This window comes from Oryctolagus cuniculus, chromosome 2, assembly GCF_051225735.1.
Source record: "Oryctolagus cuniculus isolate XC-2025 breed Fujian yellow rabbit chromosome 2, ASM5122573v1, whole genome shotgun sequence".
Classification (NCBI taxonomy): domain Eukaryota; kingdom Metazoa; phylum Chordata; class Mammalia; order Lagomorpha; family Leporidae; genus Oryctolagus; species Oryctolagus cuniculus.
The window spans coordinates 98,612,041-99,188,756 of record NC_142868.1 but is presented as its reverse complement, the minus strand read 5'-3'; the positions used below and the strand labels follow the sequence as shown (position 1 = coordinate 99,188,756).

Here is a 576,716-nt window from a genome sequence, read left to right as displayed (position 1 = left end):
TGGGCCACAAAGTTAGCCACAAAGCTGATATTTTTTTAAGATATATTTATTTATTTGAAAGGAAGAGTTACAGAGAGGCAGAGGCAGAGAGCAAGAAAGAAAGAGATAGAGAGTTTTCCATCCACCAGTTCACTCCCCAAATAGCTGCAATGACCAGAGCTGGGCCAATCCAAAGCCAGGGGCCAGGAGCTTCTTCCAGGTCTCCCACATGGGAGCAGGGCCCTAAGGATTTGGGCCATCTTCTACTGCTATCCCAGGCCATAGCAGAAAGCTGGATTGGAAGAGGAGTGGCCGGGACTAAAACCAGCACCCATATGGGATGCTGGAGCTTCAGGCCAGGGCTTTAACCCGTTGAGCCACAGTGCTGGCCCTTTCCAGATTCTTTACTGAGTGAAACCACTCCAAAATATGAGGTTAATAAGGGCAAGCTTTATGGCACAGCAGATTAAGTGGCTGCCTGGGATGCTTTCACCAACCTGCCTGCTTCTGCCACTGCTACTGCTACTGATGCTCAGGGAAGCATGAGATGACGGTTCAAGTACTTGGTCCCCTGATCTCTGCAAGGGAGACCTAAATTGTATCCTGTGCTCCTGGCTTTGGCCTGGCCCTACCTCACTGCTATGTGCTTTTGAGTAGTGAATCAATTTATGGAAGATCTGTCTGTCTGCCTTCCAAATGAGTAAAAATACATAAAAATTAAAACATGATGTGAATAAAGAAAATTTCCAGACAAAAGTACTAACATAATTAGTCATCAGCAGACCTACACCATTGAATACTGTAGGAAGTCTACAAGCTGAAAAAAATGTTGGAAGATTCTTTATTGGATGTACAGCGACAAATCAGAATCACTAAAGATGACAAGCATGTGCAGTGGTGAATATAGATAATTAATTTCCTTAAAAGAGAGATCGTTATTTGAAGCAAAAGCTATCACACCACGCGTGGCACACATGTGTTAATTCAGTATGTACACATTGGTATAAAAATAGCACATTGTACAGGGATCTTAATGGAATTGTTGTTTGAAAAATACCCTATATTCATATGATGCAGTGCAGTGTTAATCATGTATATTGTGGTAAATTATTCATATTGTAATTCCTTAGAACAATTAATGCATATGGTTATGTGTCAATTGAAGAAAATTAATACAAGAAAGCATGGTAGGGGCCAGCACTGTGGCGTAGCAGGTAAAGCTGCTACCTGCAATGCCAGCATCCCATATGGGCACTGGTTTAAGTCCTGGCTGCTCCAGTTGTGATCCAGGAAAGCAGTGAGGATGGCCCAATTCCTAGGACCCCTGCACCCATGTGGTAGAGCCAGAGGAAGTTTTTGGCTCCTGGCTTTGAATCAGCATAGCTCTGGCCATTGAGGCCAATTGGGCGTTGAATCAGCAGATGGAAGACCTCCTCTCTCTCTGCCTCTCTTTTTCTCGCTGTAACTCTGACTTCCAAATAAATAAATAAATCTATAAAAAAGAAAGAAATAAAGCATTGTATGCCCTTACTAAGGTCGCCATAATTCAATACTATAGACTGAGTGGATTAAACAACAGAAATATATTTTTTCATAGTTCTGGAGAATGAAAATTCAAGAGTGAGCTTCTTCAGACTTGGTTTCTCCTAGGCCTTTTTCTTTGGTTGGAAGATGGCCAAATTCTATGTCCTCACTTGATCTTTCCTATGGCCCATCCTTGGTGTTTCTCTTCCAAAGACAGCAGTTGAATTGGATAAGGGCCCATCCAAAGGACCCTATTAATCTCAATTACTCATTTGAAGGTCCTATGAATGTCCACATACATCTTTTGGAAAAACATGTTTCATCTATAACATAGATATAAATATACAACAGGAATGCCATATGAAATATTTAAAACACTTTATTGGCAATGGCTTTTAGCCTAGTGCTTAGATGTCAGTTAAGATGCATGTGTGCCATATTTGAGTGCCTGGGCTCAGAATCATTGTGCTAGCTTCCTTCTTGGGAGGACCCCAGTAGGCAGTGGCAATGGCTCAAGGGACTGGTGTTCAGACATCTGTGTGAAGTGGGAGGAAGAGCTTCAGTGAGTTCCCAGGTTCTGGCTTCAGCCTGGCTCAGTTGCAGTCATTGCAGGCAGCTGGGGAAGTAAAACAGTGAATGGGAATTCTCTCCATGTGTGTACCAAATAAGCAATGTAAATAAAAAGGTTTTTAAAAATAATTTAAAATATTTGATGACCTCAAAAGAAGGTAGAAAAACAGAGAAACAAATCAAATGAGATAAACAGAAAATAAATAATAAAATAGCAGACATAATTTCAACCACATTTTAATTAAATGTAAATGGACTGATGATTAACACAGAACTCGTCAGGTTTGATTAAAAGAACAAGACATTTCATTATGCAAATCCATAAGTGATCCATTTTAATACAGGTACACAAACTAAAAGTAAAAGAAGATGCATCATACAGAGTGGGATGTACAGTGTAGTAAAGAAAACTGCATCCCATATTGGAGTATGTTGGTTTGATACACAGTTCTGGCTTCCAGCTCTACTTTCATGCTAATTCAGATTCTAGGGGGCTAGATGATGCAAGTAACTGAATTGCTGGCTGACGATTTCAACACAGCACAGTCCCAGTCATTGTAGGTATTTGGAAACTGAATCAAAGATGAGACCTCTCTCCATCTCTGCCATTTAAATAAAAATAAATATTTTACAGAGATATACTATATGAACACTAATCATAAAAAGCTCAAGTTGAGGGGGCTGGTGCTGTGTGGCAGTAAGTTAACCCTCTGCCTGTGATATCAGCATCCCATGTGGATGCTGGTTCTAGTCCCGGCCACTCCTCTTCTAATCCAGCTCTCTGCTGTGGCCTGGAAAGGCAGTAGAGGATGACCCAAGTGCTTGGTCCCCTGCACCCACATGGGAGACCAGGAAGAAGCACCTGGCTCCTGGCTTGGGATCGGTGCAGCTCCAGCCATTGCAGTCATTTGGAGAGTGAATCAACAGAAGAAAGAACTTTCTCTCTGTCTCTCCCTCTCACTATCTGTAACTCTACTTCTCAAATAAATAAAATCTTTTTAAAATAAAGCTCAAGTGTGTATCATATTTGGTACAAAATAACAATATTTATGTAAAATATGTTACCACAGATGTAGAGACTTTTCTTCACAATAAATAGCTCATGTGTCATTATGATATAATAATCATAAATGTCCATGTTCATAAAACAAATTTCAAAGGACATGAGGGGCAGCACTGTGGTGCAGCAGGTTAAAGCCCGGGCTTGCAGTGCCAGCATCCCATATGGGCATTCATTCGAGCCCTGGCTGTTTCGCATCCCATCCAGCTTCCTGCTAATTTGCCTGGAAAAGTAGTAGAAGACAACCCATGTTCTTGGGCCTCTGCACCTATGTGGGAGACCCTAAAGAAGCTCTTGGCTCTTAGTGTCAGATCAGCTCAGCTCTGGCCATCACAGCCATTTGGGAAGTGAACCAAAGGATGGAAGACCCTTCTCACTCTTTCTCTCTGGCTCTATTTCTCTCTGTAAGTCTTTCAAATAAATAAAAAATAAATCTAAAAGAACATGAGACAAAACCCACAGAACTAAATAAGAAACTGAAAAAAATCCACAAAGTTAGATAATTAATACTTTTCTTTTAGTAACTCATGGACCAAACAGATAAAAATCAGCCAGATATATATGAGTGCATTGATCAATGCATGTCAACCACTTTGTGGAACAGTCACCACAACAGAACATTACCTGCACAGTAACTGGCGGACCCCAACTGAGTCATCACAACTGCCTCCTGGGATCTTCATTAGCAAGAAGATGGAATCAGGAACCAGAGCTGGAAGTCAACCCCACGCACTCCAAAGTAGGACTTGAACATTTTCTTTGGTATCATAGCTACTAGGCTAAATGCTAACTCTCCCTTTACACATTTTTTTTTCCTCTGCTTTATTTGAATGTACGGTACATACTCTTCTGCAAATTCTGTTTCTACTAGGACCACACTGATGGCATCTTATCTTTTTCCCTGAACTTTTCTAGTTTCTTCCACTTAACATGACCCATCTAAGTATTCCTTCTGGTCTTCCATGCATTCTATTCTGCAGTTATCCCTTTTAAATTTGTCCATCTGTAGTCTGACACACTTTTTTTTTAACTTTTATTTAATGAATATAAATTTCCAAAGTACGGCTTATGGATTACAATGGCTTCCCCCCCATAACGTCCCTCCCACCCACTACCCTCCCCTTTCCCACTCCCTCTCCCCTTCCATTCACATCAAGATTCATTTTTGATTATCTTAATATACAGATATCAGCTTAGTATACATTAAGTAAGGATTTCAACAGTTTGCTCCCACACAAAAACATAAAGTGAAAAATAATAGATGATTTTTTAAATGATGATGAAATCAGATCAGACCTATTGTCATGTTTAATCCCAGTGAGAGTCAAGTTGGAAATTGCTAATTTCTTCTTTTTTTTCACAGAAGATCAGTTTAGTATACATTAAGTAAAGATTTCAACAGTTTGCACCCCCATAGAAACACAAAGTGAAATATACTGTTTGAGTACGCGTTATAGCATTAAGCCTCAATGTACAGCACATTAAGGACAGAGATCCTACATGAGGAGTAAGTGCACAGTGACTCCTGTTGTTGACTTTACAAATTGATACTCCTGTTTATGGCATCAGTAATCTCCCTATGCACCAGTCATGAGTTTCCAAGGCTATGGAAGCCCCTTGAGTTCTCCGACTCTTATCTTGTTTAGACAAGGTCATAGTCAAAGTGGAGGTTCTCTCCTCCCTTCAGAGAAAGGTACCTCCTTCTTTGAAGACCTGTTCTTTCCACTGGGATCTCACTCACAGAGATCTTTCATTTAGGTTTTGTTGTTGTTTTTTTTTTTTTTTTTTTTTTTTTTTTTTTTTTTTTTTTTTTTTTTTTTTGCCAGAGTGTCTTGGCTTTCCATGCCTGAAATACTCTCATGGGCTTTTCAGCCAGATCCGAATGCCTTTAGGGCTGATTCTGAGGCCAGAGTGCTGTTTAAGACATCTGCCATTCTATGAATCTGCTGAGTATCACGCTTCCCATGTTGGATCACTCTCCCTTTTATTTATTCTATTGGTTAGTATTAGCAGGTACTAGACTTGTTTATGTGCTCCCTTTGACTCTTAGTCCTTTCATTATGAACAATTGTGAACAGAAATTGATCACTTGGAATAGTGAGATGGCATTGGTACATGCCACCTTGATGGGATTAAATTGGAGTCCCCTGGTATGTTTCTAACTCTACCATTTGGGGCAAGTCAGCCTGAGCATGTCCCAAACTGTACATCTCTTCCCTCTCTTATTTGCACTCTTATGTTTAACAGGGATCACATTTCAGTTAAATTTCAACACTTAAGGATAACTGTGTATTAATTACAGAATTAAACCAGTCATATTAAGTAGAACAGACAAAGAAACTACTAAGAGGGATAATGTATTAAGTTGTTCATTAACAGTCAGGGCTATGCTGATCAAGTCACCGTTTCTCATAGTGTCCATTTCACTTCAACAGGTTTCCTTTTTGGTGTTCAGTCAGTTGTCACCGATCAGGGAGAACATATGGTATTTGTCCCTTTGGGACTGGCTTACTTCACTCAGCATGATGTGTTCCAGATTCCTCCATTTTGTTGCAAATGACTGGATTTCGTTGTTTCTTACTGTGGTATAGTATTCTAAAGAGTACATATCCCATAATTTCTTTATCCAGTCTACCATTGATGGGCATTTAGGTTGGTTCCAGGTCTTGGCTATTGTGAATTGTGCTGCAATAAACATTAGGGTGCAGACGGCTTTTTTGTTTGCCAATTTAAATTCCTTTGGGTAAATTCCAAGGAGTGGGATGGCTGGGTCGAATGGTAGGGTTATCTTCAGGTTTCTGAGGGATCTCCAGACTGACTTCCATAGTGGCTTGACCAGTTTGCATTCTCACCAACAGTGGGTTAGTGTCCTTTTTTCCCCACATCCTCCCCAGCATCTATTGTTGGTAGATTTCTGTATATGAGCCATTCTAACCGGGGTGATTTGCATTTCCCTGATTGCTAATGACCTTGAACATTTTTTCATGTGGCTGTTGGCCATTTGGATTTCCTCTTTTGAAAAATGTCTATTGAGGTCCTTGGCCCATCTCTTAAGTGGGTTGTTGGTTTTGTTTTTGTGGAGTTTCTTGATCTCTTTGTAGATTCTGGTTATTAACCCTTTATCTGTTGCATAGTTTGCAAATATTTTTTCCCATTCTGTCGGTTGCCTCTTCACTCTCCTGACTGTTTCTTTTGCAGTACAGAAACTTCTCAATTTGATGCAATCCCTATAGTTGATTTTGGCTTTGACTGCCTGTGCCTCCCGGGTCTTTTCCAGAAATTCTTTGCCTGTGCCAATATCTTGAAGGCTTTCTCCAATGTTCTCTAGTAACTTGATGGTGTCATGTCATAGATTTAGGTCTTTAATCCATGTTGAGTGGATTTTTGTGTAAGGTGTAAGGTAGGGGTCTTGCTTCATGATTCTGCATGTGGAAATCCAGTTTTCCCAGCACCATTTGTTGAATAGACTGTCCTTGCTCCAGGAATTGGTTTTAGATCCTTGATCAAATATAAGTTGGCTGTGGATGTTTGGGTTGATTTCTGGTGTTTCAATTCTGTTCCATTGGTCTATCCATCTGTTTCTGTACCAGTACCATGCTGTTTTGATTACAACTGCCCTGTAGTATGTCCTGAAATCTGGTATTGTGATGCCTCCGGCTTTGTTTTTGTTGTACAAGATTGCTTTAGCTATTCGAGGTCTCTTATGCCTCCATATAAATTTCAGCACCATTTTTTCCAGATCTGAGAAGAATGTCTTTGGTATCTTGATTGGTATTGCATTCAATGTATAAATTGCTTTTGGGAGAATGGACATTTTGATGATGTTGATTCTTCCAATCCATGAGCATGGAAGATTTTTCCATTTCTTGGTATCCTCTTCTATTTCTTTCTTCAAGGTTTTGTAATTCTCATCGTAGAGGTCTTTAACGTCCTTGGTTAAGTTTATTCCAAGGTATTTGATTGCTTTTGTAGCTATTGTGAATGGGATTGATCTTAGAAGTTCTTCCTCAGCCGTGGCATTGTCTGTGTATACAAAGGCTGTTGATTTTTGTGCATCGATTTTATACCCTGCTACTTTGCCAAAATCTTCTATGAGTTCCAATAGTCTCTTAGTAGAGTTCTTTGGGTCCCCTAAATAAAGAATCATATCATCTGCAAAGAGGGATAGTTTGAGTTCTTCCTTCCCAATTTGTATCCCTTTAATTTCTTTTTCTTGCCTAATAGCTCTGGCTAGAACTTCCAGAACTATATTGAATAGCAGTGGTGAGAGTGGACATCCCTGTCTGGTCCCAGATCTCAGTGGAAATGCTTCCAACTTTTCCCCATTCAATAGGATGTTGGCTGTGGGTTTTTCATAGATTGATTTTATTGAGGAATGTTCCTTCCAAACCCAGTTTGTTTAGAGTTTTCATCATGAACGGGTGTTGTATTTTATCAAATGCTTTCTCTGCATCTATTGAGATAATCATATGGTTTTTCTTCTGCAGTCTGTTAATGTGGTGTCACATTGATTGTTTTGTGCACATTAAACCATCCCTGCATACCAGGGATAAATCCCACGTGGTCTGGGTGGATGATCTTTCTGATGTGTTGTTGCATTCTATTGGCGAGAATTTTATTGAGGATTTTTGCATCTATGTTCATCAGGGATATTGGTCTGTAATTCTCTTTCAATGCTGCATCTTTTTCCGGCTTAGGAATTAAGGTGATGCTGGCTTCATAGAAAGAATTTGGGAGGACTCCCTCTTTTTTGATTGTTCTGAATAGTTTGAGAAGAATTGGAGTCAGTTCTTCTTTAAATGTCTGGTAGAATTCAGCAGTGAATCCATCTGGTCCTGGGCTTTTCTTTGTTGGGAGGGCCTTTATTACTGTTTCACTTTCTGTCTCAGTTATGGGTCTGTTTAGGTTTTCGATGTCTTCCTGGTTTAATTAAGTAGGTTGCATGTGTCCAGGAATCTATCCATGTCTGATAGATTTTCTTGTTTGCTGGCATACAAGTCCATGTAGTAATTTCTGATGATTCTTTTTATTTCTGTGGTGTCTGTTGTTACCTTTCCTTTTTCATCTCTGATTTTATTGATTTGGGTCTTTTCTCTTCTTTTTTTAGTTAGTTGGGCCAATGGGGTGTCAATTTTGTTTATTTTTTCAAAAAACCAGCTCCTCGTTTGGCTGATTTTTTGTAATTTTTTTTTATTCAATCCTGTTGATTTCTTCTCTGGTTTTAATTATTTCTCTTCTCCTACTAGATTTGGGTCTGGTTTGCTGTAGGTTTTCTAGATCCTTGAGGTGAATTGAAAGCTCATCTATTTGGTGCCTTTGCAATTTCTTGATGTAGGTACCTATTGATATAAACTTTCCTCTTAACACTGCTTTTGCTGCGTCCCATAAGTTTTGGTATGTTGTGCTGTTATCCTCATTTACTTCCAGAAAGTTTTTGATTTCTCTTTTGATTTCTTCTATGACCCATTGTTCATTCAGGAGCATGTTGTTCAATCTCCATGTGTTTGCGTATGCTCTAGGGATTCCTGAGTTGCTAATTTCCAACTTCATTCCTTTATGGTCTGAGAAGCTGCATGGTATGATTCTAATTCTTTCGAATTTGCTGAGACTTGCTTTATGGCCTAGTATGTGGTCAATGCTAGAGAAGGTTCCATGTACTGCTGAGAAGAATGTAAAATCTTTAGCTGTAGGATTGAAAGTTCTGTAGATATCTGTTAGATCCATTTGGGCTATAGTGTCATTTAAATCTACTGTATCCTTGTTGATCTTCTGTCCTGTTGATCTGTCTATTTCTGAGAGTGGAGTATTGAAGTCCCCCAGTATTATTCTATTGGGGTCTAAGTCTCCCTTTCAGTCCCTTAACAAATCTTTTAGATAAACCAGTGCCCTGTAGTTAGGTGCATATACATTGATAATTGTTATATCTTCCTGTTGAATTGATCCCTTAATCATGATGTAGTGTCCCTCTTTGTCTCTCTTAACAGTTTTTGTGGTAAAGTTTATGGTGTCTGATATTAAGATGGCTACGCCCGCTCTTTTTTCATTTCTGTTGGCATGGTATATCTTTTTCCAGCCTTTCACTTTCAGTCTGTATGGATCTTTGTTGGGAAGATGTGTTTCTTGTAAGCAGCAAATAGATGGGTTTTGTTCCTTAACCCAATCAGCCAATCGGTGTCTTTTAACTGTACAGTTCGGGCCATTAATGTTCAATGTGACTAATGATAAGTGGTAACTTTGCCCTGCCATTTGCCAAAGATAAGTTCTAATATATGCTTTGAATTCCCTGTGATCTTTTGCTGTGAGCTTTCCTTCCTTTACCTTCTTTCATATTGATGACCGTGTTTCTGTGTGTAACACATCTTTAAGCATCTTTTGCAGGGCTGGACGAGTGGCAACAAATTCTTTCAATTTCTGTTTGCTATGAAAAGTCTTTATTTCACCTTCATTCACAAATGATAGCTTTGCAGGATATAATATTCTGGGCTGGCAGTTTTTCTCTCTTAGTACCTGGGCTATATCTCGCCATTCCCTCCTAGCCTGTAGTGTTTCTGATGAGAAGTCTGTTGTGAGTCTGATTGGAGATCCTCTGAGAGTAATTTGACGTTTCTCTCTTGCACATTTTAGGATCTTTTCTTTATGTTTCACTGTGGAGAGTTTAATTACAATGTGTCGTGGTGAGGATCTCTTTTGGTCATGTTTATTAGGGGTTCTGTGAGCTTCCTGTACTAGGATTTCTCTGTCCTTCTCCAAACCTGGGAAATTTTCTGCTAATATCTCACTAAAAAGGCCTTCTAATCCTTTCTCCCACTCAATGCCTTCAGGAACTCCTAGAACCCGGATGTTGGGTATTTTAATTGTATTTTGAAGATTCCCGAAAATATGTTTTAGATTACTAATTTCCTCTTCTTTTCTTTGGTCTGACTGTATCCTTTACTGTTCTCTGTCTTCTAAGTCCAATATTCTCTCTTCTGCTTCGCCCATTCTGTTTGTAAGGCTCTCTATTGTGTTTTTCATTTGATGTATTGAATTCTTTACTTCATTATGATTTCTCGTCACTATCACAGTTTCCTGTTGTACTAGTTGTTTCGTTTCATTTAGATTCCTCCTTAATATTTCATTTTCACGAGAGAGATTTTCTATCTTGTCCATTAAGGATTTCTGTAGTTCAAGAATTTGTTTTTGAGAACTTCTTAATGTTCTTATCAATTTTTTGAGATCTGCTTCTTGCATTTCTTCTATCTCATCATCTTCATAATCTTGAATTGGGATGTCTTTTTCATTTGGGGGCGTCATAGTGACTTCCTTGTTTTTATTACCTCGGTTTTTGCATTTGTTATTTGGCATATTGGAGATATTTGGTTTCTTCACTGTGGTGCTTCTTCTTGTTATACTATGACTCTAGATTAAGTGGACTATCTGTTTTTGATGGAGCCTTAGGGCTTGAGATGGGTGTGGCCTGAGAGCTCTGTTTGGTGTGCCAAAGGTGACACTCCCAGGTTAGGCGTGGTAAACCTCTCTCTCTCTCTCTTTCTTTCTTTTTTTGATTCAAAAGGGAAGTAATTCCACACAGCTGAATGAAGTTGGAGGTAGTTAGCAGGCAAATGATATACCCATAGGAGCCAGAGATCAGAAGCTCTTTCCCAAGGACCACACAGGGAATCTGTTCTGCCCTCAGAGTGGGCTCAAATTCTCCTCCAGTCTCCCACTGGGTTGCCAAAGTTACGGAATTGTAGCGTCTCTGGAGAGTACTCACATGAATTCTGTGAGTTCTCTCCCCTACCGTCTCTTTTTTCACAGTCTCAGTTCAGTACCACCACAAATTTACTAGGTCCTAATCTCCTGTTAATTCGCCCCGCCCAGAGTCCAGTTTTTCTGCTAGGCTCAGGGCTGGTGCAGACCTGAGGTTGCTCTGCCTGTGACATATGTCCAAGATGGTGCCTGTTCTTTGTCTTGCTCACCCTTGAGAGGTGAGCGGAGAGAGAGAAACCCGTGTCTGTACCTGTCACCATTTTTTTCTCTCTCTCTCTCTCTTCCAGTTAGCCTGGTGAACTTTTCCCCCCCGGGGGTCGTTCCCTCTAGTCTCCTCTCTCCGCTTGCCTGCCGGTGTCTCGGGCTATTGAGGTTTGGCTCACCTCGCGTTCCAGCACTGGTGTATTGAGTCTGCCGCTGGTGTCCCGAACTGTGGGCTCCCACGCTCTCTACACAGGTCCACTGTGAATCACGTGTTCTGGAAGAGTTTCTTCTGCTGTTTCCTCTCCTACTCTTGCTTGAACCTGCAGTATCTCCACTTTTATTAAACTGTCTCTCCCCTGACTATCAGTGTGCTCCCTTCCTATTCTGCCATCTTGCCAGTCTGACACTCTTTTTTCCCTCTAGTTTGGGTCTATCCCACAGCCTTCAGACCAAAGCTTCTACTTCAGGTTGAATCCTCCTTTATAGCTGTCTAAATCACACCTCAAGCTCAAAAACATCTAACTTGAAAATCATATCATGGGGGCTGGCATTGTGGTATAGCGGATAATATTGGGGCCAGTGCTGTGGTGTAGCCAGCATCTCATATGGGCCCAGTTCAAGTCCTGACTGCTCCACTTCTGGTCCAGCTCTCTGTTATGGCCTGGGAAAGCAGTAGAAGATGGCCCAATTGCTTTGGCCCCTGCACCCTCATGGGAGACCTAGAAGAAACTCCTGGCTCCTGGCTTCAGATCAGCCCAGCTCTGGCCATTGCAGTCATTTGGGGAGTGAACTAGCAGATAAAAGATCTCTCTTTTCTCTATTTGGCGCTCTCTCTCTCTCTCTCTCTATAAATCTGCCTTTCAAATAAATAAATACAATCTTTTTAAAAAAGTATATATATTGCAACCTGAACTTTTTTACCCACTACTCCATAGGGAAAATAAATATAAATATGTATTTTAGTAAACCTTTTTGGTAATTGTTCCAAAAGACATGCCTCCCTATATCCAAGTCTTCAAATGGTCCTTCAACACAGTTACCTTTGACTGTGCCATTTTACTTGGATTAGCCCATGGACCATCAATATATATCAGACAAAGTTTGAAGAGCTTTGCCAGGGCCAGCCCTGTGGTGTAGTGGGTAAAGCCTCTGCCTGCAGTGCTGGCACTCCACATGGGGATTGGTTCAAGTATTCGCTGCTCTATATCTGATCCAGCTACCTGCTAATGTGCCTGGAAAAACATTGAAAGATGGCCCAAGTACTTGGGCCCCTGCACTACATGGAAGACCCAGAAGAAGCTTTTGGCTTCTGGCTTCAGTCAGACCCAGCCCTAACTATTGCGGTCATTTGGGGAGTGAACCAAATGAATGTTTCTGTCTCCCTCTACCTCTGCTTTTCAAATAAATAAATAAAAGCATCCATCTCAATCAAGATATCAGATGATTAAAGCCTACTTTATGATCCAAGGAAAGACATGTCTATGTAGTGTAGCTCACCTCCAAAAGATTGATTCAAAATTACAAATGAAAGGATTGTATTTTCAACTGCACATCTCTTGTAGGTTCTCTACACATCAAATGCTGATGTATATAAGGGAATAGAGAAGAAAGAACTGAAATTCACCAGCATTTTATAGTCTCACATAGAAGTCACCACAAGCATGATACACGCCAATCACACAGCCATTGTCTGGAGACTATAAGACTATGCTTACTGTTTTACATATGTGTGGGCATTCAATTATGCTATATTTGTATTTAGCAAACTACTTAGCAACAAACTATGCTTTTCCACTTTAAATAAATGAAAATAGACTAACTTTAAAATTCTTTTGTATTTAATGTTGCCTAGAATGGATAACACATTAAAGGGGGAAAAATATAGCAATTTTAACACAATCTTCAAAAGTGCAGTGTTACAAATTGATTCATTTCTGAAAAGTATCCCAAAACTAAATATAATTTTTTAACTTTTATTTAATAAATATAAATTTCCAAAGTACAACTTTTGGATTACAGTGGCTTTTTCCCACGCATAACTTCCCTCCCACCCACAACCCTCCCATCTCCCACTCCCTCTCCTATCCCATTCACATCAATTTAGCATATATTAAGTAAAGATTTCAACAGTTTACACTCACACAGAAACACAAAGTGTAAAGTACTGTTTGAGTACTAGTTACACCATTAATTCACATTGTGCAACACATTAAGGACAGAGATCCTACATGGGAAGTAAGTGCACAGTGACTCCTGTTGTTGATTTAACAATTGACACTCTTGTTTATGACATCAGTAATCACCCTAGGTGTGTGTCATGAGTTGCCAAGGCTATGGAAGCCTTTTGAGTTCACCAACTCTGATCTTATTTAGACAAGGTCATAGTCAAAGTGGAAGTTCTCTCCTCCCTTCAGAGAAAAGTACCTCCTTTGTTGATGGGCCGTTCTTTCCACTAGGATCTCATTCACAGAGATCTTTCATTTAGGTCTTTTTTTTTTTTGCCAGAGTGTCTTGGCTTTCCATGCCTGAAATACTCTCATGGGCTTTTTAGCCAAATCCAAATGCCTTAAGGGCTGACTAAATACAATTTTCACTATGACAAAATGTAGAACAATTATCAAAATTAAAGGTGGCTGACATCTACAATGATATGACTGTAATCAACTCACTTATCTCCTAAAAATTTGTTCCATCTTTCTTTTTTGTTCTTGCTGTTTTTAAATATTTATTTATTTATTTATTTTAAAGTAAGAATTACAGAGACAGAGAGGCAGTGGAAGAGAGAGACAGAGAAGTCTTCCATCTGCTGGTTCACTTTCCAAATGGTCACAATGGCTGGGGCCAGGCTAGACCGAAGCCAGTAGCCAGCAGCTTCCTCCAGGTCTTCTATGTGGGTGCAGGGCCCCAAGCACTAGGCCCTCTTTTACTGCTTTTCCTAGCAGTTAAAGCAGTTGTTAGCAGGGAGCTAGACTGAAAGTGGAGCCGCTGGGTCTCAAAAAAGCACCCATATGGGATGCCAGCATTTTACCTGCTACACCACAGCTCTGGACCGTTCCATCTTCCTTGTCAGGTAAAAAGATCGTGGCAATTTTCCTGTGATACCAGAGCTATCAGGATTTAGGAGGCATCAGCACATTTGCAGTCACCAACTGTGTTGACAGACTGGGTTTCAGAGAGCTCCAATTCAGGAAATAATGGAGGTAAAATGAAGTGGTAGAGAGCAACACAAATAGATTGTCAGAAAAGACAGATTATCCCTCCAGTGATGGCCATACCTTCAATAACTTTCTAAGTACTACTTCCTAGATCCTTGCCTGTCCTCAACCCACTCACATATCTCTTCTAAAAGCTTATACAAACTTTCCAACATCACACTATCTTTGATGGCTTATGGATTAGGTGAGGTATCATCACTTAAATCTTAAATCACTCTTGGCATTAGAGTGAATAATTAATTGCTTGGGCCATGCAAAGCTATGGCCTTCACCCTTCTAGGATTCCCTTGCTTCTGCTGTGAAGAACTATTGAGAACATTTGGGCCAGAGGGATGTTCCTGCAGGTGAAAACCCTATTCATGGAACCCACTGCTTCACACACCATTAGCTGCTTTGTTCTAAAATAAACAGGATCAGGGCCGGCACTGTGGTGTGGAGGGTTAACACCCTGGCCTGAAGTGCTGGTATCCCATATGCATGCTGGTCCTGATCCTGGCTGCTCCACTTCTGATCCAGTTCTCTGCTATGGCCTGGAAAAGCAGTAGAAGATGGTCCAAGTCCTTGGGCCCCTGCACCCACATGGGATACCCGGGGGAAGCTCCTGGCTCCTGGCTTCAGATTGGCGCAGTGCCAGCTGTTGCAGCCAATTGGGGAGTGAGCCATCAGATGGAAGACTCTCCTCTCTCTGTGTAACTCTGACTTTCAAATAAAATTAAATAAATCTTTTAAAAAATCTTTAAGTGTCTGAAAATACTAGCTTATAGAATAAAAAAGGGAGGGAATGATCCAACATGGGAAGTGAGATACACAGCAGACCCATAGAATGGCAGATGTCCTAAACAGCACTCTGGCCTCAGAATCAGCCCTTAAGGCATGCAGATCCAGCTGAAATGCCCATGAGAGTATTTCAGGCATGGAAAGCCAAGACACTCTGGGGAAAAAAAAAACCCTAAATGAAAGATCTCCACGAATGAGATCCCAGTGGAAAGAATGGGTCATCAAAGAAGGAGGTACTTTTCTCTGAAGGGAGGAGAGAACTTCCACTTTGACCATGGCCTTCTCTAAACATGATCAGAGTCAGTGAACTCAGGGAGCTTCCATAGCCTTGGCAGCTTATGACAAGAGCCTAGGGTGATTACTGAGGCCATAAACAAGAGTGTCAATTTGTTAAGTCAACAACAGGAGTCATTGTGCCCTTACTCCTCATGTAGGATCTTTGTCCTTAGTGTGCTGTACATTGAGATTTCATGCTATAACGAGTACTCAAACAGTATTTTTCACTTTATGTTTCTGTGTGGGAGCAAACTGTTGAAATCTTTACTTAATGTATGCTAAACTGATCTTCTGTATATAAAGAGAATCGAAAATGAATCTTGATCTGAATGGAAGGGGAGAAGGAGTGGGAAAGGGGAGGGTTTCAGGTGGGAGGGATGTTATGGGGGGGAAGCCATTGTAGTCCATAAGCTGTACTTTGGAAATTTATATTCATTAAATAAAATTTAAAAAAAAGAAAAAAATCTTTAAGAAAATAAACTAAACAGGATCGGCATTCAGTTTCCTAATTGTTCTCACAGAATCCACTGTGCTTGGAAAGTAGATTTTGTGTAAACAAGAGCATGGGCAGGATACACAGTGCAGGAATGGGCCAGAAACTTCATTATTTGAGAAGGCAGCACAAAACCTACTACTGTCTGATAGTAGGGCAGCCTGCGCCACTTCACAGTGAGTTCTCTGTGAATTTTGGGGTATTTCACTGGTATTGTTAATATCTTAATGCTACAATGGATAAAATAATGTCATCCAGGGCACTAAAAGGATTCCTCAGTGGCTGAGCTGGAAGTGGACTTATACCACAGGCCTCCCTGCTGCTCACACAATCTGTAGGCTCCCCTTTCTCCATTGTCATCTTGGATTGTCCATTCCATCTGTGGAGATTCTGGAACCACATCTGCACATGTGAAAGAACACACTGGCTTTCTGGAACAGCACCCACAACTGAGGAACATCTGTCTCACTTTCTAGGGCTCCCTGTGGGCCTGTGAGGCCTCTATTTACCTTATCCCCAACCTTCAGGGAAGCAGAATTCATTCACAGCTTGTGGAGTAGCATTGGGAGAGACACAGGGCTAGAAAATCTTGGAGGAACAGGGCAGGGCTGAGAAGGATGGCGCATGCTCAGAAGGAAATGGAAAGGCCTTCGATGGTTCTGCACTAATGGTGTCACAAGATGATGAGACTACTGTCGCTCCCCCTCTTCATGGAGGAACGACACAAGACCCTGCCTAGGCTTCATATCCGAGTCACGGCACCATTATGTCGCTCCCCCTCTTCATGGAGGAACGACACAGGACCCTGCGCTGTTCTTTTGTCTGCTCGGCCCTCCCCGGGTTTGCTGCTGGTTCTTCCCGGGTTGGCTACCGACCCTTCCACCTCCGTGGAAGGGCGGGTTCCCCCTGCCACATTCTCCACTTCCGCGGGGGAGCGGCACACCACCGGCCGGCTCTCTCGGGGGCTGCACAGGTCTTCCTCTTAGATGTTCCCCTTAGATGTTCCTGGTGCATGTTGTCTCTCTCCTCCTTTATAGTCCTCTTCCACCAATCCCAACTCTGCTACCCACACGCCGAGTACGCTGCTCTCCTCCAATCAGGAGCAGGTCCTACAGTTTATTGGTTGAACTGGAGGCAGCTGTGTAGAAGCTGTTTCCCTTCTCAGCGCCATATTGTGGGAGAGCAGATGCATAGAATAAGTCTTAATTCCAGTAACTTAGTCTAGTCCGAGTTGCTCCCCACAGACTACATTTCTCATAAGCCTCTGCATCCCTCCACTAATAAACAAGAAGAGTGGTATGTCTATTTGCTCACTATTCAGCCCTACTGCCTGGAGAATACATGTAATGCATTGAGATTGGCCTCTATCCAAGTGGAATTCTCATGATCAATTCTTAGCCTGACAAATTCACATTTGAAAGAAATGTGCTAGGAATGGAGAAATTTGAACATTGCTGTTTAATGCTATTTGTCACTACTTTATTTCTATTTTTCTGTTAACTGTTTTGTAGGTATAGAACACACATCTAGGGGCTGGCACTGTGGCATAGCAGGTAAAGTCACTGCCTACAATGTGGGTATCCCATTTGGGCACCAGTTCACATCCCAGCTGCTCCACTTCCAATCCAGCTTTCTCCTGTGGCCTGGGAAAGCAATGGAGGATGGCCTAGGTCCTTGGGCCCTTGCACCCATGTGGGAGACCCAGAATAAGCTCCTGGCTCCTTCCAGATCAGCGCAGCTCTAGCCATTGCAGCCAATTGGGAAGTGAACCAATGGATGGAAGACCTCTCTTTCTCTCTGCCTCTCTTGCTCTCTCTGTGTAGCTTTGACTTTTAAATAAATAAATAAGTCTTTTAAAAAAAGAATACGTATCTATTTATTACAGATACTTAAAGCATGAGGAAAGTCACAATGTTTAAGATACTTAAACAACAAACTAATATTCTGTGGCAACTCATATTTCACCCTTGAAAAAAGAGGCTTTCTCTAAAGTACTACAGTAATTCATTACCTATCAATGGATCATATTTCCCAGTTAAGAAAACTATCCTAGAGCATATACTGGAATGAAATAGTGGGCCTTAAGGTGGATACACCTCAAAATCACTGTACAATCACAGATCTGCCATTGCCTGGAACGAAGGAACTCATAAGGCCTCTCTGTCCAACCCATACACCATCTATCTGACTACCTAATAAATTTTCATTGTCTAACAGCTGAACCTGAACTTTTACCTCCATTTGTGATTTCTGCCACCAATTAGGCAGAGATTAGTGCAAGGGTTTCATGGTACCCCCACCCCTATTGCTGCTCTCCTTCCAATAGAGATAAGCCTGTATTCTATAGTCAGAGTTAGTGTGGGTTTGAACAGGGATGTGAAGGCATACTCACTCTTACCCAACAATTTACCCCTTGTTGTTTCTATGCATAAGATATGGTTTTCCCTGTTCTCTGATCCTGCCTTTGCCCTTCAGTGATTGTCTTCTGCAAATTAAGAAACCTGTCTCAAAATGTTAAGCCTAGATCTCTCCATTTCAGATCAGAGTGGCAATTGCACCTGAATATGTAGTTCTCAAAGTTGTATTCCTTGAAATAGAAAATGATTTGCAGGAATCAAAGAATTAGCTTGAGGGCCAGCATTTTTGTGCAGCAGGTTAAGCCACTCTGCAACAATGTCATAACATATGGTCACAAGTCTGAGTCCCAAATGCTCCACCTCCACTCCAACACCCTGCTAATGCACCTGAGAAAGCAGTGAAAGATAGCCCAAGTTCTTGGGCCTCTGCCATTCACATGGGAGACCTGGATGGAGTTCAAGACTCCTAGCTTTGGCCTATCTCAACAGATGGAAGATCTCTCTTTCCCCCACTCTTTCTCTGTAACTCTGCATTTCAAATTAACAAATAAATCTTTTAAAAATTTTTAAAATGAATTAGTTTGTTCCATGAGGTAGCTAGTTGATTAGTCCTTTTCTAGTAATTACTGCTCCAGAATGGTGGTAGTCACACACCTCTGCCAGCAGGAGTTGTTCATACTAGGATTGGAGATGTGGATTCCATGAGGAGTTCTAATAAGAGAAAAACCTGAAAGATCATATCCATTTATAAGTAGTTGACCTCAGGCACTCACTTCCTCTTTGTCTTACCTGTACTCTCATTTATTTATTTATTTTTATTTATTTATTTATTTATTTTGACAGGCAGAGTGGACAGTGAGAGAGAGACAGAGAGAAAGGTCTTCCTTTTGCCATTGGTTCACCCTCCAGTGGCCACTGTGGCCTGCGCGCTGCGGCCGGCGCACCATGCTGATCCAATGGCCGGAGCCAGGTGCTTCTCCTGGTCTCCCATGGGGTGCAGGGCCCAAGCACTTGGGCCATCCTCCACTGCACTCCCTGGCCACAGCAGAGAGCTGGCCTGGAAGAGGGGCAACCGGGACAGAATCCGGTGCCCCGACCGGGGCTAGAACCCGGTGTGCCAGCACCGCAAGGCAGAGGCTTAGCCTAGTGAGCCACAGCGCCAGCCACCTGTACTCTCTATGTAATGAGTAGAGCTCATGATTTTGAGCATTAACTAAGTGACAGGAGTTCTCTGATTTGTACCAAATGCAGAAGAATTAATAGTCCCTCATGTGATGATAAGGGAAATGATGACCCAACAATAGGATTGACTAATTGAGAATACCATAAGGAATAAAAGCTGAAATATGTCCTTTCTGATACATCACTAATAAAAATATTTAGGCATATACCTGTGGTGTCTGACCATGCTTGGTTATCCATTAATTTAATTCATGAATATATTTTCAAAGAAAGACATACGAGATAAGACTTATATCACCTTTCTCCACCATCCCCTGCCCCAAATCATTGTATTTCATCCAGTTCTATGCTGCCATCACTTTCTCTTGCATTTATATCTATATCTACACATAAATGTGCAGTACAGCTTACATAGGGGAAGTCACATTTTATGTGAATTTGAATTTGAAATGCATTAAAAATGTTACATAAAATTTTGATAATTCAATACACCTGGCTAAAACTTTGTCAATATTATATCACATTCTTTTTTTTTTTTTTGACAGACAGTGAGAGAGAGATACAGAGAGAAAGGTCTTCCTTCTGTTGGTTCACCCCCCAAATGGCCACTATGGCTGGAGCTGTGCTGATCCGAAGACAGAAGCCAGGTGCTTCCTCCTGATCTCCCATGTGGGTGCAGGGTCCACACTTGGGCCATCCTTCACTGCCTTCCCAGGCCACAGCAGAGAGCTGGACTGGAAGTGGAGCAACCGGGACAGAACCAGCACCCCAACTGGTACTAGAACCTGGAGTGCCGGTGCAGCAGGTGAAGGATTAGCCTAGTGAGCCATGGCATTGGCCAATATCATATTCTTAAGCAGCAGAACTGAGGTATGAATATATTTCACTTACCATGAAATTCATCCATTAAGGGTGTACATACAAGCCACCAGCTTCCAGTTATGTGTAACAATAACCACCATTACTTTTAGAATATTTTATCACCCCCAAAATACATAGGGATAGGCATTTGACCAAGTGGTTAAGATCTACCTGGTTACATCCACATTCTAGAGTGACTGGGTTTGAGTACCAGTTCCACACCTGATTTAATTCCAGCTTCCTACTAATGTGCGCCCTGTGAGTACATTGCCCAGTGAGCAATAACTTAAGTAGTTTTGACCCTTTGAGCCATGTTGGAGACCTGGATTGAGTTCTAAGCTCCTTACTCCTGATACGTTGTGTTTTTTTAAATATTTATTTATTTATTTGAAAGGCAGAATTACAGAAAGGCAGAGGCAGAGGCAGAGGGAAGTCTTCCATCCACTGGTTCACTTCCCAAATGGTTGCAATAGCTGGAACTGGGCCAATCCAAAGCCAGGAGGCAGGAACTTCTTCCAGGTCTCCCACATGGATGCAGGGACCCAAAGACTTGGGCCATCTGCTGCTGCTTTTTTCATGTCTAACATGACATGAAAAAAACAACAGTATGTGAATTTGAAAATATTTATCTTTTGTGTTTACTAACTTATTTAAACAATTGTAGATTTTTTTAAGAAACTAAGATATTAAAAAAAAAGCATGGTTATAATTTGAAATCATGTCTTGCCAAAGAACAATTCTAGAAACAAAGAGCCTGGTGCTGTGGCATAGAGGGTAAAGCCACCTCCTGCAGTGCCAGCACCCCCCATATGGGTGTTGGTTCGAATCCTAGCTGCTCCACTTCTGATCCATCTCCCTGCTAATGTGCCTGGGACAGCAGTGGAGAATGATCCAAGTGCTTTGGCCCCTGTGACCATGTGGAAGAACCAGAAGATCCTGTCTCCTGGCTTCAGAGAGGACCAGCTCTTGCCATTGCAGCCATTTGGGGAGTGAACCAGCAGATGGAAGATCCTCTCTCTCTCTGCCTCTTACTCTCTGTAACTCTACCTTTCAAGTAAATAAGTAAATCTTTAAAAACTAAAAGAAACTAAATTAAATTATACTTCTTACAAATGAAATAAGGAACCTTGCATCACACCTTTTATGCACTATTGTTCTTAGGTCAAAATTATACATTATTTTAAAGTATCTAAGAAAAACAAGTATACCTTTTGCAAGCAAAAAAAAATTAATGACTCTGAAAACATCTTTAGTTTGTTTTTACCAACAAATTTGAAACAATATAAGGTGTCACATGAGCCAAAATATATTTGGATTAATTTAATAGTTTCAATTTATGTGAGTCATCATTGATGTATGTCACATAAAATAGAGCTCTTAAGGAATTTTTACCATGTAGGTGCAACATAGAACATATGCACACACACATATGAAACACATATATCATAAGACAGAATAATAAAGCAGTTTCTGTTCGGCACCATGGCTCACTACGCTAATCCTCTGCCTGTGGTACCAGCACCCCGGGTTCTAGTCCTGGTCGGGGCTCAAGATTCTGTCCTGGTTGCTCCTCTTCCAGTCCAGCTCTCTGCTGTGGCCCAGGAAGGCAGTGGAGGATGGCCCAAGTGCTTGGGCCCTGCACCTGCATGGGAGACCAGGAGGAAGCACCTGACGCCTGACTTCAGATCTACACAGCACATCAGCTGTAGTGGCCATTTTGGGGGTGAACCAACAGAAGGAAGACATTTCTGTCTCTCTCTTTCTCTCTCACTGTCTAACTCTGCCCGTCAAAACAAAAATTTAAAAAAAGCAGTTTCTGTCAGGGCTGGTGCTGTTGCATGGTGGGCTAAGCCTCTGCCTGTGGCACCAACATCTCATATGGGAATCAGGTTTGAGTCCAGCTGTTCCACTTCTGATCCAACTCTCTGCACAAGGACTTGGATCATCTTCTGCTGCTTTTCCAGGTTGTATTATCAGGAAGCTGGATTGGGAGTGGAGCAGCTGGGACCCAAACTGGTGCTCCTATAGGATGCTGACATTACAGGAGGAAGCTTAACCTGCTACACCACAACACTGGTCCCTGGGGTCCAGTTCTTCCCACCACTTTTCTTTCTCCTTCCCTCTTCTGGGCAAAGGACTTGCCAGATATGAAACAGGTAAACTATCTGCCAAGGTTTTATTACTGAATGTTTTAGGTTGGTAGCCCAGATGGTACCAGGAGATTCCTCTGGGGAGCTTATCTTGGGAGAAGGCTAGGACCACCAGTAATGTTATCAGGGTAGGAGTAGTATTCTATGGTGGAAAATGCTAGGCAGCTTCCAATGTGTGCTTCTGAGGCTGCTAAGGGCTGCTGCATTGCTTTCCCTTCTGTGGTGCCTTGTGTTCCTTAGGTCCCTCTTACATGCATAGGCTAATTTTTAATTTCCTACCTAACACATTGGAGCTGAATTAAGTGTGTCATAGAGAAAAATAGTTGATAGTTTTGGAAGTATTAGAGGAGAAAGTTGTCAATTGGTAATGTGGAAAAAGATCTGGATATATAGGCATTTATTGCCAGACTTATTGCTATGGATTGATCATGTTTTGTCCACTCTGACAGTCATTGGGAGATTGAATCCCAATAATGAGTTATTAGGAAATAGAACTAGATGACATCTTATAATGTTATGGACTAGGTGTAGGGCCTAAATTAACTTTCCAGGTTCTTGCTTTTACTTAGAGAAGAATACTAAATACAGGCCCAAACACAGCATGCAATGTGATAAACTTTTTACAAAGTAAGAAACATACACACACCCAAAAGGGCTTAATTAGGAAGAATGGGGCCAAAGAAAGGGAATTATAGCCTGCTCTGCTCCTCCTGAGTCGAGGTGGATGACAGAGAGTTTCTGTTCTTCCTAGCTTTTTATACTCTTAGAAAAATGGAAGTGTTGGGTCCCATGCTGTGGTGTAGTGGGTAAAGCTGCTGCCTGCAGTTGAAATTGGAGAAGACCCCCTAAAATCTACACTAAAAATGTGGCTCTTAAAGTTCTGGGGTGTCACATGTGCTACCAGAATTTGGGGTGCCATACGATTTCACCATGGGCTTGTTACTAAATCCCCAATATTAATAAGCCCTAGAGGGTTCTTGCCTATTATTTAAAGAAGAATTCTAAATATCAGCACAGATAAATGAGGCAGCATGGTACATTTTAAGCTTTTATTTAGTGAGAAAAATGCATAGGAGAGTTGAGAGCTTTATTTAAGAGAGAGGTAAATAGGGGTTCATACTGAGCACCAGGAACCAGCCACATGGAAGAGCATCTAGGCCAGGAAGCCTTCGGGCCATGTGCCCTGGTGGTTCAGGGCTACAGCCAGCCCCCTCCTGGCAAAAGTCCAGGGAAGAAGAGAGGGCCAGGCCACACCATGTCCCATCTTTTAACCCACTTCCAAAGGTGAGTGGTTAATTAAGCTGATTGGCTGGTGGGCACCCAAGTGTGGCCAGGTAGGGGAATGAGGCCACACAGGGCCATGGTGAAGGCATCAGTTAGGGGCATGTGGTCATACAGGGGTGTGGTGAAGGTGTGGCCTTCCAGTTCACAAATCTAATCAATTTTAGCCTGTATGTCTGCCTACTTCACAGTGCCGGCATCCTATATGGGTGCCAGTTCATATCCCAGCTGCTCCACTTCTGATCCAGCTCTCTGCTATGGCCTGGGAAAGCAGTAGAAGATGGCCCAAGCCCTTGGATCCCTGCACCTGCATGGGAGACCTGGAAGAAGCTCTCAGCTCCTGGCTTCAGATTGGCACAGCTCCGGCCATTGCAGCCAACTGGGGCATGAACCATTGGATGGAAGACCTCTCTCTCTCTCTCTCTCTCTCTCTCTCTGCCTCTCCTTCTCTCTCTGTATAACTTTGGCTTTCAAATAAATAAATGAAACTTTTAAAAAAGAAAGAAAAATGGAAATGTTTACATGGTACAACCCCCATTTCCTGGGTAAGAAGACGTACTTCCTGGGGAGGGGATCCCTGATTGACAGGAAGATGAATATGAAAACATAAAGTGAACTAGGTGTGACTTCCAGCTCATTAACTTAAAATTACCTATATAATCTTCACCACATCAATAAGAAGTGATTAGGATAAGTCTTTTCATGTGATTAATGAGTTATTGCCAGAGGTCTGCTATAGAAATTACTTTGGGGGACTGGCTTTGTGGTATAATGGGTTAAATTGCAACCTGCAATGCCAGCAAGCCATATGGGTGCCAGTTCAAGTACTGACCACTCCAATTCTGATCTAGCTCCTTGCTATGTGAGAGTGGCAGGGATGTCCCAAGTGCTTGCCTCCCTGCACCCATGTGGAGATGGGGATGGCATTCCAGACTCAGCATTGGCCTCATCCAGATCTGGTCATTTTGACCACTTGGGGCATGAACCAGTGGATAGAGGATCAATCTTTGTGTCTCTCTGTGTGTGTATCTCTTAACTCTTCCTCTCAAGTAAATAAATATATCTTTATTTAAATATTTTATTTATTTATTTGAGAGGCAGAGTTACAGATAGAGAGAGGGAGAAACAGGGAGAAAGGTCTTCCACTCACTGGTTCACTCCCCATATGGCCACAATGACCAGAGCTGCAGCAATCCAATGCCAGGATCTTCTTCGAAGGTCTGCCATGTGGATGCAGGGGCCTAAGCACTTGGGCCATCTTCTATTGGTTTCCCAAGCTATAGCAGAGAGGTGGATAAGAAGAGGAGCAGCTGGGACATGAACCAGCATCCATATAAGATTCTAGTACCACAGGCGGAGGCTTTGCTCCTTACTCTTCAGCGCCAGCCCAGCAAATATATTTTTAAAAAGTCACTTTGGACTGGCCTCTCCTACATTCCTTTTTTGGGCCACATAGCCTCTGTACCACATCTAAGCCTCTGTCAAAAAGAACACTGCAACCATAGACTGCTCCCAACCTTGGATTTGAGCCAAATAAAGCTACTTTTTTATAACTTACACGATAACTCTATAGTATTGTGTTATTAGCAACAGAAAACAGCATCAGACACTGAGGAAGGTCTATGCTAAGAGTACTGGGTTGTGGGCTTGATGATCTGTTTCCCAACTAAGAGTAATCAGGTCACTCCTGGAGAGAAAGGAGGGAGAGAGGACCCTATATGTCACAGCTTCTCTTCCATACATGATGAAGTCTGTATTCTCCCTGAGAATTCGCTCATCCTCACAACACAATTTGGCAAGATTGGCTCTAGGACTGAGCCAAGGAAACTAAATGCAGGGATGAGAGAGCATGCTCATAATCCCAGCTGCCAGCCCAGCTCACATCCTGAAAGCTTGAGGGGGTTGTTTCCACACACTCTCCATTTTTCAGCTTCTGAGGTGTTTGGGCATCCTTCTGATGGCTCCTGTGGTGAGGAGAATTCACAGAGCAGCAAAGGCTGAGCCACCAAGGGCCTCTCTTGGGAACAGACTAGAGAAGCTGTGTTTGGCAACAACAAGATCAAAGATCCCATATGGTACTGCAGTGTTGTCTCAGCATACCTGATTGGACAGTTTGTTCAGCTGGTGATTATGCATGACATCAGAAAAGATTCAACCAATCAGAATTGCCCTAGCATAGGGGTAGTCCTTTGGGCAGTTTCTGTTTGGGGACATTCAGCTCAAGTCTAAAGCCACCTCATCCTCCTGGGGGCTGGCTCTCTTGACAGCAGCCTGTACTGTTATGTCCCTGATGATTCCACCTGAGATCTCTCAATCCCCACCATGTCTGTGATCCTGCTGGGATCTTGTGACCTAGAACTTAGCCTCACAGTCACAATTTACTAACATTTACTGAGTCTTGAGCCTTTCAGTTTCATCATATTCTTGGCATACTTCTCTTGTATGTCACTTCAGTATTTTTTATTGTTTTGAAGAATATTTAAAGATACTGAAAAGACTCATTTGCTTCTAGTCTGTATCTTTTTCCTTTAAAATAGATTTCTACTTATTTCTTAGTGATATATAGTAACCCCATTGATGGTATAAGTTAATCTTGTACCCAGGATTCTTGCTTAGTTCTCCTATCAGTTTGTTTTAGGATTATCTCTGTATAGATAGTTTTGTTACTTAAAAATTTATCTTTGGGGCCAGCCACTGTGGCGCAGGCATCCCATATGGGCACCGGTTCGACCCAGCTGCTCCAGTTCTAATCCAGCTCTCTGCTATGGCCTGGGAAAGCAGTAGAGGATGGCAAGTCCTTGGGCCTCTGCACCCACATGGGAGACCTGGGAGAAGCTCCTGGCTCCTGGCTTCGGATTGGCGCAGTGCTGGCCATTGCAGCCAATTGGGAAGTGAACCATCTGATGGAAGACCTCTCTCTCTCTCTCTCCTTCTCCTCTGTGTAATTCTGCCTTTCAAATAAAAATAAATAAATCTAAAAAATGTATCTTTATACTCAGTGTTTAAATTTCATTGTTTCATTTCCCTGATTATACTTTTAGTACAATATTGAAAAGAAAGACCCATCTCACATGGGTCTGCTGCCAGAGGAAAGAGCTTTATTTCTTTTTAAAAAAAAGATTTATTTATTTATTTGAAAGACAGAGTTACAGAGAGGCAGAGGCATAAGAGAGAAGTCTTCTACCTGCTGGTTCACTCTGTAAATGACCACAACAGCAAGAGCTGGGCCGATCTGAAGCCAGGAGCCAGGAGCTTCTTCTAGGTCTCCCACTCAGGTGCAGGGACCCAAGTGCTTGGGCCATCTTCTGCTTTCCCAGGCCATAGCAGACAGCTGGATCAGAAGTGGAGCAGCCAGGACTCAAACCTGGTGCCCATATGGGATGCTGGCACTGCAGGTGATGGCGTTACCTGCTATACCACAGTGCTGGCCCTTGAAAAAAGAGCTTTCAATGTTCCACGTTAATTTTCCTGTTTTTGTTCATTATAGACAATCTTAACTATAATAGGGACATTCCTATATTTTACTGCTCTGCTAACAGTTGCTTTTTTATGGTCAGATGCTCAACTTAATTAATGCCTTTAAGCATTTAGTTTAAATAATTGTGATTTTTCTTTTTGTATTTTACTGGTTTATTTATTTGAAAGAGTGACAGAGAGAGTGAAATGGAGAGGAGGGGAGAGAGAGAGAGAGAGAGAGAGAGAGAGAGAGAGAGAGAGAGAGAGAGTTATCAAGCTTCATCAACTAGTTCACTCCTCAAATGGCTATAGCAACCAGAGCTGGGCTGAGTTGAAACCAGGAGCCAGGAACTTCATCTGGATCTCCTGTATGAGTGGCAGAGATCCAAGTACTTGATTCATCTTCCACTGCTTCCCCAGGTGCATTAGCAGGGAGCTAGGTCAAGTATAGATCCAGGATTCAAATCAACACTCTGATTTGGCATCACAATTCATAGCTTAACCCACTGTGCCACAATGCCAGCCATTGGTTCTGGTCCTTTTTCCGTTTTAGGCAGTAGCCTGATTGACAAGATTTCTTTTCAAATAACTATAACACTTGATATCTTGGGAGTATTGCTGTCTTGCCAATGTGGGAAATCTAGTAATGTTTACAAATGAGTAAACTCACAGTGTCCCGGAGCTCAGGACACACCTGGCTGTCCAGCGCACGTGGCCGAGGGCTTCAGGCCATGGCCGGAAGGAGATGGGATAACTGCGGGGTGCCAAGGCAGGACTGGCCAGATTTAAGGCCACCCCTGCTGCAGCCCCAGTGGCACAGTGGCACGCCACGAAGGAGGCCGTCTCTGCTCAGCGAATGTGTTAACTCCATGAGGAGCCAGTGAGGGGCACAAGGCGGTTCCCAAGGGAGCGGCGGGAGACTTGACCGACACCCACTCACCTCACAAGATGTGCGGAGAAACGCTGGAATGAGAGTTCATTGCAGGTACAGGCAGAAAACAACTCCAGGGGAGCAGATGAACGTCTGTGGCCGCGGCAGCTGGGAGGCAGAGGCCTCTCCCCACACGCAGGTGCTGGGTGCCCACGCTCCTCACACTCGGTTCTCGGGACACACTAGGTGTCAGATGAGGGCACAGGCCCAGCAGGTGCTCTGTGGCGGCTCCCCCGGGTTCTGCCCAGGCTTGCAGCAAGATGCAGACCATGGCGTTGGGAGCGCCAGAGCTGGGGCCAGGTCGGGGAGGCCAGTACTGGAGACCAGGGTGCTTCCAGAGAACCCTGGCCGACCTGGTATGCTGGCGGTGTGACTCGGCACAGCCCGGACAAGTGGTTAAGCGGCCACAGGGAGAGATCTGTTCTAGAACGTTGATGACACAGAAGTTCATTTCCACCGCTGCCATGTGGCACAGGGTCGGGGAGGCCTCTGCTTCCTGCTCCTGGGCGCTGCCTTCAGCACAGGCCAAGGTGATCCTGTGCCACATCCAGGGACGAGACATCACCCGCCGGGTGTCAGGTGTGGGGCCACCGTTGGCATCCAGGCTTCTGGCTGTGTGGTTTGCTGTGTGCCTCCTTCCCGGTGAAGCCCCCAGCTGGAAGGGGGCCACCTTGGCCTGCCCGGGGCCTGGGAGGCACCTGTGGACACCAGGTGGGGGCTCACCTGTGCAGGCTATTCTCATGGCCCACTGGACATGTGCAAGCCATGATGGCCTGAGGCCTCTACTCAGTGTTGTCCCAGCCTCAGGCTGACTCGCACCAGTGGGGACTTCTCCTTCGAGTTCGCATGACAACCTGACAAACTGAACTTTTTGGTCAGTCTCCTGTTCCTGCCCAGCCCTGAATTCCTGTAATTTCAGAATGAGGTCAATGTCATCCACATTCAGAGGTCACTTCCTAGAAGTCTCAGGCCAGAGCTCCCAGGGATGGCTGGGAGAATCCCCTTAGGGTTAGGAGGGTGGCGGAAGTGAGGAACCTGAGACGGGGGGCCTCGGCCTTGGGGAGGCAGAGCTGGCCTCAGACCATGCTGTGTGCAGTAGGGGCAGCAGTGCTGTGTGCAGCTGATGGTGCTGTGTGCAGCAGGGGCAGTGGGTGGGGCCATGTGTAGCTGCCTCTGCCACCTTCTCAAGAGCTCTATCTCCCCAGCCCAAAGCTGTGTGCCCACCTGTCACTGACTCCTAGGCCCCACCCCAGGCAGCCCTGCTCTGCTTCCTGTCTCTCTGGGGTCCTCCTGTGAGTGAGGGCTACAGGCATCCTTTGGCATCCACTAATGTCACACAGCACCCAGGCCCGAGCACAGAACTCCTCTGCTCCTCTGTCCATCTGTCCATCCATTGGGGGACAGCTGCCTTGCTCTGCAGGGTGGGGGCTGGGTCTTGGGGAGACCTGGGTTTAGCTCTGGGGCAGGCACTCTGCTTGGCCCTCATTTACTGAGACGTGGCCCTCGCTGGTCCAGATCTGAGTGATGGTGATGTCTTGAGCAGAGTCCAGCTGCTCTCTGGGTTCCTGGCGAGAATCCCTGAGGTCAGAATGCACCAGCATTTCCTCACCGACCACAGGTTGCCACTGTCCCCTGGTGCTGCGTGGTTTTTTTACTTAACTAACTTACTTGAAAGACAGCTCTACCTGCTGGTTTACTCCCTGAATGCCAAGCCATGTGGGTGCCGGGGAGCCAGGTCCTTGAGCCATCTCCCCGGTGGCAGTCAGTAGGAGGCTGGAACTGGGAGTGGAGCTGGGACTCAAACCCAGGCCCTCTGGAGTGGGCTGTGGGCCCCACACCCCCAGGCCAAACAACCACCTTGGTGTTGTCTTTGGACTGAGAAAAATTCCCATCAATGTGATTCTCATGGAGCACACACAGGGCACAACCAGGAGACCTGACAGACACTGAAGGCCAAGTTTGGTAGTATACACACACACAAGCACACATACACGTGTGCACACATGCACGCACTGCACACACATGCACTCACATGCAAGCACACATACACACAAAACACAATACACACACTCCCACACATAAGCACACACACGTGCATACATGCACACATGTATATCGACATGCACACACATACATGTACACACAGCACATGCAAAATACATGCATGCACACACACGTGTGCACAGTTCTGTCAGGTCTGGGGCTGGACATACATGGACGACAGAGCTCCTGCATCTTGGCTAAGCTCACTGGGAGCCCCAGGGGGGCGGCTCCAGGGGCAGCAGCCAGTCTGTGATGGATCGGTCACTCAGCTGCAAAGTGGCCTGGTCCTGCCTGGCTCCACAGGTGCTGCCCGCACACGCTGGGGCTCCTGGGCAGTCGCGGGCTGGGAGGGCCACCAGGCTGGCACTGCACAGCCCCTACGTGGCCCCTCCAGAAGGGGACCTGCCCTGACTGGTGCTGCCTCCCCAGGGGCCTTCATGATCCCATTCCTCATCCTGCTGGTCCTCGAGGGCATCCCCCTGCTGTACCTGGAGTTTGCCATTGGGCAGAGGCTGCACAAGGGGCCTGTGGGCATGTGGAGCGCCATGCACCCAGCCCTCAAGGGTGTAGGTAGGCCCCTCCCTGGGCACCTGGGAAGTGTGGGCAGTATCGGCATAGAGTGGAGGGGCACAGCCTGCCTGCCCAGAGTAAGAGCCCATCAGGGGGCGCTGGCCACCTGCTCAGGCGACCTTCATCTACTCCCACACCCTGCCAGCCCCGGGGGTCACTCATTGACCAGCTCTGTGACCGGGGCACTGGCTCCCTCAGACCTCTGGCCAGGGCAGGGGGCAGGATCCACTGATGAGAGCTCCTGGGGCAGGAGGCCCTTGCCCTGAAGCCCAAGATCCAGGCCTCCCCTGGCTGCCTCTCCTGGTCCCTTCATGCTTGGTTCTGTTAGAGGCAAGCACCTACAGGAGCCCCTGCCCCACCACGTGCGGAATCTCCCCTGAAGCCCCCTCGCCCACGCAGGCATCACCGCCATGCTAGCGTCCTTCACGGTCGGGCTGTACAACACCATCATCGCCTGGATCTTCTGGTACTTCTTCAACTCCTTCCAGGACCGGCTGCCCTGGAGCCAGTGCCCGCTGGACCAGAACCTCACTGGTGAGCTGCACCTGGGGCCAAAGCCAGGGTCCTGGAGGGGCTGGGGGCAGGGAGCCCCGAGACTCCGCTCCACCCAGGGCAGCCAAGGAAGAGGGAGGCCGTCAGGAGCTAGGGAGCATGCAGCCCCGGGTGCGTGCACATGTGCTGCTCCCGCCGACACGCGTCACGGCCGCGCCCTGGCAGGCTACACGGATGAGTGTGCGCGCAGCTCCTCCGTGGACTAATTCTGGTACCGCCAGACGCTCAACATATCCACGTCTGTCGCTCCCCCTCTTCGTGGAGGAGCAACACTAAACCCTGCCTAGGCTTCATATCCGAGTCACGGCACCATTATGTCGCTCCCCTTCTTCATGGAGGAACGACACTAAGCCCTGCACTGTTCTTTCGTCTGCTCGGCCCTCCCCGGGTTTGCTGCTGGTTCTTCCCGGGTTGGCTACTATCCCTTCCACCTCCGTGGAAGGGCAGTTCCCCCTGGCCACATTCCCCACTTCCGCAGGGGAGCGGCACACCGCCGGCCGGCTCTCTCGGGGGCTGCACAGGTGTTCCTTCAGCTAGATGTTCCCCTTAGATGTTCCTGGTGCATGCCGTCTCTCTCCTCCTTTATAGTCCTCCTCCGCCAATCCTAACTCGGCTGCCCACACGCCGAGTACGCTGCTCTCCTCCAATCAGTAGCAAGTCCTACAGTTTATTGGTTGAACTGGAGGCAGCTGTGCGGAAGCTGTTTACTTCTCTCCCAGCGTCATATTGTGGGAGAGCAGATGCATAGAATAAGTCTTAATTCCAGTAACTCAGTCCAGTCCGGGCTGCTCCCCACAACGTCCATCAACGACACGGGCTCAGTGCAGTGGTGGATCCTGCTGTGCCTCACGTGTGCCTGGAGCGTGCTCTACGTGTGCACCATCCGCGGAATCGAGACAACCGGCAAGGTGGGGGCAGGCGCCGCGAGGCTGCGGGGCTGCTGGGCTATGGTGCAGGGCGCGCCCTCGCCGGCCGCCCTGAGCCCGCCTCCCTGCCCCGCTGCAGGCCGTGTACATGACTTCTACGCTACCCTACCTCGTGCTCACCATCTTCCTGATCCGCAGCCTGAGGCTGAAGGGCGCGGGCGCCAGCATCGCCTTCCTCTTCACGCCCAATGTGAGTGCCGCCCGCCGCTGCCCATTGCCCGCTGACGCCGCGCTCTCGCTCTGCGCAGGTCACTGAGCTGGCCAACCGGTCACCTGGCTGGATGCGGGTAGGCAGGTGTTCTACTCCTTCTCGCTGGCCCTCGGCGGCCTCCTCTCCTTCTCCAGCTACAACTTGATGCAGTGAGTAGGGGGTGCAGGGGTCCTGGGGCGCCAGGAGCAGACTACGCCTCAGTTTCTCCATCAGACCTGGAAACCCGGCCACCCTCGCGAGAGCGTGCATGGCAGCCCTTGGTGGGGGCGTGCTGGGGGAGGTATGAGGAGGGCGACCCTGCTGCCCTGTGGCACCTGGCTTCCCGGGTGCTGACCCTTACAGAGGCTCCATCTGGCTGGCAGGACAGGTGGCTCCCACGTCTCCACCACCTCTTTCCAGTTCCAGAACATTCTCCCTACCCCACCCACCCAAGTCCCACCCCGTGACCCACTCTCCCTGTCCTGCCAGCTCTACAGGGCTTTGCGGCTGCTCCGCAGGTGCCTGGGGCTCTGTGGCTCTTGGGAACGACCCCACCTCCAGGCGTGTGCCTGGGAGTGGAGCTGTGGGTCCAGCCGGGTCTCCATGGCCGACGGCATCATGTGTGTCGGCTGCACCAATGCCCGGCAGGTCCAGGGGCACCTGAGGCCCAGCTGGGACTTGAACCCAGGGCTCTCCTGCTCCAGAATCAGGGGGACAGCTGCTCCGGGGGCCCCAGAGCCAGTAGGCTGTGGTGGGGGAGGCGTGAAGGGCAAGGGCCAAGGGTCCCTGCTCTGGGCTCCCACGCTGGGCACAGCCCTCTGGCCCTCTGAGTCCTCAGCACCTGCACCTGCTTGGAGGGGCACAGGTGGACTCCTGCCCAGCCCATTTCCCAGCAGGCCTTGGGCCCTCAGTCCTGGGCCTGGCAGTGGTGCCTTTGCGGACCTCTGCCTGTGGGGTGCGAGATGGTGGTCATCTCCATCAATGGCTTCATGTCTGTGTAAGCAGCCACAGTGATCTACTCCATCATCGGCTTCTGCACCACCGAGCACTATGAGGACTGCTTCAGCACGTGAGTGGTCCCGCCCCTGCCACGCCCTGCGCCCAGTGTCATCCTGGCTCTGCTCCAAGGAACCTCCTGACCCTCATCAACGCCTTTGACCTGCCGGAGGGCAATGTGACCCAGGAGAACTTCGCGGAGATGCAGCTCTGGTGGAATGCCACAGACCCCGCAGCCTATGCCCAGCTCACGGTCCAGAGCTGCGGCATGAACTCCTTCCTCTCAGAGGCAGGTCCCGGGCACCCCGGCAAGTGGGAGGCAGAAACGCCCCCACTGGCCCCTCAGGTTGCTCCCTGGGGCTGCCATCCACTTCCCCTTGGTCGCCACAACGCTGGCCGTGGCACATCCTGCTGCCGCTCGGCTCCCCACACACTGCCTCCTCTCTGTTTGGGAGCCCCCAGGTTGTGGGGGTGTCACTACTTCCGGGCCGGCTCCCACAGCACCAAGCTTGGTGACGGGACGTGGCATCACCTGTTGTCAGCTGTGTGTCACCTCCTGGGCCCCAGGTGGCTGCTGGCATTCCCCATCCCAGCCCAGGAGCCCTCAGCTGCTCCTGGCTCTGCCAGGGCCGGGTGCACCTGGCGAAGGGGCCCGGGCCCCGTGCCCCCTCACCTCCTGGCCCGCAGCTCCACTTTACCTGTGTATCTGGAGCCAATAGGAGGCCTAGGATCAGCCTCATTCTTGCTTGGTATGGTTCAGTCAGTGGGCCGTGCGCTGACAGGGTGACCAGTGTGGCCGTCAGGGACCAACAGGCCCTGGGTGACTGGGTGCCATCATGCGGGGCATGGAGGGCGTGGGCCTGGCCTTCATTGTCTTCACAGAGGCCATCACCAAGATGCCGTGTTGCTGCTGTGGTCCGTGCTGTTCTTCCTCATGCTCTTCTGCCTGAGTCTGTCGTCCATGTTCGGGAACATGGAGGGCATGGCTGTGCCACTGCAGGACCTCAAGCTCATCCCCGCCAAGTGCCCTAAGGAGCTGCTCACAGGTGCGTGTGCCGTGGGGGGCCCGGCTGTGTCTCCTTCCCACTGGGCCACAGGTTGGGACCCGTTCGGCTCTGTTTCCCTGCAGGCCTCACCTGCCTGGGGACCTACCTCCTGGCCCTCATCTTCACACAGAACTCTGGCCAGTACTGGCTCTCCCTCCCAGACAGATATGCGGGCTCCATCCCCCTGCTCATCATTGCATTCTGCTAGGTGTTCGGGATCCTCTACATGTATGGCATTGATAGGTACGAGGGAGGAGGCAGCAGGGAGTTGGGCCGGGGCCAGCATCAGGGGGCACAGGGCAGACAGCAGAGCAGCAGCCCTGAGTCCCGGGAGGGGGCTCTGCAGGGCCCACCAGGGGCAGTCCATACCCCTCTGGCTTCCAGATTCTCCTACACCTAGCTGTGCAGAGTGAGCACCGACAGCAGCATTGGGAGACTGCCCAGAACTTGGGGTGTATGAGCATGGAGGCCACAGCAAGAGCAGGCCCTCTGCCACATGGCTGAGCAAGAGCCTTGGTCTGGGTCCCCCACAGCAGCCTGGGTGCAGGTGCAGCAGAGGAACTATGGGTGGGTGGGCAGTGGGGCTCGGTCCTCAGCCCGGGGTACCTATGTTGCAGTGGGGGGCTGTTCCTCCCTGGAGTCCAGGCCTTTCCAGAGTGGGGGCTTTCAACCCCCACTTGGCCAGATATCTGGGCACTCACCTTGCTGGGTGGGGTGGCCACCAGAGAGCAGCCTGAGAAGCTATCAAGGCGAGCTGCTTCTGAGACCAGGTGTGCAGGCACAGGTGTACAGGTACAGGTGTGCAGGCCAGATGTGTGAAGGCCAGGCATGTGCAGGCCAGGTGTGCAGGTACAGGCATGCAGAGGCACAGGTGTGCAGGCACAGGTGTGTGCAGGCCAGGTGTGTGCAGGCCAGGCATGCAGAGGCCAGGTGTACAGGTACAGGTGTGCAGAGGCACAAGTGTGTGCAGGCATAGGTGTGCAGAGGCCAGGTGTATAGGTAAAGGCATGCAGAGGTACAGGTGTGCAGGCACAGGTGTGTGGATGCCAGGTGTGCAGAGGCCAGGTGTGCAGGCACAGATGTGTACAGGCACAGGTGTGTGCAGGCCAGGTGTGAAGAGGCCAGTTGCACAGGTACAGGTGTGCAGGCACAGGTGTGCACAAGCCAAGTGTGCAGAGGCCTGGTATACAGGTACAGGTGTGCAGGTACAGGTATGTGGAGGCACAGGTGTGTGCAGGCCAGGTGTGTGTAGGCCAGGTGTACAGGTGCAGGTGTGCAGGCACAGGTGTTTGTAGGCCAGGAGTGTAGAGGCCAGTTGTACAGGCACAGGTGTGTGGAGGCCAGGTGTGCAGAGGTACAGGCATGCAGAGGTACAGGTGTACAGGCACAGGTGTGTGCAGGCCAGGTGTGTGTAGGCCAGGTGTACAGGTATAGGCATGCAGAGGCACAGGTGTGCAAGCACAGGTGTGTGCAGGCCAGGTGTGTGTAGGCCAGGTGTACAGGTACAGGTATGCAGGCACAGGTGTGTGCAGGCCAGGAGTGCAGAGGCCAGGTGTACAGGCACAGGCATGCAGAGGTACAGGTGTGCAGGCACAGGCATGCGGAGGTACAGGTGTGCAGGCACAGGTGTGCACAGGCACAGGTGTGCAGAAGCCAAGTGTGCAGAGGCCTGGTGTGCAGGTACAGATGTGCAGTTACAGGTGTGGAGGCACAGGTGTGCAGAGGCCAGGTGTGTGCAGATATAGGTATGCACAGGTATGTGCAGGCCAAGTGTACAGAGGCCGTGTGTGCAGGTACAGGTGTGCAGCTGAGGGGCAGGCCAAGGTACACAGGGTTGGCCATGCTCTGGTAACATCATGCAGTGTGGGTTTGGCCATGTGCCTGGCCCCACAGCTGTGCAGCTGTGCTTGGCACTGTACATGTCTACACGTCCATCTGTGAAAGGCCCGGAGTACAGGGTGAGGCAGCATCTCACCCAGGTCAGTCGACACCATCCCAGCCTCTGTCTCCAAGTTCAACAAGGACATTGAGTTCATGATTGGGCACAAACCCAACATCTTCTGGCAGCTCATGTGGTTGGTTGTCAGCCCCCAGATCATGCTGGTCATCTTCCTCTTCTACTTCACGGTCGAAGTCAGCAAGGAGCTGACCTACAGTGTCTGGGACCCCAGCTACGTGAGTGCCTGGGGCCGCCCATGCTGGGAGGGTCTCAGGTCGGGGTGGAGGCCCTGTGTGTGCTCAGGGGAGGGTCACAGGTCAGGGTGGAGGCCATGCATGTGCTCAGGGGAGGGTCGCAGGTCAGGGTGGAGGCCCTGTGTGTGCTCAGGGGAGGGTCACAGGTCAGGGTGGAGTCCCTGTGTGTGCTCAGGGGAGGGTCACAGGTCAGGGTGGAGGCCCTGGGTGTGCTCAGGGGAGGGTCACAGGTCAGGGCAGAGGCCCTGCATGTGTTCACCTCTCGCCTGGTTCTCCCCCAGGAGGAGTTCCTCAAATCCTGGCAGGTCAGGTACCTGCCCTGGGTGTACATGGTGGTGGTGGTCATGGCTGGCATGCCCAGCCTCATCATCCCCTGCTTCACCATCTGCAAGCTCATCAGGGGCCACTGCCGGCAGCCAGGGGACCAGCAGGGCCTGATCAGCACGCAGTCCACGGCTTCCGTGAATGGGGACCTCAAGTACTGAGGGGCCCAGCCCCAGGCTGCGTGTGTGTGTGAGTGCACGCATGCACACATTTATGTGTGTGTGTGTGAGCATTTTATACGTGTGTGCACTAGCTTGAATATGTAGACACGTATGTTGTACATGTGTATATTCATTCATGTGTATGTGATGTTTCTCCATATGCATGCATGTCTATGCACACGTGTGTATACATGTGAGTTATGTCAGCATTGTGTGCATGCCTGGATATGTATGTATTGTGTGCACGTATGCCTGTGTGCATACATGTGCATGTTTTATGGGTGTGTGCATATGCATGTGTATGTGTGTACGTGCATCTGTACATATGTAGCTATATATTTTGTGCACATGTAGACATGTGCATTGTGCTTACACGTATACGCACACTGCTTGTATGCACGTGCATGTGTGTGCATATCCAGGTGCACACGTGTTCACACACATGTGTGCATCTGTGTTTACATGTTCATGGCACACACGTGTACCATGTGGGCCCAGTCTCCTTGTCATGAACACAGTACAGCATGCCACACAGCCCTGAGTATGTCCCCCAAAGTCAAGAGCTGAGGGGTGGGGAGGCTGCACCTGCTGCACCCCAGGTTGCCATGGATGGCCGTGGAGCCTGGAGTGTGGGCTGCTGACTCGGCCCTGCAGCCATTCTCATTTCCCAGCCCTCACCCTGTGTCCTCCCCCTAGCTACAGACGCTTGACCTAGAGACCCCCGAGGTCAGGGTTTGGGCCCTTTTACCAGAATCCCATTGAGCCTGTGGTGACATGGCCACACACACCCCCATGCCCTGGCCCCACCACCCCTGGCTTAATGAATACTTACCATTTAATCATTTCTTCTGCCTGCCATGGACAGACACTCTGAGTGCAGCTCAATGCGGCCCAGCCAGAGGAAGACATCAGCTGTTTTCTTACGGGGACATTAACTGAATTGTTAGCCAGATGTTGGGAGAGAGGGTTACAGGGTAACTTGGCCCCGGCCCCTGCCACCAAGGATGCTGTATGCCTCCTGGCCCCCCTGGAGCCCAGGGCTGTGTCAGGGTGGATGGCCCTGGGACTTGGCACCAACCTCAGCCCACGCAAGCTGTGCCTGTGGCGTCTGCTTCCACAAACGGCCACCTCCACGTTCCGCAGAAAAGCCTGAGTGCTTCCCTTCAAGTGGACTTTCTAGAATTCTCACAAGTTGGGCTGGGATGCTGGGGGGTCCCCTTCCTCCCAGAGACCCCGGCCACAAACTCCAGTCCTGCAGTTCCAGCTACCCGGCACACTACAAACACGGAGCAGGGTGGAGCTTGGACATGTTCTGACCACTCAGCACTCACCCCTCCACTGCCCTGCAGTGCCCCTGGCACGGCCCGGCCAGGTGTGCCATCCAGGAGGCTGGTGGTTGTGTGACACCTCCAGAGCACAGTGCTGCTGCTTGGCATCCTTGTCAACGTGATAGACAGGCAGGTTCATGGACATCAAGTGTCCCCATCTAAATAAACCACTGCATCCACTGTTCTCGAGTGTGCATCCAGACGGGCGAGTGTGTCCCCAGGGACAGTGTGGCTGGCAGTCAGCTCCACTCCCCCATGGGCTGCAATCAGGATGCTGTCCACAAAGCCACATGCTGTGGCCGGGACAGGCTGGGCATTGGGCAGGACTGTCTGCCTCCCAAAGGCCCTGTCCCTGCTGTGCTCAGTGGGGGTCACCCCAGGGACTCCTGTAGCTCTGGGGAGGGTGTGGGCTCCATTCTGAAGCCCCCAGGCTGGGCTAGGGAGCAGGTGCAGCCCCTGGTGCAGGCCACATAGGACTGGCCAGGAAGCCATGGTCAGACTCCCAAGGTGTCAGGAGACAGGTGTGGCCTGAGGACTAAGCCCCTCCTATGCTGCCCCAGAAGCAGGGAAGCCACAGCCACCACAGCCACATGTGGCCAGGCAACAGTCTTTATCTGCTAACCCCATTGGGAACTGCATGGCATGGGGAGGTCAGGGGCTGCCAGGGTCCTGGATGGAGGGTGGGGGTCCCTGGTGATGGATGTTCTGGGTCTTGAGGTGTCTACATCCTCGACTCAGCTTCACAGGATGTGGCCACCTTGGCAAACTGAGGGTGGGGGAGGGGAGCAGGGACCTCTGACCCTGTCACCAATGAGCATGAGTCTGCATTACCTCAACATCAAAACACTTGTTACAGATAAATAACTAAAAGCCAACTCACCGTGCCCCTGAGCATCCCCAACAGGAGCACACAGCTGTCGCGGGGACAGCTCTCTCTGTGGTGGTAACAGCCTGCAGCTGACATTGGACACACTCATGGGAAAGGCTCCAGGGATGCAGGCATAGCCAGGCCCCAGGTTACCAATTAACAGGGCTCCACCGGCTTTCCTTTAAATAAACCAGAGGATGTGACGGAGGGGATGCTTGGGCTCTAAGCCAGCAGAGGGTGCAGGTGCGGTGTGGTCTAGATGCTCCCAGAGACACTGGACCACTATGGCCCAGGACCTTGGCCCAGATCCAGCCTTGGATGCATGGGAGGGCGAGAGGCCCCAGTGGGACAACAAGCTCCAGTACATGCTCAGCTGCGTGGGGTTTGCCGTGGGGCTGGGGAACATCTGGAGGTGCCAGACCCACAGTGGAGGTGAGCCTGCCAGCCACATCTGGGTACCCAAGGGACTGGCCTTCCCCACCCCTGACCTCTGGGCAGCACCACTGTCCCAAAAAGCCAGACATGTGGGGCCCTAGGAAGAGCCCAGCCTTGGCATCTGAGCCCTGGGGACTTCAGGGGCCTGCACATGGGGTCCCAGGCCAGCATGCAGCTCCATTCCCAGCGGCGCTGCCCCTCAGTGTGGAGCCAGTATCCAGGGGGCGATCACCCTGGTGTCCATGTTCATGGGGGCTGGTGTCTCCCAAGGCTCCTTGCAGGATGACAGGAGCCCCGGGCTCACCAGCAGTCACAGCACACGGATGCACCTGTGTGGCCCACACATGTGCACCAGCCAGGGGCTGCTGCCCTCAGAGCTGTCATTGCCCAAGTGCCCCCATGTGACGGGCAGGCCTGGGACACCCAACCCTCTCCAGTGAGGAACCTGGGGAGACTCCCCCAGGGGCCAGGGCCTTGGGGACGCAGAGGTCGGGGGATGGGGCTTCTCATCAGGGATGCAGGTGAGGGAGGAGTGGCCGCCCCAACGTGCTGCTATGGCACTTGTTTCCAGATGCGGCAAGCATGGCCAAACATGCCGGAACATTCTGTCTTCTTACTCCCCGTTCCTCCCCGGGCTGCGCTGATGGGTGGTCTCACCCCAGCCACTCAGTGCCCATCTCCTATCACTCAGAATTTTGTAAAGAGCGCCCCCACATCTTGCACAGCCGCACTCACCCTCCTCACTCCTGGGCAGTTCCAGGGTCTTCTGAGCTTGTGGCCCTTCCTCATCCTCACGCCAGCTCCTGTTCCAGGTGTCTGCTTGCCCGCTCCACCTGTCTACACTGGCTGTGCCCACTCTACCTCTCCACACTGGCTGCACACACTCCTCCTGTCCACACTGGCCACATACACACTGTCCACACTGGCTGTGCACACTCCACCTGTCCACATTGGCTGTGCCCACGCTGCCTATCCACACTGGCCATGCCCACACTGCCTGTCCACACTGTACACACTGTCAACACTGGCCGCACACACTCTGCCTGTCCACACTGGCCACTTACACACTTTCCACACTAGCTGGGCACACTCCTGTCTACACTAGCCACACACACTCCGCCTATCCACACTGGCCACACAGACAGCCTCTGAGTCTGCCCCACAGTGCTGCCCGGCTGGTTTATTCTCCCATGAGGCTGAGCATGCAGCCAGCAGCTACGCCAACCACACCCAGCCAGAACCCGGGCTGGCCGCTGGCAGCATGCCAGGTGCTCCAATGGGGAGCAGAGGGTGGCCACCCCTGACCCCTGTGTCCTGACAGGGGCCTTTTTCATCCCCTACTTCATCGCCCTGGTCTTTGAGGGGATCCCACTCTTCCACATTGAGCTCGCCATCGGCCAGCACCTGCACAAGGGCAGCATTGGGGTGTGGACAGCCATCTCCCCCTACCTGGGCAGCGTAGGCAGGCCACCCCCTTCTCGGCTCCCCAGGAGGACCTGCTCTGCATGTGGGTGGCACCGCTCCTCCCCTGCTGTGTGACACTTTGTCCTCGCTGTCTGCAGGGCTGGGCTGTCTCACGATGTCCTTCCTGGTCAGCCTGTACTACAACACCATCCTCACCTGGGTGCTGTTGTACTTCCTCAACTCCTTCCAGCACCCATTGCCCTGGAGCCACTGCCTGCTGGAAGGCAACAGGATGGGTGAGGGCATGGCCAGTGTGGACAGGTGACCTCTCCTGTTCACTGGTCCCCGCTGGACCCAGGGACCACCCAGATCCTCATCCGCTCACACACCAAGCCCTGGGCCTCCCTTCCCCATCTCAGCCTCAGAGGGAGGTGAGAGAGCATGGCTGGGCTGGAGGGTGGGGGCCGCTTCAGTGCAGGGTCAGCCATACTGGTGCCTGTGGCCCTGCTGGCTTTCGAGGCAGAGCGTGCACTGGGCCCGGGCTCTGTGGCTGGCCCGTGATGGGACTGCTGGCTGCAGGGTTCATGGCGGAGTGCCAGGGCAGCAGTTCCGTGAGCTACTTCTGGTACCGGCAGATGCTGGACATTACTGCTGACATCAGCGACAGTGGCACTGTCCAGTGGCGGCTGCTCATCTGCTTGGTCATCTGCTGGGCTGTGGTGTATCTGTGCATCATCAGAGGCATTGAGACCACTGGGAAGGTGAGAGCAGCTTCCTCTGGCTCCGAGGCCCCCCTCCCCATGCTGCCAGTGTTGGCTCGGCATGGGGGAGCAGGCACACTCGGGGCCCCATGGGCAGCTTCTCATCCTGGTGACAGTCTCTGCCCTGAACCGCACTCTGCCAAGGCAGCCATGCCGGCTCTCTTCTGGCGGCCACTGTGACTTCTCCCTGCCCCTCCATCTCAGTGGACAGTGCCTCTCATAGCCACTGCTCCACTGGGTCTGGCCTGAGGAGCCCCCACTCAGAGCCAGCACCTCCCTGGCGGCTCAGGTTTGCCTTTGCCTCCTGACCGTTCCCCGTCTGGTCCTCCTCCTCTGCTCTTTATGCCTCCACTCCGCCTCCTGTGTGGCGGAGGCACTGTCAGGCTTCTGACTCTCACTGGATCCCAGAGCAGCACCAGGGAGGAGGGCGCACGTAGCTCATGGTCTGGAGGTTCGGGCTCCAAGATGGGCAGCGCCTTCGGTTCAGGCAGCTGGGCGGCTGCAGGGTGGTGAGGGACCACCCAGGGAGAAGAGACACAGGGGGCTCACAGCTCTTAGAACCCATGCTCCCACTGGAACCACCCCTCGAGGCCCTGCCATGACCTCCCTGGACCCTGCCAAGCCACCAATGGGTGGGGTCTGCACCCAAATCCCCCGGCCAAGGTCATGCACCCACTGGCTGGTACCGGATCTCAGGGCCTGTCACGGGCCGTCTTCAGGTGACACGTGTGCCCCATGTGCAGTGGCCTGCATGCACTATCCTCCAGGAACACCCCCCTTTTCCCTTCCACTCCTCTCCAAGCCTTGGCCATGTTCTTACACTTACTTAAAACATGTGATAGAGAGCAGACACTGGTTTCTCTCACAGGCGACTGGCTTCTCAGGGCCTTCCCTTAGGGCTGCTGGGGCACACGGGTCGGGGGTGTTGAACACTCATTGCATGGTCAGGGCTCCTCACACCCCCTGCCCCAGGGCAGCCCACACAATCCAGCAGCCACCAGCCTGAGCCTTTTCCCACGAAGCTCTGAGGACAGAGCCAGTGACCAGACCCTGTGGCTCTTACAGATCATCCTGTTAGGAATGCGCTGGGGAGGCCCTGTGGCTTTGGTCTGTGTGGGGATGTGGGGCCAGCCCTGGCCCACCACTGACTGGGAGCCACCAGGACAGGGGAAAGAGGGGGCTGGGCTGAGAGCCTGAGGTGTGCACAGGAGGACCCAAGGCAGGACGAGGAGCAGCCTGGGGTGGGGGAGGGGGCCTGCCTGTCCCGAGTGCCGGTGCCCACCTTAGCAGACCCACGGGTCCTGTGTGACCATACACCTTCAGAGCTTGACCCAAAGCACCATGCCTGTGTGGTCACCTTGGGCCACATGAGTGGTCACAATGGGGCAAGGCCCCTCCCCCGCTCCTGCAGGGCCACTGTGCATCTGACCTGGCATCTCCTCCAGGCCATCTACTTCACAGCCCTATTCCCTTACTTGGTGCTGACCATCTTCCTCATCAGAGGCCTGATGCTGTCCGGTGTCATGCACAGGCTCCGCTACCTTTTCACCCCCAACATAAGTGGAGGGGGGCAGGGGGCACAGTGTGCAAGGGAGGCGGGCCTCCGGGTCTCGGCAGGGTTGGGGCAAGGACTTTGGTCTGGGGTGTGTGGACCGGTGCACCTGCAGGAAGTCCAGGTGCTGACAAGGTAGGAGTGTGGGGGAGGGGCCGGCAGGAATCAGCTGTCACCTGGGGCAGAAACGTCCAGCAGGTGTGGCACACAGGACCAAGGGGCTTCTACTCAGAGCCTGCAGCACTTCTAGACCATTCCATTGGGCCAGGATCCCAAGGGGGTTTCCAGGGCTGCTGACCACCACCAGGAGTCAGCTGCACACCTGGGCATGAGGCTGTCTCCCCAGACACCCAGCAGTGGGCAAATGGGGCAATGGGTGCAAATACCCCTGCCCAGGGGCCTCACACAGTTAAAGCCACTCATGGGAGAGGACAGGAAGCGTGCCCAGGTCGGAGTCAGCTCAGATCTGGTTCTAGGCCCCACCACCGAGTGCCAGCCACACTCTGCCATGGGCCTGACGAAGCCACAGCTTGGTGGCTGCATCGCAGAACAGGGGAGCCGTGTCAGCTACCATGCCAAGCAAGCTCCCTCCTGGCACAAAGTCCTGAACGGTTCTTGGAATCTGTACAGGTCACACCTGGTTATGGTGTGACCCAAAAGGGCCAGGGAATGTTCTAGAACAGCATCTTCTGTGTTCATGTTTCAGAGGCAGATTCTCCAGAACCTGTGGGTGTGGCTGGATGCAAGCCACCCAGATCTTCTCCCAGTCCCTGGCCTTCAGTGGACACATCGCCTTTGCCAGCTACAATCCATCCAGGTGGGTAGCTGCCCCAGCTTGCTTGGCACCCTGGCGATGCAGTGCCAGCCAGCCAGGGCTGAGCTGGGGATGGTGCTGTGGGACCTGCTGGCCTGGGGTAGGCTCCACCTGGTTTGTCCGTTCCAGGAGCTGCTGTGTGTGCCCAGCCTGACTGTGGCCTGGGGCAGCTCTGAGCCTTTCCACAAATGGTCAAGGAGTAGAGTGAGGCAGTGGGGAGGGGCCCAGTCTCAGTGGGTGGGGGCCCTCCAGAGGTCCTGAGTGCTCCCGTGTGCAGGAACAACTGTGAGAAGGACACCATGGTCATCTCCCTGGTGAATAGCATGACCTCCCTGTATGCCTCTGTTGCCATCTTCTCCATCATGGGCTTCCAGGCCACCACAGACCATGGACAGTGCCTGGGCAGGTGAGGCCGGGCCACGCCATGGGCAGGGGTGGGGCAGGCATGCCAGTGCTCCGAGGACTCTCACTGGAAAAAGGGTCTCAGCAGATGAAACTTGGGTGTGGATGGAGCTGAGGTTGCCCTGGGGAATGTGGGCCCCAAGTAGGGGACAGCCACAGGGGGCAGGAGGGGTGCCCTCTGGAGCCTCTGGGGGGCTGCCACCTGACCCCATGTGCCCGGGGCCTCTAGGATCACACACACTATGCATGCCTCCACTCTGAGATATGCACAGTGCACAGCCCTAAGGCAGCCCCAGGAAGCCGATGCTGCCTGAGCAACCCTGAGGCCCTCCACCCGACCATCCAGACACGTCTCATTCAGGGAGTTGGGTGGGCTGCAGCCTCTGGCACAGGGAGCTCTGCCCCTGCAGAGTACGCATCCCTGGAGGGGGCTTCAGGCACCCAGTGGGTGGGGCAGGAGTCCTGCGGAACCCGTCGGCACCCAGGATGGCCCCCACATGCAGAGTCAATGGGTGGCGCCTGTGCCAATCCCACACCATTCAGAGGGAGGAGGCAGAGGACAGGCCAGCCATGGCCAGTGCGGTAGGAGCCGGTGCCCCAGGAACACTGTGTGAGCGTGTGTGTGCTTCACATGTGTGTGTGTGTGCCTCATGTGCGCCTGTGTGCCTCACATGTGTGTGCACCTCACATGTGCTTCACTGTGTGCACCTCACCTCAGCACCACCCTCACCAGTGCAAGAGGGGCTTCTCCAGCTCCTTCACCTGGACCCCAAGGACAGGGTCCTGTCACGTCCTAGCTGGATTCCCGGAGTTTCATAAAGCATAGCAAGTGGTGGCCATGCTGCACCGTGCAAAGCTGCTTCTCTCTGTTCCAGGGCTCCCACTCCCAGGGTCTCTGCTGACTCTGGGTTAGAGGGTGCTGGGCTGGGGTTCCCACTCCCGGGGTCTCTGCCAACACTGGTGAGGGAGTGCTGGGCTGGGGCTCCCACTCTGGCGGCTGTGCCCACACTGGGGGGGCTGGGCTGGGCTGGGCGCCTGGGGCATCAGGATGAGGCTCACACTTCCTGCCCTGGCTGCACTTGGCCCTTCTCTGCATGGCTGTGTGAGACCCTGCATCATACAAGGCACCAACATGGAGGGGATCATCACGCTGCTCCTGGACATGGGGCCATCCCCACGGGGATCCCCAAGGAGGCCCTCACAGGTGAGTGCACAGCTCAGCCACAGGGTTGCCTACTGCCTCCCATACAGAGCTCAGGGACCCTGGGCTAGCCCACTCCCCGAGGACAGCCCAACAGCTCCGTGCAGGACATGGGTGGACCTACCCTGACCGTGGCCCACTGAGGCCAAGCTCTGACCCACCTCTGGCAGGCGGGGTGGGGTGGGGGAAAGGGGCAGGTGCAGGCCTCCCACCCAGACCCTGCACCTCAGGGCTGGCCTGCCTGGCCTGCCTGCTCTCAGCCACCTGCTCCATGCTGCAGTCCAGAAGTTACTGGCTGGAGATCTTCGACAGCTACGCGTCCTCCTTCAACCTCATAGTCTTCACCTTCTTCGAGGTGGTGGGGGTCATCTACGTCTACAGCCTGCGGCAGTGAGCTGAGGTCCACGGGGAACCCGGGGGGTGGGGAGGGCCCCGCAGCGCCAATGAGCCCAATGTTTGTGCAGGTTCTGTGATGACATTGTGTGGATGATGGGGCAGCAGCCAGGCCTCTACTGGCGGGCGGTGTGGCTCGTGGCCAGCCCCCTGCTCCTCCTGAGTGTCTTCCTGGCCTACCTCGTCCTGCTGGCCCAGAGGACACTGAGCTACCAGGCCTGGAACCCTCAGCACGTAGGTTCTCCCACGGGGATCAAGGGGCTGCAGTGACCTGCAGGACTGGAGCCTCTCAAGGGCCTCAGAGCAGTGTCCAGACCCTGGAGACATCGGTCCTTCCAGCCCGCACTTTCCACGTGGTGTGGGGACAGGCAGCCAGGGAAGCGACAATTCTAGTGTCTGGGAGAGGTCAGGAGGCAGATTGGCGAAGGGTCACTTCCTGCCTGGTCCACACAGGGGACCATGTAACACCTGGCCTGGGCCGCCCCTCCAAGTGAGCACCAGAACCCCTCAGGATCCGCCTGGGGGAAGTGAGAATTTTCTGCTTTATCCCCGGGGTCTCAGACCACACCTCACCTGTCCACAAGTGTTGGAGGCCAGTGGGTGGGGACCACATGCCCCTGCCTTCTCTGAGGGCTTCCACCCAGAGGGAGCCTCAAGCCCCAGCTCCCTCATCCCTGAGCACCCACCCAGGAAGCTGCCCTCCTGTAGTAACAGGGAGGACTGGGGCTGCCTCCGTGCACAGGTGGTCGGGTCAGCCTCGCTCTGCCCAAGGCCTGGGGTCTGGAGCCAGAGGTCTGACCCCTACAGGCTGAGCTTGCTCTCTCTCTTGCGCCCCCTGCAGGAGCAGTTCCCCTCCAGGCAGGAGAAACTCTACCCTGGCTGGGTGCAAGCCATCTGCATGCTCCTGTCCCTGCTGCCTGCTCTGTGGGTTCCGGGCATCGCACTGGCCCGGCTGGTGGCCAAGTGTAGGAGGCAGCAGCAGGATGAGTGGCTGGACAGGAGCCTGAGGCTGCAAGACAGCAGGGCCCACTGAGGGGCAGGGATGGCCGTGGGTGACTTCATCACACCCTGACACCGACTCTGCAGGACCCTTGGCTCCCCACGTCTTGGGCCTGCTCTATCCAGGGTCCACTCTGCCCTCAAATGGGAGGCAGAGTCCACCCAGGGGCACACCCAGGTCCTGGCTGCCATGGGAGGCCCTCTGCGACAGTGCTGCCCACACAGCCTTAAGTTGTGGTGATGGACAAAGGGCAGGCGTGCTGATGGCAGGCCAGGCCCTGCACAGCTTCCCTGCCAGGAATCCAGCCCCAGGCTGACCCCCAAGTCCAGCCCAGGATAGGGGGCAGGAGTCATCTGCACACATGTGAGGGGGACACATGGGTGCTGGGAGCCCAGCCAGGGAGGACTCTGGGAGACACTGCCAGTGTCAGCACCCATGCTCGAGGGCAGAGGCTGCTGAAATCAGATTTCCTACCATGGGGCCTCTCGGCCACTCCCTCCCGGTCCCCAGCCGCCCTCCACCCATCAAGCACCCAGGCAGTCAGCCCTCACCTGCCCACCCCACCCCCACTTCCTTCTGACCACTGACCTCAGCCTCACACTGCCAGACCAGTACCCACAGAGCCCCTAGCCTTTTCCCGGTGCCCTGCAGAAACACACAGCTGGCCACACCCCCTGTGGCACCTGGCAAGGCATGTGTGTGTTATCACCCAAGGAGCATCTGTGCTGGGAGCAGCTCTCGCCACCACGGGTGTGACCAAGGCCCGGCTGCAGAGGAGCTGAGAGCTAAACACCTGCTCAGCCCCAGCGCTCCATGCACGTCTGAGTCCACAGTGGGGGAAGCTGGCACTTAGCCCTCCATCATGACACCCCCTCCCCACGCCATGCTGAGACAGGTGGCAGTGAGCATGGGGTGTCACACAGGGGAGCCCATACCACAGGGGGCATCCCAGGGCTCAGCCCCGTCTTGCTAGCTTGGACATCACTGCTGACAGCAGCTCTGAGCAGACAGCCGAGGGGACAGGAGCTCGCGGGACCCACAGGCATCTGCCCACTCTCAGCTCTGCCCTGCGGTGTCCCTTTGGCCAGCCCCCCTCATATGCTGTAGAGACCTCGTGGTTCATGACCTGCCCTCTGCACAGTGGACAGTGCTGGCAGGGCCCCCACAGGGCTGGGAAATGAGGGCAACACTGTCCCGATACTGCCATTGTGGCCTGCAAACCCTACCACTGCCCTGAATGGCTCCTGGGCTGCCCTTCCTGACCACACCTTGCCTGGCCACCCTGTGCCCAGGAGCTTGGCCTGGAGGGGCCCTCAGGGGCGGGCAGTGGTGGTGTCAGAGCCCTGGTTCAGTGGCCAAGAGGGAAGGGGTGGGGCTTGGGGACAGAGACCCAGTGAACACCCAGCCTCCAGAAAACTCAGCCATGGATGTGTGGACAGATGGACACTCCTGTGAATGTGGACATGGCCCAGGGGCTGCAGAGGGCAATGGTCGACCAGCATGACACTGCCATGGGCATGAGCCCTCCATGTGATATCCCTGACTGGCAGGGGCTGGCTCAGGAGCAGATGCTGCCCTCATGTGGCCACAACAGAGGAGTCCACAGAGGGCCCCTCCCTCCTGGACATCGTGTTCATGGGCAACAGCCCCCAGGGGCAGACAGGGCCACCACCACCACAAGGTCACCCAATGGGGGACTACAGTTAGCACGACCAGGAGGGGGCACTGGGGAGCAGGGCATAGCCATCTTGTTTTTGGGGGGGCACTATCCCTCACAGTCACAGCAGCCCCCACAGGTGACTGTGAGCCCGCCCCCTGGGGGTTCCGCCCCTGTCTCCCTCTCCCTGCCCTGCCCCTGTCAGGAGCTGCTCACTGCGAAGGCCAGAGCTTGGGCAGCAAAGAGGCTGATGCCGTTTCACCTGTGGGGATCCCGTGTCCACAGAGTGGCCACTCAACACTGCATCCCCTGTAGGCACTGGCTGGAGTCCTGGCTGCCCTGCTCCCGCCCAGCTCCCTAATGGCCTTGGAAGGCAGCAGAGGATGCCCAAGCACCTGGGCCCCTGCTACCCATGTGGGAGACCCGGATGGAGCTCCTGGCTCAGTGTTGGCCATGGCAGCCACCAGGGGAGCAGGTGGATGGAAGCTCTCTCCCCCTCCCTGTCGCTCTCAAATGAACCAATAAATCTGTGAATTATGAAAGCTCAGCTTTTCCAAGGTTTGGCAAACTCAGTGAAGCCTGAGAACCTGAGTGACAGTACAGCAGGGCCTGGGATTCCCCATGGGCACGGCGGCTTAGTCACCAGGATGGTCTGGGGTCCCCTGGGCATGTTGGCTTAGTCAACTGAATGGTCTGGGGTCCCTGTGGGCACATCGGCTCAGTCACCAGGATGGTCTGGGGTCGCTGTGGGCATGTCGGCTTAGTCACCAGGGTGGTCTGGGGTCCCATGGGCACATCGGCTTAGTCACCTGGATGGCCTGGGGTGCCCTGGGCACGTCAGCTTAGTCACCAGGACGGTCTGGTGTCCTCGTGGGCACGTTGGCTCAGTCACCAGGATGGTCTGAGGTCTCCCTGGGCACATCAGCTTAGTCACCAGGATGGTCTGGGGTCCCCTGGGCACATTGGCTCAGTCACAGGATGGCCTGGGTTCCCCTGGGCACGTTGGCTTAGTCACCAGGAAGGTCTGGGGTCCCCGTGGGCACATCGGCTTAGTCACCTGGATGGTCTGGGGTGCCCTGGGCATGTCGGCTTAGTCACCAGGAAGGTCTGGGGTCCCTCTGAGCACATCGGCTTAGTCACCAGGATGGTCTGGGGTCCCCTGGGCGTGTCGGCTTAGTCACCAGGACATCTTTTGAATGCAGCAGCAAAGGGGCACATCCCATGCCATAAAACCCAGCACAAGATGCCAGGAGCCCTGTCCAAGGTCCATGTCCATGACCCCATCTGTGACATCCCGTTAGGTTCTGGAATTGCTCACAGCAGCTGAAATGTCACACAGGTACCTGCTCTGCCAGGCTTCAGGCTGCCCAAGCCACCCCTGTGACTGAGGCCACTCCTTCACCAAATCCCCCCCAGCACTGCCCTTCCTGCTCTCAGTAGGGTCCTCAGGTCACACCAGGCCCCCTGTACACTGGGGCCTGCCGGGGGAAGGGGGCTCCCTACTCATCCTCATCAGGCACTAGGCAGCGCCACGCTGCCTGACAGATACGTGGCTCCAGCACGTGAACAAGACTCCCCCACAGCGGCCACGTGTCCTCCTGCCCTGGTATCTGAGGACGGGAGGGGAGTCCACACACACTGCACCAGACACTGGCTCCAGAGGACCACTGCAGGGACGGAGGCAGGGACGGGGCAAGGGGAGGCCTTGGGGGGGGGGGGGCTGCACAGTGGACACCTTGGGTCAGGAATGCTCAGCCTGGACTTTGGATGAGGGGGTGGGTAGTTTGCTGCTCCCAGGTACATGTGGGTCAGCGCCCTGGGGCCTCCCCTCACTCAAGCTGGGCAGCTTAACCAAGCACACAGCACAGGGCTTCCCTTGGCAGCCCTGGATCACTCGGGGGTGATGAGCAGGCCCGGGGCAGGGCACATGCTCACAGGTCCATGGCCCATGGCCAGGTCTTCCATGAGCTGCCTCCTGGCTGTTCATGACGGGGTCTTGAGAGGACTCAGTGGTGGGCTCTGCTCCCCTGAGGACAGCAGGGAGGGGACTGACCTGTAGGAAGAAGGCCCCAAGGACAGGCCCTGCCCTGTGTCACAGATGACCCCTCCCCCGACAGCGATGTGCCCGGCTCCTCCAGCCTCAGTCCAGGATGGTCTTAAAGGCTGCGGTCAGGGCCGGGTCAGCTGCAGCCTCCAGGGCCTCCCGGTGGACGTCGCCCAGGCCCAGCACAGAGGCACCCAGCAGGCCGGGCCGCTGCGCCTGCTCGTAATTGAGCATGCTGAACAGTGTCCTGATGTGCGAGGTCCAGGACCAGGCCTGGGGCACACAGGATGCAGCCTCAGGGGGGCTGTAGAGGGCAGGCAGCCACAAGCCCACCCAGCTTCCCAGGGTCCTGGGAGAGCCCAATGCAGAGCCAGCCTTCAGCCCACTGGCCGGGCCCCTCAGGGTTCCTGTCACTGCACCTCAGGAACCCTCACCCAGCAACACATGTGACCCTCAGGGATGCTAGCCATCCATCCACCTCCAGCTGAGCAGCTGCCTGGGGCTGGGGTCCGCAGCACCCCCTGACAGAGGCCAGGTCCTTGGAGTGACTGCAGCAACGCTAACTAATGACAAAATCACCCCACCGTGGCAGAGGCACCAGCAGCCATGGGGGCAAAGCCACAGAAAGAGCCACAGGGGGCGGGGGAGCCACGGGACGAGTCCTGTGGTCCTCAGGGGGCAGCGACAGCTGTTCTTCCCTCCCCTCCATGCAGCGCCACAGCAGGATTCCGAGGGCCCTGGCCAGTGCCCCCTGTGGGCTCCCAGGCCCAGCTGGGCACCTCCCCCAGCTCCTCGTCCACTCACAGCAGGACCCATCTTTGAGCACACAGGCACAAGCCTGTGAGCTTTTGTGTGGGGCAAGACAGACGCCAGGTCACCTTCTCCCTGCAGAATGTTCTGGCTCCCACCACAGAGTCCAGGTTCACAATGGGCCGCAGCCCACTGGGCTTGGGGATGAAGCACAGTCTGGCCATGGGCAGGGCCAACCTGGCCTGCTGCTAGACCTCTGCATCCGACAGCTCCCGCAGCTGTACCTGCTCCAGGTGCTGCCTGCAACACACCTGGGGCTGGGGTCAGGACCGGGGTCAGAGGGGGTCAGGGCCATGGGCAGGGCCGACCTGGCTGCTGCTGGACCTCTGCATCTGACAGCTCCTGCAGCCGCACCGGCTCCAGGTGCTGCCTGCAACACGCCCCGGGGCTGGGGTCAGGGAACTTTGGTCCCTGTGGACACAGCACACTCTGTGGGGTGGGGCGAGGGCTACAGATGCCCTCACCCACCACAGACAGCTCCCAGGAACCCACACATGGGGGCCCGAGGCTCCCATCCCACACTTGGCATGACTCGGCGTAATCAGTCCTGATCCCTCGGTCTGACTCAGCAGAACCAGGAGCCAGCATCCCCACCACTCAGGCCCCATCCCCTGATGTCACCCCCACCAAGGTCATCCAGAGGGGACGCCCGTACCCCCAGGTGTCCCTGCAGGAGGGGTCTCTGCGACTCACGACCCAAGTCCCTCAGAAGCGCCCTGAGGGGACTGAGCCCAAGCATGAGCATACAGGGCGCGGGCCAGCACAGGGTCTCTGCAGGCCAGCACAGGGCTACCATGGGCCAGCACAGGGCCTCCCCTCCGTGGGCCAGCACAGGGCCTCGCAGCCTGTGGGGAGCCGGGACATGGATGCCACACGCGGTACCTGATGCCCAGGCTTTGCAGCCTGCTCCAGACGCTCCTGCGGTAGAAGAGGAGCTGGTTCTTCTGGAACGTGGTCTCCATGATGTAGAAGAAGGACCTGAGCAGCCCCACCACATAGATGTCCAGCAGGCAGAACAGGAACCTAGCCAGGATCCCCTCCCTCAGTCTGTGCTCCATGGCCGGGACGTGGCCATGCCCTGGAACGAGGCAGACCCGGAATGTGCACCCTCACGGGGCAGCCATGGTGGGAGTGCAGGGCATGAGGGGCCCTGCAGTCCTGAGCTGGCTGCCCTGGCTTTGGTGAACATGTCGCTGCACGTGTACTGGCCCCTGGCATCCCATCGCACACGTGGCTCACAGGCAACGCTCGGGTTGGCACGCAGAGCAGACAACATGGAAAGGGCTCCCAGGTGCGGCGTCAAACTCACAGCCTCTGGGCGGAAGACCAGGGGCTGGCGGGACACACAGCATGGTTACACGGCTGGACCCCTGGGGGCCCTGGCATCAGACCTCGCAGGCAACTCAGGGCCCACCAATAACTGGTTCAAGAGAAACTGGGGAGGGGCTGGGGCAGGGCAGACCCTGATCATAGGGACGGCGGCTGGGTGAGCAGGGACAGTGGCCAGAGTCCAGGTCCCTGCTCAGGAGAGCCAATGGCACTGGGCCGGGTTTAATGCCCTCAGCCACCCACAGGTGGCTTACAAGGACCCAAAGGCAGAAGACGGCAAAGCCCGAGGAACGGGGACACCAGGGAGGCAGCGGTGACGGCGCCGGGGACCTGGAGGCTACTCCTGGCTCCTGGCTTTGGGGACCGCTGCAGGCGTTTCAGTGGTGAGCCAGAGGATGGGCGCTGTCTCACCATCTCTCTCTGCCTCTCAAAGAAATGATGAGCAGCACACTCAGGCCAGCCTCTCCCTAAACGCCGTCCAGCGGGCTGGAAGTAATGGAAACCTCACCCGTGTGTGTGGCTGAGCTGCAGCTAAGCCAAGGAACCCAGCAGAGTAAAAACCCAGGAGCAAATGGCACCGCGGTTTCACACCCAGCCGAGGATGGCGCTGTGGAGCGGTCAGCTGAGCCAGGAGGTGGCAGGGTGCAGGAGATGGCCCCCCGGGGCCGAGGCTTTTGTAGCAGCCAAGGGTCCCACCACGCGCCTGCGCGGAGACTGAGAACTCGCCACCCCACGTCACCCCTGCAGTCGACCATGCTGAGCGGGCAGAGCTGACCCTCAGGAGCCCGGCGCAGGAGCCGTAGGATACCACCCAGACCTCATGGTTCAACCGTCCCCCTGTGCAGGCTCTGCCACCTCAGAAGTCACCACAGAGGGACCGGTGCTGTGGAGTTGCAGGTTAAGGACTGCGTGCAACGCCGGCATTCATGTGAGAGCCGAGCACCAGTCCTGGCTGCTCCACCTCCCTGCTAATGCTCCTAGGAAAGCAGTGGAAGATGGCCCCAGTGCTTGGGTCCCTGCACCCAGGTGGGAGGCCTGGAGGAAGCTCCTGGCTTCAGCCTGGCCCAGCCCGGGCAGTTGCAGCCATCTGGGGAGTGAACCAGCAAATGAAAGCTCTCTCTCTTTTCCTCTCTTTCAAAATAAATCAAATCTTTTAAAAAGTAACTGATATCAAAATAACTACATATTACTACATAAGGTGCAGCCAAATCAGTACTTAGAGGCTAATGCATAGCCACACATCCACCATCAGAAGTTTATAGAATGACAGGAAAGACTGAAAAAGGCATTAGGAAGAAGATAAACAGAAATCACTGAAATTCAAAACAAAGGCTCGAGAGAGGACCCCATGGGGACAACAGAACTCAGTCACTCTGAAGGTCAAAGGGCAATGGGGGAGGGGTGACAGGAGGCTGAGCCAGACAAAGAGCCACACACAAGAACACAGGGCCAGCCCTCAGGGAGGGGAGGAATCGGCAGGCAGCACACAGTGGCCTGGGTGAGGCCATTGGGCCGACGCCGCAGGCAGAGCAAGGGAGACAGGGTCCTCGCAGCTGCAGCAAGAGGGACCAGAAACAGCCCAGCACCAGCAGCACCACCTCTCCCATGCACAGCCCACACTGGGAAAGCCAGCCCATCCTGCCCCATGCAGCAGGAGGCCAGCTGGCCTGGCAGAAGGCAGATCCCCAACCCCAGCATCTCTGCTCCCTCTGCGAAGGCGGTAGAGTGGCCACTGCCTGAGCACACAATGTCTGGGTGGGTGCACAGAGCAGTGCTGGGGGTGCCCGGGGCTGATGTCACGCCTCCCGCTGTGGGGGCATTTCCACAACACAAGGACAGAGCGGTCACTGCATATCTCCATCACTGGCCCGGTTTCTTGGGGAGCCTGGCAGGGCATCCACCCCAATAAGCCCTCCCCATCGGGCCCTAGGGAGGCGGCCATCTGACTCAAGCCCCACCTCTCCAGGAGCAGTCCGGGAAGAGGGCCTGAGCTGGCAAGACACTGCCACAGTCCCCTGGAGCTCAAATGGGAAACATGATGGGGGCGCTGGCTCAGCCACCCAGGGAGCCAGGGCAGGAGCCCCATTCCCTCCTCCTGGGCAGCACTCACAGGAAGTCTAACCTTGTTCCTCTCCCCTGCCCAGCACATGACCGGACATCCCCCACCCCACCCCATCAGCAGGGGACCTTCCAGTCCAGGGGGCACGGGGCAGCCTTACCCACCACCCCCTCAGCTCCCAGCTTGGCGCTGGCCGACGCCCGCTCACCTGGGCTCTCGCACAGCCAGGTGCAGTCCTGCACCCTCACCTACCAGGTCAGCTCCCGCAGGGAGAGTTTGGAGTGCTTCCCCAGCGAGATGAACCTCTTTGTATTCCTCGGGAGGGAAGCTTGTTGTGCCTGGAGACAGGCCGGCAGGAACTCGTGCACCTGCCACGGGCTGCTGTGCTGCTGCAGGAGCCGCACCAGGCGCCAAGCGCCAGGAACCCGTGTCCTCCTGGGGGTCAGCGGCCGGCCTTGGGGACCGCACCTGTGTGGCCGGCCCCCGCAGCGGGCAGTGCGTCCGGAGGAGCGAGCCGTAGGGGCACCGCGTGTGGTTCGCAAGCAGCTTCCGGAACAGGGGCCGCGGCCTGCGGCTACCCCTGGGACTCGGCGTCCAGCCCAAGAAGATGGCCTCCAACAGCCTTCGGGCGCCCGCCAGGCTGGGCCGCAGGGAGCTCAGTGGGAAAGATGCGCGCAGCCGCTCGCCGTCGCCCAGGTAGTAGAGGAAGCGCTTGGTCTCCGCGAACACTTGAGCCTTCGGACGTGGTGACCACCGGGCGGCGGAGTGGCCGGGCTCCCGCTTAGTCCACTCCCGTGGAAGCCCTGGAACGCGTGGTCTCCGAACACTCCGCAGGCGTCACCGCGCAGGCCCGGGACACGCCCACGCCCCGAACTGCGGGCGGGCGAGCCCAGGGGAGCCCAGGCCTCGCCACCGCTGCTGTTCCGAACCCATCGCGTGGCCGCGGGGCCCGCCTGGGTCCCACAAGCGCATGGTGCAGGAGGGCCGGGCCTGGGCGACAGGCGCAGAGCTCCTACAGAGGCGGCCCACACACCTGGTAGGCGTAGCTCGGGGCCACCAGCACGTAGAGCACGCAGCGCACCAGCAGGTGCATGAGCATGTTGCCCACGCGGCGCAGCAGCAGCCCCCACGCGCCGCTGTCGCGCAGCGTCTCAGTCACCGTGTTGGGCAGGTAGCTGCTCACGCAGGTGGTGAAGGCCCAGGGCAGGCCTCCGCGGGCGCCGTCCAGCAGCACGAAGCTGAAGGCTAAGTCTCGGCCTGCAGCGCCAGTATCCCATATGGACATTAGTTCATGTACCAGCTGCTCCACCTCAGATCCAGCCCCCTGTTAATGGCCTGGGAAAACAGTGGAGGATGGCCAAATACTTGGGCCCTTGCACCTGCGTGGGAGACCTGGAAGAAGTTCCTGACTCCTGGTTTTGGACTGGCCCAGTTCTGGCCATTGTGGCCAACTGGAGAGTGAGCCAGCAAATGGAAGACCTAGTCTCAATAATTCTACCTCTCAAATAAATAAGTAAATCTTACAAAAAATTAAAAATGGAACAGAGATGGCCACAACAGAATGTTCTAGGCTAGGCCAAAGCCAGGCACTCCATCCAGGTCTCCCACATGTGTGGCATAGGTCCAACACTTTGGCCATTTTCCAAACTAGGACCAGAATTATAGAGGGGACATAAATCAGCACTCCAATAGGGGATGTCGGCACTGCAAGTAGTAGCTTAACCACTGTGCCTCAAAGCCAGCCCCAAAACGATTCCATTTGAAGTCAAATGTACAACATCATACAGATCTAGTTGAAATTTAGACAATTCTTGTACAAAATAACTACCCTGGACTTAACACAAATTTATCAGCCTGGAAGTAATGAGGAACAGTTGCCTCAGATTTTGCCCCCTCACCTTTCTGTTCATATATCTAGGCCATCCTGTAACAGCCCTCCTCCCAAAGATGTCCATATCTCCTGAACCTGTGAATGTGTTAGCTTACGTGGCAAAACAGACCGCAAGTGCGATTGTGTCTAAGTTCTTAGGGTAAGAAAATTAACCCAGATAAAGTAGGTGAGACCATTCTCAGTACACGAAGTCTTTACAAGTGAAGAAGCTTTGCTAGCTGTGGTCAGAGGAACAGTGGACTGCAGAAGGACAATGAGATGGTGGAGAAAGCCTCCAGTCAAGGAATGCAGGCATCTTCCAGCAACTCCCAAAAGCAAGCAGATTCTCCCATGGAATCTGTGAAGAACTATGGCCAGCAAAAGGAAACTCAGGCAGCGAGGATTGCCTTGAGCACTAATAATGAGCATTTGGTGCCAGGAGTGCTCCCCAGACACTACCATAACTGAAAAGGCCCTCCCAGACTTTCAATGTCCCTGAGGTAGTGCAACCCCGTCCTAGCTGAGAATCACTGCATTCATGAAGAGCGACTTGTCAGAAACATTGAGAATGAATAATCAGATTCTAAGACTGAAATTCAAATATTCTGATTGATGTTAATAATTACTTTTAATGTACTCATAGGCCTTATTTTCTATTACAAATAAAATATTCAAAATTAACACACATCATATTATTTATGTACTTCAATGAAATACATGTGGCAGGCAATTTTATTCCTAACTTTCTGATCAATTTCCTTACCAGGTCAGCCATTCATAACCCATCACTAGAATGGAATCTACACTTATCTTAGCCAAAAGCCTGAGAAGCAATTAGAATGGAATCTAATGGAAGCCAAAGGGAGATATATTTTTTGACTCTAAAAGAATATATGGTGGGAAATGTGGCACCGCAGATAAAGCTACCATTTGGGACACCTGGTCTGTCATATATATTCCTTCTATACCTAATGTGGGGAGGGTTTTTATAATTAAGAGGTTTTAAAATTTTTAAGGTTTATTTTTTATTTATTTGAAAGTCAGAGTTAGAGAGAGAGAGGGAGAGACAGAGAGACAGAGGGATCCTCCATCTGCTGGTTCACTCCCCAAATGGCTGCAACACCTGGCGCTAGGCCAGGCTAAAGCCAGGAGCCAGGAGTTTCATCCAGGTCTCCCAAGTCAGTGCAGAGGTCCGAGCAAAACTAGGCCATTTTGGAATGCTGGCTCAAAGTTTTAGCTGCTCTGCTTCTGATATAGGTTTGTGCTGATGCACCTTTAGAGGCAGCAGATGTTGCTTCAAATGTCTGTGACCTGACCCTGACACCCACTGCCAAAACCCAGGTGGAATTCCAGGCTTCTATCTCTGGCCTAGCCCAGCAGAAGCAGTTACAGTCATTCGTGGACTGAAGAAGAAGTTGGAAAATCTGTCATTCTGCCTTTCAATTATATTAAAATAAACATTTTTTTAAAAAGAAACACACTCATTTAAAACCATTTAAAAATAAATTCAGTATGATGAACTTCACTCTCAACAGTATGATTTTGGTATTGTGCTAAATTATAATTTTATATATGAAATACAAACTGGAAGATTTTACTGTAGGGGCTGGCACTGTAGTGTGGTGGGTTAAACTGCCACCTGAGAAACCAGCATCCTATATGGGCACCAGTTCAATTCCAGGCTGCTCTGTTTCTGATCCAGCTTCCTGCTAATCCACCTGGGAAGGATGAGGAAGATGAATTTGGTCTGGCCCAACTCCTGCTATTGCGGCCATCTGGGGAGTGAACCAGTTGATGGAAGATCTCTCTCTCTCTCCTTCTCCTTCTGTAATTCTGCCTTTCAAATAAAATAAATAAATCTTTCAAAAAATAGATTTTGTTGTAGTCACCTAAGGAGTTAAGAAGGAATAATACTTTGATATTTCAAAGATGAATAATTTTTTAAATAATAAGTGACATAATATATGTGAGGGCTTCAAAAATTTCTTCAAAAAATGCAAATTGAAAGGGAGGGTAGAGGAGGAAAGTGTCACTATGTCCTTAAATCTGTATATATGAAATATATGAAATTTGTATAACTTAAATAAAATTTTTTTAAAAAATGCATATTTTCCACAAATTTATTGATGGAAATTTAACTTCTGTTAATGTATTTGTATCATCCTTTTTTTTATGGTTTTGCAAATAATGAGACTTTAGGGAACTTTAAAGAGCTTAGAGGGAAAAGGAGAGTCGGTCAGTATCAGCACTTCAAAACTCTGCCAAAGAAGGATTCCATGAATAAACAATAATTTGGGGCTTGGTTGTCACTTTTGCTTGGTCATTCTGGTTATCTGAAGGCTTTATTTCATTATTTGCATTTGTGACTCTAATACTATACCAATGAAAGTACAGGAACGAAACTGCATGAGACAGGATCAGGGCATCAGGTTGAAGCAAGAGACAGCTGCAGCTTAATTAGGGAAGCAAAGAGAGAGAGGAAAATTGAGAGCTTCAAAAGGTAAAAACAACTTGTTTTTCTACTTGCTTCACATAGGATAAGTTACTCAAAGTTACCTATGTAGGGTTAATTTTGGGAAACATCTGTACAGTGACATTTCCCAAGGATCAACAGATGTCACAAAACTGCTAATTAAGTTAAATCCTGAGGAACATCTCTTCAGACAAAAAAGATTATACAAAGATCCATATGTTAAAAAAAAAAAAAAAAGGAAAGAGGCCGGCGCTGTGGCTCAATAGGCTAATCCTCCGCCTGCGGCACTGGTACACCGGGTTCTAGTCCCAGTTGCTCCTCTTCCAGGCCAGCTCTCTGCTGTGGCCCAGGAGTGCAGTGGAGGATGGCTCAAGTTCTTGGGCCCTGCACCCCATGGGAGACCAGGAGAAGCACCTGGCTCTTGGCTTCAGATCAGCGCAGTGCACCGGCTGCCACGTGCCAGCCGCAGCGGCCATTGGAGGGTGAACCAACAGCAAAGGAAGACCTTTCTCTCTGTCTCTCTCTCTCACTGTCCACTCTGCCTGTCAAAAAAAAAAAAAAAAAGATCCATATATATCACAAAGATCAAAACAGAAAAGCCCATCAACTGAAACAAACAAAAATAGATGACTGAGATCCACCTTGGTACTATAAAGAGAAAAAGCTATGGCCACAATCTTCCATAACTTCTAGAAAAGAGAAATCAGCTCCATGACAGCATCAGCCCACCTTCAAGATTCCTTACCTAACAATCAGCCTTTTAGAAACCTCTGCCCCAACACCCTCTAGGATCCTTAAATTCTTTCAAAATAAGTAAATCTAAAAAAAAAAAAAAAAGTTCTCCCTGGCTTACTCTTCTCCCAATCTACATAAATGGCAACGTATCAGTTAAATTTGCAGAAGTGGCTGCTTAAAGGCATGTCTTTAGCCAGTGCTACTTGTCCCTTTACCCTTATTCAAGAACCCGCAGTGCTTATTGCCAGGAACATTTTCCTCTTTATTTACCTGTTTATATAAAGGCCTCTCACAGGTTGGAGAGAGAATGTCAATCTCTGGTTCAGTTGGACAAGCCTCAAAAGATTCTGGCACAAGGAAAACACTAAAAAGATCCATAAAAATCAATAAATTAAAAAATAATTAACAAAGTAATATTGTAAGAGGCTCATCCAAAATACGAAAGGTGAAGCCAGCATTGTGGCATAGTGGGTAAAGCTGCCAACTGCAGCACTGGCATCCCATATGGGTGCCGGTTCAAATCCTGGCTGCTCTACATCTGATCAAGCTCCCTGCATAATGCCCCAAATACTTGGGCCCCTGCACCCACATGGGAAATGTGGAAGAAGCTCCTGGCTCCTGGCTTTGGACTGACCCAGCCCAACCACTGTGGCCATTTGGGAAGTGAGCCAGCCAAAGAAATATCTCTGTCTCCCACCCCACCAACTATACCCCATAACTTCACCTTTCAAATAAATAAAATCTTTAAAAGGAAAAAAAAAAAAATGGTTTCCTCGTAAGGGTTCCTACCCTTGCCCTGCCAGCAAAAAGAAACCAATTTCTTCAACTTTGTTATATATCACCAACCACATGCAAATTGTTTTTTGAGAGGACAATTGCTGCTTCTTTCTTTTTTTTTTAACTTTTATTTAATGAATATAAATTTCCAAAGTACAGCTTATGGATTACAATGGCTTCCCCCCCAATAACGTCCCTCCAACCTGCAACCCTCCCCTTTCCCACTCCCTCTCCCCTTCCATTCACATCAAGATTCATTTTTGATTCTCTTTATCTACAGAAGATCAGTTTAGCATACATTAAGTAAAGATTTCAACAGTTTGCTCCCACACAGAAACATAAAGTGAAAAATACTGTTTGAGTACTAGTTATAGTATTAAATCTCAATGTACAGCACACTAAGGACAAAGATCCTACATGAGGAATAAGTGCACAGTGACTCCTGTTATTGACTTAACAAATTGACACTCTTGTTTATGGCATCAGTAATCACCCTAGGCTCTTGTCATGAGCTGCCAAGGCTATGGAAGCCCCCTGAATTCACTGACTCTGATCATATTTAGACAAGGCCATGGTCAAAGTGGAAGTTCTCTCCTCCCTTCAGAGAAAGCTACCTCCTTCTTTGATGACCTGTTCTTTCCACTGGGATCTCACTTGCGGAGATCTTTCATTTAGGTTTATTTATTTATTTTTTTTTCCCCCCAGAGTGTCTTGGCTTTCCATGCCTGAAATACTCTCATGGGCATTTCAGCCGGATCCGCATGCCTTAAGGGCTGATTATGAGGCCAGAGTGCTGTTAGGAAATTTGCCATTCTATGGGTCTGCTGTGTATCTCACTTCCCATGTTGGATCATTCTCTCCCTTTTTTATTCTATCAGCTAGTATTTGCAGACACTATTCTTGTTTATGTGATCCCTTTGGTTCTTAGTCCTTTCATTACGATCAATTGTGAACAGAAATTGATCACTGGGACTAGTGAGATGGCATTGGTACATGCCACCTTGATGGGATTGAATTGGAATCCCCTGGTATGTTTCTAACTCTACCGTTTGAGGTAAGTCAGCTTGAGCATGTCCCAAATTGCACATCTCTTCCCTCTCTTATTCCCACTCTTATATTTAACAGCGATCACTTTTCAGTTAAGTTTCAGCACTTAAGAAGAATTGTGTATTGATTACAGTATTCAACCAAAAGTATTAAGTAGAACAAACAAAAAAATACTAAGAGGGATAACATATTAAGCTGCTCATCAACAGTCAGGGTGAGGGCTGATCAAGTCACCATTTCTCATAATGTTCATTTCACTTTCACAGGTTTCCTTTTTGGTGCTCAGTTAGTTGTCACCTATCAAGGAGAACAAGTGGTATTTGTCCCTTTGGGATTGGCTTATTACACTAAGCATAATGTTTTCCAGATTCCTAACAGGGATCACTTTTCAGTTAAAATTTAAACACCTAAGAATAATTGTGTGTTAATTACAGAGTTCAACCAATGGTACTAGAACAAAAAAAATACTAAAATGGATAAATTATTACATTGTACATCAACCATCAGGACAAGAGCTGATCAAGTCACTGTTTCTCATAGTGTCCATTTCACTTCAACAAGTTTCCCCTTTGGTGCTCAGTTAGTTGTCGCCAATCAGGGAGAACATAAGATATTTGTCCCTTTGGGACTGGCTTAATTCACTCAGCATGATGTTTTCCAAATTCCTCCATCTTGTTGCAAATGACTGAGTTTCATTGTTTTTGACTGCTGTATAGTATTCTATAGAGTACATGAAAAATATCTCCTAGGACAGATGTGTCCAAGTGTAACAATGCAAAGATATGCTATCACTGATCACAAGACCAGGTCACCTGAGAATCTTCCAGTGCACAGAAGAAACATACAAGGCCATTCCTGAAAGCCCAAGACTACTCCTGAATTTCCCCCAGCTGCTGTTCTGTGCCTATGGCAAAGCCCTCCCTGACCAACAAGGAAACAGGTGGTTTAGAGCAAGAGCCCTTACCTCCTATGCTGGCCACCCAAGTGAACTTCTCTTTGTAAAAACTGGTGTCTTGGCCTTGCCCTCTCATTTCAGTGGTAGAGTCTGAAGAAGACACACAGAAGTAACACCTCACAAAGAGAAGGATAAGAACAGGTCATTAGCCTGGATACCAGGTTTCTGAAAGAGAGAGTATCTTTGGTATCTGTCACTTCTTCACCTCCTTCAATGACACCTTTGTCCATGTCACTGTTTGTCAAGGAAACCATCTGCCCAGTGACAGGTGGGACAAAGGTGAAGGCTGCCCTAGACAAATCCTCACCATATACTGCCATGTTGGCTGGCCAGACGTGGCCCAGAGGTGCAACCAGCCAGGCAGCACTGCCCTACACATCAAACTCTGGGCTACAGAGGAACAGAACTAAGACCCCTGGACCTAGGGCCCAGTCAGCCCACTTGGGTATGATTGAGGACGTCACCCAGACGCTCACACAGCACCCACAGGAAAGGTGACAATTGTGGTTGCTGACTCACCAGATAGCTTTCTGTTAACAAACTGCCATGATGGAAGCTAAAAACAAACTGGTGTCGCCAACCATGCCTTATAAAGAGCAGCAGTGAGAGATGCCCTTCATTCAGTCCAACATGGACTCTGACATTGACAGCTTTAAGACCAGTGACTTTTTTTTTTTTTTGACAGGCAGAGTGGACAGTGAGAGAGAGAGACAGAGAGAAAGGTCTTCCTTTGCCATTGGTCCACCCTTTAATGGCCACCGCGGCCAGCACGCTGCGGCCGGCGCACCGTGCTGATCCGAAGGCAGGAGCCAGGTGCTTATCCTGGTCTCTCATGGGGTGCAGGGCCCAAGGACTTGGGTCATCCTCCACTGCACTCCTGGGCCATAGCAGAGAGCTGGCCTGGAAGAGGGACAACCGGGACAGAATCCGGCACCCTGACCGGGACTAGAACCCAGTGTGCCGACGCCACAAGGTGGAGGATTAGCCTATTGAGCCATGGCGCCAGCCAAGACCAGTGACTTTTAAAAATCATTTTCTCCTAAATAATGTAAGTTATGATTCAGTTTAAGAGTTTTAGACTTTTAGACTACCTAGCCAAGGAACATCTTTAGAAGAGTTTTCCTGATGCTAATTTCTAACTTATTGAGATATTATGTGAGGATATTTACAGGTAACCTCTATTGATCTGAATTGCTGATTTTCACTTTTCAGATCCTAGGCCTTCTAAGATTCTTTTTTCTCAAAATGCCTAAATTTGATCAACTTAACCAAAAAGTTTTATAAAAGAGAGAACTAATGCTGTAAAAAGATTATACCAAAAATGTTGCTTTTGCATCTGGAAATACGAATAAAATGTAATAAGACAGAATAATGACACTGGAAAAAAATCTGAAATTTATATCTAACTTTACTACCATCAATGTTCAGTAATTATATCAATCACACATTATTAAACATTATTCTTTCTAAATCCTTGAAGCCTTTTTAACATATCAAGAATTATAAACCACATACAAATATTTATGTAATAAGGACACAAATTTATTATACTACAACTTTGATTTAAAATAGTCCCTTTCCAAATGTTTTATTTTTAATATATAATCCATTTTGGTATACATTTATCTGTATATATAAATATATAAATGTATATATAAAATATATATGTGTATATACATATACACACACAAATGCCAGTGAACAGAACTTTTTTTTAAAGATTTATTTTACTTGAAAGTCAGAGTTACACAGAGAGAAGGAGAGGCAGAGAGAGAGAGAGAAAGGTCCTCCACCCACTGGTTTACTCCCCAATTGGCCACAACAGCTGGAGCTGAGCTGATCCGAAGCCAGGAGCCAGGAGTTTCCTCTGGGTCTCCCATGTGGGTGCAGGGGCCCAAGAATTTGGGCCATCTTCTACCACTTTCTCAGGCCATAGCTGGATCAGAAGTGGAATAGCCAGGTCTTGAACCAGTGCCCATATGAGATGCCGGCACCACAGGTGGTGGCCCCACCTGTTAGGCCACAGTGCCTATACTAATGTAGATCAACTATGAGTGACTCCTTTCAAGACTTTACTTTTGGGCTGGCACTGTGGTACAGCAGGTTATGTTAGAGTTGAAAAAGCATCCATCACCCCAAGAATGACTCCAAGAGGCTTTCTCTCATGAAATTAGCAAAGGGTAAGGTTTATTGATGATCCAACATGTTGGGGCCCCTGAGTGTAAGAGAACAGGTGGCCCCGAGAAGTAGAGAGTCGGGGTTTTTATACACGTTTAAACAAAGAAAATCAATCATTGCATAGATCAAACAGTCGGTACAGAGTAAACAATTGATACAAGTTAAGTGATTTTACGATCAGTTGATTTATGAATACAGGGAGTACAGGATATCGAGTAAGGGCTTGATTAGACATCAGAGAACCATATGGCCTATACAGGGAGGATCAAAAAGCCTCCTGTTACCAAAAGGGAGGGCCACACAACAAGGTTACAGGAACTGCCTCAATGATACCTAGGAATGCAGCCGAATGGCGATAAGGGACATATGGTGGGGTCAGGGTTCCAGGAGCGAATAGATTTCTTGTGAAGGTTTGTTAATTTCTAAACAGTGACTCCTTCTATCTTACTTAGGTGAAACTAAGGTTATGTCTACATTGGGGTAATTCACTCACTAACTAACTTTAAAGAGAATGGCTATACAGAGCAAGTCTAATGAGGTCGGGAAAGTTCACCAGAGGAGGGCAGGGGGAGCGGGAACAGCTTTTAACTTTTTAACCATTCAGTTACATATCTGGCTGCCAGTTTAAGTCCTGATTAGTTTTTTAATATTTATTTATTTACTTGAGAGGCAGAGACACAGGTAGAGGCAGAGAGAGAGAGGTCTTCCATCCACTGGTTCACTCCCCAAATGGCCGCAACGGCTGGAGCTGTGCTGATCTGAAGCCAGGAGCCAGGAGCCTCCTCCAGGTCTCCCACACAGGCACAGGGGCCCAAGGACTTGGGCCATCCTCTATTGCCTTCTTAGGCCATAGAAGAAAGCTGGATTAGAAGCAGCAGCTAGGATTTGAACCAGTTGCCATACAGGATGGCGGCACCACAATCAGCAGCTTCATCCACTATGCCACAGCACCATCCCTGCTTTGCTTCTGATCCAGCTTCCTGCTCACTCACCTGGGTGAGCATCAGTTGATGCCCCAGGTGTTTGGGACCTGCTACCCACATGGGAGATCCAGATGAACTTCTACTTTGTCCAGTCCTGGGTATTGCGGTCATTTGAGGAGTGAACAAGTGATGAAAGATCGCTCTGTTTCTGTCCCTCTGCCTCTCAAATAAAATACGCAATTCTAAGAAAAATTTCCCTTTTCTGTACCTTAGTTGGAAATGCTACTTTTAAGAGAAATGAAGTGAAGACTGGGATTCATTTGAAAAGAGGTGAATGGAAACCTAAGGAATAGTTTGGGAATACTTTTGCTTCACACTGAAAAAAAATCACTATGCTAAAAAGGTTTTGAATGATGTAAAACTACAGTGATAATACAGGGGAAATTTTAAGTATGATCATTTATATAAGTACAGTTATACATTTTTAAATCAATATGTAAGCATCTCTTCAGGAGAATTTCTATCAATCCAAGGACTGATTACACCATGAATTTCTACAGGCATGTTTGATAGGCAAAGGGATGGGGCTGGGGAAGAATGAAAGAAAAAGAAAGAGCTCGCATCTCTTCATTCACTTACTAAATGCTGGAACAGTCAGGGCTGTATTTGGCCAGAGCTCTGTGCTGGGAACTCAATCCAGATCTCGCACATGGACAGCAAGGTCCCAAATTCTTGAGCTGCCTTTCAAGGCCCATACTGGCTATAAACTGGAATCAGGAGTCAGAGTCTGAATCTGAACTCAGACCCTCCAATGTGGAAAGCAGATATCGTAACTGGCATCTTAACTGCTATTCCAAATGCCCGTCCTCTACATGCATTTTTAGGTTTACCCAGACTTTCATCTTCGCTGGATTCTTAATTTCATCATTGCATGTTAGGTTACTTTATTAATTCTTAGCACATGCCAAGTGTTTAAAATAGTACCCAATTCTTTATAACATGGTCTTTCAGTTGCACGTAATCCAAAGTTCTTAAAACCATTAAAATTTATTAATCTTGATAAACAATCCTTACTAGAAATAAATTATAGTAGGATTATCTTCTAAACATAATCTACCTGGAACATATGTGTAAGAGAATAAAGGGTGGGGCAGACAGGGAATAAAATGCCCAGAAGAATCTCCATCCAAAAGCAGTATCTTTGGGTCTGGTGTTGTGGGGTAGCAGATAGCACTGCTGCCTGCTATGCTGACATCACTTATGGGTGCCATTTTGTGTCCCAGCTGCTCCACTTCTGATCCAGCTCTCTACTAATGGCCTAGGAAAAGCAGCAGAAGATGCCCAGGTGCTTGAGGCCCTGCCACCCATGTGGAAGACCCAATAGAAGCTCCTTGCTCCTGACTTCAGCCTGACTCACCACTGGCCATTGCACCCATCTGGGGAGTCAACCAGCATATAGAAGATCTCTGTCTCTCCCTCTCTCTGTAACTGACATTCAAATAAATTTTCTTTTTTTTTTAAATCCAATAGACCTCAATATTTACATCGATCCCTAATTTGTAAATGAGCCTTTCTGACTGCCTGATAACAAGGTCCCCTGCCTTATACACCTCAGGTCTCTTTGTAAATGAGTAATACATAAGGCATCCATTGCCTTGTCATTTTTTAATTCAGAGAGGGAAGTATCAAAGAGAATGTCCCACAACAAAGCACTTTAGCAGGATCACTGAGCTGTTGGATAGTATGGGCAAGAGCAAACCTGACTAGAAGCTCCCATTGGGAGAAACTGACTTTGACTAAGAGGCCTCCAGAGTTACAGAGGGAGGAGTGATTTGGTTCTCTCTGGCACAGGATTTACAATATGACTCTGACATCTCTCTACAGAGATCATCCTTGTTATTTTTGGATTTTACAGTTCCCTGCATCCTGATTCTCTTCACTGTCATAAGAATATAAACCATAAATGATACTTCTGGCCTCCTGAGATTGTGGATCTAGTTTGAGCATTTGATCTAGTGATTGCTCTAGTGATTAAGATATAGGTTTAAGATGCCCTTGTCCCATATTAGGCTACCTAGGTTCAAATCCTGGCTTGGCTCCCACCTCCAGCTTCCTGCTACTGTGCATCCCAGGAGACACCAAGTTAGCACTCATTTAATTCTGTCTCTGCCACTTACATGGAAGAGAAGAACTGTGTTTCCTGTCCTTGGCCTGTGCACTGCAGAAATTTATATGTAAGTTGGGCTGGAAGGTGGGAGACTTCTCTGTTTCTGTTTCTCTTATCTCCCTGTCTCAAATTTTTAAAAAAGGTGTCAATTGTCCTTCCAGCTAAATTTTTTTTAAAGATTTATTTATTTGCAAGTCAGAGTTACACACAGAGAGAAGAGGCAGAGAGAAAGGCAGAGAGAGAGAGAGAGATCTTCCATCTGATGGTTCATTCCCCCAGTTAGCAACAATGGCCAGAGCTGTGCCAATCCCAAGCCAGGAGATAGGAGCTTCTTCCAGGTCTCCTACACAGGTGAAGGGGCCCAAAGACTTGGGCCATCTTCTACTGCTTTCCCAGGCCATAGCAGAAAGCTGGATTGGAAGTGGAACAGCCAGGTCTCGAACCAGCACCCATATGGGATGCTGGCACTTCAGGCCAGGGCATTAACCCACTGTGCCACAGCACAGACCCCTCCAGCTAAAAATTTTAACAAGAGTCAAGAGAAGCTGATGGTTTATTCAGCCTATCATCCTTTGCAGCTGCTGATCTTATATAGATCAATGTGCTTAGTCTTCTAATTTCCAGCTTTTCAACTACATCCACAGCTTTTTAAAATTAACACTTTGGGTGCTTTTAAGACTTACCTATGGTCCCCAAACAACTCAAGTTTAAAAATTAAACAGATGGCATTGTGGCATAGCAGGTTAAGCTGCCACCTGCCCCACTTCTGATCCAGCTCCCTGCTAACGTACCTCAGAGTGCAGTAGAGGGCAGCCCAAGCACCCACATGGGAAACTTGAAAGAAGCTCCTGGCTCCATGCTTTGGACTGGCCCAGCTCTAGCCATTGTGACTATGTGGTGAATGAACCAGTGGATAGAAGATCTCTGTGTCTCGCTCTCTCTGTGTAACTGACTTAAAAATAAATAAATACATATTTTTAGAAAGCTAAACAGACCTTAATTTTTGTATTTTTAAAATTATATTAATCTACTTGAGGGACAGAGAGCTTCAGATAGAGAGAGGGAGGGAGTCCCATTGGGTGGTTCACTCTTCAAATGACTATAATGGCCAGGGATGGACCAGGCTGTATCTCAGAGCCATGAACTCAATTCAAGTCTCCAAATGGGGCATTGAGAAATCAATGACAGCTGTGCATCAGCAGAAAGCTGGAATTTGGAGTGAAGTAAGATGCAAACTTAGACACTCTAGCATGGGATTTAGGTGTCCCAGGTACCATCTTAACCACCAGGCCAAACACCTGCCCCAGATCTTAGTTTAAATCATATTTTGGCTGCTTAGTAACAATGATCATTGATCATAATCTATACTCTCTTTATCTAGTTTTCACTATCTGAAATGAGATAATAGAGGCATAATTAAGCTCAAAATATGCACATGGAAGTCCAGTCAATAGGTAGTAGGAATGCAAAATCAAGGTTTTGGCTGAATGAGTTCCAGTTGACTACAGAGTATTTCCCTCTCAGCAGAGCTCACACATGAGTGGATCTAAAGTAGCAGACACTGACATGCATACAAGGAGCTCATCACAGGGTGCCTCCACATCTTTCTCATCATGTACTGCTCACAGGCTACATGTAGCTGCCTCACACTCCGAAATGATCACAGTGCTGTCTTGGTCGAGTCTCCAAATCCAGTATATCCTTTCAGTCATTAGGCTTATTCTTGATCAAACATAAAAGTACAGTAGAATGGGAAAATTAAAATTAATAGAAAATCATGGCTATGACATCAAAACAGCATCCAGTAAAAATGAGTTACATTTATTGACTGAGTCCATAATCAGATCATTTAACCGTAGTAGTCTTGAGTCGTGAGAAAAAGAGCTAAAGGAATGTTCTGAGTGTGTGTATGTGTACATATAAAACTACACAACTCATTCCCTATAAACACTCATAGAACTTTCTGCAGAATCGCTCCATAAATCACCATGAACATTAATAGGGTAAGACAAAACTTTGCAAGCAGTAAAGTCTTGATATTTACCTTCTTTCTAAAGGAAACACAATGAGTGTGTCCATGGCTAAAGTGAAGTGCTGGAGGCTAATTCAAAGCATATCCATTGAATTCTGTATGATATACTTTGACTTTTGAAACACAGGCCCATAGTAGACCTCCTCCAAGAAGTTAAGCACAAAATCTTTTTTTTTTTTTTTTTGGACAGGCAGAGTTAGTGAGAGAGAGAGAGAGAAAGGTCTTCCTTCCATTGGTTCACCCCCCAAATGGCCGCTATGGCTGGCGCACTGCACTGATCCAAAGCCAGGAGCCAGGTGCTTCCTCCTGGTCTCCCATGCAGGTGCAGGGCCCAAGCACTTGGGCCATCCTTCACTGCCTTCCTGGGCCACAGCAGAGAGCTGGACTGGAAGAGGAGCAACTGGGACAAAACCGCACACCAACCGGGACTAGAACCCAGAGTGCCGGCACCTCAGGCGGAGGACTGGCCTAGTGAGCCACAGTGCCGGCCTAGAATTTGAGTCTTATACTATACCTCCCAAGCTAAAGTCTTTGCCATACAGGAGCCCCTGAGAATTCTACATTACAAAGCTGCAGACTATAAGAGCCAGATTTTGTGGGTAACATTTCCATATGTTTAGTCCACATATACAAGTTTAGCCTGCCTTTGTTTTTATAACACATATTATAAAAAAGAATGTAGCATCTGTGAGCAATATATAAAAGGAATCTCTTACTGCACTAAAGTATGTAATTCTAATGAAATCTAATTGGAAAGGACACAGAACTGACTCACAATCTAATGTGTCAGCAGCTAAAGGCTCAAAATGGATAAAAACCCTCTTTGGTAGTAATGCTTGTCCAGAGCCCCCTTCTTCCTGAAATGTTTGTTAGAACACTACTAATACTAGTCTACTATTAGAATAACAGGATAATAATTCTAATATTTTTTATAGATGGAAACTTCTATTAACAAAGCACACTTCACAGTTCCTTGGTGCTTGCAGTTTCCCAGAATAACCAGCACATAATAGCGAAGAGCAGTGAATGTTGGGGCAGTGTATTCTGGTTTCCTACTGTCACTTTAGGGGTGCTGTGTCTCAAGCCCTAGCAACAACAGAAAACCTGAAGAATACATCTCTTGATTCTGAGACCTCAAAAGTATCTGGGAGATAAGTGGTAAGAGATAAGTGACGTCACCTCAAAAAGACCCACATAAGGGCAGGTAAAGCAGGACGGACCACTAAGTATGACTTCAAGTGACTTTAGATTGCTGTTTCCAGTGCTGTTACTTGATGTCTGAGGATGTCTACTCTTTGTCACATTCTAACAAGAACATGTGCATTCTCACCAATAAGGCTGTAATATGCCTACAGTGAGGACATTCTGGCCAGGGGCATTCCTGTGCTACAGACTGTGCTATAGACAAAGGGACATTTACTCTAACACATCATGCACCATAATGAAGTTGCCATAGGTTTTGAGGACAGATTAAGGAGGAACAGACATGTAAGGGAAAGAGATGACAAAGTGTATGCCTAGTACAAGGCCAGATGAGAAAGTACTCCTAGGAGTCTATGTCCCAAATGACTTCTCCATTGCACCTGAAAGTATAGGAGAAACTGAGCTAAATTGTTATGTGATACTTGTGTTCTCAGCCTTCTCAATAAACTCATTTCCCTTTCAAAATGAAAACAAAAGTTCAAGGTTCTGATGGAAATGTAAAAACACAAAATGGTGACAATGGTGTAAGGGCTGGGAACAGGGGATGCAAGCTGGAGGGTTCTGTTTAACACATACCAACACTGTCACAGCAGCCTTGGCATGTGGAGGGGAGCTCTATTCATTAAGAAAGGGGCAGGTGCCATCCACATGTCTACACAACTGACTTAGCCTTTGCACAATAACCATCTTAATTATAGTCATGGGAAGGACACAAGTGAAAGTCACTTTTCACCAAGAGGGGGGAGAATGAAAGGGGAATGCCAGGAGAAGAGGGGGACCTTGACACAAGGAAGACTGTGACAAAGACTCACTCTGGAGAGGAATGTGTAGATTTTGGAGAGAAGGCTGCTAAACAATGAGATTCTGCCCTCTAGGGGCATGACACTGGTATGCCAATCCCCATATTCAATGCCAGGGAGTGACTGGATAGCATGAATGCTAGAATACCAGGGTCACCAAGGATATCCTAGCTCTGTCGCATGCACTGTATCTGAGCTCTCCAAAGGGCAGTTACCATCCTTGGCCAGCAAGTATATTCGTATGGAACTTCCCCAAACTGCAGGTGTACTTTCAACACCTTTCTCAAACATTTCATCTACCCCTTTCCTATTGTGCTTCCTGCCTCCCCACCCTGCCCCAGACATGTCTCCTTAGGAAGAGACTGCCCTGAAGAAGGAGGGATCCCTCAGAAATTCAGGCCTCAATATCACCCCCACCTCCCTAACCCTTGGGATGAATCCAGCATGAAGAAACCAGTGCAGGGTACCTTACCTAGGAGAATTTCAGACAGGGAGTAACTTTCAGCATATGCAGTGGACAAGAGGCACAGCACCATCCCTGCCTGCTGCTGTGTGTGTCAGAGCAAGTCAGGGCCTGAGGCAGGAGCACAGGGCTGTGGCATGAGCGCAGGAGATGCAAGATTCCTGCTCTAAAACTTTTGAAGAAAGGAAATGGGTTCATTTTGGGTTAAGAGTAAAGAAAGAAGGGTGGAGGACAGAGGGTCAGGGAAGGAAATGCACATTTTTACATTTGAAAAATGGCTTGAAAAATTGGCTCTTCACTTAAAGACATAAACAGACTTTGGAGAGTAGTGTTGGAAAGACAACTCACTATGTACAATGGAACTGTAATAAGGCTGTCAATATATTTTTCAGCAGAAATTTTGCAGTCCAGAGGGAGTGGTATGGTTTATTCAAAGTCCTGAAAGAAGTAAACAAAAAAATGTGAATCAATGTATTATTTTCAGTGATCCTGTATTTCAAAAATGGAACATAAAGAAACTTTATTAAAAAAAAAAAAAAGGTAAAGGTGTTTATCACCATTCACTGGAAAAACTGCTAAAGGAAATTCTTCAAGGGGAAGGAAGAGGATACTAACTAGTATAAAGAAATCATGTGAGGGGCTGGCATTGTGGCTCACTTAGTTAATCCTCTGCCTGCAGTGCTGGCATCTCATATGGGTGTTGGGTTCTAGTCTTGGTTGCTCCTCTTCCAGTCCAGCTCTCTGCTGTGGCCCGGGAAGGCAGTGGAGGATGGCCCAAGTGCTTGGGCCCTGCATCCACATGAGACCAGGAGGAGGCACCTGGCTCCTGGCTTCAGGCCAGTGCAGTGCCAGCCATAGTGGCCATTTGGAGAGTGAACAACAGAAAGAAGACCTTTGTCTCTCTCTCTCACTGTCTATAACTCTACTTGTCAAAATAAAAATAAATAAAAAAAGAAATCATGTGAAAATACAAAGCTCATCAGCCAGTGTGCATACAGTATCAGATTCAAACCACTAATATTCTAATTATGGAGGACTGATAAATTATATCACTAGTAAAAGGTTAAAAGATACTCTATAGGGGCTGAAGTTATGGCATACTGGGCTAAGCCTCTACTTGTGGCACTGGCATCCCAGGTCAGCACCAGTTCTTGTCTCAGGATCATGTCTTGGCTAATCTGCTTCTGATTCAGCTCTCTGCTATGGCCTGGGAAGGCAGTAGAAAATGGCTGAGGTGCTTGGGCCCCTGCACCTGCATGAGATACCTGGACGAAGCTCCTGGCTCCTGGCTCCTGGCTTCAGATCACCCCAGCTCCAGCTGTTGTGGCTATTTGGGGAGAGAACCAGTGCACAGAAGACCTTTCTTTCTTTCTCTACCTCTGTCCATCTGTATCTCTACTTCTTAAATAAAATAAATAAATAAATGAAAAATAACTATAGCTGCAACATTTCCTAAATGATACAAAGTATAAGGTGAAAATGTGACATTCCAACATAAAATGTAGGAGGAGGGGGAGTAAAAGGATAGTCTGTGAATGATATCAGATTAAGGCTCTCAACCTAGAGTTTTTTATTTTTATTTTTTTAAATAGAAGAATTAGGAAAACCACTAGGCAAACAACTATATCATGAGGGATCTCTTAAAAGTTCAGGAAAATGTGTAATTTCAAAATATTTTTCACCAAAATAAACTTATATTTTAATTCTAATTTCATTAACTTTTTGAAATAAAGATAACAAAAAGATTTTTTAAAAGATTCAAAGTATGTCACTATAGAAAATCATCAAGTCACAAAGGATATTGGTTAGAGATGAAAAAAAGATGAATTTATAAAACAATAGTACTAATAAAATAGTAATAAATCCTCACCTCTTAATAATTATTTTGAATGTAAATGAATTCTCTAAATAACAGGCAAACAATGGATGGAGAATTAAAAAAAGATAACAATATGACTATATAGAGGCTATAAGAGGCTCATTTACTTTAAAGGGCATTTATAGATTGGAAGTGAAGGGATGGAAAGAGATAATCAATGTAAATGAAAAGCAACAATAATCAGAGGTAACTATAAGTCAGATCACCTAAATCAGACTTTAGGCCAAAGCTGTAACAAAGAGACAAAGGTCACTGCATAGTGATAAAAGTATCAGTTCATCAAGTGGATATAAAATTATACACACACCTAAACTCAGACTATCTCTCTGTCTCTAACACACAGGAATACATATAAGAAATTTAAAGGAAAACAGACTATTACACAATAAAGGCAGGGATTTCAAATCCCCATTTTCTACAATAGATCATCTAGATTGAAAATCAACAAGAAAACATTGGGACTGAATTATGCATTAGGAACAAATGGTCCTACCAGACATATACAAAACATTCTGGGGGCTGGTGCTATGGTGTGAGCTGAGACTCTGCCTATGGTGCAGGCATCCCATGTGGGTGCCAGTTCTAGTCCTGGCTGCTCCTCTTCTGATTCAACTCTCTGCTATGGCCTGGGAAAGCAGTGGAGGATGGCCCAAGTGCTTGGGCCCCTGAATCCGTGAGGGTGACCTGGTAGAAGCTCCTGGTTCTGGGCTGCAGATTGTCTCAGCTCCAGCCATTGCAGTCATTTGGGGAGTGGACCAGCAGATGGAAGACTTTTCTCTCTGTCTCTCCCTTTCTGTAGCTCTGCCTCCCAAATAAATAAATACAAAATAATTTTTTGAGATTTAAAAGCAAGATTTATTAGAGTCAAAGACCTCATGACAAAACTGGAAGCTCCCAAGGACAAGTACTTCTGACCTTGCTAAAGGTAACTTTTGGGATAAATAAAATCTAGAAAAAGAACAAACAAAAAAAAACATATTTTGTCCAAGAACAATACAATAAAATCAAAAGTCATCCAAAGTACACATAGAATATATGTGGTCATACATTAAGCCACAAAAATAATGTCAACAAATTTAAGATTAAAATCATATCAAGTATAATTTCACACCCTAGTGGTCTGAAAATAGAAATTAATAATAGGTGAATTAGAGAATATACAAATATGTAGGAACTAAGCCATATACAACCCTAAATAACTACAGGATCAAAGAAAAACTAAAGAGGGAAGCTAAAAATACCTTGAAGAAAATAAGGAAACAGCATACAAAGCTAATAGGATGTAGCAAAATGTAGCACAATACCACCAGAACAAAAAAGAAGATATCAAATAAACAATTTAATTATCTAATGTTATAGCTCAACAAATTAGGAAAAACACTAAATAAGAAAATCAGCAAGAAAAGGAAATGACAGAGATTAAAGAAGTAATTAATAATACATTGTGGGGGGCCACACTGTGGTATAGGGGGAAAGCTGCTGACTGCAGTGCCAGCATCCCACATGGGCAATAGTTCCAGTCCCGGATGCTCAACTTCCAATCCAGCTCTCTGCTATGGACTGGGAAAGCAGTAGAAGATGGCACAGGACCCTGGGTCCCTGCACCCACTTGAGATACCTAGAAGGAGCTCCTGGCTCCTGGCTTCAGATCAGCCCAGCTCTGGCCACCACAGCCATTTTGGGAGTGAACCAGTGGATGGAAGACTTCTCTCTCTCTGCCTCTGCCTCTCTGTAACTCTGCCTTTCAAATAAATAAATAAATAAAGTTAAAATAATGCCCTCATTTAAACATCATAAAATAAAACTACTTATGATTGAATTAACCAATAAGGAGAACGATCTGTATACTCAAAAGTGTGACATATGAATAAAGGAAATTGAAGACAGCAGAAACAATGGAAAGCTAGTCCATGTTCATAGATCAGAAAAATAATACTGTTAAAATGTCCTTCCTACCCACACAAAACAATGTAGATATTTAATGCAATCCCAATCAAAATTTTAATGTCATTCTTCACAGAAACAGAAAAAAATATTAAAATTTGTATAAACAGGAAAGATTAAGAATCACCAAAACAATCTTTAGCAAAAACACCAAAGCTAGATGTATTACAAAGCTACAGCATGGTACTGCCACAAAAACAGAAACATTGACTGATGGACTAGGACAGAAAGCCCAGACATAAACCTAAAAATTGACAATTAACTGATTTTCAAATAAGGTACATAAATGTAGTAAACATAAAATGTAGTAATAGTAGTCTCTTCAACAAATCCTGCTGAAAAAAAGTGCCATCCACATGCAAAATAAATTGGCTACATCTAAATATTTATATGCAATCACTAAAAAATAGATTTCATGCTCAAATATAAAATCTAAAACTAGAAAAGTACTAACAGAACAGGAAAAAGTCCCAAGACATCAGTCCAGAAAATGAATTATTGGATGTGATTCCAAAAGCCAGGCATTAAAAGAAACACAGATTACTGGGATTATAGGAAATTAAAAAATATTTATACTGCAAGATAAATGACAAAGTGAAGAGAAAAGCCACACATTAGAAAGTAAGAGGCTAACAACAAATATGTATAAGGGAATCTAAGTACTCAAAATAACTCAAATATCTTTATTAAAATAAGAAAAGAAACCAAATAGACATTTCTCAGTAGAAGATATATAAATGGTCAACATATGAAAACATCTTTGATATTATTAATGATGAGACACAAATAAAACAAAAATAATGTATCACTTTTCACCTGATGGAATAGCTACTATCAAAAAGATGCAAAATAGTAAGTGTTCATAAGTACAATAGTCTCTGGAAATGTAAATTAAATCAGACAGCTTAGAAAGTAGTATGAAGTTTCCTCTAAAAACATAACATAGAACTTGCATTGGATTTATTAATTCCAAAACTAAGTATATATTTGAACATGAAACCATTATATTTAAGATATAGCTGTACTCCCATGTAGAGTACATAAGACATAAAAACCATGAACATGTTCACCAACACATGAATGGACTTAAAATGTATTCTACTCAGATTGAAAAAGAAGAAAATTCTGTCACATGACAAGATACATGAATAGAGCATATTATATTATGTGACACAAGTCAGGCACAGAAAGGCAAATATATTATCTTGTTTATATCTGAACTCTGAAAAGCCAAAATGCATATAAGATTCACTAAGTCATAAAACAGACTAAATAAATGTTAAAAGGACTGAACTCACAGGAGGTATTTTCTGATTATGAAGGATCACAAGAGAAAATTAGGGGCGCACATTTGGCCTAGTGGTTAAAATGCCCCTTTAAATGTCCATGTCCTGGATTTGAGCCTTGGTTCTGCCCAATATTCCAGCTTCCTGAAAATGTGCACACAAGTGATGGATCACGTACCTGAGTCTCTTCCGTGCATGAGAGAGACAGGAATGGAGTTTCAGGATCTAGGCCTCACCCTGGTCTGGCTCTGGCTGTTGTGGGCATCTAGGGAGTAAACCAGTGAATGGGGGATATTTTAAAAACAATATCTGATATCAGTAAACTACCCTTCTACCTTAAGAAATTAGAAAAATTGGAAAAAGCTAAAGCCAAACCAAAGAGGAAAAAGATATATAGAAGGTAGAGTGGAAAAAGACAAAGAAATGACGGTGCAGCGGTGGCTACTTGCAGGTAGGGAACCAGGGGCTAGGGATGATGGCACATTGTGAGATCTTTCTGCCCAGCAAGATCCTGCTATCTTTGCACCCAGCCATACCGTACAGGATCTCTCCTTGACCCCAATTTGCTCTACTCATTCCTGTCTCACTTTTGCATTCTGCTGATTCCTCTGGGACAGGCCATGCAAGATTCACAACCCACTTGCTTCTGTCCACCCAACGCCTGGCAGGCTTGCTTAGCTTGCAGTGTCAAGAAATGTATAGTGTGTAAGCCAAGTTCACACGTAAGCAGCTTGAGCATGTTTGGATCTCCTGGACACTAACAGTATATCTGCAACCCTGGTAAAAGAGAGAACTATGCTACTCACTGATAAATACAGAATTTCTTCAACAGGAAAATGATCCCCATGTCTCATCTGGAGACCAGGGGATATGCAAGGATCTTGATGAACACTGTATGAGTGGTGGTCAAGAAAGGCAGAGAAATCAGAACCCTAGTCCAGTCACAGGAGCAGCTGCACACATCTCAGAAAGCAAAAGCAAATGAGGTCCTGCCCACTGCCATTGGTGGTTCCTGAACCAGGTGACCAGGTACTGAAACTGCTCCACCTCAGGAGACAGATCAGACGCACAGTGTGGACAGAATGTGTGCAGCCTCATCCATAATCCATGCTGCACTCACAGTGAGTCCCATCATTCCCAGTCACTCCTTCCCTCTACCCCTTGACCTCATTTTTGAGACACGCAGGCTCAGGAAGAAGGCCCTGAAGTCACTACCTTCCCAAGTAAGCCTGGCTTCAGCTCTGTCCAAATATATACCTCCCCCGTTCAACCCACTCCTGATCCCTCTCGGAGCCTGGGTCTCCTCCCAACTGCCTGAAAGATACTCTGGGGAGCAGAGATACTCTGCAAGACGCTTGTCTGATACAAAGCAGTTGCAGGACAGGACCAGTGCTTTGGGATCATATCTTCCCAGCTTGGTGAAAAATTAAAAAATGAGCATCAATATTTGGGGCATCCAGTTTGAATAACTAAAGCTTCCATGTTCAGGTCCTACTTTTGTTTTCTTCTTTTCTGTTTCTTACCCCTGTTTCCTTGCTGTACTCCATCTATAAACCCATGGAGAGAGGTGACTATGTCTCCTACTACGATCTGCCAGCTCCCTTACACTAGTTTTCACTTTATATATGTGAGTTGACAGAAATATACAAAAAAGTATAGCTTTTAAATACACTTAATTAAATCTCTTAAAACAACTGATTTTTCTCAGTCTCTAAAAAAATTATCTTTAAGTCAATTCTGAGGGAAGAATAGCTACCTCACCTTTGTTTAATTTTTTACAAAACACAAATAAGCATTTATTTCCCTTTAAATCTGTTTATTCTTGTATTGCAGGTATGTATCTCATGACTGCATTTGGGGGATCCTCAAAGGCCATGACTAGGGCTAACGTGCTTTTCCCAAAGGGCAGCAGTGGAGGTGGGAGGGTGATTTGCAGGACTGTCCTCAGCATGCACAACAAGAAAGGCGTGACTACAGCTAGAGCACCCATCAGCATGTAGCCTGGTCACCTGGGAAGACCTGGGTGAAGTGTCCGTCCTGACTGGGGATCTGCTGAGATCTAAGCTAAAAGCAAATCCAATCAGAAGTCAGAGAGGACCTTGTGGTTGGGAAACAGAATTTCACAGCAACTTTGAATGAAACTGAGGATCAACATGAAGGGGGATAATGACAATAAAACGACTAAAATCCAAGTAAAACTATTATAGCACCACACACGACTGTCTTTATGTACAAGGGTATCCAACAGGGTCAGAGAAGGAAATAGAGGTCAGACTCGGACCAGGATTCCAGGACTAACGGGAGTAACCCGTTTCAACAAAGTGCAGACAAAAAATAAAACACTGGCACAGTCAGTGACAACAGAACACAAGGAGGATGGATGCACACAGGAGAGCCTACCATGGAGACTGCAGATGCCTGAACCAACTCTCCTCAAGACCGGGAGCGCAGGAGGAACCGGGAGAAGCGCGCAGCACACCCGCTGACTCCTCCTAGTCCCAGCCTCCCACTCAGAAGGCGCTGACGGACCTGAGAGGCTCAGGCTGAGGGCTTCTTCCACCATCACAGCTTTATTCCTGGCTCCAACTTGGAGACCACCTCACGGCTGCTAACGCAGGAACCTGTTAGGAGGGAAAAGAATCCTTAACGCCAGGCTCCTGCGGCCACTGGACCGCCGCCGCGCGCTTTTCGCCAGTTCTGCTGCGCCTGCGCGGAGAGGCCGGCAAACCCGGCGCGCTTGCGTCACTTCTCTCTTCCAAGTTCCCAGGACGGTGCTGCTCGGCACCTGCGCGGGACAGCCGGCGGCTCAGGTTGCAGGCTCCTGGGCGATACCTGCTGTCAGTCAACGGGTCGTTTCTCCCGGCAGCCCTCCTCCTTCCAGTCCCTCAGGGAGGCGCGGTGGAGCCCGCCCCAAGGTCCCCCGGTGCAGGAGAAGTGGCTATGCGGCCACGGTTCCGGGGTTCCCGCCCGCGACCCGGATGGCCGATACAGGTCCGTCCCGTGGACATAGGCTCCGGCTGCACGACTCGTGTGCTCTCCAGGAGCCCCCCTCCCCCACCATCCCCGTCCCAACCCTTAGCCACCCCGGCATCTTTCCAGGGCTTCCCCCGCTGCTGAACCCCTTGCCTTCTGCCCCCTTTCTCTCTCCACTCGCTGCAGATTCTGGGAGCCAGTTCAGTCTCTACCCGGGATGCCCCGCCCCCTACACTTCCCTGCTACCCCTACTTTAATCTGGGGCTCAGGCCACTGTTTGAAGGTCACCCTCTGGGTCCCCTAAACTTACCCCGTAATCACTTGCAGACTCTGGTGGTCCCTCACCTCTTTCCAACTTAGCCCTTATGTACTTGTTCCTCCCCATCTTGCTAAGCCCCTTGGGTTTTTGACTTTGCAAATACTTTAACAACTTACCCCTCACCCCTCTTTCTCTTCCTAGCCTACCCCTGAATTGCGTCTCTTCCCTGGTTGGAATTCCAGCTCTCTACTCCACCTCATGCCTCCTAAGGGCTCTTTCAGTCCCACGCTGTATTCCTAGTCCCCTGTTTCCTGTGTAGCAGTCCAGAGCCAGGCAGTTCTGGTCTCTTTGAATATTACAATTTCTGCCGCACTGTGGGGAGTGCTGGGAGACAGACAAGTGCACCGAGGGAGGAGGGGAAACATTTATCCTCTTCAGAAACTCAACTGAAAAGAGGGTATTTATATATGTGGGCAAACACAAAAACACTCCCCGCCTACACTCAGTCTGGAGGTTTGGAAAAGCTGAGAGTATTTATATGGTCATTTGGGGGGTGGGAGTGCCCTGGAGATCTCACAAGAGAGGGACTGATTATAATTAGGAAAGGGTTGAGGAGAAACAACTGCAGCAGGCAGTTCTTCGAACACAATCTAGTCTCGTTGTACTTCATGCTGGCATTGTGGCCCAGCAGGTTAAATCTCTGTGTGCAGTGGGTCCTGGCTGCTCCACTTCCAATCCAGCTCTCTGCTAATGCACCTGGGAAAACAGAAGTTGGCTCCAATATTTGGGACCCTGCTACCCATGTCAGGGAGACCCAGATGGAGTCCCAGGTGCCTGGATTCAGTCTGGCCCACACCCAGCTGTTGTGGTCATTTGGAGAGTGAACCAGCAGATGGGAGAGCTCTCTAACTGTTCCTTTCAAGGAAAGCAAGAAAAGGGGGAGGGGTGAGAGAGAGAGGGGAAGAGGGGAAGGAAGGAAGAAGGAATTTGTCATCATTAAGTCAAGTTCTTTGAAAGACAATGGCTTGGGTTCAGGAGTTGTGCAACAGAAGGGCCAGTTTAAATCCTTTGCTGGAGAATGTGGATACTCACATCCTTCATGGACTCAAATCCTATACCTAAACAGAATTACCCCTTATAAGGTAGCTACTTGCTTATCAAATGAGATGAAATAGGTAGATTTGGGTGTGACTGGGGAGTGTCACTCACCCCAGCATGGCAGGCTGCTGTAGATCTCCAGCATCACATCCCTGTGCAGGGTCCTCTGAGCATTGTCCAGATGCTGTTACTCACATTGGGTGGACATAACAGTCTGGTCTTATGACACCAATATCTTTTACAGAGCATTTGTCTTCAGCATTTCAGCTCTGGGTCACAAAACAGGTAAATAGGGAATCCATTCTCTCAGTGTGTTTTACGTGTCTCTAATGTAAGATGAAGCCTATTTTGTGCTCTGTATGCTGACAGTAAGAAAAACACAATGGAAATATATTCCATCTGTGTTAATGTTGTAATTGCAAATATACTATAAAAGTTTTTCTTATATACCTAGAACTAACCTTCCCCACAAGAAAGGAACAATGGAATTCTGACTGTGTTAAGAGATCACAGTGACAGGCTAGTGGGGCCACCATGCGGCTGGCCAGGGGCACACTGGGAAGTGGTTGGAAGGCTAGCCTCAGTGCTGTGGGCATCTGTAGGTGCCTGCATGTGACAAAGTTGTGGCCCTTGGCAGTTGGGAGTGAAAGGGTGGGGCAGCCACCCAGTGTCTTCAACTAGGTGCTGCTGTAGTTCATGGTGTGCCTCCTGTCCAAGAAGCTGCTCAATTTGAGGCATCAACAAATGAATTGATTAATGAAGAGTTGGGAATAGCCTATCCCATCATTGATGGGATTCCTGATAGGATACCACAGGCACTAAGGATGATCTATCCAGATAAGAAGAAACAGAGTGGTACTAGATCATGATTTTTAAAAAACACAGCAACTAAATGTTGTTAATACCATATCCATTGCCGGCGCCGTGGCTCACTAGGCTAATCCTCCACCTTGTAGTGCCGGCACACCGGGTTCTAGTCCTGGTCGGGGCGCCAGATTCTGTCCCGGTTGCCCCTCTTCCAGGCCAGCTCTCTGCTGTGGCCAGGGAGTGCAGTGGAGGATGGCCCAAGTGCTTGGGCCCTGCACTCCATGGGAGACCAGGAAAAGCACCTGGCTCCTGCCTTCGGATCAGCATGGTGTGCTGGCCGCAGTGCGCCGGCCGCAGCGGCCATTGGAGGGTGAACCAATGGCAAAGGAAGACCTTTCTCTCTGTCTCTCTCACTGTCCACTCTGCCTGTAAAAAAAAAAAAAAAAAAAAAAAAAAAAAAAAAAAAAAAAAAAAAAGGATTGGCTCTTGGCTCTGCTCCTGGTAGGTTTTCTTCCAACATTTAGAGTGTGTCACCTGGAGGATGACTTAATTGACCTTCAGGTTTTTGGCCACATGGACGCTTTGCTTCTACAATGTAATTCTGGTGACAGGTTTTGGGCCATGTGGTATCAGTTCTATCTCTGGATGTGTTGGTGACTAACAAAAGCCATATGGGTGTACAAACATCTCTGTTATGAAACCTCAATATGGACTCTGAACATAGGCTCATATAAGATTGGTTGTCAATGTCCCATGGGTATTATCACCCACTGTTGTTGGGAGTAGCAGGCAATGACAATAAGGTTCCACAACTGGAAGCTCATCCCTTGGCTCATTGCAGTGGGTCCTTTTTTTGGTAATAAACAGAAATTGTAAGTATGAAGATTTCTGAGCAACAAAGCAACCTTGAAAAAGTTACAACAAATGAACTCAAAGGCCACACCAAAATAGAAAGTGAGCTAAATCTGGCACATAGGACTATTTCCCTATTTCTGCTTTGTAAAATCATCCCTAGGCAAGAAATATTTCACTTGCACAGTAAAAAATACACCTGAAGCAGTGACTCCTGGGACAGAAAAAATCAAACTATGAATAATGAAGAATATTAAATGTACAGGACATGCTTTTAAATATAAATAACTAGAGTATCATAGTGATAACAACATATTTAGCCAGATTAACCCTTAACAGAAAAAGAAACTGAAATTAGAAGAAATTTGTAGCACAACTACCTGGGGAAGAGAGGAGGAATCAAACTAAAAGGGAGGAACTGGACTGTGGGGACATATAAAGGGGAAACTCACACATTTGGGAGATATTACCAGAAGACACACTCCTGCACATGTACAGATCAAGGAAGTAAAAGTTGCCTTTTCATTGACTCAGGATGTAACAGGGAAAAATCCAGGGCTGAGAAGACAATAAAAAATACTGGGAACAGAAATTTAAGTACTGTAGAAGAGAAAGCTCCTAAAATTGCATGCAAAATGGACCAAAATTACTGACGCCTATGCTGCAATCATATGGGAAATTTCAGAGGAACCAATAAAAAGCATTGGACTATTGGAAGGTGAAAGAAATAGTTACTGGGGCCGGTGCCGTGGTGCAATAGGTTAATCTTCTGCCTGCATTTCATATGGGCACCGGTTCTAGTCCTGGTTGCTCCTCTTCCAGTCCAGCTCTTTGCTGTGGCCTGGGAAATCACTGGATGATAGCCCAAGTCCTTGGCCCCCTACACCCACATCGGAAACCAGGAAGAGGTGCCTGGCTCCTGGCTTCAGACTGGTGCATGTCCAGTTGTTGTGGCCATTTGGGGAGTGAACCAACGGGATGAAGACCTTTCCCTCTGTCACTCCGTCTCACTGTCTGTAACTACCTCTCAAATAAGGAAATTAAAAAAAAAAAGAAATAGTTACTAATCACTGTAAAAATTAAAAGTTTGGGATTTCAATTGAACCAAGTAACTGCCTTATGAGACAGAAATCATTCCCCTAAGAATTTAATAGTGTCCACAATTTCTACATTTCATTATTTATAATAGTCAGGATAAAATTCAGAATCAGTACATGTAACAAAGAAAAATTAACTCATACTCAAGGGGAAAAAAAATCCCTAGAAAGAAATGTATTGAGATGTTGTAAATAGCAGAAAAGACAGCTAAACTAAATACCTTTTAGTATTTAAATGATGAGATAAATATAAAGAACAATAAATAATGAAAGTTTAAAAAAAACCATAAATTTATTTCTATAGCTATAAAATAGAACAACTACAATAGAAATCTACATATGGGCTAAATAACAGATTGGAATAGAAAAAAAACCCACAATATTGGAAATTGAAAAAACCCACAGAATTTGAAATACAATCTGACCTTATTATGTCCTCCCAAAAGAATTTGTTGGAAACCTAATTCTCAAGGTTTCTGTCCTTAAGAGTAAGTTAACCCAAATTTTAAAAGAATTTCAGGCTATGAGTTCCATCGCTTGCTCTCTCACCATGTAATGACCTCTGCCATGATAGGATGCAGGCATATAGCCTCTTGACATTGGACTTCTCAGCCTCCAGACTGTAATTGAGTGATATTTTTATGAGACAAAATAAAATGAGAAAAAAATAGATTGATATTGCCTAATCTTTATGAAAGAGAGAAGGAAATTGGTTGGGAAACTATGGAATAATTTAAAGACAAATTTAACAAATGGAGGTGGCACTATTGCATAATAGGTTAAGCTTCTGCCAGCAGCAGGGGCAGCCCATGTGGGCACTGTTTCAAGTCCTGGCTGTTCCACTTCCAATCCAGCCTTCTGATAATGGCCTGAGAAAGCAGTGGAAGGTGGCCCAAGTACTTGGGTTCCTGCACCCACATAGCAGACCTAGAAGAAGCTCTTGGCTTCCAACTTTGGATCAGCCTAGCTCTGGCTTGTTGTGGCCATTTGGAGAGTGAAAAAGCAGATGGAAGACATCTCTATCGCTTCCTCTTTATGTCTGTAATTTTGCCTCTTGAATAAATAAATCTTAAAAAAATAACAAATAAGGTTACTTTAAAAACTTTTCAGAAAGTGAAATTAAAGAGAAGTTCACCTGACTAAAAACATTTTTGAATCCACATGGACCCAGGTCCAGCATTGTGGTAAGTGGGTTAAAGCCCTGGCCTGTGGCATTGACATCCCATATGGGTACCAGTTCAAGTCTTGGTTGCTCCACTTCTAATCCAGCTCCCTGTTAATGTGCCTGGGAGAGCCACAGAGGATAGTCCAAGTTCTTGGGCCCCTGCACCCACATGGAAGACTGGGAAGAAGCTCCTAGCTCCTGCCTTTGGTCTGGCCCAACCCCAGCTGTTGCAGCCATTTGGGGAATGAAACAGCAGATGGACTATTTCTCTCTCTGTTTCTCTATAATTCTGCCTTTCAGATAAGTAAAATAAATCTAAAAAAATCCATATGTGTGGTGGAATGAGAAGGCCATGCTAAGATGGCCACTGGCAAGTGAGCATCAGTTACTCAGGAATGGCTTTGAAACCCACCAGGCAACGGAGCCTGCCTGGCAACAGGCTGTGATTGGATGGCTTTGGAAACTGCCTGGCAACAGGCTGTGATTGGATGGATTTGAAACTGCCTGACAACAGGCTGTAATTGGATGGCTTTGGAAACTGCCTGGCAACAGGCCGTGATTGATTGGGGCATAGACCACCCCTTGACCAGAATGGCTGGTCTTGGCTATATAAGATGTTGTACCAACTGAAATAAATGAGTTTGCGGGCTGCTCGCCTCAAGCCTGCTTTCACCTGACTCCCGGGGTCTGTGTGGTGACTCCACGCCTCTTGCCCCCACCATGCTGCTCCTCTCAGAAATGAGTCCACTGCAACATTGTTGAGAAATCAATGGCAACACATATGGACACTTTTTAACTTTTAAAATTGTTTGTTTAGTTATTTGACAGGTAGACACTCAGCAAAAGATCTTTCATCTGCTGGTTCACATCTCAAATGTTTGCAAAGGCTGTTACTTTGTCCAGGCTGAACCAGGGAGCCAGGAACTTTACCTGGGTCCCTCACATGGGTGGCAAGGCCATCTGCTGTCTTCCAAGGTATACCACCAGAGAACTAGATCAGCAGCAGAGAAGCTGGTACCCAAATGACACTCTGACATGGAATGCCAGTGTCCCTAGCAGTGGCTTTACCTGCTTTGCCACAACATTGTCCTCATCAATGAACTTTTCAAAAACTCCTTGTATGTATGGATTTCAAAAATATTTCTTACAGCAAAACAACCTCATTTTTTATTTCAACTTTCCACAATCTTTTTTGAAATATTCTCATACATACCACTGGACTTTGGGAGGAAAATAGAATGAATGAATCACAAAATGTATTTTTAGACATGGATAAAACTTCCCAAGCGTTGTAAAAGACATCAATTTTTTAAAAACATTTTACTTATTTGAGAACTAGAGTTATAAACAGTGAGAGGGAGAGAAAGAGAGAAAAGTCTTCCATCCACTGGTTCATTCTCCAAATGGCCACAAAGGCTGAAGCTGAGCTGATTTGAAGCCAGGAGCCAGGAGCTTTTTCTGGGTCTCCCATGCAGATTCAGGGGCCCAGCTTGGGCCATCTTCTACTTTCCCAGGCCATAGAAGAGAACTGGATTGGAAGAGGAGCAGCCAGGACTAGAACCAGTGCCCATATGGGATACTGGCACTGCAGGTGGAGAATTAACCTTCTATGCTACAGCACCAGCCCCAAAAGACATCAATTTATCTCATCAAAATGTCCAACAACTCCTTATTCAGAAAAGATAGAAAATGATTCTAGGCAAACCACAAACTGAAGAAACCCAAATACAAAGAAAAGGTCTTGAAAGCAGTGAGAGAAATTTCAGCTTGTGACACACTAGGCACAACTAGACTTAAATGATAGCTGAGTTCTCTCCAAAAATGATAAGATGACACCTTCAAAGTATTCAAATAACATCTCCTCCCATCCCTGATTCAGTATTTCTAGATAGTGTTTTAAAATGTGAGGTGAACAGGAGTGGATATCATAGTGCAATGCACTAAGCTGTTGCTTGGGATGCCCACATGTTGTATTTGACTGCCTGTGTTCAATCCCTACCTCTGATTTTAATGAAGTTTCTGAGTAGTGTGCACCTAGGGAGGCAGCATGTGATATCCCAAATACTTGAGCCCCTGCCACACTCTTGGGAGACATGGATTGATTTCCAGCCTCCTAGCTTCAGCCTAGCTTTGCCCAGCTGGAATGTAGGCCACTGAGCCAGTGAATAAAAATCTGTCTCCCTGTGTGTGTGACTGTGATTTTTAAATAAACATTGAAATATGAGGTGAACAAGACACTTTCTAATGAAAAAACTCTAAATTGATTATCAGTAGAACTACACTATAGAATGCTAAAGGAAGTTTTCCAGGTTAAAAGAAATGACTGTACAGGAAAGTATCAGGATAAAAAAATGTAAACATGTATGTGTTTAAAGATAAGAGACTATATACCTTTTTAAACTCTTAATTTAAAGCATAGATGATTACTTGAAGCAATATGTATCACATTAAGGCACACATATATTGACTTAATATGTAAACATAGGTATGTTTATAATGAAATAGTACAATATGTAGATGTCGAAAGAACTATTCTATTAAATAATTACTATATTGTATGTGAAGTAGCACAGTATAACTCCAAGAATATTATGACAAATTATGCATATTTTAAATCAGTAGAGCAATTATCAACAAATTAATGAATAAAATTATCATGTCATTCAGAGAAAATTAATGCAACAAGCAGTGTGTTTTTTTTAAGTTTTATTTTATTTTATTTGCAAGGTAGAGAGAGGGAGAGGCAGAGAGAGTGAGATTTCTATCTGCTGATTCACTTCTCAAAAAGCTGAAGCCAGGAGCCAGAAACTTCATCCAGGTCTTCCACATGGGTGCAGGGGCTCATGCACTTGAGCCATCTTCTACTGCCCTCCCAGGCACATAAGCAAGGAACTGGATCAGAAATGGAGCAGCTGGAACTAAAAATGGTGCCTATATGGAATGCTGGTAGTGCAGGAACCTGCTATGCCACAATGCCCGGCCCAAAGCAGTGTATTTGCTAGAGCAGCCATAATACGGTACCATACATAGATTGGGTGCCTTGAGTAACAGAAATTAACTTTATCATAGTTTTGGAGAATTAAAATTCAAAATTAAGTGTCAAAGAGAAAGATGCCTGCCGGCTTGGTTTTTATTTAGGCCTTTCTATTTGGTATGAAGATAGCCAAATTCTCACCATGTAATCTCTTGGTCTTTTTTCTGCATCATCTCATTCCTGGTATATCTCTTATGAAGTCACCAGTTGAATTGCATTAGGACTCACACAAAGATCTACAGTTAGCCTTAATTGCCCATTTGGTGACCCTATCTCCAAATACAGTCATTTGGGGATTAGAGTTTCTACAAAGGGATTTTGGGGAGAAAATAATTCAGTCTATAAATAGTCAATATAAGTACCACAATAAAATATTTAAGATAGTTTATGGGCACAGCCATTCACCCTAATGGTTAAGGTGATAGTTAAGATGTCTGTGCACCACATTGGAGTACCTGGGTTTGACATCCAGCTATGCCTTCCAACTCCAGATTCCAGGAGGGGTGAGCCCTGGTAGGCACTGGTGACAGTAATTGAGTTCCAGATACCCAGGGGAAGGATCTGTATTGAATTCCCAGCACTTTTTTTTAAAGACTTATTTATTTATTTGAAAGGCAGAGTTACAGAGAGGCAGAGGCAGAGACAGAGAGAGAGGTCTTCCATCAACTGGTTCACTCTCCAGATGGCCATAATGGCTGGAGCTGTGCTGATCCAAAGCCAGGAGCCAGGAGCTTCTGCCGGGTCTCCCACATGGGTGCAGGGGCCCAAGGACTTGGGCCATCTTCTACTGCTTCCCCATGTCATAGCAGAGAGCTGGATGGGAAGTGGAGCAGCCAGGACTGGCACTGGGATGCCAGCACTACTGGCAGCAGCCCTATCCACTGTGCCACAAAGCCGGACCCCTCCAGCACTTGGTTTTAATTTGGCCAGCCACTGTAGATATTTGAGGAGTAAACAAGTGGATGGGAACCCTCTGAGTCTCTGTTTCTGAAGTAAACAAAATTTTTGAAACTCAAAATTTGATGAGCCCAACAGAAGGTAATTAAGGAAAAACAGGAAAATTCTGATGTGAACCACGGAAAATACATGGCCATACTATCATCTGTATGACCAATAAGTTTCTGTTTCAGACTTCATGTTCCACAAGAACCTAGAATATTCTCCTCTAAGCATCATCTTGAAGCATGTAACAATTATTTCTTTTTGATATGGCATCAGAAAGAACAGAGATGGTAACCATTTAGAGATGCACTTGAAATTTAGACAATTTGTTTTTTTTTTTAAAGATTTATTTATTTATTTGAAATTCAGAGGTACACAGAGAGAGGAGAGGCAGAGAGAGAGAGAGAGAGAGAGAGGTCTTCCATCCATTGGTTCATTCCCCAATTGGCCGCAATAGCCGGAGCTGCACCGATCTGAAGCCAGGAGCCAGGAGCCTCTTCTGGGTCTCCCACATGGGTGAAGGGGCCCAAGGATTTGGGCCATCTTCTACTGCTTTCCTAGGCCATAGCAGAGAGCTGGATCAGAAGTGGAACAGCTGGGTCTTGAACTGGCGCCCATATGGGATGCCAGCACTGCAGGCGGCAGTTTTACCCACTACACCACATTGCCGGCCCCTAGACAATTCTTTTTTTAAGAAAATCTTGGATTGAATACAAATACATTACACTGGAATTAGGTAATGAAGGACGACTGCCTCAGATTTAGCCCTCTTCCCTTTTCTGTCTTTATTTCTAGTCTGTCCTGTACATACATTTCAAGGACAGGTGGGAGGAATCCATGGAACATGACACCAAGTGGACATCAAGGATCACAGGCTGTGACAGTAGCAGAGTGTCATGATGATTCATCATTTAATGTCGCCACTTTAACCTCTTTCAGACACAAACTATAAAATAGTTGAAGATAGGAAGAAATATTGAGTGTTATAAAAGTCATTTGGAATGCAAATTTAATAACTCAATTTGGTTGCGAGACTCTGTATTCTGCCCTCCCATTGAATTGTTCCTCAGCAGTAAGGCCATTAAAAAAAGTGAAAGGAGCTGGAGCTGTGCTACAGCAGGTTAAGCCCCAGCCTGTGGCACTGGCATCCCATATGGGCACTGGTTCGAGTTCCTGCTACTCCACTTTTTTTTTTAAAGATTTATTTATTGGGGCTGGCACAGTGGCACAGCAGGTTAAAGGCTGGCCTGAAGTACTGACATCTCATATGGGCACTGGTTCAAGACCCAGCTACTCCTCTTCACATCCAGCTCTTTGCTATGGCCTGGGAAAGCAGTAGAAGACAGCTCAGGTCCTTGGGTCCCTGCACCCATGTGGGAGACCTGGAAGAAGCTCCTGGCTCCTGGCTTCAGATCGGCACATTTCTGGCCATTGTGGCCAACTGGGGAGTGAACCAGCAGATGGAAGACCTCTTTCTCTGCCTCTACCTTTCTCTGTAACTCTATCTTTCAAATAAATAAAACAAATCTTTAAAAAATATTTATTTACTTGAAAGTCAGTGTTACAAAAGAAAGAAAGAGGAGAGAGAGAGAGAGAGAGAGAGCTGGAGCCATGGCTGAAGGCTAATCCTCCACCTATGGTGCCTGCACACGGGGTTCTAGTCCCAGTTGGGGCGCTGGATTCTGTCCCGGTTCCCCCTCTTCCAGTCCAGCTCTCTGCTCTGGCCCAGGAATGCAGTGGAGGATGGCCCAAGTGCTTGGGCCCTGCACCTGCATGGGAGACCAGGAGAAGCACCTGGCTCCTGGCTTCAGATAAGCGTGGTGCGCCAGCCCACAGTGCGCCGGCCACAGCGGCCATTGGAGGGTGAACCAATGGTAAAGGAAGACCTTTCTCACTGTCTCTCTCTCACTGTCCACTCTGCCTGTCAAAAGAGAGAGAGAGAGAAAGAGAGATCTTCCATCCATTGGTTCACTTCCCAGATGGCCACAATGGCTGGAGCTGTGCTGATCCAAAGCCAGGAGCCAGGAGCTTCTTCCAGGTCTCCCATGCAGGTACAGGGGCCCAAGGGCTTGGGTCATATTCTACTGCTTTCCCAGGCTATAGCAGAGAGCTGGATTGGAGTTGGAACAGCCGGAACTCGAACCAGCACCTATATGGGATGCTAACACTGCAGGTGGCGGTTTTACCTGCTATGCCACAGCGCCCCCCCCACCTGCCCCAGCTACTCCACTTCTGATCCAGCTCTCTGCTATGGCCTGGGAAGGCAAAAGATAGATCAAGTCATTGGGCCCTAGCACCTGTGTCAGACACTTGGCGGAAGTTCCTGGCTTCAGATAAGCTCAGCTCTGGCCCTTGCAGTCATTTGGGGAGTGAACTAGCAAATGGAAGACCTCCCTCTCTCTCTGGCTGTACCTCTCTCTGTAACTGTCATTCAAATAATTAAAATAAATCTTTAAAAAAAGTGAGAGTTCTTTCTGGCATATTAACAGGCAGCCTTTCCCTTGAACATGTCTTAATCCTCTAAACCTGTGAACGTGTTACCCTATATGGCAAAATGGATTGCAAGTGTGATTGTGTCTATTTCCCTGAAAAGGGAAATTAACCTGGAGACTATAGGTGGGGCAATTTAAATTACAGAGGTCTGTAAAAGTAAAAAATCTTTCCCAATTGTGCTCAGAGTGTGACCTGACTACAGAAGGAAAATGAGATATATTTTTTTCAGGGCCAGCGTTGTGGTGTAGCAGGTTAACGCCCTGGCCTGAAGTGCCGACATCCCATATGGGCACCAATTCAAGACCCGGCTGCTCTACTTCCAATCCCGCTTCCTGCTATGACTTGGGAAAGCAGTAGAAGATGGCCCCTACACCCACGTGTGAGACCCAGAAGAAACTCCTGGCTCCTGGCTTCGGATCGGCACAGCTGTGGCCATTGTGGCAAAATGGGGAGTGAATCAGCAGATGGAAAACCTCTCACTCTCTCTCTCTGCCTCTCCTCTCTCTACATAACTCTGACTTTCAAATAAATAAATAAATCTTAAGAAAAATGAGAGAGAGAGAGAATATACCAGAGCCGCCACAGAGGAGAGTGTTTAGATTGGGTGAATGTTAAAAGGCAAGGGAAATGTGTGATTAGTTATACGTATACCAGTTCTCATTTAAATGTCATTGTAAAATGGTAATTAAACAAGATTTTAAAAGAGATATTTTTTCTGCCTTTAAAATGGTGGGAGAATCCTCTAGCCAAGGAAGGTGGGCATCTTCCAGAGCAGGATTGGGGAATGGGAAGCCCTCAGACCACATATAGCCCATCTAGTCATTTGGTGTGGCCCTGCCAAGGCAACCACAGGAGGGACTTGAAAGTCAATAAATCTACAGCAGATTAATTTTTACATTGCTAATTATTCATGGCTTATGAATTATACATATACAAATGGCCCATGGCAAAAAAAAAAAGTTTCCCCACTCCTGTGAGGCTGATAAAGGGAATAAATTCTGTAAAATCTCTGGGAGGAAATGCAGCCATACCCTTGCTTAGATACTAAACACATGAGGTCTTTATTGGACTCCTACCTAACCACAAGGAAATCAATGTATTTCTTCAAGGCATTCAGTTTGCAGTAACTGGTGACAGCAGCAGTAGAGAACTCATGAAGTGCAGGAGTGTCCTGGGCACTGATAATGACCATCTAGTGCCAGCAGTGCTCCCCAATCACTGCCATAAATGAAAAGGCCCTCCAAGATTTTTCCATATCACTGAGGTAGTGTGACACCAATCCCAGAGGAGGTTCATTGAATTCATGAACAGTGAGTTGTCAGAAAAACTAAGTATAGGGGCCGGCACTGTGGCATAGTGGGTAAAGCTGTCTCCAGTGGTGCCAGCATCCCATATAGGTGCTGGTTCGAGACCCAGATGCTCCTCTTCTGATCCGGCTCTCTGCTATGGCCTGGGAAAAGCAGTAGAAGATGGCCCAGGTCCTTGGGCCCCTGTACCCACATGGGAGACCTGGAAGAAGCTCCTGGCTCCTGGCTTTGGATCAGCACAGCTCTAGCTGTCGTGGCCAACTGGTGAGTGAACCATCAGACAGAAGACCACTCTCTCTCTCTCTGCCTCTCCTCTCTGTGTAACTCTGACTTTCAAATAAACAAATAAATCTTCAAGAAAAGAAAACTAAGTATAGGGGCCAATGCTGTGGTGCATAGTTAAAGCCTCAGGCTGCAGTACTGGCATCCCATATGGGCACCGGTTCGAGTCCCAGCTGTTCCATTTCTGATCCAACTCTCTGCTAATATACCTGGGAAAGCAACAGAGGATAACCCAAATCCTTGGGCCCCTGCACCCATGTGGGAGACCTGGAAGAAGCTCCTGGCTCCTGGCTTTGGATTGGATCAGGTCCTGCCATTGCAGCCATTTGGGGAGTGAACCAGCAGATGGAAGACCTCTCTGTGTCTCTACCTCTCTCTGTAATTCTGTCTTTCAAATAAAATAAAATAAATCTTTTTAAAAAAGAAAAATTAAGTATAAAATAATTGTTTCTAAGATAGAAATTAAAGATTTGGGGCTGGCACAGTTGTGACATAGTGGGTTAAGCTACCACTTATGATGTTCTCATTCCATATGGGCAACAGTTTGTATTCCAGCTGCTCCACTTCCAACCCACCTTTCTACTGATATGCTGTGGGAAGCAGAAAAAGATGGCTCACTCCACTGATATGGGAGACCTGGATGAAGTGCCTAGTTCCTGGCTTCATCCTGGCCCAGCCCTGGCCATTGTGGCCTTTTGGGAAGTAAACCAATAGATGGAAGACCTCTCTACCTGGGTCTCCTCTCTTTGAAATTCTTTATTTCCAATAAATAAATAAATAAATCCATCTTTGCAAAAGAAATTAAAGGTTTTTTGATTAACATGAAAATTTATGTCTGATACATATGTAGGTCTTATTTTTTATCATAAATAAACTTGCCAGTAGAAATCATTTCCACTGTTATTTATACTTTTCAGTAAAAACTGTGCATAAAGCAATTTTATCTCCAACTTTCTGATGAATCTTTTCAAATATCTCCCTGTGCAATTCTACTGTAAAATAAGATTCAAAAACCAGAGTTAACTGAAAGGTTGGGGGATTAATAAATCTCCAAGACATTCACAAGAAGCTGTAGTGCTTGTTGCCAGAAACCCATTTCCTCTTTATTTATCTACTTGTATAGAGGTCTCTTGCAGGTTGATAAAAGGCTTCTCTCTGATTCACCTCTACATGCCTCAAAAGGTCTGGCACAGGGAAAACACTAAGGAGAGATGTACTCAATGAATTAACAAATAAATAATACTTTTTTAAAAAGATTTCTTTTTAAAATTTTTTTTGACAGGCAGAGTTAGACAGTGAGAGAGAGAGACAGTGAGAAAGGTCTTCCCTCCATTGGTTCACCCCCCAAATGGACGCTACGGCTGGTGTGCTGCTCCAATCCAAAACCAGGAGCCAGGTACTTCCCACTAGTCTCCCATGCAGATGCAGGGCCCAAGCACCTGGGCCATCCTCCACTGCCCTCCCGGGCCACAGCAGAGAGCTGGACTGGAAGAGAAGCAACTGGGACAGAATCTGGTGCCCCAGCCGGGACTAGAACCCGGAGTGCTGGTGCCACAGGCAGAGGATTAGCCTAGTGAGCTGTGGGGCCGACCTAAAGATTTATTTTATTTATTTAAAAGACAAAGTTACAGAGGGAGGTAGAGACAGAGAGAGGTCTTCCATCTGCTGGTTCACTCCCCAGGTGGCCACAATAGCTGGAGCTGCACTGATCCAAAGCTAGGAGCCAGGAGCTTCTTCTGGATCTCCCATGTGGGTGCAGGTGCCCAAGCACTTGGACCATCTTCTACTGCTTTCCCAGGCCATACCAGAGAGCTGGATGGAAAGAGGAGCAGCCAGGACTAAAACTGGCACCCATATGGGATGCTGTCACTGCAGGTGGAGGATTAACCCACTGTGCTATAGCGCTGGCCCAATACTACTTCTTGAAGTAGTATTCTCACAGGGTCCTCCTAAACACAAGAGGTCTAGTTCCTCCCTTGAGTCCCCTTCTCTTGTCCTGCAAAAGGAAACCAGTTTCCTCAACACTGTTATAATCATTAAACACAGGCAAATTTCTTCCTTAGAGGAAAGTTACTGTCTCTTTCAAAAAGTAACTCCTCAGGATAGATGCTCCCAAGTCTCACAGTGGTAAGTTTTGTGATGTTGATGATCACAAGAGCAGACCCAATGGGAATCTGCAAATGCACAATGAGAGAAGCACCAAGACCACTCCCCAAAGCCCAAGTCCTCTCTTGAATGAATGTCCCCCAGCTTTTGTTTCTGTATCTATGGTAAGTCCTTCCCTGGGCTATTGGGAGAGATGTGGTTTGGAGCAGTAACCTTACCTCCTATGCTGGCTACACAAGTAAACTCTTCTTCAGCAAAACTTGGGCCTTGACTGGCGCCGTGGCTCACTAGGCTAATCCTCCACCTGTGGCGCCGGCACACCGGGTTCTAGTCCTGATTGGGGAGCCAGATTCTGTCCCGGTTGCTCCTCTTCCACTCCAGCTCTCTGCTGTCACCCAGGAGTGCAGTGCAGGATGGCCCAAGTGCTTGGACCCTGCACCCGCATGGGAGACCAGGAGAAGCACCTGGCTCCTGGCTTCAGATTGGCGCAGCCAGCCATAGCAGCCATGTGGGGACTGAACCAATGGAAAAGGAAGACCTTTCCCTCTGTCTCTCTCTCTCTCTGTGTCCACTCTGCCTGTCAAAAACAAACAAACAAAAACCAACTTGGGCCTTTATTCAGTCCATATGACTTAGACATTGAATGCTTTATTTGTAAGATAGGCAACTTGAAAAAGCATTTTCTACTAAGTAATGTATTTGTGTTATATTTTATTTTATTTTATTTTATTTTAGACTTATTTATTGAGGCTGGTGCTGTGGCATAGTGGTAAAGACATTGCCTGCAGTGCTGGCATCCCATATGGGCAGCAGTTTGAGTCCCAGCTGCTCTACTTACAATCCCTCTCCTTGCTAATCTGCTTTAGAAAGCAGAAGACAGTGCAAGTCCTTGGGCCCCTGCACCATTGTGGCCAATTGGAGAGTGAGCCAGTGGATGGAAAATCTCTCCCTCCATCTCTCCCTCTCTCTGTAACTGCCTTTCAAATAAATAAATCTTAAACAAAAGGCATATGCCACAATGCCAGCCTCTGCATTTTTTTTTTTACAGGCAGAGTGGACAGTGAGAGAGAGACAGAGAGAAAGGTCTTCCTTTGCCATTGGTTCACCCTCCAATGGCCACCACAGCTGGTGCGCTGCGGCCGGCGCACTGCGCTGATCTGAAGGCAGGAGCCAGGTGCTTCTCCTGGTCTCCCATGGGGTGCAGGGACTCAAGCACCTGGGCCATCCTCCACTGCACTCCCGGGCCATAGCAGAGAGCTGGACTGAAAGAGGAGCAACTGGGACAGAATCCAGTGCCCTGACCAGGACTAGAACCCGGTGTGCCGGTGCCGCTAGGTGGAGGATTAGCCTATTGAGCTGCAGTGCCGGCCCTCTGCATTTTATTTTAAAAGTTCTAAAATGAATTAGACTTCCTGCTAAAGGAACATTTTTACAAGTTTCCCTGGGGGATCAGCATCGTGACATAGCATACAAAGACACCTCATATGAGTGTCTTGGCTGCTCCACTTCTTTTTTTATTTTTTAATATTTATTTATTTATTTATGTGAAAGGCAGAGTTATAGAGAGGCAGAGAGAGAGAGAGAGAGAGAGAGGTATTCCATTTGCTGGTTCACTCCCCATATGGTGCAACGGCTAGAGGTGCACAGAATCTGAAGCCAGTAGCCAGGAGCTTCTTCCAGGTCTCCTACATGGGTGCAGGGGCCCAAGCACTTTGGTATCTTCCACTGCTTTCCCAGGCTATAGCAGAAGGCTGGATCAGAAGTGGGGCAGCCAGGACTCTAACCAGCACCCAAATGGGATGCCGGCACCACAGGCAGGGGCTTTGCCTGCTATGCCACAGTGCCAGCCCCAGCTGCTTCACTTCTAATCCAGATCCTTGCTAATGGCCTGGGAAAAGCAGCAGATGATGGCCCAAGTGCCATCTGCACTCATTGGGGCCATTTGGGGACTGAACCAGCAGGTGGAAAATCAATCTCTCCCTCTCTCCCTCTCTCTCCCTCTTTCTCTCTCTCATTCTGCTCTTCAAATCAATGAATGACTCTTCAATAAATAAACAAACAAATAAATAAATCTTTTAAAGAAAGAGTTTTCCTGAAGTCATTATTATATGAGAACATTCACAGTTCAGCTGTATTGATTTCAGTTGTTGATTTTTACTTATGGGTTCATAGACCTTCTTTTTTTTTTTTTTTTTTTGGAACGCTTCACGAATTTGCGTGTCATCCTTGCACAGGGGCCATGCTAATCTTCTCTGTATCGTTCCAATTTTAGTATATGTGCTGCCGAAGCGAGCACCATAGACCTTCTAATATTCCCAAATACTTGCATCTGATCCACTTATAATTAGACACTTTATGAAAGAGTGGACTAATGCTATTAAAAGATTATAACAATGTCATTTTTTCATCCTTTTGGAAATACAAATAAAATGCAAAGAGAAAAATAAAAAAACAAAAACAAATAATATATGTAATATATATGTATATTTAACTAGATTATCATGATTGTTCTATAATTATGTCAATAACAAGTTATTAAATTTCTAATGCTTCTTTCTAAACCTTTGAAGTTCTTCAAACACATCAGGAACATATATCATATACATTATAGAAAGCAACTTTGTAGTTCTTCCTACAGCACAGACAAAGCAATAAGATGAGGACAAATAAGCAATAAGGTGAAGAAAAATCTGTGCTCTATGCAAAGGGAACAGCAGGAAGAGATAAAGCTGCTCAGTTTTCTGCTGTAGAGTGCTGTGCCCTGCCTGCTTACCCACTGACCATCTGCTCCCAGAGGCTCAACCTGATCCTGAACTTGGACCAGGTACTAGTGCTACAAGCAGGAAGGGTGCAGTGCTGGACTCACTACTGCCCTGCACAACCATCCCCATTTGCTGTCCAAGCAGCAGATAAAGGGAAGCCAGCAGGGATCCCACCACTCTCCTTGAGGGCCCTGAGCCCCATCCCCCATGCTATGGGGTTCTCATCTCCATCTGTCCACAGCTGGGCCAGCACAGAGGTTCTGACTGCAGGTTTGCATTCTCCTCTGTGGCTCCAGCTCTCTTCATTTCCCCAGAGAGGAAAATGGCATCCTGGTTTCCTCTTGGGAAACCACTCCTCAGTGGGCAGAACCCAGAGGTTTCCCCAGAATCAGGCCTCTGCTCTGCCCTTTTTTGCAGCTGACACTCAAGGTGGGGTTTCTGAGACAGGAGCCCACCTGTTTATTTTATTTTTGATGAAATTCCCATCTTGCATTTTGTGTATTAAAAACAAAATACTTCTGACATGAGCTGAAGCCCCCTTAGTATGTGTGCCAGAGCTGGGGGCTGGTGAGAAGGGATCTCTCCAGCCTCAGGATGGAGGAGGTGAGGAAGGGCCTGTAAAGCTCCCCTCCATCACAGTGCTGTGGTCTTTCCAGGCTCAAGGGCAGGTCAGTTGGCAGGGAGAGCACTGCTGACAGCTGCCAACCTGACACTCCTAGGTCTAGCATACCAGGGCATAATGTAGGCCAGTATAGCCTCAGGGCCTGGGGCTAAGACACTATGATGATAGACCCTTAGGTTCAGCAACATAGTGGTTAGGACCAGGGCAGCAGTGAGAGCCCCAAACACCATCAAGGCAACCAGATTAGACCCCTAGCCCAGACCTTTGCCTAAACACCAACTCCTTCACTGAGATCCATGGAAGAGCAGTCCCCATAGTGTGGGGGAGCGGGGAGCTAATCCTGTGACAGGTGCTAAGGTGGTCCCTAGAGGGGTATCCACAGTGGTGAGGGGTTTGGGGCAAGTAAGACAGTCTCAGAAGTCTTGCCCCCATAGACATTGGGGCAGAGGGAGTGAAAGTCAAATGCTTGATCCCCACGCAGGCTCTTCTCTGTTGAGAAGGCAGAAGTGTCCAGAAAGGCCTTCAGGGCAGAGGCAGGGGAAGCAGTTTATGACATCAAGGCAGGTGGCACCGTTGACACATGGCCACATCAAATAGTTGCCTACATTTGTCATTTTCCACAAAGCCTTCTGGGCAGTGGCGGGTGCATGTGAGCGCAGACTCAGACATCTCAACACCTCCTGTGTGGGGAGCAACTTGGACTAGACTAAGTTACTGGAATTAACACTTATTCTATGCATCTGCTCTCCCACAATATGGTGCTGGGAGAGGAGTAAACAACTTTTACACAGCTGCCTCCAGTTCAACCAGTAACCTGCAAGAGCTGATCCTGCTCCTGATTGGAGAACAGCGTACTCGGCATGTGGGTAGCAGAGTTGGGATTGGTGGAAGAGGACTATAAAGGAGGAGAGAGACAACATGCACCAGAAACATCTAAGGGGAACAACCGGATAACGTCTGAGCAGCCCCCGAGAGAGCCGGCCTGCGGTGTGCCACTCCCCCACGGAAGTGGGGAAAGTGGCAGGGGGCACCGCCCTTCCACGGAGGTGGGAGGGACAGCAGCCAACCCGGGAAGGACCAGCAGCAAACCCGGGAAGGGCTGAGCAGACGAAAGAACAGTGCAGGGTCCTGTGTCGTTCCTCCGCGAAGAGGGGGAGCGACACTCCTGCCATTCTGTCATGGGGAGCTGAGGTTGGGGTAGAACAGGACATTGATGCCAAGTGGCCAACACTGGGCAGTGTCCTGACCACAGCATCCTGCTAGAATTTCTAGCTGCATCACATTAGGTCACTCTCTTTGAGCTTCAGATACCTTACTTAAAACAGTACCCAGCTTCCAAATCTTGGGAGTTAAATGAGATAATCCAACATCAAACAGCACAGGATCTGTTCCATAGCAAGGCTCAGTTTCAGTGTGCTGTTATTAGTCTCACAGGTGCCAGAGCTTGAGAAATAAATGAAAACAAGTCTAGCCTGAGGGGTGCCTCTTATTCAGACAAGGGGCATCAGGCTGCCATGTGGAATTCTCTAATGTCACTGGCTAGCTTTCTGGAAGGACAAAAGGAAACCTAGTCTCCTCAACATGTGTCTGCTCTATCTCCACATGTGTTTGTTGTATCTCCACATGTGTCTGTTCTATCTCTGGCTCCCACAGATTGTTCTTCGAGACATGGTTCAGAAGGTACCAAAGAAAACTTAGAAAGCATGAGCTGGGGACATTGGCATGCATTCTGGGATTTTATCTTAGGATACACCCAGCTGGGTCTCCCCTCATTCTCCACCCTCTCAACAGCCCTGCCTCTTCCCTCACTCCATCACCAGATTCTGGTCTAACTACTCCACATAGCCCATTGGCCCAGCACTCACTCTGCCTGCTCCCAGAGTCCAGCCTTGTACTCACAGTCACCATTATGTATACCTGGTGGGCACTAACAGTGGCCTTAACCACATTTGTCACACTTACACAGGCTTCCATTCTGGCAGGGGACTGAATAGTACAGATGTGCTCATCTGGGGAGGATGTGGGACATGGGTTATCATGGTAGAGGTCTTTTGTCTTTTAGTTAAAATGGTTTCTAACTAACATGATTAAGGTTGTGGTAGAGGCCTTCCCAAGTTCAGAAGAAGACAAAGGGAGGAACTTGTCCTGGGAATGAAATGTAATTGTTATCTTCTTGTCTGTGGATTTACTATCTGCTTGGGTTCCTGCTTATTAGCACTAAGGGATGGTGTTAACCCTTGCTAGACAGTGTAACACTCAGTATGTGTGTGGAAAAGAAAACATCATCAGTAACTATGTATGCATGCACAATATTGTATCATCTCCTGCAGCCACCATGAAGCATTGGAATACCCCCCAAAATGCATGCATGTATCCATAGAAGGGAGACAAAGAAGCTAAAACTGTGTATAAGAAAATACCCAGACCAGTGCTGTGGCATTGTGGGTGAAGCCACCTCCTGCAGTGCCAGCATCCCATAAGGGCACCAATTCGAATCCTGGCTGCTCTGCTTTTTTTTTTTTTTTTTTTTTTTTTTACCAAAGTTGTTTTATTTGCAATACAATACTTTGCATAACAATTTTTGGTGCAGTTCTTAGAACACATTGGAAATTGGGACCAAAATTTTGACTGGGTAATATTTGGTATTTGCATGCCTCCAGAATTCCTGATCTTCAAACTCTCCAGTTTCTCATGAACAGAGCAAAGGACAATGGCAGAGAGCCTAGACTATCTCGTTCATGCTACCAAGAGTGGGAGTTCAGGCCTCACTGAGGTAGCCTTGGTGCTGTTGCAACGGGTCCAGCATCCCTGCCCCTCAAAATATCCAGTGGCTACACTGAGAATTTTTGCTTTTAAGAAGTCTCAGCAGAGGCAAGTGCACTGACCACTGTTGTATGGCTATAAATCATTTTTGAGTGTGGTCTAGAAATATCCATGTAATGCTAGATTCTGGAATCTGAAGACCCTCACCTACAAGATAAAGCAGTGCCCTAGCATGAGGTTTGACTAGCCAATTTTTTAAAAAAGATTTATTTATTTATTTATTTATTTGAAAGTCAGAGTTACACAGAGAGAGAAGGAGAGGCAGAGAGAGAGAGAGAGAGGTCTTCCATTTGATGGTTCACTCTCTAATTGGCCATAACTGCCAGAGCTGTGCCAATCTGAAGCCAGGACCCAGGAGCCTCCTTGGGGTCTCTCACATGGGTGTGGGGGCCTAAGGACCTGAGCCATCCTCCACTGCTCTCCCAGGCCACAGCAGAGAACTGGATTAGAAGTGGAGCAGCCTGGTCTCGAACCAGAGCTCAAACGGGATGCCAGCGCCTCAGGCCAGGGCGTTAACCCACTGTGCCACACCACCAGCCTCTGATTAGCCAATCTGAGGTAGGCTACACAAGCGGGTTAGAATCCTCTTGGCAGATTTTGCCCATGACAATGCAGGGCTTGAATCCTTCCAAAGGCACTAGGATCCTTGTTAGTATCTGTGATTTGAGAAATTGTCAGAAATGCCTGGCTCTTTTTCCTTCTGCTTTTTTGTCTGATCAGGCTGGCCTCAAAGGGAAATTCTTTCCCCATGTTTCTTTCCCAGTACACCCTGGCTCAGAACCTTTGCTCTCCATCCTGATAAAAATCCACCTGGGCCTTTTGCTGGAATAAACAATAATAAATACTTCCTGTTAAAGGCTTTGGTGTCTCATCTCTGTACAAAAATCCCACTACAGGATGGCCCTTCACATCTTGTTCAAAGACCTGTATGGGCCCCATTTGCCAGGCCCTCTGGACCCAAGGCTCTGTGTGTGTGGCTCATACTAGAATCCTGCCCCAAGGTGATATGGCATTCTGGGGTGGTGTTCTGGGGTGGTGGAGGGGACTATAACCTTTCTGAGCCTCTGTTTTCTTACCTGCAAAATAGGAATACACTTCACAGGGTTGTGTTGAGGAATAAAAATGATGTCTGCCAATGCCTTCAGAACCATTTCTGGGATGTCTGAAACACTCACAAGCATTGAAAAAAGAGTGACCTTGAAAGGTCATCAGGACTACTTTCCCATCCCAGTTCTCGGAAAACATCTGACCTATTTCACTGAAGCCCTTCAAGTATGTATGCGGAGGTCTTCAAATAGTTCATGGAAAATGTGTATGATGAAAAATTTATGCTTGATTTTCAAAATCTTTTGTATGAAAGTAAATTTCTTTTTTAACTCCATTTTCCATGAACTTTTGAAGTACTTCTGATAGTCTCAAACACCCACAGCTGACTGAGCAAACTGCCTTGTCTGCTCCCTTCTCTACATGCAGAACTTCCCCCTGCTACAGAATCTGCCCAACCTGCCCCTCAGAGAGTCAGTTACTGAAAGGCTCTTCACAGAGCCTCTTTCAACACAAGCGTCTCCCAGCAGCACTCCCCACCCCAGCCTCCCTTGCCAGGCTAAACCATTCACTTTCTTTTACCTTCTGCTTTCCTCATGTCTCCCGATCTCCAGATTATTGTCAAGCTTCAGGTCTCCTGTCAAGCACCTTGAGGAACAACATGTCAGACTCCCTGAATCAGACTTGGAGGGGTAAAGTTGATGAAGCAAGAGGCAGCCAAAGGGCTGGCACTGTGGTGCAGTGGGTGAAGCCGCCGCCTGCAGTGCTGGCACCCCACATGGGTGCCGGTTTGAGTCCTGGCTGCTCCACTTCCGATCCAGGTCTCTGCTACCTCCTGAGAAAGTAGTGGAAGATGCCCCAAGTCCTCGGGCCCCTGCACCCATGTAGGAGACCCAGAAGAAGCTCCTGGCTCCTGACTTCAGATCAGCACAACTCGGACTGTTGCAGCCATTCAGAGAGTGAACCAGCAAGTGGAAGACCTTTCTCTTTCTCTCTCTGAAACCTGCTTTTTAAATAAATAAATAAATCTTAAAAAAAAAAAAAAAAACCAAAAAACAAGACAGGCAAAGTGGAATGCTGGGGCTGGGGTGGGGTTTGCCGATTTGTGGCATTGTCCTGTTGCTATTGGCGAAATAAAATGTGAACAGCGAGTCTCATTCCCTAAACATTTGTTCTGGGGCTTGACCTTATGGGTGCGTAGGGCTGAGGAATAGGGAGTCAATGGTTTGGGGGCAGGTACCTTTAAGAAGACGTGAAGCAGGCTGCATCGTGGCCCAGGTCACGGTGCAAGCTGCAGTCATCAACTACAACAGATAGATATGGGAGAGGAGAATCTGGGTCATAGTAAGGCTCCCTGAGATGTGGACTCTGGAGATGATTCCAGGTTCCTGGCAGTGAGTGGATCCGGTTCTGGGGCAGGGCCATAGAGATGCTTTTCACTCCAAAGCACGACCTGGGTCTCTCCAGCTCTGCCCATGACAGTGGCTACAGTGTTGTCTGTGGCCGGCAGACATCAACCTGCAAGCTGTGACCGCTGAAGAGAGCGAGGACAATGCCGACAGGTGCACTCACAGCCGCCGGCTGCCCTGGTGCGAGGGACAGGTGGACGTCTGTGTCAGACGCTGGTTAGAAGATGGCCAGACGCAGCGCGCCGGCCGCGGCGGCCATTGGAGGGTGAACCAACGGCAAAGGAAGACCTTTCTCTCTGTCTCTCTCTCTCACTGTCCACTCTGCCTGTCAAAAAAAAAAAAAAAAAAAAAAAAAAAAAAAAAAGAAGATGGCCAGAGGGGGAGATAGTGGAACAGATACGGGAACCAACAAGGGATCGGAGCTCTGTGATGGAAGAAGGGAGCGAGGGCGGTGGGGAGGCGGGGACGGGAGAGAGTTGAGTTTGCATGGGGACCGGAGACAGGAAACGGAAAGGGAGTCTGCGGGAAGGAGACAAAGGATGGGCTGAGCAGAGCATGGCCCAGCGCGAGAATGCCGGGGCTGGACTCAGGGTCGGGAAGGATGAGGTCCGCGGCGATGAGGATAACATCGAGAGGCGTCCTCGCACGTGAAAGGGAAGCGGGGAGGAGCTGGAGGAAGGGCAGACTCGGAATCCCAGCGGTGTCGCCTCCAACGGCCCCCTGCCCACTCAGGACTGGCTGCTGTGTCCCACTCATATCTCCGCAGCACCCAGCTTCCTGGGCGGCGCAGGGCCTGGGACACCCTGGCGACCCCGGCGACCCCAGCTCCGCGCGTCCCTGCCTAGGCGGTTTTCATTTCCGGCTGGCAGTGGGCGGGCTCGGGCCCCAGAGGGAGGCCAGAACCCTTGGGCTGCACTGCGGGTTGTCCCTAGTTGGCTTCAGGCCTTGTCACTGGAGGCGACTGCAGCGCCAGCCTGCTTGGGAGTCCGGGTCTCTGGGCTACCCCAGGCGGCAGCTCCCGTCCTCAACCTTGAAGTTTGCTACCCGCCCCCAGTCCGGCGCCCAACCCCCCGCGATACAGGACGCTCACTTCATCCTGCCCCTCTGGTCGCATGCCCGCGCACCCTAGACCCCTGCCCTCTGCCACCACCGAATCTGGTGTTCTTCAAGGAAAGAAGGAAATCGTGGGCACCGTAATGGGAGCAAAGGGTCAAGCGCCCGCCAGAGGTGCATGGACCCACCTTTCTCCATCCCCGCTTTTCTGACCTGGGCCCCGCTGCTGCCCATCACGCATCTCGTATGTATCCCAGTCACACGACGGGCGGCGCCCTTGCCGCCGGACCGGGACGCCCCATTCACTAGCCCACTAGGAAAGCCCTCAGCCTGCTCCTTTCTCATGGTGGTCGCTGTTTTGTTTCCTCCTTGCCATATACAATTTCCTAGCATCCACCTGTGTCTTTCTAAACATCCAACATCTGTTGGTTTCTGTGGTCAGCTCTGGGAAAGCTCCCTGGACAAGGAACCCCAGACTCCGTCAATGGGCCCTGAAATTCCCTCTTCAGCACCCTAGCACAGCCATCCTGGGCTTCAGCTGCACCCTCCAGTGCGTCAGCCCAGAGCTCAGAGTGTGAGACTTCCAAAGGGGAGGACACCTCTCTAGGTCTCTCCACAGCCCCCGTTCAGAGTGCAGTCACTTTTGTGCAGGATGGACTGCAGAGGTCAGGAATGCTGCAGCCTATCTGGCCCTTCGGATGGCGATTACATCATTTTAGTGGAAAACTCAGAGGTTTCACTTCGTTAAGCCCCTGCAGAACAGCTTCTCCAGAAGTCCTCACGGAGGCAGATTTCTGAAGTCTTCACTGGAGGTGGACCTAACCCCCCCACACCTCCACTCTCCAGCAGGCTTCCCCTCTTCAATAGCTTCTTCCCCAAGAGGTTTTTGAATTTGAGTAAAGATGTGGCTCTGATCTTTATTTTTTCCAGTGAAAGCTGCAAACAAGTTATAATGCTAAACACTGTTGTGCATAAATAGATTATATCAATGAATAGACTTAGTGGGGAAAGGCCAGACACAAAGCAGAACCTATTTGGGTATTGGTAGCAGCATTTCTGGATGATGGAGGTACTTTTTTTTTTCTTATTGATCTTTTCAGCATTTCCCTTTTTTCCAAAATGAACCACGCTGTATTAGATTGAAGTAAAAAGAAAAAAAAATGCCCAAGATTTTGTGAGCTTGGTAAGGTCACAGTTATTTTTCTTTTTTAAAGTTTATTTATTTACTCGAAACTCAGTTACACGGAGAGAGAAAGAGAGGCAGAAAGAGAGAGGTCTTCCTTCCACTGGTTCACTCCCCAGTTGGCCACAAGGGTTGGAGCTGGGCTGAGCTGAAATCAGGAGCTTCTTCTGGGTCTTACATGTTGGGTGCAGGGGCCTAAGGACTTGGGTCATCTTGTACTGTTTTTCCAGGCCATAGCAGAGAGCTGGATTGGAAGTGGAGCAGCTGGGACTCGAACTGGAGCCCATATGGGATGCTGGCACTGCAGGTGACAGCTTTACCCGCTACACCAGAGTGCCAGCCCCCAAAGCCACAGCTTTTATAGTTTTGACCCCTTTTCTTATCCTGATTTTTCACACAGATATAATGTGTCTACAATGTTTTATCCTGGCTCTTAAAAATGTTTACTATTTATTTGAGAGACACGACAGAAACAGAGCACTCTCATCCACTGGTTCACTTTCCAAATGCCTGCAACAATGCAGGATAAGCTGGGTGAAAGCCAAAAGCCAAGAACTCTTTCCAGATCTCTCATGTGTAAGGATCCAATTACTTAATCCATCACCTGTGGCTAAGGAAGCTGGACTCAAGAGCTAGAGTGCAACTTGAACCCAGACACTCTGATATGGGATGCAGGCACCTTAATCACCAGACTAAACACCACTTCATGTCATATATTCATAGTTTTTGGAAGCATACTTTTTATGACTCTGTGATGTTCCATTAAATAGATATGTGATAACTACTTAAACATAGCTAGGTTAAACTTATTGGCCACTTAGGTTATTTTGACATTTTTTGTCATCATAAAGCCATTCAATAAATATTAATTGAGTATCTATGTAATAATTCCAGGTGCTGGACATTATCTTAGCACTGTGATATAGCTCCCAGGGAAATAGTAAGGCCACATATTACCATGTTTCTACTTTTTCTATTATTCAAGCTTCTTCCTTAAGAGTCTGAATTGATGAATGAGTTCAAGTTGGGAAAAATGAAAATATTTCATTGAAAAACAGTATCAAACTTCATTGATGAGCAATAAAGATATTGGAAGCCATTGAAGGTGATGGCATCATATTCCATCACCAACTACTCCCTCCCTCGTGCTTTGAACATTTTAGTAGCTGACTTGTCATTCTCTTAACAACCACTTCTGAAAAATTCTTGGTTTTCTAAAATGTATGTGAAAGGTTGGAGGCAGGGAGAAACAGGCAAGACTTGTGGCTGCAGAGGCCGACCTAGAGCATGCAAAAGGCCATAGCCCTAGGGAACAGATATGCCTACACAAGGGATTGTTTGGGCTACCTGACCCTCAACCCTGATCCATGTAAAGCAAATAAAAGTATATGAACATTGAAAGGCAGGGCTCAGACCTGTGAATCTGCAGTCCCCTGGCCCTCATGTTGTTTCCACCTGAATCTGTCTCTGAGTAGATTTTTATCTCCAAACACACAGGGGTAGCTGGACCAACTTGGCAATAGGCAGAAATATTTCACTCCCTAAATGCCTGCAGCAGCCAAGGTTACTATAGGCTGAAGCCAATAGCTTAGAACTCTACCCGGGTCTCTTACATTGAAGGCAGGAGTCCAAATGCTTGACCCATCTTCTGTTGCCCTTCCCATCCCCAACCTGGGGAAGCATATTATCAGGAAGCTGGATTGGAAGTGGAGTAGCTGGGAATCAAATCAGTACTCTAATATGGGATGGTAGCATTGCTCACAGCAGCTTAACTTGCTGCACAACAACACTGGCTACATCTGTTACTTTTAGATGAAGACTATTTTGAACAGCTTACACTAGCAGTTTGGAATGCTGTAATTTCTCCATGACAGCAGAGTTGACATGTAAATTATCTAAACTCTTCTGCATAGGGTTTTTATACTCTGTCATATTATTTATGCATCCAGTTGTTTCTATAAGTATAGATTTATAGATAGCTATTTTATATCTTGGGTATATTCCAATGATATTTCATTTACTTTCTTATGGACATATTCCAACTTTGGCCATCAGGAGGTTTTTCAATTGGTTTCTGTATCCTTGGCCATACTCACAACCATTTCTTTTTAGCACTTCTTTATTTCTAGTGCTGCAAGATGTTCCTGGCTTACTTTGTATATTACTTGCCTCATCTTAACTCAGTCATTCACCTGAAGAGTTTGGGTGCCTTTAATTGGAGAATGGCATGAGACTTGAGGATCGGATTATGAGGTATGCATGTTGTTACAGAGAACAAGTTACTTTTAGGCCCACTCAGCTAATAGCAGGAGTAACCATATTAAGTAACCTATGTGGATACATGTTATTGCCATTGTGTAGAAACAAACATGACTCTCAAAATTTGTTTGGATATGGAGAACAATGATTCCATGTGTGCACACACACACATAAAGAGACTATGAGAATTTGTTATGTGTTATTTCACACAAAATGAATTTCTGGAGAGAGAAGAGTGGCTTCCCAGGAGGTTCAAACACATAACTTGAAATAGCAGGGGAAGGAGATTTGTTTCTGGTTTTGTAAGGGTTACAATTTGGGCTGGGATGAAGGACCTGTGTTTGACTTAAACTCCTACTGGTGCAAAGAAGGAACACTTGGGTTTTCTTAACAGCCTCCCTAGATGTAGAAAAGTAGTAGAAGTCCCTTGGGTGAGGCTTCAAAGATGCCCCAGTTAAAATTAAAAAAAAAAAAACACACCAGAATCTTACTCTTCATTATAATACACATAGCAGTAAAGATTTTACATGTAGCATTTTAACTGTGATAATAGCCCAGATGACTCCATTTTGCTTTGTAAAAACTGTTGTCTTTGTGACTAAACTTATGCTTAAAAAACAAGTTATGCCTGCTTAAGGATTTTAGAATATGATCTTGAGAAACTCAGCTGAATTTGCCAAGTAATATAGCCTACCCCAGTCAGCAGGACCAGAGGCTGGGGTTTGTGACTACAGGCTCAAACTTAACCTCTTTGACTCTGACCAGCCCCCTTATTTTCTGGCCAGAGCCCAACATGCAGCAGGGCCTATCATTGATGCCCCTTATTCCTGATTCCCCATTCTGGTCTCATCTGAAACAATCCTGCTACCCTGAGATGCTGCGATTGTCTTGGTGAAAATCACATGCTCCTTCTCCCAACATTTCTGGCTTCTTGAATTAACCTGCTTTCATGCATCAGTTCTTGACTCTTAAATATTGGTTTGCAAGCAGAGAGAAACTTTACCTTGCTTTTGGTAACATATCTATATTAAGAAAACATGAATTTATACTATATATTTAGTTCAATATTACATGCTTTATTCTTCCTTACTCATCATCTCTACTCCCTCCTTAACAGTGAGAATCTTAATTCCCTTCACATAATTCTGCTTCAGAATGTATGTATAGTGATTTAGAATTAACAAGTGCAGCCAATAATGTAGCCATATCAACTACCATATAAAATGTAGGCAAACTCCTTTTCTCTTTGAGTTTGAAAATGCCACTCTTTTCCTTCTTAAAATATTTATCTGTGTATTTGAAAGGCAAACTTATAGAGCGATAGGGAGAAATAGAGAGATAGAAATCTCCCTCAGCTGGTTCACTCCACAAATGGCCACAATGGCCAGGGCTGGGCCAGACTGAAGCCAGGAGCCAGGAGTTTCATCCAGGCCTCACACATGGGGGCTGGATCAGAAGTGGAGTGGCCACAAAGGAGCTAGCACCCATATGGGTCTCTGGCTTTGCAAGCAATGGCTTAACCTGCTATACCACAATGCTGGCCCAGTGACACTCTTTTCCAAATTGTTAACATTAGAATCTTATGCCTTCAGGCTCTTTAGTGAAGTGCTTCATGCATAGTGCACTTCTATCCTTTTATTACAATATGCAGATGTTCAGGCTTTGCTCTACCATTGTATGTAAGAGGAAGGTCCTCAAAAGTTTCATGCACATGTAAGTTATTAAAAATTAATATTTCAAACAATTGTAATTTTAAAAAGCTATGACTTTTATTAACTTTTCTTTAATCAGATTGTTAAGTACTAGAGCATGACAATGTGCTTTGACATTTACTTTTTTTTTAAAAGATTTTATTTATTTATTTGAGAGTTAGAGTTACAGACAGTGAGAAGGAGAAACAGAGAGAAAGGTCTTCCATCTGCTGGTTCACTGTCCAAATGGATGCTATGGCCGGAGCTGCTCCGATTCGAAGCCAGGAGCCAGGAGCTTCCTCTGGTCTCCCACACAGGCGCAGGGGCCCAAGGACTTGGGCCATGATCTACTGCTTTCCCAGGCCATAGCAGAGAGCTGGATTGGAAGTAGAGCAGCCGAGACTAAAACCAGCACCCATATGGAATGCTTGCGCGTCAGGCCAGGGCATTAACCCACTGCACCACAGTGCTGGCCCCTTTGACATTTACTTTAACCTAGTTTTCTTTGTTGTCATTTCAATCTTTATGTACAAACACATAAAAAATTCAAAATAGGGATATTCAAGTGGTGTGTAGATTGTTTTTATTGTGAAGTATAGCTGCAACAAAAGGAGATTTTATAATATATTTTGTCTCTATGAACATGAAAGAGTTGAAAATCTGTGTTGGAAAGCACTCTCAACTATACTGTGAAACAAGAAATTTTAACAGCTCGAAGGATCAATTAGGGTGGATTGTGCCAAAAATACATATTCAAAAACATCTCTAAATATGCATGTATATAATTAAAACTATGATTGTTTGTCTTATCAATTACCATTGTACTATGGAAGAAAGGATCAGCAGCTTCAAAAACTCTTATTTGAGAATTAGGAAGTTAAACACAAGCAACACAAACTTCTGACTTAAAGGAGGCTATAACAAACAATTCAGATAGTTTTGTCCTGTTCTCTGTGATGTCTCTAAACACAATTTTCATTTGGGAATGAATAAATACAGTATATACATACATTGAAAATGATCAGAGAAGAATTACAGAAAGTCATGTGCCCCGAGGGCCTGTTTCCACCACTCAACCCCAATTGGTATGGCCTGGATACTCACACACCTGGGAGCTTTTAACCTCCATTACAGAACTTCTAAGAAAACAGTCACCACGTGCCAATGTTTCAGTCGCCAACAGACTGCATATACAACAGTGGTCCCATCAGAGGATGGGAATGATACTGTCCACCATCTAGTGACATTGCAGTGCACACCGTGTCTAGGAGCATGCAGGAGTTCACACAGAACCCTGGCCACCAGGCAGGATACGTCACAGAGGGAACGGAGGGCCCAGGGGAGTATGCAGCCAACGACCAGGTGTTCCTTTTACAGGACACGTATTAAGATTTCCAGATGCCTTGGAGACTTGTCTGATCTGTTTCTAGCTTATTCCTACCAGGTGGCCGCTCTAGGAGAGTTCTGACCATCAGTAAAGTTAGATTCAGTGTGAGTCAAGACAACTGAACCACATCTATGAAGTAGAAGTTTACTACTTAGAAATGTCAGAAGAGGGCCCTATGCCCCCGGGTCAGTGGGAAGGGAAAAGCTCTCCGACAGTCAACTCCATGGCGTCCACGGGACAGGTGAAAGTGAAGGTACGAGGGGGGCGAGTGAGACCAGGAGGAAGGGGCGGGGCCGGGCGTGTGGCGCTTGCGCAGTACGTGCTGCGTCACCAAGCGGCAGAAGTAGCAACTACGAATTCTGGACGTTGGCGAAGGCCGAGTCCATGAAGAGTGGGGCTGCCCTGAAGAGTGGGGCGGCGGCCACGGCCAGGAAGAGTAGGGCGGCGACGAACAGCGGGGAGGCTGTGACGGTGGCGGCCATGAGTCCTGGCAGGCTGCAGCGTTGGAAGCGAGGAAGTGTGGGGAGGAGGCAATGTTGAGCGTGGGAAGATGGCGGCCGCGGTGGTCAAACAACGGGCGCTGAGCGTGGGCCCAGCGGCGGTGGGGGCGAAGTTAGACCTCAGGCTTCTGTGTGGTGAGGAAGCCTGGGGCTGCCGTGGGGGAGCCTGGGACTGCAGCAGAGGTCGTGGCCACGGCGCTGGGCTGTGGAGCTGATTTGTGACTGCGTTTATCTTTGAGGCAGTGACAGATCTAGGGCCTACCTCAGTGGAGTGCAGTCGCAGCGTCTGCTGGCAGCAGGCCTCTTGGGGTCCCAGCGGCAGAGGCTCAGACGTGAGAAGGAGAAGTGGCTGGAGTCGGCCGGGCCCTGGAGGACACGGGGCTGGAGCTGGACCTGGAAGTGATACCGAAGTTCAACAACGACGTGCTCGTCTCCGAGTTTCAGATGCTGCTCGGTGTTGGCTTAACCTGGCCGGCTGTGCCTTCCTCCTGGACAGGAGCAGCAGGTGAGTCAGTCCGGCCGGACTGATGCTGTCAGCAGCCTGGGGGCATCAAGGTGAAGGGAAGGGACCCCCAAGCCCTGCAGGCAGTGAGGTGGGCCTCTGTCCCACAGCAGAGAGGGGCCGCATGTATGGGGAGAAATCTGGGGTCTGAGGGCGCCTACAGGAGAATTAGGGGCCACAGAGACAGGAGGGGCAGAAGGGATATTGGGGACTGGCTTTCTCTGGGGTTCTGCAGGAAATCAGGGACCGATAAGACTTGGATGTGGCGGCATGGAAGGTAGACCTGGAAGGAAAGCCATGTGCTGTTGGCAAAGAGTAAAACCCCAGCACTTCTGGATTTGAAAGACTGAGAAAAAGGTCGGTGTTTAGAGTGCAGGACCAAGGTCGACAGCACTGGAGGGAAACTCTGGGGGAGCGTTTGGTGCCTTGGAAGAGCTGGGAGACGGGAGAATATGTTTGTGTATGTCTCCATCCGAGGTTAGATAGGAAAAGGGAAGAATATTATTGCTGAAAGCAGATGACTTTTGCAAGAGCCATAGCAGGGATGCATGGGATATGTGAGATGGGGCCTGTGGAAAATCCTTGGGAAAAGTGGGGGAAAGGAGAGTTTGGGAGGAGGATCTTTCTGAAAGGACTGGAGCATGAGTGCAGTGTTAATTAGGAAACTTCAAGAAAGGTCTCCAGGATATTGGGATTCGAGAGGGAGATTACCTGAAAGAAAACTGGGTTGATAAGGCATTTGAGAAAATGGAGAATTTGACTTAGGCTGAGAATGAAACCTTTTTTGGCTTGTGGTCACCTTGTAGGACTGAATTGGGGCAGAACACTCTGGCTCATTAAAGGAGTGTTTCTTGGCTTTGGAAGAGTTATCTGTTATTTGATAGTTTTTTTTTTCTAATTACTTTAAATAATGCCAGGAGCAACATGATTGTACTTGAAAAAGTTTGTGGGAAGAAAAGTTGTACATTTGTTTTGGTATAAAAATTTTTTTGATAATCCATGCATGGCTTTGTCATGATACATATTTTCCGTAAACATTTTACACATGGTAATTTAATATTATCTAATATTCTGAAGCTTTTTATCATGTTAGAATTTATGCTCACTTGTTGCTAAAATTCACTTGACAGTGCAAAATGCCCAACGGGAAGGCCATGGTACTTCTGTCAGCATTATTCTGGGTACTGAAAACACTGACCAGAGATAACACAATGCAGGTACAAGCCAATCTCATTGAAATCTTCAATTTGTAAGTTTTATGGCTTTTAAACATTATGAGTTTAAGTTGTCACGTTGGCTACTGGAAAAATTGCTCTTTATTATTTGATGTGAGGAACACATATGTATGTGTCTATATATGCATGTGTACATATAGCAGACTGAGGAATATGTACATGCCTGTGTATGTGTATATATGTATGTGTATGTAGCAGACTGCCTGGGTTTCATTTCTGACTCCATCATGCATCTCCTATGTGACTGAGGGGAAGTTACTCAGGGCATGTCTGTCATGTCTTAACTGAGAAGTAGAGATAACCAAAGTTAAAGCCCCAGAAAGCTGTGATGAGGATCAAAAAGGTTAAGGTGTGTAGATCCCTCAACCAAGCACCTGGCACAAGCCTGCAAGAAGTGCTAGTAAGGACCAGCATTTTTACTATAGCTGTGCATTACCATATTAACCTCTGAAAGAGGTAAATGTTCCTAAATGTAAATTCATGAACTCTTGACATCTTAAATTCTATAAAAGGCACTGGGCCTATAAATAACTGTGCTTTCATCAATTATTGAAGTATGTCAGTTCAAAATTGTTTACTAAGCTTTTGCTAGAAATTAAGTTACTTAGAATAAGGAATAATTCTAACAAGTATATGGTAACCAAAATTAAGAGCAAAGGTTAAAAAACTATGATACACAGACATACTTTTAGTGAAGTTATGGAATATAAGAGATATGTTTTGAATAAAGGAAAAAGTAATATTTGTCCTAAAGTATAATGGTGTTTGGCATGGAGAAAGAGGAACAAAACAGGACAATCAGCTGAGGAAAATATAAAGTGTTGTAGATTTGTGGTAGATTGGCTGAGGTTATCATGGAATTGGCCACATGAGTTTCTGGAAATTGAGAGCATTAATACAAAAGGCACATTGACATGAAGTTAGAATTTGGTCCTACATGTTAATGTTAAAACAACCAGGTTTTGTTAGGAAAAAAGTTGACAAGAAGTTTTGATCTTTTATTTTTGAACTCTGCTCTTAGAGTTTTTCAGCCTGTCTTTGTAATTTTCCATGTTGCAACTTTTTTTTTTTTTTACAGTTTGCATTTAGTTGGAGACTTACTCAGTTTGTCAGTCAGCTCCTGTAGCTTAAAAGTTTAGAGAGCAGGGTTATTTGATTCTGACCTCTAGCTTTTCTTAAGGTATTTAAATTGTTCCAAGAAGTAGGGTGAATATGAGTCTAATTCTATTCAAGGGTTTCTTCTTTGCTGTTTTAGTAACTGAGCCAGGAAATGAGAACTTCAAGTGTAGCACATCTTGGGTTCTCTGATATTGTTTTTAGCTTTTTTTAATAAATATAAATTTCCAAAGTACAGCTTTTGGATTATAGTGGCTTTCCCCCACATAACTACCCTCCCATCCACAACCATCCCATCTCCCATTCCCTCTCCCATTCCATTCACATCAAGATTCATTTTCAATTATGCTTATATACATAAGATCAGTTTAGTATATACTAAGTAAAGATTTCAATAATTTGCACCCACACAGAAACACAAAGTATAAAGTACTGTTTGAGTACTATTTATACCATTAATTCACATAGTACAACACATTAAGGACAGAGATCCTACATGGGGAGTAAGTGCACAGTGACTCCTGTTGAAATTTAACAATTGACACTCTTGTTTATGGCCTCAGTAATCACCCGAGGCTCTTGTCATGAGCTGCCAAGGCTATGGATGCCTCTTGAGTTCGCAAACTCTGATCTTTTTTAGACAAGGTCATAGACAAAGTGGAAGTTCTCTCCTCCCTTCAGAGAAAGGTACCTCCTTCTTTGATGGCCCATTCTTTCTGCTGTGATCTAACTCACAGAGATCTTTCATTTAGGTTATTTTTTGTCAGAATGTCTTGGCTTTCCATGCCTGAAATACTCTCACGGGCTTTTTAGCCAGATCCGAATGCCTTAAGGACTAATTCTGAAGCCAGAGTGCTGTTTAGGACATCTGCCATTCTGAGTCTGCTGTGTATCCCGCTTCCCATGTTGGATTGTTCTCTCCTTTTTAATTTTATCAGTTAGTATTAGCAGACACTAGTTTTGTTTATGTGATCCCTTTGACACTTAATCCTATCATTGTGATCAATTGTGAACTGAAGCTGATCACTTTGACTAGTGAGATGGCATTGGTACATGTCACCTTGATGGGATTGAATTGGAATCCCCTGGCATGTTTCTAGCTCTACCATTGGGGGTAAGTCTGATTGAGCATGTGCTGAACTGCACATCTCTTCCCTTTCTTATTCCCACTCATATATTTAACAGGGATCACTTTTCAGTTAAATTTAAATACCTAAGAATAATTGTGTGTTAATTACAGAGTTCAACCAATGGAATTAAGTAGAACAAAAAAATACTAAAAGGAATAAAGTAGTAAATGTTCCTCAAAAATCAGGACAAGGGCTGATCAAGTCATTGTTTCTCATAGTGTCCATTTCACTTTAACAGGTTTCCTTTTTGGTGCTCGGTTAGTTGTCAACAATCAGGAGAACATATGATATTTGTCCCCTGGGGACTGGCTTATTTCACTCAGCATGATGTTTTCCAGATTCCTTCATTTTATTGCAAATGACCTGATTTCAGTGGTTTTTTACTGCTGTATAGTATTCTATAGAGTACATGTCCCATAATTTCTTTATCTAGTCTACTATGGATGGGCATTTGGGTTGATTCCAGGTCTTAGCTATTGTGAAGTGAGCTGCAATAAACATTAAGGTGCAGACAGCTCTTTTATTTGCCAATTTAATTTCCTTTGGGTAAATTCCAAGGAGTGGAATGGCTGGGTTGTATGGTAGGGTTATATTCAGGTTTCTGAGGACTCTCCAAACTGTCTTCCATAGTGGCTTTACCAGTTTGCATTCCCACCAACAGTGGGTTAGTGTCCCTTTTTCCCCACATCCTTGCCAGCATCTGTTGTTGGTAGATTTCTGAATGTGAGCCAATCTAACTGGGGTGAGGTGAAACCTCATTGTGGTTTTGATTTGCATTTCCCTGATGATCCTGAACATTTTTTGATATGTCTGTTGCCTATTTGGATTTCTTCACCTGAAAAATGTCTATTGAGGTCCTAGGCCCATCTCTTAAGTGGGTTGTTTGTTTTGTTTTTGTGGAGTTTCTTGATCTCTGTGCAGATTCTGGTTATTAATCCTTTATATGTTGCATAGTTTGCAAATATTTTTTCCTGTTGTGTTGGTTGCCTCTTCACTTTCCTGACTGTTCCTTTTGCAGTACAGAAACTTCTCAATTTGATGCAATCCCTATAGTTGATTTTGGCTTTGACTGCCTGTGCCTCCCAGGTCTTTTCCAAGAAGTCTTTGCCTGTGCCTATATCTTGCATGGTTTCTCCAATGTTCTCTAATAATTTGATGATGTCAGGTCATAGATTTAGATCTTCAGTCCATGTTGAGTGGATTTTTGTGTAAGGTGAAAGGTAGGGGTCTTGCTTCATGCTTCTGCACATGGAAATCCAGTTTTTCCAGCACCATTTATTGAATAGACTGTCCTTGCTCCAGGAATTGGTTTTAGATCCTTGATCAAATATACGTTGCTGTAGATGTTTGGGTTGATTTCTGGTGTTTCAATTCTGTTCCATTGGTCTATTCATCTGTTTCTGTACCAGTACCATGCTGTTTTGATTATAACTGCCCTGTAGTATGTCCTGAAATCTGGTATTGTGATGCCACTGGATTTGTTTTTGTTGTACAAGATTGCTTTAGCTATTCGAGGTCTCCTGCATCTCCATATGAATTTCAGCATCTTTTTCCAGATCTGAGAAGAATGTCTTTGGTATTTTGATTGGTATCACATTGAATCTATAAATTGCTTTTGGGAGAATGGACATTTTGATGATATTGATTCTTCCAATCCATGAGCATGGAAGATTTTTCCAATTTTTGGTATCCTCTTCTATTTCTTTCTTTAAGATTTTGTAATTCTCATTGTAAAGATCTTTGACATCCTTGGTTAAGTTTATTCCAAGCTATTTGATTGTTTTTGTAGCTATTGTAAATGGGATTGATCTTAGCAGTTCATTCTCGGCCATGGTATTTCCAGTGTATACAAAGGCTGTTGATTTTTGTGCATTGATTTTATATTCTGCTACTTTGTCAAAATCTTCTTTGAGTTCCAGGAGTCTCTTAGTAGATTGCTTTGGATCCCCTAAATAAAGAATCATATCATCTGCAAAGAGGGATAGTTTGACTTCTTCCTTCCCAATTTGTATCCCTTTATTTTCTTTTTCTTGTCTAATGTTTCTGGCTCAAAATCTAGTACTATATTGAATAACAGTGATGAGAGTGAGCATCCCTGTCTGGTACCAGATCTCAGTGGAAATGCTTCCAACTTTTCCCCATTCAATAGGATGTTGGCCGTGGGTTTTTCATAAATTTCTTTGATTGTATTGAGGAATGATCCTTCTAGACCCAATTTGCTTAGAGTTTTCATCATGAAAGGATGTTTATTTTATCGAATGCTTTCTCTACATCTATTGAGATAATCATATGGTTTTCTTCTGCAGTTTGTTAATGTAGTGTATCATGTTGATTAAATTACCTACATTGAATGATCCCTGCATACCAGGGATAAATCCCACTTGGTCTGGATGGATGATCTTTCTGACCTGTTGTTGCATTCTATTGGCCAGAATTTTATTGAGGATTTTTGTGTCTATGTTCATCAGGGAAATTGGTCTGTAATTCTCTTTCAATACTGTATCTTTTTCAAGTTTAGGAATTAAGGTGATGCTGACTTCACAGAAAGAATTCGGGAGGATTCCCTCTTTTTGGATTGTTCTGAATAGTTTGAGAAGAATTGGAGCTAGTTCTTCTTTAAATGTCTGGTAGAATTCAGCAGTGAATCCATCTAGTCCTGGGCTTTTCTTTCTTTGGAGGGCCTTTACTACTGATTCAATTTCTGTCTCAGTTATGGGTCTGTTTATGTATCCTATGTCTTCATGGTTCAATTTAGGTAGGTTGTATGTTTCCAGGAATCTGCCCATTTGTGATAGATTTCCCTGTTTGCTGGCATACAACTCTTTGTAGTAATTTCTGATGACTCTTTTTATTTCTGTGGTGTCTGTTGTTACGTTTCCTTTTTTCATCTCTGATTTTATTGATTTGGGTCTTTTATTTTTTGAGTTAGTTGGGCCAATGGGGTGTCAATTTTTTTTTCCAAAAAAACAGCTCTTCATTTTGCTGATCTTTTGTAATTTTGGGGGGGATTCAGTTCTGTTGATTTCTTCTCTAATTTTAATTATTTCTCTTCTCCTACTAGTTTTGGGTCTTGTTTGCTGCAGTTTTTCTAGATCTTTGAGATGCATTTATAGCTCATCCACGTGGTGCCTTTCCAATTTCTTGATGTAGGCACCTATTGCTATAAAATTTCCTCTTAACATTGCTTTTGCTGTATCCCATAAGTTTTGATATGTTGTGTTGTTATCCTCATTTGCTTTCAGAAAGTTTTTGATTTCTCTTTTGATTTCTTGTATGACTCATTGTTCATTCAGGAGCATGTTGTTCAGTCTCCATGTGTTTGCATATGCTCTAGGGATTCCTGAGTTGCTAATTTCCAGCTTCATTCCACTGTGGTCTGAGAAGATGCATGGTATGATCTCAGTTCTTTTGAATTTGCTGAGACTTGCTTTATGGCCTAGTATGTGGCCAGTCCTAGAGTAGGTTCCATGTACTGCTGAGAAAAATGTGTATTCCTCAAATGTAGGATGAAAAGTTCTGAAGATATCTGTTAGACCCATTTGGTCTGTAGTGCCGATTAAATCTGCTGTTTCCTTGTTGATCTTCTGTCAGGTTGATCTGTCTATTGCTGAAAGTGGAGTATTGAAGTCCCCCAATACTATTGTATTGGAGTCTAAGTCTCCCTTTAAGTTCCTTAACATATCTTTTAAATAACCCGGTGCCCTGTAATCAGGTGCATGTACGTTTATAATAGTTACCTCTCCCTGTTGAAACTGATCCCTTAATCATTATATAGTGCCTCTCTTTGTCTCTCTTAACAGTTTTTGTGTTAAAGTTTATTTTGTCTGATATTAAGATGGCTATGCCAGCTCTTTTTTGGTTTCTGTTGGCATGGGATATCTTTTTCCAACTTTTCACATTCAATCTGCATGCATCTTTGCTGGAAAGATGTGTTTCTTGTAAGCAGAAAATATATGGGTTTTGTTTTTTAATCCATTCAGCCAGTCTGTGTCTTTTAACTGGGAGTTGAGGTCATTAACATTCAAGTGACTGTTGATTAGTAGTGACTTTGCCCTGCAATTTTTCAAAGATATTTCTAATATGTGCTTTGAACTTCCTGTGATCTTTTACTGGGAAATTTTCTTCCTTTACCTTCTTTCATATTGATGGCCATGTTTCTGTGTTTCTGTGTGTAACACATCTTTAAGCATCTTTTGCAGGGCTGGACGAGTGGTGACAAATTCTTTGTTTGCTATGAAAGGTCTTTATTTCACCTTCATTCACAAATGAGAGCTTTGAAGGATATAATATTCTGGGATGGCAGTTTTTTTCTCTTAGTACTTGGGCTATATCTAGCCATTCCCTCCTAGCCTATAGGGTATCTGATGAGAAGTCAGCTGTGAGTCTAATTGGAGATCCTCTGAGAGTAATCTGATGTTTCTCTCTTGCATATTTTAGAATCTTTTCTTTATGTTTCACTGTGGTGAATTTAATTACAACGTGTCATGATGAGGATCTCTTTGGATCTTGTTTATTGGGGGTTCTATGTGCTTTTTGTACTTGGATGTCTCTTTCCTTCTCCAAACCTGGGAAGTTTTCTGCTAGTATCTCACTAAAAAGGCCTTCTAATCCTTTCTCTCTCTCCATGTCTTCAGGAACTCCTAGAACCCGATTGTTAGTTTTTTAAATAGTATCCTGTAGATTCCCAACAATCTTTTTTAGATTTCTAATTTCCTCTTCTTTTCTTTGGTTTGACTGTATACTTTCCTGTGCTCTGTCTTCTAGGTCAGATATTCTCTTTTCTACCTCACTGATTCTGTTTTTAAGGCTCTCAAATGTTTTTCCTTTGTTCTATTAAATTCTTCATTTCATTTTGATTTCTCTTCAATATCTCAATTTCATGTTCTATTAAATTCCTCATTTCATTTTGATTCCTCCTTAAGATTTCATTTCCACGAGAGAGATTTTCTGTCCTGTCCTGTATGAATTTCTGTAGTTCATGCATTTGTTTTTGATAATTTGTAAGTGTTCTGATCATACATTTTTTGCATTCTATATCTTCCATTTCTTCTATCTCATCTTCATATTCTTGTATTGGAGTGTCACGTTCATTTGGGAGCATCATGGTGTCTTCCTTGTTCTTATTTCCTCAGTTTTTGTGTTTGTTCTTTGGCATTGTGGATATATTCTTTGGTTTCTTCTTTTTTTTTTTTTCTTGCTGTGGTGTCTTTTTTCATTATACTATGTCTCCAGATTAAGTGGACTGTCTGCTTTTGGTAAATCTCTAGAGGCTTGTGGTGGGTGTGGCCAGAGAGTTCTGTTCAGTTCTTCAGGGTTAAGGGTGTGCCAAAGGTTACACACCCAGGTTTGGTGTGTAAATCTTCTCTCCCTCTTTTTTTTTCTTTTTATTCAGAAGGTAAGTAATTCTGCTCAGCTGAGCTCTTCTCCTTGGTGGCAATCAGTGCCTGAGCATGAGCCCCTGTGGGTATAATATTCATCTGCTGTGTCCCAAGGACCACACAAAAGATCGGTGCATTCCTCACTGTAAGCTCAGATTCCCCTGCAATGTCTTTCACTGGGTAGCCAGTGTGGCCTGTGCTTGTGGCATCTCCCACTAAGACTACTCAAGTCTCAGCCACACTGTGAGTTACACCACACACCCTCAGGTTTTTTTTTTTTTCCACTGTGCCAGTTCATAAGCTCCACACATTCACTAGGTCTTAGTCTCCTGTTATTACTCCCCACCAGAGTAAGGTTTTTCTGTTTGGCTGATTGTTGGGTACAGCCCCAAGCTGGTGCAACTGTTACGTATGTCCAAAATGGTGCCTGCTCTATTGGTTCCTAGGCTTTTGTAAGGTGATTGGAGAGACAGAATCATGTCCATACTGTCCCTTTTATTTTTTCTCTCCTCTAGTTAGGCTGGTGTTTTTCCCCCACAGGGCTTCAAGCCTTGTTCCCTTTAGGCTCTTCCTGCCACTTTTCTGCCAGTGTCTCAGGCTACTGTGGTTTTATCTCACTACTCTTTCCAGTGCTGGTGCAGAGCCTCTCAACAGCTAGAGTCCCAAGCTGTGGGTACCTGTGCCCTCCACGTAGGTCTACCATGTCCCTCTAATTACGGAAGAGTTTCCTCTGCTTTTTTTCCCTAATTCTTCCCTGAGACTACACTATCTTCACTTTTATTAATCTGTCTTCTCCTCGACTGTCAGTAAGCTCCCTTCTTATTCCACCATCTTGTCTCCTACTGATTTTTGAATATTGAACAATCCATGCATACCAGAGATAAATCCCACTTGGTTGGGGTAAATGATTTTTCTGATGTGTTGTTGGACTTGTTTGGCTAGAGTTTTATACAGGATTTTTGCTTTTGTGTTCATGGGAAATTGGTCTGTAGTTCTCTTTCTCAGTTGTGTCTTTTTCAGGTTTAGGAATTAAGGTAATGCTGGCTTCATAGAAAGAACTTGGGAGAATTCCCTCCTTTTCAATTATTTTGAATAGCTTGAGAAGAATTGGAACTAGTTCTTTAAATGTCTGGTAGAATTCAGCAGTAAAGCCATGCAGTCCTAGGCTTTTCTTTTTTTGGAGGATGTAGGCATCATTTACTATGCCACAGTGCTGGCCCTGGAAATGGAATTTTGAAATCCATGCATACAACAAATTTTTGAATTTTGTATGAAATACTTATGTTATTAAAATTATAAATGTATTTCAAAACACATCTTTAGTTCCATTCTTCCATGAATTATCCAAAGTATAATCATATATATGTATTCTATTTTTTGCCATAATTTCAATATTGCATGCTGATCAGTGATTGTAACATGCACAAAATTTGTTTTGAGAAACAACAGATTTTTTTCTTAGTACTTGAAGGTTAACTAGTAGAATCTTATTTTATGAAACTTTTTACTATGATCTGTTCATTCACAGTAAGAACATGCCAAATTTATCTGTCATAGTATTGTTTTTGTAATATCAACTTGTTTTCATCAGATTAGTTCTTGTGAATACGAGACTGCTGTGAAAGTATATAAAAAATCACAGCTATTTTATCTTATTTGTGAACTGTAACTTTATGAATAAGGTATCACTCTTTTTTTTAAAGATTTATTTTATTTATTTGAAAGAGTTAAACAAAGAGATAGAAACAGAAAGAGAGGTCTTCCATCTGCTGGTTCACTCCCCAGATGGCCACAACTGCTGGAGCTGAGCTGATCCAAAGCCAGGAGCCAGGGGCTTCTTCTGGGTCTCCCACATGGGCACAGGGGCCCAAGCACTTGGGCCACCTTCTACTGTTTTCCCAGGACACAGCAGAGAGCTGGATCTGAAGAGAAGCAGCCAAAACTAGAACTGGCACCCATATGGGATGCCAGCACTTCAGGGCAGGGCTTTAAACTGCTGTGCCACAATGCCAGCCCCAGGTATCACTCTTTATACCTTTTGTCTCAGTTGAATTGAATTATATTTTATTTGAGATTTATAGCAATATAGTAGCATTTTTCTTTTTGTATCAATCAGCTGATATAATGAATGACACAGTACTATTTGTACCAGGAAGTTCATGACTAACCGACCACTTCAGAGGGAACAAATGGTCATTGATGTGTTCCACTCTAGGAAGGCAACTGTTCCACAGAGATTTGGGAAAAACTAGCCACAATGTGCTAGACGATTCCTGATGTCACTTTTTATTTGGATTTAGAACCCATTTTGGCACTGGCAAGACAATGGACTTTGGTAAGATTTGTGATTCCTTAGATTATGTTAAAAAAAATGAACCCAAACATTGACTTGCAATACATGGCCTGTATAAGAAAAAGATCTCAACACAACAGCAAAAGGAGTGTAACAACAGAATGAAGAAGTTCAGGGGAACTACCAAAGCCAATGTTAGTGCTGGCAAAAAGCTGAAGGAATAAAGATTTTGTGATGACTTTATCTATGGTGATTTTGTGACTTTTTCATAAGAATTAATAAACTGTAAAACTTTAAAAAAATGTGTGGAATGAACTGTGTATTTTCTGTGTGGAGTACATGTGCTTTACTCAGTTAAATGATCCAGTAAACACTACAAAGAAGAAATGATGACAGTCTACAATGACTACTTTGTGCAGCAAATACTAGAGTGTGGGGCAATTATTAGCTCAATCTCAGGCATAACCATGGTCTAGCTTTTCCTTTTCCTGCACTGTTTATTCTAGCAAATTGCACTTGGATGATGAAGTCAAACCAGTGGTTGGAATACTTTTTTTCTGTAGCCCAATCATCCCCTCAAAGCAGCACTGCTTTAAAGAAAGCTTTCCAGGTGCTCTGCCCAGCCTATCTTGAAGGATCTCATCAAATAATAAAGCATTTATTCATTTTTGTCAAAGTTGAGTCACTGGTACCATTATCCTCATAAAAATATTACTAATCTTATCTTTAAATTTTATTTCATATTCTTTTGGCACCACACTTTTTATTCCAACCTTCAAAGAATATAAAGAGGTGACGGCATCTGATTTCAAACCATGCCAATGATAATAAAGGAATGGAAAAACAACAACAAAAAGAAAATGATTTAAAAAACAAATATTTCACATTTCACAGCAGTGCTCTGGCAGCATGGCAAGCATTTCTGGCCAACTTCTTCAACCAACAGAGATTTGAACAACCCCCTGATCTCAGCAAAGGTACTACCACATTTGCCCCTGAGAGTTTACATTCTGAGTCACTACATGTCACACTGCTCCACTCAGCAGACTTTGTAAACTTGATCTTCAGAAGTAACTGTATTGTGCATGATTACAATGAGAACAGACTAAAAACACAACAGATAATGGCAGAAAAGTAAACCAAGTATCCTGTTAGGCATCAGGAGATCACTGCTGGCCAAGTCCTTCATGTTATCACCTTCAAGAAAAACTGATATTCATTTCTCAGCAAACCCAATATTCAGAAGCTTACCCAGCAGGCTCAAGTCAAAGGTTTTAGAGATAGTCTCCCCCTTCTTGCCCTATTCTTTTTCTTTTTTGGTAAATATTTCATATCAAACATGAAATCAAGTTCTGCTTTATATAAAAACTGAATATTTTTAATAGTTAAAAATATGTATCTTTAAATTTCTGTTTAAAAAGACATATAGTAACAGTACTGCAGAAGATTGGATTTAGTCCCTCTACCCACACAAAGATATATTAAGGCAAAGGCTCCTGGAAAGGCATGTCCACCCTGGGTGTGGGCTGGAGATTGAGGTGAACACATCTGCTCCTCGTGGGGTCAGCAGAAGGGTTTCTCCCACATGTTCACTTAGCCTTTCTGCATCCCAAAGAAGACTGTCTCAGCCATGTCGATGAATAGACCTGTGTCTACCATGCCTGGGATCATTTTGGTAGCCGTGTTCACTTGACAACTTTTGTGTGCACAATCAAACTTCCAGTCCAGGATAAAATTCCCATTGTCACCACAGGACCTGCCTGTGGACAGCCATTTGAAGTTGAACTTCACCCCAAACTTCCAGGTCACTGCTAGGCTCACATTTATAAATTTTTGAGGTTTAAAGTTATTTTACAGGCATATGCAATTCTACAAAGTACATGCCTGATAAGATTATTATCTATAGCAATAAACTATTAACAGTGATATAAAGTTGTAGACAAATATATATGAAGGTGTTAAGTCTCCCATCTAAGACTAAAAAAGTTATCAGTAATTTACATTAAAAAATATTTATGCTCACAAAATCAGAACATTTACAAATAAAAATTGCTGATAATTTGAGAAATTTAGCACATCTACAACCACTGTCTAATCAAAATTTTATTTTCATTGACTCAACATTTGTTATTTACAGATTTAAAATAACATTTGATGGCAAAATGTGCAAAATAAACTGGTACAATACAGTTCTGGCTCAGAAGTTAACAGAAAAATCAATCAGATTGATGATAGAACAGCCTGCTAAGTGTTGTCAAAAAGATCTGTCCAAGGAATCACTAGTACAGTGGAAAGAATAAAGGGGTCAATCCACTGAACTCTGGGCAAGGAATCCTTGGTTACATCCTAGCTCAAGGAAGTCACCAAACCATGTTTTAACTGAGTTCATCTGTACACATTGGAACAATGAAATATCGCTCATCATACACAGTCCTTGGGAAAGGCATTCATATCCACTCACACTCACTGTGCACCAGGTACTGTATTAAGGGTTCAGAGAAACAAAGCACATCCCATAGGGTCCCAGTGTGGTTAGAGGGTAAAAGGGCTGAGGATTGTTGGATATATCATCACTGAGCACTGACCTCTCTATCAATATATAATTTCCTAAAAGGATCAAAGATTTTAAAAGTTCCTCAACTGCATTTCAGAAGGTGAGACATCCAAAGTTTTGTTATCTTTTGTCATGTGTTTGGAATGAGATCAGTGAGCATCAGAATTACCTGTGTTGCTAAGAAGTGCACATGCACTGCCTCACCCAAAGCTTACTGCTTTAGAAACCTCTAGGAGCCTGGCAGTTCTGAAGTAACTCCCTAGTCAAACTCTTTCATTTCAGACTGCTAACAAAAACTTTGATGATTATTAATAGGAACACACACATTGCCATACAACTTTTTTTTTTTTTACCATAAAATAAGTGTCACAAACCTTTTTAAAGTTCTCATTAAAAAGACTTCTAATCAAAACACGAGAGCAACAACAAATGCCCACAGCAATGCTGACTTCAGCTGACACTATGCATAATCTGTGTGCATGCATACATGTGCATCTTCTTCCAGGGAAACAAGAGTTGGGCAAGCAAATAAAGGTTATGAATCCTTGACAATATTTTCAATATTAAACAACTAGTTTTAGCCGGCGCCGTGGCTCAATAGGCTAATCCTCCACCTTGCGGCGCCGGCACACCGGGTTCTAGTCCCGGTTGGGGTGCCGGATTCTGTCCCGGTTGCCCCTCTTCCAGGCCAGCTCTCTGCTATGGCCAGGGAGTGCAGTGGAGGATGGCCCAGGTGCTTGGGCCCTGCACCCCATGGGAGACCAGGAAAAGCACCTGGATCCTGGCTCCTGCCATCGGATCAGCGCGGTGCGCCGGCTGCAGCGGCGGCCATTGGAGGGTGAACCAACGGCAAAGGAAGACCTTTCTCTCTCTGTCTCTCTCTCTCACTGTCCACTCTGCCTGTCAAAAAAAAAAAAAAAAAAAAAAAAAAAAAAACTAGTTTTTAAAAGAAAATCTGAACACTGTTGCAAATGGGGTAAATTGATACAGCTGGTTGCCTGAACAGACCTGACCAAAGGGTTAGATCACAACCATGTTTTCACTTATTGCACCTATAACATGGAGCACATTTCTCATCTGGGTCAGTTGTAGCACCTCAGTAAAATGGAAGTAACAGGACTTCATTCACAGCTAGTATTGCATGAAAGAAATCAGAAACTTATAAGTAACACAAAAACATTATCTAAAAATCTAGTACAAGTGCAGTCCCAAAACCCCTTCACTCGTATGTAAATTTTACACTACATCTGGAAGAATTAATATTAAAAACATAATTCTTCCAGAGTACACAAGCACAATGGAGTGCTGTTTTTAAGGATTCATGATACAAATATTGTGTTACCTTAGGCACCTCGCACGTAAATTAGGGAAAACAGTCTTACCAGAAAATGATTTGACAGTAACATCTGTTGACTCCAGTTTCAGGATTTATGGTTCACCCTGAAGTTACACAAATCTAGCTTTTTTCCTTACTCTGCAAGGTTAGAAAAAGCAGGAAGAGAAAATAGGTGTTTCAAGCACTTCCTATCAAACAAAAATATTACAAGCTTATGGACAGGTTGGGTGGGGGAAACTGATAAAAAGCCCAAATGGGAAATGTTGAAGGAAAAAAATTAGTTCATCCATCTTGGAGTCAGTATTTGTTCCTAATGTGGAAAAAAATACAGAGTGGAAAAAAATCTATTGGTATAGATTGTGTGATTCTGTGGTATAGCATGAGGATGAAGGCAGGTGCGGCCTGCATGTCTAGGATCAAAACCTGCTGCACCTTTCCAGACAAGTGACAATCCTAACGAAGAAGGCAGAGACGTATTATAAGGAAAACCTGTAACACAATCTCGGGTCTTCGAAGACGAAATAAAAACCAGCAGCTAGGAAATAGGGCCAGCACTGTGGTATAGTGGGTAAAGCCCCCTGCAGTGCCAGCATTCCATATGGGCGCCGGTTCAAGACCCGGCTGCTCCACTTCTGATCCAGCTCTCTGCTATGGCCTGGGAAAGCAGTAGAAGATGGCCCAAGTCCTTGGGCTGCTGCACCCACGTGGGAAACCTGGAAGAAGCTCCCGGCTCCTGGCTTCATGTTGGTGAAGCTCAGGCCATTGTGCCCAACTGGGGAGTGAATCAGCAAATGGAAGACCGACCTCTCTCTCTCTCTGCGCCTCTCCTTCTCTCTGTGTGTAACTCTGACTTCAAACAATAAATATACATCTTAAAAAAAAAAAAAAAAACACTCGGCAGCCAGGAGCTAACAAAAAGTCCCTATACCTACCCAGGACGGCCACCACTGCCAACCTCAGGCGTTCTGTTCCGTGGCGAGGCTGCGCAAATCAGCACGCGGGCGAGGGTCCCCGCTTCTTTTCCCAAAGCTTCCTTCCTTAGCGCCTCAGAGATCCACGCTACGGGAGGCCCAGCAGAGGCTCTCAGCGCCCAGCAGTCCCCTCCCCGCTGCCCTCGGCTCAGAGCTTGGATCACAGCCACAGTGTCTGCTAGGCTTTATGACTCTCCGAGGTCTCTGGTTGCGTCACTTCCAGCCCAGGCAGACTGGGGCCGCACCGTCCTTCCGAACCCCGACCCACACTCAGGGGCCCGGATGGACCAACCCACACCCGTGAGCCAATGGCGTGCTCACCCGCCCTTCTCCGGGGCGACACTGACACCGGGAAGAGGAATGTTGGCCTCCTTCCAGCGTGGGGGCAGTGGTGGCACCAGGGTCAGAGACGCTGACCAGTTCACAGGCCTCCGTCCCTGTGACTCCGGCGGCACTCCCAGGCCGCCCTCCTCTCCACTGCAGTATCTTCCCTGCACCTGCCCACTACAAGAGCCGGGGCTCGCTGCTTGCTGCTTCCCAGTCATGGACCCTGTCTGAAGGCCGCTTTGGAGCCAAATCCCGAGGTAAAGTTAGAAGACAGTGGGGCGAGCCTGACGCAGAGCCCAGGCAGAGGCTGAACCCGCGCCTTTTATTTGTGCTACGGGGGCGGCGATGGCAGCGCTGGGTGCTGCACAGTGGGCCGGGCCACTCTCCTCACCACCCGGAGCCTGGGGGAGTGAGGGGCGCCCTGACCGGCAGTGACCGCGTCCTCCTCAGATGCCATCATTCCCTGTCCCGGGCCCTCTAGCGCAGCCATTTTTTCTTCTCCGAGGAGACTCTGGCTGGGCCCGGCTCCCCTCCTGCTTCTCCACTTTCTCCTTTTGGGCCTCTCCGTATTCCCTCTTTCAGTTGCTCCCTGGCTGCTTGCCCCACCGCTTCTCCCTGGCCCAACTGCCACATTGTCTGAAGGGGAGCTTGAAGATAAAGTGTTTGTAATTTCTAATTAGACGTCTTAAAAAAAAAATCGCTCTAAGTTAAACCAATGATTATTTCTTTTCCTTGTCATTGGTAGCCTTTTTTAGATCGTTAGCAAATCTATAAAATTATATTATTGATTGCTATTAGTGTGCATTTTGAATGAACAATAATTGTTTAAAAACACTTGACCCAGTTAAAGGGGATAGTTAAGTATAAATAACTTCTGGCACCTTGAATGATAACAAGAAGAGACATGAAATAAGTCTTCAGCACTCTCTACTGGTGGGTCCTGGCCCCGCAGCCTGGTCGGGTCAGGGGCGTGGCCTCCAGTGGAGGCGGGAATAGCTGAGGCCTTTTGGGCTCCCACATTCGGCCACTAGGACATACACAGACTGGGACTTGCGTTGCCACCGGCACCACCAGCGGCCTGGACGGCAGCAAAGTCTGCCCAGTCCCCTCCACGATGTCCAAGGCCAAGGGCGCCAAGAGGGTTGCATAGCGGTGGAGAACCATGTGAGGAATAACCAAGTGCTGGGAATTGGAGGTGGTTCTACAGTTGTCCATGCTGTTCAGCGAATAGGCAAGGACACGGAGTGAAAGGCAGCTGTTAGTGGGAGACAGACCTTTTCCCTTCTGCAGGGTTTGAGCAAATATACCAGTGACAAGAAGAAAATTGTGGAGAGTGAAACACCTCGGATATGCTTTTGTCTCCGCAGCTGAAAGAGTGAAACAGAAGATTAATCTTGGCTGTATTCCCACTTCCTTCCAGGCCCGGCAGCTCATGCTGCTGTATGGTTTAACCCTCAGTGACCTGGATCGACACCCAGAGTGGCTGTCTGACTCAGGGGAAGATCGTGGCAGGCTATGCCAGTCACTTCATTGTGATCGCTGATTTCAGGAAAGATTCAAAGAGTGTCAGGGATTAGTGGCATAAGGAAATCCCCAGATGTGGGGAGCAACTCGGACTAGACTGTTACTCGAATTAAGACTTATTCTATGCATCTGCTCTCCCACAATATGGCGCTGGGAGAGGAGGAAACAGCTTCTACACAGCTGCCTCCAGTTCAACCAATAAACAGCAGGACCTGCTCCTGATTGGAGGAGAGCAGCGTACTCGGCGTGTGGGTAGCAGAGTTGGGATTGGTGGAAGAGGACTATAAAGGAGGAGAGAGACAACATGCACCAGGAACATCTAAGGGGAACATCTATCTGAAGGAACACCTGAGCAGCCCCCGAGAGAGCCAGCCGGTGGTGTGCCGCTCCCCCGCGGAAGTGGGGAAAGTGGCAGGGGGAACCGCCCTTCCACGGAGGTGGAAGGGTCGGTAGCCAACCCGGGAAGAACCAGCAGCAAACCCGGGGAGGGCCGAGCAGACAAAAGAACAGCGCAGGGTCTAGTGTCGTTCCTCCACGAAAAGGGGGAGCGACATAATGGTGCCGTGACTCGGATATGAAGCCTAGGTAGGGTTTAGTGTCGTTCCTCCACGAAGAGGGGGAGCAACACCCAGAGATCATCCCAATAATTCCATGGTATACTTTCTTACCTTAGCTAGATTTGACCCTGTTTGGAATTTAAGTTCAAGAATGTAGGGCATAGGCACATAAATGTGATTTACATGAGAATATGTTATTTTCAAATAAAAATTCTTATGATGTTAAAAACTTAAAAATATTTTTGTGAGGCTGGCGCTGTGACATAGTGGGTAAAGCCGTGACCTGCAGTGCCAGCATCTCATTTGGGCACTGGTTCATGCCCCAGCTATTATGCTTGCAATACAGTTCCCTGTTACTGACCTGGGAAAAGCAACAGAAGATGGCTCGTTTGGCCACAAGTCACCCATGTGGAAGACTTAGATGAAGCTTTTAGCTCTTGGTTTCAGCCTGGCCTAGTGTTGGCTATTGTGTCTATCTAGGGAGTTAACCAGTAAGTGGAAGAACTCTCACTTTGTCTCTCCCTCACTCTCTAACTTTCAAAATAAAGAAATCTTTAAATATATATACATATATGTATGTGTGTACATATTTATATTTATATTTATATATAGTCAGTCTCATATCTAAAATGCAAATATCAGAACTTGGAATTATGGTTGAATTGTTTAAAACATTAATTTCTTCATCACAAGATCACTGTCTTTGTTTTACAAAGTCAGTAACTCTTCTTACTCTTTGGTCTCTTTTTTAACTACACCTTTGATCCTCACCAAAATGTAGTACACTGACACAACTCCAGATTGTTTGAGATGTTTCTGTGTACTCTTTGCCCATTATGATCATTTGCTTCATCTTTACATCAGATTACCTTGGCATATACCAGCCTTTTGCACTTTAGAACTAAAATTAAAGTTTCTCTTTAATTCCACACAATATGCTCATGAGATTTTTTTTCCTAATTACCTCTGGTTACTAGACTCTAGGTGTCCAGTTAATAGAGGAATGCTAGGAAGAAAGATCATTCCTAAGTGTTAGAATGAGCAGCATAATTACAACTCTAATGGGAAGTTAACAGTCAGTGATGAAATTCCAGCAGAGTAATCTGATTTGGTTTCACATACTTTTTTCATTTTTCCATTTTAATTAATTAAGTAATTTTTAAAGATTTTATTTATTTACTTAACAGGTAGAGTTACAGACAGTGAGAGGGAGAGTCACAGAGAGAAGTCTTCCATCCACTGGTTAACATCCACTGGTTAATTCAATGGCAGGAGCTGGGCCAATCAGAAGCCAGGAACCAGGAGCTTCTTCCTGGTCTCTCACGCAGGTGCAGGGACCTAAGCACTTGGGCCATCTGCTGCTTTCCCAGGACATAGCAGAGAGCTGGATTGGAAGAGGAGCAACCGGGACTAGAACTGGTGTCCATATGGGATGCCAGCACTGCAGGTGGAGAATTAACCTACTGTGCCACAGTGCCAGTCCCTTTTAATTTATTTCTTAAGGTAAACAGAATTCATATATACAAATTTGGGCTTGCAGGGATACTTTCTACCCATGCTGCGACCCTTCCTTTCTTATGCTTTAATTTTCATAATCCATTTTCATAATCTATTACACTCATAAGATTAACCCTAAACTAAGTAAAAAATTCAACAAAGAGTAATCAGGAAATAACACTGTTCCTCAAAAGTAGAGACAAGGGCTATAAACAATCATTGAATCTCAAAATGTCATTTTTGCTCATATAAAAACTTTTTGTGTATTCTATTAGTTACCACAGATCAGGGAAATAATATGGTATTTGTCTTCCTGAGACTAGCATATATCACTAAATATAATGGTTTTCAGTTTCATTCATTTTATTGCAAAATACAGGATTTCTTTCTTTTTTCTAGCTGAATAGTATTCCATAGTGTGTGTGTGTATATCACATTTCCTATATCTAGTCATTGGTTGATGGATGTCTGGGTTGTCTTCCACAATGGCTGTACTAGTTTACAACCCCAACAATAGTGGTTAGGGTACCCTTTTCCACACATCCTCATCAGCATTAATTTTTTTATTGATTTCTGTATGAGAACCATTCTAACTGGGGTAAGGTGAAACCTCATTTTGGTATTTATTTGCATTTTCCTGATGGCAAGTGATCCTGAGTATTTTTGCATGTGTTGACTATTTGAATTTCCTCATGTGAAAAACATCTGTTCAAATTCTTTGTCTGTTTCTTAAGCATATAAATCTGATTTGAATTGCAGTTATTTTATTTCCTTTGTGAACACTTATCTTATGAGGAAATCAAATGCTTTGTAGACCTATTTACCTTACTTTTGTTGCAATTACTCTTTCTGAGTTGCTGTAGATATAGTCTAGGCAATATGAGTGTAATAATAATGCAACATATTAAGTAATTTTATCTTTTAAAAAACACAAGTTTCATGAAATTTTAGAGCCCTGCAACTTTTGCTTTTGAATCTGTTGCCAAAAGACCTGTGTGTGGGTGGGTGGAGATGGGCGGGGATATCTGCTTCTCTCAGAGGTTTTTAAGAGCACAGCAAGTGAATATTAGAAAGTATACACTTGGGGCCGGTGCCACCACTCGCTAGGTTAATCTTCTGCCTATGGCACCGGCATCCCATATGGGCACTGGGTTCTAGTCCCGGTTCCTTCTCTTCCAGTCCAGCTCTCTGCTGTGGCCTGGGAAGGCAGTGGAGGATGGGCCAAGTGTTTGGGACCTTCACCCGTATAGGACACCAGAGGAAGCACTGGCTCCTGGCTTCGAATCAGCGTAGTTCCGGCCATGGCATCCATTTGGGGAGTGAACCAATGGAAGGAAGATCTTTCTGTCTAACTCTATCTGTAAAAAGAAAAAAAAAAAAGTATGCACTTAACACAAATCTCAGTTTCTATAGCTCCTTTATATTTTCAGTATTTAAAGTTAATGAGGCCATCTTGACTCTGGCGATTTTTAAGGTCTATTAAGTATCATTTTTCTATAGTTCACTGTAAAATGTATTTGGTTTAAGAGCTCCAGCATTGTGGGTGACTCTTATACAGCAGCATTTTCCCAAGGTTTAAAGAAAAATAGATTTTATAAAAGGGATTCTTTTTAATGTCTCAGTACATTATTTTTGTTATTAACAAAAACAAGTTATACTTTTTCCTCCCTAAAATTCACTCTGATGAAAGAAATAGTTATTTTCACTCCTAACAAATGCTACATGATCAAGACTACAGGAATTATCAGTAGGCATTCTTTCTTCTCAATCTGTTATTTGTCTGTAAAATATCTCAAGCAAGCTTTTAAAGACTCAGGGAGGGCAGCTTCATGATTTTCTCTCTCTGTGAATTCTGAGGCAGCTCTTCTGGCTTCATGGCTTCACTGGGGTCTTTCTCTTCTTCTTTGGGATCTTCCATTTTCTCATCCTCCTTACTGTCCAGAGGCTGAGGCATAAGCTGATTACCTACAAGGATGTGCCTGTTAATTCTGTTTCACTCTCTTTCACTCTCTTTCTTTTCCTTTTGGGTGGAATATTTTGGGAAAACCCTTTGGCCTGCGTCTCATTGTTTATGAAATTTCTAAGTGGGCGGTGAATGTAAATACAGGCCAAGTCCTGCAGGTTCCTGACAGCACAGGGGGGATTCCCACAGAAGCAGGCTTGCCATAACCATTCTTACTTGGCTGCACAAGTGGAGCAAATGAAACAAAAAGGATATTTTTACTTTCCCAAATGTTTTGTCCCAGTCACATAATCTGTGTTAGCTGATCTTCTATAGGCATGACTAGCCTGCCTCCCACATTCAGTAAAATTTTCACATAGTTTTCATGGCCTTTCTGGACTCTATCACCACAATAAATTAAATCACCACAATAAATTCATTCATACTGATAACTCTAAGACATTTCTAGAGGCGATTACTAACTACAAATGCAGGTTCACAGAACTCAAATTTATCAAAACTATTATTTTTGACAAAGCTCTCCAGTTTTTCCTTGGCATATTTCACTACATCTGAGTGAAGCTCAATCCCATGATTTATTCTAAAAGGAACTGTGGCACAGCAGTTCAGCCCAGCTCACTGTAGCAATGTGCAGGGCCAGGCTCTTAAGAATTGGTGAGCTCCCTGGAAGCCAGCTGCTGCCACTACAATACCGCCACCTTTTTAAAATGTATTATTTTAAAATTGTGTTCATTGGGGCTGGCACTGGGCATAGCAGATAAAGCTGCTGCCTGCAGTGCTGGCTTCCCATATGGGCTCCAGTTCATGTCCTGGCTGTTTCACTTCTGATCCAGCTGTAGGCTGTGGCCTGGGAAAGTAGTCAAAGATGGCTCAAATGCTTGGGCCCCTGCACTAATGCAGGAGACATGGAAGAAGCTCCTGGCTCCTGGCTTTGGATTGGTGCAGCTGCAGCAGCTGCAGCCATTTGGGGAGTGAACCAACAAATGGAAGACCTCTCTTTCTTGCCTCTGCCTTTCAAATAAAATAAATCTTTTCAAAAAAGTATTCATGCTGGTGCCACGGCTCATTAGGCTAATCCTCTGCCTGTGGTGCTGGAACCCTGGGTTCTAGTCCCAGTTGGGGTGCTGTATTCTGTCCCGGTTGCTCCTCTTCCAGTCCTGCTCTCTGCTGTGGCCCAGGAAGGCAGTAGAAGATGGCCCAAGTGTTTGGGACTTGCACCCACATGGGAGACCAGGAGGAAGCATATGGCTCCTGGCTTCGGATTGGTGCAGCATGCCACCTGTAGCAGCCATTTGGGGGTGAACCAATGGAAGGAAGACCTTTCTTGCTGTCTCTCTCTCACTCATTGTCTAACTCTGCCTGTCAAAAAAAAAGCATTTATTTTTTTGAAAGGGCAGAATTGTAAAGATGGAGAGAGAGAGAGCGAGCGAGCAAGAGAGAGAGAGAGGAGAATGAATCTTCTTTTCAGTTTCATTCCCAAGTGCCCTAAATAGCTTCAGTTGGGCCAGGCCAAAGCCAGGAAGCAGAAACTCCATCCAGGTCTCCTGTGTCTGTGGCAGGAACCCATCTATTGAGCCACTATCTGCTTCCTCACAAGTGAATTATCAGGAAGGTGGATTGCTGTGTACACTCTAAGTGTCAGATTAACCTGATGTGCTACAGAAGTTACCCTATGATAACAATTATTTTGTGGATAAAAATAAGTGATAACAAAATGAGCCAGGCATTACTAGCAAGAATTGAACATGTATAATTAACAGGCAAGTGTTAGTATGCCCCCAATAGGTATTTATTTAAATTATAATACCTTTTCTTAATTTCTCTAGCTTTCTGACTGCCATCTATTTATTAATTTAAAGGGAAAATTGTAAGAAATGTCTTGAAAATTGCTTTCTCTACACTTTTGCTTATTGTAGGAAAAAAACACAATGTGAAGTTACATTGAAGTAAAATTAACACTGCTGTTTTGATTTAGATTAATTATAATCAACTGTCTCTTTTAATAGAAAAAATAAGAGGAACAACAGGCATCCTTTTAGACTCTAAAAATATTATAGTGCTCAATATATCTATATGATTTGGTAAATCGTTCTCAAAGTTATACTCCTGAAGCAATGCTAGGATTTTGTTGAAGCTGAGGGGGGACAGACACTGGGAAGTCTTTTCCCTAATACCAGAGGGGCTTCATGCATCATTTGTGGGAGACTAAATTACCATAATAGAAAACCTGGGTAAGAGATAAGGAGGGTGGTTGATAATAATTATAAATAACTCACTGAATAAAATATTGTTTCCATTCAGTTAAGAATAAACCTGATTGAGTATAATAGATAATTGAACTCATGGGCTTTTCTAAATCATTTGTATTTTTCTAACAAGCTCCCAAATTATATGATCTGGGGCTAATACAGTAGTCTGAGAGTGTAACATTAACATGATCCTGACCATGTGGCTTATATTCTCCATACTCTTATCTCATGGCTACATAATGGCTTCTGTATGACCAACACACTATCTGTGTTTCAGGAAGGAATAAAGAAAATGATTTTGCAGCTAAAGCTTCCTCCTTTATAATCAGCATTCTAACAAAATTATCTCATTGACTTCCACTTTCATCTTAGTTTTCAAGAAAATACATCACGACAGATATTTTTGCTCATGTATTGTGAATTACAGTAGCAGCTATTAAGCAAGATACACTAACAGATTTTATGCAGGTCTTGTTGATATACATGAAAAAATATAGCAAAATGTTCAAAGTTAGCTCTGTGTTCTGTATTTAAAAATAAAATTAAAAAGGCAAAAATGAATTGAAAAATAATAATCCAATATTAATACATTTGAAGGTATTACATAGAGAATTAACATTAAAAGCATAGGGCCTAAAAATCTGATTACGGATGGAAAATAAATTATTTGAAAACAGACAAACTGAAACAAAACAGAAGATCAAAATAAACATTGAAAATAAAAATGATTATCCTATAGTGTGCATACTTTAGGTAAAAATCATTTTCCTAATATACAGAGATGGTGAATTTGGGAGGTTGTCAAGGAGTGTGGTGTGATGGGGTTGATAAGATGCTGTAACTTTAATGAGTTAGACATTTTAATTTAAGACATCAACATATTGAAAAACAATCTTCCTTGCTGTTCAGTTATGTGTGTATTCACCCTTAAAGGCAGTGTATGGTATCATTTCAGTCTCCACTCATTCAGAGACATTCCTCCCATCAAATAAATGAGTCTATCTTCATTGTCTGTTTCAGAATCAATAACAGTAATAAAGTTACTGGTTTCCATTGTGTTACTGTATCCAACTGATATATATTGATTATAATTCTATAAAGCGCTTTTGTAATATTTTTAAGTGTCTCATAGTGTTACATTCTATATACCATATTTATTCTTTGAATCATATATTTCCTCTATTTATTTTATCTTTCTATTTTTCCTGTACTTGGAGGATGAGGTCTCTGCCTGGTCCCTTCCATGGATGGGAGGGAGCAAAATGCCATCATGGCAGTTGACTATAGCAGCCATGTATATGGAGGGAAACATGGGCCTAACATTAGCTGTGAGTGAAGAGGATGGGACACCTTCTATGACAGATGTTGATGTTTCTATGTCTACCCCAAGTGGCCCATGGTGTCCTTCCCTCCAGGCCACCTGTTCCAGCTCTTAGTGTACAGTGGGAGAGGGACCTGCAGGCCTGAGAGACAGCATAACAGCAGAAAACAGGGCCTAAGGGTGGAGGCCTTCTGACAGTTGGAATGGGGTATACATTCAAATATGAAGGAAAGTCTGATTGAAAGGGGCCCTCCAGGGCTTGCCTTCAATCTCCCCTGGCTACTCATCAGGGCAACTCCTCACCACTGAGCCTCTGAGTCAAAGGAGAGAAGGGGTTGCTGGCTGAGCCCACCTGGCTGGTTTTTTCAGCAAGTTTGTCAACTGACACTGGTTCATTTCCAAAAATATATAATTTACTAAAAAACAGCATGCCAAACCCATGGTAACCAAGGCATGCTAGTTGAAATGGGGTTTCCGGAGCTGGGCTCATTAGCAGCTGCTCCTCTCCTCCCATCCTACCCAGGTACAGTGTCAGGCGCAACAGGGCTGTGACAGCAGATGTCAAATCAAGGTCAGGATAATGGTTCCCCTGATGTGATCTTATGTAAAATATGACAATGACATGCGCTGAGGTCCAGAACATGGGCAGCAACTGCTATCCATATGGTATAGAAAGTTCCAAGTTCACAAAGCTGATATGTTCCTGAAAGCATTCCTCCAGCCTTGGCAAATGGTGGTGATTGGAGCAGGCACCAGAACCGGTAACAGTGTGACAGGGGATCTGTCATGGCCAGGCATAGCCACATGGTCTTTATGGAGCCAATAAGAGCAACACCAAACCAGAAGGCCAGACCATGGGCCCTCCCTGATTACAGCATGTGGAGTTTGAATGAGAGTTATAGTCCATGCAAATCTCCCTCTTTGGTATCTATGATGTCCCTGCTGCCATCTGAAATACTGTCACAGCCTTCCCCACCACCTGCCCTTGCCACATCGGACATCCTGGCACTGACCCTGCCATCCCTGCCACAATGTTACTTCCCACTGCTACTTGGGTCAACCACATTCTATATCGGAGTAGCTGGGTTTGAGTCCAGGCTCTATTTCCAACTCTGCTTTTGACCAGTGCATACTCTGGGAGGCAGCAGGTATGTGGTCCCTGCATCCACATGGGAAACCTAAATTCAATTCTAGATTCCTGGCTTCAGTCCACCTCACTCCAAGTGTTGTGAGCACTTCAGAAGTGAATCAGCAGATGGAAGACTTATTCTCTCTCTCTCATATGAATTTAAAATATTTGGGGGCCAGCGCTGTGGCTCAGTGGGCTGGTCCTCCACCTGCGGCACCGGCACCCCAGGTTCTGGTCCCGGTCAGGGCACCGGGTTCTGACCGGTTGCTCCTCTTCTGGGCTGGCTCTCTGCTGTGGCCCGGGGAGGAGGTGGAGGGTGGCCCGGGTGCTTGGGCCCTGCACCCGCATGGGGGGCCGGGGGGCACCTAGCTCCTGGCTTAGGATCGGCGTGGTGCGCCGGCCTTGGCATGCCAGCTGTGGCGGCCATTGGAGGGTGAACCAACGGTAAGAGGGGGACCTTTCTGTCTCTCTCTTACTGTCCACTCTGCCTGTCAAGAAAAAAAAAAAAAAAAAAGAAAGGAATTTAAAGTATTTGGGAATGCAAGAGACATAAAGGTCATTGAAATTTTAAATTTTAAATTTGACATATAAAAAAGCCATAGAATTTTGGCATAGAAAACCAAAATAATGCTTTTATCTGGTTTTGTCCCTATACATATTCTCTCCTTCATGTGACTATGTTAATTTCTTTTGGATAATTTCTTATAATTTTATTTATGTATCTCACATTAACACATGATATACAATTTTGCTACATTCCTTTTCCATTTTCTTTTTAAAATTTTATTGGTTTATTTATTTACTTGAAAGACAGTGTGACATAGAGGGAGAGATGGAGAGAGAAATCATCCTTATTTTTGTCAACTTAAATAATTACGGGACAGATTTTCTGTATGTGGGATCATTGCATCAAAGCATAATGAACAGTTTCCTAAAAATCTTTATGTTCACTTCCACAGAAGCTGTGACAATTTGAATTCCACATAGAAATCTGTGAGGGAGCTAATTCCTCATGAAAAGATTTTCAATTTGGGGGACTTTTGCTCATACGATAGGTGACAAGTTGTATATCTCTATAGTTTTTCAAAAATACCAAATTTATGCACCATTTAGTTTATGCCTTATTTTTAGCACTTGTGTAAATATAATTTATAATAATGAAATGTATCCTTTCAAAGTACAATGTTGGGTGAGTTTTAATAAATACAAACATTAGTGTAACCACTTGAGATTTCTAATAATTCCATCATCCCAGAAAGCTCCATTTGGATTCACTCCCTCAAATAGCCCTTATCTAAGACAACCACCTCACCATATTTTCTCCAGGATGGTGTTTTTAACATTTTTTAATGATGAGAATATCTATGGTTCTATAAATTCACTCTAGGTGATACAAAAATTTAATCCCTAATTAATGACCCTATGAATAAATCTTCTGTGAAATTTTTGTAAAAATATTGGTGTGTATTTTTTTTTCTCTTGGGAAAACACATAGAAGTGGAATTGGTAACTCATGTGATACTGGTTTTAATTGTGTAAATTTGTCAAGCCACCAAACTGTTGTTCCATTTATATTCTGAACAGCAATATATGAAAGTTTCAGTGATTCCACATCCTCACCAATGTTTGGTATCCTCAGTCTTCTTAAATTTAGTCAATCTGCTGCTATTTAGTGATATGTGAAAGTGTTTTAATTTGAACTTCCATTAATAGGACTTATGTTGAGTTTCTTTTCGTGACACTAGTAGGCACACATAAAGCTCCTTTAAAACATCTTTTCAAGTATTTTTCATGTATCCTAGGACTTACTATTTTATTATTATTGAATTATTAGAGTTCTTCATATGTCCAATTTAAAAAAGTTTGGCTTGGCTGTGGGCATTTGGTATAGCAGGTAAGATGCTGCTTAGGATACCTACATTCATATCCAAATGCCTGCTTGCAACTTTTGGCTGCACTTTGGATCCTACTGTCCATACAGGAGCTTGGATTGAGTCCAGGGCTATGATTTTTGATTAGGCACTGTGAGGCTGTTACAATCCCTTGGGGAATGAAGCAGCATAGAGAAGATCTTCTGTCACTGTATTTCCCTCTCCATTTCTCTACTTTTAAAAAAAGATTTATTTATTTATTTGGAAGGCAGAGTTATAGAGAAGCAGAGGCAGAGGCAGAGACAGAGAAATCTCCCATCTGCTGGTTCATTCCCCAAATGGCCACAAAAGCTGGAGCTGGGCCAATCTTAAGCCCAGAACCAGGAGATTTTTCTGGCTCTCTCACACAAGTGCAGGGGCCCAAGGCCCTTCCACTGCTTTCCCAGACCATAGCAGAGAGCTGGATTGGAAATGGAGCAGCCAGGACTTTAACTGAGCCCATAGGGAATGCCAGCACTGCAGGGGGTTGCTTTACCCCCTACACCACACTTCTGGCCCCTCTATTTCTCTTTCTATATCTTTCTCTCTGTGTGTATCTCTCTCTGCTTTTCAAATCAAATGAATATAAATACATAATTCAAATTTTGGTGAATTTATTCCCCAAGTAAATGGCTTCCATGTAATGGTCATGTATTACAGTGAGAATACATTTTGGGAAATGCATCATTAGGCAATTTTGTTACTGATGAACATCACAAAACATATCTACACAAGACAAGATCTATGCCATTACTTGTCAATATAATCTTATGGGATGACTTGGGGTTTTACGTGGTATGTCTTTCACTGAAGCTTTGTTATTAAGTACATGACAGGATGTAGTGTTTTCTGAGGAATTAAATATTAAAATTTTAATGTAGTACAATTTTCTGCTGTGATGCATGTGTTTTTTTGATATCTAAGAAATACTGGCCAATGATATAGTCAGTTGGTTTTCATCTATAATTTGTTTTGGAAGTTTTACTGTTTTTGTTTTTGCCAGGAAGTCTATAATTTACTAAATGTGTATTTGTATGTTGCCATTCAGGGATCAAGGTAAACTTCATTCCACAGATATATCTAAGTGTGCAGTACCATTTAGAGAAAAGTTTAACCTTTAACACTTTGATTACATGAGTGAATTAGTTGAATATCATCAAATGAAATGTTCAGGTTGGTTTTTGGACTCTAGTAATCATATATTTGAAAAACAGAGTTACAGAGAGAGAAGGAGACACCCTCCACAAACACAAAGGAGAGAGAGAGAGAAAGAGAGAGAGACATCTTCCACATGCTGATTTGCTCCCCAAATGGCCACAACAGTCAGGGCTGGGCCAGGCTGAAGCCAGGGGTCAGGAGGTTCTTCTGGGTCTCTCATGTGGATGCAGAGGCTCAAGCACTTGGGCCATATTCCACAGCTATCCTAAGTGCATTAGCAGAGAGCTGGATTGGAGGTGGAGCAGCCAGAACATGAACTGGCACCCTTATGGGATGTCAGCATCACAGGCAGCAGCTTTATGCACTATGCCAAACTGTCATACCCCCATTTTAACTCTTGGTATGAGGTAGTTGAAAATCATATGGGATGTAGGTGTCCAAGCAGCAGCTTAACCACTGTGCCACAACACCCACACCTGATGTTAACATTTTTATGTGGGAACCCAAAGAGGCTGTTAGCCTCAGAAGCTTATAAACTATTTTAAGAATGGATGGTAAGTTGTAGAGAAATAACTAGACAAAGGAAAAAGGGACTCTGGATGTCAAGGAGAAAGTTCTTCAGAAAATTCATGAAAAAATAATTAAAAATAGGGCTTTGGGTTTTAAAAATACAATAATCTTTCAGAATAAATAAAAAATATGTTATGAAAAAAAAAGAAAATCACAATATTTGATCTTTCTTAAAATTAGCTTTACTATTTTATGTCCTTTTCATTTTAAAGTACGTTTTTCAATTAGAAGGTGATTTTTCATGAGGACACACACACACACACACACAGAGTTGTTGGAATTGTGATGGCATTTCTTCATATTTTAAAATAATAAATTTGGGGAAATTCATGTCTTGAATTACTGAATTTTCTTAGCTTTATTTGTCTGAACGTCAGGGTGACAGAGGGAAAGATAGAAATGAATCTTCTATCTGTAGTTTTACTCTCCAAATACTGGTAATAGCCAGAGCTATGTGAAGCCAAAAACAAAACAAAGACAAAAACAAAACAAAACTCAAAAACACAATGATCTATCTAGATGTGCCACATGGGTGGCAGGGGTCCAAGCACTCAGTGTATCCTTTCTGTCCCCTAGACACAGTAGTAGAGAGTTATATCAGATGTGGAGGTGGGATTTGATCAGAAGTAGACTAATATGGGACATTAGCACCCCAAATGGCAACTTAACCCACTGCATGACAATGACCACACCGACACTGAGTTTTATAGTCAATGCATGTATTATAACTTTCCACTTCATTTGGATCTTCTTTATATACTATCAGGAATATTTTGTTTTTCATACTATGGGGTATTACATAACATTTGTTATTTGTTACCAAGTATTTTATATTTTTAATGCTTTTGTAAATAATTTTATTTCATTTAATTTGTTCTTAAAACAAATTTCATTGAATCTTGCATGCTCACCTTCCTTGCTGGGGTTTCTTCTAGTACATTCAGTTTATTTGATATTTTCCTAATATTCTCTTATTATCATCCAAAAATCTTTTGAGAAAAAATCATTTAAATTCCAGATATTAATGTGTCCTTATTTTCAAATTATTTTTCTATTGTAATCTGTTTTATATTTCACTTATATTCTGCTGTAATCTCTATATGTATTTGGTTGTGCAAATATGGGGTTGTTTTCCTGTTTTTTTTTTTTCAAATTGTCTATTTTTAATTTTAAACTGTGATGAAAATGTATATTATCTATGAATAAACGGCCAGGGCTGTGGCTCAATAGGCTAATCCTCCACCTGCAGCGCTGGCACACCAAGTTCTAGTTCCGGTCGGGGTGCCAGATTCTGTCCTGGTTGCCTGTCTTCCAGGCCAGCCCTCTGCTATGGGCTGGGAGTGCAGTGGAGGATGACCCAAGTCCTTGGGCCCTGCACCCACATGGGAGACCAGGAGAAGCACCTGGCTCCTCGTTTTGGATCAGCGCAATGTGTCGGCCACAGTGCGCCAGCCACGGTGGCCATTGGAGGGTGAACCAATGGCAAAAGGAAGACCTTTCTCTCTGTCTCTCTCACTGTCCACTCTGTCAAAAAACAAATATCTATGAATAAACATAAAAATTGTGTATCTATTTATGGGACACCATGTACTATTTTGAAACATGCATACATTGCATAACATTCAAATCAGGGTAAACAAATCTATCTCCTCAAACATATTATTTCTTTTTTTAAAAAAAATTATTCATTTGAAAGGCATATTTACAGAGAGGTAGAGAGAGAGAGAGAAGTTTTCCATCTGCTGGTTCACTCCCCAAATGGCCATAATGGCTGGAGCTGGGCCAATCCAAAGCCAAAAGCCTGGAGCTTCTTTTGGATCTTCCATGTGGATACAGGGTCCAAGGACTTAGGCCATCTTCTATTGCTTTCCCAAGGAATAGCAGAGAGCTGGATCAGAAGTGGGACAGCTGGGTCTTGAACCAGCACCCATATAGAATGCTGGTACTGCAGGCAGTGGCTTTACCTGCTACACCATAGCATTGTCCCCAAACATATCATTTCTCATGGTGAAAATACCCAAAGTTCTTTCTGTTAATTTTCATTTGTTTTAAAATTTCTTATGGTAAACAAATTTCATTTATTTCATAAATACAGATTTAGGAGCATAGTATCTAAATAAACATTTAATATTTATTTAAAATAAAATAAGCATTATCATTATGCATTGTCACTCTACTGTGCAATGCAACAACAGAACTTTCATCCCCAATGTGTGGTGTAGGATTTTACTATCACTTGTACCATTTACATTTCCCTATCCTCTCTCGCCATAGTCTCTTCAGACTCTGATAACTATCCAAATACCCCGACTTCTGAGATCAGCTTTATTATATTTCACATATGAGTAGAATTTTGTGACTTATTTTTCTCTTCCTACCATGCTACCTAGATCCTCCTAGTAACAGGTGTGTTTCCTAATAGGGCTTCAGACTCTGACAGCTCCCACGTACCTCCCCATGATGGCCCCTGGAGTATGCTGGGAAAACTGGGAAGCACTTGCTGCAACTCTGATGGAAGTCTCATTCAAGAGGTGACAGTGACAATGAGTTCTGTACATTGAGCATGAATCAGCAAGGCTCTGCTAGAGTGCTAGAACATACACACCCACAGGACACTCATGGGCTTATTTTATCCACATGCACAGTGGCACAGCCATTAACTACACAGGGGAATGCAGTCCAGGTGGGGAGAGCAAGAAACAGCTGGAGTACAACAGGAGCTAGAGTTTGCCAACCTACAGAAAACTGACCAGTCTCTTGCTGCCTCTGCAGGGGCCAGAAGAGAACAGGAAGAGAGTAGGATTTGGAGAGATGGGGCTGCTCTTTGTGACAGGGATGTCCGCCACTCTGAGTCAGGGTCCTCACAGTGTGCAGATATCCTAGGTACTCTCAACATCAGCCTCAGTGTTGGGTGCATGAGTGTCAGGAAAAGTAAGAGTGATCCACCCCTTAACCCCTCTCCTGCATCAAGAAAATTTAGGTCCCTGTTTCTCCTATAGATTGTACAGCTCAGGGTTGCAGGCATGCTGTGCTCAGTTATACTCTCCCCTTTCCACCATTCCAGGAGGACTCCCTGGAGCCCAATGTTGACAGCATGAGAGAGATGGGGCAGTATTAGAGCAGAAGGCATCAGATTGGATCAGCAGGGCTGGTGTGAAGACTCTTATGTGGAGGAGGTTTTACCGTTGTATTACTCAGTTCTTATTGAAGGAATGGAAGCAGAGTATATGAACCTTAGGAAGATGTAGTAGGTTTGTGTGGGGACTCACTGCAAAAATTTTGATTCAAAATTAAAAGGGCTTAAAAAGTTGTTACAAAATATAATTGCATTGGGGGAAGGAGAATGGGTTGGAGGTAGAGGCTTGCAGGAACCTGGGACCTTGTATAACAAGTGATAGAAGGCACTGGTATATCTGGTCACATGGAATACCTACCGTAGATCTTATTTTTCACCTGTTTCCGAGACCCCAAGATCCATCCCTGGAGATTTTTGTTATTCTGTGGGCTGAGGAGGCTGACTTTGGCCCTAGTATCTGTGGAGTGTACCATTGTGACAGGGCTGGTTCCATGATGTCACTGTTGCCCAGCACCCCTCTCTCTGTGTTCTACTGCAGTTAGAGGCTTACTGACTTGGAGGTTTTTTTTTTTTTTTTTTTAGTTTAAGAAGCTCATTCATCACAGGAGGACACAGGTGACTGCAACCTGCTTTCTTCATTTCCTGCTGAGTTGGGGACAGTCCCTGCAAGGTATGTGGCCCTGATTTCTCCTGGCTAATGAGGAAGGTGATATTTGCTGTACCCTCAGTGGAGTCCACTGTATACTGCATATGAATATAGTTGTTTCTGACCCTGTGGGATGGGTGCAAATTTCCCTTTGATATGGATCTGTGGAGGGACATGAGTCCCTGGGGAGCCATTGTAGTCAACAGTGATCTCAGAGCTGTGGGTGCACCAGACTCAGAGACTTCATGACCTATAATGGGATGGTGATGGCCCTTTATGATGGAAAATGTGGCTGCTGGAGGATACTCACAACCCAATCTGTGTGAGGAGCAGTCTTCCTATGTGTCAAGGAAGTTGGACAAAGACCCTAAGTCTGATGCTCCCTCTGTCCCTATACTTTAAAGAAGTCACCTTTCTGGAAACTAGACTCCAGGTGTCATACACCTGTCTGTGGACCTGAATCTTCCTTTGATGAAATGGACAAGAGCTCTGTGAGTAGTAGTTCCCTTCAGTTATCCAGTATTGCTTTATGTACAGATTTTTGTCCTGTAGCTTTTAGCAGATGTGGGCCCTGAAGGTGTAGTAGGCAAAAGGGTGAACAGACACCATAGCCAAAGATGAGCAGTTACAGACCTGGATACTCCACAAAGGAGGAAGAATCCAACCTTGTTCTATGCCTGTGGTCACAGGGCCCTGGGATCCCTCAGGACAGACAGGCTGCCCTGCTGCCCCAAGACTCCAAGTGCCTCTGGTCATTCACCTGAGTCTTCTTGTTGGTTGAAGCATTACAAAGGAGGGAAGCAGGTGGGGCCTAGGGAGGAGAAGGATGTGAACTGCTGCCTAGTCATAGACAGGTTGGAGGTCCTACAGTGAGTCGTCTGTCTGCATCTCACCCAAGTAGTGAGACCATTTTTAGAAACACCTGCCTTAGATAAGATGGGTCTCCACAGGGTTGGAACCCTGTTTCTGGCTGCCATCACAGTGCGCATCCTGGTGAACATTAGAGTAGAGCTGACTGACCCATTGAGTGACCCAGGGTAACTGGCAGGGATGGAGCTGGATGTGAGGTAGTTGTGGTTTATGCAGTGCTGAGGCCTCTTCTGCATGAGGGGAGGGCCATTCTGAGGTCTCACTCTGTGCCTGATGGAGCTTGCCTTTTTCTGCACCATTATATAGGTTGTGTCCCAGGGTTAAAGGCATCTATTCCTTAATTGTGGCCAATGGTCAGAAAGGAGCCAGTGGGTCCCTGAGTCTCAGGGGGTCAGTCTAAAATCTATTAAGGCCCAAGGGGAGCCACCATCTTTGAAAAAATATGATCCAGAGAATAAGAATTTCAGGGTAGGCCTTGTAAGTGTGCTTAAGACACAAACAAACATGAAACTGTTCTTCCTATCTGAGACTACAGTCAGATTATGCAGGCTTCCAAAGCCTGGTGTTTTCCTGGTGTAGTCGATGGAATCATTACAATATAAGATGAAGGTGTCTTCTAACTTGATGTAGGATTATGAGGTAGCTTTGGTTTTTTTCTTTGATGGATATGCAGGGATGTGCCTGTGTTATGTTCCTACTTATCTCAAAATCTTCAGTAAGTTCTTGATAATTGTAAAACTTGCTCTGAAGTGTTTTGTGGGAAGTTAGAAAGTCAAAGATAACAGTTTAGTTGGCTGGGAGAGCAGTGCAACTTCCTATCTGAGATAGACTGTGGGCTCCTGAAAACTATCCAGGACAGTTTGAAGGACAACTCTATACTCATGAGGGAAACTATGGGCATTAAGGTGGCAATGTATTAGGGTTCTCTGTCCCAACTCAATATTGTAAAGGAGGAAAGACAGGAATCAGAAGGATTCCTGGGAAACTCAGATTTAGCTGAAGTAACCATCAAGAGGGGCTAAATTCCAGAAATTATGGTAGATGATATTGACAAGTAATGGTTCAAAGATCATGAAAAATAAGAAAAGCTATATTTTAGCAGATACGGGGTGCACAATAACCTATGAGTCTTTCTAGTTTAATGACTAGATATGTTGACATGATTTCGGGTATGTAAGTTTTTATCACTTGAACTAATGGTTCCATAAAACATAGGCACTGTTAAGAATTCAATAAAAATGCTAATATACATGTGCTTATTTCCAAACTGAAGTAATTTTTCTCATTTGTTCTCAAGCCTCATAGTGAGCAGCAAGATAAAATTGCCTCAAATACACAAATATCATACAAACTTGAATTTATTTGGTTTAAATTTTTATTTTCTTGAAAGGCACATACAGATACAGAGAAATAGTCCATCCTCTGGTTCATTTCTCCAAATGTCCACAATAACAAGTGCTAAGTCAGATAAGTCATGATAGAGGAATTCAATGAGTGCCTCGCATGAAAGGAGCAAGGAGCCAATCACTTGAGTTATCATTTGCTGCATCCCAGAGTGTACAACAGCACAAACCAGAAGTAGGATGTAAACCCAGGCATTCATGTATCAGATGAAGGAACACCAAACAGTGATTTAACATCTGTGCCAAACATCCACTCAATGGTGAACAAAGTGACATAAAAATATGAGGCCATCCTATAATAGCAGACGGGGTGTTGTAGATCAGGCAAGATTAGCCAGAGCTGGCCCAGATCAGCAGCACTGTCCACCAGACCTCCAGTACAAAATTCACACCTAAAATACTTTTTAAAAATTTCGTGGCACCAGGTGCTGTCATTTCAAGCAATTAGGATTGCCAGCTTTATCAAATAAAAAGTGCAGAATGTTTGGTCTAATTGGATACATACAGTACATTGAAAAAATTTTTGAATACCATAGTGAGCAAATTCTCAACATTATCATTTTTGTCTGATATACTGAATATACACTGGAGTAACATTAATAACTTTGAGAATTAATTTTTTTTTGACAGGCAGAGTTAGACAGTGAGAGAGAGAGAGGGAGAGGGAGAAGGAGAAAGGTCTTCCTTTACCATTGGTTCACCCTCCAATGGCTGCTGCGGCCAGCGCAATGTGGCTGGTGCAATTTGCTGATTCAAAGCCAAAAGCCAGGTGCTTCTCCTGGTCTCCCATGCGGGTGCAGGGCCCAAGGACTTGGGCCATCCTTCACTGCACTCCCGGGCCAGAGCAGAGAGCTGGACTGGAAGAGGGGCAACGGGGATAGAATCCGGCACCCCGACCGGGACTAGAATCTGGGGTGCCGGCACCGCAGGTGGAGGATTAGCCTAGTGAGCCATGGTGCTACTCAATTTTCTTTTTTAAAGATTTATTTATATATTTGAAAATCAGTATTATACAGAGAGAAAAGGAGAAGCAGAGAGAGAGAGAGAGATTCAGTGCATTTGTTCACTCCCCAATTGGCTGCAATGGCTGGAGCTGGGGTGAATTGATGCCAGGAGCCTGGAGCTTCCTCCAGGTCTTCCCACCCAGGTGCAGTGGCCCAAGGACTTGGGCCATTTTTTGTTTTCCTAGGCCATAGCAGAGAGCTGGATTGGAAGTAGAGCAGCCGGGACTTGAACTAGCACCAATGTGGGATGCTGGCACTGCAGGCAGTGACTTTACCTGCTACACCACAGCACCAACCCTGAGAATTAATTTTTAAATTTAATTTTGTGGAAGCATATGATATCATTTTCATGTCATAATTGACTTTTCCATTCTTTAACATTATGTTGCATATCTTGATCAACATCTTTTTTTCTTAAAAAAAGAGCTTTATTATATATTTTTATTCTGTGCTTCAATACTACATAGCATGATTTCACTTATTCTCATACTGGAAGAATGTTTACCAACATCTATTTACAGAAATTTTATTTATTTATTTGAAAGACAGAGTTACACAGAGAGAGGGGAGAAGAGAGAGAGAGAGAGAGAAAGAGTGTGTGTGTGTGTGAGAGAGAGAGATATCTTCCATTCACTGGTTCACTCTCCAGTTGGCCACAACAGCTGGTGCTGTGCTGATCCGAAGCCAGGAGCCAGGAACCAGGAGCTTCCTTTGGGTCTCCCACTTGGGTGCAGGGATCCAAGGACTTGGGCCATCTTCTACTGCTTTCCCAGGCCATAGCAGAGAGCTGGATTGGAAGTGGAGCAGCCAGATCTCAAACTGGCACCCATATGGGGTTCTGGCACTGCAGGCCAGGGCATTAACCCACTGTGCCACAGTCCTGGCCCTCAAATTTTATTTTTTTTTAAGTTTTATACTTCATTTCAAAGATAGTTATGACAAACATCTAAATAATTATACATCTCAAATCTAAATTTATTTTGCCAGGGATTCCAAGGTAGCAGAATAGAGAAAGAACAGACTACACTAGGCTAGAAGAAAATAATAAAAAAAAGTGAAGAAAGTGCATTTTCAGGAGTGAGTTGGAGGGAAAATTGCAGTGAAGATTCTGTGGAAGGAGGAGAGACATTGTGGATCTGTATGGAAGGTGCAGATGTGCAGCAATGTGTACAGACATACCACATAACCCCAGAACCAGAAGCCAAGAGCTGGAGAAAGTACCAGCTTTGGAGGGTGACGTGTGATCAGACTGCAGCACCGTATAACACTGGTGATATAGTTGGAATGAGAGCCTAGTAGACTACACTTTGAATCTGGCCCGGAGACCTGAGGGGACAGGGTGCATTCTCACCCAGGAAAAAAATGGGACATGATTCTTTCTACCCACCTCTCTCCCTCACACACACAACAGTGCCTGGAAACCAACTGAAAGAGGGTGGGTGCCATTTTGTACATAAGTATGTAGCAGCTATAGCAGCTCTTGTGCACTTGCCCAGAAACTAGCAAGGACAGATGCCATCTTGCCAGCTCCCTGCAATGGGGGCAGATAAGGTGCCATGCTGATATTAGCAACAGTTGAAGAGACTCTTGTATGTGCCCAGTAACTGGTTGGAAGAGTGTGATTTTGAAATGATTAAGGCTGCATCCAGTGTGTATTGTGCACATGTGGGATCCAGGGATTTTACCAGAGGGAAAAATCCATATTTCCCACTGACTTTGAGTCTGCTGGTTTGACAGGGGCTGGGCACCCATGTACAACTAACTGTGAGGTGCCCCCAGCTTCTCAGTGTGTTGCTGGCACTGGGTTCAAACCTTATGGTAAAACAAAACAAACTACAAAAAAAAAAATTACAAGGGTGGGATGCCTAATTTGTTTTCACAATAAACTGTGAGCTCAGCAGCTCACTACTTGCCTGCTATTCTCATGGTAAATTTGTGAGATTCCAAAGACTGGGCAGGCAGGCACTTCTGACCTTGCTAAGGACAACTCTTTGGAGAAAGGAAGCATTTTACACCCCCAATTCCACTGAGACTACACTGATTGCCTATTAACCCATCTGACTTCTCACAGCAGGTCTAATTTAAACATGTGGTAAATGAAACAATAAATTATATCAAGAATCAGCAATAAGATTAAAGGGTTGATCTTTAAAGAACCCTAAGGCCAAAATAACTGCTTTTATTTATATCTCCTGGGTTTTAATTTGGGAGATCATCCATTCTACCTTGCTGAGGGAACAGGGGGGTATTTCTTCTCTTTGCAATAGGACAATAAGGTTAATGAAAAATGTCCCAGGATTTCCTTGGACCTGGGGAACAGTCATGTGGGTCCTTTCTTGAACGATGAGCACTTCTTTGCCAGGATTGTTACAAAATGTGTAGTCTACCTTTATTTTTCATTAACAAAACTGTTTTTTTTTAAATATGATTACTGGCCTTAAATTTAAATAATTGTGTTGCACTAAAGATCAACTTTAAGGCAAAAGGATCACAGTTAATGTGCTCATGGTGGGGACCATACTTCCCACTCTGTTTCTTAAGCATAGTATTAAGGTCCTGCATGGGAAATTAGTGCATTGTGACTCATGTTGTTAATTTAACCATTAACACTCTTATGTGTGACATCAGTGACCACCCAAGGCTCTTGACATGAGCTGCCTAGGCTCTGAAAGCCTTCTGAATCTAAAGACGCTGTCAATTCAAACAAGGCCATAAGCAAAGTGAAAGTTCTCTCCACCCCACAGAGAAAAGTAGTCCTTCTTTGATGACCATTTCTTTCCACTGGAGTCTCACCCAGGGAGGTTCTCCATGCAGGGACAACTTTTCCCACAAGTGTCCTGGCTTTCCACACCTGAAATGCTCTTGTGAGCCTTTTAGCCAGACCAGAAGACCAGGATGCCTTTAGGGCTAATTCTGAGGTCACAGAGTGTTACTTAGAGCAATTGCCATTCTATGAGTCTGCTGTATGGACTGCTTCACATATTGGAGCATTTACTCCTCTATAATACTATTAATTCTGTTGCTATGATCAGTTTAACAATTAGTCCCATCTATATGACCACTTTAAAACTTAATCCAATCCAATAGGCTCATTTTAAAACTTAATCTAGGGCTGGCACTGCAGCTCACTAGACTAATCCTCTGCTTGTGGCACTGGTACCCCTGGTTCTAGTCCCCGCTGGGGTGCCAGATTCTGTCCCGGTTGCTCCTCTTCCAGTCCAGCTCTCTGCTATGGCCCGGGAAGGCAGTGGAGGATGGCCCAAGTGCTTGGGCCCTACACACACATGGGAGACCAGGAGGAAGCACCTGACTCCTGGCTTCAGATCAGCACAGTGCGCCTGCTAGTGGCCATTTGGGGGGTGAACCAACAGAAGGAAGACCTTTCTTGCTGTCTCTCTCTCTCACTGTCTAACTCTGCCTGTCCAAAAAAAAAAAAAAAAAAAAAAACCTTAATCTAATCTGTATAATTATATTAAAACTTAAGATGTCACTTTCACTATCTAGCCTAAGGGGATTTGAGATCCCATGGTGAAGTAAATTTAGTTGTGAAGTTACAATTTAAGCTCTTATTTTGGCTATGCTATTATGTAGAGAATGTTAGCCACTCCTTTCATAAGATCTAAAAATCAAACTGTACATCTTGGAGAATCCCTCAGCACAGAGTCAGTTTCCCATCTTAAAGGGAATAGAGAGAAATGAGGGAACAGCAGTTACAACCATTAAATAACAGCTTATGAAAATATTCACTAGGATGTCTAATGCCTTTTATAAATTTTAATACATATGTTTGGAAATATCTCTTAAATATCTAACACAGTGTAGCTTGCTTAACCAGCAAACTTGAGCACACACATATGAAGCATTTTTAGTTTCTTTCTACCAATAGATTTAAAACATCTTACAAAGAGATTTAGGTCACATGAATCAAATGTACCTTTGATTAATTTTAGCAGTTTAAATTTATGAGCAATCTTCCATTTATAGGCTAATTAAGACAGAGCTCTTACTAAATTTTCCTATGTAGGTGTACAGTATATACACACATATAACACAACATACAAGACAGAACAATGGAGCAGTTTTGTTAATAGTTTCCTAAAATCTTTAGCTGTTTTTTATTATCATCAACCATTTAGAATTACTTGCTGCTCTTAATAATCTAAATTAGCCAAACTTTTGTGAAGTTGGAACCTGTAGAACATGATTGGCTTTATCTGTTTACAGAACTGTCCCAGAGTATTGAACACAATAGAGGTCATGGAAAAAGAGGTCCTTTTAAACCTAAAATGATACATTTAAACATAGAACCAACAATGTTTTAGTTTCATGAGCAGCAGATATGGTATATAAAACTGTGGATGATAAAAAATTTTAAGTAGCCATGTTTAAAATTACAAACCTATTAACCAACAAGAGGTGCTTGCTTACTCCATACAATATTTTTTTAAAAAGCACTTATAGGATTTTGTAAGAGAAATAACCCTTTTAGGCCTTTGGGCCTTTCTCGTTAAAATAACCATCATATCTAGTAACACAAGATGATTAGACTTTAACCTTTAGGCATTTGTATTGGTAGCATTTTATATTATCAAAACTTAAAATTTAGCACCACTTCATATCTTGATAGTACTTCTAATACAACCCAAATAGCCTGATGATTTGGTGTCTCTACAAGATGAGAGACATGTCCTTTGATATTTCCAGGGGCCTATCTGGAAATACCAAAGTCCAAAATTTTTGGAACTGAATTTTTGAATGCCTGCCAATAATGCCAAGAAGGCTCAAAATCCAAAATATCTGGTCAAAATAGGATCCCTTTACATCATGACATCATATAGATAAAATTTGATCATTGTTACAAGGTGATTATATGCGTTTCAGAATAAACGTATATTTTAAACAAATCATAACCCAAATAAAAACTCAACTGTTTTAAACAATTAGAACCTAGCAGAGATATTAAGATAACATAATAGATTAACTTAACACAAAATCTGCATCTCTTTGGTTGTTCCAAAAGTGGTATATTGAATCAAATCCCATAACTTGGATGTTTTAACAGAGTCAGAACTAGGGAAGAGAGAATAGCTTACTGGAGCTGGCTAGAAAACTGAGCAGAGTCACTGATTAAACAAAGCTATCAAAAGGAGATGCTGCAGGTTTTTAAATAGTTTTTTAGCAATATTTTGAAATATTTACTAACATATGCATTGTAAAGTCTTCATTGCTGTAACAGAGGATCAGATTTTAGTTCTATGTCAAATAGACGAATAGATATACATTTTGAAATAACCCTCTAAGATTCCCCACATTAAGACAACACTTTTTAAAATACAGTAACACATCAAATTTCAAGCCTAGTTATTTCCAAGTGGTGTTGAACTATTTTCATATGGACAATTTATGAAAACATGTTAGCAAGCCCAAGTGGCTTTTCTATATAGACACATTCATCTCATTAGCTTTACCCAATTTTACATTTAGCACTTACACCTAAATGACTTATGATGCTGATAGTATATTATATTATATTATATTATATTATATTATATCTCTATCTGAACTTAATCAAAATCAAAACTGCATTTATCTATAACTAGTACTGATTACTTATTGCTGTTTTCATCATTGATTACCCATTTCTATAGCACTGGAAACCTTTTAAAATATATATTGCAAAATAAGTTTGGCACGTTACAAAGCAATAATTTTGAAGGCAGCGATTCTGCTGGATTCAAAGAGAGAAATTTTCTTGGTATTCAGTTACAAGGCAGGGATAACTTGTGACAGTAACAGTAACTATAGGGTTAAATTGAAAAATTTTTCTCATCTGTGTCTGTATTTGGCAGCAGCAGGTTGGCATAGGAGCCTGAAGAGCCATGGGAGCCCAGGTTGGGGCTGATGGTAGTGCCCGTTCCAGCAGGAACACCAGAGACAAGTTTTGGGGAACATGTCCATTTATTAACAGCCACATACGCTTTTTAAAGAGCAGGGAGAAGGAGCATAACTAACTCAGGGGAACACTGACTATAGGACAGAACTGATACTGATACCAATATGCCTCTCCACTCAGCTTTTCTGGGGGGCCTAAAGGGCCAGGACCACACCTGGGAGCAGTTTACCTGATTGGCAGAAGGTGAGGGTGGGGAGACATGTGCCTGGGCTCAGGCTAACTGCTGGGATGACCCAGAGAGATCTATTTTCAATTGACTTTATACACATATGATTAACTCTATGTTAAGTAAAGAGTTCAACAAATGGTATGAAGAAAAGAAAAAAAAAACTGTCCCTCAGCAGTCAAGACAAGGGATGTTCAAGTCATTGCTTCTCAAAGTGTCAATTTCACTTCTACATATTTCCTTTTAGGTGTTCTATTATATATCACAGATCAGGGAGAACATATGGTATTTGACCCTTTCAGATTGGCTTATTTCACTAAGATGTTTTCCAGATTGACTCATTTTGTTGCAAATGACTGGATTTCATTTTTTACCACTGTGTAGTATTTCATAGAGTACCCATGAATATATAACCTATATATTATATATAAACTTATATATATATAATATTATTATATATTACTATTATATATGTTATATATAATATTATATATGTATAATAGTAATATGTATAATAATTATATAACCTATAATTTCTTTATCCAGTCTTTAGTTGACCAGCATTTAGGTTGATTCAATGTCTTAGCTATTGTGAATTGAGCTGCAATAAACATGGAGGTGCAGATAACTATTTTTTTTTTTTGCTGATTTCATTTCCCTTTGATAAATTCCCAGGAGTGGGATGGAAGGGTTATATGGTAGGTTTATATTCCCATCAGCAGTGGATTAGGGTATCTTTTTACCCACATCCTCACCAGCATTTGTTCTTTGTTGATTTCTGTATGAAAGCCACCCTAACTGGGGTGGGGTCAAACTGATTGTGGTTTTAATTTGCATTTCCCTGATGCCAGTGATCCTGAACACATTTTCATGTGTCTGTGGCCATTTGGATTTCCTCTTTTGAAAAATGTCTGTTTAAGTTCTTTGCCCATTTCTTTTTTTAAAGATTTCTTTATTTATCAGGTTTGGCACTGTGATGTAGCAGGTAAAGCTGCTGCCTACAGTGCTGGCATCCCAAATGGGCACCGGTTCAAGTCCTAGCTGCTCTACTTCTGATCTAGCTCTCTTCTATAGAGTGGGAAAGCAGTAGAAGATGGTCCAAGTCCTTGGGCCCCTGCACTCACGTGAGAGACCCAGAAGAAGCTCCTGGCTCCTGGCTTCAGTTCAGCACAATCCAGCCATTGCAGCCAATTGGGGAGTGAACCAATGGATGGAAGGCTTCTCTCTCTCAAATAAAATAAATAATTCTTTAAAAAATGTATTTACTTGAAAGAGTTACATAGAGAAGGAGAGGCAGAGAAAGAAAGAGAGAGAGAGAGGTCTTCCATCTAGTGGTTCACTACCCAATTGGCATCAACAGCTGGAACTGTGCTGATCTGAAGCCAGCAACCATGGGCTTCCTCCAGGTCTTCTCATGTGGGTGCAAAGGCTCAAGGACTTGGGCCAACTTCTACTGCTTCCCTAGGTCATAGCAGAGAACTGGATTGGAAATCAAGCAGCCAGGACTTGAACTGGAGTCCAAATGGGATGCTGACACTGCAGGCAGTATCTTTACCCGCTACACCACAGTGCTGGCCCCATTTGCCCACTTCTTAACTGGGTTGTTTGTTTGGTTGTTATGGAGCTTCTTGATCTCTTTGTATATTCTGGTTATTAATTCTTTATCAATTGCATTTTTTGCAAATAATTTCTCCCAATCTGTTGATTTTCTCTTCACTTTCCTGAGTGTTTCTTTTGCAGTATAGAAGTTTCTCAATTTGATGTAATCCTATTTGTTAATTTTGGCTTTGATTGCCTGTGCCTCTGGCGTCTATTCCAAGAACTCTGCCTGTGCCAATATATTGCAGGTTTCCCCCAACGTTTTCTAATAATTTGGTGGTATCAGGTCATAGATTTAGGTCTTTAATACATTTTGAATGGAATTTTGTCTAAGGTAGGGCTCCTGCTTCGTACTCCGGCATGTGGAAATCCAGTTTTCACAGCACCATTTGTTGAAGAGGCTGTCATTCCCCAGGGATTGGTTTTAGCTTTTTGGTCAAATATAAGTTGGTTGTAGATGCTTGGATTGATTTCTAGCATTTCTATTCTGTTCCATTGTTCTATCCATCTGTTTTTCTACTAGTACCAGGCTTTTTTGATTATAACTGCCTTGTATTATGTCTTGAAATTTGGTATTGTGATGCCTTTGGCTTTGTTTTTATTGTCTAATATTGCTTTAGCTATTTGAGGTCTCCTGTATTTCCATATTAATTTCAGCTTCATTTTTTTCTAGATCTGAGAAGAATGTCTCTGTTATGTTGATTGATATCACATTGAATGTAAATTGCTTTTAGAAGAATGGATATTTTGATGATACTAATTCTTTCAATTCATGAACATGGAAGATTTTTCCATTTTTATTGTATCTTCTATTTCTTTCTTTAATGTTTTGTAATTCTCATCATAGTGATCTTTGACATTCTTGGTTAAATTTATTCCAAGGTATTTGATTATTTTTGTAACTATTATGAAAGGGATTGATCTTAGAAATTCTTTCTCAGCTATAACATTGTCTGTGTTTACCCAGGATGTTTATTTTTGTTTTGCTGTTGTTTTCTCTTTAAATTTTCCCTGAGACTGCACTCTTTCCACTTTTTTAAAACTATCTTCTACTAGAGTAAAGCAGCAAGCTCCCTCCCTACTCTGCCATCCAGAGTAATCACATTGCTTTTATGATACTCAAATTAACCAGTATTTCTTGTATTTTTTAATTTAATAAGTCAGGCAGAAATGAAAGAATTTCATTGTGATCAAATAAGAGTGCATCAAACAATTAGACAAAAAGCTTACCATTGTGGGCTAGCATCGTGACATAACACAGAACATTGTTACCTGCAACACTGGCATAACACATGGGTGCTGGTTTGTGTCCTGGCTGTTCCACTTCAGATAGATCCCTGCTGATAGACTGAGAAAAGCAAATCTTCTGAATAGTACAGATGAAATCAGAGGAAAAATGACCCCACTACATGAGAGGCCTGAACAATGCTTCCTTTGCAGTTATGTGCTCCAGTAGATGCTATGAGAATGCAGTGTGGCCTTCATGCACTGTGGGTCACACATTTTCTGCAGGCTGAAGAGAGCTAGCTTATATTTGGTACCTTCTATGTGCAAAGAAGTTCAGACATCTCTTACTTGTCACTTTACCTAATTAGCTTCACCTGGAGCTCTGGGCTCTCCTGTCTTAGTTGGTTGCCTGGATACCCAACACATTCTGTGTCTACCTCCATCTTTGGGGACATATGAGCACATGGGAGAGTGAACACCTTCTGTGTAGCATGAAAGTAGCCATGGATGCACATGGGCATGTGTGAGCACCTTTGTGTACCAGGCACACATTGATGCATGTAATTTCTATGTGTAAACACATTTTTACCAGGCACATGTCTGTGTATTCACATGTACGCAGGAGTACCTTCTGTGTACCAGGCACACATCCATGAATGCACATGTGCTTGTGTGAACACCTTTGTGTACCAGGCACACATCTGTGCATGTACATGTCTGTGTGCCAATACATTTGTGTACCATTCACATGTCTGCATGCACACACATGTATGTGTGTGTGTATGTTAGCACCTTTGGGTACTAGGCACATATCCATGCATGCACATGTGCTTTTGTGAACACTTCCATGTACCAGGCACACATCTATGCATATAGGTTTGCCTATATGACCCCCTATGTGTGCCAAGTGTCTTTACATGCAGCAGCCTCCCACCCTCCCTCTGAGGGTGATACTACTATTTTTTTCCATTTTTTAGATGATCAAAAAGAAGAGGGTAAGCCATCTTGACTAAGATCCCTCAGCTGCAGTGAGGAACCCAACACTTCATTGTCCAAGCACTTAAGCCCAAGTACTTGAGCCCCAGTGTAGACCACTCCACTCACATAGTAAGTGACATATCAAATAGTCCTTGCCCCCAACTCATCTGTATCCCCAACACTGATCCCTAAACTCTCAGGAAAGGATTCCCTCTTGTTGACTATGTCACTCCCATCAGTGACAAATATTTGTCAAAATGAGAAATAAATTGACAAATTTTCTCATCAGCCATTTTGTTCAGTTCAACAAAGTTTGGTTACTGCCTCACTTCACTCAGGAAACCTCTGGTCCAACAATCTCTCTGTCCAAATGAGAGCTTCACCGACGTGCTGATTCCCCAAGCTGCCTGCAGCATCAGACCTCACCCTCCTGCCTATTCAGGCTCTTTTCGCTCTTGACTTTTACTGTTGCCAGACTCTTCTCACCACATAAGGTCAAGAGGCTGTCTCCTAACACAAGACCATAAAGCACAGATTCTTAACTTTCTCCCACTGTCCATGGGCCACACTTCTTAAAACCTGAACTTCTTTCATGATACCCCTCTCTTCTCATTATAAACAAGAATCTTAAGTCCAAATTCTTGGCCCTGAATCCTAGCCACCTTCACTCAGTCCCACTCACTTTCCTTCCAAACATCCTTCCCTCAGCTTAGCTGTCACTGCCCCAGCTCCACACTTGGCTGTGCCCTGGACAATGCTACTGCCTCTCTGACTTCTGCTAGTCAGGCTTCCACTCCCTTAAACCATTCCCTACAAGAGATTTCTCAGGTATCTCAGATCTTGTACTCACACTTTTGCACATGAATTTACTTCTTAGAAAGTATTATTTAATAAATTCAGTTGCTTTCTAAAGTAATTGAGATCATTCTGAGTTTTATTATCTTTGTGTAAACTTGCATATAATTGTTATTGCCATTTTGTGGCATTTAATGTAGTTTTAAGATAATAACTTCACAATGCATATTTGCAATTCAAAATTTAGGAGGAAGGCATTGTCATATTCACTTTTTACATAAGACACATGAGCTCATGGGGTCTGCGCTATGGTGCAATAGGTTAATCCTCTGCCTGCAGTGCTGGTGTCCCATATGGGCACTGGTTCTAGTCCTGGCTGCTCTTCTTCCAATACAGCTCTCTGCTGTGGCCTGGGAAATCAGTAGAAGATGGTCCAAGTCCTTGAGCCCCTGCACCTATGTGGGAGACTGGGAAGAAGCACCTGGCTCCTGGCTTGGATTGGCACAGTTCTGGCCATTGCGGCCATTTGGGGAGTGAACCAATGGAAGGAAGACCTTTCTCTCTGTTTCTTCATCTCACTGTCTATAACACTACCTCTGAAAGCAAATAAAAATCTTTAAAACTAGACACATGAGCTCTCAAAGAGGTTAAGTTACTATCCAAGATCACACAGCTAGTAGATTGTAGACCCAGGAATTGAACATCAAAGGCAGTGTTAAGATGGAAGTTTATAGCAACCAGTGGCTACACCAAGAAACTTAAAAGACATCAAATAAATGATCTAAGGATGTATCTCAAGGACCAAGAAAAACAAGAACACACCAAACCCATACTTGGAGGAAAGAAATAATTAAAATTATAGAAGAAATAAACAAAATTAAGGCCAAAAAATATAGAAAAAATCAGTGAAATGAAGAGCTGCTTTTTGGAAAAAATAAAAAATATGCACCATTGGCCCAACTAACCCAAGAAAAGGAAGAAAACCCATATTGAAAATTGGAGATGAAAAAGGATTATAATGAATATCACATATAAAAAAAGAATCATCAGAGCCAGCACGTGGCATAGCAGGTAAAGCTGCCACCTGCAGTGCCGGCATCTGATATGGGTGCTGGTAAGAGAATGATAAAATAATATCACTTATGAACATAGATGCAAAAATTCTCAACAAAATACTAGATAATTGACACATCAGAAAGATCACTCACCCAGACAAACTGGGATTTATCTCTGGTATGTAGGGATGGTTGAACATACACAAATCAATAACTGTTGTACATCACATTAACAAATTGAGGAATCAAGGCTATATGATTATCTCAGTAGATGCAGAGAAAGCATTTGATAAAATACAACATCCCCCAAATAACTGGAAGTTATATGAGGGCAGAAGCCATTTTCTCCCTTTCATGTCTTACATCATCCCTCACTCCATCCCAACATCAATGGTGGTAGTTCAATATATATGTTGTCTAATATGTACCATAGCAAGTAAATTAAATGTGTTCCTAAAACTTATCGAGATTTTCCTGCATGCTAGCCTCTATTTTAAGCACTTTAGAAAGATTAACTCCGCTATTTCTCACATAAATCTTAAGAATTATAGAATTTTATTACCCACATTTTACACATGAGAAAACAGATTCATTAAGTAAGCCTGTTAAGGAAAAGGAAACTGGCAGAGCCAGAATAAAATCCCAGGTGGTTGAGTCCATGTTCCATGCTACTACTCAACATTGGCTCTGAAGGGACCTATTTACTGAGCTTTGTAACTGTGTGGCCAGGTTCTAATAACCTGAATTCTGTTTTGGAAGAGCTCAGTTCTTTGTTTCAGCTGAAGTTTTGGTAATTTATTCTTTCCCATAAATATAGAGCATAATCAAGCCATCTGCAAATGTAAGAAATGTGCAGCTCTGGCAACACACAAATTCAGTTCCTTGGGGTTGCATTCCCATGGGCATCAGTGAGGCTGGCAGGAAAGCTGTCCAACCCCAGGATGGCATAGTGTGGGCTGCCACAAATGAACTGCAGCTCTGCATCTCATTGTTCATTCTCTTCTGTTCTCCCTCATCTCTCTCTCTGCCCCTCCTTGCCAATATGAATCAGGAATTGTCATTTCTCTGAAGCAGCAATGCTTAACATACTGTGAGGCCTTCACTGGGATTTAAAATTGGGAATGTATACCATTTTGGAAATCTGGAAAGCACATAATAGGAAGCTAAAAATGCAGCTGGGGAGGAGGCAGAGGGTGAGTGTCCTCAGCAGCTGCTCTGAACCCTGACTGCACATTGGAATCACATGGAACACAATTATAAAAATACTATGCCTAGTTCCCACCCCCAGAGACTCTGACCAGATTGAACTCAGGTTTACCCTGGAGATCAATGTGTTTTAAAAGCTTCCTAGATGATTCTAACATTCACCAGGGCTGAGAATGTCTGATCTAGGGTATGGTATGACTGTTGTGGTCAATATTCATTCACAGATGTCTTTCTTCAAAGGTGAGCAGAATCCATGTTATGAATCACCAAGTTCAATTTGTATGCATCACTGCAATCTCAGAGACATTGTGTGTGCTTTGTTCTAAGCCTGGTGTGCCCAGAGGAATCATTCATTTCTGGAAGTATTGTAATCTAGAATCCAAATTCCAGCCCACCTCTTTGTCTGAATGTGTGTCTCCCTTTATTGATGAGTCTCGGATACCTGGCCCAGGCAACCATCATGGCAGCAATGTCTTCTTTTTAAGCAAGCACATGCTAGAGTAGGTCAGGTCTGGCCAGCACTCACTACAGGACAGTTCTCCTCTCTGAGCCTACAAAGAGAAGGAAGTAGGAGACTTTGAGCATTTTATTTCAACCTAAATGTAAGCTTCCCTAGGGATGTGCTGGACCTGGTTATTACTGACTCATTAGAGTTAATTGTGTGTATTTTCCTCTCCTCTTCACTTTCAGTGCTTTTGTGTTGGCAGTAGGTATATATAGACCAGAGAAATATGCAATAGCTTCTTTTTTTCTTCTGGGAGTCTGATTGTTAAACATGAACATGCCACTGCATTTACCCAGAAATAGCTCTCTAAAGAGAAGTGAAATGTAGGCAGTGATTTCTGGCCTTCAGTCTCCACATTGCACCTGTTTCTGCAATGCGCTCACCACCTTTTCTCCAAAGACATCCAGGAATTATCAAGTTTCTTTGCACATCACATGTATATATAATCATATCAAAATTATCTGAATATTTATTTAGAGTAAAGTATGAAAGTCTTAGAATGACTCAAAATGTGACATTATCAGGAAAATGTGCATTTTAACAAGGCTTACACATTTAAATAAAATGATTGAGTCTCACAAGGAAATATGAGACATCAATCAATGTATACAGTGAATTTGGGAAGAGGCTCTAAGGCCTTCCCAGCATCCATGCAACTGCCTAAGTGGGAAATTGTCATCTCTGCCAAGTGTGTAAGACAACCCTATTTATTCTCCAACATGAGTCAAGCCACTTTGCCTTCCTTCTGTGAGTCAGAATGCTTCTCTACAACCCATTCTGTCAGCTACCTTGAACTTCACTATTCTTGTGTCATCACAACAAGCTGTTGAGGACATAGACCAAAATGGGAAGAGCTGAAGTTCAAACCCTGCAGTTCTAATGAAGTTGGTACTGTGGATTCTATTAGTCATGATATCTGGCTGGCATCAGTGTTACTACTTCATAGAAATTCACCATGGTCCTTCAATGCATGGAACTGAACATGTCTTGGGATTCCTCCCACTTCCTTCTCCCAGGATAACAGTAGCAACTACTGGCAGTCAATTATGAACCAAGCACTGTTCTATCTCCTTTACATATATCTTATTTAATCTTCCCCCAAATTCTAATTTTTCCCATCTTACATATGTAGAAAATAAGGCATAGGTTAACTAAGTAATGAGCTCAATTAAAAGCTGAAAACTACAGAGGGAATTTGGGTTTTTGAATATGGTTGTCTGACTCCAGAGCCCATTCTCTCAGCTATCCAATCACACAAACTCATATATTGATATTTAATTATAGTGCTTGCAGTCTGTTGTTTTAGGTATCATACACTACTTGGCACAGAGTGACATATCTGAAGACCTTGTCAAATTCCTTTTTTAATATTTGTTTTATTTATTTGAAATGCAAAGAGAGATGGAGAGATAGAGATCTTTCATTCACAGATTCACTCCCCAAAGGCCAGGGTTGGGCAAGACTGAAGCCAGGATTCACGAGTTTCTTCCAGGTCTCCCACATGGGTGCAGAAGACCAAAGTCTTCCACATGGGTGCTGCTTTTTTAGGTGCATTAGCAGAAAGTTAGATTGGAACTGGAGCAGCTGGGATTTGAATCATTGGTCATATGGGATGCTGACATTGCAGGTGGCAGCTTAACCCATTAGGCCACAGTGCTGATCCCTTCTCATCTTCTGACATGCTGTCAACATCTCTACAGGGCAACTTCCTTTCCTGGTGAAGGTGGATGGGATACGACAGCTCAAATTTTTCATTTTGTTGATTTTGTTGATGCATGGAATCTTTGTGCACACTTTTTTTTTTCCTAGAAATGAATTTAATGACAACACAACATATGAAAACCTATGGGATACAGCAAAAGCAGTGTTTAAGTTTAGAGCAATTAGCACCTGCATCAAGAAATTGAAAAGGCTTCAAATAAATGATCTAACAGTGTACCTCAAAGACCTAGAAAAATAAGAACAAACCAAACCCTAATTAATAGAAAAAAGAAATAATTAAAACTAGAGAAGAAAGAAAATTGACACAAAAATTAATAAAATGAAGAGCTGGATTTTTTAAAAAACAAACAAACTAACCAGAAAATAAAGGGAGAATACGTAAGCATTTTTTTAGAGTTATTTATTTTAAATTTTAAATTGTGACACAAAGAGAGCATGCTCCCATCCATTGGTTCACTACACTCCTGAAATCCCCACAATAGCCGGGAGGCCAAAAGTGGGAACTCAATCCAGGTCTACCACGTAAGTGGCAGGAACTTGACAACTGGCCTGCTGTCTCCCAGGGAGACAGGAAGCTGGAGTTGGGAGCTGGGAGTCAAACCCAGGCACTCTAATGTAGGAACCTAATTTTCTAAGTGCAATGCCAAACACTCCTATTTAATTTAGAGTAACATATTCCTAGGGATGATAAAGAGTAGACTAGGAAATGTAGCATTCCGCATTTAACATGCAACTATTAAATCACTTACTGTCCCCATCACCTTTCTGAGAAATGGTGGTAGTAATGGATGTCTTTCCTAGCTTGGGCAAAGCAATATAAGAGATCACCTTCAAAACACAAAGGTAAATTTATACAATTACTATGCTGATTTTGGGGACAGATTATGTGTGACTTGTGTATTTCTAAAGCAGAGAGATTAGTTAGCCCAATTAATAATTACTCAAATAGGGAGACAGTTATCTGGATACTCTATTGTTAAAGAGTACAGATGGACAGTCTAGATGTGATGTAGCCATTAGGACACTCCTGGAAAGATGCTTTCTTTTGCTAAAGAGCTGAGAATATTTGCATGTTATTTACCTACCTACTTCCAAGTTCTCATATTTGCTGTTTGTTTACCACCAGAGGTGGTAATATCTGAATATTACCCTTTTTCTATAGTGACTAGGGAAATGATACAGGAGTTAGCTCCTGCTTTGTGTGTATGAATATCTATTTATTTGTACATGTATTTAACCTAGCCCCTAAAACTGTTATGGTTGACTAAATTAGAGACAGTAAGTATGCCCTACATATTAGCCACTTAAAATAACATTTGGCACCCTAACTAAGCAGTGGTTGAGTCAGTGTTGCAGCTCACAGGCCCTTGCTGCATGGCTACCTCTGTTCCCATTACTTAAGTAGAAACCTGCATATGGTTTCACTTCTTAAGAATACCATGTGCTATGCTGATCAAAAAAAAGGTTCACATTTCCTTGGTTTTCCTCTTCTCATTTCTAATCTAGTGTGATGAAAAAGTCAGTGATTTCTTTTTGCCTATATTAAAGATGACAAGTGTTTGATTCTACCAGAATTAATTTGCAACTGAAAGGAAACATTTCTTGGAACTTTTCATTATTACAGTTTAAACTTTCTTTTAAAACATAACTTTCTATAAGTTAAAATTAGCATCTTCATAGATACTAGCTAAGTCACTTAATCAAATATTAACATCAAAACATGATATGAGGAAGTTGAAAATTTATTTATGTTTCTTATTTTGCTGTAGAGCTGCTGCTTCACTGCATAAAACAGCACCAGCAAATGCAGTATATTACAAAAATTACGATAGTATTGTTCTTTCTCTGGTGCTGTACAACTAACAAAAACTGGTGCATTCCCAGTTACTTCCAATGGAAAGATCATTACATATTTTGACCCCAACCCAGGGATGAGTATAAGCAAGTTACAATATTACATAATGCTTAAGATAAGAATGTTATCCTTGAATTACATTATTTGTAAAACTAGTTTTTACCACAGATAACTTCATGTATTCTGAATACCAGTGCCTAGGGCCTAGTATAAAAATCACAAGGTACTGTGAAAAAGATGCATATTGAGTTTATCTGCAATCATTACAAAGTTAGGGTATATTTTCTTCCAGTAGCAGAGTTGAAAGTAGTATTTCTTCCATCAAGATTGCTTAAAGTTGCAGAAGCAAGATTATGACCCTAGAATCCTGACAGAAGAGGCAAAGCAGCTTCAGAGAGCAGTGATGAGGATGAGCTGTCTTTGAGCCAGGTGATTAAATCCCTCTGATTTTTGCTGATGTTGGTTATAATCTAGCTGGTCCAGCTGTTACCTCTGTGCAAGCCTTGGCTGAGAATTTCCTGAGGAAGATCTGGACCTCACAGAGCACAGCCAGCAACTTTTAAAATAGTATGAATGGAGGCACAATCTTGATAATACAGAACTTTGCTCTTGCCAATAAAACCATTGCAGTACCCCCTGACCACCCAAGGCAGTCCCTGGGTCCAGCACCCACCAGGAGTCAGCTGAGTATCAGAGGCAAGAAAAAGGAGGTAACATCCACACAGGTGACAAACAAGGGTCTATTTTCCTTCCTGCTTACCAAGCTGTCCTGAAGCTCCTTGTCAGAAATGCAGTGAGGCTTAGCCTCTGACAACCAGTCTTCAAATGGGGTGATAGTGTTGTGGGGAAAATATCTCGTCTGAATCCCGAGTGCCCCTGTCCAGGTCACAGTCCCCCAAAAGCTTGGAAAAACAAAGGGTCAGCAGGCCAGTGTCCTTCCATCAGGGAACCCCAAAACCAAAGACCTTGGAGCTCAGACAATAGTGAGAAGAGCAGAAACAGTTCTTCATGGAGGCAAGGGGCATCTGAAGGGCCCTGATGGCTAACTCAGCCCCCAGGTTGGGTTCAAACCCCACTGGGAGGGGGTAAATTACAGAGAATAACCCTGGACTTACCCTGGCCTGTTCTCTGGAGTCAAAGGCAACTCCCAGGTCAGACATCAACCTTCCAGTTACCTCTACTCTGGCCACTAGCTTCCCTAGATATCAAGGAGCAGACACAGTGCCAACAAGCAGGGATCATGTTTCCTGATGCAAGTTGAGAAGAGGCCACATAAAACACCATACCTCCAAAGCCCAAGAAATTGGCCATGGACCTCCAAACACAACCCTCCAAGTCAACAGTTCCCACCATCTCCTGAGACAACCTGGCGCATGAGTGAAAGTGAAACCAGATGCACACCTTGGTGGTGAAGGTCCTGATGGCACTGCTGAAGCAGTAAAGAAGGAAGGCATGGACATCGCCAAGATCAGAAAGAATCATCACAGGAGCTGCAAAGCAGAAGCTTTGAGGTCTTGTTGGCAACTAGGGCCCAGGAGCAAGCAGAAACAGAAGCTGATTGCTGGGGAGGTAGAGATGGTGCTGATTCCCAAGAGCATGCCTCTAGGACTTCCAAGGGGAAATAAAAAGAGTGCAAGTGGCAATGGCAAAGAAAAAAGGAACAGGTCTAAGAATCTAATCTAAGAAGGAAAGACAAAGGACAGGACAAAATGGAAAAGAAGAAAGCAAAATGAAACCCTTATCCAAAGACCCCAAGTCATCATCCAGAATAAGGAGGTGGCAGACAAGTAGGTGTTGTGCCATAGGTGCACAACCAAGTGGTGGCCATCCTCATGTCTATGGACTGGAACTACATTTTTAAAATCCTGTGTCTCATAACAAAGTCTGGCCAGCTTCAGGAGCTCCATGCTGGGCAAGCTAGGGAGCCATAGGGGAGGCTGGTCCTGTGTTACTTTTCCTAACACAGTATGTTTTGTATAGATGTGCTCAGTGTGTGTGTGTGTGTGTGTGCATGTGTGTGTTTACTCATTAAAGCCAACATGCCCAATGACCTCAGGACTTCCCATCACCCTGCTTTGCAGAAATAGCAAAACCAGCCTGCAGCTCATCCTGCTCTACTTTGTCTCTGATTGATCCTCAAGCTTTCTCCTTTTTTTCAGTTTTATGTTGTTCTTTTTAAGAATTTGGAAAAATCATTAAAAGAAAAAATCATTCAGTAACTTGTTTTACTGAATATTAGAGCTCAACAACACATCACACTGTAGGATCAGTTGCTTGCTTTCATGATCATGTGGCTGATGGGAACCTGTGACTTGCTGCCAATGCCCAGAATTGCCAAAGGGAGCATCATAGCATAGATTACAAGCCTAAGGAAAAATCACAATTAAACCTGTAAATATGACTTCTATTAAATATGTATCATTTTTGCACCATCAAAAGTGGAAAATACCTAACTGAACCCTCATTAGATAGGAACCATCTATATTACATTTTTCATCTCTTTCCAAACTAGCTAGCTTGCTTGCTTGCATTCCTTCCTTCCTTCCTTCCTTCCTTCCTTCCTTCCTTCCTTCCTTCCTTCCTTTCTCTCTTTCTCTCTCTCTCTCTTTCTCTCTCTCTCTTTCTCTTTCTCTGTCTCTCTCTCTCTCTCTTTCTCTCTTTCTTTCATTTGATAGGTAGAGTTAGACCGTGAGAGAGAGAGACAGAGAGAAAGGTCTTCTCTCCGCTAGTTCACTCCCCAAATGGCCACCACTGCTGGAGCTGTGCCTGTCTGAAGCCAGGAACCAGGTGCCCCCTCCTGGTCTCCCATGTGGGTGCAGGGGCCCAAGCACTTGGGCCATCCTCCACTGCCCTCCCAGACCACAACAGAGAACTGGACTGGAAGAGGAGCAACTGAGACTAGAACCTGGCGCCCACATGGGATGCTGGCACTGCAAGCGGAGGATCAACCAAGTGAGCCATGGTGCTGGCCCCCCAAACTTCTTTTTCTAAAGACTTATTTATTCATTTGAAAGTCAGTTATACTGGGGTTGAGGAGATATCTTTCATCTGCTGGTTCACTCCCCAGAAGACTGCAATGGCCAGCACTGGGCCATGGAAAATGTGTATTATACAAAAAAAGTATACATGGATTTCAAGTTTTCGCACAAACAAGATCTATTTGCAGGAACTCCAGCCATTTTACAGGTATGTAAACTGTAGTTGATGTACTGTGATTATCTGGGAATATAAAGAATTATTCTCTAATGGATGAAGCAATAATTTACTAATCAGAACCAATGTGTATCAGGCACAGGAATGGAAATACTTGTAGCCCTTAGGCACATGGGAGTGGAAACACTGGGAGGTGGACAGGGTCTGCACATACAAGGTTTAGAAAGAGAGGAGGAGATCAATAGGCTGTAGATAAATCCATGCTAGAGAAAATTATAGCCTGATTATATTAGAATGAAACACTAAAAATCAATCAGCACAACTTCTCAACAATTAAAAAGAAAAACACATGGTGGGCACTGTGGCGCAGCAGGTTAATCCTCCACCTATGGCACCAGCATCCCATATGGGCACCAGTTCTAGTCCTGGCTACTCCTCTTCCAATCCAGCTCTTTGCTATGGCCTGGGGTAGCAGTAGAAGATGGCCCGAGTGCTTGAGGTCCTGCACCCACATGGGAAGCTGGGAAGAAGCTCCTGGCTCCTGGCTTCAGATCGGCACAGATCCGGCCATTGCGGCCATTTGTGGAGTGAACCAATGGAAGGAAGACCCTTCTCTCTGTCTCTTCCTCTCACTGTCTGTAACTCTATCTCTCAAATAAATAAATAAAATCTTTAAAAAAAAGAAAAACAGGAAAGTATATAAAATAAAAGCAGGCAAAATGATATAGTAGATATAAAATTTGTTTTCACTCTTCTTAATAGTCATAAGATTAACCCTACAGTAAGTAAAGAGTTTAACAAATAGTATGAGGAAGAAATGTTCCTCAACAGTAGAGATAAGGGCTGTAAATAATCAATGAAGCTTAAAATGTCAATTTCACTCCTATATATTACATTTTAGATGCTCTATTATATACCACAAATTAGGGAAAACATATGATATTTGTCTTTTTGGGGCTGGCTTATTTCACATTGAGATGATGGTTTCTAGTTGCATCCATTTTTTTGCAATAGACAAAATTTCATTATTTTCACTGTGACTAGTATTCCATAGTGTATTTATGTCATAATATGAAATGCTATTTAAAAATATCACAAAGGATATACACATTATTGTTAACAAAATTAATAAACTATGAGTAAAAGTAATTAAGGTAACACAGGGAAGAGTAACACTAATATCCAGTTTCAGGTATTAAAACAATTCTTTACAGAGTATATAGCATTGTCAAGATGCTAGAAAAATTTTGTAAAACTCTTATGAGTACAAATTTTACTAGAGATCAAAATCCACACCCTTTAAAAATCAAATTTCCAAAACACAAATATAAATGTTCAAAATCCAATATAACAAATGTAAAATAGGAAAACTCCAAATTAAACCAAGAAAGCTGAATCATAATTTGAAGACTACCAACCAATAAAAGTTACAGGAGTAAAACTTCAATTATAGAAACAAAATATTCCAAACAATTTAAGGAATAAAAAAAAGCCTATGTTTCCCAGATGTACCGAAGTATAAATAAGCAGAGAATATTTTCAAATGTCTTTTAGAAAGCCAGCATTACATTGATAATGATGCAGATAGACCAGAACCTGAAATATGAATTAAGTATAAGTCTCTCCTTCTTAAACAGAGGCATATATCCTTAGTATTTTTATAATAAATAAAATCAAATATGAAAATATAATGAATAACAAGTGCCACATAAGAAAAAAATGAAAAAGGTGGTTAACATTTCTAAACCAGCACTGTCTAGTTTCCAGGTAGGTGAAAAACTTGAAAACTTGAGAGAAACACATGATCATTGAGATTAAATGTTAAGAAGCTTTTAGAAATTAGCATGTAATTAAAAATCTGCTAGCGGCATAGCAAAAACTCAATGGCTTTCTTATTTGGATTAATATTGTTTAAAAGGATTCTATAACAAACAACACAATTAATACGGGATCATTGATAGCTTTTTCCCTGTAAGTAAACCCAGACCAGGATGCGTCCACTGTCTCCAGCTTCTTACTGGGGAGTAGTCAAGGGAAGGGGAAAGAGCAAAAAGAAAAATAAGGAGTAAAGATCAATTTCTAAACAATAAATTGCCAATAAATTGGAGATATTTATTTAGAGAGGATCCATAAAATCTAAAAACAAATAGAATTGAAAACTGATTTTAATGAGATTGTGAGAAAGATCAATATTTTTAAAACCTACTAGATTACCATGTACCAGCAAAAAAACAAATGAAAAATATTAAAGGTCAGTAGGCAGAGTGGAAAACAAATATTGACAGAAGAAAAGAAAAAAAAAGAATTAAATCATGTGATGTCTTTAAGAATTCTTCAAATCAACATTAAAAAGTATTACAAAAGACCCAACAGAAAAATGAGCAGAAATATGAGGAAAAAGAAAGGCCCAGACATGAAGCATGTTACCACAAGCTCCAGGCAGGACCCGCCAGGGAGAAGGATGGGGTGACACTCGGCGACCCTAGTGAGTAGCAGGAGCGCAGAGGTGAGAGGCCCTCCTGCTGATCCCATCCAGCACAACCTGAGGTTCCAGGTCCATGCTATGGGGGAATGCTGATCAGCTGCATCTTCTGTGAAGCTGCCTGCGCTCAAGGCCATGCAAGCTGTCCGTTCAGGCATGGTGACGTCCACGAAAAGTCATCACGTGGGGTCTTGACATCACAATCTTTCAGTTATGAGGTGGAGCGTGGAGAGGGAGAGGTCTCTGCTGCCGCGAGGCTCCCGAGGCTCGCAAGGGAAGTCGGACTCTGCTGCTCTCCACCTCTGCTCAACCGAGAGGCTGGATATCTAGGAAGCTGAGAGCCGACATGGTGAGTGTGTGGACCGCAGTGTACAGAGGAGGAAGGCGGAGCCAAAGGTCAGGAGGGTAAGTGCCTCCAGAATCTGTGGGCGCCATATTGGCGCTGGTACAGGGCCTCTCTCAGTCCCCTCGGATCCATGGGTTGGGGGCTGGACTGGCACCTGCTACCCCCATGCCCTGCTCCTTCCCTGCTAACGAGACTTCTCAGCCCCCGGATCCATAGATGAGTAGCTGTGTGGCAGCCGCTCCGCGTCACCCCAGATGTTGCTGTGAGGACGGGGTACTCACTAGGGAGAATGCGGGCTCTGGGTATGGGGTTCATGTGGAGCAGGAGCTGTCATTTATGCGGCCCTCCGTTCCTCCTTCCTTCCCCATGGGAACCTGGTTCCCACTAGTTTTCTAAACCCGTTGGCTGCAGGGTCTCTTCCAGGATGCTGACTTCTTCGCATAGTTTTTTCTAGGGGGTATCACTTTAGTTTTCTTAACAATAACACAGCAACATTGATTGGGTAAGGAAACAACAAAAGTTTTATTTATCCAGGTTTTAGAAGGGCAGGAGGACCCTGTAATTTGGGAATTATCATCTTAACCCTTACAGGCTCCCCTGACAGGCTGCCATCTGTATTTTCACTTTCAAAATAGAAATTTTGGCTGCTCAAATTTATGTGTGTTTTTTAAAAAAATATTTCTGTTCCATGAAAGCCTTCCCAATCCTGAAGGTATGTCTAGTTTACTAAGTTATTTTGGATTTATATTTTAATAAAGGAGTCAGTTTCTTTTTGCTTGCTTTAATTTTTCAAGATTGACGGAGTATGATTGACAAAATTTGTGTATATTCAAGGTATGCAACCTGATGTTTTGATATGTGAGGGGGCTTTAAAAGTTATGCACAATTTATATTATCTTTAATCACATTTTTTCATAAACTTTTTGGAGTCCTCTTGTACATATACATTATGAAATGATTAGCAATTAACAATCTAACACATCCATCACCTTACATCGTTGTGTTTTTAAAAGAATACCTAAGACATTTGCAAGTACTGAGTATATAACAGTGTAATCATGTAGTTATTGTGTTGAATATTAAGATCTTGAGTTAATTTTATCTCATACCTGCAAATGTGTGTTCAGCTAGCATTTTCCCATTTCCTTCACTCTCAGCCTCGACAACCACCATTCTGTTCTGTGATTAAGTGTGACTTTCTTATATTCCACATATGAGTGAGATTGTGTGGCATTTATCTTTCTGTGCCTTATTTCAAATAGCCTAATGTACACATTCATATTTTTGGATCCGTATTTTGACAAAATGGCAGGATTTCCTTTTTAAGGTTGACTGTGATTCCTGTGTGTGTGTGTCACATTTTCTTTATTCATCTGTTGACAATGTTGTTTTTTCTATATCTTGTTCTTGTAGCTAATGCTGACATGAATGTGTAGATAGAGGTGTCTATTTGAGATACTGATTTGATTTCATTTGGATACATATGCAGTAGTGAGATTGTTTTGTCATATGTTCTATATTTAATTGTGATTGAAGAACTACATAGTGTTTTCTGTATTGATGTACCAATTTACATTCCCACCAACAATTTATTCCCTTTTTTCCAAATCCAACAACCCTTTTTTCCACATCTGGTCCAATGCTATCTTTACTTTTGGATAATAGTCATTTTAACATATATGATGTGATAACCATTATGGTCTTTTTTTTTTAACAGGCAGAGTGGACAGTGAGAGAGAGAGAGACAGAGAGAGAGGTCTTCCTTTTGCTGTTGGTTCACCCTCCAATGGCTGCCATGGCCAGCACACCACACTGATCCATTGGCAGGAGCCAGGTGCTTCTCCTGGTCTCCCATGGGGTGCAGGGCCCAAGGACTTGGGCCATCCTCCACTGCACTCCCTGGCCACAGCAGAGAGCTGGCCTGGAAGAGGGGCAACCAGGACAGAATCCGGTGCCCCGACTGGGACTAGAACCTGGTGTGCCAGTGCCACAAGGCGGAGGATTAGCTTAGTGAGCCATGGTGCCGGCCACCATTATGGTCTTGATTAGCATTATAGTCTTGATTAGCAGTTGTTGAGCCCCTTTTCAGTTATCTGATGGCTACTTGTGTATCTTCAGCAGAAAAGCTGAACAATCCTTTATGTTTTTTATTGTAATATTTTGAGTTGCTGTGTTCATTGTATTACTCCCTTAATCAGACTGAGGTTTTCCAAAATTTTCTTCTATTTCTTGTTTTATCTGTTCAGTTTTTCCTTTAGTATGCAGAATGTTTTTTAGATTTTTTTGTAGTCTAATCTTTGCTTTTGTCACCTGTGCTTTTAGTGTCACATCTAAACAGTCATTGTTGAGAATAATGTCAATGAATCTGTTTCTATTTGTAAGGAGTTTTAAATTCTCAGGTCTTCTTTGTATGTCTTCAATTCATTTTAAGTTGAAATTCATGACTGGTGTAATATATATCAATTTTTGTCATGTGGATGTTCAATTTGCCTCTACTTCAGATGTGGTCACTGAGCACTGAGTGGCCACTTGGTAACTGTGGTGTCACTTGCTGGACTCAACACCCACCATGATATGCCTCTAGCTGGGCAGGAAGCAGGCAGAAACTGTCAGACTCCAGTTTTTCCCTAATCTGCCTGTCCCCCAGACCCATTCTACTATGCTCTGCTTCTCTTCCCTGACTGCATGAAGAGACCTCAGAAGTGAGCATGCACAGAGAGACACATGTGAAGCAGTGTGGAATGCTGGGGAGAAGCAGGGACTATCTAATAAAGGAGCTGGACTCAGAAGGCTCTGTCTCATTTCTCTGAAAGCCTTGGATATATGGAAGCTCTTCATAAATTCATAGAGGGATCCACATTTGTCATTGTGTTACAACTGTGCTTAGTATGCCCACATCCCATATTGGAGTGTTTCCAATTACAGCTTTCTGCTAATATGCACTTTTAGAGGGAGTGATGGCTGAAGTATGTGGGTCCCTGTAACCCACATGAAAGACTCATATCATCTGGGAAGCACAAGTGATGGAGTCCTCAGTGCAGAGTGGTTGGACATAAGGTATTACTTTGCTGCAGTGTGTATTCGTGAACATAGCAAATTCCATCATGAACTTTTTTTTTTTTTTGACAGGCAGAGTGGACAGAGAGAGAGAGAGACAGAGAGAAAGGTCTTCCTTTGCTGTTGGTTCACCCTCCAATGGCTGCCATGGCCGGCGCACCACGCTGATCCGATGGCAGGAGCCAGATACTTATCCTGGTCTCCCATGGGGTGCAGGGCCCAAGCACTTGGGCCATCCTCCATTGCACTCCGGGGCCACAGCAGAGAGCTGGCCTGGAAGAGGGGCAACCAGGACAGAATCCGGTGCCCCGACCGGGACTAGAACCTGGTGTGCTGGCGCCTCAAGGCGGAGGATTAGCCTAGTGAGCTGTGGCGCTGGCCCATCATGAACTTCTTTATGTCAAACAATGATGCCTAAGTAGAGGCATTTAGGCATTTTTCAATTAGTCTATGCAGCTGCCATCCATCCCCACAGGAAAGGGGCACAACTGGAATACTCCCAGTCTTACCACATGGATGCAGGAGGTTTTTTTAAACTTTGAAAATTCATTTTACTCACATTAAAGTTACAGAGATCTCTCATCCACTCTTCTTTATCCAACTGTTCACAGTATCTGGGACTGAGTGAGGTTGTGATGTGAAAGCATCAGTTTTTTATTTTAAGATTTATTTTATTTATTATTTGAAAGTCAGAGTTATACAGAGAGAGAAGGAGAGGCAGAGAGAGAGGTCTTCCATCCACTGGTTCACTCCCCAATTGGCCGCAATGGCCGGAGCTGTGCTGATCCAAAGCCAGGAGCCAGGAGCTTCTTCTGGGTCTCCCATGTGGGTGTAGGGGCCCAAGGACTTGGGCCATCTTTTACTGCTTTCCCAGGCCATAGCAGAGAGCTGGATAGGAAGTGAAGCAGCCGGCTCTCAAACAGGCACCATATGGGATGCTGGCGTTTCAGGCCAGGGCGTAAACCCGCTGCACCACAGTGCCAACCCTGAAAACATCAGGTTTTGTGATGTGGAGATCCCAGAATTCAGTATGGTTGATAGGGACCTAAGTAATTTGAGCTATCATCTGCTTCTTCCTAAGGTGCACTTTAGTAGGAAGCTGCACTGGAAGTGGAGTGGGTCTCAGATGAGGATGTGGGTCTCAGAAGAGCCATATTACATGCAGTTCCCAATGCTCACCCCTCTATATTTTAAGAGGACTCCTACCACAGTCCAAACCAACTCTCCCGGCACTGATAACCATAGTCCCTGAAGTTGAGCTGTGCATATCCTTACCCCCTAGAAAATACCCAAACATGACCACCAATGGAGTGTGCACAGCAGCAGCTTCATACTGTGCTTTCTTGCCACTCAAAACTATGCAGCTAGCATTGTGCCACAAGGAGCTGTTCTCCCTGAAATCTCTTCATCCATTTTTCCATAAGCTGGTACACAATCTGGCCATCCACATCAAAGTTATCATTAATGGATGCTGTTTTGAAGGGGGATCCCAAGTTGGCTCATTTCAGGTAAACCTCATGTGTTGCTCCAGACACTCCTTGATACTGATGTGGCTCCCTTGGCACAGTAGTTCATACACCCCAGAAGCTCCCCTGCAGGTGTCAGTCACTTATTTACTAGACTCATAGTCTAGATAATTGTGGCCTTATTGGGAACTCAATCAGGCATCACTGCATCAGCGGCTTGTTCTGTGGCTTGCTGCCAACATGAATTTATCAGGAAAAATATACTGTCCTTATTTTGCTACATGCCGGTAGTGTTGGCTCTTGATGGTCTTCCTCTCAGTCCCCTCCTAGATATTATCTCTGTGTCACTCATAGTTCTGTTCTCCTGAGTGGCTACTATTCCTAAAGACTGGCTGAAGTTCAAAGTCTTGCTTTTATCTCAAATTGGTAATTTATCTCTTTTTCTTAAGGGGAATTGCAATCCCAGGTCTTCTTGTGAGTTCAGTTGAGGCTTCTGTTGTGACTGCATCATGGCTCAGCTTCTCATTTGCTGATCTTGCTTTTTGCTCCAAGCAGCCTTTTCCAATAAATCTCCTGAAAACTGCTGTGTCAAAGTCTTTCTTATCCAAGGGGAGATAGTTAGAAGAATCTCAAACTCTTTCTAGCTACCCAATAAATTGTTGTTATTCCTTTCTTTGTTATTTGAAATTCAGAGAGAGAGAGAGAGAGAGAGAGAGAGAGATGGATTGATTCCATATTTACTCCCCAAATGGCTGCAATGGACAGTGCTAGGCCAGGCTGAAGCCAGGAGCAATGAACTTCATTTGGGTCTCCCATGTGAGTTCAGGGGCCCAAGCACTTGGCTATCTTCTGCTGCTTTCCCAGGATCATTAAAAGGGAGGTAGATCAGAAGTGGAGCAGCCAGAACATGAACCATTGTGCATATTGGATGCCTGCACTGCATATGGCAGCTTAACATGCTGTGCCACAATGTCAGCCACCGTTGTAACTCTTTAGAGAGTAAAATAACTAATTTCAAGAGATTTCCTAACATGTTTCCCACACACACTCTCTCTCTCTCTCTCTCTCACACACACACACACACACATGGAATTAAAATTTATAGTTGAATCATGAGTAGAAAGATAAATTTATATCACATTCTAAGTAAGAAAAATGGCTAGGATTGACTTTTAAAATGTCATTTTATTAAAGTGTGTTCTAATTGGCCTACTCCAGCAAAAACAGAACCTTGTTCTTTACTGATTGATTCTCTTGGATATTATAATTTTTTGTCTCTGTATGTATTAATCTCAAACTGGTGAAAGTGTTGACAGTTTATATTCCTGTAGATTAGAAGTAAACCTGGAAAAAGCCAATGTATTATGAATTTATAATCTTAGACATTAATGCAGCAGAGGTTAAGACCTTATTAACCTGCAGAAAGTCAATGACTTTTTAAATGAATTTTTAAAGATTTATTTATTTGAAAGACAGAGTTACAAAGAGGCAGAGGCAGAGAGAGAGAGAGAGACAGAGAGACAGAGAGACAGAGAGGTCTTCCATCTGATGGTTCACTCCCCAATGGCCACAATGGCTGGAGCTGAACTCATCTGAAGCCAAGAGCCAGGAACTTTATCCTGGTCTCCCACATGAGTGAAGGGGCCCAAACTTGGGCCATGTTCTACTGCTTTCCCAGGCCATAGCAGAGAGCTGGATTGAAAGTGGACCAGCCAGGACTTGAACTGATTCCTATATGGGATGCCAGCCCTGCAGGCAGTGGCTTTACCCTCTATGCCACAGCACTGGCCCAGTCAATGACTCTCACATATAAGTTAGTAATTAGGCATTTTTTTTCCTATTATAAGTCCAAGTTTCTTATATACATGTTGAATTTGCATTTTTCTCTTTTCTGTTTACTTTCTTAATGCATTAAATAGAATTTTGTCATATGCTCACTATTATGTGAGAAGGGCATTTTCAACAGTGGTTCTGCATGAGAAAGTGTAGTAAATATTGGTTTCTGAAGGTCAGCATTGTGATGGGATGGTGCCCAAAGCTTTATGGAGGCAATTGGAAAAGACAAGTTAACACTCTGAAGTTAGCCAAGCTCTAAAATACTAAGGCCAAAAATAAAGTTAATCATCCACCTGTGGTGCTGGCATCCCATATGGGCACTGGGTTCTAGTCCTGATTGCTCCTCTTCCAGTCCAGCTCTCTGCTGTGGCCTGGGAAGGCAGTGGAGGATAACCCAAGTGCATGGGCTCCTGCACCCGCATAGGAGACCAGGAGGAAGCACCTGGCTCCTGGCTTCGGATAGGTGCAGCACTGGCCATGGTGGCCATTTGGGAAGTGAACCAATGGAAGAAAGACCTTTCTTTCTATCTCTCTCTTTTATTGTCTAACTGTATCTGTCAAATAAATTTAAAAAAATATATTTCAAAAAATATAAAATGCATGATGGCTTTTGTACTTAAAATATGTTCAGAGTCTTTCATGGCAGTTAATTGACATTAACTGTTATTTTGTACCCTTGGAACTATATGATGGAATATTTTCTTTTCATATTTCAAAGTTAATATCAAGATTCTCTTTTTTATTTTGTTTAAGGAATACAACTTCATGCATTTAATACATACAGATTTGGGAACATGATGGTTTTGTCTGTGATTCATTATAATCATATTGTAATCAATTGGCATTGATTGTAACATGGTGCTGTGAAAATAATAGAATCACTGCCATTCAAGTTTTATTGATTGTGGGCTTGGGGAGATTCCAAAAGGGAGGAAAGAATAAGTTGAAACTCTACTGATTTTTTTTTTAATTGGAGCATTGTGTAGCATAAAACCACTGCCCCTCAAGCATTCTTCAGCCACACACCTAGTTCTACCAAATTCTTCTTTTAACATGTTCTATGATTCCATTTATACAGAAAAGGCAAATATATATGGAGAGATAGCAGATTATGACTTACATGGATCTGGGCTGGGGTGAAATTGAAGAAAGACTTCAAAAATGCTTGTGGGAACTTTTTGGAGTGATGGAGATTTCCTAAAGCTGGATTGTGGTGATGGTTTCCCACCTGTATACATTTACAAAAAGTCATGGAACATTACTGGTAGAATGCATGATTATTTTATGTATAAGCTATACATAAACTTTTTTAACTTTCTAAAAGTATGATATTTTTACCTTTAACAGAAGAGAGAATAATTAATGTTTTAATTTTATCTAGACAAGTAGTATAAAATATCAAAACATTATATAATATACATCTAACAATAATATCTAACCATAATAACTAATAACATTTTTTCTGTCTGTATGTTAATTTGTCTGATCCAACCAGCCTATGAAGCAAGTACAATAATTGTTTTCATTTTCCAGATGAAAGGCACTAACATAGTTTTATATTTTGCCTAAGGTAAAACACATCATAGTTGGTAGAGATAGAATTCGTATCCTAACAATCTCTAAAGTCTGGCTGGCAATATCGGGTAGGATGATGCCATGGATATGTCATGTGTTCTTCCACCTTAGAGCTTTTACTCATGCTGTTTCCTTTGGAAGAACACATTTACATCCCTTTCTTCCTGTGATAACTTTTACTCATTTTGAAGTAGAGCTTCACTGTCTGTTTTCTGGAGGCATTTTTATACCCTGTTTGTATAGGACAGCTTCTCATCATGCAGTGCCCTTGCACCTGAACTCTGCCTTTCAAAGCAGCTATTGCTGTATGCAATACGTCTTCAATTTCTTGATGCAGGCACTAACTGCTATAAATTTTCCTCTTAACACTGCTTTTGCTGTATTCCATATTTTGAAATGCCTTGCTTTGTTTCTAGGGATTTTTTGATGTCTCTTTTGATTTCAGTCTCCATTTGTATATTTTTTTGAGTTAGTTAATTTCCAACTTCATTCCTTTGAGTTCAGAAAAGACACATAGTATGATTTCAGCTTTTTTTTTTTTTAATTTGTTGAGACTTGCTTTATGGCCTAGCACATGATATATCCTAGAAAAATTCCATGCACTGATGAAAAGAATGTGTTCTGCAGCTGTGTGATGAAATGTTCTGTAGATATTAATTAGATCCTTTTGGTTATAGTGTGGATTAGCTCTGTTGTTTCTCTGTTGATTTTTTTGTCTAGTTGGTTTGTCCACTCATGAAAGTGGGGTGTTGAAGTCCATCATTATTATTGTTTTGGAGACTATGTCTCCCTTTATGTACATTAACATTTATTTTAAATATCCAGTGCCCTAGCATTGGGTGCACATATCTTCACTATATTCACATCTTCCTGTTGAATTGATTCCTTAATCATTGCATAATGCCATCCTTTGTCTCTTATAACACTTTTTGTGTTAACCTTGTCTGTATTAAGTTGGCTACTCCTTTTCTTTGGCATTTTAGTGTGGAATAACTTTTTCCATCATTTCACTTTCAGTCTGTGTATATCTTTGTTGATGAGGTTTGTTTTTTTGTACAGAGCCAATAGATGGGTCCTTTTTAAAATTGATTCAATCAGGCTGTGTATTTAATTTTAGAATTTAGGCCATTTACATTCAAGATTATTATCAATAAGTATCAGTTTGTTCTTGCCATTTCCCATAAATATTCCTATTATTTGATTTGAATTTCTATTATACTTTTACTAGATTTTCTGCCTTTACATTCTTTCTTGATGTGGCTATCTTTCTCTGTTTCCGTATGTAGCACATCCTTAAGTATCATTTGTGAAGCTGTTTGCTGACAAACTCTGTTTGCTTTGAAAGGTCTTTACTTCACCTTCATTCATAAATGAGAGCTTTGCAGTGTACAGTATTCTAGATTGACAGTTGACAGGTTTTTTATTTTAAGTACTTGGACTATCTCTCCATGATCTCCTAGGCTATAGATTTTCTGAGGAGAAATCAGTTGTAAATCTAATTGCAGATCCTTTCAAGGTAATCTAGTATTTTTCTTTTGCACACTTTAGGACATTTTCCTCATGTTTTACTTTTGAAAATTTACATTGTGTTACAATATTTTCTGATAATTGCTTTCAGGAGTTCTTTGTGCTTCCTGTACTTGGATGTCCCCACCTTTCTCCAATTTAGGGGATTTTTCTGCTATTATTTTGACTGAATAGGCCTTCTAATCAATTCTCTCATTCCACACCTTCAGCAACTCCTCAGACATATGTTTGGTTGATTGATAGCCTCCCATAAGTTTCAGACATTATTTTCAGTTTTTCTAATTTTTTTCTATTTTTTTCTGAGCTTTTTATAAGGCTTTTTCGTCAAGCTCAGATTTTCATTCTTCTGCCTCAATAAGTTTTTAAGGCTTTCCACTATATTTTTTGTTTGACATATCAAATTCTTCATTTCTAGTATTTTCAGTTTGATTTCTCTTCAGTATCTCTATATGATACCATAATTGGTCACCATGTCATGTATGGATTTAACTAAAATATTTGATTCTCTGTGTTGTAAGTAATCTTGTGATCTTATGAATTCCTTTTCAGGCAATTCATCACCCTCTTCATTTTCACATTCTAATAGTGAAACGTTGTATGTGTCATGTTGTCTTCCTTGTTCATGCTTCTTGTATTTCAACATTTATTTTTAGGCATTTGTGGAAACACTTGTTGGTTTCCTCCTCTTAAGGCTTTTATCTTTGAAATATGCCTCTTGATTTAGTGGAATGTCTGCTCCTTCACATATACAAAGTGTGTGCTGGGTGGGGTCATGGGGTTTTAGCCAGTGCTTGAGGATGGGACAAGAGCTCAGAGTGTCTCCCAAATTAGGGTTGGTGGATTTCCTGTACTGTCAGGAGGGAGAGAGTTGTGATCATGTTGGCTGGTGTTATCACAGTCTCAACCCCTCTCTGCCAAAGTTAACAAACTGCCCAGGATGAGCCCTCAGTGTCTTTGTACCCCACCCATGCAGGTGCTTGAACTGCAAAAAGGAATGTGGGCTCCTCAGTGTGAGTGCAGGACCTCTGTGATGGCCCACTCCAAGCACTCAGGGAACTCTAAGCCTCTGAAGCCAGATATAGTGATTGCCCAAAGACCTTGCCATGCCCCACACCCTATTGCACAATCACAAAATTCCCAAAGTCACAGGGTGCATGGCTCCCACAGTTGCATAGAGCAGGGGATCCACTCTCAGCCCTATGAGCCTCTCTCATCCATGGAGAGAGCCACAGTACTCCTAAAGCTAGCCACATGCCTAATAGAATTTGATTGGTGCTCTGCCTTGGCACATTGAGTCCAGGCACCTTGATAGAATGAGGGGATGGGAGCATTTTACAATCTTAAGTGGGTGCCCCACCCACAGCATCCCTCCAGGCCACAATGAAATTCAGTGGGGACCACAAATTTATTCTTCCTATAAAATCCAGCAGGTACATATGGGCTGCAACAGTCTCTATTCACTTTATTAGGATGGTGCCACTTCCCTGATAGTTACTGGACACCCTGTGGGGTGATGTAAGGAAAGCAATATGCTCTCCTTTCATGGGATTTGGTTGTCATCCCCCCTCCCTCTCACTAGTGCTCCAGTCCAAAATCAGGTCAGTGGGGTCTGTGAGGTTCTCTCTAAGGCAGTATATCAGTGATATGGACTGCCACAGTTCCCCTCACCTTGCTTTTAGAAATGGTGTCTCTGCTCCCCAGCCCACTGGCTGTAGGAGTCATTGGCAATGTCCTGCTCCCTGCTGTGTGATTGTACCACCTCTGCTGCTCCATGGGGTCTCTCTTCTTTCTGTAGAATTTCCAGAGCAAACTTCTTTGTAACTGTCCCCTGGGAACGCGATTCCTCCCTTTTTATTCCCATGGTCTAAATCAGCACAGCTTTTTCCTATTCAGCCACCTTGCATCTTCTGTTTTCTTCCTCTAATCACAATGGTTTGGGACATTTCCTGGATAGATGAAAGATTTGTGTTTTCCACAATAACTAGTTTTAGGCATTTTTGAGCCTACAACTTTGTGTTTAGGTACTGTTTAATATTTTTTGTAGAATATTAAAATTTAGGTTGGGTGACTTAGAAATTAAAAGGTGGAAGTTGTAGATTCCAAATCCATAGAGATCTAATTTTCTTATGTTAAAATCTGTAGCTCAGAGATACCATATAGAGATCTTCAATCTCTGCTGAAAAATTATAAACTTCCTTCAACTTAGATGGAAAATGAGGTTAAGGATCACATGGAAGAATATTGAATAGTTTTCTGGGGTTGGCATTGTGGTATATAGCAGATTAAGCTTCCACCCATTTTGCTAGCATACCCGATGGGCAGAGGTCCAAGTTCCAATTGCTCAATTTCCTACCCAGATCCCTGCTAATGGTCTCGGAAAAGCAGCAAAAAATGGTCCAAGTATTTGGCCCTTGTCACCCATATGGGAGATCTGGAGAAACTTCCTGGCTTCAGGCTGGTCCAGTGCTGATGTTGCAGTCATTTGGGGAGTGAACCAGTAGATGGAAAAATCAGTATCTCTCTCTCTCTGTGTCTCTCTCTAACTCTGACTTTGAAATAAACAAATAAGTCTTTTTAAACAAATGCATGTTCTTTTCCTACTGCCCAAGCATATGGAATACATTTAGGGAGAGTGGTCAAAATTGTTATTCTTAATTAATCTACCTTGAAGAAAATGAGGAAGAAATATTGTGTTATCAGCCTGGCTTAATTAAAGGTCTGCATACTTGTAATGACTCTTTTGGGGGTTATATCAACAAGTATATTGTCTGTTGCCCAGTGGGAAGTTTTGAAAGTAGGCTACGAGCAAACTTGTTATGATCTCTTCCAACTTATCCACTATTTCTGGAACTTACTGTGTAGGAGTCCAAGAGACAATCAGGAAAAAGCAGAGGGCTGGGCACTTGCTGAGTTCTCTGACTACTTGGTAATTACTAATGTTCACAGACTCCTCTATTGTTTTCATTTGATTCTATTCCATCTTTCCATAAGTTTGGGGTGTGGGGTGGGGATTACTGTTTCTCTTGCTCAACTTTGTAAATTCCATTTCTGGATGGTGTTTGCAGAGGCCAATGAACAGAACTGAGGACACTTGCCTTTTAATGGTGATTTTTAAAAAAGATTTATTTATTTATTTGAAAGTCAGAGTTACGCAGAGAGAGAGAGAGAGAAAGGAAGAGAGAGAGCTCTTCCATTCACTGTTTCACCCCCCCCCCCAATTGGCTGCAATGGCCAGAGCTGTGCCAATCCAAAGCCAGGAGCCTCTTCTGGAGCCTCAAGGGGTGCAGGGCCCAAGGACTTGGGCCATCCTCTACTGATTTCCCAGGCCACAACAGAGAGCTGGATCAGAAGTGGAGCAGCCAGGACTAAAACTGGCACCCATAGGGGATGCTGGCACGGTAGGTGGCAGCTTTACCCACTATGCCACAGTGCCAGCCCCTTAATAAAGATTTAATGAAGCTTTCAGATACTGCTTTTATTCAGTCCTCTTCCTTGGTCAAGTGCCTTTTTCTTTAGTGTCTCAATTGTGATAAGACTCACCATATTTTCCTATCACTACATTCCTTTCTCTGGTTCACTGATGATGGCCTTGCTCCTCTATGTGGTGAGACAGGTAAAAGAGTCTGAGAATCTGGTTCTCCTGAACAATCTGATATGTCTGCAGGTCCAAATTCAAAGGTGGCCAATTCTTAATGCAGTGTTCTTGTCATGAAACAATCTGCAGAGATCCAATTAGAAGTTAAATGAATGATAAAATATCTGATGTTTCCTTGAGAGCGCCCCTTTGGTAGGCATTGGTAAATTATTTCTCCACCACCTGCTCAAGCATAGTTGCTTCCAAACAAGCAAAGAAGAAATACCTTAGGAGCTGTGTTAAGTGCAGACTCCTGTGCGTACTTGGTGCATCACAAGATCCACCTGATTCTGATCCAGGTACTTCTCAGATACTACTATATAGGGAAGGTCCCATTGCCTTTCAGGGAGCCACAAATAACCCACAAACCATCACTCAATTAAATTTGAGACTCTTTTATGATATTTTTGATAAGCTGCCTAGAAATAGAAATTCTCTTATACCGAAAATATCTCACCCAAAGTGATCCCAGTGTTCTTCCTTTTTATTACTGGTCATTTTCTCACTATGATGCTCTGTCTCCCCCTTATCTTTGCTCACTATTCATCATATTTGCTTTGCTAAGGCATCTCCTCTTAATTCCTATCTTTGCATATGAGGTCAGGCTTGGCTATCTGCCTCTCCTGATCCAGTCCCTCCTTTCTGATTTGAATTTTATCAGGTCTCACCTTACAAAGTCTGAAAGTATGCGTTTTTTTTCAGATGCAGGACTTAGTCTTTTCACAGGTGTAATTCCTTGGCAGGTGCAAATCCATCTACCTATGTACAACCCCAAGTTTATGTAGTCCTCTGCAAGTGTAAATATTTTTTTTCTTGAAAGTATAGAGAAGTAATAGTAAAATTTGAGCTGTAATTTGATTTAATATCTTGCTGTAAAGTGAAGGGATTCCACTGAGAATCTCATGAACCTCATTTTCTTACACCCTTGTTTCAGTTTATGTATTGGTCTCTGCCTGCTTGAAAATTATCCAAATATGGGGCTGGTGCTGTGGTGTAGTGGGTAAAGCTGCTGCCTGCTGTGCCACCATCCTATATGGATGCTGCTCCTATTCCCATCCAGTTCTCTGCTATGGCCTGGGAAAGCAGTACAAGATGGCTCAAGTCCTTCAGCCCCTGCATCCACATGGGAGACCTGGAAGAAGCTCCTGGCTCCTGGCTTTAGATAGGTGCAGCTCTGGCCATTGCAGCCAACTGGGGAGTGAACCAGGGGATGGAAGACCTCTCTTTCTTTGCCTCACCCCTCCCTGTAACTCTGACTTTGAAGCAAATAAATATATCTTTTTTAAAAAAAGAAATTATCCAAATATTGGTAGTGCCCAAACCCTAGGTATTTCTCCATAAATGGGAAGACTATTCCCGCCCTCTACCCTAAATAAGGGCTTGCATTTCTGTCCCTGAAGCAATATTTTCCTATAGTGCCCCCTTCAGATTCCCTGACTTTGTGAAGTGCCATCCAGTTTCTTTAGAGCAGAGTATTCTAATACAACAGAAATGGTTTTCAGATGTGCAAGGCTGACTCAGGCATTGTTCTCACTCCACAGGGAATTTTGAGCTCCATATTTTCTTTGTGTTTTTCTTCTTGCTGCAAGAAAGCAATCTCCCAGGCAAGCCTGCAACACTGATTCTGTGCATCTTCTCATTCTTCATCTGGAAAATTGAGCCCAGGGTGACTGTACTGGAGTGTCAGCTTTTTCATTTATTTATATATTTTATTTGACAGAGTTAGAGGGAGAGAGAGAGAGAGAGAGATCTTCCTTCCATTGGTTCACTTCCCAAATGGCTGTTATAGCCGGAGCTACACTGATCCGAAGCCAGGAGCCAGGTGCTTCCTCCTGGGCTCCCATGTGGGTGCAGGGGCCCAAGCACTTGGGCCATCCTCCACTGCCTTCCCAGGCCACAGCAGAGAGCTGGACTGGAAGAGGAGCAACTGGGACTAGAACCTGGTGCCCATATGGGATGCCAGTGCCACAGGTGGAGAATTAACCAAGTGAGCTACAGCACCAGCCCCAGCTTTTTCATTTAAACATCATTTAAATTGCATGTTGTGCTTCATTCATTCTCAGGATCCCTATAGCTACAATCAGTATCTATTGGGTTACTTTCAACATTGATCTCCAGTCTTCAGAGAGCTAAATTACAGCTCCTCTGTTTTAGATTCCTAGGAAGACCATAGCTCTTTATATGAAGTCTGGTGTGTTAAAACCTGGAATTAGGCTGGCACTGTGGCTCAACAGGCTAATCCTCCACCTAGCGGCACTGGCACACCAGGTTCTAGTCCCGGTCTGGGCACCGGATTCTGTCCCGGTTGCCCCTCTTCCAGGCCAGCTCTCTGCTATGGCCCGGGAGTGCAGTGGAGGATGGCCCAAGTGCTTGGGCCCTGCACCCCATGGGAGACCAGGAGAAGCACCTGGCTCCTGCCTTCGGATCAGCACGGTGCACTGGCCGCGGTGGCCATTGGAGGGTGAACCAATGGCAAAGGAAGACCTTTCTCTCTGTCTCTCTCTCACTGTCCACTCTGCCTGTCAAAACAAACAAACCTGGAATTAATACATCATGAATCATTTGAAACACTACTGTCTGGATTTTCAGCTGTGAGATAAAAAGTACTTTGCAGGGCCAGCACTGTGGCCTAGTGGGTAAAGCCACCACCTGCTGTGCTGGCATCCCATATGGGCACCAGTTCAAGTCCCGGCTGCTCCATTTCTAATGAAGCTGTGGCCTGGGAAAATAGTAGATGATGGCCCAGGTCCTTGGGCCCCTGCACCCGCATGGGAGACCTGGAGGAAGCTCCTGGCTTCAGATCAGCATAGTGCTGGCTGTTGCAGTCAATTGGGGAGTGAACCAGTGGATAGAAGACTTATCTCTCTCTGTCTCTGCCTCTCTGTAACTCTTTAAATAAATAAATAAATCTATCTTTAAAAAAAGTACTTTGTACACATGCTTTAATGGTTTCTGCCAAGTTGGTAATAAATAAACAGGGTTGCTTATCTTTGACAACATTGTGGAATCCGATTGCCCCAGCTCAAATTGCCATTTTTTTTTGTCTGACAGAGGGTGACCTCAATTTGCCTTTGAGGCACTTCTGTCCCATCAATTATACTTTTTCCCCATGAGCCAAAGGTAGATGGGGTTTGCATCAGTGGGCTGAGTGTATCAGCCAGTGTTAACATTGTAACCAAAATATACTGTAAGGAACTATTAACTTAATTGGAAGACTGCAGTCTAAAATTCTTTTTTTTAATTTATACATTTCATAACTATGGGAAAGTTATATTTAGATGTCATAATAACCATGAAAACATTCTTCACAGAAATCTGGTTAGCAAATATGGTTATTTCCACAGACAGAAAGGCAAAACTAAAACAAAACCTCTTTATTTATTTATTTATTTATTTATTTATTGATAGGCAGAGTGGACAGTGAGAGAGAGAGACAGAAAGGTTTTCCTTTGCCATTGGTTCACCCTCCAATGGCCACTGTGGCTGGCCACTGTGGCCGGCGCACCATGCTGATCCGTTGGCAGAAGCCAGGTGCTTCTCCTGGTCTCCCATGGGGTGCAGGGCCCAAGGACTTGGGCCATCCTCCACTGCACTCCCTGGCCACAGCAGAGAGCTGGCCTGGAAGAGGGACAACTGGGGCAGAATCTGGCACCCTGACCAGGGCTAGAACCCAGTGTGCCAGTGCCGCAAGTTGGAGGATTAGCCTATTGAGCCACAGCACTGGCCACAAAACCTCTTTAAATTCTTACTTTGTTTCTCCAGTTGGAGAAAGAAAATAAAGGCTAAAATAATAGCAAAAAAGAAGAACCTTCAAAAAACAGTTTGTACAGAGACAAAAACTCAGTATTTCATGATTTTCTTTCTTTTCCCATTCTAAGGGAATCCTTTTCCAAAACAGAACCGAATCTATTTTTCTCTTAGGTAAAAATCAAAGAAGTGAGACTCTCTAAATTTTCAGAAACATTTTAGATCATTCTATGAGTTACTGATTTTCACGCTAAGCTATATATGTATTTATTAGGTGTGGGTGATCTTAAATAAAAGAAAATTAAGAACATGAAATGAATCAAAAATCTTTCCAAATACAAGGCAGCTAACACCACACTCATGCAAAAATCATAATCCTGTATTCAGAGGTACTTTGTAACATTTGCAGTTATCAGGAAGCATGGATAGAACTGTATTTCAGTAAGAAAGACACAGGAGGAGGGCTGAATAGTCTTTCTGAAGTCTAGATACAAACTCTGAAGAATGGTGGTTTGTTTTCAGAAGATCACACACCATATGTGATTTCTCCACCCCAAAGGAAATATAGATAAAGTATACACATCCCTGCAAAAATGGAAGAGCTAAGAACAGATTCCTGATGATGCAGTTATCCATAATAGGCATATGCCAGAACATCTGGTCAGGACTTTCTTTTCCCACCTTGGGATAAGACAATATAGAATCAAGTGACAAAAAGCTAGCTAAAGCAATTTTGAGCTTTGCTCTAATTAAAACAAAGAAAGTCCTGACCAGATGTTCTGGCATATGCCTATTATGGATAACTGCATCATCAGGAATCTGTTCTTAGCTCTTCCATTTTTGCAGGGATGTGTATACTTTATATAATGAGTACTCAAACAGTATATTTCACTTTGTGTTTCTATGGGGGTGCAAACTGTTGAAATCTTTACTTAATGTATACTAAACTGATCTTCTGTTAAAAAAAAAAAAAAGAAGAAATTAGCAATTCCCAACTTGACTCTCACTGGGATTAAACATGACAATAGGTCTGATCTGATTTCATCATCATTTAAAAAATCATCTATTATTTTTCACTTTATGTTTCTGTGTGGGAGCAAACTGTTGAAATCTTTACTTAATGTATGCTAAACTGATCTTCTGTATATAAAGAGAATCGAAAATGAATCTTGATGTGAATGGAAGGGGAGAGGGAGTGGGAGAGGGGAGGGTTGCGGGTGGGAGGGACGTTATGGGGGGGAAGCCATTGTAATCCATAAGCCGTACTTTGGAAATTTATATTCATTAAATAAAAGTTAAAAAAAAAAAACCAAAGTAGTAGTTTTTTTAAAAAAAAACTTTTTTTAATGATATACTTAATTCTGCTAAATTAAATATTCCATAAAGTACACTAGGAAGACAAGGTTAAAAGGAGAATAATTTCCAAATACTTGATTATTTTGACAGGAAATTTCTTGTTAAGGCACTACACATCTTTGGTTAAATGATTAACTATTTAAATCACTTGAAAAAAAGAGGTAATACAAAATGCACAGGTTTTATTCTTCTTTTCAAACACACACATTTCTCATTTTTAGTTTCTAGTATTCCAGTGTCTACATATCTCTGGATTCCTTTTAACTCATCAGAAAGCTGTATGGATACCCATGATATTTAGATCTGAAAATGGACAGCATCCAACTGAAGAATAACACAACCAATGCAATACCAGCTACGCACATTATCTTTTGCTTTCCAATATCCATGTCAGAAGTAGCAGCTTCACATAAAAGTACCATCCCTAAGGTAATCCCATCATTGAACAGAAGAACGATGTGTGTTTCAGCCACACACTGGGCTTGGCTGCTTCCATGGACATAATTCACATGTCCTATGTGAGGATTCTTATGAGCATATGGTGGTCCTCTTATATGGTTCCACATTTGACCAGATGTCATAGCAAGCACAAAACACAAAGCTTCAAAAGCCCATCCAGTTTTATTAAAGATAAATTCCATATTGCTTCTTCGAAGATACACAAGTCCACCAATAACAGCCAAAAGTAATCCCAACAAAAGGGGACCAGCATAATTTGGGGGTCTATTACTCTAATATTGACATCAGTTCTGTCTGCAATCCACCAGGCAATCTGCTCAGCTGAAAAACCACGCACCTGCAACTCATATGTATCGCCCCATTTGGGTTTCCCTGTTGCAGGAAAGTTGATGAAAGTTGGAGCCGAATTCATGTTTAGCATTTGAAATACATCAGAACCTTCATCAAAATCTACCATGGCAAAAAAATATCCTGTTGGTAAATGCACTGGAATATCGCCAAGTTTGCCAGGATCTGGAATTCTTCATCAGCTTGTTTGCAAACAACACACTGTCTATGAAGTTGGAGAGCAGTGAACATGACAATAACGGAGTAATTTCTTGGTGGAGCTTTAACAAGATGACAAAACTTGTCTGCATTCATTCTTATTACAGGTCTTTTATTGGTCCATTCCATCAGCTGACTAACCTTTTCAGATAACACCATCTCCGTCTTTCTTTGGGCAGAATCCAAAGTGTGGGGAGCAACTCAGACTAGACTGTTACTGGAATTAAGACTTATTCTATGCATCTGCTCTCCCACAATATGGCGCTGGGAGAGGAGGAAACAGCTTCTACACAGCTGCCTCCAGTTCAACCAATAAACTGTAGGACCTGCTCCTGATTGGAGGAGAGCAGCGTACTCGGCGTGTGGGTAGCAGAGTTGGGATTGGTGGAAGAGGACTATAAAGGAGGAGAGAGACAACACGCACAGGGAACATCTATCTGAAGGAACACCTGAGCAGCCCCCAAGAGAGCCGGCCAGCAGTGTGCCGCTCCCCCGCGGAAGTGGGGAAAGTGGCACGGAGGTGGAAGGGTCGGTAGCCAACCCGGGAAGAACCAGCAGCAAACCCGGGAAGGGCCGAGCAGACAAAAGAACAGCGCAGGGTCCTGTGTCGTTCCTCCACGAAGACGGGGAGCGACATAATGGTGCCGTGACTCAGATATGTAGCCTAGGCAGGGTTTAGTGTCATTCCTCCATGAAGAGGGGGAGCGACATAATGGTGCCGTGACTCGGATAGGAAACCTAGGCAGGGTCTAGTGTCGTTCCTCCATGAAGACGGGGAGTGACACAAAGGAACCTCATAAATGAGCAGCAGTGCCACCAACATGGTTGCAGAGCCGCACCAGAACCACCGAGGCGCTGCCATGTTCACAGCTCTCCCTTTCACTAGCGAAATCTTTCCTCTGACTGGGACTGAAGGTGGGGCGTGAGAACTGCAGTCTAAAATTCTTAGGTCAATTATAACACATTGATTGAGAGTCTTCAAGGAATAAGGTTCATAGTCAAAGACATCTCTACCTGTGTACTAAATGATTTTGCTCCCTCTTGAAGCAATCACAACAGTGCATAGGTGCTCTGAAATGCTGCCAGACTGTCCCAATGATGAGATCTGCCTATCATGTTTATTTTGATTTCTGTAGAGTGGATAAATCATATTACTTTCTCTCCAGAGGGAAGGGAATGACAGGGTCGGGGAAGAAGAGTGTTTTGGATGGTTTTGCGTTTAGCACACATGCCAGGATTTAATGTCCTTTTGTTGTAACAGTGTTTCCTCTCCTGCCAGCACACACCTATCAACATTTTTCACATTCTGGCCACACCAGTGTAAATGCTGCCTGCATTTGTGAAGTACCTGTCACAGAAAGGTAATTTAAATGTAGTACCTTCCCTGGTGGAAGTGTACTTATTCTGAGCATGGTCACTTACTGCCTGAGCACTTTCAATTGGTGTTCAGGAAGAATATTGCCTTCCCAGAGAGCCCATTTTTTCCAGTACAGTACTGAATAAACTCTTTACCCATAATATAGAGCATATTTATTTGGTGTGTGTCACTAAAAACTCAAATATATAGACAAACATATATAAAGAGGAATATGCATGAAGCAATGGTCTAGGAATCAAGGAGCCTCAAAAACTGATTATTTCTAATTATGCAAACAATCCTCTTATCTAATGCAGTAGAGCCCTATCTGAGATAAGAGAGTCTAATGAGGGACAGTTGATAAGGATGTTCACTATATCCTGTCTCCGACCCTTGTGTGACATAAATCACTTGGTTTCTTTCAGCATCCACATCCCCATCTGTAGATTGGGTAATTGTGACCCCACCTTAGGGGGACTTCATAGATGTTGTTGTAGTCAAGCATGACAGTGAGTAGAAAAATTCTTTATAAACTGTGCAACCTGCAAATGTATTTATTCAGAAAGTAAGTGATTAGTGAACTGATTAATCTGTCAAACATTTGTTGAGTGCATGCGTTGTGACATAAACTGTGTTGATTACTGCAGATTCTGTATTCCGTATTCCAGGGGGTTGGACCCCATTGTTAGCAAATAGATCCATGGGATATTGGATGACAATACTAGAATAGAGGGTTTCTGAGGGCATCCCCAGAGGGTGAAGAAGGACACTCTATCCCCTTTGGATGTTGGAAATAGTTATTGGAAAATGCTATAAAAAAGTCCAGCTTTTTCCAGTGCTTTCATAGAAGGTATTTTTTGCTTCCTGTAGAGATGTCTGCACTCTAACAGTTCATCAAAATGGTAGTTTTGGCTATAGGAGTGATGCTGTGATACCAAAGAGGATGAGAACAAATTGGACCTGAAGCTGAGACTATGGCTGCTTGTGGGCACCTTGACCTGGCAGTATGTTGACACCATGGCGCAGCAAGAAATGCTTTAGTCATATTTAATGAACAATGCAGGAAAACTGGAGAAATTTTCCTGAGGATGCTCCATTTGAGGGCTTGTTGGGAGTCCTGAGATAATAAAGAATTATGAGCTATTGCCCTGAAAATATCATGGTGGGTAATATTGATGTGAGCAAACAGGCCAAACCATGACCAGCCAATCCTCTGCTCCATGACAATTGTTTAAAACACTGGCTTGAGAGATGAAGAAGCCGGTATTCAAAAGTATTTCAGTGACTGTTTTTGTTCATGTATCTTGGTTGAATGTTTTTGGTCCTTCTAAACAAATGTGCTTTTTAAAATAATTTTATTTCTATCACTTTAGCTTGATTGTCTCTTCCAGGAGCCAAACCAGGAATGTCTGATTTGTTGGAAGTGCGGGGAGGGTCCTTGGGCTTGATCTCTCTCATTCCTTTCCCCCACCACTCTGGTTCCCCAGGGAAAAACAAGGTGATGACAGACCTCCCTCCATCAGCCCACATTTTAGTACCAAATGAACTAAGTGATTCATCTTTACTTAATTCAGTATTACTCTTTGTTGAGCACTGCTTAGGCTAGGAGCCTCTTAAATGTCTCTTAAATAAAGAAGAGAGTGGTGAGAATTAAAAATTAAAAGAGGAACTCTCATTCTTTGCCTTTGGTGAAGGCCCCCTGGTGCTAAATGGTGGTTCTGCAGGAGTGACCCAGGATGGAACAGGACAGGGAGTGCTCTGTTCTTCCTGCCACATGCAGACTGATGAGTTGGAATTATTTTTGCTCCATAATTTTTTGGCTCAGGAGAATGGAAGCTGTCTTAAACCTGTCACCTTCTGCTTGCACTTTTCTCACATACCTGGTGAGAAAACATTCATGGTGTGCCTGAAGAGACCAGTAAGTCAAGGTGAACTGGAATTAGAATCTTAGTTCTCAAGTGTCTACTTATTGGGAAATCCTAAAAACACCCTGTTCTGATCCTTGCATATAGGCTTAAGTGATCTGAAGGGACATAGTTACCTCCTATGTTTTGCATATGGCTTTGAAGAATGGTCTGTTTATGGGGTGCCTCAGGCACAAGTAAGTGTTTATTTGATGATCCTAGACTTCAGGCACCTGCTCATCTTGGTAGGAGTCAGTTTTTATGTGCTGGGTAGATGAAGTTCACTTCAAGTGATTTCCCTGCTTGTTGACAATACTATGTCTCTTAGTTTCAGCTCTTTCCTCAAACTCTGAAATATTCCCTTCTGCTGATGTTCACTCAAGTGTTTTGTTGGGATTTTTAGGATCCTGTACTTGCTGTGCATGGTCTCATTTGCTGGATGACTACCAACATTTGCTCTTGCTGCCTGTACATAGGCCTTTCCCTCCATGCCTGGTCAGGATGGGATCCTTTGTGTTGATGCATACATTGTCTAATCAGTCTTCAGGGCAGTGCCTCTGTTCTCTACTGGCATCAGTAGACACGGGGTGCAAACCAAGGTGTACATTGCTGTTTATTTTTTCTTTCTTTTTTTTCAGTTTTTCTTTTTTATTTTTAAATTTATATAAAGGGAACAGAATTCATATATTTCACATATACAGCTTTAAGAAAATAACTTTCCCCTCTGCTTCCCTTCCTCCTTCCTACCCCTTTCTCCTTCTTTCTTTTTATTTTTCTTTTAATTTTTGTAATGACCTACTTTAAATTTATTTTATAATCACAAGCTTAATACCACACTAAACAGAGAACTGAACAAGTAATAAGTAGAAAGTCCACTATTCCTCAGGAGGGTAGACAAAGGATTTAATCAATAACCAAATTCCAAGATATACATTATATTTTTTACTCTCTATATTAGTTACCACAAATCAGACATATATGTATATGTATAATTTATATATATAATATATATATATACTTTGTCTTTTTGGGACTGGATTATTTGATTAAGAATAGGGTCTCCTGTTTCATCCCTTTTGTTGCAAAAGACAGGTTTTATTCTTTTCATGCCTGAGTAGTGTTCCATTATGTATATAAACCTCAATTTCTTATCTAGTCTTCAGTTAATAGGCATCTAAATTGATTTCATCTCTTAGCTATTGTGAATTGAGCTGTTACAAACATAGGAATACAAATAACTCTTATATGCAAAAATTCTCAATAAGCTAGCTAATCACATTCAACAACATGTGGAAAAGGTGTTTACCTAGACAAAGTAAGATTTATCACTTGGGATGCAGTGATGGCTCAACATATGAAAATCAATAAACATGAAATATATTAATAAATTGGAACTAAAAAGCATAGTATCTGAACAGATGTAGAGAAAGCATTTTTTCATTTCTTTTTTTTAACCTAGAAAATATTTATGTAAGGTAAACTTCATGGATTTCATAAACACAAATTTAAGAATATAGTTTCTTTCTATCTACCCTCCTTCCCACCTGCACTTACACCTTTCTTCCTCCCTCTTCTATTCCTGTTCTTATTTTTTGAGATCTATTTTCAGTTAACTTTATAACTTGATTAACCCTATACTAAGTAAAGAGTTGAACAAATAGTATGAAAAATAAAACTGTTTCTCAACAGTTGAGACAAGGGTGTTCAAAGTGATCATATCTCAATATGTCAACTTCACTTCCATAGATTACCTTTTCGGTACTCTATTGGATTTATCTTTTGAAGCCATGAATGAAAAGCCAGCAGGAGCAGGTGTGTATGTATGCATGTGTGCATGCACATGCATTCATGTGTATATGTTCTCATTTCCATGTGATTTCATATGCAAGCCCTAGGAGATCTATGCCTTCTTTTCAAGTATTAGGTCCTCCCTCTTAATCAGGTTTCCGTGTCAATGTCCTGCCCTCATATCTCCCCGCCCCCATCCTATTTAAAAAAAATAAGTCAGGCTTATCAAGACAGAAGAATGGTGAGCAGAGCATGAGGAAATCCTTGCTATAAATCAGTGACAGTCCTGGCCCTAGCCAGGTATGCTAGCAGTGGGGCAGGTCTACCATGATTTCATGGCCCTCACTATTCCTTTATTTTCTGAAATTGAGAAGATTTCAAGTTAAATTACTCTAGAAGCTGGGAGAATTAATATTCTGTAATTTCAAAGGTCTGGGACAAGTGTCTATGTCTGTTCTACTTCCATACAGGTGATTTCAGTAGAAACAGATGTGAGTTGTAATTATAAATTTTCTGGTAGTCATATTAAAAAAGTGAAAATAAAGAGATAAAGTTATTTAATGCCATTCTCTTCAGCTAAATATATAAAATATATTTCAACTTATTATAAAAATTATTGGTGAAGAATTTTGCATTCTTTTTTCAACACCAAGCTTTGACTTTGTTGTGAGACTCACACTGACAGCATATCTTGGTTAGTGCTAGCCACATTTCAGGCACTGTGTAGCAATAAACACACTGAACATTGCAACTCTAAATCATCCAAGACAGTTTTTGTCAGAGAGAGGAAATCCACATCATATTTTCTTTTTGGATTTTGTAAGGACATTTATATAAGATACATACTTATCATTCTTATTGTTTCAAAACATTTTTATAAGTAGGTGCTCTCATTTTGTGTATATAATTTGCTTCTAGTGTGACTGTACTTTTTTCAAACTTGCTGTTCAGTCTCTACCATGCCACACACCTTTACCTTCTTATCGATAACCCTTACTAGGATTTCCAGAGAACTTGAGAAACGAATCATTTCTCAATCTGTAAATCTATATTTACGTATATCTGAGTGAATCTCTACTATAATGTAAATAAATCTATTGATATAAATATATACATTTCTAAGTGTATGTACTTCTCAGCACTCCCAAGGACAGATGAAATGCTATGTTCATTAAGCAGTGAAAAAGTCATTTTATATGCTATTTGAGATGGTATTTCAAGGTAGAGATGTACAGAAGCAGCAGAAAGTTGCTCCCAGGTGAGAAGAGTGGAATTAATCAAGCATGACATCATAATTGGAAAATATAGAACATTTTTATGAAGAATGATGAGAGCAAAATGTATGAAGTTAAATAAGAGAAATTAAGCATAAACTGGAATCCTTAAAAGAAGGCCCAGTTGCTAGTGCATTTAGATTTTATTTTATAAATTCAGGGAATTCTCTTAATATTCTAAGCAAGGGAAAATCATTGTCATAGCTATTTGTTAGGGGAATTAAATTTATATCAGTGTAAAATAAATGAGGTTTTCATATTGAAGAGTTCTGAGAAGAAAGATTGCCTTACAGATTAGATATGCTGTCCAAAGTGTAGTAAGTAATTTGGCAGTTGATACAATGGAGGAAAACAAAGACAAAAATAAAAGCAGAGATGTATATTTTCTGGGATAAACCAGGCCACAGTAAATAAAAGATTCAGATGTGTGATGGCTCAATGTTGCAGAAGTTTGTTTTTCATCCATATAAAATGGACCAAGAATATTCCAGGGAATTAGGTGCGGTGTTGGGCCCACTTTTAAATATTCAATCATCTATACTAATGTCATTCCAGTAGGCTTCTAAAATCAGTGCAGAGGCTAACTTTCTAATCAGCCAGTGCTGAAGAAATGCATGTGGAAATATTTAATGCCTCAAGTCTGGAATGTTTGTTGGTGTTCCTTGGTTAGAATTTTGTCTAACATCACAACAGTTAATTACAAGGGAGGCTGGGAAATAGATCTAACTGTATCTCTGAAGAAGAGAAAAACCATTTTGGCAAATGTCTAAAAGTGTTGGCTGCATATATCATGGGGAGAAACTTGGATAATTCCAACTCTATGGAGAAGAGGAAAGAAGAAAAACCAGTCAGAGAAACAGTCAAAAAAATCGACACTGATTAATTTCTCATTGCATACATTGGGCTTTATGCATTTTATATTTAAAGATCAGTCATTCTCTGAGAGAGGTATACTATTTTTTGCTTTTATTGATGATTTTTAGGGGTGTGAAAGAGGCCCTAAGTCATATAACTAATGTGTAATAAGTCATAGACTCTAAAGGCTCATGTTAAACATGTTAGAAACCTAGGGGAAAAAAAAAAACAAAATAATTCATTTGTCTACTTCATTCTTTTAGTACCACCTGGGTTAGTGCCTTTATGTCGACTTCAGGAAGCTGAAGACTACCCTCACTTCCTCACTTCTTTTTTTTTTTTAATTTTTATTTATTTGAAAGACAGAGTTACAGAGAGTAGAGATGAGAGAAAGGTCTTCCATCCTTTGGTTCACTCCCCAGATGGCCACAACAGCTGAAGCTGTGCCAATCTGAAGCCAGGAGCCAGGAGCTTCTTCCATGTCTCCCACATGGTTGCAGGGGCCCAAGCACTTGAGCCATCTTTTACTGACTTCCCAGGTCGTAGCAGAGAGCTGGATAGGAAGTGGAGCATCTGGGTCTTGAACCGGCACCCACATGGGATGCTGGTGCTTCAGGTTAGGGCTTTAACTCCCTGCCCCACAGTGCTGGCCTCAACTACCCTCACTTCTGGCATTGACTGCAAGTTCAGGAATATCCAGGATTACATTCAGGTTCAATAATATACCAACAAGACTCATAGAACTTACTGAAAGTTGTTATACTCACATTTGTGATCTCTCACATTCCTCTCCCAGTGGAGTGGAGAGCAAACTAATTTCTGCAGAAACCATGTTTGACAATACACATGGCATGTTGCCAAACAAGGAAGCTCATCTGAGCCTTACTGTCCAGGATTTTAATTGGAGGTTGGCTGTGTCACAAAGTTGACTGACCAGCCTCTCACTTCTCTGGAGGTTAAGGCCCCCAAGTAAGGAAAACATTCTTATCAGGCAGGAAATTCCAACTACTAGAAATTACTTTCTTGAAGCTCAAGGCAAGAGGTAGACCTCTCCATAGGTAAGTTTACTTCTTGACTTTGTTGAACATCAGACAAGGCAGACATGAAAGACAAGGGTAGCATGGAGGTAAATGTAGTCCAGCAAAATGTTATGCTTCATCTTTTTATTGCATGTATCTTTAAAGACTGCTTCTCTTCCTAACTTAAAAGACTACCATGGCCGGCGCCGTGGCTCACTAGGCTAATCCTCCGACTTGCGGTGCTGGCACACCGGGTTCTAGTCCCGGTCAAGGTGCCAGATTCTGTCCCGGTTGCCCCTCTTCCAGGCCAGCTCTCTGCTGTGGCCCGGGAGTGCAGTGGAGGATGGCCCAAGTCCTTGGGCCCTGCACCCCATGGGAGACCAGGAGAAGCACCTGGTTCCTGCCTTCGGATCAGCATGGTGCACTGGCCGCAGCGCGCCAGCCGTGGTGGCCATTGGAGGGTGAACCAATGGTAAAGGAAAACCTTTCTCTCTTTCTCTCTCACTGTCCACTCTGCCTGTCAAAAAAAAAAAAAAAAAAAAGACTACCATGTCTTTATTAGGAACCCATATTTCTCAGTTTTTTCCTCTATACTCATTGGACTAGGGCATATAGTGATGTTCATTCATTCATTTATTTAGTGGTTTTTAGCCTTCTATCTTTTTAGTTCCAAAAATTTATTAATTATCTACTATTTGCTAGGCACCATTTAGGTAAGTGCTGGATATTTGTTGTCCTAATAGATCTTAAAATCTAGTATTAAAATAAAATATTCATGCCAAGATATGAATAACTACCAACTTGGATAAATTTTGGGAAATGTATATTGTGGGAGAAACTAGCAAATAAATTGACTTAGATTTTGGGCTTAGTGTCACTTGAGGAAGTGTCACTTGACAAGACAAACAAAGTGTGAGTTAAAATTAACCATTTAGAGACAGATTAGAGAATTATAAGCAATTTGGGTAAGGAAATAATATTCAGTGAATCATCTTTGATGTGGGGATATTTGAACAGACCTGAATGAAGTTAGGATTGCACAATTCTGGTATTCAGTGGAAGCAACTTTTAGGCAAAGGAGTGGTAAGTTCAGTTGAATTGAGGATTGAGGCAATAGCTTCCTTAAACTGTTTGAGAAGTATCAAGGAGACCAGGGCAACTCTAAGATAATTACTGAGTGTAAGTGTAACAGAAGATGAGGTAAAGGAGATAGGAAATGATTCAGAAAAAGAACTTAGAGATGGACCCAGAAACTAAATAAAGCCTTAAGATTCTCCCAACAGTCTAAAAAGCTGCTGAACAATTTTTTAAGATTTTATTTTATTTATTTGAAAGTCAGAGTTACACACAGAGGGGAGAGAGGCAGAGAGAGAGAGAGAGAGAGAGAGAGAGAGAGAGAGAAAGATCTTACATCCACTAGTTCACTCCCCAGATGGCCGCAACAGCCAGAGCTGTGCCGATCTGAAGCCAGGAGCCAGGAGATTTTTCTGGGTCTCCCATGTGGGTCAGGGACCCTCTTCCATTGCTTTCCCAGGCCATAGCAGAGATTGGAAATGGAGCAGCTGGGACTTGAACCAGTGCTCATATGGGATGCTGACATTGCAGGCACAGCTTTACCTGCTATGCCACAATACTGGCCCACCACTGAAGAATTTTGAGAGTGACTTGACTATATCTACACTTTAATTACTTGTGTTGCTATTTGGAAAACAGATTAGAGGTTTTCAAGAAAGCAGCAGGGACACAAGTTGAGAGGATATCATGATGTTACAAGCCAGAGAGGATGAGAATAGTAGAGGTGGTGAGAAAAAATTGAGTTTCATAAGCATTTTGAATCTGGAATAAATCAGATTAGCTCATACATGAGTTGAGAAAGAGGATGGCTCTTCTGTGTATCTAGAAAGACTACAATGAGTGGACAGTGAGAGAGAGAGACAGAGAGGAAGGTCTTCCTTTGCCGTTGGTTCACCCTCCAATGGCCGGCACAGCTGGCACGCTGTGGCCTGCCCACCATGCTGATCCAAAGGCAGAAGCCAGGTGCTTCTCCTGGTCTCCTGTGCGGGTGCAGGGCCCAAGCACTTGGGCCATCCTCCACTGCACTCCCGGGCCACAGCAGAGAGCTGGCCTGGAAGAGGGGCAACTGGGACAGAATCCGGCACCCCCACCGGGACTAGAACCTGGTGTGCTGGCACTGCAGGCAGAGGATTAGCCTATTGAGGCACGGTGCCAGCCCAATTATCTTATGTATTAAGAATGGAAATACTATTTACTGAAAATTAAGGGAGAAGATTAGAATAAGAGTAGATCTAGGGAGGACATCCAGAGTTCAGTTGTGAGACATTTATTAGATACTTTAATAGGATTGAACAGGTATGTAGGCATTTGTAGATTGCATATTTTTCTTTTTTAAAAAAGATTTTTATTTATTTATTTTGAAAGAGTTATAAATAGAGAGGAAGAGACAGAGAAAGGTCTTCTATCCTCTGGGTTACTCCCCAGATGGCTGCAACCAGTGCTGGGTCAAGCTGAAACCAAGAGCCAGGAGCATTATCCAGGTCTCCCACATGCATGGCATGGGCTTGAGCACTCAGAACATCTACTGCTTTTCCCAGGCCATTATCAGGGAGATGGATCAGAAATGGACAGGGGTCGGCACTGTAGCATAGGCTGAGCCTCCACCTGCAGCACCTGTTTCCAATTCAGATGCCCCACTTCCAATCCATATTCCTGCTAATGGCCTGGGAAAATAATGGAAGATGGCTCAAGTGTTTGGACCCCTGCACCCATGTGGGATAATCTCCTGGGTCCAGGTTTTGGCTAGGCCCAGCTCTGGCCATTGTGGGCATTTTGGGAGTGAACCAGCTGATGGAAGACCTCTCTCTCTCTCTCTCTCTGTCCCCCCCATCTGTTTCTCAAATAAATAAATCTCAAAAAAAGAAGTGGAGCAGCCAGAACCTGTACCAGCACCCATATGGGATGCCAGCATCACAGGCAGTGCCTTAACCTAGTTTGTGGGACTAGGCATGGATATGTTAGAGCAAAATCATTCTGCTAACATTTCTGTACACTACCAGGGTGGAGAGCCACTTACAAATTTCATAGTTTTAGGACCAAATGAGATGGCATGGCCCTCATACCTGGCACACAGCACTTGTTAAATGTTACATGTGTACCCCCAAAAATATGTTAAAGTCCTTGGCACAGGACCTCAGAGTGTGACCTTATTTGGAAGTAGGAGTTGCAGATGGCATTAGTTAGGATGAGGTCCTACTGCAGTAGAGTGAGCACTGATCCACAATTGCAAGTGTCCTTATAAAAAGAGAGAACAAACAGAAATACAAAGACTATGCAGTAATGGAAGCAGAGACTGGAGTGATACAGCCCCTGGCTATCATCAGAAGCTTGGGGAAAGACATGGAATAGATTCTCCCTCAGAGTCCTCAGAAAGGTGTTCAGACTGAGTTTGATTTTGGACTGCTGGCATTCAAAACTGTAAGACAATACATTCCTGTGGTTTTAAGCAACTCAGCTTGTGGTACATCTTTAGAGAAGCACTAGAAAACTAGTATAGTAGCTGTTCTATTAAGCAAGTTACCTTATCTGGCCATACAGTGACCCCCTCAATTACCCAGGCTCACAGCTACCCCCACGCAGAGAGGGATATCTAAACGAGTTTCCAGGATTTAGATTGTGAGTTATGAGATTGCTGGTTAAGTAAGCAGTCAGGCAGATGGTGTTAGAGCTGAGGGCTACACAGAAGAGAGTAGGTATATGGTTGAGTGAGAGAGAATATAGGTTGCATAAGAGGGAAAACAAGAAAGGTCAGAATGCCATTTCCAGATTTCTCTTCCTTATTTTTAAATAAACTTATGGCACTTCTTTGTGGATAGGCTAATAGGTACTGATTTCTTTTTGCTTTAGTTTCACTCATTTTCTTTTTTTTTTGCTTTTATCTTTTCCTTGTGGATAATGTTTGGAAAAGAGTAAACACACCAGTAGCACCTGCCTTTAATTCTAAGATGTCTTCCTCTGTTGCTTGCAGTTTTAATAAGTAAATTGACTGCACTAGGGAACTCAGATGATAGGGAGGTCAGCAGAGTGGAGAGTGAGAGGCCATGCATATCAAAAGCAAAAAGACCTGAGCAAAAGTCCAAGCTGTGTCCTGAATTTCTGAGTCTCCGACTACTCTGAAAAACAGCAATGATCAGATCTAGCTCCCAGAATCGGTAGAAGGATCAACTTTATTACAGTCTGCATGTCGTTTCTCTTTTAGTTTCTGCATACAGTGCGATGTCGTTAAGTTGAAAGGGGCTTTGTTTTTTTCTTTTAAAGATTTATTTTATTTATTTGAAAGAAAGTGTTACAAAGAGAGGTAGAGACAGAGGTCTTCCATCTGCTGGTTCACTCCCCAGATGGCTGCAACAGCCAGAGCTGATTTGAAGCCAGGAGCCAGGAGCTTCCTCCAGGTCTCCCATGTGGGTGCAGGGGCCTAAGGACTTGGGCCATCTTCTACTGCTTTCCCAGTCCACGGTAGAGAGCTGAATCAGAAGAGGAGCAGCTGGGACTTGAACTGGCACCAATATGGGATGCCGGCACTTCAGGCCAGGGCTTTAATCCACTGTGCCACAGTGCCGGCCCCAGGATTTTGATTTGAACAAGGTCTTATATTTGGCATGATTCTCTCTAACCCCAACACTAAGATTCTTACACCTTCACCTGTCATTTGCTGCTGTGCACTTTGTTCCCATTCTCCCATCATGGTTGTGGTGGTGCTGCAACCGAGTGTGACAAGTCAAAGTAACTCCTAAAGTTTCAAAGATGGTCTTACTGGTGGATCAGAAGCCTTGCTGTCTGTAACGGGGTATTATAACATCTATTCCTGGTGGTGCTGACTGTGTTCTTGGATTCTGGATGAAATATGTAAGAAATGGTAGCTCTCTGCCCTGTTTGAGGGAAACTTTCTGCTTTCAGCTTTGTGCTTTTAAAATTAAAAATTACTCTAAACCTATTTTTACCCTGTCTGTTCATGTCAGTAAGGTTGGAGAAGAGGCAGCAGCATATATATAAATACTAGTCCACAAGCAACTGTGTGTTGTGGGTAGGAAGAAGACAAAATCAGAACCCTGCATGCAATGCTGGGGACTTTCTGCCCATCTGTGTGCTAGGGTCTGGCAGATGTGTGCCACACAATACCAGCATTGGAATCAGAATACAAGATCTGCCTGCATATTGCTTCTGTTCTGTCAGCCTCAACTGCTTGTCCAGAATAACAAAATCAGCAACTGAGGGGCCAGTGCTATGACACAGTGGGTTAAGCCACTTTCTGCAGTGCCAGAATCCCATATGTGTGCCAATTTAGTCCTGGATGCTTCACTTTTGATCCAACTTCCTGCTCATATGTCTGGGAAAACAGTGAAAGATAGCCCAAGTGCTTCAGCCCCTGGACCCTCATGGGAGACCTGGAAAAAACATGGCTCCTAGCTTTGGATCAGCTGAGCTCAGGCTGTTGTGGCCATTTGGGAGTGAGCCATTAAATGAAAAATGTGATCCCTGTTGAACATGGTGGTGGGAATGGGAGAGGGAAGAGATGTATAATTTGGGACATGCTCAGGCTGACTTGCCCCAAGTGGTGGAGTTGGAAGCATACCAGGGGATTCCAATTCAATCCCATCGAGGTGGCATGTACCAATGCCATCTCACTGTTCCAGGTGATCAGTTTCAGTTCACAGTTGGTCATGGTGGAGGGACTGGGAGTCAAAGGGAGCACATAGACAAGTCTAGTACCTGCTAACGCTAACCGATGGAGTAAATAAAGGGGAGAGTGATCCAACATGGGAAGTGAGATACTCAGCAGACTCATAGAATGGCAGATGTCCTAAATAGCACTCTGGCCTCAGAATCAGCCCTAAAGGCATTCGGAGCTGGCTGAAAAGCTCATGAGAGTATTTCAGGCATGGAAAGCCAAGACACTCTGGCAAAAGATCTCTGCGAGTGAGATCCCAGTGGAAAGAACAGGTCATCGAAGAAGGAGGTACCTTTCTCTGAAGGGAGGAGAGAACCTCCACTTTGACTATGACCTTGTCTAAACAAGATAAGAGTCGGAGAACTCAGAGGGCTTCCATAGCCTTGGAAACTCATGACTGGAGCATAGGGAGATTACTGATGCCATAGACAGGAGTGTCAATTGGTAAAGTCAACAACAGGAGTCACTGTGCACTTACTCCTCATGTAGGATCTCTGTCCTTAATGTGCTGTGCATTGAGATTTAATGCTATTACGAGTACTCAAACAATATATTTCACTTTGTGTTTCTATGGGGGTGCAAACTGTTGAAATCCTTACTTAATGCATACTAAACTGATCCTCTGTAAAAAAAAAAAAAAAGAAATTAATCAATTCCCAACTTGACTCTCACTGGGATTAAACATGACAATAGGTCTGATCTGATTTCATCATCATTTAAAAAGAATCATCTATTATTTTTCACGTTATGTTTCTGTGTGGGAGCAAACTGTTAAAATCCATACTTGATGTATACTAAGCTGATCTTCTGTATATTAAGATAATCGAAAATGAATCTTGATGTGAATGGAAGGGGAGAGGGAGTGGGAAAGGGGAGGGTTGTGGGTGGGAGGGACGGTATGGGGGGGAAGCCATTGTAATCCATAAGTCGTACTTTGGAAATTTATATGCATTAAATAAAAGTTTAAAAAAAAAAGAATTAACAAAGACTCAAAAAAAAAAAATACATTCCATTGTGTCTTACACAGGTCCTGATGAGGTTAACAGGTCATATTCTTCAGTGACAGATGGCTAGTATGAGCTGAGGATAATATTTGATAGATTTAGGCCTCTGCTTTAAGGCTAAACCATGTTTTACTCACAATTCGCACAAAACTTTTTACTATATCTGTTGTTCAGTTTTAATTTAGTGTAAAAATATGTTACTTAAATTCAATAGTAGTGACTAATAAACTTCATTCCAAATACTCCCTTCAAGTTAAAAAATAAAGATATATCCTGCTTGCTATAAAAAAAAAGAAAAATTATCTCTCTCTCTCTCTCTTTCTCTGTCTCTGTCTCTCTGTCTCTGTCATCTCTGCCTTTCAAATAAATAATACTTAAAAGAAAATAGAAAAAAATCAGCAACTGAAACCATTTAGCTTACTGTGAATGCTCTCACATGATACTTCAATAAAGGAGGTTAACATCAGGAAACTTCTTGCACAGATGTTCCTTTGCCAGAAAGTCTAATTCTTTTTAAACTTTAAAAATAAAACACAGATCACATTACTTATTAGATAATGCTTTTTCAAGTTACTCATTTTACAAATAAACCATTCTGTGTCAAAGTGAATATTATTGGACTGAATGAAGGACATCTGTCACTCAGCTCTCTCTATAGTCCAACTTAGAGGCACTGAGGTAATGGCTATTGCTCCAAACCTCATCTCTCCCTGTAGTTCAGGGAAGGGCTTACCATAGGAACAGAAACAGAACCTGGGGGACATTCAGGAAGGCTTGAGTTTTGGGAAATGGCCTTGGTTCATCTCTGTTCTTGCTGTGCATCTGTACAGCTTCAGATTGTTTGGCCTTGGGACCATCAATTTCATGTATCTTTCCACTATGAAGTTACTTTTTAAAGAAACAGTAAAAAAAATTGCATGTGGTTAATGATGGTAACAGAGTTGAGAAGATTGGTTTTGTTTTTGCAGGCAGGCAAGCAAAAGGGCCCTTAAGAGAAGAAATAGGTCTTTTTTTTAATTTTGAGGAACCTGCTAGAATATTGGTTTAAAAGGTATTATTTATTTGTTAGTTCAGTATTTTCCCTGTGCCAGAACCTTCTGAGGCCAGTGGAGGTGAACCAGAGGTATTCTCTCATCAACCTGTGAGTCTTCTACACAACTTAGTAAATAAAGAGGTAAATTATTTCTGCCAATAAGCACCACAGGCTCTTGAATGAGAGCAAAGTAACTGAGTAACTGGATGGCTGATTAACATTAGCACAGTAAGAAAGCACTGGCTAAGGACAGGATTTTAAGCAGCCAATTTTGCAAACTGGACTGAAATGTTGCCATTTATGCACATTGGGAGAAAGGGAAACCAGGGAGAATTTTAAAAATATTTATTAATTGATTTGAAAGCAGATATACAGAGAAAGAAGGAAAGATAAAGAGAAAGAGACAATCAAACCAGGAGGAAGTTTCAAAAGGCCCTGTGATGAAATCAGTGATGTGGCAAATTATAAATAAATTACTTTCCACCAGCACCATGGCTCACTAGGCTAATCCTCTGCCTGTAGCGCTGGCACTCCAGGTTCTAGTCCTGGCTGGGGCACCAGATTCTGTCCCAGTTGCTTCTCTTCCAGTCCAGCTCTCTGCTGTGGCCCAGGAAGGCAGTGGAGGATGGCCCAAGTCCTTGGGCCCTGCACCCACACGGGAGGCCAGGAGAAGCATCTGGCTCCTGGCTTTGGATCAGCATGTTTTTAAGGAAGTCTGAGGAGAGTCCATTAGCAGATTGATTTTGTACTTCTCTGATAACCAAGATATCCATTATTCTCTAGTAGACTGAAAACATGATGGAGGTTCCATAAATGGCCCATAGTCAGCTTCTCTGCTTCTTCAGTTAAGTGGTAAGTAACAAATATGAGGTCTGTGCTTTTGCCCTCATGTCTGAATGCTTTGAGAAGCAGGACACCACTGTTTCTAAAGGTCTCAAAATTTGCATTAATACTGCTGAAGCTATTTTCTGCTTCTCAAGATATAAAAATCAAATAGTTTATTCAAGTCTGGTGAAGCAAATGCCAGCGTAATCATAAGCAGGCTCTTAAATATATTGAAAGTTTAGTCATCCATTTTTTTCCATTTAAAGGGTCCATTTCTGTTCCCTATAATTTATTATAATAAGGCTTAGAAATCAAGTACAAGTTAAACATAAAAATGTGGCAACAATCAGATATTTCTAGGAATCCTCTTAATTTTTCACTATTTTTTGGAAAAATGGGTTGATGTTTCATCTTTTTTGTTGTTGTTGTTGAGGAGCTTTACTGGCCATCAAAAAACTTCCAATATTTTTTTTTTCATTTCTGTAGGTATTTATGCAATTTCCTTAGGCAGTTAATACGTTTTACTGGATAGAAAATTTAACAAGATTATAATATTCTCATCAGGGTTTTCCTTAGTAAGAGCGGTTATCAGGATATTATCTGCATTCTTTAGAACAATTCTGTATATTTTAATTCCCTTAAATCTCAACCCATGATTTTCTTGAAGATAGTAGGGAACATTTTAAACCCTTTGTGTAAGGCAATCCAGCAGTACATTGCTTCTTGGTTCCTCTCATGCAAAAGCAAATATCCCTTGGGATTCAGAATGAAATAGGATGCAGAAAAGTTACCTTAAATCCAACACTACATAGAACTTACTGCCTCTGGACAGATTAGCTAATAGAGTGTAAAGGATTATGTACTCTAGAATGTATGTCTTGATTTTATTGTTGAGAGCCCTAAGATAATGAATTTATTTATATTCTCATATTCCTGGAATTTTTAAAAAGCTTTTGTTTCTTTTTATTTGAAAGGCAGAGAGAGACTACTGGTTCACTCACAAAATCCCTGAAACAGCTGGGGTATACTAAAAGTAGGAGCTGGAAAATCAATCTTGTTGTCTCATATGTGTGGCTGATACTTGATTACCTGAGCCATCACCTGCTGTCTCTTAGGGTACACAAGAGCAGGAACCTGGGGCCAGCACCATGGTGCAGCAGGTTAAAGCCCTGGCCTGAAGTGCCAGCATCCCATATGGGCACTGGTTCTAGTCCTGGCTGCTCCTCTTTTGATCCAGCTCTCTGCTATGACCTGGGGTAGCAGTAGAAGATGACCCAAGTCCTTGGGCCCCTGCACCCAAGTGTAAGACCCAGAAGAAGCTTCTGGCTCCTGGCTTCAGATTGGCACAGCTCCAGCCATTGTGGCCATTTGGGGAGTGATCCAGCAGATAGAAGACCTCTCTCTTTGTTTCTACCTCTCTCTGTAACTCTCTCTTTCAAATAAATAAAACAAATCTAAAAAAAAGAGCAGGAACCTGGAATCAGAAGCAGAACTTAAATTTGAATGCAGGCATTCCAAGCAGCATCTTAAGCACTATGGTAAAAGCCCAGACCTGCCCCCCACTTTTTAACAGGTAGGATGGGATTACTGCATGAGAATGTGCTTGTCCTAATCAATCCATACCCTAAAAGCTTATTGATCACAAGAAGTATATTTTTATAGCTTCTGCCTTCAAGGGAAACTGCTTTACCTGGGACCAGGGATCCATCCTTTATATATATATATATATATATATATATATATACACACACACACACACACACACATACATATACATATATATAAATTAAAGCTTTTATTTGATAAATACAAATTTCATAAGTACAACTTTTGTATTATAGAGGTTCTTCCCCCTGTACTCACCCTCCCACCCCCAAACCATCCCACCTCCTACTCCTCCCATCCCATTCTTCATTAAGATTCATTTTTAATTATCTTTATATACAGAAGATCAACTCTATACTAAGTAAAGATTTCACAATTTGTACCCACAGACACATGTTTGAAGACTACTTTTACCATTAATTCTCATAGAACAACACATTAAGGACAGAGATTCTACATGGGGAATAAGTGCACAGTGACTCCCGTTGTTGATTTAACAATTGACACTCTTATTTATGACATCAATAATCACCCAAGACTCTTGTCATGAGCTGCCAAGGCCATGAAAGCCTCTTGAGTTCACAACTCTGACCTTATTTAGACAAGGCCATAATCAAAGTGGAAGTTCTCGCCTCTCTTCAGAGAAAGGTACCTCCTTCTTTAATGGCTCCTTCTTTCCACTGGTATCTCACTTACAGAGATCTTTCATTTAGGTTATTTTTTTCTGCAATGACTTGGCTTTCCATGCCTGAAATTATCTCATGGGCTTTTTAGCCAGATCCGAATGCCTTGAGGGCTGACTCTGAGGCCAGAGTGCTGTTTAGGGCATTTGTGATTCTATGAGTCTGCTGTGTGTCCTGCTTCCCATGTTGAGGGATCCATCTCTTTTAATTCTACTCTTAATGGAATGGCAGAAGCCACTTGTCCCAATCAGCTTTGTGCTGAAACTTCCAAGTTAATTCAAGTGAGGACACTTAGAAGAAACCTTTCCAGTTCAGGCACTATTGTATTTGCAATAAACCCTCAATGTATAGGTATGTGGATCTAAATTTTGTCTAATTCAGTTTATTAATGCTACTAACTTAGATAATGTTCCTTTCTAACATGGAAACAGGAGATTCTGGCAGAAGCAGAATGGAATGGATTCACATCTTTATCCCTGTTCCACAGGTGAAGGGCTACAGAAACCTCTTTGTCTCTCTCTCCTGATGTTCTTTTTATATCACATCTAACTAGATTACCTGGAGACCCTCATGGGAGATGAAGATGTGGTCAGGGGCTAACTGGAGAATCTCATTGTATTGTCATCTGTTTTAAGCCAGATGAAATTGCATGAAATTGATCTTTGTATCTTTTTGTCTTCTTTTCTTTCCTCAGCACTCCTTAGTTGTTAAACATTGAATAGTATCTTGAACAAGTACGGTTAACATCAGGGCATATCATCAATTATTGAAGCTATCTCCAGATGTGTGGGGCACTCTGAGGTATGAAGTACATATTTAGGACCACTTCCTTGGAACCATATTGTGGGTACAATGTAAAGCTGTTGCAATGCCAGCATCTTATATGGCAGTGCTGGTTCATGCCCTGGCTGTTTTAGTTCTTTCCTAGCTCCCTGTTAATGTGACTGGGAAAGCAGTGGAAGAAGGCCCAAGCATTAGGCTACTGACACCCATGTAGGAGACCTCAATGGAGTTTTGGGCTCCTGGGTTTGGCCTGGTCCAACCCTGGCCATTGTGGTCTGAGAGTGCATCAGGTGATAGGAGATATTTCTCTCTCTCTCCCTCTTTCAATCACTCTGCCTTTGAAATCAATAAATAAATCTTTAAAAACAACCAGTGCATTGCTCAGGCCTCAGACCTCTGCTTTTCAGATTTTCTGAGGCAGTCCTGCCACCTCTGCAAAAGGTGATGTGATTTCCCCAGGGCCCTGCTGGACTTCTCTCAGATAATGCAGTTGTTGGGAGGGTGATTAGTAGCCACATTGCCTTCAGTAGGAGACTCCAAAAGTGTCCTAATTTCTCTTGTCCCTCAGGGTCCTGTGGATCCTGTTTAGGGCAGATCCCTGGCAGAACCTCTTCACTGAGTCTCCTCACTCTTTACCCTAGCTAGTATTTATCATCTCCAGCAGAAAAGCCAACTTCTCAACAGGGAGGTGAGCAGGCACCAGAATTTGAATATTTACACAAGTTGGACTGTGCATATAGAAAATCCTTAAGTTTATAAATTTCTCTGACTCAATTCTTTTCCCTGTGATGTGTGCCTTTCTTTTTTTAAAAATTTCATTTAACTTATATGAGTTTCATGTATTTCATATACACAGATATAGGAAAATTGTGATATTTCCCACCCTTCTCTCCCTCCTGCCCATACTCCAGCCTTTCTTCCTCTTCCCTCTCCCATTCCCACTCTTAATTTTTTTACAAAGATATATTTTCAATTTATTAATCATCATAAAGTTAACTCTACACTAAGTAGAAGTGTTCAACAAATAGCATGAAGAAAAAAACAAACACTGTTCCTCAACAGAAGAGACATGGACTATAAGGAATTATTGAATCTCAAAACGTCCATTTCACTCCACCACATTATTTTAGGGATTCTGTGAGTTATTTCAGATCAAAGTAAACATGTGGTATCTGTTTTTTTTGGGACTGGCTTGTTTCACCAAGTATAATGGTTTCTAGTTGCATCTATTTTGTTGCAAAAGACAGGATTTCATTTTTTTTACAGCTGAGTATATATACACTATAATTTCTTTATCCAGCTAACATTTGATGGACATCTGGGTTTATTCCATATCTTAGCTATTGTGAACTGCAATGAATATGAATGGACCAATAACTCTTTCATATGCTGATTTGTTTTGGTTTGGGTAAATTCCCAGGAGTAGGATGGCTGGATCACATGGTAGGTCTATATTCAGATTTCTGAAATATCTCTATACTGTCTTCCATAGTGGCTGCACCAGTTTATATTCCCACCAACAGTGGATTAGGGTACATTTTCCACTCATCCTCACCAGCATTTATATTTTGTTGATTTCTTTATGGCAGCCATTCTAACTGGGGTGAAGTGAAACCTCATTGGGATTTTGATTTGCACTTCCTTGATGGCTAGTGACCCTGAGCTTTTTCTCAAGTGTCAATTTGAATTTCCTCTGTTGAAAAATACGTGTTCAATTCCTTTGTCCATTCCTTAACTGGATTGTTGATACTGTTGTTGAATTTCTTGAACAGTGTGTGCCTTTCAATTATGTAAATCAGCCCTGGATAAGGGGACATGAGCATCAGAAAGCCTCTTCTTATCACCAGGTCCCTGCCTCTGTGGGGCCATTCCAGTCTTGTTGCTGATTCTTGATCTAGTGGAGCTCTGTGTGAGAGAATGGTAAAAGATATGGGGCTGTTGAGGAGACAAACTCATAGAAGAGAGACAAATCCAATGGGGTTAGGGATTTTAGGCTCCTGATGCTCTGCTCTAGCAAGGGCATGTTCTGGTCCTTGGGCCTCTCAGGGCTGACCAGCCAGCTCAGTGATGGGGTTAAGGCTGAAGTTTTGCCGGCATCACGGCTCACTAGGCTAATCCTCCGCCTTGCGGCGCCGGCACACCGGGTTCTAGTCCCGGTCAGGGTGCCAGATTCTGTCCTGGTAGCCCCTCTTCCAGGCCAGCTCTCTGCTGTGGCCAGGGAGTGCAGTGGAGGATGGCCCAAGTGCTTGGGCCCTGCACCCCATGGGAGACCAGGAGAAGCACCTGGCTCCTGGCTATGGATCAGCACAGTGCGCCGGCCGCGGCGGCCATTGGAGGGTGAACCAATGGCAAAGGAAGACCTTTCTCTCTGTGTCTCTCTCTCACTGTCCACTCTGCCTGTCAAAAAAATTTAAAAAAATTTAAAAAAATAAATAAAAAAGGCTGAAGTTTTGAGCAGGGTCTATCCTCACATGCCCTTTTCATTACTTCCTAGCCTGGAAGAGCAATTCTTCCTCACCTACAAAACTTGTAGTATGAGGAGATCTTTTAAAGTCTAAAGTTCAACATTTTCAGTCTATAAATTTTCCATTTTCTCCCCTGTACCCGCATGGGAGACCAGGAGGAAGTACCTGGCTCCTGGCGTTGGATCAGCACAGTTCTGGCCGTAGTGGCCATTTGGGAGTTAACCAATGGAAGAAAGACCTTTTTTTCTCTCTCTCTCTCTCTGCACATGATAAGTTTATTTACCTAGAAAAGAAATTAGTTACTATAACTGTATTCAATTTGTTTTCTTTTTATAGGAAAAATTTAAGTCACATATTTTTGGCTCTAATGATTTTTGTTCCTCTTCTGAGCTTTTCCAATTTCTGCACTTGCTTTTTTTTGTTTTTGTTTTTTTGTTTGTTTGTTTGTTTGTTTTTTTACTTTTTTTCTGCTTTGTTTACCAGATCTAATCATACAAGCTCTCATGAAAACCTAACTGATAATGAATTCACTGGAGCAATGCTGTCCTATCTGGGACTCACTTCTCCCACTCATATTCTAAGATTTCTCTGAATACTATTTGAGCCTCACTACCTGCAAACTTGAAAGAAGACTGAAAATGAGATGACTTAAAGCTGTCACACTCAGTTCTCAAACTGTCCACTTCTTTTCTGAGATGATCTGATGGGAGTCAAACAGATGTCTGACCCCAAAGTCACATTCTCATTTTTTGTTCACAGCATTGTGGAGATGCATTTCACTTACAGGTCCTAAGTCTACTCAAATCCATCACTGTTGCAACAAGAAATTAAATGGATCTTATAGGATTTGCTCTTCATTACAAATGTGTGTAAGTTATTACTCAGCACTCCAGGCACTTCCAGCTCTATATTGATTGATTATCTGACAATCAGGTCAAGAATCTTCTCTGCAGAGCTGGCATTGTGGTATAACAGGTAAAGCCACTGAGTTCAATGCCAGCATCCCATATGAGAATGCCACTTTGAGTCTGTCTGCTGTGCTTTCAATACAGCTCCTTGTGAATGCACCTGGGAATGCATCACAATGTGGCCCAAGTCCTTGGACCCCTGCCACACAAATGGGAAACCCAAATGGCATTCCTACCTCCTGGCTTTGGCCTGGGTCACTGGTTCACTCCACAAATGGCATCAATGGCCACTGCTTGGCCAGGCTAAAGCAAGAAGAGAGGAGCTTCTTCCAGGACTCCTACATGGTGGCAGAGGCCTAGGGATTTGGGCCATCTTCAGCTGCTTTCACAGGTGCATTATCAGGGAATTAGATAGGAAGTGGAGCAGCCAAGGCTCAAACTGTATCCTACATGGGATGCCAAGTTCACAGGTAGTGGCTTAACCTGCTATGCCACAACACTGGCCCTTGGAAATAATCTTTAATCAGGCCCAGGTCCTGGTAAAATGTATGGACTAACTTGGCCTACATCTGGAAGATTTTGATGCCTAAACCTAGGAAGGAAATCGGTGATACAGGTCTTTGAAATATGAACCACGTGATGTCATAAGCATTTAAATAAAAAAAATAAACATGAATAAGTAAGTAAGTAAATATCCTAGAGAGAGAACTGCAAAATGCCTATGTTCAGATTGAGAAGCCAATAAGTCTTTACCTTCTGGAACACGGATGGAAACCTCTTCAAGAGAATAGATTAAAGGTCTGTAATTATCTGAGTTAATATCCCACTTCAAGCTTATAACGTACGTATATAAGCAGGTGCTAAGAAGCAGGAGACAGTAATTGCCGTAATGGAAGTATCAAGTGATTATCAGAATTCAGGTGAGAATGAATCATGCACAATACATATGTGTGCAGTTTTAATCCCATGTTCCACTAAGACTTAGTTACTGAAATCTATATCTATAAATTAAATAAAATGGCATATGAAGATTATTTATACATGATTCCTAAACTGGGAGAACTTACTTCATCAAATTCCTAACCCGCCAACAATGCACACTCATCATGCAAAGAAACTAGCAGTTTGATAAAGCAGAAATGACTTTACAGCACAGACAGGAGTAAGAAGCAGAAAAAATATGGTTTGGGCAACTTACAAATGCTATTCCATTTCACCCATAGTTTCTTCCTTCATAACTTCTCTTTATCCAGATCCTGTATTCCAATGCCTTGGAAGTGCTTACTCCAATACCCCAGTGGCAAACCACCTCTTAAATGGAGAATAAGAGAAGAAAGGGAAAAGTGAAGTGAAAAGGAAAAGTTGTGTTTTGTTATAGGTAAAATACACTACTTTCTTTTAATGTATCTACTGATGTGGAACTGATCCTTCTGTACCCCCTGAACTCTCCCTGCTATGTATCTTCTGTTACATATAGAGATAGATATTTCATCTGATGGCTCACTTCCCATATGACTGTAATGGCCAGAGCTGGGCTGGTCTGAAGAGAGGAGCCAGAATCTTCTTCTTGGTCTCCCACATGGCTGCAGGTGCCCAGGTGCTTGGGCCATCCTCCACTGCTTTCCCAGACACATTAGCAGGGAACTGGATGGGAAGTAGAGCAGCAAAATAATGAACTGGCTCTCATATGGAATTCTGGACTCCACACACAGCTGCTCTACCTGCTACACCCAGAGCTGTTCTCCAGTACGCTACTTTTCTAGAGACCCCTGAAAAAATCAACCACAAGAAATGAACCCAGGGTCTGATATTGGGCCACATTGTGTTAAGACAGCCCACAGTGCCAGTATCTCAATTGGGTACCAGTTTGAGTCTTGACTAGCCCATTTCAGTTCTAGCTCCCTGCTAATGTACCTGGAAAGAAAGTGGAGGATGGCCCAAATGTTTGACCTCTGCCAGCCATCTGGGAAGCCTGTGTAAAGTGACTGACTCCTAGCTTTGATATGGCCCAATCCCAGCTATTGTGGCCTTTGGGGGAGTGAACCAGTGGACGAAAGAGCTCTCTCATGTGCTCTCTCTCTCTCTCTCTCTCCTTTTTGCTTACTAAGGAGGCAGCTCCCACAGTGATATGTTTATGCATCTCAATGGTGTAGCCTTGCAGGACAGTTGTAATCCTAGAGCCAGACACAACAAAGACATCCACAATAAAGTAACTGCCACAGATATCCCACATTATCCCTCAAAGTAAACATTAAACACTCAGAATCATAGTGCACATGCCTCTCTGCTGCTACTCCATGCTTCTAGGAATACTACTGTATGAGGTGAAATATATTCGAGTACAGTTTCTCTTAAAGGAAAATATGCAAGCCAAGAGGTTTTCCTTTCCAGCAACAAAAAATATACTATTTTGTGTTATCTAATGCTTCTACCAAGAAATTTCCCAAGGGGCCAGCGCTGTGGTGCAGCAGGTTAATGCCCTGGCCTGGAGTGCCCACATCCCATATGGGTGCCAGTTTGAGACCTGGCTGCTCCACTTCTGATCCAGCTCTCTGCTGTGGCCTGGTGATAGCAGTGGAGGATGGCCCAGGCCCTTGGGCCCCTGCACCCACATGGGAGACCAGGAAGCAGCTCCTGGCTCCTGGCTTCGGATCAATGCAGCTCTGCCCATTGTGGCCGATTGGGGAGTGAGCCATCAGATGGAGGGCCTCTCTCTCTCTGACATCAAATAAATAAATAAATATTTTAAAAAAAATTTCCAAACTGTGGCTTTAAAAAAATCATTAGATCATTTGTTGTTATTCACATTCCTGTGAGTTAGGAATGTGGGAGAGGATTGAGTAGCTGTGTGCAGGCTCTCTCCTGAGGCTGAAGTCGGACATCCACTGGAGCTGTCATCATCTGAATGCTTGATTAAGGCTGATGGACTCACTTATAACTCATTCACGTGGTTGACAAGTCACTAGATTTTGGCTACAGCCTATTTTCTACAACATGCACCATTCCACAGGGTTTCCTTAGTATCCTTACAGCATGGGAATTTCCCCTGGAGGAACTAATCCAAGGCAGATGGGAGTGATCTTTATAAGTGCCTCAGAAGTCATATGTCATCACTTCCATGACATACTACTGTTTCTACAGGGCTGTCTCAGATTCAGTGAGTGTGCAAAGGGTGTGAATACTGATGAAGATCACTGGGGATCATCTTGGAGATTTGCTGAAATAGTCCTTAATAAGAACCATATCATAAAAGAGATAGAAGGGAAATAGAGGCAGCATGGGAGAGAAGGAAATGTTTTGATTCCTAAAAGCTGAGAGCAGATAGAAACAATGTACACAGTTCTTTCCTGAGACCTCTGAGGCTGACCTTGATGTCTCTTCACAGTAGAATCCCCGAATCCAAACTCCAACTCCTAAGTCAGAGGTTTCAGAAGAGTCACAAAAAGACAGGATGCATTGAGAAAGCTCTTCCTGGTCCCGGGAAGCACAGCTGTCTTCCTTTCCCCTTTTCCTACCTTACCTTTGTTGAAGCTATGATGTGACAGGTACCTAAGAATAAGTCTGTGGCTTGACACACATGTTCTCAAAACTGGTCACTAAAAAGTGATGATGCTGGGTCAGTGCTGTGACAGAGTGGATAAAGCTGCCACCCACAGTCCTGGCAACCCATCTGGATGCCAGTTTGAGTTCTGGCTACTCTACTTCTAGTGCAGCTATCTGCCATGGCCTGGGAAAGCAGTAGAAGACAGTCCAAGGCCTCGTGCCCCTTCACCCATCTGGAAGACTTGGAAGAAGCTCCTGGCTCCTGCCTTCAGATCCTCTCATCTCTGGCCATTGTAGTCATTTGGAGAGTGAACCACTGATGGAAGATTTCTCTGTGTCTCTCTGCCTCTGCCTCTCTGTAACTCTGCATTTCAAATAAATGAATAAATATCTTTAATAAATGTGAGATTGCTTTTAAAAAAAGTGATGCCTCTGAGGAAGGAATGATGTTATTGTAACCAAGGATGCATGAATGCCATAGTCTTCAACTTTCTACTGAATATATAGAGCAGGAATCTGGAACACCACTGGGAAAAAAGTGGGGACCTAGCACTTTCCTTGCCCTTGAAAGTAAATGCAAAGCAAGGGATCTGCTACAATCTGTAAGATGGTAGAATTTAACACAGAGATGCATCTAAAATGTAGGGGAGGAAAGTAAAGATGAAAAAAAAAAAAAAACCCTGTTACTCCTCTCCTACTGTATCCACTGTGACCCTGTTATAACCAGTCTTGAGTAATGTCCATTCAGCATTTCCATATCCCGTGTCTCTGGCCTCCCTCTTCTAGACCACAGTACTCATCATTGGAAGTTCAAGACCCTGATTATGTGCCTGATGCATTATTACAGCTCTGAGTCCCCCAGATCATTTTCAAAACACCACTGACCTTCACCTGTAGATGGAGCTCCGCAGCTCAAATAAGAGAAAGTTGAAAGTCTGAACATTTCTTAGGTGGCAATTATCCACATTAAATCTCTGGGAAACATGCCAAGGCTCTCCACTCAGCTCTATTACTAACCATTCATCCCTAGGTTTTCTGTCTCAGTCTGGGCATCTCTGTTCAATCTCTTCCATTCTCCCAATGTGAAAACAATGTACAGCACAGGGGAGTTTGCTCTGGACATTCAGGCAATTTCTGAACCCCCTGTACTTGGGGGCTGAACAAGGACTGGAGAGTACAGGTGACCACAGCCCTTTTCCATTTGCTGCCTGCGGACTCACTCTCCCCAGAGGCCCTGAGGGACTTCAGGACTTTTTAAATAGGGAAAGAAAGAGAAAAAGCAAGTATAGCAGTGGGAGCATTGCTGAAAGTCTCAAAAACCTTCATGAACCTGTGAAAAAGAATATTTTCTCGACATTTTTCTTTGAAATTTGTAGGATGTCTTATCCTCAGAGGCCTAACTAAACATAAAAATCATGGCCTAAGTTTTACTTACAAATAACTTAAATTTCCTAAAGTAGAAAAAAATAAAGGTAAGGCAGAAATTTTGTGTCATTGCCCCTTTTAAACCCTGACCTAAATTTCTCACTACTTTAGTCTTCAAACACAAAACTTCACTGCTCATTACAGAAATGGCCTCATTGAAACAAACCCAAAGACTTGTCTCTGAGTTGCTTCAAGTGGGCACCTGGCTGCTTCCATCTCAGGTAGAGGGAATGGCACCCAGTGAAGTCCACAGAATGCTCAAAGCTAAATAGCCCACTGCCACCTGCATGGAGTGGACAATGTCAAGTGTCATTTCTCTCCTTGCTTTCTCCTGCCTCACTGAACTAGACACACTCACTCACTTGCGTATTGACTATGTGCTCTGTACTAATATGAGTCCTCAAAGTACCTTTTTTAAAGATTTATTTATTTGAAAGACAGAGTTATATAGAGAGGTAGAGACAGAGAGAGTCTTCTGCTGGTTCACTCTCCAGGTGGCCACAATGGCCAGAACTACACTGATCTGAAGCCAGGAGCTGGGAACTTCTTCCAAGTCTCCCATGTGGGTTCAGGGGCCCAAGGACTTGGGCTATCCTCCACTGCTATCCCAGGCCACATCAGAGAGCTGGATTTGAAGAGGAGCAGCCAGTACTAGAACTTGTGCCCATATGGGATGCTGGTGCTTAAGGCTAGGGCTTTAACCTGCTGCACCACAGGGCCAGCCCTCCAAAATACCTTTAATTCTAGTGAGAGCTCATAGGGATTCAGTGGTGCTAAGGCTTAAAATTATATTAAATACTTCCTTATGCTTCCCGCACAAGCACAGAACTTGCTTTACCCATTGCTTTACAGTCACTCCAAAAATAAAGCCAAAATCCCTCTGCTGGAAAGACAAAGGCTGCCTTGTGTTTTACTATGGAATATCTAGGACAAGCAAAAGTGTTCAACATCCATTTTCTTTTTAAAGATTTACTTATTTGAAAGGCAGAGTTACAGAGAGGCAGAAGCAGAGAGAGAGAGAGAGAGAGAGAGAGAGAGAGAGAGAGAGAAGTCTTCCATCTTCTGATTTACTCCCCAAGTGGCTGCAATGGCCGGTGTTGGGCTGATCCAAAGCCAGGAGTCAGGAGCTTCTTCCAGATCTCCCACATGGTGCAAGGGCCCAAGGACTTGGGCTATTCTCCACTGCTTTCCCAGGCCACATCAGAGAGCTGGATTAGAAATGGAGCAGCTGGGACCCAAACTGGTGCCCATATGGGACCCCAGCACTGCAGATGGTGGCTTTACCTTCTACACCACAGCACTGGCCCCACAACATTACTTTGAAGACAGAATGCTAAATAACTCTATGCATCACTCTCCTGAAAGTTGACTGAAATGGGAAGTACTAGTATTCTCAGATTTTTCATTCAAGTGGGATGTAAAGTCCCTTGGGACATCAAATTCTTCTCTAGACCCATCAAGTTAGGTCATGTACAAGGATTTGTAAAATTCTTAACCTTATCCAGTGTACAGAGTATATAGAGTATGTACAGTTAGCCAGACTATGACAACTCCAACCAAAATTAAGCATCATCATTAAGGAATGTTTCCAGGTTTGAATGCTGGCTTGGCCTCTTCTTAGCAACAGCTTCTTGGGCACTCTTGGTTCTTCCTTACCTCTAAAATGATGACAATAATGCAACCTACCGCTTAAACAAGAATGAAGTAGGACAACACATTTGAAATGCTAAGTGCCATGTCTTGCATATAATGACTCAGTACTAGCTTACCATGTTCACTACTACTGTTCTATCAGGTTAAGTGTGGTGGCCACACTTAAGTTCCCTTATTCTGAATGTATAAGCCCAATCAACACATGATGCAGCCTCAGAGACAGCAATGGCTCTTGTTGTCTAAAGTGCTCTAGACCTCACATAGAGCTAACCATATCCAAATGGGCTTTAAAAAGTTCATAGGAGAAATTGAATTAAAAGATAATTTTGTTTCATTTAAAAAAATCAGTACCTAGGTTTTTTTCCACTGATAGACATTTTAATGGAATTTTTAAAGACTCTTCATGCACCCCAGTCTCTGCTATGGACAACAAATTGATGGCCAGAGTCCTTTTGCTTGCATACTGTCCTTTCTCACTTGATTTCACTCACATAGAAAAGCTGTAGAAAATCATGGGAGTATTCACTAGGAAGTCACGTCTGCAGACATCAACAGTCACTGGGTTCCACACACCCCTTACTTCTCAAAACTAAGTTCTGCTAAGTCAAGGAAAAAATGGTAGCTCTTTGTCTTCTCTTTTTGAAAACCTCACTCTTAAAAAATTTAAATGAAGTCCTCTATAGAAATTTCAATCTGGAGAGAAAACACTTAGCCAATGTCTGTGATCTAGATAGCTGATTGTTTTTAGCATTTTTGAGCAGGAATTATTAATGAGCTTTTAATCTGAAGGGCTTAAATCACCAAAGTGCTCTAAAATTTATTGAGGACCCACAGAATTCATAAAGGAAAGCTATCAATGCCTTCCCAGCAGCTCCTATCTTGACACCCATCTCTCAATAAAAGCAGCTAAGACTGGCGCTGGTGCCCTGGCACAGTGGGTTAAAGCCCCAACCTGCAGTGCCTACATCAGTTCAAGTCCTGGCTGCTCCTCTACTGATCCAGCTCTCTGCTATGGCCTGGGAAAGCAGTAGAAGATGGCCCAAGTCCTTGGACCCCTGCACCAGCAAGGGAGACCCAGAAGAAGCTCCTGGCTCATGCTTTGGATTAGTTCAGCTCTGTCCATTGCAGTCATTTGGGAGTGAACCAGTGAATGGAAGACCTCTCTCTGTCTCTACTTCTCTCTGTGACTCTTTCAAATAAATAAAATAAGTCTTTTAAAAAAAGCAACTAAGAGGATTTCTAAGAGCACAAGCACACATTAGTGGAGTGACATTACAAGCCCTGTTTATAAATCGGCTTTTAAATGGTAAATGTTGAGGTACTTTAATCTCCAACCACAAGCCTGCTCAAGATATGCTGTGTGTCAGAAAAGAGGGGAAAGCATTAAGCCATTTCCAGACCAGGTTTATTTAGAATAAAGCCTAGGAATGGCTCACTACCAGATGAATGCATTTAAGGCAGTTGCCAATGAATACACAGCAGAGGGGAAACCCCTCCCTTAATGACTAGTGTTTTATATAGCATAAAACAACTGGGAGGGGCTTGGAGGTCTGAGCTAAAGCTGGGCTAGTGAGACAAAGGGAGAATTTGGGCTAGATTTAAAGTTCCTTTGAGATAACAGTGTGCACTGTGAAGGAATGAGCTAAGGCAGGACTCCGAGGCTGAGCTGTTAAAATAGGGGGAGAGAACTTGGGAGGAGTAAGAGAGATCTTAGGCTGATCGTAGGCATCTTTTTATAGCATTGTGTCCAAGAATCAAGGCAGGACAGGGCTGATCAAGGTAGATTGGGGCTGTATTGGCAAGTCAGAGAAACAAGGGCTTGCTTGTTAGGTGAGAGGTCAACATGGATCTAAATCTTTTTGTCCTAGCTTCATCACTGTGTATGATGAAGTCAGAATAAAGCAGACTTTGATTAAGGCAATTTCTGGTACAAATTCTTTTTAAAAAGATTTTATTTGTTTTATTTGAGAGGTAGAGTTACAGTGAGAGGGAGAGACAGAGAAAGGTCTTCCTTACATTGGTTCACCCACCCACCAAATGGCTGCAAAAACCAGAGCTGTGCCCATCTGAAGCCAGGAGCCAGGCACTTTTTCCTGGTCACCCTGGTGGGTGCAGGGACCCAAGGACTTGGACCATCTTCTACTGCTTTCCCAGACCATAGCAGAGAGCTGGACTGGAAGTGGAGCAACTGGGACTAGAACTGGTGCCCATATGGGATGCTAGCAACTGCAGGTGGAGGATTAACCTACTGCATCATGGCACAGGCCCCTGGTAGAAATTCTATAATAAAAATATAGCCAATTGCAATCTATGGCAATTCACATAGATTTCACTCTAGCTAAGGGATTCATGTTTGATGCCTTTAACTGGGAACCTGAGGAAATGTCTGACAAGGGTGAATTCCATGGAAGTGGCCAGAGACTCTAGTAGAGACAACAGTGCAAATCACCAGTGACAAAATCCAGCCCTAATGACAGTACTCAAACCCCCATGAGGGGCCATACAGTTAGCAGCATCTTGCAAGTTCACACGGGGTACTAAATTTTACAAGAACTCTCAGTCAAGCCTCAAGCTATGTTCATGTCTATGTTTGTGTTAAGGAAGTATCATTTGCTGGAACACTTGCAGGAAAGACAAGCAGAAACATAGCTGTATTGGGTCCTTCATTTACAATGTCCAACATCACTATTACCACCGACTCAGATTTAAGAAGAGGTCAACTGCTAATCTTGGGTGTGCATATTGAGGAAGGGGCAAAAGGGATGTGCTATCTGCTATCTCTTTGCTCTGTTTCTAACCTGCAAATCTGTCCTCCTCTTCTCTAGTAGTCTCCGACAAGAAGTTAGCCTGCTTCACTCACTCCCTAGTTTGTCTGGGAAATATGATGTCCTGTTCTTATGCTGTGAAACCCTCACATAGTCATTCATGTGGGTGACTGCATTGGTCAGAACCCACTGTTGCACATACTGTTGGCTCTATGACCCACAACCTGCATACATTAACCAGCCTTACAATATCACCCACTTAGGTTTTGCACTCAAGCTCCCCTAAGTTCAGAGGAGCATAAGGCTAAGGACATAGGGTCAGGAGACCAGCCCACCTTCCCAGGCTGCCCCTGCCACATCACCCCTGATAATGTTGTTGCTATGGCAATTCTCCAACTATTAGTCCAGTGCTTCTGACCACTAGGTTACAGCACATGACACACCTTCATGCCCTCTGTGCCTGGCCTACCCTGTTGGCAAATGTGCAAAGAGGCCACCTTCTAAGGTTTATGCTGTATCCTTTGAGCAATGGGTTCTAGTGGGGTGGGGCATTTTCTGCTCAAATAGTTTCTAGAGTTTCAAGATGGTGCCTGCCCACCTCTGGTCTTGGGGGACTTGTCATTTTCCAGGAGCATGTACTCAGGAGGTTGGAAACTGGGCACTTCTGAGCTATCAAAGGGATTTGTTTGTTTGTTTATTTATTTATGTATTTGCTTTTTGAGGCATACACTAAGGTTGATCATGATCAAAGTCCTCTGCCTCAGTTTTCTCACCTTGCAGTACACCCACAAGGTGACTATTGACTCAGGAATCTTCTATTTAAATGACACCTCAATATTCTGTTCATTTAACATGTCATTAGCACGTGCCCTTCGGTGTGGGCCTGTAGGAGATCTGGTGGCAGGAGAGGTTTACACTAAGAGGAAAATAAAGGAGGAAACCTCAGGATAAAGCAATTCTGGCCTCAAATCTGGGGAGCTCCCAAAGTCCCTCACATCAGCCAAAGCCAGAGAAGCTTCTCTTTCTTGTTTATGCCTCTCGGCAAAGACTGAGGACCAGCAGAGAAGCTAGGAGATCTCAGTCTTGTCCAGGTTAGTGATGCGTTTGACAGACTTCCAGTCAGTCAGGATCCATCTGGAGGCCGTCAGTGGGGCTGGAGGTCTGTGGACCCCTCAAAACATAGGTAAAATGTCCTTCACAAGCAAGCTGTCAGCTGTGGCTAGAAAACCTGTCTCCAGATCTACTGGCATCCCCCCACTAATAGCTTCCTGTGCTGCATGTGTGACTTGCAGCCTTAAATCACACCTTCAGGGCAGGTGCAATCTTTCAGCTAGAGTTGGCAGGGGAAGGGGTTGAACCCCTGGAAAGAGTTGGAATGGTTCCAGGAGATCCTGGATATCTTGTGTGACCCTTTTGATTTTATTTATTTATTTATTTATTTTCAAGATTTATTTTATTTATTTAAAAGAGTTACAAAGAGAGATAGAGACAGAGAAGAGGTCTTTCATCTGTTGGTCTACTCCCCAGATGGCCACAATGGACAGAGCTGCACTGATCCAAAGCCAGGATCTAGAAGCTTCTTCCAGGTCTCCCATGTGGGTGCAGAGGCCCAAGGACTTGGGCCATCTTTTACTGCTATCCCAGGCCATAGCATAAAGCTAGATTGGAAGAGGAGAATCTGGGACTTGAGCTGGAGTCCATATGGGATGCCGGCACTTCAGACCAAGGCTTAAACCCACTATGCCAGCAGAAGAGGAGGCTAAGCCCCTGAGTGGGAGAAAGGCCAGCTCCAGGAGACCCCTGCTATCTCCATGAACCACTAGTCAATCAGTATACAGTATGTGAAACCCCCATCCAATGGGCACCCCCACTGAATGACCGAATGGCAAAAAAAAAAAAAAAAAAAAAAAAAAAAAAAAAAAAAAGAAAGAAAGCAGTAATGACTTAAAAATGCTGAGCACTTCCTAACAGCCAGTGTCCTGCTCAGGCAGTCCTCCTGGTCTCCTCTAGGACCAGCGTTCCTGTCCCTTGCCAATCAAAGTTCCTTTTCTGTCAAGTAAAATTTTTGCCTCTTTGTAAATTGTTTCCTGGCTTTTTATTTCTAAACTAAGCTGAGGAAAAGAACCCACAAAACTTGCTCCTGGAAACTCCCTCCCCTCCACAACTGGTAACACATGTTCTGGCCTTCAGTTACCAAGCCTCTGCCTACCATCTGCCTATTTTCACTTCAGACAATGGTGTATTTTCTGGGCTTTGTTACTTTTGAGATCTGACCTTAACCCAGTGGTTCCTACCTGACATGTGCATGGCACCTACAAATGATGTAGGTGATTCTATTGTGTACCTACAGCTTTTTTTCACATTGTTTTGTGCTTATCTATGTCCTAATAATCTGTCCCCCAGGACTGTAAGTGCCTTTAGGGTAAGCATTATATTCACATGATTCATGTTGTATCAGTTATACCCAGGAGACCATCAGACTTAATGCAGACAAGTCATCCCTGTCTCCCTCCCTCCTCTGCTCTTCATGTCCACAATGCTAGATGCTCTTGATTGTCTCCCCCACCCCTCTCTCTGCTCAGCTCCCCCCATCATGAGACCCTCACACACCATGCTCCTCTACCCATTCTGACCTCATGTGCTCTTCAGTTTCAGTGGCTCCAAAAAGAAAGATAGCAACTGAGTGAGACTTAGTTGCACCCATGAAGCCAAGCTACTGTGCTCCATTATCACTAAGTGAATTGTGGATGTTGGCCTTGAATGTTCTGATTGTGTTCAGTTCTTATAGTTCCATGACAACTGAGAGAATGGCGGTCTCCCAGAAATTGAAATACAATGCCTGCTTGCATATTACATTCAGTTAGGGGCCACAGAGCTCTGCAGCACTGTTTGGAGCCCTTTCCACTTATTCACTGTTCACACCTGTTGCTTTCTTCTTCTCTTTGCCATCCACTCTCACCAGAGTAGCCATACAGAGTGAGTTTATTTAAGAGCCATAGTGCTGAGCCAGTGGCAGGACTCCACTTGTCCCTTATTGTTATATATTAATGTTAGCCGTCACAAAACACACCGAACACTGGAGTAAGGGAAAGGGTTTATTGGGGAATACCCTACAGACCTGACTGAAGGGGCAGCAAAGGAAAAAGAGAGAAGGAGACTATAAGAGAGAGAGACAGAGAGGAGGGAGAAGAGAGACAAGAGGAGGAGAGGAGCCAAGAGAGCATATGTTCAGGAACAGACCCTTTTAAAACTTTGTGGGCAGGGAAGCAGGATCAGTGAATCCCATTAGGATGGGGGTGGAGCCTGGCTCAGGTAGCTGGGCCATGTGGCCACCTGGCTAAAACTGCACCAGTTTCCTAACACTTATAATGTGTATTTTGGCTATTTGGGGAAGCTTTTTTTTATTTTCTGCTACATTGTGCCTTTTGTACCTGAGGTTGGTGGACACATGAACTGTGAATTAGTGAGGTATTCCAAATTTGGCTTTGAATTATACAATTCTGTGGGTTCTTGAATTTAAGATGCTGAGTTATAATATCAATGCAAATATGTTACTTGCCCTCATGAAATTTTCAATTTGGCAAGAAAGAGGAATTTAAGGAAAGATATTGCCTGAAACAGTAAATACTAGTGTGAAGTCAATGGATAAAAATTTAAGCATTCCTAATCCAGCAGCAACCCTAATCCCATGAACTAAAATTGACAGAAGTAATCATAAATATAGAACTCCATGTCATCCAGTTATTTATTTACATTTATAGTTAAAATAAAAAATTAAAAAAAAACACATATGCCTAAGAACGCATAATATTTGTATGCTATCTTGATATTAAACCTAAGAAAAAAGGACCATGGACTAATAGCAACTTTGAATCTCCTTCCTTTATTAGACAAGTTATAATCCTTTGTGGTCCTTACAATGTGGATTATTGTTGTAGGAATTCTTCCTCTCTCTCACTTTTTTATTTCCAGATGAGAAATCTGAACTTTTACAACCTGAGCCCTAAGACAAAACAAAAACAACAACAACAACAACAACAACAACAAAAAAAAGAGTTCTTAAACCAGTATTAGATTTTAGTTGGCCTTTAACCTAGACCTTTTTTTTTCTTAGTTTTTTTTTTTTTTTTTTTTTTTTTTTTGACAGGCAGAGTGGACAGTGAGAGAGAGAGAGACAGAGAGAAGGGTCTTCCTTTTCCATTGGTTTACCCCTCAATGGCTGCTGCAGCCAGTGCACCACGCTGATCTGAAGTCAGGAGCCAGGTGCTTCCTCCTGGTCTCCCATGTGGGTGCAGGGCCCAAGGACCTGGGCCATCCTTCACTGCACTCTCAGGCCACAGCAGAGAGCTGGACTGGAAGAGGGGCAACTGGGACAGAATCCAGCACTCTGACTGGGACTAGAACCCAGGGTGCTGGTGCCACAGGCAGAGGATTAGCCTATTGAGCCAGGGCACCAGCCTAACCTAGGCGTTTTAATAATATCACCATGCAGAAATTCTGAACTGTTTGCATCTCAGTTTCCTCTTTGTAATCTGCTGATAATACTATCTCCAGAATTAATATAAGGTATAAATGATATGATATTAGGCCTTTCATCCCCTAACCTTGCTCCTAGAAGATACTCAGCAATGCTAGTTCTGAATCCAGTTCCCTTGTTTGTTTCTGTACCTGGTGAATTAAAAGATGGTGTAAAATGATTTGAAAAGAAATATAATATCAATAAAACACAAAAATTTTATTCTCAAATCTAGATGATAAACTATGCTTTCCACAACTCTGCTAAAAGTTATATTGTATTCATAATCATTTATTATTTGAGTGATGTTTCCAGAGACAGCAAGTACAACTTTTCTGGAAGAAGACAAAGTCCATGAAATAGCCAGAGTTTGGGTTTCAGTTAACAGTAGTGGATGTCACTCTTTAAGATTTTTGTTCAGGAAAGGAAGAACACCAACTAACTGATCCTTAAGATTTGGGGTGGGAAGGAAGGGAAGGAGGGATAAAAACAAAAGCAAATACCCTCTGATTTCCAGCCTGTCTCCAGTAGCCCCAGACTGAAACTGGGGAGGGCCAACTGGTCTCTCTAGATATATGCTGGCCTGGACTCCATTTCCCAGAGATGATAGGTGCCCTGAGGTATTCCGTGTTCTGAATGCCTTTGCATGTGAATGTGGGAGAATTTGCACTTGTAAGGACCTGCCCTTGAGGCTTTGAACTGGGAACAGAAAGCACATTCACTGATCTGAGTCAGCCTGGAGAGGGCAGGCTGCTCCTCCTCCAGCTTTCACTGCCTCTCTGGCTCCACACGTGCGATATCTGGGAGTTTGTGAGCATACACCTAGATCCTGCCACCCGCTACTACTGTGCCTCTTCATCTGCCACCTGTGGGTCCCACGTGTGGGGGCCCTTTTCTGTACCACACTCCGCTTTGCTCCTCGTGTGTCCTAAAGAAAGGGAATGTGCTTCTGGGACTTTCCACAGCAAGTATGGAAAACAGGAAGTGAGGGAATGTGTGTATGGGAGAGGGCTGTGAGGGAGGGCAGCTGGCTGCTGGCCACTCCCTTGCTTCTCAGTGATCCTGGCAGGTTTCCACAGCAAAAGCAGGGCTGAGAGCTGGGCTACCTTGTCTTACACTACTGCTTCTCAGGCTCCCAGGGCACAAGCAATATGGCAGGCTAGCTTGCCCAAACTTTCCTTGATGTGTTTTATTCAGTGGTTACAAGAGACAGAGCACCGATCAGGGAAACTGCACAAGTAGGGCAGGCAAGAGGACAGTGAGGGGAGGCAGTGAGACTGCCATTTTCTATATTTAAATAATCCCGTTTTCCACTTTAGGTGGGCCACAAAATGCCTTCTGGCAGGGCCTCTGCCTGTATCCCTGGGCAGTTCTGGCAGGGGCAGGGCAAGGCATTGTGGCCCTCAGCAGGGAACCCTAGGCTGCAGAAGGGTGGGGAAGGAGGATCAGACCAGGATCTGCTCTGGGCCCCCCCAGCACCTCATCAGCTGGTGGGGTCCCCGAGGACACACCTGGCAGCTGTGGCCCTGCCTGTTCTGTTTTTCTCAGAGTGAACATTGTGAAGGGTGGGTAGTAGCTCTGTGGATTGATCCCTCTTCTGTGTTTAGTTAACAGACTTTTTTTCAATCGAATTTGAGGCCATGGAAACATAGCTGAGGATTCATTTGACTGCTTTTTGATTTCTGTCTTCAGCCCTTCATTCTTCTGTTAGCAAGGATGTTATTATCTGCCATTGCTCCCTTTGCAGAGTGAGAAGAGAATTAAAGTTAATGCAAATCTATTGTGTGGGTCAATAACTGGAGCTAGTTTAACCTGAATTTGCATGAAGTGTAGAACTATAAAAGCATAAATACAGAATATTAACACTTTTTCTCTGCCCAGTTCTTTACAGTCACCCAATGATCCACTAAACTGGTTATCTTACAGTCCATACTGTTTTAATTAAGAGGGCCCATTACTTGTCTTATTCTGGGTTTTGTGTTTAAGCCGATGACATTTTTGACATGGAAGGATATTATTTCTACAATTTCATAATGGCTGTGGTGTGTGGAAGCATCTATAGAAGTTATTATTGTGAAGAAGGGTAAGAAAGAAGAGGAGAAAAAAAAAAGTTCACTCTCTCCCCACAGAGATGTCTACATAGTACAGCAGAAGATGTGGTCTTGAAAACTATTGCTGACTGAGTTTCATATGATGAGGTTTTCACATGCATAACTGTGTTTGAGTGATTCAAGTGTTCTGCTAGAATGGTATTGTCAGCCAGCGCCATGGCTCACTTGGTTAATCCTCTGCCTGGGGCACCGACACCTGAGTTCTATTCCTGGTTGGGTGCCGGATTCTGTCCTGGTTGCTCCTCTTCCAGTCCAGCTCTCTGCTGTGGCCTGGGAAGGCAGTGGAGGATGGATCAAGTGCTTGGGCCCTGCACCTGCATGGGAGACCAGGAGGAAGCACCTGGCTCCTGGCTTCGGATCAGCACAGCTCACTGGCTGCAGCATGCTGGCTGTAATGGCCATTTGAGGGGTGAACCAATGGAAAAGGAAAACCTTTCTCTCTGTCTCTCTGTCTCTCTCTAACTCTGCCTGTCCAAAGGGAAAAAAAAAAGACTCCCATGTAGGTAGGTGGCAGGGACCCAAGTCATCATTTGCTGCTTTTCTGAGGTATGTAAGTAAATTGGAAGTGGAGCATCTGACACTTGAACTGGTGCTCATATGGGACATTTGCACTGCAGGAGGCAGCCAAACTCAGTGTGCCACAATGCTAGCCCATCAATAGACATTTTGAAGTGGCATCAGTGGCTATAAAAATACACACTGTAAAGTTACAAGGGAATTGAAAGAAATGTCTTATAACTCCAACTGGTTCTAGGGACCTTTATTTTACATCAGCTCTGTCTTGGCCAATAAACAAGTTGAAAGAAGTCAGAACTTTAGTTAACATTTTGCTCTAAATCAGGGGTGGGGAACATCCAGCCTGTGAGCCATGTAGGGTCCATGAAATCATTTCTTCTGGCCCTGCCAAGGCAATCTATAGCATGTAAATTTTTAATTTGGTAATTTTGTATGGTTTATGGGTGATGTTATAAATATCCAAATGGCCTTGGCAGAGAAAATATTCCCACCCCTGAAAAAATATTAATGACAAATCCAAGGCAGTTACAAATCTGTTTAAGAGTGAATGAATAATTACGATTACCAATCCTGTGGAAGAGAGACATTTCTAAGCAACACATGCCAAAGACATCAATTATGTCTCTAAATACTGTCAGAGATGCCAGACAAGTTGTTGAAGTGACTTTATTCCTTCTCAGAAAAGACAAATGAAAATCTTGTGCAATGAGAGAGTTATGTGCATCAAAATTAGTGTTGCTGCTGTTGGCTCACAGAGAGCCTGTTTCTGTAAACAGTCTTAGATAGCATGTGGAGATGCATGTTTATGGCCAGTGTGCATGAGGTATCCATGTGTGCAATTTGTACAGTCTCATATGTATGGATGTTATTTTCTAGGTGTGCTTGATGTGGGGAATATTCACTGCCTGGCCCTTGTTGGGGAAATTGATGAGAGGATGCATATGTGAGGGAAATGCATTGCTTAAAGTTAGTCTCTAAATATCAGGCCTGCCTTGAGTGGTGCTGCTTTAAAATATAGATACACCACCTACTCTATTGCATGACTTGGGTGTGCAAAGTTCATTTCCCATGGAATATTGTATTTGAAGGTTTTTATAAGTCATTTTCTTTTCTTGACTCAGGTGTATTTCACCTGGAATGTGTACAGACCAAAGTCAGCTATATATAGACAACCTAAACCTGACTGTTGACTTTTCCGAGTGACCATGATGTGCTGCTGCTTCCCAGTGGCTCCTAAAACCTGTGGTGGCTCTTGTCTGAGTATCTGTAAACCAGAAAGATGGAGTCTTCACCACTTGAGGTTTCCATTTTTTTCTCCCCTTTCTTCTTCCCTTTTTCTCTTTGCTATTTCTGCTGGTCTGCAAAGGGGATGATGGCCAGGCAATAGTCACTGCCTTGATCCAAGACTCCACTTGGCCTCTCTCCCTGGAAGACTACTTCTTGTGTGATGCTGGCCATTGAAAGAGACTCTGATGGGCTCACATTGGGCATCTTCAAGGTGGACAACTTCCAACCCTTTGGCACTGGAGTAAATGCCACTACATTCCTCAGTAATTTGATGGAGGAAAGGGGCTGAAGAAACTGATCCATCCCTCATTTCTTGCATTCCTCATATGCTTATCTGGTCTTGGTATTATTTTCTAGCTTTTCCATTGATTCACATCTAGTAGATTGCATGTAACTCTATTTTCATAACTCTCAGCCCTTGTCCACATCAGGCTATTTTTCAGAGAAGGACAGAGATGTTATCAGTCACCACAAAGCATTTCAAGTACCTGTGTTTTCCTTGTGATGGTAAGGTTGGAAAGCTGATTTCTCTTGGGATGTAACAGGTCTGCTGGGTGCTTATTCTGGGGCTCATATTGAGCACTAAACCTAGTTGCCCTGTGTGACAGCTTCCTATTTCATGGACCCTCTTATGGAAAAGATTTTCTCATGTTCTCTATGTGCCTGGTTGGGCTATAACTGCCCACAGTGGGAACTAAACCTGTCTTTGACACTTGGAGACTTGGATTCATGAGTCCTGCAATCTTCTGCATGAATTTAATAGAAAATGTGTTTTGAAACAGTTGGGCTGTGGGTAGACAGGGCAGTTTTTCTGGATCCTGGTAAGAATTGATGAACTGCTGGTGTCTTTCAACCCACATTATATTCTGAGAGTTCATTTCATTTTCTTAAGAAAACTGTATCTGGGCTTTGCTCCCCCTTTTTCTGGAATTTTTGTGTTTCCATCCTCTTTATTACCACAGACATGAGTATGCTTTTTTTCTCTTCTCTTTATGATGCTGAGAAGAGTAATGGGGACTTTTCAGCTCTCTCCCCTTGTGAGCACATCTTTCTCCTCAAGCTGTCTCCTTGCATTAGGCACTGGGTTAACCTGGCTGTACTAGAAGGGATCTGCTTATACTCACTGTAACTTTACAATAGAAGTCATCATAATATTAATCTGTCTTGTAAACATCTCATCTGTTATTTTGAAATATATTGTGAGTGTGTCTTTTATGTCAGTGTCTATAAGCTGGAGACTTCCCACTTGAAACAGCACAACTCTAGCCTTGCTGTTATTTGGATGTTATTTGGATGTGGCCCTGTTTTACTGTCCCCACCCCTTTTTTATAAGAATTAAAAATTTTATTTTAAAGGCAGATTTACAGGGAAAGAGGGAGAGACAGAAGGATGAGGATCTTGAATCTGCTGGTTCACTCCTCAAATGACCACAGTGAACAGGGCTTGGCCATTTGAAAACCTGGAGCCTGGAACTCCATATAAGTCTCCCATGTGGGTGCAGGGGCCCAAGGACTTGGGCCATCTTCTACTGCTTTCCCAGGCCATAGCAGAGAGCTGGATCATAACAGCTGAGACTAGAACCAGCATGCATGTGTGATGCTGGTGCTTCAGGCCAGGGCATTAACCCACTGTGCCACAGCGCCAGCCCCCCACCCCACATATTTTTATAATTCAAACATCTAGATTCTCATTTTAAATTGAAATTTGGTGTTTCTGTAATAGATAAAAGATATAATGTAATTATGGAAATTCAAATCATTATATTATGTAATTAAAGGAAATTCAAATAAAATGTAGACTTTAGAAATGATGAGTCAATATCAAGCCAGTGTTGTGGCCCAATGTAAGCTACCATCTACAATGCAAGTAATCCCACCTGAGTGCTGGTTAAAATCCCAGCTGCTCCACTTCCAATCCAGTTACCTGCTAGTGTACCTGTGGAAGTAGCATAATATGGTCCAAGTGCTCGGGTTCCTGCCACCCATGTGGGAACCCAGATGGAGTTCTGGGCTCTTGATTTTTGCTTGTCTCAGCGCCAGGCATTGCTGACTTTTGTGGAGTAAACTAGTGGATGGAAGACCTCTCCCTCTCTCCTTCCTTGTAAATCTGCCTTTCAAATTAAAATACATCTTAAAAAAACAGAAGATAGTATTTAAATATTACCACATTAATTGTGATAATTGTGCCATGTAACTATGAGATGTTAGTAATAGTGTAAACTGGGGTTTTCACTATTAAACTGGGGTGTGAGGTATCTCTAAACAGTTTTATCTTTGTAATTTTTCTATAAATCATAAAAAATATTCTTAAATAACATCTAGTTTAAAAAGATATCTCGGGGCTGGCACCATGGCTCACTTGGCTAATCCTCTGCCTGCGGCACCGGCACCCCAGGTTCTAGTCTTGGTTGGGGTGCCAGGTACTAGTTAGGGTGCTCCCCTTCCAGTCCAGCTCTCTGCTGTGGCCTGGGAAGGCAGTGGGGGATGCCCAAGTGCTTGGGTCCCTGCACCTGCATGGGAGACTGGGAGGAAGTATCCGGCTCCTGGCTTCAGATCGGTGCAGTGCTGGCTGTGGTAGCCATTAGGGGAGTGATCCAATGAAAGGAAGTCCTTTCTCTCTGTCTCTCTCTCACTGTCTATAAGTCTACCTGTCAAACTAAAAGAAAAAAGATATCTTGGAAGACTGTATTATGGGAAAGGACAAAGATCTAGCATTTAAAAATTGAAAATTGAGGTGATGAATTATTGCAGAAAAATGATTCCCCTGGATCCATAATCAGTTATTAACTGGTTATGCTTTCTTTGAATCATTAAATGGATGGGAGTATAGTCACGTTTGCTGGAGAACTGATTTTGTTTATAAAAGTAGCTTTCTGAATATGTTTTAAAAAATTAAGTGGTGGATTTTAAAATTTCAACATCCAAAAATCCAAGACTCATTGGGAGTTACACAGTTAAGAGAGTTTAAAAATGAAAGCCTTGGGATGGGTGTTATGTTGCAGTGAGTTAAGCTGCCACTTGAGATGTCTTCCTTATGTGTTGGAGTACATGGAATCTAGTCCTGTCATCACTCCAGTCTAGCTTCCTGCCAATGCACAAGATTGAGAAGCAGCATATAATGGTCAAAGTGCTTAGATTCTTTCTACCAACATGAGAGATCCTGAAGCATGGCTTCAGATGGCCCTGTTTCATTTGGGAAGAGATGTAACAGATGGAAAAAAAGTGTCTGTGCATTTTCCCCTTTTGTTCACTCATTCAAATGAATGAATGAATAAAGTGGGTTTTTTTTTGTTGTTTGTTTGTTTTTTTTTTTTATGACCAAAATGGAATGGACAGAGAGCAGATGTGAGTTGTCAGTGTAATTCCATTAAATCAGTTCTGTGAGTGGTCATTTCTATAAGAATTTTTCCTTCAAGCTGGCACTATAAAAGCAGGCCAAGAGATTCCATTCTTAACCCTCTTCCAAATTAGATTACATTGCTCCTCATGCAACATCAGGAATGCTGACAGTCATTGACTGAGTTCTTTGAATGGTTAGGGTTGAGGAACTGAGACTTATTGACTCCACTTGATATGTGCTCATCTCTCTTCCTGACTTTGGTTAAGATCAATTGTAAGAAATTGCCCCTTTGTATCCATTTGTATTCTCACCAGAGGAAAGAACCTTGGAATTACCCTCCTATGTAGTAAAGAGGGATCTCTGGATTCTGCTACCAGTTGTCATTGGCAACAAGTTTAAGAATGAGGATCCTTGGTAGTATAGGGTACCACCAACTATTTCATCTTGGGAATCCCTCCTCTCTTGGCTTCTGGGATATTTGGCTGCTATTGTCTTTTCTAAAAGACTCAAACACAGGTACTCCTATACATGATGAATAACTTATTACCCACTATTCTAAATATCAGTATCTCCTTGTTTTGCTAGAATTTCACTTTGTCTATTTTATTAAGATATCAAAGATAAGTATTTCCTAAATTTTTCTTTTGGTAATTTTCCTAGAGCTTATATTAGACATTTAAAACTGGTTTAAACTCACTTTCAATTAGCATTACACTATTCATTGGGAGATAAAATTATTACATATCTATAATTTCTTTTAAAAATATTTTTATTTGAAAGAGTTACAGGTAGAAAAGAGAGAGATGAGAGGGAGAAGGGGAGGGAGAGAGAGAGAGAGAGAGAGAGAGAATTTTTCATCTGTTTGCTTACTCCCTAAATGGCAATAATTGTCAGGGCTGGGCCAAGTTGAATCCAGGAGCCAGGAGCTTCTTCTGAGTCTCCTGCCCTATGGGAGTGGCAGGGGCCCAAACAATTGGGCCATTTTGTAAGAAGAATTCATGTAGGATGCATAATTCCCTAGGAAGCAGACTGAAGTAATTCTCTTTAAGTGTCCCTCCCTGAGGTACTTATTGATGTTGATTTCTCAATGACATAATGCTAATATTTACAGGCCAATTATGAATGATCCATGTGTGTCTTACATATGAATTGTCCACAGATATGTTTTCCAAGGCCTTTAAAATAAAGTAAGGAAACTTTACAACAGAAGAGAAGGTTAGCATTTTCTGCTGTCTTGGGTTAGAATCTGCACATTTATTACCCCCTTAGCGCTCTATTGTTGTGTGCATCTCCTGAAGATTCTTTTTAGGCCACTTTCGTGTCCAGATTCCTGAATGGGTGACACAATCTTTGGCCAGACTACTGGTCTGTTCACCCAGCCTAAATTAGACTCAGCTAGTTTGTTTACCCACTCCAGGGTCAAGGGGGCCCAGAACTGCTATGACTGACTCTGCTTTCTTGCTCACCCCAAAGATGAACTCTTGAAATCTGTTGGCTCATAGCAGTCTCTGGATTAATGCATTGCTCTTATCTGTGAGGTATTTTAAAGTTTTCTCTCAAGTCCTAGAAGCCTAGGTTGGTGTTATTTTATAATGAGACATGTGTTTATAGTAGTTGGTGTTATTTTATAATGAAACATGTGTTTATAAAAGGCAGGTATCACCTAGGACTGTGTGTTCTCAAAATCAGCTGAACTTACCCAGGCCTAGATGGAGTGCCAGGATCCTGGCTTCAGGCTGGCACATTCCCAGCTATTGTGGGCATTTGGGGACATACCAGCAAATGGAAGAAACTCCTTTGCCCCCCACATGCCTTTTAAATGATATGAAAAAGATAATTAGATTAAAAATGATGGGGCTCGCATTGTGGTACAGTGAGTTAAAGCCTCTGTCTGCAGCACTGGCATCCCACATGGACTGTTCCACTTCCAATCCAGCTTCCTGCTCATGTGCCTGAAAAAGCAGCAGAGGATGGCCTAAGTCTTTAGATCCCTGCACCCACGTGGGAGACCTGAAGGAAGTTCCTTGCTCCTGACTTCAGATGAGCTCAGTTTCAGCCATTGCAGCCATTACGGGGAGTGAACCAGTGGATGGGAGATCTCTCTATCTCCCTCTTCTGTCTCTACCTCTCTCGGTAACTTTGTCTTTCAAATGGATTAAAATAAATCTTTAAAACATTGCAAAAAATAAACGATGTGTTTTGTCTTATCTACTAAGAAAAATTTACTCTTGTAAATCTCAAAGTCTTGTTAAGCACTGGTTTCTTGGCTTCCTACTTTAGTTCCCATTTTGGGATGCATCACCTTCTATCATCTGCAATTCACTGTGGGTGCTCATAAATCAACAAACTGCCTCCTGACTTTGCATCCTTGCGTTCTTTATACATAACTTGCCCATAATCTTACTTTCTTTAGCAGCATGCTAACTTCTTTATTCTTTATTTTTTTTTACAATTTTATTTATTTATTTGAGACTTGGAGTTAAAGCGAGAGGGAGAGACAGAGAGAAAGGTCTTCCTTCTGCTGGTTCACTCCCCAAATGGCTACAAAAACTGGAGCTGCACTGATCCAAAGCCAGAAGCCAGGAGCTACTTCCCAGTCTCCCACACAGGTGCAGGAGCCCAAGCACTTCGGCCATCTTCTGCTACTTTCCCAGGTCATAGCAGGGAGCTGGAACTAGAACCATTGCCCATATGGGATGCTGGTGCTGCATGTGGAGTATTAATATACTGCACTACAGCGCTGGCCCCAGCAGCATGCTAATTTCTAAGATGCTTCATAGGCGAAGAAATGGTGCTGTCATTGCTTTTCTCTGAGGCTTTGTCCTAAGGGTTATTTTATGAAGTTGATTATGGTTGGTAGGTAGAGCTTTGCTGAATCAGGAGTCAGGAGGTTTCTGTTATAGAAATAGGGCTGGCATTGTTTTTTCCACTGAGACCCACCCTGCAACCCATGCCTGTCCTTGGATTCTGTGTTTGGAGTGCTGGAGTGAGGCAGTAGTGATGCAATAAAGGAAAGAACTTTTCATTTTTAAATACTTTATTTAATATATTTAATATATAGAGGACAGATTCAATGTATTTCACAGATACAATCTTAAGAACATAACCATACTTCCCTACATAACACTTCCTTCTTCATTCCTTTCTTTTTTTGAGGATTGAAGAATTTCACTTTTTTCCCTCCTCACCTTCAGCCTTCTTGCCCATTTGTTCCTACTTTACAATGTGGTATTTTTAGGGTTGTTTTCTTCCCTTTCTTTTATCCCTGTTTTTACTTACTCTCACCCCAGTTCCCAAGAAGGTGTAATGAATAAAAATCACAAGCTATTGTTTCAAAAGGCAGGAATCCCATCCAATATGGAATATAGGAAAAGAATTCCATTGTTTTTAAAGTTACCTGCATGTCCTTTTTTTAAAGGTTTATTTATTTAGTTGAAATCCAGAAGGATAGGCAGACACACACACACACACACACACACACACACACACATACAGAGTGGCAGGGGGAGGGAGAGACAGAAAGTAAGGGGAGAAATCCTCCATCTGCTGATTCACCCCTCTAATGATTGCAACAGCCAGCACTGGGATAGACTGAAGCCAGGAACCAGGAGCTTCATCCAGGTCTCCCATGTGGGTGAAGGGGCCTAAGCACTGGAGCCATCCTCTGCTGCTTTCTCAGGCTCATTAGCAGGGAGCTGGATCAGAAATGGAGCAGCAAGGACTCAAAATGGTGCCGATATGGGATGCCAGCACTGCACATGGCAGCTTCACTCACTATACCAGCCAAGATTTCATTTTAACAAAAGCCAATACAGAATTATTATAGAAAACTTTTCCTCATGGCTATACCAATAGGAAGTTATTTCTTATAATATGACCCAGATTAAGTTTTGCCATGTTTCCTGAATAACATTCTCTGTTGGTTCAGGAGGCTGGCAAATTGGAAGACCAGTGATAGAGCACCTGTTTTCTATTCAGTTGTGCTGAACTTTAGGGAATGTATAAGGGGAGTTTGAGACCAGCAAAATGAGGTTGGCAGTATGAGGGATGGCAGAAGGTAAATGCAGAGGAAATAAATGCAGGACCATCTTAACAGAGAAGTGAAAAGAAGGAAAGAAAACTTGAATATAGAGGTCAGAAGAAATGGGAAATTGGAAGCATCTGAAGGAATTCTGAGTCTGATCACACACACTTGTTGAAGGTGTGGGAAAACAAGCACTTTCACTCTTATTGGTAGTAGTGCAATGCAGTAGTCTCTTTGGAGGATAATTTAACAGATTTCTATGCAAAATACTTTAAATTCAAATGTCTCAGTAGGATTCAACTAAAGGATGTTATCTTACATATATTTGGCCAAATATATAAAGATTATGCAATTTATTTGTAATACTGTTCATGATAGGAATACAACATAGACAACCTAAATGAATATTGATAGGTAATTGGTAAAATACATTACAATGAAATACTAAATATGTTATGGCCAGAAAAATGATTTAGGGATAGAATGCTTATATGTAAAGCAAAGTACAGAAAAAAATGTCCCTTTATAAAGAAAAAAAGATGCATGCATATATATATATCACTTTTAAAAATTTTATTTACTGTGACCAGTGCCATAGCTTACTTGGCTAATCCTCTGCCTGTGGTGCCAGCATCCCATTTGGGCACTGGGTTCTAGTCCCAGCTGCTCCTCTTCCAGTCCAGCTCTCTGCTGTGGCCCGGGAAGGCAGTGGAGGATGGCTCAAGTGCTTGAGTGCCTGCACCCATGTGGGAGACCTGGAGGAAGCCCCTGGCTCCTGGCTTTGGATTGGCGCAGCATGCCAGCTGTAGCGGCCATTTGGGGGGTGAACCAATGGAAGTAAGACCTTTCTCTCTTTCTCTCTCACTGTCTGTCAAATAAAAAAATTAAAAAATTATTTACTTATTTTCATTTCATTCATAAGGCAGAGAGACAGGCAGAGAGAGATTTTCATCTGCTGATTCACTACCCAAGTGGGTGCAATGGCTAAGGATGGGCCAGGCTGAAGCCATGATTTAGGAGCTTCACCCAGATCTCCCATGTGGGTGTAAGAGCCAAGGATTTTGATCATTTTTTACTGCTTTCCCAGGCTTATCAGCAGGAGTTAGAGCAGAAGTGGAGCAGCTGGAACATGAACTATTGCCCATAAGGGATACCAGCTTCAAAGATGGTGATTATCCTATTATGCCACAATACTAGCCTCATGCATATATATTCTTATGAAGGCATTTCAAAAAGTTCATGATCTATGATCATGATCATGATCATGATCATAGTGAACATTTCCCTTGAAGATGGCATCACAAGAGGCAGGCCAGGAGACTTCGTTCTTAGCTATCTTCCAAATTAGATCACTTTGCTCCTCATACAATATCAGGAATGGTTGTAGCCATTGATTAAGTTCTTTGCAGGATTAGGGTTGAGCTACCAAGCTTGCCATTGACTCCATGTGTTCTCTCTTCCTGACTTTGGTTAACCAATTGCAAGAAATTGTCCCTTTGTATCAGTTTGTATTCTCGCCAGAAGAAAGCACTTTTATATTACCTTCCTATGTAGTACAGGGAAGTCATTGGACCCTGTTACTAGTTGGCACCGGCAACTAGTTTAAGAAGTAGATCCTTGCTGGTGCCGTGGCTCAATAGGCTAATCCTCTGCCTGCGGCACTGGCATCCCGGGTTCTAGCCCTGGTTGGGGTGCTGGATTCTGTCCCAGTTGCTCCTCTTCCAGTCCAGCTCTCTGCTGTGGCCTGGAAAGGCAGTGGAGGATGGCCCAAGTGCTTGGGCCCTGCACCCGCATGGGAGACCAGGAGGAAGCACCTGGCTCCTGGCTTCGGATCAGCGTGGTGCTCCGGCCACAGTGTGCCGGCTGCAGTGGCCATTGTGGGGTGAACCAATGGAAAACAAATACCTTTCTCTCTGTCTCTCTCTCACTGTCCACTCTGTCTGTCAAAAAAAAAATAACTTTTGATTAATCTTTACTAGTCATATTATTATAGGGTATAGTGGCATATTTGAACATGTATACAACATAGAAATTGATCAAAATAGGCTGCTGTGTTTCCAATTTCCTCTTTATAAATTTGAGCCTACTAGCTCCTCTCCTCCAGTCCCTTACACAATACCTAATGTGGTGAACTGTAGTCATCAAATTGTATTATGGAACACCAAAGTTACTTCTGCTTCAGTGTATTTTGCTGCCTGTTATTCAGTCCCCCTCTATCCCTACCCTCTACCCTTCCCAACCTCTAATAATCTCAATTCTATGGTCAGATTCATTATTTTTTTCACTTCCATAGATGACAAGGAACATGTGACATTTGTGGTTTTGGTCCTGGCTTATTTCAGTTGATTTTATGACTTCCTTCTTTACATTTTGCAGGATATAACATTTTATTCTTTTTGTGTCTAAATGATGTTCCCTTGTCCACTTTTCATTGATTGACAGCTAGATTGGTTCCAAATCATAGCTGCTGTGAACTGCATTGTAGTGACTATAGAAAAATTGTTGTCTCTTTGATATGCTATGCTGATTTCATTTATTTCTACTATATAGCCAAGAGTAAGATAACTGTGTCATGGTAGATTCACTTTTATGTTTTTTGAGGAATGTCCATACTGTTCTCCATAACACCTGTACTAATTTGCACTTTCACCCATACTGTATGGTGGTTTCTTTTCCCATGTCCTCTCTATCATTTATTATTTTTTACCTTTTTGGAATAAGATGATATACCATTGTCTTTTTCTTTTATCAGTTTATTTTTTTAACTTTAATTTAATAAATATAAATTTCCAAAGTACAGCTTTTGGATTACAGTGACTTTTTTATTTTATCAGTTTATTAATATTTATTTTTTAATTGAATGGAAGAGTTATAGAGAGAGGGAGAGGGAAAGACAGGCAGATCTCTCATCTGCTGGCTCATTACCCAAAATGTCACAACAGCTGGGGCTGAGACAAGCTTAAGTCAGGGTTTATTCAGGTCTCCCACATAAGAGGCAGAAGTCCAGGTCCTTGATTCATCTTCTGCTACTTCCTCAGGTGCCTTAGAAGGGAGTTGAATTGTAAGTGAAGTAGCCTAGACTCAAACTGGTATTCAATGGGATGCTGGCATCACAGGTGGCAGCTTAACTCACTATGCCACAGTGCCAGCCCCTCTCAATATCAATTTAAATTCTTCAAAAAAGTCTTCAATGTTGGCATAAACCCAATTTCCTTTCTTTCTGTTATTCAGTTTTTTGAAGCCTTATTTTTATTCCCAGTATTCCTCTCAAATTGCTCTTTCCAAGGTCATTAGTAATTACTGTGTTGGTTAACGCAATTTATGCTTTTAATTCCTCATTGACTGAGTGAATGTCATTCGCTCAGCACTTCATTAAAGTTCTACTATGTGCCAAACCCTTTTTTATGCACTGAATATAGAACCTTTTTCTCTTAGTGATAATATGATCACATGCTAATAAGAAAATATAAAATACAAGTTCATTAAGAATAAATTTTATTATGAAAGTAAAGCAGGTTAATGGGATAGAGAACAAATAAGAATAAAGAAAGGGATTAGAAGGCGTCATCTGACACATTTCCAAGCTCCCTCCTCAAATACTGCCTCTCTCAGCATACATCCTATCTCATATCCTGGCTTTCCTCTGAACTTCTGATTACTCCTTTTGAGTCCATTTGCCATCACTTCTGCCTAAAACTAAATATTGATATTGCTCAAATGTTTACCATTGCAGTGGTTGTTTTCACACTTTACACAAATGTGCAGTGCCTAGCTAATTTCTTCTACTCCTCATGATTCATACTTTATATTATACTAAAGAAATTTACATTTTTCCTTAGCATAGAACTCAACTATAACCTTTACAGGTTCCTCAAAATCAATATGAGCAAAATTAAAAGTAAAACTTTCTTCCACTTTGGTAATCCTTATCTTGGAATATGTCACTAACATTCAAACTACTCTAAAAGGCAAATATTTGGGAATCATCAATTCTTTCCTTTTTCCATTCATTTATGACTGGATGATTCTATTCCTTAGCTGCTCAATTCTCTTCATTCCAATTGCCATCTCCCTGCTCAAATCTCTTCATTCCACTAGCCACCTTCCTTAGATCTGCTATCTCCTACACAAATGGAATTGCAATATTTATCTAACATGGCTCCCGGTCTTGCTCTCAACTTCAAGCAATTCCTCAAGCAGAAAGTAAAACACAATAGCTGCCACCTTATTGCACCTTCATATCTTCATGCTAATAAGAAAGCTACATGACCCTTTTTTATCTTACTTCTGCCTACTTCTCCATCTTTGTCTTAGTGAATGGCTCCTGACCCCAACTCTGCTTTAAGCAGAGTGAATTTTGCTTAGTTTCTGGCCTATGCCTTGCCTTTTTTTCAACTTTTATTTAATAAATATAAATTTCCAAAGTACAACTTTTGGATTATAGTGGCTTTTCCCCCCATAACCTCCCTCCCAGCTGCAACCATCCCATCTCTCACTCCCTTTCCCATCCCATTCTTCATCAAGATTCATTTTCAATTATCTTCATATACAGAAGATCAACTTAGTATTTATTAAGTAAAGATTTCAACAGCTTGCACCCACACAGAAACACAAAGTATAAAGTACTTTTTAAAACACTCTGGCCTCAGAATCAGCCCTTAAGGCATTCAGATCTGGCTGAAGAACCCAGGAGAGTATTTTAGGCATGGAAAGCCAAGACACTCTGGCAAAAAAAAAAATAAATAAATAAATAAAAACTAAATGAAATATCTCTGCGAGTGAGATCCCAGTGGAAATAATGGGGCCATCAAAGAAGGAGGTACCTTTCTCTGAAGGGAGGAGAGAACTTCCACTTTGACCATGGCCTTGTCTAAATAAGATCAGAGTCAGTGAACTCAAAAGGCTTCCATAGCCTTGGCAACTAATGACAAGAGCCTAGGTTGATTACTGATGCCATAAACAAGAGTGTCAATTGTTAAGTCAACAACAGGAGTCATTGTGCACTTACTCCTCATGTAGGATCTCTGACCTTAATGTGTTGTACATGTGAATTAATGCTATAACTAGTACTCAAACAGTACTTTACACTTTGTATTTCTGTGTGGGTGCAAACTGATGAACTCTTTACTTAACATATACTAAATTGATCTTCTGTATATAAAGAGAATTGAAAATGAATCTTGATGTGAATGGAATGGGAGAGGGAGCAGGAGATGGGAGGGTTTCGGGTGGGAGGGAAGTTATGGGGAAGGAAAAAGCCACTATAATCCATATGCTGTACTTTGAAAATTTATATTTATTAAATAAAAGTTAAAAAAAGTACTGTTTGAGTAGTAGTTTTACCATTAATTTGCATAGTACAGCACATTAAGGACAGAGATCCTACATGGGGAGTAGGTGTGTAGTGACTTCCATTGTTGATTTAACAATTGACACTCTTATTTATGATGTCAGCAATCACCCAAGGCTCTTGTCATGAGTTGCCAAGGCTATGGAAGCCTCTTGATTTCACAAACTCTGATCTATGCCTTGCCTTTAACATACTACTTGGCATGTAGTCACTAATGAAAACTGAAGACTGCATAAATAAATGGATCTTTTGAGGGTCACACTTCCTTGCAAGAAATTAGTAAGAGACAGAAGGAATAAAACAAAACAAGACAAATGTATCCTCAATAGATAGAAGGACTACTATACAGAGAGGAGATTAAATAAGAGTTTAGCAGATGGAAATTAGTGAAACTGGAAAGTTTGTGGCAAGGCTAACAGGAACTGGTCAAGATCCAAATAAGCCTGTTAGAAAAAGAGTAAGATTTTCTTTGCCTACATGTAGATTCTTCTCGCTGCTGGTGAACAGGATCTTCTAAACCCACTCAATGCACAGACAAAAACCTGAGCATTGCATTCTCTTATAGGTTTTGGATCCTCATATTGTGGTTTGATTTACATTTCCCTGATGGTTAGTGACACTGAGCACATTCACATGTTTTGACCATTTATATTTTTTTTCTGATAGAATGTCTATTATGATCCTTGCCCATTTCTTAACTGTGCTATTTTTTTTGTTTAGAGTTTTTCCAATTCTCCATATATTCTGGACATAAATCCTTTGTCATATTCAGATTTTTCAAGTGTTTTCTGCCACTGTGCTCATTGTATCTTGACTCTGATGATTACTTTTTTGTATGAAGCATCTTATTTGATATTATCAAATTTATTTTTATTTTTATTGCTTGTGCTTTTGGAATCTTATACAATAGCTGTTTCTATGCCAGTGTTATACACTTTCTCTATGTTTACTTAGTTTTTGGTCTTCTATTTAGGTATTACATTACTGTGAGTTCACTTTTACATAGTGTAAGATGTGTTAGATTTTGTTTTTAGTCTTCTACATATGGATAATCAGTTTTCTCTGGACCATTTTTAAAAAGATTCTTCTTTTTTCAGGGTATTTTTATTCCTTTGTTAAAGATAAGTTGCTTGTGGAAGTGTGGGTTTATTTCTGAGATGTTTGTTCTGTTCCATTGAACTATGTGTCTGATATTATGCCAATGCTTACACTACTTTTATAATGTCTTGAAATTAGATATTGTGGTGCCTTCAGATTTATTATGTTGTTCAAGATGGCTTTGAAATTTGGGGCTTTCTGATTTCAAATGAAGTTTAGTTTTTTATTTTCTACTTCTGTGAAGAATTGGTTTTCTTTTTGAAAAGATTTATTTATTTGAAAGACAGAGTGACAAAGAGAATCAGAGAGTGAAAGAGGTCTTTCATCTCTTGGTTCACTTCCCTAAAGGAAACAATGGCTGGTGCTGAGCAAGGACAAATCTAGAGTCTGGAACTCCCTCTCCATCTCCCACATTGGTGGCAAAGACTCAGGTACTTGGGTCATCTTGTCCCACTTTCTCAATCACATTAACAGAGAGCTGGATCAAAAGTAGAGCTGACAGTACTTAAACAATTATTCTATGGGATCCTTGCATTGCAGGTGGAAATGTAACCCATTGTGCCCCAGTGCTATTCCCTCTGTGAAGAATTTAATTGGTGTTTCAAGGCAAATTGCATCAAAGGTACACATTACTTTGGTTAGTATAAAAGCTCAATCATACAAATTGTTTCAATCAAGGTTCATTAGACATCTTTCCAATGTTTATATATTTATTTTCTTTCATCATTGTTTTGTGACTTTTATTGTAGAGGGCTTTCATATCCTGGATTAAATTTATTGTGAGGTATTTTATTTTCTTGTGAAAATTGTAAATATGTTTGTTCTTATAATTTGTTTCCCAAGTGAGTTGACTATTATGTACAAAAGTGCAACTGATTTTATTTTGTATTGTCAATTTTGCTAAGTTCATTTATCATTTTCAGAATTTTCTTGATGATGTTCTTAGGTTTCTCTCCATATAAAATCATGCTATCTGCAAACAGAAATATGAATGCAAATTCTTATTTTCCTGTTTGAATAGATATTATTTCCTCTCTTTGATCTCATCCATTTGGATCATTTCCTATTTCTCTTACTATAGCTTGAGAATTTTTTTTAATGAACTAGCTCTTAATTTTATTAATTTTAATTTCTCAAGTTTCTTCCTTATTTACTTCTGCTGTGATCTTTATTATTCACTGTTTTCTACTGTCCTTGGCTTTGACACATTTTTTATTTTTTCTGGGTCATTGAGAAGGGTATCTTTCTTGTGTTTCTAGAGGTTTGTCCATCTGAAGTCATAGTTTTAGCTTCTGTGTTTCCCTGATAATGGTGTGGACCTTCTAGGTGGCTGCAGGAAATGCTGGCAGAAATAAGGTTGTATTACTTTGCTAACAAAAGTCCATAGATAATATGTTTTATATCATGGAAATTTACTTCTTAGAGTTGTGAAGTTTGAAAATACAAGATCAAGGTCATACTGGCTTGATTTTTCCAGAAATCTTTCTCCTGATGGACGTCACACATAAGATATTATTTGACCTGCTAAAAAGCACTTTCTCCAGGTAGAGTCATGTTGGTGGTTAGCACTTTAATGTGTGAGTTTTAGGAAAGCACATTTCAGTCCATAACACTTAGAGGGGTCTTGTGGTCTGACTCATAGACATCCATCTCTGGGGAGGACAGATTTTGAAATGAGTGTTAATATTTCTCACAGCATTACTTTTGAAGCTATCAAAAATTGTGCACTCGTATACACACAGACACAAAACTTCTTGTACACATAAACACATATTACAATGGAAATGCCTGATCATTGTGTACAGGTAATATCAATACAATTTCCATAAAATGGCATAATAGGCATTAAAAAGAGAAAGAAAGAATGACAAAATCTGCAGCTACAAAATATGTACATATATATACATATTCATGATATTCAATATTTATAGTTGCCAAAAGATAAACACTGATGTGTGGGAAATAAAACCTAAACCTTACCTTACAATATTATAGACTAATCTACATGAAGGATGTCTTCCTAAAATTTATCACTGGGCCAACGCTGTGGCATAGTAGGTTAAACCTTCACCTGAAGCACCATCATCCCATATGAGTGCTGATTCCAGTCATTGCTGCTGCACTTCCAATACAGCTCTTTGCTATTTGTCTGGGAAAGCAGTGGAAGATGACCAAAGTGCTTGGGACCCTGCACCCATATGGGACACCCAGAGGAAGCTTCTAGCTCCTGGCTTTGTATTTGTTTAGCTCCAGCTGTTGCAGCCATTTTGGGAGTGAACCAGTGGCTAAAAGACCTCTCTTTCTATCTCTTCTTCTCTATGTCTGTAACTTGACCTCTCAAATAAAAAATAAATCTTTAAAAAACAGCAAAAGAAGCCTTTCTGCTACTCAAAGCTAGCACAGAACTACAGTATATATAGGGAAGTACATTCTGAAAATCATAAATCTAGTGCATCGTAGTAGAAATTTTAACAAATACTTCTGATTTTCTCAGCATTTATATATACTAAAATAGTGACATAGTGAGTCATTGTGGGTTTTTAAGCTCTTGCCAACCATTTATAATACTTACCAGCTTTTCCAAATTTACCATTATGTGTGTTTTTCATCACATGCCCTGGATTTTACCAGTTTAGTGCACATGGAGTTATCCTTCACAGGATTTTTTAAAATTGTATTTTAATGGCAAATGTAATCAACATCTGAAAAGCCTCCAGAACACATAAATTATACCATGAATCAGTTCTGAGACTAATATTTGATTGAGTTTAATTCTTTTAACTAAAAATAAGTAAATTAACTAAATTTATCATATGTGGCAATTACAAACATAATCATTAATTAACTAAGCTCATAAGCATTAAAATTGAGTGATGTATAGAATTTAAGCATGACAGTGAATAGCAGTAGGGACACTTGTTTTTTTAGTAAAATTTATAAGAATTACTTAAAATCTAAACAAGAAGCTGTTATAGTAAATTCAAAAGACATACAGGAAGTGAAGAAATATGACAGAAAGTTTAAGATTCAGTAAGAGCAAAGAGATTTGGTGCTATTTGAATCCAGGTCTATTTTTTTCTCCCTTGTCATGACACAGTGAAATGTTGTGAAACAGCCAATTTGGAGGCAAGGCATCCTCTTTTGTGTTTTCTCTAGATAGCTTGTTGCCAGGAATATGTTCTCTCTGTGTGTGTGGCTGAGAGGTTGTGCTCTGTCCTGTCTGAATCATGGAGACTCTATTTGGCAAGAGAACATATGTATCCCACCTTCCATTACATGTCATGTTCACAGTAAGCATATCTATAGACACAACACATATGTGGTGACTTTAAACTGGAAGATCTCGGTTTAGAGAAGATTTATCTGTTTTTTGAATAAGTAATTTTATTTAAAAAATAACTCAATTCAAGTCTCCAACACAGCTCAAAGGCTAACACCTATTTGCAACATTGCTTTTCAGGTGATTTTCTTCAGGGTGTGCTTTTGCAGGAAACTGGAATTGAATCAAGATTGGAGCAGTCACTCAAATGGTGATTTTTGGTGAATCTTGGCTAGATTCTACCTCTTCCACAGGCAGGACCCAGGGTTTTCCAGAAGATAATTGTGTCAAATAAGGAAAATCTGAGAAGGCAAATATTTTTACAAACTATCTGTTTCTGTCACATTTATTAATATCTCATGGGTAAAGCAAGTGAAATGGTGAAATACAAGGTCTTGTGAAGGGATGAATACAGGGAATGTTGTTATTTCGAATCATTACTGGAAAAGTGTACTACAGTAAATATACATTTTAGTGACAACATAATGCTTATCTCTCTCTCTCTTTTTTTTTTTTTTTTGACAGGCAGAGTGGACAGTGAGAGAGAGAGACAGAGAGAAAGGTCTTCCTTTGCCGTTGGTTCACCCTCCAATGGCCGCCGCGGCCAGCGCTCTGTGGCCAGCGCACCGTGCTGATCCGATGGCAGGAGCCAGGTACTTATTCTGGTCTCCCATGGGGTGCAGGGCCCAAGCACTTGGGCCATCCTCCACTGCACTCCCTGGCCACAGCAGAGAGCTGGCCTGGAAGAGGGGCAACAGGGACAGAATCCAGCACCCTGACTGGGACTAGAACCCAGTGTGCCAGTGCCGCAAGGCGGAGAGGATTAGCCTAGTGAGCCGCAGCGCTGGCCTGCTTATCTCTTTGATAACTTCATTTATTTGAACAATAACCCTTAATATTTTATTTTTTACTATTATTATTTTAAAAATTAGACAATGCTTTCATTGAACCAATGATAACTTCAGTTTAATCTCTGCCACTTAATAGAAGTGGGTGCATATTATTATGCATTTCTGTGTTTAAAGTTTTATTCCTCCACTGTGAAGTTGATGTTTTCTCAGGTAATGTATTAATTATTCTTTATTTACTCTATCATATCATTTTTTTTCATAGATCAATGTAGAAGGAAACCAGATAAAGACTTCTTTTAACTCCTTCTATTCACTTTCTCTTCCAGGTGTGGTTCTCACACCTGCACACATTTCTAAGAGCAAAGAAAATTAGTACTTCACCTGTAAGTGGTTTTCTAAAATATTCCTTTGCTTGTTATGTTTTCATTTCAGGAAATTTATAAGAATTTATTAATTAAAATGAAAAATACACATAAAATTTATTCTCAGGGAATATACACAAACAAGATGAATGATGAATCTGGCATGGTAGTGAAACATTATAGTCATCTAAAATAAGACAATTTGGTCTTTGGTCTTTCTCTTGCCATAGAAAAACATATGTTACATGATTTGAGTGGTAACTTAGAGTACAATATGCTAAATGTGGGTCATGGTGCCTGAAACAATCTTTATTGTCACATAAATGATGGAGTGAGGAGTGTTTTAATGCAATCCTGAAATAAATATTTAGCATTCTGCAAGGGTAAGAGTTACCTAGTACTAAAACACAATCAGTTAAGTTTGTTTTTGAATTGTTAGAGTAAGACAGTCTAATAGTTTTGAGGAGCTGAGCTTGATTCAGGGATGAGGTCAGGCATATGAGAAAAAAAATCTAGTGCAGGTTATTTTATTTTTTAAGATTTTTTGTTTGAAAGGCAGAATTACAGAAATTGGGAGGAATGGAGAGACAGAAAGAGATATCTTCAATCTACTGGTTCATTCCTCAAATGGTGTCAATGGCTTGGACTGGGCCAAGCCAAACCAGGAGCCTGGGACTCCATTTTCATCTCCCATATTTGGGAAGGGGCCCAAATATTCAAGTCATCTTTGACTGCTCTTTCAGGCACATTAGCAAGGGAGTTGGATTGGAAATGGAGTAGCCAGGACTCATGTTGTCTGCTCACATGGAATGCCAGCAGTGTAGGTGGAGGCTTAACCTGTTGTACCACAATACTGGTGCCAACTTTAGGTTCTTAAATAAATCTTTATGCATTTCTCTCAGTTAGTCACAAATGTAGACTCCCAAGATCTGTTTTTGGACAAATAATTCCATTGTTTTCACTTTAATTTGGTGTAATGTTATTTCAGTTCTTCAAAATTTTGTTAGCAGAATATGCATAGACAAAGCCAAAAGCTATTTACTATTCTTTTTCTTACTTGAATCTTCTCTCTTATTTCAAAATATTTAGGAGCTTGGCAGAGAAAGAAGCTGATGGACTAAATGATAAACAGCTCCCATATACTTATTCACTCCCTAAACAATCATACCAAACAGAAGTGGGGAAGGACTGAGGCAGGAGTCAGGAATGTAGTCTAGGCCTCCCTCATTCTGGGAGCTAGGAACTGGACCTGGCACTGGAAATCCAACCTGGGCACTCTGAGGTAGAGCTAGTGTATCTTAGCTAGCATGATAAGCACTAAGCTAAATGCCTGGCCTCTCTTTTAAAATATCTTTTCTTTGCCATATTTGAAGTGATTGTGAATGATGTTTTTATGGAAATTCTTCTCTGTTCTTTTCCATCATAGCTTCAGTGATGGGTCATTGTCTTTTTCCCTGAATACTTCTATATTCTTCTCCTGAACACTACTCATCAAGGGGTCAATATTGTATCCCCTTCAGTCTGTAGTATAATTCCCCTTGACAGATGTGGCCCTTTGTGATCTAAAACTCCTGTATCCCTCCAGCTGGGACATTTTTCATGGCTTTTAGACATTAAGTTTGACTTCCTGTTGAATGCTTCTGTGTGGCTGTCCAAAAGTTCAAGTCTAAAATGAAACCTCATCCTTCCCTTCTTTCTTCATTCCCATATACAATATATACAACTCTGTGAGTGCTTGTTTTGTGACAGAGTTGATATGCTGAGCAGAAGTGTTCTAAAAGATTAGTATTAACAAAGCTACTCTAACATCAGGAATGTTTGGCTTATTGGTTTCAGAGCCACTTGCCATGGCCACATCTCATATTGGAGCACCTGGGGACATGTCCTTCTCCTCTCCAGATTCTAGCTTCTTGGTGACAATGGGCACTGTGGGAAACAACAGGAGATGGTTCAAGTACTTACATGGAAGACCCAGAAATACATTTCTGGCTGCTAGCTTTGTCATAGCCCAGTCCTGGCCATCTTGGGGAGTGAATCGGCAGATGGGAGCTCTGTGGGCTTAATATTAGGTAATTTACTAACTCAAGTCACTACTAATTCAACTAAGTGTGATGGTCAATTCTTTCTTAAATTGGACATCAGATTCCAAAATTAATGCTATTTTTGGGTGCGACGTTGAAGGTGTTAGAAGATGAGACTAGTTTTATTTTTTTTCCTCACAACTACAAAGTTTTTGTTTTAGACATCAGGGGTTGTGTGGATGGGTTGACAGTTTATTGTAAAATACAAAAAAGCAATGATGCCAGCAAGTGAGTTTCTACTTTAGACTCCCAACCAGAACATAAAATGACAGGATTTCCTCTTCAAATTCATGTTTGAATAAAGAAATAATAATAATAATAATAAAAAGAACCACCATGAAGAGATCACTTTAAAATCTCTTTTTTGGGGTTCAAGCACTATGATCCCTTTCTGCATCAAAAATATTTTTCCCTGCACTTGTATTGAAATTTTCTGCTTATTTGTCAAAGTGTATTCCCTTTCCTGTATGAAATTGATGAAGCACCATATTTAAACCAATACAAGGTTGCAGCTGAGCTTCTGTAAATGCTGAAAGATCATTATTTTGTAGTTCACTGGTCTCTAGGTTTTCTTTTTTTAGGAGTTTTTAACATTTTTTTAAAGCTTTTTCTTAATGAATGGAAATTTCATAGGTACAAATTTAGTGTTCCTTCCTCCGGTACCCACTCTCCCACACCTACTCCCATTGCTTCTCCTATTCCCTCTCCTATCCCATTCTTCATTAAGATTAACTTTTAATTAACTTTATATACAGAAGACCAACTCTATACTAAGTATAGATTTCAACAGTTTGTCCCCACACCCACAGCACACACACACACACACACAAATATCCAAAGTCCTGTTTGAGAACAAGTTTTGTAGTTAATCTCACAGTACTTTTGGTAAGGAGTTACAGGGAGAGGGAGAAGGAAGGGGATGGAGTTGGAGAGGCAGAGAGAGAGTTATGCCATCTACTGATTCCTTTCTCAAATGGCCATACTAGTTAGGGTTGGGCCAGGCCAAAAAAAGGTGCTTGAAACTCCATCCAGGTCTCCCACATGCATTCAGGGACCCAAGTATTTGGGTCATCTTTTGTGGATTTCCCAGGTATATTAACAGCTGGATCAGAACTGGAGCACCTGGGAATCAAACCATCCCTCTTGGAATGCCAGAATTGTGAGTGGCAACTTAATCAGCTATGCCACACACAATGCCAGCCCCTCCTCTGTTGTTGTTTTTTTATAAATATTTATTTATTTATTTGACAGAGTTATACACAGAGAGAAGGACTGGCAGAGAGAGAGAGAGAGGGAGAGAATCTTCCATCTGCCAGTTCACTCCCCAAATTCTACATTGTGTGCTAAAAATATTTATATCTAATTAGTATTTCTACCCTTTATGTATGATGGCCATTTTTGAGTGCTTATTTTGTTCCTAGAAATCTTAACAAAGTATGATTTAAAGTGTTTTTCTAGATCAAAAATCAGTTTTGAAACATTTACAATTTTTATACCACAAGCTTCCTTTTCTAAATATGTTCATTGTGAGTATCAGAAACAATGGTAAATAATAGTAATGATTTGATCTCATCTTCTGACTTTGAAGCTAATGGCTGCAACCATAAACATTATTTTAGCAAATCATTTGAAATAAATATTAAGTAAATTTTGGGTTTATATGTATTAATTTTATCTTTTTAAAGTATTCATTTTACAGGCAAAATGACAGAGAAAGGTAGATCCTCCATCCACTGGTTCAGTATCTAAATGGCTATAATGGCTGAGACTGTTCCTGGCCACAGCCAGGAGCTTGGAACTCTAACCTGGTCTCCCACCTGGGTTGGGGGGTGTCCAAGTACTTGAGCCATGTTCTGTTTCCTTCCCAGGCATATTAGCAGTGAATTGGATCAGAAATAGAGCAGTTTGGACTCAACCACAGTTGATTTAGGTTGCCAGTGTCACAAGTAGTACCTCAACCAGCTGTACCACAACGTTGGTCCCAGTATTAATTGGTTTTAATCCATAATATTTAGGAATTTTATCAAATATCTCTTGTTATATATCAGTGCAATTTATTCACCATGGATTAATCAGGAATCTCCAGAGAAACAGAATAACAAAAACTTGTGTTTCTGATTCAAAGCTTGTACTGCCACTGTCTCTCCAGAACCACTCACACAGGAAGGGGAGGAGATAGGAAGGGAATGAAAGTGCTTTCCTTATCACTTGTGCTGGGTTTCCTTTCCAAGGAAAGATCCAGCTCAGTTTAACTTCAAGGCTAATGCCTTAAACTATTTGGTGCATTGGAATCGCCTGAAAGGCTTGTTAGACTACAGATGGCTGAGCCTCAACTGCAGAGGCTTTGTTCAGGAGGGTGGGGCCAGAGAGCTTGAATTTCAAATCAGTTATAAGATGCTGCTTCTGGTGCTGGTCCCTGGACTGTATTTTGAGAACCTCTGACTTAGCTTAATGTTCATTAAAGATGATACTTCTAGGTTGCACAAAGATAAACAATTACAATAGAATCTTCCTGGATAACACAACATAATTCCAGGATGAGAATTTTACACTGTAGCTTGTGGTTGTGGTGAGGAGAAGGGAATGGTGGGACATGCAGTCTCTTAAGGTCCTATAGCTACAGCACCTGTGGAGGGCAATGAGATGCCTAGTGTGCAGCACACTTGGTTTCCAGGGTCTAACAGGGGTGGGGAAATTGTTTCTGCCTGGGGCCATTTGGATATTTAAAACATCATTCACAGGCCATAGAAAATTATCAGCTTAAAAATTAGTAGTTTTTTTTATCTGTTCTACTTAATATGACTGGTTTAGATCTGTAATTGATGTACAGTTATTCTTAAGTGTTGAAAATTAACTGAAATGTGATCCCTGTTGAACATGGTGGTGGGAATGGGAGAGGGAAGAGATGTATAATTTGGGACATGCTCAGGCTGACTTGCCCCAAGTGGTGGAGTTGGAAGCATACCAGGGGATTCCAATTCAATCCCATCGAGGTGGCATGTACCAATGCCATCTCACTGTTCCAGGTGATCAGTTTCAGTTCACAGTTGGTCATGGTGAAGGGACTGGGAGTCAAAGGGAGCACATAGACAAGTCTAGTACCTGCTAAAGCTAACTGATGGAGTAAATAAAGGGGAGAGTGATCCAACATGGGAAGTGAGATACTCAGCAGACTCATAGAATGGCAGATGTCCTAAATAGCACTCTGGCCTCAGAATCAGCCCTAAAGGCATTCGGAGCTGGCTGAAAAGCTCATGAGAGTATTTCAGGCATGGAAAGCCAAGACACTCTGGCAAAAGATCTCTGCGAGTGAGATCCCAGTGGAAAGAACAGGTCATCAAAGAAGGAGGTACCTTTCTCTGAAGGGAGGAGAGAACCTCCACTTTGACTATGACCTTGTCTAAACAAGATAAGAGTCGGAGAACTCAGAGGGCTTCCATAGCCTTGGAAACTCATGACTGGAGCATAGGGAGATTACTGATGCCATAGACAGGAGTGTCAATTGGTAAAGTCAACAACAGGAGTCACTGTGCACTTACTCCTCATGTAGGATCTCTATCCTTAATGTGCTGTACATTGAGATTTAATGCTATAACGAGTACTCAAACAATATATTTCACTTTGTGTTTCTATGGGGGTGCAAACTGTTGAAATCCTTACTTAATGCATACTAAACTGATCCTCTGTAAAAAAAAAAAAAAATTATCAATTCCCAACTTGACTCTCACTGGGATTAAACATGACAATAGGTCTGATCTGATTTCATCATCATTTAAAAAAATCATCTATTATTTTTCACTTTATGTTTCTGTGTGGGAGCAAACTGTTGAAATCCATACTTAATGTATACTAAGCTGATCTTCTGTATATTAAGGTAATCGAAAATGAATCTTGATGTGAATGGAAGGGGAGAGGGAGTGGGAAAGGGGAGGGTTGTGGGTGGGAGGGACGGTATGGGGGGGAAGCCATTGTAATCCATAAGTCGTACTTTGGAAAATTATATGCATTAAATAAAAGTTAAAAAAAATTAGTCTGTTGAATTTCCAGCCCTGCCTGTGGCTGCCTTAAGGCCAGGCCAAATGATTTCATGGGTCTTTTGTGTGGTCCAGGGCTGAATCAGCTCTGCCCCTCAAACAAGACACAAGATGCAGCTCTGTTGTTCAGGAGCCCAGAAAGTCTGCCCCTTTAAAACATCCATTTCCCCACCTAAACCTTCAACCAACAAATGAGCGGGGAAACAGTCCCTCACTATAAGGATTCTCAAAATATAGTTCTGTCAGCCTTGTCATTAATTGCTCCCTGCCCTCTTGTCCTTCTATGAGTTTACAGGATATTTTTCCAGGGGGTAGTGTGACTTGCAGTATTACCCAAGATTGAAGGACAAGCAGCTATGAGAGTCCAGATAATTTTTTTTTTATTAAGCAAGACATTAAAGAGATTTTCAAAAATAGAAAACAATGCCACTGTCCTAATTTTTTATATTTGTGGTTTTAGAAAATGTAGTTACTTACAAAAATATTTTGCTGAGCTGGCGCCATGGTTGACTAGGCTAATCCTCCACCTTGTGGCGCCGGCACACAAGGTTCTAGTCCCGGTTGGGGCACCAGATTCTGTCCTGGTTGCCCCTCTTCCAGGCCAGCTCTCTGCTGTGGCCAGGGAGTGCAGTGGAGGATGGCCCAAGTGCTTGGGCCCTGCACCCCATGGGAGACCAGGAGAAGCACCTGGCTCCTGCCATAGGATCAGCACAGTGTGCCAGCCACAGTGCACCAGCCGTGGAGGCCATTGGAGGGTGAACCAACAGCAAAGGAAGACCTTTCTCTCTGTCTCTCTCACTGTCAACTCTGCCTGTCAAAAAAAATTTTTGCTATAGATTATTGCAGGGTCTTATTCCACCCATACAGGATAGACTGAGCCTGAGGAAAGGTAAGTGCTCTGCTCACCTGTTCCCCAGCCTCCAGATCCTGGAGACAATCAGACACAGCAGGGAGCCAAGTGTAGCAAGAACTCATTTATTTCACGTGTAACAAGCCTTTTAAAGCACAAAACTGCAGTCATTGGGGCAGGGCATAAGGACCAACCAATCACTTAAAAGATCACTTTATGGGGCAATTTCTAAAGGACTAGCCAATGTATACCCTCGTTATCAGTTGTTGCCACTTCTCCTGATGTTGCGTAGCCAATTAGTTTTTTTTTTTTTTTTTTGACAGGTAGAGTGGACAGTGAGAGAGAGAGAGAGAGGTCTTCCTTTGCCATTGGTTCACCCTCCAATGGCCTGCCACGGCCGGCGCACTGCAGCCGGCGCACCACACTGATCCGATGGCAGGAGCCAGGTGCTTCTCCTGGTCTCCCATGGGGTGCAGGGCCCAAGCACTTGGGCCATCCTCCACTGCACTCCCTGGCCACAGCAGAGAGCTGGCCTGGAAGGGGGGCAACCGGGACAGAATCTGGCTCCCCGACCAGGACTAGAACCCAGTGTGCCAGTGCCACAAGGTGGAGGATTAGCCTATTGAGCCGAGGCACCGGCTGCCAATTAGTTTTAGTGGTAAACAACTTTGGATTCCACCCACCTTACTTCCTTTGGGTGCCATCTTTGAATTGCCTCGTGTAACTAATTTCCCCACATTTATAGTATTACAACTTATTTTTTTTTTTAAACAGAATCATTGTTTTATAGAGATACTAGGAGAAAAGTTTGAAATTCTTAAAAGTAAAAATTTGACTGCAAAGATCAAAATCCACCATATTTTGAAAATCAAATTTATAAAACACAAGCACAACATAAAACAGGAAAACCCTATATAAACCCAGAAAGTTGAATCACATTTTGAAAATTCCAAAGAACCAAGCAAGAAACGAAACCACAGAATCAAAATTTCATGTCCAGACTTACAGAATACTCCACACTTTTAAGGAAGAAAAATAAATTTACATTTCCCATACCTACACAGAGTAGAAAACACAAAGAATATTTTAAAATTTCCTTTGGGAAACTGATATTATATTGATGTTGATGTAAGGGTACCAGGACATGAAATAAAAATCAAGTTATTTAAATACATCCATTTCATAAGCTAAGCTATAGGTATCCTAAGCAAAATATTAAGGTAATAAATCAAATTATGTAAGAAAATATATCAATAGCAAGAAGGAGATAATTTTTAAAATGTACCAATGGTTAAGGTTGTGTTACAACTTATTTCAAATGATCAGTAAATGCATATTTAATTCTTTTCTAGTTTTATTTTAGAACATGTCATTAAGAAACTCATTTAGCCAATGCTTTTGGGGACTTTGAATTATTTTGTCAGCTTTGTTGTATAATTTACATACAATATGGTCACCTACCTCATGTATGCAGTTTTATGACTTTTAATACATTTTTCTTAAATTTATCTTATATAACCAGTACCACATCCAATTTTGGAACACTCCCATTCTCCTGAAAAGACCTCCTCCCTTGCCCTTTTAAGTTAATCCCTACTCCATTTCAAAGCACCAGACAACAACTCTTATGCATTATAGTTTTGCCATTTTAGAAATATCATATATTTCATTATACAATATGTAATTCTTTGCATTTGATTTCTTTCACTTATCACAATGTTTTTGAGATGCATAATGATTGTGTTATTTTATTCTTTTTTTGCTGAGTGTTACTCCATACTAGGAACATACTACATTTTATATGTCAATTCTCCAGTTAAAGGACATTTAAGTTGTTTCCAATTTTGGGCTACACAGTATAATATTGCTATGAAATTTATATGCAAATTTATTAGTGTAGTTATGGGTAGTTACTTAGGGGCTAATTTGCTGGATTGTTTGGTATAAATACTTGATTTTTTTTTAGAATTACACAGTTGAATAGAGAAATAAACATCAACACTTTCCCAGAGAAAAAACAATGCAGGAGGCTACAGAGATAGTTCTTATAGATGAGATTAAGGTGAGCAGAATGGTGCGATTTTGAGTTCCAACTTCCTTTGTGCCAGTCAGTGGTGATCCTTGCCTCTGTCCAGCTAAAAATAGGATAGGACTGCTTGAGAGCAGTTCTCAACAGTCCTTGATTTATTATCTTTTCCAGTAAACCTGTAACTTTGAGACCCTTCAACCAAACTTTGGTAAGAGTTCTGGGTGGGTGGGTGGTAGAAGTCAACAATGCACAAGACCCCGAGTGTCTGGTAAGGAAATTGCATTTTTCTCAGCTCTTGCTCCAGCTTTCCCTCAAGATATCCAAAGCCTTCCTTTGGGGTTGCTCTTTAAGGAATTCTTCATCTTCAGCACCAATCACTAAGAGCAGTCCAGAGGAAAAGGTGCCCGACTTCAGCCTCTAGTTCTCCTTCTAGTTTGGATGGTGTCTTATAAAACTTCTTTTTTTTTATACTCAGTGATGGAAAAGCTGATTGGGCAGTAATCATAGCCAACGAAGTTTCTTGCGAATTGAAAAGTTTTCTTAAATAAGTGTACAAAACTTTTAAAAAGAAAATAAGAAAATGTGGCTTTAAAAATGCATTACCTGGATAGTGTGAATTATTCAGGGTTCCAAGATTTCTCAAAATAGATATATATATGATTGTAGTCTGTACAACTTAAATAATTTTGTTTGAGTTCATGATAAAATACTTAAAATTCAATTTGTTTATAAGTTCACGATGGAAGGATAGATTTAGACTAGGATATTAAAAACATTCACAGGTAATGGTAATATGAAAGATGAAACATAAAATTATTGGCTGTTTCATGAAATAAGATATATTATGATTAAGAGGGAGAAATAATAGATTGACAAAAGACATGAAAAATTGGTGATAAACAAATTATTATAATGCATTAAAAATAAAATAAAGACTCAGGAAAAAGAATATCAAAGACAATAACAGTTACCAGAATAATCTTGAACTTCTTTAGCTTTCACAATTAAAGGGAAATTTACAGTCCCATAAACTTCCATAAAATGTACAAAATATATTACCTGGTGAATGATTACCCCACCCTAAGGTCTCTCTGAGAAACTGTGTACTTTAAAGTTCCCATGACAACTTATAGAACTTTAAGGAATCTGATGACCTCACAATGTAAAATACAAGCAAGATGGCTTCCATTTCACTTAGCAAATTCTGACTTAAACTAAGATATAAAAGATATATGTAGGTGGTAGATAGAAAGTCAAAAACCAGTGCCAGCCCCATAAACTCATTCTTAAAGAATAGAGCCCATAAATATTCTAATCATAACTACATTCCTTTTCTCAGAAAGCATGTAGATATTAATATTACTCATTTAATTTCATAATTTTTTCTGCTTTTTTTATTATTTTAACCTGGGTTCTTAATAGAGGAATTTGCATTAACAAGTATTACCTCCCTTACTTAGTTGATGGTAGAGGTTAATCACATCTACAAAATATACACTACTGGGTGGTTTATTTGAAGATAAAAAATACTGGATATGAGTAGGAAGCATCTTGATACAATTCAAGTTCAAAAGTTATGAGAGTAGGTCAAACTTCAAGATATTTAACAAGTAAAACAAAAGGAATATTGTTGCATTAGGTATGGAATTTTGAGGGAGAGATAAGTCCTAAGATAAGTCCCAACTGTAAGTACATGAATTCTAACTTGTGCAGCCAGCTCAATGGAAAATAATTAATGATTAAAGATAAAAGAACTTAGGCTGGTGCTGTGGTTCAATAGGCTAATCCTCCACCTGCAGTGCTGGCACCCCAAGTTCTAGTCTTGGTCAGAGCCCGGATTCTGTCCCCATTGCTCCTCTTCCAGTCCAGCTCTCTGCTCTGGCCTGGGAGGGCAGTGGAGGATAGCCCAAGCCCTTGGGCCCTGTACCCACATGGGAGACCAGGAGAGGCACCTGACTCCTGGCTTCAGATCAGTGTGGTGTGCAGGCCACAGCATGTTGGCTGCAGCAGCCATTGGGAGGTGAACCAATGGAAAAGGAAGACCTTTCTTTCTGTCTTGCTCTTGCTGTCCACTGTGCCTGTCAAAAAAAGAAAAAAAAAAAAGATAAAAGAACTTGATTTCAGTTTAAACACTTTAAGTTTTCTAAACCTTAAATACAAGAAAACCTCAAATTTTTAATGAGAAAAAATGAAATTCAAAATTATTTTTGTGCACTAGATTTGAAATTCCTGCTTGCTTCTTCAAATATGCACTTTGAAATTCCTGCTGGCTGAAGAGCCCTTATGCATCAAAATAAAAAGAAGCATCTGAATAGAAGGCTGGATTGTATATACACGTTGGGAAATTTTTAGTGTAGAGAGTTGGAAGCATAGAACGAAATGGCTGAGAATTGAATCAGATCTTCATTCCAGCATTGAGAATATCCTGCAGTTAATATTTTGGAGGAAAATGTTGCCTTGAGAAAGAGACCCAGAGGGAACAACCAAAGATAAATGATGGATTTAAGAAGTTAAACAGAAAACAGCTTCATGAAGAATCAAGTGTTTAAGAGAGTGTCTTATAATATTGAGAATTCAAGTAAGATGAGGGTAAGAAATGTCCACTGCATTCCATGTGTTCAATAGTGATTATAATAATTATTTCACATGATAAACAGAACATATAAAAGAGAGGGAAGAAATAAAGCTTTATTTAAGAATATGTTAAGCCAAAAATTATGTGTTCATTTCCTTATCTTGATTGTTATATGAATGTTTTTTAACTGTTTATTTGTTTGTTTGAAAGGCAGAGTTACAGAGAAGCAGAGGGAGAGAGAGAGGTCTTCCATTCATTGGTTCACTCCCTAAATGGTCACAAAGGCTGGAGTTGGGCCAATCCATTGCCAGGAGTCAGGAGTTGTCTTCCAGGTCTCTCATATGGGTGCAGGGGCCCAAGGTCTTTGAATTCTACTGCTTTCCCAGGACATAGCAGGGAGCTGTATCAGAGTTAAAATGTAGTGAGTTTAGCACAGAATCCCTGAAAATTTTTGAATGAGATAAAATGTGAGTAATTCATAGAAAGGTTTTTCCATATATATTATGAAAAGTGAAAATAAAGAAAAATAATATTGTGGTGTATATATACAAAATAATATGGCAGAAATATCGGAAGAACACATTTTTTTCTTGTAGCTATTTGTTAACTTATTTATTTAATGTTAGATTAATCTTACAAGCATAACATAAATGGAAAGTAGGTCATCATAATAATTAAAAGAAAGAATAAGAAATGGAGGGGGAAGGTAGGTAGATGCATGAACAGGAGGGAGATTAGCATGGGAAATATAACTATGCTCCTAAGTCTGTATGTATGAAATACATAAAATTTGCTCACTTTCAAATATTTAAATATAAAAAAGGAATAATACATTTTAAAAGGAGCTGCTTTAAATATAACTAGGTACTGAAAAATGCTTTAAGTGTTGCTAGAAGGTATATATTTTAGATATTTTAAAATTGTACAATTTACAACTATGTGATGCCATGATGGATGAGATGAATCTCTATTTAGTTCTCATTGTGCTCTATTTGAATGACAAACATTTTCAGAGTTAAGAACAGAGAATGAATCCTGGATTCTCTGAATGAAGTTCACAACCCCTGATGTATTGGGTGAAGAGTTTTTCCTGTTGCCTATTATTAGCTATGTCCTTAGTTACTGAGAGAAGCTGGGAATATGAATGCCAACAAGTATCCATGCTCTTTATTTTTTTCAAATTAGAGATTGAATGTACCCAAAACTAAAGTACTAGAACTAGGTTAAATTCCTTCAAATGCAAATAGAGTATTCTATTTAGTTCTCCATATAATAGTCATTATAAATAATGTCATAATACAATGAATTAGAAAAAATTCTGACAATTTTGCATATATATGATATTCTCCATGTTAATTATTATAAAAAATGCAGGATATCTGTTATTGCAATGAGGTTTTTTTTCTGGAACTATCAGATAGTTACTGGATTATTCTTCGGAGATTGCTGACTCAACTTAAATGAAACCCAATACATTTCAGTGAATGATTACTACATGGGTAGAGTAGTAAGGAACAGATAGAATTAAGAGAGACTCTAAAAGCCAAACCTTGAAATCTGCACATATTGGGGGCCAGTGCTGTGGTACAGTGGGTTAAAGCCATGGCCTAAAGCACTGACATCCCATATGGGCACCAGTTCTAGTCCCAACTGCTCCTCTTCTGATCCAGCTCTCTTCTATGGCTTGGGAAAGCAGTAGAAGTTGGCTCAAGTCCTTGGGCCCCTATACCCATGTGGGAGACCTGGGGGAAGCTCCTGGCTCCTGGTTTCAGATCAGTGCAGCTCTGGCCATTGCGGCCATCTGGGGAGTGAACCAGTGGATGGAAGACCTCTCTCTCTCTCTCTCTCTCTCTCTCTCTCTCTCTCTCTCTCTCTGCCTCTCCTCTCTCTGTGTTAACTCTGACTTTCAAATAAATAAAATAAATCTTTAAAAAAAACAAAAACAAAAAAAAACACCCCCCCCGCACACATTAAAGTGTAAGAAAGGATTTTAACAGCAGGAACTGGGACCCAAACAATTTACATTCATGGTAGTGTCAAAGATAAAGAGACTGGATCACAGCCCATCTCTATGCAGAGAATTCTTAATCAACCCTGCCACAGGCCCTGAGATAGGGAAGCAGATAATGATGCAAGAGAAAACAGAGCTCCACATTAACAAAGAAAATGAAAAATGCAGAAAAAGAAAAAACAAACTCCACTCTCTTGATTAAAAGTAAAAGATTAGGATAGATATGTAATTCCAAGGTGTCACTAAGAAGAGGAGTAAGGATAAAACAAGAAGTTGCATGATTGATATTACATCTCCTAAAAATAGGTTTAGCTTTTTGATTTGTTGTATATTTAGATGCTTGACGCTTTTCAGAAATCAATCACAAGCATTGTGCATATAATCAAAGCCTGAAATCAATTTTATAGCTGTGATAAATCACTGGAAAATACAATGTGATGGTATTTCTGTGCTATTATTAGCCTTATACTTCAAACTTTTCCAAGGTAAAAGTAATCTCTACTTGTTTTTCCTAAGAGGTAGGTATATAAGAGAACTAAAATATAACTACTAGGTTATTGTCATTATGCAGGGTATTGCCCCATTGAAATCCAAATGAAAACAAACCTTCCAGGTGATCACATCCAAAACTTTAGAAAATTTGGCAATGTTAGTGTCCTTCTAACTATTAACTCTCACATTCTGAGTAAAATCAGTGATGACTTAATTTACATCAGAAATGTACAGGATATTGTCATTATGTTCCTATATCTTTCTTACATGTGTATGGCCATAGGGTTGTATTTCTCACAGCAATTAAAAAAAAAATCAAGTGAAAATGTTCCTATACTTAAGATGCTTCTTCCCACTCTTTATAGTTTATTTATGTCCATGTCTATGAAATAGTTTCCCTAAAAACCAAAAGGAGTTCTTAAATTTGTGGCTATAATTCAGTCTTAAAGTGTTAGCCATCTACTTTTGACAAACCAAGCACAAATAAAAATACCCGTTCAGTAGGATTTTGAGTAAAAACACATTAAACTAATAGCAATTTTGTTACTGAATAAAACTCTTTCCAGAGTTTTCCCATTTGGGGTATTTAGCATCTTTTTAAATACTATATTCTCCTATAATTAGTTATAACTAGATGAAATTACTGTGTATTATAGATGCTACTTTAAAAAGTTATGTTAGGATCCAGCTCTGTAGCATATAAGCCTCCACCTGTGGCATCAGAATCCCATATGGGCACTGGTTCAAGTCCTGGCTGCTCCTCTTACAATCCAGCTCTCTGCTATGGCCTGGGAAAGCAGTGGAAGATGTTCCAAGTGCTTGGGCTGCTGCATCCATATGTGAGACTTGAAGAAACTCCTGGCTCTTGGCTCAGCTCAGTGCCAGCTGCTGCAGCCATATAAGAAATAAGCCATAAACAGGAGTGTCAATTTGTAAAGTCAACAACAGGAGTCACTGTGCACTTACTCCTCATGTAGGATCTCTGTCCTTAATGTGCTGTACACTGAGGCTTAATGCTATAACGAGTACTCAAACAGTATATTTCACTTTGTGTTTCTATGGGGGTGCAAACGATGGAAATCTTTACTTAATGTACACTAAACTGATCTTCTGTTAAAAAAAAAAAAAAAAAAGAAACTATCAATTCCCAACTTGACTCCCACTGGGATTAAACATGACAATAGGTCTGATCTGATTTCATCATCATTTAAAAAAAAATCATCTATTATTTTTCACTTTATGTTTCTGTGTGGGAACAAACTGTTGAAATCCTTACTTAAGGTATACTAAGCTGATCTTCTGTATACTAAGATAATCGAAAATGAATCTTGATGTGAATGGAAGGGGGGAGGGAGTGGGAAAGGGGAGGGTAGTGGGTGGGAGGGACGGTATGGGGGGGAAAGCCATTGTAACCCATGAGACGTACTTTGGAAATTTATATTCATTAAATAAAAGATAAAAAAAAAAAAAGAAATAAGCCATTGGATGGGAGACCTTTCTCTCTGTCTCTGCCTCTCTCTCAAACTACCTCTCAAATAAATAAATATAAATCTTTTTTAAAAAAAGATGTTATGCTAGATAGGCAGTTACCCTTTGCAAATCCTTTTACTCTTAATTGTAAATGCTACAGCTCTCATCTCAGTAGCATCTAGTGCTCAAATATTTAATAACAAAAATCACAGAATTAAAAAAATACCTCTTTATGCCACATTGTGATGGAAAAAGGCTAACATAGATGCTGAAGTTAATGAAAAAATGACTCATTTCAATAGAAACTTATTTGCTGTGACATCAACTCATGTTGGAAAAAATAGATAATCTGCATTCTGGTTTCCTGCATAGTTGTCAGATTACTTCACATTTCAATATTAAACATCTACGGAATTCATTTCTATTAACTGTTAACACACCTTTTTAAATGATTTGTTTATTTGGAATATTTACAATAGCAGAGGAAGTGGGGATAGGAGCCACAGGAAGAGAGCAAAAAAGAGAGACTGAGACATATTTTTCATCCAAGAAGGCTGAAATGAGCGGGGCTAGGCTAGTCCAAAGTTTGGAGACTGAAGATTCTTCTGGGACTCTCTCAGATGGGATTCAGGGCACCCAAACAATTTGATCATCACCTGATTTTCCCTGCCATCATCAGGGTGCTGGATTGGAAGTGGAGCAGATGGGACATAAGTTGACACTATAAATAATGCCAACATTGCAGATGGCACCTTTACCTGGTGCAATGCTGGCCCCTACCTCTTCCATTCAACTTTTAGAAAGATATATTAACTTGTTTGTAGAGGATACTGCCTTAATGTTCTTAGGAGAACACACTACTCTGGAAAAGGACATGGCTGCAGTTCTGTCTCTGCCTATGCAGGAAGGATGAGGGCACATCCTCCCAATGAAATGCAGTGGTAGAAGCAGCAGGGGGATTATGGGCTTTAATTGATACCTAGTTTTTTCAGGAACTTGTTATAACATCTGAATAGACCTGTCTGTGATGACATACATCACCATTTTCTTCTCTGTCATGGATCACCATACTGGATACTTTTCTCACCATAAAGTTGATGTACAACCTTGCCTACGTGCTTGCTAGCTAGAAAAATTCTTGTATGTTCTAATAAAAAATGCTGGCTGAGAGCTATCCAGCTGCACCATCTGCTCATGGAGGCTCCCATGTCCTGTCTCTTCTTTGTCAGTTCAGGACACTTGTTTATTTAAAAGCCAGAATGACAGAATCAACTGGTTCATTCCACAAACTATAAATTTAAGGATGAATTCATATCACATTTTTGAGATTACAGAAATATAACTGCTACTGGAACTAAGTAAAGAATGAGCAGAAATTAGTGATAAAAATATAAGTTCTGTGGCACCTATGCAAAATTTTAATAATCATGCTACTTTTGCTTCAACCTCCTGATATTTCTGTGAAACTTATGAAGCTGCTTCATCATCTGATAATTGATAAACTGGCAATTTTAATGATTGGTTTATTCCTGAAGAGTTTCTCTAAAAATTATAATTAATTGACTATATCCTTTTCTGGAAATCCTATAATGAGATATTATCACATTTCTATACCATAGTTTTATTACAGCTTCTCCCCCTCCCTCGTACCTTTTCTTTTTTATTTATTTTTTTATTTTTTTTAAATATTTATTTATTTATTTGAAAGTCAGCTAACACAGAGAAAGGAGAGGCAGAGAGAGAGAAGTCTTCCATCCACTGGTTCACTCCCCAGTTGGCCACAATGGCCAGACCGCGCCAATCCGAAGCCAGGAGCCAGGAGCTTCTGGGTCTCCCACGGGAGTGCAGGGACCCAAGGACTTGGGACATCTTCTACTACTTTCCCAGGCCATAGCAGAGAGCTGGATCGGAAGAGGAGCAGCTGGGACTCGAACCGGCACACATATGGGATGCCAGTGCTTCAGGCCAGGGCGTTAACCCACTGAGCCACAGTACTAGCCCCACCTTTTCTTTTTAAAAAAAAAAATTAAAAATTTTTTTTTATTTGACAGGTTATAGAGAGAGACAGACAGAGAGAAAAGTCTTCCTTTCTTTGGTTCACTCCCCAAATGGCCGCTACAGCCTGTGTTGCACCGATCTGAAGCCAGGAGCCAGGTGCTTCCTCCTGGTCTCCTATGTGGGTGCAGGGGCCCAAGCACTTGGGCCATCCTCCACTGCCCTCCTGGGCCACAGGAGAGAGCTGAGTGGAAGAGGAGCAACTGGGACTAGAACTCAGTGCCCATATGGGATGCCGGCACAGCATGCGGAAGATTAACCAAGTGAGCCTTGGCGCCGGCCCCTCCCATGCCTTTTCAAGCTATGAGTTGTTACAGGCAGACCTGCCAAATATTGATTCCTTGAGTCCTCTTATCTGCCTTCCCCACTGAATCAAATGATTCAAATCACCAGCTCTGCTTTCCTTCAGTAGCCCTCACTCTTTACACTATTTTTTATTATCCCTAGAAGTTAACAATCTGAAAATATAAGATTCAAGTAGCCTTCCTGACTCCAGGTTTTTTTTTTTTTTTATGATCTTGTTTATCTGAAGAGTTGAAACCATGTTTTATATTGATAAACTATTTTCCCAATTTGGAAAAACCTCCCTAGATGTTAAATAATGTGCAAAACAACATTTGATTGATTTCTGAAATCATGGCTTTTGGAAGTTCATATAGATGATTATTTAAATATCAAGACGTTGCCTGTAAGAGGCATACTGGCTACATATTTTCTTCTACAGTTTTCACTTGCATACCAAATGAATCACAATTTAAAATACCAGTATATTTTCATATATATATATATATATATATACATTCAGAAATATTTCAAGTTTTCTATAAATTCTATGATTTTAGTTAAAAGGCAGTCACCTAGATGACCCAGATTTTTATTATATAAATTCACACAGAACTGCTCTATATTTGAATTCTGATGGTGTCTGTGTTGGCATTGTGGCTTAAAATGACACTTCAAGGTGAACCATGTGTTGCAGTAAATTATGGTGCTGCTTGTGATACCTGCATCTGATACTGCAGTGCTTCAGAACTGAGCCCACTTCTACTTTTGATCCAGCTTCCTGGTGCTATGCTCTTTGAGGCAGTGCATGATGGTAGAAGTATTTGAGTCCCTGTCACCCACTTGGGAGACCTGAATGAAGTTCTGGGCTCTGGCTTTGGTCTGATCCAGGCCCAACTGTTCTTGGGACTTGGAGAGAGAACCACTAAATCTAAGATCTGTGTGTGTGTGTGTGTGTGTGTGTGTATATAAAATAAGAGGACCTAAAAATAAATAATGACAAAACATTTTAGAAGACAGATGTAAGTAGAGGGACATAGCATGTTCCTAACTACAAAGACTCAGTTTTGGGAAGGTGTCTTTACTCTCCAGTATGATGTAGTAATTGATACAACCACAGTAAAACTTCCAACATGTTATGTGAAGGAATGTATAATTTGTTTTAGAGTAGGACTTATTCTGGCTAATATAAAATATTATTGGCCATACCTATTTGCCTGAAACAGAGAATAACGTGTCTCATAATAGTTTTTTTTTTTTTTTAACTTTCATTTAATGAATGTAAGTTTCCAAAGTACAGCTTATGGATGACAATGGCTTCCCCCCCCATAACTTCCCTCCCACCCGCAACCCTCCCCTTTCCCACTCCCTCTCCCCTTCCATTCACATCAAGATTCATTTTCGATTCTCTTAATATACAGAAGATCAGTTTAGCATACATTAAGTAAAGATTTCAACAGTTTGCTCCCACACAGAAACATAAAGTGAAAAATACTGTTTGAGTACTAGTTGTAGCATTAAATCTCAATGTACAGCACACTAAGGACAGAGATCCTACATGAGGAGTAAGTGCACAGTGACTCCTGTTGTTGACTTAACTGATTGACACTCTTGTTTATGGCATCAGTAATCAACCTAGGCTCTTGTCATGAGCTGCCAAGGCTATGGAAGCCCCCTGAGTTCACCGACTCTGATCATATTTAGACAAGGCCATGGTCAAAGTGGAAGTTCTCTCCTCCCTTCAGAGAAAGGTACCTCCTTCTTTGATGACCCGTTCTTTCCACTGGGATCTCACTTGCGGAGATCTTTCATTTAGGTTTTGTTGTTGTTGTTGTTGTTGTTGTTTTTTGCCAGAGTGTCTTGGCTTTCCATGCCTGAAATAGTCTCATGGGCATTTCAGCCAGATCTGCATGCCTTAAGGGCTGATTCTGAGGCCAGAGTGCTGTTTAGGACATCTGCATTCTATGGGTCTGCTGTGTATCTCACTTCCCATGTTGGATTGTTCTCTCCCTTTTTTTTTCTATCAGCTAGTATTTGCAGACACTATTCTTGTTTATGTGATCTCTTTGGTTCTTAGTCCTATCATTATGATCAATTGTGAACAGAAATTGATCACTGGGACTAGTGAGATGGCATTGGTACATGCCACCTTGATGGGATTGAATTGGAATCCCCCGGTATGTTTCTAACTCTACCGTTTGAGGTAAGTCAGCTTGCGCATGTCCCAAATTGCACATCTCTTCCCTCTCTTATTCCCACTCTTATATTTAACAGCAATCACTTTTCAGTTAAGTTTCAGCACTTAGGAATAATTGTGTATTGATTACAGTATTCAACCAAAAGTATTAAGTAGAACAAACCAAAAAAATACTAAGAGGGATAACATATTAAGTTGTTCATCAACAGTCAGGGTGAGGGCTGATCAAGTCACTGTTTCTCATAGTGTTCATTTCACTTTAACAGGTTTCCTTTTTGGTGCTCAGTTAGTTGTCACCTATCAGGGAGAACATGTGGTATTTGTCCCTTTGGGATTGGCTTATTTCACTCAGCATAATGTTTTCCAAATTCCTAACAGGGATCACTTTTCAGTTAGAACTTAAACACCTAAGAATAAATGTGTGATAATTACAGAGTTCAACCAATGGTACTAGAACAAAAAAAATACTAAAATGGATAAAGTATTACATTGTACATCAACCGTCAGGACAAGAGCTGATCAAGTCACTGTTTCTCATAGTGTCCATTTTACTTCAACAAGTTTCCCCTTTGGTGCTCGGTTAGCTGTTTGTTCACTGAATATATAAACTCAAATCATAGCATAGAAAATTTTAGTTTAATAGTACACATTTATAAGTACTTTTTGAGAATAAAATTATGTTTTCATGAATATGCTACATAGGGGAATATAAGAAACAATAGCATTGTTTACTGTATTATAAGAAAAGATGCTGGTATTGGCCAGTGCGTGGCTCAATAGGTTAATCCTCCACCTAGCGGCGCTGGCACACCGGGTTCTAGTCCCGGTCAGGGTGCCAGATTCTGTCCCGGTTGCCCCCCTTCCAGGCCAGCTCTCTGCAATGGCCCGGGAGTGCAGTGGAGGATGGCCCAAGTGCTTTGGCCCTGCACCCGCATGGGAGACCAGGAGAAGCACCTGGCTCCTGCCTTCAGATCAGCGTGGTGGGCAGGCTGCAGTGCACCAGATGTGGCAGCCATTGGAGGGTGAACCAACAGCAAAAGGAAGACCTTTCTCTCTGTCTCTCTCTCTCACTGTCCACTCTGCCTGTTAAAAAGAAAAGAAAGATGCTGGTATGAATTTGGAAAGATTTCCTGAAAAAAAATTTTTTACTTGGTGTCCAAAGAAACAGAGAATGGCAGTTTGTGTTAACTAGCAATGTGGTCCTTGAAGTGGAGGCTATGAATAAGAGAGAAATACTGAATCTGGGCTTATGACATTCTCACCAAGTGTGGATTAGTGTGTAAAGTGTCTGTTTTGTCATTAGGCTGACATGGGGGTGATACTGCTGTGTACCACAGGACCAAAGGGAAGGTAAGGGTGACTCTGGACATCTTTTCCATCTTGGCCTCCAGTGCTGGGCTACCTTTCTGTCCATAAGTGATAAATTATTTTAGTAAAAGTAGTTAGGAAATCTCTGTCTGTGCTCTTGGATAAAGTATATATGAAATGCAATAAACCTAATGAAATAACTTGTGATTTCCTAAAATGGCAGCTTTGAAGACAAAGCCACACCATTCTTGCAGACAGTATTACATTAAAAGATGGCATTCAAGGGACCAGTGTTGTGGTGTAGCAGATAAAGTCACAGCCTGCAGTGCCTGCATCTCATATGGGCACCAGTTCAAGTCCCAGTGGCTCTACTTCTGATCCAGCTCTCTACTGTGGCCTCAGAAAGCAGTAGAAGATGGCCCAAGTTCTTTAGTCCCTGCACGCACATGGGAGACCTGGAAGACACCCCTGGCTCCTGGCTTTAATTGAATTGGTAATACTATTATTTAAATAATCTTCAACATTCTACCTGTTCTAACTTTTTAAGGCCTCATCTCTATTACCACAGTCTACACCTGACATTCTCTCAGACCCAGGCCCAGGGAGTTATTGGTATGGGGTCTCTAGAAAGTCAGTGGCAGTAACATCAGCAGAAGCTGCAGACTACAGGGGCTGTAGGAACAGCAGTGTTCATCCCTCATGGACAGTGTTCTGCTTAACACTCTTATGGAGGAAACATCTTGAGCCAGGCTGCCCACTTGACTGGGTCCTTGGCCAGCTCCTTCTGCTATTTTGTTGCGACCTGCATCTCTCCTCATAGCTTCTCCTGCTGTCTTGCCTCTGAACAGGCTGATGGCTGCAGGCCACAGTTGGTCTCTGGGTTGGCCTATAGTTCTTGTTGCTGGGAGCCAGGTTGAGATTGTGAAGTTGGTCTCAGCTTAGCCTCCAGTATGCAAATGCACTACACGGGGCTGGTCTCCAACAGCCACACCCATTTTCTTTATTTATTTTTTATTTTTTATTTTTATTTTTTGACAGGCAGAGTGGACAGTGAGAGAGAGAGACAGAGAGAAAGGTCTTCCTTTGCCATTGGTTCACCCTCCAATGGCCGCCGCGGCTGGTGCGCTGCGGCCGGCGCACCACGCTGATCCGATGGCAGGAGCCAGGAGCCAGGTGCTTTTCCTGGTCTCCCATGGGGTGCAGGGCCCAAGAACTTGGGCCATCCTCCACTGCACTCCCTGGCCACAGCAGAGAGCTGGCCTGGAAGAGGAGCAACCGGGACAGAATCTGGCGCCCCAACCGGGACTAGATCCCGGTGTGCCAGCGCTGCTAGGTGGAGGATTAGCCTAGTGAGCCACGGCGCCGGCCCACACCCATTTTCTTTAACTCTCTTCCCAGAATGTTTCAGAGAGTCGAAACAGGGGAGTCCATCATGACTGGATTCTTAAAGTGTGTGAGAGCAAGACCAGAAGCCCACATGGAGGAAAGCAAAGCACAGCTGCTGGAGGCTGGGTGTGCTGCCACAGATGGTGCTGCTTAGTCCATGCAATGTGTAGTGGAGAGGATCATCTGGGAGCTCCCCAGTGAGGACACAATTCATACAATCCAGGTCATAGGTGGACTCTGCAACAGGGATCCTCCAAGTTGGTATTACTGTGCACAGTGTTTGCACTCAATTCAGGGGTATTAGGGGGACCATGGGCTTCAGAGAACATGGTCCAAGTATCAGGGGCACCTGTTAGCTTTCTGAAGCACTGAAGTTTGAAAGCACCATGACTGATGCACTGGAACACAAGTGCCTGCTTTCTGGCTGAGGCCTTGAGCTTGGTCTTGCTGATAAAGACTCCAACAAACACTCATTCATAGAACTTGTCCCTTACATGAGCAGTGGCACCACAGAGCACTGGCAGCAGCTGGTCTGGAGGTTCAAACTGCAAGATGAGCCTCAGGGCCATTTTGTGGCAGACCCAGCACTTGAAGGCTATGGCACTGAACTTGCTACAGCAGGTCTCTCAGCTGCTCCCTGCAAGCACCACCATGTTTATTCAGGTCAGGCACAGTATCACTCCTTTGCTTGCAGCCTGCAAGGCTACATCCAGGAAGGGGGCAGAGCTGCCTAGGGATCCAAGTGGATGACATCATGCAGCTCTGTTCACTACCCCCTGGAGCTGGTGATACAGCGTTCAGGGTGGGATTGTATCAGATGTACTATTTCATTGAGCTTCATATGGCAGCATATGAGACTCATGCAGGGGCATCATTGGTAACCACAGATTGGAGCCGGGGCACCTCTCAGATGATTCAAATGCATTGCCTCTAGAAGTGACAAGGCCCTGGAGCACTCTCAGGCATCCCTCACAGATTTCCCCTCACAGCAGCTATTGAAGGTTGGTCTCCAGTCCCATGTTTCCACACTCTTTTTGTTTGAGCCCTTTCCTCAGCTTACTCTGACTAGTCCACAACCTGCTTCTGTGGGCCTTTCCTGGCTAGCAAGCTAGTTGATCACAACCCACTTCAGATCCCATGAAATTCTTGTACAAGGTGCTAGAAGACCTTATTGGTGGTGGGGAAGGTGATTGTCACAACCCCTCAGTGTGTGGTGCCTCCTGAACTTCAGGTGGACTCTCTTCCATGGAGCACTCCATGCCTTTCTCCATTGCTGCTGGATTCAGTGATGCTTGGAAACGCCCCTGCATAAACGGCTCTACAGAGACTTCTTTTGAAAAGTAGAAAACTGAATTAGTCTCTGCACATTTCCCCTGCTTCTAAAATGTGATGCAATAATGTAATTAAATATACTTGATGTGATAACTATTCTAGAATAATCATTCATGCAGTTTAATTTTAAACATATATAATACTATATCAAATAACCTTGTTAGGATAAAGGCCTATTGTTTTAATAGATCAATAGTAATATTATTTTTAAATTTACATTTTAAGACAGAGAAATATGAACATACATAGCACCATCTGCTGGTTCTCTTATAAAATGCCCACAATGGCCAGAGCTGGACCAGGGTTAATTGGGATCTTAGAATTCAATCCAGAATCCTACTTGATTGAGGGAATCCAGTTTTTGAGCCATCTCATGCCACATCCTGAGGGGTGCATTAACAGGAAGCTACAGTTCAGGATGGAAATGTGACTCAAGCCCAGGATATGGAACACAAACTCTGATATGGAATTCAAACATCCCAACCTATGTGTTATTTGCTAGAACAAATGATTATCCTGAAAGTATTTTTATTTGTAACTTTTTCATACATTTTGCCTATAGAAATGTAGACGCAATGAATACTCTCATGGGTTTAATATTGCTGTTCTTTATTACACAGAAAGGTTATTTCTGCTTTGATATTTCTTTTTAAATACTATATATGATTTTTATCATATAGCTTTTTATTTTATGCACACAAAGTAAATAGTATCTATGTAATTTCTTTAATTATTTTCATTTAAAAAAATCTGTGCATCCAAAAATATTAGCACAAGATGTTTATTGTGGGATCATAGTAAATATTGCAAGTACCTCTTCAATTATTTTTTGTCTGAGAGTGAGAAACAAGCCAATAGATACAAACAGAAAGAGAGATAGACATCTCCCACACACATGTTCACTCCTCAAATGCCTACAATAGCCCAGGTGAGGCTGGGACCAGATGAGAAGTCAATCTAGGTACCTACTCGCTTCATCACTTGCTGCTTCCTAGAGTGCACCTAAGCAGGAAACTGAAATGAGGGGTTAGTGTTGGAATGCAAACTCAGCATTCCACCATGGAATGCAGGCATCTCAACTGTTAGGACAAATGCTCACTCCATAATTTTAAGCTTATTTTGGCTATTTACTCATATAGAAAGTTCTTTTAAAAATGATTTTAGAAGGGCTGATGCTATGGTATAGTTGGCTTAGCCTCCTCATGTAGTGACAGCATCCCATAGGTGTTCTGGCTCATGTCCTGGCTGTTCCTCTTCTGATCTAGCTCTCTGCTATGCCTGGGAATGCAACAGAAGTTGATCTGAGTGCTTGGACCCTGCACCAGCATGGGAGACCCCAAAGAATCTACTGGTTCCTGGTTTTAAATTGGCCCATCTCTGACCATTGCATCTATTTAGGGAGTGAACCAGCAGATGGAAGACCTTTCTAGCTATCTTTCCCTCATCTTCTGTACTCTGCATCTCAAATAATTAAAATAAATTCTGTAAAAATTATTTTAGAATAATATTTTTTAAATTATTGTAATTGTACATATTTATGGGACATGACAGGATAAGGGAACACTGCAGGTTAGTTAGCATTTTCATCTTCTTAAATATGAAATGGTTTTCTAATAATTGTACATAATTATGAAGTGTAATGTGAAATTTCAACAAATGTACATCACATGAGCTGGTAAAATCAGTCATTAACATTTTCCCATCTTTGCCGTTAGTTGATGATTACGGCCTATAAGAACCCCTCTTTTTATTTGCTCAAAAAATATCTAATAGGTTATTGTGAACTATAGCCATCCCACTCTGTTATTTAATACTAGGAACTTATTCCTTCAAAATCTGATTTGGTACCCATTATTCAACCTCCTTTAATCTAATATACACACTTACCATCCTACAATTATCATTATTTTGTGTTCAGATCGACTTGTTTAGCTTCAACGCATGTAGAATAAAGTGTAGTATTTATCTTTGTCTGTTTTGCATATTTGAAGTGACATCAAATCCAAATCCATCCATTTTGCTGAAAGTTACAGAATGTCATCCTTTTTATGGCTGATAGTATTCCATTGTGAATATGTACTGCATTTTCTTTTTTTTTTAACTTTCATTTAATGAATATAAGTTTCCAAAGTACAGCTTATGGATGACAATGGCTTCCCCCCCATAACGTCCCTCCCACCCGCAACCCTCCCCTTTCCCACTCCCTCTCCCCTTCCATTCACATCAAGATTCATTTTCGATTCTCTTTATATACAGAAGATCAGTTTAGCATACATTAAGTAAAGATTGCAACAGTTTGCTCTCACACAGAAACATAAAGTGAAAAATACTGTTTGAGTACTAGTTGTAGCATTAAATCTCAATGTACAGCACACTAAGGACAAACATCCTACATGAGGAGTAAGTGCACAGTGACTCCTGTTGTTGACTTAACTGATTGACACTCTTGTTTATGGCATCAGTAATCACCCTAGGCTCTTGTCATGAGTTGCCAAGGCTATGGAAGCCCCCTGAGTTCACCGACTCTGATCATATTTAGACAAGGCCATGGTCAAAGTAGAAGTTCTCTCCTCCCTTTAGAGAAAGTTACCTCCTTCTTTGATGACCCGTTCTTTCCACTGGGATCTCACTCAAGGAATCTCACTCACGGAGATCTTTCATTTGGTGTTTTGTTGTTTTTGGTTTTTTTTTTTTTTTTTTTTTTTTTTTTGCCAGAGCGTCTTGGCTTTCCATGCCTGAAATAGTCTCATGGGCTTTTCAGCCAGATCTGCATGACTTAAGGGCTGATTCTGATGCCAGAGTGCTCTTTAGGACATCTGCCATTCTATGGGTCTGCTGTGTATCTCACTTCCCATGTTGGATTGTTCTCTCCCTTTTTTTTTCTATCAGCTAGTATTTGCAGACACTATTCTTGTTTATGTGATCTCTTTGGTTCTTAGTCCTATCATTATGATCAATTGTGAACAGAAATTGATCACTGGGACTAGTGAGATGGCATTGGTACATGCCACCTTGATGGGATTGAATTCGAATCCCCTGGTATGTTTCTAACTCTACCGTTTGAGGTAAGTCAGCCTGAGCATGTCCTGAATTGCACATCTCTTCCCTCTCTTATTCCCACTCTTATATTTAACAGCAATCACTTTTCAGTTAAGTTTCAGCACTTAAGAATAATTCTTTATCCACTTATCTGGTAATGTACATTTAAGTTTATTCTATATCTTGCTATTGTGACGAGCACTACAATAAACATGGGAGTTCAGGTATATTTTTGATAGGATGATCTCATTTCTTTTGAATATATACTCAGCTGGATCTTTTTATGAAAAATAGTAAACATGTAAATGCTAGAGCCATGAGCCATAAACTGATGTTATTTGTCTTCCAGAAATGTTGAGCTTTGCCTGCACATTAAAAAATTGGAATTGCATATTAAATTGCAGATTTAAGAAATGGGGTCTTGGGGCTGATGCTGTGGGGAAACATTGCTATTGTTTTGTTTCTTAAAATTCACACTCATATGTAAATTGCCCAAAAATGGAACATCACTCCCCTGGTAACTTTTTAAAAATATGATATCATAATGGTGGTTTATGACATTCCAATTATTACATCACCAGGTCCTATGTCATCACAATTGATTTTGAGATAATAATGGTAGTTTAGGACATCAAAATTTTTTACAGAATCACAACAGATTTTGATTTCACAATGTTTTCTATTGTATCATAAATGATTATAACACCATAACAAGTTTTATGGCATCACAGTGGAAGCTTATAACATCACAATGGTAGTATATGATATCACAATTATAACATCACAATGGTATGTTATGCTACAATGGCTTTTATGGCTTCAAAGTTGAATTAATGGCCAGCGCCACAGCTCACTTGGCTCTCTGCCTGTGGCACTGGCACCCCAGGTTCTAGTCGCAGTTGGGGCACCGGATTCTGTCCCGTTTGCTTCTCTTCCAATTTAGGTCTCTGCTGTGGCCTGAGAGTGCAGTGGAGGATAGCCCAGGTCCTTGGGCCCTGCACCTGCATGGAAGACCAAGAGGAAGCACCTGGCTCCTGGCTTCAGATCTGCACAGCGTGCCGGCCGCAGAGTGCCAGCCATAGCAGCCATTGAGGGGGTGAACCAATGGAAAGGAAGACCTTTCTCTCTCTCTCTCTCTCTCTCTCTCACTGTGTAACTCTGCCTGTCAAAAAAATGAAAGTTCAGTTAATAATGACAACATCGTAGCTGGTTTATGAAATCACATTTTTCTATTTATCATAGTATACATCACAATATTAGTATATGGCTGCGCAAGCCGAGCCGCGGGACCGAGCCGCTGGAACGCGAGGTGAGCCGAACCTCAATAGCCCAAGACACTGGCAGGCAAGCGGAGAGAGGAGACTAGAGGGAATGACCCCCCCGGAGGGGGGACTTCACCAGGCTAGCTGGAAGAGAGAGAGAGGAAAAAAAAAAAAAAAGGTGACTGGTACCGACACGGACACGGGTTTCTCTCTCTCTGCTCACCTCTCAAGGGCAAGCAAGACAAAGAGCAGGCACCATCTTGGACATACGTCATAAGCAGAGCGACCTCAGGTCTGCACCGGCCCTTAACCTAGCAGAAAAACCTGACTCTGGGCGGGGCAAATTAACAGGAGATTAGGACCTATTAAATTTGTGGTGCTACTGAACTGAGACTGTGAAAAAAGAGATGGTGGGGGAGAGAACTCACGGAATTCACGTGAGCACTCTCCAGAGATGCTACAATTCCGTAACTTTGGCAACCCAGTGGGAGACTGAAGGAGAATTTGAGCCCACTCTGAGGGCCAAACAGATTCCCTGTGTGGTCCTTGGGAAAGAGCTTCTGATCTCTGGCTCCTGTGGGTATATCATTTGCCTGCTAACTACCTCCAACTTTGTTCAGCTGTGCAGAATAACTTCCCTTTTGAATCAAAAAAAAAAAAAAAGAGAGAGAGAGAGAGAGAGAGAGGTTTACCATGCCTAACCTGGGAGTGTCACCTTTGGCACACCAAACAGAGCTCTCAGGCCACACCTATCTCAAGCCCTAAGGCTCCATCAAAAACAGATAGTCCACTTAATCTAGAGTCATAGTATAACAAGAAAAAGCACCACAGTGAAGAAACCAAATATCTCCAATATGCCAAATAACAAACGCAAAAACCAAGGTAATAAAAACAAGGAAATCACCATGAAGCCCTTAAATGAAAAAGACACCCCAATTCAAGATTATGAGGATGATGAGATAGAAGAAATGCAAGAAGCAGATTTCAAAAAATTGATAAGAACATTAAGAAGTTCTCAAAAACAAATTCTTGAACTACAGAAATCCTTAATGGACAAGATAGAAAATCTCTCTCATGAAAATGAAATATTAAGGAGGAATCAAAATGAAACGAAACAACTAGTACAACAGGAAACTGTGATAGTGACTGAAGTGAAGAATTCAATAGATCAAATGAAAAACACAATAGAGAGCCTTACAAACAGAATGGGTGAAGCAGAAGAGAGAATATTGGACTTAGAAGACAGAGAACAGGAAAGGATACAGTCAGACCAAAGAAAAGAAGAGGAAATTAGGAATCTAAAACATATTGTCGGGAATCTTCAGGATACTATTTAAAAAACCCAACATTCGGGTTCTAGGAGTTCCTGAAGGCATGGAGAGAGAGAAAGGATTAGAAGGCCTTTTTAGTGAGATATTAGCAGAAAATTTCCCAGGTTTGGAAAAGGACAGAGAAATCCTAGTACAGGAAGCTCACAGAACCCCTAATAAACACGACCAAAAGAGATCCTCACCACGACACGTTGTAATTAAACTCTCCACAGTGAAACATAAAGAAAAGATCCTAAAATGTGCAAGAGAGAAACGTCAGATTACTCTCAGAGGATCTCCAATCAGACTCACAGCTGACTTCTCATCAGAAACTCTACAAGCTAGGAGGGAATGGCGAGATATAGCCCAGGTACTAAGAGAGAACAACTGCCAGCCCAGAATATTATATCCTGCAAAGCTATCATTTGTGAATGAAGGTGAAATAAAGACTTGTCATAGCAAACAGAAATTGAAAGAATTTGTTGCCACTCATCCAGCCCTGCAAAAGATGCTTAAAGATGTGTTACACACAGAAACAAAGAAACACGGTCATCAATATGAAAGAAGGTAAAGGAAGGAAACCAAGGAAGGAAACCTCACAGCAAAAGATCACAGGGAATTCAAAGCATATATTAGAACTTATCTTTGGCAAATGGCAGGGCAAAGTTACGACTTATCATTAGTCACATTGAACGTGAATGGCCTGAACTGTCCAGTTAAAAGACACCGATTGGCTGATTGGGTTAAGGAACAAAACCCATCTATTTGCTGCTTACAAGAAACTCATCTTTCCAACAAAGATTCATACAGACTGAAAGTGAAAGGCTGGAAAAAGATATACCATGCCAACAGAAATGAAAAAAGAGCAGGCGTAGCCATCTTAATTTCAGACAACATAAACTTTACCACAAAAACCGTTAAGAGAGACAAAGAGGGACACTACATAATGATTAAGGGATCAATTCAACAGGAAGATATAACAATTATCAATGTATATGCACCTAACTACAGGGCACCGGTTTATCTAAAAGATTTGTTAACGGACTTAAAGGGAGACTTAGACCCCAATACAATAGTACTGGGGGACTTCAATACTCCACTCTCAGAAATAGACAGATCAATAGGACAGAAGATCGACAAGGATACAGTAGATTTAAATGACACTATAGCCCAAATGGATCTAACAGATATCTACAGAACTTTCCATCCTACAGCTAAAGATTTTACATTCTTCTCAGCAGTACATGGAACCTTCTCTAGGATTGACCACATACTAGGCCATAAAGCAAGTCTCAGCAAATTCAAAAGAATTAGAATCATACCATGCAGCTTCTCAGACCATAAAGGAATGAAGTTGGAAATTAGCAACTCAGGAATCCCTAGAGCATACGCAAACACATGGAGATTGAACAACATGCTCCTGAATGAACAATGGGTCATAGAAGAAATCAAAAGAGAAATCAAAAACTTTCTGGAAGTAAATGAGGATAACAGCACAACATACCAAAACTTATGGGACGCAGCAAAAGCAGTGTTAAGAGGGAAGTTTATATCAATAGGTGCCTACATCAAGAAATTGGAAAGGCACCAAATAGATGAGCTTTCAATTCACCTCAAGGATCTAGAAAACCTACAGCAAACCACACCCAAATCTAGTAGGAGAAGAGAAATAATTAAAATCAGAGAAGAAATCAACAGGATTGAATCAAGAAAAACATTCCAAAAAATCAGCCAAACGAGGAGCTGGTTTTTTGAAAAAATAAACAAAATTGACACCCCATTGGCCCAACTAACTAAAAAAAGAAGAGAAAAGACCCAAATCAATAAAATCAGAGATGAAAAAGGAAATGTAACAACAGACACCACAGAAATAAAAAGAATCATCAGAAATTACTACAAGGACTTGTATGCCAGCAAACAGGGAAACCTATCAGAAATGGATAGATTCCTGGACACATGCAACCTACCTAAATTGAACCAGGAAGACATCGAAAACCTAAACAGACCCATAACTGAGACAGAAATTGAAACAGTCATAAAGGCCCTCCCAACAAAGAAAAGCCCAGGACCAGATGGATTCACTGCTGAATTCTACCAGACATTTAAAGAAGAACTGACTCCAATTCTTCTCAAACTATTCAGAACAATCGAAGAAGAGGGAATCCTCCCAAATTCTTTCTATGAAGCCAGCATCACCTTAATTCCTAAGCTGGAAAAAGATGCAGCACTGAAAGAGAATTACAGACCAATATCCCTGATGAACATAGATGCAAAAATCCTCAATAAAATTCTCACCAATAGAATGCAGCAACACATCAGAAAGATCATCCACCCAGACCACGTGGGATTTATCCCTGGTATGCAGGGATGGTTTAATGTGCGCAAGACAATCAATGTGATACACCACATTAACAGACTGCAGAAGAAAAATCATATGATTATCTCAATAGATGCCGAGAAAGCATTTGATAAAATACAACACCCGTTCATGATGAAAACTCTAAGCAAACTGGGTTTGGAAGGCACATTCCTCAATACAATCAAAGCAATCTATGAAAAACCCACAGCCAACATCCTATTGAATGGGGAAAAGTTGGAAGCATTTCCACTGAGATCTGGTACCAGACAGGGATGTCCACTCTCACCACTGCTATTCAATATAGTTCTGGAGGTTCTAGTCAGAGCTATTAGGCAAGAAAAAGAAATTAAAGGGATACAAATTGGGAAGGAAGAACTCAAACTATCCCTCTTTGCAGATGACATGATTCTTTATTTAGGGGACCCAAAGAACTCTACTAAGAGATTATTGGAACTCATAGAAGATTTTGGCAAAGTAGCAGGGTATAAAATCAATGCACAAAAATCAACAGCCTTTGTATACACAGACAATGCCATGGCTGAAGAAGAACTTCTAAGATCAATCCCTTTCACAATAGCTACAAAAACAATCAAATACCTTGGAATAAACTTAACCAAGGACGTTAAAGATCTCTACGATGAAAATTACAAAACCTTAAAGAAAGAAATAGAAGAGGATACCAAGAAATGGAAAAATCTTCCATGCTCATGGATTGGAAGAATCAATATCATCAAAATGTCCATTCTCCCAAAAGCAATTTATAGATTCAATGCAATACCAATCAAGATACCGATGACCTTCTTCTCAGATCTGGAAAAATTGGTGCTGAAATTTATATGGAGGCACAAGAGACCTCGAATAGCTAAAGCAATCTTGTACAACAAAAACAAAGCCGGAGGCATCACAAGACCAGATTTCAGGACATACTACAGGGCAGTTGTAATCAAAACAGCATGGTACTGGTACAGAAACAGATGGATAGACCAATGGAACAGAATTGAAACACCAGAAATCAACCCAAACATCTACAGCCAACGTATATTTGATCAAGGATCTAAAACTAATTCCTTGAGCAAGGACAGTCTATTCAATAAATGGTGCTGGGCAAATTGGATTTCCACGTGCAGAAGCATGAAGCAAGACCCCTACCTTACGCCTTACACAAAAATCCACTCAACATGGATTAAAGACCTAAATCTACGACCTGACACCATCAAGTTACTAGAGAACATTGGAGAAACCCTTCAAGATACTGGCACAGGCAAAGAGTTTCTGGAAAAGACCCAGGAGGCACAGGCAGTCAAAGCCAAAATTAACTATTGGGATTGTATCAATTTGAGAAGTTTCTGTACTGCAAAAGAAACAGTCAGGAGAGTGAAGAGACAACCGACAGAATGGGAAAAAATATTTGCAAACTATGCAACAGATAAAGGGTTAATAACCAGAATCTACAAAGAGAGCAAGAAACTCCACAAAAACAAAACCAACAACCCACTTAAGAGATGGGCCAAGGACCTCAATAGACATTTTTCAAAAGAGGAAATCCCAATGGCCAACAGGCACATGAAAAAATGTTCAAGGTCATTAGTAATCAGGGAAATGCAAATCAAAACCACAATGAGGTTTCACTTCACCCCGGTTAGAATGGCTCACATTCAGAAATCTACCAACAACAGATGCTGGCGAGGGTGTGGGGAAAAAGGGACACTAACCCACTGTTGGTGGGAATGCCAACTGGTCAAGCCACTATGGAAGTCCGTCTGGAGATTCCTCAGAAACCTGAAGATAACCCTACCGTTCAACCCAGCCATCCCACTCCTTGGAATTTACCCAAAGGAATTTAAATTGGCAAACAAAAAAGCGGTCTGCAGCCTAATGTTTATTGCAGCTCAATTCACAATAGCTAAGACCTGGAACCAACCTAAATGCCCATCAACGGTAGACTGGATAAAGAAATTGTGGGATATGTACTCTTTAGAATACTATACCGCAGTAAGAAACAATGAAATCCAGTCATTTGCAACAAAATGAAGGAATCTGGAACACATCATGCTGAGTGAAATAATCCAGTCCCTAAGGGACAAATACCATATGTTCTCCCTGATCGGTGACAACTGACTGAACACCAAAAAGGAAACCTCCTGAACTGAAACGGACACTATGGGAAACAGTGACTTCATCAGCATAGCCCTGACTGTTAATGAACAACTTAATACATTATCCCTCTTAGTAGTTTTTTTGTCTGTTCTACTTAATATGACTGGTTTAATTCTGTAATTAATACACAGTTATTCTTAAGTGTTGAAAATTAACTGAAATGTGATCCCTGTTAAACATAATAGTGGGAATAAGAGAGGGAAGAGATGTATAATTTGGGACATGCTCAAGCTGACTTGCCCCAAATGGTAGAGTTAGAAACATAGCAGGGGATTCCAATTCAATCCCATCAAGGTGGCATGTACCAATGCCATCTCACTAGTCCAAGTGATCAATTTCAGTTCCCAATTGATCATAATGAAAGGACTAAGAGTCAAAGGGAGCACATAAACAAGTCTAATACCTGCTAACACTAACCGATGGAATAAATAAAGGGGAGAGTGATCCAACATGGGAAGTGAGATACTCAGCAGACTCATAGAATGGCAGATGTCCTAAATAGCACTCTGGCCTCAGAATCAGCCCTAAAGGCATTCGGATCTGGCTGAAAAACCCATGAGAGTATTTCAGGCATGGAAAGCCAAGACACTCTGGCAAAAGATCTCTGTGAGTGAGATCCCAGTGGAAAGAACAGGTCTTCAAAGAAGGAGGTGCCTTTCTCTGAAGGGAGGAGAGAACCTCCACTTTGACTATGAGCTTGTCTAAACAAGATAAGAATCGGAGAACTCAGAGGGCTTCCATAGCCTTGGAAACTCATGACCGGAGCATAGGGAGACTACTGATACCATAGACAGCAGTGTCAATTGGTAAAGTCAACAACAGGAGTCACTGTGCACTTACTCCTCATGTAGGATCTCTGTCCTTAATGTGCTGTGTATTGAGATTTAATGCTATAACGAGTACTCAAACAATATATTTCACTTTGTGTTTCTATGGGGGTGCAAACTGTTGAAATCTTTACTTAATGCATACTAAACTGATCCTCTGTAAAAAAAAAAAGAAATTATCAACTCCCAACTTGACTCTCACTGGGATTAAACAGGACAATAGGTCTGATCTGATTTCATCATCATTTAAAAAAATCATCTATTATTTTTCACTTTATGTTTCTGTGTGGGAGCAAACTGTTGAAATCCTTACTTAATGTATACTAAGCTGATCTTCAGTATATTAAGATAATCGAAAATGAATCTTGATGTGAATGGAAGGGGAGAGGGAGTGGGAAAGGGGAGGGTAGTGGGTGGGAGGGACGGTATGTGGGGGAAGCCATTGTAATTCATAAATCGTACTTTGGAAATTTATATTCATTAAATAAAAGTTAAAAAAATATTAGTATATGTCATCACAGTGGTTTTCATGACATCATAATTGATTATGACATCACAATCATGGTCTATGAAATCATAATGTGACATCACAATGCTAGGTTTAAAATGTCACAGTGGTATTTATACTTTACAATTGATTGTGACATCACAGTGGTTGGTTTGTGACATGAAAATTATTATTTTATTGCATCATAATATTGATGGCAAAATAATGGCTTTCATTATATCACAATTGATTATCATACAACAGTTTAACACTTCACAATTGATTATGACTTACTAAAGGTAAGTTTGTGACATCACCATGGTTTTTATTAATTCACAATTGACTGTGACATCAAAATGGTATCTTTATAGCATCACAATGATTTATTGACTTTAGAATTGCTTATAATGTTACAATGATAGGTTCATAACATCATGGTGGCTTTTAAGACTGCAATATTGATCGTAATATCAAATGGATTATGAAATCACCATGATTATTTATCATATCCCAGTTGATTTTTGTGACATCACAATTGATTATGACATAACATTGGTAGCTTTATTGCAATAACAATTGTATGTTATGCCATCACAATACTGGTTTATGGAATCACAATAGATTTTATGACATTATAATTGGGTTTATCATGAAAATGATGCTTTATGACATCATAATTGATAGGACATCACTATAGTTTAAACAGCAAAGGTTGCTCATGCTATCACAATTATAGTTTATGACATCACAAACTGGTTATAACTTCATACTGGTATATGTATAACATCACAATGGTATTTATGAGTCAATTGATTAGGACATCACAATGGTAGGTGTATTATATCCTAGCTGATTAGAAAATTACAAGGATTTTTATGATATCATAATTGATTATGACATTACAATTATAGCTTTATATCATTTACATCATGGTTTTTCATATCATAATAGGTATTGACTTTAAAATTGTTTTAATTACATCACAGTTGATTATACCATCATATTGGCAGTTTTATGACATTTCAATTGTGGCTTATGATATCAAAATATTGTTTCATGACTTTATGATGACCTCACAGTGAAAAGTCATGTCCACACAGTGTTCATTTATGACATCTCAATTGATTGTTACCTCACAATGGCAGTTTCATGACATCACAATGATATTCATGGTTTCACTATTTCATCATGACTACACAATGCTTGATCTATGATATCACAATTACACATTCATGGAAGCATATTAGTATATGATATCAAAATAGTTTTCATAATATCTGATTTTATTATAACATCAATATTGTGTTTTGTGCCATCACAATTGATACTGCCATCAAAATGCTGGTTTATGACATAGTAAATGAATAAGACATCATATTATAAGTTTATGACATCACAATGGTTTTCATGATTTTACAATTAAATATGACGTTATAATGGTTACTTTATGAGATCACAATTAATTATAATGTCATAATGGTAAGGTTATGATGTCCCAATTATTTCAATGACTTCACAATTGATTATGACACCAAAATGGTAATTTTATAAAATCACATTGGTCATTATGACATAATTAGGGTTGTTTATGCATTGCAATTGATTATAATGTTACAATGGTAGTTTTGTAATACCACAATGGTTAGTTTCTGTTATTATTATTTTGTTTTACTGTAGTACAATACTTTATGCCACCCCAATACTGATTTATAACATCATAATTGTTCTATAGCATCACTACTGATTATAGTATCACAAAGGTGGATTAGGATATCTCAAAGATTATGATATAACAACATTGGATTTATGGCATCACATTGGCTTTTTTGACTTGACATCATAGAGATTGGTTTATTTGTGTGTGTGTGTCTTTTATTTTTTTAAAGTTTTTATTTAATGAATACAACTTTCATAGGTACAGCTTTAGGAATATATTGGTTCTTCCCCCCATACCTACCTTCCCTGCCCCACTCCCATCCTACCTCCTACTTCCTCTCACATCCCATTCTTTTTCAAGCTTCATTTTAATTAACTTTATATACAGAAGACTAACTTTATACTAAGTAAAGCTCTCAACAGTTTACACACATACCTACATGCAATGTAAAAAAAAAAAAAAAACAACAACTGAGAACAAGTTTTGCAGTTCTCATAGTACAACTCATTAAGGACAGAGGTCATACATGGGGAGTAAATACACTGTGACTTCTGTTGTTAATTTAACAATTACCACTCTTATTTATGACCTCAGTGATCACTCAAGGCTCTTGCCATGAGCTGTCAAGGCTATGGAAGCCTTTTTTGACCACAAACTGTCAATATTTAGACAAGGCCATAAGCAAAATGGAAGTTCTCCCTTCACTTCAGAGAAAAGCACATCTTTCTTTTATCACCCTTTCTTTCCACTGGGGTCTCATTCACTGAAATCCTTGATGTAGAATATTTTTGCCACAGTGTCTTGGCTTTTATCAGAATTATTAGATGAATCTACGATGTCTCTGAAAATGTGTGTCCATGACGATTGCCAGCAAAAACTGTAGTCTTTGGATGGAGTTGATGATCTCATAAAGAAAAGCCCAACCATGATGACCACACATTCACAGTGCTAGAACTGGCTTACAATATCAAGTTAAAGAGATATATAGGCATAAGTTATGAACTCAAATGCAAAAGCAAATAAACAGGCTGTTATGAAATAAAATATATTATGATTGCAATGAAAAAATGAATACTTTTAGTAGCAATGATAGAATGCAAAGAAGATAAAAAAACTGTTGAAAACTAGACTATTGGGGCTGGTATTGTGATATAGTGGGTAAAGTCACTGTCTTCAGGGCTGGCATCCCAAATGGGTACCTGTTCAAGTCCTGGCTGCTCCTCTTCTGATCTAGATCTCCCTATTGGGAAAACACTAGATGATGGACCAATTCTTTGGCCCCTGTACCCATGTGGGAGACATGGAAGTCTACTAGGCTGTGGGTTCAATCTGGCTTGGCCATGGCCATTGTCAGAATTTGAGGAGTGAACAAGAATGGAAGATCTTAAGATCTTTCTCTTTCCTCTCTCTCTCTCTCTCTCTCTCTCACACACACACACACACACACACACTCTTACTTTCACTCCCTGTCTCCCTCTCACCCTGTAACTCTGCCTTTCAAATAAATAAAATATTTTAGCAATATAATATTATAATTAGGTAGAAAGAAAAATAAATGAGTGCTTCAGGAAATGTTAATCAACGAAAACACCACCTGCCAGAATAAAAACACCAGTAAAATATCAGTATTTAGGGCTAACCTACTGATATTTCCAAAAAAAATCAACGGTAATGCTATGGTCCCATAAACAATCACACTTACCATAAAATCTGATACCTTGAAGTGGGTAAAGATCAAAGATCCTAAAATGGCTCTGAAAAATTCTGTACATGAAGGTTCCCAGAACAACTTACACAATTTTGTGGTAGTTGATAACCTCATAATGAAAACACCAAGAAAGATGGCTTAAGGTTCACAGTGGTAGGATTTGCTGAGCATAGATTACTAAATATATATATAGGTGATAGTTACAAGGACCAAGATAAAAAATTAAGTAAAGATAGAGATGCTATGAAATCAAATATATTATAAGAAAAATAGTTTTAGAGAAACAATAGTACAACAACAAGTAGATATAGGTATTTTGGCTGGGAACTATATGACTACAATTACCCTAAAAAGGAAAATGGATGAAAAAAATAAAAAATGGAAATCAAAGCTCAAGTAAGTTAGCAGTAAAAATTCAAAGAAGCCAGTGTCTGCACCTATTATAATGCAACTATTATACACTGATAGTAAATATAGAGTCCCATAAAATTCAAATAAGTTAGAAATATGTTGCATGTGACCCAACATTATGGTACAGCAGATAAAGTTTCCATCTGTGAAGCAAGCATTCCAGATTGGTGCTCGTTACTATCCTTGGTGCTTCACTTCTCATCCAGCTCCCTGTTAATGGCATGAGAAAAGCAGTGGAAGATAGACAAGTGATTGGGCCACTGCCACTCATGTGGAAGATGGGAAGAAACTCCGGGTTGCAGCCTGGACCACACAGCCATTGCAGCAATCTGTAGAGTAAGCCAGCAGATGGCAGATCTCTGACTCTCCTCTCTGCAACTCTTTCAAATAAGAAAAAAAAATTTAAAAAGGAAAAGAATAAAAGATGGCTTTAAAATTCATGACACGGATGATGTGAATTATCATAATGCCAAGATCTTTCAAAATATTTGTAAATGATGGTTCTCAATACAACTTAAATAATTTTGTTGGAATTCATGACCTCATAATCAAAATTTAATTTATTGACAAGTTCACAATGGAAGGATAAACTTAGATTAGGATATTATAGGCTGGTGCCACAGCTCAACAGGCTAATTCTCTGCCTGTGGCACCGGCACCCTGGGTTCTAGTCTCGGTCGGGGCACTGGATTCTGTCCCAGTTGCTCCTATTCCAGTCCAGCTCTCTGCTGTGGTCCCAGAGTGCAGTGGAGGATGGCCCAAGTGCTTGGGCCCTGCACCCTCATGGGAGACCAGGAGAAGCACCTGAATCCTGGCTTCAGATCAGCGCTGTGCACCAGCTGCAGCACGCTGGCCACAGCAGCCACTGGGGGGTGAACCAATGGAAAAGGAAGACCTTTCTTTCTGTCTCTCTCTCACTATCCACTCTACCTCTCAAAAAAAAAAAAAAGGATATTATAAACACACACAGGTAACGGTAATAGGAAATATGAAGCATAAAAATATTGGATGTTTTCTTCAATAAAATAAGCTGTGATTAAGAGAGGAGGAATGAGTAATCCAGTGGGAGAAATAATAGATTGATAAAAGACATATGGAAAATTGCTGATAACAGACTATTACAACACATTAAAAAAGGAAAATAAAGACTCAAGAAAACAAAATCAAAGATAATAGCACTTACCAGAAAAGTCTTCAACTTCTTTATCTTTCACAACTAAAGGAAAATTTAAGCCCCATAAACATCCATAAAATGTACAAAATATATTACTTGGAAGTGGTGAATGATTACCCCATCCTAAGTCTCTCTGAGAAACTGTGTACATGAAAGTTTCCAGGACAGCTTACAGAACTTCTGGCCTCCATTCCGCCAGGCAAATACTGACTTAAACTAGGATATTAAAGGTATGTACAGGTGGTAAGTAGAAATTCAAAGAACAAAAAGTTCAAATGTGCTGCAAATATTATGAAATGAAAAGCAATTTGCTGTCATTACTATGAGAAGAAATGAGTACTTTGTTAGAAACAATACAAATGCCAGGAGATAAGAGAAGTTGCTGAAAAGTAGCCCATAAAAATGACATTAAATCTGTATGGGTAATTGTTATATATTCAAAGACAGCACAAAACATAAAGTTTGCAGATATTTTAAAATAAAATATGGTAATTATCATTAGAAAGAATGGTTAAATTTGTAGGAGCATCTGATTTAAAATGAAATAGCAGGATTATATATTTCCTGTCCTTTCAGAATTTCATTTTTCTAGTAACTAATTTACATTTTACTTAGTATTAAATGTTACGAAATATCAATCCACAATGCATTAGGGAAAATACTGGTCCTTTCCTACAGGTGGCTTGAACAGCAATGTTCTAGCAACAGTCTAGAATGCATTATTAAAAACTTACATTATACAGAGTAAAAATATTTAATTAATTGAATAGGAAACTCATTCTAAAATATTAATTTATTTATTTGAAAGACAGAGTACAGGGAGGCACATAGAGGCACAGAGAGCAAGAGGCCAGCCCTCTGCTGTGGCCAGGGAGAGCAGTGGAGGATGGCCCAAGTGCTTGGGCCCTGCACCCCATGGGAGACCAGGAAAAGCACCTGGCTCCTGGCTCCTGCCATCGGATCAGCGCGGTGCACCGGCCGCAGTGCACTGGCCGCGGCGGCCATTGGAGGGTGAACCAATGGCAAAGGAAGACCTTTCTCTCTGTCTCTCTCTCTCACTGTCCACTCTGCCTGTCAAAAAATAAAAAAAAAAATACAAACATCCTGACATCCATGATATGTGGTTACTAATATACAGAGTCCAAAAATGTTATGTATAGGAGTGAAATTGACATTTCAGATTATTGTTTATAGCTCTTTCTATACTCTTCAGGAACAGTAAGTTTCCTTCTATTATTTGTTGAATCCTTTACTTTGTGGAGGGTTAAGCTTGTGATTATAACATAAACTGAAAGTATGTCCTTGTAAAAATTAAACTAATAATGAAGGAGGGAGGAAGCTATGAGCCTGGGCAGGAGAGAGGTTAGGGTAGGAAGTATCACTATGCTCCAAAATCTGAATATATGAAATGCATAAAATTTATTCCCCTTATATAAATAAAATGTAAAAATAAGTAAATAAATCAAAAGGAAATAAAGATAACAATTCAATTTCAAAAAAAGGGAATAAAATACTTAGGAATAAACTTAACCAAGGAAATAAAATATCTAAATGTTGAAAACTATGTCACACAAATAAATGTAATATATCTTGTGTTCATGGATTATAAAATATATTATATAAGAAATCAATATGATCCTAGTGATCCTTAGATTCAAATCATTCTTTATAGTATCCTAATAGTTATTTTTAGAAAAAAATTTAAAAACTATACATAAAATTCATATGGAATGTGAAAGGATCTAAATAGCCCAAATATCTTGAAGAGTTTCCCCTATGCTCTCGATTAATTTGATGGTGTCATGGCATAGATTTAGATCTTTAATTCATGTTGAGCGGATTTTTGGTCTTGTTTCATACTTCAACAAGTGATTTAATTCCATATTTCTTGTTTGATACTGCCCTAATTAAAATTAATTGAATACATACTTAAAGAAATACTTCATTTTTGTTACATGAAACAATTTAAAAGATGTATTAATCATCAATTTAAGATAAAGTATTGCCTCCTAATCACTCCACTTAGAATGACAAAATGTCAATATACTTATTTCCAGATTATGTTTGTCTTAACTCCTTCCAAAGATCATATTATTAGTTGCAATACTAATTTAACACCCCTTAACCTTATACACCAAGGAAGATGATGTTTTGAGTTTATTTTTATTGACAATAATTATATATACCTATTGGCCACAGTGTGAGATTTTAATTGATGCATGCAATGTGTACTGAACAAAGCATGGTAAACAACATTTTCCCTTCTCTGAAATTACACTTCATTATCACAGCCTTTGAGCATCTTTCCTCTTTGCTTATAAAATATAGAATAGATTATATGGTCTATAGTCACACAACCATGCTATGTAACACTAGGAACTCACCCCTACCATCCAACTCATCTATCATCTAACCTCCAAAAAGAGAGGAGCCCTCCAAGTAGTTTTTAAAAATTATGTAATTAATTAGTTTTAAGGAAAAAGAGACACATAGAGAAACAGAGAGGGAGAGAGAACACTCTCACCCACTGGTTCACTTCACAAATGCCTACAACAACTATGGTTGTGACAGACCTCAACAATGATTTAGGAATAACATCAAAAGCACAGGTGACAAAAGCAAAAATAAAGAAGTAGGACTGAAAAAATGTAAAAAAAAAATATGTGTACTAAAGGGAAAACTGAAAAGTGAAAGCAAGGAATAGGAGAAAATATTGGTAAACCATAGTATGATTAAAGGAATAATACAAAGAACTTACACAACTCAAAGGGAAATACTGTAATAAAAAATGGACAAAGGATCTGATCAGTCTTTTCACAAGCAGCCAATAGGTATTTGAAAAGGGGCTCCTAGCACTGCCAATCAAGAGCACAATGGTTATGATCTCACATATGTAAAAATGGCTATTATCAAAAAGTAGAAACTATAAGTACTGAACCAGAATTGGAGAAAGGGAACAGATAAATTCTTTTTGGGAATGTAACCTGATATACTTACTATGAAATGCACTACAGAGTTGCCTCAAACAAAATTAAAAATGGAACTAATAAATAATAAAGCAGTCCCATAATTGGATGCGTATCTAAACAAATAAAATTAATATCTCAAAGACACATCTGCACATCCATGTTCATGTGAGCACTATTCACAAGAACTAGATATATAAATACATTGTCTATCAAAATGAATAGAGAAAATGCCACACACTCACACACACGAATCACATTCAACCTTAAAAAAGAAATCCTGACATTTTGTCATAACCTGGATTCAAAAGTATGAATGTGGACATTAAGTTGATTGAAGTATGACACAGAAAGATAAATATCACACAATTTCCCTTATTTGTGGAACCTAATAAAATCAAATTTAAGAACAGATCATAAGGCCGGCGCCGTGGCTCAATAGGCTAATCCTCCACCTTGCGGCACCGGCACACCGGGTTCTAGTCCCGGTTGGGGCGCCGGATTCTGTCCCGGTTGCCCCTCTTCCAGGCCAGCTCTCTGCTATGGCCAGGGAGTGCAGTGGAGGATGGCCCAGGTGCTTGGGCCCTGCACCCCATGGGAGACCAGGAAAAGCACCTGGCTCCTGGCTCCTGCCAGGATCAGCGCGGTGCGCCGGCTGCAGCGGCGGCCATTGGAGGGTGAACCAACGGCAAAGGAAGACCTTTCTCTCTCTGTCTCTCTCTCTCACTGTCCACTCTGCCTGTCAAAAAAAAAAAAAAAAAAAAAAAGAACAGATCATAGTAATGTGGTTTCCAGGGGCTGAGAGTGAAGGAAGTGGTAAGATATTAGTTGAATGACACCCATTTATCACTAGGAGATAAATTAACTCCTTGAGACATAATACACAGCACAGAAGCAAAATGAATACACTACTGGGTACTCACACTTGTAAAGATATTAATTATTCTTTTAAAAACTGTGTAAGGTGAAGGACTTGTTAGGTTGATTGTCCTAGTCATTTCATAATGCACATGCACAAGGGAACTCCAAAAGATTTGTGGAAAAACTAGATTAAAAGATAAAGGGAATTTTCCATAAACTTTTAAAAAAGTCCCCTCACAAATCAAAATATCAGGTTGCAGGCCTCGAATACATACAAATTTTATTTGTCAATTATACTCCAATAACCTTGAAAAAATCACCCTACATCAAAATTAAAATTAACTTAGGAATCTAGATTGATATCTTTGTGGTTGGAAAGACATGGTGGAACAGAAACAGTTTTAAAACACTCGTAAATGTGGCTACCTAAAATTTCCAACTTTAAAGTACAGAGACACATCGCAGTCTGTCTGGCGAACATATAAATGCTAAGATGACATCGAGGTAGCAAAATACAACGTCCTCGTGACCCCCTAAAACCTAGACTAAAACCCTGACTGAAATAAAGCTGCTTTGGTAGCTTACCTGGTCTGTGCCTTTGTGATGGCTCTGAGCAGAAACGGGACAGGATGCATGGAATCGCGGGTGCCAGTCCAGTCCCCATACTGCAGTCCAGCCCCCATGCTGGCTCCACACTGAGGGAAGGGTCGTGCTGTGAGCAGGAGCGGGACAGGAAGCCTGGAGTCCCCGGGTGCCAGTCCAGCCCCCATCCTGGCCCCACACTGAGGGCAGGGTAGAGCTGTGAGCAGGAATGGGACAGGATGCCTGGAGTCCCTGGTGCCTGTCCAGCCCCCATCCTGCAGACCACCCCTACACTGGCCCCACACTGAGGGAAGGGTCGTGCTGTGAGCAGGAACAGGACAGGACGCCTGGAGTCCTGGGTGCCAGTCCAGCCCCCATCCTGCAGTCCAGTCCCCACACTGGCTCCACACAGAGGGAAGAGTCGTGCAAGCAACAGAGGGCCCACAGACCCCAGAGCCGACCTCTGGGAAGCCCGCATCCCACCAGCCTTTTCTAGCAACATCCACCTGCTCCCCTTCCCCACTCCTCAGACCTGGCCCCACACACTCACCATGTCCTGGGTCCGAGGGGGTGGTGTCCTGTGATGGAAGAGGGGCAGAGAACAGACAGAGCAGTGAACGCCGGCTACCCACAGTGTTCCGAGTGCTGGAGCCCCCTCCTGGGGCTTCTCTCCTCAGTGGAACGAGAGGACTACTATGGCGTCAACATTCCACGTGATTTGATTGCACAGCTTGCATACCAGGGGCAGCATCACGTCATAAAAGACGCAGCCAATCAACATCCTCCATAGCACTGACCTATAACTTCAGGTCTTTCTGGATGGGAAAACAAGAGGGAGTTTGGATTCATTTCTGACACTAGGACCTCCTGGGCTCCACCTCCCTGCAGTGGGCGCGGGGGAATTCTCTCTTCTCTTCTCTGGTCCTGCCAGCCACTGGGTCCCTCCTGCATCATCCTGAGTGGCTTCTGCTTGGGGGTTGAACGTAATTCAGGTCAGCTACAATTTAATGGCTGTTTATTGACTCAAGAGCCTTTGCTTTTTTATCATATATGTGACACTTTTTGTCTAATGAATCTTCTATGTTATTTTTTAATATTGATTTAAAGAATGTTTACGTATATAACGTAATTTAATCCTTTTTTCCAATTTTACTTGCACATTTATTTCTAGTTTGCCTGTTGTCCTTTAATATTATTTTCTATTTGCTTCTTCCTGGTACTTAGTAGAAACACACACATGTCGCTCCCCCTCTTCGTGGAGGAACGACACAGGACCCTGCGCTGTTCTTTCGTCTGCTCGGCCCTTCCCGGGTTTGCTGCTGGTTCTTCCTGGGTTGGCTACCGACCCTTCCACTTCCGTGGAAGGGCGGTTCCCCCTACCACTTTCCCCACTTCCGCGGGGGAGCGGCACACCACCGGCCAGCTCTCTCGGGGGCTGCTCAGGTGTTCCTCATAGATGTTCCTGGTGCATGTTGTCTCTCTCCTCCTTTATAGTCCTCTTCCGCCAATCCCAACACTGCTACCCACACGCCGAGTATGCTGCTCTCCTCCAATCAGGAGCAGGTCCTGCTGCTTATTGGTTGAACTGGAGGCAGCTGTGTAGAAGCTGTTTCCTCCTCTCCCAGCGCCATATTGTGGGAGAGCAGATGCATAGAATAAGTCTTAATTCCAGTAACAGTCTAGTCCGAGTTGCTCCCCACAGATCCCCCTTTCTTTTTATTTTTTGGCGTTGATACGTGCCTGTCTTCGGTGCCCCGTGGCACACACTCTGCTCTGCTTGCTAGAGTTGCCCACAGGTGCTTACAAGCCCTACCAATCAGGCAAACCGAATCCGGGTCCTCTCTTCGCCATGTTGTGAGGAGGTTTTTAGGCGCTGATGCGTGCCTGTGTTCAGTGCCCTGCAGCGCATGCTCTGCTCTGCTAGAACTGCCTGCAGGTGCTTACAAGCCCTACCAATCAGGCAAACCGAATCCAAGCCCTCTCATTGCCGTCTTCTGGGGAGACTTATTGGTGTTGATAACGTGCCTGTCTTCGGTGACCTGCAGCCGCCCACAGGTGCTTATCGTCTTACTAATCAGGCAGACCGAATCCAAGCTCTCTCATTGCGGTATCGTGGGGAGGCCTTATTTTTCTCTATTTCTCTATCTCCGGGCATTCCTATTTCTCCTATTTTACTTCTATCTGCCAGCATTCCTATTTCTCTCATTTTACTTCTAAACTTCTGTTTCTCTTATCCCCGTGGCTTCCCGGCGCCCGCCCCGAGGCTGCTTCTCGGTGCCTCGCCTGGCCCGGCTTCCTGGCTCTGAGCCACTTCCCGGCTTTGCGCGCTCCGTGGTCTCCGCGCCCTTTGCGCCCACACCACGGCCTTCGCGCCAGCCCCGCGTTCTCTCTACTCGCGCCCCGTGCGCTCTCCCCGTTCGTGCCCCGCATGCTCTCTCTGCGCGCAGCGGCTTCCGCGAGTCACACAGCCTAGCTCACGTTTCTGCCACCGGTATTCAGTCTAAGTTCCCCGGGCTAACCTGGCGAATTCAACCTAGCTTACGTCTGCGCCTTTCGGTTTGGCTTCCCGTCTTTTGCTCCCTGGGCTAATCTGATGGATTCCAACCTAGCTTACACGTCTCGCCTCTGGTTTTAGCTTTTTCACCTTTTGCTCCCCGAGCTGACTTGACGAATCCCAAGCTAGCTTACGTCTCTGCCTCAGCCTGCCCCCGTGGCTTCATCCTCCCTAACATTTTTCTCTACCCGGTATGTTTCCTAACTTTTCTTCCAACAATATTCCCCTCTCATTTCTTCTGGCTTCCCCACAGTCCGTATCCAAGTCTGTTTCTTCTAGGTTTCACTTTTGCTTTCAATCTCCTAGCTTCCCCACCATAGTCCGTATCCGAGTCTAAGTTTCTTCCAGTTTTCACTTTCGCTTTCAATCCTAACGTCCAATCCTAACTTCTTTCCCACAGTCCGTATCCCAGTCTATGCCTAGGCTTTCGATAGCTTCTTCCGGCACCTTTTCCGTCCGGCTTTCCCTAGGCTCTTTGCTAGTCTCTCTCTCCGGTATTTTCCCACTTCTTCCCGTTTCTTCCCTCCTGGGTTTCCTATCCAAGTCACGGCACCATTATGTCACTCCCCCTCTTCGTGGAGGAACAACACAGGACCCTGCGCTGTTCTTTCGTCTGCCTGGCCCTTCCCGGGTTTGCTGCTGGTTCTTCCCGGGTTGGCTACCGACCCTTCCACCTCCGTGGAAGGGCGGTTCCCCCTGCCACTTTCCCCACTTCCGCGGGGGAGCGGCACACCACCGGCCAGCTCTCTCGGGGGCTGCTCAGGTGTTCCTCATAGATGTTCCTGGTGCATGTTGTCTCTCTCCTCCTTTATAGTCCTCTTCCGCCAATCCCAACTCTGCTACCCACATGCCGAGTACGCTGCTCTCTTCCAATCAGGAGCAGGTCCTGCTGCTTATTGGTTGAACTGGAGGCAGCTGTGTAGAAGCTGTTTCCTCCTCTCCCAGCGCCATATTGTGGGAGAGCAGATGCATAGAATAAGTCTTAATTCCAGTAACAGTCTAGTCCGAGTTGCCCCCCCCCCCCACACACACATAATCTTTCCAGTAATCTCATTTATCAATTGTATTTGTTTTTAGTTGTTCCTGGATTATCTCTGTATATAAACCTCATCCAATATATTCACATTTTACAACTTATAAATTGATCTTTACACCATATAATTTCTTTTTGCTGTTTTATTTCACTTACTGCCCTTGAAGTAGAAAACTCGAGAGAGTGCAGGAATCGTGGTCTAAGTTTACTCCCAGGGAGAAAAAGCTTCAATGATGCTGTATTACTTGTGTTGTTGGCTGTAGGTTCATTTCGATCTTGATCGGAGTAACGAAGTCACTGGCTTTTTTGTTGTTCTGCAGGCAGTTTTCTTTTTTACTACATGCTGAACTTTATTAAAGCCTTCCAACATGTAATCTAAATGACCATGTGATTTTCTTCTTGTGTTTTTTACCTACTTGGATGACTTGTCTGAGAATCTTTACCACTCTTGTGTGTTTTATTAAGTCCTGCTTGCTATTGATATATTTTTATGTTATTTCATTTATTATATTAGTACGTTGTTGCAGATATCTGTAGCTATGTTTATGAAAGGGATGCTTTTAATAAAACTTAATGCTTATTTCAAGTCCTGGTCTGCTTGCATCATCCTCACTGCAATGCACGTGTTCCAAAAGAAACCAAGAAAAAAGCTCTACTTATTTGCACTTTGGGTGAAGTGTAGATTTGTTTTTTCTTCTCTAAAATTTTGGAGTATTCTGTAATTCTGGATCTGAAATTTTGATTCTGTGACTTTTTTCTTGATTGGTTGTTTGGAATTTTCAAAATATGATTTAACTTACGTGATTTATATAGTTTTCCTACTTTATGTTATATTTGTTTTTTTGCAAATTTGATTTTCAATATAAGGAAGATTTTGATTCCTATAGTGAAATGTTACTTCTAAGAATTTCATACCTTTCTCCTAGTGCCTTGGTCAGAATTATAACCTACAAAGGAATGATTCTGTTTTAATTCCTAAACTGGTTATTTGTGTTACTTTCCCCATTGGTTCCTTATTCGGTTTTCCTAATGGTTTATTAACTTTGTTAATATTTTTCTTTAAAAAATTCATTGTGTTCTTGTTTATTTGTGATACATTTTATAGCACTTCATAGAAATCTGCTGTTTTCTTTTTTCTTGCTTTTCTTCAATACTTTTTGATTTTTTTCTTTATAATTCTTAAGGAAGCTGTAATGATGATTTTGAGTGTTTTATTCTAATGTAATCATTTGACTATAAATTATCTCTGAGCACTCATTTACTGCATCCTCAGTGTTCCTTCAGGTGTTTCTAACACCTGTGTGTGCAAGCCATGTCTGTCTCCCAGTATCCCTAATTCCATGTACCTGCAGCCATCACAGGTTACATGTGTCTCCAGGTCTGAAACCCATATGTACTGATTGGTAGATTAGTGCTTCAGTCATTAGAGGCCCATTCCTTACACTTGTGCACCCAGTTAATCACAGCCCATCAACTACCCTTTCCAAGTCTGCAAAAGGACTGTGGCCCCTTAAAATATATCACATTTTAATTTCTTTTAGAGAAGCAGATACATTTTCCCAGACAGCCCAAGTTAGACATTTCCACAGAAACTACTGACAACACTGAAGTGTCAGCTTCCATATCAACCTTTCATATCAAATAGAACTGCTCTGATTGTCAGGTGTTTTTTCTTTACAGGGCTGCCTGTTAATTGCCAATTTGTGTCGATGCAAATGACAGTCATATATCTTATTTTTCTATTAATTCTCATGACATTCTGGAGTGGCATGAATGGCAAAATTCTTTCCTCATAGAACACATTTGAAGAAGGTGGCAAAAATTATATCTTTGTGTAAAAATAGTTCAAGTTTGTGAAGTGCTATGGATAAAAAATAAAATAATGTCCCAGTGCTTTGGTCAGAATAGTTGAAAGTCCTCAATAATGGATAATACATGATCTTAAAACAGAAAAATGGAGAGTAAATTTCAATAAGGAAGCTGGGAAAAGATCATTTAAGCTGAAGAAGTGAACAACAAATTTAGATATTTTAATGAAGGGAAGAAAAATGCAGGTGTATAATCAAAGGATAAAGGAGGACTGAGCTGGAAGATGAAGAAAAAAAAATGAAACATGGTTACTGTAGTTAATAACAATGTATTGGCCAGCACTGCTGCTCACCAGGCTAATCCTCAGCCTGCAGTGCCAGCACCCCGGGTTCTAGTCCCGGTTGGGGCACCAGTTCTGTCCCGGTTACTCCTCTTCCAGTCCAGCTCTCTGCTGTGGCCCGGGAGTGCAGTGGAAGATGGCCCAAGTCCCTGGGCCCTGCACCTGCATGGGAGACCAGGAGGAAGCACCTCGCTCCTGGCTTCAGAACGGTGCAGCACCGGCTGTAGCAGCCAACTGGGGGGTGAACCAATGGAAGGAAGACATTTCTCTCTCCCTCTCCCTCTCCCTCTCCCTCTCCCTCTCTCTCTCTAACTCTGCCTGTCAAAAAAAAGAAAAAAAGAAAAAAGATTATTTTAGTTCAAAAACACTTGAATCCATATACAGATTTTTGTAATACACATTTCAATGAGTTTTTAAAGATCCCTCATATTAGGCCGTTGCCACGGCTCACTAGGCTAATCCTCCGCCTTGCGGTGCTGGCACACCGGGTTCTAGTCCCGGTCAGGGCTCCGGATTCTGTCCCAGTTGCCCCTCTTCCAGGCCAGCTCTCTGCTGTGGCCTGGGAGTGCAGTGGAGGATGGCCCAAGTGCTTGGGCCCTGTACCCCAGGGGAGACCAGGAGAAAACACCTGGCTCCTGCCATCGGATAAGCTCGGTGCGCCGGCCACAGCGCGGCAGCCATTGGAGGGTGAACCAACGGCAAAGGAAGACCTTTCTCTCTGTCTCTCTCACTGTCCACTCTGCCTGTCAAAAAAAAATCCCTCATATTCATGAATTTCAAATTATCTTGCACCAAAATAAACTTACCTTTGAATTCCATTCACCTCGGACTTTTCAAAATATCTATTGTGAATAATAAATGGATATATAATGTATATATTTTAATTTTTATTTTAATTGAACTCTATTTTTATGTTTTCAAATAAATAAATAAGAAACATAAAATGAGACTGTTGGTGGATTTTAAGCATGGAGATATTTTTCTGTTTGTGATGGTTTTAAGAGATCACTTATCAGCCGTACTTTGGAAATTTATATTCATTAAATAAAAGTTAAAAAAAAAAGAGATCACTTATCAGCTGGCACCGCAGCTCAATAGGCTAATCCTCCACCTGTGGCGCTGGCACTCCAGGTTCTAGTCCCGGTCGGGGCACTGGATTCTGTCTCAGTTGCTCCTCTTCCAGTCCAGCTCTCTGCTGTGGCCCAGGAGTGCAGTGGAGGATGGCCCAAGTCCTTGGGCCCTGCACCCCATGGGAGACCAGGAGAAGCACCTGGCTCCTGGCTTCAGATGGGCACAGTGTGCTGGCCACACCACGCTGGCCATAGTGGCCATTGAGGGGTGAACCAATGGAAAAAAGGAAGACCTTTCTCTCTGTCTCTCTCTCTCTCTCACTGTCCACTCTGCCTGTCAATAAAAAAAACCAAGAAAAAGAAAAAGAAAAAGAAAAAGAAAAAAAAAAGAGATCACTTATCTTTTTAACACTGGACTTTAGGATCCAGTTTGGAGACTAATCTCTTTGGGTGCACCAACAATGACCTATCTGTTTTTTTCTGGTGGAGATTTGAATTTTGACCTCCAACTTTTTCCTATTTATTTGTTGATTGATTGTTGCCATAAAAAACACTGGAAGGAACATCATGTGAAGATGTCTGTGTCTGTTCCTGGCAGACCAACTCTTGTAGCAGTGCAATGTGTGATGCACATATCATGAACTGTTAATGGGAATGAGCAAGACTAAATGACTGAAAGGTCAAAGAGAGAATCCAGTCAGTTGCCCTGCATTGTCCCCTGGATGTGTCTGACACAGGAAAAATTGAAGTAATCATTGCTTATTAAAGGGAATGGAAATGCATTGCTGAACAAAAATATTATTAAATCAGGTAACTATTGTACACATAGAATGTTGACATATTGGAAAAAGGGAATATTATATTTTCTTTTTTAAAGATTATCTATTTGAAAGTCAAAGCAGAGAGGCAGAGGCAGAGAGAGAGAAAGAGAGGGAGAGAAATGGGAAGAGAGAGACAGAGACAGAGAGACAGAGACAGATACAGAGAGACAGAAAGACAAGAGAGAGGTTTTCCATCTGCTGGTTCATTCCCCATATGTCTGCAACAACCAGAGCTGGGCTGATATGAAGCCAGGAGCCAGGAGCTTCTTCTGGGTATCCTATGCAGGTGCCCCAAACCAAGGATTTGGGTAATCTCCCACTAATTTCCTAGGCCTTAGCAGAGAGCTGGATCACAAGTAGAGTAGTCAGAACCTGAACCAGCATCCACATAGGATGCTGGCACTGCAGGCAGCAACTTTACCTGCAATGCAACAGCACCAACCCTACATGACGGGATCTGGGATGATATGATAAGTCTTTTAAATTTTATAGAAAATACATATTATGGAAAAGCCATGCATGGATGTAAATATATTTCGCTTCAAAATCTTATTTTTAATTGAATTCTTGCAAAAGCTTCTTGAAATGCCCTGTATATTATGCTAAGAAATATTTTTAAACCCTATGTTGTTTTTGTATGACTCCATTTTCAAAGTGATACTTACTTGCCTTTTCTAAGGCTGTACATTATCACTAAGAAGAATATAAAACTTCGCATCTGCAGTTGTTAAATTTTGGACTTCAAAATCAGAAATGTTATCTATTGGAAGTTAAAGATGTTAATCCTCTAGTCTCTCCTAGATACTTTGCACTGTTAACCTATAAACTTGGGGTATTCAGTTTACTATTTGGATTACTCTGTGCTGGAGATGCATAGCTGACAGCTGGCACTTTCTTGTGAAATTTGGTTCCACTTAAAACAAAGCAAAAGAAATACCAGCTCTGCTCACAGGCCTGCAATTTATTGTTAAATAAATGTTGTATAAACCTTCAGTAAATTTTCAAAACATTAGAAGTTAGTAAGAATAAAGTGAAAAGCAATAAGACTCAAAGAAAATGCTTAGCAATAGTGCTAATGTCAGAGATGTTACCATTTTAGTTACATGCACTATACCAATTAAGTTATTTCAAATTCGGACATGAGCACACCATTTCCCATAACTACCTTTATATACAGTTAAAAACCTGGGATCCTATGTAGAAAAGTGCTAGTAGCTCCAGTCTCACTTGATTAGAGTCACTTGGAAGTCTATAAGATGTACACTGACTAATCAGAGGAAGGGGAAAATAAAGCCAGGAAAAGTAGTCCAAAAGGAAAAATGTGCTCATTTAGATTTCAGGTAATAACCTTTATAGATGTTCTCATGGATAATCCATGCATACATAGTTATCATTCATTCATATAGATTTCATTTTTATTTTTTAAACTTTTAATAAAAATTTGTTTTTGTTTCTGGAATCATATTTTACTATACTTTGTATGTTTCCATCAGAGTAAACTTGAAGTTGCTTACGTCAAAAAGGTCCATAAGTGAAGAACTTACTCAGAAAAGAGGTTGCCAACCACGAATCTCAGGAGCAGTGCTCACTGCTACCTGAATACTTCAAAGTCTGTATGAGCTGTTTCAATGGAGACAGCTGTAGTTTTCCAGTAAATTTCTATTATTGAATTGCATTTTTTCACATGGGCAGCTTATAATCATTAGAAAGCTATTTATTTTCATAATATATTATTCCCATGTGTATCTGCAAGGTGCTTACAGGCATACTACTGAATATATTAAACAATCATGACCTAGTTTCAGTGTAAGAAATTTGAATCTCTCTCATAAAGCAAGAAACATCCACAGTTGAGATTTACATAAGTAGTACCTCTTTAAATAAATAAAAAATAAAATGATATCCTGTCTATAAAGTTGTACTAGTTCATTTTACAGATTATTAAAGTGCTTATGAATGCATTAGTTCTCAGTAAATAAACATGGTGCTACAACACATCTAAAAGGAAAAAGTCATCACACTGGCCCATAGAAATGCCTAGGATTATTTTATATCTCTTAACATTAGAAAAATTAAATGAAATAAGGAATTAAAATTAAAAGAGAAACAAGAAATTTTACAAAATTAGAACAACTATGGCCTAAAAATACACTGAAATATTCAATTTAGTAACTAAGTCATTTCTGGATTGAACACTGTATAATGAGGTTTGGAGAGTGCTTCTGTTAGCAAGGTCATAAGGTATGTGGAAATAATATAAGCATTTTATAAAGACTGACCCTGAAACAGTAATTGTTTATAAAAATCACATACACCTGGTGCTGTGATCTAGAAGGTTAAGCCTCCACCTCTGGTGCTGACATCCCATTTCTCCCTTAGTTCAAGTCCTGGCTTCTCCACTTCCAATCTAGCCCCCTGCTAATCTGCCTGGGAAGGTAGCAGAGGATGGCTGACGTACTTGTGCCTCTGCACCCACACAGGAGACATGCAAAGGTTTCCTAGATTCTGACTTCAGCCTGGCACAGCCCCAGTCACTGTGGCCATTTGGGGAGTGAACCAGTTGATGTAAAATTCTCTCTCTCTCTCTCTCTCTCTCTATCTCTTTCAAATAAATAAATAAATCTTTCAAAAATAAATAAAAATCACATGCTAAGATACAACCAAAATACTCAAGGCTTTTGATTTTGATGGAATGAAATCTTAGAGTGGGAATACAAATGAAACCAATAATCATGGAGATGCCACTTGTTTTCACCAATGTAAACAATAGGAACATCATTTCAAGGTATAGCACATTGACAGACTAAAATGAGAAACTGTGAACAATGTTAGTACCAAAATATTCCCTAAGTTTGGAAGTAGTTCTAGTTCTGTTGCCTGTACAATTGCTCTTCAAAACATGTGTTCTCCTTAGAAAATATGCCTTCTGAATGGCTTTGTAGTCAGTGTGGAAAAGTAGGAAATGGGGTTCACAGTGAAGCTGAGTAAAATGCTTCCAAGATGATTCATTGTATCAGTTAGTAATCTCACCATACCTACATGTTGAATTTAAGGATTTTGTTTTTTAACACCTTCTCAAGTCTGTGGGCTTCAGCTCCTCAGGTAGTAATAATATTTTTCATGTTTAAGTATAAAGGTCCCTGCTGTATAGTATTCTATAGAGTACATGTCCCATAATTTCTTTATCCAGTCTACTGTTGATGGGTATTTGGGTTGGTTCCAGGTCTTAGCTATTGTGAATTGAGCTGCAATAAACATTAGGCTGCAGACCACTTTTTTGTTTGCCAATTTAAATTCCTTTGGGTAAATTCCAAGGAGTGGGATGGCTGGGTTGAATGGTAGGGTTATATTCAGGTTTCTGAGGAATCTCCAAACTGACTTCCATAGTGGCTTAACAAGTTTGCATTCCCACCAACAGTGGGTTAGTGGCCCTTTTTCCCCACATCCTCTCCAGCCTCTATTGTTGGTACATTTCTGAATGTGAGCCATTCTAACCGGGTTAGAATTGTGGTTTTGATTTGCACTTCCCTGATTGCTAGTGATCTTGAACATTTTTTCATGTGTCTGTAGGCCATTTGGATTGCCTTCGAAAAATGTCTATTGAGGTCCTTGGCCCATCTCTTCAGTGGGTTGTTTGTTTTGATGTTGTGGAGTTTCTTGATTTCTTTGTAGATTCTGGTTATCAACCCTTTATCTGTTGCATAGTTTGCAAATATTTTTTCCCATTCTGTCGGTTGCCTCTTCACTTTCCTGACTGTTTCTTTTGAAGTACAGACACTTCTCAATTTGATGCAATCCCAAATTTTAATTTTGGCTTTGACTGACTGTGCTTCTGGGGTGTTTTCCAACAAGTCATTGCCAGTACCTATATCTTGCAGAGTTTCTCCAATGTTCTCTAATAATTTGATGGTGTCGGGTCGTAGATTTAAGTCTTTAATCCATGTTGAGTGAATTTTTGTGTAAGGTGAAAGGTAGGGGTCTTGCATCATGCTCTGCATGTGGAAATCCAATTTTCCCAGCACCATTTATTGAATAGACTGTCCTTACTCCAGGGATTGGTTTTGGATCCTTGATCAAATGTAAGTTGGCTGTAGATGTTTGGATTGATTTCTAGTGTTTCTATTCTGTTCCATTGGTCTATCCATCTGTTTCTGTACCAGTACCATACTGTGTCATTTGCAACAAGATGGAAGAATCTGGAAAACATTATGCTGAGTGAATTAAGGCAGTCCCAAAGGGACAAATATCATATGTTCTCCCTGATCAGTGACAACTAACTGAGCAGCAAAGGGGAAACCTGTTGAAGTGAAATGGACACTATGAGAAACAGTGACTTGATCAGCTCTTGTCCTGACTGTTGATGTACAATGTAATACTTTATCCATTTTAGTATTTTTTTTTGTTCTAGTACCATTGGTTGAACTCTGTAATTAACACACAATTATTCTTAGGTGTTTAAATTTTAACTGAAAAGTGATCCCTGTTAAATATAAGAGTATGAATAAGAGAAGGAGGAGATGTACAATTTGGGACATGCTCAATCGGACTTGCCCCAACTGGTGGAGTTAGAATCATGCCAGGGGATCCCAATACAATCCCATCAAGGTGGCATGTACCAATGCCATCTCACTAGTCCAAGTGATCAATTTCAGTTCACAATTGATCACACTGATAGGTCTAAGAGTTAAAGGGATCACACAAACAAGTCTAGTGTTTGCTAACACTAGCTGATAGAATCAAAAAGGGAGAGAACAATCCATCATGGGAAGCTGGATACACGGTAAACTCATAGAATGGCAGATGTCCTAAACAGCACTCTGGCCTCAGAATCAGCCCTTAAGGCATTCGGATATGGCTGAAGAGCCCATGAGAGTATTTTAGGCATGGAAAGCCAAGACAATGGCAAAAAAAAAAAAAAAAACTAAATGAAATATCTCTGCGAGTGAGATCCCACTGGAAAGAATGGGGCCATCAAAGAAGGAGGTACCTTTCTCTGAAAGGAGGAGAGAACTTCCACTTTGACTATGACCCTGTTGGAATAAGATCGAAGTCGGCGACCTCAAAAGGCTTCCATAGCCTTGGCAACTCATGACTAGAGCCTAGGGAGATTGCTGACGCCATAAACGAGAGTGTCAAATTGTTAAGTCAACAACAGGAGTCACTGTGTACTTACTTCTCATGTGGGATCTGTCCTTAATGTGTTGTCCAATGTGAAGTAATACTATAACTAATACGGAAACAGTATTTTACACTTTGTGTTTCTGTGTGGGTGCAAACTGATGAAATCTTTACTTAATATATACTGAATTGATCTTCTGTATATAAAGATAATTGAAAATGAATCTTGATGTGAATGGAATGGGAGAGGGAGTGGGAGATGGGAGGTGTGTGAGTGGGAGGGAAATTATGGGGGGGGAAGCCATTGCAATCCATTAACTGTACTTTGAAAATTTATATTTACTAAATAAAAAATTTAAAAAAAAAGAATCAAAAAAAAGTATACAGGTCCATAGTTGTTCCAGAGTTTTCACTTCTTGAATTTCATATGTCATTTGGTCAAAATCTTAGTTTTTTGTAAATAAAATCTTGTAATAACCTATCCATGGAAATATATTTCTACCTTAAACCTCATTTTACCTAACCTCAAACCTGTGGCTTTAATGTCATGAATTGCCCTTATTGATGGTTCATTCTTGACGAGTTCAATAAGCTGTTGATCTTTTTTCTGCTGGATGAATTGTCCTAAATGTGCTTCTGTGTTTGTGTAGATAGGAATTATGAGACCAAAACTATTGAAATGCATGCATCCAAAGAATCTTGGCTACTGGAGTGAATTACATGTTATATAGAAGCAAGGCCCACACAAATGGCTGCATTGTCACTTGCTGCCTCCTGTGATGACAGCATACAATATGGGCACCAGTTAATGTCCAAGCTGCTTGACTTGTGATCCTGATTTCTGCTTATAGCCTAGAAAGCAACAGAACATGGCCGAAGTATTTGGGCCCATGTCATCCATGTGGGAGACCTGGATGAAGCTCCTGGCTCCTGTCTTTGGACTAGCCCAGTGCTGGCCATTGTGGCCATCTGGGGAGTGAACCAGTAGATGGAAGACCTCTCTGTCTCTCCCTCTCTGTAACTCTTATTGTCAAAATAAATAGATCATTTTTCTGAAAAAAGAAATTGCAAAGAATGAGAGTCAATTTGATATAGTTTGAGTGACAAAAACTATAGGTTCAGGGGATAAATTTATGTTAGAACTTATATTTCTTCACTTTCTTTGTTTTTCTTCAGATCAAGCACTCACAGTAGTTTCCCTCTAGGTTCAAATAAATAAATGTGTTTTAAGCATCTACTATTGTCAGGCATTTTTCTAAGACATGGGGCTACAATAGTGAAAGTGATAACTCAGATTTTCCTAGTGTTTACAGTCAATTGTGAATGACTGATGCTTTATTTTGTAAAAGATTTATTTTATTTATTTGAAAGGCAGTCAGAGTTATGGAAAGAGAGAGGGATATATATATATATATATATATATATATATATATATATATATATAAAGAGAGAGAAAGAGAGAGAGAGAGAGATTTTCCATCTGCTGGTTCACTCCCCAAATGGCTGCAATAGTTGGGACTGGACTATACTGAGGCCATGGATCAGGAGCTTTACCCAGGTCTCCCAAGGGGGTTCAGTGGCCCAAACACTTGGGCCATCTTCCACTGTTTCCTCAGATGCATTAATAGGAAACTAGATCAGAAGTGGAGCAGCCTGGGGCTGTCACTGTGGCAGAGTGGGTTAACACCCCAGCCTGAAGTGCCGGCATCCCATATGGGAACTGGTTTGAAACCCAGCTGCTCCACTTCCAATCCAGCTCTTTGCTATGGCCTGGGAAGCAGTAAAACATGGCCCAATACTTGGGCCCCTGCATTCAAGTGGGAGACCCGGAAGAAGCTCCTGACTCCCAGCTTCAGATCGGTGCAGCTCCTGCTGTTGCAGCCAATTGGGGAGTGAATCAATGGATGGAAGACCTTTCTCTCTCTTTCTGCCTCTGCTCGCTCTGTGTAATTTGACTTTCAAATAAATAAATAAATCTTTAAAAAAAGAAAGAAGTGGAGCAGCCAGGAGTCAAACTGGCCCCCAGATTGGATGCCAGAAGTACAGATGGCAACTTAACCTGCTACAGTCACAGCACTGCCCTCCCATGACTGATATTTTAAAGATATGATGAACATCACTGAATTTCAGAGAGCAATGATGTACATACAACTATAGTAATTTAATGCTACTAAAGAGGAAAGAGAAGTTTTCCTGAGAATGTGATAACTCAAAAGAGAAAACTTGAGTGATAGGTCAATATTGGCTAGGTTGAGAGATAGGAAGAAGAGGGGAAAGAAAAATATATAGACAATGGAAGAGTTACATGTCAATGCAAGGAACTGGAGAGCTGATGCCACATGGAGAAACATTGGAGAATATTAAGCAGAATGGAAAATATGCTTTAAGTATGAAGGAATGTGGGTTCTATAAGATTCTTTGGTGTTTAAAATATTACTCTAAAAAATGAGCCTAAGTAAAAAGTTTTACATAGCCATAGGTAATGGGCTAGGGTAGTAACATGATCAAATTTCTATTTTAGAAAGATCTTTTTGCTTGTAAAATGAATAGATTTGGGAATGCTACATAAAAATGGGAATGTTGATAACTGGCTAGATTGGAGGCCTCTACAGGAGCCTAAATGAAAAATAATTGTGCTTTGGGTTAAGGTGAAAGTAGGGGGATGTGAGAAATAGGCAGATATGGAAGATATTTAACATTAAATCAATAGGACTAGGTTTTTAAGTGTATAATGATAAAAACGAATAAATAAATTGGCCTACTGTTAGATATCTTTAGGTGAGAAAATGTGCAGATTTCACTAGATTTGACTGTGCACCTATTTCCTATTATAAATTAATAAGTTTAATCACATAAAAAGAATAGTAGGCTGGGCCTCTGCCTGTGAGCTCAGATATTCCATAAGGGTGCCAGTTTATGTCTCAGCTGCTCCCCTTCCAATCTAGCTTTCTGCTTGTGTCTTGGGAAAGCAGTGGAGGATGGTCCAAGTGCTTGGGCCCCCACACCTGCTTGGGAGGCCTGAATGAGGCTCCTGGCTCCTGGCTTTGTATCAGCTCAGCTCTGACCATTACAGCCATTTGGCGAGTGAAGCAGTGGATGGAGGACCTTTCTCTTTCTCTCCCTCTCTCTCTCTGTAACTCTATGTCTCAAATAAATAAATCTTTAAAAAAGAATCAGAAACAACTTTAAAATTTTCCAACTGGAGCAGCTGAATAGAGATGATGATGTCATTTATTGAGATAGTATTGAGATAGTACGTAATGGCACAGGAGCAAGTTTAGGGGAGGAACAAGGGAAATTATGAACTTGTGGGAAGTATTCAGCTGAAGATATGGGTTTGGAAGTTATTGGCTTATCAGTAGAAATGGAAGCTTCAGCAGAAAGTAGCATTACAAACACAAACTTAGAGCCTGGAAGATGCTGTAATGTTAAGAGTGGAGAAAACAAACAAAGATCCAGGAATAGAAGTTGAATAAAAGTATTTAGAAAATGTAGGTGGGAAACCAAGAACTTTGGGATCTCTTAAACCAAGTGAAGGATTATTTCTCAAAAGTAATAGTTGATTGAAATTATTAATGTTTCAGGCAACTCCAATGTGTTCAGAGGCCCAAGGACTTGGGCCATCTTCTGCTACTTTCCCAGTTGCATTGGCAGGGGGCTGACAAGGAGGTAAAGCAGCTGGAAATCAAACCAGCACCCATATAGGATACTTGCATTGCAGGTGGCAGCTTAACAACAATGCCACCCTCCATGCACTTTAAAAGTGCCCTCGTACCTGTCCATGCACCTTGGTTTAACCTGGTACCATCCTAACCCAGGCTGAGAATGGCTGAGTGAGCAAGTGGACATGGAGATTTGCAGAGTGATAGAGAGACCTCATGACTGTTCAGTGAATAAATGCATAGGGGAGCATGTGAACTTGGGGTGGGTTAGGGACAAATGTCCCTGTGTAAATAGGGCATTTCTGGTGTTCTCAGCATGGTTGTCCACTAACTCAGGTGGATTTGGTGTTAAAACAAGGCCCAGATCATCATTCATAGTACTGTTTCTGTGACATAAGTAAGTTGCCTTCCAATTCCAGTATCCAATTTGCATCTGAGTCAATAGATGGTGGTGTTGCTGACTCAGGGACTGTTGGTGCAAGCCCTGAGTGTCCCTAAGAACTTGTGCTGGTGATGAGGCTAAGCTGTCCAGCAAATTAACTTTCCAAATACATACACATTTCCCCTTCCTCAGGTAAACTACTTCAGCTGATAGACCATTTCAGGCCATATCAAAGTGTGGTGTGAAGGTTTCCCACAGTAACTTCATTACTTGGTGAGCAGGCCTTGGGCCAGCATTTGAAGCACATAGTGCCTACCATCTGCCAAACACTGCTCCAGCACCACCCTCACTGGAAGCCCTTTCTTGTTCCCAGGAGCCTCAGCTGAACCCTTGACTGGCTCTGCCTCAAAAGTAAAAAATAAATAAATAGATAGATAGATAGATAGATAGATAGATAGATAGATAAGGCCAGACATGAGCTGTCCTTACTCTGTCCAGAATAGAGTTGGGTCTCCTTTTTAAAAAGACATTTATTTATTTGGGAAGCAGAGTTACAGAGAGGGAGAGGGAGAGACAGGACTCGAAGTGGTGCCTACTTGGGATGCTGATGCCCTAAGCAGAGGCTTACCTTACTACACTAAAGCACCAGTCTTTTACACTTAAATGAACTTTTAAATGAAAGCCATGGGGCTAGTGTTGTGGTGCAAGGGGTTAACACCCTGGCCTGAAGTGCTGGCATCCCATATGAGGCCGGTTCCTGTCCTAGCTGCTCCACTTCCAATCCAACTCTCTTCTATGGCCTGGAAAAGCAGTAGAAGATGGCCCAAGTCCTTGGGCCCCTGTACCCACATGGGAGACCCTGAAGAAACTCCTGGCTCCTGGCTTTGGATCAGCCCAGCTCTGGGTGTTGCGGCCAATTGGAGAGTGAATCAGTGGATGGAAGACCTCTCTCTTTCTCTCTCTCCCTCTCTCTCTCTCTCTCTCTCTGCCTCTCCTCTGTCTGTGTAACTCTTTCAAATAAATAAATAAATCTTTAAAAAAAAGTTAGCCATGAACAACAGAGGGAAAAACCTTAGAGAGCTGTGGCTGTGGGGTTCACAGGAGGGCGGAGCTCAGTGTGTTCTGGGTCCCACAGGAGCATGAATTGGGTTGGATTCTGCTTTCCTTTGGCATACCTGAACTACAGGGACTACACGGACCTGAGTCCTGCTTTGCAGAAGAGCATCTGGCCAAGGCTGGGGATTTACCCCACTCACCCTCTGATCACCACCATTGTCTACCACCTATTGTTCACTGAAGGCTACCATCTGGTGCCGAGACCACCACCTGCCTCAGGCATTAACAGGACCACGTGCTATTGAATCTCCAGCATACACAGGCCTGGGTCTGGACAGCAGGCTCTGGCTGCTGGAGGGCTCTACTGTGACCGCTGCCACTCCCACCCAGCGTGTCTCTGCATGTGTGGCCTTTGGGCTTCCACACTCCTTCCAGTCTTTTCCAGCCAGGCCACCTAGGCTGCCGACATTCTGCACCTGCAGCTGGTGGCAGCGCTATAACCAGGACTGTCCTGTAGCCCTTGGCATTCCAGGAGATGCCTGGCCATGTGAAATGCTGAGTGTGGCTGATGCTGCCATGCTATCTGGGAGGCGGGGCAGGCCCAGTGCTCACCAGATTTGCGCCATGGCGAGGTCTGCTGACGCCCTCCTTGCAGTGCCCCTGCAGAGTGCTGTGCAGGCCCATGTCTCAGAATCCTGCTGCTGTGGTCACTGTTGGAGTCTGTACCAGCTCTGGAGTCTCCCCACCCCCGAGTCGGAGCCATTCTGGGGCTCTGACTCTTGTCCTTCTCTCTTGCAACCCACAGTTGGATCAGATCTCCAGAGCCCTCTTTTCAATGAACGCACATCCCCGCAGGGGGGTGTCTCAGCCCTGAAGAGGACTAGGAAACCAAAATAAACTGTGTCTCTTTAAATAAATAAATAAATAATAAATCATCAGTGTAAAAGATACCACAATTCCTAAGACAGGAGAGATTTCTGTAAGGGAATCTCTTGATTTGCTTCTCAGTACCATGCTACACCCAATGGACTCGATCTGTTTTCATTTAGGGCCACATGGCTGAAGTTCTCAGCTAGGGATGATGATCCCAAAATTAAGTTTCTTATTGCAGCTCTGTTGACGGGTCACCATCAAACTGCATGCAGGTAGAAGGAAGGGGTGTGAGTAAGGAAATCAAACTTTGCTGTGGACCACAATTCCACCCAAGATAATGGCAGAAATGATTATGGCCTATCCTGCACTAAACAAGACTTAAAGTCCAGCAGGACATACTCCATCAATACCCATTTCTGCAGTGTGACCAGACCTGGTCTTGGGGACTGTAGCCCTTTAGGATGGGTGCTGGACACAAGCAGAAAACACCACATGGCATTTTTCTGTCTTCCTCAGCTGTTACTGTGTACACAGGACACTGATGGGTCAAGTCCTAAGGAGGTTTCCCCATCTGAACGTCTTTCGAGCAACAACTGAAAGCATGCTCAGAAACCTTATTCTGCATCAGCGGGCTCTCTGTGGATATAATCCTGACATTACTTGTTCTGCTCACAGAAACCAGGGCAGAGACTTATTGATGGCCGTGCTGTTTGCATTCAACTTTAAAGTGAAAGAAATAATCCTAAAACAGCTATAAAATTAATCTCACTATTTTTGTTGTTCTGATTGTACCTAAACTACATCATAACAGATTTACTAATTTAAGAGGCAACAGATGGGAATCCTCGGGTTTTCTGCAGATCATCTGAGATACTTTTGCACTTGGAAGCCTTTCCTATGGTCTCATGTAAGTGGCCTGGGAAGCTCTCAAGAGGTGCTTGGAGTGCTGCAGACGGAGGACAAAGTGGGCACTGAGCCTTTGTCCCTCAAAAAATGCACTTGGTTGTTAATATTCCTGACAGATTTGGATGGTGTGGCATTCCTGAAGCCCAGGGTTCTCCTTTGGGGCACAGTCCTCTGTGGTTGTCTGTGGCCCTGGACACTCTTGCCAGCCAGCTCCATACCAGAATTTCTTTTGGGGTATAGTGAAACATGATTGTGGCTTTTACTTGCATTTCCCTGATGCCTAGTGATCCTGAACATCTTTCCTTATGCCTGTAGGCCATTTGTATTTCACCATTTGAAAAATGCCTGTTCATATCCTTATCCCATTTCTTAACTGGATGATTTGTTTAGTTGCTGATTTTTAAGCTCCTTATATATTATGGATATTTGCCTTTTATCAGATATCAGATATATAGTTTACAAATATTTTCTCCAATTCTGTTGGTTGCCTCTTTACTTTGTTGAGTGCTGCCTTTGCTGTTCAGAAGTTTCTTAGCTTGATGTAACCCCATTTGTGTATTTTTGCATTACTGCCCATGATTATAGGATCTTGTTCAAGAAGTCTTTACAGATGTGAATGTCGTTCAGTGTTTCCCATAACTTTTCCTCTGGTAATTTGATTGTTTTGGGTCTCAGATTTAGATCCTTGACTCACTGTGAGTTTGAATTTTTTTCTGTTTTTGAAATCTCCCTTGGTCAAGTTGATTACTTCTTCAGACAAACACATGTTTATTAGCAGTTGCTCTCATCCTGCTGGTGTGAAGAGGGATAACTCTAGAGTGCTCAGCTCTAGGCTAGAACTTGCAACTTCAAGAATCTGCAAAGTCTGTGTCATTTGTCATGCTGGAGTAGTTTATGGAGCTATGGCTGAGATGGCAAACATGGGTGCTGAGGTGGCAAACATGGGTGGTCCTGGGCCTCATGAGCTGAACTATCCTGGGTCTGAAGCCCATCCCTGCTTTGAATTAGCCTCTGATTCCGATAAGTGAATGAATGCTCCTGATCATGGTCCTGATCTATGCCTTCTTTTTCTTAAAGATTTATTTATTTATTTGACTGTCAGAGTTACACAGAGAGAGGAGAGGCAGAGGAAAGAGAGAAGTTTTCCATCCTATGGTTCCCTCCCCAGCTGGCCACAATGGCTGGAGCTGTGTTGATCCAAAGCCAGAAACCAGGAACTTCCTCCAGGTCTTCCTGTGTGGATGCAGGGGCCCAAGGACTTGGACCATCTTCCTCTGCCTTCCCAGGCAAAAGCAGAGAGCTTGATTGGAAGAGGAGGAGCTGGGACTTGAACTGACACCCACATGGGATGCCAGCACAGCAGGTGGTGACTTTACAGATTAAGCCACAGCACCAGCCCTGACCCATGCCTTTTTGTGCATTTTGTCAGCTAATTTTGTCATTCTTAGCCAGTCAGCGGGAACTTGTACCTCAAAGGGTCACATTGCTCCAGTGAAAGTCCCTTCTATTGGCCAGGCCTTTATAAGGTGATAGATTCTGCAGAAGCCTTGAAAGGCAATTGATCTGACATTCCATACCTCAGTTTTTTTTTTTTAAGAATCAGTTTATTTATTTGAAAGACAGTTACAGAGAGAGGTAGAGCCAGAAAGACAGAGGTTCTCCGTTCCACTTGTTCACTCCCCCAATGACTGCAACAGCCAGAGCTGAGTTGATCTGAAGCCAGGAGCCAGGAGCTTCTTCTGGATCTCCCAGTTGGGTGCAGGGGCCCAAGGACTTGGGCTATCCTCTACTGTTTTCCCAGGCCATAGCAGAGAGCCGGATCAGAAGTGGAGTAGCTGGTACTCCAATTGGTGCCCATTTTGGATGCCGGCGCTGCAGGCTGCGGCTTTAACTCATTGTGCCACAGCACCCCCCCATCAACAAAGAACACTGTCCTCAAGTTATTTCCTGTTGACTGCAGTATCCCATTTCTCCTCAAATTCTCCAGTTTTGATAAGTCAACATGACACTTGACAATTAGTATAGAGAGATATTAGCATAGAGACTTCACAGACTCTGTAAGGCCATATAATCCAATGCCAGGACCTCCCTACCAAAGGGGTTCCACTTTAGTCTTAATGTCTTGATTGGAGAATTTTCCTCTTTGGTTTTCATTGTCTTGTCTCCTGGTCCAGTCTTTTAAAAATATATGTGTAGATGCTTGATTAAAAAGTATGGATACCTGTATAAATGCTGGATTTTATTTTTAAATAGCCATTCAGGTATTCACCAATCAAATATTCTGTGTCAACTATATGCCTAAAACTATGTGAGGTTCTAGGATTGCAGTCATGAGTATCTTCTAAACTCCCATTTGGAACATAATAATTGAAAAATTTGGGGCCAGCACCATGGCTCACTTGGTTAATCCTCCACGTGTGGCACCACCATCTCATGTGGGCACCAAGTTCTAGTCCCAGTTGCTCCTCTTCCAGTTCAGCTCTCTGCTGTGGCCCGGGAGGGCAGTGGAGGATAGCCCAAGTACTTGGGCCCCTGCACCCGCGTGGAAGACCAGGAGGAAGCACCTGGCTCCTGGCTTCAGATCGGCACAGCACCTGCCATGGCAGCCATTTGGGGAGTGAACCAACAGAAGACCTTTCTGTCTCTCTCTCTGTCTATGACTCTATCTGTCAAATAAAAAAAAAAAAAGAAAGAAAAAAAAGAAAAATCCAGCACCCACATATGATTACGTGCCATGTCTCCTTAGCATATTGGAGTGTTTCATTTGTTGTTGGGAGCAGCTAGGTCTTTGAGCAACTTAGTGGCAGACCTCAGAATAGAGCTACTTTCACTATCTCTGGACATAAATGGAAACTTCTTTAAAACCACCATTTTAGAAAGGTTGTGAGTCTGAAATATCCTTTCAAAAATTCAAGCTCATCTTTCTTTTGTTATTAAAATTGTGCATGCCACCCATCAAGGGAATGAAAATATAAACACAATTAGTTTTCACCTCACCCCAGTTAGAATGGCTCCCATACAACAATCAAAACCTAACAAATGCTAGTGAGGATGTGAGGGAAAAAGTACCCTAATCGACTGTTGGTGAGAATGCAAACTAACACAGCCATTGTGGAAGACAGTATGGAGATTCCTCAGAAAGCTGAAAATAGATATACAATAAGATCTAGCCATCCCGCTCCTGGGAATTTACCAAAATGAAATAAAATCAGCATATAAAAAAGTTACCTTTACCTCCATGTTTATTGCAGCTCAGTTCATAGTAGCTAAGATGTGGAATCAACCCAGATGTCCAAAACCTGGATAAAGAGAATGTATTATATGTACACACTATGAAATGCTACTCAGCTGTAAAAAAAGGATGAAATTCTGACTTTTACAATGAAATCAGTGCAACTGGAAACCATTATACATAGTGAAATAAGCCAGTCCAAAGAAGAAAACACCATATGTTTTCCCTGATCTATGGTAGCTAATACAAGTACCCAAAATACATTGTCTAATGAGCAAAATTTGATGATTGTTCAGGCCAAAACACCTTGTCTCTATATTGATGAACAGTGTTTATTTCTTCTTACTGTTTGTTGAATTTTTTACTTAGTGGAGGGTTAATCTTATGATTATAAAATAAACTGAAAGTATGTCATGATAAAAATTAAAAGACATATAAAAACTAAAGGAGGAGGGAGAGTGGGAGTGTGTGCAGGAGGGAGAGTATGGTTGGAAGTATTACTCTGCTCCTGAATTTGTATACATGAAGCACATGAAATTTATGTCCTTTCTGTAACTACAAAAATGGAAAAATGAAAAATAAAACTCATCATATCCACTAATAATAAAATTACTGTCAATCAAAATGAAACTTATTTAAAATTTACATAAAATCAAAATAAAAATAAAATTGTGCATGCAAATACATTTTATGAAAAATTTATTTTTTTGAAAGTCACAGTTATGCAAATACACTTTTACAGAGTAAGTTAACACTTGAAGTTCAGGTGGTAGAGGTTGGTGAATGTTCTGGACATTGTGTCAATATCAATGAGTGCCAATAATGGAGTTCCTGATATTTTGTATCCTTACACTACCAACAGTTTCTGGGGCTCTTGAGAATTCTATATCTTTCTGCTCTGACTTAAATTTGAGAGAAGGAATGGGAGCAGTTATCTCTTAGATTTTCAATCATGAAACAAGCATTAGCTTCTTATTTACCAAATTTTACGATCAATTAGATTAAAAAATTCTCGGATTTCAAAACAAGATGATCAAATGAAACCAAATTAAACCTACTATCCCTTACAGCTATTTTCCAGAGCAAATCAATGATAATTTTCTAGAGAAGAATTCCCAAATATTCTAAAGCCAAAACAATTCCCAAATCAAAACACTTTTTTGTCCTAAGCAATTTTTGATAAAGGATACTTAACTGGTTCTTGAATAAATACTACTTCTTTATGAAAACAGATGTATAGCATTATTTTCTCACCACCTGGATGACAAGATGTAAGCAACCTATCAATATACTTCTCTGTAAGAAATAACTTGAATATAAAAGAAAACTGAGAGAGAAGATAACACAGTTGCATACACACACCTAATCTCTCTTTCTGAGGTGTTGCGCATTGAGTTGTTCAGGCCACCTGACATTTATGTTTATTTTAGCTAAGAATACCAGAGATCAGATTTTCCTAGACACCATCTAGTCCTGTTCCTCTATGTGTGCATCCATCCTTCATGTATGATCACCTGGAGACTCTAGAATCTTTCCAATGAAACAGAGTGCACTGCTTTGAAGGACAGCCTGTTGCATTTTGGCATAGTGCTACTTGTTGGAAAATACTTCTGTATAGTGAGCTAAAGTCAGCCTGTGGAATTTCCACCTGTGGAATAAATTCTGCTTCATGTCTTACCTAGCTCCATCTCCCTAACACCCTAGTCCCAGGCATTCCTTTCTCCCTGCTGTAAAAAATAATAGTCTCTCTTTCTAAAATGTTTTATTTTTAATTAAAAATGATAATTTTAGATTTTTATGAAGTATGATTGATGCTTCAATACCTATGTACTTCTTGGAATGCTTGAGTCAGTGTAGTTACCATATCTGTTACCTCAGGTATGTATCCTTTATTTCCTGGTGGTGGGAACATTTGAAATCCTTTCTTCTGGGTATTTTGAAGTAAACAGTTCATTACTGTTAACCATAACCAACTTGCCACATGGTAGAGCACCAGAACCTTTTCCTCCTCTCTAACTGTAACTTGATACCAAAACACTCATGTCTCCTCATCACTTCCCCTGGTCTGGCCTCTACTTTTCATAAGTTTGGATTTTCTAGATTTCTCACATAAATGAGAAAGATGGCATTTGCCACTCTATTCCTCATCTGTTTCATTTAACCTTGTGTCATTTAGGTTCATTCATTTGTCTCAAATAGAGTTTTCTGTTTATTTTAAAAGCTGAATAGTATATATGTACATGTGTATATATATATGATATATATATATATATACCCTTATAATATCCCTTCAACCACTGATAGACAGGTACAATGCTTCCTAGCTGCTGTGAATAATTCTGCAATGAGCATGGGAGTGTGCAGATATCCCTTCAACATCAGTATTTCATTTCCTTTGAGTGTTGCCAGTAGTGGGATTGCTAGATTGTATGGGGTTTCTATCTTTAATTTTTTGAGTAATATTCATACTTTCCAAAATGGCTATCCTAACATATAATACCACCAAGTGTGTGCAAGGATTTGTTTTTCTCCACATTCTCACCAACACCTGTTACTATTTATCTTTTTGATAACACCCAATCTAACATGGAGAGAATATCTCATTGTGGTTTAAGTTTGCAATTTTGAACAGTTAGAGATGTTGGATATTTCTCCAAAGCTGTAAATCAAAACAACATGGCAGAAATCCATTCAGATGGAAATCCAAGATGGTTAAATAGGGTATAGCCATGCTGACTTTAGCTGCTCTGGGATATGAGAGGAACTAAGGAAAGACTATGTTTCCAGGGGCAGAAGTTTTGATGGAGTAGTGACAAAACAATGAAGATTCTGTGGGACAAGAGGAAAGAAGGCAGAAACTCAGTTGTTGTCTGTCATGCAGTGCAGCCAGCTGCTGGATTAAGAGCCTCTTCCTCCATCTTATCATAACAAAGCAGGAAGAAATTACTAACACTAACAGTTTCAGCAGAGAGGGAATTTCACAGTCACCCAGAAACTTTTACTTCAGCCTAGAGAGATGACTGGTGTCCGAGCAACTGCAGAACTTTGAAAGGGGAAGCCACATTGCTTCTCTCCCCTCCCCATCCTGGCAGAGCACCAAACTTGGCAGTGAAAAGACATGTAGTGGGGCCTCTGTTGCATTCCTGTAAGAATCAGAGTCAGAATCAGGGCAACTTGTGGGACAAAGCACAGATTCCCCACATCCTGCAACTATGGGAGTTTTGGGCATTAGCTTTAGAGCTGTGCTTACTCCACATGAGCCATTAGCTTCTCAATGCTAACACCAAAAACCTCACATAAAAATACAATTCCACCCTGGGAGATCTGGGAAATGACTACACTGTACTCTGCAGCTCCATGACTGTAACTGTACTTAGTTTTAAACTTCTCAATTTCACCGGAATTTACTCACTGGAACTATGAAATAACCTACCCATATTCCGTCTGTCTGAACTCATACCCTCCAGCACAAATCTCCTGTATACCTTGTAGTCACCCCGTAGGCCTGGAGCATGGTTCAGTTCACATCCCCCTCATCTCAAGACTAGGGATGTTGTTATTATAAGCCACAAGACCAGTTGGACTGCCCTAGCAGGACTTGAGAAAGAGCCCATCCATATCACACACAGACATAAAATCATAGCAATTGGTGCCACAAGCCACTGGAGCTTTCAGACATGCCAGTGGGACAAGAAGAAAGCCACCTCTTTCTCCTTAAGCACCAGGAACAAGGCCTGGCTTTCACAATCCCAAGGGAGACTGACACTGAACTCTCTGTGGACTGAAGATATTCCTCTCTAACCCATGCTTTCGTCCCTATGAACTGCAGCAGACTAGATCCTATGTCAGTTGAAGATATAACTGACACAAAGACAAAAGACATCACTTACAGGCCACATTTCTGGACTCACTTAGAACCAAAGACAGGACAACCAACCAAGTGACATTGTGCATTCCAGGCAAACTATAAACACTTTCCCAATAAAATCTATTCCTCAAAGAAGAAAGTATAAGCACACCAGATACACTGATATCAATGTAGGAACACAAGAGACATGAAGAAACAAGGGTGCATGATGCCTCCAAAAGAAAACAAATAAATCCCTAAACTGAAGGAAATCTATGAAATGCCAGATAGAGAATTTAAAATAACAATTGTAAGGAAACTAAATGTGATGTAAGAGAATATAGATGGATCAAAGAAATGAAATAAGTGAGTGACATGAATGAAAATACTGCTGAGGAAATAGAAATCATCAAGAACCAAGTAAGTTTTGGCGATGAAATCTCTAGTGAAGTAAAGGGAATGACTGAGAGCTTTAACAGCAGAATAGACCAAGAGGAGCAAAGAATTTCTGACCTTGAGGACAAGGCTTCTGAAACTCTCCAATCTGACAAAAAGAAAAAGAAAAGAATTTAAAAGAACTAGGAAAGTCTATGTGAAATATGGGATACCAATAAATGACCAAATATTCATATTATAGGTATTTCTGAAGGAGAAGAAAAGGAAATGGAGCATTGAGAACCTCCTAATTGAAATAATAGCTGAAAATGTTCCAGTTCATGAAAGAGATGTGGATATCCAGATACAAGAAGTGCAAAGGACCTTGCACAAATTTACCCAAAAAAGACCTTATCCAAGACATCTTGTAATGAAATTGTCAAAAATTTAAGACATGGAGAGAATTCTAAAGAGAATAAGAGAAGAAAAGTTACATATAAAAGAAAACCAATGAAATTAACATCAGATTCTCTCTTCTTTCTTGCAAGAAAAGAGCAGGATGATATCAAGGTCTTAAAAGAAAAAAAAAAACTTCCAACTAAGAACACTTTATATAGTGAAGCTATCATTTAAAAGTAAAGGAGAAATAAGGTCTTTTACAGATAAGTGAAAGCTCAGAGTATTCACCACCACCAGACCAGACTTACAAGAAATCCAAAAGGTAAGGACATCTTGCATTAGAAGTAAACAGTATGAAAACACACAACACCACCAAATTCACTAACAGACCATATATAAGCAGCATCTAGTCAACCAAATGCCAGATCTTAGTTCTTACCTATCAATACTAACCTTGAATTTAAGTGGAATATGTTCTCCAACCAAAAGACTTAGGTTGCACGAATAGATAAAAAAAAAACCCTGCTATGTTTTGTCTATTACAAACTCACTTCAGAAACAAATACATACACAGACTGAAATTTAGTGAAGGGCTAGAAAAACATACCAGGCCAATGGAAACCAAAATACTAGCCAGAGTGGCTATCCTTGTATCAGATAAAACAAATATTAAATTAAAAGGCATAAAAAGAAATTAAGAGGCATTCACCCTTCTGCCTCTCTGCTGAGCAGCCCACCTAGCCTTCCCAGGTGTATTCTCTCCATTCAACCATGTAACTTTGCCCTCTCCCAGTCCGAATGACTGGGCACTCTCCCTGTGCCTTCAATTCTGGAGGATGCTATATCCCTAATAAAATCTTACCACTTTGAAAAAAAAAAGAGATAATGAAGGACATTTGTTTTAATAAAATGTTCAATTCAGCAAGAAGATGTAACTATCATAAATATATATGCACCCAATACAAGAGCATCCAGATATATACAGAAAATACTATTAGACCTAATAGAAATAGACTCCAATACAATAATATTGGGAGACCTCAACATCCCAATCTCATAAATGGATAAAAATATTATCCAGACAGAAATTTAATAAATGTATATTGGAGTTGAAACATTCTATCAAACAAATGAATGAACAGATATTTATAGGACATTTCACACTACAACTACAGAATATACATTCTTCTCATCAGCACATGGAACATTTTCCAGGACAGATAATTAGGCCACAAATAAAGTTTCACTAAATCGGAGAGGAGGCAAGATGGCAGAATAGGAAGGGAGCACACTGATAGTCCGGGGAGAGATAGTTTAATAAAAGTGGAGATACTGCAGGTTCAAGGAAGAGTAGGGGAGGAAACAGCAGAAGAAACTCTTCCGGAATGCGTGATTCACAGCGGACCTGCGTGGAGAGCATGGGAGCCCACAGTTCGGGACACCAGCGGCAGACTCAACACACCAGCGCTGGAACGCGAGGTGAGCCGAACCTCAATAGCCCGAGACACTGGCAGGCAAGCGGAGAGAGGAGACTAGAGGGAACGACCCCCGGGGGGAGGGGAAGTTCACCAGGCTAACTGGAAGAGAGAGAAAAAAAAAGGTGACTGGTACAGACAAGGGTTTCTCTCTGCTCACCTCTCAAGGGCGAGCAAGACAAAGAGCAGGCACCATCTTGGACATACGTCATAAGCAGAGCGACCTCAGGTCTGCACCGGCCCTGAGCCTAGCAGAAAAACCTGACTCTGGGCGGGGCGAATTAACAGGAGATTAGAACCTAGTAAATTTGTGGTGCTACTGAACTGAGACTGTGAAAAAAGAGATGGTGGGGGAGAGAACTCACGGAATTCACGTGAGCACTCTCCAGAGACGCTACAATTCCATAACTTTGGCAACCCAGTGGGAGACTGAAGGAGAATTTGAGCCCACTCTGAGGGCCGAACAGATTCCCTGTGTGGTCCTTGGGAAAGAGCTTCCGATCTCTGGCTCCTGTGGGTATATCATTTGCCTGCAAACTACCTCCAACTTCGTTCAGCTGTGCAGAATTACTTCCCTTTTGAATCAAAAAAAAGAAAGAGAGAGAGAGAGAGAGAGAGAGGTTTACCACACCAAACCTGGGAGTGTCACCTTTGGCACACCAAACAGAGCTCTCAGGCCACACCCATCTCAAGCCCTAAGGCTCCATCAAAAACAGATAGTCCACTTAATCTAGAGTCATAGTATAACAAGAAAAAGCACCACAGTGAAGAAACCAAAAATCTCCAATATGCCAAATAACAAACGCAAAAACCGAGATAATAAAAACAAGGAAATCACCATGACGCCCTCAAATGAAAAAGACACCCCAATTCAAGATTATGAAGATGATGAGATAGAAGAAATGCAAAAAGCAGATCTCAAAAAATTGATAAGAACATTAAGAGGTTCTCAAAAACAAATTCTTGAACTACAGAAATCCTTAATGGACAAGATAGAAAATCTCTCTCATGAAAATGAAATATTAAGGAGGAATCAAAATGAAACGAAACAACTAGTACAACAGGAAACTGGGATAGTGACTGAAGTGAAGAATTCAATAGATCAAATGAAAAACACAATAGAGAGCCTTACAAACAGAATGGGTGAAGCAGAAGAGAGAATATCGGATTTAGAAGAGAGAACAGGAAAGGATACAGTCAGACCAAAGAAAAGAAGAGGAAATTAGAAATCTAAAACATATTGTTGGGAATCTTCAGGATACTATTAAAAAACCCAACATTCGGGTTCTAGGAGTTCCTGAAGGCATGGAGAGAGAGAAAGGATTAGAAGGCCTTTTTAGTGAGATATTAGCAGAAAATTTCCCAGGTTTGGAAAAGGACAGAGAAATCCTAGTACAGGAAGCTCACAGAACCCCTAATAAACACGACCAAAAGAGATCCTCACCACGACACTTTGTAATTAAACTCTCCACAGTGAAACATAAAGAAAAGATCCTAAAATGTGCAAGAGAGAAACGTCAGATTACTCTCAGAGGATCTCCAATCAGACTCACAGCTGACTTCTCATCAGAAACTCTACAAGCTAGGAGGGAATGGCGAGATATAGCCCAGGTACTAAGAGAGAACAACTGCCAGCCCAGAATATTATATCCTGCAAAGCTATCATTTGTGAATGAAGGTGAAATAAAGACTTGTCATAGCAAACAGAAATTGAAAGAATTTGTTGCCACTCATCCAGCCCTGCAAAAGATGCTTAAAGATGTGTTACACACAGAAACACAGCAACACGGTCATCAATATGAAAGAAGGTAAAGGAAGGAAACCAAGGAAGGAAACCTCACAGCAAAAGATCACAGGGAATTCAAAGCATATATTAGAACTTATCTTTGGCAAATGGCAGGGCAAAGTTACCACTTATCATTAGTCACATTGAACGTGAATGGCCTGAACTGTCCAGTTAAAAGACACCGATTGGCTGATTGGGTTAAGGAACAAAACCCATCTATTTGCTGCCTACAAGAAACACATCTTTCCAAGAAAGATCCATACAGACTGAAAGTGAAAGGCTGGAAAAAGATATACCATGCCAACAGAAATGAAAAAAGAGCGGGCATAGCCATCTTAATATCAGACAACATAAACTTTACCACAAATCCATTAAGAGAGACAAAGAGGGACACTACATAATGATTAAGGGATCAATTCAACAGGAAGATATAACAATTATCAATGTATATGCACCTAACTACAGGGCACCAGTTTATCTAAAAGATTTGTTAAGGGACTTAAAGGGAGACTTAGACCCCAATACAATAGTACTGGGGGACTTCAATACTCCACTCTCAGAAATAGACAAATCAATAGGACAAAAGATCAACAAGGATACAGTAGATTTAAAAGACACTATAGCCCAAATGGATCTAACAGATACATACAGAACTTTCAATCCTACACCTAAAGATTTTACATTCTTCTCAGCAGTACATGGAACCTTCTCTAGGATTGACCACATACTAGGCCATAAAGCAAGTCTCAGCAAATTCAAGACAATTAGAATCATACCATGCAGCTTCTCAGACCATAAAGGAATGAAGTTGGAAATTAGCAACTCAGGAATCCCTAGAGCATACGCAAACACATGGAGATTGAACAACATGCTCCTGAATGAACAATGGGTCATAGAAGAAATCAAAAGAGAAATCAAAAACTTTCTGGAAGTAAATGAGGATAACAGCACAACATACCAAAACTTATGGGACGCAGCAAAAGCAGTGTTAAGAGGGAAGTTTATATCAATAGGTGCCTACATCAAGAAATTGGAAAGGCACCAAATAGATGAGCTTTCTATTCACCTCAAGGATCTAGAAAACCTACAGCAAACCACACCCAAATCTAGTAGGAGAAGAGAAATAATTAAAATCAGAGAAGAAATCAACAGGATTGAATCAAGAAAAACATTCCAAAAAATCAGCCAAACGAGGAGCTGGTTTTTTGAAAAAATAAACAAAATTGACACCCCATTGGCCCAACTAACTAAAAAAAGAAAAGACCCAAATCAATAAAATCAGAGATGAAAAAGGAAATGTAACAACAGACACCACAGAAATAAAAAGAATCATCAGAAATTACTACAAGGACTTGTATGCCAGCAAACAGGGAAACCTATCAGAAATGGATAGATTCCTGGACACATGCAACCTACCTAAATTGAACCAGGAAGACATCGAAAACCTAAACAGACCCATAACTGAGACAGAAATTGAAACAGTCATAAAGGCCCTCCCAACAAAGAAAAGCCCAGGACCAGATGGATTCACTGCTGAATTCTACCAGACATTTAAAGAAGAACTGACTCCAATTCTTCTCAAACTATTCAGAACAATCGAAGAAGAGGGAATCCTCCCAAATTCTTTCTATGAAGCCAGCATCACCTTAATTCCTATCCGGAAAAAGATGCAGCACTGAAAGAGAATTACAGACCAATATCCCTGATGAACATAGATGCAAAAATCCTCAATAAAATTCTTGCCAATAGAATGCAACAACACATCAGAAAGATCATCCACCCAGACCACGTGGGATTTATCCCTGGTATGCAGGGATGGTTTAATGTGCGCAAGACAATCAATGTGATACACCACATTAACAGACTGCAGAAGAAAAACCATATGATTATCACAATAGACCCGAGAAAGCATTTGATAAAATACAACACCCGTTCATGATGAAAATGCTAAGCAAACTGGGTTTGGAAGGAACATTCCTCAATACAATCAAAGCAATCTATGAAAAACCCACAGCCAACATCCTATTGAATGGGGAAAAGTTGGAAGCATTTACACTGAGATCTGGTACCAGACAGGGATGCCCACTCTCACCACTGCTATTCAATGTAGTTCTGGAGGTTCTAGCCAGAGCTATTAGGCAAGAAAAAGAAATTAAAGAGATACAAATTGGGAAGGAAGAACTCAAACTATCCCTCTTTGCAGATGATATGATTCTTTACTTAGGGGACCCAAAGAACTCTACTGAGAGACTATTGGAACTCATAGAAGATTTTGGCACAGTAGCAGGGTATAAAATCAATGCACAAAAATCAACAGCCTTTGTATACACAGCAATGCCATGGCTGAGGAAGAACTCCTAAGATCAATCCCTTTCACAATAGCTACAAAAACAATCAAATACCTTGGAATAAACTTAACCAAGGACGTTAAAGATCTCTACGAGGAAAATTACAAAACCTTAAAGAAAGAAATAGAAGAGGATACCAAGAAATGGAAAAATCTTCCATGCTCATGGATTGGAAGAATCAATATCATCAAAATGTCCATTCTCCCAAAAGCAATTTATAGATTCAATGCAATACCAATCAAGATACCGAAGACCTTCTTCTCAGATCTGGAAAAAATGGTGCTGAAATTCATATGGAGGCACAAGAGACCTCGAATAGCTAAAGCAATGTTGTACAACAAAAACAAAGCCGGAGGCATCACAATACCAGATTACAGGACATACTACAGGGCAGTTGTAATCAAAACAGCATGGTACTGGTACAGAAACAGATGGATAGACCAATGGAACAGAATTGAAACACCAGAAATCAACCCAAACATCTACAGCCAACTTATATTTGATCAAGGATCTAAAACTAATTCCTGGAGCAAGGACAGTCTATTCAATAAATGGTGCTGGGAAAATTGGACCCCTACCTTACACCTTACACAAAAATCCACTCAACATGGATTAAAGACATAAATCTATGACCTGACACCATCAAGTTGCTAGAGAACATTGGAGAAACCCTTCAAGATATTGGCACAGGCAAAGAATTTCTGGAAAAGACCCGGGAGGCACAGGCAGTCAAAGCCAAAATCAACTATTGGGATTGCATCAAATTGAGAAGTTTCTGTACTGCAAAAGAAACAGTCAGGAGAGTGAAGAGACAACCGACAGAATGGGAAAGAATATTTGCAAACTATGCAACAGATAAAGGGTTAATAACCAGAATCTACAAAGAGATCAAGAAACGCCACAAAAACAAAACCAACAACCCACTTAAGAGATGGGCCAAGGACCTCAATAGACATTTTTCAAAAGAGGAAATCCCAATGGCCAACAGGCACATGAAAAAATGTTCAAGGTCATTAGCAATCAGGGGAATGCAAATCAAAACCACAATGAGGTTTCACCTCACCCCGGTTAGAATGGCTCACATGCAGAAATCTACCAACAACAGATGCTGGCGAGGGTGTGGGCAAAAAGGGACACTAACCCACTGTTGGTGGGAATGCCAACTGGTCAAGCCACTATGGAAGTCCGTCTGGAGATTCCTCAGAAACCTGAAGATAACCCTACCGTTCAACCCAGCCATCCCACTCCTTGGAATTTACCCAAAGGAATTTAAATTGGCAAACAAAAAAGCCGTCTGCACCCTAATGTTTATTGCAGCTCAATTCACAATAGCTAAGACCTGGAACCAACCTAAATGCCCATCAACGGTAGACTGGATAAAGAAATTGTGGGATATGTACTCTTTAGAATACTATACCGCAGTAAGAAACAACGAAATCCAGTCATTTGCAACAAAATGGAGGAATCTGGAACACATCATGCTGAGTGAAATAAGCCAGTCCCAAAGGGACAAATACCATATGTTCTCCCTGATCGGTGACAACTGACTGAACACCAAAAAGGAAACCTGTTGAAGTGAAATGGACACTATGGGAAACGGTGACTTGATCAGCATAGCCCTGACAGTTAATGAATAACTTAATATATTATCCCTCTTAGTAGTTTTTTTGTCTGTTCTACTTAATATGACTGGTTTAATTCTGTAATTAATGCACAGTTATTCTTAAGTGTTGAAAATTAACTGAAATGTGATCCCTGTTAAACTTAAGAGTGGGAATAAGAGAGGGAAGAGATGTATAATTTGGGACATGCTCAAGCTGACTTGCCCCAAATGGTAGAGTTAGAAACATAGCAGGGGATTCCAATTCAATCCCATCAAGGTGGCATGTACCAATGCCATCTCACTATTCCAAGTGATCAATTTCAGTTCACAATAGATCATAATGAAAGGACTAAGAGTCAAAGGGAGCACATAAACAAGTCTAATACCTGCTAACACTAACCGATAGAATAAATAAAGGGGAGAGTGATCCAACATGGGAAGTGAGATACTCAGCAGACTCATAGAATGGCAGATGTCCTAAATAGCACTCTGGCCTCAGAATCAGCCCTAAAGGCATTCGGATCTGGCTGAAAAGCCCATGAGAGTATTTCAGGCATGGAAAGCCAAGACACTCTGGCAAAAGATCTCTGTGAGTGAGATCCCAGTGGATAGAACAGGTCTTCAAAGAAGGAGGTGCCTTTCTCTGAAGGGAGGAGAGAACCTCCATTTTGACTATGACCTTGTCTAAACAAGATAAGAGTCGGAGAACTCAGAGGGCTTCCATAGCCTTGGAAACTCATGACTGGAGCATAGGGAGATTACTGATGCCATAGACAGGAGTGTCAATTGGTAAAGTCAACAATAGGAGTCACTGTGCACTTACTCCTCATGTAGGATCTCTGTCCTTAATGTGCTGTGCATTGAGATTTAATGCTATAACGAGTACTCAAACAATATATTTCACTTTGTGTTTCTATGGGGGTGCAAACCGTTGAAATCTTTACTTAATGCATACTAAACTGATCCTCTGTAAAGAAAAAAAGAAATTATCAGCTCCCAACTTGACTCTCACTAGGATTAAACATGATAATAGGTCTGATCTGATTTCATCATCATATAGAAAAATCATCTATTATTTTTCACTTTATGTTTCTGTGTGGGAGCAAACTGTTGAAATCCTTACTTAATGTATACTAAGCTGATCTTCTGTACATTAAGAAAATTGAAAATGAATCTTGATGTGAATGGAAGGGGAGAGGGAGTGGGAAAGGGGAGGGTTGTGGGTGGGAGGGATGGTATGGGGGGGAAGCCATTGTAATCCATCAGCTGTACTTTGGAAATTTATATTCATTAAATAAAAGTTAAAAAAAGTCAAAAAAAAAGTTTCAGTAAATCTAAGATTGAATTCATACCATGCATCTTATCAGATCATAAAGCTATCACACTAGAAATAAACAAGAACAGTAGAACACTCATATCTATCTGGAAATTAAACATACTACTGATAGTCAGTGGGTCATTAAATAATTTAATAAGGAAATCAGAACTTTGAAATAAATGGAAATGAAAACACAATGTATCAACACCTATGGGATAGAGCAAAAGCATCATAAAGAGGGAATTCTATACTATTGAGTACTTACATTAAAAAAGAGACATTTTTCAAATTAAAGATCTAATGATGCATCTCACATACCTATAAAACAACAACTAATCAAACCCAAAATCAATAGGAGGCAATATTTAATGAGGATCAGGGTAGAAATAAATAAAATTGAAACTAAATAAATATAAAAAATGAAATAAAAGATCAAGAAAAGAAAATGTTTTTTAAGATAAATAGATAAACCTCTAGTCATACTAACAAAGAAAAAACTCAAGTATCATATGAGATGAAAATTGATACACAACTGACACCATTGAAATTCAAAGGATCATAAGAAACTATTATAAAGAATTATAAGATAATAAACTAGAGAATCTCAATGAGATTAATGCATTCTTGGATAAAAATAACATACAAAGTGTAAGTCAAGAATATATAGACAATGTAAACCAACCCATAACAAGCAAAATGATTGAAGCATGACTTCATGCTTCAATGCTTCATGCTTCAATGACTGTCATTGAGAAAACATTCAGGAGTTCAGGAGTTCACTGTATTCTACAAAGCATTAAATGAGAAAGTAACTCCAATACTTTTCATACTCTTAAAAATATTGAATAGGATAGAACTCTGCTGAACTCTTTTTAGGAGGCCAGCATCACTTTGAAACCAAAAGTGGACAAACACAACATGAAAACTGCAAACCTATGTCCTTAATGAACACAAATGCAAAGAATCCCAACAAAATATTAGCAAATTGAATCCAAAACCACATAGAAAAACCATACATCACAATTAAGTGGGATTTTCCCAGAACTGCAAGGATGCCCAACATTTGCAAATCAATAAATGTTAAAAATCACATCCACAGAATGAAGAACAAAATTGATATTGGTTATATCAATAGATGAAGAGATAGCATTTGATAAGATTCAACTCCCTTTTATGATAAAAAAAATCCCTCCTCAAATTAAGTATAGAACGTTATGTGTCATGACACAGCACAGTTTACTCTTACAAAATGAATATAAAGAATAGGGCTGCTTAATGTATTATTCATCAGTAAAGAAGTTGTAGAATAAATAATTTTGGGCAAAATTATTTCAACCATATCAGAAAACAAAACCTGACATCAATGATTACAACTGTATAACTGATTATTGTACTCCCAAGCAGGTTGACAACAACGGAAATAGAGAAAATTATACAAAAATAAAGAAATAGAAAACTTATGCAGTGTAGAATCACAGTACAGTACATATTTCTAGGAAATATATTGAAATATTGGGATTTTATTACTGTTTGGTGAAGATCCTCAATTTAACTTTTCCAAAAAGCATATTAACATAATATCAAAGATTATTCGTGTGTTCAAATATAAAATACATTTATAAATTTAAGGATTTAGTTTGATAACTCTAAAACTTTTAATGACAACATCATTAATAAAATGTAAAGGTATTGATAAACCAGTTGAATGAAAACAACTTATTTAAAAACAAACCTCTAAGTTATAATGCCTATAATTGCCCATGAATAATTGTATTATCAAACTACTATTTTCTTTTTTTATTTATTTGACAGATAGAGTTAGAGAGTGACAGAGAGAGAGAGAGAGAGAGAGAGAGAGAGAGAGAGAGAAAGGTCTTCCATCCATTGTTTCACCCCCCAAATGGCCGCTACAGCCAGAACTACACTGATCTGAAGCCAGGAGCCAGGTGCTTCATCCTGGTCTCCCATGCGGGTGAAGAGAGCAGCAGGTGATGATGCAAGTACCTGTATCATTGTCACTCACATGTAAGATCAAGAAAGAGTTTCAAGTTTCTGACTTCAATCAGGTTAATCCCTGGCTGTTTTGAATATTTGAGGTAGTGAACCAGCTAATAGGAGATCTCTGTCTCTCCTGTCTGTGGCTTTCAAATAAAGTGAAAGACACTTTATTTGAAAAACAAATAGAAATTAAAAATATTTTATTTGAGAAACAAATAAAAAAAGCAAAATAAAAATTCTGGATGGTACAATAAAACCTAAAAAAATAGAAAACAGAAAATAGCAAAACCCTTGAGACCAGAAACCATAAATGATGGAAAAGTTAAGTGTGGAGCTTAGAGTGATGTTTCCAGCTAACTTTAATGAGAAGTCAATAATAGCTGCTCACAAAGGGATCTAAAAATGCTAAATGTGCTGAGAACCATAAGTATTAAATTAAGAATGCACAAAGGGATCTAAAAATGCTAAATGTGCTGAGAACCATAAGTATTAAATTAAGAATGCAGCATCACACAAGTAATATAATGAATATATGCCTGCAAAGGATTTTTTCTTAAAATAAGATTAAAAGCATAGCAAACTTACATGTATAAAAATAAATACATGTAGATTTAAGGTTTATTTTAGAGCTTTGTCCACATGTATGCCTATTTGTGAATGTGAATCATATACAGGACTAAATCTAAGGCTACCATAACCATATCATCTGCTGCCCCTTCAGTATTTTCCTTATTCTGAATTCTTTAAAAATTTTTAATATAGCTAATCAAATTCCTGTGCATCATTGGTTTATATTCTTAGTATTATTGTGTTGACAATAAATTTTTGAGGCACTTTTGTTTTAAAACCCGAGTGGAGAGTTTAGAATAGTGTGAGAGTGGAGAAAAGCTTAAAGTAGCCTTTTTGTTTTGAGTTTTATCTAATTTGACTTTCAAAAATAAAGTTTAGGCAAATAATTCAACTTAAGTGCTTTTAATGGGTATTAGAAGTCCTGATTCAGATCATTTGCTAGTTAAGTATCTTCATTGTCCCAACTTGGAGAAGTGAATGTGTAGACTATATTCACATAAAAGATTGGCTAGCAGATTTTGCAATGCCCTTCAAAAAGCTTACTGATACTATTTTGTCCTCATTTAGAAATGAAATCTATGAAAATGAAATATAATTATGTGTAGATTATCTATGAAAATAATTGTTAAGTTTATCATCAGAAATCACAATAAGCAGAATTTTTCTCATTTGGACTGTTTTGCCTTGGCTTTCTTTCACTGTTACTGTGTTATATCCATGTATACCTTGTAGACTCTCATGCCTTCTCTTGTCAAATGGGGGCTGGGTTATATTAATACTTTTCTACATGATTCCAGATTTCTAAGTATACTTTAAGGTAGTTCTAGGGGTCTGTATGCTTGGGTCAGAATTTGAAAGAACTTAATTGGTACAGGCCATGTAACTAAAATGTTAACATCATTGAAATTAGTAGTATTGCTAAGTATTGTCTTTGAGTCTTATTGTTCCTCATTTTATTCTTGTTGGCTTTGCTGCTTTGAAAATTTACAGGATGAAACAGAAACTACAGACTGTTGAAACTGAAGGTTTAGCTATTTATTTAACAATAAATTACATGTGTGTCAGCAGTGCTGGTATTTGTGTTATTTTGTGTTACAATCAAATTTCACATGAAAGAGGTGGAAATGGATGCATATCAGAATAGACAGAGACTAGGGTGATTACTGATGCCATAAACAAGAGTGTCAATCAGTTAAGTCAACAACAGGAGTCACTGTGCACTTACTCCTCATGTAGGATCTCTGTCCTTAGTGTGCTGTACATTGAGATTTAATGCTATAACTAGTACTCAAACAGTATTTTTCAGTTTATGTTTCCGTGTGGGAGCAAACTTGAAATCTTTACTTAATGTATGCTAAACTGATCTTCTGTATATAAAGAGAATTGAAAATGAATCTTGATGTGAATGGAAGGGGAGAGGGAGTGGGAAAGGGGAAGGTTGTGGGTGGGAGGGATGTTATGGGGGGAAGCCATTGTAATCCATCAGCTGTACTTTGGAAATTTATATTCATTAAATAAAAGTTAAAAAATAGACAGTAATCCAAATAGTGAGGTTTGACACTCTGAGTTTATTGGTAATCAGTGCCAAAAATCTATGAGAGAACAGATGACCAACATCTTTGATTTCTAATCAATGAAATTTCTGATTTAAAAGTCCAACATTTTGAGCTGGTGCTGAGTCATAGCAGGTAAAGCTATCACCTGTAGTGCTGGAATCTTATATGGGTGCCAATTTGAGTCCCAGCTGCTCCACTTTTCATCCAGCTCCCTGCTAAAATGCCTGAGTAAGCTGTGGAGGATGGCCCAGCTACTTGGGCCTCTGCATCTAAGTGAGAAATCTGGAAGAAACTTTTGGTTCCTAGCTTCAGATCAGCCCAGCTCTGGCCACTGTGTCCATCTGGGAAAGTGAACCAGTAGATGGAAGGTCTCTGTCTCTCCCTCTCTGTTTGTAACTCTGCCTTTCAAATAAATAAACCTTTGAAAACAAAAAAGTCCAAAATTTAACAACTGTAGATATAATGTTTTATTTCTTTTTATTCATAAGGTACAACCTTAGAACAAGTAGGGTAAGACTCACTTTGAATACTGGCTAGTACAAAAACAACATGGGATTCATCAGTGATTGCTTAGCATACATACACAAGGAAATATTGAGATTTGAGGAAAATAGAATTACAAGATAAGTATTTTGTGCAAAAATATTTAAATCTATGCATAGTTTTTTCATGGTGGATATTTTCTATCAATTTTTAAGATTCATTTCATTCCAGGTCTTATGAAATACAGTATTACTTTTTTTCCAATATGAGAATATTCCACATGTATCACAGTTATCTGATTTCACAAATATTTATTTTTGTTCAACATTGCATTTCTATATAATTTACTTAAGAACAATTACTTTCAACCTTTTTTCCCCACATATCAGACACGCCAAAGGAACAAAGCAGGGCAAATGATTGCATCTATTTTTAGTAAATTTCTGTCATTTAGTCTTTAAAATTTCATTGACCTACTAGTAACAAAGGCCGATTGTCCCAAATCCCACCTTATTGTCATCTTTTTGTCTGCATTCTCTGTATTCTGAAAGCCCCTCAGGAGCACAGTATTAAAGCAACATTCTTATAGGTTCAAGTTAAACATGTTTAGGAGATAATGTGTATATGTAATATGTGTACTTCACATTGCATTACTACAAGAGAGGGTCTTCCAGATAAAATGTAGGGCACCCTAATGCCGTGTGGAAGATCATCAAACTAAAATTTATGCTGTTTAACTCAAATTCTAATTTAAGGGTGACATTTTTCTTTCTAAATCTGATCACATTATTCAAATGACACATAAAAACTTTTCAAATCAATCAATGGAATGATGACAAACTGCTGCTTATATTGTATCATTACAGTTATTCTCTCTGTGTAACATAAAATAGGAAAATTCTTTTATAATCAAGTATGTTGAATCAGGTTTGGAGACTCTAAACAATCAACTGAGAAAAAAAGTTACACACAATCAAAATTCCTAATCTAACCTTACAAAAAAGCAAAAAAAAAAAAAAATGCTGTTTCCCAGACCTATGCAAAGTAGAAATAAGCAGAGAATATTTTTAAATTTCTTTTGTGAAGCTAACATTACATCAATGATTAGGCAAGTGGACCAAGACTTCAAATAATTTTGAAAAACATCCCTTTTATAAACAGAGATACAAATATTCTAAGCAATTTATTATTGTAATAAATTAAATCATGTATGAAAATATAATAGATCAATTGCAAGCAAGAGATGCTAAAAAATACAAGATTTGTTAAGATTACCAAACAGATCATCCAAGCAGGTGAAAAATGCAAAATGGAAATCACATGATCATTAAGATCACATGTTGAAAAGTCTTAAATAAAATTCAGCATCTAGAAAAAAAAACGCTTCCTATCAGTAAAAATAAATAATGACTTCCTCAATCTGATCAAGACCAAAAGGAACATACAACAAGCAATAAAACTAATACAGGATCACTGAAAGCTTTTTTCCCTGCAAGTAAGCCTAGGTCAGGATGTCAGCACTGTTTCTCTTCAACTTCTTCTGAAGGGGTTGTCAGGGAAATAAAATAGCAAAAAGTAAATCAAAGGTGTAAACATAATTTCCAAGAAATAAAATTGCTATATAGGATGGCACTTATATAGAGATAAGTCATAAAATCTAAAAAAAATACAACTGATAAACAAATTTGATGAGATTACTGGAAAGATTTTCACTAATTACTAAGTGTCAGCGAGAAATAAATAGAAAATAATATTAAAGGACAAGAAGCAGACTAGAAAACAAATATCCACAAGAGAGGTGAAAAAAGGATTAAATTATGAGTATTTTTAAGCATTCTTAAAATATTAAATGCACCACAATCGACCCCACAGAGGAGTCGTAAATATGAAAAAGAAGGAAAAGGTCTAGAAGTCAGATAACCAAGTATTAAACTCTGACTCACTTTAAGTAGGTTACCACAACCTCCAGGTAGGCTCCTGGAAGGAAGACTCACGGGGGCAGGGGGCAGGATCCAGGACCTAGAAGGCCCTCCCACTGCAGGGAAGTTGCAGCCACAGAGGAGGCAGTTTGCGATCTGAACCCAGGCCTCGCCTCTCCATCCATCTGGAGCGGCCTGAAATTACGCATCCCTGCTATTGAGAACGTTGATCTTCGCAGCATGCTGACTGCCTTACAAGCTGTCCAGTCAGACCCAGTGGTGAAAACACTTGATAATTTCGTGGGATCCTGATGCCATAGTGGTCCAGTTCCGCCATGGAGAAAGATCCAAGGAGCCGTTCTGCTGTTGGGAGACTCTGAAGTTAAGGTAACGTGAGCCGTTCTTTGACCTTTTTCACCACAGGACACCACCCACATCGGAAGCCTGGAAATGGTCAGTGTATGGGTCCAGTAGGCCAGAGTAGGGAAGGTGGACCTGCTGAACATGCCGGCAGGATGCGGGGCTCCCAGAAGCATCTCTGTAATCGGGGGGGGCCCCATCCCGTGGCTGGCACAGCACTTCCCTGGGTCCCCTCTGGACCTCAAGGTGGGGACTGGACTGGCAACTGAACCCCACGAGCCCTGTCCTTTACCTGGTCTCAGAGACTAATGGGCCCTAGAGCCACCTGTGTGGTGGTGGTCCTGCGTTTCCCTGACCGTGAAGTGGGGATGGGGTAGTCACCAGGGAGACGTCGAGCTGTGTGTATGGGGTTCATGTGGGACAGGAGCTGTCATTTATGGGGTCTTCGGTTCCTCCTTTCTTCCTAGAGTTTCTTGAGTTCTTTCTAGATTCTTTTATCAAGTTTCATAATTTGCAAATAGTTCCCCCATTTTTTCAGTTGCCTCTTCACTTCGCTGAGTGTTTTGTTTGAAGTGCAGAAGCTTCTGAGCTGAATGTATTCTCATTTGTCAATTTTGGCTTTAATGGCATTTGCTTCTAGAGTTTTTTTCCCAAGAAGTCTCCCTATGCCAATGCCTTGCAGAATTTCCCCCAATGTCCTCTATTAATTTGAAGATATCAGGTTGTAGATTTGTGTCCTTGACCAATTTTAAGTGTATTTTTCTGTAAGGTGTAAGGCAGGGTTTGTGTTTCATACTTTTGCAGGTGGAGATCCATTTTTCCCAGCATCTTTGGTCAAAGAGACTGACCTTGCTCCAGGGATTGAGTTTATCTCCTTTGCCAAACATTAGTTGGTTGTAGATGTGTGGATTGTTTTCTGGAGTTTCTATTCTGTTCTATTGGCTACACATCTATTTTTAAGCTAATACCAGGCTGTTTTGACTATAACTTACCTGTAATATGTCCCAAAATCAGGTATTGTGATGCCTCCAACTTTGTTTTTGTTTTTTGTATAAGATTGTCTTAGGATATTCTGGATATCTTGTGTTTCCATATGAATTTTAGCATCTTTTTTCCTACATCTAAGAAGAATGTCATCAGTATTTTGATTGTGATAGTATTGAATCTGTAAATTGTTTTGGGTAGTATGGACATTTTGATGATATTAATTCTTCCAAATCATGAACATAGGCATTTCTGTGAGACTAAGAAAACTTGAGAAAAGTTCCTCTTTACTACACACAAATTAATTGATTTTTTTTTAGGAATCATATAAATCCACATTTTTTGCACTGTCATCTGGTAAATAATAAAGCACTTGCTCTGAGACTTTTAGAAAAGGAATTTAAAAAGATATTGATTTATCATTTAATGTCTTCACATTTTCTGTTCAAATGTTGTTTATAGTCACTGTCTATTTCCATTAAACTCAGATATTTTTGCTGTTTTCCTTGTTAAACTTGTTCCTTGGATCATTAAGCCTTTTTAGTGTAATGTAAATTAAAATATTATCTCAATCTGAAAAAAAGTCAAAGAAATCAAGAAGGAAAGAGTGGAAAGGAAGGAGAATGGGTATAAATTACATTCTTAGAATTGCATCTACAAACCATATTGAATCTGTTAAAACATTAAAAATCAAAATAGAAAACTATCAGTTTGACCAATTTTTTAAAAAGTGATGAAACACTTCAGATATCTTCAATTTTGATTATCATTCTTATTTATGAGATTTGAAAGAAATCTTATTTTCTCACTTTAAAGTATCTCCATATATTAGAATTCAGTATTAAATTACTCTGTTGAGAAGTTTTATTTAATATACTGCTTTAAGTGGTAATACTATGGCTACTGAAAATCAAAGTCCTTATTATTTTTGATAAAAAAGAAAGAACCTTTAAAACATCATCACTGAAAACATGAAGATACCTAAAGTATAGTATTCTTAAAACCCAAGTGACTTATTACCATTCAAGGTTTCCAAATATTCAGGGACTGTTCTCATGCCAAGCTAGTAACCAATTAATTTTTAAACATATGTATGTAATAGCTTCTACAACTTCTTTTGACAAATAGATGAAACTATTTGTTATACATTTCAAACAGTAAACATACTAGAAAAATATCAATCACTTGAATATCCATAACTTCCTCAGAGGGTTGCTTAAACAAGAAGCTGGATTTATAGGCTGAGTCCAGTACTTGACTCAGGCATCTGACATGCATATGAGCATATTAACTGCTAAACCAAACACCTGCCCTTCTTATGTACCAAAGGTTCTGTTCATCTCCTTCTACATTTACTGTATTGTGCTGAAGGAGTGAGTTTTCTTTTAACTCGTGTATATTTGTGTGTGTGTGTGTGTAATTTTTCTCAGTTTTAGTAAAGTCTGTATTTTATCAGTAATACAAATAACTACAAAGGGAAATGTGCAATGTAAAATGTTAATTGGTAGCATTTATTGTAATTATTAAAAACAAAAAGAAAAATAGGTCATATAAGAGTTATTAAATAAAGATTGTAACACACCAGAAAATATACCAGATATTTTAAATTACCATTAATAATTTAAATATTCTGAAAATCAAGCAATAGATGCTTTATTTTGTCAAAAATTTTAGAGAAGGTTTATTTCCATGACCTCAATTTAGATTTACATTTAAGAAAAATTTTGAGAGAGTCTCAACTGGACTGAGCTCACATTCAATGGTTTAACTACCCTTCTTCAGGGTAAGGTTTAACTTTCCCTTCTTCAGGGAAAGCAGATAGCTCTACCAACTGGATCCCCACATTACTGGGATGAAAACCATGGCCCATGGTGTCTTTTTTCATTGCACATGCTGGCACACAGTAGGCACATCATAACTGAGGTGTGAAGGAAGATATCGAGTCTGTCCTCCTGCTCAGCCTTCACAGGGCCCTAGTGGCATCTCATCCCATAACTCATGAACTGATGTGCCTCTTTATTGTATGTGTGTCCCTGTGTCACATGTGAGTCTCATTTTCCCATGGAGCTTATTCTGTTTTGTGAGGAAATAACCTTCCCTCCACACTTGCAACTGAGTATGGAAGACTTGGGTGTAAAGCAATTGTGTGAACACATTGCTCATCACACAACCTTTTCTGAGCAGAGTATCAGGGAAGAGGCAAAGCGTGGTTGGATTCAGCAGTGAAAGACACCTCAGCTATCTTTATGAGACTCCAGACTCACTAGAGTTCCTAGAAACCCACCCAGTCCTCATTCACATCCTTGCTCTTTCAAGTGAAGGCCCATTACCTCACCAGTCTAAAGCATGAATTGCAAGATGTAGTACCTCTGTACATAACACTGTCTAATGAAATATTGAGACAAGTCCCAAGGAGTTTCTTTCCCACATAGTTAACTGAGCTTCTTAAAATTCACAGTTTTATTTACAGATAATCCATTTATTATTTAATATGTATAAATTGGGGATTAGCATGTAGTTTTAGTTATGAATTATGTCCTTTTACTAGGCTATGAGCAGAAATTTGGGATTGTCATGGTTGAAAGAAAGCCATAATTGATAACTTGAGTAGCCAGAGGTAGTCACAAAAAGTTAAGAACAGAGATAGCATCATGATAAGGTAAATGATATTTACTCAACTTCATAAAGAAGTCTACTTCAGCTTAGAAATCAAATAATATTAGAAAGGAAAGACTTGACATCATGGGGATAATACTTTTGAGGAAGCAGATAGTAAACAATAAACTTAAAGACAAGACTCAACTTCTCAGGGAGTGATAAGAATGACAGAGAACAAAAACATTCAGGTAGAGTTTGATGTTTGATGTAGTGGAAAATTTTCTCTTCAAATATGGTCACCAATGGAGCCACTGAGGAAGGGATATTTAAACAGTGGAGACACCTGGAGTAAGCTCTTCAGGATAAGGAGAGAATTTGCATAGCCCGGATTTACCCCTGGAGACATGAGTGTGGAGGGTGTGAGTAACAACCAAAGCCATGACTAGAATGCAGTGAGTGATGACAAGAGAGGGGGAGGAAAATATCCCCAGGGTCAAATGCTGAATAGTATTCACAGCTAATTTCTTAGTTATATATTTGTTTTGAATTGACAAAATAATTCTGTATTTTTCTGGAGGTGAATATTACCTTTTTTTTAAAAAAAAAAGATGCTATTTATTTATTTGAGATATAGAATTACAGACAGAAAGAGGTAGAGATACACAGAAGGTATTCTAATGGCTGGTTCACTCCTCAAATGGCAGCAATTGCCAGAGCTGGGCCAATCAGAAGCCAGGGGCCAGGAGTTTCTTCCATTTCTCCCACATAGGCTCGGGGGGCCCAAGAATTGGGCCACCTTCTGCTGCCATCCCAGGCCATAACAGAGAGCTGGATTAGAGGAGGAGCAGCCAGACACAAACTGGTGCCCATATGGAATCCTGGCACCACGGGGGGATGCTTAGCTTACTATGCCACAGTACTGGCCCCTAATACTACCTTCGAAAGTTATGCATGTATTGTACAAAGATTAATTATGCTAATTATCAAATTATCTTTTGATATGGTAAAAATCTATTCTTTTAGCAATTTCATATATACAGTGCATTATCAATTATGGCAAGCAGGGGCCAGCGCTGTGGTGCAGTGTGTTAATGCCCTGGCCTGAAGCCCTGACATCCCATATGGGTGCCAGTTTTAGTCCCGGCTGCTCCACTTCCGATCCAGCTCTCTGCTATGGCCTGGGAAAGCAGTAGAAGATGGCCCAAGTCCTTGGGCCTCTGCACTCACATGGGAGACCTGGAAGAAGCTCCTGGCTCCTGGCTTTGGATCTGCGCAGCTCTGGCAGTTGCAGCCATCTGGGAGTGAACCAGCAGATGCAAGCTCTCTCGCTCTCTCTCTCTCTCTCCCCCTCTCCCTCTGCCCCTCCTTTCTCTGTGTAAATCTTTAAAAAAAATTATGCCAACCAAATGGTTGCATAGATTACTAAAACATATCCCTCCTAACTGAAAATTTGTACTATTTGATCAATCAACACTTTTCCTTTTCCCATCCTGACCCATTCCCTAAGCCTCTGGTAACCACCTTTCTACTCTGTTTCTATGAGATTTTTTTTTTTCAAATTTCACATACACATGAGATAATACAGTATTTGTCTTTGTCTATCCAGCTTATTTCACAATATAATGTATTCTAATTTCACCCATGTGCTGCTCCTCCGCACGCGGAGGAGCCACACCGGACCGGACGCTTGTTGTTCCCCTTTTTTACAAGTCTTTTCTATAGTAAAGTAAGAATAAGCAAACAGCAAACTCCCAAAGCAAGAATGAGTAGAGAGAAATGAGAAAGAACGAAGCAACGAACTTCCCCGCGAACTCTCCAACGCACTCTCCAACCAACCCACACCACCATGCCGTCTCTCTCCTCCTTTATAGTCCTCTCCACCAATCCGTGCTCTGCTACCCACACACTGAGCACGCTCCTCTCCTCCAATCAGGAGCAGGATCAGCTCCCGCAGTTTGTCAAGTTGGTGAGAGGCAGCTGCGTAGAAGTTTACTCCCTTCTCAGCGCCATATTGTGGGAAAGCAGATGCATAGAATAAGTCTTAATTCCAGTAACAGTCTAGTCCGAGTTGCTCCCCACACCATGTTTCCGCAAATGAGAGAATCATTCTCTTTATTAAAGCTGAATACTATTTCATTATCTGTATGCCCAGATACTATTTTATTTATTTGTCTTTTGATGGATACTTAGGTGACTTCCCTATGTTAGTTATTGTTAACTGCTGAAATGAGCAGGGGAGTGAGGATATCACTCCAACATGATGATTTTAGTTCCTTTGTATATATACCGAGGATTATATGGATTATATGGCAGTTCTTTTTTTTTTTTTTTTTTTTTTTTTTGGTCATGGCTTTGTTTTCTACAATGAGTGTCCTAGTTACATTCCCACCAACTGCACAATCTCATTTGATGATCTCTGCTATCCAAGAAATTACTGCTCAGAACAGTAAGGTTTCCACCATGTGTTTTCTTCTAGTAGCTTTATACTTTTGGGTGTTTTATTTAAATATTTCATCCAGTTTTAGTTGATTTTGGTATATGACATTGGAAAGGGGACTAATTTCATTCTTCTACATTTGAATTTCTAGTTTCTCTGAAACTATTTATTGGGAGATTATCTTATTCACATTGTCTGTTCTTGGTACCTCTACCAAAAATCAGTTGACTATCAAATCTTGAACTTTTTCTGGGCTTTCTATTCTATTCTCTTGATCTGTGTATCTGTTTTATGCTGGTATCATACTGTTTTAATTGCAAAAGCTTGATAATATATTTTCAAAGTGAGAAGCGCAATAGCTTCAGTTTTGTTCTTTTGGATAGAAATTATTTTAATTATGAATGATATTTTCTGGTTCCAAAGAAATTTTTGAATTTTTTTCTATTTCTGACTGCTGGTATTTTTATAGGAATTGCACTGAGTATATAGATTGCTTTGATCAGATACCTGTTTTAATCATATTACCCCAACTTATGATGAGGTTATTTTTTATTTTATTTGCATCTTCTTCAATTTCTTTCATAATGTTATATAATTTTAGTGTATAAAACATTCACTTATTTGGATAAATTATTTGTTTTTTTTTTAGTTTATCTAATAACTTCTTATTTTCTTTTTTTTTAACTTTTATTTAATGAATAGAAATTTCCAAAGTACGATTTATGGATTACAATGGCTTCCCCCACATACCGTCCCTCCCACCAACAACCCTCCCCTTTCCCACTCCCTCTCCCCTTCCATTGACATCAAGATTCATTTTCAATTTTCTTAATATACAGAAGATCAGCTTAGTATACATTAAGTAAGGATTTCAACAGTTTGCTCCCACACAGAAACATAAAGTGAAAAATAATAGATGATTTTTTTTAAATGATGATGAAATCAGATCAGACCTATTGTCATGTTTAATCCCAGTGAGAGTCAAGTTGGGAGTTGACAATTTTTTTTTTTTTACAGAGGATCAGTTTAGTATACATTAGGTAAAGATTTCAACAGTTTGCACCCCCATAAAAACACAAAGTGAAATATATTGTTTGAGTACTTGTTATAGCATTAAATCTCAATACACAGCACATTAAGGACAGAGATCCTACATGAGGAGTAAGTGCACAGTGACTCCTATTGTTGACTTTACCAATTGACACTCCTGTCTATGGCATCAGTAGTCTCCCTATGCTCCGGTCATGAGTTTCCAAGGCTATGGAAGCCCTCTGAGTTCTCCGATTCTTATCTTGTTTAGACAAGCTCATAGTCAAAGTGGAGGTTCTCTCCTCCCTTCAGAGAAAGGCACCTCCTTCTTTGTAGACCTGTTCTTTCCACTGGGATCTCACTCGAGAGATCTTTAGCCAGAGTGTCTTGGCTTTCCATGCCTGAAATACTCTCATGGGTTTTTCAGCCAGATCCGAATGCCTTTAGGGCTGATTCTGAGGCCAGAGTGCTATTTAGGACATCTGCCATTCTACGAGTCTGCTGAGTATCTCACTTCCCATGTTGGATCACTCTCCCCTTTATTTATTCTATCGGTTAGTGTTAGCAGGTACTAGACATGTTTATGTGCTCCCTTTGACTCTTAGTCCTTTCATTATGATCAATTGTGAACATAAATTGATCACTGGGACTAGTGAGATGGCATTGGTACATGCCACCTTGATGGGATTGAATTGGAATCCCCTGCTATGTTTCTAACTCTACCATTTGGGGCAAGTCAGCTTGAGCATGTCCCAAATTATGCATCTCTTCCCTCTCTTATTCCCACTCTTATGTTTAACAGGGATCACATTTCAGTTAATTTTCAACACTTAAGAATAACTGTGTATTTTTTTTTTTTTTTTTTTTTTTTTTTTTATCTTTTATTTAATGAATATAAATTTCCAAAGTACGACTCATGGGTTACAATGGCTTCCCCCCCATACCGTCCCTCCCACCAACAACCCTCCCCTTTCCCACTCCCTCTCCCCTTCCATTCACATCAAGATTCATTTTCGATTATCTTAATATACAGAAGATCAGCTTAGTATACCTTAAGTAAGTATTTCAACAGTTTGCTCCCACACAGAAACATAAAGTGAAAAATAATAGATGATTTTTTTAAAATGATGATGAAATCAGATCAGACCTATTGTCATGTTTAATCCCAGTGAGAGTCAAGTTGGGAATTGAAAATTTCTTTCTTTTTTTTTTTTTTTTTTTTTTTTTTTTTTTTTACAGAAGATCAGTTTAGTGTACATTAAGTAAAGATTTCAGTCGTTTGCACCCCCATAGAAACACAAAGTGAAATATACTGTTTGAGTACTCGTTATAGCATTAAGCCTCAGTGTACAGCACGTTAAGGACCGAGATCCTACATGAGGAGTAAGTGCACAGTGACTCCTGAATAACTGTGTATTAATTACAGAATTAAACCAGTCATATCAAGTAGAACAGACAAAAAAACTACTAAGAGGGATAATGTATTAAGTTGTTCATTAACAGTCAGGGCTATGCTGATCAAGTCACCATTTCCCATAGTGTCCATTTCAGTTCAGCAGGTTTCCTTTTTGGTGTTGAGTCAGTTGTCACCGATCAGGGAGAACATATGGTATTTGTCCCTTAGGGACTGGCTTATTTCACTCAGCATGATGTGTTCCAGATTCCTCCATTTTGTTGCAAATGACTGGATTTCATTGTTTCTTACTGCGGTATAGTATTCTAAAGAGTACATATCCCATAATTTCTTTATCCAGTCTACCGTTGATGGGCATTTAGGTCGGTTCCAGGTCTTAGCTATTGTGAATTGAGCTGCAATAAACATTAGGCTGCAGACCGCTTTTTTGTTTGCCAATTTAAATTCCTTTGGGTAAATTCCAAGGAGTGGGATGGCTGGGTCGAACGGTAGGGTTATCTTCAGGTTTCTGAGGAATCTCCAGACGGACTTCCATAGTGGCTTGACCAGTTGGCATTCCCACCAACAGTGGGTTAGTGTCCCTTTTTGCCCACACCCTCGCCAGCATCTGTTGTTGGTAGATTTCTGCATGTGAGCCATTCTAACCGGGGTGAGGTGAAACCTCATTGTGGTTTTGATTTGCATTCCCCTGATTGCTAGTGATCTTGAATATTTTTTCATGTGCCTGTTGGCCATTGGGATTTCCTCTTTTGAAAAATGTCTATTGAGGTCCTTGGCCCATCTCTTAAGTGGGTTGTTGGTTTTGTTTTTGTGGAGTTTCTTGATCACTTTGCAGATTCTGGTTATTAAGCCTTTATCTGTTGCATAGTTTGCAAATATTCTTTCCCATTCTGTCGGTTGTCTCTTCACTCTCCTGACTGTTTCTTTTGCAGTACAGAAACTTCTCAATTTGATGCAATCCCAATAGTTGATTTTGGCTTTGACTGCCTGTGCCTCCCGGGTCTTTTCCAGAAATTCTTTGCCTGTGCCAGTATCTTGAAGGGTTTCTCCAATGTTTTCTAGTAACTTGATGGTGTCAGGTCGTAGATTTAGGTCTTTAATCCATGTTGAGTGGATTTTTGTGTAAGGTGTAAGGTAGGGGTCTTGCTTCATGATTCTGCACGTGGAAATCCAATTTTCCCAGCACCATTTATTGAATAGACTTTCCTTATTCCAGGAATTGGTTTTAGATCCTTGATCAAATATAAGTTGGCTGTGGATGTTTGGGTTGATTTCTGGTGTTTCAATTCTGTTCCATTGGTCTATCCATCTGTTTCTGTACCAGTACCATGCTGTTTTGATTACAACTGCCCTGTAGTATGTCCTGAAATCTGGTATTGTGATGCCTCCGGCTTTGTTTTTGTTGTACAACATTGCTTTAGCTATTCGAGGTCTCTTGTGCCTCCATATGAATTTCAGCACCATTTTTTCCAGATCTGAGAAGAAGGTCTTCGGTATCTTGATTGGTATTGCATTGAATCTATAAATTGCTTTTGGGAGAATGGACATTTTGATGATATTGATTCTTCCAATCCATGAGCATGGAAGATTTTTCCATTTCTTGGTATCCTCTTCTATTTCTTTCTTTAAGGTTTTGTAATTTTCATCGTAGAGATCTTGAACGTCTTTGGTTAAGTTTATTCCAAGGTATTTGATTGTTTTTGTAGCTATTGTGAATGGGATTGATCTTAGAAGTTCTTCTTCAGCCATGGCATTGTCTGTGTATACAAAGGCTGTTGATTTTTGTGCATTGATTTTATACCCTGCTACTTTGCCAAAATCTTCTATGAGTTCCAATAGTCTCTCAGTAGAGTTCTTTGGGTCCCCTAAATAAAGAATCATGTCATCTGCAAAGAGGGATAGTTTGAGTTCTTCCTTCCCAATTTGTATCCCTTTAATTTCCTTTTCTTGCCTAATAGCTCTGGCTAGAACCTCCAGAACTATATTGAATAGCAGTGGTGAGAGTGGACATCCCTGTCTGGTACCAGATCTCAGTGGAAATGCTTCCAACTTTTCCCCATTCAATAGGATGTTGGCTGTGGGTTTTTCATAGATTGCTTTGATTGTATTGAGGAATGTGCCTTCCAAACCCAGTTTGCTTAGAGTTTTCATCATGAACGGGTGTTGTATTTTATCAAATGCTTTCTCGGCATCTATTGAGATAATCATATGATTTTTCTTCTGCAGTCTGTTAATGTGGTGTATCACATTGATTGTCTTGCGCACATTAAACCATCCCTGCATACCAGGGATAAATCCCACTTGGTCTGCGTGGATGATCTTTCTGATGTGTTGTTGCATTCTATTGGTGAGAATTTTATTGAGGATTTTTGCATCTATGTTCATCAGGGATATTGGTCTGTAATTCTCTTTCAGTGCTGCATCTTTTTCCGGATAGGAATTAAGGTGATGCTGGCTTCATAGAAAGAATTTGGGAGGATTCCCTCTTCTTCAATTGTTCTGAATAGTTTGAGAAGAATTGGAGTCAGTTCTTCTTTAAATGTCTGGTAGAATTCAGCAGTGAATCCATCTGGTCCTGGGCTTTTCTTTGTTGGGAGGGCCTTTATGACTGTTTCAATTTCTGTCTCAGTTATGGGTCTGTTTAGGTTTTCGATGTCTTCCTGGTTCAATTTAGGTAGGTTGCATGTGTCCAGGAATCTATCCATTTCTGATAGGTTTCCCTGTTTGCTGGCATACAAGTCCTTGTAGTAATTTCTGATGATTCTTTTTATTTCTGTGGTGTCTGTTGTTACATTTCCTTTTTCATCTCTGATTTTATTGATTTGGGTCTTTTCTCTTCTTTTTTTAGTTAGTTGGGCCAATGGGGTGTCAATTTTGTTTATTTTTTCAAAAAACCAGCTCCTCGTTTGGCTGATTTTTTGTAATGTTTTTCTTGATTCAATCCTGTTGATTTCTTCTCTGATTTTAATTATTTCTCTTCTCCTACTAGATTTGGGTGTGGTTTGCTGTAGGTTTTCTAGATCCCTGAGGTGAATTGAAAGCTCATCTATTTGGTGCCTTTCCAATTTCTTGATGTAGGCACCTATTGATATAAACTTTCCTCTTAACACTGCTTTTGCTGCGTCCCATAGGTTTTGGTATGTTGTGCTGTTATCCTCATTTACTTCCAGAAAGTTTTTGATTTCTCTTTTGATTTCTTCTATGACCCAGTGTTCATTCAGGAACATGTTGTTCAATCTCCATGTGTTTGCGTATGCTCTAGGGATTCCTGAGTTGCTAATTTCCAACTTCATTCCTTTATGGTCTGAGAAGCTGCATGGTATGATTCTAATTCTTTTGAATTTGCTGAGACTTGCTTTATGGCCTAGTATGTGGTCAATCCTAGAGAAGGTTCCATGTACTGCTGAGAAGAATGTAAAATCTTTAGCTGTAGGATGGAAAGTTCTGTATATATCTGTTAGATCCATTTGGGCTATAGTGTCGTTTAAATCTACTGTATCCTTGTTGATCTTCTGTCCTATTGATCTGTCTATTTCTGAGAGTGGAGTATTGAAGTCCCCCAGTACTATTGTATTGGGGTCTAAGTCTCCCTTTAAGTCCCTTAACAAATCTTTTAGATAAACTGGTGCCCTGTAGTTAGGTGCATATACATTGATAATTGTTATATCTTCCTGTTGAATTGATCCCTTAATCATTATGTAGTGTCCCTCTTTGTCTCTCTTAATGGATTTGTGGTAAAGTTTATGTTGTCTGATATTAAGATGGCTATGCCCGCTCTTTTTTCATTTCTGTTGGCATGGTATATCTTTTTCCAGCCTTTCACTTTCAGTCTGTATGGATCTTTCTTGGAAAGATGTGTTTCTTGTAGGCAGCAAATAGATGGGTTTTGTTCCTTAACCCAATCAGCCAATCGGTGTCTTTTAACTGGACAGTTCAGGCCATTCACGTTCAATGTGACTAATGATAAGTGGTAACTTTGCCCTGCCATTTGCCAAAGATAAGTTCTAATATATGCTTTGAATTCCCTGTGATCTTTTGCTGTGAGGTTTCCTTCCTTGGTTTCCTTCCTTTACCTTCTTTCATATTGATGACCGTGTTGCTGTGTTTCTGTGTGTAACACATCTTTAAGCATCTTTTGCAGGGCTGGATGAGTGGCAACAAATTCTTTCAATTTCTGTTTGCTATGACAAGTCTTTATTTCACCTTCATTCACAAATGATAGCTTTGCAGGATATAATATTCTGGGCTGGCAGTTGTTCTCTCTTAGTACCTGGGCTATATCTCGCCATTCCCTCCTAGCTTGTAGAGTTTCTGATGAGAAGTCAGCTGTGAGTCTGATTGGAGATCCTCTGAGAGTAATCTGACGTTTCTCTCTTGCACATTTTAGGATCTTTTCTTTATGTTTCACTGTGGAGAGTTTAATTACAAAGTGTCGTGGTGAGGATCTCTTTTGGTCGTGTTTATTAGGGGTTCTGTGAGCTTCCTGTACTAGGATTTCTCTGTCCTTTTCCAAACCTGGGAAATTTTCTGCTAATATCTCACTAAAAAGGCCTTCTAATCCTTTCTCTCTCTCCATGCCTTCAGGAACTCCTAGAACCCGAATGTTGGGTTTTTTAATAGTATCCTGAAGATTCCCAACAATATGTTTTAGATTTCTAATTTCCTCTTCTTTTCTTTGGTCTGACTGTATCCTTTCCTGTTCTCTCTTCTAAATCCGATATTCTCTCTTCTGCTTCACCCATTCTGTTTGTAAGGCTCTCTATTGTGTTTTTCATTTGATCTATTGAATTCTTCACTTCAGTCACTATCCCAGTTTCCTGTTGTACTAGTTGTTTCGTTTCATTTTGATTCCTCCTTAATATTTCATTTTCATGAGAGAGATTTTCTATCTTGTCCATTAAGGATTTCTGTAGTTCAAGAATTTGTTTTTGAGAACCTCTTAATGTTCTTATCAATTTTTTGAGATCTGCTTTTTGCATTTCTTCTATCTCATCATCCTCATAATCTTGAATTGGGGTGTCTTTTTCATTTGAGGGCGTCATGGTGATTTCCTTGTTTTTATTATCTCGGTTTTTGCGTTTGTTATTTGGCATATTGGAGATTTTTGGTTTCTTCACTGTGGTGCTTTTTCTTGTTATACTATGACTCTAGATTAAGTGGACTATCTGTTTTTGATGGAGCCTTAGGGCTTGAGATGGGTGTGGCCTGAGAGCTCTGTTTGGTGTGCCAAAGGTGACACTCCCAGGTTTGGTGTGGTAAACCTCTCTCTCTCTCTCTCTCTCTCTCTCTTTCTTTTTTTTGATTCAAAAGGGAAGTAATTCTGCACAGCTGAACGAAGTTGGAGGTAGTTTGCAGGCAAATGATATACCCACAGGAGCCAGAGATCGGAAGCTCTTTCCCAAGGACCACACAGGGAATCTGTTCGGCCCTCAGAGTGGGCTCAAATTCTCCTTCAGTCTCCCACTGGGTTGCCAAAGTTATGGAATTGTAGCGTCTCTGGAGAGTGCTCACGTGAATTCCGTGAGTTCTCTCCCCCACCATCTCTTTTTTCACAGTCTCAGTTCAGTAGCACCACAAATTTACTAGGTTCTAATCTCCTGTTAATTCGCCCCGCCCAGAGTCAGGTTTTTCTGCTAGGCTCAGGGCCGGTGCAGACCTGAGGTCGCTCTGCTTATGACGTATGTCCAAGATGGTGCCTGCTCTTTGTCTTGCTCGCCCTTGAGAGGTGAGCAGAGAGAAACCCTTGTCTGTACCAGTCACCTTTTTTTTTCTCTCTCTTCCAGTTAGCCTGGTGAACTTCCCCTCCCCCCGGGGGTCGTTCCCTCTAGTCTCCTCTCTCCGCTTGCCTGCCGGTGTCTCGGGCTATTGAGGTTCGGCTCACCTCGCGTTCCAGCGCTGGTGTGTTGAGTCTGCCGCTGGTGTCCCGAACTGTGGGCTCCCATGCTCTCCACGCAGGTCCGCTGTGAATCACGCGTTCTGGAAGAGTTTCTTCTGCTGTTTCCTCCCCTACTCTTCCTTGAACCTGCAGTATCTCCACTTTTATTAAACTATCTCTCCCCGGACTATCAGTGTGCTCCCTTCCTATTCTGCCATCTTGCCTCCTCTCCGATTTAGTGAAACTTTATTTGTGGCCTAATTATCTGTCCTGGAAAATGTTCCATGTGCTGATGAGAAGAATGTATATTCTGTAGTTGTAGTGTGAAATGTCCTATAAATATCTGTTCATTCATTTGTTTGATAGAATGTTTCAACTCCAATATACATTTATTAAATTTCTGTCTGGATAATATTTTTATCCATTTATGAGATTGGGATGTTGAGGTCTCCCAATATTATTGTATTGGAGTCTATTTCTATTAGGTCTAATAGTATTTTCTGTATATATCTGGATGCTCTTGTATTGGGTGCATATATATTTATGATAGTTACATCTTCTTGCTGAATTGAACATTTTATTAAAACAAATGTCCTTCATTATCTCTTTTTTTTTTCAAAGTGGTAAGATTTTATTAGGGATATAGCATCCTCCAGAATTGAAGGCACAGGGAGAGTGCCCAGTCATTCGGACTGGGAGAGGGCAAAGTTACATGGTTGAATGGAGAGAATACACCTGGGAAGGCTAGGTGGGCTGCTCAGCAGAGAGGCAGAAGGGTGAATGCCTCTTAATTTCTTTTTATGCCTTTTAATTTAATATTTGTTTTATCTGATACAAGGATAGCCACTCTGGCTAGTATTTTGGTTTCCATTGGCCTGGTATGTTTTTCTAGCCCTTCACTAAATTTCAGTCTGTGTATGTATTTGTTTCTGAAGTGAGTTTGTAATAGACAAAACATAGCAGGGTTTTTTTTTTTATCTATTCGTGCAACCTAAGTCTTTTGGTTGGAGAACATATTCCACTTAAATTCAAGGTTAGTATTGATAGGTAAGAACTAAGATCTGGCATTTGGTTGACTAGATGCTGCTTATATATGGTCTGTTAGTGAATTTGGTGGTGTTGTGTGTTTTCATACTGTTTACTTCTAATGCAAGATGTCCTTACCTTTTGGATTTCTTGTAAGTCTGGTCTGGTGGTGGTGAATACTCTGAGCTTTCACTTATCTGTAAAAGACCTTATTTCTCCTTTACTTTTAAATGATAGCTTCACTATATAAAGTGTTCTTAGTTGGAAGTTTTTTTTTTCTTTTAAGACCTTGATATCATCCTGCTCTTTTCTTGCAAGAAAGAAGAGAGAATCTGATGTTAATTTCATTGGTTTTCTTTTATATGTAACTTTTCTTCTCTTATTCTCTTTAGAATTCTCTCCATGTCTTAAATTTTTGACAATTTCATTACAAGATGTCTTGGATAAGGTCTTTTTTGGGTAAATTTGTGCAAGGTCCTTTGCACTTCTTGTATCTGGATATCCACATCTCTTTCATGAACTGGAACATTTTCAGCTATTATTTCAATTAGGAGGTTCTCAATGCTCCATTTCCTTTTCTTCTCCTTCAGAAATACCTATAATATGAATATTTGGTCATTTATTGGTATCCCATATTTCACATAGACTTTCCTAGTTCTTTTAAATTCTTTTCTTTTTCTTTTTGTCAGATTGGAGAGTTTCAGAAGCCTTGTCCTCAAGGTCAGAAATTCTTTGCTCCTCTTGGTCTATTCTGCTGTTAAAGCTCTCAGTCATTCCCTTTACTTCACTAGAGATTTCATCGCCAAAACTTACTTGGTTCTTGATGATTTCTATTTCCTCAGCAGTATTTTCATTCATGTCACTCACTTATTTCATTTCTTTGATCCATCTATATTCTCTTACATCACATTTAGTTTCCTTACAATTGTTATTTTAAATTCTCTATCTGGCATTTCATAGATTTCCTTCAGTTTAGGGATTTATTTGTTTTCTTTTGGAGGCATCATGCACCCTTGTTTCTTCATGTCTCTTGTGTTCCTACATTGATATCAGTGTATCTGGTGTGCTTATACTTTCTTCTTTGAGGAATAGATTTTATTGGGAAAGTGTTTATAGTTTGCCTGGAATGCACAATGTCACTTGGTTGGTTGTCCTGTCTTTGGTTCTAAGTGAGTCCAGAAATGTGGCCTGTAAGTGATGTCTTTTGTCTTTGTGTCAGTTATATCTTCAACTGACATAGGATCTAGTCTGCTGCAGTTCATAGGGACGAAAGCATGGGTTAGAGAGGAATATCTTCAGTCCACAGAGAGTTCAGTGTCAGTCTCCCTTGGGATTGTGAAAGCCAGGCCTTGTTCCTGGTGCTTAAGGAGAAAGAGGTGGCTTTCTTCTTGTCCCACTGGCATGTCTGAAAGCTCCAGTGGCTTGTGGCACCAATTGCTATGATTTTATGTCTGTGTGTGATATGGATGGGCTCTTTCTCAAGTCCTGCTAGGGCAGTCCAACTGGTCTTGTGGCTTATAATAACAACATCCCTAGTCTTGAGATGAGGGGGATGTGAACTGAACCATGCTCCAGGCCTACGGGGTGACTACAAGGTATACAGGAGATTTGTGCTGGAGGGTATGAGTTCAGACAGACGGAATATGGGTAGGTTATTTCATAGTTCCAGTGAGTAAATTCCGGTGAAATTGAGAAGTTTAAAACTAAGTACAGTTACAGTCATGGAGCTGCAGAGTACAGTGTAGTCATTTCCCAGATCTCCCAGGGTGGAATTGTATTTTTATGTGAGGTTTTTGGTGTTAGCATTGAGAAGCTAATGGCTCATGTGGAGTAAGCACAGCTCTAAAGCTAATGCCCAAAACTCCCATAGTTGCAGGATGTGGGGAATCTGTGCTTTGTCCCACAAGTTGCCCTGATTCTGACTCTGATTCTTACAGGAATGCAACAGAGGCCCCACTACATGTCTTTTCACTGCCAAGTTTGGTGCTCTGCCAGGATGGGGAGGGGAGAGAAGCAATGTGGCTTCCCCTTTCAAAGTTCTGCAGTTGCTCGGACACCAGTCATCTCTCTAGGCTGAAGTAAAAGTTTCTGGGTGACTGTGAAATTCCCTCTCTGCTGAAACTGTTAGTGTTAGTAATTTCTTCCTGCTTTGTTATGATAAGATGGAGGAAGAGGCTCTTAATCCAGCAGCTGGCTGCACTGCATGACAGACAACAACTGAGTTTCTGCCTTCTTTCCTCTTGTCCCACAGAATCTTCATTGTTTTGTCACTACTCCATCAAAACTTCTGCCCCTGGAAACATAGTCTTTCCTTAGTTCCTCTCATATCCCAGAGCAGCTAAAGTCAGCATGGCTATACCCTATTTAACCATCTTGGATTTCCATCTGAATGGATTTCTGCCATGTTGTTTTGATTTACAGCTTTGGAGAAATATCCAACATCTCTAACTGTTCAAAATTGCAAACTTAAACCACAATGAGATATTCTCTCCATGTTAGATTGGGTGTTATCAAAAAGATAAATAGTAACAGGTGTTGGTGAGAATGTGGAGAAAAACAAATCCTTGCACACACTTGGTGGTATTATATGTTAGGATAGCCATTTTGGAAAGTATGAATATTACTCAAAAAATTAAAGATAGAAACCCCATACAATCTAGCAATCCCACTACTGGCAACACTCAAAGGAAATGAAATACTGATGTTGAAGGGATATCTGCACACTCCCATGCTCATTGCAGAATTATTCACAGCAGCTAGGAAGCATTGTACCTGTCTATCAGTGGTTGAAGGGATATTATAAGGGTATATATATATATATATCATATATATATACACATGTACATATATACTATTCAGCTTTTAAAATAAACAGAAAACTCTATTTGAGACAAATGAATGAACCTAAATGACACAAGGTTAAATGAAACAGATGAGGAATAGAGTGGCAAATGCCATCTTTCTCATTTATGTGAGAAATCTAGAAAATCCAAACTTATGAAAAGTAGAGGCCAGACCAGGGGAAGTGATGAGGAGACATGAGTGTTTTGGTATCAAGTTACAGTTAGAGAGGAGGAAAAGGTTCTGGTGCTCTACCATGTGGCAAGTTGGTTATGGTTAACAGTAATGAACTGTTTACTTCAAAATACCCAGAAGAAAGGATTTCAAATGTTCCCACCACCAGGAAATAAAGGATACATACCTGAGGTAACAGATATGGTAACTACACTGACTCAAGCATTCCAAGAAGTACATAGGTATTGAAGCATCAATCATACTTCATAAAAATCTAAAATTATCATTTTTAATTAAAAATAAAACATTTTAGAAAGAGAGACTATTATTTTTTACAGCAGGGAGAAAGGAATGCCTGGGACTAGGGTGTTAGGGAGATGGAGCTAGGTAAGACATGAAGCAGAATTTATTCCACAGGTGGAAATTCCACAGGCTGACTTTAGCTCACTATACAGAAGTATTTTCCAACAAGTAGCACTATGCCAAAATGCAACAGGCTGTCCTTCAAAGCAGTGCACTCTGTTTCATTGGAAAGATTCTAGAGTCTCCAGGTGATCATACATGAAGGATGGATGCACACATAGAGGAACAGGACTAGATGGTGTCTAGGAAAATCTGATCTCTGGTATTCTTAGCTAAAATAAACATAAATGTCAGGTGGCCTGAACAACTCAATGCGCAACACCTCAGAAAGAGAGATTAGGTGTGTGTATGCAACTGTGTTATCTTCTCTCTCAGTTTTCTTTTATATTCAAGTTATTTCTTACAGAGAAGTATATTGATAGGTTGCTTACATCTTGTCATCCAGGTGGTGAGAAAATAATGCTATACATCTGTTTTCATAAAGAAGTAGTATTTATTCAAGAACCAGTTAAGTATCCTTTATCAAAAATTGCTTAGGACAAAAAAGTGTTTTGATTTGGGAATTGTTTTGGCTTTAGAATATTTGGGAATTCTTCTCTAGAAAATTATCATTGATTTGCTCTGGAAAATAGCTGTAAGGGATAGTAGGTTTAATTTGGTTTCATTTGATCATCTTGTTTTGAAATCCGAGAATTTTTTAATCTAATTGATCGTAAAATTTGGTAAATAAGAAGCTAATGCTTGTTTCATGATTGAAAATCTAAGAGATAACTGCTCCCATTCCTTCTCTCAAATTTAAGTCAGAGCAGAAAGATATAGAATTCTCAAGAGCCCCAGAAACTGTTGGTAGTGTAAGGATACAAAATATCAGGAACTCCATTATTGGCACTCATTGATATTGACACAATGTCCAGAACATTCACCAACCTCTACCACCTGAACTTCAAGTGTTAACTTACTCTGTAAAAGTGTATTTGCATAACTGTGACTTTCAAAAAAATAAATTTTTCATAAAATGTATTTGCATGCACAATTTTATTTTTATTTTGATTTTATGTAAATTTTAAATAAGTTTCATTTTGATTGACAGTAATTTTATTATTAGTGGATATGATGAGTTTTATTTTTCATTTTTCCATTTTTGTAGTTACAGAAAGGACATAAATTTCATGTGCTTCATGTATACAAATTCAGGAGCAGAGTAATACTTCCAACCATACTCTCCCTCCTGCACACACTCCCACTCTCCCTCCTCCTTTAGTTTTTATATGTCTTTTAATTTTTATCATGACATACTTTCAGTTTATTTTATAATCATAAGATTAACCCTCCACTAAGTAAAAAATTCAACAAACAGTAAGAAGAAATAAACACTGTTCATCAATATAGAGACAAGGTGTTTTGGCCTGAACAATCATCAAATTTTGCTCATTAGACAATGTATTTTGGGTACTTGTATTAGCTACCATAGATCAGGGAAAACATATGGTGTTTTCTTCTTTGGACTGGCTTATTTCACTATGTATAATGGTTTCCAGTTGCACTGATTTCATTGTAAAAGTCAGAATTTCATCCTTTTTTTACAGCTGAGTAGCATTTCATAGTGTGTACATATAATACATTCTCTTTATCCAGGTTTTGGACATCTGGGTTGATTCCACATCTTAGCTACTATGAACTGAGCTGCAATAAACATGGAGGTAAAGGTAACTTTTTTATATGCTGATTTTATTTCATTTTGGTAAATTCCCAGGAGCGGGATGGCTAGATCTTATTGTATATCTATTTTCAGCTTTCTGAGGAATCTCCATACTGTCTTCCACAATGGCTGTGTTAGTTTGCATTCTCACCAACAGTCGATTAGGGTACTTTTTCCCTCACATCCTCACTAGCATTTGTTAGGTTTTGATTGTTGTATGGGAGCCATTCTAACTGGGGTGAGGTGAAAACTAATTGTGTTTATATTTTCATTCCCTTGATGGGTGGCATGCACAATTTTAATAACAAAAGAAAGATGAGCTTGAATTTTTGAAAGGATATTTCAGACTCACAACCTTTCTAAAATGGTGGTTTTAAAGAAGTTTCCATTTATGTCCAGAGATAGTGAAAGTAGCTCTATTCTGAGGTCTGCCACTAAGTTGCTCAAAGACCTAGCTGCTCCCAACAACAAATGAAACACTCCAATATGCTAAGGAGACATGGCACGTAATCATATGTGGGTGCTGGATTTTTCTTTTTTTTCTTTCTTTTTTTTTTTTTATTTGACAGATAGAGTCATAGACAGAGAGAGAGACAGAAAGGTCTTCTGTTGGTTCACTCCCCAAATGGCTGCCATGGCAGGTGCTGTGCCGATCTGAAGCCAGGAGCCAGGTGCTTCCTCCTGGTCTTCCACGCGGGTGCAGGGGCCCAAGTACTTGGGCTATCCTCCACTGCCCTCCCGGGCCACAGCAGAGAGCTGAACTGGAAGAGGAGCAACTGGGACTAGAACTTGGTGCCCACATGAGATGGTGGTGCCACACGTGGAGGATTAACCAAGTGAGCCATGGTGCTGGCCCCAAATTTTTCAATTATTATGTTCCAAATGGGAGTTTAGAAGATACTCATGACTGCAATCCTAGAACCTCACATAGTTTTAGGCATATAGTTGACACAGAATATTTGATTGGTGAATACCTGAATGGCTATTTAAAAATAAAATCCAGCATTTATACAGGTATCCATACTTTTTAATCAAGCATCTACACATATATTTTTAAAAGACTGGACCAGGAGACAAGACAATGAAAACCAAAGAGGAAAATTCTCCAATCAAGACATTAAGACTAAAGTGGAACCCCTTTGGTAGGGAGGTCCTGGCATTGGATTATATGGCCTTACAGAGTCTGTGAAGTCTCTATGCTAATATCTCTCTATACTAATTGTCAAGTGTCATGTTGACTTATCAAAACTGGAGAATTTGAGGAGAAATGGGATACTGCAGTCAACAGGAAATAACTTGAGGACAGTGTTCTTTGTTGATGGGGGGGTGCTGTGGCACAATGAGTTAAAGCCGCAGCCTGCAGCGCCGGCATCCAAAATGGGCACCAATTGGAGTACCAGCTACTCCACTTCTGATCCGGCTCTCTGCTATGGCCTGGGAAAACAGTAGAGGATAGCCCAAGTCCTTGGGCCCCTGCACCCAACTGGGAGATCCAGAAGAAGCTCCTGGCTCCTGGCTTCAGATCAACTCAGCTCTGGCTGTTGCAGTCATTGGGGGAGTGAACAAGTGGAACGGAGAACCTCTGTCTTTCTGGCTCTACCTCTCTCTGTAACTGTCTTTCAAATAAATAAACTGATTCTTAAAAAAAAAAAACTGAGGTATGGAATGTCAGATCAATTGCCTTTCAAGGCTTCTGCAGAATCTATCACCTTATAAAGGCCTGGCCAATAGAAGGGACTTTCACTGGAGCAATGTGACCCTTTGAGGTACAAGTTCCCGCTGACTGGCTAAGAATGACAAAATTAGCTGACAAAATGCACAAAAAGGCATGGGTCAGGGCTGGTGCTGTGGCTTAATCTGTAAAGTCACCACCTGCTGTGCTGGCATCCCATGTGGGTGTCAGTTCAAGTCCCAGCTCCTCCTCTTCCAATCAAGCTCTCTGCTTTTGCCTGGGAAGGCAGAGGAAGATGGTCCAAGTCCTTGGGCCCCTGCATCCACACAGGAAGACCTGGAGGAAGTTCCTGGTTTCTGGCTTTGGATCAACACAGCTCCAGCCATTGTGGCCAGCTGGGGAGGGAACCATAGGATGGAAAACTTCTCTCTTTCCTCTGCCTCTCCTCTCTCTGTGTAACTCTGACAGTCAAATAAATAAATAAATCTTTAAGAAAAAGAAGGCATAGATCAGGACCATGATCAGGAGCATTCATTCACTTATCGGAATCAGAGGCTAATTCAAAGCAGGGATGGGCTTCAGACCCAGGATAGTTCAGCTCATGAGGCCCAGGACCACCCATGTTTGCCACCTCAGCACCCATGTTTGCCATCTCAGCCATAGCTCCATAAACTACTCCAGCATGACAAATGACACAGACTTTGCAGATTCTTGAAGTTGCAAGTTCTAGCCTAGAGCTGAGCACTCTAGAGTTATCCCTCTTCACACCAGCAGGATGAGAGCAACTGCTAATAAACATGTGTTTGTCTGAAGAAGTAATCAACTTGACCAAGGGAGATTTCAAAAACAGAAAAAAATTCAAACTCACAGTGAGTCAAGGATCTAAATCTGAGACCCAAAACAATCAAATTACCAGAGGAAAAGTTATGGGAAACACTGAACGACATTCACATCTGTAAAGACTTCTTGAACAAGATCCTATAATCATGGGCAGTAATGCAAAAATACACAAATGGGGTTACATCAAGCTAAGAAACTTCTGAACAGCAAAGGCAGCACTCAACAAAGTAAAGAGGCAACCAACAGAATTGGAGAAAATATTTGTAAACTATATATCTGATATCTGATAAAAGGCAAATATCCATAATATATAAGGAGCTTAAAAATCAGCAACTAAACAAATCATCCAGTTAAGAAATGGGATAAGGATATGAACAGGCATTTTTCAAATGGTGAAATACAAATGGCCTACAGGCATAAGGAAAGATGTTCAGGATCACTAGGCATCAGGGAAATGCAAGTAAAAGCCACAATCATGTTTCACTATACCCCAAAAGAAATTCTGGTATGGAGCTGGCTGGCAAGAGTGTCCAGGGCCACAGACAACCACAGAGGACTGTGCCCCAAAGGAGAACCCTGGGCTTCAGGAATGCCACACCATCCAAATCTGTCAGGAATATTAACAACCAAGTGCATTTTTTGAGGGACAAAGGCTCAGTGCCCACTTTGTCCTCCGTCTGCAGCACTCCAAGCACCTCTTGAGAGCTTCCCAGGCCACTTACATGAGACCATAGGAAAGGCTTCCAAGTGCAAAAGTATCTCAGATGATCTGCAGAAAACCCGAGGATTCCCATCTGTTGCCTCTTAAATTAGTAAATCTGTTATGATGTAGTTTAGGTACAATCAGAACAACAAAAATAGTGAGATTAATTTTATAGCTGTTTTAGGATTATTTCTTTCACTTTAAAGTTGAATGCAAACAGCACGGCCATCAATAAGTCTCTGCCCTGGTTTCTGTGAGCAGAACAAGTAATGTCAGGATTATATCCACAGAGAGCCCGCTGATGCAGAATAAGGTTTCTGAGCATGCTTTCAGTTGTTGCTCGAAAGACGTTCAGATGGGGAAACCTCCTTAGGACTTGACCCATCAGTGTCCTGTGTACACAGTAACAGCTGAGGAAGACAGAAAAATGCCATGTGGTGTTTTCCGCTTGTGTCCAGCACCCATCCTAAAGGGCTACAGTCCCCAAGACCAGGTCTGGTCACACTGCAGAAATGGGTATTGATGGAGTATGTCCTGCTGGACTTTAAGTCTTGTTTAGTGCAGGATAGGCCATAATCATTTCTGCCATTATCTTGGGTGGAATTGTGGTCCACAGCAAAGTTTGATTTCCTTACTCACACCCCTTCCTTCTACCTGCATGCAGTTTGATGGTGACCCGTCAACAGAGCTGCAATAAGAAACTTAATTTTGGGATCATCATCCCTAGCTGAGAACTTCAGCCATGTGGCCCTAAATGAAAACAGATCGAGTCCATTGGGTGTAGCATGGTACTGAGAAGCAAATCAAGAGATTCCCTTACAGAAATCTCTCCTGTCTTAGGAATTGTGGTATCTTTTACACTGATGATTTATTATTTATTTATTTATTTAAAGAGACACAGTTTATTTTGGTTTCCTAGTCCTCTTCAGGGCTGAGACACCCCCCTGCGGGGATGTGCGTTCATTGAAAAGAGGGCTCTGGAGATCTGATCCAACTGTGGGTTGCAAGAGAGAAGGACAAGAGTCAGAGCCCCAGAATGGCTCCGACTCGGGGGTGGGGAGACTCCAGAGCTGGTACAGACTCCAACAGTGACCACAGCAGCAGGATTCTGAGACATGGGCCTGCACAGCACTCTGCAGGGGCACTGCAAGGAGGGCGTCAGCAGACCTCGCCATGGCGCAAATCTGGTGAGCACTGGGCCTGCCCCGCCTCCCAGATAGCATGGCAGCATCAGCCACACTCAGCATTTCACATGGCCAGGCATCTCCTGGAATGCCAAGGGCTACAGGACAGTCCTGGTTATAGCGCTGCCACCAGCTGCAGGTGCAGAATGTCGGCAGCCTAGGTGGCCTGGCTGGAAAAGACTGGAAGGAGTGTGGAAGCCCAAAGGCCACACATGCAGAGACACGCTGGGTGGGAGTGGCAGCGGTCACAGTAGAGCCCTCCAGCAGCCAGAGCCTGCTGTCCAGACCCAGGCCTGTGTATGCTGGAGATTCAATAGCACGTGGTCCTGTTAATGCCTGAGGCAGGTGGTGGTCTCGGCACCAGATGGTAGCCTTCAGTGAACAATAGGTGGTAGACAATGGTGGTGATCAGAGGGTGAGTGGGGTAAATCCCCAGCCTTGGCCAGATGCTCTTCTGCAAAGCAGGACTCAGGTCCGTGTAGTCCCTGTAGTTCAGGTATGCCAAAGGAAAGCAGAATCCAACCCAATTCATGCTCCTGTGGGACCCAGAACACACTGAGCTCCGCCCTCCTGTGAACCCCACAGCCACAGCTCTCTAAGGTTTTTCCCTCTGTTGTTCATGGCTAACTTTTTTTTAAAGATTTATTTATTTATTTGAAAGAGTTACACAGACAGAGGAGAGGCAGAGAGAGAGAGAGAGAGAGAGAGGGAGAGAGAGAAAGAGAGAGGTCTTCCATCCACTGATTCACTCTCCAATTGGCCGCAACACCCAGAGCTGGGCTGATCCAAAGCCAGGAGCCAGGAGTTTCTTCAGGGTCTCCCATGTGGGTACAGGGGCCCAAGGACTTGGGCCATCTTCTACTGCTTTTCCAGGCCATAGAAGAGAGTTGGATTGGAAGTGGAGCAGCTAGGACAGGAACCGGCCTCATATGGGATGCCAGCACTTCAGGCCAGGGTGTTAACCCCTTGCACCACAACACTAGCCCCATGGCTTTCATTTAAAAGTTCATTTAAGTGTAAAAGACTGGTGCTTTAGTGTAGTAAGGTAAGCCTCTGCTTAGGGCATCAGCATCCCAAGTAGGCACCACTTCGAGTCCTGTCTCTCCCTCTCCCTCTCTGTAACTCTGCTTCCCAAATAAATAAATGTCTTTTTAAAAAGGAGACCCAACTCTATTCTGGACAGAGTAAGGACAGCTCATGTCTGGCCTTATCTATCTATCTATCTATCTATCTATCTATCTATCTATCTATTTATTTATTTTTTACTTTTGAGGCAGAGCCAGTCAAGGGTTCAGCTGAGGCTCCTGGGAACAAGAAAGGGCTTCCAGTGAGGGTGGTGCTGGAGCAGTGTTTGGCAGATGGTAGGCACTATGTGCTTCAAATGCTGGCCCAAGGCCTGCTCACCAAGTAATGAAGTTACTGTGGGAAACCTTCACACCACACTTTGATATGGCCTGAAATGGTCTATCAGCTGAAGTAGTTTACCTGAGGAAGGGGAAATGTGTATGTATTTGGAAAGTTAATTTGCTGGACAGCTTAGCCTCATCACCAGCACAAGTTCTTAGGGACACTCAGGGCTTGCACCAACAGTCCCTGAGTCAGCAACACCACCATCTATTGACTCAGATGCAAATTGGATACTGGAATTGGAAGGCAACTTACTTATGTCACAGAAACAGTACTATGAATGATGATCTGGGCCTTGTTTTAACACCAAATCCACCTGAGTTAGTGGACAACCATGCTGAGAACACCAGAAATGCCCTATTTACACAGGGACATTTGTCCCTAACCCACCCCAAGTTCACATGCTCCCCTATGCATTTATTCACTGAACAGTCATGAGGTCTCTCTATCACTCTGCAAATCTCCATGTCCACTTGCTCACTCAGCCATTCTCAGCCTGGGTTAGGATGGTACCAGGTTAAACCAAGGTGCATGGACAGGTACGAGGGCACTTTTAAAGTGCATGGAGGGTGGCATTGTTGTTAAGCTGCCACCTGCAATGCAAGTATCCTATATGGGTGCTGGTTTGATTTCCAGCTGCTTTACCTCCTTGTCAGCCCCCTGCCAATGCAACTGGGAAAGTAGCAGAAGATGGCCCAAGTCCTTGGGCCTCTGAACACATTGGAGTTGCCTGAAACATTAATAATTTCAATCAACTATTACTTTTGAGAAATAATCCTTCACTTGGTTTAAGAGATCCCAAAGTTCTTGGTTTCCCACCTACATTTTCTAAATACTTTTATTCAACTTCTATTCCTGGATCTTTGTTTGTTTTCTCCACTCTTAACATTACAGCATCTTCCAGGCTCTAAGTTTGTGTTTGTAATGCTACTTTCTGCTGAAGCTTCCATTTCTACTGATAAGCCAATAACTTCCAAACCCATATCTTCAGCTGAATACTTCCCACAAGTTCATAATTTCCCTTGTTCCTCCCCTAAACTTGCTCCTGTGCCATTACGTACTATCTCAATACTATCTCAATAAATGACATCATCATCTCTATTCAGCTGCTCCAGTTGGAAAATTTTAAAGTTGTTTCTGATTCTTTTTTAAAGATTTATTTATTTGAGACATAGAGTTACAGAGAGAGAGAGGGAGAGAAAGAGAAAGGTCCTCCATCCACTGCTTCACTCGCCAAATGGCTGTAATGGTCAGAGCTGAGCTGATACAAAGCCAGGAGCCAGGAGCCTCATTCAGGCCTCCCAAGCAGGTGTGGGGGCCCAAGCACTTGGACCATCCTCCACTGCTTTCCCAAGACACAAGCAGAAAGCTAGATTGGAAGGGGAGCAGCTGAGACATAAACTGGCACCCTTATGGAATATCTGAGCTCACAGGCAGAGGCCCAGCCTACTATTCTTTTTATGTGATTAAACTTATTAATTTATAATAGGAAATAGGTGCACAGTCAAATCTAGTGAAATCTGCACATTTTCTCACCTAAAGATATCTAACAGTAGGCCAATTTATTTATTCGTTTTTATCATTATACACTTAAAAACCTAGTCCTATTGATTTAATGTTAAATATCTTCCATATCTGCCTATTTCTCACATCCCCCTACTTTCACCTTAACCCAAAGCACAATTATTTTTCATTTAGGCTCCTGTAGAGGCCTCCAATCTAGCCAGTTATCAACATTCCCATTTTTATGTAGCATTCCCAAATCTATTCATTTTACAAGCAAAAAGATCTTTCTAAAATAGAAATTTGATCATGTTACTACCCTAGCCCATTACCTATGGCTATGTAAAACTTTTTACTTAGGCTCATTTTTTAGAGTAATATTTTAAACACCAAAGAATCTTATAGAACCCACATTCCTTCATACTTAAAGCATATTTTCCATTCTGCTTAATATTCTCCAATGTTTCTCCATGTGGCATCAGCTCTCCAGTTCCTTGCATTGACATGTAACTCTTCCATTGTCTATATATTTTTCTTTCCCCTCTTCTTCCTATCTCTCAACCTAGCCAATATTGACCTATCACTCAAGTTTTCTCTTTTGAGTTATCACATTCTCAGGAAAACTTCTCTTTCCTCTTTAGTAGCATTAAATTACTATAGTTGTATGTACATCATTGCTCTCTGAAATTCAGTGATGTTCATCATATCTTTAAAATATCAGTCATGGGAGGGCAGTGCTGTGACTGTAGCAGGTTAAGTTGCCATCTGTACTTCTGGCATCCAATCTGGGGGCCAGTTTGACTCCTGGCTGCTCCACTTCTTTCTTTTTTTAAAGATTTATTTATTTATTTGAAAGTCAAATTACACAGAGCGAGCAGAGGCAGAAAGAGAGAGAAAGGTCTTCCATCCATTGATTCACTCCCCAATTGGCTGCAACAGCAGGAGCTGCACCGATCTGAAGCTGGGAGTCAGGAGCTTCTTCCGGGTCTCCCACTTGAATGCAGGGGCCCAAGTATTGGGCCATGTTTTACTGCTTCCCAGGCCATAGCAAAGAGCTGGATTGGAAGTGGAGCAGCTGGGTTTCAAACCAGTTCCCATATGGGATGCCGGCACTTCAGGCTGGGGTGTTAACCCACTCTGCCACAGTGACAGCCCCAGGCTGCTCCACTTCTGATCTAGTTTCCTATTAATGCATCTGAGGAAACAGTGGAAGATGGCCCAAGTGTTTGGGCCACTGAACCCCCTTGGGAGACCTGGGTAAAGCTCCTGATCCATGGCCTCAGTATAGTCCAGTCCCAACTATTGCAGCCATTTGGGGAGTGAACCAGCAGATGGAAAATCTCTCTCTCTCTCTCTTTCTCTCTCTTTATATATATATATATATATATATATATATATATATATATATCCCTCTCTCTTTCCATAACTCTGACTGCCTTTCAAATAAATAAAATAAATCTTTTACAAAATAAAGCATCAGTCATTCACAATTGACTGTAAACACTAGGAAAATCTGAGTTATCACTTTCACTATTGTAGCCCCATGTCTTAGAAAAATGCCTGACAATAGTAGATGCTTAAAACACATTTATTTATTTGAACCTAGAGGGAAACTACTGTGAGTGCTTGATCTGAAGAAAAACAAAGAAAGTGAAGAAATATAAGTTCTAACATAAATTTATCCCCTGAACCTATAGTTTTTGTCACTCAAACTATATCAAATTGACTCTCATTCTTTGCAATTTCTTTTTTCAGAAAAATGATCTATTTATTTTGACAATAAGAGTTACAGAGAGGGAGAGACAGAGAGGTCTTCCATCTACTGGTTCACTCCCCAGATGGCCACAATGGCCAGCACTGGGCTAGTCCAAAGACAGGAGCCAGGAGCTTCATCCAGGTCTCCCACATGGATGACATGGGCCCAAATACTTCGGCCATGTTCTGTTGCTTTCTAGGCTATAAGCAGAAATCAGGATCACAAGTCAAGCAGCTTGGACATTAACTGGTGCCCATATTGTATGCTGTCATCACAGGAGGCAGCAAGTGACAATGCAGCCATTTGTGTGGGCCTTGCTTCTATATAACATGTAATTCACTCCAGTAGCCAAGATTCTTTGGATGCATGCATTTCAATAGTTTTGGTCTCATAATTCCTATCTACACAAACACAGAAGCACATTTAGGACAATTCATCCAGCAGAAAAAAGATCAACAGCTTATTGAACTCGTCAAGAATGAACCATCAATAAGGGCAATTCATGACATTAAAGCCACAGGTTTGAGGTTAGGTAAAATGAGGTTTAAGGTAGAAATAGATTTCCATGGATAGGTTATTACAAGATTTTATTTACAAAAAACTAAGATTTTGACCAAATGACATATGAAATTCAAGAAGTGAAAACTCTGGAACAACTATGGACCTGTATACTTTTTTTTGATTCTTTTTTTTTAAATTTTTTATTTAGTAAATATAAATTTTCAAAGTACAGTTAATGGATTGCAATGGCTTCCCCCCCCCATAATTTCCCTCCCACTCACACACCTCCCATCTCCCACTCCCTCTCCCATTCCATTCACATCAAGATTCATTTTCAATTATCTTTATATACAGAAGATCAATTCAGTATATATTAAGTAAAGATTTCATCAGTTTGCACCCACACAGAAACACAAAGTGTAAAATACTGTTTCCGTATTAGTTATAGTATTACTTCACATTGGACAACACATTAAGGACAGATCCCACATGAGAAGTAAGTACACAGTGACTCCTGTTGTTGACTTAACAATTTGACACTCTCGTTTATGGCGTCAGCAATCTCCCTAGGCTCTAGTCATGAGTTGCCAAGGCTATGGAAGCCTTTTGAGGTCGCCGACTTCGATCTTATTCCAACAGGGTCATAGTCAAAGTGGAAGTTCTCTCCTCCTTTCAGAGAAAGGTACCTCCTTCTTTGATGGCCCCATTCTTTCCAGTGGGATCTCACTCGCAGAGATATTTCATTTAGTTTTTTTTTTTTTTTTGCCATTGTCTTGGCTTTCCATGCCTAAAATACTCTCATGGGCTCTTCAGCCATATCCGAATGCCTTAAGGGCTGATTCTGAGGCCAGAGTGCTGTTTAGGACATCTGCCATTCTATGAGTTTACCGTGTATCCAGCTTCCCATGATGGATTGTTCTCTCCCTTTTTGATTCTATCAGCTAGTGTTAGCAAACACTAGACTTGTTTGTGTGATCCCTTTAACTCTTAGACCTATCAGTGTGATCAATTGTGAACTGAAATTGATCACTTGGACTAGTGAGATGGCATTGGTACATGCCACCTTGATGGGATTGTATTGGGATCCCCTGGCATGATTCTAACTCCACCAGTTGGGGCAAGTCCGATTGAGCATGTCCCAAATTGTACATCTCCTCCTTCTCTTATTCATACTCTTATATTTAACAGGGATCACTTTTCAGTTAAAATTTAAACACCTAAGAATAATTGTGTGTTAATTACAGAGTTCAACCAATGGTACTAGAACAAAAAAAAATACTAAAATGGATAAAGTATTACATTGTACATCAACAGTCAGGACAAGAGCTGATCAAGTCACTGTTTCTCATAGTGTCCATTTCACTTCAACAGGTTTCCCCTTTGCTGCTCAGTTAGTTGTCACTGATCAGGGAGAACATATGATATTTGTCCCTTTGGGACTGCCTTAATTCACTCAGCATAATGTTTTCCAGATTCTTCCATCTTGTTGCAAATGACACAGTATGGTACTGGTACAGAAACAGATGGATAGACCAATGGAACAGAATAGAAACACTAGAAATCAATCCAAACATCTACAGCCAACTTACATTTGATCAAGGATCCAAAACCAATCCCTGGAGTAAGGACAGTCTATTCAATAAATGGTGCTGGGAAAATTGGATTTCCACATGCAGAGCATGATGCAAGACCCCTACCTTTCACCTTACACAAAAATTCACTCAACATGGATTAAAGACTTAAATCTACGACCCGACACCATCAAATTATTAGAGAACATTGGAGAAACTCTGCAAGATATAGGTACTGGCAATGACTTGTTGGAAAACACCCCAGAAGCACAGTCAGTCAAAGCCAAAATTAAAATTTGGGATTGCATCAAATTGAGAAGTGTCTGTACTTCAAAAGAAACAGTCAGGAAAGTGAAGAGGCAACCGACAGAATGGGAAAAAATATTTGCAAACTATGCAACAGATAAAGGGTTGATAACCAGAATCTACAAAGAAATCAAGAAACTCCACAACATCAAAACAAACAACCCACTGAAGAGATGGGCCAAGGACCTCAATAGACATTTTTCGAAGGCAATCCAAATGGCCTACAGACACATGAAAAAATGTTCAAGATCACTAGCAATCAGGGAAGTGCAAATCAAAACCACAATTCTAACCCGGTTAGAATGGCTCACATTCAGAAATGTACCAACAATAGAGGCTGGAGAGGATGTGGGGAAAAAGGGACACTAACCCACTGTTGGTGGGAATGCAAACTTGTTAAGCCACTATGGAAGTCAGTTTGGAGATTCCTCAGAAACCTGAATATAACCCTACCATTCAACCCAGCCATCCCACTCCTTGGAATTTACCCAAAGGAATTTAAATTGGCAAACAAAAAAGCGGTCTGCAGCCTAATGTTTATTGCAGCTCAATTCACAATAGCTAAGACCTGGAACCAACCCAAATACCCATCAACAGTAGACTGGATAAAGAAATTATGGGACATGTACTCTATAGAATACTATACAGCAGGGACCTTTATACTTAAACATGAAAAATATTATTACTACCTGAGGAGCTGAAGCCCACAGACTTGAGAAGGTGTTAAAAAACAAAATCCTTAAATTCAACATGTAGGTATGGTGAGATTACTAACTGATACAATGAATCATCTTGGAAGCATTTTACTCAGCTTCACTGTGAACCCCATTTCCTACTTTTCCACACTGACTACAAAGCCATTCAGAAGGCATATTTTCTAAGGAGAACACATGTTTTGAAGAGCAATTGTACAGGCAACAGAACTAGAACTACTTCCAAACTTAGGGAATATTTTGGTACTAACATTGTTCACAGTTTCTCATTTTAGTCTGTCAATGTGCTATACCTTGAAATGATGTTCCTATTGTTTACATTGGTGAAAACAAGTGGCATCTCCATGATTATTGGTTTCATTTGTATTCCCACTCTAAGATTTCATTCCATCAAAATCAAAAGCCTTGAGTATTTTGGTTGTATCTTAGCATGTGATTTTTATTTATTTTTGAAAGATTTATTTATTTATTTGAAAGAGATAGAGAGAGAGAGAGAGAGAGAGAGAGAGAATTTTACATCAACTGGTTCACTCCCCAAATGGCCACAGTGACTGGGGCTGTGCCAGGCTGAAGTCAGAATCTAGGAAACCTTTGCATGTCTCCTGTGTGGGTGCAGAGGCACAAGTACGTCAGCCATCCTCTGCTACCTTCCCAGGCAGATTAGCAGGGGGCTAGATTGGAAGTGGAGAAGCCAGGACTTGAACTAAGGGAGAAATGGGATGTCAGCACCAGAGGTGGAGGCTTAACCTTCTAGATCACAGCACCAGGTGTATGTGATTTTTATAAACAATTACTGTTTCAGGGTCAGTCTTTATAAAATGCTTATATTATTTCCACATACCTTATGACCTTGCTAACAGAAGCACTCTCCAAACCTCATTATACAGTGTTCAATCCAGAAATGACTTAGTTACTAAATTGAATATTTCAGTGTATTTTTAGGCCATAGTTGTTCTAATTTTGTAAAATTTCTTGTTTCTCTTTTAATTTTAATTCCTTATTTCATTTAATTTTTCTAATGTTAAGAGATATAAAATAATCCTAGGCATTTCTATGGGCCAGTGTGATGACTTTTTCCTTTTAGATGTGTTGTAGCACCATGTTTATTTACTGAGAACTAATGCATTCATAAGCACTTTAATAATCTGTAAAATGAACTAGTACAACTTTATAGACAGGATATCATTTTATTTTTTATTTATTTAAAGAGGTACTACTTATGTAAATCTCAACTGTGGATGTTTCTTGCTTTATGAGAGAGATTCAAATTTCTTACACTGAAACTAGGTCATGATTGTTTAATATATTCAGTAGTATGCCTGTAAGCACCTTGCAGATACACATGGGAATAATATATTATGAAAATAAATAGCTTTCTAATGATTATAAGCTGCCCATGTGAAAAAATGCAATTCAATAATAGAAATTTACTGGAAAACTACAGCTGTCTCCATTGAAACAGCTCATACAGACTTTGAAGTATTCAGGTAGCAGTGAGCACTGCTCCTGAGATTCGTGGTTGGCAACCTCTTTTCTGAGTAAGTTCTTCACTTATGGACCTTTTTGACGTAAGCAACTTCAAGTTTACTCTGATGGAAACATACAAAGTATAGTAAAATATGATTCCAGAAACAAAAACAAATTTTTATTAAAAGTTTAAAAAATAAAAATGAAATCTATATGAATGAATGATAACTATGTATGCATGGATTATCCATGAGAACATCTATAAAGGTTATTACCTGAAATCTAAATGAGCACATTTTTCCTTTTGGACTACTTTTCCTGGCTTTATTTTCCCCTTCCTCTGATTAGTCAGTGTACATCTTATAGACTTCCAAGTGACTCTAATCAAGTGAGACTGGAGCTACTAGCACTTTTCTACATAGGATCCCAGGTTTTTAACTGTATATAAAGGTAGTTATGGGAAATGGTGTGCTCATGTCCGAATTTGAAATAACTTAATTGGTATAGTGCATGTAACTAAAATGGTAACATCTCTGACATTAGCACTATTGCTAAGCATTTTCTTTGAGTCTTATTGCTTTTCACTTTATTCTTACTAACTTCTAATGTTTTGAAAATTTACTGAAGGTTTATACAACATTTATTTAACAATAAATTGCAGGCCTGTGAGCAGAGCTGGTATTTCTTTTGCTTTGTTTTAAGTGGAACCAAATTTCACAAGAAAGTGCCAGCTGTCAGCTATGCATCTCCAGCACAGAGTAATCCAAATAGTAAACTGAATACCCCAAGTTTATAGGTTAACAGTGCAAAGTATCTAGGAGAGACTAGAGGATTAACATCTTTAACTTCCAATAGATAACATTTCTGATTTTGAAGTCCAAAATTTAACAACTGCAGATGCGAAGTTTTATATTCTTCTTAGTGATAATGTACAGCCTTAGAAAAGGCAAGTAAGTATCACTTTGAAAATGGAGTCATACAAAAACAACATAGGGTTTAAAAATATTTCTTAGCATAATATACAGGGCATTTCAAGAAGCTTTTGCAAGAATTCAATTAAAAATAAGATTTTGAAGCGAAATATATTTACATCCATGCATGGCTTTTCCATAATATGTATTTTCTATAAAATTTAAAAGACTTATCATATCATCCCAGATCCCGTCATGTAGGGTTGGTGCTGTTGCATTGCAGGTAAAGTTGCTGCCTGCAGTGCCAGCATCCTATGTGGATGCTGGTTCAGGTTCTGACTACTCTACTTGTGATCCAGCTCTCTGCTAAGGCCTAGGAAATTAGTGGGAGATTACCCAAATCCTTGGTTTGGGGCACCTGCATAGGATACCCAGAAGAAGCTCCTGGCTCCTGGCTTCATATCAGCCCAGCTCTGGTTGTTGCAGACATATGGGGAATGAACCAGCAGATGGAAAACCTCTCTCTTGTCTTTCTGTCTCTCTGTATCTGTCTCTGTCTCTCTGTCTCTGTCTCTCTCTTCCCATTTCTCTCCCTCTCTTTCTCTCTCTCTGCCTCTGCCTCTCTGCTTTGACTTTCAAATAGATAATCTTTAAAAAAGAAAATATAATATTCCCTTTTTCCAATATGTCAACATTCTATGTGTACAATAGTTACCTGATTTAATAATATTTTTGTTCAGCAATGCATTTCCATTCCCTTTAATAAGCAATGATTACTTCAATTTTTCCTGTGTCAGACACATCCAGGGGACAATGCAGGGCAACTGACTGGATTCTCTCTTTGACCTTTCAGTCATTTAGTCTTGCTCATTCCCATTAACAGTTCATGATATGTGCATCACACATTGCACTGCTACAAGAGTTGGTCTGCCAGGAACAGACACAGACATCTTCACATGATGTTCCTTCCAGTGTTTTTTATGGCAACAATCAATCAACAAATAAATAGGAAAAAGTTGGAGGTCAAAATTCAAATCTCCACCAGAAAAAAACAGATAGGTCATTGTTGGTGCACCCAAAGAGATTAGTCTCCAAACTGGATCCTAAAGTCCAGTGTTAAAAAGATAAGTGATCTCTTTTTTTTTTCTTTTTCTTTTTCTTTTTCTTTTTCTTGGTTTTTTTTATTGACAGGCAGAGTGGACAGTGAGAGAGAGAGAGAGACAGAGAGAAAGGTCTTCCTTTTTTCCATTGGTTCACCCCTCAATGGCCACTATGGCCAGCGTGGTGTGGCCAGCACACTGTGCCCATCTGAAGCCAGGAGCCAGGTGCTTCTCCTGGTCTCCCATGGGGTGCAGGGCCCAAGGACTTGGGCCATCCTCCACTGCACTCCTGGGCCACAGCAGAGAGCTGGACTGGAAGAGGAGCAACTGAGACAGAATCCAGTGCCCCGACCGGGACTAGAACCTGGAGTGCCAGCGCCACAGGTGGAGGATTAGCCTATTGAGCTGCGGTGCCAGCTGATAAGTGATCTCTTTTTTTTTTAACTTTTATTTAATGAATATAAATTTCCAAAGTACGGCTGATAAGTGATCTCTTAAAACCATCACAAACAGAAAAATATCTCCATGCTTAAAATCCACCAACAGTCTCATTTTATGTTTCTTATTTATTTATTTGAAAACATAAAAATAGAGTTCAATTAAAATAAAAATTAAAATATATACATTATATATCCATTTATTATTCACAATAGATATTTTGAAAAGTCCGAGGTGAATGGAATTCAAAGGTAAGTTTATTTTGGTGCAAGATAATTTGAAATTCATGAATATGAGGGATTTTTTTTTGACAGGCAGAGTGGACAGTGAGAGAGACAGAGAGAAAGGTCTTCCTTTGCCGTTGGTTCACCCTCCAATGGCTGCCGCGCTGTGGCCGGCGCACCGAGCTTATCCGATGGCAGGAGCCAGGTGTTTTCTCCTGGTCTCCCCTGGGGTACAGGGCCCAAGCACTTGGGCCATCCTCCACTGCACTCCCAGGCCACAGCAGAGAGCTGGCCTGGAAGAGGGGCAACTGGGACAGAATCCGGAGCCCTGACCGGGACTAGAACCCGGTGTGCCAGCACCGCAAGGCGGAGGATTAGCCTAGTGAGCCGTGGCAACGGCCTAATATGAGGGATCTTTAAAAACTCATTGAAATGTGTATTACAAAAATCTGTATATGGATTCAAGTGTTTTTGAACTAAAATAATCTTTTTTCTTTTTTTCTTTTTTTTGACAGGCAGAGTTAGAGAGAGAGAGGGAGAGGGAGAGGGAGAGGGAGAGGGAGAGAGAAATGTCTTCCTTCCATTGGTTCACCCCCCAGTTGGCTGCTACAGCCGGTGCTGCACCGTTCTGAAGCCAGGAGCGAGGTGCTTCCTCCTGGTCTCCCATGCAGGTGCAGGGCCCAGGGACTTGGGCCATCTTCCACTGCACTCCCGGGCCACAGCAGAGAGCTGGACTGGAAGAGGAGTAACCGGGACAGAACTGGTGCCCCAACCGGGACTAGAACCCGGGGTGCTGGCACTGCAGGCTGAGGATTAGCCTGGTGAGCAGCAGTGCTGGCCAATACATTGTTATTAACTACAGTAACCATGTTTCATTTTTTTTTCTTCATCTTCCAGCTCAGTCCTCCTTTATCCTTTGATTATACACCTGCATTTTTCTTCCCTTCATTAAAATATCTAAATTTGTTGTTCACTTCTTCAGCTTAAATGATCTTTTCCCAGCTTCCTTATTGAAATTTACTCTCCATTTTTCTGTTTTAAGATCATGTATTATCCATTATTGAGGACTTTCAACTATTCTGACCAAAGCACTGGGACATTATTTTATTTTTTATCCATAGCACTTCACAAACTTGAACTATTTTTACACAAAGATATAATTTTTGCCACCTTCTTCAAATGTGTTCTATGAGGAAAGAATTTTGCCATTCATGCCACTCCAGAATGTCATGAGAATTAATAGAAAAATAAGATATATGACTGTCATTTGCATCGACACAAATTGGCAATTAACAGGCAGCCCTGTAAAGAAAAAACACCTGACAATCAGAGCAGTTCTATTTGATATGAAAGGTTGATATGGAAGCTGACACTTCAGTGTTGTCAGTAGTTTCTGTGGAAATGTCTAACTTGGGCTGTCTGGGAAAATGTATCTGCTTCTCTAAAAGAAATTAAAATGTGATATATTTTAAGGGGCCACAGTCCTTTTGCAGACTTGGAAAGGGTAGTTGATGGGCTGTGATTAACTGGGTGCACAAGTGTAAGGAATGGGCCTCTAATGACTGAAGCACTAATCTACCAATCAGTACATATGGGTTTCAGACCTGGAGACACATGTAACCTGTGATGGCTGCAGGTACATGGAATTAGGGATACTGGGAGACAGACATGGCTTGCACACACAGGTGTTAGAAACACCTGAAGGAACACTGAGGATGCAGTAAATGAGTGCTCAGAGATAATTTATAGTCAAATGATTACATTAGAATAAAACACTCAAAATCATCATTACAGCTTCCTTAAGAATTATAAAGAAAAAAATCAAAAAGTATTGAAGAAAAGCAAGAAAAAAGAAAACAGCAGATTTCTATGAAGTGCTATAAAATGTATCACAAATAAACAAGGACACAATGAATTTTTTAAAGAAAAATATTAACAAAGTTAATAAACCATTAGGAAAACCGAATAAGGAACCAATGGGGAAAGTAACACAAATAACCAGTTTAGGAATTAAAACAGAATCATTCCTTTGTAGGTTATAATTCTGACCAAGGCACTAGGAGAAAGGTATGAAATTCTTAGAAGTAACATTTCACTATAGGAATCAAAATCTTCCTTATATTGAAAATCAAATTTGCAAAAAAACAAATATAACATAAAGTAGGAAAACTATATAAATCACGTAAGTTAAATCATATTTTGAAAATTCCAAACAACCAATCAAGAAAAAAGTCACAGAATCAAAATTTCAGATCCAGAATTACAGAATACTCCAAAATTTTAGAGAAGAAAAAACAAATCTACACTTCACCCAAAGTGCAAATAAGTAGAGCTTTTTTCTTGGTTTCTTTTGGAACACGTGCATTGCAGTGAGGATGATGCAAGCAGACCAGGACTTGAAATAAGCATTAAGTTTTATTAAAAGCATCCCTTTCATAAACATAGCTACAGATATCTGCAACAACGTACTAATATAATAAATGAAATAACATAAAAATATATCAATAGCAAGCAGGACTTAATAAAACACACAAGAGTGGTAAAGATTCTCAGACAAGTCATCCAAGTAGGTAAAAAACACAAGAAGAAAATCACATGGTCATTTAGATTACATGTTGGAAGGCTTTAATAAAGTTCAGCATGTAGTAAAAAAGAAAACTGCCTGCAGAACAACAAAAAAGCCAGTGACTTCGTTACTCCGATCAAGATCGAAATGAACCTACAGCCAACAACACAAGTAATACAGCATCATTGAAGCTTTTTCTCCCTGGGAGTAAACTTAGACCACGATTCCTGCACTCTCTCGAGTTTTCTACTTCAAGGGCAGTAAGTGAAATAAAACAGCAAAAAGAAATTATATGGTGTAAAGATCAATTTATAAGTTGTAAAATGTGAATATATTGGATGAGGTTTATATACAGAGATAATCCAGGAACAACTAAAAACAAATACAATTGATAAATGAGATTACTGGAAAGATTATGTGTGTGTGTGTGGGGGGGGGCAACTCGGACTAGACTGTTACTGGAATTAAGACTTATTCTATGCATCTGCTCTCCCACAATATGGCGCTGGGAGAGGAGGAAACAGCTTCTACACAGCTGCCTCCAGTTCAACCAATAAGCAGCAGGACCTGCTCCTGATTGGAAGAGAGCAGCGTACTCGGCATGTGGGTAGCAGAGTTGGGATTGGCGGAAGAGGACTATAAAGGAGGAGAGAGACAACATGCACCAGGAACATCTATGAGGAACACCTGAGCAGCCCCCGAGAGAGCTGGCCGGTGGTGTGCCGCTCCCCCGCGGAAGTGGGGAAAGTGGCAGGGGGAACCGCCCTTCCACGGAGGTGGAAGGGTCGGTAGCCAACCCGGGAAGAACCAGCAGCAAACCCGGGAAGGGCCAGGCAGACGAAAGAACAGCGCAGGGTCCTGTGTTGTTCCTCCACGAAGAGGGGGAGTGACATAATGGTGCCGTGACTTGGATAGGAAACCCAGGAGGGAAGAAACGGGAAGAAGTGGGAAAATACCGGAGAGAGAGACTAGCAAAGAGCCTAGGGAAAGCCGGATGGAAAAGGTGCCGGAAGAAGCTATCGAAAGCCTAGGCATAGACTGGGATACGGACTGTGGGAAAGAAGTTAGGATTGGACGTTAGGATTGAAAGCGAAAGTGAAAACTGGAAGAAACTTAGACTCGGATACGGACTATGGTGGGGAAGCTAGGAGATTGAAAGCAAAAGTGAAACCTAGAAGAAACAGACTTGGATACGGACTGTGGGGAAGCCAGAAGAAATGAGAGGGGAATATTGTTGGAAGAAAAGTTAGGAAACATACCGGGTAGAGAAAAATGTTAGGGAGGATGAAGCCACGGGGGCAGGCTGAGGCAGAGACGTAAGCTAGCTTGGGATTCGTCAAGTCAGCTCGGGGAGCAAAAGGTGAAAAAGCTAAAACCAGAGGCGAGACGTGTAAGCTAGGTTGGAATCCATCAGATTAGCCCAGGGAGCAAAAGACGGGAAGCCAAACCGAAAGGCGCAGACGTAAGCTAGGTTGAATTCGCCAGGTTAGCCCGGGGAACTTAGACTGAATACCGGTGGCAGAAACGTGAGCTAGGCTGTGTGACTCGCGGAAGCCGCTGCGCGCAGAGAGAGCATGCGGGGCACGAACGGGGAGAGCGCACGGGGCGCGAGTAGAGAGAACGCGGGGCTGGCGCGAAGGCCGTGGTGTGGGCGCAAAGGGCGCGGAGACCACGGAGCGCGCAAAGCCGGGAAGTGGCTCAGAGCCAGGAAGCCGGGCCAGGCGAGGCACCGAGAAGCAGCCTCGGGGCGGGCGCCGGGAAGCCACGGGGATAAGAGAAACAGAAGTTTAGAAGTAAAATGAGAGAAATAGGAATGCTGGCAGATAGAAGTAAAATAGGAGAAATAGGAATGCCTGGAGATAGAGAAATAGAGAAAAATAAGGCCTCCCCACGATACCGCAATGAGAGAGCTTGGATTCGGTCTGCCTGATTAGTAAGACGATAAGCACCTGTGGGCGGCTGCAGGTCACCGAAGACAGGCACGTTATCAACACCAATAAGTCTCCCCAGAAGACGGCAATGAGAGGGCTTGGATTCGGTTTGCCTGATTGGTAGGGCTTGTAAGCACCTGCAGGCAGTTCTAGCAGAGCAGAGCATGCGCTGCAGGGCACTGAACACAGGCACGCATCAGCGCCTAAAAACCTCCTCACAACATGGCGAAGAGAGGACCCGGATTCGGTTTGCCTGATTGGTAGGGCTTGTAAGCACCTGTGGGCAACTCTAGCAAGCAGAGCAGAGTGTGTGCCACGGGGCACCGAAGACAGGCACGTATCAACGCCAAAAAATAAAAAGAAAGGGGGATCTGTGGGGAGCAACTCGGACTAGACTGTTACTGGAATTAAGACTTATTCTATGCATCTGCTCTCCCACAATATGGCGCTGGGAGAGGAGGAAACAGCTTCTACACAGCTGCCTCCAGTTCAACCAATAAGCAGCAGGACCTGCTCCTGATTGGAGGAGAGCAGCATACTCGGCGTGTGGGTAGCAGTGTTGGGATTGGCGGAAGAGGACTATAAAGGAGGAGAGAGACAACATGCACCAGGAACATCTATGAGGAACACCTGAGCAGCCCCCGAGAGAGCTGGCCGGTGGTGTGCCGCTCCCCCGCGGAAGTGGGGAAAGTGGTAGGGGGAACCGCCCTTCCACGGAAGTGGAAGGGTCGGTAGCCAACCCAGGAAGAACCAGCAGCAAACCCGGGAAGGGCCGAGCAGACGAAAGAACAGCGCAGGGTCCTGTGTCGTTCCTCCACGAAGAGGGGGAGCGACATGTGTGTGTTTCTACTAAGTACCAGGAAGAAGCAAATAGAAAATAATATTAAAGGACAACAGGCAAACTAGAAATAAATGTGCAAGTAAAATTGGAAAAAAGGATTAAATTACGTTATATACGTAAACATTCTTTAAATCAATATTAAAAAATAACATAGAAGATTCATTAGACAAAAAGTGTCACATATATGATAAAAAAGCAAAGGCTCTTGAGTCAATAAACAGCCATTAAATTGTAGCTGACCTGAATTACGTTCAACCCCCAAGCAGAAGCCACTCAGGATGATGCAGGAGGGACCCAGTGGCTGGCAGGACCAGAGAAGAGAAGAGAGAATTCCCCCGCGCCCACTGCAGGGAGGTGGAGCCCAGGAGGTCCTAGTGTCAGAAATGAATCCAAACTCCCTCTTGTTTTCCCATCCAGAAAGACCTGAAGTTATAGGTCAGTGCTATGGAGGATGTTGATTGGCTGCGTCTTTTATGACGTGATGCTGCCCCTGGTATGCAAGCTGTGCAATCAAATCACGTGGAATGTTGACGCCATAGTAGTCCTCTCGTTCCACTGAGGAGAGAAGCCCCAGGAGGGGGCTCCAGCACTCGGAACACTGTGGGTAGCCGGCGTTCACTGCTCTGTCTGTTCTCTGCCCCTCTTCCATCACAGGACACCACCCCCTCGGACCCAGGACATGGTGAGTGTGTGGGGCCAGGTCTGAGGAGTGGGGAAGGGGAGCAGGTGGATGTTGCTAGAAAAGGCTGGTGGGATGCGGGCTTCCCAGAGGTCGGCTCTGGGGTCTGTGGGCCCTCTGTTGCTTGCACGACTCTTCCCTCTGTGTGGAGCCAGTGTGGGGACTGGACTGCAGGATGGGGGCTGGACTGGCACCCAGGACTCCAGGCGTCCTGTCCTGTTCCTGCTCACAGCACGACCCTTCCCTCAGTGTGGGGCCAGTGTAGGGGTGGTCTGCAGGATGGGGGCTGGACAGGCACCAGGGACTCCAGGCATCCTGTCCCATTCCTGCTCACAGCTCTACCCTGCCCTCAGTGTGGGGCCAGGATGGGGGCTGGACTGGCACCCGGGGACTCCAGGCTTCCTGTCCCGCTCCTGCTCACAGCACGACCCTTCCCTCAGTGTGGAGCCAGCATGGGGGCTGGACTGCAGTATGGGGACTGGACTGGCACCCGCGATTCCATGCATCCTGTCCCGTTTCTGCTCAGAGCCATCACAAAGGCACAGACCAGGTAAGCTACCAAAGCAGCTTTATTTCAGTCAGGGTTTTAGTCTAGGTTTTAGGGGGTCACGAGGACGTTGTATTTTGCTACCTCGATGTCATCTTAGCATTTATATGTTCGCCAGACAGACTGCGATGTGTCTCTGTACTTTAAAGTTGGAAATTTTAGGTAGCCACATTTACGAGTGTTTTAAAACTGTTTCTGTTCCACCATGTCTTTCCAACCACAAAGATATCAATCTAGATTCCTAAGTTAATTTTAATTTTGATGTAGGGTGATTTTTTCAAGGTTATTGGAGTATAATTGACAAATAAAATTTGTATGTATTCGAGGCCTGCAACCTGATATTTTGATTTGTGAGGGGACTTTTTTAAAAGTTTATGGAAAATTCCCTTTATCTTTTAATCTAGTTTTTCCACAAATCTTTTGGAGTTCCCTTGTGCATGTGCATTATGAAATGACTAGGACAATCAACCTAACAAGTCCTTCACCTTACACAGTTTTTAAAAGAATAATTAATATCTTTACAAGTGTGAGTACCCAGTAGTGTATTCATTTTGCTTCTGTGCTGTGTATTATGTCTCAAGGAGTTAATTTATCTCCTAGTGATAAATGGGTGTCATTCAACTAATATCTTACCACTTCCTTCACTCTCAGCCCCTGGAAACCACATTACTATGATCTGTTCTTTTTTTTTTTTTTTTTTTTTTTGACAGGCAGAGTGGACAGTGAGAGAGAGAGACAGAGAGAGAAAGGTCTTCCTTTGCCGTTGGTTCACCCTCCAATGGCCGCCGCTGCAGCCGGCGCACCGCGCTGATCCTGGCAGGAGCCAGGAGCCAGGTGCTTTTCCTGGTCTCCCATGGGGTGCAGGGCCCAAGCACCTGGGCCATCCTCCACTGCACTCCCTGGCCATAGCAGAGAGCTGGCCTGGAAGAGGGGCAACCGGGACAGAATCCGGCGCCCCAACCGGGACTAGAACCCGGTGTGCCGGTGCCGCAAGGTGGAGGATTAGCCTATTGAGCCACGGCGCCGGCCTTATGATCTGTTCTTAAATTTGATTTTATTAGGTTCCACAAATAAGGGAAATTGTGTGATATTTATCTTTCTGTGTCATACTTCAATCAACTTAATGTCCACATTCATACTTTTGAATCCAGGTTATGACAAAATGTCAGGATTTCTTTTTTAAGGTTGAATGTGATTCGTGTGTGTGAGTGTGTGGCATTTTCTCTATTCATTTTGATAGACAATGTATTTATATATCTAGTTCTTGTGAATAGTGCTCACATGAACATGGATGTGCAGATGTGTCTTTGAGATATTAATTTTATTTGTTTAGATACGCATCCAATTATGGGACTGCTTTATTATTTATTAGTTCCATTTTTAATTTTGTTTGAGGCAACTCTGTAGTGCATTTCATAGTAAGTATATCAGGTTACATTCCCAAAAAGAATTTATCTGTTCCCTTTCTCCAATTCTGGTTCAGTACTTATAGTTTCTACTTTTTGATAATAGCCATTTTTACATATGTGAGATCATAACCATTGTGCTCTTGATTGGCAGTGCTAGGAGCCCCTTTTCAAATACCTATTGGCTGCTTGTGAAAAGACTGATCAGATCCTTTGTCCATTTTTTATTACAGTATTTCCCTTTGAGTTGTGTAAGTTCTTTGTATTATTCCTTTAATCATACTATGGTTTACCAATATTTTCTCCTATTCCTTGCTTTCACTTTTCAGTTTTCCCTTTAGTACACATATTTTTTTTTTACATTTTTTCAGTCCTACTTCTTTATTTTTGCTTTTGTCACCTGTGCTTTTGATGTTATTCCTAAATCATTGTTGAGGTCTGTCACAACCATAGTTGTTGTAGGCATTTGTGAAGTGAACCAGTGGGTGAGAGTGTTCTCTCTCCCTCTCTGTTTCTCTATGTGTCTCTTTTTCCTTAAAACTAATTAATTACATAATTTTTAAAAACTACTTGGAGGGCTCCTCTCTTTTTGGAGGTTAGATGATAGATGAGTTGGATGGTAGGGGTGAGTTCCTAGTGTTACATAGCATGGTTGTGTGACTATAGACCATATAATCTATTCTATATTTTATAAGCAAAGAGGAAAGATGCTCAAAGGCTGTGATAATGAAGTGTAATTTCAGAGAAGGGAAAATGTTGTTTACCATGCTTTGTTCAGTACACATTGCATGCATCAATTAAAATCTCACACTGTGGCCAATAGGTATATATAATTATTGTCAATAAAAATAAACTCAAAACATCATCTTCCTTGGTGTATAAGGTTAAGGGGTGTTAAATTAGTATTGCAACTAATAATATGATCTTTGGAAGGAGTTAAGACAAACATAATCTGGAAATAAGTATATTGACATTTTGTCATTCTAAGTGGAGTGATTAGGAGGCAATACTTTATCTTAAATTGATGATTAATACATCTTTTAAATTGTTTCATGTAACAAAAATGAAGTATTTCTTTAAGTATGTATTCAATTAATTTTAATTAGGGCAGTATCAAACAAGAAATATGGAATTAAATCACTTGTTGAAGTATGAAACAAGACCAAAAATCCGCTCAACATGAATTAAAGATCTAAATCTATGCCATGACACCATCAAATTAATCGAGAGCATAGGGGAAACTCTTCAAGATATTTGGGCTATTTAGATCCTTTCACATTCCATATGAATTTTATGTATAGTTTTTAAATTTTTTTCTAAAAATAACTATTAGGATACTATAAAGAATGATTTGAATCTAAGGATCACTAGGATCATATTGATTTCTTATATAATATATTTTATAATCCATGAACACAAGATATATTACATTTATTTGTGTGACATAGTTTTCAACATTTAGATATTTTATTTCCTTGGTTAAGTTTATTCCTAAGTATTTTATTCCCTTTTTTTGAAATTGAATTGTTATCTTTATTTCCTTTTGATTTATTTACTTATTTTTACATTTTATTTATATAAGGGGAATAAATTTTATGCATTTCATATATTCAGATTTTGGAGCATAGTGATACTTCCTACCCTAACCTCTCTCCTGCCCAGGCTCATAGCTTCCTCCCTCCTTCATTATTAGTTTAATTTTTACAAGGACATACTTTCAGTTTATGTTATAATCACAAGCTTAACCCTCCACAAAGTAAAGGATTCAACAAATAATAGAAGGAAACTTACTGTTCCTGAAGAGTATAGAAAGAGCTATAAACAATAATCTGAAATGTCAATTTCACTCCTATACATAACATTTTTGGACTCTGTATATTAGTAACCACATATCATGGATGTCAGGATGTTTGTATTTTTTTTTTTATTTTTTGACAGGCAGAGTGGACAGTGAGAGAGAGAGACAGAGAGAAAGGTCTTCCTTTGCCATTGGTTCACCCTCCAATGGCCGCCGCGGCCAGTGCACTGCGGCCGGTGCACCGCGCTGATCCGATGGCAGGAGCCAGGAGCCAGGTGCTTTTCCTGGTCTCCCATGGGGTGCAGGGCCCAAGCACTTGGGCCATCCTCCACTGCTCTCCCTGGCCACAGCAGAGGGCTGGCCTCTTGCTCTCTGTGCCTCTATGTGCCTCCCTGTACTCTGTCTTTCAAATAAATAAATTAATATTTTAGAATGAGTTTCCTATTCAATTAATTAAATATTTTTACTCTGTATAATGTAAGTTTTTAATAATGCATTCTAGACTGTTGCTAGAACATTGCTGTTCAAGCCACCTGTAGGAAAGGACCAGTATTTTCCCTAATGCATTGTGGATTGATATTTCGTAACATTTAATACTAAGTAAAATGTAAATTAGTTACTAGAAAAATGAAATTCTGAAAGGACAGGAAATATATAATCCTGCTATTTCATTTTAAATCAGATGCTCCTACAAATTTAACCATTCTTTCTAATGATAATTACCATATTTTATTTTAAAATATCTGCAAACTTTATGTTTTGTGCTGTCTTTGAATATATAACAATTACCCATACAGATTTAATGTCATTTTTATGGGCTACTTTTCAGCAACTTCTCTTATCTCCTGGCATTTGTATTGTTTCTAACAAAGTACTCATTTCTTCTCATAGTAATGACAGCAAATTGCTTTTCATTTCATAATATTTGCAGCACATTTGAACTTTTTGTTCTTTGAATTTCTACTTACCACCTGTACATACCTTTAATATCCTAGTTTAAGTCAGTATTTGCCTGGCGGAATGGAGGCCAGAAGTTCTGTAAGCTGTCCTGGAAACTTTCATGTACACAGTTTCTCAGAGAGACTTAGGATGGGGTAATCATTCACCACTTCCAAGTAATATATTTTGTACATTTTATGGATGTTTATGGGGCTTAAATTTTCCTTTAGTTGTGAAAGATAAAGAAGTTGAAGACTTTTCTGGTAAGTGCTATTATCTTTGATTTTGTTTTCTTGAGTCTTTATTTTCCTTTTTTAATGTGTTGTAATAGTCTGTTATCAGCAATTTTCCATATGTCTTTTATCAATCTATTATTTCTCCCACTGGATTACTCATTCCTCCTCTCTTAATCACAGCTTATTTTATTGAAGAAAACATCCAATATTTTTATGCTTCATATTTCCTATTACCGTTACCTGTGTGTGTTTATAATATCCTTTTTTTTTTTTTTGAGAGGTAGAGTGGATAGTGAGAGAGAGACAGAAAGAAAGGTCTTCCTTTTCCATTGGTTCACCCCCCAGTGGCTGCTGTGGCCAGCGTGCTGCAGCTGGTGCACAGCGCTGATCTGAAGCCAGGATTCAGGTGCTTCTCCTGGTCTCCCATGAGGGTGCAGGGCCCAAGCACTTGGGCCATCCTCCACTGCACTCTGGGACCACAGCAGAGAGCTGGACTGGAATAGGAGCAACTGGGACAGAATCCAGTGCCCCGACCGAGACTAGAACCCAGGGTGCCGGTGCCACAGGCAGAGAATTAGCCTGTTGAGCTGTGGCACCAGCCTATAATATCCTAATCTAAGTTTATCCTTCCATTGTGAACTTGTCAATAAATTAAATTTTGATTATGAGGTCATGAATTCCAACAAAATTATTTAAGTTGTATTGAGAACCATCATTTACAAATATTTTGAAAGATCTTGGCATTATGATAATTCACATCATCCGTGTCATGAATTTTAAAGCCATCTTTTATTCTTTTCCTTTTTAAATTTTTTTTTCTTATTTGAAAGAGTTGCAGAGAGGAGAGTCAGAGATCTGCCATCTGCTGGCTTACTCTACAGATTGCTGCAATGGCTGTGTGGTCCAGGCTGCAACCCGGAGTTTCTTCCCATCTTCCACATGAGTGGCAGTGGCCCAATCACTTGTCTATCTTCCACTGCTTTTCTCATGCCATTAACAGGGAGCTGGATGAGAAGTGAAGCACCAAGGATAGTAACGAGCACCAATCTGGAATGCTTGCTTCACAGATGGAAACTTTATCTGCTGTACCATAATGTTGGGTCACATGCAACATATTTCTAACTTATTTGAATTTTATGGGACTCTATATTTACTATCAGTGTATAATAGTTGCATTATAATAGGTGCAGACACTGGCTTCTTTGAATTTTTACTGCTAACTTACTTGAGCTTTGATTTCCATTTTTTATTTTTTTCATCCATTTTCCTTTTTAGGGTAATTGTAGTCATATAGTTCCCAGCCAAAATACCTATATCTACTTGTTGTTGTACTATTGTTTCTCTAAAACTATTTTTCTTATAATATATTTGATTTCATAGCATCTCTATCTTTACTTAATTTTTTATCTTGGTCCTTGTAACTATCACCTATATATATATTTAGTAATCTATGCTCAGCAAATCCTACCACTGTGAACCTTAAGCCATCTTTCTTGGTGTTTTCATTATGAGGTTATCAACTACCACAAAATTGTGTAAGTTGTTCTGGGAACCTTCATGTACAGAATTTTTCAGAGCCATTTTAGGATCTTTGATCTTTACCCACTTCAAGGTATCAGATTTTATGGTAAGTGTGATTGTTTATGGGACCATAGCATTACCGTTGATTTTTTTTGGAAATATCAGTAGGTTAGCCCTAAATACTGATATTTTACTGGTGTTTTTATTCTGGCAGGTGGTGTTTTCGTTGATTAACATTTCCTGAAGCACTCATTTATTTTTCTTTCTACCTAATTATAATATTATATTGCTAAAATATTTTATTTATTTGAAAGGCAGAGTTACAGGGTGAGAGGGAGACAGGGAGTGAAAGTAAGAGTGTGTGTGTGTGTGTGTGTGTGTGAGAGAGAGAGAGAGAGAGAGAGAGGAAAGAGAAAGATCTTAAGATCTTCCATTCTTGTTCACTCCTCAAATTCTGACAATGGCCATGGCCAAGCCAGATTGAACCCACAGCCTAGTAGACTTCCATGTCTCCCACATGGGTACAGGGGCCAAAGAATTGGTCCATCATCTAGTGTTTTCCCAATAGGGAGATCTAGATCAGAAGAGGAGCAGCCAGGACTTGAACAGGTACCCATTTGGGATGCCAGCCCTGAAGACAGTGACTTTACCCACTATATCACAATACCAGCCCCAATAGTCTAGTTTTCAACAGTTTTTTTATCTTCTTTGCATTCTATCATTGCTACTAAAAGTATTCATTTTTTCATTGCAATCATAATATATTTTATTTCATAACAGCCTGTTTATTTGCTTTTGCATTTGAGTTCATAACTTATGCCTATATATCTCTTTAACTTGATATTGTAAGCCAGTTCTAGCACTGTGAATGTGTGGTCATCATGGTTGGGCTTTTCTTTATGAGATCATCAACTCCATCCAAAGACTACAGTTTTTGCTGGCAATCGTCATGGACACACATTTTCAGAGACATCGTAGATTCATCTAATAATTCTGATAAAAGCCAAGACACTGTGGCAAAAATATTCTACATCAAGGATTTCAGTGAATGAGACCCCAGTGGAAAGAAAGGGTGATAAAAGAAAGATGTGCTTTTCTCTGAAGTGAAGGGAGAACTTCCATTTTGCTTATGGCCTTGTCTAAATATTGACAGTTTGTGGTCAAAAAAGGCTTCTATAGCCTTGACAGCTCATGGCAAGAGCCTTGAGTGATCACTGAGGTCATAAATAAGAGTGGTAATTGTTAAATTAACAACAGAAGTCACAGTGTATTTACTCCCCATGTATGACCTCTGTCCTTAATGAGTTGTACTATGAGAACTGCAAAACTTGTTCTCAGTTGTTGTTTTTTTTTTTTTTTACATTGCATGTAGGTATGTGTGTAAACTGTTGAGAGCTTTACTTAGTATAAAGTTAGTCTTCTGTATATAAAGTTAATTAAAATGAAGCTTGAAAAAGAATGGGATGTGAGAGGAAGTAGGAGGTAGGATGGGAGTGGGGCAGGGAAGGTAGGTATGGGGGGAAGAACCAATATATTCCTAAAGCTGTACCTATGAAAGTTGTATTCATTAAATAAAAACTTTAAAAAAATAAAAGACACACACACACAAATAAACCAATCTCTATGATGTCAAGTCAAAAAAGCCAATGTGATGCCATAAATCCAATGTTGTTATATCATAATCTTTGAGATATCCTAATCCACCTTTGTGATACTATAATCAGTAGTGATGCTATAGAACAATTATGATGTTATAAATCAGTATTGGGGTGGCATAAAGTATTGTACTACAGTAAAACAAAATAATAATAACAGAAACTAACCATTGTGGTATTACAAAACTACCATTGTAACATTATAATCAATTGCAATGCATAAACAACCCTAATTATGTCATAATGACCAATGTGATTTTATAAAATTACCATTTTGGTGTCATAATCAATTGTGAAGTCATTGAAATAATTGGGACATCATAACCTTACCATTATGACATTATAATTAATTGTGATCTCATAAAGTAACCATTATAATGTCATATTTAATTGTAAAATCATGAAAACCATTGTGATGTCATAAACTTATAATATGATGTCTTATTCATTTACTATGTCATAAACCAGCATTTTGATGGCAGTCTCAATTGTGATGGCACAAAACACAATATTGATGTTATAATAAAATCAGATATTATGAAAACTATTTTGATATCATATACTAATATGCTTCCATGAATGTGTAATTGTGATATCATAGATCAAGCATTGTGTAGTCATGATGAAATAGTGAAACCATGAATATCATTGTGATGTCATGAAACTGCCATTGTGAGGTAACAATCAATTGAGATGTCATAAATGAACACTGTGTGGACATGACTTTTCACTGTGAGGTCATCATAAAGTCATGAAACAATATTTTGATATCATAAGCCACAATTGAAATGTCATAAAACTGCCAATATGATGGTATAATCAACTGTGATGTAATTAAAACAATTTTAAAGTCAATACCTATTATGATATGAAAAACCATGATGTAAATGATATAAAGCTATAATTGTAATGTCATAATCAATTATGATATCATAAAAATCCTTGTAATTTTCTAATCAGCTAGGATATAATACACCTACCATTGTGATGTCCTAATCAATTGACTCATAAATACCATTGTGATGTTATACATATACCAGTATGAAGTTATAACCAGTTTGTGATGTCATAAACTATAATTGTGATAACATGAGCAACCTTTGCTGTTTAAACTATAGTGATGTCCTATCAATTATGATGTCATAAAGCATCATTTTCATGATAAACCCAATTATAATGTCATAAAATCTATTGTGATTCCATAAACCAGTATTGTGATGGCATAACATACAATTGTTATTGCAATAAAGCTACCAATGTTATGTCATAATCAATTGTGATGTCACAAAAATCAACTGGGATATGATAAATAATCATGGTGATTTCATAATCCATTTGATATTACGATCAATATTGCAGTCTTAAAAGCCACCATGATGTTATGAACCTATCATTGTAACATTATAAGCAATTCTAAAGTCAATAAATCATTGTGATGCTATAAAGATACCATTTTGATGTCACAGTCAATTGTGAATTAATAAAAACCATGGTGATGTCACAAACTTACCTTTAGTAAGTCATAATCAATTGTGAAGTGTTAAACTGTTGTATGATAATCAATTGTGATATAATGAAAGCCATTATTTTGCCATCAATATTATGATGCAATAAAATAATAATTTTCATGTCACAAACCAACCACTGTGATGTCACAATCAATTGTAAAGTATAAATACCACTGTGACATTTTAAACCTAGCATTGTGATGTCACATTATGATTTCATAGACCATGATTGTGATGTCATAATCAATTATGATGTCATGAAAACCACTGTGATGACATATACTAATATTTTTTTAACTTTTATTTAATGAATATAAATTTCCAAAGTACGATTTATGAATTACAATGGCTTCCCCCACATACCGTCCCTCCCACCCACTACCCTCCCCTTTCCCACTCCCTCTCCCCTTCCATTCACATCAAGATTCATTTTCGATTATCTTAATATACTGAAGATCAGCTTAGTATACATTAAGTAAGGATTTCAACAGTTTGCTCCCACACAGAAACATAAAGTGAAAAATAATAGATGATTTTTTTAAATGATGATGAAATCAGATCAGACCTATTGTCCTGTTTAATCCCAGTGAGAGTCAAGTTGGGAGTTGATAATTTCTTTTTTTTTTTACAGAGGATCAGTTTAGTATGCATTAAGTAAAGATTTCAACAGTTTGCACCCCCATAGAAACACAAAGTGAAATATATTGTTTGAGTACTCGTTATAGCATTAAATCTCAATACACAGCACATTAAGGACAGAGATCCTACATGAGGAGTAAGTGCACAGTGACTCCTGTTGTTGACTTTACCAATTGACACTGCTGTCTATGGTATCAGTAGTCTCCCTATGCTCCGGTCATGAGTTTCCAAGGCTATGGAAGCCCTCTGAGTTCTCCGATTCTTATCTTGTTTAGACAAGCTCATAGTCAAAGTGGAGGTTCTCTCCTCCCTTCAGAGAAAGGCACCTCCTTCTTTGAAGACCTGTTCTTTCCACTGGGATCTCACTCACAGAGATCTTTTGCCAGAGTGTCTTGGCTTTCCATGCCTGAAATACTCTCATGGGTTTTTCAGCCAGATCCGAATGCCTTTAGGGCTGATTCTGAGGCCAGAGTGCTATTTAGGACATCTGCCATTCTATGAGTCTGCTGAGTATCTCACTTCCCATGTTGGATCACTCTCCCCTTTATTTATTCCATCGGTTAGTGTTAGCAGGTATTAGACTTGTTTATGTGCTCCCTTTGACTCTTAGTCCTTTCATTATGATCAATTGGGAACTGAAATTGATCACTTGGACTAGTGAGATGGCATTGGTACATGCCACCTTGATGGGATTGAATTGGAATCCCCTGCTATGTTTCTAACTCTACCATTTGGGGCAAGTCAGCTTGAGCATGTCCCAAATTATACATCTCTTCCCTCTCTTATTCCCACTATTATGTTTAACAGGGATCACATTTCAGTTAATTTTCAACACTTAAGAATAACTGTGTATTAATTACAGAATTAAACCAGTCATATTAAGTAGAACAGACAAAAAAACTACTAAGAGGGATAATGTATTAAGTTGTTCATTAACAGTCAGGGCTATGCTGATGAAGTCACTGTTTCCCATAGTGTCCGTTTCAGTTCAGGAGGTTTCCTTTTTGGTGTTCAGTCAGTTGTCACCGATCAGGGAGAACATATGGTATTTGTCCCTTAGGGACTGGATTATTTCACTCAGCATGATGTGTTCCAGATTCCTTCATTTTGTTGCAAATGACTGGATTTCATTGTTTCTTACTGCGGTATAGTATTCTAAAGAGTACATATCCCACAATTTCTTTATCCAGTCTACCGTTGATGGGCATTTAGGTTGGTTCCAGGTCTTAGCTATTGTGAATTGAGCTGCAATAAACATTAGGGTGCAGACGGCTTTTTTGTTTGCCAATTTAAATTCCTTTGGGTAAATTCCAAGGAGTGGGATGGCTGGGTTGAACGGTAGGGTTATCTTCAGGTTTCTGAGGAATCTCCAGACTGACTTCCATAGTGGCTTGACCAGTTGGCATTCCCACCAACAGTGGGTTAGTGTCCCTTTTTCCCCACACCCTCGCCAGCATCTGTTGTTGGTAGATTTCTGAATGTGAGCCATTCTAACCGGGGTGAAGTGAAACCTCATTGTGGTTTTGATTTGCATTTCCCTGATTACTAATGACCTTGAACATTTTTTCATGTGCCTGTTGGCCATTGGGATTTCCTCTTTTGAAAAATGTCTATTGAGGTCCTTGGCCCATCTCTTAAGTGGGTTGTTGGTTTTGTTTTTGTGGAGTTTCTTGCTCTCTTTGTAGATTCTGGTTATTAACCCTTTATCTGTTGCATAGTTTGCAAATATTTTTTCCCATTCTGTCGGTTGTCTCTTCACTCTCCTGACTGTTTCTTTTGCAGTACAGAAACTTCTCAAATTGATACAATCCCAATAGTTAATTTTGGCTTTGACTGCCTGTGCCTCCTGGGTCTTTTCCAGAAACTCTTTGCCTGTGCCAGTATCTTGAAGGGTTTCTCCAATGTTCTCTAGTAACTTGATGGTGTCAGGTCGTAGATTTAGGTCTTTAATCCATGTTGAGTGGATTTTTGTGTAAGGCGTAAGGTAGGGGTCTTGCTTCATGCTTCTGCACGTGGAAATCCAATTTGCCCAGCACCATTTATTGAATAGACTGTCCTTGCTCAAGGAATTAGTTTTAGATCCTTGATCAAATATACGTTGGCTGTAGATGTTTGGGTTGATTTCTGGTGTTTCAATTCTGTTCCATTGGTCTATCCATCTGTTTCTGTACCAGTACCATGCTGTTTTGATTACAACTGCCCTGTAGTATGTCCTGAAATCTGGTCTTGTGATGCCTCCGGCTTTGTTTTTGTTGTACAAGATTGCTTTAGCTATTCGAGGTCTCTTGTGCCTCCATATAAATTTCAGCACCAATTTTTCCAGATCTGAGAAGAAGGTCATCGGTATCTTGATTGGTATTGCATTGAATTTATAAATTGCTTTTGGGAGAATGGACATTTTGATGATATTGATTCTTCCAATCCATGAGCATGGAAGATTTTTCCATTTCTTGGTATCCTCTTCTATTTCTTTCTTTAAGGTTTTGTAATTTTCATCGTAGAGATCTTTAACGTCCTTGGTTAAGTTTATTCCAAGGTATTTGATTGTTTTTGTAGCTATTGTGAAAGGGATTGATCTTAGAAGTTCTTCTTCAGCCATGGCATTGTCTGTGTATACAAAGGCTGTTGATTTTTGTGCATTGATTTTATACCCTGCTACTTTGCCAAAATCTTCTATGAGTTCCAATAATCTCTTAGTAGAGTTCTTTGGGTCCCCTAAATAAAGAATCATGTCATCTGCAAAGAGGGATAGTTTGAGTTCTTCCTTCCCAATTTGTATCCCTTTAATTTCTTTTTCTTGCCTAATAGCTCTGACTAGAACCTCCAGAACTATATTGAATAGCAGTGGTGAGAGTGGACATCCCTGTCTGGTACCAGATCTCAGTGGAAATGCTTCCAACTTTTCCCCATTCAATAGGATGTTGGCTGTGGGTTTTTCATAGATTGCTTTGATTGTATTGAGGAATGTGCCTTCCAAACCCAGTTTGCTTAGAGTTTTCATCATGAACAGGTGTTGTATTTTATCAAATGCTTTCTCGGCATCTATTGAGATAATCATATGATTTTTCTTCTGCAGTCTGTTAATGTGGTGTATCACATTGATTGTCTTGCGCACATTAAACCATCCCTGCATACCAGGGATAAATCCCACGTGGTCTGGGTGGATGATCTTTCTGATGTGTTGCTGCATTCTATTGGTGAGAATTTTATTGAGGATTTTTGCATCTATGTTCATCAGGGATATTGGTCTGTAATTCTCTTTCAGTGCTGCATCTTTTTCCAGCTTAGGAATTAAGGTGATGCTGGCTTCATAGAAAGAATTTGGGAGGATTCCCTCTTCTTCGATTGTTCTGAATAGTTTGAGAAGAATTGGAGTCAGTTCTTCTTTAAATGTCTGGTAGAATTCAGCAGTGAATCCATCTGGTCCTGGGCTTTTCTTTGTTGGGAGGGCCTTTATGACTGTTTCAATTTCTGTCTCAGTTATGGGTCTGTTTAGGTTTTCGATGTCTTCCTGGTTCAATTTAGGTAGGTTGCATGTGTCCAGGAATCTATCCATTTCTGATAGGTTTCCCTGTTTGCTGGCATACAAGTCCTTGTAGTAATTTCTGATGATTCTTTTTATTTCTGTGGTGTCTGTTGTTACATTTCCTTTTTCATCTCTGATTTTATTGATTTGGGTCTTTTCTCTTCTTTTTTTAGTTAGTTGGGCCAATGGGGTGTCAATTTTGTTTATTTTTTCAAAAAACCAGCTCCTCGTTTGGCTGATTTTTTGGAATGTTTTTCTTGATTCAATCCTGTTGATTTCTTCTCTGATTTTAATTATTTCTCTTCTCCTACTAGATTTGGGTGTGGTTTGCTGTAGGTTTTCTAGATCCTTGAGGTGAATTGAAAGCTCATCTATTTGGTGCCTTTCCAATTTCTTGATGTAGGCACCTATTGATATAAACTTCCCTCTTAACACTGCTTTTGCTGCGTCCCATAAGTTTTGGTATGTTGTGCTGTTATCCTCATTTACTTCCAGAAAGTTTTTGATTTCTCTTTTGATTTCTTCTATGACCCATTGTTCATTCAGGAGCATGTTGTTCAATCTCCATGTGTTTGCGTATGCTCTAGGGATTCCTGAGTTGCTAATTTCCAACTTCATTCCTTTATGGTCTGAGAAGCTGCATGGTATGATTCTAATTCTTTTGAATTTGCTGAGACTTGCTTTATGGCCTAGTATGTGGTCAATCCTAGAGAAGGTTCCATGTACTGCTGAGAAGAATGTAAAATCTTTAGCTGTAGGATGGAAAGTTCTGTAGATATCTGTTAGATCCATTTGGGCTATAGTGTCATTTAAATCTACTGTATCCTTGTCGATCTTCTGTCCTATTGATCTGTCTATTTCTGAGAGTGGAGTATTGAAGTCCCCCAGTACTATTGTATTGGGGTCTAAGTCTCCCTTTAAGTCCGTTAACAAATCTTTTAGATAAACCGGTGCCCTGTAGTTAGGTGCATATACATTGATAATTGTTATATCTTCCTGTTGAATTGATCCCTTAATCATTATGTAGTGTCCCTCTTTGTCTCTCTTAACGGTTTTTGTGGTAAAGTTTATGTTGTCTGAAATTAAGATGGCTACGCCTGCTCTTTTTTCATTTCTGTTGGCATGGTATATCTTTTTCCAGCCTTTCACTTTCAGTCTGTATGAATCTTTGTTGGAAAGATGAGTTTCTTGTAAGCAGCAAATAGATGGGTTTTGTTCCTTAACCCAATCAGCCAATCGGTGTCTTTTAACTGGACAGTTCAGGCCATTCACGTTCAATGTGACTAATGATAAGTGGTAACTTTGCCCTGCCATTTGCCAAAGATAAGTTCTAATATATGCTTTGAATTCCCTGTGATCTTTTGCTGTGAGGTTTCCTTCCTTGGTTTCCTTCCTTTACCTTCTTTCATATTGATGACCGTGTTTCTTTGTTTCTGTGTGTAACACATCTTTAAGCATCTTTTGCAGGGCTGGATGAGTGGCAACAAATTCTTTCAATTTCTGTTTGCTATGACAAGTCTTTATTTCACCTTCATTCACAAATGATAGCTTTGCAGGATATAATATTCTGGGCTGGCAGTTGTTCTCTCTTAGTACCTGGGCTATATCTCGCCATTCCCTCCTAGCTTGTAGAGTTTCTGATGAGAAGTCAGCTGTGAGTCTGATTGGAGATCCTCTGAGAGTAATCTGACGTTTCTCTCTTGCACATTTTAGGATCTTTTCTTTATGTTTCACTGTGGAGAGTTTAATTACAACGTGTCGTGGTGAGGATCTCTTTTGGTCGTGTTTATTAGGGGTTCTGTGAGCTTCCTGTACTAGGATTTCTCTGTCCTTTTCCAAACCTGGGAAATTTTCTGCTAATATCTCACTAAAAAGGCCTTCTAATCCTTTCTCTCTCTCCATGCCTTCAGGAACTCCTAGAACCCGAATGTTGGGTTTTTTAAATAGTATCCTGAAGATTCCCGACAATATGTTTTAGATTCCTAATTTCCTCTTCTTTTCTTTGGTCTGACTGTATCCTTTCCTGTTCTCTGTCTTCTAAGTCCAATATTCTCTCTTCTGCTTCACCCATTCTGTTTGTAAGGCTCTCTATTGTGTTTTTCATTTGATCTATTGAATTCTTCACTTCAGTCACTATCACAGTTTCCTGTTGTACTAGTTGTTTCGTTTCATTTTGATTCCTCCTTAATATTTCATTTTCATGAGAGAGATTTTCTATCTTGTCCATTAAGGATTTCTGTAGTTCAAGAATTTGTTTTTGAGAACTTCTTAATGTTCTTATCAATTTTTTGAAATCTGCTTCTTGCATTTCTTCTATCTCATCATCCTCATAATCTTGAATTGGGGTGTCTTTTTCATTTAAGGGCTTCATGGTGATTTCCTTGTTTTTATTACCTTGGTTTTTGCGTTTGTTATTTGGCATATTGGAGATATTTGGTTTCTTCACTGTGGTGCTTTTTCTTGTTATACTATGACTCTAGATTAAGTGGACTATCTGTTTTTGATGGAGCCTTAGGGCTTGAGATAGGTGTGGCCTGAGAGCTCTGTTTGGTGTGCCAAAGGTGACACTCCCAGGTTAGGCATGGTAAACCTCTCTCTCTCTCTCTCTCTCTTTTTTTTTTTTTTTTTGATTCAAAAGGGAAGTTATTCTGCACAGCTGAACAAAGTTGGAGGTAGTTAGCAGGCAAATGATATACCCACAGGAGCCAGAGATCAGAAGCTCTTTCCCAAGGACCACACAGGGAATCTGTTTGGCCCTCAGAGTGGGCTCAAATTCTCCTTCAGTCTCCCACTGGGTTGCCAAAGTTACGGAATTGTAGCGTCTCTGGAGAGTGCTCACGTGAATTCCGTGAGTTCTCTCCCCCACCATCTCTTTTTTCACAGTCTCAGTTCAGTAGCACCACAAATTTAATAGGTCCTAATCTCCTGTTAATTTGCCCCGCCCAGAGTCAGGTTTTTCTGCTAGGTTAAGGGCCGGTGCAGACCTGAGGTCGCTCTGCTTATGACGTATGTCCAAGATGGTGCCTGCTCTTTGTCTTGCTTGCCCTTGAGAGGTGAGCAGAGAGAGAGAAACCCGTGTCCGTGTCGGTACCAGTCACCTTTTTTTTTTTTTTCCTCTCTCTCTCTTCCAGCTAGCCTGGTGAAGTCCCCCCTCCGGGGGGGTCGTTCCCTCTAGTCTCCTCTCTCCGCTTGCCTGCCAGTGTCTTGGGCTATTGAGGTTCGGCTCACCTCGCGTTCCAGCGGCTCGGTCCCGCGGCTCGGCTTGCGCAGCCATATACTAATATTGTGATGTATACTATGATAAATAGAAAAATGTGATTTCATAAACCAGCTACGATGTTGTCATTATTAACTGAACTTTCATTTTTTGACAGGCAGAGTTACACAGTGAGAGAGAGAGAGAGAGAGAGAGAGAGAGAGAGAAAGGTCTTCCTTTCCATTGGTTCACCCCCTCAATGGCTGCTATGGCTGGCACTCTGCGGCCGGCACGCTGTGCAGATCTGAAGCCAGGAGCCAGGTGCTTCCTCTTGGTCTTCCATGCAGGTGCAGGGCCCAAGGACCTGGGCTATCCTCCACTGCACTCTCAGGCCACAGCAGAGACCTAAATTGGAAGAGAAGCAAATGGGACAGAATCCGGTGCCCCAACTGCGACTAGAACCTGGGGTGCCAGTGCCACAGGCAGAGAGCCAAGTGAGCTGTGGCGCTGGCCATTAATTCAACTTTGAAGCCATAAAAGCCATTGTAGCATAACATACCATTGTGATGTTATAATTGTGATATCATATACTACCATTGTGATGTTATAAGCTTCCACTGTGATGCCATAAAACTTGTTATGGTGTTATAATCATTTATGATACAATAGAAAACATTGTGAAATCAAAATCTGTTGTGATTCTGTAAAAAATTTTGATGTCCTAAACTACCATTATTATCTCAAAATCAATTGTGATGACATAGGACCTGGTGATGTAATAATTGGAATGTCATAAACCACCATTATGATATCATATTTTTAAAAAGTTACCAGGGGAGTGATGTTCCATTTTTGGGCAATTTACATATGAGTGTGAATTTTAAGAAACAAAACAATAGCAATGTTTCCCCACAGCATCAGCCCCAAGACCCCATTTCTTAAATCTGCAATTTAATATGCAATTCCAATTTTTTAATGTGCAGGCAAAGCTCAACATTTCTGGAAGACAAATAACATCAGTTTATGGCTCATGGCTCTAGCATTTACATGTTTACTATTTTTCATAAAAAGATCCAGCTGAGTATATATTCAAAAGAAATGAGATCATCCTATCAAAAATATACCTGAACTCCCATGTTTATTGTAGTGCTCGTCACAATAGCAAGATATAGAATAAACTTAAATGTACATTACCAGATAAGTGGATAAAGAATTATTCTTAAGTGCTGAAACTTAACTGAAAAGTGATTGCTGTTAAATATAAGAGTGGGAATAAGAGAGGGAAGAGATGTGCAATTCAGGACATGCTCAGGCTGACTTACCTCAAACGGTAGAGTTAGAAACATACCAGGGGATTCGAATTCAATCCCATCAAGGTGGCATGTACCAATGCCATCTCACTAGTCCCAGTGATCAATTTCTGTTCACAATTGATCATAATGATAGGACTAAGAACCAAAGAGATCACATAAACAAGAATAGTGTCTGCAAATACTAGCTGATAGAAAAAAAAAGGGAGAGAACAATCCAACATGGGAAGTGAGATACACAGCAGACCCATAGAATGGCAGATGTCCTAAAGAGCACTCTGGCATCAGAATCAGCCCTTAAGTCATGCAGATCTGGCTGAAAAGCCCATGAGACTATTTCAGGCATGGAAAGCCAAGACGCTCTGGCAAAAAAAAAAAAAAAAAAAACCAAAAACAACAAAACACCAAATGAAAGATCTCCGTGAGTGAGATTCCTTGAGTGAGATCCCAGTGGAAAGAACGGGTCATCAAAGAAGGAGGTAACTTTCTCTAAAGGGAGGAGAGAACTTCTACTTTGACCATGGCCTTGTCTAAATATGATCAGAGTCGGTGAACTCAGGGGGCTTCCATAGCCTTGGCAACTCATGACAAGAGCCTAGGGTGATTACTGATGCCATAAACAAGAGTGTCAATCAGTTAAGTCAACAACAGGAGTCACTGTGCACTTACTCCTCATGTAGGATGTTTGTCCTTAGTGTGCTGTACATTGAGATTTAATGCTACAACTAGTACTCAAACAGTATTTTTCACTTTATGTTTCTGTGTGAGAGCAAACTGTTGCAATCTTTACTTAATGTATGCTAAACTGATCTTCTGTATATAAAGAGAATCGAAAATGAATCTTGATGTGAATGGAAGGGGAGAGGGAGTGGGAAAGGGGAGGGTTGCGGGTGGGAGGGACGTTATGGGGGGGAAGCCATTGTCATCCATAAGCTGTACTTTGGAAACTTATATTCATTAAATGAAAGTTAAAAAAAAAAGAAAATGCAGTACATATTCACAATGGAATACTATCAGCCATAAAAAGGATGACATTCTGTAACTTTCAGCAAAATGGATGGATTTGGATTTGATGTCACTTCAAATATGCAAAACAGACAAAGATAAATACTACACTTTATTCTACATGCGTTGAAGCTAAACAAGTCGATCTGAACACAAAATAATGATAATTGTAGGATGGTAAGTGTGTATATTAGATTAAAGGAGGTTGAATAATGGGTACCAAATCAGATTTTGAAGGAATAAGTTCCTAGTATTAAATAACAGAGTGGGATGGCTATAGTTCACAATAACCTATTAGATATTTTTTGAGCAAATAAAAAGAGGGGTTCTTATAGGCCGTAATCATCAACTAACGGCAAAGATGGGAAAATGTTAATGACTGATTTTACCAGCTCATGTGATGTACATTTGTTGAAATTTCACATTACACTTCATAATTATGTACAATTATTAGAAAACCATTTCATATTTAAGAAGATGAAAATGCTAACTAACCTGCAGTGTTCCCTTATCCTGTCATGTCCCATAAATATGTACAATTACAATAATTTAAAAAATATTATTCTAAAATAATTTTTACAGAATTTATTTTAATTATTTGAGATGCAGAGTACAGAAGATGAGGGAAAGATAGCTAGAAAGGTCTTCCATCTGCTGGTTCACTCCCTAAATAGATGCAATGGTCAGAGATGGGCCAATTTAAAACCAGGAACCAGTAGATTCTTTGGGGTCTCCCATGCTGGTGCAGGGTCCAAGCACTCAGATCAACTTCTGTTGCATTCCCAGGCATAGCAGAGAGCTAGATCAGAAGAGGAACAGCCAGGACATGAGCCAGAACACCTATGGGATGCTGTCACTACATGAGGAGGCTAAGCCAACTATACCATAGCATCAGCCCTTCTAAAATCATTTTTAAAAGAACTTTCTATATGAGTAAATAGCCAAAATAAGCTTAAAATTATGGAGTGAGCATTTGTCCTAACAGTTGAGATGCCTGCATTCCATGGTGGAATGCTGAGTTTGCATTCCAACACTAACCCCTCATTTCAGTTTCCTGCTTAGGTGCACTCTAGGAAGCAGCAAGTGATGAAGCGAGTAGGTACCTAGATTGACTTCTCATCTGGTCCCAGCCTCACCTGGGCTATTGTAGGCATTTGAGGAGTGAACATGTGTGTGGGAGATGTCTATCTCTCTTTCTGTTTGTATCTATTGGCTTGTTTCTCACTCTCAGACAAAAAATAATTGAAGAGGTACTTGCAATATTTACTATGATCCCACAATAAACATCTTGTGCTAATATTTTTGGATGCACAGATTTTTTTAAATGAAAATAATTAAAGAAATTACATAGATACTATTTACTTTGTGTGCATAAAATAAAAAGCTATATGATAAAAATCATATATAGTATTTAAAAAGAAATATCAAAGCAGAAATAACCTTTCTGTGTAATAAAGAACAGCAATATTAAACCCATGAGAGTATTCATTGCGTCTACATTTCTATAGGCAAAATGTATGAAAAAGTTACAAATAAAAATACTTTCAGGATAATCATTTGTTCTAGCAAATAACACATAGGTTGGGATGTTTGAATTCCATATCAGAGTTTGTGTTCCATATCCTGGGCTTGAGTCACATTTCCATCCTGAACTGTAGCTTCCTGTTAATGCACCCCTCAGGATGTGGCATGAGATGGCTCAAAAACTGGATTCCCTCAATCAAGTAGGATTCTGGATTGAATTCTAAGATCCCAATTAACCCTGGTCCAGCTCTGGCCATTGTGGGCATTTTATAAGAGAACCAGCAGATGGTGCTATGTATGTTCATATTTCTCTGTCTTAAAATGTAAATTTAAAAATAATATTACTATTGATCTATTAAAACAATAGGCCTTTATCCTAACAAGGTTATTTGATATAGTATTATATATGTTTAAAATTAAACTGCATGAATGATTATTCTAGAATAGTTATCACATCAAGTATATTTAATTACATTATTGCATCACATTTTAGAAGCAGGGGAAATGTGCAGAGACTAATTCAGTTTTCTACTTTTCAAAAGAAGTCTCTGTAGAGCCGTTTATGCAGGGGCGTTTCCAAGCATCACTGAATCCAGCAGCAATGGAGAAAGGCATGGAGTGCTCCATGGAAGAGAGTCCACCTGAAGTTCAGGAGGCACCACACACTGAGGGGTTGTGACAATCACCTTCCCCACCACCAATAAGGTCTTCTAGCACCTTGTACAGGAATTTCATGGGATCTGAAGTGGGTTGTGATCAACTAGCTTGCTAGCCAGGAAAGGCCCACAGAAGCAGGTTGTGGACTAGTCAGAGTAAGCTGAGGAAAGGGCTCAAACAAAAAGAGTGTGGAAACATGGGACTGGAGACCAACCTTCAATAGCTGCTGTGAGGGGAAATCTGTGAGGGATGCCTGAGAGTGCTCCAGGGCCTTGTCACTTCTAGAGGCAATGCATTTGAATCATCTGAGAGGTGCCCCGGCTCCAATCTGTGGTTACCAATGATGCCCCTGCATGAGTCTCATATGCTGCCATATGAAGCTCAATGAAATAGTACATCTGATACAGTCCCACCCTGAACGCTGTATCACCAGCTCCAGGGGGTAGTGAACAGAGCTGCATGATGTCATCCACTTGGATCCCTAGGCAGCTCTGCCCCCTTCTGGATGTAGCCTTGCAGGCTGCAAGCAAAGGAGTGATACTGTGCCTGACCTGAATAAACATGGTGGTGCTTGCAGGGAGCAGCTGAGAGACCTGCTGTAGCAAGTTCAGTGCCATAGCCTTCAAGTGCTGGGTCTGCCACAAAATGGCCCTGAGGCTCATCTTGCAGTTTGAACCTCCAGACCAGCTGCTGCCAGTGCTCTGTGGTGCCACTGCTCATGTAAGGGACAAGTTCTATGAATGAGTGTTTGTTGGAGTCTTTATCAGCAAGACCAAGCTCAAGGCCTCAGCCAGAAAGCAGGCACTTGTGTTCCAGTGCATCAGTCATGGTGCTTTCAAACTTCAGTGCTTCAGAAAGCTAACAGGTGCCCCTGATACTTGGACCATGTTCTCTGAAGCCCATGGTCCCCCTAATACCCCTGAATTGAGTGCAAACACTGTGCACAGTAATACCAACTTGGAGGATCCCTGTTGCAGAGTCCACCTATGACCTGGATTGTATGAATTGTGTCCTCACTGGGGAGCTCCCAGATGATCCTCTCCACTACACATTGCATGGACTAAGCAGCACCATCTGTGGCAGCACACCCAGCCTCCAGCAGCTGTGCTTTGCTTTCCTCCATGTGGGCTTCTGGTCTTGCTCTCACACACTTTAAGAATCCAGTCATGATGGACTCCCCTGTTTCGACTCTCTGAAACATTCTGGGAAGAGAGTTAAAGAAAATGGGTGTGGGCCGGCGCCGTGGCTCACTAGGCTAATCCTCCACCTAGCAGCGCTGGCACACCGGGATCTAGTCCCGGTTGGGGCGCCAGATTCTGTCCCGGTTGCTCCTCTTCCAGGCCAGCTCTCTGCTGTGGCCAGGGAGTGCAGTGGAGGATGGCCCAAGTTCTTGGGCCCTGCACCCCATGGGAGACCAGGAAAAGCACCTGGCTCCTGGCTCCTGCCATCAGATCAGCGTGGTGCGCCGGCCGCAGCGCACCGGCCGCGGCGGCCATTGGAGGGTGAACCAATGGCAAAGGAAGACCTTTCTCTCTGTCTCTCTCTCTCACTGTCCACTCTGCCTGTCAAAAAATAAAAATAAAAAATAAAAAATAAATAAAGAAAATGGGTGTGGCTGTTGGAGACCAGCCCCGTGTAGTGCATTTGCATACTGGAGGCTAAGCTGAGACCAACTTCACAATCTCAACCTGGCTCCCAGCAACAAGAACTATAGGCCAACCCAGAGACCAACTGTGGCCTGCAGCCATCAGCCTGTTCAGAGGCAAGACAGCAGGAGAAGCTATGAGGAGAGATGCAGGTCGCAACAAAATAGCAGAAGGAGCTGGCCAAGGACCCAGTCAAGTGGGCAGCCTGGCTCAAGATGTTTCCTCCATAAGAGTGTTAAGCAGAACACTGTCCATGAGGGATGAACACTGCTGTTCCTACAGCCCCTGTAGTCTGCAGCTTCTGCTGATGTTACTGCCACTGACTTTCTAGAGACCCCATACCAATAACTCCCTGGGCCTGGGTCTGAGAGAATGTCAGGTGTAGACTGTGGTAATAGAGATGAGGCCTTAAAAAGTTAGAACAGGTAGAATGTTGAAGATTATTTAAATAATAGTATTACCAATTCAATTAAAGCCAGGAGCCAGGGGTGTCTTCCAGGTCTCCCATATGTGTGCAGGGACTAAAGAACTTGGGCCATCTTCTACTGCTTTCTGAGGCCACAGTAGAGAGCTGGATCAGAAGTAGAGCCACTGGGACTTGAACTGGTGCCCATATGAGATGCAGGCACTGCAGGCTGTGACTTTATCTGCTACACCACAACACTGGTCCCTTGAATGCCATCTTTTAATGTAATACTGTCTGCAAGAATGGTGTGGCTTTGTCTTCAAAGCTGCCATTTTAGGAAATCACAAGTTATTTCATTAGGTTTATTGCATTTCATATATACTTTATCCAAGAGCACAGACAGAGATTTCCTAACTACTTTTACTAAAATAATTTATCACTTATGGACAGAAAGGTAGCCCAGCACTGGAGGCCAAGATGGAAAAGATGTCCAGAGTCACCCTTACCTTCCCTTTGGTCCTGTGGTACACAGCAGTATCACCCCCATGTCAGCCTAATGACAAAACAGACACTTTACACACTAATCCACACTTGGTGAGAATGTCATAAGCCCAGATTCAGTATTTCTCTCTTATTCATAGCCTCCACTTCAAGGACCACATTGCTAGTTAACACAAACTGCCATTCTCTGTTTCTTTGGACACCAAGTAAAAAATTTTTTTTCAGGAAATCTTTCCAAATTCATACCAGCATCTTTCTTTTCTTTTTAACAGGCAGAGTGGACAGTGAGAGAGAGAGACAGAGAGAAAGGTCTTCCTTTTGCTGTTGGTTCACCCTCCAATGGCTGCCACATCTGGTGCACTGCAGCCTGCCCACCACGCTGATCTGAAGGCAGGAGCCAGGTGCTTCTCCTGGTCTCCCATGCGGGTGCAGGGCCAAAGCACTTGGGCCATCCTCCACTGCACTCCCGGGCCATTGCAGAGAGCTGGCCTGGAAGGGGGGCAACCGGGACAGAATCTGGCACCCTGACTGGGACTAGAACCCGGTGTGCCAGCGCCGCTAGGTGGAGGATTAACCTATTGAGCCACGCACTGGCCAATACCAGCATCTTTTCTTATAATACAGTAAACAATGCTATTGTTTCTTATATTCCCCTATGTAGCATATTCATGAAAACATAATTTTATTCTCAAAAAGTACTTATAAATGTGTACTACTAAACTAACATTTTCTATGCTATGATTTGAGTTTATATATTCAGTGAACAAACAGCTAACCGAGCACCAAAGGGGAAACTTGTTGAAGTAAAATGGACACTATGAGAAACAGTGACTTGATCAGCTCTTGTCCTGATGGTTGATGTACAATGTAATACTTTATCCATTTTAGTATTTTTTTTGTTCTAGTACCATTGGTTGAACTCTGTAATTATCACACATTTATTCTTAGGTGTTTAAGTTCTAACTGAAAAGTGATCCCTGTTAGGAATTTGGAAAACATTATGCTGAGTGAAATAAGCCAATCCCAAAGGGACAAATACCACATGTTCTCCCTGATAGGTGACAACTAACTGAGCACCAAAAAGGAAACCTGTTAAAGTGAAATGAACACTATGAGAAACGGTGACTTGATCAGCCCTCGCCCTGACTGTTGATGAACAACTTAATATGTTATCCCTCTTAGTATTTTTTTGGTTTGTTCTACTTAATACTTTTGGTTGAATACTGTAATCAATACACAATTATTCCTAAGTGCTGAAACTTAACTGAAAAGTGATTGCTGTTAAATATAAGAGTGGGAATAACAGAGGGAAGAGATGTGCAATTTGGGACATGCGCAAGATGACTTACCTCAAACGATAGAGTTAGAAACATACCAGGGGATTCCAATTCAATCCCATCAAGGTGGCATGTACCAATGCCATCTCACTAGTCCCAGTGATCAATTTCTGTTCACAATTGATCATAATGATAGGACTAAGACCAAAGAGATCACATAAACAAGAATAGTGTCTGCAAATACTAGCTGATAGAAAAAAAAAGGGAGAGAACAATCCAACATGGGAAGTGAGATACACAGCAGACCCATAGAATGCAGATGTCCTAAACAGCACTCTGGCCTCAGAATCAGCCCTTAAGGCATGCAGATCTGGCTGAAATGCCCATGAGAGTATTTCAGGCATGGAAAGCCAAGACACTCTGGCAAAAAACAACAACAACAACAACAACAACAACAAAACCTAAATGAAAGATCTCCACAAGTGAGATCCCAGTGGAAAGAACGGGTCATCAAAGAAGGAGGTACCTTTCTCTGAAGGGAGGAGAGAACTTCCACTTTGACCATGGCCTTGTCTAAATATGATCAGAGTCGGTGAACTCAGGGGGCTTCCATAGCCTTGGCAACTCATGACAAGAGCCTAGGGTGATTACTGATGCCATAAACAAGAATGTCAATCAGTTAAGTCAACAACAGGAGTCACTGTGCACTTACTCCTCATGTAGGATCTCTGTCCTTAGTGTGCTGTACATTGAGATTTAATGCTACAACTAGTACTCAAACAGTATTTTTCACTTTATGTTTCTGTGTGGGAGCAAACTGTTGAAATCTTTACTTAATGTATGCTAAACTGATCTTCTGTATATTAAGAGAATCGAAAATGAATCTTGATGTGAATGGAAGGGGAGAGGGAGTGGGAAAGGGGAGGGTTGCGAGTGGGAGGGAAGTTATGGGGGGGGAAGCCATTGTCATCCATAAACTGTACTTTGGAAACTTATATTCATTAAATGAAAGTTAAAAAAAAAACTATTATGAGACACGTTATTCTCTGTTTCAGGCAAATAGGTATGGCCAATAATATTTTATATTAGCCAGAAGAAGTCCTACTCTAAAACAAATTATACATTCCTTCACATAACATGTTGGAAGTTTTACTGTGGTTGTATCAATTACTACATCATACTGGAGAGTAAAGACACCTTCCCAAAACTGAGTCTTTGTAGTTAGGAACATGCTATGTCCCTCTACTTACATCTGTCTTCTAAAATGTTTTGTCATTATTTATTTTTAGGTCCTCTTATTTTATACACACACACACACACACAGAGAGAGAGAGAGAGATCTTAGATTTAGTGGTTCTCTCTCCAAGTCCCAAGAACAGTTGGGCCTGGATCAGACCAAAGCCAGAGCCCAGAACTTCATTCAGGTCTCCCAAGTGGGTGACAGGGACTCAAATACTTCTACCATCATGCACTGCCTCAAAGAGCATAGCACCAGGAAGCTGGATCAAAAGTAGAAGTGGGCTCAGTTCTGAAGCACTGCAGTATCAGATGCAGGTATCACAAACAGCACCATAATTTACTGCAACACATGGTTCACCTTGAAGTGTCATTTTAAGCCACAATGCCAACACAGACACCATCAGAATTCAAATATAGAGCAGTTCTGTGTGAATTTATATAATAAAAATCTGGGTCATCTAGGTGACTGCCTTTTAACTAAAATCATAGAATTTATAGAAAACTTGAAATATTTCTGAATGTATATATATATATATATATATATGAAAATATACTGGTATTTTAAATTGTGATTCATTTGGTATGCAAGTGAAAACTGTAGAAGAAAATATGTAGCCAGTATGCCTCTTACAGGCAACGTCTTGATATTTAAATAATCATCTATATGAACTTCCAAAAGCCATGATTTCAGAAATCAATCAAATGTTGTTTTGCACATTATTTAACATCTAGGGAGGTTTTTCCAAATTGGGAAAATAGTTTATCAATATAAAACATGGTTTCAACTCTTCAGATAAACAAGATCATAAAAAAAAAAAAAACCTGGAGTCAGGAAGGCTACTTGAATCTTATATTTTCAGATTGTTAACTTCTAGGGATAATAAAAAATAGTGTAAAGAGTGAGGGCTACTGAAGGAAAGCAGAGCTGGTGATTTGAATCATTTGATTCAGTGGGGAAGGCAGATAAGAGGACTCAAGGAATCAATATTTGGCAGGTCTGCCTGTAACAACTCATAGCTTGAAAAGGCATGGGAGGGGCCGGCGCCAAGGCTCACTTGGTTAATCTTCCGCATGCTGTGCCGGCATCCCATATGGGCACTGAGTTCTAGTCCCAGTTGCTCCTCTTCCACTCAGCTCTCTCCTGTGGCCCAGGAGGGCAGTGGAGGATGGCCCAAGTGCTTGGGCCCCTGCACCCACATAGGAGACCAGGAGGAAGCACCTGGCTCCTGGCTTCAGATCGGTGCAACACAGGCTGTAGAGGCCATTTGGGGAGTGAACCAAAGAAAGGAAGACTTTTCTCTCTGTCTGTCTCTCTCTATAACCTGTCAAATAAAAAAAAATTTTTAATTTTTTTTTTTTAAAGAAAAGGTGGGGCTAGTACTGTGGCTCAGTGGGTTAACGCCCTGGCCTGAAGCACTGGCATCCCATATGTGTGCCGGTTCGAGTCCCAGCTGCTCCTCTTCCGATCCAGCTCTCTGCTATGGCCTGGGAAAGTAGTAGAAGATGTCCCAAGTCCTTGGGTCCCTGCACCCCCGTGGGAGACCCAGAAGCTCCTGGCTCCTGGCTTCGGATTGGCGCGGTCTGGCCATTGTGGCCAACTGGGGAGTGAACCAGTGGATGGAAGACTTCTCTTTCTCTGCCTCTCCTTTCTCTGTGTTAACTGACTTTCAAATAAATAAATAAATATTTTAAAAAAATAAAAAAATAAATAAAAAAGAAAAGGTATGAGGGAGGAGGAGAAGCTGTAATAAAACTATGGTATAGAAATGTGATAATATCTCATTATAGGATTTCCAGAAAAGGATATAGTCAATTAATTATAATTTTTAGAGAAACTCTTCAGGAATAAACCAATCATTAAAATTGCCAGTTTATCAATTATCAGATGATGAAGCAGCTTCATAAGTTTCACAGAAATATCAGGAGGTTGAAGCAAAAGTAGCATGATTATTAAAATTTTTGCATAGATGCCACAGAACTTATATTTTTATCACTAATTTCTGCTCATTCTTTACTTAGTTCCAGTAGCAGTTATATTTCTGTAATCTCAAAAATGTGATATGAATTCATCCTTAAATTTATAGTTTGTGGAATGAACCAGTTGATTCTGTCATTCTGGCTTTTAAATAAACAAGTGTCCTGAACTGACAAAGAAGAGACAGGACATGGGAGCCTCCATGAGCAGATGGTGCAGCTGGATAGCTCTCAGCCAGCATTTTTTATTAGAACATACAAGAATTTTTCTAGCTAGCAAGCACGTAGGCAAGGTTGTACATCAACTTTATGGTGAGAAAAGTATCCAGTATGGTGATCCATGACAGAGAAGAAAATGGTGATGTATGTCATCACAGACAGGTCTATTCAGATGTTATAACAAGTTCCTGAAAAAACTAGGTATCAATTAAAGCCCATAATCCCCCTGCTGCTTCTACCACTGCATTTCATTGGGAGGATGTGCCCTCATCCTTCCTGCATAGGCAGAGACAGAACTGCAGCCATGTCCTTTTCCAGAGTAGTGTGTTCTCCTAAGAACATTAAGGCAGTATCCTCTACAAACAAGTTAATATATCTTTCTAAAAGTTGAATGGAAGAGGTAGGGGCCAGCATTGCACCAGGTAAAGGTGCCATCTGCAATGTTGGCATTATTTATAGTGTCAACTTATGTCCCATCTGCTCCACTTCCAATCCAGCACCCTGATGATGGCAGGGAAAATCAGGTGATGATCAAATTGTTTGGGTGCCCTGAATCCCATCTGAGAGAGTCCCAGAAGAATCTTCAGTCTCCAAACTTTGGACTAGCCCAGCCCCACTCATTTCAGCCTTCTTGGATGAAAAATATGTCTCAGTCTCTCTTTTCTGCTCTCTTCCTGTGGCTCCTATCCCCACTTCCTCTGCTATTGTAAATATTCCAAATAAACAAATCATTTTAAAAGGTGTGTTAAAAGTTAATAGAAATGAATTCCGTAGATGTTTAATATTGAAATGTGAAGTAATCTGACAACTATGCAGGAAACCAGAATGCAGATTATCTATTTTTTCCAACATGAGTTGATGTCACAGCAAATAAGTTTCTATTGAAATGAGTCATTTTTTCATTAACTTCAGCATCTATGTTAGCCTTTTTCCATCACAATGTGGCATAAAGAGGTATTTTTTAAATTCTGTGATTTTTGTTATTAAATATTTGAGCACTAGATGCTACTGAGATGAGAGCTGTAGCATTTACAATTAAGAGTAAAAGGATTTGCAAAGGGTAACTGCCTATCTAGCATAACATCTTTTTTAAAAAAAGATTTATATTTATTTATTTGAGAGGTAGTTTGAGAGAGAGGCAGAGACAGAGAGAAAGGTCTCCCATCCAATGGCTTATTTCTTATATGGCTGCAGCAGCTGGCACTGAGCTGAGCCAAGAGCCAGGAGTTTCTTCAAGTCTCACATATGGATGCAGCAGCCCAAGCACTTGGAACATCTTCCACTGCTTTCCCAGGCCATAGCAGAGAGCTGGATTGTAAGAGGAGCAACCAGGACTTGAACCAGTGCCCATATGGGATTCTGATGCCACAGGTGGAGGCTTATATGCTACAGAGCTGGATCCTAACATAACTTTTTAAAGTAGCATCTATAATACACAGTAATTTCATCTAGTTATAACTAATTATAGGAGAATATAGTATTTAAAAAGATGCTAAATACCCCAAATGGGAAAACTCTGGAAAGAGTTTTATTCAGTAACAAAATTGCTATTAGTTTAATGTGTTTTTACTCAAAATCCTACTGAACGGGTATTTTTATTTGTGCTTGGTTTGTCAAAAGTAGATGGCTAACACTTTAAGACTGAATTATAGCCACAAATTTAAGAACTCCTTTTGGTTTTTAGGGAAACTATTTCATAGACATGGACATAAATAAACTATAAAGAGTGGGAAGAAGCATCTTAAGTATAGGAACATTTTCACTTGATTTTTTTTTAATTGCTGTGAGAAATACAACCCTATGGCCATACACATGTAAGAAAGATATAGGAACATAATGACAATATCCTGTACATTTCTGATGTAAATTAAGTCATCACTGATTTTACTCAGAATGTGAGAGTTAATAGTTAGAAGGACACTAACATTGCCAAATTTTCTAAAGTTTTGGATGTGATCACCTGGAAGGTTTGTTTTCATTTGGATTTCAATGGGACAATACCCTGCATAATGACAATAACCTAGTAGTTATATTTTATTTCTCTTATATACCTACCTCTTAGGAAAAACAAGTAGAGATTACTTTTACCTTGGAAAAGTTTGAAGTATAAGGCTAATAATAGCACAGAAATACCATCACATTGTATTTTCCAGTGATTTATCACAGCTATAAAATTGATTTCAGGCTTTGATTATATGCACAATGCTTGTGATTGATTTCTGAAAAGCATCAAACATCTAAATATACAACAAATCAAAAAGCTAAACCTATTTTTAGGAGATGTAATATCAATCATGCAACTTCTTGTTTTATCCTTACTCCTCTTCTTAGTGACACCTTGGAATTACATATCTATCCTAATCTTTTACTTTTAATCAAGAGAGTGGAGTTTGTTTTTTCTTTTTCTGCATTTTTCATTTTCTTTGTTAATGTGGAGCTCTGTTTTCTCTTGCATCATTATCTGCTTCCCTATCTCAGGGCCTGTGGCAGGGTTGATTAAGAATTCTCTGCATAGAGATGGGCTGTGATCCAGTCTCTTTATCTTTGACACTACCATGAATGTAAATTGTTTGGGTCCCAGTTCCTGCTGTTAAAATCCTTTCTTACACTTTAATGTGTGCGGGGGGGGGGGGATGTTTTTTTTTTGTTTTTGTTTTTTTTAAAGATTTATTTTATTTATTTGAAAGTCAGAGTTAACACAGAGAGAGGAGAGGCAGAGAGAGAGAGAGAGAGAGAGAGAGAGGTCTTCCATCCACTGGTTCACTCCCCAGATGGCCGCAATGGCCAGAGCTGCACTGATCTGAAACCAGGAGCCAGGAGCTTCCCCCAGGTCTCCCACATGGGTATAGGGGCCCAAGGACTTGAGCCAACTTCTACTGCTTTCCCAAGCCATAGAAGAGAGCTGGATCAGAAGAGGAGCAGTTGGGACTAGAACTGGTGCCCATATGGGATGTCAGTGCTTTAGGCCATGGCTTTAACCCACTGTACCACAGCACTGGCCCCCAATATGTGCAGATTTCAAGGTTTGGCTTTTAGAGTCTCTCTTAATTCTATCTGTTCCTTACTACTCTACCCATGTAGTAATCATTCACTGAAATGTATTGGGTTTCATTTAAGTTGAGTCAGCAATCTCCAAAGAATAATCCAGTAACTATCTGATAGTTCCAGAAAAAAAACCTCATTGCAATAACAGATATCCTGCATTTTTTATAATAATTAACATGGAGAATATCATATATATGCAAAATTGTCAGAATTTTTTCTAATTCATTGTATTATGACATTATTTATAATGACTATTATATGGAGAACTAAATAGAATACTCTATTTGCATTTGAAGGAATTTAACCTAGTTCTAGTACTTTAGTTTTGGGTACATTCAATCTCTAATTTGAAAAAAATAAAGAGCATGGATACTTGTTGGCATTCATATTCCCAGCTTCTCTCAGTAACTAAGGACATAGCTAATAATAGGCAACAGGAAAAACTCTTCACCCAATACATCAGGGGTTGTGAACTTCATTCAGAGAATCCAGGATTCATTCTCTGTTCTTAACTCTGAAAATGTTTGTCATTCAAATAGAGCACAATGAGAACTAAATAGAGATTCATCTCATCCATCATGGCATCACATAGTTGTAAATTGTACAATTTTAAAATATCTAAAATATATACCTTCTAGCAACACTTAAAGCATTTTTCAGTACCTAGTTATATTTAAAGCAGCTCCTTTTAAAATGTATTATTCCTTTTTTATATTTAAATATTTGAAAGTGAGCAAATTTTATGTATTTCATACATACAGACTTAGGAGCATAGTTATATTTCCCATGCTAATCTCCCTCCTGTTCATGCATCTACCTACCTTCCCCCTCCATTTCTTATTCTTTCTTTTAATTATTATGATGACCTACTTTCCATTTATGTTATGCTTGTAAGATTAATCTAACATTAAATAAATAAGTTAACAAATAGCTACAAGAAAAAAATGTGTTCTTCCGATATTTCTGCCATATTATTTTGTATATATACACCACAATATTATTTTTCTTTATTTTCACTTTTCATAATATATATGGAAAAACCTTTCTATGAATTACTCACATTTTATCTCATTCAAAAATTTTCAGGGATTCTGTGCTAAACTCACTACATTTTAACTCTGATACAGCTCCCTGCTATGTCCTGGGAAAGCAGTAGAATTCAAAGACCTTGGGCCCCTGCACCCATATGAGAGACCTGGAAGACAACTCCTGACTCCTGGCAATGGATTGGCCCAACTCCAGCCTTTGTGACCATTTAGGGAGTGAACCAATGAATGGAAGACCTCTCTCTCTCCCTCTGCTTCTCTGTAACTCTGCCTTTCAAACAAACAAATAAACAGTTAAAAAACATTCATATAACAATCAAGATAAGGAAATGAACACATAATTTTTGGCTTAACATATTCTTAAATAAAGCTTTATTTCTTCCCTCTCTTTTATATGTTCTGTTTATCATGTGAAATAATTATTATAATCACTATTGAACACATGGAATGCAGTGGACATTTCTTACCCTCATCTTACTTGAATTCTCAATATTATAAGACACTCTCTTAAACACTTGATTCTTCATGAAGCTGTTTTCTGTTTAACTTCTTAAATCCATCATTTATCTTTGGTTGTTCCCTCTGGGTCTCTTTCTCAAGGCAACATTTTCCTCCAAAATATTAACTGCAGGATATTCTCAATGCTGGAATGAAGATCTGATTCAATTCTCAGCCATTTCGTTCTATGCTTCCAACTCTCTACACTAAAAATTTCCCAACGTGTATATACAATCCAGCCTTCTATTCAGATGCTTCTTTTTATTTTGATGCATAAGGGCTCTTCAGCCAGCAGGAATTTCAAAGTGCATATTTGAAGAAGCAAGCAGGAATTTCAAATCTAGTGCACAAAAATAATTTTGAATTTCATTTTTTCTCATTAAAAATTTGAGGTTTTCTTGTATTTAAGGTTTAGAAAACTTAAAGTGTTTAAACTGAAATCAAGTTCTTTTATCTTTTTTTTTTTTTCTTTTTTTGACAGGCACAGTGGACAGCAAGAGCAAGACAGAGAGAAAGGTCTTCCTTTTCCATTGGTTCACCTCCCAATGGCTGCTGCAGCCAACATGCTGTGGCCTGCACACCACACTGATCTGAAGCCAGGAGTCAGGTGCCTCTCCTGGTCTCCCATGTGGGTACAGGGCCCAAGGGCTTGGGCTATCCTCCACTGCCCTCCCAGGCCAGAGCAGAGAGCTGGACTGGAAGAGGAGCAATGGGGACAGAATCCGGGCTCTGACCAAGACTAGAACTTGGGGTGCCAGCACTGCAGGTGGAGGATTAGCCTATTGAACCACAGCACCAGCCTAAGTTCTTTTATCTTTAATCATTAATTATTTTCCATTGAGCTGGCTGCACAAGTTAGAATTCATGTACTTACAGTTGGGACTTATCTTAGGACTTATCTCTCCCTCAAAATTCCATACCTAATGCAACAATATTCCTTTTGTTTTACTTGTTAAATATCTTGAAGTTTGACCTACTCTCATAACTTTTGAACTTGAATTGTATCAAGATGCTTCCTACTCATATCCAGTATTTTTTATCTTCAAATAAACCACCCAGTAGTGTATATTTTGTAGATGTGATTAACCTCTACCATCAACTAAGTAAGGGAGGTAATACTTGTTAATGCAAATTCCTCTATTAAGAACCCAGGTTAAAATAATAAAAAAAGCAGAAAAAATTATGAAATTAAATGAGTAATATTAATATCTACATGCTTTCTGAGAAAAGGAATGTAGTTATGATTAGAATATTTATGGGCTCTATTCTTTAAGAATGAGTTTATGGGGCTGGCACTGGTTTTTGACTTTCTATCTACCACCTACATATATCTTTTATATCTTAGTTTAAGTCAGAATTTGCTAAGTGAAATGGAAGCCATCTTGCTTGTATTTTACATTGTGAGGTCATCAGATTCCTTAAAGTTCTATAAGTTGTCATGGGAACTTTAAAGTACACAGTTTCTCAGAGAGACCTTAGGGTGGGGTAATCATTCACCAGGTAATATATTTTGTACATTTTATGGAAGTTTATGGGACTGTAAATTTCCCTTTAATTGTGAAAGCTAAAGAAGTTCAGGATTATTCTGGTAACTGTTATTGTCTTTGATATTCTTTTTCCTGAGTCTTTATTTTATTTTTAATGCATTATAATAATTTGTTTATCACCAATTTTTCATGTCTTTTGTCAATCTATTATTTCTCCCTCTTAATCATAATATATCTTATTTCATGAAACAGCCAATAATTTTATGTTTCATCTTTCATATTACCAGTACCTGTGAATGTTTTTAATATCCTAGTCTAAATCTATCCTTCCATCGTGAACTTATAAACAAATTGAATTTTAAGTATTTTATCATGAACTCAAACAAAATTATTTAAGTTGTACAGACTACAATCATATATATATCTATTTTGAGAAATCTTGGAACCCTGAATAATTCACACTATCCAGGTAATGCATTTTTAAAGCCACATTTTCTTATTTTCTTTTTAAAAGTTTTGTACACTTATTTAAGAAAACTTTTCAATTCGCAAGAAACTTCGTTGGCTATGATTACTGCCCAATCAGCTTTTCCATCACTGAGTATAAAAAAAAAGAAGTTTTATAAGACACCATCCAAACTAGAAGGAGAACTAGAGGCTGAAGTCGGGCACCTTTTCCTCTGGACTGCTCTTAGTGATTGGTGCTGAAGATGAAGAATTCCTTAAAGAGCAACCCCAAAGGAAGGCTTTGGATATCTTGAGGGAAAGCTGGAGCAAGAGCTGAGAAAAATGCAATTTCCTTACCAGACACTCGGGGTCTTGTGCATTGTTGACTTCTACCACCCACCCACCCAGAACTCTTACCAAAGTTTGGTTGAAGGGTCTCAAAGTTACAGGTTTACTGGAAAAGATAATAAATCAAGGACTGTTGAGAACTGCTCTCAAGCAGTCCTATCCTATTTTTAGCTGGACAGAGGCAAGGATCACCACTGACTGGCACAAAGGAAGTTGGAACTCAAAATCGCACCATTCTGCTCACCTTAATCTCATCTATAAGAACTATCTCTGTAGCCTCCTGCATTGTTTTTTCTCTGGGAAAGTGTTGATGGTTATTTCTCTATTCAACTGTGTAATTCTAAAAAAAAATCAAGTATTTATACCAAACAATCCAGCAAATTAGCCCCTAAGTAACTACCCATAACTACACTAATAAATTTGCATATAAATTTCATAGCAATATTATACTGTGTAGCCCAAAATTGGAAACAACTTAAATGTCCTTTAACTGGAGAATTGACATATAAAATGTAGTATGTTCCTAGTATGGAGTAACACTCAGCAAAAAAAGAATAAAATAACACAATCATTATGCATCTCAAAAACATTGTGATAAGTGAAAGAAATCAAATGCAAAGAATTACATATTGTATAATGAAATATATGATATTTCTAAAATGGCAAAACTATAATGCATAAGAGTTGTTGCCTGGTGCTTTGAAATGGAGTAGGGATTAACTTAAAAGGGCAAGGGAGGAGGTCTTTTCAGGAGAATGGGAGTGTTCCAAAATTGGATGTGGTACTGGTTATATAAGATAAATTTAAGAAAAATGTATTAAAAGTCATAAAACTGCATACATGAGGTAGGTGACCATATTGTATGTAAATTATACAACAAAGCTGACAAAATAATTCAAAGTCCCCAAAAGCATTGGCTAAATGAGTTTCTTAATGACATGTTCTAAAATAAAACTAGAAAAGAATTAAATATGCATTTACTGATCATTTGAAATAAGTTGTAACACAACCTTAACCATTGGTACATTTTAAAAATTATCTCCTTCTTGCTATTGATATATTTTCTTACATAATTTGATTTATTACCTTAATATTTTGCTTAGGATACCTATAGCTTAGCTTATGAAATGGATGTATTTAAATAACTTGATTTTTATTTCATGTCCTGGTACCCTTACATCAACATCAATATAATATCAGTTTCCCAAAGGAAATTTTAAAATATTCTTTGTGTTTTCTACTCTGTGTAGGTATGGGAAATGTAAATTTATTTTTCTTCCTTAAAAGTGTGGAGTATTCTGTAAGTCTGGACATGAAATTTTGATTCTGTGGTTTCGTTTCTTGCTTGGTTCTTTGGAATTTTCAAAATGTGATTCAACTTTCTGGGTTTATATAGGGTTTTCCTGTTTTATGTTGTGCTTGTGTTTTATAAATTTGATTTTCAAAATATGGTGGATTTTGATCTTTGCAGTCAAATTTTTACTTTTAAGAATTTCAAACTTTTCTCCTAGTATCTCTATAAAACAATGATTCTGTTTAAAAAAAAAAAAGAAATAAGTTGTAATACTATAAATGTGGGGAAATTAGTTACACGAGGCAATTCAAAGATGGCACCCAAAGGAAGTAAGGTGGGTGGAATCCAAAGTTGTTTACCACTAAAACTAATTGGCAGCCGGTGCCTCGGCTCAATAGGCTAATCCTCCGCCTTGTGGCACTGGCACACTGGGTTCTAGTCCTGGTCGGGGAGCCAGATTCTGTCCCGGTTGCCCCCCTTCCAGGCCAGCTCTCTGCTGTGGCCAGGGAGTGCAGTGGAGGATGGCCCAAGTGCTTGGGCCCTGCACCCCATGGGAGACCAGGAGAAGCACCTGGCTCCTGCCATCGGATCAGTGTGGTGCGCCGGCTGCAGTGCGCTGGCCGTGGCAGGCCATTGGAGGGTGAACCAATGGCAAAGGAAGACCTCTCTCTCTCTCTCTCACTGTCCACTCTACCTGTCAAAAAAAAAAAAAAAACTAATTGGCTACGCAACATCAGGAGAAGTGGCAACAACTGATAACGAGGGTATACATTGGCTAGTCCTTTAGAAATTGCCCCATAAAGTGATCTTTTAAGTGATTGGTTGGTCCTTATGCCCTGCCCCAATGACTGCAGTTTTGTGCTTTAAAAGGCTTGTTACACGTGAAATAAATGAGTTCTTGCTACACTTGGCTCCCTGCTGTGTCTGATTGTCTCCAGGATCTGGAGGCTGGGGAACAGGTGAGCAGAGCACTTACCTTTCCTCAGGCTCAGTCTATCCTGTATGGGTGGAATAAGACCCTGCAATAATCTATAGCAAAAATTTTTTTTGACAGGCAGAGTGGACAGTGAGAGAGAGAGACAGAGAGAAAGGTCTTCCTTTGCTGTTGATTCACCCTCCAATGGCCTCCACGGCTGGTGCACTGTGGCTGCACACTGTGCTGATCCTATGGCAGGAGCCAGGTGCTTCTCCTGGTCTCCCATGGGGTGCAGGGCCCAAGCACTTGGGCCATCCTCCACTGCACTCCCTGGCCACAGCAGAGAGCTGGCCTGGAAGAGGGGCAACCAGGACAGAATCTGGTGCCCCAACCGGGACTAGAACCTTGTGTGCCGGCGCCACAAGGTGGAGGATTAGCCTAGTCAACCATGGCGCCAGCTCAGCAAAATATTTTTGTAAGTAACTACATTTTCTAAAACCACAAATATAAAAAATTAGGACAGTGGCATTGTTTTCTATTTTTGAAAATCTCTTTAATGTCTTGCTTAATAAAAAAAAAATTATCTGGACTCTCATAGCTGCTTGTCCTTCAATCTTGGGTAATACTGCAAGTCACACTACCCCCTGGAAAAATATCCTGTAAACTCATAGAAGGACAAGAGGGCAGGGAGCAATTAATGACAAGGCTGACAGAACTATATTTTGAGAATCCTTATAGTGAGGGACTGTTTCCCCGCTCATTTGTTGGTTGAAGGTTTAGGTGGGGAAATGGATGTTTTAAAGGGGCAGACTTTCTGGGCTCCTGAACAACAGAGCTGCATCTTGTGTCTTGTTTGAGGGGCAGAGCTGATTCAGCCCTGGACCACACAAAAGACCCATGAAATCATTTGGCCTGGCCTTAAGGCAGCCACAGGCAGGGCTGGAAATTCAACAGACTAATTTTTTTTTTAACTTTTATTTAATGCATATAATTTTCCAAAGTACGACTTATGGATTACAATGGCTTCCCCCCCATACCGTCCCTCCCACCCACAACCCTCCCCTTTCCCACTCCCTCTCCCCTTCCATTCACATCAAGATTCATTTTCGATTACCTTAATATACAGAAGATCAGCTTAGTATACATCAAGTATGGATTTTAACAGTTTGCTCCCACACAGAAACATAACGTGAAAAATAATAGATGATTCTTTTTAAATGATGATGAAATCAGAGCAGACCTATTGTCATGTTTAATCCCAGTGAGAGTCAAGTTGGGAATTGATTAATTTCTTTTTTTTTTTTTTTACAGAGGATCAGTTTAGTATGCATTAAGTAAGGATTTCAACAGTTTGCACCCCCATAGAAACACAAAGTGAAATATATTGTTTGAGTACTCGTAATAGCATTAAATCTCAATGTACAGCACATTAAGGATAGAGATCCTACATGAGGAGTAAGTGCACAGTGACTCCTGTTGTTGACTTTACCAATTGACACTCCTGTCTATGGCATCAGTAATCTCCCTATGCTCCAGTCATGAGTTTCCAAGGCTATGGAAGCCCTCTGAGTTCTCCGACTCTTATCTTGTTTAGACAAGGTCATAGTCAAAGTGGAGGTTCTCTCCTCCCTTCAGAGAAAGGTACCTCCTTCTTTGATGACCTGTTCTTTCCACTGGGATCTCACTCGCAGAGATCTTTTGCCAGAGTGTCTTGGCTTTCCATGCCTGAAATACTCTCATGAGCTTTTCAGCCAGCTCCGAATGCCTTTAGGGCTGATTCTGAGGCCAGAGTGCTATTTAGGACATCTGCCATTCTATGAGTCTGCTGAGTATCTCACTTCCCATGTTGGATCACTCTCCCCTTTATTTACTCCATCAGTTAGCTTTAGCAGGTACTAGACTTGTCTATGTGCTCCCTTTGACTCCCAGTCCCTTCACCATGACCAACTGTGAACTGAAACTGATCACCTGGAACAGTGAGATGGCATTGGTACATGCCACCTCGATGGGATTGAATTGGAATCCCCTGGTATGCTTCCAACTCCACCACTTGGGGCAAGTCAGCCTGAGCATGTCCCAAATTATACATCTCTTCCCTCTCCCATTCCCACCACCATGTTCAACAGGGATCACATTTCAGTTAATTTTCAACACTTAAGAATAACTGTACATCAATTACAGATCTAAACCAGTCATATTAAGTAGAACAGATAAAAAAACTACTAATTTTTAAGCTGATAATTTTCTATGGCCTGTGAATGATGTTTTAAATATCCAAATGGCCCCAGGCAGAAACAATTTCCCCACCCCTGTTAGACCCTGGAAACCAAGTGTGCTGCACACTAGGCATCTCATTGCCCTCCACAGGTGCTGTAGCTATAGGACCTTAAGAGACTGCATGTCCCACCATTCCCTTCTCCTCACCACAACCACAAGCTACAGTGTAAAATTCTCATCCTGGAATTATGTTGTGTTATCCAGGAAGATTCTATTGTAATTGCTTATCTTTGTGCAACCTAGAAGTATCATCTTTAATGAACATTAAGCTAAGTCAGAGGTTCTCAAAATACAGTCCAGGGACCAGCACCAGAAGCAGCATCTTATAACTGATTTGAAATTCAAGCTCTCTGGCCCCACCCTCCTGAACAAAGCCTCTGCAGTTGAGGCTCAGCCATCTGTAGTCTAACAAGCCTTTCAGGCGATTCCAATGCACCAAATAGTTTAAGGCATTAGCCTTGAAGTTAAACTGAGCTGGATCTTTCCTTGGAAAGGAAACCCAGCACAAGTGATAAGGAAAGCACTTTCATTCCCTTCCTATCTCCTCCCCTTCCTGTGTGAGTGGTTCTGGAGAGACAGTGGCAGTACAAGCTTTGAATCAGAAACACAAGTTTTTGTTATTCTGTTTCTCTGGAGATTCCTGATTAATCCATGGTGAATAAATTGCACTGATATATAACAAGAGATATTTGATAAAATTCCTAAATATTATGGATTAAAACCAATTAATACTGGGACCAACGTTGTGGTACAGCTGGTTGAGGTACTACTTGTGACACTGGCAACCTAAATCAACTGTGGTTGAGTCCAAACTGCTCTATTTCTGATCCAATTCACTGCTAATATGCCTGGGAAGGAAACAGAACATGGCTCAAGTACTTGGACACCCCCCAACCCAGGTGGGAGACCAGGTTAGAGTTCCAAGCTCCTGGCTGTGGCCAGGAACAGTCTCAGCCATTATAGCCATTTAGATACTGAACCAGTGGATGGAGGATCTACCTTTCTCTGTCATTTTGCCTGTAAAATGAATACTTTAAAAAGATAAAATTAATACATATAAACCCAAAATTTACTTAATATTTATTTCAAATGATTTGCTAAAATAATGTTTATGGTTGCAGCCATTAGCTTCAAAGTCAGAAGATGAGATCAAATCATTACTATTATTTACCATTGTTTCTGATACTCACAATGAACATATTTAGAAAAGGAAGCTTGTGGTATAAAAATTGTAAATGTTTCAAAACTGATTTTTGATCTAGAAAAACACTTTAAATCATACTTTGTTAAGATTTCTAGGAACAAAATAAGCACTCAAAAATGGCCATCATACATAAAGGGTAGAAATACTAATTAGATATAAATATTTTTAGCACACAATGTAGAATTTGGGGAGTGAACTGGCAGATGGAAGATTCTCTCCCTCTCTCTCTCTCTCTGCCAGTCCTTCTCTCTGTGTATAACTCTGTCAAATAAATAAATAAATATTTATAAAAAAACAACAACAGAGGAGGGGCTGGCATTGTGTGTGGCATAGCTGATTAAGTTGCCACTCACAATTCTGGCATTCCAAGAGGGATGGTTTGATTCCCAGGTGCTCCAGTTCTGATCCAGCTGTTAATATACCTGGGAAATCCACAAAAGATGACCCAAATACTTGGGTCCCTGAATGCATGTGGGAGACCTGGATGGAGTTTCAAGCACCTTTTTTTGGCCTGGCCCAACCCTAACTAGTATGGCCATTTGAGAAAGGAATCAGTAGATGGCATAACTCTCTCTCTGCCTCTCCAACTCCATCCCCTTCCTTCTCCCTCTCCCTGTAACTCCTTACCAAAAGTACTGTGAGATTAACTACAAAATTTGTTCTCAAACAGGACTTTGGATATTTGTGTGTGTGTGTGTGTGTGCTGTGGGTGTGGGGACAAACTGTTGAAATCTATACTTAGTATAGAGTTGGTCTTCTGTATATAAAGTTAATTAAAAGTTAATCTTAATGAAGAATGGGATAGGAGAGGGAATAGGAGAAGCAATGGGAGTAGGTGTGGGAGAGTGGGTACCGGAGGAAGGAACACTAAATTTGTACCTATGAAATTTCCATTCATTAAGAAAAAGCTTTAAAAAAATGTTAAAAACTCCTAAAAAAAGAAAACCTAGAGACCAGTGAACTACAAAATAATGATCTTTCAGCATTTACAGAAGCTCAGCTGCAACCTTGTATTGGTTTAAATATGGTGCTTCATCAATTTCATACAGGAAAGGGAATACACTTTGACAAATAAGCAGAAAATTTCAATACAAGTGCAGGGAAAAATATTTTTGATGCAGAAAGGGATCATAGTGCTTGAACCCCAAAAAAGAGATTTTAAAGTGATCTCTTCATGGTGGTTCTTTTTATTATTATTATTATTATTTCTTTATTCAAACATGAATTTGAAGAGGAAATCCTGTCATTTTATGTTCTGGTTGGGAGTCTAAAGTAGAAACTCACTTGCTGGCATCATTGCTTTTTTGTATTTTACAATAAACTGTCAACCCATCCACACAACCCCTGATGTCTAAAACAAAAACTTTGTAGTTGTGAGGAAAAAAAATAAAACTAGTCTCATCTTCTAACACCTTCAACGTCGCACCCAAAAATAGCATTAATTTTGGAATCTGATGTCCAATTTAAGAAAGAATTGACCATCACACTTAGTTGAATTAGTAGTGACTTGAGTTAGTAAATTACCTAATATTAAGCCCACAGAGCTCCCATCTGCCGATTCACTCCCCAAGATGGCCAGGACTGGGCTATGACAAAGCTAGCAGCCAGAAATGTATTTCTGGGTCTTCCATGTAAGTACTTGAACCATCTCCTGTTGTTTCCCACAGTGCCCATTGTCACCAAGAAGCTAGAATCTGGAGAGGAGAAGGACATGTCCCCAGGTGCTCCAATATGAGATGTGGCCATGGCAAGTGGCTCTGAAACCAATAAGCCAAACATTCCTGATGTTAGAGTAGCTTTGTTAATACTAATCTTTTAGAACACTTCTGCTCAGCATATCAACTCTGTCACAAAACAAGCACTCACAGAGTTGTATATATTGTATATGGGAATGAAGAAAGAAGGGAAGGATGAGGTTTCATTTTAGACTTGAACTTTTGGACAGCCACACAGAAGCATTCAACAGGAAGTCAAACTTAATGTCTAAAAGCCATGAAAAATGTCCCAGCTGGAGGGATACAGGAGTTTTAGATCACAAAGGGCCACATCTGTCAAGGGGAATTATACTACAGACTGAAGGGGATACAATATTGACCCCTTGATGAGTAGTGTTCAGGAGAAGAATATAGAAGTATTCAGGGAAAAAGACAATGACCCATCACTGAAGCTATGATGGAAAAGAACAGAGAAGAATTTCCATAAAAACATCATTCACAATCACTTCAAATATGGCAAAGAAAAGATATTTTAAAAGAGAGGCCAGGCATTTAGCTTAGTGCTTATCATGCTAGCTAAGATACACTAGCTCTACCTCAGAGTGCCCAGGTTGGATTTCCAGTGCCAGGTCCAGTTCCTAGCTCCCAGAATGAGGGAGGCCTAGACTACATTCCTGACTCCTGCCTCAGTCCTTCCCCACTTCTGTTTGGTATGATTGTTTAGGGAGTGAATAAGTATATGGGAGCTGTTTATCATTTAGTCCATCAGCTTCTTTCTCTGCCAAGCTCCTAAATATTTTGAAATAAGAGAGAAGATTCAAGTAAGAAAAAGAATAGTAAATAGCTTTTGGCTTTGTCTATGCATATTCTGCTAACAAAATTTTGAAGAACTGAAATAACATTACACCAAATTAAAGTGAAAACAATGGAATTATTTGTCCAAAAACAGATCTTGGGAGTCTACATTTGTGACTAACTGAGAGAAATGCATAAAGATTTATTTAAGAACCTAAAGTTGGCACCAGTATTGTGGTACAACAGGTTAAGCCTCCACCTACACTGCTGGCATTCCATGTGAGCAGACAACATGAGTCCTGGCTACTCCATTTCCAATCCAACTCCCTTGCTAATGTGCCTGAAAGAGCAGTCAAAGATGACTTGAATATTTGGGCCCCTTCCCAAATATGGGAGATGAAAATGGAGTCCCAGGCTCCTGGTTTGGCTTGGCCCAGTCCAAGCCATTGACACCATTTGAGGAATGAACCAGTAGATTGAAGATATCTCTTTCTGTCTCTCCATTCCTCCCAATTTCTGTAATTCTGCCTTTCAAACAAAAAATCTTAAAAAATAAAATAACCTGCACTAGATTTTTTTTCTCATATGCCTGACCTCATCCCTGAATCAAGCTCAGCTCCTCAAAACTATTAGACTGTCTTACTCTAACAATTCAAAAACAAACTTAACTGATTGTGTTTTAGTACTAGGTAACTCTTACCCTTGCAGAATGCTAAATATTTATTTCAGGATTGCATTAAAACACTCCTCACTCCATCATTTATGTGACAATAAAGATTGTTTCAGGCACCATGACCCACATTTAGCATATTGTACTCTAAGTTACCACTCAAATCATGTAACATATGTTTTTCTATGGCAAGAGAAAGACCAAAGACCAAATTGTCTTATTTTAGATGACTATAATGTTTCACTACCATGCCAGATTCATCATTCATCTTGTTTGTGTATATTCCCTGAGAATAAATTTTATGTGTATTTTTCATTTTAATTAATAAATTCTTATAAATTTCCTGAAATGAAAACATAACAAGCAAAGGAATATTTTAGAAAACCACTTACAGGTGAAGTACTAATTTTCTTTGCTCTTAGAAATGTGTGCAGGTGTGAGAACCACACCTGGAAGAGAAAGTGAATAGAAGGAGTTAAAAGAAGTCTTTATCTGGTTTCCTTCTACATTGATCTATGAAAAAAAATGATATGATAGAGTAAATAAAGAATAATTAATACATTACCTGAGAAAACATCAACTTCACAGTGGAGGAATAAAACTTTAAACACAGAAATGCATAATAATATGCACCCACTTCTATTAAGTGGCAGAGATTAAACTGAAGTTATCATTGGTTCAATGAAAGCATTGTCTAATTTTTAAAATAATAATAGTAAAAAATAAAATATTAAGGGTTATTGTTCAAATAAATGAAGTTATCAAAGAGATAAGCAGGCCAGCACTGCGGCTCACTAGGCTAATCCTCTCCGCCTTGCGGCACTGGCACACTGGGTTCTAGTCCCAGTCGGGGTGCTGGATTCTGTCCCTGTTGCCCCTCTTCCAGGCCAGCTCTCTGCTGTGGCCAGGGAGTGCAGTGGAGGATGGCCCAAGTGCTTGGGCCCTGCACCCCATGGGAGACCAGAATAAGTACCTGGCTCCTGCCATCGGATCAGCACGGTGCGCTGGCCACAGAGCGCTGGCCGCGGCGGCCATTGGAGGGTGAACCAACGGCAAAGGAAGACCTTTCTCTCTGTCTCTCTCTCTCACTGTCCACTCTGCCTGTCAAAAAAAAAAAAAAAAAAGAGAGAGAGATAAGCATTATGTTGTCACTAAAATGTATATTTACTGTAGTACACTTTTCCAGTAATGATTCGAAATAACAACATTCCCTGTATTCATCCCTTCACAAGACCTTGTATTTCACCATTTCACTTGCTTTACCCATGAGATATTAATAAATGTGACAGAAACAGATAGTTTGTAAAAATATTTGCCTTCTCAGATTTTCCTTATTTGACACAATTATCTTCTGGAAAACCCTGGGTCCTGCCTGTGGAAGAGGTAGAATCTAGCCAAGATTCACCAAAAATCACCATTTGAGTGACTGCTCCAATCTTGATTCAATTCCAGTTTCCTGCAAAAGCACACCCTGAAGAAAATCACCTGAAAAGCAATGTTGCAAATAGGTGTTAGCCTTTGAGCTGTGTTGGAGACTTGAATTGAGTTATTTTTTAAATAAAATTACTTATTCAAAAAACAGATAAATCTTCTCTAAACCGAGATCTTCCAGTTTAAAGTCACCACATATGTGTTGTGTCTATAGATATGCTTACTGTGAACATGACATGTAATGGAAGGTGGGATACATATGTTCTCTTGCCAAATAGAGTCTCCATGATTCAGACAGGACAGAGCACAACCTCTCAGCCACACACACAGAGAGAACATATTCCTGGCAACAAGCTATCTAGAGAAAACACAAAAGAGGATGCCTTGCCTCCAAATTGGCTGTTTCACAACATTTCACTGTGTCATGACAAGGGAGAAAAAAATAGACCTGGATTCAAATAGCACCAAATCTCTTTGCTCTTACTGAATCTTAAACTTTCTGTCATATTTCTTCACTTCCTGTATGTCTTTTGAATTTACTATAACAGCTTCTTGTTTAGATTTTAAGTAATTCTTATAAATTTTACTAAAAAAACAAGTGTCCCTACTGCTATTCACTGTCATGCTTAAATTCTATACATCACTCAATTTTAATGCTTATGAGCTTAGTTAATTAATGATTATGTTTGTAATTGCCACATATGATAAATTTAGTTAATTTACTTATTTTTAGTTAAAAGAATTAAACTCAATCAAATATTAGTCTCAGAACTGATTCATGGTATAATTTATGTGTTCTGGAGGCTTTTCAGATGTTGATTACATTTGCCATTAAAATACAATTTTAAAAAATCCTGTGAAGGATAACTCCATGTGCACTAAACTGGTAAAATCCAGGGCATGTGATGAAAAACACACATAATGGTAAATTTGGAAAAGCTGGTAAGTATTATAAATGGTTGGCAAGAGCTTAAAAACCCACAATGACTCACTATGTCACTATTTTAGTATATATAAATGCTGAGAAAATCAGAAGTATTTGTTAAAATTTCTACTACGATGCACTAGATTTATGATTTTCAGAATGTACTTCCCTATATATACTGTAGTTCTGTGCTAGCTTTGAGTAGCAGAAAGGCTTCTTTTGCTGTTTTTTAAAGATTTATTTTTTATTTGAGAGGTCAAGTTACAGACATAGAGAAGAAGAGATAGAAAGAGAGGTCTTTTAGCCACTGGTTCACTCCCAAAATGGCTGCAACAGCTGGAGCTAAACAAATACAAAGCCAGGAGCTAGAAGCTTCCTCTGGGTGTCCCATATGGGTGCAGGGTCCCAAGCACTTTGGTCATCTTCCACTGCTTTCCCAGACAAATAGCAAAGAGCTGTATTGGAAGTGCAGCAGCAATGACTGGAATCAGCACTCATATGGGATGATGGTGCTTCAGGTGAAGGTTTAACCTACTATGCCACAGCGTTGGCCCAGTGATAAATTTTAGGAAGACATCCTTCATGTAGATTAGTCTATAATATTGTAAGGTAAGGTTTAGGTTTTATTTCCCACACATCAGTGTTTATCTTTTGGCAACTATAAATATTGAATATCATGAATATGTATATATATGTACATATTTTGTAGCTGCAGATTTTGTCATTCTTTCTTTCTCTTTTTAATGCCTATTATGCCATTTTATGGAAATTGTATTGATATTACCTGTACACAATGATCAGGCATTTCCATTGTAATATGTGTTTATGTGTACAAGAAGTTTTGTGTCTGTGTGTATACGAGTGCACAATTTTTGATAGCTTCAAAAGTAATGCTGTGAGAAATATTAACACTCATTTCAAAATCTGTCCTCCCCAGAGATGGATGTCTATGAGTCAGACCACAAGACCCCTCTAAGTGTTATGGACTGAAATGTGCTTTCCTAAAACTCACACATTAAAGTGCTAACCACCAACATGACTCTACCTGGAGAAAGTGCTTTTTAGCAGGTCAAATAATATCTTATGTGTGACGTCCATCAGGAGAAAGATTTCTGGAAAAATCAAGCCAGTATGACCTTGATCTTGTATTTTCAAACTTCACAACTCTAAGAAGTAAATTTCCATGATATAAAACATATTATCTATGGACTTTTGTTAGCAAAGTAATACAACCTTATTTCTGCCAGCATTTCCTGCAGCCACCTAGAAGGTCCACACCATTATCAGGGAAACACAGAAGCTAAAACTATGACTTCAGATGGACAAACCTCTAGAAACACAAGAAAGATACCCTTCTCAATGACCCAGAAAAAATAAAAAATGTGTCAAAGCCAAGGACAGTAGAAAACAGTGAATAATAAAGATCACAGCAGAAGTAAATAAGGAAGAAACTTGAGAAATTAAAATTAATAAAATTAAGAGCTAGTTCATTAAAAAAAATTCTCAAGCTATAGTAAGAGAAATAGGAAATGATCCAAATGGATGAGATCAAAGAGAGGAAATAATATCTATTCAAACAGGAAAATAAGAATTTGCATTCATATTTCTGTTTGCAGATAGCATGATTTTATATGGAGAGAAACCTAAGAACATCATCAAGAAAATTCTGAAAATGATAAATGAACTTAGCAAAATTGACAATACAAAATAAAATCAGTTGCACTTTTGTACATAATAGTCAACTCACTTGGGAAACAAATTATAAGAACAAACATATTTACAATTTTCACAAGAAAATAAAATACCTCACAATAAATTTAATCCAGGATATGAAAGCCCTCTACAATAAAAGTCACAAAACAATGATGAAAGAAAATAAATATATAAACATTGGAAAGATGTCTAATGAACCTTGATTGAAACAATTTGTATGATTGAGCTTTTATACTAACCAAAGTAATGTGTACCTTTGATGCAATTTGCCTTGAAACACCAATTAAATTCTTCACAGAGGGAATAGCACTGGGGCACAATGGGTTACATTTCCACCTGCAATGCAAGGATCCCATAGAATAATTGTTTAAGTACTGTCAGCTCTACTTTTGATCCAGCTCTCTGTTAATGTGATTGAGAAAGTGGGACAAGATGACCCAAGTACCTGAGTCTTTGCCACCAATGTGGGAGATGGAGAGGGAGTTCCAGACTCTAGATTTGTCCTTGCTCAGCACCAGCCATTGTTTCCTTTAGGGAAGTGAACCAAGAGATGAAAGACCTCTTTCACTCTCTGATTCTCTTTGTCACTCTGTCTTTCAAATAAATAAATCTTTTCAAAAAGAAAACCAATTCTTCACAGAAGTAGAAAATAAAAAACTAAACTTCATTTGAAATCAGAAAGCCCCAAATTTCAAAGCCATCTTGAACAACATAATAAATCTGAAGGCACCACAATATCTAATTTCAAGACATTATAAAAGTAGTGTAAGCATTGGCATAATATCAGACACATAGTTCAATGGAACAGAACAAACATCTCAGAAATAAACCCACACTTCCACAAGCAACTTATCTTTAACAAAGGAATAAAAATACCCTGAAAAAAGAAGAATCTTTTTAAAAATGGTCCAGAGAAAACTGATTATCCATATGTAGAAGACTAAAAACAAAATCTAACACATCTTACACTATGTAAAAGTGAACTCACAGTAATGTAATACCTAAATAGAAGACCAAAAACTAAGTAAACATAGAGAAAGTGTATAACACTGGCATAGAAACAGCTATTGTATAAGATTCCAAAAGCACAAGCAATAAAAATAAAAATAAATTTGATAATATCAAATAAGATGCTTCATACAAAAAAGTAATCATCAGAGTCAAGATACAATGAGCACAGTGGCAGAAAACACTTGAAAAATCTGAATATGACAAAGGATTTATGTCCAGAATATATGGAGAATTGGAAAAACTCTAAACAAAAAAAATAGCACAGTTAAGAAATGGGCAAGGATCATAATAGACATTCTATCAGAAAAAAAATATAAATGGTCAAAACATGTGAATGTGCTCAGTGTCACTAACCATCAGGGAAATGTAAATCAAACCACAATATGAGGATCCAAAACCTATAAGAGAATGCAATGCTCAGGTTTTTGTCTGTGCATTGAGTGGGTTTAGAAGATCCTGTTCACCAGCAGCGAGAAGAATCTACATGTAGGCAAAGAAAATCTTACTCTTTTTCTAACAGGCTTATTTGGATCTTGACCAGTTCCTGTTAGCCTTGCCACAAACTTTCCAGTTTCACTAATTTCCATCTGCTAAACTCTTATTTAATCTCCTCTCTGTATAGTAGTCCTTCTATCTATTGAGGATACATTTGTCTTGTTTTGTTTTATTCCTTCTGTCTCTTACTAATTTCTTGCAAGGAAGTGTGACCCTCAAAAGATCCATTTATTTATGCAGTCTTCAGTTTTCATTAGTGACTACATGCCAAGTAGTATGTTAAAGGCAAGGCATAGATCAGAGTTTGTGAAATCAAGAGGCTTCCATAGCCTTGGCAACTCATGACAAGAGCCTTGGGTGATTGCTGACATCATAAATAAGAGTGTCAATTGTTAAATCAACAATGGAAGTCACTACACACCTACTCCCCATGTAGGATCTCTGTCCTTAATGTGCTGTACTATGCAAATTAATGGTAAAACTACTACTCAAACAGTACTTTTTTTAACTTTTATTTAATAAATATAAATTTTCAAAGTACAGCATATGGATTATAGTGGCTTTTTCCTTCCCCATAACTTCCCTCCCACCCGAAACCCTCCCATCTCCTGCTCCCTCTCCCATTCCATTCACATCAAGATTCATTTTCAATTCTCTTTATATACAGAAGATCAATTTAGTATATGTTAAGTAAAGAGTTCATCAGTTTGCACCCACACAGAAATACAAAGTGTAAAGTACTGTTTGAGTACTAGTTATAGCATTAATTCACATGTACAACACATTAAGGTCAGAGATCCTACATGAGGAGTAAGTGCACAATGACTCCTGTTGTTGACTTAACAATTGACACTCTTGTTTATGGCATCAGTAATCAACCTAGGCTCTTGTCATTAGTTGCCAAGGCTATGGAAGCCTTTTGAGTTCACTGACTCTGATCTTATTTAGACAAGGCCATGGTCAAAGTGGAAGTTCTCTCCTCCCTTCAGAGAAAGGTACCTCCTTCTTTGATGGCCCCATTATTTCCACTGGGATCTCACTCGCAGAGATATTTCATTTAGTTTTTATTTATTTATTTATTTTTTTTTTTGCCAGAGTGTCTTGGCTTTCCATGCCTAAAATACTCTCCTGGGTTCTTCAGCCAGATCTGAATGCCTTAAGGGCTGATTCTGAGGCCAGAGTGTTTTAAAAAGTACTTTATACTTTGTGTTTCTGTGTGGGTGCAAGCTGTTGAAATCTTTACTTAATAAATACTAAGTTGATCTTCTGTATATGAAGATAATTGAAAATGAATCTTGATGAAGAATGGGATGGGAAAGGGAGTGAGAGATGGGATGGTTGCAGCTGGGAGGGAGGTTATGGGGGGAAAAGCCACTATAATCCAAAAGTTGTACTTTGGAAATTTATATTTATTAAATAAAAGTTGAAAAAAAGGCAAGGCATAGGCCAGAAACTAAGCAAAATTCACTCTGCTTAAAGCAGAGTTGGGGTCAGGAGCCATTCACTAAGACAAAGATGGAGAAGTAGGCAGAAGTAAGATAAAAAAGGGTCATGTAGCTTTCTTATTAGCATGAAGATATGAAGGTGCAATAAGGTGGCAGCTATTGTGTTTTACTTTCTGCTTGAGGAATTGCTTGAAGTTGAGAGCAAGACCGGGAGCCATGTTAGATAAATATTGCAATTCCATTTGTGTAGGAGATAGCAGATCTAAGGAAGGTGGCTAGTGGAATGAAGAGATTTGAGCAGGGAGATGGCAATTGGAATGAAGAGAATTGAGCAGCTAAGGAATAGAATCATCCAGTCATAAATGAATGGAAAAAGGAAAGAATTGATGATTCCCAAATATTTGCCTTTTAGAGTAGTTTGAATGTTAGTGACATATTCCAAGATAAGGATTACCAAAGTGGAAGAAAGTTTTACTTTTAATTTTGCTCATATTGATTTTGAGGAACCTGTAAAGGTTATAGTTGAGTTCTATGCTAAGGAAAAATGTAAATTTCTTTAGTATAATATAAAGTATGAATCATGAGGAGTAGAAGAAATTAGCTAGGCACTGCACATTTGTGTAAAGTGTGAAAACAACCACTGCAATGGTAAACATTTGAGCAATATCAATATTTAGTTTTAGGCAGAAGTGATGGCAAATGGACTCAAAAGGAGTAATCAGAAGTTCAGAGGAAAGCCAGGATATGAGATAGGATGTATGCTGAGAGAGGCAGTATTTGAGGAGGGAGCTTGGAAATGTGTCAGATGACGCCTTCTAATCCCTTTCTTTATTCTTATTTGTTCTCTATCCCATTAACCTGCTTTACTTTCATAATAAAATTTATTCTTAATGAACTTGTATTTTATATTTTCTTATTAGCATGTGATCATATTATCACTAAGAGAAAAAGGTTCTATATTCAGTGCATAAAAAAGGGTTTGGCACATAGTAGAACTTTAATGAAGTGCTGAGCGAATGACATTCACTCAGTCAATGAGGAATTAAAAGCATAAATTGCGTTAACCAACACAGTAATTACTAATGACCTTGGAAAGAGCAATTTGAGAGGAATACTGGGAATAAAAATAAGGCTTCAAAAAACTGAATAACAGAAAGAAAGGAAATTGGGTTTATGCCAACATTGAAGACTTTTTTGAAGAATTTAAATTGATATTGAGAGGGGCTGGCACTGTGGCATAGTGAGTTAAGCTGCCACCTGTGATGCCAGCATCCCATTGAATACCAGTTTGAGTCTAGGCTACTTCACTTACAATTCAACTCCCTTCTAAGGCACCTGAGGAAGTAGCAGAAGATGAATCAAGGACCTGGACTTCTGCCTCTTATGTGGGAGACCTGAATAAACCCTGACTTAAGCTTGTCTCAGCCCCAGCTGTTGTGACATTTTGGGTAATGAGCCAGCAGATGAGAGATCTGCCTGTCTTTCCCTCTCCCTCTCTCTATAACTCTTCCATTCAATTAAAAAATAAATATTAATAAACTGATAAAATAAAAAAGTCACTGTAATCCAAAAGCTGTACTTTGGAAATTTATATTTATTAAATTAAAGTTAAAAAAATAAACTGATAAAAGAAAAAGACAATGGTATATCATCTTATTCCAAAAAGGTAAAAAATAATAAATGATAGAGAGGACATGGGAAAAGAAACCACCATACAGTATGGGTGAAAGTGCAAATTAGTACAGGTGTTATGGAGAACAGTATGGACATTCCTCAAAAAACATAAAAGTGAATCTACCATGACACAGTTATCTTACTCTTGGCTATATAGTAGAAATAAATGAAATCAGCATAGCATATCAAAGAGACAACAATTTTTCTATAGTCACTACAATGCAGTTCACAGCAGCTATGATTTGGAACCAATCTAGCTGTCAATCAATGAAAAGTGGACAAGGGAACATCATTTAGACACAAAAAGAATAAAATGTTATATCCTGCAAAATGTAAAGAAGGAAGTCATAAAATCAACTGAAATAAGCCAGGACCAAAACCACAAATGTCACATGTTCCTTGTCATCTATGGAAGTGAAAAAAATAATGAATCTGACCATAGAATTGAGATTATTAGAGGTTGGGAAGGGTAGAGGGTAGGGATAGAGGGGGACTGAATAACAGGCAGCAAAATACACTGAAGCAGAAGTAACTTTGGTGTTCCATAATACAATTTGATGACTACAGTTCACCACATTAGGTATTGTGTAAGGGACTGGAGGAGAGGAGCTAGTAGGCTCAAATTTATAAAGAGGAAATTGGAAACACAGCAGCCTATTTTGATCAATTTCTATGTTGTATACATGTTCAAATATGCCACTATACCCTATAATAATATGACTAGTAAAGATTAATCAAAAGTTATTTTTTTTTTGACAGACAGAGTGGACAGTGAGAGAGAGACAGAGAGAAAGGTATTTGTTTTCCATTGGTTCACCCCACAATGGCCACTGCAGCCGGCACACTGTGGCCGGAGCACCACGCTGATCCGAAGCCAGGAGCCAGGTGCTTCCTCCTGGTCTCCCATGCGGGTGCAGGGCCCAAGCACTTGGGCCATCCTCCACTGCCTTTCCAGGCCACAGCAGAGAGCTGGACTGGAAGAGGAGCAACTGGGACAGAATCCAGCACCCCAACCAGGGCTAGAACCCGGGATGCCAGTGCCGCAGGCAGAGGATTAGCCTATTGAGCCACGGCACCAGCAAGGATCTACTTCTTAAACTAGTTGCCGGTGCCAACTAGTAACAGGGTCCAATGACTTCCCTGTACTACATAGGAAGGTAATATAAAAGTGCTTTCTTCTGGCGAGAATACAAACTGATACAAAGGGACAATTTCTTGCAATTGGTTAACCAAAGTCAGGAAGAGAGAACACATGGAGTCAATGGCAAGCTTGGTAGCTCAACCCTAATCCTGCAAAGAACTTAATCAATGGCTACAACCATTCCTGATATTGTATGAGGAGCAAAGTGATCTAATTTGGAAGATAGCTAAGAACGAAGTCTCCTGGCCTGCCTCTTGTGATGCCATCTTCAAGGGAAATGTTCACTATGATCATGATCATGATCATGATCATAGATCATGAACTTTTTGAAATGCCTTCATAAGAATATATATGCATGAGGCTAGTATTGTGGCATAATAGGATAATCACCATCTTTGAAGCTGGTATCCCTTATGGGCAATAGTTCATGTTCCAGCTGCTCCACTTCTGCTCTAACTCCTGCTGATAAGCCTGGGAAAGCAGTAAAAAATGATCAAAATCCTTGGCTCTTACACCCACATGGGAGATCTGGGTGAAGCTCCTAAATCATGGCTTCAGCCTGGCCCATCCTTAGCCATTGCACCCACTTGGGTAGTGAATCAGCAGATGAAAATCTCTCTCTGCCTGTCTCTCTGCCTTATGAATGAAATGAAAATAAGTAAATAATTTTTTAATTTTTTTATTTGACAGACAGTGAGAGAGAAAGAGAGAAAGGTCTTACTTCCATTGGTTCACCCCCCAAATGGCCGCTACAGCTGGCATGCTGCGCCAATCCAAAGCCAGGAGCCAGGGGCTTCCTCCAGGTCTCCCACATGGGTGCAGGCACTCAAGCACTTGAGCCATCCTCCACTGCCTTCCCGGGCCACAGCAGAAAGCTGGACTGGAAGAGGAGCAGCTGGGACTAGAACCCAGTGCCCAAATGGGATGCTGGCACCACAGGCAGAGGATTAGCCAAGTAAGCTATGGCACTGGTCACAGTAAATAAAATTTTTAAAAGTGATATATATATATGCATGCATCTTTTTTTCTTTATAAAGGGACATTTTTTTCTGTACTTTGCTTTACATATAAGCATTCTATCCCTAAATCATTTTTCTGGCCATAACATATTTAGTATTTCATTGTAATGTATTTTACCAATTACCTATCAATATTCATTTAGGTTGTCTATGTTGTATTCCTATCATAAACAGTATTACAAATAAATTGCATAATCTTTATATATTTGGCCAAATATATGTAAGATAACATCCTTTAGTTGAATCCTACTGAGACATTTGAATTTAAAGTATTTTGCATAGAAATCTGTTAAATTATCCTCCAAAGAGACTACTGCATTGCACTACTACCAATAAGAGTGAAAGTGCTTGTTTTCCCACACCTTCAACAAGTGTGTGTGATCAGACTCAGAATTCCTTCAGATGCTTCCAATTTCCCATTTCTTCTGACCTCTATATTCAAGTTTTCTTTCCTTCTTTTCACTTCTCTGTTAAGATGGTCCTGCATTTATTTCCTCTGCATTTACCTTCTGCCATCCCTCATACTGCCAACCTCATTTTGCTGGTCTCAAACTCCCCTTATACATTCCCTAAAGTTCAGCACAACTGAATAGAAAACAGGTGCTCTATCACTGGTCTTCCAATTTGCCAGCCTCCTGAACCAACAGAGAATGTTATTCAGGAAACATGGCAAAACTTAATCTGGGTCATATTATAAGAAATAACTTCCTATTGGTATAGCCATGAGGAAAAGTTTTCTATAATAATTCTGTATTGGCTTTTGTTAAAATGAAATCTTGGCTGGTATAGTGAGTGAAGCTGCCATGTGCAGTGCTGGCATCCCATATCGGCACCATTTTGAGTCCTTGCTGCTCCATTTCTGATCCAGCTCCCTGCTAATGAGCCTGAGAAAGCAGCAGAGGATGGCTCCAGTGCTTAGGCCCCTTCACCCACATGGGAGACCTGGATGAAGCTCCTGGTTCCTGGCTTCAGTCTATCCCAGTGCTGGCTGTTGCAATCATTAGAGGGGTGAATCAGCAGATGGAGGATTTCTCCCCTTCCTTTCTGTCTCTCCCTCCCCCTGCCACTCTGTATGTGTGTGTGTGTGTGTGTGTGTCTGCCTATCCTTCTGGATTTCAACTAAATAAATAAACCTTTAAAAAAAGGACATGCAGGTAACTTTAAAAACAATGGAATTCTTTTCCTATATTCCATATTGGATGGGATTCCTGCCTTTTGAAACAATAGCTTGTGATTTTTATTCATTACACCTTCTTGGGAACTGGGGTGAGAGTAAGTAAAAACAGGGATAAAAGAAAGGGAAGAAAACAACCCTAAAAATACCACATTGTAAAGTAGGAACAAATGGGCAAGAAGGCTGAAGGTGAGGAGGGAAAAAAGTGAAATTCTTCAATCCTCAAAAAAAGAAAGGAATGAAGAAGGAAGTGTTATGTAGGGAAGTATGGTTATGTTCTTAAGATTGTATCTGTGAAATACATTGAATCTGTCCTCTATATATTAAATATATTAAATAAAGTATTTAAAAATGAAAAGTTCTTTCCTTTATTGCATCACTACTGCCTCACTCCAGCACTCCAAACACAGAATCCAAGGACAGGCATGGGTTGCAGGGTGGGTCTCAGTGGAAAAAACAATGCCAGCCCTATTTCTATAACAGAAACCTCCTGACTCCTGATTCAGCAAAGCTCTACCTACCAACCATAATCAACTTCATAAAATAACCCTTAGGACAAAGCCTCAGAGAAAAGCAATGACAGCACCATTTCTTCGCCTATGAAGCATCTTAGAAATTAGCATGCTGCTGGGGCCAGCGCTGTAGTGCAGTATATTAATACTCCACATGCAGCACCAGCATCCCATATGGGCAATGGTTCTAGTTCCAGCTCCCTGCTATGACCTGGGAAAGTAGCAGAAGATGGCCGAAGTGCTTGGGCTCCTGCACCTGTGTGGGAGACTGGGAAGTAGCTCCTGGCTTCTGGCTTTGGATCAGTGCAGCTCCAGTTTTTGTAGCCATTTGGGGAGTGAACCAGCAGAAGGAAGACCTTTCTCTCTGTCTCTCCCTCTCGCTTTAACTCCAAGTCTCAAATAAATAAATAAAATTGTAAAAAAAAATAAAGAATAAAGAAGTTAGCATGCTGCTAAAGAAAGTAAGATTATGGGCAAGTTATGTATAAAGAACGCAAGGATGCAAAGTCAGGAGGCAGTTTGTTGATTTATGAGCACCCACAGTGAATTGCAGATGATAGAAGGTGATGCATCCCAAAATGGGAACTAAAGTAGGAAGCCAAGAAACCAGTGCTTAACAAGACTTTGAGATTTACAAGAGTAAATTTTTCTTAGTAGATAAGACAAAACACATCGTTTATTTTTTGCAATGTTTTAAAGATTTATTTTAATCCATTTGAAAGACAAAGTTACCGAGAGAGGTAGAGACAGAAGAGGGAGATAGAGAGATCTCCCATCCACTGGTTCACTCCCCGTAATGGCTGCAATGGCTGAAACTGAGCTCATCTGAAGTCAGGAGCAAGGAACTTCCTTCAGGTCTCCCACGTGGGTGCAGGGATCTAAAGACTTAGGCCATCCTCTGCTGCTTTTTCAGGCACATGAGCAGGAAGCTGGATTGGAAGTGGAACAGTCCATGTGGGATGCCAGTGCTGCAGACAGAGGCTTTAACTCACTGTACCACAATGCGAGCCCCATCATTTTTAATCTAATTATCTTTTTCATATCATTTAAAAGGCATGTGGGGGGCAAAGGAGTTTCTTCCATTTGCTGGTATGTCCCCAAATGCCCACAATAGCTGGGAATGTGCCAGCCTGAAGCCAGGATCCTGGCACTCCATCTAGGCCTGGGTAAGTTCAGCTGATTTTGAGAACACACAGTCCTAGGTGATACCTGCCTTTTATAAACACATGTTTCATTATAAAATAACACCAACTACTATAAACACATGTCTCATTATAAAATAACACCAACCTAGGCTTCTAGGACTTGAGAGAAAACTTTAAAATACCTCACAGATAAGAGCAATGCATTAATCCAGAGACTGCTATGAGCCAACAGATTTCAAGAGTTCATCTTTGGGGTGAGCAAGAAAGCAGAGTCAGTCATAGCAGTTCTGGGCCCCCTTGACCCTGGAGTGGGTAAACAAACTAGCTGAGTCTAATTTAGGCTGGGTGAACAGACCAGTAGTCTGGCCAAAGATTGTGTCACCCATTCAGGAATCTGGACACGAAAGTGGCCTAAAAAGAATCTTCAGGAGATGCACACAACAATAGAGCGCTAAGGGGGTAATAAATGTGCAGATTCTAACCCAAGACAGCAGAAAATGCTAACCTTCTCTTCTGTTGTAAAGTTTCCTTACTTTATTTTAAAGGCCTTGGAAAACATATCTGTGGACAATTCATATGTAAGACACACATGGATCATTCATAATTGGCCTGTAAATATTAGCATTATGTCATTGAGAAATCAACATCAATAAGTACCTCAGGGAGGGACACTTAAAGAGAATTACTTCAGTCTGCTTCCTAGGGAATTATGCATCCTACATGAATTCTTCTTACAAAATGGCCCAATTGTTTGGGCCCCTGCCACTCCCATAGGGCAGGAGACTCAGAAGAAGCTCCTGGCTCCTGGATTCAACTTGGCCCAGCCCTGACAATTATTGCCATTTAGGGAGTAAGCAAACAGATGAAAAATTCTCTCTCTCTCTCTCTCTCTCTCCCTCCCCTTCTCCCTCTCATCTCTCTCTTTTCTACCTGTAACTCTTTCAAATAAAAATATTTTTAAAAGAAATTATAGATATGTAATAATTTTATCTCCCAATGAATAGTGTAATGCTAATTGAAAGTGAGTTTAAACCAGTTTTAAATGTCTAATATAAGCTCTAGGAAAATTACCAAAAGAAAAATTTAGGAAATACTTATCTTTGATATCTTAATAAAATAGACAAAGTGAAATTCTAGCAAAACAAGGAGATACTGATATTTAGAATAGTGGGTAATAAGTTATTCATCATGTATAGGAGTACCTGTGTTTGAGTCTTTTAGAAAAGACAATAGCAGCCAAATATCCCAGAAGCCAAGAGAGGAGGGATTCCCAAGATGAAATAGTTGGTGGTACCCTATACTACCAAGGATCCTCATTCTTAAACTTGTTGCCAATGACAACTGGTAGCAGAATCCAGAGATCCCTCTTTACTACATAGGAGGGTAATTCCAAGGTTCTTTCCTCTGGTGAGAATACAAATGGATACAAAGGGGCAATTTCTTACAATTGATCTTAACCAAAGTCAGGAAGAGAGATGAGCACATATCAAGTGGAGTCAATAAGTCTCAGTTCCTCAACCCTAACCATTCAAAGAACTCAGTCAATGACTGTCAGCATTCCTGATGTTGCATGAGGAGCAATGTAATCTAATTTGGAAGAGGGTTAAGAATGGAATCTCTTGGCCTGCTTTTATAGTGCCAGCTTGAAGGAAAAATTCTTATAGAAATGACCACTCACAGAACTGGTTTAATGGAATTACACTGACAACTCACATCTGCTCTCTGTCCATTCCATTTTGGTCATAAAAAAAAAAAAACAAACAAACAACAAAAAAAAACCCACTTTATTCATTCATTCATTTGAATGAGTGAACAAAAGGGGAAAATGCACAGACACTTTTTTTCCATCTGTTACATCTCTTCCCAAATGAAACAGGGCCATCTGAAGCCATGCTTCAGGATCTCTCATGTTGGTAGAAAGAATCTAAGCACTTTGACCATTATATGCTGCTTCTCAATCTTGTGCATTGGCAGGAAGCTAGACTGGAGTGATGACAGGACTAGATTCCATGTACTCCAACACATAAGGAAGACATCTCAAGTGGCAGCTTAACTCACTGCAACATAACACCCATCCCAAGGCTTTCATTTTTAAACTCTCTTAACTGTGTAACTGCCAATGAGTCTTGGATTTTTGGATGTTGAAATTTTAAAATCCACCACTTAATTTTTTAAAACATATTCAGAAAGCTACTTTTATAAACAAAATCAGTTCTCCAGCAAACGTGACTATACTCCCATCCATTTAATGATTCAAAGAAAGCATAACCAGTTAATAACTGATTATGGATCCAGGGGAATCATTTTTCTGCAATAATTCATCACCTCAATTTTCAATTTTTAAATGCTAGATCTTTGTCCTTTCCCATAATACAGTCTTCCAAGATATCTTTTTTCTTTTAGTTTGACAGGTAGACTTATAGACAGTGAGAGAGAGACAGAGAGAAAGGACTTCCTTTCATTGGATCACTCCCCTAATGGCTACCACAGCCAGCACTGCACCGATCTGAAGCCAGGAGCCGGATACTTCCTCCCAGTCTCCCATGCAGGTGCAGGGACCCAAGCACTTGGGCATCCCCCACTGCCTTCCCAGGCCACAGCAGAGAGCTGGACTGGAAGGGGAGCACCCTAACTAGTACCTGGCACCCCAACCAAGACTAGAACCTGGGGTGCCGGTGCCGCAGGCAGAGGATTAGCCAAGTGAGCCATGGTGCCAGCCCCGAGATATCTTTTTAAACTAGATGTTATTTAAGAATATTTTTTATGATTTATAGAAAAATTACAAAGATAAAACTGTTTAGAGATACCTCACACCCCAGTTTAATAGTGAAAACCCCAGTTTACACTATTACTAACATCTCATAGTTACATGGCACAATTATCACAATTAATGTGGTAATATTTAAATACTATCTTCTGTTTTTTTAAGATGTATTTTAATTTGAAAGGCAGATTTACAAGGAAGGAGAGAGGGAGAGGTCTTCCATCCACTAGTTTACTCCACAAAAGTCAGCAATGCCTGGCGCTGAGACAAGCAAAAATCAAGAGCCCAGAACTCCATCTGGGTTCCCACATGGGTGGCAGGAACCCGAGCACTTGGACCATATTATGCTACTTCCACAGGTACACTAGCAGGTAACTGGATTGGAAGTGGAGCAGCTGGGATTTTAACCAGCACTCAGGTGGGATTACTTGCATTGTAGATGGTAGCTTACATTGGGCCACAACACTGGCTTGATATTGACTCATCATTTCTAAAGTCTACATTTTATTTGAATTTCCTTTAATTACATAATATAATGATTTGAATTTCCATAATTACATTATATCTTTTATCTATTACAGAAACACCAAATTTCAATTTAAAATGAGAATCTAGATGTTTGAATTATAAAAATATGTGGGGTGGGGGGCTGGCGCTGTGGCACAGTGGGTTAATGCCCTGGCCTGAAGCACCAGCATCACACATGCATGCCGGTTCTAGTCTCAGCTGTTATGATCCAGCTCTCTGCTATGGCCTGGGAAAGCAGTAGAAGATGGCCCAAGTCCTTGGGCCCCTGCACCCACATGGGAGACTTATATGGAGTTCCAGGCTCCAGGTTTTCAAATGGCCAAGCCCTGTTCACTGTGGTCATTTGAGGAGTGAACCAGCAGATTCAAGATCCTCATCCTTCTGTCTCTCCCTCTTTCCCTGTAAATCTGCCTTTAAAATAAAATTTTTAATTCTTATAAAAAAGGGGTGGGGACAGTAAAACAGGGCCACATCCAAATAACATCCAAATAACAGCAAGGCTAGAGTTGTGCTGTTTCAAGTGGGAAGTCTCCAGCTTATAGACACTGACATAAAAGACACACTCACAATATATTTCAAAATAACAGATGAGATGTTTACAAGACAGATTAATATTATGATGACTTCTATTGTAAAGTTACAGTGAGTATAAGCAGATCCCTTCTAGTACAGCCAGGTTAACCCAGTGCCTAATGCAAGGAGACAGCTTGAGGAGAAAGATGTGCTCACAAGGGGAGAGAGCTGAAAAGTCCCCATTACTCTTCTCAGCATCATAAAGAGAAGAGAAAAAAAGCATACTCATGTCTGTGGTAATAAAGAGGATGGAAACACAAAAATTCCAGAAAAAGGGGGAGCAAAGCCCAGATACAGTTTTCTTAAGAAAATGAAATGAACTCTCAGAATATAATGTGGGTTGAAAGACACCAGCAGTTCATCAATTCTTACCAGGATCCAGAAAAACTGCCCTGTCTACCCACAGCCCAACTGTTTCAAAACACATTTTCTATTAAATTCATGCAGAAGATTGCAGGACTCATGAATCCAAGTCTCCAAGTGTCAAAGACAGGTTTAGTTCCCACTGTGGGCAATTATAGCCCAACCAGGCACATAGAGAACATGAGAAAATCTTTTCCATAAGAGGGTCCATGAAATAGGAAGCTGTCACACAGGGCAACTAGGTTTAGTGCTCAATATGAGCCCCAGAATAAGCACCCAGCAGACCTGTTACATCCCAAGAGAAATCAGCTTTCCAACCTTACCATCACAAGGAAAACACAGGTACTTGAAATGCTTTGTGGTGACTGATAACATCTCTGTCCTTCTCTGAAAAATAGCCTGATGTGGACAAGGGCTGAGAGTTATGAAAATAGAGTTACATGCAATCTACTAGATGTGAATCAATGGAAAAGCTAGAAAATAATACCAAGACCAGATAAGCATATGAGGAATGCAAGAAATGAGGGATGGATCAGTTTCTTCAGCCCCTTTCCTCCATCAAATTACTGAGGAATGTAGTGGCATTTACTCCAGTGCCAAAGGGTTGGAAGTTGTCCACCTTGAAGATGCCCAATGTGAGCCCATCAGAGTCTCTTTCAATGGCCAGCATCACACAAGAAGTAGTCTTCCAGGGAGAGAGGCCAAGTGGAGTCTTGGATCAAGGCAGTGACTATTGCCTGGCCATCATCCCCTTTGCAGACCAGCAGAAATAGCAAAGAGAAAAAGGGAAGAAGAAAGGGGAGAAAAAAATGGAAACCTCAAGTGGTGAAGACTCCATCTTTCTGGTTTACAGATACTCAGACAAGAGCCACCACAGGTTTTAGGAGCCACTGGGAAGCAGCAGCACATCATGATCACTCGGAAAAGTCAACAGTCAGGTTTAGGTTGTCTATATATAGCTGACTTTGGTCTGTACACATTCCAGGTGAAATACACCTGAGTCAAGAAAAGAAAATGACTTATAAAAACCTTCAAATACAATATTCCATGGGAAATGAACTTTGCACACCCAAGTCATGCAATAGAGTAGGTGGTGTATCTATATTTTAAAGCAGCACCACTCAAGGCAGGCCTGATATTTAGAGACTAACTTTAAGCAATGCATTTCCCTCACATATGCATCCTCTCATCAATTTCCCCAACAAGGGCCAGGCAGTGAATATTCCCCACATCAAGCACACCTAGAAAATAACATCCATACATATGAGACTGTACAAATTGCACACATGGATACCTCATGCACACTGGCCATAAACATGCATCTCCACATGCTATCTAAGACTGTTTACAGAAACAGGCTCTCTGTGAGCCAACAGCAGCAACACTAATTTTGATGCACATAACTCTCTCATTGCACAAGATTTTCATTTGTCTTTTCTGAGAAGGAATAAAGTCACTTCAACAACTTGTCTGGCATCTCTGACAGTATTTAGAGACATAATTGATGTCTTTGGCATGTGTTGCTTAGAAATGTCTCTCTTCCACAGGATTGGTAATCGTAATTATTCATTCACTCTTAAACAGATTTGTAACTGCCTTGGATTTGTCATTAATATTTTTTCAGGGGTGGGAATATTTTCTCTGCCAAGGCCATTTGGATATTTATAACATCACCCATAAACCATACAAAATTACCAAATTAAAAATTTACATGCTATAGATTGCCTTGGCAGGGCCAGAAGAAATGATTTCATGGACCCTACATGGCTCACAGGCTGGATGTTCCCCACCCCTGATTTAGAGCAAAATGTTAACTAAAGTTCTGACTTCTTTCAACTTGTTTATTGGCCAAGACAGAGCTGATGTAAAATAAAGGTCCCTAGAACCAGTTGGAGTTATAAGACATTTCTTTCAATTCCCTTGTAACTTTACAGTGTGTATTTTTATAGCCACTGATGCCACTTCAAAATGTCTATTGATGGGCTAGCATTGTGGCACACTGAGTTTGGCTGCCTCCTGCAGTGCAAATGTCCCATATGAGCACCAGTTCAAGTGTCAGATGCTCCACTTCCAATTTACTTACATACCTCAGAAAAGCAGCAAATGATGACTTGGGTCCCTGCCACCTACCTACATGGGAGTCTTTTTTTTTTCCCTTTGGACAGGCAGAGTTAGAGAGAGACAGAGAGACAGAGAGAAAGGTTTTCCTTTTCCATTGGTTCACCCCTCAAATGGCCATTACAGCCAGCATGCTGCAGCCAGTGAGCTGTGCTGATCCGAAGCCAGGAGCCAGGTGCTTCCTCCTGGTCTCCCATGCAGGTGCAGGGCCCAAGCACTTGATCCATCCTCCACTGCCTTCCCAGGCCACAGCAGAGAGCTGGACTGGAAGAGGAGCAACCAGGACAGAATCCGGCACCCAACCAGGAATAGAACTCAGGTGTCGGTGCCCCAGGCAGAGGATTAACCAAGTGAGCCATGGCGCTGGCTGACAATACCATTCTAGCAGAACACTTGAATCACTCAAACACAGTTATGCATGTGAAAACCTCATCATATGAAACTCAGTCAGCAATAGTTTTCAAGACCACATCTTCTGCTGTACTATGTAGACATCTCTGTGGGGAGAGAGTGAACTTTTTTTTTTCTCCTCTTCTTTCTTACCCTTCTTCACAATAATAACTTCTATAGATGCTTCCACACACCACAGCCATTATGAAATTGTAGAAATAATATCCTTCCATGTCAAAAATGTCATCGGCTTAAACACAAAACCCAGAATAAGACAAGTAATGGGCCCTCTTAATTAAAACAGTATGGACTGTAAGATAACCAGTTTAGTGGATCATTGGGTGACTGTAAAGAACTGGGCAGAGAAAAAGTGTTAATATTCTGTATTTATGCTTTTATAGTTCTACACTTCATGCAAATTCAGGTTAAACTAGCTCCAGTTATTGACCCACACAATAGATTTGCATTAACTTTAATTCTCTTCTCACTCTGCAAAGGGAGCAATGGCAGATAATAACATCCTTGCTAACAGAAGAATGAAGGGCTGAAGACAGAAATCAAAAAGCAGTCAAATGAATCCTCAGCTATGTTTCCATGGCCTCAAATTCGATTGAAAAAAAGTCTGTTAACTAAACACAGAAGAGGGATCAATCCACAGAGCTACTACCCACCCTTCACAATGTTCACTCTGAGAAAAACAGAACAGGCAGGGCCACAGCTGCCAGGTGTGTCCTCGGGGACCCCACCAGCTGATGAGGTGCTGGGGGGGCCCAGAGCAGATCCTGGTCTGATCCTCCTTCCCCACCCTTCTGCAGCCTAGGGTTCCCTGCTGAGGGCCACAATGCCTTGCCCTGCCCCTGCCAGAACTGCCCAGGGATACAGGCAGAGGCCCTGCCAGAAGGCATTTTGTGGCCCACCTAAAGTGGAAAACGGGATTATTTAAATATAGAAAATGGCAGTCTCACTGCCTCCCCTCACTGTCCTCTTGCCTGCCCTACTTGTGCAGTTTCCCTGATCGGTGCTCTGTCTCTTGTAACCACTGAATAAAACACATCAAGGAAAGTTTGGGCAAGCTAGCCTGCCATATTGCTTGTGCCCTGGGAGCCTGAGAAGCAGTAGTGTAAGACAAGGTAGCCCAGCTCTCAGCCCTGCTTTTGCTGTGGAAACCTGCCAGGATCACTGAGAAGCAAGGGAGTGGCCAGCAGCCAGCTGCCCTCCCTCACAGCCCTCTCCCATACACACATTCCCTCACTTCCTGTTTTCCATACTTGCTGTGGAAAGTCCCAGAAGCACATTCCCTTTCTTTAGGACACACGAGGAGCAAAGCGGAGTGTGGTACAGAAAAGGGCCCCCACACGTGGGACCCACAGGTGGCAGATGAAGAGGCACAGTAGTAGCGGGTGGCAGGATCTAGGTGTATGCTCACAAACTCCCAGATATCGCACGTGTGGAGCCAGAGAGGCAGTGAAAGCTGGAGGAGGAGCAGCCTGCCCTCTCCAGGCTGACTCAGATCAGTGAATGTGCTTTCTGTTCCCAGTTCAAAGCCTCAAGGGCAGGTCCTTACAAGTGCAAATTCTCCCACATTCACATGCAAAGGCATTCAGAACACGGAATACCTCAGGGCACCTATCATCTCTGGGAAATGGAGTCCAGGCCAGCATATATCTAGAGAGACCAGTTGGCCCTCCCCAGTTTCAGTCTGGGGCTACTGGAGACAGGCTGGAAATCAGAGGGTATTTGCTTTTGTTTTTATCCCTCCTTCCCTTCCTTCCCACCCCAAATCTTAAGGATCAGTTAGTTGGTGTTCTTCCTTTCCTGAACAAAAATCTTAAAGAGTGACATCCACTACTGTTAACTGAAACCCAAACTCTGGCTATTTCATGGACTTTGTCTTCTTCCAGAAAAGTTGTACTTGCTGTCTCTGGAAACATCACTCAAATAATAAATGATTATGAATACAATATAACTTTTAGCAGAGTTGTGGAAAGCATAGTTTATCATCTAGATTTGAGAATAAAATTTTTGTGTTTTATTGATATTATATTTCTTTTCAAATCATTTTACACCATCTTTTAATTCACCAGGTACAGAAACAAACAAGGGAACTGGATTCAGAACTAGCATTGCTGAGTATCTTCTAGGAGCAAGGTTAGGGGATGAAAGGCCTAATATCATATCATTTATACCTTATATTAATTCTGGAGATAGTATTATCAGCAGATTACAAAGAGGAAACTGAGATGCAAACAGTTCAGAATTTCTGCATGGTGATATTATTAAAACGCCTAGGTTAGGCTGGTGCCCTGGCTCAATAGGCTAATCCTCTGCCTGTGGCACCAGCACCCTGGGTTCTAGTCCCAGTCAGAGTGCTGGATTCTGTCCCAGTTGCCCCTCTTCCAGTCCAGCTCTCTGCTGTGGCCTGAGAGTGCAGTGAAGGATGGCCCAGGTCCTTGGGCCCTGCACCCACATGGGAGACCAGGAGGAAGCACCTGGCTCCTGACTTCAGATCAGCGTGGTGCACTGGCTGCAGCAGCCATTGAGGGGTAAACCAATGGAAAAGGAAGACCCTTCTCTCTGTCTCTCTCTCTCTCACTGTCCACTCTGCCTGTCAAAAAAAAAAAAAAAAAAAACTAAGAAAAAAAAGGTCTAGGTTAAAGGCCAACTAAAATCTAATACTGGTTTAAGAACTCTTTTTTTTTTTGTTGTTGTTGTTGTTGTTGTTGTTGTTTTTGTTTTGTCTTAGGGCTCAGGTTGTAAAAGTTCAGATTTCTCATCTGGAAATAAAAAAGTGAGAGAGAGGAAGAATTCCTACAACAATAATCCACATTGTAAGGACCACAAAGGATTATAACTTGTCTAATAAAGGAAGGAGATTCAAAGTTGCTATTAGTCCATGGTCCTTTTTTCTTAGGTTTAATATCAAGATAGCATACAAATATTATGCGTTCTTAGGCATATGTGTTTTTTTTTAATTTTTTATTTTAACTATAAATGTAAATAAATAACTGGATGACATGGAGTTCTATATTTATGATTACTTCTGTCAATTTTAGTTCATGGGATTAGGGTTGCTGCTGGATTAGGAATGCTTAAATTTTTATCCATTGACTTCACACTAGTATTTACTGTTTCAGGCAATATCTTTCCTTAAATTCCTCTTTCTTGCCAAATTGAAAATTTCATGAGGGCAAGTAACATATTTGCATTGATATTATAACTCAGCATCTTAAATTCAAGAACCCACAGAATTGTATAATTCAAAGCCAAATTTGGAATACCTCACTAATTCACAGTTCATGTGTCCACCAACCTCAGGTACAAAAGGCACAATGTAGCAGAAAATAAAAAAAAGCTTCCCCAAATAGCCAAAATACACATTATAAGTGTTAGGAAACTGGTGCAGTTTTAGCCAGGTGGCCACATGGCCCAGCTACCTGAGCCAGGCTCCACCCCCATCCTAATGGGATTCACTGATCCTGCTTCCCTGCCCACAAAGTTTTAAAAGGGTCTGTTCCTGAACATATGCTCTCTTGGCTCCTCTCCTCCTCTTGTCTCTCTTCTCCCTCCTCTCTGTCTCTCTCTCTTATAGTCTCCTTCTCTCTTTTTCCTTTGCTGCCCCTTCAGTCAGGTCTGTAGGGTATTCCCCAATAAACCCTTTCCCTTACTCCAGTGTTCGGTGTGTTTTGTGACGGCTAACATTAATATATAACAATAAGGGACAAGTGGAGTCCTGCCACTGGCTCAGCACTATGGCTCTTAAATAAACTCACTCTGTATGGCTACTCTGGTGAGAGTGGATGGCAAAGAGAAGAAGAAAGCAACAGGTGTGAACAGTGAATAAGTGGAAAGGGCTCCAAACAGTGCTGCAGAGCTCTGTGGCCCCTAACTGAATGTAATATGCAAGCAGGCATTGTATTTCAATTTCTGGGAGACCGCCATTCTCTCAGTTGTCATGGAACTATAAGAACTGAACACAATCAGAACATTCAAGGCCAACATCCACAATTCACTTAGTGATAATGGAGCACAGTAGCTTGGCTTCATGGGTGCAACTAAGTCTCACTCAGTTGCTATCTTTCTTTTTGGAGCCACTGAAACTGAAGAGCACATGAGGTCAGAATGGGTAGAGGAGCATGGTGTGTGAGGGTCTCATGATGGGGGGAGCTGAGCAGAGAGAGGGGTGGGGGAGACAATCAAGAGCATCTAGCATTGTGGACATGAAGAGCAGAGGAGGGAGGGAGACAGGGATGACTTGTCTGCATTAAGTCTGATGGTCTCCTGGGTATAACTGATACAACATGAATCATGTGAATATAATGCTTACCCTAAAGGCACTTACAGTCCTGGGGGACAGATTATTAGGACATAGATAAGCACAAAACAATGTGAAAAAAAGCTGTAGGTACACAATAGAATCACCTACATCATTTGTAGGTGCCATGCACATGTCAGGTAGGAACCACTGGGTTAAGGTCAGATCTCAAAAGTAACAAAGCCCAGAAAATACACCATTGTCTGAAGTGAAAATAGGCAGATGGTAGGCAGAGGCTTGGTAACTGAAGGCCAGAACATGTGTTACCAGTTGTGGAGGGGAGGGAGTTTCCAGGAGCAAGTTTTGTGGGTTCTTTTCCTCAGCTTAGTTTAGAAATAAAAAGCCAGGAAACAATTTACAAAGAGGCAAAAATTTTACTTGACAGAAAAGGAACTTTGATTGGCAAGGGACAGGAACGCTGGTCCTAGAGGAGACCAGGAGGACTGCCTGAGCAGGACACTGGCTGTTAGGAAGTGCTCAGCATTTTTAAGTCATTACTGCTTTCTTTCTTTTTTTTTTTTTTTTTTTTTTTTTTTTTTTTTTTTTTTTTTTGCCATTCGGTCATTCAGTGGGGGTGCCCATTGGATGGGGGTTTCACATACTGTATACTGATTGACTAGTGGTTCATGGAGATAGCAGGGGTCTCCTGGAGCTGGCCTTTCTCCCACTCAGGGGCTTAGCCTCCTCTTCTGCTGGCATAGTGGGTTTAAGCCTTGGTCTGAAGTGCCGGCATCCCATATGGACTCCAGCTCAAGTCCCAGATTCTCCTCTTCCAATCTAGCTTTATGCTATGGCCTGGGATAGCAGTAAAAGATGGCCCAAGTCCTTGGGCCTCTGCACCCACATGGGAGACCTGGAAGAAGCTTCTAGATCCTGGCTTTGGATCAGTGCAGCTCTGTCCATTGTGGCCATCTGGGGAGTAGACCAACAGATGAAAGACCTCTTCTCTGTCTCTATCTCTCTTTGTAACTCTTTTAAATAAATAAAATAAATCTTGAAAATAAATAAATAAATAAATAAAATCAAAAGGGTCACACAAGATATCCAGGATCTCCTGGAACCATTCCAACTCTTTCCAGGGGTTCAACCCCTTCCCCTGCCAACTCTAGCTGAAAGATTGCACCTGCCCTGAAGGTGTGATTTAAGGCTGCAAGTCACACATGCAGCACAGGAAGCTATTAGTGGGGGGATGCCAGTAGATCTGGAGACAGGTTTTCTAGCCACAGCTGACAGCTTGCTTGTGAAGGACATTTTACCTATGTTTTGAGGGGTCCACAGACCTCCAGCCCCACTGACAGCCTCCAGATGGATCCTGACTGACTGGAAGTCTGTCAAACGCATCACTAACCTGGACAAGACTGAGATCTCCTAGCTTCTCTGCTGGTCCTCAGTCTTTGCCGAGAGGCATAAACAAGAAAGAGAAGCTTCTCTGGCTTTGGCTGATGTGAGGGACTTTGGGAGCTCCCCAGATTTGAGGCCAGAATTGCTTTATCCTGAGGTTTCCTCCTTTATTTTCCTCTTAGTGTAAACCTCTCCTGCCACCAGATCTCCTACAGGCCCACACCGAAGGGCACGTGCTAATGACATGTTAAATGAATAGAATATTGAGGTGTCATCTAAATAGAAGATTCCTGAGTCAATAGTCACCTTGTGGGTGTACTGCAAGGTGAGAAAACTGAGGCAGAGGACTTTGATCATGATCAACCTTAGTGTATGCCTCAAAAAGCAAATACATAAATAAACAAACAAACAAACAAACAAATCCCTTTGACAGCTCAGAAGTGCCCAGCTTCCAACCTCCTGAGTACATGCTCCTGGAAAATGACAAGTCCCCTAAGACCAGAGGTGGGCAGGCACCATCTTGAAACTCTAGAAACTATTTGAGCAGAAAATGCCCCACCCCACTAGAACCCATTGCTCAAAGGATACAGCATAAACCTTAGAAGGTGGCCTCTTTGCACATTTGCCAACAGGGTAGGCCAGGCACAGAGGGCATGAAGGTGTGTCATGTGCTGTAACCTAGTGGTCAGAAGCACTGGACTAATAGTTGGAGAATTGCCATAGCAACAACATTATCAGGGGTGATGTGGCAGGGGCAGCCTGGGAAGGTGGGCTGGTCTCCTGACCCTATGTCCTTAGCCTTATGCTCCTCTGAACTTAGGGGAGCTTGAGTGCAAAAACCTAAGTGGGTGATATTGTGAGGCTGGTTAATGTATGCAGGTTGTGGGTCATAGAGCCAACAGTATGTGCAACAGTGGGTTCTGACCAATGCAGTCACCCACATGAATGACTATGTGAGGGTTTCACAGCATAAGAACAGGACATCATATTTCCCAGACAAACTAGGGAGTGAGTGAAGCAGGCTAACTTCTTGTCGGAGACTACTAGAGAAGAGGAGGACAGATTTGCAGGTTAGAAACAGAGCAAAGAGATAGCAGATAGCACATCCCTTTTGCCCCTTCCTCAATATGCACACCCAAGATTAGCAGTTGACCTCTTCTTAAATCTGAGTCGGTGGTAATAGTGATGTTGGACATTGTAAATGAAGGACCCAATACAGCTATGTTTCTGCTTGTCTTTCCTGCAAATGTTCCAGCAAATGATACTTCCTTAACACAAACATAGACATGAACATAGCTTGAGGCTTGACTGAGAGTTCTTGTAAAATTTAGTACCCTGTGTGAACTTGCAAGATGCTGCTAACTGTATGGCCCCTCATGGGGGTTTGAGTACTGTCATTAGGGCTGGATTTTGTCACTGGTGATTTGCACTGTTGTCTCTACTAGAGTCTCTGGCCACTTCCATGGAATTCACCCTTGTCAGACATTTCCTCAGGTTCCCAGTTAAAGGCACCAAACATGAATCCCTTAGCTAGAGTGAAATCTATGTGAATTGCCATAGATTGCAATTGGCTATATTTTTATTATAGAATTTCTACCAGGGGCCTGTGCCATGATGCAGTAGGTTAATCCTCCACCTGCAGTTGCTAGCATCCCATATGGGCACCAGTTCTAGTCCCAGTTGCTCCACTTCCAGTCCAGCTCTCTGCTATGGTCTGGGAAAGCAGTAGAAGATGGTCCAAGTCCTTGGGTCCCTGCACCCACCAGGGTGACCAGGAAAAAGTGCCTGGCTCCTGGCTTCAGATGGGCACAGCTCTGGTTTTTGCAGCCATTTGGTGGGTGGGTGAACCAATGGAAGGAAGACCTTTCTCTGTCTCTCCCTCTCACTGTAACTCTACCTCTCAAATAAAACAAATAAAATCTTTTTAAAAAGAATTTGTACCAGAAATTGCCTTAATCAAAGTCTGCTTTATTCTGACTTCATCATACACAGTGATGAAGCTAGGACAAAAAGATTTAGATCCATGTTGACCTCTCACCTAACAAGCAAGCCCTTGTTTCTCTGACTTGCCAATACAGCCCCAATCTACCTTGATCAGCCCTGTCCTGCCTTGATTCTTGGACACAATGCTATAAAAAGATGCCTACGATCAGCCTAAGATCTCTCTTACTCCTCCCAAGTTCTCTCCCCCTATTTTAACAGCTCAGCCTCGGAGTCCTGCCTTAGCTCATTCCTTCACAGTGCACACTGTTATCTCAAAGGAACTTTAAATCTAGCCCAAATTCTCCCTTTGTCTCACTAGCCCAGCTTTAGCTCAGACCTCCAAGCCCCTCCCAGTTGTTTTATGCTATATAAAACACTAGTCATTAAGGGAGGGGTTTCCCCTCTGCTGTGTATTCATTGGCAACTGCCTTAAATGCATTCATCTGGTAGTGAGCCATTCCTAGGCTTTATTCTAAATAAACCTGGTCTGGAAATGGCTTAATGCTTTCCCCTCTTTTCTGACACACAGCATATCTTGAGCAGGCTTGTGGTTGGAGATTAAAGTACCTCAACATTTACCATTTAAAAGCCGATTTATAAACAGGGCTTGTAATGTCACTCCACTAATGTGTGCTTGTGCTCTTAGAAATCCTCTTAGTTGCTTTTTTTAAAAGACTTATTTTATTTATTTGAAAGAGTCACAGAGAGAAGTAGAGACAGAGAGAGGTCTTCCATTCACTGGTTCACTCCCAAATGACTGCAATGGACAGAGCTGAACTAATCCAAAGCATGAGCCAGGAGCTTCTTCTGGGTCTCCCTTGCTGGTGCAGGGGTCCAAGGACTTGGGCCATCTTCTACTGCTTTCCCAGGCCATAGCAGAGAGCTGGATCAGTAGAGGAGCAGCCAGGACTTGAACTGATGTAGGCACTGCAGGTTGGGGCTTTAACCCACTGTGACAGGGCACCAGCGCCAGTCTTAGCTGCTTTTATTGAGAGATGGGTGTCAAGATAGGAGCTGCTGGGAAGGCATTGATAGCTTTCCTTTATGAATTCTGTGGGTCCTCAATAAATTTTAGAGCACTTTGGTGATTTAAGCCCTTCAGATTAAAAGCTCATTAATAATTCCTGCTCAAAAATGCTAAAAACAATCAGCTATCTAGATCACAGACATTGGCTAAGTGTTTTCTCTCCAGATTGAAATTTCTATAGAGGACTTCATTTAAATTTTTTAAGAGTGAGGTTTTCAAAAAGAGAAGACAAAGAGCTACCATTTTTTCCTTGACTTAGCAGAACTTAGTTTTGAGAAGTAAGGGGTGTGTGGAACCCAGTGACTGTTGATGTCTGCAGACGTGACTTCCTAGTGAATACTCCCATGATTTTCTACAGCTTTTCTATGTGAGTGAAATCAAGTGAGAAAGGACAGTATGCAAGCAAAAGGACTCTGGCCATCAATTTGTTGTCCATAGCAGAGACTGGGGTGCATGAAGAGTCTTTAAAAATTCCATTAAAATGTCTATCAGTGGAAAAAAACCTAGGTACTGATTTTTTTAAATGAAACAAAATTATCTTTTAATTCAATTTCTCCTATGAACTTTTTAAAGCCCATTTGGATATGGTTAGCTCTATGTGAGGTCTAGAGCACTTTAGACAACAAGAGCCATTGCTGTCTCTGAGGCTGCATCATGTGTTGATTGGGCTTATACATTCAGAATAAGGGAACTTAAGTGTGGCCACCACACTTAACCTGATAGAACAGTAGTAGTGAACATGGTAAGCTAGTACTGAGTCATTATATGCAAGACATGGCACTTAGCATTTCAAATGTGTTGTCCTACTTCATTCTTGTTTAAGCGGTAGGTTGCATTATTGTCATCATTTTAGAGGTAAGGAAGAACCAAGAGTGCCCAAGAAGCTGTTGCTAAGAAGAGGCCAAGCCAGCATTCAAACCTGGAAACATTCCTTAATGATGATGCTTAATTTTGGTTGGAGTTGTCATAGTCTGGCTAACTGTACATACTCTATATACTCTGTACACTGGATAAGGTTAAGAATTTTACAAATCCTTGTACATGACCTAACTTGATGGGTCTAGAGAAGAATTTGATGTCCCAAGGGACTTTACATCCCACTTGAATGAAAAATCTGAGAATACTAGTACTTCCCATTTCAGTCAACTTTCAGGAGAGTGATGCATAGAGTTATTTAGCATTCTGTCTTCAAAGTAATGTTGTGGGGCCAGTGCTGTGGTGTAGAAGGTAAAGCCACCATCTGCAGTGCTGGGGTCCCATATGGGCACCAGTTTGGGTCCCAGCTGCTCCATTTCTAATCCAGCTCTCTGATGTGGCCTGGGAAAGCAGTGGAGAATAGCCCAAGTCCTTGGGCCCTTGCACCATGTGGGAGATCTGGAAGAAGCTCCTGACTCCTGGCTTTGGATCAGCCCAACACCGGCCATTGCAGCCACTTGGGGAGTAAATCAGAAGATGGAAGACTTCTCTCTCTCTCTCTCTCTCTCTCTCTCTCTCTGCTTCTGCCTCTCTGTAACTCTGCCTTTCAAATAAGTAAATCTTTAAAAAGAAAATGGATGTTGAACACTTTTGCTTGTCCTAGATATTCCATAGTAAAACACAAGGCAGCCTTTGTCTTTCCAGCAGAGGGATTTTGGCTTTATTTTTGGAGTGACTGTAAAGCAATGGGTAAAGCAAGTTCTGTGCTTGTGCGGGAAGCATAAGGAAGTATTTAATATAATTTTAAGCCTTAGCACCACTGAATCCCTATGAGCTCTCACTAGAATTAAAGGTATTTTGGAGGGCTGGCCCTGTGGTGCAGCAGGTTAAAGCCCTAGCCTTAAGCACCAGCATCCCATATGGGCACAAGTTCTAGTACTGGCTGCTCCTCTTCAAATCCAGCTCTCTGATGTGGCCTGGGATAGCAGTGGAGGATAGCCCAAGTCCTTGGGCCCCTGAACCCACATGGGAGACTTGGAAGAAGTTCCCAGCTCCTGGCTTCAGATCAGTGTAGTTCTGGCCATTGTGGCCACCTGGAGAGTGAACCAGCAGAAGACTCTCTCTGTCTCTACCTCTCTATATAACTCTGTCTTTCAAATAAATAAATCTTTAAAAAAGGTACTTTGAGGACTCATATTAGTACAGAGCACATAGTCAATACGCAAGTGAGTGAGTGTGTCTAGTTCAGTGAGGCAGGAGAAAGCAAGGAGAGAAATGACACTTGACATTGTCCACTCCATGCAGGTGGCAGTGGGCTATTTAGCTTTGAGCATTCTGTGGACTTCACTGGGTGCCATTCCCTCTACCTGAGATGGAAGCAGCCAGGTGCCCACTTGAAGCAACTCAGAGACAAGTCTTTGGGTTTGTTTCAATGAGGCCATTTCTGTAATGAGCAGTGAAGTTTTGTGTTTGAAGACTAAAGTAGTGAGAAATTTAGGTCAGGGTTTAAAAGGGGCAATGACACAAAATTTCTGCCTTACCTTTATTTTTTTCTACTTTAGGAAATTTAAGTTATTTGTAAGTAAAACTTAGGCCATGATTTTTATGTTTAGTTAGGCCTCTGAGGATAAGACATCCTACAAATTTCAAAGAAAAATGTCGAGAAAATATTCTTTTTCACAGGTTCATGAAGGTTTTTGAGACTTTCAGCAATGCTCCCACTGCTATACTTGCTTTTTCTCTTTCTTTCCCTATTTAAAAAGTCCTGAAGTCCCTCAGGGCCTCTGGGGAGAGTGAGTCCGCAGGCAGCAAATGGAAAAGGGCTGTGGTCACCTGTACTCTCCAGTCCTTGTTCAGCCCCCAGCATGCCACCCCTAGTACAGGGGGTTCAGAAATTGCCTGAATGTCCAGAGCAAACTCCCCTGTGCTGTACATTGTTTTCACATTGGGAGAATGGAAGAGATTGAACAGAGATGCCCAGACTGAGACAGAAAACCTAGGGATGAATGGTTAGTAATAGAGCTGAGTGGAGAGCCTTGGCATGTTTCCCAGAGATTTAATGTGGATAATTGCCACCTAAGAAATGTTCAGACTTTCAACTTTCTCTTATTTGAGCTGCAGAGCTCCATCTACAGGTGAAGGTCAGTGGTGTTTTGAAAATGATCTGGGGGACTCAGAGCTGTAATAATGCATCAGGCACATAATCAGGGTCTTGAACTTCCAGTGATGAGTACTGTGGTCTAGAAGAGGGAGGCCAGAGACACGGGATATGGAAATGCTGAATGGACATTACTCAAGACTGGTTATAACAGGGTCACAGTGGATACAGTAGGAGAGGAGTAACAGGGTTTTTTTTTTTTTCATCTTTACTTTCCTCCCCTACATTTTAGATGCATCTCTGTGTTAAATTCTACCATCTTTACAGATTGTAGCAGATCCCTTGCTTTGTATTTACTTTCAAGGGCAAGGAAAGTGCTAGGTCCCCACTTTTTTCCCAGTGGTGTTCCAGATTCCTGCTCTATATATTCAGTAGAAAGTTGAAGACTATGGCATTCATGCATCCTTGGTTACAATAACATCATTCCTTCCTCAGAGGCATCACTTTTTTTTAAAAGCAATCTCACATTTATTAAAGATATTTATTCATTTATTTGAAATGCAGAGTTACAGAGAGGCAGAGGCAGAGAGACACAGAGAAATCTTCCATCAGTGGTTCACTCTCCAAATGACTACAATGGCCAGAGATGAGAGGATCTGAAGGCAGGAGCCAGGAGCTTCTTCCAAGTCTTCCAGATGGGTGAAGGGGCACGAGGCCTTGGACTGTCTTCTACTGCTTTCCCAGGCCATGGCAGATAGCTGCACTAGAAGTAGAGTAGCCAGAACTCAAACTGGCATCCAGATGGGTTGCCAGGACTGTGGGTGGCAGCTTTATCCACTCTGTCACAGCACTGACCCAGCATCATCACTTTTTAGTGACCAGTTTTGAGAACATGTGTGTCAAGCCACAGACTTATTCTTAGGTACCTGTCACATCATAGCTTCAACAAAGGTAAGGTAGGAAAAGGGGAAAGGAAGACAGCTGTGCTTCCCGGGACCAGGAAGAGCTTTCTCAATGCATCCTGTCTTTTTGTGACTCTTCTGAAACCTCTGACTTAGGAGTTGGAGTTTGGATTCGGGGATTCTACTGTGAAGAGACATCAAGGTCAGCCTCAGAGGTCTCAGGAAAGAACTGTGTACATTGTTTCTATCTGCTCTCAGCTTTTAGGAATCAAAACATTTCCTTCTCTCCCATGCTGCCTCTATTTCCCTTCTATCTCTTTTATGATATGGTTCTTATTAAGGACTATTTCAGCAAATCTCCAAGATGATCCCCAGTGATCTTCATCAGTATTCACACCCTTTGCACACTCACTGAATCTGAGACAGCCCTGTAGAAACAGTAGTATGTCATGGAAGTGATGACATATGACTTCTGAGGCACTTATAAAGATCACTCCCATCTGCCTTGGATTAGTTCCTCCAGGGGAAATTCCCATGCTGTAAGGATACTAAGGAAACCCTGTGGAATGGTGCATGTTGTAGAAAATAGGCTGTAGCCAAAATCTAGTGACTTGTCAACCACGTGAATGAGTTATAAGTGAGTCCATCAGCCTTAATCAAGCATTCAGATGATGACAGCTCCAGTGGATGTCCGACTTCAGCCTCAGGAGAGAGCCTGCACACAGCTACTCAATCCTCTCCCACATTCCTAACTCACAGGAATGTGAATAACAACAAATGATCTAATGATTTTTTTAAAGCCACAGTTTGGAAATTTTTTTTAAAATATTTATTTATTTATTTGATGTCAGAGAGAGAGAGGCCCTCCATCTGATGGCTCACTCCCCAATCGGCCACAATGGGCAGAGCTGCATTGATCCGAAGCCAGGAGCCAGGAGCTGCTTCCTGGTCTCCCATGTGGGTGCAGGGGCCCAAGGGCCTGGGCCATCCTCCACTGCTATCACCAGGCCACAGCAGAGAGCTGGATCAGAAGTGGAGCAGCCAGGTCTCAAACTGGCACCCATATGGGATGTGGGCACTCCAGGCCAGGGCATTAACCTGCTGCACCACAGCGCTGGCCCCTTGGGAAATTTCTTGGTAGAAGCATTAGATAACACAAAATAGTATATTTTTTGTTGCTGGAAAGGAAAACCTCTTGGCTTGCATATTTTCCTTTAAGAGAAACTGTACTCGAATATATTTCACCTCATACAGTAGTATTCCTAGAAGCATGGAGTAGCAGCAGAGAGGCATGTGCACTATGATTCTGAGTGTTTAATGTTTACTTTGAGGGATAATGTGGGATATCTGTGGCAGTTACTTTATTGTGGATGTCTTTGTTGTGTCTGGCTCTAGGATTACAACTGTCCTGCAAGGCTACACCATTGAGATGCATAAACATATCACTGTGGGAGCTGCCTCCTTAGTAAGCAAAAAGGAGAGAGAGAGAGAGAGAGAGCACATGAGAGAGCTCTTTCGTCCACTGGTTCACTCCCCCAAAGGCCACAATAGCTGGGATTGGGCCATATCAAAGCTAGGAGTCAGTCACTTTACACAGGCTTCCCAGATGGCTGGCAGAGGTCAAACATTTGGGCCATCCTCCACTTTCTTTCCAGGTACATTAGCAGGGAGCTAGAACTGAAATGGGCTAGTCAAGACTCAAACTGGTACCCAATTGAGATACTGGCACTGTGGGCTGTCTTAACACAATGTGGCCCAATATCAGACCCTGGGTTCATTTCTTGTGGTTGATTTTTTCAGGGGTCTCTAGAAAAGTAGCGTACTGGAGAACAGCTCTGGGTGTAGCAGGTAGAGCAGCTGTGTGTGGAGTCCAGAATTCCATATGAGAGCCAGTTCATTATTTTGCTGCTCTACTTCCCATCCAGTTCCCTGCTAATGTGTCTGGGAAAGCAGTGGAGGATGGCCCAAGCACCTGGGCACCTGCAGCCATGTGGGAGACCAAGAAGAAGATTCTGGCTCCTCTCTTCAGACCAGCCCAGCTCTGGCCATTACAGTCATATGGGAAGTGAGCCATCAGATGAAATATCTATCTCTATATGTAACAGAAGATACATAGCAGGGAGAGTTCAGGGGGTACAGAAGGATCAGTTCCACATCAGTAGATACATTAAAAGAAAGTAGTGTATTTTACCTATAACAAAACACAACTTTTCCTTTTCACTTCACTTTTCCCTTTCTTCTCTTATTCTCCATTTAAGAGGTGGTTTGCCACTGGGGTATTGGAGTAAGCACTTCCAAGGCATTGGAATACAGGATCTGGATAAAGAGAAGTTATGAAGGAAGAAACTATGGGTGAAATGGAATAGCATTTGTAAGTTGCCCAAACCATATTTTTTCTGCTTCTTACTCCTGTCTGTGCTGTAAAGTCATTTCTGCTTTATCAAACTGCTAGTTTCTTTGCATGATGAGTGTGCATTGTTGGCGGGTTAGGAATTTGATGAAGTAAGTTCTCCCAGTTTAGGAATCATGTATAAATAATCTTCATATGCCATTTTATTTAATTTATAGATATAGATTTCAGTAACTAAGTCTTAGTGGAACATGGGATTAAAACTGCACACATATGTATTGTGCATGATTCATTCTCACCTGAATTCTGATAATCACTTGATACTTCCATTACGGCAATTACTGTCTCCTGCTTCTTAGCACCTGCTTATATACGTACGTTATAAGCTTGAAGTGGGATATTAACTCAGATAATTACAGACCTTTAATCTATTCTCTTGAAGAGGTTTCCATCCGTGTTCCAGAAGGTAAAGACTTATTGGCTTCTCAATCTGAACATAGGCATTTTGCAGTTCTCTCTCTAGGATATTTACTTACTTACTTATTCATGTTTATTTTTTTTATTTAAATGCTTATGACATCACGTGGTTCATATTTCAAAGACCTGTATCACCGATTTCCTTCCTAGGTTTAGGCATCAAAATCTTCCAGATGTAGGCCAAGTTAGTCCATACATTTTACCAGGACCTGGGCCTGATTAAAGATTATTTCCAAGGGCCAGTGTTGTGGCATAGCAGGTTAAGCCACTACCTGTGAACTTGGCATCCCATGTAGGATACAGTTTGAGCCTTGGCTGCTCCACTTCCTATCTAATTCCCTGATAATGCACCTGTGAAAGCAGCTGAAGATGGCCCAAATCCCTAGGCCTCTGCCACCATGTAGGAGTCCTGGAAGAAGCTCCTCTCTTCTTGCTTTAGCCTGGCCAAGCAGTGGCCATTGATGCCATTTGTGGAGTGAACCAGTGACCCAGGCCAAAGCCAGGAGGTAGGAATGCCATTTGGGTTTCCCATTTGTGTGGCAGGGGTCCAAGGACTTGGGCCACATTGTGATGCATTCCCAGGTGCATTCACAAGGAGCTGTATTGAAAGCACAGCAGACAGACTCAAAGTGGCATTCTCATATGGGATGCTGGCATTGAACTCAGTGGCTTTACCTGTTATACCACAATGCCAGCTCTGCAGAGAAGATTCTTGACCTGATTGTCAGATAATCAATCAATATAGAGCTGGAAGTGCCTGGAGTGCTGAGTAATAACTTACACACATTTGTAATGAAGAGCAAATCCTATAAGATCCATTTAATTTCTTGTTGCAACAGTGATGGATTTGAGTAGACTTAGGACCTGTAAGTGAAATGCATCTCCACAATGCTGTGAACAAAAAATGAGAATGTGACTTTGGGGTCAGACATCTGTTTGACTCCCATCAGATCATCTCAGAAAAGAAGTGGACAGTTTGAGAACTGAGTGTGACAGCTTTAAGTCATCTCATTTTCAGTCTTCTTTCAAGTTTGCAGGTAGTGAGGCTCAAATAGTATTCAGAGAAATCTTAGAATATGAGTGGGAGAAGTGAGTCCCAGATAGGACAGCATTGCTCCAGTGAATTCATTATCAGTTAGGTTTTCATGAGAGCTTGTATGATTAGATCTGGTAAACAAAGCAGAAAAAAAGTAAAAAAACAAACAAACAAACAAACAAAAAAACAAAAACAAAAAAAAGCAAGTGCAGAAATTGGAAAAGCTCAGAAGAGGAACAAAAATCATTAGAGCCAAAAATATGTGACTTAAATTTTTCCTATAAAAAGAAAACAAATTGAATACAGTTATAGTAACTAATTTCTTTTCTAGGTAAATAAACTTATCATGTGCAGAGAGAGAGAGAGAGAAAAAAAGGTCTTTCTTCCATTGGTTAACTCCCAAATGGCCACTACGGCCAGAACTGTGCTGATCCAACGCCAGGAGCCAGGTACTTCCTCCTGGTCTCCCATGCGGGTACAGGGGAGAAAATGGAAAATTTATAGACTGAAAATGTTGAACTTTAGACTTTAAAAGATCTCCTCATACTACAAGTTTTGTAGGTGAGGAAGAATTGCTCTTCCAGGCTAGGAAGTAATGAAAAGGGCATGTGAGGATAGACCCTGCTCAAAACTTCAGCCTTTTTTATTTATTTTTTTAAATTTTTTTAAATTTTTTTGACAGGCAGAGTGGACAGTGAGAGAGAGACACAGAGAGAAAGGTCTTCCTTTGCCATTGGTTCACCCTCCAATGGCCGCCGCGGCCGGCGCACTGTGCTGATCCATAGCCAGGAGCCAGGTGCTTCTCCTGGTCTCCCATGGGGTGCAGGGCCCAAGCACTTGGGCCATCCTCCACTGCACTCCCTGGCCACAGCAGAGAGCTGGCCTGGAAGAGGGGCTACCAGGACAGAATCTGGCACCCTGACCGGGACTAGAACCCGGTGTGCCGGCGCCGCAAGGCGGAGGATTAGCCTAGTGAGCCGTGATGCCGGCAAAACTTCAGCCTTAACCCCATCACTGAGCTGGCTGGTCAGCCCTGAGAGGCCCAAGGACCAGAACATGCCCTTGCTAGAGCAGAGCATCAGGAGCCTAAAATCCCTAACCCCATTGGATTTGTCTCTCTTCTATGAGTTTGTCTCCTCAACAGCCCCATATCTTTTACCATTCTCTCACACAGAGCTCCACTAGATCAAGAATCAGCAACAAGACTGGAATGGCCCCACAGAGGCAGGGACCTGGTGATAAGAAGAGGCTTTCTGATGCTCATGTCCCCTTATCCAGGGCTGATTTACATAATTGAAAGGCACACACTGTTCAAGAAATTCAACAACAGTATCAACAATCCAGTTAAGGAATGGACAAAGGAATTGAACACGTATTTTTCAACAGAGGAAATTCAAATTGACACTTGAGAAAAAGCTCAGGGTCACTAGCCATCAAGGAAGTGCAAATCAAAATCCCAATGAGGTTTCACTTCACCCCAGTTAGAATGGCTGCCATAAAGAAATCAACAAAATATAAATGCTGGTGAGGATGAGTGGAAAATGTACCCTAATCCACTGTTGGTGGGAATATAAACTGGTGCAGCCACTATGGAAGACAGTATAGAGATATTTCAGAAATCTGAATATAGACCTACCATGTGATCCAGCCATCCTACTCCTGGGAATTTACCCAAACCAAAACAAATCAGCATATGAAAGAGTTATTGGTCCATTCATATTCATTGCAGTTCACAATAGCTAAGATATGGAATAAACCCAGATGTCCATCAAATGTTAGCTGGATAAAGAAATTATAGTGTATATATACTCAGCTGTAAAAAAAATGAAATCCTGTCTTTTGCAACAAAATAGATGCAACTAGAAACCATTATACTTGGTGAAACAAGCCAGTCCCAAAAAAAACAGATACCACATGTTTACTTTGATCTGAAATAACTCACAGAATCCCTAAAATAATGTGGTGGAGTGAAATGGACGTTTTGAGATTCAATAATTCCTTATAGTCCATGTCTCTTCTGTTGAGGAACAGTGTTTGTTTTTTTCTTCATGCTATTTGTTGAACACTTCTACTTAGTGTAGAGTTAACTTTATGATGATTAATAAATTGAAAATATATCTTTGTAAAAAAATTAAGAGTGGGAATGGGAGAGGGAAGAGGAAGAAAGGCTGGAGTATGGGCAGGAGGGAGAGAAGGGTGGGAAATATCACAATTTTCCTATATCTGTGTATATGAAATACATGAAACTCATATAAGTTAAATGAAATTTTTAAAAAAAGAAAGGCACACATCACAGGGAAAAGAATTGAGTCAGAGAAATTTATAAACTTAAGGATTTTCTATATGCACAGTCCAACTTGTGTAAATATTCAAATTCTGGTGCCTGCTCACCTCCCTGTTGAGAAGTTGGCTTTTCTGCTGGAGATGATAAATACTAGCTAGGGTAAAGAGTGAGGAGACTCAGTGAAGAGGTTCTGCCAGGGATCTGCCCTAAACAGGATCCACAGGACCCTGAGGGACAAGAGAAATTAGGACACTTTTGGAGTCTCCTACTGAAGGCAATGTGGCTACTAATCACCCTCCCAACAACTGCATTATCTGAGAGAAGTCCAGCAGGGCCCTGGGGAAATCACATCACCTTTTGCAGAGGTGGCAGGACTGCCTCAGAAAATCTGAAAAGCAGAGGTCTGAGGCCTGAGCAATGCACTGGTTGTTTTTAAAGATTTATTTATTGATTTCAAAGGCAGAGTGATTGAAAGAGGGAGAGAGAGAGAAATATCTCCTATCACCTGATGCACTCTCAGACCACAATGGCCAGGGTTGGACCAGGCCAAACCCAGGAGCCCAAAACTCCATTGAGGTCTCCTACATGGGTGTCAGTAGCCTAATGCTTGGGCCTTCTTCCACTGCTTTCCCAGTCACATTAACAGGGAGCTAGGAAAGAACTAAAACAGCCAGGGCATGAACCAGCACTGCCATATAAGATGCTGGCATTGCAACAGCTTTACATTGTACCCACAATATGGTTCCAAGGAAGTGGTCCTAAATATGTACTTCATACCTCAGAGTGCCCCACACATCTGGAGATAGCTTCAATAATTGATGATATGCCCTGATGTTAACCGTACTTGTTCAAGATACTATTCAATGTTTAACAACTAAGGAGTGCTGAGGAAAGAAAAGAAGACAAAAAGATACAAAGATCAATTTCATGCAATTTCATCTGGCTTAAAACAGATGACAATACAATGAGATTCTCCAGTTAGCCCCTGACCACATCTTCATCTCCCATGAGGGTCTCCAGGTAATCTAGTTAGATGTGATATAAAAAGAACATCAGGAGAGAGAGACAAAGAGGTTTCTGTAGCCCTTCACCTGTGGAACAGGGATAAAGATGTGAATCCATTCCATTCTGCTTCTGCCAGAATCTCCTGTTTCCATGTTAGAAAGGAACATTATCTAAGTTAGTAGCATTAATAAACTGAATTAGACAAAATTTAGATCCACATACCTATACATTGAGGGTTTATTGCAAATACAATAGTGCCTGAACTGGAAAGGTTTCTTCTAAGTGTCCTCACTTGAATTAACTTGGAAGTTTCAGCACAAAGCTGATTGGGACAAGTGGCTTCTGCCATTCCATTAAGAGTAGAATTAAAAGAGATGGATCCCTCAACATGGGAAGCAGGACACACAGCAGACTCATAGAATCACAAATGCCCTAAACAGCACTCTGGCCTCAGAGTCAGCCCTCAAGGCATTCGGATCTGGCTAAAAAGCCCATGAGATAATTTCAGGCATGGAAAGCCAAGTCATTGCAGAAAAAAATAACCTAAATGAAAGATCTCTGTAAGTGAGATACCAGTGGAAAGAAGGAGCCATTAAAGAAGGAGGTACCTTTCTCTGAAGAGAGGCGAGAACTTCCACTTTGATTATGGCCTTGTCTAAATAAGGTCAGAGTTGTGAACTCAAGAGGCTTTCATGGCCTTGGCAGCTCATGACAAGAGTCTTGGGTGATTATTGATGTCATAAATAAGAGTGTCAATTGTTAAATCAACAACGGGAGTCACTGTGCACTTATTCCCCATGTAGAATCTCTGTCCTTAATGTGTTGTTCTATGAGAATTAATGGTAAAAGTAGTCTTCAAACATGTGTCTGTGGGTACAAATTGTGAAATCTTTACTTAGTATAGAGTTGATCTTCTGTATATAAAGATAATTAAAAATGAATCTTAATGAAGAATGGGATGGGAGGAGTAGGAGGTGGGATGGTTTGGGGGTGGGAGGGTGAGTACAGGGGGAAGAACCTCTATAATACAAAAGTTGTACTTATGAAATTTGTATTTATCAAATAAAAGCTTTAATTTATATATATGTATATGTATATGTATGTGTGTGTGTGTGTGTGTGTGTATATATATATATATATAAAGGATGGATCCCTGGTCCCAGGTAAAGCAGTTTCCCTTGAAGGCAGAAGCTATAAAAATATACTTCTTGTGATCAATAAGCTTTTAGGGTATGGATTGATTAGGACAAGCACATTCTCATGCAGTAATCCCATCCTACCTGTTAAAAAGTGGGGGGCAGGTCTGGGCTTTTACCATAGTGCTTAAGATGCTGCTTGGAATGCCTGCATTCAAATTTAAGTTCTGCTTCTGATTCCAGGTTCCTGCTCTTTTTTTTAGATTTGTTTTATTTATTTGAAAGAGAGAGTTACAGAGAGAGGTAGAAACAAAGAGAGAGGTCTTCTATCTGCTGGATCACTCCCCAAATGGCCACAATGGCTGGAGCTGTGCCAATCTGAAGCCAGGAGCCAGAAGCTTCTTCTGGGTCTTACACTTGGGTGCAGGGGCCCAAGGACTTGGGTCATCTTCTACTGCTACCCCAGGTCATAGCAGAGAGCTGGATCAAAAGAGGAGCAGCCAGGACTAGAACCAGTGCCCATATGGGATGCTGGCACTTCAGGCCAGGGCTTTAACCTGCTGCACCATGGTGCTGGCCCCAGGTTCCTGCTCTTGTGTACCCTAAGAGACAGCAGGTGATGGCTCAGGTAATCAAGTATCAGCCACACATATGAGACAACAAGATTGATTTTCCAGCTCCTACTTTTAGTATACCCCAGCTGTTTCAGGGATTTTGTGAGTGAACCAGTAGTCTCTCTCTGCCTTTCAAATAAAAAGAAACAAAAGCTTTTTAAAAATTCCAGGAATATGAGAATATAAATAAATTCATTATCTTAGGGCTCTCAACAATAAAATCAAGACATACATTCTAGAGTACATAATCCTTTACACTCTATTAGCTAATCTGTCCAGAGGCAGTAAGTTCTATGTAGTGCTGGATTTAAGGTAACTTTTCTGCATCCTATTTCATTCTGAATCCCAAGGGATATTTGCTTTTGCATGAGAGGAACCAAGAAGCAATGTACTGCTGGATTGCCTTACACAAAGGGTTTAAAATGTTCCCTACTATCTTCAAGAAAATCATGGGTTGAGATTTAAGGGAATTAAAATATACAGAATTGTTCTAAAGAATGCAGATAATATCCTGATAACCGCTCTTACTAAGGAAAACCCTGATGAGAATATTATAATCTTGTTAAATTTTCTATCCAGTAAAACGTATTAACTGCCTAAGGAAATTGCATAAATACCTACAGAAATGAAAAAAAAAATATTGGAAGTTTTTTGATGGCCAGTAAAGCTCCTCAACAACAACAACAAAAAAGATGAAACATCAACCCATTTTTCCAAAAAATAGTGAAAAATTAAGAGGATTCCTAGAAATATCTGATTGTTGCCACATTTTTATGTTTAACTTGTACTTGATTTCTAAGCCTTATTATAATAAATTATAGGGAACAGAAATGGACCCTTTAAATGGAAAAAAATGGATGACTAAACTTTCAATATATTTAAGAGCCTGCTTATGATTACGCTGGCATTTGCTTCACCAGACTTGAATAAACTATTTGATTTTTATATCTTGAGAAGCAGAAAATAGCTTCAGCAGTATTAATGCAAATTTTGAGACCTTTAGAAACAGTGGTGTCCTGCTTCTCAAAGCATTCAGACATGAGGGCAAAAGCACAGACCTCATATTTGTTACTTACCACTTAACTGAAGAAGCAGAGAAGCTGACTATGGGCCATTTATGGAACCTCCATCATGTTTTCAGTCTACTAGAGAATAATGGATATCTTGGTTATCAGAGAAGTACAAAATCAATCTGCTAATGGACTCTCCTCAGACTTCCTTAAAAACATGCTGATCCAAAGCCAGGAGCCAGATGCTTCTCCTGGTCTCCCATGTGGGTGCAGGGCCCAAGGACTTGGGCCATCCTCCACTGCCTTCCTGGGCCACAGCAGAGAGCTGGACTGGAGGAGAAGCAACTGGGACAGAATCTGGTGCCCCAGCCAGGACTAGAACCTGGAGTGCCAGCGCTACAGGCAGAGGATTAGCCTAGTGAGCCATGGTGCTGGTGGAAAGTAATTTATTTATAATTTGCCACATCACTGATTTCATCACAGGGCCTTTTGAAACTTCCTCCTGGTTTGATTGTCTCTTTCTCTTTATCTTTCCTTCTTTCTCTGTATATCTGCTTTCAAATCAATTAATAAATATTTTTAAAATTCTCCCTGGTTTCCCTTTCTCCCAATGTGCATAAATGGCAACATTTCAGTCCAGTTTGCAAAATTGGCTGCTTAAAATCCTGTCCTTAGCCAGTGCTTTCTTACTGTGCTAATGTTAATCAGCCATCCAGTTACTCAGTTACTTTGCTCTCATTCAAGAGCCTGTGGTGCTTATTGGCAGAAATAATTTACCTCTTTATTTACTAAGTTGTGTAGAAGACTCACAGGTTGATGAGAGAATACCTCTGGTTCACCTCCACTGGCCTCAGAAGGTTCTGGCACAGGGAAAATACTGAACTAACAAATAAATAATACCTTTTAAACCAATATTCTAGCAGGTTCCTCAAAATTAAAAAAAAGACCTATTTCTTCTCTTAAGGGCCCTTTTGCTTGCCTGCCTGCAAAAACAAAACCAATCTTCTCAACTCTGTTACCATCATTAACCACATGCAATTTTTTTTACTGTTTCTTTAAAAAGTAACTTCATAGTGGAAAGATACATGAAATTGATGGTCCCAAGGCCAAACAATCTGAAGCTGTACAGATGCACAGCAAGAACAGAGATGAACCAAGGCCATTTCCCAAAACTCAAGCCTTCCTGAATGTCCCCCAGGTTCTGTTTCTGTTCCTATGGTAAGCCCTTCCCTGAACTACAGGGAGAGATGAGGTTTGGAGCAATAGCCATTACCTCAGTGCCTCTAAGTTGGACTATAGAGAGAGCTGAGTGACAGATGTCCTTCATTCAGTCCAATAATATTCACTTTGACACAGAATGGTTTATTTGTAAAATGAGTAACTTGAAAAAGCATTATCTAATAAGTAATGTGATCTGTGTTTTATTTTTAAAGTTTAAAAAGAATTAGACTTTCTGGCAAAGGAACATCTGTGCAAGAAGTTTCCTGATGTTAACCTCCTTTATTGAAGTATCATGTGAGAGCATTCACAGTAAGCTAAATGGTTTCAGTTGCTGATTTTTTTCTATTTTCTTTTAAGTATTATTTATTTGAAAGGCAGAGATGACAGAGACAGAGAGACAGAGACAGAGAAAGAGAGAGAGAGAGAGATAATTTTTCTTTTTTTTTATAGCAAGCAGGATATATCTTTATTTTTTAACTTGAAGGGAGTATTTGGAATGAAGTTTATTAGTCACTACTATTGAATTTAAGTAACATATTTTTACACTAAATTAAAACTGAACAACAGATATAGTAAAAAGTTTTGTGCGAATTGTGAGTAAAACATGGTTTAGCCTTAAAGCAGAGGCCTAAATCTATCAAATATTATCCTCAGCTCATACTAGCCATCTGTCACTGAAGAATATGACCTGTTAACCTCATCAGGACCTGTGTAAGACACAATGGAATGTATTTTTTTTTTTGAGTCTTTGTTAATTCTTTTTTTTTTAAACTTTTATTTAATGCATATAAATTTCCAAAGTACGACTTATGGATTACAATGGCTTCCCCCCCATACCGTCCCTCCCACCCACAACCCTCCCCTTTCCCACTCCCTCTCCCCTTCCATTCACATCAAGATTCATTTTCGATTACCTTAATATACAGAAGATCAGCTTAGTATACATCAAGTATGGATTTTAACAGTTTGCTCCCACACAGAAACATAACGTGAAAAATAATAGATGATTCTTTTTAAATGATGATGAAATCAGAGCAGACCTATTGTCATGTTTAATCCCAGTGAGAGTCAAGTTGGGAATTGATTAATTTCTTTTTTTTTTTTTTAACAGAGGATCAGTTTAGTATGCATTAAGTAAGGATTTCAACAGTTTGCACCCCCATAGAAACACAAAGTGAAATATATTGTTTGAGTACTCGTAATAGCATTAAATCTCAATGTACAGCACATTAAGGATAGAGATCCTACATGAGGAGTAAGTGCACAGTGACTCCTGTTGTTGACTTTACCAATTGACACTCCTGTCTATGGCATCAGTAATCTCCCTATGCTCCAGTCATGAGTTTCCAAGGCTATGGAAGCCCTCTGAGTTCTCCGACTCTTATCTTGTTTAGACAAGGTCATAGTCAAAGTGGAGGTTCTCTCCTCCCTTCAGAGAAAGGTACCTCCTTCTTCGATGACCTGTTCTTTCCACTGGGATCTCACTCGCAGAGATCTTTTGCCAGAGTGTCTTGGCTTTCCATGCCTGAAATACTCTCATGAGCTTTTCAGCCAGCTCCGAATGCCTTTAGGGCTGATTCTGAGGCCAGAGTGCTATTTAGGACATCTGCCATTCTATGAGTCTGCTGAGTATCTCACTTCCCATGTTGGATCACTCTCCCCTTTATTTACTCCATCGGTTAGCGTTAGCAGGTACTAGACTTGTCTATGTGCTCCCTTTGACTCCCAGTCCCTCCACCATGACCAACTGTGAACTGAAACTGATCACCTGGAACAGTGAGATGGCATTGGTACATGCCACCTCGATGGGATTGAATTGGAATCCCCTGGTATGCTTCCAACTCCACCACTTGGGGCAAGTCAGCCTGAGCATGTCCCAAATTATACATCTCTTCCCTCTCCCATTCCCACCACCATGTTCAACAGGGATCACATTTTTCATTTAATGGCTCACTCCCAAATGGCCACAACAGCCTGAGCTCAGCTGATCCAAAGCTAGGAGCCATGTTTTTTCCAGGTCTCCCATGAGGGTCCAGGGGCTGAAGCACTTGGGCTATCTTTCACTGTTTTCCCAGACATATGAGCAGGAAGTTGGATCAAAAGTGAAGCATCCAGGACTAAATTGGCACACATATGGGATTCTGGCACTGCAGAAAGTGGCTTAACCCACTGTGTCATAGCACTGGCCCCTCAGTTGCTGATTTTGTTATTCTGGACAAGCAGTTGAGGCTGACAGAACAGAAGCAATATGCAGGCAGATCTTGTATTCTGATTCCAATGCTGGTATTGTGTGGCACACATCTGCCAGACCCTAGCACACAGATGGGCAGAAAGTCCCCAGCATTGCATGCAGGGTTCTGATTTTGTCTTCTTCCTACCCACAACACACAGTTGCTTGTGGACTAGTATTTATATATATGCTGCTGCCTCTTCTCCAACCTTACTGACATGAACAGACAGGGTAAAAATAGGTTTAGAGTAATTTTTAATTTTAAAAGCACAAAGCTGAAAGCAGAAAGTTTCCCTCAAACAGGGCAGAGAGCTACCATTTCTTACATATTTCATCCAGAATCCAAGAACACAGTCAGCACCACCAGGAATAGATGTTATAATACCCCGTTACAGACAGCAAGGCTTCTGATCCACCAGTAAGACCATCTTTGAAACTTTAGGAGTTACTTTGACTTGTCACACTCGGTTGCAGCACCACCACAACCATGATGGGAGAATGGGAACAAAGTGCACAGCAGCAAATGACAGGTGAAGGTGTAAGAATCTTAGTGTTGGGGTTAGAGAGAATCATGCCAAATATAAGACCTTGTTCAAATCAAAATCCTGGGGCCGGCACTGTGGCACAGTGGATTAAAGCCCTGGCCTGAAGTGCCGGCATCCCATATTGGTGCCAGTTCAAGTCCCAGCTGCTCCTCTTCTGATTCAGCTCTCTACCGTGGACTGGGAAAGCAGTAGAAGATGGCCCAAGTCCTTAGGCCCCTGCACCCACATGGGAGACCTGGAGGAAGCTCCTGGCTCCTGGCTTCAAATCAGCTCTGGCTGTTGCAGCCATCTGGGGAGTGAACCAGCAGATGGAAGACCTCTGTCTCTACCTCTCTTTGTAACACTTTCTTTCAAATAAATAAAATAAATCTTTAAAAGAAAAAAACAAAGCCCCTTTCAACTTAACGACATCGCACTGTATGCAGAAACTAAAAGAGAAACGACATGCAGACTGTAATAAAGTTGATCCTTCTACCGATTCTGGGAGCTAGATCTGATCATTGCTGTTTTTCAGAGTAGTCGGAGACTCAGAAATTCAGGACACAGCTTGGACTTTTGCTCAGGTCTTTTTGCTTTTGATATGCATGGCCTCTCACTCTCCACTCTGCTGACCTCCCTATCATCTGAGTTCCCTAGTGCAGTCAATTTACTTATTAAAACTGCAAGCAACAGAGGAAGACATCTTAGAATTAAAGGCAGGTGCTACTGGTGTGTTTACTCTTTTCCAAACATTATCCACAAGGAAAAGATAAAAGCAAAAAAAAAAGAAAATGAGTGAAACTAAAGCAAAAAGAAATCAGTACCTATTAGCCTATCCACAAAGAAGTGCCATAAGTTTATTTAAAAATAAGGAAGAGAAATCTGGAAATGGCATTCTGACCTTTCTTGTTTTCCCTCTTATGCAACCTATATTCTCTCTCACTCAACCATATACCTACTCTCGTCTGTGTAGCTCTCAGCTCTAACACCATCTGCCTGACTGCTTACTTAACCAGCAATCTCATAACTCACAATCTAAATCCTGGAAACTCGTTTAGATATCCCTCTCTGCGTGGGGGTAGCTGTGAGCCTGGGTAATTGAGGGGGTCACTGTATGGCCAGATAAGGTAACTTGCTTAATAGAACAGCTACTATACTAGTTTTCTAGTGCTTCTCTAAAGATGTACCACAAGCTGAGTTGCTTAAAACCACAGGAATGTATTGTCTTACAGTTTTGAATGCCAGCAGTCCAAAATCAAACTCAGTCTGAACACCTTTCTGAGGACTCTGAGGGAGAATCTATTCCATGTCTTTCCCCAAGCTTCTGATGATAGCCAGGGGCTGTATCACTCCAGTCTCTGCTTCCATTACTGCATAGTCTTTGTATTTCTGTTTGTTCTCTCTTTTTATAAGGACACTTGCAATTGTGGATCAGTGCTCACTCTACTGCAGTAGGACCTCATCCTAACTAATGCCATCTGCAACTCCTACTTCCAAATAAGGTCACACTCTGAGGTCCTGTGCCAAGGACTTTAACATATTTTTGGGGGTACACATGTAACATTTAACAAGTGCTGTGTGCCAGGTATGAGGGCCATGCCATCTCATTTGGTCCTAAAACTATGAAATTTGTAAGTGGCTCTCCACCCTGGTAGTGTACAGAAATGTTAGCAGAATGATTTTGCTCTAACATATCCATGCCTAGTCCCACAAACTAGGTTAAGGCACTGCCTGTGATGCTGGCATCCCATATGGGTGCTGGTACAGGTTCTGGCTGCTCCACTTCTTTTTTTGAGATTTATTTATTTGAGAAACAGATGGGGGGGACAGAGAGAGAGAGAGAGAGAGGTCTTCCATCAGCTGGTTCACTCCCAAAATGCCCACAATGGCCAGAGCTGGGCCTAGCCAAAACCTGGACCCAGGAGATTATCCCACATGGGTGCAGGGGTCCAAACACTTGAGCCATCTTCCATTATTTTCCCAGGCCATTAGCAGGAATATGGATTGGAAGTGGGGCATCTGAATTGGAAACAGGTGCTGCAGGTGGAGGCTCAGCCTATGCTACAGTGCCGACCCCTGTCCATTTCTGATCCATCTCCCTGATAATGGCCTGGGAAAAGCAGTAGATGTTCTGAGTGCTCAAGCCCATGCCATGCATGTGGGAGACCTGGATAATGCTCCTGGCTCTTGGTTTCAGCTTGACCCAGCACTGGTTGCAGCCATCTGGGGAGTAACCCAGAGGATAGAAGACCTTTCTCTGTCTCTTCCTCTCTATTTATAACTCTTTCAAAATAAATAAATAAAAATCTTTTTTAAAAAAGAAAAATATGCAATCTACAAATGCCTACATACCTGTTCAATCCTATTAAAGTATCTAATAAATGTCTCACAACTGAACTCTGGATGTCCTCCCTAGATCTACTCTTATTCTAATCTTCTCCCTTAATTTTCAGTAAATAGTATTTCCATTCTTAATACATAAGATAATTGGGCTGGCACCGTGCCTCAATAGGCTAATCCTCTGCCTGCAGTGCCAGCACACCAGGTTCTAGTCCCGGTGGGGGTGCCGGATTCTGTCCCAGTTGCCCCTCTTCCAGGCCAGCTCTCTGCTGTGGCCCGGGAGTGCAGTGGAGGATGGCCCAAGTGCTTGGGCCCTGCACCCGCACAGGAGACCAGGAGAAGCACCTGGCTTCTGCCTTTGGATCAGCATGGTGGGCAGGCCACAGCGTGCCAGCTGTGCCGGCCATTGGAGGGTGAACCAACGGCAAAGGAAGACCTTCCTCTCTGTCTCTCTCTCTCACTGTCCACTCATTGTAGTCTTTCTAGATACACAGAAGAGCCATCCTCTTTCTCAACTCATGTATGAGCTAATCTGATTTATTCCAGATTCAAAATGCTTATGAAACTCAATTTTTTCTCACCACCTCTACTATTCTCATCCTCTCTGGCTTGTAACATCATGATATCCTCTCAACTTGTGTCCCTGCTGCTTTCTTGAAAACCTCTAATCTGTTTTCCAAATAGCAACACAAGTAATTAAAGTGTAGATATAGTCAAGTCACTCTCAAAATTCTTCAGTGGTGGGCCAGTATTGTGGCATAGCAGGTAAAGCTGTGCCTGCAATGTCAGCATCCCATATGAGCACTGGTTCAAGTCCCAGCTGCTCCATTTCCAATCTCTGCTATGGCCTGGGAAAGCAATGGAAGAGGGTCCCTGACCCACATGGGAGACCCAGAAAAATCTCCTGGCTCCTGGCTTCAGATCGGCACAGCTCTGGCTGTTGCGGCCATCTGGGGAGTGAACTAGTGGATGTAAGATCTTTCTCTCTCTCTCTCTCTCTCTCTCTCTCTCTCTGCCTCTCTCCCCTCTGTGTGTAACTCTGACTTTCAAATAAATAAAATAAAATCTTAAAAAATTGTTCAGCAGCTTTTTAGACTGTTGGGAGAATCTTAAGGCTTTATTTAGTTTCTGGGTCCATCTCTAAGTTCTTTTTCTGAATCATTTCCTATCTCCTTTACCTCATCTTCTGTTACACTTACACTCAGTAATTATCTTAGAGTTGCCCTGGTCTCCTTGATACTTCTCAAACAGTTTAAGGAAGCTATTGCCTCAATCCTCAATTCAACTGAACTTACCACTCCTTTGCCTAAAAGTTGCTTCCACTGAATACCAGAATTGTGCAATCCTAACTTCATTCAGGTCTGTTCAAATATCCCCACATCAAAGATGATTCACTGAATATTATTTCCTTACCCAAATTGCTTATAATTCTCTAATCTGTCTCTAAATGGTTAATTTTAACTCACACTTTGTTTGTCTTGTCAAGTGACACTTCCTCAAGTGACACTAAGCCCAAAATCTAAGTCAATTTATTTGCTAGTTTCTCCCACAATATACATTTCCCAAAATTTATCCAAGTTGGTAGTTATTCATATCTTGGCATGAATATTTTATTTTAATACTAGATTTTAAGATCTATTAGGACAACAAATATCCAGCACTTACCTAAATGGTGCCTAGCAAATAGTAGATAATTAATAAATTTTTGGAACTAAAAAGATAGAAGGCTAAAAACCACTAAATAAATGAATGAATGAACATCACTATATGCCCTAGTCCAATGAGTATAGAGGAAAAAACTGAGAAATATGGGTTCCTAATAAAGACATGGTAGTCTTTTTTTTTTTTTTTTTTTTTTTTTGACAGGCAGAGTGGACAGTGAGAGAGACAGAGAGAAAGGTTTTCCTTTACCATTGGTTCACCCTCCAATGGCCACCACGGCTGGCGCGCTGCGGCCAGTGCACCATGCTGATCCGAAGGCAGGAACCAGGTGCTTCTCCTGGTCTCCCATGGGGTGCAGGGCCCAAGGACTTGGGCCATCCTCCACTGCACTCCCGGGCCACAGCAGAGAGCTGGCCTGGAAGAGGGGCAACCGGGACAGAATCTGGCACCTTGACCGGGACTAGAACCCGGTGTGCCAGCACCGCAAGTCGGAGGATTAGCCTAGTGAGCCACGGCGCCGGCCATGGTAGTCTTTTAAGTTAGGAAGAGAAGCAGTCTTTAAAGATACATGCAATAAAAAGATGAAGCATAACATTTTGCTGGACTACATTTACCTCCATGCTACCCTTGTCTTTCATGTCTGCCTTGTCTGATGTTCAACAAAGTCAAGAAGTAAACTTACCTATGGAGAGGTCTACCTCTTGCCTTGAGCTTCAAGAAAGTAATTTCTAGTAGTTGGAATTTCCTGCCTGATAAGAATGTTTTCCTTACTTGGGGGCCTTAACCTCCAGAGAAGTGAGAGGCTGGTCAGTCAACTTTGTGACACAGCCAACCTCCAATTAAAATCCTGGACAGTAAGGCTCAGATGAGCTTCCTTGTTTGGCAACATGCCATGTGTATTGTCAAACATGGTTTCTGCAGAAATTAGTTTGCTCTCCACTCCACTGGGAGAGGAATGTGAGAGATCACAAATGTGAGTATAACAACTTTCAGTAAGTTCTATGAGTCTTGTTGGTATATTATTGAACCTGAATGTAATCCTGGATATTCCTGAACTTGCAGTCAATGCCAGAAGTGAGGGTAGTTGAGGCCAGCACTGTGGGGCAGGGAGTTAAAGCCCTAACCTGAAGCACCAGCATCCCATGTGGGTGCCGGTTCAAGACCCAGATGCTCCACTTCCTATCCAGCTCTCTGCTACGACCTGGGAAGTCAGTAAAAGATGGCTCAAGTGCTTGGGCCCCTGCAACCATGTGGGAGACATGGAAGAAGCTCCTGGCTCCTGGCTTCAGATTGGCACAGCTTCAGCTGTTGTGGCCATCTGGGGAGTGAACCAAAGGATGGAAGACCTTTCTCTCATCTCTACTCTCTGTAACTCTGTCTTTCAAATAAATAAAAATTAAAAAAAAAAAAGAAGTGAGGAAGTGAGGGTAGTCTTCAGCTTCCTGAAGTCGACATAAAGGCACTAACCCAGGTGGTACTAAAAGAATGAAGTAGACAAATGAATTATTTTGTTTTTTTTTTTTTTCCCTAGGTTTCTAACATGTTTAACATGAGCCTTTAGAGTCTATGACTTATTACACATTAGTTATATGACTTAGGGCCTCTTTCACACCCCTAAAAATCATCAATAAAAGCAAAAAATAGTATACCTCTCTCAGAGAATGACTGATCTTTAAATATAAAATGCATAAAGCCCAATGTATGCAATGAGAAATTAATCAGTGTCGATTTTTTTGACTGTTTCTCTGACTGGTTTTTCTTCTTTCCTCTTCTCCATAGAGTTGGAATTATCCAAGTTTCTCCCCATGATATATGCAGCCAACACTTTTAGACATTTGCCAAAATGGTTTTTCTCTTCTTCAGAGATACAGTTAGATCTATTTCCCAGCCTCCCTTGTAATTAACTGTTGTGATGTTAGACAAAATTCTAACCAAGGAACACCAACAAACATTCCAGACTTGAGGCATTAAATATTTCCACATGCATTTCTTCAGCACTGGCTGATTAGAAAGTTAGCCTCTGCACTGATTTTAGAAGCCTACTGGAATGACATTAGTATAGATGATTGAATATTTAAAAGTGGGCCCAACACCGCACCTAATTCCCTGGAATATTCTTGGTCCATTTTATATGGATGAAAAACAAACTTCTGCAACATTGAGCCATCACACATCTGAATCTTTTATTTACTGTGGCCTGGTTTATCCCAGAAAATATACATCTCTGCTTTTATTTTTGTCTTTGTTTTCCTCCATTGTATCAACTGCCAAATTACTTACTACACTTTGGACAGCATATCTAATCTGTAAGGCAATCTTTCTTCTCAGAACTCTTCAATATGAAAACCTCATTTATTTTACACTGATATAAATTTAATTCCCCTAACAAATAGCTATGACAATGATTTTCCCTTGCTTAGAATATTAAGAGAATTCCCTGAATTTATAAAATAAAATCTAAATGCACTAGCAACTGGGCCTTCTTTTAAGGATTCCAGTTTATGCTTAATTTCTCTTATTTAACTTCATACATTTTGCTCTCATCATTCTTCATAAAAATGTTCTATATTTTCCAATTATGATGTCATGCTTGATTAATTCCACTCTTCTCACCTGGGAGCAACTTTCTGCTGCTTCTGTACATCTCTACCTTGAAATACCATCTCAAATAGCATATAAAATGACTTTTTCACTGCTTAATGAACATAGCATTTCATCTGTCCTTGGGAGTGCTGAGAAGTACATACACTTAGAAATGTATATATTTATATCAATAGATTTATTTACATTATAGTAGAGATTCACTCAGATATACGTAAATATAGATTTACAGATTGAGAAATGATTCGTTTCTCAAGTTCTCTGGAAATCCTAGTAAGGGTTATCGATAAGAAGGTAAAGGTGTGTGGCATGGTAGAGACTGAACAGCAAGTTTGAAAAAAGTACAGTCACACTAGAAGCAAATTATATACACAAAATGAGAGCACCTACTTATAAAAATGTTTTGAAACAATAAGAATGATAAGTATGTATCTTATATAAATGTCCTTACAAAATCCAAAAAGAAAATATGATGTGGATTTCCTCTCTCTGACAAAAACTGTCTTGGATGATTTAGAGTTGCAATGTTCAGTGTGTTTATTGCTACACAGTGCCTGAAATGTGGCTAGCACTAACCAAGATATGCTGTCAGTGTGAGTCTCACAACAAAGTCAAAGCTTGGTGTTGAAAAAAGAATGCAAAATTCTTCACCAATAATTTTTATAATAAGTTGAAATATATTTTATATATTTAGCTGAAGAGAATGGCATTAAATAACTTTATCTCTTTATTTTCACTTTTTTAATATGACTACCAGAAAATTTATAATTACAACTCACATCTGTTTCTACTGAAATCACCTGTATGGAAGTAGAACAGACATAGACACTTGTCCCAGACCTTTGAAATTACAGAATATTAATTCTCCCAGCTTCTAGAGTAATTTAACTTGAAATCTTCTCAATTTCAGAAAATAAAGGAATAGTGAGGGCCATGAAATCATGGTAGACCTGCCCCACTGCTAGCATACCTGGCTAGGGCCAGGACTGTCACTGATTTATAGCAAGGATTTCCTCATGCTCTGCTCACCATTCTTCTGTCTTGATAAGCCTGACTTATTTTTTTTAAATAGGATGGGGGCGGGGAGATATGAGGGCAGGACATTGACACGGAAACCTGATTAAGAGGGAGGACCTAATACTTGAAAAGAAGGCATAGATCTCCTAGGGCTTGCATATGAAATCACATGGAAATGAGAACATATACACATGAATGCATGTGCATGCACACATGCATACATACACACCTGCTCCTGCTGGCTTTTCATTCATGGCTTCAAAAGATAAATCCAATAGAGTACCGAAAAGGTAATCTATGGAAGTGAAGTTGACATATTGAGATATGATCACTTTGAACACCCTTGTCTCAACTGTTGAGAAACAGTTTTATTTTTCATACTATTTGTTCAACTCTTTACTTAGTATAGGGTTAATCAAGTTATAAAGTTAACTGAAAATAGATCTCAAAAAATAAGAACAGGAATAGAAGAGGGAGGAAGAAAGGTGTAAGTGCAGGTGGGAAGGAGGGTAGATAGAAAGAAACTATATTCTTAAATTTGTGTTTATGAAATCCATGAAGTTTACCTTACATAAATATTTTCTAGGTTAAAAAAAAGAAATGAAAAAATGCTTTCTCTACATCTGTTCAGATACTATGCTTTTTAGTTCCAATTTATTAATATATTTCATGTTTATTGATTTTCATATGTTGAGCCATCACTGCATCCCAAGTGATAAATCTTACTTTGTCTAGGTAAACACCTTTTCCACATGTTGTTGAATGTGATTAGCTAGCTTATTGAGAATTTTTGCATATAAGAGTTATTTGTATTCCTATGTTTGTAACAGCTCAATTCACAATAGCTAAGAGATGAAATCAATTTAGATGCCTATTAACTGAAGACTAGATAAGAAATTGAGGTTTATATACATGATGGAACACTACTCAGGCATGAAAAGAATAAAACCTGTCTTTTGCAACAAAAGGGATGAAACAGGAGACCCTATTCTTAATCAAATAATCCAGTCCCAAAAAGACAAAGTATATATATATATAATACATATTATATATATAAATTATACATATACATATATGTCTGATTTGTGGTAACTAATATAGAGAGTAAAAAATATAATGTATATCTTGGAATTTGGTTATTGATTAAATCCTTTGTCTACCCTCCTGAGGAATAGTGGACTTTCTACTTATTACTTGTTCAGTTCTCTGTTTAGTGTGGTATTAAGCTTGTGATTATAAAATAAATTTAAAGTAGGTCATTACAAAAATTAAAAGAAAAATAAAAAGAAAGAAGGAGAAAGGGGTAGGAAGGAGGAAGGGAAGCAGAGGGGAAAGTTATTTTCTTAAAGCTGTATATGTGAAATATATGAATTCTGTTCCCTTTATATAAATTTAAAAATAAAAAAGAAAAACTGAAAAAAAGAAAGAAAAAATAAACAGCAATGTACACCTTGGTTTGCACCCCGTGTCTACTGATGCCAGTAGAGAACAGAGGCACTGCCCTGAAGACTGATTAGACAATGTATGCATCAACACAAAGGATCCCATCCTGACCAGGCATGGAGGGAAAGGCCTATGTACAGGCAGCAAGAGCAAATGTTGGTAGTCATCCAGCAAATGAGACCATGCACAGCAAGTACAGGATCCTAAAAATCCCAACAAAACACTTGAGTGAACATCAGCAGAAGGGAATATTTCAGAGTTTGAGGAAAGAGCTGAAACTAAGAGACATAGTATTGTCAACAAGCAGGGAAATCACTTGAAGTGAACTTCATCTACCCAGCACATAAAAACTGACTCCTACCAAGATGAGCAGGTGCCTGAAGTCTAGGATCATCAAATAAACACTTACTTGTGCCTGAGGCACCCCATAAACAGACCATTCTTCAAAGCCATATGCAAAACATAGGAGGTAACTATGTCCCTTCAGATCACTTAAGCCTATATGCAAGGATCAGAACAGGGTGTTTTTAGGATTTCCCAATAAGTAGACACTTGAGAACTAAGATTCTAATTCCAGTTCACCTTGACTTACTGGTCTCTTCAGGCACACCATGAATGTTTTCTCACCAGGTATGTGAGAAAAGTGCAAGCAGAAGGTGACAGGTTTAAGACAGCTTCCATTCTCCTGAGCCAAAAAATTATGGAGCAAAAATAATTCCAACTCATCAGTCTGCATGTGGCAGGAAGAACAGAGCACTCCCTGTCCTGTTCCATCCTGGGTCACTCCTGCAGAACCACCATTTAGCACCAGGGGGCCTTCACCAAAGGCAAAGAATGAGAGTTCCTCTTTTAATTTTTAATTCTCACCACTCTCTTCTTTATTTAAGAGACATTTAAGAGGCTCCTAGCCTAAGCAGTGCTCAACAAAGAGTAATACTGAATTAAGTAAAGATGAATCACTTAGTTCATTTGGTACTAAAATGTGGGCTGATGGAGGGAGGTCTGTCATCACCTTGTTTTTCCCTGGGGAACCAGAGTGGTGGGGGAAAGGAATGAGAGAGATCAAGCCCAAGGACCCTCCCCGCACTTCCAACAAATCAGACATTCCTGGTTTGGCTCCTGGAAGAGACAATCAAGCTAAAGTGATAGAAATAAAATTATTTTAAAAAGCACATTTGTTTAGAAGGACCAAAAACATTCAACCAAGATACATGAACAAAAACAGTCACTGAAATACTTTTGAATACCGGCTTCTTCATCTCTCAAGCCAGTGTTTTAAACAATTGTCATGGAGCAGAGGATTGGCTGGTCATGGTTTGGCCTGTTTGCTCACATCAATATTACCCACCATGATATTTTCAGGGCAATAGCTCATAATTCTTTATTATCTCAGGACTCCCAACAAGCCCTCAAATGGAGCATCCTCAGGAAAATTTCTCCAGTTTTCCTGCATTGTTCATTAAATATGACTAAAGCATTTCTTGCTGCGCCATGGTGTCAACATACTGCCAGGTCAAGGTGCCCACAAGCAGCCATAGTCTCAGCTTCAGGTCCAATTTGTTCTCATCCTCTTTGGTATCACAGCATCACTCCTATAGCCAAAACTACCATTTTGATGAACTGTTAGAGTGCAGACATCTCTACAGGAAGCAAAAAATACCTTCTATGAAAGCACTGGAAAAAGCTGGACTTTTTTATAGCATTTTCCAATAACTATTTCCAACATCCAAAGGGGATAGAGTGTCCTTCTTCACCCTCTGGGGATGCCCTCAGAAACCCTCTATTCTAGTATTGTCATCCAATATCCCATGGATCTATTTGCTAACAATGGGGTCCAACCCCCTGGAATACGGAATACAGAATCTCCAGTAATCAACACAGTTTATGTCACAACGCAGGCACTCAACAAATGTTTGACAGATTAATCAGTTCACTAATCACTTACTTTCTGAATAAATACATTTGCAGGTTGCACAGTTTATAAAGAATTTTTCTACTCACTGTCATGCTTGACTACAACAACATCTATGAAGTCCCCCTAAGGTGGGGTCACAATTACCCAATCTACAGATGGGGATGTGGATGCTGAAAGAAACCAAGTGATTTATGTCACACAAGGGTCGGAGACAGGATATAGTGAACATCCTTATCAACTGTCCCTCATTAGACTCTCTTATCTCAGATAGGGCTCTACTGCATTAGATAAGAGGATTGTTTGCATAATTAGAAATAATCAGTTTTTGAGGCTCCTTGATTCCTAGACCATTGCTTCATGCATATTCCTCTTTATTTATGTTTGTCTATATATTTGAGTTTTTAGTGACACACACCAAATAAATATGCTCTATATTATGGGTAAAGAGTTTATTCAGTACTGTACTGGAAAAAATGGGCTCTCTGGGAAGGCAATATTCTTCCTGAACACCAATTGAAAGTGCTCAGGCAGTAAGTGACCATGCTCAGAATAAGTACACTTCCACCAGGGAAGGTACTACATTTAAATTACCTTTCTGTGACAGGTACTTCACAAATGCAGGCAGCATTTACACTGGTGTGGCCAGAATGTGAAAAATGTTGATAGGTGTGTGCTGGCAGGAGAGGAAACACTGTTACAACAAAAGGACATTAAATCCTGGCATGTGTGCTAAACGCAAAACCATCCAAAACACTCTTCTTCCCCGACCCTGTCATTCCCTTCCCTCTGGAGAGAAAGTAATATGATTTATCCACTCTACAGAAATCAAAATAAACATGATAGGCAGATCTCATCATTGGGACAGTCTGGCAGCATTTCAGAGCACCTATGCACTGTTGTGATTGCTTCAAGAGGGAGCAAAATCATTTAGTACACAGGTAGAGATGTCTTTGACTATGAACCTTATTCCTTGAAGACTCTCAATCAATGCGTTATAATTGACCTAAGAATTTTAGACTGCAGTTCTCACGCCCCACCTTCAGTCCCAGTCAGAGGAAAGTTTTCGCTAGTGAAAGGGAGAGCTGTGAACATGGCAGCGCCTCGGTGGTTCTGGTGCGGCTCTGCAACCATGTTGGTGGCACTGCTGCTCATTTATGAGGTTCCTTTGTGTCACTCCCCGTCTTCATGGAGGAACGACACTAGACCCTGCCTAGGTTTCCTATCCGAGTCACGGCACCATTATGTCGCTCCCCCTCTTCATGGAGGAATGACACTAAACCCTGCCTAGGCTACATATCTGAGTCACGGCACCATTATGTCGCTCCCCGTCTTCGTGGAGGAACGACACAGGACCCTGCGCTGTTCTTTTGTCTGCTCGGCCCTTCCCGGGTTTGCTGCTGGTTCTTCCCGGGTTGGCTACCGACCCTTCCACCTCCGTGCCACTTTCCCCACTTCCGCGGGGGAGCGGCACACTGCCGGCCGGCTCTCTTGGGGGCTGCTCAGGTGTTCCTTCAGATAGATGTTCCCTGTGCGTGTTGTCTCTCTCCTCCTTTATAGTCCTCTTCCACCAATCCCAACTCTGCTACCCACACGCCGAGTACGCTGCTCTCCTCCAATCAGGAGCAGGTCCTACAGTTTATTGGTTGAACTGGAGGCAGCTGTGTAGAAGCTGTTTCCTCCTCTCCCAGCGCCATATTGTGGGAGAGCAGATGCATAGAATAAGTCTTAATTCCAGTAACAGTCTAGTCTGAGTTGCTCCCCACACTTTGGATTCTGCCCAAAGAAAGACGGAGATGGTGTTATCTGAAAAGGTTAGTCAGCTGATGGAATGGACCAATAAAAGACCTGTAATAAGAATGAATGCAGACAAGTTTTGTCATCTTGTTAAAGCTCCACCAAGAAATTACTCCGTTATTGTCATGTTCACTGCTCTCCAACTTCATAGACAGTGTGTTGTTTGCAAACAAGCTGATGAAGAATTCCAGATCCTGGCAAACTTGGCGATATTCCAGTGCATTTACCAACAGGATATTTTTTTGCCATGGTAGATTTTGATGAAGGTTCTGATGTATTTCAAATGCTAAACATGAACTCGGCTCCAACTTTCATCAACTTTCCTGCAACAGGGAAACCCAAATGGGGCGATACATATGAGTTGCAGGTGCGTGGTTTTTCAGCTGAGCAGATTGCCTGGTGGATTGCAGACAGAACTGATGTCAATATTAGAGTAATAGACCCCCAAATTATGCTGGTCCCCTTTTGTTGGGATTACTTTTGGCTGTTATTGGTGGACTTGTGTATCTTCGAAGAAGCAATATGGAATTTATCTTTAATAAAACTGGATGGGCTTTTGAAGCTTTGTGTTTTGTGCTTGCTATGACATCTGGTCAAATGTGGAACCATATAAGAGGACCACCATATGCTCATAAGAATCCTCACATAGGACATGTGAATTATGTCCATGGAAGCAGCCAAGCCCAGTGTGTGGCTGAAACACACATCGTTCTTCTGTTCAATGATGGGATTACCTTAGGGATGGTACTTTTATGTGAAGCTGCTACTTCTGACATGGATATTGGAAAGCAAAAGATAATGTGCATAGCTGGTATTGCATTGGTTGTGTTATTCTTCAGTTGGATGCTGTCCATTTTCAGATCTAAATATCATGGGTATCCATACAGCTTTCTGATGAGTTAAAAGGAATCCAGAGATATGTAGACACTGGAATACTAGAAACTAAAAATGAGAAATGTGTGTGTTTGAAAAGAAGAATAAAACCTGTGCATTTTGTATTACCTCTTTTTTTCAAGTGATTTAAATAGTTAATCATTTAACCAAAGATGTGTAGTGCCTTAACAAGAAATTTCCTGTCAAAATAATCAAGTATTTGGAAATTATTCTCCTTTTAACCTTGTCTTCCTAGTGTACTTTATGGAATATTTAATTTAGTAGAATTAAGTATATCATTAAAAAAAGTTTTTTTTTTAAAAAAACTACTACTTTGGTTTTTTTTTTAACTTTTATTTAATGAATATAAATTTCCAAAGTACGGCCCATGGATTACAATGGCTTCCCCCCCATAACGTTCCTCCCACCCGCAACCCTCCCCTCTCCCACTCCCTCTCCCCTTCCATTCACATCAAGATTCATTTTCGATTCTCTTTATATACAGAAGATCAGTTTAGCATACATTAAGTAAAGATTTCAACAGTTTGCTCCCACACAGAAACATAAAGTGAAAAATAATAGATGATTTTTTAAATGATGATGAAATCAGATCAGACCTATTGTCATGTTTAATCCCAGTGAGAGTCAAGTTGGGAATTGCTAATTTCTTCTTTTTTTTTTTTAACAGAAGATCAGTTTAGTATACATTAAGTAAAGATTTCAACAGTTTGCACCCCCATAGAAACACAAAGTGAAATATACTGTTTGAGTACTCATTATATAAAGTATACACATCCCTGCAAAAATGGAAGAGCTAAGAACAGATTCCTGATGATGCAGTTATCCATAATAGGCATATGCCAGAACATCTGGTCAGGACTTTCTTTGTTTTAATTAGAGCAAAGCTCAAAATTGCTTTAGCTAGCTTTTTGTCACTTGATTCTATATTGTCTTATCCCAAGGTGGGAAAAGAAAGTCCTGACCAGATGTTCTGGCATATGCCTATTATGGATAACTGCATCATCAGGAATCTGTTCTTAGCTCTTCCATTTTTGCAGGGATGTGTATACTTTATCTATATTTCCTTTGGGGTGGAGAAATCACATATGGTGTGTGATCTTCTGAAAACAAACCACCATTCTTCAGAGTTTGTATCTAGACTTCAGAAAGACTATTCAGCCCTCCTCCTGTGTCTTTCTTACTGAAATACAGTTCTATCCATGCTTCCTGATAACTGCAAATGTTACAAAGTACCTCTGAATACAGGATTATGATTTTTGCATGAGTGTGGTGTTAGCTGCCTTGTATTTGGAAAGATTTTTGATTCATTTCATGTTCTTAATTTTCTTTTATTTAAGATCACCCACACCTAATAAATACATATATAGCTTAGTGTGAAAATCAGTAACTCATAGAATGATCTAAAATGTTTCTGAAAATTTAGAGAGTCTCACTTCTTTGATTTTTACCTAAGAGAAAAATAGATTCGGTTCTGTTTTGGAAAAGGATTCCCTTAGAATGGGAAAAGAAAGAAAATCATGAAATACTGAGTTTTTGTCTCTGTACAAACTGTTTTTTGAAGGTTCTTCTTTTTTGCTATTATTTTAGCCTTTATTTTCTTTCTCCAACTGGAGAAACAAAGTAAGAATTTAAAGAGGTTTTGTGGCCAGTGCTGTGGCTCAATAGGCTAATCCTCCAACTTGCGGCACTGGCACACTGGGTTCTAGCCCTGGTCAGGGCGCCAGATTCTGCCCCAGTTGTCCCTCTTCCAGGCCAGCTCTCTGCTGTGGCCAGGGAGTGCAGTGGAGGATGGCCCAAGTGCTTGGGCCCTGCACCCCATGGGAGACCAGGAGAAGCACCTGGCTTCTGCCAACGGATCAGCATGGTGCGCCGGCCACAGTGGCTGGCCACAGCGGCCACTGGAGGGTGAACCAACGGCAAAGGAAAACCTTTCTGTCTCTCTCTCTCACTGTCCACTCTGCCTATCAATAAATAAATAAATAAATAAATAAAGAGGTTTTGTTTTAGTTTTGCCTTTCTGTCTGTGGAAATAACCATATTTGCTAACCAGATTTCTGTGAAGAATGTTTTCATGGTTATTATGACATCTAAATATAACTTTCCCATAGTTATGAAATGTATAAATTAAAAAAAAGAATTTTAGACTGCAGTCTTCCAATTAAGTTAATAGTTCCTTACAGTATATTTTGGTTACAATGTTAACACTGGCTGATACACTCAGCCCACTGATGCAAGTATAATTGATGGGACAGAAGTGCCTCAAAGGCAAATTGAGGTCATCCTCTGTCAGACAAAAAAAAAATGGCAATTTGAGCTGGGGCAATCGGATTCCACAATGTTGTCAAAGATAAGCAACCCTGTTTATTTATTACCAACTTGGCAGAAACCATTAAAGCATGTGTACAAAGTACTTTTTTTAAAGATAGATTTATTTATTTATTTAAAGAGTTACAGAGAGGCAGAGACAGAAGAGATAAGTCTTCTATCCACTGGTTCACTCCCCAAATGACTGCAACAGCCAGCACTATGCTGATCTGAAGCCAGGAGCTTCCTCCAGGTCTCCCATGCGGGTGCAGGGGCCCAAGGACCTGGGCCATCATCTACTATTTTCCCAGGCCACAGCTTCATTAGAAATGGAGCAGCCGGGACTTGAACTGGTGCCCATATGGGATGCCAGCACAGCAGGTGGTGGCTTTACCCACTAGGCCACAGTGCTGGCCCTGCAAAGTACTTTTTATCTCACAGCTGAAAATCCAGACAGTAGTGTTTCAAATGATTCATGATGTATTAATTCCAGGTTTGTTTGTTTGTTTTGACAGGCAGAGTGGACAGTGAGAGAGAGACAGAGAGAAAGGTCTTCCTTTGCCGTTGGTTCACCCTCCAATGGCCACCGCGGCCAGCGCACCGCGCTGATCCGAAGGCAGGAGCCAGGTGCTTCTCCTGGTCTCCCATGGGGTGCAGGGCCCAAGCACTTGGGCCATCCTCCACTGCACTCCCGGGCCATAGCAGAGAGCTGGCCTGGAAGAGGGGCAACCAGGACAGAATCCGGTGCCCAGACCGGGACTAGAACCTGGTGTGCCAGTGCCGCTAGGTGGAGGATTAGCCTGTTGAGCCACAGTGCCAGCCTAATTCCAGGTTTTAACACACCAGACTTCATATAAAGAGCTATGGTCTTCCTAGGAATCTAAAACAGAGGAGCTGTAATTTAGCTCTCTGAAGACTGGAGATCAATGTTGAAAGTAACCCAATAGATACTGATTGTAGCTATAGGGATCCTGAGAATGAACGAAGCACAACATGCAATTTAAATGATGTTTAAATGAAAAAGCTGGGGCTGGTGCTGTGGCTCACTTGGTTAATTCTCCACCTGTGGCACTGGCATCCCATATGGGCACCAGGTTCTAGTCCCGGTTGCTCCTCTTCCAGTCCAGCTCTCTGCTGTGGCCTGGGAAGGCAGTGGAGGATGGCCCAAGTTCTTGGGCCCCTGCACCCACATGGGAGCCCAGGAGGACGCACCTGGCTCCTGGCTTCGGATCAGTGTAGCTCCGGCTATAACAGCCATTTGGGAAGTGAACCAATGGAAGGAAGATCTCTCTCTCTCTCTCTCTCTCTAACTCTGTCAAATAAAATATATAAATAAATGAAAAAGCTGACACTCCAGTACAGTCACCCTGGGCTCAATTTTCCAGATGAAGAATGAGGAGATGCATAGAATCAGTGTTGCAGGCTTGCCTGGGAGATTGCTTTCTTGCAGCAAGAAGAAAAACACAAAGAAAATATGGAGCTCAAAATTCCCTGTGGAGTGAGAACAATGCCTGAGTCAGCCTTGCACATCTGAAAACCATTTCTGTTGTATTAGAATACTCTGCTCTAAAGAGACAGGATGGCACTTCACAAAGTCAGGGAAGTAGAAGGGGGCACTATAGGAAAATATTGCTTCAGGGACAGAAATGCAAGCCCTTATTTAGGGTAGAGGGCGGGAATAGTCTTCCCATTTATGGAGAAATACCTAGGGTTTGGGCACTACCAATATTTGGATAATTTCTTTTTTTAAAAAAGATATACTTATTTGCTTCAAAGTCAGAGTTACAGGGAGGGGTGAGGCAAAGAAAGAGAGGTCTTCCATCCCCTGGTTCACTCCCCAGTTGGCCGCAATGGCCAGAGCTGCACCTATCTAAAGCCAGGAGCCAGGAGCTTCTTCCAGGTCTCCCATGTGGATGCAGGGGCTGAAGGACTTGAGCCATCTTGTACTGCTTTCCCAGGCCATAGCAGAGAACTGGATGGGAATAGGAGCAGCATCCATATAGGATGGTGGCACAGCAGGCAGCAGCTTTACCCACTACACCACAGCACCAGCCCCATATTTGGATAATTTTCAAGCAGGCAGAGACCAATACATAAACTGAAACAAGGGTGTAAGAAAATGAGGTTCATGAGATTCTCAGTGGAATCCCTTCACTTTACAGCAAGATATTAAATCAAATTACAGCTCAAATTTTACTATTACTTCTCTATACTTTCAAGAAAAAAATTATTTACACTTGCAGAGGACTACATAAACTTGGGGTTGTACATAGGTAGATGGATTTGCACCTGCCAAGGAATTACACCTGTGAAAAGACTAAGTCCTGCATCTGAAAAAAAACGCATACTTTCAGACTTTGTAAGGTGAGACCTGATAAAATTCAAATCAGAAAGGAGGGACTGAATCAGGAAAGGCAGATAGCCAAGCCTGACCTCATATGCAAAGATAGGAATTAAGAGGCGATGCCTTAGCAAAGCAAATATGATGAATAGTGAGCAAAGAGAAGGGGGAGACAGAGCATCATAGTGAGAAAATGACCAGTAATAAAAAGGAAGAACACTGGGATCACTTTGGGTGATGTGAGATATTTTCGGTATAAGAGAATTTCTATTTCTAGGCAGCTTATCAAAAATATCATAAAAGAGTCTCAAATTTAATTGAGTGATGGTTTGTGGGTTATTTGTGGCTCCCTAAAAGGCAATGGGACCTTCCCTATATAGTAGTATCTGAGAAGTACCTGGATCAGAATCAGGTGGATCTTGTGATGCACCAAGTACGCACAGGAGTCTGCACTTAACACAGCTCCTAAGGTATTTCTTCTTTGCTTGTTTGGAAGCAACTATGCTTGAGCAGGTGGTGGAGAAATAATTTACCAATGCCTACCAAAGGGGTGCTCTCAAGGAAACATCAGATATTTTATCATTCATTTAACTTCTAATTGGATCTCTGCAGATTGTTTCATGACAAGAACACTGCATTAAGAATTGGCCACCTTTGAATTTGGACCTGCAGACATATCAGATTGTTCAGGAGAACCAGATTCTCAGACTCTTTTACCTGTCTCACCACATAGAGGAGCAAGGCCATCATCAGTGAACCAGAGAAAGGAATGTAGTGATAGGAAAATATGGTGAGTCTTATCACAATTGAGACACTAAAGAAAAAGGCACTTGACCAAGGAAGAGGACTGAATAAAAGCAGTATCTGAAAGCTTCATTAAATCTTTATTAAGGGGCTGGCACTGTGGCATAGTGGGTAAAGCTGCCACCTACCGTGCCAGCATCCCCTATGGGTGCCAGTTTTAGTCCTGGCTGCTCCACTTCTGATCCAGCTCTCTGTTGTGGCCTGGGAAATCAGTAGAGGATGGCCCAAGTCCTTGGGCCCTGCACCCCTTGAGGCTCCAGAAGAGGCTCCTGGCTTTGGATTGGCACAGCTCTGGCCATTGCAGCCAATTGGGGGGGGGGTGAAACAGTGAATGGAAGAGCTCTCTCTCTTCCTTTCTCTCTCTCTCTCTCTGCGTAACTCTGACTTTCAAATAAATAAATAAATCTTTTTTAAAAATCACCATTAAAAGGCAAGTGTCCTCAGTTCTGTTCATTGGCCTCTGCAAACACCATCCAGAAATGGAATTTACAAAGTTGAGCAAGAGAAACAGTAATCCCCACCCCACACCCCAAACTTATGGAAAGATGGAATAGAATCAAATGAAAACAATAGAGGAGTCTGTGAACATTAGTAATTACCAAGTAGTCAGAGAACTCAGCAAGTGCCCAGCCCTCTGCTTTTTCCTGATTGTCTCTTGGACTCCTACACAGTAAGTTCCAGAAATAGTGGATAAGTTGGAAGAGATCATAACAAGTTTGCTCGTAGCCTACTTTCAAAACTTCCCACTGGGCAACAGACAATATACTTGTTGATATAACCCCCAAAAGAGTCATTACAAGTATGCAGACCTTTAATTAAGCCAGGCTGATAACACAATATTTCTTCCTCATTTTCTTCAAGGTAGATTAAGAATAACAATTTTGACCACTCTCCCTAAATGTATTCCATATGCTTGGGCAGTAGGAAAAGAACATGCATTTGTTTAAAAAGATTTATTTGTTTATTTCAAAGTCAGAGTTAGAGAGAGACACAGAGAGAGAGAGATACTGATTTTTCCATCTACTGGTTCACTCCCCAAATGACTGCAACATCAGCACTGGACCAGCCTGAAGCCAGGAAGTTTCTCCAGATCTCCCATATGGGTGACAAGGGCCAAATACTTGGACCATTTTTTGCTGCTTTTCCGAGACCATTAGCAGGGATCTGGGTAGGAAATTGAGCAATTGGAACTTGGACCTCTGCCCATCGGGTATGCTAGCAAAATGGGTGGAAGCTTAATCTGCTATATACCACAATGCCAACCCCAGAAAACTATTCAATATTCTTCCATGTGATCCTTAACCTCATTTTCCATCTAAGTTGAAGGAAGTTTATAATTTTTCAGCAGAGATTGAAGATCTCTATATGGTATCTCTGAGCTACAGATTTTAACATAAGAAAATTAGATCTCTATGGATTTGGAATCTACAACTTCCACCTTTTAATTTCTAAGTCACCCAACCTAAATTTTAATATTCTACAAAAAATATTAAACAGTACCTAAACACAAAGTTGTAGGCTCAAAAATGCCTAAAACTAGTTATTGTGGAAAACACAAATCTTTCATCTATCCAGGAAATGTCCCAAACCATTGTGATTAGAGGAAGAAAACAGAAGATGCAAGGTGGCTGAATAGGAAAAAGCTGTGCTGATTTAGACCATGGGAATAAAAAGGGAGGAATCGCGTTCCCAGGGGACAGTTACAAAGAAGTTTGCTCTGGAAATTCTACAGAAAGAAGAGAGACCCCATGGAGCAGCAGAGGTGGTACAATCACACAGCAGGGAGCAGGACATTGCCAATGACTCCTACAGCCAGTGGGCTGGGGAGCAGAGACACCATTTCTAAAAGCAAGGTGAGGGGAACTGTGGCAGTCCATATCACTGATATACTGCCTTAGAGAGAACCTCACAGACCCCACTGACCTGATTTTGGACTGGAGCACTAGTGAGAGGGAGGGGGGATGACAACCAAATCCCATGAAAGGAGAGCATATTGCTTTCCTTAGATCACCCCACAGGGTGTCCAGTAACTATCAGGGAAGTGGCACCATCCTAATAAAGTGAATAGAGACTGTTGCAGCCCATATGTACCTGCTGGATTTTATAGGAAGAATAAATTTGTGGTCCCCACTGAATTTCACTGTGGCCTGGAGGGATGCTGTGGGTGGGGCACCCACTTAAGATTGTAAAATGCTCCCGTCCCCTCATTCTATCAAGGTGCCTGGACTCAATGTGCCAAGGCAGAGCACCAATCAAATTCTATTAGGCATGTGGCTAGCTTTAGGAGTACTGTGGCTCTCTCCATGGATGGGAGAGGCTCATAGGGCTGAGAGTGGATCCCCTGCTCTATGCAACTGTGGGAGCCATGCACCCTGTGACTTTGGGAATTTTGTGATTGTGCAATAGGGTGTGGGGCATGGCAAGGTCTTTGGGCAATCACTATATCTGGCTTCAGAGGCTTAGAGTTCCCTGAGTGCTTGGAGTGGGCCATCACAGAGGTCCTGCACTCACACTGAGGAGCCCACATTCCTTTTTGCAGTTCAAGCACCTGCATGGGTGGGGTACAAAGACACTGAGGGCTCATCCTGGGCAGTTTGTTAACTTTGGCAGAGAGGGGTTGAGACTGTGATAACACCAGCCAACATGATCACAACTCTCTCCCTCCTGACAGTACAGGAAATCCACCAACCCTAATTTGGGAGACACTCTGAGCTCTTGTCCCATTCTCAAGCACTGGCTAAAACCCCATGACCCCACCCAGCACACTTTGTATATGTGAAGGAGCAGACATTCCACTAAATCAAGAGGCATATTTCAAAGATAAAAGCCTTAAGAGGAGGAAACCAACAAGTGTTTCCACAAATGCCTAAAAATAAATGTTGAAATACAAGAAGCATGAACAAGGAAGACAACATGACACATACAACGTTTCACTATTAGAATGTGAAAATGAAGAGGGTGATGAATTGCCTGAAAAGGAATTCATAAGATCACAAGATTACTTACAACACAGAGAATCAAATATTTTAGTTAAATCCATACATGACATGGTGACCAATTATGGTATCATATAGAGATACTGAAGAGAAATCAAACTGAAAATACTAGAAATGAAGAATTTGATATGTCAAACAAAAAATATAGTGGAAAGTCTTAAAAACTTATTGAGGCAGAAGGATGAAAATCTGAGCTTGACGACAAAGCCTTATAAAAAGCTCAGAAAAAATAGAAAAAAAATAGAAAAACTGAAAATAATGTCTGAAACTTATGGGAGGCTATCAATCAACCAAACATATGTCTGAGGAGTTGCTGAAGGTGTGGAATGAGAGAATTGATTAGAAGGCCTATTCAGTCAAAATAATAGCAGAAAAATCCCCTAAATTGGAGAAAGGTGGGGACATCCAAGTACAGGAAGCACAAAGAACTCCTGAAAGCAATTATCAGAAAATATTGTAACACAATGTAAATTTTCAAAAGTAAAACATGAGGAAAATGTCCTAAAGTGTGCAAAAGAAAAACACTAGATTACCTTGAAAGGATCTACAATTAGATTTACAGCTGATTTCTCCTCAGAAAATCTATAGCCTAGGAGATCATGGAGAGATAGTCCAAGTACTTAAAAAAAAAAAAAAAACCTGTCAACTGTCAATCTAGAATACTGTACACTGCAAAGCTCTCATTTATGAATGAAGGTGAAGTAAAGACCTTTCAAAGCAAACAGAGTTTGTCAGCAAACAGCTTCACAAATGATACTTAAGGATGTGCTACATACAGAAACACAGAAAGATAGCCACATCAAGAAAGAATGTAAAGGCAGAAAATTTAGTAAAAGTATAATAGAAATCCAAATCAAATAATAGGAATATTTATGGGAAATGGCAAGAACAAACTGATACCTATTGATAATAATCATGAATGTAAATGGCCTAAATTCTAAAATTAAATACACAGCCTGATTGAATCAATTTTAAAAAGGACCCATCTATTGGCTCTGTACAAAAAAACAAACCTCATCAACAAAGATATACACAGACTGAAAGTGAAATGATGGAAAAAGTTATTCCACACTAAAATGCCAAAGAAAAGGAGTAGCCATCTTAATACAGACAAGGTTAACACAAAAAGTGTTATAAGAGACAAAGGATGGCATTATGCAATGATTAAGGAATCAATTCAACAGGAAGATGTGAATATAGTGAAGATATGTGCACCCAATGCTAGGGCACTGGATATTTAAAATAAATGTTAATGTACATAAAGGGAGACATAGTCTCCAAAACAATAATAATGATGGACTTCAACACCCCACTTTCATGAGTGGACAAACCAACTAGACAAAAAAATCAACAGAGAAACAACAGAGCTAATCCACACTATGACCAAAAGGATCTAATTAATATCTACAGAACATTTAATCACACAGCTGCAGAACACATTCTTTTCATCAGTGCATGGAATTTTTCTAGGATATACCATGTGCTAGGCCATAAAGCAAGTCTCAACAAATTGAAAAAAAAAAAAAGCTGAAATCATACTATGTGTCTTTTCTGAACTCAAAGGAATGAAGTTGGAAATTAACTAACTCAAAAAAATATACAAATGGAGACTGAAATCAAAAGAGACATCAAAAAATCCCTAGAAACAAAGCAAGGCATTTCAAAATATGGAATACAGCAAAAGCAGTGTTAAGAGGAAAGTTTATAGCAGTTAGTGCCTGCATCAAGAAATTGAAGACGTATTGCATACAGCAATAGCTGCTTTGAAAGGCAGAGTTCAGGTGCAAGGGCACTGCATGATGAGAAGCTGTCCTATACAAACAGGGTATAAAAATGCCTCCAGAAAACAGACAGTGAAGCTCTACTTCAAAATGAGTAAAAGTTATCACAGGAAGAAAGGGATGTAAATGTGTTCTTCCAAAGGAAACAGCATGAGTAAAAGCTCTAAGGTGGAAGAACACATGACATATCCATGGCATCATCCTACCCGATATTGCCAGCCAGACTTTAGAGATTGTTAGGATACGAATTCTATCTCTACCAACTATGATGTGTTTTACCTTAGGCAAAATATAAAACTATGTTAGTGCCTTTCATCTGGAAAATGAAAACAATTATTGTACTTGCTTCATAGGCTGGTTGGATCAGACAAATTAACATACAGACAGAAAAAATGTTATTAGTTATTATGGTTAGATATTATTGTTAGATGTATATTATATAATGTTTTGATATTTTATACTACTTGTCTAGATAAAATTAAAACATTAATTATTCTCTCTTCTGTTAAAGGTAAAAATATCATACTTTTAGAAAGTTAAAAAAGTTTATGTATAGCTTATACATAAAATAATCATGCATTCTACCAGTAATGTTCCATGACTTTTTGTAAATGTATACAGGTGGGAAACCATCACCACAATCCAGCTTTAGGAAATCTCCATCACTCCAAAAAGTTCCCACAAGCATTTTTGAAGTCTTTCTTCAATTTCACCCCAGCCCAGATCCATGTAAGTCATAATCTGCTATCTCTCCATATATATTTGCCTTTTCTGTATAAATGGAATCATAGAACATGTTAAAAGAAGAATTTGGTAGAACTAGGTGTGTGGCTGAAGAATGCTTGAGGGGCAGTGGTTTTATGCTACACAATGCTCCAATTAAAAAAAAAATCAGTAGAGTTTCAACTTATTCTTTCCTCCCTTTTGGAATCTCCCCAAGCCCACAATCAATAAAACTTGAATGGCAGTGATTCTATTATTTTCACAGCACCATGTTACAATCAATGCCAATTGATTACAATATGATTATAATGAATCACAGACAAAACCATCATGTTCCCAAATCTGTATGTATTAAATGCATGAAGTTGTATTCCTTAAACAAAATAAAAAAGAGAATCTTGATATTAACTTTGAAATATGAAAAGAAAATATTCCATCATATAGTTCCAAGGGTACAAAATAACAGTTAATGTCAATTAACTGCCATGAAAGACTCTGAACATATTTTAAGTACAAAAGCCATCATGCATTTTATATTTTTTTGAAGTATATTTTTTTAAATTTATTTGACAGATACAGTTAGACAATAAAAGAGAGAGATAGAAAGAAAGGTCTTTCTTCCATTGGTTCACTTCCCAAATGGCCACCATGGCCAGCGCTGCACCTATCCAAAGCCAGGAGCCAGGTGCTTCCTCCTGGTCTCCTATGCGGGTGCAGGAGCCCATGCACTTGGGTTATCCTCCACTGCCTTCCCAGGCCACAGCAGAGAGCTGGACTGGAAGAGGAGCAATCAGGACTAGAACCCAGTGCCCATATGGGATGCCAGCACCACAGGTGGATGATTAACTTTATTTTTGGCCTTAGTATTTTAGAGCTTGGCTAACTTCAGAGTGTTAACTTGTCTTTTCCAATTGCCTCCATAAAGCTTTGGGCACCATCCCATCACAATGCTGACCTTCAGAAACCAATATTTACTACACTTTCTCATGCAGAACCACTGTTGAAAATGCCCTTCTCACATAATAGTGAGCATATGACAAAATTCTATTTAATGCATTAAGAAAGTAAACAGAAAAGAGAAAAATGCAAATTCAACATGTATATAAGAAACTTGGACTTATAATAGGAAAAAAAAATGCCTAATTACTAACTTAGATGTGAGAGTCATTGACTGGGCCAGTGCTGTGGCATAGAGGGTAAAGCCACTGCCTGCAGGGCTGGCATCCCATATAGGAATCAGTTCAAGTCCTGGCTGGTCCACTTTCAATCCAGCTCTCTGCTATGGCCTGGGAAAGCAGTAGAACATGGCCCAAGTTTGGGCCCCTTCACTCATGTGGGAGACCAGGATAAAGTTCCTGGCTCTTGGCTTCAGATGAGTTCAGCTCCAGCCATTGTGGCCATTGAGGAGTGAACCATCAGATGGAAGACCCCTCTGTCTCTCTGTCTCTCTGTCTCTCTGTCTCTCTCTCTCTCTCTGCCTCTGCCTCTTTGTAACTCTGTCTTTCAAATAAATAAATCTTTAAAAATTCATTTAAAAAGTCATTGACTTTCTGCAGGTTAATAAGGTCTTAACCTCTGCTGCATTAATGTCTAAGATTATAAATTCATAATACATTGGCTTTTTCCAGGTTTACTTCTAATCTACAGGAATATAAACTGTCAACACTTTCACCAGTTTGAGATTAATACATACAGAGACAAAAAATTATAATATCCAAGAGAATCAATCAATCAGTAAAGAACAAGGTTCTGTTTTTGCTGGAGTAGGCCAATTAGAACACACTTTAATAAAATGACATTTTAAAAGTCAATCCTAGCCATTTTTCTTACTTAGAATGTGATATAAATTTATCTTTCTACTCATGATTCAACTATAAATTTTAATTCCATGTGTGTGTGTGTGTGTGTGAGAGAGAGAGAGAGAGAGAGAGAGAGTGTGTGTGGGAAACATGTTAGGAAATCTCTTGAAATTAGTTATTTTACTCTCTAAAGAGTTACAACGGTGGCTGACATTGTGGCACAGCATGTTAAGCTGCCATATGCAGTGCAGGCATCCAATATGCACAATGGTTCATGTTCTGGCTGCTCCACTTCTGATCTACCTCCCTTTTAATGATCCTGGGAAAGCAGCAGAAGATAGCCAAGTGCTTGGGCCCCTGAACTCACATGGGAGACCCAAATGAAGTTCATTGCTCCTGGCTTCAGCCTGGCCTAGCACTGTCCATTGCAGCCATTTGGGGAGTAAATATGGAATCAACCCATCTCTCTCTCTCTCTCTCTCTCTCTCTGAATTTCAAATAACAAAGAAAGGAATAACAACAATTTATTGGGTAGCTAAAAAGAGTTTGAGATTCTTCTAACTATCTCCCCTTGGATAAGAAAGACTTTGACACAGCAGTTTTCAGGAGATTTATTGGAAAAGGCTGCTTGGAGCAAAAAGCAAGATCAGCAAATGAGAAGCTGAGCCATGATGCAGTCACAACAGAAGCCTCAACTGAACTCACAAGAAGACCTGGGATTACAATTCCCCTTAAGAAAAAGAGATAAATTACCAATTTGAGATAAAAGCAAGACTTTGAACTTCAGCCAGTCTTTAGGAATAGTAGCCACTCAGGAGAACAGAACTATGAGTGACACAGAGATAATATCTAGGAGGGGACTGAGAGGAAGACCATCAAGAGCCAACACTACCGGCATGTAGCAAAATAAGGACAGTATATTTTTCCTGATAAATTCATGTTGGCAGCAAGCCACAGAACAAGCCGCTGATGCAGTGATGCCTGATTGAGTTCCCAATAAGGCCACAATTATCTAGACTATGAGTCTAGTAAATAAGTGACTGACACCTGCAGGGGAGCTTGTGGGGTGTATGAACTACTGTGCCAAGGGAGCCACATCAGTATCAAGGAGTGTCTGGAGCAACACATGAGGTTTACCTGAAATGAGCCAACTTGGGATCCCCCTTCAAAACAGCATCCATTAATGATAACTTTGATGTGGATGGCCAGATTGTGTACCAGCTTATGGAAAAATGGATGAAGAGATTTCAGGGAGAACAGCTCCTTGTGGCACAATGCTAGCTGCATAGTTTTGAGTGGCAAGAAAGCACAGTATGAAGCTGCTGCTGTGCACACTCCATTGGTGGTCATGTTTGGGTATTTTCTAGGGGGTAAGGATATGCACAGCTCAACTTCAGGGACTATGGTTATCAGTGCCAGGAGAGTTGGTTTGGACTGTGGTAGGAGTCCTCTTAAAATATAGAGGGGTGAGCATTGGGAACTGCATGTAATATGGCTCTTCTGAGACCCACATCCTCATCTGAGACCCACTCCACTTCCAGTGCAGCTTCCTACTAAAGTGCACCTTAGGAGGCAGCAGATGATAGCTCAAATTACTTAGGTCCCTATCAACCATACTGAATTCTGGGATCTCCACATCACAAAACCTGATGTTTTCAGGGTTGGCACTGTGGTGCAGCGGGTTTATGCCCTGGCCTGAAACGCCAGCATCCCATATGGCGCCTGTTTGAGAGCCGGCTGCTTCACTTCCTATCCAGCTCTCTGCTATGGCCTGGGAAAGCAGTAAAAGATGGCCCAAGTCCTTGGGCCCCTACACCCACATGGGAGACCCAGAAGAAGCTCCTGGCTCCTGGCTTTGGATCAGCACAGCTCCGGCCATTGCGGCCAATTGGGGAGTGAACCAGTGGATGGAAGACCTCTCTCTCTGCCTCTCCTTCTCTCTCTGTATAACTCTGACTTTCAAATAATAAATAAAATAAATCTTAAAATAAAAAACTGATGCTTTCACATCACAACCTCACTCAGTCCCAGATACTGTGAACAGTTGGATAAAGAAGAGTGGATGAGAGATCTCTGTAACTTTAATGTGAGTAAAATGAATTTTCAAAGTTTAAAAAAACCTCCTGCATCCATGTGGTAAGACTGGGAGTATTCCAGTTGTGCCCCTTTCCTGTGGGGATGGATGGCAGCTGCATAGACTAATTGAAAAATGCCTAAATGCCTCTACTTAGGCATCATTGTTTGACATAAAGAAGTTCATGATGGGCCAGCGCCACAGCTCACTAGGCTAATCCTCCGCCTTGAGGCTCCAGCACACCAGGTTCTAGTCCCGGTCGGGGCACCGGATTCTGTCCTGGTTGCCCCTCTTCCAGGCCAGCTCTCTGCTGTGGCCCCGGAGTGCAATGGAGGATGGCCCAAGTGCTTGGGCCCTGCACCCCATGGGAGACCAGGATAAGTATCTGGCTCCTGCCATCGGATCAGCGCGGTGCGCCGGCCGTGGCAGCCATTGGAGGGTGAACCAACAGCAAAGGAAGACCTTTCTCTCTGTCTCTCTCTCTCTCTGTCCACTCTGCCTGTCAAAAAAAAAAAAAAAAGTTCATGATGGAATTTGCTATGTTCACGAATACACACTGCAGCAAAGTAATACCTTATGCCCAACCACTCTGCACTGAGGACTCCATCAGTTGTGCTTCCCAGATGATATGAGTCTTTCATGTGGGTTACAGGGACCCACATACTTCAGCCATCACTCCCTCTAAAAGTGCATATTAGCAGAAAGCTGTAATTGGAAACACTCCAATATGGGATGTGGGCATACTAAGCACAGTTGTAACACAATGACAAATGTGGATCCCTCTATGAATTTATGAAGAGCTTCCATATATCCAAGGCTTTCAGAGAAATGAGACAGAGCCTTCTGAGTCCAGCCCCTTTACTAGATAGTCCCTGCTTCTCCCCAGCATTCCACACTGCTTCACATGTGTCTCTGTGCATGCTCACTTCTGAGGTCTCTTCATGCAGTCAGGGAAGAGAAGCAGAGCATAGTAGAATGGGTCTGGGGGACAGGCAGATTAGGGAAAAACTGGAGTCTGACAGTTTCTGCCTGCTTCCTGCCCAGCTAGAGGCATATCATGGTGGGTGTTGAGTCCAGCAAGTGACACCACAGTTACCAAGTGGCCACTCAGTGCTCAGTGACCACATCTGAAGTAGAGGCAAATTGAACATCCACATGACAAAAATTGATATATATTACACCAGTCATGAATTTCAACTTAAAATGAATTGAAGACATACAAAGAAGACCTGAGAATTTAAAATTCCTTACAAATAGAAGCAGATTCATTGACATTATTCTCAACAATGACTGTTTAGATGTGACACTAAAAGCACAGGTGACAAAAGCAAAGATTAGACTACAAAAAATCTAAAAAACATTCTGCATACTACAGGAAAAACTGAACAGATAAAACAAGAAATAGAAGAAAATTTTGGAAAACCTCAGTCTGATTAAGGGAGTAATACAATGAACACAGCAACTCAAAATATTACAATAAAAAACATAAAGGATTGTTCAGCTTTTCTGCTGAAGATATACAAGTAGCCATCAGATAACTGAAAAGGGGCTCAACAACTGCTAATCAAGACTACAATGCTAATCAAGACCATAATGGTGGCCGGCACCATGGCTCACTAAGCTAATCCTCTGCCTTGTGGCACTGGCACACCAGGTTCTAGTCCCAGTCAGGGCACCGGATTCTGTCCTGGTTGCCCCTCTTCCAGGCCAGCTCTCTGCTGTGGCCAGGGAGTGCAGTGGAGGATGGCCCAAGTCCTTGGGCCCTGCACCCCATGGGAGACCAGGAGAAGCACCTGGCTCCTGCCAACGGATCATTGTGGTGTGCTGGCCATGGCGGCCATTGGAGGGTGAACCAACAGCAAAAGGAAGACCTCTCTCTCTGTCTCTCTCTCTCTCTCACTGTCCACTCTGCCTGTTAAAAAAAAAGAGACCATAATGGTTATCACATCATATATGTTAAAATGACTATTATCCAAAAGTAAAGATAGCATTGGACCAGATGTGGAAAAAAGGGTTGTTGGATTTGGAAAAAAGGGAATAAATTGTTGGTGGGAATGTAAATTGGTACATCAATACAGAAAACACTATGTAGTTCTTCAATCACAATTAAATATAGAACATATGACAAAACAATCTCACTACTGCATATGTATCCAAATGAAATCAAATCAGTATCTCAAATAGACACCTCTATCTACACATTCATGTCAGCATTAGCTACAAGAACAAGATATAGAAAAAACAACATTGTCAACAGATGAATAAAGAAAATGTGACACACACACACAGGAATCACAGTCAACCTTAAAAAGGAAATCCTGCCATTTTGTCAAAATACGGATCCAAAAATATGAATGTGTACATTAGGCTATTTGAAATAAGGCACAGAAAGATAAATGCCACACAATCTCACTCATATGTGGAATATAAGAAAGTCACACTTAATCACAGAACAGAATGGTGGTTGTCGAGGCTGAGAGTGAAGGAAATGGGAAAATGCTAGCTGAACACACATTTGCAGGTATGAGATAAAATTAACTCAAGATCTTAATATTCAACACAATAACTACATGATTACACTGTTATATACTCAGTACTTGCAAATGTCTTAGGTATTCTTTTAAAAACACAACGATGTAAGGTGATGGATGTGTTAGATTGTTAATTGCTAATCATTTCATAATGTATATGTACAAGAGGACTCCAAAAAGTTTATGAAAAAATGTGATTAAAGATAATATAAATTGTGCATAACTTTTAAAGCCCCCTCACATATCAAAACATCAGGTTGCATACCTTGAATATACACAAATTTTGTCAATCATACTCCGTCAATCTTGAAAAATTAAAGCAAGCAAAAAGAAACTGACTCCTTTATTAAAATATAAATCCAAAATAACTTAGTAAACTAGACATACCTTCAGGATTGGGAAGGCTTTCATGGAACAGAAATATTTTTTTAAAAAACACACATAAATTTGAGCAGCCAAAATTTCTATTTTGAAAGTGAAAATACAGATGGCAGCCTGTCAGGGGAGCCTGTAAGGGTTAAGATGATAATTCCCAAATTACAGGGTCCTCCTGCCCTTCTAAAACCTGGATAAATAAAACTTTTGTTGTTTCCTTACCCAATCAATGTTGCTGTGTTATTGTTAAGAAAACTAAAGTGATACCCCCTAGAAAAAACTATGCGAAGAAGTCAGCATCCTGGAAGAGACCCTGCAGCCAACGGGTTTAGAAAACTAGTGGGAACCAGGTTCCCATGGGGAAGGAAGGAGGAACGGAGGGCCGCATAAATGACAGCTCCTGCTCCACATGAACCCCATACCCAGAGCCCGCATTCTCCCTAGTGAGTACCCCGTCCTCACAGCAACATCTGGGGTGACGCGGAGCGGCTGCCACACAGCTACTCATCTATGGCTCCGGGGGCTGAGAAGTCTCGTTAGCAGGGAAGGAGCAGGGCATGGGGGTAGCAGGTGCCAGTCCAGCCCCCAACCCATGGATCCGAGGGGACTGAGAGAGGCCCTGTACCAGCGCCAATATGGCGCCCACAGATTCTGGAGGCACTTACCCTCCTGACCTTTGGCTCCGCCTTCCTCCTCTGTACACTGCGGTCCACACACTCACCATGTCGGCTCTCAGCTTCCTAGATATCCAGCCTCTCGGTTGAGCAGAGGTGGAGAGCAGCAGAGTCCGACTTCCCTTGCGAGCCTCGGGAGCCTCGCGGCAGCAGAGACCTCTCCCTCTCCACGCTCCACCTCATAACTGAAAGATTGTGATGTCAAGACCCCACGTGATGACTTTTCGTGGACGTCACCATGCCTGAACAGACAGCTTGCATGGCCTTGAGCGCAGGCAGCTTCACAGAAGATGCAGCTGATCAGCATTCCCCCATAGCATGGACCTGGAACCTCAGGTTGTGCTGGATGGGATCAGCAGGAGGGCCTCTCACCTCTGCGCTCCTGCTACTCACTAGGGTCGCCGAGTGTCACCCCATCCTTCTCCCTGGCGGGTCCTGCCTGGAGCTTGTGGTAACATGCTTCATGTCTGGGCCTTTCTTTTTCCTCATATTTCTGCTCATTTTTCTGTTGGGTCTTTTGTAATACTTTTTAATGTTGATTTGAAGAATTCTTAAAGACATCACATGATTTAATTCTTTTTTTTTCTTTTCTTCTGTCAATATTTGTTTTCCACTCTGCCTACTGACCTTTAATATTTTTCATTTGTTTTTTTGCTGGTACATGGTAATCTAGTAGGTTTTAAAAATATTGATCTTTCTCACAATCTCATTAAAATCAGTTTTCAATTCTATTTGTTTTTAGATTTTATGGATCCTCTCTAAATAAATATCTCCAATTTATTGGCAATTTATTGTTTAGAAATTGATCTTTACTCCTTATTTTTCTTTTTGCTCTTTCCCCTTCCCTTGACTACTCCCCAGTAAGAAGCTGGAGACAGTGGACGCATCCTGGTCTGGGTTTACTTACAGGGAAAAAGCTATCAATGATCCCGTATTAATTGTGTTGTTTGTTATAGAATCCTTTTAAACAATATTAATCCAAATAAGAAAGCCATTGAGTTTTTGCTATGCCGCTAGCAGATTTTTAATTACATGCTAATTTCTAAAAGCTTCTTAACATTTAATCTCAATGATCATGTGTTTCTCTCAAGTTTTCAAGTTTTTCACCTACCTGGAAACTAGACAGTGCTGGTTTAGAAATGTTAACCACCTTTTTCATTTTTTTCTTATGTGGCACTTGTTATTCATTATATTTTCATATTTGATTTTATTTATTATAAAAATACTAAAGATATATGCCTCTGTTTAAGAAGGAGAGACTTATACTTAATTCATATTTCAGGTTCTGGTCTATCTGCATCATTATCAATGTAATGCTGGCTTTCTAAAAGACATTTGAAAATATTCTCTGCTTATTTATACTTCGGTACATCTGGGAAACATAGGCTTTTTTTTATTCCTTAAATTGTTTGGAATATTTTGTTTCTATAATTGAAGTTTTACTCCTGTAACTTTTATTGGTTGGTAGTCTTCAAATTATGATTCAGCTTTCTTGGTTTAATTTGGAGTTTTCCTATTTTACATTTGTTATATTGGATTTTGAACATTTATATTTGTGTTTTGGAAATTTGATTTTTAAAGGGTGTGGATTTTGATCTCTAGTAAAATTTGTACTCATAAGAGTTTTACAAAATTTTTCTAGCATCTTGACAATGCTATATACTCTGTAAAGAATTGTTTTAATACCTGAAACTGGATATTAGTGTTACTCTTCCCTGTGTTACCTTAATTACTTTTACTCATAGTTTATTAATTTTGTTAACAATAATGTGTATATCCTTTGTGATATTTTTAAATAGCATTTCATATTATGACATAAATACACTATGGAATACTAGTCACAGTGAAAATAATGAAATTTTGTCTATTGCAAAAAAATGGATGCAACTAGAAACCATCATCTCAATGTGAAATAAGCCAGCCCCAAAAAGACAAATATCATATGTTTTCCCTAATTTGTGGTATATAATAGAGCATCTAAAATGTAATATATAGGAGTGAAATTGACATTTTAATCTTCATTGATTATTTACAGCCCTTATCTCTACTGTTGAGGAACATTTCTTCCTCATACTATTTGTTAAACTCTTTACTTACTGTAGGGTTAATCTTATGACTATTAAGAAGAGTGAAAACAAATTTTATATCTACTATATCATTTTGCCTGCTTTTATTTTATATACTTTCCTGTTTTTCTTTTTTTTAAAGATTTTATTTATTTATTTGAGAGATAGAGTTACAGACAGTGAGAGGAAGAGACAGAGAGAAGGGTCTTCCTTCCATTGGTTCACTCCACAAATGGCCGCAATGGCCGGATCTGTGCCGATCTGAAGCCAGGAGCCAGGAGCTTCTTCCCAGCTTCCCATGTGGGTGCAGGACCTCAAGCACTCGGGCCATCTTCTACTGCTACCCCAGGCCATAGCAAAGAGCTGGATTGGAAGAGGAGTAGCCAGGACTAGAACTGGTGCCCATATGGGATGCTGGTGCCATAGGTGGAGGATTAACCTGCTGCGCCACAGTGCCCACCATGTGTTTTTCTTTTTAATTGTTGAGAAGTTGTGCTGATTGATTTTTAGTGTTTCATTCTAATATAATCAGGCTATAATTTTCTCTAGCATGGATTTATCTACAGCCTATTGATCTCCTCCTCTCTTTCTAAACCTTGTATGTGCAGACCCTGTCCACCTCCCAGTGTTTCCACTCCCATGTGCCTAAGGGCTACAAGTATTTCCATTCCTGTGCCTGATACACATTGGTTCTGATTAGTAAATTATTGCTTCATCCATTAGAGAATAATTCTTTATATTCCCAGATAATCACAGTACATCAACTACAGTTTACATACCTGTAAAATGGCTGGAGTTCCTGCAAATAGATCTTGTTTGTGCGAAAACTTGAAATCCATGTATACTTTTTTTGTATAATACACATTTTCCATGGCCCAGTGCTGGCCATTGCAGTCTTCTGGGGAGTGAACCAGCAGATGAAAGATATCTCCTCAACCCCAGTATAACTGACTTTCAAATGAATAAATAAGTCTTTAGAAAAAGAAGTTTGGGGGGCCAGCACCATGGCTCACTTGGTTGATCCTCCGCTTGCAGTGCCAGCATCCCATGTGGGCGCCAGGTTCTAGTCTCAGTTGCTCCTCTTCCAGTCCAGTTCTCTGTTGTGGTCTGGGAGGGCAGTGGAGGATGGCCCAAGTGCTTGGGCCCCTGCACCCACATGGGAGACCAGGAGGGGGCACCTGGTTCCTGGCTTCAGACAGGCACAGCTCCAGCAGTGGTGGCCATTTGGGGAGTGAACTAGCGGAGAGAAGACCTTTCTCTCTGTCTCTCTCTCTCACGGTCTAACTCTACCTATCAAATGAAAGAAAGAGAGAAAGAGAGAGAGAGAGACAGAGAAAGAGAAAGAGAGAGAGAGAAAGAGAGAGAGAGAGAAAGAGAGAAAGGAAGGAAGGAAGGAAGGAAGGAAGGAAGGAAGGAAGGAAGGAAGGAACGCAAGCAAGCAAGCTAGCTAGTTTGGAAAGAGATGAAAAATGTAATATAGATGGTTCCTATCTAATGAGGGTTCAGTTAGGTATTTTCCACTTTTGATGGTGCAAAAATGATACATATTTAATAGAAGTCATATTTACAGGTTTAATTGTGATTTTTCCTTAGGCTTGTAATCTATGCTATGATGCTCCCTTTGGCAATTCTGGGCATTGGCAGCAAGTCACAGGTTCCCGTCAGCCACATGATCATGAAAGCAAGCAACTGATCCTACAGTGTGATGTGTTGTTGAGCTCTAATATTCAGTAAAACAAGTTACTGAATGATTTTTTCTTTTAATGATTTTTCCAAATTCTTAAAAAGAACAACATAAAACTGAAAAAAAGGAGAAAGCTTGAGGATCAATCAGAGACAAAGTAGAGCAGGATGAGCTGCAGGCTGGTTTTGCTATTTCTGCAAAGCAGGGTGATGGGAAGTCCTGAGGTCATTGGGCATGTTGGCTTTAATGAGTAAACACACACATGCACACACACACACACACACACACACTGAGCACATCAATACAAAACATACTGTGTTAGGAAAAGTAACACAGGACCAGCCTCCCCTATGGCTCCCTAGCTTGCCCAGCATGGAGCTCCTGAAGCTGGCCAGACTTTGTTATGAGACACAGGATTTTAAAAATGTAGTTCCAGCCCATAGACATGAGGATGGCCACCACATGGTTGTGCACCTATGGCACAACACCTACTTGTCTGCCATCTCCTTATTCTGGATGATGACTTGGGGTCTTTGGATAAGGGTTTCATTTTGCTTTCTTCTTTTCCATTTTGTCCTGTCCTTTGTCTTTCCTTCTTAGATTAGATTCTTAGACCTGTTTCCTTTTTTCTTTGCCATTGCCACTTGCACTCTTTTTATTTCCCCTTGGAAGTCCTAGAGGCATGCTCTTGGGAATCAGCACCATCTCTACCTCCCCAGCAATCAGCTTCTGTTTCTGCTTGCTCCTGGGGCCCTAGTTGCCAACAAGACCTCAAAGCTTCTGCTTTGCAGCTCCTGTGATGATTCTTTCTGATCTTGGCGATGTCCATGCCTTCCTTCTTTACTGCTTCAGCAGTGCCATCAGGACCTTCACCACCAAGGTGTGCATCTGGTTTCACTTTCACTCATGCGCCAGATTGTCTCAGGAGATGGTGGGAACTGTTGACTTGGAGGGTTGTGTTTGGAGGTCCATGGCCAATTTCTTGGGCTTTGGAGGTATGGTGTTTTATGTGGCCTCTTCTCAACTTGCATCAGGAAACATGATCCCTGCTTGTTGGCACTGTGTCTGCTTCTTGATATTTAGGGAAGCTAGTGGCCAGAGTAGAGGTAACTGGAAGGTTGATGTCTGACCTGGGAGTTGCCTTCGACTCCAGAGAACAGGCCAGGGTAAGTCCAGGGTTATTCTCTGTAATTTACCCCCTCCCAGTGGGGTTTGAACCCAACCTGGGGGCTGAGTTAGCCATCAGGGCCCTTCAGATGCCCCTTGCCTCCATGAAGAACTGTTTCTGCTCTTCTCACTATTGTCTGAGCTCCAAGGTCTTTGGTTTTGGGGTTCCCTGATGGAAGGACACTGGCCTGCTGACCCTTTGTTTTTCCAAGCTTTTGGGGGACTGTGACCTGGACAGGGGCACTCGGGATTCAGACGAGATATTTTCCCCACAACACTATCACCCCATTTGAAGACTGGTTGTCAGAGGCTAAGCCTCACTGCATTTCTGACAAGGAGCTTCAGGACAGCTTGGTAAGCAGGAAGGAAAATAGACCCTTGTTTGTCACCTGTGTGGATGTTACCTCCTTTTTCTTGCCTCTGATACTCAGCTGACTCCTGGTGGGTGCTGGACCCAGGGACTGCCTTGGGTGGTCAGGGGGTACTGCAATGGTTTTATTGGCAAGAGCAAAGTTCTGTATTATCAAGATTGTGCCTCCATTCATACTATTTTAAAAGTTGCTGGCTGTGCTCTGTGAGGTCCAGATCTTCCTCAGGAAATTCTCAGCCAAGGCTTGCACAGAGGTAACAGCTGGACCAGCTAGATTATAACCAACATCAGCAAAAATCAGAGGGATTTAATCACCTGGCTCAAAGACAGCTCATCCTCATCACTGCTCTCTGAAGCTGCTTTGCCTCTTCTGTCAGGATTCTAGGGTCATAATCTTGCTTCTGCAACTTTAAGCAATCTTGATGGAAGAAATACTACTTTCAACTCTGCTACTGGAAGAAAATATACCCTAACTTTGTAATGATTGCAGATAAACTCAATATGCATCTTTTTCACAGTACCTTGTGATTTTTATACTAGGCCCTAGGCACTGGTATTCAGAATACATGAAGTTATCTGTGGTAAAAACTAGTTTTACAAATAATGTAATTCAAGGATAACATTCTTATCTTAAGCATTATGTAATATTGTAACTTGCTTATACTCATCCCTGGGTTGGGGTCAAAATATGTAATGATCTTTCCATTGGAAGTAACTGGGAATGCACAAGTTTTTGTTAGTTGTACAGCACCAGAGAAAGAACAATACTATCGTAATTTTTGTAATATACTGCATTTGCTGGTGCTGTTTTATGCAGTGAAGCAGCAGCTCTACAGCAAAATAAGAAACATAAATAAATTTTCAACTTCCTCATATCATGTTTTGATGTTAATATTTGATTAAGTGACTTAGCTAGTATCTATGAAGATGCTAATTTTAACTTATAGAAAGTTATGTTTTAAAAGAAAGTTTAAACTGTAATAATGAAAGGTTCCAAGAAATGTTTCCTTTCAGTTGCAAATTAATTCTGGTAGAATCAAACACTTGTCATCTTTAATATAGGCAAAAAGAAATCACTGACTTTTTCATCACGCTAGATTAGAAATGAGAAGAGGAAAACCAAGGAAATGTGAACCTTTTTTTTGATCAGCATAGCACATGGTATTCTTAAGAAGTGAAACCATATGCAGGTTTCTACTTAAGTAATGGGAACAGAGGTAGCCATGCAGCAAGGGCCTGTGAGCTGCAACACTGACTCAACCACTGCTTAGTTAGGGTGCCAAATGTTATTTTAAGTGGCTAATATGTAGGGCATACTTACTGTCTCTAATTTAGTCAACCATAACAGTTTTAGGGGCTAGGTTAAATACAAGTACAAATAAATAGATATTCATACACACAAAGCAGGAGCTAACTCCTGTATCATTTCCCTAGTCACTATAGAAAAAGGGTAATATTCAGATATTACCACCTCTGGTGGTAAACAAACAGCAAATATGAGAACTTGGAAGTAGGTAGGTAAATAACATGCAAATATTCTCAGCTCTTTAGCAAAAGAAAGCATCTTTCCAGGAGTGTCCTAATGGCCACATCACATCTAGACTGTCCATCTGTACTCTTTAACAATAGAGTATCCAGATAACTGTCTCCCTATTTGAGTAATTATTAATTGGGCTAACTAATCTCTCTGCTTTAGAAATACACAAGTCACACATAATCTGTCCCCAAAATCAGCATAGTAATTGTATAAATTTACCTTTGTGTTTTGAAGGTGATCTCTTATATTGCTTTGCCCAAGCTAGGAAAGACATCCATTACTACCACCATTTCTCAGAAAGGTGATGGGGACAGTAAGTGATTTAATAGTTGCATGTTAAATGCGGAATGCTACATTTCCTAGTCTACTCTTTATCATCCCTAGGAATATGTTACTCTAAATTAAATAGGAGTGTTTGGCATTGCACTTAGAAAATTAGGTTCCCACATTAGAGTGCCTGGGTTTGACTCCCAGCTCCCAACTCCAGCTTCCTGTCTCCCTGGGAGACAGCAGGCCAGTTGTCAAGTTCCTGCCACTTACGTGGTAGACCTGGATTGAGTTCCCACTTTTGGCCTCCCGGCTATTGTGGGGATTTCAGGAGTGTAGTGAACCAATGGATGGGAGCATGCTCTCTTTGTGTCACAATTTAAAATTTAAAATAAATAACTCTAAAAAAATGCTTACGTATTCTCCCTTTATTTTCTGGTTAGTTTGTTTGTTTTTTTAAAAATCCAGCTCTTCATTTTATTAATTTTTGTGTCAATTTTCTTTCTTCTCTAGTTTTAATTATTTCTTTTTTCTATTAATTAGGGTTTGGTTTGTTCTTATTTTTCTAGGTCTTTGAGGTACACTGTTAGATCATTTATTTGAAGCCTTTTCAATTTCTTGATGCAGGTGCTAATTGCTCTAAACTTAAACACTGCTTTTGCTGTATCCCATAGGTTTTCATATGTTGTGTTGTCATTAAAATCATTTCTAGGAAAAAAAAAGTGTGCACAAAGATTCCATGCATCAACAAAATCAACAAAATGAAAAATTTGAGCTGTCGTATCCCATCCACCTTCACCAGGAAAGGAAGTTGCCCTGCAGAGATGTTGACAGCATGTCAGAAGATGAGAAGGGATCAGCATTGTGGCCTAATGGGTTAAGCTGCCACCTGCAATGTCAGCATCCCATATGACCAATGATTCAAATCCCAGCTGCTCCAGTTCCAATCTAACTTTCTGCTAATGCACCTAAAAAAGCAGCACCCATGTGGAAGACTTTGGTCTTCTGCACCCATGTGGGAGACCTGGAAGAAACTCGTGAATCCTGGCTTCAGTCTTGCCCAACCCTGGCCTTTGGGGAGTGAATCTGTGAATGAAAGATCTCTATCTCTCCATCTCTCTTTGCATTTCAAATAAATAAAACAAATATTAAAAAAGGAATTTGACAAGGTCTTCAGATATGTCACTCTGTGCCAAGTAGTGTATGATACCTAAAACAACAGACTGCAAGCACTATAATTAAATATCAATATATGAGTTTGTGTGATTGGATAGCTGAGAGAATGGGCTCTGGAGTCAGACAACCATATTCAAAAACCCAAATTCCCTCTGTAGTTTTCAGCTTTTAATTGAGCTCATTACTTAATTAACCTATGCCTTATTTTCTACATATGTAAGATGGGAAAAATTAGAATTTGGGGGAAGATTAAATAAGATATATGTAAAGGAGATAGAACAGTGCTTGGTTCATAATTGACTGCCAGTAGTTGCTACTGTTATCCTGGGAGAAGGAAGTGGGAGGAATCCCAAGACATGTTCAGTTCCATGCATTGAAGGACCATGGTGAATTTCTATGAAGTAGTAACACTGATGCCAGCCAGATATCATGACTAATAGAATCCACAGTACCAACTTCATTAGAACTGCAGGGTTTGAACTTCAGCTCTTCCCATTTTGGTCTATGTCCTCAACAGCTTGTTGTGATGACACAAGAATAGTGAAGTTCAAGGTAGCTGACAGAATGGGTTGTAGAGAAGCATTCTGACTCACAGAAGGAAGGCAAAGTGGCTTGACTCATGTTGGAGAATAAATAGGGTTGTCTTACACACTTGGCAGAGATGACAATTTCCCACTTAGGCAGTTGCATGGATGCTGGGAAGGCCTTAGAGCCTCTTCCCAAATTCACTGTATACATTGATTGATGTCTCGTATTTCCTTGTGAGACTCAATCATTTTATTTAAATGTGTAAGCCTTGTCAAAATGCACATTTTCCTGATAATGTCACATTTTGAGTCATTCTAAGACTTTCATACTTTACTCTAAATAAATATTCAGATAATTTTGATATGATTATATATACATGTGATGTGCAAAGAAACTTGATAATTCCTGGATGTCTTTGGAGAAAAGGTGGTGAGCGCATTGCAGAAACAGGTGCAATGTGGAGACTGAAGGCCAGAAATCACTGCCTACATTTCACTTCTCTTTAGAGAGCTATTTCTGGGTAAATGCAGTGGCATGTTCATGTTTAACAATCAAACCCCCAGAAGAAAAAAAGAAGCTATTGCATATTTCTCTGGTCTATATATACCTACTGCCAACACAAAAGCACTGAAAGTGAAGAGGAGAGGAAAATACACACAATTAACTCTAATGAGTCAGTAATAACCAGGTCCAGCACATCCCTAGGGAAGCTTACATTTAGGTTGAAATAAAATGCTCAAAGTCTCCTACTTCCTTCTCTTTGTAGGCTCAGAGAGGAGAACTGTCCTGTAGTGAGTGCTGGCCAGACCTGACCTACTCTAGCATGTGCTTGCTTAAAAAGAAGACATTGCTGCCATGATGGTTGCCTGGGCCAGGTATCCGAGACTCATCAATAAAGGGAGACACACATTCAGACAAAGAGGTGGGCTGGAATTTGGATTCTAGATTACAATACTTCCAGAAATGAATGATTCCTCTGGGCACACCAGGCTTAGAACAAAGCACACACAATGTCTCTGAGATTGCAGTGATGCATACAAATTGAACTTGGTGATTCATAACATGGATTCTGCTCACCTTTGAAGAAAGACATCTGTGAATGAATATTGACCACAACAGTCATACCATACCCTAGATCAGACATTCTCAGCCCTGGTGAATGTTAGAATCATCTAGGAAGCTTTTAAAACACATTGATCTCCAGGGTAAACCTGAGTTCAATCTGGTCAGAGTCTCTGGGGGTGGGAACTAGGCATAGTATTTTTATAATTGTGTTCCATGTGATTCCAATGTGCAGTCAGGGTTCAGAGCAGCTGCTGAGGACACTCACCCTCTGCCTCCTCCCCAGCTGCATTTTTAGCTTCCTATTATGTGCTTTCCAGATTTCCAAAATGGTATACATTCCCAATTTTAAATCCCAGTGAAGGCCTCACAGTATGTTAAGCATTGCTGCTTCAGAGAAATGACAATTCCTGATTCATATTGGCAAGGAGGGGCAGAGAGAGAGAATGAACAATGAGATGCAGAGCTGCAGTTCATTTGTGGCAGCCCACACTATGCCATCCTGGGGTTGGACAGCTTTCCTGCCAGCCTCACTGATGCCCATGGGAATGCAACCCCAAGGAACTGAATTTGTGTGTTGCCAGAGCTGCACATTTCTTACATTTGCAGATGGCTTGATTATGCTCTATATTTATGGGAAAGAATAAATTACCAAAACTTCAGCTGAAACAAAGAACTGAGCTCTTCCAAAACAGAATTCAGGTTATTAGAACCTGGCCACACAGTTACAAAGCTCAGTAAATAGGTCCCTTCAGAGCCAATGTTGAGTAGTAGCATGGAACATGGACTCAACCACCTGGGATTTTATTCTGGCTCTGCCAGTTTCCTTTTCCTTAACAGGCTTACTTAATGAATCTGTTTTCTCATGTGTAAAATGTGGGTAATAAAATTCTATAATTCTTAAGATTTATGTGAGAAATAGCGGAGTTAATCTTTCTAAAGTGCTTAAAATAGAGGCTAGCATGCAGGAAAATCTCGATAAGTTTTAGGAACACATTTAATTTACTTGCTATGGTACATATTAGACAACATATATATTGAACTACCACCATTGATGTTGGGATGGAGTGAGGGATGATGTAAGACATGAAAGGGAGAAAATGGCTTCTGCCCTCATATAACTTCCAGTTATTTGGGGGATGTTGTATTTTATCAAATGCTTTCTCTGCATCTACTGAGATAATCATATAGCCTTGATTCCTCAATTTGTTAATGTGATGTACAACAGTTATTGATTTGTGTATGTTCAACCATCCCTACATACCAGAGATAAATCCCAGTTTGTCTGGGTGAGTGATCTTTCTGATGTGTCGATTATCTAGTATTTTGTTGAGAATTTTTGCATCTATGTTCATAAGTGATATTATTTTATCATTCTCTTACCAGCACCCATATCAGATGCTGGCACTGCAGGTGGCAGCTTTACCTGCTATGCCACGTGCTGGCTCTGATGATTCTTTTTTTATATGTGATATTCATTATAATCCTTTTTCATCTCCAATTTTCAATATGGGTTTTCTTCCTTTTCTTGGGTTAGTTGGGCCAATGGTGCATATTTTTTATTTTTTCCAAAAAGCAGCTCTTCATTTCACTGATTTTTTCTATATTTTTTGGCCTTAATTTTGTTTATTTCTTCTATAATTTTAATTATTTCTTTCCTCCAAGTATGGGTTTGGTGTGTTCTTGTTTTTCTTGGTCCTTGAGATACATCCTTAGATCATTTATTTGATGTCTTTTAAGTTTCTTGGTGTAGCCACTGGTTGCTATAAACTTCCATCTTAACACTGCCTTTGATGTTCAATTCCTGGGTCTACAATCTACTAGCTGTGTGATCTTGGATAGTAACTTAACCTCTTTGAGAGCTCATGTGTCTAGTTTTAAAGATTTTTATTTACTTTCAGAGGTAGTGTTATAGACAGTGAGATGAAGAAACAGAGAGAAAGGTCTTCCTTCCATTGGTTCACTCCCCAAATGGCCGCAATGGCCAGAACTGTGCCAATCCAAGCCAGGAGCCAGGTGCTTCTTCCCAGTCTCCCACATAGGTGCAGGGGCTCAAGGACTTGGACCATCTTCTACTGATTTCCCAGGCCACAGCAGAGAGCTGTATTGGAAGAAGAGCAGCCAGGACTAGAACCAGTGCCCATATGGGACACCAGCACTGCAGGCAGAGGATTAACCTATTGCACCATAGCGCAGACCCCATGAGCTCATGTGTCTTATGTAAAAAGTGAATATGACAATGCCTTCCTCCTAAATTTTGAATTGCAAATATGCATTGTGAAGTTATTATCTTAAAACTACATTAAATGCCACAAAATGGCAATAACAATTATATGCAAGTTTACACAAAGATAATAAAACTCAGAATGATCTCAATTACTTTAGAAAGCAACTGAATTTATTAAATAATACTTTCTAAGAAGTAAATTCATGTGCAAAAGTGTGAGTACAAGATCTGAGATACCTGAGAAATCCCTTGTAGGGAATGGTTTAAGGGAGTGGAAGCCTGACTAGCAGAAGTCAGAGAGGCAGTAGCATTGTCCAGGGCACAGCCAAGTGTGGAGCTGGGGCAGTGACAGCTAAGCTGAGGGAAGGATGTTTGGAAGGAAAGTGAGTGGGACTGAGTGAAGGTGGCTAGGATTCAGGGCCAAGAATTTGGACTTAAGATTCTTGTTTATAATGAGAAGAGAGGGGTATCATGAAAGAAGTTCAGGTTTTAAGAAGTGTGGCCCATGGACAGTGGGAGAAAGTTAAGAATCTGTGCTTTATGGTCTTGTGTTAGGAGACAGCCTCTTGACCTTATGTGGTGAGAAGAGTCTGGCAACAGTAAAAGTCAAGAGCGAAAAGAGCCTGAATAGGCAGGAGGGTGAGGTCTGATGCTGCAGGCAGCTTGGGGAATCAGCACGTCGGTGAAGCTCTCATTTGGACAGAGAGATTGTTGGACCAGAGGTTTCCTGAGTGAAGTGAGGCAGTAACCAAACTTTGTTGAACTGAACAAAATGGCTGATGAGAAAATTTGTCAATTTATTTCTCATTTTGACAAATATTTGTCACTGATGGGAGTGACATAGTCAACAAGAGGGAATCCTTTCCTGAGAGTTTAGGGATCAGTGTTGGGGATACAGATGAGTTGGGGGCAAGGACTATTTGATATGTCACTTACTATGTGAGTGGAGTGGTCTACACTGGGGCTCAAGTACTTGGGCTTAAGTGCTTGGACAATGAAGTGTTGGGTTCCTCACTGCAGCTGAGGGATCTTAGTCAAGATGGCTTACCCTCTTCTTTTTGATCATCTAAAAAATGGAAAAAAATAGTAGTATCACCCTCAGAGGGAGGGTGGGAGGCTGCTGCATGTAAAGACACTTGGCACACATAGGGGGTCATATAGGCAAACCTATATGCATAGATGTGTGCCTGGTACATGGAAGTGTTCACAAAAGCACATGTGCATGCATGGATATGTGCCTAGTACCCAAAGGTGCTAACATACACACACACATACATGTGTGTGCATGCAGACATGTGAATGGTACACAAATGTATTGGCACACAGACATGTACATGCACAGATGTGTGCCTGGTACACAAAGGTGTTCACACAAGCACATGTGCATTCATGGATGTGTGCCTGGTACACAGAAGGTACTCCTGCGTACATGTGAATACACAGACATGTGCCTGGTAAAAATGTGTTTACACATAGAAATTACATGCATCAATGTGTGCCTGGTACACAAAGGTGCTCACACATGCCCATGTGCATCCATGGCTACTTTCATGCTACACAGAAGGTGTTCACTCTCCCATGTGCTCATATGTCCCCAAAGATGGAGGTAGACACAGAATGTGTTGGGTATCCAGGCAACCAACTAAGACAGGAGAGCCCAGAGCTCCAGGTGAAGCTAATTAGGTAAAGTGACAAGTAAGAGATGTCTGAACTTCTTTGCACATAGAAGGTACCAAATATAAGCTAGCTCTCTTCAGCCTGCAGAAAATGTGTGACCCACAGTGCATGAAGGCCACACTGCATTCTCATAGCATCTACTGGAGCACATAACTGCAAAGGAAGCATTGTTCAGGCCTCTCATGTAGTGGGGTCATTTTTCCTCTGATTTCATCTGTACTATTCAGAAGATTTGCTTTTCTCAGTCTATCAGCAGGGATCTATCTGAAGTGGAACAGCCAGGACACAAACCAGCACCCATGTGTTATGCCAGTGTTGCAGGTAACAATGTTCTGTGTTATGTCACGATGCTAGCCCACAATGGTAAGCTTTTTGTCTAATTGTTTGATGCACTCTTATTTGATCACAATGAAATTCTTTCATTTCTGCCTGACTTATTAAATTAAAAAATACAAGAAATACTGGTTAATTTGAGTATCATAAAAGCAATGTGATTACTCTGGATGGCAGAGTAGGGAGGGAGCTTGCTGCTTTACTCTAGTAGAAGATAGTTTTAAAAAAGTGGAAGGAGTGCAGTCTCAGGGAAAATTTAAAGAGAAAACAACAGCAAAACAAAAATAAACATCCTGGGTAAACACAGACAATGTTATAGCTGAGAAAGAATTTCTAAGATCAATCCCTTTCATAATAGTTACAAAAATAATCAAATACCTTGGAATAAATTTAACCAAGAATGTCAAAGATCACTATGATGAGAATTACAAAACATTAAAGAAAGAAATAGAAGATACAATAAAAATGGAAAAATCTTCCATGTTCATGAATTGAAAGAATTAGTATCATCAAAATATCCATTCTTCTAAAAGCAATTTACATTCAATGTGATATCAATCAACATAACAGAGACATTCTTCTCAGATCTAGAAAAAAATGAAGCTGAAATTAATATGGAAATACAGGAGACCTCAAATAGCTAAAGCAATATTAGACAATAAAAACAAAGCCAAAGGCATCACAATACCAAATTTCAAGACATAATACAAGGCAGTTATAATCAAAAAAGCCTGGTACTAGTAGAAAAACAGATGGATAGAACAATGGAACAGAATAGAAATGCTAGAAATCAATCCAAGCATCTACAACCAACTTATATTTGACCAAAAAGCTAAAACCAATCCCTGGGGAATGACAGCCTCTTCAACAAATGGTGCTGTGAAAACTGGATTTCCACATGCCGGAGTACGAAGCAGGAGCCCTACCTTAGACAAAATTCCATTCAAAATGTATTAAAGACCTAAATCTATGACCTGATACCACCAAATTATTAGAAAACGTTGGGGGAAACCTGCAATATATTGGCACAGGCAAAGAGTTCTTGGAATAGACGCCAGAGGCACAGGCAATCAAAGCCAAAATTAACAAATAGGATTACATCAAATTGAGAAACTTCTATACTGCAAAAGAAACACTCAGGAAAGTGAAGAGAAAATCAACAGATTGGGAGAAATTATTTGCAAAAAATGCAATTGATAAAGAATTAATAACCAGAATATACAAAGAGATCAAGAAGCTCCATAACAACCAAACAAACAACCCAGTTAAGAAGTGGGCAAATGGGGCCAGCACTGTGGTGTAGCGGGTAAAGATACTGCCTGCAGTGTCAGCATCCCATTTGGACTCCAGTTCAAGTCCTGGCTGCTTGATTTCCAATCCAGTTCTCTGCTATGACCTAGGGAAGCAGTAGAAGTTGGCCCAAGTCCTTGAGCCTTTGCACCCACATGAGAAGACCTGGAGGAAGCCCATGGTTGCTGGCTTCAGATCAGCACAGTTCCAGCTGTTGATGCCAATTGGGTAGTGAACCACTAGATGGAAGACCTCTCTCTCTCTCTTTCTTTCTCTGCCTCTCCTTCTCTATGTAACTCTTTCAAGTAAATACATTTTTTAAAGAATTATTTATTTTATTTGAGAGAGAGAAGCCTTCCATCCATTGGTTCACTCCCCAATTGGCTGCAATGGCTGGATTGTGCTGAACTGAAGCCAGGAGCCAGGAGCTTCTTCTGGGTCTCTCACGTGAGTGCAGGGGCCCAAGGACTTGGACCATCTTCTACTGCTTTCCCACTCTATAGAAGAGAGCTAGATCAGAAGTAGAGCAGCTAGGACTTGAACCGGTGCCCATTTGGGATGCCAGCACTGTAGGCAGCAGCTTTACCTGCTACATCACAGTGCCAAACCTGATAAATAAAGAAATCTTTAAAAAAAGAAATGGGCAAAGAACTTAAACAGACATTTTTCAAAAGAGGAAATCCAAATGGCCACAGACACATGAAAATGTGTTCAGGATCACTGGCATCAGGGAAATGCAAATTAAAACCACAATCAGTTTGACCCCACCCCAGTTAGGGTGGCTTTCATACAGAAATCAACAAAGAACAAATGCTGGTGAGGATGTGGGTAAAAAGATACCCTAATCCACTGCTGATGGGAATATAAACCTACCATATAACCCTTCCATCCCACTCCTGGGAATTTATCAAAGGGAAATGAAATCAGCAAAAAAAAAAAATAGTTATCTGCACCTCCATGTTTATTGCAGCTCAATTCACAATAGCTAAGACATTGAATCAACCTAAATGCTGGTCAACTAAAGACTGGATAAAGAAATTATAGGTTATATAATTATTATACATATTACTATTATACATATATAATATTATATATAACATATATAATAGTAATATATAATAATATTATATATATATAAGTTTATATATAATATATAGGTTATATATTCATGGGTACTCTATGAAATACTACACAGTGGTAAAAAATGAAATCCAGTCATTTGCAACAAAATGAGTCAATCTGGAAAACATCTTAGTGAAATAAGCCAATCTGAAAGGGTCAAATACCATATGTTCTCCCTGATCTGTGATATATAATAGAACACCTAAAAGGAAATATGTAGAAGTGAAATTGACACTTTGAGAAGCAATGACTTGAACATCCCTTGTCTTGACTGCTGAGGGACAGTTTTTTTTTTCTTTTCTTCATACCATTTGTTGAACTCTTTACTTAACATAGAGTTAATCATATGTGTATAAAGTCAATTGAAAATAGATCTCTCTGGGTCATCCCAGCAGTTAGCCTGAGCCCAGGCACATGTCTCCCCACCCTCACCTTCTGCCAATCAGGTAAACTGCTCCCAGGTGTGGTCCTGGCCCTTTAGGCCCCCCAGAAAAGCTGAGTGGAGAGGCATATTGGTATCAGTATCAGTTCTGTCCTATAGTCAGTGTTCCCCTGAGTTAGTTATGCTCCTTCTCCCTGCTCTTTAAAAAGCGTATGTGGCTGTTAATAAATGGACATGTTCCCCAAAACTTGTCTCTGGTGTTCCTGCTGGAACGGGCACTACCATCAGCCCCAACCTGGGCTCCCATGGCTCTTCAGGCTCCTATGCCAACCTGCTGCTGCCAAATACAGACACAGATGAGAAAAATTTTTCAATTTAACCCTATAGTTACTGTTACTGTCACAAGTTATCCCTGCCTTGTAACTGAATACCAAGAAAATTTCTCTCTTTGAATCCAGCAGAATCGCTGCCTTCAAAATTATTGCTTTGTAACGTGCCAAACTTATTTTGCAATATATATTTTAAAAGGTTTCCAGTGCTATAGAAATGGGTAATCAATGATGAAAACAGCAATAAGTAATCAGTACTAGTTATAGATAAATGCAGTTTTGATTTTGATTAAGTTCAGATAGAGATATAATATAATATAATATAATATAATATAATATACTATCAGCATCATAAGTCATTTAGGTGTAAGTGCTAAATGTAAAATTGGGTAAAGCTAATGAGATGAATGTGTCTATATAGAAAAGCCACTTGGGCTTGCTAACATGTTTTCATAAATTGTCCATATGAAAATAGTTCAACACCACTTGGAAATAACTAGGCTTGAAATTTGATGTGTTACTGTATTTTAAAAAGTGTTGTCTTAATGTGGGGAATCTTAGAGGGTTATTTCAAAATGTATATCTATTCGTCTATTTGACATAGAACTAAAATCTGATCCTCTGTTACAGCAATGAAGACTTTACAATGCATATGTTAGTAAATATTTCAAAATATTGCTAAAAAACTATTTAAAAACCTGCAGCATCTCCTTTTGATAGCTTTGTTTAATCAGTGACTCTGCTCAGTTTTCTAGCCAGCTCCAGTAAGCTATTCTCTCTTCCCTAGTTCTGACTCTGTTAAAACATCCAAGTTATGGGATTTGATTCAATATACCACTTTTGGAACAACCAAAGAGATGCAGATTTTGTGTTAAGTTAATCTATTATGTTATCTTAATATCTCTGCTAGGTTCTAATTGTTTAAAACAGTTGAGTTTTTATTTGGGTTATGATTTGTTTAAAATATACGTTTATTCTGAAACGCATATAATCACCTTGTAACAATGATCAAATTTTATCTATATGATGTCATGATGTAAAGGGATCCTATTTTGACCAGATATTTTGGATTTTGAGCCTTCTTGGCATTATTGGCAGGCATTCAAAAATTCAGTTCCAAAAATTTTGGACTTTGGTATTTCCAGATAGGCCCCTGGAAATATCAAAGGACATGTCTCTCATCTTGTAGAGACACCAAATCATCAGGCTATTTGGGTTGTATTAGAAGTACTATCAAGATATGAAGTGGTGCTAAATTTTAAGTTTTGATAATATAAAATGCTACCAATACAAATGCCTAAAGGTTAAAGTCTAATCATCTTGTGTTACTAGATATGATGGTTATTTTAACGAGAAAGGCCCAAAGGCCTAAAAGGGTTATTTCTCTTACAAAATCCTATAAGTGCTTTTTAAAAAAATATTGTATGGAGTAAGCAAGCACCTCTTGTTGGTTAATAGGTTTGTAATTTTAAACATGGCTACTTAAAATTTTTTATCATCCACAGTTTTATATACCATATCTGCTGCTCATGAAACTAAAACATTGTTGGTTCTATGTTTAAATGTATCATTTTAGGTTTAAAAGGACCTCTTTTTCCATGACCTCTATTGTGTTCTATACTCTGGGACAGTTCTGTAAACAGATAAAGCCAATCATGTTCTACAGGTTCCAACTTCACAAAAGTTTGGCTAATTTAGATTATTAAGAGCAGCAAGTAATTCTAAATGGTTGATGATAATAAAAAACAGCTAAAGATTTTAGGAAACTATTAACAAAACTGCTCCATTGTTCTGTCTTGTATGTTGTGTTATATGTGTGTATATATTGTACACCTACATAGGAAAATTTAGTAAGAGCTCTGTCTTAATTAGCCTATAAATGGAAGATTGCTCATAAATTTAAACTGCTAAAATTAATCAAAGGTACATTTGATTCATGTGACCTAAATCTCTTTGTAAGATGTTTTAAATCTATTGGTAGAAAGAAACTAAAAATGCTTCATATGTGTGTGCTCAAGTTTGCTGGTTAAGCAAGCTACACTGTGTTAGATATTTAAGAGATATTTCCAAACATATGTATTAAAATTTATAAAAGGCATTAGACATCCTAGTGAATATTTTCATAAGCTGTTATTTAATGGTTGTAACTGCTGTTCCCTCATTTCTCTCTATTCCCTTTAAGATGGGAAACTGACTCTGTGCTGAGGGATTCTCCAAGATGTACAGTTTGATTTTTAGATCTTATGAAAGGAGTGGCTAACATTCTCTACATAATAGCATAGCCAAAATAAGAGCTTAAATTGTAACTTCACAACTAAATTTACTTCACCATGGGATCTCAAATCCCCTTAGGCTAGATAGTGAAAGTGACATCTTAAGTTTTAATATAATTATACAGATTAGATTAAGGTTTTTTTGTTTTTTGTTTTTTGTTTTTTTTTGGACAGGCAGAGTTAGACAGTGAGAGAGAGAGACAGCAAGAAAGGTCTTCCTTCTGTTGGTTCACCCCCCAAATGGCCACTAGCAGGCGCACTGTGCTGATCTGAAGCCAGGAGTCAGGTGCTTCCTCCTGGTCTCCCATGTGTGTGTAGGGCCCAAGCACTTGGGCCATCCTCCACTGCCTTCCCGGGCCATAGCAGAGAGCTGGACTGGAAGAGGAGCAACCGGGACAGAATCTGGCACCCCAGCGGGGACTAGAACCAGGGGTACCAGTGCCACAAGCAGAGGATTAGTCTAGTGAGCTGCAGTGCCAGCCCTAGATTAAGTTTTAAAATGAGCCTATTGGATTGGATTAAGTTTTAAAGTGGTCATATAGATGGGACTAATTGTTAAACTGATCATAGCAACAGAATTAATAGTATTATAGAGGAGTAAATGCTCCAATATGTGAAGCAGTCCATACAGCAGACTCATAGAATGGCAATTGCTCTAAGTAACACTCTGTGACCTCAGAATTAGCCCTAAAGGCATCCTGGTCTTCTGGTCTGGCTAAAAGGCTCACAAGAGCATTTCAGGTGTGGAAAGCCAGGACACTTGTGGGAAAAGTTGTCCCTGCATGGAGAACCTCCCTGGGTGAGACTCCAGTGGAAAGAAATGGTCATCAAAGAAGGACTACTTTTCTCTGTGGGGTGGAGAGAACTTTCACTTTGCTTATGGCCTTGTTTGAATTGACAGCGTCTTTAGATTCAGAAGGCTTTCAGAGCCTAGGCAGCTCATGTCAAGAGCCTTGGGTGGTCACTGATGTCACACATAAGAGTGTTAATGGTTAAATTAACAACATGAGTCACAATGCACTAATTTCCCATGCAGGACCTTAATACTATGCTTAAGAAACAGAGTGGGAAGTATGGTCCCCACCATGAGCACATTAACTGTGATCCTTTTGCCTTAAAGTTGATCTTTAGTGCAACACAATTATTTAAATTTAAGGCCAGTAATCATATTTAAAAAAAAACAGTTTTGTTAATGAAAAATAAAGGTAGACTACACATTTTGTAACAATCCTGGCAAAGAAGTGCTCATCGTTCAAGAAAGGACCCACATGACTGTTCCCCAGGTCCAAGGAAATCCTGGGACATTTTTCATTAACCTTATTGTCCTATTGCAAAGAGAAGAAATACCCCCCTGTTCCCTCAGCAAGGTAGAATGGATGATCTCCCAAATTAAAACCCAGGAGATATAAATAAAAGCAGTTATTTTGGCCTTAGGGTTCTTTAAAGATCAACCCTTTAATCTTATTGCTGATTCTTGATATAATTTATTGTTTCATTTACCACATGTTTAAATTAGACCTGCTGTGAGAAGTCAGATGGGTTAATAGGCAATCAGTGTAGTCTCAGTGGAATTGGGGGTGTAAAATGCTTCCTTTCTCCAAAGAGTTGTCCTTAGCAAGGTCAGAAGTGCCTGCCTGCCCAGTCTTTGGAATCTCACAAATTTACCATGAGAATAGCAGGCAAGTAGTGAGCTGCTGAGCTCACAGTTTATTGTGAAAACAAATTAGGCATCCCACCCTTGTAATTTTTTTTTTGTAGTTTGTTTTGTTTTATCATAAGGTTTGAACCCAGTGCCAGCAACACACTGAGAAGCTGGGGGCACCTCACAGTTAGTTGTACATGGGTGCCCAGCCCCTGTCAAACCAGCAGACTCAAAGTCAGTGGGAAATATGGATTTTTCCCTCTGGTAAAATCCCTGGATCCCACATGTGCACAATACACACTGGATGCAGCCTTAATCATTTCAAAATCACACTCTTCCCACCAGTTACTGGGCACATACAAGAGTCTCTTCAACTGTTGCTAATATCAGCATGGCACCTTATCTGCCCCCATTGCAGGGAGCTGGCAAGATGGCATCTGTCCTTGCTAGTTTCTGGGCAAGTGCACAAGAGCTGCTATAGCTGCTACATACTTATGTACAAAATGGCACCCACCCTCTTTCAGTTGGTTTCCAGGCACTGTTGTGTGTGTGAGGGAGAGAGGTGGGTAGAAAGAATCATGTCCCATTTTTTTCCTGGGTGAGAATGCACCCTGTCCCCTCAGGTCTCCGGGCCAGATTCAAAGTGTAGTCTACTAGGCTCTCATTCCAACTATATCACCAGTGTTATACGGTGCTGCAGTCTGATCACACGTCACCCTCCAAAGCTGGTACTTTCTCCAGCTCTTGGCTTCTGGTTCTGGGGTTATGTGGTATGTCTGTACACATTGCTGCACATCTGCACCTTCCATACAGATCCACAATGTCTCTCCTCCTTCCACAGAATCTTCACTGCAATTTTCCCTCCAACTCACTCCTGAAAATGCACTTTCTTCACTTTTTTTTATTATTTTCTTCTAGCCTAGTGTAGTCTGTTCTTTCTCTATTCTGCTACCTTGGAATCCCTGGCAAAATAAATTTAGATTTGAGATGTATAATTATTTAGATGTTTGTCATAACTATCTTTGAAATGAAGTATAAAACTTAAAAAAAATAAAATTTGAGGGCCAGGACTGTGGCACAGTGGGTTAATGCCCTGGCCTGCAGTGCCAGAACCCCATATGGGTGCCAGTTTGAGATCTGGCTGCTCCACTTCCAATCCAGCTCTCTGCTATGGCCTGGGAAAGCAGTAGAAGATGGCCCAAGTCCTTGGATCCCTGCACCCAAGTGGGAGACCCAAAGGAAGCTCCTGGTTCCTGGCTCCTGGCTTCGGATCAGCACAGCACCAGCTGTTGTGGCCAACTGGAGAGTGAACCAGTGAATGGAAGATATCTCTCTCTCTCACACACACACACACTCTTTCTCTCTCTCTCTCTCTTCTCCCCTCTCTCTGTGTAACTCTGTCTTTCAAATAAATAAATAAAATTTCTGTAAATAGATGTTGGTAAACATTCTTCCAGTATGAGAATAAGTGAAATCATGCTATGTAGTATTGAAGCACAGAATAAAAATATATAATAAAGCTCTTTTTTTAAGAAAAAAAGATGTTGATCAAGATATGCAACATAATGTTAAAGAATGGAAAAGTCAATTATGACATGAAAATGATATCATATGCTTCCACAAAATTAAATTTAAAAATTAATTCTCAGGGTTGGTGCTGTGGTGTAGCAGGTAAAGTCACTGCCTGCAGTGCCAGCATCCCACATTGGTGCTAGTTCAAGTCCCGGCTGCTCTACTTCCAATCCAGCTCTCTGCTATGGCCTAGGAAAACAAAAAATGGCCCAAGTCCTTGGGCCACTGCACCTGGGTGGGAAGACCTGGAGGAAGCTCCAGGCTCCTGGCATCAATTCACCCCAGCTCCAGCCATTGCAGCCAATTGGGGAGTGAACAAATGCACTGAATCTCTCTCTCTCTCTCTGCTTCTCCTTTTCTCTCTGTATAATACTGATTTTCAAATATATAAATAAATCTTTAAAAAAGAAAATTGAGTAGCACCATGGCTCACTAGGCTAATCCTCCACCTGCGGTGCCGGCACCCCAGATTCTAGTCCCGGTCGGGGTGCCGGATTCTATCCCCGTTGCCCCTCTTCCAGTCCAGCTCTCTGCTCTGGCCCGGGAGTGCAGTGAAGGATGGCCCAAGTCCTTGGGCCCTGCACCCGCATGGGAGACCAGGAGAAGCACCTGGCTTTTGGCTTTGAATCAGCAAATTGCACCAGCCACATTGCGCTGGCCGCAGCAGCCATTGGAGGGTGAACCAATGGTAAAGGAAGACCTTTCTCCTTCTCCCTCTCCCTCTCTCTCTCTCACTGTCTAACTCTGCCTGTCAAAAAAAAATTAATTCTCAAAGTTATTAATGTTACTCCAGTGTATATTCAGTATATCAGACAAAAATGATAATGTTGAGAATTTGCTCACTATGGTATTCAAAAATTTTTTCAATGTACTGTATGTATCCAATTAGACCAAACATTCTGCACTTTTTATTTGATAAAGCTGGCAATCCTAATTGCTTGAAATGACAGCACCTGGTGCCACGAAATTTTTAAAAAGTATTTTAGGTGTGAATTTTGTACTGGAGGTCTGGTGGACAGTGCTGCTGATCTGGGCCAGCTCTGGCTAATCTTGCCTGATCTACAACACCCCGTCTGCTATTATAGGATGGCCTCATATTTTTATGTCACTTTGTTCACCATTGAGTGGATGTTTGGCACAGATGTTAAATCACTGTTTGGTGTTCCTTCATCTGATACATGAATGCCTGGGTTTACATCCTACTTCTGGTTTGTGCTGTTGTACACTCTGGGATGCAGCAAATGATAACTCAAGTGATTGGCTCCTTGCTCCTTTCATGCGAGGCACTCATTGAATTCCTCTATCATGACTTATCTGACTTAGCACTTGTTATTGTGGACATTTGGAGAAATGAACCAGAGGATGGACTATTTCTCTGTATCTGTATGTGCCTTTCAAGAAAATAAAAATTTAAACCAAATAAATTCAAGTTTGTATGATATTTGTGTATTTGAGGCAATTTTATCTTGCTGCTCACTATGAGGCTTGAGAACAAATGAGAAAAATTACTTCAGTTTGGAAATAAGCACATGTATATTAGCATTTTTATTGAATTCTTAACAGTGCCTATGTTTTATGGAACCATTAGTTCAAGTGATAAAAACTTACATACCCGAAATCATGTCAACATATCTAGTCATTAAACTAGAAAGACTCATAGGTTATTGTGCACCCCGTATCTGCTAAAATATAGCTTTTCTTATTTTTCATGATCTTTGAACCATTACTTGTCAATATCATCTACCATAATTTCTGGAATTTAGCCCCTCTTGATGGTTACTTCAGCTAAATCTGAGTTTCCCAGGAATCCTTCTGATTCCTGTCTTTCCTCCTTTACAATATTGAGTTGGGACAGAGAACCCTAATACATTGCCACCTTAATGCCCATAGTTTCCCTCATGAGTATAGAGTTGTCCTTCAAACTGTCCTGGATAGTTTTCAGGAGCCCACAGTCTATCTCAGATAGGAAGTTGCACTGCTCTCCCAGCCAACTAAACTGTTATCTTTGACTTTCTAACTTCCCACAAAACACTTCAGAGCAAGTTTTACAATTATCAAGAACTTACTGAAGATTTTGAGATAAGTAGGAACATAACACAGGCACATCCCTGCATATCCATCAAAGAAAAAAACCAAAGCTACCTCATAATCCTACATCAAGTTAGAAGACACCTTCATCTTATATTGTAATGATTCCATCGACTACACCAGGAAAACACCAGGCTTTGGAAGCCTGCATAATCTGACTGTAGTCTCAGATAGGAAGAACAGTTTCATGTTTGTTTGTGTCTTAAGCACACTTACAAGGCCTACCCTGAAATTCTTATTCTCTGGATCATATTTTTTCAAAGATGGTGGCTCCCCTTGGGCCTTAATAGATTTTAGACTGACCCCCTGAGACTCAGGGACCCACTGGCTCCTTTCTGACCATTGGCCACAATTAAGGAATAGATGCCTTTAACCCTGGGACACAACCTATATAATGGTGCAGAAAAAGGCAAGCTCCATCAGGCACAGAGTGAGACCTCAGAATGGCCCTCCCCTCATGCAGAAGAGGCCTCAGCACTGCATAAACCACAACTACCTCACATCCAGCTCCATCCCTGCCAGTTACCCTGGGTCACTCAATGGGTCAGTCAGCTCTACTCTAATGTTCACCAGGATGTGCACTGTGATGGCAGCCAGAAACAGGGTTCCAACCCTGTGGAGACCCATCTTATCTAAGGCAGGTGTTTCTAAAAATGGTCTCACTACTTGGGTGAGATGCAGACAGATGACTCACTGTAGGACCTCCAACCTGTCTATGACTAGGCAGCAGTTCACATCCTTCTCCTCCCTAGGCCCCACCTGCTTCCCTCCTTTGTAATGCTTCAACCAACAAGAAGACTCAGGTGAATGACCAGAGGCACTTGGAGTCTTGGGGCAGCAGGGCAGCCTGTCTGTCCTGAGGGATCCCAGGGCCCTGTGACCACAGGCATAGAACAAGGTTGGATTCTTCCTCCTTTGTGGAGTATCCAGGTCTGTAACTGCTCATCTTTGGCTATGGTGTCTGTTCACCCTTTTGCCTACTACACCTTCAGGGCCCACATCTGCTAAAAGCTACAGGACAAAAATCTGTACATAAAGCAATACTGGATAACTGAAGGGAACTACTACTCACAGAGCTCTTGTCCATTTCATCAAAGGAAGATTCAGGTCCACAGACAGGTGTATGACACCTGGAGTCTAGTTTCCAGAAAGGTGACTTCTTTAAAATATAGGGACAGAGGGAGCATCAGACTTAGGGTCTTTGTCCAACTTCCTTGACACATAGGAAGACTGCTCCTCACACAGATTGGGTTGTGAGTATCCTCCAGCAGCCACATTTTCCATCATAAAGGGCCATCACCATCCCATTATAGGTCATGAAGTCTCTGAGTCTGGTGCACCCACAGCTCTGAGATCACTGTTGACTACAATGGCTCCCCAGGGACTCATGTCCCTCCACAGATCCATATCAAAGGGAAATTTGCACCCATCCCACAGGGTCAGAAACAACTATATTCATATGCAGTATACAGTGGACTCCACTGAGGGTACAGCAAATATCACCTTCCTCATTAGCCAGGAGAAATCAGGGCCACATACCTTGCAGGGACTGTCCCCAACTCAGCAGGAAATGAAGAAAGCAGGTTGCAGTCACCTGTGTCCTCCTGTGATGAATGAGCTTCTTAAACTAAAAAAAAAAAAAAAAAAAACCTCCAAGTCAGTAAGCCTCTAACTGCAGTAGAACACAGAGAGAGGGGTGCTGGGCAACAGTGACATCATGGAACCAGCCCTGTCACAATGGTACACTCCACAGATACTAGGGCCAAAGTCAGCCTCCTCAGCCCACAGAATAACAAAAATCTCCAGGGATGGATCTTGGGGTCTCGGAAACAGGTGAAAAATAAGATCTACGGTAGGTATTCCATGTGACCAGATATACCAGTGCCTTCTATCACTTGCTATACAAGGTCCCAGGTTCCTGCAAGCCTCTACCTCCAACCCATTCTCCTTCCCCCAATGCAATTATATTTTGTAACAACTTTTTAAGCCCTTTTAATTTTGAATCAAAATTTTTGCAGTGAGTCCCCACACAAACCTACTACATCTTCCTAAGGTTCATATACTCTGCTTCCATTCCTTCAATAAGAACTGAGTAATACAACGGTAAAACCTCCTCCACATAAGAGTCTTCACACCAGCCCTGCTGATCCAATCTGATGCCTTCTGCTCTAATACTGCCCCATCTCTCTCATGCTGTCAACATTGGGCTCCAGGGAGTCCTCCTGGAATGGTGGAAAGGGGAGAGTATAACTGAGCACAGCATGCCTGCGACCCTGAGCTGTACAATCTATAAGAGAAACAGGGACCTAAATTTTCTTGATGCAGGAGAGGGGTTAAGGGGTGGATCACTCTTACTTTTCCTGACACTCATGTACCCAACACTGAGGCTGATGTTGAGAGTACCTAGGATATCTGCACACTGTGAGGACCCTGACTCAGAGTGGCGGACATCCCTGTCACAAAGAGCAGCCCCATCTCTCCAAATCCTACTCTCCTCCTGTTCTCTTCTGGCCCCTGCAGAGGCAGCAAGAGACTGGTCAGTTTTCTGTAGGTTGGCAAACTCTAGCTCCTGTTGTACTCCAGCTGTTTCTTGCTCTCCCCACCTGGACTGCATTCCCCTGTGTAGTTAATGGCTGTGCCACTGTGCATGTGAATAAAATAAGCCCATGAGTGTCCTGTGGGTGTGTATGTTCTAGCACTCTAGCAGAGCCTTGCTGATTCATGCTCAATGTACAGAACTCATTGTCACTGTCACCTCTTGAATGAGACTTCCATCAGAGTTGCAGCAAGTGCTTCCCAGTTTTCCCAGCATACTCCAGGGGCCATCATGGGGAGGTACGTGGGAGCTGTCAGAGTCTGAAGCCCTATTAGGAAACACACCTGTTACTAGGAGGATCTAGGTAGCATGGTAGGAAGAGAAAAATAAGTCACAAAATTCTACTCATATGTGAAATATAATAAAGCTGATCTCAGAAGTCGGGGTATTTGGATAGTTATCAGAGTCTGAAGAGACTATGGCGAGAGAGGATAGGGAAATGTAAATGGTACAAGTGATAGTAAAATCCTACACCACACATTGGGGATGAAAGTTCTGTTGTTGCATTGCACAGTAGAGTGACAATGCATAATGATAATACTTATTTTATTTTAAATAAATATTAAATGTTTATTTAGATACTATGCTCCTAAATCTGTATTTATGAAATAAATGAAATTTGTTTACCATAAGAAATTTTAAAACAAATGAAAATTAACAGAAAGAACTTTGGGTATTTTCACCATGAGAAATGATATGTTTGGGGACAATGCTATGGTGTAGCAGGTAAAGCCACTGCCTGCAGTACCAGCATCCTATATGGGTGCTGGTTCAAGACCCAGCTGTCCCACTTCTGATCCAGCTCTCTGCTATTCCTTGGGAAAGCAATAGAAGATGGCCTAAGTCCTTGGACCCTGTATCCACATGGAAGATCCAAAAGAAGCTCCAGGCTTTTGGCTTTGGATTGGCCCAGCTCCAGCCATTATGGCCATTTGGGGAGTGAACCAGCAGATGGAAAACTTCTCTCTCTCTCTCTACCTCTCTGTAAATATGCCTTTCAAATGAATAATTTTTTAAAAAAAAAGAAATAATATGTTTGAGGAGATAGATTTGTTTACCCTGATTTGAATGTTATGCAATGTATGCATGTTTCAAAATAGTACATGGTGTCCCATAAATAGATACACAATTTTTATGTTTATTCATAGATATTTGTTTTTTGACAGAGTGGACAGTGAGAGAGACAGAGAGAAAGGTCTTCCTTTTGCCATTGGTTCACCCTCCAATGGCCACCGTGGCCGGCGCACTGTGGCCGACACATTGCGCTGATCCAAAACGAGGAGCCAGGTGCTTCTCCTGGTCTCCCATGTGGGTGCAGGGCCCAAGGACTTGGGTCATCCTCCACTGAACTCCCAGCCCATAGCAGAGGGCTGGCCTGGAAGACAGGCAACCAGGACAGAATCTGGCACCCCGACCGGAACTAGAACTTGGTGTGCCAGCGCTGCAGGTAGAGGATTAGCCTATTGAGCCACAGCCCTGGCCGTTTATTCATAGATAATATACATTTTCATCACAGTTTAAAATTAAAAATAGACAATTTGAAAAAAAAAACAGGAAAACAACCCCATATTTGCACAACCAAATACATATAGAGATTACAGCAGAATATAAGTGAAATATAAAACAGATTACAATAGAAAAATAATTTGAAAATAAGGACACATTAATATCTGGAATTTAAATGATTTTTTCTCAAAAGATTTTTGGATGATAATAAGAGAATATTAGGAAAATATCAAATAAACTGAATGTACTAGAAGAAACCCCAGCAAGGAAGGTGAGCATGCAAGATTCAATGAAATTTGTTTTAAGAACAAATTAAATGAAATAAAATTATTTACAAAAGCATTAAAAATATAAAATACTTGGTAACAAATAACAAATGTTATGTAATACCCCATAGTATGAAAAACAAAATATTCCTGATAGTATATAAAGAAGATCCAAATGAAGTGGAAAGTTATAATACATGCATTGACTATAAAACTCAGTGTCGGTGTGGTCATTGTCATGCAGTGGGTTAAGTTGCCATTTGGGGTGCTAATGTCCCATATTAGTCTACTTCTGATCAAATCCCACCTCCACATCTGATATAACTCTCTACTACTGTGTCTAGGGGACAGAAAGGATACACTGAGTGCTTGGACCCCTGCCACCCATGTGGCACATCTAGATAGATCATTGTGTTTTTGAGTTTTGTTTTGTTTTTGTCTTTGTTTTGTTTTTGGCTTCACATAGCTCTGGCTATTACCAGTATTTGGAGAGTAAAACTACAGATAGAAGATTCATTTCTATCTTTCCCTCTGTCACCCTGACGTTCAGACAAATAAAGCTAAGAAAATTCAGTAATTCAAGACATGAATTTCCCCAAATTTATTATTTTAAAATATGAAGAAATGCCATCACAATTCCAACAACTCTGTGTGTGTGTGTGTGTCCTCATGAAAAATCACCTTCTAATTGAAAAACGTACTTTAAAATGAAAAGGACATAAAATAGTAAAGCTTATTTTAAGAAAGATCAAATATTGTGATTTTCTTTTTTTTCATAACATTTTTTATTTATTCTGAAAGATTATTGTATTTTTAAAACCCAAAGCCCTATTTTTAATTATTTTTTCATGAATTTTCTGAAGAACTTTCTCCTTGACATCCAGAGTCCCTTTTTCCTTTGTCTAGTCATTTCTCTACAACTTACCATCCATTCTTAAAATAGTTTATAAGCTTCTGAGGCTAACAGCCTCTTTGGGTTCCCACATAAAAATGTTAACATCAGGTGTGGGTGTTGTGGCACAGTGGTTAAGCTGCTGCTTGGACACCTACATCCCATATGATTTTCAACTACCTCATACCAAGAGTTAAAATGGGGGTATGACAGTTTGGCATAGTGCATAAAGCTGCTGCCTGTGATGCTGACATCCCATAAGGGTGCCAGTTCATGTTCTGGCTGCTCCACCTCCAATCCAGCTCTCTGCTAATGCACTTAGGATAGCTGTGGAATATGGCCCAAGTGCTTGAGCCTCTGCATCCACATGAGAGACCCAGAAGAACCTCCTGACCCCTGGCTTCAGCCTGGCCCAGCCCTGACTGTTGTGGCCATTTGGGGAGCAAATCATCATGTGGAAGATGTCTCTCTCTCTTTCTCTCTCTCTCTCCTTTGTGTTTGTGGAGGGTGTCTCCTTCTCTCTCTGTAACTCTGTTTTTCAAATATATGATTACTAGAGTCCAAAAACCAACCTGAACATTTCATTTGATGATATTCAACTAATTCACTCATGTAATCAAAGTGTTAAAGGTTAAACTTTTCTCTAAATGGTACTGCACACTTAGATATATCTGTGGAATGAAGTTTACCTTGATCCCTGAATGGCAACATACAAATACACATTTAGTAAATTATAGACTTCCTGGCAAAAACAAAAACAGTAAAACTTCCAAAACAAATTATAGATGAAAACCAACTGACTATATCATTGGCCAGTATTTCTTAGATATCAAAAAAACACATGCATCACAGCAGAAAATTGTACTACATTAAAATTTTAATATTTAATTCCTCAGAAAACACTACATCCTGTCATGTACTTAATAACAAAGCTTCAGTGAAAGACATACCACGTAAAACCCCAAGTCATCCCATAAGATTATATTGACAAGTAATGGCATAGATCTTGTCTTGTGTAGATATGTTTTGTGATGTTCATCAGTAACAAAATTGCCTAATGATGCATTTCCCAAAATGTATTCTCACTGTAATGGAAGCCATTTACTTGGGGAATAAATTCACCAAAATTTGAATTATGTATTTATATTCATTTGATTTGAAAAGCAGAGAGAGATACACACAGAGAGAAAGATATAGAAAGAGAAATAGAGGGGCCAGAAGTGTGGTGTAGGGGGTAAAGCCACCCCCTGCAGTGCTGGCATTCCCTATGGGCTCAGTTAAAGTCCTGGCTGCTCCATTTCCAATCCAGCTCTCTGCTATGGTCTGGGAAAGCAGTGGAAGGGCCTTGGGCCCCTGCACTTGTGTGAGAGAGCCAGAAAAATCTCCTGGCTCTGGGCTTAAGATTGGCCCAGCTCCAGCTTTTGTGGCCATTTGGGGAATGAACCAGCAGATGGGAGATTTCTCTGTCTCTGCCTCTGCCTCTGCTTCTCTATAACTCTGCCTTCCAAATAAATAAATAAATCTTTTTTTAAAAGTAGAGAAATGGAGAGGGAAATACAGTGACAGAAGATCTTCTCTATGCTGCTTCATTCCCCAAGGGATTGTAACAGCCTCACAGTGCCTAATCAAAAATCATAGCCCTGGACTCAATCCAAGCTCCTGTGTAGATAGTAGGATCCAAAGTGCAGCCAAAAGTTGCAAGCAGGCATTTGGATATGAATGTAGGTATCCCAAGCAGCATCTTACCTGCTACACCAAATGCCCACAGCCAAGCCAAACTTTTTTAAATTGGACATATGAAGAACTCTAATAATTCAATAATAATAAAATAGTAAGTCCTAGGATACATGAAAAATACTTGAAAAGATGTTTTAAAGGAACTTTATGTGTGCCTACTAGCGTCAAGAAAAGAAACTCAACATAAGTCCTATTAATGGAAGTTCAAATTAAAACACTTTCACATATCACTAAATAGCAGCAGATTGACTAAATTTAAGAAGACTGAGGATACCAAACATTGGTGAGGATGTGGAATCACTGAAACTTTCATATATTGCTGTTCAGAATATAAATGGAACAACAGTTTGGTGGCTTGACAAATTTACACAATTAAAACCAGTATCACATGAGTTACCAATTCTACTTCTATGTGTTTTCCCAAGAGAAAAAAAAATACACACCAATATTTTTACAAAAATTTCACAGAAGATTTATTCATAGGGTCATTAATTAGGGATTAAATTTTTGTATCACCTAGAGTGAATTTATAGAACCATAGATATTCTCATCATTAAAAAATGTTAAAAACACCATCCTGGAGAAAATATGGTGAGGTGGTTGTCTTAGATAAGGGCTATTTGAGGGAGTGAATCCAAATGGAGCTTTCTGGGATGATGGAATTATTAGAAATCTCAAGTGGTTACACTAATGTTTGTATTTATTAAAACTCACCCAACATTGTACTTTGAAAGGATACATTTCATTATTATAAATTATATTTACACAAGTGCTAAAAATAAGGCATAAACTAAATGGTGCATAAATTTGGTATTTTTGGAAAACTATAGAGATATACAACTTGTCACCTATCGTATGAGCAAAAGTCCCCCAAATTGAAAATCTTTTCATGAGGAATTAGCTCCCTCACAGATTTCTATGTGGAATTCAAATTGTCACAGCTTCTGTGGAAGTGAACATAAAGATTTTTAGGAAACTATTCATTATGCTTTGATGCAATGATCCCACATACAGAAAATCTGTCCCGTAATTATTTAAGTTGACAAAAATAAGGATGATTTCTCTCTCCATCTCTCCCTCTATGTCACACTGTCTTTCAAGTAAATAAATAAACTAATAAAATTTTAAAAAGAAAATGGAAAAGGAATGTAGCAAAATTGTATATCATGTGTTAATGTGAGATACATAAATAAAATTATAAGAAATTATCCAAAAGAAATTAACATAGTCACATGAAGGAGAGAATATGTATAGGGACAAAACCAGATAAAAGCATTATTTTGGTTTTCTATGCCAAAATTCTATGGCTTTTTTATATGTAAATTTAAAATTTAAAATTTCAATGACCTTTATGTCTCTTGCATTCCCAAATACTTTAAATTCCTTTCTTTTTTTTTTTTTTTTTTCTTGACAGGCAGAGTGGACAGTAAGAGAGAGACAGAAAGGTCCCCCTCTTACCGTTGGTTCACCCTCCAATGGCCGCCACGGCTGGCATGCCAAGGCCAGCGCACCACGCCGATCCTAAGCCAGGAGCTAGGTGCCCCCTGGCCCCCCATGCGGGTGCAGGGCCCAAGCACCCGGGCCACCCTCCACCTCCTCCCCGGGCCACAGCAGAGAGCCGGCCCAGAAGAGGAGCAACCGGTCAGAACCCGGTGCCCTGACCGGGACCAGAACCTGGGGTGCCGGTGCCGCAGGTGGAGGACCAGCCCACTGAGCCACAGCGCTGGCCCCCAAATATTTTAAATTCATATGAGAGAGAGAGAATAAGTCTTCCATCTGCTGATTCACTTCTGAAGTGCTCACAACACTTGGAGTGAGGTGGACTGAAGCCAGGAATCTAGAATTGAATTTAGGTTTCCCATGTGGATGCAGGGACCACATACCTGCTGCCTCCCAGAGTATGCACTGGTCAAAAGCAGAGTTGGAAATAGAGCCTGGACTCAAACCCAGCTACTCCGATATAGAATGTGGTCAACCCAAGTAGCAGTGGGAAGTAACATGTGGCAGGGATGGCAGGGTCAGTGCCAGGATGTCCGATGTGGCAAGGGCAGGTGGTGGGGAAGGCTGTGACAGTATTTCAGATGGCAGCAGGGACATCGTAGATACCAAAGAGGGAGATTTGCATGGAATATAACTCTCATTCAAACTCCACATGCTGTAATCAGGGAGGGCCCATGGTCTGGCCTTCTGGTTTGGTGTTGCTCTTATTGGCTCCATAAAGACCATGTGGCTATGCCTGGCCATGACAGATCCCCTGTCACACTGTTACCGGTTCTGGTGCCTGCTCCAATCACCACCATTTGCCAAGGCTGGAGGAATGCTTTCAGGAACATATCAGCTTTGTGAACTTGGAACTTTCTATACCATATGGATAGCAGTTGCTGCCCATGTTCTGGACCTCAGCGCATGTCATTGTCATATTTTACATAAGATCACATCAGGGGAACCATTATCCTGACCTTGATTTGACATCTGCTGTCACAGCCCTGTTGCGCCTGACACTGTACCTGGGTAGGATGGGAGGAGAGGAGCAGCTGCTAATGAGCCCAGCTCCGGAAACCCCATTTCAACTAGCATGCCTTGGTTACCATGGGTTTGGCATGCTGTTTTTTAGTAAATTATATATTTTTGGAAATGAACCAGTGTCAGTTGACAAACTTGCTGAAAAAACCAGCCAGGTGGGCTCAGCCAGCAACCCCTTCTCTCCTTTGACTCAGAGGCTCAGTGGTGAGGAGTTGCCCTGATGAATAGCCAGGGGAGATTGAAGGCAAGCCCTGGAGGGCCCCTTTCAATCAGACTTTCCTTCATATTTGAATGTATACCCCATTCCAACTGTCAGAAGGCCTCCACCCTTAGGCCCTGTTTTCTGCTGTTATGCTGTCTCTCAGGCCTGCAGGTCCCTCTCCCACTGTACACTAAGAGCTGGAACAGGTGGCCTGGAGGGAAGGACACCATGGGCCACTTGGGGTAGACATAGAAACATCAACATCTGTCATAGAAGGTGTCCCATCCTCTTCACTCACAGCTAATGTTAGGCCCATGTTTCCCTCCATATACATGGCTGCTATAGTCAACTGCCATGATGGCATTTTGCTCCCTCCCATCCATGGAAGGGACCAGGCAGAGACCTCATCCTCCAAGTACAGGAAAAATAGAAAGATAAAATAAATAGAGGAAATATATGATTCAAAGAATAAATATGGTATATAGAATGTAACACTATGAGACACTTAAAAATGTTACAAAAGCGCTTTATAGAATTATAATCAATATATATCAGTTGGATACAGTAACACAATGGAAACCAGTAACTTTATTACTGTTATTGATTCTGAAACAGACAATGAAGATAGACTCATTTATTTGATGGGAGGAATGTCTCTGAATGAGTGGAGACTGAAATGATACCATACACTGCCTTTAAGGGTGAATACACACATAACTGAACAGCAAGGAAGATTGTTTTTCAATATGTTGATGTCTTAAATTAAAATGTCTAACTCATTAAAGTTACAGCATCTTATCAACCCCATCACACCACACTCCTTGACAACCTCCCAAATTCACCATCTCTGTATATTAGGAAAATGATTTTTACCTAAAGTATGCACACTATAGGATAATCATTTTTATTTTCAATGTTTATTTTGATCTTCTGTTTTGTTTCAGTTTGTCTGTTTTCAAATAATTTATTTTCCATCCGTAATCAGATTTTTAGGCCCTATGCTTTTAATGTTAATTCTCTATGTAATACCTTCAAATGTATTAATATTGGATTATTATTTTTCAATTCATTTTTGCCTTTTTAATTTTATTTTTAAATACAGAACACAGAGCTAACTTTGAACATTTTGCTATATTTTTTCATGTATATCAACAAGACCTGCATAAAATCTGTTAGCGTATCTTGCTTAATAGCTGCTACTGTAATTCACAATACATGAGCAAAAATATCTGTCGTGATGTATTTTCTTGAAAACTAAGATGAAAGTGGAAGTCAATGAGATAATTTTGTTAGAATGCTGATTATAAAGGAGGAAGCTTTAGCTGCAAAATCATTTTCTTTATTCCTTCCTGAAACACAGATAGTGTGTTGGTCATACAGAAGCCATTATGTAGCCATGAGATAAGAGTATGGAGAATATAAGCCACATGGTCAGGATCATGTTAATGTTACACTCTCAGACTACTGTATTAGCCCCAGATCATATAATTTGGGGAGCTTGTTAGAAAAATACAAATGATTTAGAAAAGCCCATGAGTTCAATTATCTATTATACTCAATCAGGTTTATTCTTAACTGAATGGAAACAATATTTTATTCAGTGAGTTATTTATAATTATTATCAACCACCCTCCTTATCTCTTACCCAGGTTTTCTATTATGGTAATTTAGTCTCCCACAAATGATGCATGAAGCCCCTCTGGTATTAGGGAAAAGACTTCCCAGTGTCTGTCCCCCCTCAGCTTCAACAAAATCCTAGCATTGCTTCAGGAGTATAACTTTGAGAACGATTTACCAAATCATATAGATATATTGAACACTATAATATTTTTAGAGTCTAAAAGGATGCCTGTTGTTCCTCTTATTTTTTCTATTAAAAGAGACAGTTGATTATAATTAATCTAAATCAAAACAGCAGTGTTAATTTTACTTCAATATAACTTCACATTGTGTTTTTTTCCTACAATAAGCAAAAGTGTAGAGAAAGCAATTTTCAAGACATTTCTTACAATTTTCCCTTTAAATTAATAAATAGATGGCAGTCAGAAAGCTAGAGAAATTAAGAAAAGGTATTATAATTTAAATAAATACCTATTGGGGGCATACTAACACTTGCCTGTTAATTATACACGTTCAATTCTTGCTAGTAATGCCTGGCTCATTTTGTTATCACTTATTTTTATCCACAAAATAATTGTTATCATAGGGTAACTTCTGTAGCACATCAGGTTAATCTGACACTTAGAGTGTACACAGCAATCCACCTTCCTGATAATTCACTTGTGAGGAAGCAGATAGTGGCTCAATAGATGGGTTCCTGCCACAGACACAGGAGACCTGGATGGAGTTTCTGCTTCCTGGCTTTGGCCTGGCCCAACTGAAGCTATTTAGGGCACTTGGGAATGAAACTGAAAAGAAGATTCATTCTCCTCTCTCTCTCTCTTGCTCGCTCGCTCTCTCTCTCTCCATCTTTACAATTCTGCCCTTTCAAAAAAATAAATGCTTTTTTTTTTTTTTTTTGACAGGCAGAGTTAGACAGTGAGTGAGAGAGAGACAGCAAGAAAGGTCTTCCTTCCATTGGTTCACCCCCAAATGGCTGCTACAGGTGGCGTGCTGCACCAATCCGAAGCCAGGAGCCATATGCTTCCTCCTGGTCTCCCATGTGGGTGCAAGTCCCAAACACTTGGGCCATCCTCTACTGCCTTCCTGGGCCACAGCAGAGAGCAGGACTGGAAGAGGAGCAACCGGGACAGAATACAGCACCCCAACTGGGACTAGAACCCAGGGTTCCAGCACCACAGGCAGAGGATTAGCCTAATGAGCCGTGGCACCAGCATGAATACTTTTTTGAAAAGATTTATTTTATTTGAAAGGCAGAGGCAAGAAAGAGAGGTCTTCCATTTGTTGGTTCACTCCCCAAATGGCTGCAGCTGCTGCAGCTGCACCAATCCAAAGCCAGGAGCCAGGAGCTTCTTCCATGTCTCCTGCATTAGTGCAGGGGCCCAAGCATTTGAGCCATCTTTGACTACTTTCCCAGGCCACAGCCTACAGCTGGATCAGAAGTGAAACAGCCAGGACATGAACTGGAGCCCATATGGGAAGCCAGCACTGCAGGCAGCAGCTTTATCTGCTATGCCCAGTGCCAGCCCCAATGAACACAATTTTAAAATAATACATTTTAAAAAGGTGGCGGTATTGTAGTGGCAGCAGCTGGCTTCCAGGGAGCTCACCAATTCTTAAGAGCCTGGCCCTGCACATTGCTACAGTGAGCTGGGCTGAACTGCTGTGCCACAGTTCCTTTTAGAATAAATCATGGGATTGAGCTTCACTCAGATGTAGTGAAATATGCCAAGGAAAAACTGGAGAGCTTTGTCAAAAATAATAGTTTTGATAAATTTGAGTTCTGTGAACCTGCATTTGTAGTTAGTAATCGCCTCTAGAAATGTCTTAGAGTTATCAGTATGAATGAATTTATTGTGGTGATTTAATTTATTGTGGTGATAGAGTCCAGAAAGGCCATGAAAACTATGTGAAAATTTTACTGAATGTGGGAGGCATGCTAGTCATGCCTATAGAAGATCAGCTAACACAGATTATGTGACTGGGACAAAACATTTGGGAAAGTAAAAATATCCTTTTTGTTTCATTTGCTCCACTTGTGCAGCCAAGTAAGAATGGTTATGGCAAGCCTGCTTCTGTGGGACTCCCCCCTGTGCTGTCAGGAACCTGCAGGACTTGGCCTGTATTTACATTCACTGCCCACTTAGAAATTTCATAAACAATGAGACGCAGGCCAAAGGGTTTTCCCAAAATATTCCACCCAAAAGGAAAAGAAAGAGAGTGAAAGAGAGTGAAACAGAATTAACAGGCACATCCTTGTAGGTAATCAGCTTATGCCTCAGCCTCTGGACAGTAAGGAGGATGAGAAAATGGAAGATCCCAAAGAAGAAGAGAAAGACCCCAGTGAAGCCATGAAGCCAGAAGAGCTGCCTCAGAATTCACAGAGAGAGAAAATCATGAAGCTGCCCTCCCTGAGTCTTTAAAAGCTTGCTTGAGATATTTTACAGACAAATAACAGATTGAGAAGAAAGAATGCCTACTGATAATTCCTGTAGTCTTGAGCATGTAGCATTTGTTAGGAGTGAAAATAACTATTTCTTTCATCAGAGTGAATTTTAGGGAGGAAAAAGTATAACTTGTTTCTGTTAATAACAAAAATAATGTACTGAGACATTAAAAAGAATCCCTTTTATAAAATCTATTTTTCTTTAAACCTTGGGAAAATGCTGCTGTATAAGAGTCACCCACAATGCTGGAGCTCTTAAACCAAATACATTTTACAGTGAACTATAGAAAAATGATCCTTAATAGACCTTAAAAATCGCCAGAGTCAAGATGGCCTCATTAACTTTAAATACTGAAAATATAAAGGAGCTATAGAAACTGAGATTTGTATTAAGTGCATACTTTTTTATTTCTTTTTACAGATAGAGTTAGACAGAAAGATCTTCCTTCCATTGGTTCACTCCCCAAATGGATGCCATGGCCGGAACTACGCTGATTCGAAGCCAGGAGCCAGTGCTTCCTCTGGTCTTCTATACGGGTGAAGGTCCCAAACACTTGGCCCATCCTCCACTGCCTTCCCAGGCCACAGCAAAGAGCTGGACTGGAAGAGAAGGAACCGGGACTAGAACCCAGTGCCCATATGGGATGCCGGTGCCGCAGGCAGAAGATTAACCTAGTGAGTGGTGGCACCGGCCCCAAGTGTATACTTTCTAATATTCACTTGCTGTGCTCTTAAAAACCTCTGAGAGAAGCAGATATCCCCGCCCATCTCCACCCACCCACACACAGGTCTTTTGGCAACAGATTCAAAAGCAAAAGTTGCAGGGCTCTAAAATTTCATGAAACTTGTGTTTTTTAAAAGATAAAATTACTTAATATGTTGCATTATTATTACACTCATATTGCCTAGACTATATCTACAGCAACTCAGAAAGAGTAATTGCAACAAAAGTAAGGTAAATAGGTCTACAAAGCATTTGATTTCCTCATAAGATAAGTGTTCATAAAGGAAATAAAATAACTGCAATTCAAATCAGATTTATATGCTTAACAAACAAAGAATTTGAACAGATGTTTTTCACATGAGGAAATTCAAATAGCCAACACATGCAAAAATACTCAGGATCACTTGCCATCAGGAAAATGCAAATAAATACCAAAATGAGGTTTCACCTTACCCCAGTTAGAATGGTTCTCATACAGAAATCAATAAAAAAATTAATGCTGATGAGGATGTGTGGAAAAGGTTACCCTAACCACTATTGTTGGGGTTGTAAACTAGTACAGCCATTGTGGAAGACAACCCAGACGTCCATCAACCAATGACTAGATATAGGAAATGTGATATACACACACACACTATGGAATACTATTCAGCAGGAAAAAAGAAAGAAATCCTGTATTTTGCAATAAAATGAATGAAACTGAAAACCATTATATTTAGTGATATATGCTAGTCTCAGGAAGACAAATACCATATTATTTCCCTGATCTGTGGTAACTAATAGAATACACAAAAAGTTTTTATATGAGCAAAAATGACATTTTGAGATTCAATGATTGTTTATAGCCCTTGTCTCTACTTTTGAGGAACAGTGTTATTTCCTGATTACTCTTTGTTGAATTTTTTACTTAGTTTAGGGTTAATCTTATGAGTGTAATAGATTATGAAAATGGATTATGAAAATTAAAGCATAAGAAAGGAAGGGTCGCAGCATGGGTAGAAAGTATCCCTGCAAGCCCAAATTTGTATATATGAATTCTGTTTACCTTAAAAAATAAATTAAAAGGGACTGGCACTGTGGCACAGTAGGTTAATTCTCCACCTGCAGTGCTGGCATCCCATATGGACACCAGTTCTAGTCCCGGTTGCTCCTCTTCCAATCCAGCTCTCTGCTATGTCCTGGGAAAGCAGCAGATGGCCCAAGTGCTTAGGTCCCTGCACCTGCGTGAGAGACCAGGAAGAAGCTCCTGGTTCCTGGCTTCTGATTGGCCCAGCTCCTGCCATTGAATTAACCAGTGGATGTTAACCAGTGGATGGAAGACTTCTCTCTGTGACTCTCCCTCTCACTGTCTGTAACTCTACCTGTTAAGTAAATAAATAAAATCTTTAAAAATTACTTAATTAATTAAAATGGAAAAAAGAAAAAAGTATGTGAAACCAAATCAGATTACTCTGCTGGAATTTCATCACTGACTGTTAACTTCCCATTAGAGTTGTAATTATGCTGCTCATTCTAACACTTAGGAATGATCTTTCTTCCTAGCATTCCTCTATTAACTGGACACCTAGAGTCTAGTAACCAGAGGTAATTAGGAAAAAAAATCTCATGAGCATATTGTGTGGAATTAAAGAGAAACTTTAATTTTAGTTCTAAAGTGCAAAAGGCTGGTATATGCCAAGGTAATCTGATGTAAAGATGAAGCAAATGATCATAATAGGCAAAGAGTACACAGAAACATCTCAAACAATCTGGAGTTGTGTCAGTGTACTACATTTTGGTGAGGATCAAAGGTGTAGTTAAAAAAGAGACCAAAGAGTAAGAAGAGTTACTGACTTTGTAAAACAAAGACAGTGATCTTGTGATGAAGAAATTAATGTTTTAAACAATTCAACCATAATTCCAAGTTCTGATATTTGCATTTTAGATATGAGACTGACTATATATGAATATAAATATAAATATAAATATAAATATGTACACACATACATATATGTATATATATTTAAAGATTTCTTTATTTTGAAAGTTAGAGAGTGAGGGAGAGACAAAGTGAGAGTTCTTCCATTTACTGGTTAACTCCCTAGATAGACACAATAGCCAACACTAGGCCAGGCTGAAGCCAAGAGCTAAAAGCTTCATCTAAGTCTTCCACATGGGTGACTTGTGGCCAAACGAGCCATCTTCTGTTGCTTTTCCCAGGTCAGTAACAGGGAACTGTATTGGAAGCATAATAGCTGGGGCATGAACCAATGCCCAAATGAGATGCTGGCACTGCAGGTCACGGCTTTACCCACTATGTCACAGCGCCAGCCTCACAAAAATATTTTTAAGTTTTTAACATCATAAGAATTTTTATTTGAAAATAACATATTCTTATGTAAATCACATTTATGTGCCTATGCCCTACATTCTTGAACTTAAATTCCAAACAGGGTCAAATCTAGCTAAGGTAAGAAAGTATACCATGGAATTATTGGGATGATCTCTGGGTGTTGCTCCCCCTCTTCATGGAGGAACGACACTAAACCCTACCTAGGCTTCATATCCGAGTCACGGCACCATTATGTCGCTCCCCCTCTTCGTGGAGGAACGACACTAGACCCTGCGCTGTTCTTTTGTCTGCTCGGCCCTCCCCGGGTTTGCTGCTGGTTCTTCCCGGGTTGGCTACCGACCCTTCCACCTCCGTGGAAGGGCGGTTCCCCCTGCCACTTTCCCCACTTCCGCGGGGGAGCGGCACACCACCGGCTGGCTCTCTCGGGGGCTGCACAGGTGTTCCTTCAGATAGATGTTCCCCTTAGATGTTCCTGGTGCATGTTGTCTCTCTCCTCCTTTATAGTCCTCTTCCACCAATCCCAACTCTGCTACCCACACGCCGAGTACGCTGCTCTCCTCCAATCAGGAGCAGGTCCTGCTGTTTATTGGTTGAACTGGAGGCAGCTGTGTAGAAGCTGTTTCCTCCTCTCCCAGCGCCATATTGTGGGAGAGCAGATGCATAGAATAAGTCTTAATTCGAGTAACAGTCTAGTCCGAGTTGCTCCCCACATCTGGGGATTTCCTTATGCCACTAATCCCTGACACTCTTTGAATCTTTCCTGAAATCAGCGATCACAATGAAGTGACTGGCATAGCCTGCCACGATCTTCCCCTGAGTCAGACAGCCTCTCTGGGTGTCGATCCAGGTCACTGAGGGTTAAACCATACAGCAGCATGAGCTGCCGGGCCTGGAAGGAAGTGGGAATACAGCCAAGATTAATCTTCTGTTTCACTCTTTCAGTTGCGGAGACAAAAGCATATCCAAGGTGTTTCACTCTCCACAATTTTCTTCTTGTCACTGATATATTTGCTCAAACCCTGCAGAAGGGAAAAGGTCTGTCTCCCACTAACAGCTGCCTTTCACTCCGTGTCCTTGCCTATTCGCTGCACAGCATGGACAACTGTAGAACCACCTCCAATTCCCAGCACTTGGTTATTCCTCACATGGTTCTCCACCGCTATGCAACCCTCTTGGCGCCCTTGGCCTTGGACATCGTGGAGGGGACCGGGCAGACTTTGCTGCCGTCCAGGCCGCTGGTGGTGCCGGTGGCAACGCAAGTCCCAGTCTGTGTATGTCCTAGTGGCCGAATGTGGGAGCCCAAAAGGCCTCAGCTATTCCCGCCTCCACTGGAGGCCACACCCCTGACCCGACCAGGCTGCGGGGCCAGGACCCACCAGTAGAGAGTGCTGAAGACTTATTTCATGTCTCTTCTTGTTATCATTCAAGGTGCCAGAAGTTATTTATACTTAACTATCCCCTTTAACTGGGTCAAGTGTTTTTAAACAATTATTGTTCATTCAAAATGCACACTAACAGCAATCAATAATATAATTTTATAGATTTGCTAACGATCTAAAAAAGGCTACCAATGACAAGGAAAAGAAATAATCATTGGTTTAACTTAGAGCGATTTTTTTTTTTTAAGACGTCTAATTAGAAATTACAAACACTTTATCTTCAAGCTCCCCTTCAGACAATGTGGCAGTTGGGCCAGGGAGAAGCGGTGGGGCAAGGAGCCAGGGAACAACTGAAAGAGGGAATACGGAGAGGCCCAAAAGGAGAAAGTGGAGAAGCAGGAGGGGAGCCGGGCCCAGCCAGAGTCTCCTCGGAGAAGAAAAAATGGCTGCGCTAGAGGGCCCGGGACAGGGAATGATGGCATCTGAGGAGGACGCGGTCACTGCCGGTCAGGGCGCCCCTCACTCCCCCAGGCTCCGGGTGGTGAGGAGAGTGGCCCGGCCCACTGTGCAGCACCCAGCGCTGCCATCGCCGCCCCCGTAGCACAAATAAAAGGCGCGGGTTCAGCCTCTGCCTGGGCTCTGCGTCAGGCTCGCCCCACTGTCTTCTAACTTTACCTCGGGATTTGGCTCCAAAGCGGCCTTCAGACAGGGTCCATGACTGGGAAGCAGCAAGCAGCGAGCCCCGGCTCTTGTAGTGGGCAGGTGCAGGGAAGATACTGCAGTGGAGAGGAGGGCGGCCTGGGAGTGCCGCCGGAGTCACAGGGACGGAGGCCTGTGAACTGGTCAGCGTCTCTGACCCTGGTGCCACCACTGCCCCCACGCTGGGAGGAGGCCAACATTCCTCTTCCCGGTGTCAGTGTCGCCCCGGAGAGGGGCGGGTGAGCACGCCATTGGCTCACGGGTGTGGGTTGGTCCATCCGGGCCCCTGAGTGTGGGTCGGGGTTCGGAAGGACGGTGTGGCCCCAGTCTGCCTGGGCTGGAAGTGACGCAACCAGAGACCTCGGAGAGTCATAAAGCCTAGCAGACACTGTGGCTGTGATCCAAGCTCTGAGCCGAGGGCAGCGGGGAGGGGACTGCTGGGCGCTGAGAGCCTCTGCTGGGCCTCCCGTAGCGTGGATCTCTGAGGCGCTAAGGAAGGAAGCTTTGGGAAAAGAAGCGGGGACCCTCGCCCGCGTGCTGATTTGCGCAGCCTCGCCACAGAACAGAACGCCTGAGGTTGGCAGTGGTGGCCGTCCTGGGTAGGTATAGGGACTTTTTGTTAGCTCCTGGCTGCCGAGTTGTTTTTTTTTTTTTTTAAAGATGTATATTTATTGTTTGAAGTCAGAGTTACACACAGAGAGGAGAGGCGCAGAGAGAGAGAGAGGTCGGTCTTCCATTTGCTGATTCACTCCCCAGTTGGGCACAATGGCCTGAGCTTCACCAACATGAAGCCAGGAGCCGGGAGCTTCTTCCAGGTTTCCCACGTGGGTGCAGCAGCCCAAGGACTTGGGCCATCTTCTACTGCTTTCCCAGGCCATAGCAGAGAGCTGGATCAGAAGTGGAGCAGCCGGGTCTTGAACCGGCGCCCATATGGAATGCTGGCACTGCAGGGGGCTTTACCCACTATACCACAGTGCTGGCCCTATTTCCTAGCTGCTGGTTTTTATTTCGTCTTCGAAGACCCGAGATTGTGTTATAGGTTTTCCTTATAATACGTCTCTGCCTTCTTCGTTAGGATTGTCACTTGTCTGGAAAGGTGCAGCAGGTTTTGATCCTAGACATGCAGGCTGCACCTGCCTTCATCCTCATGCTATACCACAGAATCACACAATCTATACCAATAGATTTTTTTCCACTCTGTATTTTTTTCCACATTAGGAACAAATACTGACTCCAAGATGGATGAACTAATTTTTTTCCTTCAACATTTCCCATTTGGGCTTTTTATCAGTTTCCCCCACCCAACCTGTCCATAAGCTTGTAATATTTTTGTTTGATAGGAAGTGCTTGAAACACCTATTTTCTCTTCCTGCTTTTTCTAACCTTGCAGAGTAGGGAAAAAAGCTAGATTTGTGTAACTTCAGGGTGAACCATAAATCCTGAAACTGGAGTCAACAGATGTTACTGTCAAATCATTTTCTGGTAAGACTGTTTTCCCTAATTTATGTGCGAGGTGCCTAAGGTAACACAATATTTGTATCATGAATCCTTAAAAACAGCACTCCATTGTGCTTGTGTACTCTGGAAGAATTATGTTTTTAATATTAATTCTTCCAGATGTAGTGTAAAATTTACATACGAATGAAGGGGTTTTGAGAATGCACTTGTACTAGATTTTTAGATAATGTTTTTGTGTTACTTATAAGTTTCTGATTTCTTTCATGCAATACTAGCTGTGAATGAAGTCCTGTTACTTCAATTTTACTGAGGTGCTACAACTGACCCAGATGAGAAATGTGCTCCATGTTATAGGTGCAATAAGTGAAAACATGGTTGTGATCTAACCCTTTGGTCAGGTCTGTTCAGGCAACCAGCTGTATCAATTTACCCCATTTGCAACAGTGTTCAGATTTTCTTTTAAAAACTTTTTTTTTTTTTTTTTTTGACAGGCAGAGTGGACAGTGAGAGAGAGAGACAGAGAGAGAAAGGTCTTCCTTTGCCGTTGGTTCACCCTCCAATGGCCGCCGCTGTAGCCGGCGCACCGCGCTGATCCGATGGCAGGAGCCAGGAGCCAGGTGCTTTTCCTGGTCTCCCATGGGGTGCAGGGCCCAAGCACCTGGGCCATCCTCCACTGCACTCCCTGGCCATAGCAGAGAGCTGGCCTGGAAGAGGGGCAACCGGGACAGAATCCGGCGCCCCAACCGGGACTAGAACCCGGTGTGCCGGCGCCGCAAGGTGGAGGATTAGCCTATTGAGCCACGGCGCCGGCTAAAACTAGTTGTTTAATATTGAAAATATTGTCAAGGATTCATAACCTTTATTTGCTTGCCCAACTCTTGTTTCCCTGGAAGAAGATGCACATGTATGCATGCACACAGATTATGCATAGTGTCAGCTGAAGTCAGCATTGCTGTGGGCATTTGTTGTTGCTCTCGTGTTTTGATTAGAAGTCTTTTTAATGAGAACTTTAAAAAGGTTTGTGACACTTATTTTATGGTAAAAAAAAAAAAGTTGTATGGCAATGTGTGTGTTCCTATTAATAATCATCCAAGTTTTTGTTAGCAGTCTGAAATGAAAGAGTTTGACTAGGGAGTTACTTCAGAACTGCCAGGCTCCTAGAGGTTTCTAAAGCAGTAAGCTTTGGGTGAGGCAGTGCATGTGCACTTCTTAGCAACACAGGTAATTCTGATGCTCACTGATCTCATTCCAAACACATGACAAAAGATAACAAAACTTTGGATGTCTCACCTTCTGAAATGCAGTTGAGGAACTTTTAAAATCTTTGATCCTTTTAGGAAATTATATATTGATAGAGAAGTCAGTGCTCAGTGATGATATATCCAACAATCCTCAGCCCTTTTACCCTCTAACCACACTGGGACCCTATGGGATGTGCTTTGTTTCTCTGAACCCTTAATACAGTACCTGGTGCACAGTGAGTGTGAGTGGATATGAATGCCTTTCCCAAGGACTGTGTATGATGAGCGATATTTCATTGTTCCAATGTGTACAGATGAACTCAGTTAAAACATGGTTTGGTGACTTCCTTGAGCTAGGATGTAACCAGGGATTCCTTGCCCAGAGTTCAGTGGATTGACCCCTTTATTCTTTCCACTGTACTAGTGATTCCTTGGACAGATCTTTTTGACAACACTTAGCAGGCTGTTCTATCATCAATCTGATTGATTTTTCTGTTAACTTCTGAGCCAGAACTGTATTGTACCAGTTTATTTTGCACATTTTGCCATCAAATGTTATTTTAAATCTGTAAATAACAAATGTTGAGTCAATGAAAATAAAATTTTGATTAGACAGTGGTTGTAGATGTGCTAAATTTCTCAACTTATCAGAAATTTTTATTTGTAAATGTTCTGATTTTGTGAGCATAAATATTTCTTTTTTAATGTAAATTACTGATAACTTTTTTAGTCTTAGATGGGAGACTTAACACCTTCATATATATTTGTCTACAACTTTATATCACTGTTAATAGTTTATTGCTATAGATAATAATCTTATCAGGCATGTACTTTGTAGAATTGCATATGCCTGTAAAATAACTTTAAACCTCAAAAATTTATAAATGTGAGCCTAGCAGTGACCTGGAAGTTTGGGGTGAAGTTCAACTTCAAATGGCTGTCCACAGGCAGGTCCTGTGGTGACAATGGGAATTTTATCCTGGACTGGAAGTTTGATTGTGCACACAAAAGTTGTCAAGTGAACATGGCTACCAAAATGATCCCAGGCATGGTAGACACAGGTCTATTCATCGACATGGCTGAGACAGTCTTCTTTGGGATGCAGAAAGGCTAAGTGAACATGTGAGAGAAACCCTTCTGCTGACCCCATGAGGAGCAGATGTGTTCACCTCAATCTCCAGCCCACACCCAGGGTGGACATGCCTTTCCAGGAGCCTTTGCCTTAATATATCTTTGTGTTGGTAGAGGGACTAAATACAATCTTCTGCAGTACTGTTACTATATGTCTTTTTAAACAGAAATTTAAAGATACATATTTTTACCTATTAAAAATATTCAGTTTTTATATAAAGCAGAACTTGATTTCATGTTTGATATGAAATATTTACCAAAAAAGAAAAAGAATAGGGCAAGAAGGGGGAGACTATCTCTAAAACCTTTGACTTGAGCCTGCTGGGTAAGCTTCTGAATATTGGGTTTGCTGAGAAATGAATATCAGTTTTTCTTGAAGGTGATAACATGAAGGACTTGGCCAGCAGTGATCTCCTGATGCCTAACAGGATACTTGGTTTACTTTTCTGCCATTATCTGTTGTGTTTTTAGTCTGTTCTCATTGTAATCATGCACAATACAGTTACTTCTGAAGATCAAGTTTACAAGTCTGCTGAGTGGAGCAGTGTGACATGTAGTGACTCAGACTGTAAACTCTCAGGGGCAAATGTGGTAGTACCTTTGCTAAGATCAGGGGGTTGTTCAAATCTCTGTTGGTTGAAGAAGTTGGCCAGAAATGCTTGCCATGCTGCCAGAGCACTGCTGTGAAATGTGAAATATTTGTTTTTTAAATCATTTTCTTTTTGTTGTTGTTTTTCCATTCCTTTATTATCATTGGCATGGTTTGACATCAGATGCCGTCACCTCTTTATATTCTTTGAAGGTTGGAATAAAAAGTGTGGTGCCAAAAGAATATGAAATAAAATTTAAAGATAAGATTAGTAATATTTTTATGAGGATAATGGTACCAGTGACTCAACTTTGACAAAAATGAATAAATGCTTTATTATTTGATGAGATCCTTCAAGATAGGCTGGGCAGAGCACCTGGAAAGCTTTCTTTAAAGCAGTGCTGCTTTGAGGGGATGATTGGGCTACAGAAAAAAAGTATTCCAACCACTGGTTTGACTTCATCATCCAAGTGCAATTTGCTAGAATAAACAGTGCAGGAAAAGGAAAAGCTAGACCATGGTTATGCCTGAGATTGAGCTAATAATTGCCCCACACTCTAGTATTTGCTGCACAAAGTAGTCATTGTAGACTGTCATCATTTCTTCTTTGTAGTGTTTACTGGATCATTTAACTGAGTAAAGCACATGTACTCCACACAGAAAATACACAGTTCATTCCACACATTTTTTTAAAGTGTTACAGTTTATTAATTCTTATGAAAAAGTCACAAAATCACCATAGATAAAGTCATCACAAAATCTTTATTCCTTCAGCTTTTTGCCAGCACTAACATTGGCTTTGGTAGTTCCCCTGAACTTCTTCATTCTGTTGTTACACTCCTTTTGCTGTTGTGTTGAGATCTTTTTCTTATACAGGCCATGTATTGCAAGTCAATGTTTGGGTTCATTTTTTTTTAACATAATCTAAGGAATCACAAATCTTACCAAAGTCCATTGTCTTGCCACTGCCAAAATGGGTTCTAAATCCAAATACAAAGTGACATCAGGAATCGTCTAGCACATTGTGGCTAGTTTTTTCCAAATCTCTGTGGAACAGTTGCCTTCCTAGAGTGGAACACATCAATGACCATTTGTTCCCTCTGAAGTGGTCGGTTAGTCATGAACTTCCTGGTACAAATAGTACTGTGTCATTCATTGTATCAGCTGATTGATACAAAAAGAAAAATGCTACTATATTGCTATAAATCTCAAATAAAATATAATTCAATTCAACTGAGACAAAAGGTATAAAGAGTGATACCTGGGGCTGGCATTGTGGCACAGCAGTTTAAAGCCCTGCCCTGAAGTGCTGGCATCCCATATGGGTGCCAGTTCTAGTTTTGGCTGCTCCTCTTCAGATCCAGCCCTCTGCTGTGGCCTGGGAAAGCAGTAGAAGGTGGCCCAAGTGCTTGGGCCCCTGTGCCCATGTGGGAGACCCAGAAGAAGCCCCTGGCTCCTGGCTTTGGATCAGCTCAGCTCCAGCAGTTGTGGCCATCTGGGGAGTGAACCAGCAGATGGAAGACCTCTCTTTCTGTTTCTATCTCTTTGTGTAACTCTTTCAAATAAATAAAATAAATCTTTAAAAAAAAAAGAGTGATACCTTATTCATAAAGTTACAGTTCACAAATAAGATAAAATAGCTGTGATTTTTTATATACTTTCACAGCAGTCTCGTATTCACAAGAACTAATCTGATGAAAGCAAGTTGATATTACAAAAACAATACTATGACAGATAAATTTGGCATGTTCTTACTGTGAATGAACAGATCAAACATAGTAAAAAGTTTCATAAAATAAGATTCTACTAGTTAACCTTCAAGTACTAAGAAAAAAATCTGTTGTTTCTCAAAACAAATTTTGTGCATGTTACAATCACTGATCAGCATGCAATATTGAAATTATGGCAAAAAATAGAATACATATATATGATTATACTTTGGATAATTCATGGAAGAATGGAACTAAAGATGTGTTTTGAAATACATTTATAATTTTAATAACATAAGTATTTCATACAAAATTCAAAAATTTGTTGTATGCATGGATTTCAAAATTCCATTTCCAGGGCCAGCACTGTGGCATAGTAAATGATGCCTACATCCTCCAAAAAAAGAAAAGCCTAGGACTGCATGGCTTTACTGCTGAATTCTACCAGACATTTAAAGAACTAGTTCCAATTCTTCTCAAGCTATTCAAAATAATTGAAAAGGAGGGAATTCTCCCAAGTTCTTTCTATGAAGCCAGCATTACCTTAATTCCTAAACCTGAAAAAGACACAACTGAGAAAGAGAACTACAGACCAATTTCCCATGAACACAAAAGCAAAAATCCTGTATAAAACTCTAGCCAAACAAGTCCAACAACACATCAGAAAAATCATTTACCCCAACCAAGTGGGATTTATCTCTGGTATGCATGGATTGTTCAATATTCAAAAATCAGTAGGAGACAAGATGGTGGAATAAGAAGGGAGCTTACTGACAGTCGAGGAGAAGACAGATTAATAAAAGTGAAGATAGTGTAGTCTCAGGGAAGAATTAGGGAAAAAAAGCAGAGGAAACTCTTCCGTAATTAGAGGGACATGGTAGACCTACGTGGAGGGCACAGGTACCCACAGCTTGGGACTCTAGCTGTTGAGAGGCTCTGCACCAGCACTGGAAAGAGTAGTGAGATAAAACCACAGTAGCCTGAGACACTGGCAGAAAAGTGGCAGGAAGAGCCTAAAGGGAACAAGGCTTGAAGCCCTGTGGGGGAAAAACACCAGCCTAACTAGAGGAGAGAAAAAATAAAAGGGACAGTATGGACATGATTCTGTCTCTCCAATCACCTTACAAAAGCCTAGGAACCAATAGAGCAGGCACCATTTTGGACATACGTAACAGTTGCACCAGCTTGGGGCTGTACCCAACAATCAGCCAAACAGAAAAACCTTACTCTGGTGGGGAGTAATAACAGGAGACTAAGACCTAGTGAATGTGTGGAGCTTATGAACTGGCACAGTAGAAAAAAAAAAAAAAACCTGAGGGTGTGTGGTATAACTCACAGTGTGGCTGAGACTTGAGTAGTCTTAGTGGGAGATGCCACAAGCACAGGCCACACTGGCTACCCAGTGAAAGACATTGCAGGGGAATCTGAGCTTACAGTGAGGAATGCACCGATCTTTTGTGTGGTCCTTGGGACACAGCAGATGAATATTATACCCACAGGGGCTCATGCTCAGGCACTGATTGCCACCAAGGAGAAGAGCTCAGCTGAGCAGAATTACTTACCTTCTGAATAAAAAGAAAAAAAAAGAGGGAGAGAAGATTTACACACCAAACCTGGGTGTGTAACCTTTGGCACACCCTTAACCCTGAAGAACTGAACAGAACTCTCTGGCCACACCTACCACAAGCCTCTAGAGATTTACCAAAAGCAGACAGTCCACTTAATCTGGAGACATAGTATAATGAAAAAAGACACCACAGCAAGAAAAAAAAAAAAAAAAAGAAGAAACCAAAGAATATATCCACAATGCCAAAGAACAAACACAAAAACTGAGGAAATAAGAACAAGGAAGACACCATGATGCTCCCAAATGAACGTGACACTCCAATACAAGAATATGAAGATGAGATAGAAGAAATGGAAGATATAGAATGCAAAAAATGTATGATCAGAACACTTACAAATTATCAAAAACAAATGCATGAACTACAGAAATTCATACAGGACAGGACAGAAAATCTCTCTCGTGGAAATGAAATCTTAAGGAGGAATCAAAATGAAATGAGGAATTTAATAGAACATGAAATTGAGATATTGAAGAGAAATCAAAATGAAATGAAGAATTTAATAGAACAAAGGAAAAACATTTGAGAGCCTTAAAAACAGAATCAGTGAGGTAGAAAAGAGAATATCTGACCTAGAAGACAGAGCACAGGAAAGTATACAGTCAAACCAAAGAAAAGAAGAGGAAATTAGAAATCTAAAAAAGATTGTTGGGAATCTACAGGATACTATTTAAAAAACTAACAATCGGGTTCTAGGAGTTCCTGAAGACATGGAGAGAGAGAAAGGATTAGAAGGCCTTTTTAGTGAGATACTAGCAGAAAACTTCCCAGGTTTGGAGAAGGAAAGAGACATCCAAGTACAAAAAGCACATAGAACCCCCAATAAACAAGATCCAAAGAGATCCTCATCATGACACGTTGTAATTAAATTCACCACAGTGAAACATAAAGAAAAGATTCTAAAATATGCAAGAGAGAAACATCAGATTACTCTCAGAGGATCTCCAATTAGACTCACAGCTGACTTCTCATCAAATACCCTATAGGCTAGGAGGGAATGGCTAGATATAGCCCAAGTACTAAGAGAAAAAAACTGCCATCCCAGAATATTATATCCTTCAAAGCTCTCATTTGTGAATGAAGGTGAAATAAAGACCTTTCATAGCAAACAAAGAATTTGTCACCACTCGTCCAGCCCTGCAAAAGATGCTTAAAGATGTGTTACACACAGAAACACAGAAACATGGCCATCAATATGAAAGAAGGTAAAGGAAGAAAATTTCCCAGTAAAAGATCACAGGAAGTTCAAAGCACATATTAGAAATATCTTTGAAAAATTGCAGGGCAAAGTCACTACTAATCAACAGTCACTTGAATGTTAATGACCTCAACTCCCAGTTAAAAGACACAGACTGGCTGAATGGATTAAAAAACAAAACCCATATATTTTCTGCTTACAAGAAACACATCTTTCCAGCAAAGATGCATGCAGATTGAATGTGAAAAGTTGGAAAAAGATATCCCATGCCAACAGAAACCAAAAAAGAGCTGGCATAGCCATCTTAATATCAGACAAAATAAACTTTAACACAAAAACTGTTAAGAGAGACAAAGAGAGGCACTATATAATGATTAAGGGATCAGTTTCAACAGGGAGAGGTAACTATTATAAACGTACATGCACCTGATTACAGGGCACCGGGTTATTTAAAAGATATGTTAAGGAACTTAAAGGGAGACTTAGACTCCAATACAATAGTATTGGGGGACTTCAATACTCCACTTTCAGCAATAGACAGATCAACCTGACAGAAGACCAACAAGGAAACAGCAGATTTAATCGGCACTACAGACCAAATGGGTCTAACAGATATCTTCAGAACTTTTCATCCTACACTTGAGGAATACACATTTTTCTCAGCAGTACATGGAACCTACTCTAGGACTGGCCACATACTAGGCCATAAAGCAAGTCTCAGCAAATTCAAAAGAACTGAGATCATACCATGCATCTTCTCAGACCACAGTGGAATGAAGCTGGAAATTAGCAACTCAGGAATCCCTAGAGCATATGCAAACACATGGAGACTGAACAACATGCTCCTGAATGAACAATGAGTCATACAAGAAATCAAAAGAGAAATCAAAAACTTTCTGAAAGCAAATGAGGATAACAACACAACATATCAAAACTTATGGGATACAGCAAAAGCAATGTTAAGAGGAAATTTTATAGCAATAGGTGCCTACATCAAGAAATTGGAAAGGCACCACGTGGATGAGCTATAAATGCATCTCAAAGATCTAGAAAAACTGCAGCAAACAAGACCCAAAACTAGTAGGAGAAGAGAAATAATTAAAATTAGAGAAGAAATCAACAGAACTGAATCCCCCCCAAAATTACAAAAGATCAGCAAAATGAAGAGCTGTTTTTTTGGAAAAAAAAATTGACACCCCATTGGCCCAACTAACTCAAAAAATAAAAGACCCAAATCAATAAAATCAGAGATGAAAAAAGGAAACGTAACAACAGACACCACAGAAATAAAAAGAGTCATCAGAAATTACTACAAAGAGTTGTATGCCAGCAAACAGGGAAATCTATCACAAATGGGCAGATTCCTGGAAACATACAACCTACCTAAATTGAACCATGAAGACATAGGATACATAAACAGACCCATAACTGAGACAGAAATTGAATCAGTAGTAAAGGCCCTCCAAAGAAAGAAAAGCCCAGGACTAGATGGATTCACTGCTGAATTCTACCAGACATTTAAAGAAGAACTAGCTCCAATTCTTCTCAAACTATTCAGAACAATCCAAAAAGAGGGAATCCTCCCGAATTCTTTCTGTGAAGTCAGCATCACCTTAATTCCTAAACTTGAAAAAGATACAGTATTGAAAGAGAATTACAGACCAATTTCCCTGATGAACATAGACACAAAAATCCTCAATAAAATTCTGGCCAATAGAATGCAACAACAGGTCAGAAAGATCATCCATCCAGACCAAGTGGGATTTATCCCTGGTATGCAGGGATCATTCAATGTAGGTAATTTAATCAACATGATACACTACATTAACAAACTGCAGAAGAAAACCATATGATTATCTCAATAGATGTAGAGAAAGCATTCGATAAAATAAACATCCTTTCATGATGAAAACTCTAAGCAAATTGGGTCTAGAAGGATCATTCCTCAATACAATCAAAGAAATTTATGAAAAACCCACGGCCAACATCCTATTGAATGGGGAAAAGTTGGAAGCATTTCCACTGAGATCTGGTACCAGACAGGGATGCTCACTCTCATCACTGTTATTCAATATAGTACTAGATTTTGAGCCAGAAACATTAGACAAGAAAAAGAAAATAAAGGGATACAAATTGGGAAGGAAGAAGTCAAACTATCCCTCTTTGCAGATGATATGATTCTTTATTTAGGGGATCCAAAGCAATCTACTAAGAGACTCCTGGAACTCAAAGAAGATTTTGACAAAGTAGCAGAATATAAAATCAATGCACAAAAATCAACAGCCTTTGTATACACTGGAAATACCATGGCCGAGAATGAACTGCTAAGATCAATCCCATTTACAATAGCTACAAAAACAATCAAATAGCTTGGAATAAACTTAACCAAGGATGTCAAAGATCTTTACAATGAGAATTACAAAATCTTAAAGAAAGAAATAGAAGAGGATACCAAAAATTGGAAAAATCTTCCATGCTCATGGATTGGAAGAATCAATATCATCAAAATGTCCATTCTCCCAAAAGCAATTTATAGATTCAATGTGATACCAATCAAAATACCAAAGACATTCTTCTCAGATCTGGAAAAAGATGCTGAAATTCATATGGAGATGCAGGAGACCTCGAATAGCTAAAGCAATCTTGTACAACAAAAACAAATCCAGTGGCATCACAATACCAGATTTCAGGACATACTACAGGGCAGTTATAATCAAAACAGCATGGTACTGGTACAGAAACAGATGAATAGACCAATGGAACAGAATTGAAACACCAGAAATCAACCCAAACATCTACAGCCAACTTATATTTGATCAAGGATCTAAAACCAATTCCTGGAGCAAGGACAGTCTATTCAATAAATGGTGCTGGAAAAACTGGATTTCCATGTGCAGAAGCATGAAGCAAGACCCCTACCTTTCACCTTACACAAAAATCCACTCAACATGGACTGAAGATCTAAATCTATGACCTGACATCATCAAATTATTAGAGAACATTGGAGAAACCATGCAAGATATAGGCACAGGCAAAGACTTCTTGGAAAAGACCTGGGAGGCACAGGCAGTCAAAGCCAAAATCAACTATAGGGATTGCATCAAATTGAGAAGTTTCTGTACTGCAAAAGGAACAGTCAGGAAAGTGAAGAGGCAACCAACACAACAGGAAAAAATATTTGCAAACTATGCAACATATAAAGGATTAATAACCAGAATCTGCACAGAGATCAAGAAACTCCACAAAAACAAAACAAACAACCCACTTAAGAGATGGGCCTAGGATCTCAATAGACATTTTTCAGGTGAAGAAATCCAAATAGGCAACAGACATATCAAAAAATGTTCAGGATCATCAGGGAAATGCAAATCAAAACCACAATGAGGTTTCACCTCACCCCAGTTAGATTGGCTCACATTCAGAAATCTACCAACAACAGATGCTGGCAAGGATGTGGGGAAAAAGGGACACTAACCCACTGTTGGTGGGAATGCAAACTGGTAAAGCCACTATGGAAGACAGTTTGGAGAGTCCTCAGAAACCTGAATATAACCCTACCATACAACCCAGCCATTCCACTCCTTGGAATTTACCCAAAGGAAATTAAATTGGCAAATAAAAGAGCTGTCTGCACCTTAATGTTTATTGCAGCTCACTTCACAATAGCTAAGACCTGGAATCAACCCAAATGCCCATCCATAGTAGACTAGATAAAGAAATTATGGGACATGTACTCTATAGAATACTATACAGCAGTAAAAAACCACTGAAATCAGGTCATTTGCAATAAAATGAAGGAATCTGGAAAACATCATGCTGAGTGAAATAAGCCAGTCCCCAGGGGACAAATATCATATGTTCTCCTGATTGTTGACAACTAACCGAGCACCAAAAAGGAAACCTGTTAAAGTGAAATGGACACTATGAGAAACAATGACTTGATCAGCCCTTGTCCTGATTTTTGAGGAACATTTACTACTTTATTCCTTTTAGTATTTTTTTGTTCTACTTAATTCCATTGGTTGAACTCTGTAATTAACACACAATTATTCTTAGGTATTTAAATTTAACTGAAAAGTGATCCCTGTTAAATATATGAGTGGGAATAAGAAAGGGAAGAGATGTGCAGTTCAGCACATGCTCAATCAGACTTACCCCCAATGGTAGAGCTAGAAACATGCCAGGGGATTCCAATTCAATCCCATCAAGGTGACATGTACCAATGCCATCTCACTAGTCAAAGTGATCAGCTTCAGTTCACAATTGATCACAATGATAGGATTAAGTGTCAAAGGGATCACATAAACAAAACTAGTGTCTGCTAATACTAACTGATAAAATTAAAAAGGAGAGAACAATCCAACATGGGAAGCGGGATACACAGCAGACTCAGAATGGCAGATGTCCTAAACAGCACTCTGGCTTCAGAATTAGTCCTTAAGGCATTCGGATCTGGCTAAAAAGCCCGTGAGAGTATTTCAGGCATGGAAAGCCAAGACATTCTGACAAAAAATAACCTAAATGAAAGATCTCTGTGAGTTAGATCACAGCAGAAAGAATGGGCCATCAAAGAAGGAGGTACCTTTCTCTGAAGGGAGGAGAGAACTTCCACTTTGTCTATGACCTTGTCTAAAAAAGATCAGAGTTTGCGAACTCAAGAGGCATCCATAGCCTTGGCAGCTCATGACAAGAGCCTCGGGTGATTACTGAGGCCATAAACAAGAGTGTCAATTGTTAAATTTCAACAGGAGTCACTGTGCACTTACTCCCCATGTAGGATCTCTGTCCTTAATGTGTTGTACTATGTGAATTAATGGTATAAATAGTACTCAAACAGTACTTTATACTTTGTGTTTCTGTGTGGGTGCAAATTATTGAAATCTTTACTTAGTATATACTAAACTGATCTTATGTATATAAGCATAATTGAAAATGAATCTTGATGTGAATGGAATGGGAGAGGGAATGGGAGATGGGATGGTTGTGGATGGGAGGGTAGTTATGTGGGGGAAAGCCACTATAATCCAAAAGCTGTACTTTGGAAATTTATATTTATTAAAAAAAGCTAAAAACAATATCAGAGAACCCAAGATGTGCTACACTTGAAGTTCTCATTTCCTGGCTCAGTTACTAAAACAGCAAAGAAGAAACCCTTGAATAGAATTAGACTCATATTCACCCTACTTCTTGGAACAATTTAAATACCTTAAGAAAAGCTAGAGGTCAGAATCAAATAACCCTGCTCTCTAAACTTTTAAGCTACAGGAGCTGACTGACAAACTGAGTAAGTCTCCAACTAAATGCAAACTGTAAAAAAAAAAAAAAGTTGCAACATGGAAAATTACAAAGACAGGCTGAAAAACTCTAAGAGCAGAGTTCAAAAATAAAAGATCAAAACTTCTTGTCAACTTTTTTCCTAACAAAACCTGGTTGTTTTAACATTAACATGTAGGACCAAATTCTAACTTCATGTCAATGTGCCTTTTGTATTAATGCTCTCAATTTCCAGAAACTCATGTGGCCAATTCCATGATAACCTCAGCCAATCTACCACAAATCTACAACACTTTATATTTTCCTCAGCTGATTGTCCTGTTTTGTTCCTCTTTCTCCATGCCAAACACCATTATACTTTAGGACAAATATTACTTTTTCCTTTATTCAAAACATATCTCTTATATTCCATAACTTCACTAAAAGTATGTCTGTGTATCATAGTTTTTTAACCTTTGCTCTTAATTTTGGTTACCATATACTTGTTAGAATTATTCCTTATTCTAAGTAACTTAATTTCTAGCAAAAGCTTAGTAAACAATTTTGAACTGACATACTTCAATAATTGATGAAAGCACAGTTATTTATAGGCCCAGTGCCTTTTATAGAATTTAAGATGTCAAGAGTTCATGAATTTACATTTAGGAACATTTACCTCTTTCAGAGGTTAATATGGTAATGCACAGCTATAGTAAAAATGCTGGTCCTTACTAGCACTTCTTGCAGGCTTGTGCCAGGTGCTTGGTTGAGGGATCTACACACCTTAACCTTTTTGATCCTCATCACAGCTTTCTGGGGCTTTAACTTTGGTTATCTCTACTTCTCAGTTAAGACATGACAGACATGCCCTGAGTAACTTCCCCTCAGTCACATAGGAGATGCATGATGGAGTCAGAAATGAAACCCAGGCAGTCTGCTACATACACATACATATATACACATACACAGGCATGTACATATTCCTCAGTCTGCTATATGTACACATGCATATATAGACACATACATATGTGTTCCTCACATCAAATAATAAAGAGCAATTTTTCCAGTAGCCAACGTGACAACTTAAACTCATAATGTTTAAAAGCCATAAAACTTACAAATTGAAGATTTCAATGAGATTGGCTTGTACCTGCATTGTGTTATCTCTGGTCAGTGTTTTCAGTACCCAGAATAATGCTGACAGAAGTACCATGGCCTTCCCGTTGGGCATTTTGCACTGTCAAGTGAATTTTAGCAACAAGTGAGCATAAATTCTAACATGATAAAAAGCTTCAGAATATTAGATAATATTAAATTACCATGTGTAAAATGTTTACGGAAAATATGTATCATGACAAAGCCATGCATGGATTATCAAAAAAACAAATGTACAACTTTTCTTCCCACAAACTTTTTCAAGTACAATCATGTTGCTCCTGGCATTATTTAAAGTAATTAGAAAAAAAAAAAAACTATCAAATAACAGATAACTCTTCCAAAGCCAAGAAACACTCCTTTAATGAGCCAGAGTGTTCTGCCCCAATTCAGTCCTACAAGGTGACCACAAGCCAAAAAAGGTTTCATTCTCAGCCTAAGTCAAATTCTCCATTTTCTCAAATGCCTTATCAACCCAGTTTTCTTTCAGGTAATCTCCCTCTCGAATCCCAATATCCTGGAGACCTTTCTTGAAGTTTCCTAATTAACACTGCACTCATGCTCCAGTCCTTTCAGAAAGATCCTCCTCCCAAACTCTCCTTTCCCCCACTTTTCCCAAGGATTTTCCACAGGCCCCATCTCACATATCCCATGCATCCCTGCTATGGCTCTTGCAAAAGTCATCTGCTTTCAGCAATAATATTCTTCCCTTTTCCTATCTATCCTCGGATGGAGACATACACAAACATATTCTCCCGTCTCCCAGCTCTTCCAAGGCACCAAACGCTCCCCCAGAGTTTCCCTCCAGTGCTGTCGACCTTGGTCCTGCACTCTAAACACCGACCTTTTGCTCAGTCTTTCAAATCCAGAAGTGCTGGGGTTTTACTCTTTGCCAACAGCACATGGCTTTCCTTCCAGGTCTACCTTCCATGCCGCCACATCCAAGTCTTATCGGTCCCTGATTTCCTGCAGAACCCCAGAGAAAGCCAGTCCCCAATATCCCTTCTGCCCCTCCTGTCTCTGTGGCCCCTAATTCTCCTGTAGGCACCCTCAGACCCCAGATTTCTCCCCATACATGCGGCCCCTCTCTGCTGTGGGACAGAGGCCCACCTCACTGCCTGCAGGGCTTGGGGGTCCCTTCCCTTCACCTTGATGCCCCCAGGCTGCTGACAGCATCAGTCCGGCCGGACTGACTCACCTGCTGCTCCTGTCCAGGAGGAAGGCACAGCCGGCCAGGTTAAGCCAACACCGAGCAGCATCTGAAACTCGGAGACGAGCACGTCGTTGTTGAACTTCGGTATCACTTCCAGGTCCAGCTCCAGCCCCGTGTCCTCCAGGGCCCGGCCGACTCCAGCCACTTCTCCTTCTCACGTCTGAGCCTCTGCCGCTGGGACCCCAAGAGGCCTGCTGCCAGCAGACGCTGCGACTGCACTCCACTGAGGTAGGCCCTAGATCTGTCACTGCCTCAAAGATAAACGCAGTCACAAATCAGCTCCACAGCCCAGCGCCGTGGCCACGACCTCTGCTGCAGTCCCAGGCTCCCCCACGGCAGCCCCAGGCTTCCTCACCACACAGAAGCCTGAGGTCTAACTTCGCCCCCACCGCCGCTGGGCCCACGCTCAGCGCCCGTTGTTTGACCACCGCGGCCGCCATCTTCCCACGCTCAACATTGCCTCCTCCCCACACTTCCTCGCTTCCAATGCTGCAGCCTGCCAGGACTCATGGCCGCCACCGTCACAGCCTCCCCGCTGTTCGTCGCCGCCCTACTCTTCCTGGCCGTGGCCGCCGCCCCACTCTTCAGGGCAGCCCCACTCTTCATGGACTCGGCCTTCGCCAACGTCCAGAATTCGTAGTTGCTACTTCTGCCGCTTGGTGACGCAGCACGTACTGCGCAAGCGCCACACGCCCGGCCCCGCCCCTTCCTCCTGGTCTCACTCGCCCCCCTCGTACCTTCACTTTCACCTGTCCCGTGGACGCCATGGAGTTGACTGTCGGAGAGCTTTTCCCTTCCCACTGACCCGGGGGCATAGGGCCCTCTTCTGACATTTCTAAGTAGTAAACTTCTACTTCATAGATGTGGTTCAGTTGTCTTGACTCACACTGAATCTAACTTTACTGATGGTCAGAACTCTCCTAGAGCGGCCACCTGGTAGGAATAAGCTAGAAACAGATCAGACAAGTCTCCAAGGCATCTGGAAATCTTAATACGTGTCCTGTAAAAGGAACACCTGGTCGTTGGCTGCATACTCCCCTGGGCCCTCCGTTCCCTCTGTGACGTATCCTGCCTGGTGGCCAGGGTTCTGTGTGAACTCCTGCATGCTCCTAGACACGGTGTGCACTGCAATGTCACTAGATGGTGGACAGTATCATTCCCATCCTCTGATGGGACCACTGTTGTATATGCAGTCTGTTGGCGACTGAAACATTGGCACGTGGTGACTGTTTTCTTAGAAGTTCTGTAATGGAGGTTAAAAGCTCCCAGGTGTGTGAGTATCCAGGCCATACCAATTGGGGTTGAGTGGTGGAAACAGGCCCTCGGGGCACATGACTTTCTGTAATTCTTCTCTGATCATTTTCAATGTATGTATATACTGTATTTATTCATTCCCAAATGAAAATTGTGTTTAGAGACATCACAGAGAACAGGACAAAACTATCTGAATTGTTTGTTATAGCCTCCTTTAAGTCAGAAGTTTGTGTTGCTTGTGTTTAACTTCCTAATTCTCAAATAAGAGTTTTTGAAGCTGCTGATCCTTTCTTCCATAGTACAATGGTAATTGATAAGACAAACAATCATAGTTTTAATTATATACATGCATATTTAGAGATGTTTTTGAATATGTATTTTTGGCACAATCCACCCTAATTGATCCTTCGAGCTGTTAAAATTTCTTGTTTCACAGTATAGTTGAGAGTGCTTTCCAACACAGATTTTCAACTCTTTCATGTTCATAGAGACAAAATATATTATAAAATCTCCTTTTGTTGCAGCTATACTTCACAATAAAAACAATCTACACACCACTTGAATATCCCTATTTTGAATTTTTTATGTGTTTGTACATAAAGATTGAAATGACAACAAAGAAAACTAGGTTAAAGTAAATGTCAAAGGGGCCAGCACTGTGGTGCAGTGGGTTAATGCCCTGGCCTGACGCGCAAGCATTCCATATGGGTGCTGGTTTTAGTCTCGGCTGCTCTACTTCCAATCCAGCTCTCTGCTATGGCCTGGGAAAGCAGTAGATCATGGCCCAAGTCCTTGGGCCCCTGCACCTGTGTGGGAGACCAGAGGAAGCTCCTGGCTCCTGGCTTCGAATCGGAGCAGCTCCGGCCATAGCATCCATTTGGACAGTGAACCAGCAGATGGAAGACCTTTCTCTCTGTTTCTCCTTCTCACTGTCTGTAACTCTAACTCTCAAATAAATAAATAAAATCTTTTAAAAAAAAAGTAAATGTCAAAGCACATTGTCATGCTCTAGTACTTAACAATCTGATTAAAGAAAAGTTAATAAAAGTCATAGCTTTTTAAAATTACAATTGTTTGAAATATTAATTTTTAATAACTTACATGTGCATGAAACTTTTGAGGACCTTCCTCTTACATACAATGGTAGAGCAAAGCCTGAACATCTGCATATTGTAATAAAAGGATAGAAGTGCACTATGCATGAAGCACTTCACTAAAGAGCCTGAAGGCATAAGATTCTAATGTTAACAATTTGGAAAAGAGTGTCACTGGGCCAGCATTGTGGTATAGCAGGTTAAGCCATTGCTTGCAAAGCCAGAGACCCATATGGGTGCTAGCTCCTTTGTGGCCACTCCACTTCTGATCCAGCCCCCATGTGTGAGGCCTGGATGAAACTCCTGGCTCCTGGCTTCAGTCTGGCCCAGCCCTGGCCATTGTGGCCATTTGTGGAGTGAACCAGCTGAGGGAGATTTCTATCTCTCTATTTCTCCCTATCGCTCTATAAGTTTGCCTTTCAAATACACAGATAAATATTTTAAGAAGGAAAAGAGTGGCATTTTCAAACTCAAAGAGAAAAGGAGTTTGCCTACATTTTATATGGTAGTTGATATGGCTACATTATTGGCTGCACTTGTTAATTCTAAATCACTATACATACATTCTGAAGCAGAATTATGTGAAGGGAATTAAGATTCTCACTGTTAAGGAGGGAGTAGAGATGATGAGTAAGGAAGAATAAAGCATGTAATATTGAACTAAATATATAGTATAAATTCATGTTTTCTTAATATAGATATGTTACCAAAAGCAAGGTAAAGTTTCTCTCTGCTTGCAAACCAATATTTAAGAGTCAAGAACTGATGCATGAAAGCAGGTTAATTCAAGAAGCCAGAAATGTTGGGAGAAGGAGCATGTGATTTTCACCAAGACAATCGCAGCATCTCAGGGTAGCAGGATTGTTTCAGATGAGACCAGAATGGGGAATCAGGAATAAGGGGCATCAATGATAGGCCCTGCTGCATGTTGGGCTCTGGCCAGAAAATAAGGGGGCTGGTCAGAGTCAAAGAGGTTAAGTTTGAGCCTGTAGTCACAAACCCCAGCCTCTGGTCCTGCTGACTGGGGTAGGCTATATTACTTGGCAAATTCAGCTGAGTTTCTCAAGATCATATTCTAAAATCCTTAAGCAGGCATAACTTCTTTCTTAAGCATAAGTTTAGTCACAAAGACAACAGTTTTTACAAAGCAAAATGGAGTCATCTGGGCTATTATCACAGTTAAAATGCTACATGTAAAATCTTTACTGCTATGTGTATTATAATGAAGAGTAAGATTCTGGTGTTTTTTTTTTTTTTTAATTTTAACTGGGGCATCTTTGAAGCCTCACCCAAGGGACTTCTACTACTTTTCTACATCTAGGGAGGCTGTTAAGAAAACCCAAGTGTTCCTTCTTTGCACCAGTAGGAGTTCAAGTCAAACACAGGTCCTTCATCCCAGCCCAAATTGTAACCCTTACAAAACCAGAAACAAATCTCCTTCCCCTGCTATTTCAAGTTATGTGTTTGAACCTCCTGGGAAGCCACTCTTCTCTCTCCAGAAATTCATTTTGTGTGAAATAACACATAACAAATTCTCATAGTCTCTTTATGTGTGTGTGTGCACACATGGAATCATTGTTCTCCATATCCAAACAAATTTTGAGAGTCATGTTTGTTTCTACACAATGGCAATAACATGTATCCACATAGGTTACTTAATATGGTTACTCCTGCTATTAGCTGAGTGGGCCTAAAAGTAACTTGTTCTCTGTAACAACATGCATACCTCATAATCCGATCCTCAAGTCTCATGCCATTCTCCAATTAAAGGCACCCAAACTCTTCAGGTGAATGACTGAGTTAAGATGAGGCAAGTAATATACAAAGTAAGCCAGGAACATCTTGCAGCACTAGAAATAAAGAAGTGCTAAAAAGAAATGGTTGTGAGTATGGCCAAGGATACAGAAACCAATTGAAAAACCTCCTGATGGCCAAAGTTGGAATATGTCCATAAGAAAGTAAATGAAATATCATTGGAATATACCCAAGATATAAAATAGCTATCTATAAATCTATACTTATAGAAACAACTGGATGCATAAATAATATGACAGAGTATAAAAACCCTATGCAGAAGAGTTTAGATAATTTACATGTCAACTCTGCTGTCATGGAGAAATTACAGCATTCCAAACTGCTAGTGTAAGCTGTTCAAAATAGTCTTCATCTAAAAGTAACAGATGTAGCCAGTGTTGTTGTGCAGCAAGTTAAGCTGCTGTGAGCAATGCTACCATCCCATATTAGAGTACTGATTTGATTCCCAGCTACTCCACTTCCAATCCAGCTTCCTGATAATATGCTTCCCCAGGTTGGGGATGGGAAGGGCAACAGAAGATGGGTCAAGCATTTGGACTCCTGCCTTCAATGTAAGAGACCCGGGTAGAGTTCTAAGCTATTGGCTTCAGCCTATAGTAACCTTGGCTGCTGCAGGCATTTAGGGAGTGAAATATTTCTGCCTATTGCCAAGTTGGTCCAGCTACCCCTGTGTGTTTGGAGATAAAAATCTACTCAGAGACAGATTCAGGTGGAAACAACATGAGGGCCAGGGGACTGCAGATTCACAGGTCTGAGCCCTGCCTTTCAATGTTCATATACTTTTATTTGCTTTACATGGATCAGGGTTGAGGGTCAGGTAGCCCAAACAATCCCTTGTGTAGGCATATCTGTTCCCTAGGGCTATGGCCTTTTGCATGCTCTAGGTCGGCCTCTGCAGCCACAAGTCTTGCCTGTTTCTCCCTGCCTCCAACCTTTCACATACATTTTAGAAAACCAAGAATTTTTCAGAAGTGGTTGTTAAGAGAATGACAAGTCAGCTACTAAAATGTTCAAAGCACGAGGGAGGGAGTAGTTGGTGATGGAATATGATGCCATCACCTTCAATGGCTTCCAATATCTTTATTGCTCATCAATGAAGTTTGATACTGTTTTTCAATGAAATATTTTCATTTTTCCCAACTTGAACTCATTCATCAATTCAGACTCTTAAGGAAGAAGCTTGAATAATAGAAAAAGTAGAAACATGGTAATATGTGGCCTTACTATTTCCCTGGGAGCTATATCACAGTGCTAAGATAATGTCCAGCACCTGGAATTATTACATAGATACTCAATTAATATTTATTGAATGGCTTTATGATGACAAAAAATGTCAAAATAACCTAAGTGGCCAATAAGTTTAACCTAGCTATGTTTAAGTAGTTATCACATATCTATTTAATGGAACATCACAGAGTCATAAAAAGTATGCTTCCAAAAACTATGAATATATGACATGAAGTGGTGTTTAGTCTGGTGATTAAGGTGCCTGCATCCCATATCAGAGTGTCTGGGTTCAAGTTGCACTCTAGCTCTTGAGTCCAGCTTCCTTAGCCACAGGTGATGGATTAAGTAATTGGATCCTTACACATGAGAGATCTGGAAAGAGTTCTTGGCTTTTGGCTTTCACCCAGCTTATCCTGCATTGTTGCAGGCATTTGGAAAGTGAACCAGTGGATGAGAGTGCTCTGTTTCTGTCGTGTCTCTCAAATAAATAGTAAACATTTTTAAGAGCCAGGATAAAACATTGTAGACACATTATATCTGTGTGAAAAATCAGGATAAGAAAAGGGGTCAAAACTATAAAAGCTGTGGCTTTGGGGGCTGGCACTCTGGTGTAGCGGGTAAAGCTGTCACCTGCAGTGCCAGCATCCCATATGGGCTCCAGTTCGAGTCCCAGCTGCTCCACTTCCAATCCAGCTCTCTGCTATGGCCTGGAAAAACAGTACAAGATGACCCAAGTCCTTAGGCCCCTGCACCCAACATGTAAGACCCAGAAGAAGCTCCTGATTTCAGCTCAGCCCAGCTCCAACCCTTGTGGCCAACTGGGGAGTGAACCAGTGGAAGGAAGACCTCTCTCTTTCTGCCTCTCTTTCTCTCTCCGTGTAACTGAGTTTCGAGTAAATAAATAAACTTTAAAAAAGAAAAATAACTGTGACCTTACCAAGCTCACAAAATCTTGGGCATTTTTTTTTCTTTTTACTTCAATCTAATACAGCGTGGTTCATTTTGGAAAAAAGGGAAATGCTGAAAAGATCAATAAGAAAAAAAAAAGTACCTCCATCATCCAGAAATGCTGCTACCAATACCCAAATAGGTTCTGCTTTGTGTCTGGCCTTTCCCCACTAAGTCTATTCATTGATATAATCTATTTATGCACAACAGTGTTTAGCATTATAACTTGTTTGCAGCTTTCACTGGAAAAAATAAAGATCAGAGCCACATCTTTACTCAAATTCAAAAACCTCTTGGGGAAGAAGCTATTGAAGAGGGGAAGCCTGCTGGAGAGTGGAGGTGTGGGGGGGTTAGGTCCACCTCCAGTGAAGACTTCAGAAATCTGCCTCCGTGAGGACTTCTGGAGAAGCTGTTCTGCAGGGGCTTAACGAAGTGAAACCTCTGAGTTTTCCACTAAAATGATGTAATCGCCATCCGAAGGGCCAGATAGGCTGCAGCATTCCTGACCTCTGCAGTCCATCCTGCACAAAAGTGACTGCACTCTGAACGGGGGCTGTGGAGAGACCTAGAGAGGTGTCCTCCCCTTTGGAAGTCTCACACTCTGAGCTCTGGGCTGACGCACTGGAGGGTGCAGCTGAAGCCCAGGATGGCTGTGCTAGGGTGCTGAAGAGGGAATTTCAGGGCCCATTGACGGAGTCTGGGGTTCCTTGTCCAGGGAGCTTTCCCAGAGCTGACCACAGAAACCAACAGATGTTGGATGTTTAGAAAGACACAGGTGGATGCTAGGAAATTGTATATGGCAAGGAGGAAACAAAACAGCGACCACCATGAGAAAGGAGCAGGCTGAGGGCTTTCCTAGTGGGCTAGTGAATGGGGCGTCCCGGTCCGGCGGCAAGGGCGCCGCCCGTCGTGTGACTGGGATACATACGAGATGCGTGATGGGCAGCAGCGGGGCCCAGGTCAGAAAAGCGGGGATGGAGAAAGGTGGGTCCATGCACCTCTGGCGGGCGCTTGACCCTTTGCTCCCATTACGGTGCCCACGATTTCCTTCTTTCCTTGAAGAACACCAGATTCGGTGGTGGCAGAGGGCAGGGGTCTAGGGTGCGCGGGCATGCGACCAGAGGGGCAGGATGAAGTGAGCGTCCTGTATCGCGGGGGGTTGGGCGCCGGACTGGGGGCGGGTAGCAAACTTCAAGGTTGAGGACGGGAGCTGCCGCCTGGGGTAGCCCAGAGACCCGGACTCCCAAGCAGGCTGGCGCTGCAGTCGCCTCCAGTGACAAGGCCTGAAGCCAACTAGGGACAACCCGCAGTGCAGCCCAAGGGTTCTGGCCTCCCTCTGGGGCCCGAGCCCGCCCACTGCCAGCCGGAAATGAAAACCGCCTAGGCAGGGACGCGCGGAGCTGGGGTCGCCGGGGTCGCCAGGGTGTCCCAGGCCCTGCGCCGCCCAGGAAGCTGGGTGCTGCGGAGATATGAGTGGGACACAGCAGCCAGTCCTGAGTGGGCAGGGGGCCGTTGGAGGCGACACCGCTGGGATTCCGAGTCTGCCCTTCCTCCAGCTCCTCCCCGCTTCCCTTTCACGTGCGAGGACGCCTCTCGATGTTATCCTCATCGCCGCGGACCTCATCCTTCCCGACCCTGAGTCCAGCCCCGGCATTCTCGCGCTGGGCCATGCTCTGCTCAGCCCATCCTTTGTCTCCTTCCCGCAGACTCCCTTTCCGTTTCCTGTCTCCGGTCCCCATGCAAACTCAACTCTCTCCCGTCCCCGCCTCCCCACCGCCCTCGCTCCCTTCTTCCATCACAGAGCTCCGATCCCTTGTTGGTTCCCGTATCTGTTCCACTATCTCCGCCTCTGGCCATCTTCTAACCAGCGTCTGACACAGACGTCCACCTGTCCCTCGCACCAGGGCAGCCGGCGGCTGTGAGCGCACCTGTCGGCATTGTCCTCGCTCTCTTCAGCGGTCACAGCTTGCAGGTTGATGTCTGCCGGCCACAGACAACACTGTAGCCACTGTCATGGGCAGAGCTGGAGAGACCCAGGTCGTGCTTTGGAGTGAAAAGCATCTCTATGGCCCTGCCCCAGAACCGGATCCACTCACTGCCAGGAACCTGGAATCATCTCCAGAGTCCACATCTCAGGGAGCCTTACTATGACCCAGATTCTCCTCTCCCATATCTATCTGTTGTAGTTGATGACTGCAGCTTGCACCGTGACCTGGGCCACGATGCAGCCTGCTTCACGTCTTCTTAAAGGTACCTGCCCCCAAACCATTGACTCCCTATTCCTCAGCCCTACGCACCCATAAGGTCAAGCCCCAGAACAAATGTTTAGGGAATGAGACTCGCTGTTCACATTTTATTTCGCCAATAGCAACAGGACAATGCCACAAATCGGCAAACCCCACCCCAGCCCCAGCATTCCACTTTGCCTGTCTTGTTTTTTTTTTTTTTTTTTTTTTTTTAAGATTTATTTATTTATTTAAAAAGCAGGTTTCAGAGAGAGAAAGAGAAAGGTCTTCCACTTGCTGGTTCACTCTCTGAATGGCTGCAACAGTCCGAGTTGTGCTGATCTGAAGTCAGGAGCCAGGAGCTTCTTCTGGGTCTCCTACATGGGTGCAGGGGCCCGAGGACTTGGGGCATCTTCCACTACTTTCTCAGGAGGTAGCAGAGACCTGGATCGGAAGTGGAGCAGCCAGGACTCAAACCGGCACCCATGTGGGGTGCCAGCACTGCAGGCGGCGGCTTCACCCACTGCACCACAGTGCCAGCCCTTTGGCTGCCTCTTGCTTCATCAACTTTACCCCTCCAAGTCTGATTCAGGGAGTCTGACATGTTGTTCCTCAAGGTGCTTGACAGGAGACCTGAAGCTTGACAATAATCTGAAGATCGGGAGACATGAGGAAAGCAGAAGGTAAAAGAAAGTGAATGGTTTAGCCTGGCAAGGGAGGCTGGGGTGGGGAGTGCTGCTGGGAGACGCTTGTGTTGAAAGAGGCTCTGTGAAGAGCCTTTCAGTAACTGACTCTCTGAGGGGCAGGTTGGGCAGATTCTGTAGCAGGGGGAAGTTCTGCATGTAGAGAAGGGAGCAGACAGGGCCGTTTGCTCAGTCAGCTGTGGGTGTTTGAGACTATCAGAAGTACTTCAAAAGTTCATGGAAAATGGAGTTAAAAAAGAAATTTACTTTCATACAAAAGATTTTGAAAATCAAGCATAAATTTTTCATCATACACATTTTCCATGAACTATTTGAAGACCTCCGCATACATACTTGAAGGGCTTCAGTGAAATAGGTCAGATGTTTTCCGAGAACTGGGATGGGAAAGTAGTCCTGATGACCTTTCAAGGTCACTCTTTTTTCAATGCTTGTGAGTGTTTCAGACATCCCAGAAATGGTTCTGAAGGCATTGGCAGACATCATTTTTATTCCTCAACACAACCCTGTGAAGTGTATTCCTATTTTGCAGGTAAGAAAACAGAGGCTCAGAAAGGTTATAGTCCCCTCCACCACCCCAGAACACCACCCCAGAATGCCATATCACCTTGGGGCAGGATTCTAGTATGAGCCACACACACAGAGCCTTGGGTCCAGAGGGCCTGGCAAATGGGGCCCATACAGGTCTTTGAACAAGATGTGAAGGGCCATCCTGTAGTGGGATTTTTGTACAGAGACGAGACACCAAAGCCTTTAACAGGAAGTATTTATTATTGTTTATTCCAGCAAAAGGCCCAGGTGGATTTTTATCAGGATGGAGA

General features: G+C 41.8%; 1 protein-coding gene, 4 long non-coding RNA genes, 1 other non-coding gene and 7 pseudogenes across 17 annotated transcripts; 6 read left to right on the top strand and 7 right to left on the bottom strand.

Annotated features, from left to right (window-relative positions):
- The first annotated feature begins 39,546 nt into the window (after window positions 1–39,546).
- On the top strand, window positions 39,547–47,257 carry LOC149127935 (sodium-dependent neutral amino acid transporter B(0)AT3-like). Its single transcript, XM_089327046.1, is given in 13 exon segments — window positions 39,547–39,694; window positions 41,019–41,159; window positions 41,260–41,397; window positions 41,681–41,862; window positions 43,308–43,420; window positions 44,123–44,159; window positions 44,161–44,231; window positions 44,506–44,634; window positions 45,738–45,796; window positions 45,799–45,834; window positions 46,092–46,221; window positions 46,296–46,458; window positions 47,066–47,257. Coding segments are annotated over 13 exon segments (1,539 nt in total).
- A 3,764-nt stretch (window positions 47,258–51,021) lies between these two features.
- LOC149127934 (telomerase reverse transcriptase-like) lies at window positions 51,022–56,762 on the bottom strand (annotated as a pseudogene).
- A 5,745-nt stretch (window positions 56,763–62,507) lies between these two features.
- LOC103346222 (uncharacterized) lies at window positions 62,508–80,718 on the bottom strand. 6 transcript variants are annotated; one of them, XR_011381295.2, is made up of 3 exons: window positions 80,256–80,718; window positions 78,034–78,120; window positions 62,508–63,096 (listed from the first exon to the last, which is right to left on the bottom strand). It is a non-coding gene; the product is annotated as an uncharacterized LOC103346222 (long non-coding RNA). The 6 variants fall into 6 exon arrangements; XR_011381296.2 differs by having other exon boundaries at window positions 62,509–63,070; XR_007913329.3 differs by lacking the exon at window positions 62,508–63,096 and adding an exon at window positions 64,694–69,970.
- A 17,741-nt stretch (window positions 80,719–98,459) lies between these two features.
- On the bottom strand, window positions 98,460–98,566 carry LOC149127933 (U6 spliceosomal RNA). Its single transcript, XR_016230691.1, has one exon. It is a non-coding gene; the product is annotated as a U6 spliceosomal RNA (small nuclear RNA).
- Window positions 98,567–112,772: 14,206 nt separating this feature from the next.
- LOC149127932 (small ribosomal subunit protein eS24 pseudogene) lies at window positions 112,773–125,259 on the top strand (annotated as a pseudogene). Its single transcript, XR_016230108.1, has 3 exons — window positions 112,773–113,508; window positions 114,636–114,722; window positions 124,517–125,259. The product of XR_016230108.1 is annotated as a small ribosomal subunit protein eS24 pseudogene (transcript).
- Window positions 125,260–130,190: 4,931 nt separating this feature from the next.
- LOC149127927 (ribose-5-phosphate isomerase-like) lies at window positions 130,191–553,902 on the top strand (annotated as a pseudogene).
- LOC149127931 (protein-L-isoaspartate O-methyltransferase domain-containing protein 1 pseudogene) lies at window positions 135,196–138,689 on the bottom strand (annotated as a pseudogene).
- LOC138848796 (dolichyl-diphosphooligosaccharide--protein glycosyltransferase subunit MAGT1-like) lies at window positions 191,992–193,981 on the bottom strand (annotated as a pseudogene).
- On the bottom strand, window positions 297,276–326,464 carry LOC149127930 (uncharacterized). The gene is made up of 4 exons (XR_016230107.1): window positions 326,387–326,464; window positions 320,133–320,197; window positions 297,825–297,852; window positions 297,276–297,387 (listed from the first exon to the last, which is right to left on the bottom strand). It is a non-coding gene; the product is annotated as an uncharacterized LOC149127930 (long non-coding RNA).
- On the top strand, window positions 354,210–383,472 carry LOC149127929 (uncharacterized). The gene is made up of 4 exons (XR_016230106.1): window positions 354,210–354,354; window positions 360,544–360,608; window positions 382,896–382,923; window positions 383,361–383,472. It is a non-coding gene; the product is annotated as an uncharacterized LOC149127929 (long non-coding RNA).
- Window positions 486,325–488,180, top strand: LOC149127928 (dolichyl-diphosphooligosaccharide--protein glycosyltransferase subunit MAGT1-like; annotated as a pseudogene).
- Window positions 540,651–544,934, top strand: LOC103345274 (protein-L-isoaspartate O-methyltransferase domain-containing protein 1 pseudogene; annotated as a pseudogene).
- Window positions 553,903–555,197: 1,295 nt separating the features above from the next.
- Window positions 555,198–567,352, bottom strand: LOC149127926 (uncharacterized). Of its 6 annotated transcripts, none has more exons than XR_016230100.1 (3): window positions 566,617–567,352; window positions 565,382–565,500; window positions 555,198–555,543 (listed from the first exon to the last, which is right to left on the bottom strand). It is a non-coding gene; the product is annotated as an uncharacterized LOC149127926 (long non-coding RNA). The 6 variants fall into 6 exon arrangements; XR_016230102.1 differs by having other exon boundaries at window positions 555,198–555,606; window positions 565,414–565,500; XR_016230101.1 differs by having other exon boundaries at window positions 565,414–565,500.
- Window positions 567,353–576,716: the final 9,364 nt, after the last annotated feature.